The sequence below is a fragment of the Eretmochelys imbricata genome, chromosome 2 (genome assembly GCF_965152235.1).
Source record: "Eretmochelys imbricata isolate rEreImb1 chromosome 2, rEreImb1.hap1, whole genome shotgun sequence".
NCBI lineage: Eukaryota > Metazoa > Chordata > Testudines > Cheloniidae > Eretmochelys > Eretmochelys imbricata.
In genome coordinates this window covers 49,264,937-49,841,652 of record NC_135573.1, presented here as the reverse complement: position 1 = coordinate 49,841,652, position 576,716 = coordinate 49,264,937, and the positions used below count along the sequence as shown (strand labels likewise).

General features: G+C 41.0%; 1 protein-coding gene across 1 annotated transcript; it reads left to right on the top strand.

The window, feature by feature from the left end:
* Positions 1–181,372: 181,372 nt before the first annotated feature.
* On the top strand, positions 181,373–489,670 carry RALYL (RALY RNA binding protein like). The gene is made up of 7 exons (XM_077810076.1): positions 181,373–181,631; positions 409,114–409,189; positions 460,695–460,742; positions 467,669–467,832; positions 478,947–479,060; positions 486,187–486,365; positions 489,629–489,670. Exons 1-7 carry the CDS (start codon positions 181,376–181,378, stop codon positions 489,668–489,670), a joined length of 879 nt encoding a protein of 292 aa, XP_077666202.1. The 5' UTR covers positions 181,373–181,375.
* Positions 489,671–576,716: the final 87,046 nt, after the last annotated feature.

The window sequence follows — 576,716 nt, the reverse complement described above, 5'->3', positions numbered from 1 at the left end:
CTTCTCTGGAGGTCCTATGACACAAGCATGGTAAGCTGTCCAGGAAAAACTTTTAATTGAAGGTATTCAGACACATGGCTTGCCTTACTTGTTCAAGCTACCTGCATATGTCTTATAAGACTTGGGTAATCAATTGGCAGTTAGCCTTAATTTCACCATTTGCAGCTGGCATGGGAGCATTGGTTTTCTTCAAGTTCAATGGGAGGACAATTTTCTAAGACTCAAGAAGTGATGAAGTGATGATACAGTTTTCTTCAATGCGTGTCTGAAAACTGAAAACATCCACTCAATGTGCAGAGGCAGTCAAAAACACTAATTGAATGTTGGGAATCATTAGGAAAGGGATAGATAATAAGACAGTAAATATCACAATGCCTCTATATAAATCCATGGTATGTCCACATCTTGAATAGTGCATGCAGATGGGGTCGTCCCATCTCAAAAAAGATATACTGAAATTGGAAAAGGTACAGAAAAAGGCAACAAAAATGATTAGGGGTATGGAACTGCTTCCATCTGAGGAGATGAAAAAGACTGGGACTTTTCAGCCTGGAAAGTAAATAACTAAGAGGGGATATGGTTGAGGTCAATAAAATCATGACTGGGATGGAGAAAGTAAATAAGGAAGTGTTATTTACTCATAAACACAAGAACTTAGGGTCACCCAATGAAATTAATAGGCAGCAGGTTTAAAACAAACAAAAGGAAGTATTTCTTCACACAACGTACAACCCATGGAACTCTTTGTCAGAGGATGTTGTGACAGCCAAGACTATACCAGGATTCAAAAAAAGAACTACATAAGTTCATGGAGGATAGGTCCAACAATGGCTATTAGTCAGGATGGGCAGGGATGCAAAACCATCCTCTGAAATGTCCCTAGTCTCTGTTTGTCAGAAGCTGGGAATGGGTGACAGGGGATGGATAACTTGATGATTACCTGTTCTGCTCATTCCCTCTGAAGCACCTGGCATGGGCCACTGTTGGAAGACAGGATACTGGGCTAGATGGACCATTGGTCTGATGCCAGTATGGCTGTTCTTATTTTCTAATGTGCAGTCTCACAGTCTGGGGTGGGAATTCCACAGACATCTCTCTCACTTGAATACTGGGATGCTGAAGAAGGAGTCTGTTGCTGTGGTGGAGCTGGGATTGTGGTCTATGTTGTGTGTGGCCTCAGTAGTGAGCAGACCACCATAGAGCTTTAGAGGATAAGCTATATTCTCATCCTTCAAGTGTTGGCATGCACTGTTTGCCATGCTGGGAGAGATGACCAGCACTCTGTCACAGGTGATGGACAAATTAAGTTTTAAGAAAGTAACTACTAGCTCACTTTTTCATGTTTGCATGAAGCGTCAAAGCAATGTAGATTGGTAAAGGTGATTCTCGAGCTTCGTTGTGGTACAAGCTTTCTGTTTCTTCATGGTGACTGATATTGCTTTTGTACTGAAACAGTTGTACCAAAGTAAAGCCAGCTGGATGAATGGAAACTTGTTCAGACTCACTTTTCACATTTGGACCATTCTATATCCTGAATATCAGTGCTCATAGTGACACAAGCAAAGATTTGGCTTGCTCTACAGTAAACTGTTTTCATTTGAAACAGTTCCCTTCGGATAAGTTTTAGTGTGTGTGACAAAGAAGCACTTCACCTATCCCAGTCTTCCTCACATGATTTTGGAGAGCATGTCCAATATCCTGGTTGAAGGCAAGGAGTACATCATGTCCTTATTTGTGTGGTTGGAGATATGGAAAGAAACAGGTTTTTAGTTTAGTGCTAAGTGCCCCTGAGCCAGTGTCATCCCAAGCTGTATGGAACCTTGTGAGGTCAGCTGGTTTAAAGACTGGAGCCATGCCTTCATTTTCTTGTCGGCTCAATGTATGCTATGAGTTCAGCAAAGGCAATCCCGTGCAACATCATCTGTTTTGCTTTTCTCAGTTTTCTTCCCTGACTTCGTTGTAGAAAGACATCAGACATCTTGCATGGTACTTTTTCTCTTGGGCCATTAAGCCCCCTGCGCTTAAGTTTGCAAGCAAGTGGTAGTCTAGCAGCTAAAGTGCATGTTTGCGGACTCGACTACCCAGGCTGACGTTAGAAGCTTCATGGAGGTCTTCTGATGAAATAGAGCATGCCTCTTTTTCTGGAGGTTTTTGTGTGGGTCACTTATTCCTCTGTAACATGCCAGAGTGATCCACGGCATTCTGGTGATGGGTTTTTATTCTCAGCCCTTTTAAATTTGGTCCTATTAAATCTGATGTAGCAGAATTTGTGCCAATGTCCATTGTTCTTGTTGAAAGTCTTTTTCAATACCATCGACATCATATAATCTACGTTTATCTGTGGACAAAGGAAGTGCATTCAGATTATGGAAACATCTGATACTTTCTGCAAGAGTTCGATAGCTATATTGAACATGCTTTCCTTTTGGTTCTGCTGGGTTAATCAACACTGTACTGTGTCTTTCTGACAAAGCACAGAGATGCCCTAGTCAGTAGTGGAATGGAATGTCTCTGAGATCCAGATCCATCAACAAGCTTGTATCTTTCTGACATGTTTGAAGCACTAGTAATAGCCAATAGTAATCTCACATCTTTTGTTACTCTGTACAGTTAATATTACCCAATCACCAAGCAGCTTTCACACAACCAAAGTAGCATCTGAAAGAAAAAAAGAGAAATGTAATTAAATTCAGCCAAGACCATGTTGACAATCAAAAGTAGTACAAAATGTGACCAATTTTAAAGTCATGTTGAAGCAAACCAAGAATATACCACAACAGTAATACAACAACATTTGCAGATTATGACAGTGTTGTTAAAATTGCTGCCACAGGCAACATGGCATCAGTTGGTGATGGCCTCATATCTGAAAATCTTTTAGGTCATGTCCCAAGACTGTGGCAATCTTCATGGTTTTATCACAAGCCCACAATTCTTCTGTTCCTGCCCCCAAATCTGATCAGCTACAACTCAAGACACTAGATAGCAAAGAAGCTGTTTCTCAGCCAGCTCTTCCATGTAGATGCCTGAAACATCCAACTAGGAACAAACTGGCAGTTTACTATATATTTTTAGCTGCCTCCAACCTTTCATTTATCTTGTATAAAATACACAGGGTAAAGAGGTGAGGTTCCAGGTACCTCCTTAATTAGTTTTAGGAACCTAGTATGCTGGTCAGATCCCTATTTATTCCCATCCCTTCTCCTATAATAATCTCTGAATATAAGTATTACTCTAGTTTTACACTGATGTTTATGGGGTAGTTAAAAATGGTTTTACAAAAGTATGTAGGAACAGTGTATATTATACAGTAGTTAACCAAGGAAACGTGTGTGTGTGTGTACAGAAATGGTTGTAGAATTGAGGCCTTTGCAGTTTCCCCTTGCAAAAGTATGTGTGTGTGTATACATTTTATGAGAATAATTTAAATGTTTATTGTCCCTTAACTTAGATAGTTATTGTCCCATAACTATGTAACACTGACAGACTCCGGTCGTCAGCGGGCAGGATCAAGCCTGGGACCTCTGTAGCTGAATGCATGAGCTAAAAGCCATATAGATCTTAGCTAACGCTATAGAGCAGACTAATTAATCTCTCTCTCTAAGTGGTCTCTGCCACTAGATGGGAAAGAACACCACACCTGGAAAGTGTGTGTGTTACGTACTTTCCCTAGCTGAGGAAGTGCGTCCAGAGCTTCAGAGACTTTCCAATTGAAATCCCAGACAAGCCCCCATTTGTAACACCAACATGCTGGTTGTTGGCAGGCAGGATCAAACCTGGGACCTCTGTAGCTGAATGTATGAGCCTCTACTGCCTGAGCTAAAAGCCATATGCCTCTTAGCTAAGGCTGTAGAGCAGACTCATTAATCTAGCTCTCTCTAAGTGGTCTTGGTGCCACTAGATGGGATAGAGCACCCGGAAGGTGTGTGGGTTAGAACTATTTAACAGATTTCTATATAGAGTTAATTGTTTCTAATTAAACCATATCTAAATGCTGTCAATTGATCTCTGGATAAGAGTAATCTCTTTTTTTTCCCAGGTTGTGTTACAGCTTTGCAATATTGATTTACAGTTCAAAATAGTGTTCCCCATGCCAGTGTATAGAGGACTCCAACCTCATTTCCTAAAACTCTGTCTAAAGTCCAAATTCCCCACACTTGCTCCTGGTCAGGCAAAGTGGTGGTAGAATAAAAAAAAGCCTGTTTCAGAAATTTCTGAAACCCACCTGACCTCATTTATCAGTTGCACAGAATCTAAAACTAACCCATTAATTTGACTCTTACAGCCTATACTTTCTCCAATACTTATTACTGCTAATCCCACTGTTGTTCTCTGTTGTTTAATATCTGGTTATTTTTTAAATCTTCCTAAGCATTTGAGTATATTTTGTAAATGTGAATTAATATTGAATTCTATTTTTAATTTTGTTTTGAAGTGATGATTGACATAAGGGTATTCAAGATACAAGTGGGGTGAGGACCAACTTGATTTGGTGAGAGAGACAAGTCTGTCTGGTCTCTCTCACCAAAAGAAGTTGGTCAATAAAAGATATTACCTCACTCACATTGTTGTTGTAATATCCTGGGACCAACACAACTACCACATTGTCAAAAGGGTAATATTCTTATTTAGGGATATGCCGGATATGAAAGTTTTTATAATAAAGATGCCAAATATAGTATATTCAGATACATTTAAATGACTACTTATTTATATTATGATAGCATCAAAAATGTGCAAAAGTATATCTAAACATATTGGAAGACTAAGTCCCTGAAATGGATAATTTATTCAGCCTTCAGAGTGAGAGAACCTACAGAAGATTATTCATCCATATAGTTTTCATTATATCTTGGTGCACAATAGATTTTGTTATTCTTTTTGCCCATACGATACATGTCTAGAATAACACTGAGGTTGTTTTATAACTTTTCAGTACATTGAACGAAAGAAAAGTATGACAGCAGAAAGCATCTGATAAATTAAATTTGACATGTTTCTTATCTATATAAAATGGATTCTGAACAGCTGGTAATTGTGAATATTTTAGCAGTCATTTTTGATGTAGAATATTGCTTCTGTGCTCAACACTAATGAGATGTGAGTTGTACTTCATCAAATTGACAGTTACTTTTTCTGATGAGCACATGGTAGATTTTTCAGAGTACTTGTTAATGGATACACTTACCTGTAAAGACAAGAACAATTTCTTAGTTTCAGTACCCAACAATAACAAGGGCTTTGAATTGAGAAACTGAGCACACAAATAAAAGGGTAAACAAAGAAACAAACTGGAAACACATATTCAACATTAACAATGAATACAAACTTTGAACAGATATGTACAACTGGAGTATAAAAAGCCCTCAAAAAAAAAAAAAAGAAAAATTGAAAAGCACCTTTGCACCCATTCAAAATAACTTAGAAAGAAAAGTCCTCACTATTCACCTTTGATTAATGACTGAGACTTATTATAAACTTGTTTGTGACACTATTTATTTTATAATTTTCTTATCCTTTTTGTCGTTGAAAAATTAGACCCTGATCATGACTAAGACTAACTGTAGGCTCATGAGTACTTTCATTGGCTCAAAGTGACTACTCCAAGGCAGCTACAAAAGTGGTTGGGGCCTTTGATTGCAATTTCCCCTTGCACATTTTTTTCTGTTGTCCAACGTGTCACCTACAATATAAATGTGATGTATTGAGTATGAGGTTGTTTGGTAGTTCATAGGCCTTGAGGTGCTTGTACGCATCTTTGACCCTTTGGGCACTTTGAAACCTCAAGCTGTAGTCACAGGCATATGAGCTGGAGCAAGCATTTGACTTCTGTGACAAAGTTCCTCCTCTGCCTTGGTGGGTCATGTGCTTATTGGCGGATTTGCTCGCCTCAGAGGTTCACGGCAGCCCTCAGTTTGGCCACTTTCGTGGCTCAAATCTGCCATTCACTCAGTTAACCTCATCACTGGCCAGCATGGGGAAAAGGAAGAACAATCCCCGCAGTTTCTGCTGATCCACCTAGAGGATCGGGGAACAGGCCAGAGACCTTCCCCTCTGGTGGAACCCACAGTCCAGGTCAACTCCTCTGGTATCAAGTAGGGAGTTGGGGGGATGGAGGGATAGGGGGAACCCGGGCCTGCCCTCTACTCCAGGTTCAGCTGAGGGCCCTGTGGATTGCAGCTGTCTACAGTGGCTCCTGTAACAGCTGCATGACACCTACAACTCCCTGGGCTACTTCCCCATGGCCTCCTCCCAACACCTTCTTTATTCTCACCACAGGACCTTCCTCCTGATGTCTGATAATGCTTGTACTTTTCAGTCTTCCAGAAGTATGTCTTCTCACTCTCCGCTTCTTGTGCCTCTTGCTCCCAGCTCCTCGCATGCACACCACAAACTGAAATGAGCTCCTTTTTAAACCCCAGGTGCTCTGATTAGTCTGCCTGTTTTAATTGATTCTAGCAGCTTCTTGATTGGCTGCAGGTGTTCTAATCAGCCTGTTTGCCTTAATTGTTTCCAGAAAGTTCCTGATTGTTCTGGAACCTTCCCTGTTACCCTACCCAGGGAAAAGGGGCCTACTTAACCTGGGGCTAATATATCTGCCTGCTGTCACTCTTCTGTAGCCATCTGGCCTGACCCTGTCACACCTCCCAGAAGCCTGCTTTATTAACCTTCTTCAGGGGCAGCAGACATGAGACCCCGAGGAGCAGGAAAGCCCTACTGTGGGTGTATCTACAGTTGCCAAGAATTGCTACTAAAGGGAAGGTTTATGAACTTTCCCCTTCCAGCTGTCTGAAACTGGAAAGGTTTCAGAGGGTTAGTCCTAGGGCTAGCCAAAAAACAGTAATGCCATTCTGCAGAAAAACTGAGGTTTTGAAATGTTCCTTTCTGATGCAGAAACAAAATCAGAACTATAATTGATTTTTTGAGGAAAAAAATACATATTTTTTTTCAGATCCTCAGTAATGCAGATAAATAAGCGTTATTTTCACCAGGATCAGTTATTTTGTCTCACTTTAGCAAGCAAATATATTATTCAAACCTGATAGTAATATATCTGTATGTATGAAAAGTAGTGTTTGTCCTCGCTCATTTTTTTTCAAGAACAATAAAATGCAGGATTGTCTATAACGAATCCGCAGAAATTCTAAAAGAAAATACAGGATAATGTTTGAATAATAAGAGAGTTCAATAACCCAGCTGTAAGATGAACATAGCTCCTTATTTTCTATTTGCAAATTTTTGTCTCCATCTTTTTGAAAAACTAGATTGCCTTAATGGGAGTGGAGCATAATTGTAGTTGGCTTTAGGGAGAGACTTTGCCCTGTTCTAAATGTCTGTGCAAGTGGGAGGTGGACGGTGTATGTGGAACAGGGCCACTGCACAAAACACAGGCGCCTTTCAATATGTCCAAAATTAATCAGCATAGTTAGAGCCAAGGCAAGTTACAATGCCACCACATGAGGCCCTGACTTAAGTCCATCATTGTTGTCTAACATTGATTGACTCTACGACTTTTACAAGTGTTGATGAATGCAAGTAATTGTTTGTTTATGCCTCAAACTAAGGTCTTATCTACACTGGCAAGTTTCTGCACAGGAAAGCAGCTTTCTGCGTTGTAACTCCCGAGGTGTACACGATGCCAGGCCACTTTGTGTGCAGGAACTCCTGAGTTGCAGCGTTGCAAAAAACCCATCTCAACTAGAGTCGTAAGCCTTATAGGGCAGAGGCTCCAATTCTGTACTGGCAGTGTAAACACATTACAGCACAGAAAGCAATCAGTTGGCCTCTGGAAGTATTCCGTAATCGCTCAAGTGCCGCTCTGCTCATTGTTTTGAACTCGGCTGGCTGCCCTGAAGGCTTGAGCCCCTCCCCTTTCAAAGCTCCATTTCTGACAGCTGTTGTGTGCTATGCTGATCTGCTCCGGGACACAAAGCAAACCATTAATCTGGAATGCTCATGCTGTTGAACACAGAAGCGGGGTGTGTGTGTCTGTGTCTGTGTGTGTGTGTGTGTGTGTGTGAGAGAGATTTCTGTCCAGAGAGCTGGGGAGGGAGGCAGGGGCTGATGTTGGGGTTTCCCCCTCACCCTGCCTCAGGACTGGTTGCTTCCTGTTGCTGTCTGGACTTACAAGACAGCATGCTGACACACACTCTGTCCCCCAACACACACACACACACACACTCCCTGTCACACACTCTGCCATCCCCCACTTCATTTGAAAAGCAGCTCACCATGTAGGAGGATGCCCATGGAACAATGGGATTGGGAAACCTGCATCATGTGATGCTGTGCCTGCCCCATGAGGCATTGCAAACCCTTCCCGAAGCACCCTGGGGCCAGTTGCACAGTGAGATAGCTACCATAATGCACTGCTCTCTTTGCTGTTCAAGAGCTGCTAATGTGGATGCGCTCCACAATCACAAGGGCACACTGTGGATACACAACAGCGGTTTAATTCCAGTGCTTTAATAAAAGTGGTATAACTTGTTGCACAGAAACTTGCCAGTGTAGACATGCCCTATGACACAGGAAATTCCTGAATATCAGTCTCAGAAAGGTTAATTGGGCAAAAAGTAAAGCTGTAAAGCTTTAAATAGAAGAGGCAGTACAAATTGGGACTATAAGTATTTGATCCTACTGATAGTTGATTTAGAACAGTCAGCATCAGCATTCCTAAAACAACTCTCACAAGTCTTCCTTGGATTAAAATAAGATTGGAAATTTGCTTATAAAATGGTTAAAAATCTGGCATTTTAATCTTTCATATTATAATAAAATAATCTTTCCATTTGGGAACCTGTGAAGTTGATGCTAATTAATAAGTTAGAGACTGTACAAAGGAAAACTGTTAGGCTTGTTATAAATAGGCATTCTGAAATTGAACCTATTAAAACAATTATGATGGACTTGAACTGGTTTCCCTGGAGCTTATGTAGACAGATCTGTAGGTTCAAATTTTTTTCTCTTTCTTTCTTTTCTTTCTTTCTGATAATAACTTAATTGGAATTGATAAACTAAATATATTACTGAACCATCATGCTTCTGAGACAGTGTCAGGCTAAAAAAAATTACTGTTCAGTTGTTTTACTGATGGCTTAGTGAATTCTTTTCTTTATCTAAACTATTAAATGGAATACATTAACATCTAATTGTGCTAATTATTTTAATAATTTAGGGTGAAATTCATAAAGGAAACAATTTAGCAAGGAATGTAAGCACATTCATGACTTTAAGCCTTTGTTTAGTCCCCTTGATTTCAGTGGGATTATTCAGCTGCTTAAAGTTAAACACATACTTATGTGGAGCTTTGCTGAACTGTCATCTTAGGTTTCTGTAGCTGTGGAAGGGCCACTGTGCAGCTGAAGAGTTCTACTGTTTGGGTGGAGGTGAGCAGTTATGAAGTGGCCATGCAGGGGAAAATCCAAATCCCTTGAGAGCTAAGGAAGTTCCTTGCTCGTACACCAGTGTGAGAACAAAGCACATTCTGGCCCCTCGTGAATAACTGTGATGCATTGTGTTTTCACCCTCTTATGAAACCTGTATAACATAGGTTTATGAACATGTTTTAAATAATCTGAAAATTGTGCTTTCCTGAGGAGTGCCTGCAACTCATGTGGAGAATGGGTGCATGCAGTCTCCAGTCTCAGTCAAAGAGAAGGCATCTAATCTAACCCACCTAACACTCTTACCCCTACAGAAGTCTTGCCTACATCTCCATGTCCAAATCAAAGCCAACAACCCACTGGCAGTAGCATGTGAACTGGTGGGAGGGAGGCCACCAAAAGCATCCTGTCCTTTCCAAAAGACGCATCTGTTCTGTTGTGTTTGGTCTGAATAAAATCCCAGCAGGTCGCTGAGAGCACTTCATGTCCAAAGCAGACTAGTTGAACAGAGCTCATGTCCACCCAGAGGAATGGTCCCATCAGACAGATATTTAGGGGATGGACAGTCAGTCACTTTGTTACACAATTGCAGACAAAGTACAACACCAGATGAATAAGTAGTGCAGACAATTCCCAGGCACTGGATGTGTTCAGAAGTAGCAGAGCCAGGAGGTCTGGTTTCTGAGTCTTTAGGGTGCACCCATGATTTCAAGTTTTCTCTGCATCCACAATGGCTAGAAACTTACCTTAAAAAAAACAACAGATTATCCTTCAATTTGCTGACCATAAGAGCTGGGGTTTTAAGAAGAACACCAAATGTCATTAAAGTCCCAATAAAATTACGAGAGTTGTCAACACTACATAATTCAGGAATAGTTTTATTTTATAACATTGGTGTATGGCCCACAATGGTTAAGTGTTTTGTCTTTCGCTTCATCACTCCTGTTAACTTTGCAACTGAGCTGTACCATCACATTTAACTTCTGCACAAACAAGGAAGTGATGATAAACCCACTGATTTCACTTCAACTAGCAAAACAAAGAAACAATTAATATTCTAAGGAAAGGTCAAAATTAGTAAGAGAGAAATATTTCCAAAGAGTGTATTACAAACTATATGAATTAAAAGAAGACTGACTACATTGATTAAAACTAACTGATAGGGCTTGTGACCAGGTACCTGGATCGGCCACACTAAGAATGCCACACTCAGGGCAGACTGCAAGTAATAGGTAAGATAATCCCCAAAACTGCTGGTTTATTCTATAATTATATTTACCAAGCCAGTAACAAAGAGCTTCTGTACTACCACACTGGTTAACAAGAAGCCAAACACTCTCTCCTATTGGCACTTGGCTTCCATCTAGACAACAAAGTCTACTATAGTGAGGGGTTACTGAAAACCTGATTCACCATATGTGAGGTTCTCCAATCCCAAAAGACAGGACAATTATCCCCAGGTCTATGAATCTCAGATCTTACCCAAATATCATGCTGTCAGCCAATCCTTAATAAATAAATCTAAAATTTATTGTTAAAAGGATCAAAGTATGTTAACTTAATTTTATGTATGCAGAGAAGATTTCTTCTGGTTCCTTGCATACAGTCATAACATTGCATACATTCATATTTAATTAAGGGCTTTATCAGTAAGTGGGTCTTTCTTTAAAATTTATCTCTTGTTAGGGGTATTTTGCTGTATGCATAGGACAAGGGTTCTGTTTCCCTACATGCATTGTTTATAATTGTGTTCAGTTTCTGTAATTGTCTAGCTTTTTTACAAACATAAATCAGTGACATTTGAAGCCATTTATGTGTATTGAAAGATGTGGTATTTCAAAGTACATAGAAGACTAGCTTTCTTAATATGCTTAGTGAACATCATAGAAAATGTGAACTGTTTAGTTGGGAAATGGTATCAGTTCCTGAGAGAGACTGTGTGAACCCAATCCTGCCAGGGTTTCTGTAGCTGTAAGTATTTGGCATCTTGCAGAACCAAACTCCACATGAACACCTAATATAATTCCCAGAGATGTTACTTAAAGTCCCTCATTCAATGTTAAATCACCCTTTTATCTTATCTCCTCCTGTGTTTCTTTAAGTTTAAAGAGTGAATCAGATCAAATTTCAGAGCCATACATAGAGAAAAATAATAATAAAAACTGTAAACCAAACAATGCCCTCGTATTATATGTTCTGTCCTCTTGATATGCAGAAGTGAAACACGAATCCTAGAGTTTGACAGAAATAATAATTTGAGATGTTTATATTTTATCAAGGAACCTCTTCATCTGGAAATCTCATCAAAGAAATCAGCAATGGCATTCCCATTCTAAATGTACTAAATCTGAAATTTATGGGTCCAAGAAGATGCAATGATTATACAATAAATAAATAAACAAAACAAGAAAGACTCAGTAACTTTAATAAAATCAGTAAGTATGATAAATATGGAACTACTCATCCTTAAAGAGTTATAGGAAGGTTGGAATCAGAATCTGCCATATCCTTATATGTAGGTTGCTTGCTCCAATCCAGCCATCATTCTGCTGATGTACTCCCCCAAAAATATTACACCAGGATATTTTTCAGATATTTTTGCAGGGACAATTTTTGGACACCAGTTCAGTTTTAGGCTAGATTGGATATTTTTCAAATGGGGTCATGTGTTGAGAGGGTAGCTAGAACTGAAATACAGTTCTTTTATTTTCCCATTTACCATTTTTATATCACTTCTTTAAAAATGAAAAATCACTATGTTGTTTTTGCCTCCAGTTTCTTGAATTAATTCCTGCTTGTTTTCTCTATGGAAAAGTAGATTCTCCTCAGGGTTTTCCTACCAAATGGTCTACTGGTACTGCACTGAACGGCTATCCAAGAGACCTGTTTTTGTGGCAAGCATAAAATGCAGGTCTAGACACACATTTCTTAGACACAGGAAAACTATCTACTTTCTAATTGCAATATTTTCACCACCCATTAGCTTAAAAGACAGGGTTCCTGCCCTCTTTACTGGTTGGCAAAGCTACGATTATAATACTGTGAGCGTGAGAGAATGAGGTTTATGTTTTAGACTTTGTCTTTAATTATAGAGTTCTCTTTTCTTCAGAATTGTCTGAGGAATATGATACGTGATTATCATTTGCTGTTATAGGCTTCTAATTTTATCCCCATCTCCATCACACTCTATTCACCACTACCTCTTATGCCTCCAAATTATTCATTTGTGAGACTAGCTGGCCTAATTTTCTATCCATGCCAGCAATTGTTGTTTGTGAGAGAACAGATTTTTTACTAAGGTCCTCCAGGAATAATACTGTAGTGTGTGTTAGACAAAAATCTTGCAATGACAGATAAACCTTTGCCTTGCCTTTCAGTGGGTAAAGATGCTGGCCTTGGAGCTTTTGGAGTATTGTCTCTTAACTGCAAAAATATATGCTGATGCCATTTATTTTTCTTCTTTATCCATAGTAAAACTTCAAAATGTCATGATCCTGACCTCATAGAGTTTAAATAATGAAAGTAATTAAAGAGGAGGTTGGTTCAGTGTATTTTGTTCCTTAGGTTATACCAGCACCTCCATCACCCCAACTTTTAAAAGAAAAATGGCTTTTTCCACATAGCAGAATAAAATATGTTAAAGCTAAAAAATTAAAGCTTGCTGGTTGTAAATTTCAAACAGGACAGGAAAATACTCTGTTTCCCCGAGTTACCAGGCACCCTCCTGTTTCTGCCAATTTATGTGAGTCTTACTGGGGGCAAAGATGAAAAACATCTAGAAGGAACGCTGGAAGGAATATTCAGAAGCATATTCATGTGTCAGGGTTGGTCTCCATGTTGAAAACAGGTTTCAGAGTAGCAGCCGTGTTAGTCTGTATTCGCAAAAAGAAAAGGAGTATTTGTGGCACCTTCATCGGATGAAGTGAGCTGTAGCTCACGAAAGCTTATGCTCAAATAAATTGGTTAGTCTCTAAGGTGCCACAAGTACTCCTTTTCTTCATGTTGAAAACAATGTTCAAAACCAGAAATACTTGAAAAACTTCAGTGTGCCATAACAGAGTGCTAGAATTCAGAGGAGGATAGTCAACATTGCATGAGGCTGGTGTTGTGAGTGTAAAGCTGTGGCTTTTCTAGTAGGAGCGGAACACTTTTAGGAGTGTATGGATAAAGCAAAGACATACGCATGCTTATCATTTTTGAAGCACATTTTTTTTGGTTAAACCATATGCTCCAGTTTCTATTTACGTACCAATACATGCCCTATGCTAACAAACATTTTAAATTTTGTGATAGCCCATATGCACTTGCATGTATAACACATTGTGTTTTCATTACATTTGGAACATCCACATCCTACAGCTGTAAAGAGAAATTCCAAACTTTAATTGCAGTCCTAGTGCCTTGACTACCCAGAGAAGAACCATTTTATTCCTTGTGCCTAATTACTTTGCATTAATGAGAAATGATTAAAGGCCTGATCCGAAGTAAATTGAAAGTCTCCCATAGACTTTGATGTGCTTCAGATTAGGTCCTAAAAGATCAGCCATAGCATACTTTATGGAAGATGATTGAAGAATGATGTGAATTGTGCACACAGTTAGTCAGTCCAGACTGAAGTTTTCTAGTTTTGTTTACACCAGCATTCTTCTCTACCCCCTCCCCTCTTCACCCACTTGTTTGTTTCATTCACCTGTTATGTCCAAGTCTTCTTTTTTTAGACTATCAGCTTTTGGAGGCAGGGAATGGTATTTACTATACGTTTGTGCACTATCTAACACAATGCTGTCCCAACCTGATTAAAGCCTCTAGGTGCTACTGCAATATAAATAATAATAAGAATTAATGTAACTGTGCTTGAAAAATGCCATTATCCCTTTTTGACCTGAGCAACTAGTCAAAGTTTGGGGCGCTTGGGATGTTCCAGTTAGGAGTAGAAATTGATGATGATTTGGTATGTTCTCTGATGCAGTCTTGTGACCCAGGCTCCTTCAGGGTCACACTGGGCTTACAGGCTGTGGCGTGGCTTTTCTGCCTGCCTCTGAGTCTGTCTCTGTGCTACCCATGCACGTAATGATACTCAGTAAACGTCCCTCTGCCCAACCAGGTCTAAAACTCCTGGGTGGGTTTGCATGATCCTTTTGTCTTAAATTGGGTGGTGATTAATTTATCCTTAAAGTTATGTTAATGGAAAAGGTGCCTTCATGCCCATCAACCTCACTGTGGTTTTAACTTGGCCAACAACAAGATTTCACTCAGCACGCAACAAGATAGATGTAAATTTACTTATGAAATAAGTGTCTGAAAAAGTATAAATATAGTTATAGGGCTACTTTGTAGCTCCTCTTTCAAGAAGATTCAGTGAAATCTTGTGTGGGTATAGATAACTGTTTTTTGGGGGGTGAAGGCTGTATGCTCCCCTCCCCTAAAATAGAGATTGCATGAATAACTAAAGGAAATACTGAGTTTGGAACAGACGCTCATTTATCTCACTTTATAAAGAGTGGACAAATTTAATTATGGTACAAAACTACTCCTTGAAATGATATTGAACAGCTGTTTTATTTTTTAACTCTGCTCTTCTCCCCAAGTAAAGAAGTTGTCTGTGTTCCTGCTTTGTGATTGATGCAGGGGTTTCCTTTGAATTGATAGCTAATAACCTTGAGCTCCTCTATGAAAACAATTCAGCGAGCCATTTACAGGGACACTCAGGTTTAATACATTAGAGTAAATTCTTCAGCTGAATTGTGCAGGAAACTGAAGATTATCTGTCTTGGAGATCTGAACAGAATTTTACTTTTAATAGTCTGTCCTGCTTCCATTAAAATTAATGGGAGCAGGAGCAGAGCCAGTGTCTTGTCAAGCACTTATGTCCATGGTGGGTTTTGTATCAATAAAATTAGTATTGACTTCATCATTATTAGTATTATCATTCTAGTTTAAGGAAGTAAATTAGAGTAAATGATGAAGAATAAGGTGGAAACTGGATATTTGTGTTCATGAATGTTATCTCACAGCCTTCTCATAGGAGGAACATTTTGGTACCAGGTATAATGTCATGGATTGTATTTGCATCATCATCCTAAAATTGTGATGTTCAAGACCATAGGTAGCTGAGGTTCAAGTTAAAGGACCAAATTCATACTGGCATAAGCAAGGTCTTGGCTCAAGGGATGAAATCCTGGCCCCATTGAAATTAATGGGAGTTTTGCCATTGACTTCACTTAGGCCAGGATTTCACCCAAGATGTCAAGTAAGAAGTCAGTAGAAAAGAATAGAGGGTGAAGGAATTAACCTTAAGGAACTCCAAAGAGGAGAGGTTTTAGCATAGAAAATCAATCACCAGTGGCTAAAATAAAGGGGAGCATAACAGAACATAATAGGAGGATGGGAGATGTATATGGATAGGGTGCTGGATGGCTGAGGAATGATAGAGGTATTGTGAAACTTTGTTGGGTAGGGAGGACAAGGATGAATGCAAAAACAATGATTTGTGTTCCCACTTCTATCCTTAGCAAGGGAAGGGCTTGGAAAGACAAGAAGGGGTGACAGGGAATTGGAAGGAATTGTGGCAATCCTAATTGCCAAAGAGAAGTATTGAGAATAAGAAAACAAGGGTTGAGCTGAGGAAAGAAAGAAGTGGTAGAAAAGGATAAGGAGAGAAAAGGAGCAGAGCAGACTGGGGAAAGGTTTGAGGTGTGAGAGTTCAGGAGGTTTAAAAAAATGATTGTGAAAGGGAATTGAACACGGAGGGGAACTGAAGGATGAGGAAGGAGCAGGAGCAGATAGTATCAAAATGATGAAGAACAGAGGAGTCTGGGGAGAAGTGAGAAAAGGAGAGCTACCTCTGTAGGCATCATCAAGACTTTTTGAGACACTTGCATTCAGGCAATCTGTGGGTCAGATAGGTGGTGACTTATTTGGGTCTTTGTTTGTTTTCATGTCATGTACAATGCCATTCCTTAACAAATACATAATAATTAATAAAATGAAAATACTGCTCCTGGGGGTATGAGACTTCAGAATAAGATGACAGAATAGAGGAACAGAGTCAGAAGACAACATACAAGGAGGGGGCCGGATTACAAGTGTAAAGAGTAAATTAAACATAGTCTCTAGGGGAACAAACATGGCAGGCATAAAACATAGTTGTTGGAGGTTAGAAAGCAGTGGGATAGCAGTTACATTTACACACACAACTGACCATGACTTTCAAGATTCTGGGTGGCTCAATTTTAAGAGTGCCCAACATTAAATACTTTAAAAGAGTCTTAATTTGAAAAAGTGCTGAGCACATTTTAGGCCCTGTTAAGGTATCTCAAGTTGGGCACCCAAAAATTGAGGCACTCAATATCCTAAGTCATCTTTGACAGTTGTGTCCTTTGATGTTCCTCCATACAAACGGTTAGTGGAATTCAGGTAAATGAAATGTTAAAGGTGATCCTGTCAATGAATGATATGACTTGAGCATCTATCATGATAGAACCAGATGGAATTCTTTCTTCACTCTTGCATCTAAGTCTAAATAGAAGACATTGGATAAAAATCTACTTGAACACTGAGACATGTTTTCCACTTACATAACTTTGGATCAAATAGTAAAACTCTTCAGAAGCTACAATAAATCATTTTGCTTGGTGACACATCAGGTGTACTAGTTTCTTGTACTAGTACCAACAATATTATTCTTGGTCACAGATCAATCATATGATGGATACTTTTCTGCAAGACAAGCAAGATAGCATTATGTTGTAGCATGTTCCTTAAATAATAGGTTCTCCCATGATACTGTTATATAACAAAAGTGAAGAAATTGAGAAAATAATGCATTGAAAAAAGATTTACTAAAGTACTATCATCACTGAATGATTGAGGGTGAAATGTGTATCTCATTGCAGTCTATGGTATAGTGGAGTATTAAACAAGTTACTGCACTGGGTCATTTTTTGATGCAAAAGTTCTTTTCAAAATAATATGATTAAACTGGCTATAGTATATGTTAACCAGATGCACAGACATAGCAATTCCATGTCGCAGGTGTTTTTGAGGGAGACATACTCCCTTGAGCAACAGCAAAAAGAACTGCAATGTGTTTGGAGTGCAGTTGAGGCACACAGGTTATGTGCAAGAGATGGGGAAAGTGTGTGTTTCAGACAACTGTCTGACAGTTGCTCTAAAAGTGTTACTCTTTGCTGTATATTTCATTGCTGTTTTTGCTGTCTTGTTAATGTTTGTTCAAAAGATACGAAATCTGTGCGTGTTGTAAATACAGAGAGACTGAGGAAGGATATCCTTAGGCTGTATCCAATCATTTCTCCCTCAACAGGGAATTAATGCACTCCAAAAGTCCTTTCCCTGCCTTACAGCTTGGCAGTTAGGACAGTAAATATTAGCTATGATTTTTTGCTACAGGGACATTAGTTGAAAATAAGAAAACAGAACTGTATAAAGAGTAAAAGTCTATATTTGAAAAACTGTTACCTATAAACAAGGTAAGTATTTTAAACTGGGCCTTGACATAGGCTGTATCTCCCATTTTACAGGACACTAAAAAACAGTTCCTGAGACCTCTAGTCTGGTTACAGTTAAGCTGGAGACCAGTCATGTGAAGAGGGTTGAGGAAACACAGAGTCACAACCCTCCCTCTTCCTTCCCCCTCCCACCCTGGAGATGTTCAGTACCAGGCAGAATCTTGAATGAATTCACTTATTAGCATTTCTGCAGTCGAACTTGTAGCACTGTAGAAATTATAATGTATACGGTAATGTAAGATAGCCCTTTTTGTGGGGCGTAAAGTCTCTAGTTTACACAAAACTCGATGGGATGCCAAGGCTATATTTTTTTCAGTGCTCTTTCTCTTTAAGGTTTGAAACTCTGATGGAAGGTTAAAAGAGCACAGCCCTGGTGAGCAGAGTGTGACCATATCCAAGTTTGGTGCTTCTGGAAGGTGCCTCGCCAGTTGGTTTTTGTAAGTAGTGCGTGTGTTTCTTGCCAACATGTCAATTAAATGCTCCAGTTGGAAGCAGCATGCTGGTGTGGGAGTGTAGCAAACCCCATTTAATAAGTGCCCAGATACAATGTTGATAGGTGCATTATACAGAGTTCTCATTTAGACTACATTGAGAGGTTTTGTGTAGATGGGAGGTGAGGCCAATCATAACATGGATCTTCCAGAATATATAATATTGCCAACTTTTGTGATTTTTTTTGGTCATAAATCTTACCATATTTAGTGTTTTTCTCTTAAAGCCCATCTTTTTGAGGCATGTTCCTGAGGACCTTGGTATTTGTTTAAAAAAAAAACCCTCCTGGTTTCAGCGTAAAGCTTGAAAATGGGATGAGGGGGCACCCTAAAGGCTCAAAACCCCAGCATTTTTGAAAAATCCTATGGTTTTTAAACCAGTATTATAATTTTGAGGGTCTCAATGTGTGATTGATGAAAGCTTGGGGTTGGCAGTATTGGGAAAATTTGGCTCAATCCTGGATCCTTGAGTGCTGCTTTAGTGGTGCAACAGATCTAACTATTATTGCTGACTGATTTAAACAGCCAGAGGATGTAGCCGGCTCTGTGCCACCCCTCTCCCAGCCTCTAGTGTAGGGGCATGTCAGGAGGGGCCTGAGTGGAAGAGGACACATGGTTGAAGCATAGCAACTGACAGATGATCGTTTCTGGAGGCCATTACAACAGAGGCATAATTTAGAGCAGACACAGGGTCAGGACTTTGGCAGCCCCATTACTGCTGCCTGTCCCCCAGGATTGGGCAGCCACTACTAGCTCTTTTGTGGCTTTATTGTACTCCCCAAGGATGGCTATAGCAGAGTACTGGGCCCTCAGTACTGAAAGGTTGACCCTTAAAGTTATGGATTCTCTTCCTTGTTAGAACCTCAGGACATGTAGTATTGGGACTGCCCTGTCTGAGCCTCCCTCCCCCAATCCTCCCTATTTAAGAGAACTGGGAAGCCCTGCAAACTGGGGTCAGCCCCTTCTTTCTATCTCTGTCATCCTTTTTACCATCCCACACCCCATTCTTGGTGCTTCTAACATGGTACAGTAATAAAATGATACTGTGTGTATGTATCATCTTCTTTCCACTCCTAAACCTAGTCAACAAGGATACCTTTTGTTTCTGCTATGAGTGAACAGAAATTAAAATGTCCCCCTAAAGTGCCAGAGACAAGCAGGTCTAGCATGTCAAATGTGAAACATTCCTCCCATCTCCCTTTCTTTAAAATTTTCCTTGGGTTGCTTAACTTTGCTTAATTATGGCAGTAACTGGGGTTAATTTAAATGAACTATATCACCCTATCAATTAGTAAACAAGAAAGTCAATTAAACCAATTAAAATGTATTGGAAATTGGCTACTGCCATCTGGAAACTTCCACTGTCAGAATTTACAGCTGGAGTGACCTTTACATTTTGAGCTAGCAGGACTCTTTTGAGATTTCTCTAAGAAATGTTCAGTATTTGCAATGCTTGTTTAATAAATGCACCACCATAGATATTTAGAAACACATACAATGTGTTTCAGTGTCAGTAAAGATAACAGGTGAACAGATGAAGATATGCAGCTTCTGATTATGGTATATGCTGTATCAGGTGTATGTACTGAAATAAAATACACAGTGATTCTTATTTTTCTTTTATTTCTTATGTACAATATTCAGTCTGTTGATGTGATGGGCCTTAGAGTCACAACAACAGTGGCCTTGCTCTAGAAAACTTTAAATGGTATAGTTCTTATTTATATATGAGACTGCCTTTTCCCCTGCGATCTGTTAGGGGAAATTGAGACCAGATGGGACCAGTTCCTAGATTTAAACATCAATGGGCATATCCCATTCTTTAGCTGGTGTAAATTTGTCATAGCTTCATTGATTTCATTAGAGCTATAACAATTTACACTGGCTGAAAATAGGCATCTTAAGAGGTGCAGACAGTACTCTCTCATTGGAGAGCCTTAGGCTCAGAATTCGCTTCCTCAGGCAGCCTCTTCCCATTGCTGGGCTATGTTCAACTTCTAGACTTCATGCTTAAAGATAATAAATTCAGACAACTTTGCTTTTTCATTAAATTATAAGTCACCTAGTTATTGGTGAATCACTATAGAAGGCTATGAGCAGGCAGCAGAAAGAAAGTGAATCTCGAAGAGAAATGAGAAAAATGTCCCAGGGCAAATAGAGAAAGATTTTGTGTGTATTCACATTGTATAAAGAAAAGGAGTACTTGTGGCACCTTAGAGACTAACCAATTTATTTGAGCATGAGCTTTCGTGAGCTACAGCTCACTTCATCAGAGCTGTAGCTCACGAAAGCTCATGCTCAAATAAATTGGTTAGTCTCTAAGGTGCCACAAGTACTCCTTTTCTTTTTGCGAATACAGACTAACACGGCTGTTACTCTGAAACCTGTCACATTGTATAAGTAACTTAAGTCTGTAGTGTAAACATCTACATGTAAATGCAAAGGAAACAAATCAGTTTTGTCCTTGCAGTTTTGTTCTTGCCTTTCCTGGGCATACAGAAGTGATGGTAGGTAATCTAGTGCCAGTGCATTAAAACTCTTAGCTGCCATGGCAATTGCAATGGTATGGTTTGGTTTAGTGCATTTGCACACTTAGCTGCTGCCATTGAGAGAGCTTCCCTTAGCCCATGTATCAGTCTATCTCAGTTACTACTAAAGTGCCAGTCATACTGTCTATTCTCCAGGCCAGCTTTTCAACAAATCTTTCAACCTAATTGAACCATTTTGATGATTATGGAGAAGTGTATTTTTGAAGAAGTAAACACAGTGGGTCATGTCTCTGGCTGAGTAAGGGCCAAACAGCATGGGTCCTGTGGGAAAGAGATGAGGGGATTGCAAAAACGGGATCATGTTCACCTTTGCACTCCCTTTATACCGGGTGGTACTGTGCCGCTCCAACTCTTGGTTAGAGAAGTCTCCACATCCAGATTCTGCTGCCAGTGATGCACAAAGTGGTCCCACCACATCTGAGGATATAGCCCTGTTTATTCACAGATGTATTTTTTCCTTATAGTATATTTCCAGTGACAGTCTGTTGTTCCATGACTGGTCATTGCTCTAACATGGACTCTTGTAGTTTGGTTTCCTGCTCTGTTTGTTGTGTATTTATTACCATAGATTAGCATTGCTTAGATTAGTAAACCTATTTCTTTCATATTTAAATCACTGTTACATAACTAAACACTTAAAGGCATTCTTCCCTTTACTGAGTTACTGTAAATACACTTTTATAAAACTACACTGAGCAAAATCCTGACCCACAAGCTCAGCCTGAGTTCTAGAGCCATTCTGGGCTTCATTCCTGAGGAACTGTGTTGGTCCTGAGCTTCTTGACGGCCATCCAGACTGGATGCATACGGCACTTGAAGTACAGTGGAAAGAGGTGGGGTGAAGGTTACCTCCTTGATGCCCCTAAGTGCGGGTCTCACAAGCTGACAAAGCTCTATCAAGGAAACACGGAGGAAGCCAAATGGTCCACTATCCTGGAGACACAGCAGCTGGCTGAACAGGTGTCCAATGGGCCATAAGACACTATGACCATCAGCCCCTCAAGAACAATTCAGGGTAGACACAGCTGAGCATCTCTGATATATTCCTTATCCCTTCCTCTGCTCCATGGAGCTATCTACACTAAGGAAACAGAAAACCTAAGGATCAGAGGTCTCAACTTTCTTGTCTCCTCCTCCTGACTTACAGCTATTTTCCTTTTTAGAGGAGGAGACTCATTTCTGGGCTCCCTGGTTTCCAGCCCATCTGTCTCCTTAGTGTAGGTAGCTCTATGGGGGCAATTACAGACAGCAGCCCCCGCCATGCTAGCTCGAGAGGCAGAATGGACGGGATCTGCAGAGGAAGGGTGGAGTGAGAGTAGAGTTAATTCATGGTTTAGCTGTGTTAAATCTGGGTATTTTAGTGAGGTAGGACTCCAGAAAACTCGTGTTTTATTTCCCATAAGGATTGGATAAGAGGCAGCTAATGACGCTCACATTAAACAGTGAGGATAAAATATAAATATTGAATAGGTGCCTCACTCACTGAGCACTTTCCAACCTGTTCACAGAATGCAGGAGAAGTCCCAGGAGAATTATAAAAATAGTATGTGAATAAAGGCTGAATTCAAATGCACAGAGGGCAGGGTTAAGGTGTTTTGGTTAACACTATCATTACCAAAAAGAAAATGAGTACTTGTGGCACCTTAGAGACTAACAAATTTATTTGAGCATAAGCTTCTGTGAGCTACAGCTCACTTCATCGGATGCATTCAGTGGAAAATACAGTGAGGAGATTTATATACACAGAGAACATGAAACAATGGGTGTTACCATACACACTGTAACGAGAGCGATCAGGTAAGGTGAGCTATTGCCAGCAGGAGAGCGGGGCGGGGGGTGGGGGGGAACCTTTTGTAGTGATAATCAAGGTGGGCCATTTCCAGCCGTTGACAAGAACGTCTGAGGAACAGTGGGGGCTGGATGGAGGGAATAAACATGGGGAAATAGGTCATTACACAAAGTAAAACTATCTGCTCCCAGTCTCTATTCAAGCCTAAGTTAATTGTATCCAGTTTGCAATTAATTCCAATTCAGCAGTCTCTCGCCCCCTCCCCCTGCTGGTAATAGCTCACCTTACCTGATAACTCTCCTTACAGTGTGTATGGTAACACCCATTATTTCATGTTCTTTATGTATATAAATCTCCCCACTGTATTTTCCACTGAATGCATCCGATGAAGTGAGCTGTAGTTCACGAAAGCTTATGCTCAAATAAATTTGTTAGTCTCTAAGGTGCCACAAATCCTCCTTTTCTTTTTGCGAATACAGACTAACAGCTGCTACTCTGAAAACTAACATTACCATTTTCACACTCTTCAGTGTTGCACACAGCTTTAACATTGTTCTGTTATAAAATTTTGTATGCAGAATTATATATGGGGGAGGAAAGGGGAGATCTGTTTTGGCTTTATGAGTTAGTTCACAACAGAACTTACCATTTCCATTATTTTTACTAATTTTCTCAAGAGCTATTTTCTTCTGAGGTGAGGATTTTCCCTCGAGATAAGTGGTAGATAAGAGGTGCTTGAATTCTTATAAGAAGTTGTTGAAAACAAACTCTGCTACAGAATTTCCATAATCTAATGCTACTTTCTTGCAGGCATCTTCTGCATCAGCATAAAAACTAGGCATTATATCAATCTTACATTCTTGTGAACCTAATATAGTGGACAAATGAAGTGTTAGCTGTCCTCTTTTGGAAAGATTTATGCATAAATTTAAAAGTGCCCTGTACTGAAGGGAAGTGTGAACCCATTTATTCTGATTATAATAACATAAAACACTGGTCTGAAATGTGGATCAGAGGCTTATAAATTCTTAATGTAGTTAACTCTGCCTGGAGATTACCTCATTCCTTTTAGTCAGACGTTGCAGAATTTATGGGCGCTTATAATCACAATTGGGTTTCTGTTCACTTATGAAGTTAACCTAATTGCCATGTATGATATTTCTGCAGTATAGAACATGTATGTAGTCATTTGTGCAACATAGGTGAGCTCCTCTCTCACATAGATGATTTGAAGTGACTTAGTTGTGCCTCTGCTTTGCAATTACTATGATCCTCAATCAGGGAGCTGCAGAATATTGGATGCTGAGGCAGACCGTAAGACCTGTCATGTGGATATCAATAGGATGAATTAGGTGTCAGCCTTAATTTTGACAACTTATATTTAGTTCTTTATGTCCTTGTGCATGTCCCAACCTATCATCAGTCTGAACTCCATAATGTGTTTTTTTTAAAATTACTTAGAGATTTCGTAGCAACACATGAATGTTTGTGATGGTGCATAGCAAGCAGCATTCTGAGCACGCTTACGCTGGTAACTCCACTGACTTACTGGTAACCAGTTGCTCCAGATTTGAACTGGTGTTTGATGTCAGAACTGGGCCCCGAATAGCTCTCTACTGTGATCCTAAAACAACATGCCAAAGGCTGTTACAAACTGTATTGTACTTCTTATCCTCCTAGTGTTTTTTTTAACATATAGAATGTTGACCGGCTCAAGCATAAAAGTGTTGTGAAGACCAAGACTATAACAGGGTTCAAAAAATAACTAGATAAATTCATGGAAGATAGGTCCATCAATAGCTATTAGCCAGGATGGGCAGGGATGGTGTCCCTAGCCTCTGTTTGCCAGAAGCTGGGAATGGGCGACAGGGGATGGATCACTTGATGATTACCTGTTCTGTTCATTCCCTCTGGGGCACCTGGCATTGGCCACTTTCAGAAGACAGGATACTGGGCTAGATAGACCTTTGGTCTGACCCAGTATGGCCATTCTTTTGTTCTTAAATATTATTTTGTTATGTTCCAAGTGGAAGATTTTCACAGTGACAGGTCAGTGCAATAGACAAAGTTTGCTGCACATTGGCTTTCTCAGATGCAATAAATAGATTGTAATGCTGTGGTTCATTAAATAAAAGAAGAGCTTTAGTGGTGTATTGTTCTACAATAGATTATTTTCCACTAGCTTTTAGAAACCAAGAAACTTCAGTATATTGCTGAAGAGACGGAGCAGGGGGCCTTAAAATACTATCCACTGTTTGTAGTTGAATACTTAGAGATGTATTTTTATCAGATGAACCACCAGACTTTGTTATAGCTTGATGTTTGAATATTTTCCTTGCCTCTGGTTAAAAGCAGAAGGCCCAAGTATGAGCCCAAGATCCACTTATGTAGGGGACTCTACACACGCAGCTCTTCCCCTCCTCCCAGTGCACACATTTACATCCTGCTTGCAATGCCCCCCTTCCAGACCATGTGAGGGAAACTCCATGCGGAGGGACGAGGCAGGCACTGGGCAGCCTAGGCAACCTCATGGTGTGTCAAGGCAGGGGAAGCAACTCATCCTTCACCAGTTCCACAGGGATTACCTAGGAAAGGTAATATGGCCTAGGGAAGAACTTTTTTCTGCAGAACCCTCTCCAGAATAGGTATCCTGGGAGCAGTGGAAGTTAGAGTTATTCTTTAATGATGTAGCTCCTTTGGAACTATGCTGTGGGAAATAGGAGGAGGGAGCCACCAGGAGCTTGGACCAGTAATCCCTGCCCCTCCTCTGGAAAGATAGGGAAGAAATTTCATTGGGGGATTCTTCCAATGTTGTTCTCCTCTGTAATTGCTTTGCCATGGGGGTTTTCTATGGGGGGGGGGGGGTGAGATGCTGTGGTCCTGACTACAAGTGTATGTGAATTGAGAGAGAGGCAAGGCAAGTTCAAAAGTGTGGAAGATAGACTAATAGCAGTATTTAGGAGATGTAGATGCAGAGTCACAACTCCATCCAAATACAAGCATTTACAGTTGGCTCTATAGTCAAAATAGCCTGCTAACAGCAAATATTGCTGTCCTCCATCAACTTTATCAACTATGTTCTCAGAATATTTGGAATAGAGGAGGTGACTTACTGGATCCGATCAGTGGCCCAGCTCATTCAATATCCCATCTCTAACAGTACCAGCTCCTTCAAAAGAATGAGCAAGAAACCCTGCAGAAGGCAATTATGGAATAAGCACCCTACAGGGAAGTTTCTTCCTAACTCTTCCATGAGTTTAGTTTAAAACATATGGCTCTGCCTTGGTGCTTGGTTATTTTATTATCTATAGTTGTTAATCAGCTATATTTCAGTAGCACCTAAAGGCTTTAACCAGGGTGGGAGGGGGCCCATTGTCCTATACACTTACGGAGTAAATGACAATGCCTGCTCTGAATAGTTTACACTCTAAAAAATCAGACATAATTGGCTGAGAAAACAAAGAGGCAGAGATGGGCAGGGGTACAAGGTAACAAAGATAAGAGGATGCTTGGTTTAGAAAAAATGTTGGCTGAAATTTTCAAAATCCTCATAGAAATATTTTTAATTTACCAAAACGTTGGTTTTCAATAAGAAAACATGACTATTATGATAACAAATAATAAAATTTGAAGAAACACTTTAGTAAAAATATAATGGAAAATGGACTATACAAAATGGAAAGAACTTTGAAATTGTGTGCAAAGTCTTCTTCCTATTTCTCAACCAGCTTTAGCCTGAGGTGAGTTTTTTAAGGAGTGATTTAAAGGAGGCTGGTGGATTTGAGGATTTGGGCTGAGAGTTCTCCCCCAGCCCACATTATTATAATTTACATTACCATTGTGCCCAGGAGCCCTAGTCATGGACCAGGACCCCATTGTTGCTAGGCACTGTACAAACACAGAACAAAAAGACAGTCCCTGCCCTGAGGAGCTTACAATCTAAGTATAAGATGAGAAACAACAGGTGGTTGCAGGCCAACAGACTGGGAAGTACAAGGAAACAGTGAGGCAATATTGGTTAGCATGATTGTCACAAGCAAGCATGGTAAAAACTCCAATCAAAATCTATCAAATCATGACAGCCTCCTTTATTTTGCTCCTTAATATTCACCTTCTCTCCTTACAGTTAAGAAACCTGATTGTTGGTATTTATTGCATCATTGTGATGGAAGAGCTCAAGGAATGGAAAGCTAAAGTCTTTTGTAGTGATGACTGACTGGCAAGCCACATCAGTTTCACTACTATCCCAAAGACTGGATGTAATCGAGTGATGTTATGGCAGCAGTAAAAACAACATGTATTGTAAATAGTGCTGTTTATTGGTTTTTATTTGTATTGCTGTAAAGCTTTTGTTTGAGAGTGTTACTGCACTGAGTGGCTTTTCCTGTGATCTCATTGTGCAAAGCCCTGTTAATAGTCAGTTGAAATAATAATTTTCATCCATGGTGTTTTTATTAAAAACCTATTCATATGATTCTAAAAGGGAAAAAAATGTGTTTCTTGTTTTTGACAAAACTTTGAGGGACCATTCTAAATTTTAACAAAACTTTGAGAGACAATCTTATATTTCCTCAGACACAGCAGTCTGATGTGCAAATATTTGGTTTTTTAAGGTATTTTTGAGCCAGAGTGTGTACTATCACCAGTACTGTAAGTATAGGCTGAAATAATCATTCAATTCAAAACTCCTGTTTCTTTATCTTGTAACTTTCTCAAAAACTTTCTTTTGTGTGTGTGTGGGTGTGTGTCTGTGTGTGATCTCAGTCATTGCTCTTAGGACGTATCTGATCAAAATTACACGTAGTGAAATGAGTATGTTTAGAAAGGTATCCCATGTGGGTTGGGCTGTGTCTATGTAGATACAGAAACAGTTTTGCTTTCTCCTTTTATTGTAATTTGTTTGTCATATTCTTCATTAGGTAACAAGGGAAAATTTTACTGTTGGCATAAATAGGTGCTACTCTACTGATTTCAGTGGATCTGTGCCTGCTTAAGTCAGTGGCAGATTTGGCCCTTTATCTAAATGCTTTTCTTCTGAAAGATAAGCAACTCTTGTTTCTCTAGCAATATGCTAAAGTTTATTATAGTATTGGTCAGTGAAAGAGGGCAGGTTCGGCTCTTCCAATTGGTTTTTGTATTAACCAGCTGAAATATTTGGTTAGCATTGCTGGTATGATTGATGTCTCTCTTCTATGATTTTCAGTTGTGTACAATTAGTGCAAAACTTTCTAGATTTACCCGTAACTAAATTGCACTCCATGACTAATGACATAACATGAGAGAGAAGCTATGAGAACAATCTGTGATGTGGATGCAGGAAGATGTGGTACTATTAACACAATGCTTGATCATGAGCATTGTGTCCAATGGATTAGCTACATAGGTTTTACAAAAGAAAGGATACCGTTGCTGCTATTAATTATTTTATGTTAGTTGGTGTTTCAGAGTAGCTTAGTAAATAACTTGTGCCACGACAATATAATACTGCATGAAGAGCATTTCCTTCAATTGCTCATTCTTCTTTACTGTTTTAACTTCCATCCATTCTTTCACTCATTGTTACATAATTTGACATCATATATATCAATGTAGCATCTTACCTTGTCAATACCTCAAGTTCGCTTAGTTCAATTGATGTTATACTCCCATGCCACTATGTGATGACAATGTAGCAAGTGTCTTTCAGGCCACAACAAGAAAAATATACCATTCTAATTGTGGTTTGCAGCAAGGGCATTCATAGTGGAACAAATTGTAATGGATACAATCCTGCAAATTCTTTTTTTTTTTTGGTCAGCGTTTTCATTGCTGCTTACATTTCCAACAACTGGCGATCAGCATCTTCTACCCTGTATTCATCTCCCTTTTGATTCCTTTAGGACAAGTTTGATTTCTCTCATCATTTTCTTCTGTTTAGATGAAGAATTTCAGCTCAGAGTAATCTTTTAAGCACAAATTATTATTACTATTTAATTCCATATTTAACGAAAACTCTATTAATTGTATTAAGTCATGTGTGGATGCTGTATTTCAAAGATGAGGCAAGTAGACAAAAATGATCCAGGCATTTGTAGCATAATATGTAAAATAGAGGCATACATAGACTCAATAAGTGCTGTGTATTGTTTCCTTAGGAATTGCTCTATTAATGTAGGTTTCAGAGTAACAGCCGTGTTAGTCTGTATTCGCAAAAAGAAAAGGAGTACTTGTGGCACCTTAGAGACTAACGAATTTATTTGAGCATGAGCTTTCGTGAGCTACAGCTCATGCTCAAATAAATTCGTTAGTCTCTAAGGTGCCACAAGTACTCCTTTTCTTTCTATTAATGTATACTGCCCTCTGGTCTACAGATCACTTTTTGCAATGGAAGAAGTTGCATTGGTTGCCTGATACAAGTTAACAACAAATGGTAGCAGAGAGACTGGAAGAGGATGTACTTTATAAAAAAAAACTTTCATTTTGAAAGCTGTTAATATTAATTAAAGACTGCTATGAGAAAATCCGCACTCGGCTTGCAGAAAACATTTTGGTGGTCATGGCATTGGCACAAAATCAACAATATTTCCTCCTCATAACCAAGCTGTAGAATCATTTTCAAATAATTGCAAAAACAAAAGATAAAATGCATGTAGAAATAGTGACATAGGGCCCAATCCAAAGATCAGTGAAGTCAATACGAACATTTCTATTGACTTCAATGGGCTTTTGGATTCCCACTACTGCTCTTCTAGACATTAAACTATTCATGTTCTGAAAGCATCATCTGAAGCATTGAGGCTCGTATTACCCCTTCATTTTCTACAAAAAACACAGTCAGTATTTTCATTAAGGAAAAATATATATATTGTCTTTAACATGGAATTTGCTGGGAAAAGAACTGAAGCTTTAATGTCCAGTGGGAAAAATAAACTCTGACAAAAGAGTCACAAATAGTTTAAATTTGCTGGTATGATTGAATATCTTTGGCCTCAGATCTGCTAAGGTAAGACCCCCACCCCTCCAATCCCCCCTGCACATACACTGCCTTCAGAATACTTTTGTTCTTCCATGCTACCTACATAACTTTATCTTTGTCAGTAATGAGGATAAAAATCACAATTAAATTCTACTTCATATAAAACAGGCATGGCAATCAGCAGCCTGTTCTTCAGCTGGATTTTTAAATACTTAGGAATCCGGTAAGGAGGAATTAATGTACTGTGTCTATTAATAAAAACAAATAATAATGTATCAGAAGACTGTATTTCCAGATCTTCAGGTAATCCTAAAACATGAATGTAACATACTTTGGCATTATTTGCCAATTGCTCAGCTTTATCAAAGGAAGCATTATCCTTAGTGATAACAGCAGGTAAGGTCGTTAAGCTATATTCTGTGTCTGAGGTTCTGCACTACTATTTTCCAAATTGTTTGTATGTTCACCAGTAAATTCTGTCTCTTTTTAACAAAATCCAGTATTTTGGAATGAGACCTAGATTTAATTGAATCACAGAGAATTAACAAAGCCAAGATAATGTCATAGTTCTCGCTTAAGGCATTGGCCTATAGTGTCTTTGCCCAAGACATTTATGTCAGCATCACAGCTTTCATTCCTGTTAATGGTTGCATAGAAAACTTGAAAATGTATGCCAAGTGTAACTGATAAAGGGACGTCACCCGGAGTCTGCGGAGAGCATAAAACAGTAGTTCTTAGATGTGCGGGAACTCTCGCGTCTCTCTCAATGGTGGAGTAACTCCAAAACCTCTGATCTAGGTGGCCTTGCCAACACCATCCTAACTGAGGACTGTGTGTGGTGGGAGGAGAAGAGTGCGGGGATCCTGGCCTACCCACAAACTGATGCACATCTGCTATTGGGTTAAGTGCTGGGGGGCTGCTCCCATCCCTGATGCTCCTGAGGTTGTGCATGTGTGTGGGGATGGGGGTGGGAGGTTTCTGTTATTCCTGCAGGTGGGTGGAAGTGGGGAGGGAAGCACCCTTCTGCTTCTACTCCAAGTGGGGAAAATCCTTGTTGTAAGCCAAGGGCCCTGAGTTGCCTTAGTTTAGCCCTGTAATCAATATGACTTAGAGCTTTAAGGAACCTTGATGTAGGGATGCTGTAATAGGCTGACAAATTTATTTGAGCATAAGCTTTCGTGAGCTACAGCTCACTTCATCAGTTGAAGTGAGCTGTAGCTCACGAAAGCTTATGCTCAAATAAATTTGTTAGTCTCTAAGGTGCCACAAGTACTCCTTTTCTTTTTGCGAATACAGACTAACACAGCTGCTACTCTGAAACCTGTAATAGGCTGGCAGCACTTCCTAACATATCTACCCAGTTAGCAGCAACTTTGAAGCTGGATAAGAAAGGGGAACTAAACCATTGTTGACTCATTGCTGCAGCTGACTTAAGCCACCTAATATAAAGGAAATGAAATGGACCTCCAGGATCCAGCTGGGGCCTGAGCAGTCAGGTCTGAGGAGGCAGGACTGGCAGTCTGCAATAGACTAGTCTGGTCACAGAACCCTCAACAGGACCAGTGGATGAAAGGTTTCTGGTAGGGGTGTGTGTGTGTGTGTGTGTATGTGCATGCAAAATAGGTTTCTGGTAGGGGCGTGTATGTGTGTAATATAAACAGCGACCATAACCTCTGATGAGGAATGACTATGCATGTGGGAAGTTATCTGGGTCAACAGACCAGAACCCAAGAGAGCTGGCTAGCTTTGAGAATGGAGTTTTGTGTGAACAAAGCCAATCCCAGAAGGGGTGACATCAGTTGGGCTTAGTGTCTGGGGTCTTGTTTAGAGTGGATTGGGTGAAAATAGGACCTGCTTACGCATGCCCATTGATCATCATCACAAATGGCCTCTCTTGCAGTGGCTGCAAAAGGAAGTGTGGAAGGAAAGAATTTAAAAAGGGAAAGGCTATTCTTGCCAGTGCTACATTGTATTAGACTATTCACAGAAAGTGCTTATTCCACTGATGAATTTCTTTGTTCCTTGGCCTTCAATTACCTAGGAGACCTTTTCTAAAGAAGGAAAGGAACAAAGTAATAGCTCCTTAAATCTTAACACTGTGTTTTTAATTCATAGGTTTTTTTAAAATGGCACAGCCTGAGATGGATTGCAGTGTGTTCTTAATCCCCCACCCCCTCCGCCAATATAAAGCAGGCAGAGATTTCAATTCACCCTTTGACAACAAGAGAGGGAAAACTAATAACCCCCTGAACACAGCCCGTGGCATTTTCCCTAATAACTATTTACAGAATTAAAAAGAAAAGAAATCACTCAGTCTTACTACAAATGTTGTTTTTTGTAAGTTTCAAAAGGTCAGGTATGTACTTATCAAGTTGCAATGATGAGCAGTCCCTCAAATTCAGGTATAGGTACAGTAACTGTGAGGAATTCTCTTAAATGCATGTTATAGAATCATAGAAGGTTAGGGTTGGAAGAGACCTCAGGAGGTCATCTAGTCCAACCCCTTGCTCCAAGCAGAATCAACCTCAACTAAATCATCCCAGCCAGGGCTTTGTCAAGCCAGGCCTTAAAAACCTCTAAGGATGGAGATTCCACCACCTCCGTAGGTAACCATCCCAGTGCTTCACCACCCTCCTAGTGAAATAGTTTTTCCTAATATCCAACCTAGACCTCCCCCACTGCAACTTGAGACCATTGCTTCTTGTTCTGTCAACTGCTACCACTGAGAACAGCCTCGTTCCATCCTCTTTGGAACCCCCCCTTCAGGTAGTCGAAGGCTGCTATCAAATCCCCACTCATTCTTTTCTTCTGCAGACTAAATTAGCCCAGCTCCCCCAGCCTCTCCTCATAAATCATGTGCCCCAGCCCCCTAATCATTTTTGTTCCCTACGCTGGACACTCTCCAATTTGTCCACAACCTTTCTGTAGTTGGCGGGGCGGGGAACTGGACACAATACTACCTTACCAGTGCCAAATAGAGGGGAAGGCAGGCAGGCAGACAGGGAGGGATGGGCAGCCCCTTTAGTGCAAGTGGACCTTGGACACAATTTTGAAGGAAAGACTGAATTCAGTGAATAGTCTATAGCTCACAGTCCTGTTGGAGATCACTTCTGTAAACACAATTACTTTCTCATGTTTTGTCACTGTAGTTAAATTAGTTCACATAGATTTCCCCAGTTCATAACTGTATGTTTTAGGACTTATTTTTGTAAAATATTCTTTTTTATTCTCTAGGGTATTTTTTTATAAGTGAATTTTAAATTAAAAGAAAAAAAAACATTTGCTGTGGGGCACATTTATAGGGATGTGAGTGATGTGCTGCCAAGACATTGTTAGTATTATATATGTACTCAACTTACAAATATCTGCCAGTTATTTATTTCTCTGTTCTTCTATGACATCCATTGATCTTAACTTTTCTTGACATACTGGGTATGGAAGAGGAAGATGGAAGAAATCTCAGCTATGAAAAGTTGTTTTTTTTTTCTTTCCCTCAAGCAATAAAAACATTCTTCTTGGGAGAGAAAAGACTAGCTATGCACATTTTCCGGTAAGGGGGCAAATTTAAATTTCATTGGATTAAAAAAGAAAAGAAATACTTAGCCAGTATTTTTCTGTTTCTTACAAATAGTCTCCAGCAATAGTTATTGTAAAATCCAAAGCATACAGTAGCTATATTAATTCCCACTCAGATATATTTTCAGTGATAGTCATCTCAATGCATATGAGTGATGCAGTAGACAGAACCACTTCCACTTATAAGGGAACTGTACCCTATTAAAAACAGTCACAAATATAAAAAGTGTCTACAACAGTAATGACCCAACAAAAAGTTTTGATTGTTCTAACAAGTAAGTAGAAGCCAAAATCACTCACAAGAAGTTCTCTATTTAAAGGGCCTGATACAAAGCCCAACTTAAATCAATGAAAGTCTTTAAATTGACTTACGTGATCTGTGGATCAGGCTGAAAAGCATAAGTGTACTATATATCTCTAGAGTAGACATCGTTCCTTAGCTTATCAGAAAATATATTGTTTAGGTGTATAGTTGACTGAATCTACTTTTAGACACACATTAGTGTTGACAGACCCAAACATTTACCTAAATGATTAACTAATTGTAACAATTAAAAAATCCCAAGTGAACCAAAATACTAGAGGCCGATAGGCTCATGCTTACATAAAATATCTGTATATTCATAAGGCAAAATATTATATACTGCACGGAGTGTATGGTCCCAGTTTAGTGGGGATGTAAATCCATATTGCCTGAAGGGAGGAACAGACTAAAGATCTGTTCCAAAGATCTCCTAGCCCAGTGGGAGATGGAATTGGAGGAAGGATGCACAAGTGGAGAAAAATGTGTTATGAAAATAGAACTCAGCTTTAAGTTTCCAAAGGCATTGTTAGCAGCCAGTCTAAAGGGATAAACAACAACTCTTATCATTTAAATGAAAGATATTTTCATCATTCCCTAGGCTGCTGTTCCTAAAGGTTCTGTGGTAGCCAGCCCTAAAATATACAGGATAGCATTTGGGGTATCGGCTGAGGGCTGGTTTTTAGTTCCTAGGGTGGTTTTGGTCTCTGAACAGCCTCCAGTTCAGTGATATGCAGACTGAGACTCGTGAGCTGCAAGTGGCTTTTAAAGCATCTTCTGCTACTCTTTGGAGCACGTGATATTAAAACACTCTGTGATTTAATTATTAACCAATCAGGATGCTTTTACTATGTTATTAACCAATTGTATTTGATAAAATAATAATGGTAATTTTTCTGTGAGAAAACATATTGATATAGTTAGATATTTCCCTTATCATACTGTTTAAATATGAATATGTAGTAAATGAAACAATGAATTCACACTACTGTGGCTCTTTTGGGTAATGATGATCAATAATTTGGCACCTGAACCACTGAGGGCTGAGTGTCACTGCTCCAGTTGATCTGTGTATGTGGGATATAGCAATTTTTCATAAAACTCAGTTTGAGCCTTCTGAATGCCACCTTACTGATGGCATTCTCTCAAGTATAAGACCCAGACCCTGGTGCAGATCCTCAGCTGGTGTAATCAAGGTGCCATTGACTATAGTAAAGTTATGAACTTACAAAAGCTGAGGACCTGGCCTCTGATGATGTTGCTCTGAAGAACTTTAACATTACAACTTCTACTGTGTTGTTCTGTATTGTGTTCCCCGGACATTTCTTTTCCTCGTGATTTTTGTTTTGTTAATTACTTAGTTCCCCAGACTCCTCTGGATCTGCTTTTAGCGGAATATAGAGTATAATATACTTTGGCTTATTTGTTAGAACAGTCAAAACTTTATATTGAGCTATTACTATAGTAGATGCTTTTTTTGTGATTGATTTTAATAGGGTGCTTCTTTCAGACACCCAATCTCACGTGATTAGTTTCATTGGCATCAGTATTGTTTTTCTATATAATGTGAGTGTTTGTTTAAGGATACATTCAGTTGAGTGTAAGAAGGTCAGTGATTTTTGTGTGGTTTTGGCCTTTAACTGTGGTGTAGGTAGGCTTCACTGTTATGCTATACAGTATAACTGAGAATGCATACTGAATTTAGAGACCACAGGGAATTCTCTTGCTACACTGATTTTATTGAGTTCTGAGTGGATTGGGCTTAATCCTGCCATTTGAACCAGACAGGTAAATGGTTTCATTTATTGCTCTGTAACATGTATATGTTATGTCTGTGTGCATATGTTCATTATTTTATTTGTATTACCATAGTCCCTTGGAGCCTTGGTCATGAACTGGAACCCATTATATGTGTATGTATATAACATTCATATGTAATTTTTATGGCTCCTAAAAATGAAAAGGATAGAGGCCTTTCTAAAGAATGGCTTGAACAGGAAATTTATTTTATTTCTCGGGGAGAAAAGAAGATCTAGTGATCATGGAAAGAAGGGGGACTTAAGGAAGGATTGGATATCTTTGCTTCACAAACATTAGTTCAGTAGGAGGAGCTTCTGATACTTTAGATACCATTTTGAACAGCAGTTTAATCGAGATTTGACAACATACTTTGCTTCAAGCTATTAAAGATTTAGAAGTTATACTTGATTCTGCAGTAGATTCTCTTGAACATAGATTAGGTGCACTTGAAGAGAAATGAAAAATGTATCAGATGGATCTAATGCTTGTCAATCAGAGATTGCTACTGCAAAGATTTTGCCAGTGATTCTAATTAGCGATAGTGAGCTGCTACATAGATTCAGGGCTAGATAATGGCAGGTCTTAGTGTGGGTGTACAAGAAAAGGAGGGAGTAAGGAGTTTGTACCACTATGCAAGGCCAGACAAAATAGCAATTTCAGCACAGGAGAGAGTATCAACTGCTCTCTCCTAAAATCCTGTCACCCCAAATCACCACAAAGGGAACAGGGTGGAGTCAGGACTTTGCCCCGTTCCCAAACCTCTACTGGCCCATGTGCTGGCTAGACATGCAGCAGGGTGCATGCTTCACTATCAAGAAGGATGATGTAGCATGCACCCCTGTACTGCACAGTGAGAACCTGGGGAGGTGCCTCAGGTAGGCCAAGTCCTTCCTAGAGCACCTCTCCACACTAACCCCATCATAGGTAAGTGCATAATGCACTCACTATCTCACCATTAAAACTTAATAAATTCTCTACAAAAATAGTAGCTCCTTAACCGTTTTTTTCCCAGAGAGAGCCTGTCACGAGGCAAGACTCACCCCTGCAGCACCTCCTGCTGGTCTCTCACAGAATTAGCTCTTCCGGCCTCCAGAGCACCCTCTGCAGGCCAGTGTCCCGCTTGCTACTGTGTCCCTCCCAGACCCCAGTGCCCCTTTTACCCAGGGTGCTGTCCCCAGCAGTACCCCCACAGTCTCTGGGTCTCCCCTCCCCAGGGCACCCCCACCCACTATCCCCACCTCACCTCAGTCTTTGGCTACTGCCAGTCACCACTGAGCCCCCACACCATGGGGCAGACTGCAGTGTATAAGCCAATCATCACAGGCAAGGGTGGTTTGGACCTGCTGCCTCTGCCTACCTGTGGGCTGCCCACTGCAACTCCAGTACCCTTTCTGGCCTTCCACTTGGCCTTCAGCCTGGGGGGTTTTCAGGCCAGTGCTCCTCTGGCCTTCCCCCAGCCCTGCTCCACTCCAGGTACTTTCTCAAGCTCCCCAGCAGCCAGAGCCATCTCCCTCCACAACTAAAGGAAACTCTGTCTGCTCCTGGCCCACTGCCGTCTTATAAGGGCCAGCTGAGCCTTGATTGGGGTGTGGCCACAGCTGAGCCTGCTTCCCCGAGTCAGCCTTGGAACTGCTTGGTCCCAGCCACAGCCCTCTCCTGGGCTGTTTTAAGTCCTTTAAGACTGGAGCGGGTGACCACCCAGCTACAGAACCACATAATCAGTCCTTGACACTGAATATGAGACTTTGATAACAATGGATGGGGCATCTCCAATACGGTTGGAGTTCCTAATAAGTTTTAAAACCTAACCTGGAAGAAAGGATTATGTCCCCATTCCTGCAAATATTTAAGCATGTGCATAAATTGGCTCATCTGAGTATTTTGGTTGAATTATAGCATGACTTGCATGAGTAAAATTAAATACACATGGGACCTAAGATATTGATTGTATATATTTCCTATCCCCACACAAAAAGAGAGTATAAAAGTTCTGTTTTCCCAATAAGAAAGGAACATTTATATTTTCCCTGAGTTAGCCCGGGTGATGCAAGCATATAGAAACAAATTTATTGCCCTGAAAAATGGACTCTCCTTTCTTTGTGTAGGCATTGCAGCACTCTTCCCCTGCAGAGATGAGAATGTTTTGATGGTCAAAAATATTTTTGTGGTCCAAAAATAACTTTGATTATAATAAGACTAAATTGTTTTTTTTTTAATCAAAACAAGTTAAATATATGGGTTAAGTGCCAACAATGCATGAGACAAAGATGATCTCTTTACAAAATGTGATTACTCCTCAGTCTTGGAAAAGATCAATTGATTAATTTTATCTCCCCTAGATTTTTTTTCTGGGAGTTTTATGAATGTCTTGAACAATTGCAAGCACAATTCTGTGACCATCGCTCATGTGAGATTTTTTTCTTTTACCAGAGATAACTCTGGTGATACTGCTAATATGAGAAAAGACCTCTCCCATGACTGAGAACCTGATAGCAACCTGACGTAGGACCTGACCCTTTGAGGATATGTAAGATCTTGAAGAGGGAACAGTTGTTTATTCTGTGGGGGCGGAAATCTTACCTTTGTTTCTGTGGCATAGTCTCCCCAAATAGAGCACAATTATAGAGTTAAATCGTAGAAAGGACCACTAGCTCATCTAACAAACTGGGGAAATCTCTTTGAGGGGACCCTGGAGATTTCTTCCAAGTCCCCTCCCAGAGGCTGTCTTGTGGAAGGGGACAATCAGGCTGTATAGTATGTCAGTGATGAGGACAAAATAATCTGCTTTAAGTAGGACTTCTTCTTTAACTACATATAGATAAGTACGCTCACATTACGGTGTCTTTACCCAAAGCAATTCATGAAAAATAAATCCCTATGGATCCTTCTCCTCCTCAAGAAAACAATCTCAGCATTCAATAAAATTAAAATAATGGATAGAAAATAGAACATTATTCTTATGGCACAATTTCAAACAGAAGGATTACAAAGGCTCATTTCTATCCTGAGCATTCATCATACTTGGAATTTCAGCATGTGTTCGTGTTTAGCCTCTCCTCATTCTAACTCTAGCATAAGGACACAGGAAACCCAACAGTGATACACGAAACTGAAACTTAAAAAAAACAAGAACATAAAAACAGAAGCATGGAGATTTTAGTGTCCTGTGCTATTTTGCCATGCAAAGAGAGTTTTGTTTCTCTCTCTCTCAAAAAAAATGGACATTTCTCAGGTTTCACTGAATATTGCTTGTATAAACTTGAAATGAATAAACAACAGTGCTTAAGATTTCTGTTTTTTTTCTACTGTAGAATCTGAAAGATTTGGAGACTGAGCACCATGGTTGGGGCATGTCTAGAAGTTATCAGGACAATGGGGAAACAACATGGTCCCCCCTCCCCGCCCCCCATTCTTAAGATCACAAAATGGGACGTTGACACTCTGTTCTTGTTTGTCTGCTCAACTAGTGGATGGTTCCTCCTGCTGCTGCTTCTGTGTCTGGGGTGGCTGAGAAAGTGCAGAGCCAAGCCTTCACTGTTCTTAAACCTCTGCTGGGGCTATGAGACTGAGATACGACTATTTGCCATTTACATTGACCACTCTCTCCTAAGCCACCCATGCAAGGTGGATTGATTTAAATCACCATATTAATCATAATTGAAATTGGAAAGCAAGAAAGCTTGGTTTAAATACTTGGTTTTAAGCTTGTTTTGCATTTATACTTTTTAATAACCTTCCTTAAAGACACATTCATTCTCACTGGCTGGTAACCGTTAGAACATATTTATGTGCAATGAAAAAATAGTCTTTTCACTAAACTGTCCATGTGTTTCACAACTACTTTTGAGTCACAATGAATCATTCTTATAGCAAACTGTACCTTTTTGTCCCGCCCATGCATACAAAAATATTTTAAACTAAATTCTGTCATTAAACACATCTCCTCCAAAAATAAAATAAAACCTGATTATTGAAAGGTGATAGTCCTTACCAAGGCCAACATGTAATTCTGGAGTTTCTCATTCAGGAAGTTCCTGCATTTTGGCAGACCATAAAATCTTTGAGGTGAGGCGACCTAATTTCTTAAGCCTCCTCCCCAGTACTAGCCTGGCTTCACTCAACTTAGCAGAAAAAGTCTTTATATAAGACTTCACATGTGCAATTTCAGGTTGATTGAATCATAGAATATCAGGGTTGGAAGGGACCTCAGGAGGTCATCTAGTCCAACCCCCTGCTCAAAGCAGGACCAATCCCCAGCTAAATCATCCCAGCCAGGGCATTGTCAAGCCTGACTTTGGTTTAGTATTTAGTATTTATTATTAACAAAGTTAGGCTTGGGGCTGGTGGTCAAAATCAGGTTTATCATGAAAACCTAGCATCAGCTTTAACTATGGCGAGCCAGGTATTGTCTTTTCCCCATATGGGTGTTGACTTTATGGACTTCGTAGTTTTGACCACATGTCAAAATCACTTTTAACTTAACAATCTTCCTGGACCTATTTCGTAACAACAAAAATGTGGAAACAATTCAGTTGACAATCATTTAAATCTCAGGTTTCATCTACATGTTGTGGATTGATTCCAGTAACATGTTTAAATGGGGCTAGTCAGTTACCACATATGTGTTACGGTATTGTAACCTTTTAACTCTCTTACAGAACAGTTGATAACAAGTAACAGAAAGTTTTGACTGAAGGAGAATATGTATTAAGGGGAAAATATTTTTTCTCATAACTCAAAAACTTATCTGAATGATTTCTCCCTTTACAAATTGTATCTATTGCATTATCTCTCTACTATGATATAGGAAGGAAGGATTTATCTTTTGTCATGTCTCCTTTGACACTATGTGTAATCTGCTACTACAGAGATTCTATCTGATGGGAAAAAATAAAATGAAAGGAATTCACAAAAGTATATGATGATAATGTGTCTGTATTTTTTCTCCTATTAAAAGAAACTGTAGCTTTTCAAAAGGAGACAAAAGATATTCCACAATAAAGTTAGCCTGTTAAAATAATTCATGCTGAGTGTAGACTGTACCAACCAAATCTGAAGCATTCTTGCCAGGGGTGTAGCCTTTTAGAGTTATGCACAAAGATGAGTTACAAAAAACGCTAATGTAATTCAGTTGGTTTTTCCACTTTGAGCCAAAATGTTTGATTAGTGTCTGAGGAACATATAACTAACAGAGAATGAGGTCAGAATCCTGGGATTCTGATATAAAACTAGTTTTATGGTTTTGTACAACAAAAATACAGAGGGATGTGAACTTATGGTTCATTACATTTTAGCTAGACATCCAAAAGTTGGGGAAAATTTTATTCTAAAAATTGAAATCTTTTGATGTTACTTGTCCCTCAGTACTTGAATAATGTGTTCTCCCTCACTCTGATAGAATCTTCTACCTGACAAGCTCCAGTTGTTCCCTACTTTGTTCTGTCACTTCTTTATCCAGATGTTCTCAGCCAGGCAGGGAGTGGCGTTCTCAAGACAATTTACAACCTGAAGGAGAAAGTGGTGATTGTTGCAGGCTGGAAGGGTAGATTATCCAAACCATTACTTAGCTGGACACTGGTCCTTTCTGGCTTCATTCATAAGGATGGAGAAAGGTGTGGGCTGCTATGTACTATGCGTGAAACAGTTAATCTGTGCCTAAACTAAAGACGTTAACTTAATACATGTTTTATGTAGTGTAGCATATCAAGGGGTTGGTCATGAATCACTGTAGTTAAGGATGTGTAATTCTTTTCATTCCTTCTCTTGTTTTTACTCAGCCATAACTCTTACATTTCTACCTTTGGGGCTGAAATGGTTAATCTCTGCCTGAAACTGATTTTTTGGAAAGCTTGGATAAACACAGCTGAGCTGTTCTTAGATAGCAAGGAGAGTATGGAAAATTACACATACTCTTTAATTAGTAAAAATTGTGTCTTTTTTGTTGTTTTTTAAACAACTAAAATAGCATGGCAAAAATAGTCTTTTGTGAGGAAGGGTGTATGACCTAGATCTGGAGGAAATTCGCTTTGATTTGAGTTTTGAGGTGTTGAATCATGTATCTGTTGAAAATGCAAATTCAGTTCCACCAAAACGTTTTGCTAACTTGTGTCCATATTGGACAACATGGGTAGTGGGCATAATAGGCCAGGGGAGACTATGCCTCCCCTAACCCAGGCCCTCGTCCCACCCAGGCTCCACCCTCTCCTGAAGCCAGCAGGGGCTCAACTTTGGCTGGAGGCCAGCGGATGGCTGGGGCCAGCGGGTAGCCCAGCGCTGAGGCCAGTAGGTGGCCCAGCGGCTGGCCCAGGGTGGTTCAGGTGGGGCTCAGCTGGGGCTCCTCTGGCTGTGGGGGAGGGGCAGGAAGGGAAGGGAGGCTTGGGGGGGTGGTAGGGGTGGGGCCTTGAGTGTAAGGGGGGGGACGTGGCTAGCCTCCCTGAAGGGGCGGGGGCTCTCACACTGCCCATGTTGGCCAACTCTTTTGTTAAAAACTAATAAAAATCAGAAATGTTGAAACAGTTTATTTCCACATTTTCAGAATGAAACGTTTCAATTTTTTTATTCACGAGACAACTTAGGTGCCATTCACAAAATAGAGGAGGAGGAGGAGGAGGAGGAGATGATGGTGGCCCACTTATACACTATAGCCCAGTGATTAGGGCACTCACCTGGGATGTAGGAGACCCAGCATAGGTTAGTCTCATTCTCTCCTGTTAACACTGTTCTACTTTGCATAAATAATTAGTTCTTGGACAGGAAATGGGAGCAGGATACCTTCTCGCCCTCAAGCGAGACTATAGAGTCATTCTCACTCTCCAACTCAAGGGATATCTGGAGCAGGGATTTAGTCACAAAGTGTAAGACTCCAAGGATATGTCTACACTACACACTAAACATGTTTCCAAGGCCATGCTTGAGCATCTGCACTCCATTGTAAACCTGGGCTTACAGTTGCTAGAACTGGGTCCGGCAGCCATGCTAACATGTCCATACTGCACTACACAGACCTTCTGACTTGGCTCTGCAGCTTGATCTGCATCCACACTGCAAAATGACAGTACTGCACTCCATTGTAAACCTGGGCTTACAGTTGCTAGAACTGGGTCCGGCAGCCATGCTAACATGTCCATACTGCACTACACAGACCTTCTGACTTGGCTCTGCAGCTTGATCTGCATCCACACTGCAAAATGACAGGGCTTAAACCCAAGTCACAGTGGGACTTGAGCTCTGAGCACCCTCCTACTAGCATCCTAGGACCCAATCCCTGTGTGTTTGCTGACCTGAGTCAAACTGATTTGTGTGTGGATGGAAAGGGGGCTTGGACTCAAACCTGAGACAGAGCCTGGCCTTAGTGTCTTTGTTCCAGACTTGTACCCAGGTCTCCAATATCCCAGTGAGTGCCTGACCACTAGACTATTAGGCATAAGCAGGAGGTAGTGGTGCCCTCTTCTTCCTGCATTTGTGACTCTAATCTAGCCATTTACTTCCAAATTTCTTTTGCTTTTTAAAAAAATACAGCTTATATGTTTTCTGTCAGGTCAAACATGCCTTTTTGTTTATCCTAAATGATATTTTGTTTTTTGTTTCTTTGTAAACCAACATTTTGGGACTGCCAGTGAACTGAAAAAAATCAATTATTCACTCAGCTACTGTTTCACCCATTGGGTCCATATATGTGAAAAGTACATAGTAAATCAAACATACAAAACATATTATGGCCTAAGTAGTACAGACTAATAGTGAAATAGACCACTTAAGTTTTCAGCTATGTTAGCTTTATAGTTAAGCGTCTCATCCCATGTTTATCTTGTGTTAGAAAAAAGACAAGTCATTGATTATTAGGGGTATGCAAAGATTTTTTCTTGAGGTCACCAGAGTGAGAGAGTCCAAGTAGTTTTCCCTGACTCTCGCAACCTCTGCTACTTAATGTTGCCACATATGGTTTACTTGTGTCATAGCATGGACTAAGTGGACATGGAATGGAGGATGCTGGCTACATTGCAGTCCCCTGAATTGCACCAAACAAAGGTTGTGCCAATGGTTGTCAAGAAAATGATAGAATAGAGGGGTTCTGACAAACTTTTCTCCCCCACCGCCTGCCTCTTTCTTTCACCATAGGAAAAGGGAGGTGGTGAGTAAGGTGAGAGAGATGGGGATGCATGGCAAAAAAATTAAAATAAATAAACTTTAAAAGTCCTCTTTAACCAACCCCCCCACCCCCCAAAAATCAGCCAGCTTTTTAACCAGCTTCTTGAATGAAAAATTTCAGCTAACTCTGATTATAACATATACATACAAGGAGGCAAAAATAAGCTCCAGGATTCCCTTACTGTTCAGTTCTTAATTATGCAATCTTAATTGTGTTTTTTTCTTATATGTTTTTTCTTATATATATATATATATATATTTCTTATATATATATATATATATATTTCTTATATATATATATATATATATTTCTTTAATTATGGAATATAGATAGATATATAAATATAGTGTTTAATAGCAAAGATTTTCAAAAGTGACTAATTGTAAAGTTTTGGATACCTTAGTGGAGGCTACTAATTTTCTGAGGGTTGGCGACTGGCACTTTTTTGAACATCCGTTTTGCTCAGCAAGCTGTTGGGTGCTGAGTCCTTTTGAAAATCTGGTCTTACAGTCCTGATTCAAAGTTATCTGAAGTCAAAGGAAAAACTCCCATTGACTTCAATGGGCTTTGGATCAAGTCTTAAGAGATTTTAGGAAATATTTCCTACTACAAATGTTAGTCTGTGGCATACATTAACCATCAAAGGCAGCCATAGAATCTGCCATCATGAACACATTTTAAGGAGTTAAAACAGCATTTAGAAGGAGGAAAAATCTTCCCAAAATATTATCACTAGACATAGACACAGATGGGCCGTATGCTATCTTTCTGGTCCAAAATATAACCAAATAATATGATTGGTGAAATCAAAGGCTTTATTACAAATAATTGGGCTCCTACATTCTTTTTATTCTCTTTGGGAGATTAGATTCTCATTTGTAATAATGTCATGCAGTGCACAAAATAACAGCTTAATTATCTAATTTTTTCCTGCTTAAATTAGCCATAAATTGTTATCAATAGCAAATGAGTATTAAGGAAAAATGAGATGGAGTTGAAGAGTTTCAGAGACTGAAAATATCTTACAAAGCTCTGTTTGCAAGATTCAAAGGATTCTCTGCTATTTCAAAATTTAGCACTTCAAAAGAAGTTTTCAATTTGCAAAACTCCATATGTAATATATACTGATGCACAACAAAAATGCATTAATTAGGCAGATTACTCTGAGATGGATTGAATTATCAACATTTGCAAGTTAAATTCAATATCTCTGTGAACAAATTTGAAGAATGATTCAGAATTTGCATAGTTTTTGTGCCCATAGTGAATAACTAAAAGATGGGGTAAAATTAACCTAAATACAATTTTAAGTATTTATCAGGTGAATTGTCATTTCATTTTTACTTCAAAACCTATGGACATTTACTGGATTCTAGGCTCAAATAGCCAATAAAATGTGAACAGATTAAAGCTTTAGATAATGAGTCAAAACCAGGACAACTAACTATCCAGTGTTTACTTCATACATACATGCATCTCTACTTCAAAATGATGCTAAACCATCAAACATGTATGGAATTTAATATTAAAAACAATAATCACATATTTGCAATGTTTCCTAGGTAAGAGATGATGAATACAGGACAAAACAAGGGGAACATTGTCTGAATTTACCATACTCTATTGTGACATGCTAGTATTTTGTTTATATTTGCAATGTTTTATTTCAAGGCATTTTTCTTTTCCCTTTTAATAAAGTGTAAGTAATGCCTTATTTATTTGGCATTTTTCCTGGTATTTAAGAGATTGCTTGAGTTGTAATTTTCTTTAACATTTGTTGTGTTCTCCGTAGGCTGCTGGACTTGGATGCAGTGTAGATTATACTGGTGATCTATTTATTTATTTATTTTATTTTATAATTGCAGCTTGTGTGGCATGGGATTTAGCACTGCTGGCTTCTAATCCCCAATCTGCACACAGGAAATGACTTAAATGTCAGAGCCTCAGTTTACTCATCTGTAAAATGCATGTGATAATGAAACTTTATTCAGTGATTGTAAAGTCCTTTGAGGGTCCTTTATCGGAAATAAGCACTGTATATAAATCAATACCAAGATAGGTGCATTTTTATAAATAGATGATGCAGTATTATTATAGAACATTTTATTTTAAAATGGAGTAATTTTTATCTGGTACATTGTCTTGTCTTTCCAGGTATTGATATTTACCTTCCTTAGAGTAACCTCACATAACTTTTATCAGAATTGAGGTAGGATTTCTGTAGTCTTGCTTTTTAGCCATTTTGTTGGCTTTTACAATTTTAAGTCTCTGCTCGGGCCCTGGGGTCTAATTTCTGTGCTGCTGTTAAATGGATGTTCAACTGCAGTCAATAGCTCCACCGGTAGAGCTAGGTTTTGCAGCCAGGGGCAGGGGCAATGGGTCACCAGTGGTGGGCTGGAGAGTGAACTCACTCTGCACTCATTTGGCAGTGGCAGCTCCTGCTAGTGGGGCTGGGCCTGGCTTCCACCCCAGGCATTGAAATTTGGAGCACAGGGTTGCAGCGCCATTCAGATTTGGCCCATCCTTTGGCCAAGCCAAATTTGAGAAAGTGGAGATGCAACATGGGGCACAGGGACACAGCAGCATGTGACCCTGTGCACCATGTTGAATGCCTGGAACAGGAAGTTGGTTCCAGCCCTGCAGAATAGGAAACACTGCTGCTGGGCATGTGTGGGGCAGACTTACTCTTCAGCCCCATATGAAAATTCATGTTGTACCCCTCCTTTTGTCAACTGCATAATATGCTTGAAAAGGTGTCATATGTACATCTAAGGGCTACTGCAGGGGTAGTTGCCCCCCTACTCTGCTATTAGCTCTGCCACTAAGTAGTTGGTACCAAGTATGTCTCAAAGCATTTAAGCACTTGTGTATAAAATTGTGCTCCTTGAAGCTTCTCAAAGGTTTGGGAGTCAATCACATGGATGAGGAAGGATTATTTGACATAAGGATTCTAAGACTAGGCCCTTGGTATTCTTGTAGTAGTTCTTTGGAAGACAGATTAGCGGTCACAGTGCAGGTGAAGTAGTCCTGGATATTAATACTACCTATGTGGGATGTGTGTCAATATGGTTTTATTTTTGCTTTAATTATATAAGATATTAAAGAAACTTATCTTCCTACAAAGGTCACTTGATGAAAAGGCTATAAAGTTCTGTTTAAAATACCATTTTCTTCAGGTTTTTTTCATTATTAGTACCAAGTTAAGAAGGCAGTTTATTAAGGTCTAAATTAGCCAATGTCACAAAAGTACATTTCAATAGTTCTTTTCTACAGCTGTACTAAGAAGTGACAGTTTGACTACCATGCAACCTTTAACTTTGCATGTACAATAAAAGCAAATGCTACTAAGGAGTGGAAAATGGTAAGTACTAACAGTCAACAAAATTATTCCAGCAGGGTTTATAGACAATTGTACTTAGTTACTCAGTGAAAGAAGGGACTCCTGCTTTGCAAATAGGTTGTTAGTGAAAGAGTTGAAAATTTCATCAGCATGCAACCACTTACAAAGAGACAAAGTAGATCATAATCAAGAAGGTGCTGGCATTAGCAACTCTCATCCCCTCACAACTTGATTTTTCCCTCTAGTTTGCCTCACTTCACTCTAGCCTTTTCTCCATGTATTTTAATCTTAACTATCATAAAATATCTTTTAGTAAATTCATGCAATGAATTGTTGCAGGGAATTTTGCAGTCTGTGACCTTTAATACTTGGTTATTCAGGGACTTGGCTATGCTTGGTCCTTGATGTCTGTTGTGGTGGCTGGGGATGGGGGTGAGACTGCAAGGAGCCTCTTTCTGTTCATTGTGGAAATGTGTGGTTCCTGTGCTCAGGGAAGCACAGGGACTCATCCCACTTTACTTTCTCAGGGATGCTGGCATCACAAAGAGGGCTAGAAAGGAGTAAGAGGAGTTACGTCCATATCCCTACTGCCTTGTTCTCAACTGACCTCCAGAGTACCCCAACATGCAGGGAGGAGAGTGTGCACCCCTTAAAGGATGTATCAGTGAATGTGCTTCACCTGAGTGCCAGGTAGATCCAAGAGGTGCAATATCTCCTTGTGTTTTCTTAAGCAGTGCAGCTTGGCACTATGTCCAGCATAAGGCTGTGTGGTTATTTCTCTTTCTGTTTCTCCATCCCCCCCCCCCAGCCTTTTTTTTTTTTTTGAGGTTGAGGGACATGTTGAAACTCATCAGATTTCTATTAGCTGAAAGCTGATATGAAAAACTGAACCCCCCAAGAAGGGTCCAGGGATATCACCCTGGTAGAGACCTCAGCACCTTTCCTTTCCCTACATTTGGGAAACAATAGCTCTTCATCTGGGCATATGCCCCTACTCAGTGGGGGGCCACCCACCTTCCTCATTGGACTTTGGTGGCTGGTAGGTTTAATCCTTTGGCTATTAGATGTGTGTGGTATAGCTCTTTGTCTGAGACACCTTACAGCCAAAGGAGTAAATGGGATTATTATCTCACTACAGTGAAATGTGCAAAACCTTGGCAGACTCATTAAATACTGAACCAGTGACAGTAAATTAGAGTTGGAAACTTGGGGCCACAAAACAGTCTAAACCCCTAAGAAGATATTGTCTAAATCTCCCCTTTGTTACATTGGTTATACAAACACTTTCTACTCCAACTTCTGAAAGGGAATGTGAGAAAGACATTTCTTCAAATTACCAATCCTTACAATGCAGGGGCCTGCCAGACCTCTGAATTCCTCTAATGAAGGATTCATGCAGGGTTCATGCACTTAGCAACATTCAGGGCACACCCTGAGTGTTGTGTAGGAGCAGTGCACACATGGCTCCTCTCAAGGACATGAACCTTGGAAACTCGCCCAGAGGACATGAACCGTGGGAAGCCTCCCAGAACTGGGCTCAAGGCCCAAAAGCAAGGAATGCGGTAAATAAAAATTAATAAATAAAAATATTAAACAAAGCCAGTGTATTCCTTTTGTCTGTTGGAGTATGTAATGCGCAGGAGGAGGGGAAGAATAAAAGAGAGGGTGAAAAGCTGACAAGGCAGACCAGCCTGCTTGCTTGCTTAAAGCCTTATTCTGCCTTATTCTATACTCTAAACTTTTTAAAAAGATGAGACTATCTCCCTAGAGCTGAGCATCTCCATATTAAAAACAAATCAAAAATTATCCTTTGAGTTACAACCCAGCTATGTCATTCCACTGTGATTGCCCCACAGTTTAAAACTAACGTCGAATGCTGTGATTTCACTGTTCAGGCTTGATACACTAGTTCATCAATGATTCTACGTGGGATCACTTTAAAATTGTTCTGCTCCAAAACCCCTATAATAAGTAAGATGCAAAAGGAATACAATCTCCTTCTGTAGACTGGTGGGCATTCCCATATTCAGAGAGCTCCTATTCTATTGTTTCCTCTCTGTGCATAATATGCTGCAGGAACTAAAGTAGGCAAGAAGAGAAGCTTTAGGAGAAGCCCATTTCCATTTCTTTATTTCTCTTTAAAACCACAAACAAATTTGGTGCTTATCTCTTGAGTCGTATCTCTCAGTACCAATTATTGCTACTTGAGTCTTAGGCACTTGAGTCTTATCTCTCAGTAGCAATTATTGCCATGGAAGAAATTTACTAGCTATGTTCTGCCAATTACAAGTATTCTTGACCAACAGCAGCAGCACCTTTGCTATTTTAGTCCTGATTATTCCCTGGGCACAAATTTACAGACGTGTTCAGTAGTCCTGTGATCTACCTTTCCCTGAAGAGAGAAACAAAATAAGACCAAACCTCAGCACTTTAGGATTAGTTCACTTGAGAAAATATTTAAGCTTATTAAAAAGGGTTAGTAATATTCGGACAACTCTTTCCCTATTTGCAGTTTCCCTTCCTTACCCTAATTTCTCTACCCCTGCACCGTGTGGTTAATTTAGTCGGGATCTCTGTACAATACATTATATTTTCTGATGTTCATGTTGTAAGGTGTGGAGCCTTGAGCAGGTCTGGCAGCTCGCCCCAGGATTCGTATTGGAAAGCTGTGCATTCTGGGACTTCTCTCATTCAGAATGCCTTGTACACTTCTCCATGGAAATTTCCAGCGTGTGTCTGTCTGGATATCATAGGTACCCCCCTCACACACACACACACACATACACATTACTTTAGTATGAGAGCCTCACAATTTTGAATGTATTTATCCTTACAACACTCTTGTGAAGTAAGGAAGTACAGACCTTCCAAATCTTAGAGATGGGGATGAAAATAAGGCATGGAGAGAATAAGTAAACTTGCCTGAGGTGACTCAGGAAGACCTTGACAGAGCAGGGAATTAATTCATGTCTCCTGAGCCCTAAGCAAGTGCTCTATCCACTGGAATATCCTTCCTCTCCAGTGTGTAAAGTAGAATGTGTCAGATTATCATACTACACTTAAACTTTGAATAAACTTTAAAGAAGCTGTGACAGAAATCAGCACAAAGAGAGGCTTCCAAAATTAACCTTAACACTGTAAAAGGTTACAGAATTTTTTTTCCTGATAATTTATTTTGCACTGGACTCAGCAGCAAAGAAAAGTAGGCTAATTTAGGCTGTTTTAGAATTTGAAAAAAATAATCTCCTCTCCCTCACCCAAGAGCCTCTTTAATAGTGCTATATTTCTGTGTTTCATTAACACTGTCTGGGATAATCAGTATTTGTAACAGTATCTTTGACCATCTGCAAAAGCCAGACGGATACTCTAATTATTAAACTAGAGGTGGATTTTAACTCTACAGCCCAAAGTGTTTTATGAGTGGAAGTCAAGAAGGTCTTACTTAAGATTACATGTGAAGTAATTTTCCTTATGTATGTGATCGTAAGTGACATAAAAAATTATTTTGGTTAGATGGCTTCTGTGGGCTTAGGGGAATCAGATCATACATAGACTGGTTTTATATGGTGTATTAATAATACCAATATGAATACTTTCAGATAAATTTGAAAGGAAAAATTTTTGTTGACTTAAATTTCAAAAAGCTAGTACTTTTGTCTCAGTTTCTGACTTCACCCCCCTTTTCACATTTCTGATGTAAATACTTCAGAACTCTTTTCTTTCCATTTTGAATTGTAGTTCAGCCGATGGCACGTTGTTTTCACCATGCAAAATTCCCTACTCTTCCATTGTCATTGGCACAATAGCTCCACAGAAATCCTAGAGAAATCAACCGAATAACTGTTGAGCAGAGATGATTTGTTTGAAACATCAAAGTACAGAACCTGCCTACTCTCGGTGGAATGGCTATTTATGATATACAATACCTGATTGTGTCTAATATTCCACTCTAAGCCTCTGCAAGTTGTAGTAGCTTTGCCAGATAGGTGCTATAATGCTAGTCTTGAGCTTACTTGACTTTCATATTTTATTCTAATTGAATTGCAGCTTAGTATAGCAATTTTAAGGATCAATACTTCTTCACAGAGCCAGGAAGAATAAAAATCAATTTGAACACTTCAGATCCTTCATCAGGTATTACATCTTCAAATAGAGCCCCTTTCTCTGCAATAATCTGCGTGATTCTGTTAGCAGCATCAGTCACTGACAAGAAGAAACTTGGATCTTTCATTGTTACAGAGACTGATATTCCTTTTCATAGGGTTAGAAAAGATCCATAATAGCTTTTATACCACTATTTTTGAAACTCTAGACTTCATTAAAACCCTCTTCAGCTTTTTCTCTTTTAGCTTCCTTGCTGCTTATGAATTATTCAAGGCAGATTTCACTTGAGGTAAATAGTTTGATTTGAAGGTTTTTGTATCTGGATTTAGATGCAACAAGAAGTGTTAAATGCTCAGAATTTTAAGTGAATAGAATTGCAGAGGCCCAGCTATTAAGATGGAAGACATTTGCTGTTAGTGCTCTGGGGCTGCCATTGAGATTTCAGCTCTGTGCTATTTGTCACTCTGAAGTAGGTAGGCATTATGATGCCTGGAGTATAAATCAGCCTTTACATGGTGTCGAGTCCCGAAGCACTTTGAACATTCTAATCCACTTCTGAGTTAACAGAACATTTTTGGTTTTACAAGCTTTTAAGTTTCCTTTTCTATTTAACCCTGTCATTGTATAATTAATCATTATTATTTTTTGGATTTTTATGCATCTCAATCAAATAAAATTCTCAGTGCTTACTTCAAAGCTGTGGTGCCCCTGACTGAGATACAAGCTTGAGTTTTTATCTTCCACTGGAAATAGTTTCTGTCCAAGTATTTATTCTTTTTTTTATTATCCCTGTACTAAAAAAGTTCAGTAAAATCCAGCCTTTTTCTACCAGCTTGGCCAGTTGGACAGGCATTATTTGAACAATCTGAAGTAGGATTGTTTGTGTGCCCGTTTGGATTTTATTTGTGTGTCTTCCTTGTGGTGGTGTCTACTAGAAAAAGTAGAATGTGAGAGAGTAACAATTTCCCATGACTGTCATTAGCGTTGTCCTGTGGTCCAGAAGCCAATACTGGCTCAGTGCAGCATAACAAACACTTTTAAATTCTTACCTTCTATCAGCTGAGTAGATATCCCAGAACCCTGACCAAGTAGAAAGGGCCAACCCAGTTACTCTGTGTGTGTGTGTGTGTATAGAGTGCATCAGTTCATTGAATCCAGCTGGTCTCTGTTCTTGCAATGCACCCATTGATTAAATGTTTGAACCTGCATAGGGCGTGTATAATGTTGTACTAACTTTCATTGGATACTTCAACTTTATAATACAATGGAATTGAAATCATAATCTCCTGAAGTGTTGAGATCTATTTAATTTTATTTTTTGTTACCATTGGTTATTTACATTAAACTAAAGTGCTAGGCACTTTAAAGACTTACAATTTATTTTAGCAAAAAGAAAAGGAGTACTTGTGGCACCTTAGAGACTAACCAATTTATTTGAGCATAAGCTTTCGTGAGCTACAGCTCACTTCATCGGATGTAGCTCACGAAAGCTTATGCTCAGATAAATTGGTTAGTCTATAAGGTGCCACAAGTCCTCCTTTTCTTTTTGCGAATACAGATTAACACAGCTGCTACTCTGAAACCTGTCAATTAATTTTAGATGCATTGCAATGAGTGGAAGATTAACCAAGTGAGTGTATTGGAGGAGGGGAAGAAAATGGGTTTCAATGATAACATTACATAGTTACTTATGTTTAATTATAACCTGAATCAATGTAACCTAATCAAATACTGGGCTGTGAATTGAGTAGCTCCTTGAGGGAACTAGAGGACAGAAATCATAATTAACAGGATATTCAGCAGCTGCATCCCTGAGGCAGTAACTTGTCCCTCTGCAGTGGGGGAAGGGGAGGGGGGTTCTGTGTAACAGTGGATCGTCCAGCCAGTTCCCACTCTGTTTGCTTTCATGCTCCATGCTGTGAAGATTGTGAACTCTCAATGTGTGCTCTCTTCTCCTCCTCCTATCTCCCTCTTCCCTCCTCCCCTCTGCACACAGCAACACACTCTCATTCTTTGTACAGCAGAACTGCACTCTCCACTTTGGTTGTGGAAGAGGAGCCGGTTGTGCCCCATTTTGCACTTATTTTACTGTGCTTTACTTTTTTAGGGCCAGATGAGATCATTAAGCTAATACTACAGTGTCCTTCTCTATCAAACAGAACATATAATTTCCCCAGTGATTTCTGCATGAAGCTGAATTTTTGTAAAAAGACATCCTATCTTGACTTTAAAACTTATCCTGACTTTAAATCTCCAATTGATGAAGAACTGACTGTGTCCTGTAACCCTCACTGATTAAACATTATGTCACATGTCAATTTTGAACTTTGCTAAGTTAAACTTCCAGCCATTGGATTGTATTGTGCCTTTGTCTGCTAGTTTAAAGAACCCTCTAGCATCAGATATCTCTTCCATGTTTAGATACTCTATGGACCTCTGAAACTTCTCTTCAGTTAAATAAAATGAATTATTTTAATCTGTCATTGTAAGACATGTTTCCCAGATGACAGATCATTCTTATCACTCTTCTTTGATCCCTGTCCAGTTTTTCAACATCCTTTTTAAAGTATGGAGATCTAAACCAGACACAGTATCACTGGAGGAATCTCACCAATGCTGCATACAAAAGTAATATTGCCTGCTTACTGCTACTTGATATTATCTTCTTCTTCTTCTTATTATTATATTATTACTTGATATCCTGTTTATACATCAAAGGATCATGTTAGCCCTTTTTGCCACACCATCACACTGGGAGTTCATGTTCAGTGGTTATCAACAATGACTCTTAAATCTTTTTCAGAGTCACTGTTTTCCAGATTCAGATCCTCATCCTGTAAGTCTGGCCTACAGACTTTGTTCATAGATATATAATCTTGAGTTTAACTGTTTGAAAACATGATTGTCTGCACCTGGTTTATTAAGGGATCCGGATTTCTTTGTATCAATGACCTGTCCTCATTTGTTGTTCACCATGCAACCAATCTTTATATTCTTTGCAAATATCAATATCTTTATATTTTCCTCCAATCAGCTGATAAAAGTATTGACTAGCACGGGGCCAAGTAGTAACCCCTGACTGACCCCACTAGGACAGACCACTGGTGGATAACTTCCCACTAACAATTATATTTTGACGGGTTTCAGAGTAGCAGCCCTGTTAGTCTGTATTTGCAAAAAGAAAAGGAGGACTTGTGGCACCTTAGAGACTAATACATTTATTTGAGCATAAGCTTTCGTGAGCTACCTGAAGTGAGCTGTAGCTCACGAAAGCTTATGCTCAAATAGAATTATATTTTGGGATATATTAGCCATCTTTGAGTCATTTAATAACTATATGCCATATTAACTTTGTATAGTGCTATTTTTTTAAAAAATCAGAATGCAGAGTGGAACTAAGCAAATGTATATTATGTCAATACAGTTACATTTATCAACTAGATTCATAATCTCATCAAAGAATGTTATGATGTTCATTTGACAACCTATTTTTTCATGAAACCATGTTGAATACTATTAATTGTATTTTCTGTTTTCCAAGATGTTATCAGATAGCTGTAGGAGGTAGCAGGAAGGAAGGGGAAGAAAGCTGTAGAGAATTAGGGATAGGAGGAGGAGAGGAGATACTGAAGGCTATAAAACCAGATGAGATGATGGAGGGGAAAATTAGAGGGAGAGCAGAAAGTAAGAGCAAGGATCAGTTCAAAGAAAAGAGAAGTGAGAAGTCTGAAGCAGTGTTGTAGAGTTGTCTTTGGTACAACAAAACTGCAAAAAGACTGTGAATGTCATGGGGCTGCTAAAGTGAGGAAGACTGTAGTTAAAGTGCGCTCACAGGTATAGTTCACCAAATGTTATTCTATCAAGTTAAATGCACTGGAAAACAATTTTTGAGATGCATGAAATGACTTTTCTAGTGGAGTACTGTGTGGCTTAGGAGAGTGACCTTTTTATTTTTTTAATCACCAGTTTGAAATAAGCTCAGGTTAGTGATGACCAAAAAGTGTTACCATTTGGTGGTGCTCTCAATTTTGTTCCCGGGGTATACTTCACAACACGCACGTGCGACTACAACAGTTGTTACTAGTTGGCTGACAGCAGAAAGACCAATGTATGTATGGTCATTAATGGAGGCTGAATGGGTATTCCCCAAATTATCTTCCCATGTAGTGAGATGAATTATTGCAGACACATGTTGGAAGCTTGTATTTACAGTGCCCATGCTGTACTTATTTGGCCAAACAGAGGACTTTGTTCCTTAGGGCTGTTGTTCTGGTATCCTTAACAGCCCTGAATTTCTGAATGTGCACAGTGGTTTTTTTTTCAAGGTTATTAGTATTCTATAATATAACACATACTTTGATTAACTCATGGAGAGATCTCAATAATGGATATTTCCTGGGAGACTCTAGAAGGGCAATTCTCGTCTTAAAAGTGGCTTGTGTCTCAAAGACTCTTGTAAACTGAGTGTATTTAATAAACAAGGGAAATATGTCTTTTCTAAATGACAGCTCCAGGAAACTCACCCTGGTTCTGAGAGCCAAGATGGATGGTTTTCTTCTTAAAAATCATGATCAGTTCTTATGTAGGAAAAATTAGGCTCTCAGTTACATCTGCAACCCCATTTTCATCAGATGATGCCTTCAATGACAGCTAGGTAAGCTCCACTTTCTTTGCTGGGTTTTCACAGATGTAACTGTGTAGATAATTCTTCTACAATGCATGAGAAGGAACAGAACCCAGCTCATTCCTCCTTACCTGCTAAAAGGAGTAAAAAGCAGCAACAGTTTATTTTCTCAGTATCTAGAACTCTGAATACACACAGGGAACAGATCTGTTGAGTAAATATAGCCATTTTTACCTACTTACTTTTCAGAGAAGTGCACTTTAAGTTATACTTTTTAATCTGTATTATGGCAATAGAGCGATAATTGCCTTAAGTTTAGAGATCTCTGGAGATGATGATTTGTTAGAGATGTTTAGAACAAATAAGACTCATGTTGGTCATGATCACTACTGAAAGCTGTGAAAAATATGAAAAAAATAATTACCCAGTCATGCAATTGCAATGTTTTTGATATCATAATTCTCTGCTGCCATACATGCTAATTCAGTGTTAGTGTTTATTCACATGCTTTGTGTAAGTGCACGTCTACACAAAAGTGCAGAGCAGTGAAGAATCAGATCCCCGTGTCTGCTTGTTTGTGTGGATATTATCTGTTCTAAGTAGCAGCTCCATCTAAGAAGATTCCTCAGCCAGAGAGCTTGAAGTTGAACTGTGCTTTGACACACATGCTGTATATTCTCTCTGTGATGCTATTTTTTTTTTCAGAAGTTGTAGACTATAAATATAGCAAATGAGAAGCAGGTCTTGATTGTCTATGTTCTTTTTATTTCTAGAAGTAATGCCCAGAGATTTTCTTCTTTTTGCTGCTACAAAACAACATCCTATTCAGGACTAACCATGTGTAAATTTGGAAGCTGCCAGAGGAGTTGCTACAGCACTGCATTTTTGAGTGCTTAACAGTCTGCAACCTACCAGAATATTGTTGTTTGTTGAGCTCCTACTTCTTAAATGAGATTAGCTAGTTTTAACAACACAAAAATGGATTTAAGTGGCTTTGTTTGCTTAAAATCTTTGAAAATAGTTTCTTTGAAAATGCTACAAAATTGTAATGACTTTTTCCATTTTAAAATGCTGGTAAGGTTTTGAATAAAAGGATTAAGTTGACTCTCCTTTTTCAGGAGACATTTATAAAGGCTGAAAAACAGATGCATTTGCACTGAATAGTTTTGCAACTGAACTGATTTTGTTCTGCAATGAAATGTGGTCAGTACAATGAAAAACTTGTTTTGCATAGGCACTACACATACCAGTGCAGGCGCCAAGCCTACACTAAGAAATGTGGGCCTACCAGTTTGCTAAGCCCCTTCAATTTAAGTCAGGGCTCATTGCTGGGTTTCCCATGTGGTTCTTAATGCAGGATTAAGGCCTCACTTAATACTGTAGAGACAATGTCTCCTGAATGCCAGCCTATGAAAAGACCAGTTGTAAAGAGCTTCCACTGCACCCTCTTAGGAAAGTACAGTGGCTCCAGCTGCTCCCTCCTCCTTAAGAACATAAGAACAGCCCTACTGGGTCAGACCAAAGGTCCATCTAGCCCACTATCCTGTCTTTCGTTAGTGGCCAGTGCCAGGTGCCCCAGAAGGAATGAACAGAAAAGGTAATCATTAAGTGATCCATCCCCAGTTGCTCATTCCCAGCGTCTGGCAAACAAAGGCTAGGGACTCCATTCCTGCCCATCCTGGCTAATAGCCATTGATGGACCGACCTCCATGAATTTGTCTAGTTTCTTTTTGAATCCTGTTATGGTCTTGGCCTTCACAACATCCTCTGGCAAGGAGTTCCACAGGTTGACTGTGCGTTGTGTGGAAAAAATACTTCCTTTTATTTGTTTTAAACCTGCTGCCCATTAATTTCATTTGGTGACCCCCAGTTCTTGTGCTATGAGAAGCAGTAAACAACACTTCCTTATCTACTTTCTCTACACCAGTCATGATTTTATAGACCTCAATCATATCTCGCCTTAGCCGTCTCTTTTCCAAGCTAAAAAGTGCCAGCCTTATTAATCTCTCCTCATACAGAAGCCATTTCATACCTCTAATAATTGTTGTTGCCCTTTTCTGAACCTTTTCCAATTCCAGTATGGCTTTTTTGAGATGGGGCGACCACATCTGCACACAGTCTTCAATATGTGGGCAAACCATGGATTCATATAGAGGCAACATGATATTTTCTGTCCTATTATCTATCCCTTTCTTAATTATTCCCAGCATTCTGTTCACTTTTTTGACTGCTGCTGCACATTGAGTGGATGATTTCAGAGAACTATCCACAATGACTCCAAGATCTCTTTCTTGAGTGGTAAGAGCTAATTTAGACCCCATCATTTTATATGTATACTTGGGATTATGCTTTCCAATGTGCATTACTTTGCATTTATCAACATTAAATTTCATCTGCCATTTTGTTGCCCAGTCACCCAGTTTTGAGAGATCCTTTTGTAGCTCTTCGCAGTCTGCCTGGGTATTAACTATCTTTAGTAATTTTGTATCATCTGCACATTTTGCCACCTCACAGTTTACCCCTTTTTTCAGATCATTTATGAATATGTTGAATAGGACTGGTCCCAGAACAGATCCCTGGGGGACACCACTATTTACCTCTCTCCATTCTGAAAACTGACCATTCATACTTACCTTTTGTTTCCTATCTTTTAACCAGTTACCAGTCCATGAGAGCACCTTCCTTCCGTCTTATCCCGTGGCTGCTTACTTTAGGTAAGAGCCTTTGGTGCGGGACCTTGTCAAAGGCTTTCTGAAAATCTAAATACACTATATCCTCTGGATCCCCTTGGTCTACATGCTTGTTGACCCCCTCAAAGAATTCTAGTAGATTATGAGGCATGATTTCCCTTCACTAAAACCATGTATACTCTTCCCCAACAAATTATGTTCATCTATAAGTTTGACAATATTGTTCTTTATCATAGTTTCAACCAATTTGCCCGGTAATAAAGTCAGGCTTAAGGGCCTGTAATTGCCGGGATCACCTCTGGAGCCCTTTTTAAAAATTGGCGTCACATTAGCTATCCTCCATTCACCTGATACAGAAGCTGATTTAAATGATAGGTTACAGACTACAGTTAGTAGTTCTGCAATTTCACATTTGAGTTCCTTCAGAACTCTTGGGTGAATACCATCTTGTCCTGGTGACTTATTGTTGTTTAATTTATCAATTTGTTCCAAAACCTCGTCTAATGATACCTTAACCTGGGACAGTTCCTCAGATCTGTCACCTAAAAAGAATGGCTCAGGTTTGGGAATCTCCCTCACATCCTCAGCCATGAATACCGATGCAAAGAATTCATTTAGTTTCTCCGCAATAGCCTTATAGTCCTTGAGTGCTCCTTTAGCACCTCGATTGTCCAGTGGCCCCACTGGTTGTTTAGCAGGCTTCCTGCTTCTGATGTACTTAAAAAATAAGTTTGCTATTACCTTTTGAGTCTTTGGCTAACTGTTCCTCAAATTCTTTTTTGGCTTTCCTAATTGTATTTTTACACTTCATTTGCCAGTGTTTATGCTCCTTTCTATTTTCCTCACTAGGATTTAACTTCTACTTTTTAAAGGATGCCTTTTGGCCTCTCACTGCTTCTTTTTCTTTGTTGTTTAGCCACAGTGGCTCTTTTTTGGTTCTCTTACTATGTTTTTTTAAATTGGGGTATACATTTAAGTTGAGTCTCTATTATGGTGTCTTTAAAAAGTTTCCATGCAGCTTGCAGAGATTTCACTTTTGGCACTGTACCCTTAAATTTTTTTTAATAACTAACCTCCTCATTTTTGTGTAGTTCCCCTCTCTGAAATTAAATGGCACAGTGTTGGGCCGCTGTGGTGTTTTTCCTGCCACAGGGATATTTAAATTTAATTATATTATGGTCACTATTACCAAGAGGTCCAGCTATATTCACCTCTTGGACCAGATCCTGTGCTCCACTTAGGACTAAATCAGGAATTGCCTTTCCTCTGGTGGGTTCCAGGACCAGCTGCTCCAAGAAGCAGTCATTTAAAGTGAAAAGAAACTTTTTCTCTGTATCCCGTCCTGAGGTGACATATACACAGTCAGTACTGTATGGCGATAATTGAAATCCCCCATTATTATTATTGAGTTCTTTATTTTAATAGCCTCTCTAATCTCCCTGAGCATTTCACAGTCACTATCACCATCCTGGTCAGGTAGTTGGTAATAGATCCTTACCACTATATTCTTATTATTAGAGCACAGAATTTCTATCCATAGAGATTCTATGGTACAGTTTGATTCATTTACGATTTTTACTTCATTTGATTCTACGCTTTCTTTCACATATAATGCCACTCCCCCACCAGCACGACCTGTTCTGTCCTTCCGATATATTTTGTACCCTGGTATTACTGTATCCCATTGATTATCCTCATTCCACCAAGTTTCTGTGATGTCTATTATATCCATATCCTCATTTAATACGAGGCACTCTAGTTCACCCATTTTATTATTTAGACTTCTAGCATTGGTATATAAGCACTTAAAAAACTTGTCTCCTTTTAGCTGTCTGCCATTACACGATGTAATTGAATGGGACTCTTTTTTATTTGACTGTTTCTGATCAGACCCTGTTTGTATTTTATCATTTTCCATCCTCTCGTCCTCACTAGGACATAGAGATTCTCTATTAATAGATCCTCCCTTAAGAGATGTCCAAACCATGCTCTCCTCCGCACCTGTCGGCTTTCCCCCAGCCCTTAGTTTAAAAACTGCTTTACAACATTTTTAATGTTAAGTGCCGGCAGTCTTGTTCCATTTTGATTTAGGTGGAGCCCATCCTACCTGGTCCATCTTTCCCAAAAGTTTCCCCAGTTCCTAATAAATCTAAACCCCTCCTCCCTACACCATTGTCTCATCCACGCATTAAGACTCTGCAATTCTGCCTGTCTAACTGGCCTTCTGCGTGGAACTCAGAGCATTTCAGAGAATGCTACCATTGAGGTCCTGGACTTCAATCTCTTACCTAGCAGCCTAAATTTGGCCTCCAGGACCTCTCTCCTATCCTTCCTTATGTCATTGGTACCTACCTGTACCACAAACCACTGGCTCCTCCCGAGCACTACACAAAAGTCTATCTAGATGTCTTGAGGGATCCACAACCTTCACACCAGGCACCTTCCCCTCTCTCTTTCCTCCCTTCGTAAACAAACAAAGATTCCTTTAGAGGCCTCTGCTTATTGACGGGAGAATGAGGAAAAGGAGAGGACAACACAACTGCTACATTATTGAAGCTCATTCAGCTCAACAGAGTATCTGAAACAGTGGATCAAGAATCTGTAGCACACCACAGAAACTGGCGCTTAAGATGTCTGATTCAAGGATAACGCCATTTGAATCAGTGGAAGTTACATCAACGTACAATCTGTATAAATAGGATCCAAATCAGTTTCTTACCTCTCATAACATTAATCCAAGCTAAGGGGAAAATCCCTTTTTAACACTGTGTATGCAACTCCTACAGATATCCGTGGGAACTGTATGCATGGTACACTTGCAGGTTTTAGTGGTTTGCTTAGAATTTTCCCTGTGTAATCGTATAACCTTCTTTACCCTCTATTTTGAGTCATTTAGGTATGGGAATGGGTCCTTTCATATACTGTAATTGGATTTAAATGTTAATTTTTTTTTCATTTCCTTAAGTGTGTGATTGACACAAGTTTAATATCTTGTGCAATAACGATAGTTTCCTATATTAGAAAAAAATTCTTCTACTTTCTGTTTAAAATGAGCTAATGGATGCTCCCCTCCTTGCTTAAACACAAGCACAAATCTCTCACTGCTCAATATCACTTCTCAGAACTCTCTGTAACTTTCCCTGATGGAAAGTCCCCATTGCCCAAGACTAATGAGCATGGATAGGGATCTGACGCTTTATTTGTACCATTTACTTTTATAGTTGTTGTTGGCAGGGGAAGGGGGAAGGGTTTTTTTAGCCAGATTATTTATCCTGCAAGTATTTCTCTACTCAGCTGTTACTCAATTTGAACCCAATAACTTTTTTGCCCTAGCAAAGGTGATCCAGCAAAGGCCCAAGTCTTGCAAGTGATTGCACACAGGGAGACCCTTGTGCCATGCAGACTCTTTTGTAGGATTGGAAGTAAGTTTTTCATTGTGATAAGAAATAATGAGGAAGTTTCTGCCCTGTGCCAGAGCTGTGTCAGGGAACCACTTTTGGCTCTCTTATTCTCAGGGCCAGCATCACCCCGGATGCCCCTGAGAACTGACTGACAGCAGCTAAATTCTAAGGTCTAAGTTCTGCCACTGGCTTAGTGACCTTCATGGACCATATGCCTTTGCCTCTGCCATGCACCTTCCCTGTTCTGACACCCAAAAAGGTAGGTATGCACATGAAGGGAAGGGGTAATAAGAACAAGAAGGAAGCTTCTCTATTCTGCGTAATTCTGTACTGGTGATCTGTAGCCAGTTTCTGGCCTCACAAAGGAGTAAGAATCGGTACCAATGCATTAATTTACTCCTCTGAAGGACACTTTTCTTAGCCCCATGAAATTCTCCATCCCCATTCAAAGGACTAAGTCTTGTTTGAAGAGTCAGGGTGCCTATTACTACACCTCTTTATTAGACACAGTTTACTTTCTCCACCCTGTGGGGGCAGTTGGCTTGTCACTATGTAGGGAGCTGAGTCAAGCATTGCCTACTTCCTGCCCCTTTTGGGACACTGTGAACACAGTTTTTACACTCCCATGAACACAGAGTTAGCACTACTGCTTGGCTCTTACACCCAACAGGTGGGAGGCATGGGGGCTGGGGAAACTGCTTATATGTGCTTCCCCTGTCATTGGACAGGTCTGCTATCAGCACAATTAAGCCCAGTACATATGATAACAAATGAACATGAGGTATGTGTACTGTTGCATGCCTCTAGCAGTGTTTGTTTATTTGATTTATTTACTGCTCTGTTGGAAGAAATTTGCTACCGTTTAATGTGAATCGAGAACAATGACATGTCAGGTGTAAAGGCTGCAGCCTCGGAGAAAGCATTAGCAGACTCAGCCTCGCTACATGACAAGAAAGTTTCTAAAATTCTTCTGATGTCTGAGACCTAAGCTTCCTCTTGGGGCTTAGCTGTAATGCAGTTTTATGGACTGTCAGTATGAAGGGAATATTTACATATTTTTATCGTACCCAACAGCTAGTAATTGGTTTTTTTATCATTTGTGTTTTCTGCCTAGTTGAATTATAGTGTATCATGTTGTTCATAAGAAACTACAGCATTGTCATGTTAAAAAATAGACATCAGTGTTACCCCAAAGTGACTTATTTACTTTTCAGTAGTTTCTTTTGATAGAACTATGGAATTAATTAATGGCATTCAAACCACACATCTTAGTAAAAGATGGTGTTTTGCATTTGAAAAAAAATAAGTCAGCTTTTCCTTTTTAAATTAGCGTGTATGGTGCATTAACGTGTGTGTGTGTGTGTATGTACGCGTGCATGCGTGTATTTTTGGGTCTGTTTTTTTGTTCTGTTTGTACAGCATCTAATACAATGGGATCCTGGTTTATGACCAGGGCTCCTAGGCTCTACAATAATACAAATGTATGAATAATACAGAAGGTATGAATGTGCTGTATAATGCATAACCATGTTCCAATGGCTAATTACCCTCACTGTAAAAATTTTCACCTTATTTCCAGTATAAATTTGTCTAGCTTCCACTTCTGGCCATTGGCTCATGTTATATCTTTCTCTTCTTAAAGAACCCATTGTTAAATACTTGTTCCCCCATATGTACTTATAGACTATAATCAAGTCACCCCTTAACCTTCTATTTGTTAAGATAAATAGTTTGAGCTCCTGGAGTCTGTCACTATAAGGCAGGTTTTCTAATCCTTTGATCATTCTCTTGGCTCTTCTCTGAAACTTCTCCAATTTATCTATATCCTTCTTGAATTGTGGGACCAGAACTGGACACAGTATTCCAGCGGCACTGGCATCTGTGCCAAATACAGAGGTAAAGTAACCACTCGACTCCTACTTAAGATTCCCCTGTTTGTGCATCCAAGGATCGCATTAGCTGTTTTGGCCACAGTGTTGTACTGGGAGCTCATGTTCAGCTGATTATCCACCATGATACTCAAATATTTTTCAAAGTCACTGCTTCCCAGGATACAGTCACCATCCTGTAAGTATGGCCTACATACTTAGTTCCTAGAAGTATACATTCACATTTAATACATATTGTTTGCTTGCACCCAGCATACCAACGGATCAATATCACTCTGTCAGTGTCCTGTCCTCTTCATTATTTTCCACACCCTTAATTTTTTGTCATCTGCAAGCTTCATCACTGATGATTTTATGTTTTCTTCCAGGTCATTGATAAAAATGTTAAATAGCTAAGGGCCAAAAACCTGTCCCTGCAGGAACAGAAACACACCTCTTTATTTATGATTCCTCATTTAGAATTACATTTTGAGACCTTTGATAGTCAGCTTTAAATGAATTTAATCTGCCCCAGTTAATTTTATATCTTTCTAGTTTTTTTAATCAAATGCCATGTGGTACCAAGTGAAATGCCTTGCAAAGTCTAAGTATATTACATCAACACTATTACCTGTATCAACCAATCTTGTAATCTCATCAAAAAAGATATCAAGTTAGTTTGGTAGGATCTACTTTCCATGAACTCATGTTGATTGGCATTAATTATATTACCCTCCTTTAATTATTTATTAATTCAATCCCATATCAGCCGCTCCATTATCTTACTTGGGAAGAATGTCAGACTGATAATTTCCCTGGTCATCCCCTGGACCCTTTTACATATTAGTTCAATATTAACTTTCTTCCAGTCTTCTGGAACTTCCCCAATGGTCCAAAACTTATTGTAAATCACCATTAATGGTCTAGCAAGCTCCACAGCCAGGTCGCTTAAAACATTTGAAAGCAAATTATCCAGATTTCCTGATTTAAAAATGTCTAACATTAGTAGCTGCTGTTTAACTCCTCCAGAGATACTAGTGGAATGGAAAGAGTATTATCCTTTGACGTGACTACACATTTTGTTTTCTTCTCCAAACACAGAACCCCAAAACGTATTGAACACTTTTGTTTTCTGCATTAATAATTGTGCCATTTCCATCTAGTAGTGGACCAATAGATTGTTAGGATATTTTTTATTCCTAGTATACTTAAACTCCTTCTTATTGTTTTTAAGTTTGCTGACCTTAGATTTTTTCTTGTGTTCCTTTGCTTCACTTATCAATTTCCTACAGTGTCTAGATACTGATTTATATTTATTTCTATCAGTGTCCCCGTTCTTCCAGTTTTCTTTATATATTTATTTCTTTATTGTTGGAAATATTAAAAACATTTGAAATCATTAATACTAAAATCACCAAACACCAATTTAACCATAAATTTCTTTATTAAATACAAAGGCCAAATGGTACTTCATGCATTTGCTCTAGACATGTCTAAAAAGCCTAACTAATAAGCAGTTTACTACATCCAAATAGTAACAAAACATTTAGAAGCATTTGATAAAGATACTTACAAATGGGCTAAAACCATGGGTGACCCATACTGGTCAGCTCCAGCATGGTCAGGCAGGTGTTTGCAATAGACCCTTTAAGAGTTTACTTTTTATGCTTTTTAGCAAACATTTGTCATTGCCAATTATTGACTTCAACTAAAAAACAATTTGAGACAGTTCACCGTATTTTCTAGTTTTAATCCAGATAAGATTTATAATCTCGTTTCCTCTCTTCCTTCTTGCTGTTCAACAGTTTTCACATTGCACCTGGGTTCTCATAAGCTTTAACACTGGTGTGTCGGTTGAGGAAGGGCTATGTTGGCTCATTTTAAGACAGATTCTCTTTGTTTGATTTAAAACCATCTACAATCACCCCTATGGGTCAGAGGCCTTTTTAGAAACTTCCCCTTATCTCATTAGTTCTTCTTTGAACAGACATCCTCCCCACTTCATTCCTTTTGGCCTTATAACTCATTATTTCCTTCTATTTGCTAGTCAGGGCCTTTCTTTACAACACATATCTATTTCTTAACCAAATTTAAGCTAACTTTATTTTTTTAATTTTATACATATATATTATTTTTATAGCTTTCTATAAATTGCAGAATAGTTCATGACTATTATGTCTATACAGCCATGGAATTGTAGTATATGACAGAGGTTTGACTTGTATTCAGAAAGTAATACTGAGCCCAAAAAGCTGTGATGAACAAGGATTTCATCCAGTGATTCACTTTACTTTCAAAAATACACTGTAGTCACTATAAGGCAAGTTCCACTCTGAATTATTGGTTAAGTTCCCCCAGGACCCATCTCACAATATTACTTGGTGGTTGTAATTAGAGTGATGGTGGGGATGAGGGGGCAGGGTGATAGACTGTCATGGGTGAAACCAATTTTTTTTTTTAAATGTTGATTTTTTGTAATAAAATAATATTGCAAACATGAAACTTCACAGGACACCTCTGAGGCAGGCAGCTTCAATAATCATATAGCCATTTTACAGGATAAACTCTGGTGCTGAGAAGTGTAGTAATCTTCCTGCAGCTCAGACAGTGTCAGAGCCTAAAGTAGAACTCTCCCATCCTAACCACTATTCGCCTGCCTATCCACCAATTTTGGTCTGCTGATATTGGCACCTATTACGATTCAGGGGATATACCTGCCCTCTGTTCATATTTGAAACCTGGGAGGCATATAAGACTGTACACTGCTCCTGGGATCCCCGTAAGTAACAGTAACTGAGAAGGAAGGGTGTGTGTGTGTGTGTGTGTTCTGAGGAAATTGTTTCCTTTCACATATGACATTACTTTGTAACTTCCAGACTATAATGTACTCTACATTAGGGCTACACTAAAAAGACCTCTATGAAATTTAAATAGAGCCATAGGCAATGTGCCCACTTATATAGTGCTATTTCATTACACTCCTGTTGTATAGACTGCACTATTTTCCCCTTAATTTCTGTGTACAAATCAAAATACTTTGGCTTAATATATAAAGACTGGAGTGGTTTGGGTCATTGCTATGTTAGTCACACCTTTTTTCATGTGAAAGTTCAGAAATTGAGATCAGATGGGAAATTGAATTAATAATCCCTAGATGTATACATCATGGGGCTGGTTGTTTGGTCAGTCCAATTGGGAGACTCTTGATACTGGAATTTATTTTCCCCAGGGGTACAAGAGGATTTATTTATTTATGTATTGATAGGTATTTTCGTGTTTATCACTGAGTAATACCTGTTGACCTTTAAAGCATGCTAAAAAGCCTGTATGCCCAGGCTTTTGCTGAATTGGGAAGATTGAGAGGGATTTGCCTTTTCTGATGCAGAGAATTTCATTTTGCCATGTTTGATGCTTCAATGTCGATCTTAATAAAATCTTATCTAATGTACATGCAGCAGTGGTGCTGATAGATGAATTTTTACTTTAGAAATAGTAAAAAGTGCCAATGGAAGCCAACACCTTTGTTAGGTACCTCTCATTTTTCATCTTGCAACTAATAGCAATGAAAGATTTCCCACTTTTGCAAACTACCACTTAGCCTTAAATACGCAGATTCTCTCTAAAAATGTTGACATTTTGTATAGATTAAACTGGAAAGAAAAAATAGTTTCATGATCATTGTGAATTGCCTCAGGCTCAGTATGGAAAAGTTCTTAAGCATGTGCTTAATATGACAAAAGTGAGTAGGTTTTATTGACTTCTCTTGGACTGTTCATGTCCTTAAATGTAAGGACTTAGACTCCAATTCAGCAAGGTGCCTATTGTCCTATAACCAAGGAAGACAGAAAAACAGACAATTTCATAGGGATCTCACTAGGCTCATCTAACTTACCTTGGAAACATTTGTTTATTAGAGCAATGGATTATACAGAAAAACTGAAGATTAGCAAGAAGCTACATTTGTTGGCAGAAATAGTAATGCCCCATCATGGATCAAATTCACAAATACAAAAATCTCAGGTTTTTATTATGTAGTTTATAACTACTTGGCAAGGTGAGGCACTTGTATGTAATATTACTTGCTCCCTCCCCTTCCCCCTTCATATAAGGGGTAATCACTCAAGCTATATTTAAATTTTCAATCTGATCCATTACCCTGTTTCAGAAAACATGTTCAGGAATTTTCAATAGGAGGCAATTTGCAGTTGCATTGTCAAACTCCCCCCACCCACCAGCTCAGTGTTTTCCTTTTTGCTTTTCTCCTGTTTTTCTCCCTTTTTCATTTCCTCTTCCTGTTGCAAGGATGTGCAATGGCAATGACACAAGAACTGGTATCCTTTAGTGATGAGCAAGATGACTTGCCTGAGCAAGGACTGTAGAATGTTGTAGCTAAAATGTTCTGTATGGATCTGACTGCAGATGTTTGCCAGAAAGGAATTATGTACAAAAAAGCCCAATACTAACTGAAGGTGGTTGAAATTTCAAAATCTGGTTTAATCTCAAATTGGAATGAAAAGTCAAAATTGTGGAATTTTTTATGAAACTAAATATTTTGAAAAGATTTCATTTCAGTAAGATCAAAATGTTTCATTTGAGTATTATATTAATATAAAAGTCAAAGGAAAACTTTTGATTATTTCCCATTAAAATTTTGATAAAATCACTGTTCCCACAATATTTACATTTTGTTAATCAGCATTTTCCAGCAGAAAAATGTTCTGTCAGAATTTTTGATCAGCTCTAGTATTAACTCTCATTTTTTTCTTCTAAGAATTTCAGACCTTTATATATTATTAAATTAATCAAAAGCAGTAATCACATGTGTGTGTGTGTGTGTGTGTGTGAGAGAGAGAGAGAGAGAGAGAGAGAGAGAGATGTCCTCTCTGTGTAGTAAGGCTAAAATACAAATACAGAGTAGCAAATCCATCTCCTCCACTGCTGCAAAAGATCTCTGCATAATTGAATTGGTCACCCATTGTATGAATGATGGGGCCAGAACTGGATGCTGAAGACCCTGCCTTCTGTGCAGAAGCATGCACCAGGCAAGAGCAACACAGAAGCTTAGAAATGTAGGGCAGGAAAGGACCCTAAGGGTATGTCTACACTACGGAATAAGGTCGAATTTATAGAAGTTGTTTTTTTAGAAATCGGTTTTATATATTCGAGTGTGTGTGTCCCCACAGAAAATGCTCTAAGTGCATTAAGTGCATTAACTCGGCGGAGTGCTTCCACAGTACCGAGGCTAGAGTCGACTTCCGGAGCGTTGCACTGTGGGTAGCTATCCCACAGTTCCCGCAGTCTTCGCTGCCCATTGGAATTCTGGGTTGAGATCCCAATGCCTGATGGGGCTAAAACATTGTCGCGGGTGGTTCTGTGTACATATCGTCAGGCCCCCGTTCCCTCCCTCCCTCCGTGAAAGCAAGGGCAGACAATCATTTCGCGCCTTTTTTCCTGAGTTACCTGTGCAGACGCCATACCACGGCAAGCATGGAGCCCGCTCAGGTAACTGTCACCCTATGACTCCTGGGTGCTGGCAGACGTGGTACTGCATTGCTACACAGTAGCAGCAACCCCTTGCCTTGTGGCAGCAGACGGTACAGTACGACTGGTAGCCGTCATCGTCATGTCCGAGGTGCTCCTGGCCACGTCGGCTGGGAGCGCCTGGACAGACATGGGCGCAGGGACTAAATTTGGAGTGACTTGACCAGATCATTCTCTTTAGTCCTGCAGTCAGTCCTATTGAACCGTCTTATGGTGAGCGGGCAGGCGATACGGACTGCTAGCAGTCGTACTGTTACATCTTCTGCCGAGCAGCCATGAGATGTGGATGGCATGCAGTCCTTCTGCACCGTCTGCTGCCAGCCAAAGATGTAAAAGATAGATGGAGTGGATCAAAACAAGAAATAGACCAGATTTGTTCTGTATTCATTTGCTTTCCCCCTCCCCCGTCTAGGGGACTCATTCTTCTAGGTCACACTGCAGTCACTCACAGAGAAGGTGCAGCGAGATAAATCTAGCCATGTATCAACCAGAGGCCAGGCTAACCTTCCTGTTCCAATAAGAACGATAACTTAGGTGCACCATTTCCTATTGGAACCCTCCGTGAAGTCCTGCCTGAAATACTCCTTGATGTAAAGACACCCCCTTTGTTGATTTTAGCTCCCTGAAGCCAACCCTGTAAGCCATGTCCTCAGTCGCCCCTCCCTGCATCAGAGCAACGGCAAACAATCGGGCATCTGAGAGTGCTGTCCAGAGCAGTCATAATGGAGCACTCTGATGGGGCTAAAACATTGTCGCGGGTGGTTCTGGGTACGTATCGTCAGGCCCCCATTCCCTCCCTCCCTCCGTGAAAGCAAGGGCAGACAATCGTTTCGCGCCTTTTTTCCTGAGTTACCTGTGCAGACGCCATACCACGGTAAGCATGGAGCCCGCTCAGGTAGCCGTCACCCTATGTCTCCTGGGTGCTGGCCGACGCGGTACGGCTTTGCTACACAGTAGCAGCAACCCATTGCCTTCTAGCAGCAGATGGTGCAGTATGACTGGTAGTCGTCCTCGTCATGTCCGAGGTGCTCCTGGCCACGTCGGCTGGGAGCGCCTCGGCAGACATGGGCGCAGGGACTAAATTTGGAGTGACTTGACCAGGTCATTCTCTTTAGTCCTGCAGTCAGTCCTATTGAACCATCTTATGGTGAGCAGGCAGGCGATACGGACTGCTAGCAGTTGTACTGTACCATCTTCTGCCAGGCAGGCAAGAGATGAGGATTGCTAGCAGTCGTACTGTACCATCTTCTGCCGAGCAGCCATGAGATGTGGATGGCATGCAGTCCTTCTGCACCATCTGCTGCCAGCCAAAGATGTAAAAGATAGATGGAGTGGATCAAAACAAGAAATAGACCAGATTGGTTTTGTACTCATTTGCTTCCCCCCCTCCCCTGTCTAGGGAACTCATTCCTCTAGGTCACACTGCAGTCACTCACAGAGAAGGTGCAGCGAGGTAAATCTAGCCATGTATCAATCAGAGGCCAGGCTAACCTCCTTGTTCCAATAAGAACGATAACTTAGGTGCACCATTTCTTATTGGAACCCTCCGTGAAGTCCTGCCTGAAATACTCCTTGATGTAAAGACACCCCCTTTGTTGATTTTAGCTCCCTGAAGCCAACCCTGTAAGCCGTGTCGTCAGTCACCCCTCCCTCCGTCAGAGCAACGGCAGACAATCGCTCTGCGCCTTTTTTCTGTGCGGATGCCATACCAAGGCAAGCATGGAGGCTGCTCAGCTCACTTTGGCAATTAGGAGCACATTAAACACCACACACATTATCCAGCAGTATATGCAGCACCGGAACCTGGCAAAGCGATACCGGGCGAGGAGGCGACGTCAGCGCGGTCACGTGAGTGATCAGGACATGGACACAGATTTCTCTGAAAGCATGGGCCCTGCCAATGCATGCATCATGGTGCTAATGGGGCAGGTTCATGCTGTGGAATGCCGATTCTGGGCTCGGGAAACAAGCACAGACTGGTGGGATCGCATAGTGTTGCAGGTCTGGGACGATTCCCAGTGGCTGCGAAACTTTCGCATGCGTAAGGGCACTTTCATGGAACTTTGTGACTTGCTTTCCCCTGCCCTGAGGCGCATGAATACCAAGATGAGAGCAGCCCTCACAGTTGAGAAGTGAGTGGCGATAGCCCTGTGGAAGCTTGCAACGCCAGACAGCTACCGGTCAGTTGGGAATCAATTTGGAGTGGCAAATCTACTGTGGGGGCTGCTGTGATGCAAGTAGCCCACGCAATCAAAGATCTGCTGATATCAAGGGTAGTGACCCTGGGAAATGTGCAGGTCATAGTGGATGGCTTTGCTGCAATGGGATTCCCTAACTGTGGTGGGGCCATAGACGGAACCCATATCCCTATCTTGGCACCCGAGCACCAAGCCGCCGAGTACATAAACCGCAAGGGGTACTTTTCGATAGTGCTGCAAGCTCTGGTGGATCACAAGGGACGTTTCACCAACATCAACGTGGGATGGCCAGGAAAGGTGCATGGTGCTCGCATCGTCAGGAACTCTGGTCTGTTTCAAAAGCTGCAGGGAAGGACTTTATTCCCAGACCAGAAAATAACTGTTGGGGACGTTGAAATGCCTATATGTATCCTTGGGGACCCAGCCTACCCCTTAATGCCATGGCTCATGAAGCCGTACACAGGCAGCCTGGACAGTAGTCAGGAGCTGTTCAACTACAGGCTGAGCAAGTGCAGAATGGTGGTAGAATGTGCATTTGGACGTTTAAAGGCGCACTGGCGCAGTTTACTGACTCGCTTAGACCTCAGCGAAACCAATATTCCCACTGTTATTACTGCTTGCTGTGTGCTCCACAATATCTGTGAGAGTAAGGGGGAGACGTTTATGGCGGGGTGGGAGGTTGAGGCAAATCGCCTGGCTGCTGGTTACGCTCAGCCAGACACCAGGGTTGTTAGAAGAGCACAGGAGGGCGCGGTACGCATCAGAGAAGCTTTGAAAACCAGTTTCATGACTGGCCAGGCTATGGTGTGAAAGTTCTGTTTGTTTCTCCTTGATGAAACCCCCCGCCCCTTGGTTCACTCTACTTCCCTGGAAGCTAACCACCCGCCCCTCCTCCCTTCAATCACCGCTTGCAGAGGCAATAAAGTCATTGTTGCTTCACATTCATGCATTCTTTATTCATTCATCACACAAATAGGGGGATGACTACCAAGGTAGCCAAGGAGGGGTGGTGGAGGAGGGAAGGAAAATGCCACACAGCACTTTAAGCACAGCACTTTAAAAGTTTACAACTTTAAAATTTATTGAATGACAGCCTTCTTTTTTGGGGGCAATCCTCTGTGGTGGAGTGGCTGGTTGGCCGGAGGCCCCCCCACCGCGTTCTTGGGTGTCTGGGTGTGGAGGCTATGGAACTTGGGGAGGAGGGCGGTTGGTTACAGAGGGGCTGCAGTGGCAGTCTGTGCTCCAGCTGCCTTTGCTGCAGCTCAACCATACACTGGAGCATACTGGTTTGGTCCTGCAGGAGCCTCAGCATTGAATCCTGCCTCCTCTCATCACGCTGCCACCACATTTGAGCTTCAGCCCTGTCTTCAGCCCGCCACTTACTCTCTTCAGCCCGCCACTTACTCTCTTCAGCCCGCCACCTCTCCTCCCGGTCATTTTGTGCTTTTCTGCACTCTGACATTGTTTGCCTCCACGCATTCGTCTGTGCTCTGTCAGTGTGGGAGGACAGCATGAGCTCGGAGAACATTTCATCGCGAGTGCGTTTTTTTTTCTTTCTAAGCTTCACTAGCCTCTGGGAAGGAGAAGATCCTGTGATCATTGAAACACATGCAGCTGGTGGAGAAAAAAAAAGGGACAGCGGTATTTAAAAAGACACATTTTATAAAACAGTGGCTACACTCTTTCAGGGTAAACCTTGCTGTTAACATTACATACATAGCACATGTGCTTTCGTTACAAGGTCGCATTTTGCCTCCCCCCACCGCGTGACTACCCCCTCAACCTTCCCCCCTCCCTGTGGCTAACAGCGGGGAACATTTCTGTTTAGCCACAGGCAAACAGCCCAGCAGAAATGGGCTCCTCTGAGTGTCCCCTGAAGAAAAGCACTCTATTTCAACCAGGTGATCATGAATTATATCGTTTATATCTCACTCTCCTGAGGATAACACAGAGAGATAAAGAACGGATGTTGTTTGAATGCCAGCAAACATACACTGCAATGCTTTGTTGTACAATGATTCCCAAGTACGTGTTACTGGCCTGGAGTGGTAAAGTGTCCTACCATGAAGGACGCAATAAGGCTGCCCTCCCCAGAAACCTTTTGCAAAGGCTTTAGGACTACATCTAGGAGAACCGCGAATGCCAGGGCAAAGTAATCCTTTCACATGCTTGCTTTTAAACCATGTATAGTATTTTAAAAGGTACACTCACCAGAGGTCCCTTCTCCACCTGCTGGGTCCAGGAGGCAGCCTTGGGTGGGTTCGGGGGGTACTGGCTCCAGGTCCAGGGTGAGAAACAGTTCCTGGCTGTCGGGAAAACCAGTTTCTCCGCTTGCTTGCTGTGAGCTATCTACAACCTCATCATCATCATCATCTTCTTCGTCCCCAAAACCTGCTTCCGTGTTGCTTCCATCTCCATTGAAGGAGTCAAACAACACGGCTGGGGTAGTGGTGGCTGAACCCCCTAAAATGGCATGCAGCTCATCATAGAAGCGGCATGTTTGGGGCTCTGACCCGGAGCGGTCGTTCGCCTCTCTGGTTTTCTGGTAGGCTTGCCTCAGCTCCTTCAGTTTCACGCGGCACTGCTTCAGGTCCCTGTTATGGCCTCTGTCCTTCATGCCCTGGGAGATTTTGACAAAGGTTTTGGCATTTAGAAAACTGGAACGGAGTTCTGATAGCACGGATTCCTCTCCCCAAACAGCGATCAGATCCCGTACTCCATCATGGTCACCTGTGCTGATGAGCTCTGCATGGTCACCTGCAGCTTGCCACGCTGGCCAAACAGGAAATGAGATTCAAAAGTTCGTGGTTCTTTTCCTGTCTACCTGGAGTGCATCTGAGTTGAGAGTGCTGTCCAGAGCGGTCACAATGGAGCACTCTGGGATAGCTCCCGGAGGCCAATACCATCGAATTGTGTCCACAGTACCCCAAATTCGAGCCGGCAATGTTGATTTAAGCGCTAATCCACTTGTCAGGGGTGGAGTAAGGAAATCGATTTTAAGTGCCCTTTAAGTCGAAATAAAGGGCTTAATTGTGTGGACGGGTGCAGGTTTACATTGATTTAATGCTGCTAAATTCGACCTAAAGTCCTAGTGTAGACCAGGGCTAAGAGAATATCAAATCCAGCCCCATGAGCTGCGGCGGGATCAAATGAACAGGTATTTGTCCAACCTGTTCTTAAAAACCTCCACTCATGGGAATTCCACAACTGCCCTTAGAAGTCTCTTCCAGAATTTATTCCTAAAATCTAACCTAAATCTCTTTTACTGAAGATTAAGCCCATTACTTTGTGTCCTACCTTCAGTGGAAATGGAGAACAACTGATCACAGTCTTCTTTATAACAGCCCTTAATATATTTGGAGATTCCGTCATCTTTTCTGAAGTCTAAACATGCCTAGTGTGTAACCTCTCATCTCTTACATACAGCATTCATGTTAGTACATCCTAGAATATTAGCCTTTTTTTTTTTTTTTGCAACTGCATCGTCACACTGTTGGCTCATACTCAATTTGTGATCTAGTATAACCCCCAGATCCTTTACAGCAGTAGTACTACCTAGCCAGTTATTTCCCCCATTTTGTATTTGTGTATTTGAATTTTCCTTCATAAATTTAGTAATTTGCTTTAAAGAATTTTAATCTGAACATGTCTGGTTGCATGTAGCTCCTCTTCCCAAAGGCATATTGGGCTGCATTAGTAGGAGCATTGTCAGCAGACTGAGGGACGTGATTATTTCCCTCTATTTGGCACTGGTGAGGCTACATCTGGAGTATTGCGTCCAGTTTTGGGCCCCCCGCTACAGAAAGGATGTGGGCAAATTGGAGAGAGTCCAGCGGAGGGCAATGAAAATGATCAGGGGCTGGGGCACTTGACTTATGAGGAGAGGCTGAGGAACTGGGCCTGTTTAGTCTAGAAAAGAGATGAGTGAGGGGGGATTTGATAGCAGCCTTCAACTACCTGAAGGGGGGTTCCAAAAAGGATGGAGCTCGGCTATTCTCAGCGGTGGCAGATGATAGAACAAGGAGCAATGGTCTCAAGTTGCAGTGGGGGAGGTCTAGGTCGGATATTAAGAAACACTATTTCACTAGGAGGGTGATGAAGCACTGGAATGGGTTACCTAGCGAGGTGGTGAAATCTCCATCCTTAGAGGTTTTTAAGGCCAGACTTGACAAAGCCCTGGCTGGGATGATTTAGTTGGTGGTGGTCCTGCTTTGAACAGAGGGTTGGACTAGATGACCTCCTGAGGTCTCTTCCAACCCTCGTCTTCTATGATTCTGTGACCCAAGCTAGAACAGCGCTGTGGCAAATGCAAATATCTAGGCTGATTAGTGCAAGTCAAAAGAATTATTTGGACTACTTGTACACATTATTATAAGTTAACTGTAACCATGCACAAAAAAGGTCTGGGCACTATTGTTGATGTTTCAATGACAAACTCTGCTGAATGCATAGTGATTGACAACAAAAGCAAATGAAATATTAAAATGCATAAAAATGGGGTTGAAAATACTGAAATTAATATAAGGATATTTATATCACCTCATGGAATGCCCTCATTTATACTATCATGCTCAGGTTATGTCATCCTGTCTCAGAAAGATATAGCAGAAATGGATTGGGTCCCGAGATGAGCTATGGAAATTACTAGAAGCATGGAAAGAGATGGAAAAGTCTGGGACTGTTGTTTTTTCAGAGAAGATAGATAGGAGAAGTGATAGAGAGCTAGAAAATAACTAGCACAACAAAGATAAATCAAGTCTTCTTATTTACCATCTGTCATAATAAGGGGAGATTCACATTCATCTTTAATTGAAAGACGGTGAATTAAGGACTCATAAAAGGAATTACTGGTTTACATTGTACAAAATTAAGCTGTGTAATTCACTGTCACAAGAGTGCGTTCAATTCAGGAGCCTATTAAGGATTTAAAATAAATCAATTAGTAAAAAAAAAGTAGATGCTATATAGAGATATTGAAAATATCCATAATTAGAATAGATAACATTTATTGAGAAGGGATGTTCAGACTACGAGCCTGCCACTAACCCATCAGGATTAAGATGGTTAGTTCGTAATCGTCCACTGTAAGGCGTTTTGCACCTGCTTCTGAAGCATCTGGTACCAACCCCACTCAGATACAGGAGATTGGAATAGGTGAACCAGTGGTCCAATCCAATACAGCAATTTCTGTCTGAGTATGACTACACAGCCCGTGGCAGCCCTGGCAGCAAACCCTTGAGCCTTAGTTGACAGACTTAGGCTCACACTACCAAACTAAAATAGTGACGTGGACAGCACTTTTGAGTTGTAGCCCAGGCTCCCTAGTCTTCAGAGCCTGAGCTACAGCCCAAGTCTCCACATCTACACAGCTATTTTTAGCACAAGCCCACCAACCTGGGCTCAGAGGCTCGCTGTTGTGGGCTATGTAGACATGCCATATAAGGCCCTGCTAGAGCATTGCTTGATTTGTCTTACTTGAACTCAATGTATTGCTTTTCTTGGAAGATGCGGGAGGAGGGAACCAACCCTCCTTGCTTCACCTTTATTTTTGTGAGTTTTGATTAATCCACTAATATTTTCAGAGTTTGACTGTCATGTTAGTGAGCTTGTCCTGATAACAAACTAGTTGGTAATTTTGTTACTCTTTGAATTTATGTGCCTGCAAGGGCTGGGGGGAGATACCAGCGAAAGGAGGACACTCAGGCCTAAGAATAGTAAACCATGCTTTATTGAAGGAAGGAAGAACTTACGCTCCAATCTGCACGGAGAGCCCCTAGGATGCGCAGAGGGGCTGCAGGGGACTCTGGCCGTTCGGGGCAGCTCACCAGGCAGGACTCCGCCGGGGGAAGTCCTCTGCGGCTCTATATTCTCCGCGCTTATCTCGGGGTTACATGGGGTCAACAGGTGGTTACATTCTTATATATATAATTTATGCTTATTACATAAACTGACTTGTTTACAGGCAAAAATATGCTGAGCTGTGCTACAATGTCTTTTGGCAGGGTCTGTCGGACAAAGTTCATTGAAACTGCCTGCATCCTCTGCTTACATCCAGTCACATACTCAGTCTACCCCTTAACTCCTCTCCAATCTTCCGCAACCTTGCCCCTACACTTTAATATAGTACTGCATCAGTTTTGTTTTCCCCACCACCCTTTCCAAAGCCAGGAAACACTTTTCATTGAAAAGCAGCGATTCTATTTTACTGTATTTGTCATCATACCATGCCATCATTGTATTTGCCATCATGCCATCATTTGCCAGCAGGGTTCTCTTTTCCTTGCCTGGTCTTGTTTAAAATCTGTCTCTCATCTAAGCCACTGTTGCTGTAACTGATCATAATGGCATCAGCAGTAATTATTTTTAATGTTTGTCCCCCCCACTATCTTTTTTTAATGTGTGTATGTTTGGGGTTTTTTCTGGGACAATCTTTCCAAATCAGAAAAAAAAATCCATCTTCAATTGTACATAATGGTAGAATCTTTCACTTTCTAGATAATCTTTCAAAACAAGCTGAAAGATAACAGACTTATTTATTGAACTGTTGTTTCTTGTCACCTAAAACAAACGCCTCTTCATTATAGCTTTTTGACTTTCCTTCTTGTACCATGCCATTATAGAACATCACTTAAATGTTTCATTTAAGGCTTTAGAGAAAAACATAGATGAATGTGTTGGTAAGTGTAAAATAAAGGCTAGAAAAAGATTGTAAAGTACTTTTCTGCTTGAATTCCCATTTTATGCCATATATACAAAATGAAAGAACAAAGAAAATATGGGATGAATAACATCATACTGAGTTATGCTGGTTGTTGTCATAGGTATAAGAGATTTCTCATGTGTAAATCCTCACAGAGATAGAGTTGTCTTCCCCATAAGTCAGAGAATAGTGTAAACTAACTATTCGGGGGGGAGGGAGGGAGTTATGCACATCTGGTCCACTTGTTTATTAAACAATATTATATAGAGAGGAAGCCAGCAGCTGTCAAGAGATTTTTTTCAATAAATCTGCCATATTGCTGGCTTTGAGTTTGTGCATAGTATTTTGGTGCCAAACATCCATAAACATATTTAATGGCCTGTCAGTGGAGTTTTAGGATGCTAGACTTCATGGAAAAAGGAAAATAGAGGCTACAAAATGTTACATAGCTACGGCACCCAATGCTTTTCATAATCTACACTGAGAATTGCAGCTATTAGTGACAGGCAGTATAGCCACAGCAGCCCTCTCATAGGCAGTTTGTCATAAAAATGACCTAAATATTCTCTGCTTCTCCAGACCTAGTAAATAAGAAATTTGTTTCTTCAGATATAGCTGTTTATGGGATAGGAAAACTTTGTCTTGTTAAAAATGGAAGTTCCTCATGTACCTAAAATCCTGCCCAGTTACAAGTGCCTCAGTTGTGTGAATGACCTCTTCAAAAGGCAGCAGCAGAAACTGTAAAGATTTTGCACCTTATGATGGTCTAGGGGGAAAAATAACCCTCATGTATCAAAATAATACTAAATTTAATCCTCCCCAAAAGCCCTCAATTCCCAAAGCTGGGTATATATTGGGATCAGTTCCAGGGTGGGGAAGGGAACTCTTCTCAGTACCTATCATTTCAGCACAACATCCATGTTGTTTCATTTTTATGTAATTCATTTTTATCATCTCAACTTCAAACTCTTGGCAATTCACAATTGCAAGAAAACAGTGTCTGCTACAAAGCTTCTAACAAGACACTTTAACTGAACAGTCCAACGTCCACTTCATCAACCTATCACTCATCATCTTCTCATAATCCACAAAACAGAAATTGGCTTTGCAGCATGCCAGTGAAGGTTAAGAAACAAAGGTTCTGGTGAACCAGGTGGGGAGCCAGTTACAAAGTCAAGGGAACTCCATGGAGACTGCCCTGCCAGGAACACCTTCCCACTTTTAAGTTGAGGACATTTAGCTCTAGCACCTTTGTTATTTCAACTATGACAATATCACACAAATTGAGAGAGAAATCTCTTAAGTGACTGGATGCCAAAACAAATTAGGGCTTTGCAGATTAAAATGAACACTTCAAAGTCCACCTGAAATTTACTGGCAGCCAAGGCACAGCGTGGCACACTGGTGTGATATGCTCTCTGCATAGTGTACTGTTTAATGAGCAGGAAGCCATATTATGTACTAGTTTGAAAGAGAACTATGCTAAAGCACACTAGGGAATTTTTAATACACTTCAGCAAAGTCTACGTGGACCAATTAGTGCATAACTTGTCCGTGCGCTTCAGAAATCAAACTCCTGTTGTGCACGTTGCTGCACTAAGTAGAAAATTGAGTTGGGGCAACCCGTGTTAACTTGGCTCTCCACAGTGATTGAGTTGAGAGTAGGACTTCGTGGATACTCTATTCTTACTGATTTATCAGTGAGTCTGTCTTGTCCCTTATTTCTCTACTACCTAGTATATTTGTACAAGCCCTTTAACTTATTCATTCTATCTCTGATTTTTTTCTGCCTTTATTTTCACATGCACGTCTTAGGTGACTCGTTATTCTTATGGATTCCTCCCTCTTTCCTCCCTTCATTTCTGTTAAGGTACTTTTTATCTTCAGAGCTGTGAACAGCCCCCTGTGAAGCCGCATTAGTCACTTCTTGTGACTTGCATTTTTCTTGTTCAGTCGGACTGTAGTCTGTTATGCTTTAATTATGGTGTCCTTTTTAGGATTCCATGCCTTCCACACACCGGGATTTAACACTTCCTCCTATTTCACCACACTCTCTAGGTTTTTATATTCCCAAAATGTTCTTTGTTAACAAAATAATGCCCCTGTACTGCTGTTTTCTTTAACTCATTCCTTAAGAAGTTGAAATCAACTACACTAAATAGGATTAAAAAATTGAAAGGAATATCTGCTCCCTTACTTCTGGGCATGTGATAACTGTCTGGGATTAGAAACACACTTCTTTAATAGGTGAATGATTATGAAATTTTCTGATATGGATGCTTTAAATTAGCCTTGAAGCACCTAATACTAGCTACTGTGGAGGAGAGGATAACCAGACTTGATATACCATGGGTCAATCCACCATGACAATTTCTGTGTTTCTTCATGAATCTACCTCTGTTTTGCCTACATCATTGCACATCAGTGTACTATCAGTCTTTTCTTGTCTTTGTTTGCACTTGGCATGAAAGGATATCTGAGAAAATCACCTGCGTCAACTTGTCTTTAGTTTCCTAAACTGGTTGGTGGGTGGAATCATGCATAGGCTCGAATCTGTTTAACATAGGTTTGAAATGGAAGAGAAAATCAAGAAACATTAACACTGACAGTAAGTGGGTAACTTAATCATTCAATGTAATGATGAAGCATAGTGCAGTAGTCAGTACAATGCTCATTATCTGGTATAATGAGTGATTTGTATTCATTAGTATTTTCACAGGTTCATATTCTAACATCTCCATGACTGGGAAAAGTTAGTGAACAAAATAAATAATTTTAAAAAAGAAAAGAAATTATTGGAAAAGCTATCCTGTCTGGGGGTAGGGAGAAATAATACAACTTTTAAAATATTTTTCTTTTAAAGAAAGTAAACCATATAAGCCTGAGATGTGAGGAGGTGAGATGTGAGCTGCATTTAGTGTTTATATGTTCTAGATCAAATGAATCCTTTATTGACTGGAAGGGAGGGGAACAGTTATTGATAATAATGGCCTGCAGCAAAGATAATCATTATATATTATTCAATTTTCATGATAAAACTTAGAAACTAGCTATCATGGGAGAAGAGAAAATAGCCTCAAATGCAATAGACAAATGAGAGGGAATTTAAACCAGTGTAGAGAATCTGCTATAAACTGGATTGAGTGTGGTTTAGAACTAGCAGTTGTTACTAGCTGGATGCAGTGTTGTATCTATGCTAGCTACAGGAAGACTCTGGAATACCATGCCGACTGTTCTTCCCCATTCAAGTTGAAGAGTGAGAAAGGAGGGTTTCCAATTACCTTGATACATTTCCCACTCTCTTCGGAATAGAGAAGGTGTCAAGGTTCCTTCCCCACTCTGAACTCTAGGGTACAGATGTGGAGACCTGCATGAAAAACCCCCTAAGCTTATTTTTATCAGCTTAGGTTAAAACTTTGCCAAGGTACAAACTATTTTACCTTTTGTCCCTGGACTTTTTTGCTGCCACCACCAAGCGTCTAACAAATATAACAGGGAAAGAGCCCACTTGGAAACGTCTTTCCCCCTCAAATCCCCCCAAGCCCTACACCCCCTTTCCTGGGGAAGGCTTGATAAAAATCCTCACCAATTTGCATAGATCTTAAGAACAATGAAAAACAATCAGGTTCTTAAAAGAAGAATTTTAATTAAAGAAAAAGTAAAAGAATCACCTCTGTAAAATCAGGATGGTAAATACCTTACAGGGTAATCAGATTCAAAACATAGAGAATCCCTCTAGGCAAAACTTTAAGTTACAAAAAGACACAAAAACAGGAATATATATTCTATTCAGCACAGCTATTTTCTCAGCCATTTAAACAAAACAGAATCTAACGCATATCTAACTAGATTGCTTACTGACTTTTTACAGGAGTTCTGACCTGCATTCCTGCTCTGGTCCCGGCAAAAACAACAATGACAGGGAGAACCCTTTGTTTCCGCCCCCCTCCAGCTTTGAAAGTATCTTGTCTCCATATTGGTCATTTTGGTCAGGTGCCAGCGAGGTTGTCTTAGTTTCTTAACCCTTTACAGGTGAAAGGGTTTTTCCTCTGGCCAGGAGGGATTTAAAGGTGTTTACCTTTCCCTTTATATTTATGACAGAAGGACATATTCTATAAAGTTCACATGTGCATAGTAAGCCTGTAACCATCTGCTGAAATTATAAACAGTGTGTTAGCTAAGTTTAGCATGTGGAGACCAGGTCTGAAGGTCAGCTGTCCTTCAGCTGCAGTGGAGAATTGTAGGGGGCAATTTTATTTTAGCAATAAATGTATAGACATCATTTAAATTGGGTCAATTAATTTTTTCTTAAATACCCACTAAAGAAAATCAATGGATAGAATAATCAGCCCTTTAATATACCAGCAGCTAAAGGGTTGCTAAAATCTTTAGAATATTGTACTACCTTCTTGGCAGTTTACCTTCCTAAATTATGATGATCTGGAAGATAATAGAACAATTCACCAGCATGTATTTGTTTGTTATGAGTAGAATTGTTTCATTTGGTTGATTATGGAATTTTGTCTTTAAATGTGATTTGGAAAATGTCTTTGTGATGCAGCATTTCTCTTGTTGCACAGTAATACTCAAATTCCTTGTGAGTGAATTTGTTAGTCTCTAAGGTGCCACGAGTACTCCTTTTCTTTTTAGTGGCAATCTGGTTATATAATCTAGATGGTATTATTCCTATTTTATTTTTAATTCTTCTCCTTAGGCCCTGTGACCAACCAGTTCTCCAGAATATTAGCAAGTACTCTACAGACTGTCAGTAGTCCCTGGGTCACAATTTGGGACCCTGTAGTCTTCACAGTTGCATGTGCCTACGTATTAGTGGTTTTGTGGACACAAATGCTAGCACTTTTACATTGGATTAGCCTTTTTAAGGAAGGGAGCAAGGGTTGAAATTTGTGGCAGATGTTTACAACTGCACAGTACATAGGTACGCTTTGCTCTACATTCATAAGTAGAGGCTGCACAGAAGCCTTTCTGAAATCCTGCCTCTATTCTATTGTTTAAATTCTCTCTCAATTCTAACATCTGCTTGTTCTAGAAGAGTTCTCCAATAGATATTCACTACATCTTTGACCTGCTCTATCTACATTACCTGATTCACTGTGAACATTTTAATTGCATCTCTGTCAGGGACGGCCTTGGAGGAAATGGTGCCCTGGGCGAACTTCCTGTGGCGTCCTTTAAGTACTGCTCCCCGAGCAGCAGGCAGCTGCTTAGCAGGTAGAGCAGCAGGACGTGGAGCAGCAGTGGCACTGAAAGCATCATGCTGCCAGGAGGGTGAATAGGGGACACATATGAGCACGTGGCTCCCGCCCTCTAGCCCCATTGATCTCCTCCCCCTGGGTGGGCACGACCATTCTGTAGCCTATTGGCCACGGCATCTCCCCAAGCCACTGCGTCCTGAGTGGTCACCCACATTGCTCACCTGTAAGGCCAGCCCCGATCTCCATTATGGAGAAGAATGAGACTGGTATTGCAGTGGAGGCAATGGAACACTAATCACATTGTGGAATGCATTATGGGTCATCTCCTGAGCAGCCTTGTATAGCTTCAGATTACACAAAATACAGCAGAAACACTGTTATTGCTTTTACCTCCCTAATCCCTGCACAGTATGAAGCTAGCTTCATATTGGTTCTCCATACTGGAATAGGGTTGCCAGGCATCCGGTTTTCAACCGAACACCTGGTCTAAAAGGGACCGTTAAAAATCCAGTTGATGATGCAGCGGGGGCCCGGGGCTAAGGCAGGTTCCCTACCTGCCCTGGCTCTGCACGGCTCCTGGGAATCACGGCCAGTGGGAGCTGAGGCTTCATGCATGAGGGCAGCGTGTGGAACCTCCCTGGCCACCCATGCGTGGTGGCTACTTCCTGGGAGCCACAGTAAATGCCGCTGGAACCCTGCACCTTATCCTGCACACCACTACCCTGCCCCAGCCTGGAGTCCCGTCCCACACTCAAATTCCCTCCTGGAGCATGCACCCGAGACCCCAATCCCCTACCCCAGCCCTGAGCCCCCTCCTGTGCCCCAAACCCCTCATCCCCAGCCCCACCCCAATACCCTCACCCCAGCCAGATCCTGCACCCCCTCCTGCACTCTGAACCCCTCGGACCCAGCCTGGAGCCCCCTCCTGCACCCCAAACCCCTCATCCCAGGCCCCACCCTAGAGCCCTCACTCCCCTACACCCCAACCCTGTACCCTAGCCCGGAGCCCTCTCCCACACCCCCAACCCCTCCTTTCTGGCCCCACCCAGAGCCCAAACCCCCCATACCCCAATCCCCTGTCCCAGTTTAATGAAAGTCAGCACGGGTGGGGGAGAGCGAGCGACGGAGGGAGGAGGGAATGGAGTGAGTGGGGGTGGGGCCTCTGAGAAGGGGCAGGACAGGGGCGGGGGCAGGGCAGGGGTGTTCCGTTTTGTGCAGTTAGAAAGTTGGCAACCCTATACTGGAATGCAGAGATGGCAGAGGAGGTAGCCAATAGCACCATCTGTAGAAGCCGACCTTTTTTTCTACTCACTTTGTCTTTCATTCAATATTCAGCAGCTGCAGCTAAAGTCTAACTGCCTGCCAGGTACCAGAGCTCAGTAGACTATTTTCTGTAGGGAAATTGTATTATGAAACATTGAAAAAATTCATAATTTTTTTCTATCTGCTACCGCATGTTGCATCTGAGGATCCTATTCCTGATCTCTGTACATATGCATGTATTTTCTTGAACTTACAACTTGTTCAGGTTACATTTTAATTTCAAGGCTATTATTTTATGTAAGCTGCCGTTCTGTAGTGCAAATAATCTCTACAGAATTGTGCTTCTTACAGTACTTTCTAGTAGGACTGTCGATTGATCACAGTTAACTCACAATATTATCTCAAAAAAAGTAATCGCAATTAAAAAAAATAATTGCAATTAATCGCAGTTTTAATTGCACTGTAAACAATAGAATACCGGTTGAAATTTATTAAATATTTTGGATATTTATCTACATTTTCATATATATTGTATTCTATGTTGTAATTGAAATCAAAGTGTATATTATTTTTATTACCAATATTTGCACTATGAAAATGATAAATTAAAGAAATAGTATTTTCAGCTCACTTCATACAAGTACTGCAGTGCAATCTCTTTATTGTGAAAGTGCAATTTACAAATGTAGATTTTTTTTTGTTACATAACTGCACTCAAAAACAAAACAATGTAAAACTTCAGAGCCTACAAGTCCACTCAGTCCTATTTCTTGTTCAGCCAATCGCTAAGACTAGTTTGTTTACATTTACAGGAGAGAATGCTGCCCTCTTCTTATTTACAACATCACCAGAAAGTGAGAACAGGCATTTGCATGGAACTTTTGTAACCGGCATTGGAAGGTATTTACATGCCACATACGCTAAACATTCGGATGCCCCTTCATGCTTCGGCCACCATTCCAGAGGATATGCTTCCATGCTGATGACGCTTGTTAAAAAAAGTGTTAACTAACTTTGTGATTGAACTCCTTGGGGGAGAATTGTATGTCCCCTGCTCTGTTTTACCCACTTTATGCCATATATTTCATGTTATAGTAGTCTTCGATGATAACCCAGCACGTTGTTCATTTTAAGAACACTTTCACTGCAGATTTGACAAAACGCAAAGGTGTGAGATTTCTAAAGATAGCTACAGCACTCAACCCAAGGTTTAAGTATCTGAAATGCCTTCCAAAATCTGAGAGGGTAGAGGTGTGGAGCATGCTTTCAGAAGTCTTAAAAGAGCAACACTCCAATGAGGAAACTACAGAACCCGAACCACCAAAAAGAAAATCAACCTTCTGCTGGTGGCAACTGACTCAGATAATGAAAATGAACATATGTTGGTCTGTACGGCTTTGGATTGTTATCTAGCAGAACCCATCATCAGCATGGACGCATGTCTGCTTGAATGGTGGTTGAAGCATGAAGGGACATATCAATCTTTAGCACATCTGGCATATAAATATCTTGTGACACTGGCTACAACAGTGCCATGAGAACACCTGTTCTCACTTTCAGGTAACCTTGTAAACCAGAAGCAGGCAGCATTATCTCCTGCAAATGTAAACAAAATTTTTTGTCTGAGCGACTGGCTGAACAAGAGGTAGGACTGAGTGGATTTGCAGACTCTAAAATTTTACATTGTTTCATTTTTGAATACAGGGTTTTTTTTAAAATAATTCTAAATTTTTAAGTTCAACTTTCATGATAAAGATATTGCACTACAGTACTTAGGTGAACTGAAAAATACTATTTCTTTTGTATTTTTTTTACAGTGCAAATACTTCTAATCAAAAATAAACATAAAGTGAGCACTGTAAACTTTGTATTCTGTATTGTAATTGAAATCAATATATTTGAAAATGTAGAAAGCATCCAAAAACATTTAAATAAATGGTATTCTATTGTTTAACAGTGTGACTAATAGTGTGATTAATCACAAGTAATTGTTTTAATCACTTGACAGCACTACTTTCTAGACCGGATCCTGGATCCTCCGCTTACTTCTGTGTAGAGCTGTGTAAACTTAATAGTTTACTTTCCCATGTGGTTCAGAAAACTTTCTTATTTGTCTCAGGTCATGGGGATTCTTGCCCCTCCAGAAAACTCAGTTGAACTCAGCCCAAAACATAGAATTTCTCCTACATTCTGAAAAATTTCATGTCATTTGGTCAAAAAGTCTCCTTTTGGCATCTTTGGGGGACAGGGAACTCCATGACAGTTAGTCCAGGTTTGCCCAAAAGGTTTGTGAATCTCAGCAAATTTTTCAGTGACCCTGGCTGATTTTCAGAGTCATAAATAATCCCAAAGTTTTGTTTTTCATTAGGAGAGGCTTGTGTGACTTGACTTTGATAATTTGCATCCTGTAGTGTTTTTCCAGGTTGTTGTTTTTGACATTTTCAGGTTTATGTTTTCCAAGCAAACATTTTGTTTGGACAAGGAAAAGCTGCTGCCTCTAGATGCTCTTCTTTGGAAGGGTTGGTAGTTTTCTTTTCTCTTAAATAAATCATTGGACCCCTAAGTGAAAGACAATTCATCTGTGCATGGGTTGTTTTTGTTCTGTTTTTAAAAGGGTTGAGATTTTTTTTTTAAATTAACAACCAAAAAAACCTTTCTAATGCTCTGACAGTCTAATTCTGATATCACTTTTATAGCTTTTACATAGGTTAACTGTGACTTTAGTGGAGCGACTTCTGATTTACAGCAGTGCAAATGATATCGGGATCCAGTCCTATGCTAGAAACATGTAGTATGAAAAATGTTATTCATCAGAATCTAAGTGAAAGGCTTCTAATAATTAAGATTCCGGCTCTGTTATGACTGACAGTGGTTAGTCCTTTATAAAATGTTCACTTCCACTGTGGCAGAGGTCTTTGTGTTGAATCTCAAGGGAAAGTGGCTCTTTCATAACATATCTTCACCGGCTTTTATCTCTTTAATATAAAGGTGGGTGAATAATCCCCTCTCTCCCCCGCCCGCAAAAAAAAATCTGTATGAATGTTCACCCGAATAGCTTACTCTGCTTTCTTTGGCCATAATTGTGCTGTTTTTGTGTTCACTTTCTATGAACATTAAAGTGATCAAATATTTACAGAAAACAAATTTCGCAACTGTATGCATATTTGCTACAGAAGTGCTTTTGTGCTGCTCCAGCAAGAATACAGACTGACTGATCACAACTAAGCAACATCGCAGCACATCAGCTCTGAGTATCCAGAATTAATTCATCACATATATTAAAAAATTCTAGGAAATTTGAAATCTGCTTCAACCTATGCCAGAATCAGATTTTTAGTGGTGACACTTTGAGTTAGTTTCCCAGACCTGAAGAAGAGCTCTGTGTAAGCTCAAAAATGTCTCTGCCCACCAACAGAAGTTTGGTCCAATAAAAGATATTACCTCACCTATCTTGTCTCTCTATTGATAAGAAAGATACTAAACTAGCTAAATGGGCGTCCAAATTATTTACTCAACTCTACTTGAATAACAAGCCTAGTCTCTCCTTGATGTTCATGTATAATTTATATTAATGTTAATACAAATATAGAGGTTATGCAGTCTTACTGGGGGAACAGACTCCCAAATTGAAGGGTCTTCTGATTACATACCCCCTGATATCAGGGCACAGATTCTATAAGGGCCAGATTATATCTCCATTTAAGTTGACCCAAGTTGTTCCATTGATTATAAAGGGACTTCACATATGAGCAAATAAGTTCTGAGCCAGATCCTCAGCTATGTAAATCCATGTAGCTCCATTTAAGTTAATGAACTGTGCTGATTTCCACCAGCTGAGGATCTTGTCCTCTGCCTTTGTGGTGCCATCTATTGTCAGGTCAAAGGGAAGTCAACAGCTGAATGAGCTGAAATCCCGTGACATACAGTATTTCTAAGTCTGGTGTTTATAAGAACTGTCTTTTTATTATCTATATTTCCACACCTAGTCCTGAGTGTTTCTTCCCATATCTGCTCAAAATCAACAGTTATAAAAACACAGGTATAAAGGGTCAAATTCTGCTCTGTGATACTTGTGCAATCCCATTCACTTCAGTGGGATAATGAGGGCACAATTTGGTCCGTTGTTTCTGGCAAAGTAAGTCCTGGGTGTGAACATAGATCTTGTATTTGAAAATAAAATGGTTTGAGTTATCAATAAAGCCATGCCTGTGGAAGGGGGTTAGTTTGGATTATATTTAGTGTGCATATATTCTGTTGAGAGCAGTGTAGAAAGCCCACATACACATATATGACTCAATGAATCATGACCAAATCCATAGCATCTCTTCAATGAAATACATAAAATATATTTTTTAGCATGTAGTGTCAGAGTTCCTTTGGAAATAGGATGAGTATTTAGGCCTGTCTCAAGATCATGGGTTTCTCTTCTTGCCATGATGCTGAAATATATTTTGAAAAAAATTAGATTTGATGACTGCCAGAAATTTTTTTTAACCCTGAACTAAGAGACATCATAGTGATTAAAATAAGATGTAAATATTTGAATTGGCCTCTATAACTGTTTCCTTTTATAATTATGATTACTAGAGAAGGCTTCCTCATTAAACAATATTGTAATGATCAGATTCAGCTGCTGAAGTTGTTTGTACATTTCCTTTTCATTTACCCCAGCCACAGGCTATCAATTATGTTTCACCTCCTACTTGGAATATCCATTCTAGATGCAGTACCCACTAATATTAATCAAAGTACAGTTCAGTACAAAATTCACAAACGCCATATGAATTATGCACTGAAATGGGTGCAGATTGCACTTCATAGATTAAAATAAAAAAGATGGATTTTTTTCCATTTATAGAGAAATAGATAAATCCTCCACTCAGAAGAAATAAAATAGCAATACAAATATACCCATTAAACAAATTTTATTTTGCAAACTTAAGATTGCTTCAGCATAGTGTTTGTGCATGTGTGTTAGTTCAATAGTACACACACATGATGTGACATAATATAAAGGTTTGTGATGGCTGCATTCTTCGCAATGTTGGAGTAACAAATAAGCTGTGTGAGTCAATAAAACCGTTAATACCTGGCAACATCATATGTTGTATAGATCTCATATATTTTGCACAAACCTATTTTAGGAACATAGTATTTTGGTAAAAATACACTGGTGCTATTGTTCAGACTGATCTCTCTAGAAAGATTTGCCTATAGTATAGAGAGCCTAACTGCAGTTTTGCTAACACCACACATTCAAAAATTGAATCAAGACTAAAAACATGAGGGGTTTTTTTTTAATGATCAGTTTGGAATTCTTATTTTTCTTCTGGTGTTTGAACCTTTAGGGTTCGTATTTTCATTTTTTTTTTCCCGTGTAATGACAGGGACCAGAAAAAGATTTCATATAATCACATGACTCCAAGAGCTGGGAATTTAAGAAAAAATCCAAATATTGTGAGACCCACAATAAAATTAAGTGTTGACAACACTGCAACTGTGTAGCACTGAGATAAGGAGGAAAACTATAACAATTTTTAAAAACTAATAAAACTTAAGTAAGCTACATCTTCCATAAATGTTCATGTTAAAAAACATATCTGATATTTAGAGACATTTTGAGGCTACAAGTAAATTTTGAGCCATTTTTAGAAGACTTTGTTTGAAATAAATACATGAATAAAATTTTGGTTAGAACACTTCCTTTAAATTGAGAAAAGGAGATATGCAAATATTTTACCCCCACTTGATTCAAACAAGCGGAATTGACTTAGAGACCAAAAATGGAAAGATTCATTAGAAAAAACTAGTTTTCTAGGAAGTTATGAGTATATTAAAACCAGTGTTGCCAACTCTTGTGGGTTTTTTTATCATGATTATATTAATTTGGGGGTGGGGTTTTTTTACATATCCTGTGAAAACCTAATGAAAGGTGCCAATTTGTGAATTTTCCCTTATTCAAAATGGCCATCATTTCATATTACTGTCAATCGGACAGAAGCAAGAAGATGGCTGCAATTTCCCTATAATCTATCTGCATGTAGAAGTGAGGCTGTCTTTAATAAAGTTGGTGGCTGCCTCCCACTGTTTTCAGTGAAATTGAAGCCCTGCCTTCAGGCAAAATGGCTGCCATTCAATGGTTCAGGGAGCTGGACAGGACACAGGGACTGTGAGCAGCAGCAGAGACACTGAGAAGGGTGGATGGAGAGAATGAGGAGGAGCAGGTGTCAGATTTAAGGGGTGCAAGGGGTTGTTTGATGCAAGGGGATGTGCAATCAGGAGGGAGGCTGGGGGGTACAGGAGTCTGATGGGGTGGAGAGGACAGTGTTGGGGTGGGAGATGGAGAATAAAATGGCAGCTTCCTTAGCTTGTGGGTTGGGAAAAGTCCTCTCCAAGCAGCCAGAGGAAAGCAGTGTTGCCAACTGTCTCAAATTAATAGTGTGCCATTCTCTGTGGGAGAAGCCATTGTGATGATGCAAGAAGCTACTCTGATCCCATGGTCTTCAGGGCTATGCATGTGGGCAGAGCTCTGTGAGAGCCTGGGAACTAAGGAAGCAGACCTGCACTGCCTTCATGAATGGCCCTCTCGCAAAGAAAGGATCCTGGGGCAGCAGGAGGCCGGGGAATTGGGGAAGTGGTGCCACTGGTCCCAGGCAAAGAAGTGCTGCTGGTGGGTCAAGACACTAATGGGAATTAAATGGCAGTTTCCCTATCTTAGGGGTGAGGAGAGGGTAAGTGAAGTTTCCATCTGACCAGCCAAGGAGAGGCATGCATATTTGTGTAGTTTAGGTTGATTTTTTACCTGGAAGTGTCACACGCAGACACTGGAAGAGGATTCGAGGATAGTTGAAAAGTCAAAAGACTGACTAAAAACTTAGTTTTTTAAAAAAATAAACTTATGATTGTGTGGGGTTGAACTCATGATTTTTCATCTCTTGACAATGGCAATACTATAACCCTTTTTGCAGCTTGAACTGTAACTTTGAAAATTCTGCAACGTTAAATTTTCAAAACCTATTTTCAAGCTATTTTTTTATGTAGCCCCTATAGTAACTCATGCTCATTCCTGATTCTGTAACAGCAGCTATTGAAACACATGCAGTTACTATATCTAGTCCTTCAATCCCTTTGTAGGCTATACTCTTATTGACGTCATTTGGAAATCTTGCCTCCAAACGCACTGTAAGATCCAGCTAATTGAGTTTAATACATCAACTTTCTTTGATTTATTGAACCTAATACATCAACTTTCTGGAAGGTTAAGCTGAAGCTACAATAAAAAACCCACATATATGAACACTAGCTCTACAGTAACAGTCATTTGTTATGGCTTATGCAACCTTCAAACATAAGCAGGACTGCAGATTTCAAACATCTGGAGAGGGAGATGTAACATCCCCAGGGCTTGTGGGAGGCAAAGTGTTGAATATGAACTTTTTTTCTCCTTGGGCTAGGGAAAGTGACCTGAATGCTTTTGACCTTAGCAGTTGGGGGCTTGCAATATGGTCTCTTGGTGGGGGAGGTGGAGAGAGAAGGTTTGCTAATTTTCACTTTCTTCCCAACCTGACACATTTGAGAGCCATAAAGGTATTTTACTCTCTATTCATAAGTATTTTACAAAAAGAAAAGGAGGACTTGTGGCACCTTAGAGACTAACAAATTTATTTGAGCATAAGCTTTCGTGAGCTACAGCTCACGTCATCGAATGCATCCGATGAAGTGAGCTGTAACTCACGAAAGCTTGTGCTCAAATAAATTTGTTAGTCTCTAAGCTGCCACAAGTCCTCCTTTTCTTTTTGCGAATACAGACTAACACGGCTGCTACTCTAAAGTATTTTACTGTTACCTTCAACTTGTCTTTGATCTCAGCTACCCATTCTCTGAGCAGAGTCAAAGGATGATTTGTGCTATATTGACCTTTTTAGACACATGTTTATATCTCAACAGCTGGTAGGGGTGTGTTTGTTGTTGGCAGGAAGGCGCCCCAAATCCCATAAATGTGGAGTTCTTTTTTCTTTGCATTCTGCTTTCTGAGCCTTCATGGTGCACTTTGGTCACTGCAACCAGGAAGGCTATTTTTTAATGAAAACTGAGATTTTCACAATTGCTTGTCTCTAGGAGCTGGGGCTTGAAGAAAAACACCAAATATCACATGGGTGAGCAATACTCCAAATAGAAAAGTATTTTCTATTCTATACCAGATATAAGAAGAGATTGTTGTCCTTGTCAGGAAGGCTATTACCCTGTGCATCTTGTGTCTTGATTATAGAATCATAGGATCATAGAATATCAGGGTTGGAAGGGACCCCAAGAGGTCATCTAGTCCAACCCCCTGCTCAAAGTCCTATTGGCATTTCTGGAACTAGTTTGCCTGTGCAAATGGTACTGCTGGGGTTGCCACTGGCACTGTGAGAGGGAAGCAATATGGAGAGGTGCTTCTCAAGAGGGACAGTGGGTATAATTAAGTTTGTTTAAGAGCCTTCAAATTTTCCCAAACCACCAAATGTAATATAGTATAAATCACAGATTCTGTGGAAGTGGATGGAGGTGTCCAGAGTTATGAAGCACCTCGTTACCACCCGCTCTAAGCATGAGGAAGCCTTGTGTGACAGCCACACTCCAACCCATGAGCCCGCTGAGCGTTGCCCTGGAGTGTCCAGCCTTTGATCCAGTGCACCAGCTTACCAGTTCCACCTCAGATCACTGTTCTGCTTGATACACAGCACTTTGATTTCACTATAGACACATCTAATAAAAGTTTATTTAACGATGCACAGAGATTCAAAGAGTAGCAAGTAGGAGTATTGGAAACAAATGGTTGCAAAATCCTACCATGCATTCTAGAGCCTAGATTTAAGTTACAAACTACTTTCATGTCTTGTGGAGTATTGCTTCCCTCAGATCCTCATAGTGCTTTATAGCCAGGCTGGGTGTGATCCTCCTTTCATGAGACAAGTATGCTCTCACCTTGTCTCCGAGGTGAAGGATTCAGTGTGTTTCTTTGTCCCCCAAGATATAGTGGAACAATCCTTTGTCTTTATTTATAAACAGGACATCTCCTGCTGTTTTTTTATTCCTGTAGATTTTCTTCCTGGTAGATTTTGCTGTTTCTTATTTAGCCCCTCCCTCCCTCTGCTCACTATGCAAATACACATACATTGTGACACCTAAAATACATAACTGGCGACAGGGAGGTATGTATCTGTTACCTCCTGCCTGGAAGGAATGCATCTGAGGCATGTCACATTTTGGTAACTTTACTCCAAAACCTTAAGAACATAATTTTCAGTATACATTCATAACTTCTTAAATATTCTCTGTACACATATATGCAAAGATTATGCTCTCAGTAGAGACCTCAAGTGCCACCCTTTGCTGAACTGTTATGCATATATCTGACCCAGGGGATCACTGTAAAACCCTATGCATTCCCACCCCCACACCACCCATGCCCTCTACCAGCTGGCTCCAAGGGGGCCCCGAATCTCAAATGGTTGATGAAAGACAGCAGTGCAGAAGCATGACAAATATATCGCCAGTGTATCAAATGTTAGTCATGTTCCATCATGTAATTACTTAAGCATTGTAGGAATATGAGATTTGCAGGATTTCCATGGCTCAGACTATTTTATTTTAAGACTATTCTGGTATTACTTCTGGCTTCTCCCTCCCTATCGTGTAGGAAGCCTTGCATGAAATGCAGGCACTAAAAAAGGCAATGAAAAAATTCTTATTGACTTCAATAGAGCCAGGATTTCACCCTTTATCTTTAGTTTTAGAACTAAGAGGATTCTTACTTTTGAAGCATGCTCTGCCCCATTTACAACCCAACCTTTCCAGTGAGTCAGAATTTAACTGGAATTCATTCTTGCTTTACAAAGTATATTGAAAAGCAGCCAGAATGGTATAATGAAAACTTGAAGCCAGCATTTTTCTAGTGTGGTGAGCCCCAGGCACTACTGTAATATAAATAATAAAGAATAATAATTTTATAAATATGTATTCAGTACTGAGACACTTGGCAAAATTAGGCTAAGCGTGTGTGCTTGCACTGCAAACTCTGCAGAATACCCATGGTATGTTTACTTGTGGTGTTGTAACCATGTTGGTCCCAGGGTATTAAAGAGGCAAGGTGGATGAGGTAATATCTGTTGTTGGTGAAAGAGACAAGCCTTTGAGTTTACACACAGCTTGTCTTCATGTATATTTAGTCCCATAGGAAACCTACAAAGAATCCTATAAACACCTGACCTTGTATACCTTAGGGATCTGAATACTGGATTTCTATTTTTAAAAACTTCAAACTATGTCAATTGAAAAACAAAGAGCACAAGCTACAAATGCCGTCATGACATGTCAAAAGACTTTCCAAAGTCAGAAGACAGAGAAGGCCTACATTTCAAGGCCTGTTTTTGTGTGTGTTCACAATAAGTGTATGTACCTGTTTATATACATACATAACTTCTTTAGTGGACAAACTAGCTAACTGCACACAGAACTACTTTATTTTATCAATGCAAATACCCGCCTGGGCAAATGAATTGCTTGCAAACATTGATGCCCTTTGAACATTTAGTAATCTCTCAAACAGTGCTTTAATCTGAACATTTATTGTGAAAATATTGCTATAATTTAGGGTTAGATTCAGATTAGTTCTAAAGTGGATACAGTAATGTGTCTATGATAAAGTGACATTATAGTGTATATGTTATGCATCTGATTAGCTTGTATGGCACCTTGTATAGTACAGTACAAAGTGAGTATAAAATGTTACCAAACAAGGTAATGATAATGTCTTCTATCCACTATGCACATGTGTAAATGAATGCATAAAGTGCAAAACAGTGGAGAAATCATTCATCTAATGTAGTAATTCAAATTTAACCTACTCATAGAGAAGCTTACAATTTTGCATAGTTGTCTTCTGTAAATTAAACTATAGGTAGAAATTCTACAAGTCAAATTGGTCTTTCTTGCCTCAGCACTTAAAATTAAATATAGAGGTTTCTTATTATTTATTTGTGTGTGTATGTGAATCTATTTCTAATGCAAATATTATTGGAGTAAGCAGCAACAGCTGATTTATTTTAACACTGGCCTAAAAGGGGGCATGCTCACAATGCCATAACATATAGGGAAATTGTGCTTGTATGAAAAAGGTATAGAATCTTCAGACTCTTAGCATACAGTTTATTGTACTCTACTGTTAGGGATTCAAAAGCATGCTAGTGTAGTAGTAATTGGATTTCTTGGTATTTCTTTTTGAGAATAGGCTGCTTAAATCATTCAAAAGCAAATCACAGCAGAAAAGAATTGGTGAAGGAATGCATTGTAACATGCTGTTTCAGTGCTTATAAAATAAGCATCACATAGAGAACAATGATCAGCACTAATGTTCAGCTGTTGAGATATCACAGATCTCGTTTTCATCTTTGTACCTCTGCAAAGGCTCATAGAAATACACAACAGTACAGTATGAAAATACAAATGCAATTTTTTCTCCCTCCTGAGGTGGTTATGTTAAAATGGAACTGATTGTTCTAGAGAATTTGAGAAAATCAGGTACTTTGTCTTTGCTGTTTGCATACACTATGGATACATGTTTAGCCTTAATGGTCCTTTAATGAGCAAGATTTGAATCTAGTGTATGAAGGAGCAGCTCTCTTGTCTTCAGTAGAATTATTCCCCCCTTACACCAAATCTGAATTGGTCCCATGTTCACAGAGTATGAAAAGTCCTTCATTTATTTCTAAGGGGCAAATTCTGTGCTCAAATACTGGCACAGGGTGCCAGATGCATGAATGCACCTGAGGACATAGTTTGGCTTTATGCATTTGTCATTGCAACTATAAATTTAAAAAGAGAGAGAGGAATTGTGCTTTCAATTACAGTGGTGTAACTAAGAGAAGAGTAACTTGCAGAAGGACTTTAGGATTTCAGATGCTTTTAGCAGGCAGTCACATGTGTTTTGTTTTGTGTTTAAAGTACATTTATGTTGCTTTCATTGTCTGTTTCATTATGCTTTATTAATAACTAGACATGACATATACCAGTAACAGACCCAGGGCTAGATTTAGAAAATTACAAATGGCAAATATTTTCCACAAAATATTTAGGGAATTTTGCAAGGCATATTTGGAAATCGTATTCAAAAAAACAAAAAAGTTAAGCAAAGTGAACATTTTTTGCAATAATTTTAGTTTTAAAAGACAGCATTTTGTCAATTTTTTTCTTTAAAAAAATTTGACAACTGGTTCTTATTTTCCTGCATAGCTCCAGGGCACATTCATGGGAGTGAAGCCCCTTCCTGCACTTCCTTTTGCTGCTATGTAGGATCTTTCTGGACTTGAGTCTGTTCATGGGTAGAGGAAAACTAGGTTCTGTCCCCAACAGTGCTCCACCCACCCACTGTTGGTTGGGGAGTGGGTGATGTTATGGCTTCATTTCTTCTTCTCCTTTTTTTTTTTTTTTGTCACCAACATATGCCAGAAAGCAGATCTGGCTGGATTAAGGAAGCAGAGGTATGTTGCATCTTGTAAAGGACTGACAGCTCTGTATTCTCCAACCAGAAAAAGGGATCTCAGCCGCAAATGTGTTTCACAGGCTGTCTGTGCCTTCCTAGTATTGCTCCTAGGGCAGTGGAGTACAGGTTGCCCATACCCAGAGTATTTAAAGGACTGTGAAGTGGGTAAAAATGAAAATGGGTGAACCTCTAGAGGTCTGGAGGTTCAGTGGGTTAGATGCAAATGGGCATCCAAAAATTGATATGAAGAACAGAGAACTTTTGGAATAGAAATCTCAAGTTTTCTCATGAAACTTCAGCACTTCTACTTCCAGGCCTGGCCAGAACCAAGAAGCGCAGAAAATGAAACCTAAGGAGAGGATATAGAGTTCAAACTTACATGAGTATTGGGAAAAAAAAGTCAATTCAAAGTTTGGGCAGAGGTTATGGCTGTTTTAAATAAATGTCTACAAAGTGGTAAGCCCAAACTTCGGAAAATCCAACATTTCTTCACATTTATTTCTGCTATGCTTGCCTGCTATACATGGTTTGGGCCATTAGTTTCCGTGACCTTGGCAGATATGCACGTTACTGTGCAATGTGTGGCGTTTTAAGAAGATGCAATTATGAAGAGGTGGGAGATTGGGGGAGCTGCATAATGGAGGTAAGGCTATGTTGGGATACTTACGTTTTTGATTAGTTTTTGCTGATGTAGAGATATTGTGATTGGGGTTAAGTAAAATGAGGGAGTCTGTGTAAGTGTATGTTGGAGATTGTAAAGGGTATCAGAGTTACTGGGCTAAGTGCACCTCTCACATCTCCTGGCTCTCTGGGTATGTCTACACAGCCCACGGAAGCAAGCCTCCCAGTCCAAACTGACAGACTTGGGCGAAGGGGGCTCATGCTGACACTCTAAATATAGCTGTGCAGACCTTCTGGCTCAGGCTCTGAAGCTTCGGGAGAGGCCTGGAATTCAGACCCTGAGCTCCAGCCTGAGCCGCAACTTCAAGGCACTATTTACACAGCTATGTTTAGAGCGCTAGTGGAAGCCACACTAGCCCAAGTCTGTCAACTGGGGCTGAAAGGCTCGCTGCTGCAGGCTGTGTGGACATACCCCCTGAGCACACTCCCTCTGCGCCTCAGGCTGTCATCTCTTTCTTGCAGTGGAAACGTGCGTTTCTCACGCTCTCAGACCAGGTGCTAGGTTTCCACCGTGATCACCTCTACGGGTCTGAGTTGGGCTCAGACCCTGAAGTTCTGTCCCCTGTGGGGCAATGACGGTGATAATTAGCGACCAAACTATTTATTTAGAACAAAAGCATGTCAGAGAAAACGCATGTTAAAAGCAATAAAGAATTCTGCATTCATATCTCGTTCTTCCCTAAGGCTTACCATTCCTTGGATCTGGAAGGCCCATTTCCTTTAGACTCCTCCCCAGGGCTTGTCTATGCCAGCCTGGCTGCCTGGACAGCTGTTCACAGCCCCTCAGAGAGGCTTTTTAACTCTTTAGTCTTCTTTTGATCTCTAGTTCACATCCTGACAAAACAAGGTTTACAGTGTCAGAGACAAGTGTAATTCTCTTCAAGGTTACCTGTGGTGTCCAGGATAAATCACTACCACCTGCTTACAGTGTGGGACAGCCTTGTCTGTGCCTACTGGGATAAATCCTTCCAGCTCTGCTGGCACTCAGGTTCCCAGGCCCTTCTCTTCTGGACACCCACAACATACACCTCTGTTGAAGCAGTGCACCCCAGGTTACTGGCTTTACCTCAGTTCAACATCACCATAGCACAGAGCATTTAGACATGCCTATAGTACAACCAAATTGAAGTTTATTTAACACAACTTCAGTTAAAGATTCACATAAAAGCAAGTAAAAGGATTTGGAAACATGAAGTTATGGGTAAAAGAAAAATATAAAACACATTCTATAGTCTATACTTACTAACAAGGTACTTTCCTGATTAAAACTGTATTTCTCACCCACTGGTCAGTCCTTATAGTGCTTGTCCAGTCCAGAGGGCTGGAATCCACTTTTCACAAGACACTCCTATTGACAGAATGTTGCTTCTGTAATGGATAACATTTGTGCCATCTTTTCTGCTCTTATACAGTCCCAGACCTTTTGTTGTTGTTAATATTCAAGTTTGCATCTGCAGATTGTGTACACAGGGTTGGGCTGAGTCAATGGATGCTGATTGATCTCAGTGATGCTTGTGCCAGCTCTGAGACCCACCCAATCTCTGGTGACCTGTGTCAACTCCACCAATTTTTAAAACCAATATTCCACATGCTGCATAACTCTAAAAATGTTTCCTTGACAAACATCTTGCAATAGCTGTGATAACTAGCTCGTTTTTAGCTTTTGGTAGAGACCAAACATGACGCTCCCCACCTTTGGTGAAATATCAAGATGATGACTGGACACAGATATATCTGCCAGAGCATATCTGTGTCACAAGTTACAGGATCTTTGAAGCTAATTCTGGGTCCCAATTGTCTTTCTAGTGTGTACCTAAGTAGTAGTTGTTATGTTGAAAGCCATTGTGTTGCCTTCCCATACTGTTTACCATTGACTTCAAGCATTGTAGGTGTCTAATAGACATTCTACTAACCCCAATATGTGTTTGATCAATATACTCATGCAAGAAAGTCTAATAATCCAATATATAATAACTTCCCCTCACTGACCTGGTTATATATGGCGTTCATACCATTATTGCATCTCAGTATTCATATATTACTATATAGAAATCCATACAGCACTAGAACCTTATTACGTATCTGCAATATTTCTGTCACACTGGCAATGAGTATTTGTGTTGTAGATGTACTAACCACAAGAGGCATAAAAAATCACTGAAGGGAAAGGGAATATACATACTTTGATACCATACCAAGAAACCTACAGTGAAAATAATTATTCCGATGCTATGGAGGCTGAGCCTAATATCACAGATATGCAGCCTGGTAAAGTGGATTGAAGACAGATCTCGGAGTTAGAAATTCTCAGTGAGAATTAGGAACCACAGTGCCACTGATTTGATGTTAATATTTATGCTGTATATTTTAGAGACTGTGCTCAGTCCAAAAGTTGGAAGTGCAAGGGGTTAGGGGAGGAAACAGTTAATTATCATTACACCAAAAGAAAATGGTACAAATTAACAGAAGTAAAGTAGCATACATATACTAAAGCTTCCCTAAGCAGCAGGTCAGTTGGCAACACACAATTGGATCCCAAACAGATACGTTTGGAAAAAAAATTCCTCGGGGATAGAGTGTCAGGGATTTTCTGACAAAACAGGTTTTCATCAGAAAATGCCAGTTTGTTGAAATAGAGATATTTCACAGAAATGTATTGGTTTCAGAAAACTTCCAATGAAACTCAGGCAGGGTTCTATCTGAATCTTGCTTGGTTTCCTGCCTGCTCACCTGGCAGGCTGCTGGGAACCCTGAAAGCCCTGGGAGCTCCAGTTGAGCTGGGAGGTTGGACATTTCGATTATTTTGAAACATTTTTTCTCTTTCATGGGACATTTCTAAATTTCTGTTTTCCCCCACAAAATGGAAGAGTTTATTTCCAGAAATTTGGGATTTCCCAAGGAACAGAATTTCCAGCTTTGAACCAACTCTAGTCAAAGGCACATATAGTGGCTGCCCCAAATATTAGCTAGGGTGACCAGATGTCCCAATTTTATAGGGACAGTCCCGATTTTGGGGGCTTTTTCTTATATAGACACCTATTACCCTCCACCCCCTGTCCCGATTTTTCACGCTTGCCCTCTGGTCACCCTAATATTAGCACAGGTGTTACAGTTTACCAGACTCTTTGGTTACAGCAGCTGATGACCAATGTTGGACCAATGATGATGGCTCGAGGTGGAAGATTTATGGCAAATGATCATGTCATGCATAACTGTCCAAGAAGCTGAGTATGTAAGATGCCTTGTTTAAGTATCATCAAGTGTGATCCCCTCAAACACTTATGCACTGATTACTGCCTTGAAGTGAGTGGAAATGGTCCCCTCAGAATATTCCTCTGCAGAGGCCTTCTCTGGCTTGGGTAGAGCTGGTGTAAGAGCTGTACAATGTCTTGGTTCCTAGCATTCAGCAAGGGGACTGCTGGAGGTGTGTTCAGTGTGCTTGCTGAAATAATTCTGTGCTTCCCAGGGTTAACAGGGAGCCAGGGAAAGCAGTGTGTATAAATTAGAGTAGCCCTGAAGCTGCAGTAACTTGCACCTGGGGCCAGGCAGGCCTCTGGTTGGCAGCAGCATATGGTCCTGTCTTACACCCCCCATAAAACTCCACTGAAATGATGTAATGGCTGCCAGAACTAGAACACATTACATGTTTAATATTCTGGAATATTTGCTGAACAATTTTGTGCTAGACAAGACTGGCTAAATTGTGAAGTCTCTCTTAAAGTCTCTTAAATTCTCTCTTAAGTCTGCTTTTGTCATGCTGCTTATTAGTGAATCCTGTTGAGATATATAAGGCTTATATATAACACCTCCTTCCCTGTCAGTGTCTGTCCATCTGAGTGGATATAGACTGTGAACTCTTTCAGGTAGGGACTGGTCCTTCTTAAGTATCTAGAAAGTGCCCAGTGCTTCATAGGAGCTACCACCCAAAAAAGGTCTCGCTATTGCAGGGAGAAACAAATTCCAAAGCAGCTTCAGGCCACGAAAGCCACAAGCATTTGACATGGGAAAAAAATCATGTATGGAAAAGCATGCTAAATAAACTATTGATGGGTTCTGTGTTGAATAGACAAAAATATAAAAATACAACAGGTAGAAAGTGATCAAATACAAAGCCTCAATCATGGAAAACATTAGACACTGAATGTGGAAACATACAGCCATTAAGTATAAAATGAATAGATTAAGTGTCAAAAGGTATAGAAATAACAAAGACAAGAAATCATTGACTGCTCAGCCGAGAAATATATGGCTGGCGTAAATTAAAGGCAACCCTCTTCTTCCACTTATACAAGGCCCAGTTTTGCACGATTTACTTACATGAGTTGCCCTTATGTAAAGAGTCTCATAGACTTCAGGGATACTGCTTACCAGAGAGATGGCTGCAGGCTTGGAATCTCTGGAAGGATTTTTTTTTATCAGGAGATTCAAGAGATCTTCAGGAGATTAAAGGAGAAAAGCTTTAACCCCAAGTCTTGTATGTGCTTCTTAAGAACCAACATGTTTTAATTCCCTTTATCACAACAAAAGGAAAATGCAATGGTAGGGGGTGAAGGAAGAGGAAAGCAGGGAGTTTCATATTCCTTGAAAGAAGATACTGCATCGTGACCATTTAACATCAAGGATGAATGCTATAAATCTTCCACGGGAGAATTATCTAAAGATCAAATTGCAGTTATGAATAAAGGCTTGACTTTTTTAGCTATCTAGAAAATCCAGCAAAATATCCTGTAAAGTGTTACAAGTGTAATCAAAAACTTAATTTGAAGCTTTTCTTTGCAAATATTCTGGACACTAAGAAACCAGTTGTTAATACAGATGTAGTCAATGTGGATAATGAGTATAAGAGGAATATCATATTTAGAAATAAATCCATCTTTAATCCACCAATTACTAATTCTACCTTGTTAATGTTCTTTCAGCAGGATTTGGATGTTTGGGAAAATTCTATCATCAGAAGACATGTTAGATTTAAAAATCAGACTCTTACTGCCCACTAAAGAACTGCATGGCATTTATCACAATGAATCAAAATAGTATTCTAAGTGAAGGTGGCACTTATGATAGTAGTACTGCGTAAGGTTAAATATACAGCCAAAGGTATAATTTACTAATGCAACCTCTTATAGACAAGTGAAGTGTCATCTCATTAATTTGCTGAAGACTACATATTGGTACCCTTGCTGAGTGATGCTAAAGAAAATAATTGGAGTTCCAAGTGAGACAGTGTTCAGTCACTAATGAGAATCCATTTAAACCAACTATTAAATCTAACCACTTTGTAAAATCCATAGAATGTGGTTGATCAGCCAGGAAGATAAGTAGTAATCTCTTCAGAATCTCTAAATATATTTATAATAGTTTTACATTAGCCCTTGAGACTCTAATCAATATCAGGGCCCCATTGTGCTAGGTACTGTATAAGCATAGAATGACACAATTCCTATGCCAAAGAATTTATAGTCTAAAGCCCTGATACTGCAGGTTGTACTGCATAGATACAGGAGCTTCTGGGGAGTAACTTGCAAGATGAGGACCTACCTTAAAACACGATGTAACTGGCATTACAGCAACAAGAGAAAGGAGGAGGTAGGGAGGAGAAGGAAAATGACAATACGAACTCTTGTAATATAGACCAACTCTATGCACAAAAGAGGGAAGGTCCTCTCATGGATCAGTAACTGGTTAAAAGATATGAAACAAAGGGAAGGAATAAATGGTCAGTTTTCATAGTGGAGAAAGGTAAATAGCCGGGTCCTCCAGGGATCTGTCCTGGGAGTGACAAAGGGATCTCACAAAACTGGGTGACTGGGCAGCAAAATGGCAGGTGAAATTCAATGCTGATACATGGTAATGTTTATTGTAAATCATAATCCCAACCACACATACAAAAAATGATGGGCTCTGAATTAGCTGTTACCACTCAAGAAAGAGATCTTAGAGTCATTGTGGACAGTTCTCTGAAAACATCTGTTCAATGTGCAGTGGCAGTCAGAAAAGCTAACAGTGTTAGGAACCGTTAGGAAAGTGATAGATGATAAGACAGAAAATATCATGACACCACTGTATAAATACACGGTACGGCCACCCCTTGAATACTGCATTCAATTCTGGTTGCTCCATCTCAAAAAAGATATGTTAGAATTGTAAAAGGCACAGAGAAGGACAACGAAAACGATGAAGGGTATGGAACAGCTTTCGTATGTGGAGAGATTAAAAAGACTGGGATTGTTCAGCTAAAAAAAGACGACTAAAGGGAGGGAAAGGTAGAAGTCTATAAAGCTATGAATGATGTGGAGGAAGTGAATAGCTCACTTCATCGGATGCATACTGTGGAAACTGCAGAAGACATTATATACACAGAGATATATATGCATTATATACACAGAGACCATGAAACAATACCTCCTCCCACCCCACTCTCCTGCTGGTAATAGCTTATCTAAAGTGATCACTCGCCTTACAATGTGTATGATAATCAAGCTGGGCCATTTCCAGCACAAATCCAGGTTTTCTCACCCTCTCCCCCCCCCCCACAAACTCACTCTCCTGCTGGTAATAGCCCATCCAAAGTGACCACTCTCTTTACAATGTGCATGATAATCAAGGTGGGCCATTTCCAGCACAAATCCAGGTTCAAAAAAGAATTAGATAAGTTCATGGAGGATAGGTACACTAATGGCTATTAGCCAGGATGGTTAGTGATGCAACCCCATGCTGTGGGTTTCCCTAAGCCTCTGACTCTCAGCTGCTGGGCTTGTATGACAGGGGATGAATTACTTGATAATTGCCCTGTTTTGTTCATTCCTTCTGAAGCATCTGGCATTGGTCACCGCCAGAAGACAGGATACTGGGCCCAGTATGGCCATTCTTGTGTTATGCTCACAGCTAGATAGTGTTGGGTCTCTTTTCTTTGAAGTATAACCTACACATAAATGAAGAGACTATGAGTAGCCCCTGAAAAGTGGTGAAACAGCATAGTCTCACATTTGAACTCTGTTCTTTACATTAATTGTCACTGGCTAGTATGCTAATATGCCCAGAAAGAGACCACTATGAGCAGTTGAATATTATCTGAGAAATAAAGATGTGAAGCTTAAAGTCCATCTCACATTTTTTCATTTGAAAGTGATTAGACCAGGTATGTCAGTCAGTGTTATTTGGTCAACCATGCATGCTAATTTGGTGCTAAATTATGTTAATCTGTTTCTGAGACAATGGAACAAATTATGTTTCAAATCCTGACCCTTGCTCCTCACAAAGCCAGGTAACTAATCTATGTGCTGGAATGTCTTCATTCCGCTGGGGGAATGTTTAGTAGACCTGCATACTTGCATTTTCCCCTGTCCCTTCCCCCACACCCTGCCAACTCCCTTGCAAATTTCTTTCCTATCAGCATGCAACCAGTTTAACATTCTATGGCATCTGCTCATGCAATTTCACACATCCTTTATTCTTTCCATAATGTCCATGTGGTCATGCTATATGTTATTTAGCCCTCTTTTTGAGAGAGACCATCCACATTGACAATCTTTGTACCACTGCTGTGTGGTGATATATTGCTGCAAGATACTGCTCCATTTCAGTAGTTTAGCATTAGCTCAACTCCCTATCCATTTTTAAAAAGGAAAGAGGTCAGTGTCACTTAAAACTTTGTCCATAAAGGTAAACATTCAGAGCCCTGTTTGCAGCCACTGAGAATGGGATAGACTTTTCCCCTAACTAGATAAAGATGAATAATAAAAGGTATTACCTCATCCACCTTGTCATTCAGCATTAGTGACATTATAATGACTCAGTTTATTTATTATGAAATGAGAGCATAGGATTCTTTTTATACTGGATCATCACATTGCTCCCTCAAATGAGGAATTCTGCTTTTGTCGATAGTCTTCCTGATCCTTGTAGGTGATCATTTTTTGGCCTGGAGCATCAGATTTGATTACTTATTATATTTCATCATAAAAGTACAAAGGTATTCATGATACCTGGCCCTTTAAAAAATATATATTTTGTTGAACTCCATGATAAAAATAAGGAATATAGAACAGAGTGAAGAGTACGATGGTCATCAGTAATCAGAAATCACAGCAATCTTTAAGAAAAGTGGTAGTGGAGAAAAGATTTGCTTTTATCACAAGCCTGTATTAAAACAGACCGGAATGGTGACCTGTGAAACCAATAACCCAAATCCTGGAAGCCAAGTTTTCAAAAGGTTTCAGAGTAGCAGCCGTGTTAGTCTGTATTCGCAAAAAGAAAAGGAGTACTTGTGGCACCTTAGAGACTAACCAATTTATTTGAGCATAAGCTTTCGTGAGCTACAGCTCACTTCATTGGATGCATAATGAAGGGGGGAGAAAGGGGCAGGAACAAACAAGGGGAAATAGGTTACCTTGCATAATGACTTAGCCACTCCCAGTCTCTATTCAAGCCTAAGTTAATTGTATCAAATTTGCAAATGAATTCCAATTCAGCAGTCTCTCTCTGGACTCTGGTTTTGAAGTTTTTCTGTTGTAATATCGCAACTTTCATGTCTGTAATCGCGTGACCAGAGAGATTGAAGTGTTCTCCAACTGGTTTATGAATGTTATAATTCTAGACATCTGATTTGTGTCCATTTATTCTTTTACGTAGAGACTGTCCAGTTTGACCAATGTACATGGCAGAGGGGCATTGCTGGCACATGATGGCATATATCACATTGGTGGATGTGCAGGTGAACAAGCCTCTGATAGTGTGCCTGATGTTATTAGGCCCTGTGATGGTGTCCCCTGAATAGGTATGTGGGCACAGTTGGCAACTTGCTTTGTTGCAAGGATAGGTCCTGGGTTAGTGGTTCTGTTGTGTGGTATGTGGTTGTTGGTGAGTATTTGCTTCAGGTTGGGGGGCTGTCTGTAGGCAAGGACTGGCCTGTCTCCCAAGATTTGTGAGAGTGTTGGGTCATCCTTCAGGATAGGTTGTAGATTCTTGATAATGCATTGGAGAGGTTTTAGCTGGGGCTGAAGGTGACGGCTAGTGGCGTTCTGTTATTTTCCTTGTTAGGTCTGTCCTGTAGTAGGTGACTTCTGGGTACTCTTCTGGCTCTGTCAATGTGTTTCTTCACTTCCGCAGGTGGGTATTGTAGTTGTAAGAATGCTTGATAGAGATCTTGTAGGTGTTTGTCTCTGTCTGAGGGGTTGGAGCAAATGCGGTTGTATCGTAGAGCTTGGCTGTAGACAATGGACCGTGTGGTGTGGTCTGGGTGAAAGCTGGAGGCATGTAGGTAGGAATAGCGGTCAGTAGGTTACCGGTATAGGGTTGTGTTTATGTGACTATCACTTTCAAAAAGTTTTCAAAAGCGTGCCACACCCATTTTCAGTGGCAGCTGTTGGATGCTGAACTCTTCAGAAGAATCTGACCCTGCGTTTTTATCTGAGTTGCACCTGAGCAACAAACAGTTTCGGTTTTGCACATTACTAAGAGCTCAGCGTAAATGGTGTAACTCCTCTACATCTAAAGGCTGTAGTGAGGAGGGATCTTAGAAATCTGCTTACCATGGAAAAACGCAGAATTTGCATGTTAACAGAGAATCTTTGGTTTTTACATTTTGCAAAAAAACAAGACCCCATATATATACAGTAGAACCCTGTTTATCCGAGCCTCCATTATCCGGCTCTTCTTATTAACCAAACTGGGAGTGGGCAGTGGGACCTCAGCCTGTCAGCCCCGAGTGGCAGGCCTTCCTACTGTGGCTAGGGAAACGGAAGTTCAAAATTAAATTTTAATTGTGGAAAAAAGTGGATTTTTATTTTTTATTTTTCACAGAGAATTTTGGTTTTTTTATTACAGAAAACTAGGATCCCTGGTAGTGAGGTATAGCAGGCACAAATTTTCACAGTGTATATAATATCAAAAGTGTTAACAAAAGCATAAACTGTCTATAACATACAGCATATGTTAATAGCCAGAAATACAATAAAATTAATAAAAGGGCTACGTAATTTGATTATGCTGCAGTTTACGTTTACACTGAAAGAAGACTGTTAAGAAGATGTCTGTTTAAAAGGGCCCAGGAGATCTGGGGAAACTTTGACAGGAGAAATCAGAAGTGTGCAGTCCAGTGAAGAATTAAACTACTGGGAGTAATAATATGGGCTGATGCACTCAATATAGCAGTAATGCCCTCCGAGAAGAATAGGAAATCATTCAGTTCCTCTAGGCTGCACGGAAGCTAAATACAGTATGACAAGAAATAGTAGCAGTACTCATTATGTTTGATTGCTAATTACCCCTTTGAATGATTCAGTTATGCTTGCTACTAGATAATTAGTTTAGTAATTTATGGCTGCAGCACAAACTAGTATTTTAATTTTCACTGCACAATTTTCACAACACCTACAGTTCAGATAATACCTCCCTTTTTTATTCAATTTTAAATTGCTTTTTTGATAGCCTATGGAAAAAACCAGCAATTCTTTCAATTTTCTATTGTGGCTTTAATGTTAAATTATGCACTTTTATGGAATTTTATTCAAACCTAAAGTATACAAAGGTAGCAAACGTCTTTATGTGCCACTTTTATTATGGTTACTTTAGAGAGTTGAGACCTGATCCTGTAAACCTTTACTCACATGAGTAATTTTACTCCATTGATTATTCACATTGCCTGTACTGAGACTAGTCACTTGAATAAAGTTAGTCATGTATGTGTTTCCAGATTGAACCATTGCAGCAAATTAATAGTTTAGTGTGGGGGGGGCAGGGGTTATTTGTATATTTGCATAGTTATTTCTCTGGTTTCAGAGTAGCAGCCGTGTTAGTCTGTATTCGCAAAAAGAAAAAGAGTACTTGTCGCACCTTAGAGACTAACCAATTTATTTGACCATAAGCTTTCGTGAGCTACAGCTCACTTCATCAGATGCATAAAAGTGGAAAATGTAGTGAGGATGTTTTTATACACACAGATCATGAAAAAATGGGTGTTTTATCACTTCAAAAGTACTCACTGATACTACAATTCCATATGCAGAGATTGATCCTGCTCACATATAGGAGTCTTTAATGATGAACACAATATTGTGGGTACTTGCATGTCTTTTCGAAGGTACTGGTCAGTGGGATCCAGCACTTCTCTGGATCAGCCCTTTTATTTGTTAGAAAAGCAGCTACCAAGCTTGAGTGAGCTAAGCATTAGATAATTTTCAAAGTTATTCAGAGATGTATATCCAGTAATTTGAGAGCCATATTCTTCTGTAATACAGTTGCAGCTTGGTAATTTGGGTAATCTGAACAATGCATCTGCCTTGCCAATTTGGTATGATATTCTGAATTAGTGGTGAGTGAACCTCAAAGGAATTTAATATTTGGTTCTGTTTGCACAAGCATGAAAAAGTCCGGAGGTGTATTGAACCTTATCCAAACTAGCTAAATCTCCGGAGTGTGTACATGCACGCGATATGGAAGAGAGAGGAAATATATAATGGATGGCAACACACTTACTAATATGGAGTCAGTACTGGAGGCTTCACCGCATTAAATGAATATGGCCAGTACTTAGGTGTCAGAGTAACAGCCGTGTTAGTCTGTATTCACAAAAAGAAAAGGAGGACTTGTGGCACCTTAGAGACTAACCAATTTATTTGAGCATAAGCTTTCGTGAGCTACAGCTCACTTCATCGGATGCATACTGTGGAAAGTGTAGAAGATCTTTTATACACACAAAGCATGAAAAAATACCTCCCCCCACCCCACTCTTCTGCTGGCGATAACTTATCTAAAGTGATCACTCTCCTTACAATGTGTATGATAATCAAGTTGGGCCATTTCCAGCACAAATCCAGGTTTTCTCTCCCCCTCTCCCCCCCCCCCCACACACAAACCCATTCTCCTGCTGGTAATAGCTTATCTAAAGTGACCACTCTCCTTACAATGTGTATGATAATCAAGGTGGGCCAGTTCCAGCGCAAATCCGGGGTTTAACAAGAACATCTGGGGGGAGGGGAGGGCTATTAGGAAAAAACAAGGGGAAATAGGCTACCTTGCATAATGACTTAGCCACTCCCAGTCTCTTTTCAAGCCTAAATTATAATTGTATCCAATTTGCAAATGAATTCCAATTCAGCAGTCTCTCTCTGGACTCTGGTTTTGAAGTTTTTCTGTTGTAATATCGCAACTTTCATGTCTGTAATCGCGTGACCAGAGAGATTGAAGTGTTCTCCGACTGGTTTATGAATGTTATAATTCTAGACATCTGATTTGCGTCCATTTATTCTTTTACGTAGAGACTGTCCAGTTTGACCAATGTACATGGCAGAGGGGCATTGCTGGCACATGATGGCATATATCACATTGGTGGATGTGCAGGTGAACGAGCCTCTGATAGTGTGCCTGATGTTATTAGGCCCTGTGATGGTGTCCCCTGAATAGATATGTGGGCACAGTTGGCAACGGGCTTTGTTCCAAGGATAGGTTCCTGGGTTAGTGGTTCTGTTGTGTGGTATGTGGTTGCTGGTGAGTATTTGCTTCAGGTTGGGGGGCTGTCTGTAGGCAAGGACTGGCCTGTCTCCCAGGATTTGTGAGAGTGTTGGGTCATCCTTCAGGATAGGTTGTAGATCCTTAATAATGTGTTGGAGGGGTTTTAGTTGGGGGCTGAAGGTGACGGCTAGTGGCGTTCTGTTATTTTCTTTGTTAGGCCTGTCCTGTAGTAGGTGACTTCTGGGAACTCTTCTGGCTCTATCAATCTGTTTCTTCATTCCGCAGGTGGGTATTGTAGTTGTAAGAATGCTTGATAGAGATCTTGTAGGTGTTTGTCTCTGTCTGAGGGGTTGGAGCAAATGCGGTTGTATTGCAGAGCTTGGCTGTAGACGATGGATCGTGTGGTGTGGTCAGGGTGAATTCTGGAGGCATGTAGGTAGGAATAGCGGACAGTAGGTTTCCAGTATAGGGTGGTGTTTATGTGACCATCGTTTATTAGCACTGTAGTGTCCAGGAAGTGGATCTCTTGTGTGGACTGGACCAGGCTGAGGTTGATGGTGGGATGGAAATTGTTGAAATCATGGTGGGATTCCTCAAGGGCTTCTTTTCCATGGGTCCAAATGATGAAGATATCATCAATATAGCGCAAGTAGAGTAGGGGCATTAGGGGACGAGAGCTGAGGAAGCGTTGTTCTAAGTCAGCCATAAAAATGTTGGCATACTGTGGGGCCATGCGGGTACACATAGCAGTGCCGCTGATCTGAAGGTATTGTCCCCAAATGTAAAATAGTTATGGGTAAGGACAAAGTCACAAAGTTCAGCCACCAGGTTAGCCGTGACATTATCGGGGATAGTGTTCTTCACGGCTTGTAGTCCATCTTTGTGTGGAATGTTGGTGTAGAGGGCTTCTACATCCATAGTGGCCAGGGTGGTGTTTTTAGGAAGATCACCGATGAATTGTAGTTTCCTCAGGAAGTCAGTGGTGTCTCAAAGGTAGCTGGGAGTGCTGGTAGCGTAGGACCTGAGGAGGGAGTCTACATAGCCAGACAATCCTGCTGTCAGGGTTCCAATGCCTGAGATGATGGGGCGCCCAGGATTTCCAGGTTTATGGATCTTGGGTAGTAGATAGAATATCCCAAGTCGGGGTTCCAGGGGTGTGTCTGTGCGGATTTGATCTTGTGCTTTTTCAGGGAGTTTCTTGAGCAAATGCTATAGTTTCTTTTGCAAAAAGAAAAGGAGTACTTGTGGCACCTTAGAGACTAACCAATTTATTTGAGCATGAGCTTTCGTGAGCTATAGCTCACTTCATCAGATGCATACCGTGGAAACTGCAGCAGACTTTATATATACACAGAGAATATGAAACAATACCTCCTCCCACCCCACTGTCCTGCTGGTAATAGGTGGGAGGAGGTATTGTTTCATATTCTCTGTGTATATATAAAGTCTGCTGCAGTTTCCACGGTATGCATCTGATGAAGTGAGCTGTAGCTCACGAAAGCTCATGCTCAAATAAATTGGTTAGTCTCTAAGGTGCCACAAGTACTCCTTTTCTTTTTGCGAATACAGACTAACACGGCTGTTACTCTGATACCTGTCATAGTTTCTTTTGTTAACTCTCAATGGGATCAGAGGGTAATGGCTTGTAGAAAGTGGTGTTGGAGAGCTGCCGAGCAGCCTCTTGTTCATATTCCGACCTATTCATGATGACAACAGCACCTCCTTTGTCAGCCTTTTTGATTATGATGTCAGAGTTGTTTCTGAGGCTGTGGATGGCATTGTGTTCCGCACGGCTGAGGTTATGGGGCAAGTGATGCTGTTGAATTGGAATTCATTTGCAAATTGGATACAATTAACTTAGGCTTGAATAGAGACTGGAAGTGGCTAAGTCATTATGCAAGGTAACCTATTTCCCCTTGTTTTTTCCTAACCCCCCCCTCCCCCCAGACATTCTTGTTAAACCCTGGATTTGTGCTGGAAATGGCCCACCTTGATTATCATACACATTGTAAGGAGAGGTTTCAGAGTAACAGCCGTGTTAGTCTGTATTCGCAAAAAGAAAAGGAGTACTTGTGGCACCTTAGAGACTAACAAATTTATTAGAGCATAAGCTTTCGTGAGCTACAGCTCACTTCATCGGATGCATGCCACAAGTACTCCTTTTCTTTTTGCGAATACAGACTAACACGGCTGTTACTCTGAAACCTATTATTTCTAGTGGATAGTCTTACAAGCTATAGAATAGTTTGAAGTAATCTGTGTAATTAAACTATTGTAACCCTTCTGCAAGGTGGTGTCAACAGCAACAAGGGCCAGGTTCCATAGCTAAGGGTTCTTCTTAACATTACAAAACTGAACCAGCTCGGGCCCTCACCCAGACATCCACACATATGAGTAAATTTGCCAAAATGAAAACTTTCCTAGACGGATTTACCAATACATTTTTCTATTACATGTAAATGTGGATTTTCTTCAGTCCCATGTGTTTTAACACATACCTGTCCCTCTGAGTCAGTATGAGAAATGACCTTCACTTCAGTCTCCAGTTCTTCATTTACCTGCATCCTGTGATGGCATGGGGTAAGTGGAAAGTTTAGATCCATACCTTCCCTTTCAAAAAGGAAAAGGAAAAAGTGGGTGGGAAACCTAACTTCTGTTTTGCACACCTTAGCTTTTCACCCCCACTTTCTCCACTGCCTCAGCTTTTCTTAGTGCAAATTATTAAATCATGAGAAGAATGTGAGATAAACGAATTCACCCCACATTATTTCAAGCTTCCTCCTCTGCTGTTTTCCCTTTTTGTGTGCCTCTCTCCTTTTTTATCTCTTCTACAATGGCAAGGTCACTCATCCCTGCACAATATTTGGGCCTTGTCAGGCTGAGAATTCTGAAAAAAGAAACCCAATAGTGAAAACAGATGTTCAAGAATTGAGCAGTGCGGATTGCAAGGAACACTGATAAGCGACAAGTTTCAGAGTAGCAGCCGTGTTAGTCTGTATCCGCAAAAAGAACAGGAGGACTTGTGGCACCTTAGAGACTAACAAATTTATTAGAACATAAGCTTTCATGAGCTACAGCTCACTTCATCGGATGCATAGAATGGAACATATATATATGAAGTGAGCTGTAGCTCACGAAAGCTCATGCTCAAATAAATTGAATAGTCTCTAAGGTGCCACAAGTACTCCTTTTCTTCATACAAACTGTGAGAGGCTAATTAGTTAAGATGAGCTATTATCAGCAGGAGAGAAAAACTTTTGTAGTGATAATCAAGATGTCCCATTTAGACAGTTGACAAGAAGGTGTGAGGATACTTAAGGAAATAGATTCAATATGTGTAATGACCCAGCCACTCCCAGTCTCTATTCAAACCCAAGTTAATGGTATCTAGTTTGCATATTAATTCAAGCTCAGCAGTTTCTCTTTGCAGTCTGTTTTTGAAGCTTTTCTGTTGCAAAATTGCCACCGTTAGATCTTTTACTGAGTGGCCACAGAGGCTGAAGTGTTCTCCTACTGGTTTTTGAATGTTATGATTCCTGATGTCAGATTTGTGTCCATTTATTCTTTTGCGTAGAGACTGTCCGGTTTGGCCAATGTACATGGCAGAGGGGCATGCATGGCACATGATGGCATATATCACATTGGTAAATGTGCAGGTGAATGAGCCCCTGATGGCGTGGCTAATGTGATTAGGTCCTATGATGGTGTCATTTGAATAAATATGAAGCAAATACTCACCAGCAACCACATACCACACAACAAAAACACTAACCCAGGAAACTATATATCGGTCAACAAAGCCCGATATATATATATATATATATATATATATATATATATAATCTTACTATATGTTCCATTCTATGCATCCGATGAAGTGAGCTGTAGCTCATGAAAGCTTATGCTCTAATAAATTTGTTAGTCTCTAAGGTGCCACAAGTACTGCTGTTCTTGATAAGAGACAAAACACTTTCAGACCTTGGGTGACTTATGTAAATGAACAAGTAGCCGTGAGTCTGTAGGAAGATGGTATTCTCTTGTACTCATATTTACAATTTATCATCCCAAAAGACCCATTTTAAAAGCCTAAGACACTGAAAGCATGAAACAATTTTTGCTTAAAAATACATTGTTTATTTCTTTGGCTATCTTCTATAGCATTTAGCATTTCAGATTTTATAGTCCAACGAAAAAAGAGGTCTGCACTGAACATTGGATTATGACAAGCCTCTTTGCAGAAGTAATTATGTAATTTTCTTGTTCGGGGATAGCAACAGAGATGCTTGGAATATCAAAGTAAGAACAAGAGCTCTCAAAATCTTTGCATTACCATTCCTACCACATTAACGCTGTTGCTTACAATCAGTTGGGACTAGCAGGCAAATATTTAGATTATCAAAATGAGTTTTTCCTTATGGGCAACAGTGCAGATTGTTTGGAGGTACTGTATTATTGTGAAAAATATTTGGTATTATGAGGTTATCAAGCTTGCTTTATTCTTGTTGTTTTGTTTTCACTGCAATCCAATAACATAATGTCCATGGTTTGTGCTTGCAGCAAGCTGTACTGTCCTCTTACCCAATATTTACTAACCCTGGATCAATGTTCTAAAGGGCAAACCTGACAGTGTTATTTCTGTGAACATCACGCTTGTGTTTGTTACAGAATGAAACTATGCCCTTTATAGCCAACAGTCTTGCTTGAAATATGTGTTCTCTGACCCATTTAATAAATGTTTCCCTACAGGTTGGATGCAGTGACACTTCTCCTTTACTACATAGACACGCAAAAACACACTGGTCCCCATAAGACAGGATAGCGAAGCATCATCTCGACCTTTCCAACTTTGTTCAGAGTGACAGGTTTGGGTGTTTTTTACCTGCTAACTGGATTGCTGGCAGAGGTTTATATTTCTGAACCTGTAACCATCCAGCTGGCCATTTCCCTCCCCCCGTTAATATGAGTTTTGCTACTAGCAATGAATACTATAGAAGAATAAACATACACAATACACAAGTGGCCCAGATTCTCTCCTATATTTGGACTGTTCTGCACTGTGCTGCCAGAACAAAAACAATCCCAAAGCTAGTGTATCCAGCCACAGAAGAATCACTCCAGAGCAGGGGATCTTCCAGGGCCCCAAAGATGGCATAGTAGCATGCTTGCTAGCCCCCACTCCCTGTTCATGTTGTAGGGGGATATGGTCTGGGAAAAGTGTGTATGCTTGTGTTTTCCTTGTGCCCTTGCAATCCTCAGGTGCTGTAACAATCACTTAGGGACCATTTGCATTTCGTGGGACTTGCAGCCTTCTGGATGCTCTAAATTCTACTAGGGGACCAGACTAGTGCACAACAAGCCCAAGGTAGGGGAATGTTAGGAGTGTTTGTAAAGCCACCTTCATGATCCTTGGCTATATCCAAGGATCTGGCCAGTATGTTTTCAGTACTACTCCTGGGGGAATTCATGACCCCCTGCAGTTTTTTTCTCTGCAGAATATAGATTCTTCTGGCAAGGCACTGCAGTTACATCTTTTGCCCACCAGGGGCAGCTGTGGTACCAGAAGAGAGGCCAGCCAGTGGGCAGAGAGGAATTGGGAGACTGCATTCCTCACAGTGGGGACAGGTGAGGAGGTATGGGATGGACAGAGCTGTGCATATGTGGCTGCTGGGGGGTCACAGACTGGGGTTTAAAAGGGCTAGTGGGTGGACTGACTGTGACAGGTCTCAGGAGCTAGGGGGATGACAGCATCAAGCCAAGGGCTGAATGGGAGTGGCGCTGCAGGCCACGGGGAGACTGCAGGGCCACATGGGGATGGATGTGGCAGGTGTAGGGCCACATGGGGACAGGGGAAGATGTGCCTGACTGATTGGGAGAGGCTAGGGGTCAGCCAGGGTCTGCATGGGGGAGGCTCCCCAACTCTCTAACAATCCACTACTCACCCACATCCAACAACCCTCCAGGTTCACTCTCAGGCTCCTTCCCTCTCCCTCAGCTCCTTAGTTCCCCCTGACTCCCTCAAGCATTTGCACTGCTTCTGAATGGTGCAGGAAATATGTTTCTATAGTGTAGTTTAAATGAATTACTCAAAGTTCTGTATTAATATGCTTAGTAAGGAATCTATTTATAAAAAAAAATTCCTGAATCTCGTTTGTTGTCTGTATTGTTCCAGACATACTTTCTGACAGATATTTTGAAATATATTACCAAAATATTTGCAACTGGTATGATTATATTGTGTTATTATTTTGAAAAATAAAATATGCAACATTTTGCAGAATTTTAAAATACTATATGCAGAATATTAATGTGGTGGTGCAGAATTCTCCAAGGAGTATAGTGTACCATACTGAATAGTAAAAATACTGAATCAACCAATATAAAATGTCCATCATTTGTGGACATTCACAAATTCTTGGTGAGTCATCTGAAAGTGTTGCCACTTATGGTAAACATTTTGTTGACCTGAATCTCTGGGATCTTTCTGCAGCTGAACAGTCTGTGTTCTCCTGAAAATTCTCCTGTGAAAAATCTTGAAAGTCACATTTATCTGGCACAAGATTTTGTGTCTGAAAACTTGTACCAGAAGTTCATTTCTTTTTCTTCTGATTACAAAAGGTGAGGTCATCCAGCCATGGAACTGAAATGATAACATATTACAAATAGCAATGTTAGCAGTTCTCAAGTAACCTATCAGCTGACAATTGTTAAACTGTTGCAAAAATGAAAAAGGAATAATTAGCAAAAATCAAAGTCCCTTCATGGGCAATTCAAGAACATTAAAAGAGCTAAAATCAGTGGTGGTCAACTTGTGACCTGCAGGCCGTACGCAGCCTGTCGGGGTAATCTGCTGGCAGGCCGCCAGACAGTTTGTTTACATTTGCGCAGCCACCTGCGCCTCCCAGTGGCCGTGGTTCACCATTCCCGGCCAATGGGAGCTGCGGAAAGCGGCGGTCAGCACGTCCCAGCAGCCTGCGCCGCTTCCCGCAGTTCCCATTGGCCAGGAACGGCAAACTAGAGCCACTGGGAGCTGTGGGCAGCTGTGCAAATGTAAACAAACTTTCCGGCGGCTTGCCACCAGATTACCCTGATGGGCCGCAGGTTGCCCCAGCACTGGCTAAAATTGTCATATAAATTACTCTGAAAGTCTAACAATTACCCAGATTTGTAATAGGACTTTCTCTACTAATAGTTCTGAAAGTGTATAAATCTAATATGTCCAGCTGTTTCGTGAAAGGAACACTGAGAATGACCTCACTGCACCTTTAAGCGTGTGTGTGTGTGTTCAAAAGGGGAGTGGGTCAGTGTGGTGACTTTGACTCATCCCCAGAGACCGGAAGGGCTGGGAAGCTGAAAAGGGCGATGCCTGGAGGGAGGAGCCCATTTTCCACAAACCAGGCAGAGCAGCACCCATCCTCCCTCCCCTTGAGATAGCAAAATACCAAGTTTGATTAGAACCTGCTGTGGGCATCGCACTAGCCGCTCCTTTCTAGGGGGGGTGGAAAGGAATTTTTTCATCACCACCAGAATAGCCTTGGTGCGGGGTGTGTGTGTGTGTGTGCAGGGAGTGGGGGGGGGGGTTGCCTTCCCCACAGTGGGTTCAGGGAGGGCTTTGTTATGGTGAGTAGGAAAAGAAGTTAGACTATGATGTCGTAATTCATTATGCAAGTGTGGGGCAGATGTCCAGTGCAGGTACTCCATAGGGAAGGGATAGAGCAGGGCTGGGGAACCTATGGCCCATGGGCCGGATTCAGACCGTTGCTTAATTTCATTAAGGCCTAGGCAAGTTTCAGCACCCCGGGCGGGGCTGGAGCCATGAACGTCGGCTTGCCCCACCATGTGGAGAAGCCATGAGTCATGGCAGCCCCCCCCTGCCCCGCAGGGCTAGAGCCATGAGCATTGGCTCGCCCCGCTGCAGGGGGAAGCCCCAAGCCTCCGTGCCCAGCCCAGGCAGGCGAGTTGAACATTTTATATTTCTCTCTAAAAAATAACCACCCTAAATTAAGTTGCTTTTTACTTGTGTGTGGCCCGCGATTGATTTTTTCTGTAGGTCAGTGGCCCGTGATAGAAAAAAGGTTCCCCACCCCTGGGATACAGTGACCAGATAAATAGCTTGGTAAAAGATTTAAAAAGGAGGTGTTTCTTAAAGGAGTGGAATAGGGTGGAGTTCAGGGCTACTGTGACTGATGCAGCAGGGAGCCAATCCCTGCCTTCTTATAGTCCACCTTAACTCTCGTTCAAGGGAGGAGAAGTAAGGACCTAGCAGTGGGGTTAGTTGGGGGACCTGCATGGAAGAAGAGGGGCATTGGTGGAAGCTCCTCGGGTAGATATTTATTGAACATGGAATTACCTGCACTGTACACTTTTATCTGCCGGGTAGTCCCAGACATCTAATTATAAAGTTGTGGCCTGATTAAAACCCTGTCAAGTGTCTCCTGTCCTCCTTTCAGTATAGACAGACAATGTGTTTTTTTCTCTTTTGTAAACTTAAGTTTTGATCACCGTCACTTACGCGAACCTTCTCACGGCTAGAAAGTGAAATTTATTTCATTTCCCTTGGTCTCTATTCTCTCCTATGCACACTGGTTTGTTAATTGAGAATTGCAGATGAGCATAGGAGTGTGGCATTACTTTTCTTATGAAAAAACACACACACAGATGCCAAAAAAAAATAACATTGAAGCATTTGTTTTGGAAAAAACAAACACGGATTCTAAAATGACAACATGAACTTTGCAAACATATAATGAAAAAGTAGGTCAAAATGTAGGCCTACTAACTTTTAAGCCTCCAGTCTGTAAAGTAGTAGTATAGATAAGTGTGTTTTGAGGTCTTTTTGTTACTTTCTATTTTTCATAAAGCCACAATGCCCTAAACTGGTGCCTGCATATAATATACAAATTTCACTAATGAAATAGCATGAACTGGAGTACAGAATAATGGAGTACACATAGATTTAAAAAATCACTTTATTTTTTACCTGTTGTTGGTTTGTTTATGGTAGGAGATGGAATAAAACATTTTGTTTTTTAAGGAAGCCAAATTGGGTGAATATAGTGTTGCATTTTTAGACTGGGCTCTTACCATGTGGGAAAAAGGACAGCCAGATAAATATTGAAAGATTTAATATAGATTGTCCTGATAAGTTAGCTTGTCCATGCTGAATAAATATGTTGAAAATGTTTTAAATGGTTATCTTGGAGAAATACTTTGCCCAGACCTGATTATTCTTAATTGTGATGCAGAGACTCATACCTAGAGCAAGGAACATGCTGACCTCTCTTCACCTAATCACCATAGCAGCTAAGTGCTGTGGGAGACTGCAAAACCAGAAAATAGACTGTGTTCTAGTCTTTAAAGCAGACAATTTAAGATGTATATATGGCAAGGTAAATATGCTACAGTCTGTAAAGGGTTAATAGGTCCTGCTTGGTCATGGGGCTGCTCAGGTCCAAGTATAAAAGGAAGGGGAAGCTGGGTCAAAGGGGAAAGGTATGTTCTCTTCTTCCTGTCTGATTAAAGCTGGGAAAGCCTTTGTGGGGATAATTGCCTTGTGTTTTTCAGTTGACTTTCTTTTGTTTTGGGACTGTTTTGTAGATAATACACAAAGTCAGAGAAAAGAGCTTTAAAAGGACTAATGCTTGGAGCTTTATTTCCCTTTCCTAGGCCACGTAAGTGCCTATCAGCATACAGTGACCTGAGCTACAGCTCCTTTAATGGTCCTGCTCAGTACATCTCTAGAGCCTATCAACCCACTACCTGATCACTAAAAGCAGCAGGCCAATTGTTGGACTAGAAAAAGATCAGGGCCTGAGGAGAGAGAAGTTAGGAAATAAAGTTTAAAAAATGGGTATAAGAGAAAATGGATATATGTCCTAATTCCAAAAACATGGACCCTTCAGCATCAAAAGCCCATATAAAAAGACCCTTTCTTACATCTCTTCAGTGCTGAATTAATGCATGTTTCTTTCTTTGTTCAAAGAACTAATTCTCTGTGGGGCCTAAAGGACATAGCCTATTTACAGAACCTTTGTTCTACAATATGCTGAAAATAGGTGGAAAATGACTGATGACAAAAAAGGCTTCTGAGATTAAGGGTTGCAAAGGATGGTTAGATTCACCAGTGGGTAATAGACTTTTCCATCCCTTTATCCTATCCTTTTCAATTCTTATTATTTCCACTGACCTCGGAATCATGCAAATTCAGTTGAGTCTGTGTCAGAGCAATGCAATACCACAATAAAGAAATATGTGAAATTAATTGATGCTTTTGTTACAGCCAAAACATAATACACTTTCTGCCTATTATGTAATCCCTGAACAGTTACAACAGGGGTACTTTTAAGAATGATCCAAAGATTTCATTCACTAAGCACAACTCTTAAGGGCATTTGTTTTTCAATGTCAGTTACACTGAGAATATAAAATGAAATGATCATTCTTTTTATGCCATGAATATTTCAAACCTGCTTTTGTTCACCTTACATTAGTCTTCATTATATTTTACGTGTAGCACTATCTGTACAATATTCATTTAATTTAGATCAGTGAATACAAGTTATTTATGATGTCACATAAAATCTCTTACCAAGTCAGTCTGTCAGCAGACCAGCCTTTAGAAAAAATGAAAGGTATAGTGGGGAGAGGATTTTACATTTATCTTTATTATATCTTTACTGTACAGTTTATGGCCAGCAAGAGACAGAGAGAGAGAGAGAGAGAAACAAACAGACAGACAGACAGACAAGCTATAGTGTAGTGATATTTTGTTAAAGGAGCTTTGCTAGAAAAAACAGAACAACCCAAAATCTGTTTGAAATGAAAAATAGAACTATTTAAAATTAATAGGAATTATTTACTGGATGAGTGAGTTCAACTAGACGCATGTCTTGATCTGACATTTGATGGTGTGGATTAATTAGCACTGTTTACTTTTATTCTATATACCACACAGAAAGGAGCAAAAATGAGGGGGTGGGGGAAGTAAGGAAGATCACAAAAGCAGTGTCAGAGGGAAGGAGAAGCTGCCTGGGACATAATTCTACCCCATCCCAGAAGCCTGTGGGCAAAAACTATAGAGTTAAGGGTCATCAGGTTTGGGGAGGATGCCAGGCCAGACCCAGCAAAGCCAGAGCTCAGCATGCTCTCCTCCAAACCTAGTGGATTTCTAGGATGAAATCTGTATGAGCATTAATGCTGCTCGAAGCAGCACCCTGTCCCCATGCACTGTCATCAGAGGAGCACAGGGTCAACCAACTGAATCACCAGCGCCACTTACAATAGCATCCTGCGGTTTTATTGGAAGTCTCCTACCCAAGTATTAGCAGTCCAAAACCCTTTTGGCTTATGACATCTGACAAGACCACAATTCATTGTGACTTGCTTATCTGATCAGTCCTTGGTCTCTCTGCTGAGGCTCCTACCAGGGTGTCCATTAATGCAAATTCTGATGTGGAAATCTGTCGACTGGGCATTGGACTGAGACCACAAACTCATTTCACATAGAGTATGTCTCTTAACACCCTTCAGATTGCAATGAGCTTGGGAGCTACTGATCTGGGCCACATTCCAGTTAACAACCTGGAGGAAAATGGCTCCATATGTCATTGACAATCTCTGGGGATTTTTTTTTAACACTAAGTCTTCCTGTTTACATCTTGAAAAAAATTGGAATTGCATTAGCAGAAAACATATCAATTTCAAGTCTCGGTGAGTTTTGCTATCCCGTTCAAAGGTTGCATTTGAAACACATCAACTTGTTTGCCAAATGCCTGTGTAGAGGAATGCATGGCTTTGCTTGTGTAGATGCAATTTTGTGTCTATTTTACTGATGAAGCATACAAAAGGGTAAAGTTTAATTTTTGCGAATAAATCCTCAGAGCAAAGATACAAAGACTGCTTTCTGATTTAAAAAAATATAATGCAGTGTGCTTATGCTGAATTATTGCTATGGAAAAATCAAAAATTGAAAAAGGAAGACATAGCTGATTTATAGCGAGAAGGCTACATTGTAAGTTGAACATTGATTACTGAATATTAATTGTCAGCTCCCAAGCCAATAGTAATGGTGTAAATTTTAGATACAAATTGGAAATGTGTTTCTTGAATCTAATTCTCAAGTTTTTAAGGGCAACGATTATACATTAAATAGATTGTCCACCCACGGAAGCAAATATTAATTGGTCTTTGTCAGTACTATTGCCAATATTTGAGAGTACCCACTGATGATAAGCCTCCAATACAGTTTAATTATAGACCTTTTGTTTCCACATTATCATAACTTTCCAAAATGTTCAGGTTTGGGGCAGGATTTTTTCTGTGCTTATTTACTGCTTAAAGGTTAACTTACTAAAAAAGTTAGAACAAAATATCATCTAGCACAAAGGAGTTCATCAGTGTTGATGTAAGGGTGACATTTCCAGTTAATAAAATTCTAGTAGTTTTGCCAACTCTCATGATTTTAATCTTACATTTGGTGTGTTTCATAAAACTCCAGCTACTGGAGTCATGTGAAGACATGAGGATTTCAGCTGTTTTTTTTTAAAAAGCCAGTTTCTTGTCTTCAGAGTTGCAGAGAAAAGTTTGAAAATGTGACCTGAGTGCACTCAAAAGGTTAGAAAGCTAGGTAAATAATCCAAACAGCTTTTTTAAAATCTCATGATTTTTAAGCCAACCTTGTGATTTCTGTGTGTTTTGACTCATGATTTTTGAACACTTGTCAGTGATAATACTGTTCAAGCCACATTGCTTTTAGGCAGAGCTATAGCAAAAATGGCTGAAGTGTGAAGCTTGGTGTCAGAGTTCCTTCCCCACTCTGAACTCTAGGGTACAGATGTGGGGACCCGTATGAAAGACCCTCTAAGCTTATTCTTACCAGCTTAGGTTAAAACTTCCCCAAGGTACAAACTTTGCCTTGTCCTTGAACCCTATGCTGCCACCACCAAGCGTGTTAAACAGAGAACAGGGAAAGAGACCACTTGGAGACATCTTCCCCCAAAATATCCCCCCAAGCCCTACACCCCCTTTTCTGGGGAAGGCTTGATAATAATCCTCACCAATTTGTACAGGTGAACACAGACCCAAACCCTTGCAATCTTAAGAAAAATGAAAAATCAATCAGGTTCTTAAAAGAAGAATTTTAATTAAAGAAAAGGTAAAAGAATCACCTCTGGAAAATCAGGATGGAAAATACTTTACAGCGTATTCAGATTCAAAATACAGAGGATCCCCCTCTGGGCAAAACCTTAAAGTTACAGAAAACAGGAATAAACCTCCCTCTTAACACATGGAAAATTCACATAAAACAAAAGATAAACTAATCCGCCTTGCCTGGTTTACCTATACTGGTTGCAATATTGGAGACTTGGATTAGGATGTGTTGGAGAAGATGGATTTCTGTCTGGCCACTCTCAGTCCCAAGAGAGAACAAACATGTAAACAAAGAGCACAAACAAAAGCCTCCCCCCCCCACCCCAGATTTGAAAGTTGGTCCTTTGGGTCAGGTGCCAGCCAGGTTAGCTGAGCTTCTTAACCCTTTAAGGATGTTGCCTCTGGCCAGGAAGAATTTTATAGCACTGTATACAGAAAGGTGGTTACCCTTCCCTTTATATTTATGACACTTGGCGTAAATCTTTCTCATTAAAGACTAGTGTCTTTGCTGAACTTGAAACTGTTGACTGAACAAAGATAACATTTTGAAAATTGCTTTATGGACATACCCAGTAGCAAATTTTTAATGTCTAATGTCTGCTTAGACACAGATACACTGTTCATGCTAAGCATGTTGAATGAACAGCTAGTTAGCCCTGTGTGGAGAGCGTGTGGAGAGTTCCAGACATAGGCGCGGACTCCGTGGGGTGGGAAAATAAATAGTGGGTGCTCAGCACCCACCAGCCACCCTGGCGATCAGCTCTTCTCCCTCCCCCACCCAGTGCCTCCCACCCACCAGTGATCAGCTGTTCAGAGGCGTGCAGGAGGTACTGGGGGAGGAGGAGGAGGAGCAAGGGTTGGGAGAGGTCAGGGGAGGGGGCAGAGCAGGGTTGGGAAGAGGTGGGGTGGGGGTTGAAGGAAGGGGTGGAGTGCGGGTAGGGCTGGGGCAGAACGGGGGTCAAGCACCCGCCGGGAAATCACAGAGTTGGCGCCACAGATTCCAGAGGCTTATGATCACTACTGTTACCCATGGATTGCAGTTTGTAGTCATAGCTTTGGTACACAGGTACCTGATGCCCTGCCATTAGGATTGGGAATTATTCTCCCCTCCCTGCTCTGGTCCCCTGCACAAAGCTGTTTTACTTGAGCTTTGAGTGGAGAGTTGTCCCTTGTTTAATTTGACCCTTTAAATAGTTAAGTCTTTTGTAATGTGACTTTTTTATAATCTGTACATGACCTAAATTGTTCTCATTGTAATCTGACTTTTTTGTGGTATGCCTCTAAAGGAAGTGAGAGGTAAAGTGTATCAAAGGCTAACTGCAATTCCCTAATGTTTGTGCTAGTGGCTCAGAGACGATGGGGACGGATATCAAAGAAAAAAAACCTTAAGAAGAAAACAGTGCTGCCTTGTATTTCATATCCTTTTATTTTATTCCCCTCTATTTTCCCACCTTCATTTTTTTCTTATTTAACATTCCATAATTTATCAAATTAGTCTAAGGGGGTGATCCAAAGCCTTTTGAAATCAATGGCAGTCTTTCAATCAAATTTTATGTGTATCTATTTCCAAAGATTCCATAATCCAAGTATATACGCTATAAAATACTTTATTCCCCCTCCCATATTTTGAAACATTTTGTTCTGATGGCTTCCTGCACACCCATCATTCTGAAACAGTTAAAGGAAAAGTGTGCCCATTTTACACACCTTAATAATCTGAAAGTTAAAAAGAACAGCCGTGCTCCTTAGTACAAAAGGACCATGAAATATATTGTATTTGAAAATAGTTTTGAATGCCAATTGCTATCATAATCTTTATTTTCAAATTCATTTCACAGTCTATTCCTACCTACAAATCCTTTTTCTATTTTGGACTTTTAAATCCTGCCTTCCTTTTTTTTAGTTTAGCTCTAATCAGAAACTCAAGTTCAAATACTTGAAAATTTCAGGGAACTGGACTGGCTTTCAATCGTTGGATCTGAACCCTCATGGGAAGAGGGCTTATTATCTTCTGCTCTGGTTTGGGTGCCCAGAATTCCATGGGAGCAGCTGATTGCATGACCACACACCATTTTGAGTTCTAGTGAGATTTCCATGCTATTAATATTCAAAACTAACACTTTACTACAGCCTCAAACTCAGACCTTAAACTGTAGTTTAAATAGGTCACCACCTTCTCTAACTTTACAGATGAACTATGTCGTAGATGAAAATCCTATATTTTGTCTACACTAATGTGTTCACTGGGTCATAGACCTCAGATCCTCTAGCTTGTGCTATAAGTCAAAATTATGTCCCTGGAGAATTCAATAATAATGAAGCCAGTAGGGGTTCTATAGACATTTAATAGGATTTGTGACTGAGAATTTGAATCCCCATCCCTAATTCATAAATTATATTTTATAACAGATGGGTTGGGATGAAGTGAATTTACTTTAGAAAAGAGACGCCACCACATTGGTGATATGGGATGAGCCTATCCTCAAATGTAAGTGATTCAGAAAAGCTTCTTTCCCTAGGAAAATGTGTAAGTTTGTTCTTAAGTCCTATTTACTACAATGGAACTTAAGCATGTACTTAAAATTAAGTACTTTCTTGAATAGAGAGAGGTGCAAGAGCTTTGCTTATCTGAAGCCTCTATTTTTATAGTGCCTCAGAAAATCCTCTTTCTTGAGGAGAAAAAGTTAAGTGGGAAAGATCTTGTAGTTATGACAGCTGCTCAGTGCTTCAGTATAACAAACACTAAGGTGCCAGTAACATCCCTGGGGTACCACCACCCAGAGACATGCATGGATGCTTCTGAAGCTAGTTCTGGTGGGTCCCCATAACCAGTAAGACACATGGGTAAATGAAAGGGTATTTTACTTGGACAAGCAGGAAAGGGAAAGGTTGCAAATACCCTAGGTACAGGAGCTCAAACAGTTCCATTTCAAAGTGAGCAACAATAGTTCTTGTTCAGGCCACTGAGGCAGTGTAGTTGAGGATTAGGGCTCTTCAGGTCTGGTGCCTCTCCAGTCCAGCCTCTATTAAAGTAAAGAGGAGCTTGCAGATTTCCAGGCCAGGATCACTTAGTAGTATGTCTCTCACTTGGGCTCCTCTGCACTGGCTACTGTTGATCCCCCCTAAGTCTCAGACAGATCTGCATCCACCTGTAACATCTGGCAGTCAGAGCTTGTTCCACATGCAGCTTTCTTTACGGTGTTGTGGTTTCCTCTCTACATCTCGCATCTCTGCAGCCTCAAGCTCGCCATGGAGCAGCTGCTTCCCTAAAAAAGCCCAGCTGCTTCTTCTTCAGGGTTCTTCTTTCTGCCTGGCCACTGGCCAGGGGGAAGGGAAGTGCTGGGGGTGGAGACTGATGGCAGTTGTAGTTCCCTGCTTAACATATTCATCACAATCTTATCTTTGCTAAATGAAATAAAAAACAATAACACAAACAACATTGAAACACTGTTGCAAATATATCTATTAGTCTAGCTGTCATACCTACAAAAACAACTTAACCGTTAGGCTGCTGGTGCTCTGGTACCTCTGCATATCACGTTGACCAATATTGTCTAATTGTTTCCTTATACTCCCCCATCCATCTCTTGTCTTTTGTCTTATTCTTAGATAGTAAGCTCCTTGGGATAGGGTCCGTCTGCTTGTTCTGTTTTTGTACAGCTCCTAGCACCCTGGGGTCCTGGACTATGAATGGGGCTTCTAGACGTTATAGTAATATAAATAAATAATAGAGTAAAAGCTTACTAAAAACACATGTAGTTTTCAGTAGCTGGTTTTAAAAGACTTGGGTAAGCTCCTTAATTTCCTGACAGGTCTCCATTGCTGTCAGTTTCTCCTTTAGGTATTGTGGCTGGTCCTAAAAAATTCCAAATGTTCATTGTTGACAGTGACCCTAGATATTGTGAGGAAAATACAATAGAGCAGCAGGATACAGGGCTCTGTTCTAATGTCAGAGCCACATAAGTGTAGAACTGAAAGTACCCGTCACTAAAAGCTGCAGTCACATTTCCATTCAGTTCTTTTCTCCTGCACATAATGTTCTGAAACAGTTAAATGAGATTAATAGTTTCACAGTATAGCAATGACTTGTATTCAGTTGCTTAGATTAGTTGTTCTTTCTATCTCTGATAGATCTATCAAAGGTGAATAATGATGAACCTCAGTTGGGCCTCTCAGATGTACACATGAAAGGGACTCTCCGGGGGGGTATGAGGTACCGATGAGGGGAGTGCATTAGCTAGAGGTGGATGGCAGTGGGAGCACGATACATGTTCTGCTGCCTCATTGCCTTGTCAACACTCTTCATGTAGTGAAACCCTCCAGCCCCTTTGAGTGGTATTAAGGGGCAGCAGTAGACAGAGGCTTCCCTTGCAGTGTAGCTACAGTGGAGTGCCCTGGCCCAGTGTGTTCAGGATATGAATGTGCATACATATTCACAAAGCCAGGTACTGGATTCTGCATACGAATTTCTGAGTTCGCTGACAGATATGTAAAAATCACCTTCTCGGCAGACAGCCCTTTATTGACTTTGCATCTCAGTAGGCTTTGGCACTTTTTAAAAAATCTTGTTACTACGTGTAAACTATTGTGTGAGTGAAATAGGCCCCAAACACCAGTATGTTTCAGCATGTCTTTAATATAGGACCATTCTGTCTGACTGTGGGATCATCTGTTGCCCTCTGTCCTGTCACAGCAATTACAATTGGCAGAATTGGAATGGCTGGCTATCCCACATCAGAAATACATACCAGGGTACATCCTGGACATCAATGGGGCAAGTTGCAGGACTTTTTGTGGGCATGTTGTGAAACAGTGGTTTATTTTTTGGAGACATGTTCAGAGCTTCATTATCCTCCTCACACAGGAGGAATGGAGAATTTGAACAGGTGGGTGAACCACAGGCCTACTTTTCTCTTGTTGGCACAGAACAGTGAAAGTCCCTTCCTTCCCCCACAGGCTGCTGGAGGAGCAGAAGAGAGGAGCAGAGATATTGTGGGAGTGGGAGCTTGGGAGAAGCATGACACTGGTAGGAGCAGAAGCTGAAGATTCAGGGAGGAGAAAAGGATGAATGGGGACACAGGCAGGTGCTGCTTATTTTGCTGGAGAAGGTTGGAACAGGGATGAGAAGAGGCACATGAGTGACTAGTTCTCTTGCTCCCCTCCTATTGAATTGAAGAACAAGCAGGCTGTGACTAACTGTAGTGCAGTGTGTATCTGGAGATGAGTAGGGTGCATATATCACAGGACTTAGTGTGCACCATCAAGGTAAATCAGGGAAAGAGAATCTGAGAACACTGAGAAAGGAAGGAGGAAAAAAAGGGAACATGGAAAGTAGAGAGTAGATGGCTTGGAGGATGGGAAGCCTAAACAACACCCACAAAAAAAGAATGATTTATTCCCTTACAAATGTGAGGTGTCCATATTTAGTGAATGTTAGAGAACTCGGGATACCAAAGAAACAAGTTCCACTCCAATAGTCAGCAATCCACTTTGTCCCTACTTCATGTGAGTGTTGAGACTTTTAGTCCATTGTTTGAAAAGTGCTTCAAAATCCTTTAATGGAATGTGCTATGTGAGTACAAAGTATTATTCTTACTATGTGTTTCTGGAGCCATGTCACCCCTACATGATGTTTGCATAATTTTTGTTTTGTGATGGATTTATCCATAATTCTACATGTTTTGTCCTTAATTCAAGTTTTCCCTCAGAAGACAATGAATTAATAACAGCTATTTCGGTTATAGTTCAATGTGCTCATTTTTAAGGATTGTTTATGCACAAACTATGACTTAGTTTATCAGTACTTTTGTAAATTATCATGCATCACCCCATATTATCACTTTTTCTGTAGTGCCATAGCCCCTTTTTATTTAAGTTTCCTGTGGATTGATATATAACATACTCTTGCAAAATTCCAGAAATTAAACCCTGGACTATATTGTAACTTCTGACCAAACTGAAAGCAAAGGCAGGAGGTCATCTCCAGCAAAGCCACTGGGAGAAAGAGCAGAGGTATTGGTTTTGTGGTTATCTCTTCTCAGCAAAAGTAACAACAAAAATGATCTGAAATTCAAATAATAACATGGTTAATTTTTCTTTGGCAACATCAAATGTTTGATGTTTCACTGATATTATAGCCTGCCTGCCTTATGTGAGGCACATTAGTGGTGAATGCTGCTTATTTTTTCCCAGTGACTCTTCAAATTATCATTTTCTTTGGTCTCTTATGGAATACCAGCAGTATTCCAACCTATTACATTTCTCACCAATCAACTCACCTTTTGCTTGTGTTCAATAGCCTGCTTCTCCAACTCTGAAAGTTATTTCACACTCTTTTTCTTTGCTTCTAATTCAACATTCATTGTGTATAATTGCAGAGTAGAGACACGATTACACTCCAAAGAATTACAATCAAACTTGGCTTGTTAGTGCATAAAGCTCTGGTTGTTAATCACAATCATTTAAATAGTAACTAACCCTCACTAAAACTCAGATGGCATGTTGTTATCATTTAGAGCTACCCAGATAAGACACTGTTGCTGTATCCCAAAGAGGGCTTTGCTGTTATGTTTTTCAGTACTGCTTCTCTTCTGTAACACTCAATAATATCTTGTTGGGTGTGATTGCCTCTCAGACACTTAGGGTAAACATAGGAATATTGTACAGCTGTAGTATCTCATTCACATAAAAATGCATATTTTTTCACTGGAAATGAAAAGAGTATAACCACTCACTCCAGACAAAAAAGAAATAATTTACAGAAGAACAATTGAGACCACTTCCTGTTTACATTGATTAAGATCACTAAAAAAGTATGTTACAAATATGTGCATATTTGACTCTACAAAGCCTTTTTCAAGCTTGATTGATAATGAGAGTTTGAAAAGGTCCCACATCCTCATGCTGAGATACAGGACCTTTGAGAATGCTAAGGTCTGGTGAGTTTCAGTATGCCATAAAATAAGTAGCTGCCTGTTGTCTTTTTCAATGCTACTGACCTAAATAAAACCCAGCTACTGTACATCAAGCACTAGAACAAATCATAGCATCAGTGTCAAGCCATTAAGCAAGGATGTTTAATAAGAATGATGAAATACATGATACAGCATTACGATCCACTTCAGAACATCCTGCCTTACTTCAAAAGCATATTGTGGCAAGGATATAAACTGTGTGAATGTAGAAAGGATGAATTGTTACAGTGAAAAGGAAGAGGGATCTTTTGAGAGGCCATGTAGTTCAGTAGTGGCATGAGCAAGAACATCCTGGCCATGTCACTGATTTGCTCTGTGGCCTTGGACAGGTTGCTTAGTCTCTGTGCCATGGCTTTCCCATCTGTAAAATGGAGATAAAAATGCTTGCTTCCCTTATGCACAAAATGTTGTGACAGGATGAATTAATGTTTTTAAAAATGTAACACAATTCTCAAGAGGGTGTTGTTAATTAGGGACCAAATTGCGCCTGGCCTTTCAAGACCGTGCAGTTGGAGGAGAATGTAAGGGTCTGGCCCATCTGCACTCTATGTGCTTCCCAAAGCACAAAGGCTGTGCCCTCCATACTTCTCTGAGGATGCTCAGAATCCTACAGGGGAAGGAAAGGGTAACCAAGGTAGGACTGGATCAAGGAAGTAGTATGCTGTACCCCATAACAGTGAAATGGCTTCTGATGCTTCCCTTGAGTTGGTGCATTTCCACACTGCTCCCAATGCCAGGGTAAGCCTCAATCTGAACCTCAAATTGGTACCATCATCACAAGTAGGTCTGGGAAAGGTGTAGCTAGTGTTAGGCACAAAGGCCTCTCTAACCATGTATGAGAAGGCATTTTCTTTCTCTCATTGTAATCTGGCAGTTTTGTTGATCACATTTTCCTTTGTCTGGGAATAGGAGAAATTTTCTCCCTCTGAATTAAACATCTGTAATTCTAGCATTTTACTGCTAACAAGTATCAAAGGCACATATCATTCTATAACCTGCTTAATCCTCACTATCGGGGAATTAAAGTTCTGGACTATTTTCTGACCTTTTAACAATATGGGTTTGTACAATCAAATGTTTTGAAATTGAATTTATGCAAACGGCAGCAAGTATAATGTGAAATGTTCATATGCAAATTAAATTAATTTGTTGCTTTCGTTAATCGACCTCCTTTAGATTAATTTTCAAACTTTACATGTTTGTTTAATCTTAGTACCTTCTGTTTTATTCATGAAATGTTGCTCTCCTGTGCTTTGAAATGGCCTCTGTCTATTCCAGCATTTTCAATAAGAGATTTTCCATCCTACATTTTTAATAAGGTTTCTTATATATGTGTTTGTTTTAAAACAAAAATCATGTCTTTTGGGTGTTCATTAACCGAATATTGCAAAGCATGTCTATTTAGGGAAATCTCATCAATTCCAGAGGAGGTCACCAAATGTCATTCCAATAAAAATAAAATTTGCATGCAGTGCTTCATTTGCAAGCAATGCTTGTTTGTCTTCTCTGGCATTTATTACAGTGATCAAGCAGCTGAAATAATCTGCATATTATGCAAACTAGTCCATTCCCCAGGAAACTTTGTGGGCTTTTTAAAAATATATTAAGCAAAAAAGATTAATGCAAAGGTCTGATGTCAGGCAGAATGAAACAGAATTGGATCTTGTCACAAGAAATTCTTGTTGCTGTCATTATAGGTGACTAACCTATTTCAGGCAATTAAATGTTCTGATACATCAAGGGGTGTATCAGTAAAATATGCTTTATTGTGAGTGACTTAAGCAGAATGAAGGATGACTTTACTTGGTTCCTGGCTAATTGGATTATTGTCCACTCTACCAGTGTAACCACAAGGTTCAGTAATAGAACTGGAGCTTAAAAAAAATGCTGGTTATGTAGTGAAATGAGCTTTTAGCTAAAGAGAATTTCAGTGTGGAAATTCTAGCTCAGCTGGGAACTGAATATTAAAAGTACATGTAGCTTTCCTACCTCAACAGTGTCATGCTACTGATTGTAAAAGGTCATTTTGTTGTTTGCTGCAAATGGTCAAAATCCTTGTGCTTCCATAATATCTATAAAGAAAGCCTTTTCCATCTTGATACTTGGTATTTTATTTTGGGGGAAGGGAATAAAGAAATAATAATTGTACTTATTAAAATGCTTTAATTTGTTACAAACTGTAGTTTTCTGGTAAATAAGTAAAATATTGCTACCAAATTACATTTTGGTATGTGCATTTTTAGCTAGTAGAAGGCATTACAGTAAAATTCTCAAAGGCCAGCCTGCCTTTGTTTTAGTGTGAAATCAGCCACATGTACTTGTAATTTTGCACTCAAACATGTGGAAGCTCAATAGGAAGTTTACATCTGTAATGTTATAAGGGAGCAATTACATTGCAGCAACCTTGAATTCCAGGAGACTGTTACTAAATAATAATATGTGAAATCATTGTAACGAATGGCAGGTTTCAGAGTAACAGCCGTGTTAGTCTGTATTCGCAAAAAGAAAAGGAGTGTTTGTGGCACCTTAGAGACTAACCAATTTATCTGAGCATAAGCTTTCGTGAGCTACAGCTCACTTCATCGGATGCATACTGTGGAAAGTGTAGAAGATCTTTTTATATACACACAAAGCATGAAAAAATACCTCCTCCCACCCCACTCTCCTGCTGGTAATAGCTTATCTAAAGTGATCACTCTCCTTACAATGTGTATGATAATCAAGTTGGGCCATTTCCAGCACAAATCCAGCTTTTCTCACCCCCCCCCCCCCCCGCCACACACACAAACCCACTCTCCTGCTGGTAATAGCTTATCTAAAGTGACCACTCTCCTTACAATGTGTATGATAATCGAGGTGGGCCATTTCCAGCACAAATCCAGGGTTTAACAAGAACGTCTGGTGGGGGGGGGTAATTAGGAAAAAACAAGGGGAAATAGGCTACCTTGCATAATGACTTAGCCACTCCCAGTCTCTATTCAAGCCTAAGTTAATTGTATCAAATTTGCAAATGAATTCCAATTCAACAGTTTCTCGCTGGAGTCTGGATTTGAAGTTTTTTTGTTGTAATATCACAACTTTCATGTCTGTAATCGCGTGACCAGAGAGATTGAAGTGTTCTCCGACTGGTTTATGAATGTTATAATTCTTGACATTTGATTTGTGTCCATTTATTCTTTTACGTAGAGACTGTCCAGTTTGACCAATGTACATGGCAGAGGGGCATTGCTGGCACATGTTGAATTGGAATTCATTTGCAAATTGGATACAATTAACTTAGGCTTGAATAGAGACTGGGAGTGGCTAAGTCATTATGTAAGGTAACCTATTTCCCCTTTTTTCCTACCCCCTCCAGACGTTCTTGTTAAACCCTGGATTTGTGCTGGAAATGGCCCATCTTGATTATCACACACATTGTAAGGAGAGTGGTCGCTTTAGATAAGCTATTACCAGCAGGAGAGTGGGTTTGTGGGGGGGGCGGGGGGGGGGGAGAAAAGCTGGATTTGTGCTGGAAATGGCCCAACTTGATTATCATACACATTGTAAGGAGAGTGATCACTTTAGATAAGCTATTACCAGCAGGAGAGTGGGGTGGGAGGAGGCATTTTTTTCATGCTTTGTGTGTATATAAAAAGATCTACTACACTTTCCACAGTATGCATCCGATGAAGTGAGCTGTAGCTCACAAAAGCTTATGCTCAAATAAATTGGTTAGTCTCTAAGGTGCCACAAGTACTCCTTTTCTTTTTTTGTTGTAACAAAATGCACCATTCATGACTTTAAATTCATCATGGTCTGTGAAAGAAAAGTGCCCTTTCTATCAGAAAACTTTAAAAGCACTAGAAATTGAATTACTAGGAATGTTCATTCAGAGGAGATGTTTATTTTTCAGGTGGTATCCAAGTCCATTTTGAAATGAGGAACTATATATGGGACATGTTATGCTAATAACATAGTGATGATCCTGAAAACCATTACTCATGTGAGGAGTCATATTGTCACTTCAGGTTTATAGGATTATTTCTGAAAGTAAGAAGGGTTTGCAGGATTGGGCCATTATTTTTGGAAGGCTTTATGAAAGATGATGATAGCTAGTTAGGTGACCAGCAAAGACTGTTTATCACATTAAAAAAACAAAAACAAAAAACACACACATAATTTTGCTTCAAAAATAACCAACTGTAAACACAAAGTCCTGTTGCTATGACCCTCATGTACCCACCTCCATTCTTTTCAGTAGTTACACTCACTGGTATCTTGTCTTAAATTAGATTGTAAACTCTTTAGAGTAGGGTCTATGTCTTAAGTTTGTACAGCTATTAACACAATAGGGTATCTATCTTATTGGAGGCACTAAGTGCTGTTGTAATACACAAAATAATAAATCTACATAGAGATTGAGGAGACAGTGATCTCTTAATGGGGGTGGAGGAAAGTAGTTTAGATGTTTTAAAGATAGAAGATAACACAACTGAAAGTTTACTTTCCTAACTAATAAAACCAAATGGTCACAAACTGTGCAGATAATTGTTTCACTTACACGGCACATGCTTAGGGTAAAAGATGGCCATCCGTGCTTTGTGACTATGGAGGATGTTGTGGGCATGGTCTGAAGAGTTTTGGAACTAATGTAGATGTTTCCACTTCATTACTTTCAATGGAATGGAGTCTTATCTGTCTGCATTAATGAATGGATACCCCTCCAGAAGATATGCTACTGGTTATTTTCTAATGATGATATAATTAGAAAGCAGAAATAGCTCTTAGTGAAAGGAATGCCTGTAGCCACAACCCACAAGCTTCTCAGTTTGACTGTGTTCAAAATCAGGATTATTTGAAGTGTGGAGAGAGGAAACTGGGCAACATTAGAGAAGATGTCAAGATCATAATGATGATCTGAATTTTTGGCATATACTATTTTCCTGCAATTGTTGGATAAATGTAAGTTTTCAGATGCTGTGTTTCAGCTATATTTTCTCATTCTTATGATGGATCCTGAAATACAGATCAGAGACTGGTGCACCAAACTGAAATATAGCTATGTTAGCAACCCTAGCCTCAGGAATGATGTCTTGAATTATTTTTAGAAGCGGGGTGTGTGTGTGTGTTTTGTTTTATTGTAATAATAAAGTTATCTTTAATGACAGGGGAATAAACTTTATGTCAGGCTAGCAAGCAGACCTGCTTTTGAGAGTGAAGGTATGAATAGGGAGCCATGGTCCTTACCCAGAAAAATCAGAGCAGATATTGAAAGAAAGTGTTAACTTAAATGGGGCCTCTTGGTGAGAGAGAGCATCCACAGAATAAAACACATGTATAATAATTAATAATAATATAGTAATAATACATGTTCCATCTCATACCAACATGAAAGTACAAAATCAACAAAATACTTTTGTACAAAGAATGCCAAATTATGAAGGTATACAATGTTAGTCTCTGATGGGTGTCCTGGCAACTCTTGGAGTTAATATTCTGTAAAAAACTAAAATGTACTTTCATATACAGTTTTCAGAGTAGCAGCCGTGTTAGTCTATATCCACAAAAAGAACAGGAGTACTTGTGGCACCTTAGAGACTAACAAATTTATTAGAGCACAAGCTTTGGTGGGCTACAGCTCACTTCATTGGATGCATAGAATGGAACATATAGTAAGATATATATACACATACAGATAAGTTGGAAGTTGCCATACAAACTGTGAGAGGCTAATTAGTTAAGATGAGCTATTATCAGCAGGAGAAAAAAACTTTTGTAGTGATAATCATTGACAAGAAGGTGTGAGGATACTTAACTTAAGGAAATAGATTCAGTATGTGTAATGATCCAGCCACTCCCAGTCTCTATTCAAACCCAGGTTAATGGTATCTAGTTTGCATATTAATTCAAGCTCAGCAGTTTCTCGTTGCAGTCTGTTTTTGAAGCTTTCCTGTTGCAAAATTGCCACCCTTAAATGTTTTACTGAGTGGCCAGAGAGGTTGAAGTGTTCTTCTACCGGTTTTTGAATGTTATGATTCCTGATGTCAGATTTGTGTCCATTTATTCTTTTGCGTAGAGACTGTCCGGTTTGGCCAATGTACATATGCTCTAATAAATGTTAGGCTCTAAGGTGCCACAAATACTCCTGTTCTTTTTTCATATACAGTGTATCTGCATGTGTGTTCTGAATTTCCTTTGCAAGCAGTGCAATCTGTATGAACATTCTTGGGGCTGGAAACAAACAAGAATCCTGGATTCGTTATTGAGTCACAGAGGGATTCTGGACAAGTTGCTTTGCTTTATCTCAGTTTTCTTTTATGGAAGAGTCATATAGAACTTGATAGGAAAGGTTTATCTTTCTGTAGGTTCTTTTTAAATTATTATAGAAGCTTTCATGGATTCCAAGGCCAGACGGAACCATTGTGATCATAGAATCATAGAATATCAGGGTTGGAAGGGACCTCAGGAGGTCATCTAGTCCAACCCCCTGCTCAAAGCAGGACCAATCCCCAATTAAATCATCCCAGCCAGGGCTTTGTCAAGCCTGACCTTAAAAACTTCTAAGGAAGGAGATTCTACCACCTCCCTAGGTAACGCATTCCAGTGTTTCACCACCCTCCTAGTGAAAAAGTTTTTCCTAATATCCAACCTAAACTTCCCGCACTGCGACTTGAGACCATTACTCCTTGTCCTGTCCTCTTCTACCACTGAGAATAGTCTAGAACCATCCTCTCTGGAACCACCTCTCAGGTAGTTGAAAGCAGCTCTCAAATCCCCCCTCATTCTTCTCTTCTGCAGACTAAACAATCCCAGTTCCCTCAGCCTCTCCTCATAAGTCATGTGATCCAGACCCTTAAACATTTTTGTTGCCCTTCGCTGGACTCTCTCCAATTTATCCACATCTTTCTTGTAGTGTGGGGCCCAAAACTGGACACAGTACTCCAGATGAGGCCTCACCAATGTCGAATAGAGGGGAACGATCACGTCCCTCGATCTGCTCGCTATGCCCCTACTTATCCATCCCAAAATGCCATTGGCCTTCTTGGCAACAAGGGCACACTGCTGACTCATATCCAGCTTCTCGTCCACTGTCACCCCCAGGTCCCTTTCCGCAGAACTGCTGCATAGCCATTCGGTCCCTAGTCTGTAGCTGTGCATTGGGTTCTTCCGTCCTAAGCGCAGGACCCTGCACTTATCCTTATTGAACCTCATCAGATTTCTTTTGGCCCAATCCTCCAATTTGTCTAGGTCCCTCTGTATCCTATCCCTACCCTCCAGCGTATCTACCTCTCCTCCCAGTTTAGTGTCATCTGCAAACTTACTGAGGGTGCAATCCACACCATCCTCCAGATCATTTTTGAAGATATTGAACAAAACCGGCCCCAGGACCGACCCCTGGGGCACTCCACTTGACACCGGCTGCCAACTAGACATGGAGCCACTGATCACTGCCCGTTGAGCCCGACAATCTAGCCAACTTTCTACCCACCTTATAGTGCATTCATCCAGCCCATACTTCTTTAATTTGCTGACAAGAATACTGTGGGAGACCGTGTCAAAAGCTTTGCTAAAGTCAAGAAACAATACATCCACTGCTTTCCCTTCATCCACAGAACCAGTAATCTCATCATAGAAGGCGAGTAGATTAGTCAGGCATGACCTTCCCTTGGTGAATCCATGCTGACTGTTCCTGATCACTTTCCTCTCATGTAAGTGCTTCAGGATTGATTCTTTGAGGACCTGCTCCATGATTTTTCCAGGGACTGAGGTGAGGCTGACTGGCCTGTAGTTCCCAGGATCCTCCTTCTTCCCTTTTTTAAAGATTGGCACTACATTAGCCTTTTTCCAGTCATCTGGGACTTCCCCCGTTCGCCTCGAGTTTTCAAAGATAATGGCCAATGGCTCTGCAATCACAGCCGCCAATTCCTTTAGCACTCTCGGATGCAACTCGTCCGGCCCCAGGGACTTGTGCACATCCAGCTTTTCTAAATAGTCCCTAACCACCTCTTTCTCCACAGAGCGCTGGCCATCTACTCCCCATGTTGTGATGCCCAGCGCCGCAGTCTGGGAGCTGACCTTGTTAGTGAAGACAGAGGCAAAAAAAGCATTGAGTACATTAGCTTTTTCCACATCCTCTGTCACTAGGTTGCCTCCCTCATTCAGTAAGGGGCCCACACTTTCCTTGGCTTTCTTCTTGTTGCCAACATACCTGAAGAAACCCTTCTTGTTACTCTTGACATCTCTCGCTAGCTGCAGCTCCAGGTGCGATTTGGCCCTCCTGATTTCATTCCTACATGCCCGAGCAATATTTTTATGCTCTTCCTTGGTCATATGTCCAACCTTCCACTTCTTGTAAGCTTCTTTTTTATGTTTAAAATCCGCTAGGATTTCACCGTTAAGCCAAGCTGGTCGCCTGCCATATTTACTATTCTTTCGACTCATCGGGATGGTTTGTCCCTGTAACCTCAACAGGGATCATCTAGTCTGACCTCCTGTATAAGACAGGCCATAGAACTTCCCCAAAATAATTTCTAGAGCAAATCTTTAAGAAAAACATCCAATCTGGATTTTAAAATTGCCAGAGAATCCACCATAATTCTTGGTAAATTGTTAATTACCCTCACTGTTAAAACTGTGCATGTTATTTCCAGTCTAAATATGCCTAGAGAATTATATCCCTGCTACAGAATGCTATAGGAAGACTTAAAAATACAGAAATGGTATCATCTATTAAATCTCTATCAATTTTTTTAAGAGTGACTTCTATAGAATTCTATTAAATTTAAGGTACCTACTGGCTTCATTTCTATTAATCCTGTGGGACTCTTTTATAAGTGTCAATCCTCATCTGTAAACTTCCCTCACAGGATTAATTGCTTAGGACTCTGTTCTGTCTTTTATAGCCAGCTTCCACCTTAGGAGGGAGGGTACAGGTGCTATTTGCAAGCAGTTGTCCCCAAAAGGCTTTCTGGGTAATTTAGCCAGACTATCTCCAGGAGTGCAGGGAGGACCATGCATCAGAGCAAGTCTTTGCATTGTGACAGTCTTTGAAGAAGTGCTCTCCTGCACTGGGCCTATTAAGTTGGACAGTGAGTAAGGGGGTTCAGAGCAACGGTGGTTGCCCCACGCCCCTTGTGTTGTCTTATACCATTATTTCTCCTTGAAAAAAAATGCAGAGCTAGTCACATTCTAGCTCTTGATGTTTGAACAGTTCATCAAAGATGTAAAGTGCTAAGTGCTAAGTATTAAGACAATATGACAAGCCACATACTCTATTTTTACTTACTGAAGTTGCTAGGTGACTTGTCATAATATCTTGTTATATGTCATATTATAACATAAAATTTATTTGGATCCTATATATGCTTCTACATATTTATCTTTAACTTTATAATCCAGCAATGGCAAAATTAACTTCTAAGAAGAGCAGGCTGGAAAAATAGGTTTTTTTGTTCAGTGAAAAATTCAGATTTTGACTTTTTTCTATCCTGAATCAGGATGAAAAGCTAACATTTTGAAATTTTTCACAAAGCTAAACTCCAAAGAAATTGTTTCAGATTGATTGAAATGTTTTGGTTTGGTTTCAACTCTTTCTAATTTTTTTATAGAGCGTAAAGGAAATTTCAAAACAAAATTGTTTCAGACTGTAAAATAAAAACATTCTGTTCTGAAAATGTTAAAATGGAATGTTTCAACATTTTCAAACCATTTTTTAAAATGAAATTTCATTGAAATATTAACAATTTTATGAAAATGCCTATTTAATTAAACACCATTTTCTGATGGAAAACTGTTTTGATGAAAATTTGCAGACCATTTCTTCTTCCCAGTTCCCTCCACATATCTTGTAGGTAGTTTAGAAACTCTGTTGTACTGAGAAAAGGAGTACTTGTGGCACCTTAGAGACTAACCAATTTATTTGAGCATAAGCTTTCGTGAGCTCACGAAAGCTTATGCTCAAATAAATTGGTTAGTCTCTAAGGTGCCACAAGTACTCCTTTTCTTTTTGTAAATACAGACTAACACGGCTGCTACTCTGAAATCTGTTGTACTGGATTTTGGTTTTGTATTGCTGCCCATTACCATGTGCCTATCAGCACATTCCATGTAGCATAGATTGGCCCTTGTAAAATAGATTAGTCCTGTTCTCTAACTTTTCACCCATTTGTGGTTATTGAAAGCTGGGTTTGGGTTAAGGTCTCTTTGTGGGTAGAAGAGAACATGTGATGCCATGAATGTCATTGTGGTCCTAGTGAAAAATTTTGTCGAACAGAAGCTCAATGAAATCACTGTTTACTGTGTCAATATATATTGTAACGTATGACATAAAAAACAACTTGTGTCAGCATTATGCGTAGTGATCGAGTTTAGAATATGTTATTCAGAGTTGTTATATGTAGTAACTTGTACAGAAATCAGAATCTTGTAATGAAACTCAGTGAACTTCTGTTAAGCAGGGCAGAGCCTGCACACATGCTCAACTGGCAACTCTTTTCAGAGCTGTGTGTTAACTAGATACCTTGTAACGCTCTCTCATTTGGATTGAGGTGGGTGCCTACATGTGTGGCCAGGGTTTCCGTTCCCAGAGACGGTGACGACACTACTGTCGTCTAGCTGAATGGCTCCCAGGAGCTAGCAGAGCCCAGCAATCTTATCAGGAAGAGGTTTCTCCACAGAGATTTAGGGCTCCTAGATCGTTCAGTGGGTTCCTACAGAGCGTAAGTGTTCTTAAGTGATAGAGTTCACTACCACGTACAGCTTTGATCCAATCTGAAGTCTTTTATTTTTCTATAAATTGGCTGCTAGTAGCTCCAAAAAGTAACTTGAATAAATACAGCAGTTTCACCATAGGATCACTGTGTGGATTCCAGTGATTTATGGTAACATATGACATAATTAGAGCTGGGCAAATTATTTTCCGAAAATACGTTATTTGATTAATGGTGTTTGTGAACACATTTCAGCCCAGGGATTGCTTCTGAACTGTTTGCTGTTACTGTTGCTTCAAGTGTTGACTATTTTTAATTCACGATGGCCTCTGTGTATTGGTCACCTGAGTTACATTGTCACAGTTCACAGGAGGTGCTATGCCTCTGACCTTTATGCAGTCTCTCTGGGAGAGAGTGTACCCTTCTTACTGACAGGCCGAGGGCCTCCGCTTTGCTCAAGGTGGAGCCCTGCGATTCCGCTACTCAGAGACTGGGTCCCTGGCTTCCGCACCTGTTTCTCACTGTGGCTTCTTCAACAGGTCCAAATGAGCTTGGAGCCCTGTTGGAAACTTAACTTTCTGGGAGCTATGCAACCAGCAGAAGTTTGCAGTAGGATAGTCTTTTCAAAACAAGTAATCATTTAGTACTCAGCTGGACTACAGTGGTAAGCAATTTTGGATTAAAATGGTAACACAAAGCCTAAACACATGTCTCTCATTTAATTTGCCAGCTCTCCTTGTTTAATTAGGCAGGTCTCTTTTTGCCCTGGTCTGGATGGCAGACAGCATACTTGCAGCAAACTTCCCTGGCCTTGCCTAGCTGTTCTGGATGGACTTACCCAATCCATTGGGAAAGGAAGATACTTACCCTTCTCTCCTAACGTCTTAGTCCTTCATCTCAAGGCCCAGTCACACAGTTTTGATGTGTACTGCCCAGATAGGGGAGAGGTTGTGGTCAAACAGGTAATTGCCCATGCACATCCAACAGGTCCATTTGGCCAGAAGTTATTAAACACTAATTGCCTGGTCTCCACTGTATCTTCAAGGTAGCTCCATTCACATGTTGATTTAAAAATAAAATAAAAATTATATTAATAATGATCAATGATAATCCATTAATGCCAACTCAGATTCATTTAGGTGGCCCCCACACTCTCAATTTATTACTTACTACTTTTTTCTGCAAAGAGATTAACCCCTTTACCAAGTGGGTTGGAGTACAGTTTTCATAAAATACAGAAATTTCCCATGTTCTCCACACAAATTATTTTTGCTCCTGAGTAAATGACCCTCAAACCTATGAATGGCTTTCAGGATGGCTGCTGTGCATTTCCAGCACAGATACTCTTCCTAATTCACATTCATACATATATTTCTTGAAACTATCTTAAGAAGTAGGATAGCTCAGTGGTTTGAGCATTAGCCTGCTAAACCCAAGGTTGTGAGCTCAATCCTTGAGGGGACCACTTAGGGATCTGGGGCAAAAATTGGGGATTGGTTGTGCTTTAAGCAGGAGGTTGGACTAGATGACCTCCTGAGGTCCTGTCTAACCCTGATATTCTATGAAAAGCTTATGCCCAAATAAATGTGTTTGTCACTAAGGTGCCACAAGGACTCCTTGTTGTTTTTGCTGATACAGACTAATATGGCTACCACTCTGAAACCTGTCTCTTTCCATGATTATCATTGCCAAACAAAACTTGCTCTCATAAATTTCATGAAAAGCAAATAAACAGAGTAGTGAATCCTTATGTTTATTATTAAAACAAATGTTTGCAACTTAATTTTGGTAGACTTCATTAACCACTAGACATAATTTATTCCTTTGAACTTTGTTCTTTTGTGGTGTTGTGTATATCCATCTCTCTAACTTCCATATTGTATATCATATTCTTTACCATGGTATCAGAGCATCTTATAGGTGAATGATATAATTGTTTTTTTTTGTAATTCTTTTCCTCTTCATCCTCCCACCACCTGCCCCGATTGTTTGGGTTTTAAAATAACCTATAGTCAGATTCTGCTGCTCTTCCTCATGTTAAGTAGTGTCATCATATTCCACAACCATCCCCTTGAAATAACAGCAATTACTTGTGGAGCAAGGTACAATTCAATGTAAGGGTGGTGGAACTGAACCCATAGTTCTTGTGGGAAAGCCCAGCTAAACCAAGTGAATGAGTGGCATTTTGGTCTGGGAGCAGCGGGGTTAGTGACTGTCATATATTATTACCTGGTAATACTCACTTAAGGAAGCTTCCATTCCAAACAAAGCTGACTGGAAAACGTCATCAAAATAAAATTTCAGGTAGTATAGGTGAGTCATAGACTTTTGTTTTCTAACCAACTCTTGTCCCATGTCTGTAACTGTATTACTGAGTTATTATGCCATTTATTTTCAGTACTTTGATAACTCTGCAAGAATTGCAAGGATCCATTGTGATGAGTCAGAATAACGTCCACAGGCACCTCTCTGTATTACCTCTGTGTGTGTGTGTGTGTGTGAATGTACTAAATGTTTTAACACATTCATTTAAAAGCGAACTGTTTTTGTATGGCCATTTCCAATATTTATCCATATAAATAATGGAAAAATATTTTACTCTGTAGCCCCTTTTGAATGTGAGCTTAGGATCAATGCAATGCAAAAACCCTCACAGTGATGGTAGGGAACAACATGTGTTTTGATGCTTGAAAGTGCCTAGGTAATTTTTATTTGATCATCAAGCTAAATAAATATGAGCTTTGTATAATTTAAACACAAAGGCACAAGTATTACAGGAATAATAAGTGGAATTTGTTCAAATGCCCACACTAGAAATACAGGTCCATAATAAGTAGTGCCCTGCAGTGCTCACGTGTTGTTCTGTTCTAAAACTAACATTGTATTTTATTAATTTTAACAGCATACAGAATAAGCTTCCAGGCAAGAGAGAAGCAAGCCTGGGAAGTGGAACTGCATAATTTAAAAAAGATTGAGTTTTGTAACTAATGAGAAATACATTAAGAAAACAAAACATGTTTGTGTCTGAATTCCAAATTGGATACTAATTTTGGATCTGATTTTGCAACTCTGAATCATGTTGATCATCACCTTTTGAAGTCATCTAGAATTAATCACTTGAGTAAGTGCTACATGGCATGAGTAAGGGTTGCAGAACTGGGCCTCAAATGCAATATCTTATTTTCCATTTTGCTAAAATAAAAATGGGGTCTGAACTCTGAAAAGAATTATCCAAATCATCAATTTAGAAGGCGTAGTCTTCCAAAAAGCCACACTCTGATCTAAACCCAATTGTTTGGGCAAATATCAAATATCAAATATCAAAGCAGTCACTACCCCACCTAAACTTTGCTCTTTAAAAACTTCTGCTATGAAGTGGCATTCTTTTTCATAGTATTTTGAAATTAAGGTGGGCAGCTTACTCACTGAGTAGTCATTTTGATGTCAGTGGGACTACTTTCAGAGAAAGGTTTCAGAATCTGCCACCCCCGGCCTGATTTATTAACACACATTTCAGCATGGTACATTCTTTTGTTTTTGGTTTTGCTCTACGTTTCAAATTTGTGCTGTTTAACACAAACTGGTATGGATGTTGGTGAAATGCATTATTATTACCTCAATAACTGTAATTGACTACTGCTGGCACTTCTACCAATAGGGCAGCCTAGAGCAGTGCTCTGCTCAGAAAAGAATAAAACCCTGAATTAAATAAATATACTCTAATCCCATTTCTATGGACTATTCCAAACTGTTACTGTTGTTGAATTGTTATGTTCAAACTGTAGCTCTTTCAAATTGTATGTAATGGTCAGTGGGTCAGAGAAGTGCCCAGTGCAGAGAGTGATAGATCCATGAAAATGAATCTTCTATGGTGCTTTAGATTCTGGAACACATATTCCATATTGAGGGCTCCTCAGTAAAAATATCAGAACTCCAGGTAGTAGGTACTTCTATTACTTTTGGGAGTATACACAATAATCTCTTAACAAAATTCCACTCACTTTTAGGGGAAAATGATTTTGAGAAATCTTTTGTGAAATATTTTAATTTAATTTGTTTGTTTATTTATGTCACTTGATACAATTCATTTTAAGAAAATTATTCCAAGTAATGCCCGTCACTGTGATATGGGCCAGATTTTGCTGTGGTGAAAATTGGAAGAGACTCCAGTGAACAAATAAGATTGGATGTTATCCAATAAACAGATTTTATCCAGGTGTTCCTGATTTGGAAGTGCAGGTCAGATTTCTAGACGTTGCTTATGTCAGAACTGCATTATTTCCTGATGGAACAATGAAATGTGAAAATAAAGATTAAAAAAGAAAACAAAAGCAAAACCAATGTTTTTTTTCAAACCTACAAAAAGGTTTGGGTTCAATTTAGATGAAAGTTAAAGCTAATTTTTACTACAGAAACTGGGTTTCCAAACTCAATATTTTGACTGCTGTTCATCTTGTTTGCATTTTAGTGAAAATTAATATTAAGGAATAGATATTTGTTGTTCTAAAGCACTTTGCAAATAATTGTAGTGCTCATGAAAGATGCCAGATTGACAAGCCTAGAACTAAAGTTCTCTGTATATCCACCAAACAGAGCTTAGATAAGAGTGCAAATTTCTTCACCAATGTGACTAAACTTTGATCTGGAAGGTTCATTCTCCATGAATCAATCAATACTTAATGTAAGGGGACTGTTGCCCCCTTACTAACATTCAGGGAGGGGTGTTTTAGTTGCTAGCTCCCAGTACTAAAAAGAGGGAAGGGTCGATGGGGAATCAGGGCCCTGAGACTGATAGTCCCCAGGAACAATGGGGAGAGACCAATGCTCCAGGTCAGTCTGAATGACAGGGCGGGCAGGCAGGCTAATCAGAGAGTCAGGAGGCCAGGGAGGTCCCGTCCTCCATATGAGCTGGATTTGCCTGTGTCAGACAGAGTGGGGGCCGAGCTAAGGAGAAAGCGCGGGCCCAAGCTGAGCTGGGGAGCAGAGCTGTGCCAGATCCAGAGGGACCAGAAAAGCAGCCCAGAGAGAGCAGACCCTATCCTGAGAGCAGAGCTGCAGCCCCAAAGCCAGAGGCACAGCCCAGAGAGAGCAGACCTGTGCTGGGAGCAGAACTGCAGCAACCAGAGCCAGAGGGGCCAGAAGAGCGGCCCAGGAAGCAGGTCAGTGCTGGGAGCAGTGTCACAGAAGCAGCCTGCAGAGCAGACCTGTCCTGAGAGCAGAGCTGCAGCAACCAGAGGCAGAGGGGCCAGAGAACCAGCCCAGGGAGCTGGAGGCAGAGCAGCAGCAGCAGTGCAGAGACCGAGTGGTGCAGCTGGGGCTGGAGCAGTCTGGAGCTGGGTGCGGTGAGCAGCTGGGGAGACCGAGGGGGACCCTGGGCAGCAGGCCCAGCACAGGGAGACGCCTCAGCCAAGAGGCTCTGCAGGCCAGGCTTGGATCGTAACCCCGACAGGGCGGGGCAACACTGGGAAGAAGGGTCCTACCACTTAGAGCCTGAGAGCATGAGGCCACCACCAGAGCAAGTGTCCAACCCACAGCATCCCTGCAGCACAGCCAGGGCCTGAGAGGAAAGCCTGGGACTTACAAGGAACAGACTGTGAACTGCCCTGACATTCCAGAGACACTATTTGTGATGTTCCCTGCCACAGAGCGGGTTGATGTGTTTCCTTTAACCTTTCCCATTTTCCCTTATGCTTTTTAAAATTAATTGTTGATTAAATAACTTGCATTTGCTTTAAATTGTATGTAATGGTCAGTGGGTCAGAGAAGTGTCCAGTGCAGAGAGAGTACCCCGGAGTGGGGACACCCTAGCCCCTGTCCTAGGTGACCACAGCAGGGTTGGGGTTTCAAGCTCCTCAGGAATCCTGGGCCCAGCCCTGTTGGGGTTACGAGGACTCTGCCAGACAGGAGAGTGGAAGGGAAGTCCTCCTGGGCAGGGAGGGCACTGGGTAAAGGAAGTGGGAGCGAGGACTCAGATCCTTTCACTAGCCCACTTCACCGGGGTAGTGCAGAAGCCAGGAAAGTTCCCCACAATAGCGGGACTGTTCCCCTGCTTACATTAACCTTGGCTAAAACTGCCATTTTGTGGGAGAGCTATGGTGTATTGTTTTTTCTAATGTGGTAAGTTATGCATTAGGAAAATAAATGAAATCTACAGCTCCTGTTAAGCTGCTAAACACTTTTGGTCCCTTTTGACCTAGACCAGATTTGATCCATTTTTCTAGAGGTAAAAAACTTTGTATTCCATTAGAAGTTTCATGATCAGTCCCTCTACTTTGTGTTATTGTTGTATGAAAGATGCTAAGGAAATGCATATTGTGAATTATTGATATATAAGTAGTCAGTACTAACCTTTCCATAGAAAGAGTGAAATAATTCTCTGTGGGCTTTATCCTTGAGACTCCATAGAGCTGCAGTAACTGCACCAACACAGTGACTAGGCAGACTGTGAGTAGAGTAAAATCACTGTTGCCAACTCTTACAATTTTATTGCAGAAATTTCAGTATTTTTTCTGAAATCTCCACCTTCTAGAGTCATGTGATTATATGATAATTTCCACTTTCACATTCTTTAAAAATAAAACTAAGTCTCTAGCTGTCTTGGTTATGGAGAAAAGCTTGAAACATGAACCCTAAAGACTCAGAATCCTGAAGGCAAATACAAATGTATTATTTTTAAAATGTCATGATTTTTTCAAGGCATACTCAAGATTTCTGGGCTCTTGGTGTTCATGGCACTGCTCTATTTTGTCTGAATGAGGACTAGATGACTAATCCTGCACCACTGAAGTTGATGGCAATATTTCATATGACTGCAATGGTGCAGAACCAGTTTCTTGCAGAGGAGCTTGCTGCAGTGGATATTGGTCCCATTCTGTTCATTTAGTGATACAAACCTATTTTAGGTTTCAGAGTAGCAGCCATGTTAGTCTGTATTCGCAAAAAGAAAAGGAGTACCTGTGGCACCTTAGAAACTAACAAATTTATTTGAGCATAAGCTTTTGTGAGCTACAGCTCACTTCCTCGGGTGCATTCAGTGGAAAATACAGTGGGAACCTGACCGTATTTTCCACTGAATGCACCCGATGAAGTGAGCTGTAGCTCACAAAAGCTTATGCTCAAATAAATTTGTTAGTTTCTAAGGTGCCAAAAGTACTCCTTTTCTTTTTCCGAAACCTATTTTAAACTGTTAGCTCCTTGGAGCTGTGATCTGTAGGTACACCATTCCACTGTACTGCAGAGCAACTGCACAAAAGGAAATTATGTTCACTGCACTATTCCATATGGTCCAGGGCTAGGATCTTTGAGCTGAATGGTTTCGCAAGGGAAAACTGCAGGGCAGAGAACAAGGGAGTTGTTTCTTGGAAATAGAGCTGATTCAAGACTTGTCTATATAAACTCTTATCTCACAGCAAGCTGGGATGTAAATCTACCCTGCACAAGCCTTCCGGGCACGAAGTGTTCATGCTGACCCCGCTGCCATACACTAAAATTTCCCTAGTGCACTTTGATCTACTCCTGTCTAAACACTCCAATATGAGCACAACCTTAATTCTGGTATTTCCTAACTTTGAAGAACTTGCTTTTGCAACCTTAATAATGTTCTTTTAACACAAGGGTGGGGAACCTTTTTTCTGTCATGGGCCATTGACCCACAGAAAAAATCAATCGCAGGCCACTCTGGGCGGGCGCGGAGGCTTGGGGCTTCCCCCCGCAGCAGGGCTATCTGGCACTTGCGGCTCCAGCCCCACGGGATGGGTGCACAGGCTCGGAGCTTCCCCCCCATGGTGGCTCGAAACTGTGCTCACAGCTCCAGCTCCGTGTGGGGGAGGGTGCCGTGGGCCAGATGAAATTAACCAATGGGCCTGATCCAGCCTGTGGGCCATAGGTTCACCACAGGCGCAGTGCATGGTGGGCATGCAGGGTCACGTATTACCCCAGCCCCAGATTTGCTGCTTGGCTTGGACTGAGCATGCTCAGTAACACAGCGGAAGCCGGCTGCCCTCACTCTGCACCCTTCCCACAACTCTCAGTAAGCACAGGTCATCTCTGTCTTTTAACAGGTTTTCTTGTGTGTAATATGTATATAGACTGTTTGAATTTTCCATTATAAATTTTAAATAAGCCACACTTTAAAAAAAGGCAAAAAACTTTGTTACTGTAATAGAGGGAGCTCCAAATATTAAACGCCAGATGTGACATTTCATAGTCTTCCCTCTCATTCTTGAGATCACAATTATCCCTGTCCATGAAGATTTTCTCCTGCATACTACTATTTTTTTTACTGTGCTCTTTCATTGTTCAAATACTCTATGCATGGTAATTGTTTTCCCTTTGAAACTTAGACTCTTCATGTTTCAAAGCTTGTACTCAGTGTATTATGTTTTTGCAGTGATTTGCTTGAGGTGCCCAGTTATTACTGCTGGCATTCATAACATGGCAACCGGTGAAGTTGCTGATAGACCTAGTGAGTCTTGCACAGCTTTCATAGGCAGCAGTTCAAGTTTGTGCTATTTAGTAAAAACAACCATTGGGCTCCAGTAAATTCCTGTAGATGTTGCTCCCCCTCTTGCTCACTACATGATTTCATTGGCTGCTGTAATGATAGTCAATTGCAGAGTTAAATGTATATAACAATGGAGGTGCTGATATTAGAAGCTCTCAGGGTAGAAAGCTAGGGAAAAATGCCATCATCTTTATAATCTAATATAATAATCTAATGTAAAAGGTATTGCAAAGGATGGGGCAAGAGGGTTGTGAGAATAAATGGCTGATTTAAAAATTGAAATGTTTCTCTCAAAAACATCACTTCTGAGAATCTTCTGGAGTCAAATATTTAACATATGATTTCTACATGTGTTCACTCTTTTACATTTAGACACTTAGAATCAAGTATCCTGGAATCCTTGTAGGCCCCAAACTCTCATGGAAATCATTAGGAGTTTTGGGTGTAAAAGGAATGCCAGATCAGGCTCTCAAAGGGTGAACTTATCTTTTCAGCTGCTCTTAGCTGATCTTGACTGATATTTTGCTCTTCTAGAAACGTGAAGAACTCCCACTGACATAAAATGAGAGTACACTGCATGGAAGTAGAGAGAGAGAAAGCAGATTTCCGTGGTGAGCTTTGATCGTAGAATTTTGCTGCCTCTTCCTTCTAAATTCCCTTTAAATATACTTTCCATTCGACTCACTTTCACTGTCATTTTCCATATTTTTCATGGCCTACACTTCACTCTGTTATCACTCTGATGCTACTGTAAGTTGCAAGTAAATATTCACTGAAAGCATTAGCAGGGAGATTGACTTGTAAATAATTAAATTTAGAACTCAGCATTAGGCTCAACATATAGAAATAAAATACATTCTGTGTGATTTTTTTCTCTAGTCTTTCTTACAATTGTTGAATTGTTTGCTGTACTGAATATCGTCATAAGAAAAAAAATATAAATAAGATTTTATGAAAATGAAATAGGAAGCAGTAGATACAATTCATTGCAGTATTGCAGTATGAAGCTGCTGCCACATGTACTCAGACTTTCTAATGGGCTTTCACAATCAGCCATCTGTAAGCTTCCACTAGGTATGGATCCTGTAGTCTAGCTGTTTATTGTGAAATATTGTATAATGTCAAAATGTCTGAAAATACCCACAGTGCATATTGTGCAGCTATAAACTATATAAATGGTAGGGAGGATAGAATTGACATTGCTATAAAATAGTTTATTTGTTGAACCATGCTTAAGAGGCAAGAGTAAAATGGAATGAGGTGGACGACATCGTGGTGCGTCTTTTTAAAGTAATGTCATATGCCCACACACACTCTTTTTGTTTTTGTTTTTTTACAACTGACATGTTCAACTAAATCTCTGCCTTAAAGTGAGAGGAAACGTGAAATGAAGAAGAAATGTTGTGGATTATTAATTTAAAAGTGGAATGAAATAAAAACAAAATACACTAAAAGTGTTGCACGAGGAAAACCTAATGGAACAATGGCCATTGCTCCATAGTTGAAGTAGCCACCTTGCTCCATTGTAAGTCTAATTTTTAGCTACCCTGTGGCTCTATTGCCAGTATAACTGTTTGACTGCAAATTATCGTACTTACCCAAAGACCATTTATTGTCTTGCAAAGTTTGAAGAAAATTCATTGACTTATTTTTCAAGATAGACGTGTATTGAAGGGACCGGATTGGGATGCAGAATAATCCCAGGTTAGTTCCTGGCTCTGGCACAGACTTCATGTGTGATCTTGAGCAAGTCCCTCAGTTCTCCATGATTAAACTGAAGTACATAGTACTTCTCACACTCAAAGGGGATTTGAGGGCTAATTCAGTATTGTTTGTGAAGCATTTATGTACTGTGTTGAGGAGGGCCTTAGACACATCTCAGGCCTTTGACTTTAATGGTTGCTATGGGTACACAGCACCTCCTGGGATCAACCGCTTGATGTATAGTTACAGTTCCTTTAAAAAGTTAGACAGATTTGAAATCTGTCATAGAGCCTAATGTTTCTTTTGGTTTGTTCTGTTGAAAAACAGCTTGTTACATTCCCTTTAAACTTTCCATATAGTTAAATCTCCTTTAAAAGATGTGCATAAACTATACTTGAAATTAGATTGTAATTGAGTAAACTGTTAACAGTTGTTTTATAACCATTATAATCTGAGAGTGTGAGAGGATGCCAGGCTTTTAGGATCCCATGTTGAGGCATAGAGCTCTTCTGCTGATTTGCCCTGATAGCTGCATTAGTCTCATCAGGGAAAAAAAAATTGGCAAGGAAAAGGCTGAGTGGCTTTCTGAGGTGACAGGTAGAAGGAGTTCATGCCTTCAGGGAGACATCCTGGGAGTAAGCCATCTTTGGACAAAGGTTGCAAGTGCAATTATGGAGAACTACTTGAGAGTACAGGCTTGCTTCTTAAAGTGTAGGTTAAAGGCAAATCCCCATCTAAGAGAGTATTTGGGAGGAAGACAGTGTGTGGCTGGGTCAGTGATGGTGGTTTGTAAGAGTCTGAAGTTCCTATTTAAAATGTTTATGATACAGAGTGGGTGCATATGTGCTGGGATTTTTATGGACTGTAAACCAGAGCTATGCAGAAGTGTAGGGGCAGAGTTAGTTGTTTTTTGGAATGTGTGATGTGATATCTTACACACATACATGTGTTTTAAATAGATTGTTCATGTACCATCCCTTAATTGTTCATTTCTATGCTTTTATCTATTTAGTTAGGTATATCAGGAATATTATAATTAAGATATTTCTCAATTTAGTGTTAATTTAGCAACCTTTACCTTAAAGGAAAATTAGAGTTTTATGCGTGTGTGTTAACAGTGACCAACAGTATGATAATCCAGGTCAGCTACACGTCAAGAGTCAAGAATTCATCGGTAGAAGATGTGCAATGATGGTTCATAAATTCAAGGAATAAATGTTGGTATCTGCACATCTGGAATTAATACAAAATACTTCTGAGGAATACCTACGGTGTGTTTCTGGCTTGTACAAAAAATCAGTGGTAAAAAGGTAACAGTATAATGCAATTTAATTTTCCTACCATTTGTAATAAATGTACATTTTAAAAGACTCCCTTTGAATTCTATAAAATGTTTCATAAACTTTGGTTAAATGGACCCTGAAGTCTTCACAGTAACTCTTATCTTGCATTATATACATTGTTTCAGGCATCAGCCTGCTTTTTATCAAGCTAGTTGAACGGTTAGCCTCAAACATAAAAAGATACAGCGTTCAGCAGGCCCACTGCATTTAGACTTGTCCAGAATCAATGGAGAGTATATAACTTCTGTCCAAAATGAGTTTGAGGCATGAGTTAGGTGAAAGAGCCAAACAATTCCAGCAAATTTAAGGATCAGATGAATACTATTCTGCTAGGAATGGCTAAAGCACTTATTGTGAAAAGTCAGCGTCAGACCACACCACAGGTAACCGAGAGGGTGTTTGAGTGAGCAGAAAAACAACACAATAAAAGAGAACGGGTTGGAGACAGAAGAATTTTAAGGAACTGAGCAGACAGATTTAAAGGCAGACTAGATGAGATAAGCAAATACATAGGGACAAAATGTATGGAACTTGAAAATTATAAAGGACAAATAATATAAAAGGTATGTTCACAGTGGTCAGACTTCTTACCAAAAGGTTTTCTCCACAATCAAACATAATAAAATATTGTGATAATGAAGTCCTCACTAAGAGATTAATGTATCAATCGGTATGCCCCGCCAGAGAGACACATGATACAGGGCCAAAAAAAAAAAAGAAAGAAAGAAAGAAAGCATGGAGCCAGAGCCATCAATTCTGCAAGAGAAAGTGGTGCATGTTGTTATGAAAATTATGTTTGGGAAAGCACTAAGGGTAGATAACATGCCTATAGAATAGTCAAAAGGAATTGGCAAATGCTGTACTCATCACATGTGGAAAATTTGTAATGATATGTGAATGCCTAGAAATTGGCCCGAGGATGAAGGGAATTTTTCTACCCTTACCAAAAAAAAGAGAGATAAGGTTGTAGCAAATATCACACCATCTGCCTGATATCGTACGAGATGAAAGTCCTATTCTGCATAATCTAGGATCACATGAAATGAAGGATAGAAGCAGAACTACCAGCACTGGTAGTTGAGCTGATTTTAGAGAGCTGATTTTAGGAAGCACTGAGGCACATACAACCAAATTGCAAATATCCATCACACCATTGACAAAGTCAGAGAGTACAATCATCCACTGATCATATGCATCATTGACAACTCAGAAGCATTTGATACCATCTGATATGGCAGTCTTTGGAGGACACTGGCAGACATGGTGTCATAAATATAAAGGGAAGGGTAAACCCCTTTGAAATCCCTCCTGGCCAGGGGAAAGCTCCTCTCACCTGTAAAGGGTTAAGAAGCTAAAGGTAACCTCGCTGGCACCTGACCAAAATGACCAATGAGGAGACAAGATACTTTCAAAAGCTGGGAGGAGGGAGAGAAACAAAGGGTCTGTGTCTGTCTGTAGTCGTCTTGGCCGGGGATAGACCAGGAATGGAGTCTTAGAACTTTTAGTAAGTAATCTAGCTAGGTATGTGTTAGATTATGATTTCTTTAAATGGCTGAGAAAAGAATTGTGCTGAATAGAATAACTATTTCTGTCTGTGTATCTTTTTTGTAACTTAAGGTTTTGCCTAGAGGGGTTCTCTATGTTTTTGAATCTAATTACCCTGTAAGATATCTACCATCCTGATTTTACAGGGGGGATTTCTTTATTTCTATTTACTTCTATTTTTATTAAAAGTCTTCTTGTAAGAAAACTGAATGCTTTTTCATTGTTCTCAGATCCAAGGGTTTGGGTCTGTGGTCACCTATGCAAATTGGTGAGGCTTTTTATCCAACATTTCCCAGGAAAGGGGGGGTGCAAGTGTTGGGAGGATTGTTCATTGTTCTTAAGATCCAAGGGTCTGGGTCTGTAGTCACCATGTCAAGGTTCCTCCCCCACTCTGAACTCTAGGGTACAGATGTGGGGACCTGCATGAAAAACCTCCTAAGCTTATCTTTATCAGCTTAGGTCAAAACTTCCCCAAGGTACAAAATATTCCACCCGTTGTCCTTGGACTGGCCGCTACCACCACCAAACTAATACTGGTTACTGGGGAAGAGCTGTTTGGACGCGTCCTTCCCCCCAAAATACTTCCCAAAACCTTGCACCCCACTTCCTGGACAAGGTTTGGTAAAAAGCCTCACCAATTTGCCTAGGTGACTACAGACCCAGACCCTTGGATCTTAAGAACAATGAACAATCCTCCCAACACTTGCACCCCCCCTTTCCTGGGAAATGTTGGATAAAAAGCCTCACCAATTTGCATAGGTGACCACAGACCCAAACCCTTGGATCTGAGAACAATGAAAAAGCATTCAGTTTTCTTGGAGCTTTCCCCTGGCCAGGAGGGATTTCAAAGGGGTTTACCCTTCCCTTTATATTTATGACACATGGGGATTCCAAAGCATCTCACTGAACTCATTGCAAGTTTCTACCACCATCAACAGACCGCAGTCTGAACAGCAGAAGCCCACAGTGAATTGTTTTCTACTGGGTAGGGTGTGAGACAAGTGTGTATTTTGTTCCCAACCCTCTTTAACATTTTCACAGAATTTATTATGAGACAAACCTTGGAAGGTTTTGACAAAGTGGAAGCAGCTGGGATTTCCATTGGTAGACACCGCTTAACTGACCTCAGATGTTCTGATGACATGATGCTCTTTGCTAAAACCAACAGTGCACTGCAACAAATGTTGGAGTCCGTAAAAAACCGGGAGGAACATGGATTGTTTCTGAGTGCAGCAAAAACAAAATTTATGTGCGGTCACACAACTAACACAGAACAAGACACAAGTGAACATCAGCCTTAATGGCCAAGCTGGAGAGACAGTAGATGATTTAAATTATCTAAGATCATATATATCCAACATGAAGGCTTCTGAAATGTCTCGCCTCTTCCCAAAACCAAGAAGAAAATAATGTTTTTTCCCCTAAATCATTTTATACTTTGGACTTTCTAATTAATATAGATTACTACCGTGTGTGTGCTTGCACATATTTCAGGTTGAAAATTAATTTTGACATTACACAGAAACCACAACACTTCCTGGACTTTAAATCATGGACCTGGTTCTTTTAAAAACACACAGTTAGGGTCCACAACTCTTCCAGGATTAAGAATATATTTTTCCTTCTCTGTTTCTTGAAGCATTTAAGGAAAAAGTAGAATGGCTCCCACTTGCTACTTCAAATTTTAATGCCAGGTTTTATTCAAAACAACTTTCTAATAATCATTGAACAGATTAATTTGTAAATACGTCTTCCTTATTAATAATATGACAAATCTGATTGGGGCTTTATTTGATAGAAAGCTTCAGTAGGCAGACGTCATTGTATTACAATGAAATGTATATTAAAATATATTTTTAAAGCAAGAAGCCCATAGATCCTGCCTGTTTCTGACTGATCTTTATCTCATTTTCCTTCATTTTTGTTATATCCTTGTGTCTGTAAAATTAAAGGTACAATGTAATTTTGCTACACACCCATTCTCCTTTCTTCAGTCAATTTTCCAGTCACTTATTCAATATTTTTTTAAAACTTAGCATAAAGTAGTTCTACCTGATTTTTTTCCCCTTTAATATCAACACTCCTTAATTTCAAAACTGTATCTTCTGGTTTTTGAACCATTGGCAGCATAAAATGAATGACTTTGAAGTCTCCTCTTCTCAAATGAAAATATACTGAATTACCAGAACTGTCCTCCATAACTTGAATACTTGAAACCCAATATCTGTCTTGCTGTAGGCCTCACCCTTTCCAGTGAGACAGTATCCTCGTTCTGGTACAGTAACCAGCACTGCACATAGTCTGTCAGATTTGATCTAAGAGGTGCTTTACATAGTAATACTATAACATCTTGCTTTGTAGTCTATGCCTTTTCACTCATGTATTATTACTGAAGTGATGTTGCCCTTAGAGGCAAATGCTAGCTTTTAAAACAATGTTTATATTTTTTATTCGAAAACTGTACCTATCCTATGCTCAAGTTGCGTACATAATACAAACACACACACAAATTACAAACGGCACTAGTGACAATATAATGAATATGATGAAATACCAGGGTTGAGAGTAACACCTTTTTAATTAGGCCTATAATATTTAAGTCTTGAGGTCCCCTGTTGCAATCATCATACTCTGAAACAAGGAGGACTTGATAGCAGTCCCTTCTGAGTCTGTCGGTGCCCCACTTCCTACTAAACCAGAGCAGTCATTGTTGAGGATTATCAACAATAGCACTCCCTAGCACTCCCTAACTACCAGTGGCTGAGTGCACTTTATCTGCAGCTCTCAGCTCCTCCTGGCTGAGGAGACAAGAGTATTCGGAGGGTAGGTGGGTGGGAAAACAGAACTAGAAATCATATTAAATTTTCATACATTTTCAGTGAGTGTGTCATAAAGACTTCTTTATGAACCACAGCATTTACTCAAAGTGCCTTTTGCATCATGCCAACATGAGAACATATTTTTCAGCAGATTATTGTAGAGGGTAAGACAATATTCCATGACCATGCTGAGTAAAATGCATTATGGTATGTCCTCTAAAGAATAAAATAAACCTTCCCCCACCACCCCATATCTCCGGCCCAAGCATAATCTTGTCTGGAGAGAATTCAGCACAGTCAGAGATAGTAATATATTAACATTGTTACATTGTATGTACATTAGCTATATTCTTGTGGCAGGACTTCTCTTGTAGGGGTGACTATCAGCACCGTCTGTGAGATTGAACTGTTCAGGAACACTGCTAAATGTTTATGCCTTGGAAAGCAATTGTTCTTTTGGACAAGGTTATTTCAAATTCCTGTTTTAGCTATTGTAACTAGACCGTCTGTATTACAAACAGCTCTGTGCAGATTAATTGCATCCCTATATGTTCACATACACCAGCCCAAACTTATATGATGCACACATGACGATTTAATGGTCAGACAGTAATAACCAAAGGGAGAACAAGGTTTTTTCATGCTCTCAGACATTTTTTCTCTTCAGATTCTGCAGTCTGCACTCTGCTTTCAGTAATATCAGTCAGCATTTCACAGTTCTGTGTCTGAGGTACTGCTGCAATGTGGCAGAAGGAAGAAAGAATTGGTGCTGGCCTGGAGCCTTCTTGTAGAATGATTCTGTCTTGCAACCGAATCTGCACTCCCTCACAAGTCTATAGGGCAACAATTCCCCAAGAGGCGCACCCAGGGCAACAGTTCCCCAAGAGGTGCACCCAGTGAAGGAGTCCTCGTCACTTTAAATTTGTGTGTTGAGCTTAAAGCATTTCCTAAAGGCTCAAAAGTGAGGAAAACACATCAAGGACTAAACACTCCTTTTTATAGATCATAAGGCAGAAGGAACCACTGTGATCAGCTAGTCAGACCTTCGTAACACAGGCCGTAGAACTGCCCTGAAATAATTCCTGTTTGAATTAGAGTGCAGCTTTTAGAAAAAAACATACACTCTTGATTTTAAAATTGCCAGTAATGAGGAGTCCACCATAACACTTAGTAAATTGTTCCTGTGACAGATATGGCAATTTCCTGCCATATCCTTGGGAGACCTTAATGAGTTAAGTTTAAGTATCGTTTGGGCCCATTGTATTTAAATGAATGGAGTATATATTTTGAGACCTGGGTGTTGAAAGGACTGTATTGAACAATGTGCCAGACAAGAATGAACTTTTCGAACAAAAATTGTAAAGTGGTTTTCCTGGGAAATATCTAGGGGGAGGCAAATGCAAATTCCCCACCTCTGGATATGCAAAAACCCAGCTTTTTTGAAGTTATGCTCAGGAGAGTGAGCCATTTTTTGCTGCTCACCTGTTCCATGCGGACAAATCTAAGGCCTGAGCTATATAAAGGAAAGACTGAACAGTTCATGGTCGTTCTCGTTGTGAATCTGAGACAGCTATGAACTTGCAACCACAGGGATCACCTAGCTGCATGTTTTGAAAGACTGACACCTCCCAGAGCTCAAGTTTGGAATTGTGGTGACCTATGGTAAGCTTTGTAACATGTGTAGATTCTTATATTGTTTTTAATACATTTTCTGTGATGCTTTCACAGAACAAATATGCTTGCTTCTAGAGAGCTCTGTGGTAACTTGTGACTGCTGACAATTAAACTATTCATAACCTGTGGAGAGAAAGCAAAAAAAAGGTGCTGTCCTTTTAGATGGTCTGGCTTGCTGGGGTTATCACAGAATAGGTAGTGAATTGGACAGCTTTGAAAACCTCTAGACAGAAGGGAGAGAGACCAGGGTCTCTGCCCAGGTGATGGCTCTGGAGCCTAGAGTGATGGCTCAGGAGGTGATGGCTCAGGAGCCTGGAGTGACTAGCCTCGAGGGACCATGAGGCAGAATACAAGTGGAATTGCCCAGTATTGTGACACTTCCAATGGTCAGTTCCAATGGTCAGTTGTGATGCTTCCAATGGTCAATTACTCTCACTATTAAAAATTTACACCTTTTTATACTTGGCATATCTTTGAAAAATCCCCACCGCTGCTAACACCACCGTGGCTCCTTTAGTTGTATCAAAAGTGGGAGCACTAGTATAGAAAAATTGTCAGTGGCACTTTAACTCCCATGTCATCTAGATCTGTTCCGAGCAGGGCTGCATGACAGGGTTAAATGCCACCAAGAGGTCTGCATTAACACTCCCACCTTTTAACATGCTGGCATACTCCTACCCCCTGCTGCTGGTGACTTTCCACTAATTTTTAATTCTACCCGTCAGCAAAGATGACACACAGGGAAAGAAACATCTCTGTCACACCAGTCCTCAATAACAGTATTACAGAGGCAGGAGGCATTCCTACTGCCATAGCAACATTGAGAGTACTAATGTAATGGCAGTGTGAAAATTTCATTTTGTCTTTAACACCCGTCTGTGTTCTGTGTTTGAGCCACTGCCATTTGTACTTTCAGTGTTCTTGGGATGAAATTCACCCCTCTACACAAGGGACCAGTACAAGGCCTATGCACCATTTTAAGTCCTCAAAATAGGAGTAAATTTCAACCTTAGCTGCTACTGAATAGTGCTAACACTAGAAGAAATGGGATACTAATAGTCACTTCCTTAGGTCACTTTGTCCTATATTTCACAGGGACATGGCACTTTGTACTTTGAAACTAGCGTATAAAAATAGAAAGCAACCAAAGTATCTTTTTGCTATAGATATGCGGATAATTTGAGATGCAGCCTCTTCCATAAATTGAAATCCTGATAACTTAAAAGATCTAATTTATAAAATTCATAAGTGGGTGCATTTCAATTTCTCTTAGTGCTATAGCATGTACATTTGGAACTACCATTCTAGTTTCTTACTGCATGACATCTGGTAAACTTTCCTGATAATCAAGAGCTGAATAACTTACAAGAACATCTGCAATCAGCATGTAATCAAATTCGATGGAAATATTCAGACATGCTTTTTGCATTTCCCGGGCAAAAAATATTTACCAGCACTATTTTAAGTACTGCCACTTAATGGTGCTGATATTAGCATTCTGAAGTTACAACCCTGCATCTGTGTTAGTCTTAGAATTAAAAATCATTGCAACAATGCTTTCTCTTAACATAAATTGGCCATATCTTGCCCATATTACTCACCCAAGAATCCTGTTGAAATCAGTGGCATTACTGGCATAAGCAGAATGTGCTCTTTTTATTAGTAATATAGCAGATATAATTTTTAGAAAGATAGAAATACTTTAAATGGAAAGGAAAATATTTTTTTCAAAGGGGAGATTTAGCAAGAATGTAATCACATTAGAGCAGTACCTGGTGGTACTAATGGAAATAAAATATTGTATGTTGCATGCGATGTGGTTGGGGAACTGAGACTTGCATGTTAAAAGGGCAATGTTGATCCCTGCTGTGTACGTTCAGAAGTCTTGAAATAATTAGTTCTGTCAGATAATTAATTTTTATTGACAAGGCCAAGTTGAGAGCATACAACATCACGCCTGTATTATAATTAGTTGAGATGATATGATTATATGAAACTAAAATAATCAATTCACAGTGCCGTAGTTTATGAGATGGGCTGCATGAATAATGCAAACTTCTTTTTTCATGAATATTTATACAGACTTGTAAAGGAATTAGCTTTGGCCTTGTTTGTGAACTTTTTGAGGTAAAGATTCATCCCTGAACTGGATTCAGGGGATGGACCACTTCATGATTACTTGTTCTGATTACCTCTGGGGCAACTGGCATTGGCCACTGTTGGAAGACAGGATACTGGGATAGATGGACCTTTGGTCTGACTCAGTATGGCCACTCTTATGTAAACCACATTCAGTGATGAGTCATTCCTGTGCTAGGCTCCAGTCAGTCCACAAGCCAGGAGCTGGTCTGATGATTCTCAGGGCAGGAATATAAGCCTTACAGGAGAAATGGCAGCTCAGTCTGCTTGGAAATGTTCTCTTCCTGATGGTGTTGACAGCCTCCATAGACCTCAGTCTAATCCAACCCTCCTCCAGCTCCTGCTCCAGCCTTGTTCCCAGTCCTGTTCCAGCTGTGCCCTTGCTCCAGCCTAGCTCCTAGCCCTACTCTTGTTTTATTCCAAACACACTTCCAGATCCACTTTGGATTCCAGATCTGACTTCTGACTCCAGTTCCTGGCCTGCTGCCACCATGGCACTTGGCCTGACCCTCCATGTTTCTGTATCTGACACCCTTTTATGTTTGCTGTCTGTGAGGATCCAAGTTTTACCGGCATAAATGTTTCTGGAAACTAAACTTCAAAAATACATGAAGGAATATTCACAGAATTTTAAAGCAGTTGCATACTCATCCAGTGAGGGAATGAATAGTAATATGTGACGTACAACATCATAAGAACATAAGAATGGCTGTTCTGGCTCAGATCAATGGTCCATCTAGCCAAGTATCTTGTCTTCTGACAGTGGCCAATGCCACATGTTTCAAAGGGAATGAACAGAACAAGGCAAATTATCAAGCGACCCATCCCCTGTCATCCATTCCCAGCATCTGGCAGGCAGAGGCTTAGGGACACTGAGAGCATGGGGTTGCAGCCGTGACCAATTTGTCTTATAGCCATTGATGGACCTATCCTCCATGAACTTATTTAATTCTTTTTTTAACCCAATTTAATTTCATTGGGTGACCCCTGGTTCTTGTGCTATATGAAGGGGTAAAGAATGCTTCCTTATTCACCTTCTCCACACCATTCATGATTTTATAGACTTCTATCACATCCCGCCACAGTCATCTCTTTTTTTTCAAGCTGAAAAGTTCCAATCTTTTTAATCTCTCCTCATATGGAAACTGTTCAATACCCTTAATCATTTTTTTCCACCTTCTCCATATCTTTTCCATTTGTAATATAACTTTTTTTGAGACGGGGCTACCAGAACTGCCTCCAATATTCAAGGTATGGGCATACCATGGATTTATATAGAGGCATTATGATATTTTCTGTTTTATTATCTATCCCTTTCCTAATTGTTCCTAACATTCTGTTAGATTTTTTGACTGCCGCTGCACATTGAGTGGATGTTTTCAGAGAACTATCCACAATGACTCCAAGATCTTTTATGAGTGGTAACAGCTCATTTTGGCCCCCTCATTTTGTGTGTATAGTTAGGATTATATTTTCAAATATGCATTACTTTGCCTTTATCAGCCTTGAATTTCATCTGCCATTTTGTTGCCCAGCACCCAGTTTTGTGAAATCCCTTTGTAACTCTTCGCAGTCTGCTTTGGACTTAACTATCTTGGGTAATTTTGTATTATCTGCAAACCTTGCAACCTCATTGTCTACCCCTTTTTTCCCAGATCATTTATGAATATGTTGAAAAGCACTGGTCTCAGGACATAGCCTTGGTAGACCACACTATTTATCACTCTCCATTCTGAAAACTGACCATTTATTCCTACCCTTCCCCCCATCTTAAACAGTTACTGATCTATGAGAGGACCTTCCCTCTTATCCCATGACTGCTTACTTTACCTAAGAGCCTTTGGTGAGGGATTTGTCAAAGGCTTTCTGAAAGTCCAAGTACACTATATCCACTGGATCACTCTTGTCCATATGTTTGTTGACCCCCTCAAAGAATTCTAATAGATTGGTGAGGCATGATTTTCCTTTACAAAAGCCATATTTACTCTTCCCCAATATATTGTGCTCATCTAGATATCTGATAATTCTGTTTATTACTATAGTTTCAACCAATTTGCCTGCTACTGAAGTAAGGCTTATTGAGCTGCAATTTCCAGGATCATCTCTGGAGCCTTTTCTAAAAATTGGCATCACATTACTCATCTGATACAGAAGCTGATTTAAGTGATAGGTTACATATCACAGTTAGTAGTTCAGCAATTTCATATTTGAGTTACTTCAGTACTCTTGGGTGAATACCATCTGGTACTGCTGACTTATTACTGTTTAATTTATCAGTTTGTTCCAAAACCTTCTTTGCTGACACCTCACTAGGTACAAGTAAACAAGCTCCTGAAGAGTGAATAAGGAAGGTTTTCATGATTGAGTCGTATTGGCAAAAATTCTCAAATGCTTACTGAATAGTTTCAAATAATAAACACTGAGGAAATCAGAGTCTTCTGTTGTATCGTCCGCAAACAGAAAAAGAAGATGGCTGGGATTTTTGAAAGGGATTACATAATAGTGGCCCCACTGAAATCAATCAGTCTTATTATGGACTTCAGTGAGAGCAGATTTAGGCCAATAGTGGACCCTTTCAGATATCCCACCCACTAAATCAGAGCTTAGATATCATTATGGGCGCTATAGAAAAAAATTAAATAAATAGAAATTAATGGGATAAATTATTCATTGCAAATTATTTGCTGTTTGCAGTTTCTACTGCACTTTTTTTAGACATTTAATGTCCCTTCACTGTGATGTACAAGATTCAGAGTAATCAATAAAGTGAATTATATAAAAATAAAATTCATTGGGGGTTTTCTTGACTGTCAGAATTGTCAGAGCTACTACAGCACAGGAAGATCAGAAGAATAAGTATCTTCTAAATGCATTAACCTATGAGGACCATAGTGCCATTTTTCAATATCTAATACATAATTTTAGCTTCAGAAACCTTGACGGGTGCCTGTAAAATGTGCTGGATTTTAATGTTTTGTTTTCTATTGCTGCTTGTTAAATCTTGCCGACAAAGCTTTATTTCTGGGTGTATTTTTTTCCCTTCAGAATAAATCAAAATCCACTTTGTACTTCAGAATTGCAGTGGAAACACTTTTTAAAAACATTGTTATTCAGGGGAGGAGGGGTGGAGTGTTGCACAGGCTACATCAGTATTAGAGGTTCAACTTATTTTCCAAGTTTTAAAAATATAATACAACATAAGGGCCCAATCCCATTCCCACTGAAGCAAATGCACTGGGGGAGAGAGAAAACCTCCAAGGGTGAAATTCTGATGCTATGACTTCAATGGGACTTTTGCCCCATTTATTTAGATGGGGCCAGGACTCCACCCCAATTGACTTCACTGGGAGAAGGATCAGACTCTAAATAAAACAATCCAGATTGTGCTATCTGTTTTTTTAACAGAATTCCCTACTGACTTTGATTCTTAAGCAGAGCACCTCATTAATGTCATTATTTATTATGCCTAGTGTGGTAGTGGCAAGAGACCACCCAAGAATGGGATCATTATGTTATGGCCTGCACAGACACAGAGTAATAAACATCTATGAGCCAAAGAGTTTAGTCTAAATAGTCAAGGCAGATACTGGGTAGGGGCAAAACATACAAGCAGAGCGAACGGTGGAATGACAGCAAACCTCATGTTAGTGCCACAGATTTTTGTGTGTGGGGGGGGGGGGATTGGGCATAGTTAGGAGAGGATTAGCTAAACAGACAAAAGACAGAGGAGACACAGAATAGAAGGAAACAGGGCGGTGGAGAAGAGGGAGGCAATGAAGGAGGAGGGATGAAGATCAGGTGGCTGAGGTGAAAAATAGTTCTGAGGGGCTAGGCGAAACAGACATTTAGCACAGGCGAGAGAATGACCATCATGTCACAGCTTATTAACATTAGTGGGAGTTACAATTGAAGGACTAAATACTGCTTAGACTTAGGCCATGTCTACACTAGGACCATGTTACTGGTATGGGAATACTGGTTGTGACGTTATTGACATGAACTGTAACCATATAGATCATTGTTGCAAACACTGTTATATATTTGCAGCAAATATTGTACAAAGGTTGTCAAGTGAGGCGTCTATGAAAAGGTTATGATTTGCTGGTTATGATTATGCTATCTGTATGCATGTATCATTTTTGTATTTGAAGCTATAAATATTGGCTATGTACTTGTATGTCAATGTGTTTGATTCTAAGTAGCACCAGTGAAGCATTTGGCCAGCTTATTGAGAAGAGACTCTTCAGATTAAGTGCCCAATCAAGAAACACTTAACTGACAATGGACCCTGGGAGACTCCAATCCACATGAGAAGTCTTCCTGGGAACCTTCGAAGTAGCATGTGAGCAATGGCTGCTCTCCCTGTAAAGAACGGAGTCATGCATGGAATTGTGACTTGCCCATCTGACTCCAAACTCCATCTCGCTGCTGTGATTTTCCACAGTAAGAATAAAGGGGTGTCCTTCCACATGGCAGAGGATATGAAAGGGCCTGGAAACCCCTCCATTTTGTCTTCAGTCCTGCTTCTTACCTCTGAAGGAACTTTGCTTCAAACTGAAGTACTGAACAACGGACTGAATGATCCATCCATATCTGTGGATGTACTCCAGAGACTTGATTTGAACCTGCAGTTTATTCCATCACTGCTTCAAGCCTGAACCTGCCATTACTATATGTTATTGATTCCATTTAACCAATTCTAGCTCTCATCTATATTTCTTTCTTTTTATGAAGAAACCTTTAGATTTTAAATTCTAAAGGATTGGAACCAGTGTGATTTGTGGGTAAATCTGACTAGTAGATTGACCTGGGTCTGGGGCTTGGTCCTTTGCGGTATTGGTTTTCATAACCATTCATCCTAATAAGGAGTGGCTGCTGGTGATGATACTGGGAAACTGGAGTGTCTAAGGGAATTGCTTGTATGGCTTCTGGTTAGCCAGTGGGGTAAAACCAAAATCCTCTCTGTTTGGCTGGTTTGGCGTGCCTAAATAGTAAAGGAACTCCAGCTTTGGACTGTAACTGCCCTGCTCTAAGCAATTTATCCTGAATTGATACTCTCAGCAGTGTCCCATCAGAGGCCGCTTCGTTACACTGGTATACTGTAAAAAGAAAAGGAGGACTTGTGGCACCTTAGAGACTAACAAATTTATTGTTGTTTAGTCTCTCAGGTGCCACAACTCCTTTTCTTTTTGCGGATACAGACTAACACAGCTGCTACTCTGAAACCTGGTCCACTGTACTACACTAGCAAAGTGGCCCGAGTGTAGACACAGCAATATGGGCAAAGCTCCACTTTGCACTGGTATAGTAAAACTGTGCCCCTCAAGCAAATCAAACTATACCAGTAAAAGTGCAATTGTACTGATATAGATGCATCTACATTAGGCACTTCTGCCAGTACAGCTCAGCGCACTTCTTCACTTCACACTCCTGACCAACATAGCATTCTGCTGGCAGAAGTCTGCATGTAGACCTGGCCTTACTTGGCTGAATTGATCATTTCCACTTCAATGGGGCTACTTGTCTGTGTAAGATGAGTCTTGTCCTCAGAGACAACTGTGCTCTTAGATGCCTAGATGCACTTCTAATGGAATTAGTACCCACTTTGAACCTTATCCATTAACTTCCATACAGACATTTCCCCCCTATTTTAATAGATATTTTGCATGCATTAGAACTGCAAGATCAGGATCTTTAATATTCGTCAGGAAAAATGTGTATCTCTTTCAAAAGTAGAATGTGAGATGCTGGATCTTTCTCCTTTTTGTCCAGGATGTTCTATCTGCATTAAATATGGATTCAGACAAAAAACCCTGACAACACTGTTTCAATAAAATCTCAACCAAAGGTTTTTGTTAATGTTTATAAGTAATGCTGTGTTTATTCACTTGGATATTCTACCATAACTGAATAGCCTTAGGAAAGTCAGTTTTTAGCTTCTTTGTTTCTGACAAGTAGCTGAAATGATTACAAACACATATAATTAGAGAAGTGACTTCAATTATTATGCTGTAGCATGAGAGATGGACCAAATAGTTAGGAGAATCTAAAATCTGAGCGAAATTCCAGCTTTATTGAACCTCATGATAGAGTTTTCATAAAGGCATATTCTTAAATTAAAAATAACACCTGTAGGGAAAAAAAATTACCTGCTATAGGTAGAAGTAATAGCTAAGACTGTGGAGACTGAAATAAAATTGTGCAAAATAAATCTTTTTCAGTTTGCTTGCTTTTTGTATTTGGCAACAGCACTTTTATCTATGGTCAGTTTTCACTCTTATCTGTCTAGATTGTTTTTGTTTGTGTAGGTCTTTCTTTCACAAGGCAACAGGGGAGAGAAACATTTTTTAAAAACAGGAAAATGATTATAAAACCATACATATTTCAGGGGGCTTAGGGCATATTTAATTTTTGAAACGGCTTTTAACAGCTTGTTTTAAGTTAACCTAGTTCTCTTGGGTCCTTATATGGCCTCTATTCCCGTAAATTCTGAATCTCTCACAGTTTTTAATGTATTTATCCTCTCAACATCCCTGTGAGGTAGGGAAGTGCTATTATCTCCATTTTACAGGTGGGAAATTGAGAGATTAAGGGCCAGATTTGCAAAAGGCATTTAGATGCCTATTGATGCAGATAAGTGCCTAGTGGGATTTGCAAAAGCACCTAACTGCTTTGAAATCAATGGGAGTTAGGCACATAAAGAAGGGCCTACTGGGATTTTCAAAATTGCCTATCTGAATCTTTAAGCACCAAAATACCTTTAAAAATCTGTTACTAAAATCACATAGGAAATCTGTGAGGGTGCAGAAGCATGAAGTCAGTTCTTCTGAAGTTCATGCTAGAACCCTACCACTAGATCATCCTTCCTCTCTAACATTCACTGGATTTCAGCTTGATGAAGTCCGTTTCGTTCTTTTAGACTCCTGTCAGATCAATACGACCAAACAGCAAATTCTCTATGAATGGGTAAGGTATGTGGAATTTGCAATAGTTTCTGCAGGTGACTAATTGCAGATGGCTACTGTATATAATTATTGGTGAGGAAATGCCATTCAAAGAAAATTTTGGTGAAGAATTTACTTATTCCTTCAGCAGCAGTTGAACTGGGTTGTAGTCTCAAACACTCAGATACCACAGGGATATGGTATGAGATGCTGAATAGAACAGGAGCTAAATTTTGCAATTGATACTCTTTTTTTCTCCCTTCTTGCTCTGGGGTGGAAGTAAGTTACTACAGCTCTCAAAAGGATGTAACGTGCTTTCCTCCTCATATCTGGCTGTCTACACTTACCAGTTAGGAGGGGGTGGAGCCAAACTCTGCCTCTTTGTGGCCATTCCTAACCAGTTGCTCACAAAGCATGTTCCAAAGTGTAAAGGACTGCAGTCCACATGAGACCTGTACCCTGTTTTGTTCATAGCATGCATACATTAGATGGAAAACAAATACTGTTGCTGGAAGGTTGCAGTGTAACAATACTTTAATTTTCCTTAGAATTCAGAACGATAACACACAAGAACCTCAAAACACACAGAGAGAAAACAGTCTGCTCCTATGGCACAGAAGCACAGATCATCCTAGTTTGCTTCAAGCTGTCTCCAGACTGGTGAGACAACCCAGATCACATGGCTTCCCTCAGCGCCTCCTAGCCTACAAACACAACCAGAAAATCCCTCACATTTAAAGTGATAGCTTGTCATTTTTAACCTGTTTCCAATATACCATAGACCCAAGATCCAGGTAGGTTTAATAAGAGGTTGGTGGAGAGGGCTTACTCCTCAGCTCAGCTGAGTAAAACAATGACACAATCCCGCATTTAGCAACTTTTCCAAAATTAAGCAGTAAGTAGGTGATAGAGCTGGGATTAGAAATCAGACAAGCTTGGCTCCCAGCACTGTGCTTTGTCTTTTAGACTATATCTTGTGTCTAGTAGTTATTAGCCAAAGGGATTGAGGGAACCAAGAACAGTTCCAAATATATCAGGAAAAACAAAATACTGGAGAGAAGGTAGGACCAAGGGAAGACAAAGAGGGTAAACAAGTAGGGGGATGATGTTACTGTTGATTCTGAACTGTCTATGATACTGAAGTACTTTTAAGTGTCTGTATTTAACATGAACAGTAAAATAAAAAGTTGGGACAATGAAGCTATGAGGAAGACTATGTAAATCCAGTTATGGATTTACAAAGCATGTAAAATACTTGGAACAATTGTACATACATAAATCCTGGGGTGGGTAGCTAATATGCGTGCTAATATATTAAAGGAGTTAATAACAATTATTTCTGAAGAGTTGTGAAGAACTGAAGATAAGAGGAAAGTAAATATAGCACTAAGTATAAGGGACCAGAAGCAAGTGGACTGGCCTAGCAGTTAGAGCTGGGCTGGGGTCCACACATCAGGGATGGTAGTTGGTGTGCCGGGATCAGAGGAATCACTAGAGTCGGGTTCAATAAACAATAGTTGGAGTCAAAATCAGACTGGGGTCGGAGAGTGGAAACCAGAGGTAGTACCAGGCTGGAATCCGGAGGCAGGAATCAGGGTCAGGCTGGGATCAGAGACCAGAGATCAAGAGATGAGATGAGGTCTGGAGTTGCAGCAAGCCCCAAATCTGTGTTGTTGCCCAGACAACTTCCTGGGGCATCCTTTAGGGCTAAATAGGGTGGTTGGCCCATCAAAGGGCTGCAGGATACTGTTACTCTGGGTCCCTGGGTCCTTAGGTCCCAGGCCTATCCCTGCAGCACCTATTCTCCACGGTGCTCCCTGGCTGTGGCTTTGCATGGCCTTCTGGTGGCACCGTGGGAACATCAGGTTTCCCAGGCATGGGATCTAGTCCCTGCATCCTTATGCTAAGCTTCAAAAAGGAACCCTGGCTATTCATTTTCCATCAACCTACTAATGCCAGAGCATTTTACTTTATAGGTAACTAGTTAATGTTCACAATAACCTTGTTAGGTAAGTGATTGTGAGTATTATTACTCCCACTTTACAGATGGAGAGGCTGAGGTAGCGATATTAAATGAGCTGTCCAAGGCCATACAACTAGTCAATGCTGATAGAACTCGGAAGCTTCGAACTTCCTGCTTGGCACCATTGACCATGATGACTCTCAAATCTAACTTCAATCCCTAGTAAAATAACATAGCAAATATTAAGGGCCAAATTCTACCCCAATTATAGTTACTGGAAGTTTTGCTGTTGACTTCAGTGGGATGAAATTGGTCTAATTAGATGCTCTGTAAACAGCTAATAGATAACTGAGCCATGAGCAATTAAAAAAACAAACAGGTTCTTATAAGACACAAATTGTGATTTCAGTGAAGCAGTTGATGCTATGTCTTAGAAAATGTTAGTTGAAGAATAAATTCAAATTGGCTTGGGTATGAACATTGTCACATAGACTGACAACTAGCTGAAGGACATGACAAATGAAAGCAATGAGAAATGACAAGTTATTGAGTTGTGGGAGAGTTGTCTAGTAGGATGCTACGGGGATCATCATTAGATCTGTTTTTATTTTAATATCTTTAATTATTTGCAAAAAGAAAAGGAGTACTTGTGGCACCTTAGCGACTAACCAATTTATTTGAGCATAAGCTTTCGTGAGCTACAGCTCACTTCATCGGATTCATAAAGTGGAAAGTACAGTAAGGAGATTTTATACATACACACAGACCATGAAAAAATATACATTGTAAGGAGAGCGATCACTTAAGATGAGCTATTACCAGCAGGAGAGTGGGGTGGGGGGAGAGAAAACCTTTTGAAGTGATAATCAAGGTGGGCCATTTCCAGCACATTTCCAGGAGTTAACAATAACATCTGAGGAACAGTGGCGGGGGGGAGGGGGAGAAGGAATAAACAAGGGGAAATAGTTTCACTTAGTATACTTTCCTGCTGGTACTAGCTCATCTTAAGTGATCACTCTCCTTGCAATGTATATTTTTTCATGGTCTGTGTATATCTATAAAATCTCCTCACTGTACTTTCCACTTTATGCATCCGATGAAGTGAGCTGTAGCTCACGAAAGCTTATGCTCAAATAAATTGGTTAGTCTCTAAGGTGCCACAAGTATTCCTTTTCTTTTTGCGAATACAGACTAACACGGCTGCTACTCTAAAACCTTTAATTATTTGGAAGAGTTAAATTTGCATATGGTATTAAACTTAGGAGTTACAAACGTCTTTGAGAGCAAAGAAATCATGTAAAAGGTCTTTGAAAGTTAGAAATAAGAAAACAGAATGAGATTGAGCCTTGACCTATTCAAGCTGACATATATGAGGACAATTAACACTACACACAGATATTTAACTAAAGGGAAAGCAGTAATGTCAAAAGAGACCAAAAATTGGAACAGCAAATTCGCCATGAATTTGCCACGTGGTAAGACAATAAAAAAGCTAATGACATATTGGTTGCAATTTATAGAAGAAACAAGTTGCTAAAAAGGGAGAGATGCAGTTGTCCCCCCCGCCTATACTTTCTGGTATCATTGCACCTACAGCCAGAAACTACATTCAGTTTTAAGCACCTCAGTAACAAAGATTTTATTACATTGGAGGAAATTCAGAGAAATGCAACAAAAGTGATAAAGAGGATAGAAGGAATGACTGATGAGGAAGTATTAAAATAGCAAACTAGACATCATCTTACTAAACGGTAACTAAGAGGAGACAAGATAACTGGCTACAAATATAGTGGCTGCCCCTACTAAAGTGCCTCTCTTTCTCCCCAGCCCATGTGGCTAGGGAAAGAGGAGCCTGCTGATATCTGGGCCCAGTGATATGTGGAGCAGGAAGGTACTTCCCCCTATCCTGCTGGCCCTTTGCAGCCCCATATTTCTGCTTGATGTACTCTCTGCCCCTTAGGGACTGACTCTTTCATTGTCCTCCTTCATTTTTTGGAGTTTAAATTATTTTAAAACAAATGTATTCACAGAAATAGCCTAGAATATTTTTCTGTGTGCTATGGCAAATCAGTATGTATTACATAAAAGCCAGATTTATTAGAATGGATGTTTTTATTCACCTTATCCAGAGAATGATAAACTGCTTATCTCCTTGAGAAGAACAGCAGCAGCAGCAGACCAAGAAGTGCAATCTACTAAGTCTTTTAAACCCCTTCATTTTCTTCCAGGCTTGGAAAGAATTGATATATTTTTTATTGGTATGATTCTCAGAACTGTCAGCATGAAAGGAGCTTTGTCCATGTTACAGACACAATGTGTCAAGCACTTCTTAAAAATAATTGAAAGAAAAAGCTGTAAAACCAAAACAAACAAACTGTACTAAAAAGGTCTGATCCAAAGATCATTGAACTCATTGGGAGGCTTTTCACTGATTTTAATAAGCATTATATCAGACCCAATATGTTTTGACACTAAGGGTATGTCTGCACAGCAAAGAATAACCCGCAGCGAGCCTTGTGCCAGCCAACTCAGGCTTGCAGGACCCAGGCTGCGGGGCTGTTTCATTGCTGGGTAGATTTCTGGGCTTGTGCTGGAGCGTAGGCTATGTGACCAAGCCCGTGTTTTTCTTCCCTGTGTAGACATACAGTTAGTGATTTAACAACAGGTGCCCTCTTCTCAGTAACTGATTACTCTTTGTTTGCTTACCATAGATACAGTAGCTTATTTTAAATGACCTTAAACCAAGAAGCAAGGCTTTCCCAAGCTACGTATGACAGATTTTTTTTTCTTTTTGTCCAAATCTAAAATTCTTTCTTTCAGCAGGTGTATAAAATGTTATATTGTTTTATCGTTGACTAACTTTAGCTGAGATAAAACTATTTTAATGGCCAATTAAAGGGAATTAACATAAACACTGAATTTTGCTCATAAAATGTTATTGCCATTGTATGGTAAATCCATGCTATAGGACATTTCAGCCTAACAAAGAACACTTAAAATATTTAGATTGCAGTTTGAATCACTAAGAAATGTATGTTAACGTTGTCATTATTGTTATTGCTTAAATACACATCTTCAGACATTTAGAAAGGAGGGGAATTTCATATAGAATAAAAAGAACTAATACATGTTTTGCTACATGTTTTTGCTTTCCAGTGATAAACATGTATTCTTAATATTTACAGACTCTTAACCGTTGTGACAATGGACACATGCTATGAATCATGACAAAACATTGACCAACTATTAGCAAAATGCAAGTGTGGTAGGATTTATGGGACCATGAATTTCAGTCTTGAAAGCAGAATAGATTCTGGAGAATATTCAGATAAAGATGTCCTCATTCTAATGATTTATGTTTGGACCTAGCACTGTTTACCTCAGGAGCTACATCTCTCAAGGGTGTGAATTTTTCACCCCATTTTAGGACCTGGTCCTTCAAAGACTTACTTACATGCTTAATTTTAAACAGGTGAGTAGCTCATATGCTCAAGGTTAAGCATGTAAGTAAGTCTTTACAGGATTGGAGCCTTATACTGTAATGTCTTTGGGTCAAAGACAGTGGGTAAAATCCTGACCCCACTAAAAGCAATGGCAAACTTCCACTGATTTCAGTAGGGCCAGGGTTTCATTTGCCATGCATACCTGTTCTCCCTGTATAAATAATAGCATATATATATTATTCAAACATACTGTTCTAAAAACAAAGGAGGTTGCATTCATATCTACATAAAAATAAAATTCTGGTGGTCTTTTAGAAGCAAGGTTGAAAATTACTAAATTAGAGAGGGTTGTGATTTCAATATACCAAAGCATTAGTAATCTGCATGGTGAGGAATGATTTTAGTTCTTAAGTCAAGTAAGACAGTTTAAGGGTTTATTATTACTGCTGCAATTCTGAGTCAGTTTCAATATAACAAAACAAATCAATGCATTTCATCAAAAGTTGCATACTTATTGTGAAATAGTCTTTTTGAATATATATCTCTTATATGCCAGATATATTTATAACCACAGCAGGTATGCACAGAAGATATTTGTAAAACTGATATGGTAAGAAATTAACAAGATGATTGAGTTATATCTTATTAAAAGCTGCAAGGAAATTAGATCAATTCAAATACTACGTTAGGTTCCGCAATAACTGCAAAAAGTAAATGGTTTTCTTTTTCCTTCAGTTGTCAGAGCTTAGGCATATCATTTTTACAATTCTGTACATAAGAATACAGATATGCTGAGTACAATTCATTGTTCACAAATGGATATTGTTAGCAGGATGCAAAACTTATCGTAAGTTCTTTATCATTGTATCCTGAATCCTGTGTGTCTTTGACTTTGTGAAATATGCACAGTTTTATTATACATAGCCCAGCAAGGCAATCCAATCTCAATTACACAACTGTTAATATTATTCTTATTCTTTGAATTTCAGTAACACATTTTCCTTACTGTTTGTTTGAATATGAGAGAACCCACCAGACAAACACTTTTCTTTTTGACACAAAATCATATACTTTGCAATGCAAATTCTGGTTACAGGACAGAAAGATACAATGTCCTATTCAAACTCTGTTTAAACTATTGCAGAGCAAAATTGAGTGTAAAAATGAAAAAGGATTTTTTTAAAATCAAATAACAAATGAATGCTCCAAAACTCCCATGTCAAATGGTGAAACAACATGGGGGAGTTAGAACATAAAATAAAGGTAAAGGTGGTGGAGTAGCACTGTATATCAATGATGAGATAGAATGTAAAGAAATAAGAAGCGATGAAATGGATATGACTGAGTCTGTCTGGGCAAAAATTAAATTGGGGAAGAAAACTATTAGAGCCTCCCCTGGGATAGTGCTTGGGGTGTGCTATAGACCGCCGGGATCTAATTTGGATATGGATAGAGCCCTTTTTAATGTTTTTAATAAAGTAAATACTAATGGAAACTGTGTGATCATGGGAGACTTTAACTTCCCAGATATAGACTGGAGGACGAGTGCTAGTAATAATAATAGGGCTCAGATTTTCCTAGATGCGATAGCTGATGGATTCCTTCAGCAAGTAGTTGCTGAACCGACTAGAGGGGATGCTATTTTAGATTTGGTCTTGGTGAGTAATGAGGACCTCATAGAGGAAATGGTTGTAGGGGATAATCTTGGCTCAAGTGATCATGAGCTAATTCAGTTCAAACTGAATGGAAGGATTAACAAAAATAAATCTGCAACTAAGGTTTTTGATTTCAAAAGGGCTGACTTTCAAAAATTAAGGAAATTAGTTAGGGAAGTGGATTGGACTGAAGAATTTATGGGTTTAAAGGTAGAGGAGGCCTGGGATTATTTTAAATTAAAGCTGCAGAAGCTATCGGAAGCCTGCATCCCAAGAAAGGGGAAAAAATTCATAGGCAGGAGTTGTAGACCAAGCTGGATGAGCAAGCATCTTAGAGAGGTAATTAAGAAAAAGCAGAAAGCATATAGGGAGTGGAAGAAGGGAGGGATCAGTAAGGCAAGCTACCTTACTGAGGTCAGAATATGTAGGGATAAAGTGAGACAGGCTAAAAGTCAAGTAGAGTTGGACCTTGCAAAGGGAATTAAAACCAATAGTAAAAGGTTCTATAGTCATATAAATAGGAAGAAAACGAAGAAAGAAGTGGGACCGCTAAAAACTGAGGATGGAGTGGAGGTCAAGGATAATCTAGGCATGGCCCAATATCTAAACAAATACTTTGCCTCAGTCTTTAATAAGACTAAAGAGGATCTTAGGGATAATGGTAGCATGATAAATGGGAATGAGGATATGGAGGTAGACATCACCATATCTGAGGTAGAAGCGAAACTCAAACAGCTTAATGGGACTAAATCAGGGGGCCCAGATAATCTTCATCCAAGAATATTAAAAGAATTGGCACAAGAAATTGCAAGCCCATTAGCAAGAATTTTTAATGAATCTGTAAACTCAGGGGTTGTACCGTATGATTGGAGGATTGCTAACATAGTTCCTATTTTTAAGAAAGGGAAAAAAAGTGATCCAAGTAATTATAGGCCTGTTAGTTTGACATCTGTAGTATGCAAGGTCTTGGAAAAAATTTTGAAGGAGAAGGTAGTTAAGGACATTGAAGTCAATGGTAAATGGGACAAAATACAACATGGTTTTACAAAAGGTAGATCGTGCCAAACCAACCTGATCTCCTTCTTTGAGAAAGTAACAGATTTTTTAGATAAAGGAAACGCAGTGGATCTAATTTACTTAGATTTTAGTAAGGCGTTTGATACGGTGCCACATGGGGAATTATTAGTTAAATTGGATAAGATGGGCATCAATAGGAATATTGAAAGGTGGATAGGGAATTGGTTAAAGGGGAGACTACAACGGGTCCTACTGAAAGGTGAACTGTCAAGTTGGAGGGAGGTTACCAGTGGAGTTCCTCAGGGATCGGTTTTGGGACCAATCTTATTTAATCTTTTTATTACTGACCTGGGCACAAAAAGTGGGAGTGTGCTACTAAAGTTTGCAGATGATACAAAGCTGGGAGGTATTGCTAATTTAGAGAAGGACAGGGATACCCTACAGGAGGATCTGGATGACCTTGTAAACTGGAGTAATAGGAATAGGATGAAATTTAATAGTGAGAAGTGTAAGGTCATGCATTTAGGGATTAATAACAAGAATTTTAGTTATAAGCTAGGGACGCATCAACTAGAAGTAACGGAGGAGGAAAAGGACCTTGGAGTATTGGTTGATCATAGGATGACTATGAGCTGCCAATGTGATATGGCTGTGAAAAAAGCTAATGTCGTCTTGGGATGCATCAGGAGAGGTATTTCCAGTAGGGATAAGGAGGTTTTAGTACCGTTATATAAGGCACTGGTGAGACCTCACTTGGAGTACTGTGTGCAGTTCTGGTCTCCCATGTTTAAGAAGGATGAATTCAAACTGGAACAGGTACAGAGAAGGGCTACTAGGATGATCCGAGGAATGGAAAACTTGTCTTATGAAAGGAGACTCGGGGAGCTTGGCTTGTTTAGCCTAACTAAAAGAAGGCTGAGGGGAGATATGATTGCTCTCTATAAATATATCAGAGGGATAAATACCAGAGAGGGAGAGGAATTATTTAAACTCAGTACCAATGTGGACACAAGAACAAATGGATATAAACTGGCCACTAGGAAATTTAGATTAGAAATTAGACGAAGGTTTCTAACCATCAGAGGAGTGAAGTTTTGGAATAGCCTTCCGAGGGAAGTAGTGGGGGCAAAAGATCTATCTTGCTTTAAGATTAAACTCGATAAGTTTATGGAGGAGATGGTATGATGGGATAACATGGTTTTGGTAATTAAATATTCATGGTAAATAGGCCCAATGGCCTGTGATGGGTTTTAGATGGGGTAAGATCCAAGTTACCTGGGAAAGAATTTTCTGTAGTATCTGGCTGATGAATCTTGCCCATATGCTCAGGGTTTAGCTGATCGCCATATTTGGGGTCGGGAAGGAATTTTCCTCCAGGGCAGATTGGAAGAGGCCCTGGAGGTTTTTCGCCTTCCTCTGTAGCATGGGGCACGGGTCACTTGCTGGAGGATTCTCTGCTCCTTGAGGTCTTTAAACTACAATTTGAGGACTTCAATAGCACAGATATAGGTGTGAGGTTTTTTTTGTAGGAGTGGTGGGTGAAATTCTGTGGCCTGCGTTGTGCAGGAGGTCAGACTAGATGATCATAATGGTCCCTTCTGACCTAAATATCTATGAATCTATGAATCTATGAATCATAATATATTTTAATGGCTATAGCCATAACTTAACTTCTGTTTTCTTTTAATTTTTATCCTTTTTACTGCCAGTTTATTATTTATTTATGTGTTGGAAGTGCCTAGAGACCTCAACCCAGATCATACACCACTGTACTATGTGCTGTATAAACATAATGAGAAACAGGTCCTGCTCTGAAAAGCTTATAATCTAAAGAGACAAAGTATGAAAGGGAAACCAGAGTCATAGAGAGACGAAGTGACTGTCGAAGTTCACACAGTAAATTAGGAGAGGAGGCAGGCCATTACCCTATCCATTGGGCCATACTGCCTCCAAGTGGCTTTACTAAAACCATTGTAGTTAGTTACTGCAAACTTAATGGGGTTATCACAGATCTCTTAGCTGATCCTACCTAGCCACCATTCCATACCACCACTCCAACTTGGATTGCTGGGTTCGGATGCTGCAATGTGGAGGGAAGGGTGGTTACTTTGGTGCGAATCTTGCATACAATGAAGCAGAGGCTTCTTTGGTGAAGGCTAGTTCATTGGCTTTTGTAGGCTGAAAGTTGTGTGTTCTGTTTGTGTGCCTTCAGGCAAGGATCCATTTGGAATTGATGTTGTTATAATAAATAATAGTCTTTTGTCTAATTATAAATTCTTTGAATGTTGTATTATTAAGTAAGTTTATTGCTGGTGAAAGTTGCCCGACTGATTGCCTATATTGTGTGTGTGTGTTCTTTTGATAAATCAAGTACTTGGTTTTCCTTGGCTTTGAAAGCTCAAGCTTGCTAGCATGCCTCAACCATGATCGCACCATGAAGGTAATTAACCTGTGGAACAATTTACCAAGGGTTGTGGTAGATTCTCCATGAGTGGTAATTTTTAAATCAAGATTGGATGTTCTTCCAAAAGATATGCTCTAGGGATTATTTTGGAAGGGGGCGGGGAATTCTATGGCATCTGTAATGCAAGATGTCAGGCTAGATAATCACAATGGTCCCTTCTGGCCTTGGAATGGTCCCTTCTGGCCCTTGAAGCCAACATCTGGTATGTGGGACTGAATCAGTTTCTTCTAAGAGTGCCAAAAATAGTGCTAGTCGTGGTAATGGTTCTTTTGATGAGGACATTTTTGTGCCCTAGGAATTGTACTGAGTTCAATAACAATGGTTTCCTTTCTTCTAGCTCTTAATATATGGTAGCTATTGATTTAAAAAAATTATACTTGTGCTAGTTACTGTCAGTCTTTAGGAGCCCAGAATGGAGGTCTTGAGAAACGAACCGTGCTTTAACTAAAAAGAAAAGGAGGACTTGTGGCACCTTAGAGACTAACAAATTTATTTGAGCATAAGCTTTCATGTAGCGTAAGCTTTCGTGTAGCTCACGAAAGCTTATGCTCAAATAAATGTGTTAGTCTCTAAGGTGTCACAAGTCCTCCTTTTCTTTTTGCAAATACAGACTAACATGGCTGCTACTCTGAAACCAGTGCTTTAATTGTAAGCAGTTTTTAATTGGACTGCCTTCTCACATTATGCCTTGCTTGAGCTGCTATTGTGATACGATCTCAACTAAAATATGACTAAATTAAAACAGAGCAATAACAAAGTAGTTGTAAGAGATGGTATATACTTAATTACTATATGAATGGCCTCATATTTATTAAAATTGTTGTTTAATGTATATGGATGTTTTTGACCGGTTATTGCTTAGTGTAGCTGGAGAAATGCCAGCAGCCATATGGAATACTCATTCTACCTCCACTTAAGTGATAGCAGGTGTAAATGCAAGGAAAGGAAGCTTTAGGCATGTATGATTTGCAAATTATACTTATTAGCTTCTTGGTTATGAAATATTATCAAAGTTAGCAAAAAGAAAAGGAGTATTTGTGGCACCTTAAAGACTAACCAATTTATTTGAGCATAAGCTTTCGTGAGCTACAGCTCACTTCATCAGATACATTCAGTGGAAAATACAGTGAGGAGATTTATATACACACAGAACATGAAAAAATGGGTGTTATCATACACACTGTAAGGAGAGCGATCACTTAAGATGAGCTATTACCAGCAGGAGAGCGGGGGGGGAGGGGAGAAAACCTTTTGTAGTGATAATCAAGGTGGGCCATTTCCAGCAGTTAACAGGAACCTCTGAGGAACAGTGGGGGGTGGGGGAAATAAACATGGGGAAATAGTTTTACTTTGTGTAATGACCCATCCACTCCCAGGCTCTATTCAAGCCTAAGTTAATTGTATCCAGTTTGCAAATTAATTCCAATTCAGCAGTCTCTTGTTGGAGTCTGTTTTTGAAGTCTTTTTGTTGTAATATTGCAACTTTCATGTCTGTAATTGAGTGACCAGAGAGATTGAAGTGTTCTCTGACTGGTTTATGAATGTTATAATTCTTGACATCTGATTTGTGTCCATTTATTCTTTTAAATAGAGACTGTCCAGTTTGACCAATGTACATAGCAGAGGGGCATTGCTGGCACATGATGGCATATATCACATTGGTAGATATATAGGTGAACGAGCCTCTGATAAGGTGGCTGATGTGATTAGGCCCTATGATGGCGTCCCCTGAATAGATATGCGGACACAGTTGGCAGCAGGCTTTGTTGCAAGGATAGGTTCCTGGGTTAGTGGTTCTGTTGTGTGGTGGCTGGTGAGTATTTGCTTCAGGTTGGGGGGCTGTCTGTAGGCAAGGACTGGCCTGTCTCCCAAGATTTGTGAGAGTGATGGATCGTCCTTCAGGATAGGTTGTAGATCCTTGATGATGCGTTGGAGAGGTTTTAGTTAGGGGCTGAAGGTGATGGCTAGTGCTGTGCTGTTATTTTCTTTGTTGGGCCTGTCCTTGATTATCACTACAAAAGGTTCCCCCCCGCCCCGACCTGCTCTCCTGCTGGTAATAGCTCATCTTAAGTGATCAGTCTCCTTACAGTGTGTATGGTAACATCCATTTTTTCATGTTCTGTGTGTATATAAATCTCCTCACTGTATTTTCCACTGAATGCATCCGATGAAGTGAGCTGTAGCTCACGAAAGGTTATGCTCAAATAAATTGGTTAGTCTCCAAGGTGCCACAAGTCCTCCTGTTCTTTTTTCGGATACAGACTAAGACAGCTGCTACTCTGAAACCTATCAAAGTTAGGTGGATCTTATTTATAAGCATAGGGCTGCATGAGCACAGGAAGTTGCAGCTGCTGTTTTCATGGGAGTAGATAGAGCATGCAATATATTGATGCTGCTCCACCAAGCTATGTGATTTGTAAAAATAAGGGCATAAATCTACAATCTGAAGACAAATCTTTCCCTAGTGTAACTCTACTGATTCCAGTAACATTATACCAAGGCTGAATTTGGTTTATTGCCTCTTCAGAAAAAAAAAAAAAAAAAACACTATTTTTATTCCATAAAGATGATCTGTTTTCATACTTTGTCATTCTAGGTGAATTAGCCATTTGTACTTTCTCTGCATTTTTTTTTGTTCTGCGATATTTCTAATGGGAGAAAATTGTTAGTTTCTAATAAAACATATTGATTATGGTAAGAAACTGTATAAACTGTAAATAGCCTGCTCTGTGCTCCTCACAATGGTCAATGGTATTCAATGGAGTATTTAATGGTGACTGGCTGACACTTACCAAACAAAGGCAGAGAAGTCTTTCATTGTTAGAGTTTGTTCTCTACCTAGCCTTGAATGTTTATTTCATTAACACAAGATAATGGTTCATTCTCTTTCTTTGCAGCTCTAGATAGTTAGGTATTTAACAAGTCAATGCTGAATTTCAAAGCCCAAATCCACAACTGTCTGCAGTAGAGCCCACTGATGAACATCAGAACATCAGATTACCAGATTTATGGATATATTTAAATCCATAAAAATGAAAGATTTAAAATTGACTTCTTGGTAATATTTAAAAACTCACAGTGCCAGTTTTATTGCTACTCATTTTTAGAAAATAGAATACTGATGAATTTGGATTTAGCCTAAGTGAGTTATTATCACTGAGAAACTCTCTGAAGCCAGTGGTAACTGTTTTCTTTCTCTTCTTTGTTTAAGGGTTAAAGCTAAGTGAGCCAACCATGACCGGCAAAACACAGACCAGCAATGTCACCAATAAGAATGACCCTAAGTCAATCAACTCCAGAGTCTTCATTGGCAATCTGAACACAGCCATTGTCAAAAAAGGTGACATAGAGGCAATCTTTGCAAAGTACGGAAAAATAGTTGGCTGCTCAGTGCACAAAGGTTACGCATTTGTACAGTATATGAGTGAGAGGCACGCAAGGGCTGCAGTGGCAGGAGAGAATGCCAGGATCATTGCAGGACAACCACTCGGTAAGTGTTTATAGGCTATTTTTAATGGCAGAAATTGTTTGGTTGTATTAATTTCTCTTCTCTTTCCCCTGTTTATTAACTATCTTCGGTGCTGAATGTTGGTTTTGGTTGTTTCTTTGTTTGTTTCAGTCATAGCTCTAGGAAACGGAACTGGGGAAAGTGTTTTTTTAAATGTCAGCTAGGTTTAATGAAATGGCTGTTGAATGCTATTAAGTACTGTGTGGTTAAATACTTTTTTTCCTCAATATTTATAGTTGTTACATTCCAATTAATAACTAAATAATTCAAAAGGCCTCAATCTTGCCACAGTTATGCACATGCTTAACTTGAAACACAGTCATCCTGTTGAAGTCAGTAGGATTATGCATGCAAGCAAAATTACACGTTTTCAGGATCAGGCCCAAGATTCGTAAATATAACATGTTATACAGTATTATAATTTGCAGAACAATGTGTGTGTAGGGGACGCAGTGTGTGAGCACATATACAAGTGGTCCAGTGGGATATCCTGTACCCAATCCAGCAGATCCGGTGTATCTGCCTGGACAACCAATTCCTCCATAAGGGCCCTTTGAAATGATTTCCAACTCACTCTCACCCCCCCATGGATGGACAGCATAGTGGCTGTGCACGCTTTTCCTGCAGCCAAGCCCCAAAACAATAGGTTTCACAGGTCAGAACTTAATGCTGCATGAAAGAAGGTGAGACTTCCTAGGGAAGCATGCCGCACAGAGCAGCTTTTCCCCAGCTGTCCCTCCCAACTTTTCACATGGCTATGCCTCTTGAAATTGCCAGGAGCCCTACCCATGCATTATATCTGTGGAAGGACCTCCTTTTTTCCAGGAACCAGGTTGGGAACATGCAGCACTGAATCCCAGGGCCAGAATCATACCCTCTGTGTATATTTGCTGCTTCTAGGCTGGCAACAGCCACACAGGATACATTTTGGGCTGTTAAATATCAAGAAATGGTTTTGATATTTGACTTTCACAACTAAGTCTTCACACATGCACAGAAAATGCATTTATCAGACTGATTCTAAAGCTGTACCCAGTTCATACTTCGGTAGCATATCAGATCTTAGATAGCAGAAGCAAGAGGATGAGCTATGTTAATTGTTTAAATGGTGCCAAGTCACGTGTCTAGAGGGACGTTATATTGAAAATTTAGGCACCTTATGCAGAGGTGCACAATTCCACGTAGCATCAGTTGGTACTGCACTTGCTTATCTGGAATTAAAAAAAAGAATTTGGCCCCTTTGAACTGAATCTAAACAGAAATAGATTTTTATTTGCTTGTGTTTTTACGTATTCTTATATAGAGTCTTGATTTTTCTCATGGAAGCTGTTCTCCATCTGTCAAAGTTAACTGCTTTTAGGTAAAATGCCTCTCAATAAAAATCACTTACAGCACTCAGCCATGCAGTTTGTGAGAAGTCTGGGAAAACTGGATAATATGACAGGATATTTTGGTTAGAACTTCATAGTTGTTTTGCTGAATCCACAGTGAGTATATCTAGGCTAGGAAAAATGTCAAGGTTAGCTACAGTGATTATTGGCTAACTTTGACTTAACTTTGCCTACTTTTAGTAGTCTACGAAGTGAGCTTTGGCTCAGGAAAGCTTATGCTCGAATAAATCTGTTAGTCTCTAAGGTGCCACAGGTTTCAGAGTAACAGCCGTGTTAGTCTGTATTCGCAAAAAGAAAAGGAGTACTTGTGGCACCTTAGAGACTAACCAATTTATTTTAGCATGAGCTTTCGTGAGCTACAGCTCACTTCATCAGATACATACCGTGGAAACTGCAGCAGACTTTATATATACACAGAGAATATGAAACAATACCTCCTCCCACCCCACTGTCCTGCTGGTAATAGCTATTACCAGCAGGACAGTGGGGTGGGAGGAGGTATTGTTTCATATTCTCTGTGTATATATAAAGTCTGCTGCAGTTTCCACGGTATGTATCTGATGAAGTGAGCTGTAGCTCACGAAAGCTCATGCTAAAATAAATTGGTTAGTCTCTAAGGTGCCACAAGTACTCCTTTTCTTTTTAAGGTGCCACAAGTACTCCTTTTCTTTTTGCATGTATCCTTTGTGCATTCCTGCTAATTTGGTGTGAAATCTCAGTGCTTCTTAGCTGTTGACACAAAACATAAGGCATTTCTCTTAGCACTTGAAAGATGTTTTAAAAGCTATAAACTACTTTAAAAGAGTGACAATTAAATAACACCCAAGTAAATGAAACCACCAATGGCCTGATTCAGCAGAAATTATCTGTAGCCTGCTGCAACACATAAGCTTGGAGTAGTTGTAAGATACTGTGGAGAATGGTTAGTTGTCAGGATGACTAATTCATCACAAATTTCTTAAGCCTTTGGTAGCTAGTTTGCTGAATATTTGTAGAACTGACCTTTTGTGAGGTGATTATTGGCAGCTACTGTATAGAGGAACTGGTTTGCAGCAACTTTATATGTAGTCTCCAAAAGAAGTAAGGGAAACAGCTGATATAAAATCCAATTTGATTTTTTTGTTTATTTTATATGAAAAAGATGAGAGAAAAGCAGAGAAGAAAGAGGGTCAGATGGTTGTATGCAAATAAAGCATGACAAAAAGCCATGGGCTTGTAGTAAGTAGAAGTTTGTTGCCATGGGTGCTTAGCTACGAAACCTCTTTGGGATACAGTGGGGTGGCAGCTTTAGAGTCTGGATCTTGAATCTGTAATATTTGTGCAGTATGTAAGGAATGCAATCAGTGCATTGCATGCAGCTCCTTACCTATCTACCCATACACAGAGATTTTTTTTTGAAATGGTACCTAGTCAATGGTCTAATATCACTGCCATCATTGCTGCTTCTGTTTTTTGTCTGTTTCTGGTAATGTCCCTTCTGTGCTGGGCACTTTCATAAGAAGGTAAGTTTCCTGTGCTGAAGAGAGCAGAGTCTGGAAGATGGACAAAGGGCAGGTGAAAGGGATGTAGAAAAAATATATCGGCCAAGCTCCATTCTATATAATAAAATGTATTAATAGCATGATGGGGTTTTTAGATTGTACGTAATTTCAGTCATCACAATCTAACCATAATTTGATAGTTAATTTCTTGTATGTGTCATTAGAAGTGGGTCTCTTGGAGCCATTTGAATATGGAGGCAATAGTAGCCTTGAGGACCATGTCAGGAAGGACATTCCATGAATAGGAGGTGCCATAGGTTATAGGAGTGGAAAGGACCTTTTGAGTCATTGAGTCCAGCTTCCTGCAATAGCAGGAAACCCAATCACTTAATCATGTTCCTCAACATGCAAGATTGTGTGGAAATTTTGTAGGCAAGTGGATAAGCAGAGCGACAAGGTTGACATCATTGGTGGAGTGGAGGGGACAGGAACAGGGTGAGAATGTAAGATATGAGTTTGGCTAAGATATGAGTTTGAGCAGGGCAAAGATATGTATGGTTTTCTAGGCCATCACATGAAGCTTAAATTTGATATGATAGAGAAAGTGAAATTTGGGGGGACAATATTTTTCATTGACTGGAGGGAAGAAAATTGGTGGCAAAGAGAGGGTTACAATAATCAAGATTAGAGATAGTGGCCGAAATGAAATTACTAGCAGGGTGGAAAGAAACACATACTACCCAGAAAATCTTTACAGGAAGAAGCATAGCATTTGAATTCAGAGGAGGAGGATCCACCCAAAGAGATGTTGTATAAGCATCCAGAAGGGTAGCAGGAGAAAAAGGAAGATGTTATCAGGAAAGCCAAGGTGGATAAGATGGGAAGAAAAAGGATTCATTGATGTATAGATTCCAAGGCCAGAAGGGATCATTGTGGCCATCTAATCTGGCCACCTATATAACACAGGCCATAGAACTTCACCAGTATAATTCATAGAGCATATTTTATATAAAAACACCCAATCTCAATTTAAAAATTTCCAGTGATGGAGAATCCACCATAACTCTTGGTAAATTGTTCCAATGGTTAATTACCCTCACTGTCAAAAATGGTACAACTTATTTCCAATCTGAATTTGTCTAGCTTCAATTTCTAGCCACTGGATCATGTTATACCTTTCTCTGCTAGATTGAAGACCCGTTATTAAATATTTGTTCCCCATGTAGATACTTATAGCCTGCAATCAAGTCCCCCCTTAGCCTTCTTTTTGTTAAGCTAAAAAGATTGAGCTTCTTGCCTCTGTCACTATAAGGCAGGTTTTCTAATCATTCTTGTGGCTCTTTTCTGAACCATCTCTAATTTATCAACATTTTTCTTGAATCGTGGGCACCAGAACTGACCAGAGTATTCCAGCAGCAGTCGCACCAGTGCCAAATGTAAAAAATAACCTCTCTGCTCCTACTCAAGATACCCCTATTTATGCATCCCAGGATCGCAGTAGCTCTTTTGGCCACAGCATCATATTTGGAGCTCACGGTCAGCTGATTATCCACCACAACCACGAAATCTTTTTCAGAGTCTCTGATTCCCGGGATAGCCCCCCATCCTACAACTATGGCTTTCTTTTTAGATGTATACATTTACATTTAGACATATTAAAACACACATTGTTTGCTTGTACCCATTTTACCAAGCAATCCACATCACTCTAAATCAGTGACCTGTCCTCTTCATTCATTATGAAGTGGGGAGGGAACTCCAGCTATTAGAAAGAGACAGGTATTAGTAATGGACGATTTGATCATTAGAAATATAGATAGCTGGGTTTGCGATGACCAGGAGAACTGCATGGTAATTTGCCTGCCTGGTCGCCAAGGTTGCGGATCTCTCGAGACATCTAGATAGACTTATGTGCAGTGCTGGGGAGGAGCCAATGGTTGGGGTACATGTAGGTACCAGTGACATAAGGAAGGATAGGAGAGAGGTCCTGGAGGCCAAATTTAGGCTGCTAGGTAAGAGATTGAAGTCCAGGACCTCCATGGTAGCATTCTCTGAGATGCTTCCAGTTCCACGTGCAGGGCCAGTTAGTCAGGCAGAATTGTAGAGTCTCAATGTGTGGATGAGACGATGGTGTAGGGAGGAGGGTTTAGATTTATTAGGAACTGGCAAACTTTTGGGAAACGGGGAGCCTATACAGGAAGGATGGGCTCCACCTAAACCTAAATGGAACCAGATTGCTGGCACTTAAAATTAAAAAGGTCGTAGAGCAGTTTTTAAACTAAGGGCTGGGGGAAAGCCAACAGGTGCGGAGGAGCACGTGGTATGGACAGACATCCCTTGGGGAGGATCTATTAATCAAGAATCTCTATGTCCTAGTGAGGATGAGAGGATGGAAAATGGTAAAATACAGGCAGAGTCTGATCAGAAACAATCAAATAAAAAAAAGTCCCATTCAATTACATCGTGTAATGGCACACAGCTAAAAGGAGACAAGTTTTTTTAAGTGTTTATATACCAGTGCTAGAAGTCTAAATAATAAAATGGGTGAACTAGAGTACCTTGTATTAAATGAGGATATTAATATCATAGGCATCACAGAAACTTGGTGGAATGAGGATAATCAATGGGATACAGTAATACCAGGGTACAAAATATATCAGAAGGACAGAACAGGTTGGGCTGATGGGGGAGTGGCATTATATGTGAAAGAAAGCATAGAATCAAAGGAAGTAAAAATCGTAAATAAATCAAACTGTACCATAGAATCTCTATGGATAGAAATTCCATGCTCTAATAATAAGAATATAGCAGTAGGGTTATATTACTGATCATCTGACCAGGATGGTGATAGTGACTGTGAAATGCTCAGGGAGATTAGAGAGGCTATTAAAATAAAAAAATCAATAATAATAATGGGGGATTTCAGTGACCCCCATATTGACTGGGTACATGTCACCTCAGGGCGGGATGCAGTGATAAAGTTTCTTGACACCTTAAATGACTGCTTCTTGGAGCAGCTGGTTGTAAATTGTGCATTTGAAAGGAAGAAAGTTAATGGTGCAATAGTTAGCACCATGAAGAGGTATATGATGCTTTACAGACAAAACAAAAAATTACAGGTCCCTGTCATGAGGATCTTACAATTGAAATTAAACACACTGCAGTATTTTATACCAAGAAAGAAGATGTGGTGAAGGGACAGATTCTGAGCGATATGTACTGTGATGTCCACATCAGGTTAGCATTGTTAATTTGTTCTTTTTAAACAAAATTAAAGTACGTGAACAATGGAATGAAGGCTGGATGGAGGTCAGTGGGGGAAGACTAACTAAACAAAGTCATATTTGAGGACGGATGAGAACTGGGTGGATTTAAAGGTGTGTGTATGGCACTCTGCGACTAGTAAGCAATACTTTTCTAAAGTTATGTTGTCCTGTAATTCATAAATCCCATTGGATTATTTATGTTCTAAACAGATTGACAATTTATGCCAGCTCCTGACTTTATGGATTTCCTTGTGCACTTTGTGCTCAATTCTACTCTCATTTACAGCAGCATAATTGAAATCAATGGCATTACTGGAACTACATTAATGTAATTAACTTTACAAGCAGGTATGAGGTGTTTACATAATTATCTGAAAATATTTAAGAAATATGAGCGTTATTAATGGTGTTACCATGTTATTTATGTATGTGTGTTGTGGTAGTACCTAGAGACTCCAACTGAGATGAGGGTTGCAGTGCTTTAAACACCTGTAAAAGTGCATAGTAAGAGACAGTCCCTGATCCAAAGAGCTTACAGTCTAAATAAATGAGAGTGAACAGTAGGAGAACAGAAGTGTTATCACTGCCATCGAGTTTCAGTACAGATTCTTTTAAATGCTATTCTAATATTTCCCAGGAAGGACCAGCTCTACTGGACAGGCAAAATAGGCCATAGGACAGCGAAATACCAGGCATAGCAATATGTTTTTGTGGTGCTTAATGTGTATATAACTGTAGGCTGGGAATATAGGAAATGTCCCAATTTGCTTAGGGCAAAAACTCAAAAGCCAGTAAACATAGCAGAAACATAGCCAGAGACCCCCACACTATCAGAGTATCTCAGCTTCATTTTTGTCCATCCAGTTGCATCTTTGGGTCAGAGTGTACTCATCTCTTTGGCATTTAGGCCAGGAAGAGTTTGGAGAGGCACTGTATTGCAACAAGTGCCATCTCTCTCCCTTCGGTGTGCTTCGCAGAAGGGCTAGGGACAATCACACATCCTTGCACATGGGACAGTACAGGAGCTCCTCCATTTGCTCTACAGGGAATGTGAAGGAGTTGGAGCATTTACCTGGCCTTCCTCCATGCCACTGCACAGAGGGGGTGGGCTCAAGAATGAGGAGCACGCTGCCCTGACATGTGAGCTCTCCCTATGTGCTAGAGCAGTGGTTCTCAACCTATTTAGCATTGTGGGTCGCATATGTGTTATGTGGGCTGCATCCAAAACTACCTGAGGATGTCACATAGGCCACAGCTGTGTGCTGATTCCAATTCTTTCCTTACTTCTTTCTCCCACGCTTGCACACCCATGCAAGGGTGGAGGCAATCTGTTCCTCTGTCTTTTAGCTGGTGATATATTCATCCCAGTGCAGAGGGCCAGTGCAAAGCCTGCTACCTCATGTAAAGGCCACTTCAGCCCCACAATCAGGTCTTAAATGGGGTGTGTGGAGGGGTAAATTTCCTTTTTAAGGCAGATAAAGATATCATGGCAGTTCCTACATCTTAGTGTATTTTGGGGGTGGTGGGAGGAGGTTTGAAAGATAAGGTCTGATTTTTCACTGCATCACATTATTCCTACACTGATGTAACTCTGCCAGCAGTTACTCCTGATTTACAAGATTAGAGAACAGAGAACACCTCCTTATTGATATGGAGAGAAAACATGTCACATACATGACCGGGCTTGGCAGAGTTCAGTTTTTATAGTTTTGACAGATGATATCTATATTAATGTTCAAGCTTTTTTATTGATTTAAATTTTCACAGTGGCAGGAAATTGCGGGCGGGGAGGTGTCAGACAATTATGTAATGACAGTCAATGTGGAGATTCAAAAAGCTTAATAAGCTGTTAACACACATTTTTAACATCACGTCAAAATATACAAGGTAAATATCCTTAAATCAACAAATCATACCTGTTTTTACTATTAGTCCATTTGTAAGAAGCCATATTCAAAAATCTAAATCACTGCATTTGGACTCCTTAAGTTCTCAACCAGCCTTTTGCTTTCTTTGCCTATCTGTACATTTTCATTTTTGCTGGAAATATATATTTTTGTTGGTTTCTGTGCGTACAGTGAAATCAATGTTTACCAACATTTCCCAATAAATTTCTAATCATTTCCAAGCTTATATATGACTAAAATAATGTTTTTCAAATGTCTTTGTGAACATTCATTACTGAATGCTACAAAAAAAAATTGCTAAGATATATGATACGAAAAGCTTATATTTGTTAAGAGTAAGAGCTACAGCTTCTTTGGTTGATTTCCTTTTTAACTAATAAATTAGTTCCATTATGGCTTCAATCCTGTTTCATTTCTGTAAGTATTATTCACGTGCAGCTGCCTTTAGGTCCAAATTAGATGCAGTCTCTGAGTACCTAGTGAGCACAGACTGACATATAGCCTCAGGTAAGGTGGTGGTTACAGATAATTATTTTGGACAACACACTGTATTGCACACCCTCTTCAGAAGTACAGAAGCCCTTCAGGGGCTTTCTAAATCATGGCAACACAGTAGAAAACATCCAAAGAGTAGAGCAGATAATAAAGAGTACCTTTAGAGAGCCTTTGACATACACCTTTGTGTAAATTGAATTGATGTGACAATAGAACTGTTTATCCTTCTTGTGTCTCTGCACAAAATAGATCTTTGGTATCTTGTGTTTTTTAATACCTCACAAAAGTGAGAGACTCTTAACCATGCTCCTAGAGCCAGTAATCTTCCAAGTGAATCAATTATTTACTGCTGCCTGTGTAATGTCACAAGTGTTTATAAAAGTTACTTCTCCACTTCTGCAGCAGAGACATTAACTCTCCTTTATGCAAAATGGGTTGCATGCCCTTAGAAACCTACAGGTAAGTAATGCAATGGATAAAGCTTTTTTTTTTTTTTTTAAATCAGAAAGGCATTTAGCTCAGTGGTAGACTCAGAAAGGAAATCCAGCACTGAATTACTGGTCAATCAATGTCCTACCTTTGTCCTCAGTCCTGCAACTGATAGCATGTCAGCGAGGCAGTTTGCATGTGCACTATCAAATTCAGAACCAGAGCTTATGATCCTACTGTGGTCCTGATCCTCCAGCTCTAACCCATCTATCTCCCATTTAATTCAGTAATAGTTTTGTGGGTGTACAAGATTGGGCCCTAAATTAGGAAATCTGCATGATCATGTTATAAATACTGGTAGTAACTTGGGAGAAAGGCAATAACTAGAAGATATTTTCTCACATTTTGGTTCAGTTTAAATCAGTGATGCCTTTTTTTTTTTTTTTGGGGGGGGGGGGGGAGGGGTCCATGATAAAATCAATCTAAACTATGGAGAGTGACAGCCTCAGTGAAACCTCAGAGATTGCTTGTGTCTAATGAATATCTGGGAACATTTTAGAATTTCAATATATATTTAAATGGGGCATATTAATAAACTATTTAATTTCCACATATTCCAGCACAGGTTCCTGCCTCCATTTGTGTGTGTGTGTGTGTGGGAGAATTGCTGAACATCACCCACTGCCCCCAGCCAAACAGCTTTTCAAAGCTGTGAGTCAGCATCAGCACAGTTCAACTACTAAGTAAATCCGCCAATGCTTAAGGGCCTGAAACACCAGAATTGTCCATAGCTTGCTGTACCACATAAACCACAAGAACTGTGAGATGTCAAGGATATTGACTCATTTGTGTGGCTAGCTACTTTGTTGAAAATTTCCTGAATCAAGCCCAATTTGTTGTTGTTGCTAGTATGAGCAGTTACCTAGCAACTGGCTTACAGAAACTTTATTTGATACAGTATGCATTCTCTCTCTCTCTCTGTCTCTGTCTCTCTCTCAAAATACCAATACAGAAACTTGGAAAAACACATGATCTTTTTAAAAAGAAAAACATAAACGGGATTTACCTTACTACCTTCTAGCCAGCTCCATGTGTGTTTTCTATCTGATGGCCTTTATCCCCTGAAGGGAGAGTATCCAATACAACTGCAAATTTCATACAAATTGCATCTCAAAACACTGTAATTATTGAATAGTTTAAAGAGTTAAATAACATCATAGCAGAAGAGAAATTAAAGGGTATAGGGAAGGATGAAAATATATTTCTAGAAATGGTTATTGGTTTGTCTTTGTTTTTAAATCTCATGTGTTTTATACTGCTGCCATCACCATAGTAGCTAGGTGCCTTCCATGTAAAATCAATAGCAAAGTCCTTAGTGGACTTCAAGGAATCTCTGGAACGTCTTCCTCTTTTAGGACACAGTTCTGTTTGGATTAGAGGTGCTATTTTTTTTTTATTTTGAACCTTAATTTTAGAGTTTATTCCCTCCCTGCCCCTTTTTTTTTGGTTGGCAGGATTTGGGGGGAAGAAGTGGGTATGGTGTCAGTGTTGTGAGCTGATACCCCATGAACTGATACATCATTCTTATGTAGAAAGGCTTTTTTGAAGAGGAAGTCATGTAAATAATGAAAAAGTGAATGGTGGAGACTTGATGAAGTGGAGGGACACAGGAAACTGTTGCAGATGGGAGCTGTCACGGCAAAGATTCTCCCACCAACAGGGGTGAACATGTGTGAGGTGACAGGCAGAACCTGTTGAGACAGGAATGCCATCAGAGGCTGTAACGCTGGAGCTTTCAAGACCTTAGAATTCAATAGACGGAGGCAATTTTGTTTGTTCATGTTTTTTAAAGCCTTAGTTATCTTGCTTTAAATTTCAGTCAAGGGGTCTGTTCTGCGTTTCAAGGAGCAGCACTCAGAATATAGAAGAAATAAATGTTCTTCACACTCGAGTTGTATTAAATGGAATGTTACTTTTCCTAATCATAAAGCTTAGCAAGTGAGGAATTGGACTGAAGGAAGCAGGCCCATTGTATTCCAAAAGCAGTAACTCTTGGCTGAAGGAATTACATTGTAGTTTGGGGGAAAATATTTATGGAAAGTGAAATTTGCTCTGAAATGAAAAATGTACAATTTTGGTATATTTTCTGCATAAAACAATGGTTGTGGGTTTTCTGTTTTGGGAATTCAACATGCCTTTTAATAGGAAATAGGGAGATTGGAATGGATTCAGCAGTAATGGAAGTCCCCCTCTCTCCCAAAATCTTTAAGTATAACTTGGACACATCATTTTACACCAGTTGAGGATCTGGCCCATAAAATCAACATAGTAAACAGAGCTCATTGAGATAGTGATGAACTACAGTAATTTAGTAGGGTGAGACTTGGAAACATATTTACAAGAATATAGCAAGGACTGTGATTGTCTTTAGAGTGCAAATGTTGAGGGCTTTTTGTGCCTTTAGCTCCTTCCCTCTCCTGCACACCTTTTAGGGATCAGGGATGATGTGGTTCTTTGGAGTTTATGTGGTGTTTTAAAATCTGTGGGCCTGATTCTTCTCTCACTTACACTTGTTTAAGTCAGGAGTAAATTCATTGATGTCTCATAGACTCATAGATATTAAGGTCAGAAGGGACCATTATGATCATCTAGTCTGACCTCCTGCACAATGCAGGCCACAGAATCTCACCCACCCACTCCCGCAATAAACCTCTCACCTATGTCTGAGCTACTGAAGTCCTCAAATCATGGTTTAAAGACTTCAAGTTGCAGAGAATCCTCCAGCAAGTGACCCGTGCCCCAGGCTACAGAGGAAGGCGAAAAACCCCCAGGGCCTCTTCCAATCTGCCCTGGAGGAAAATTCCTTCCTGACCCCAAATATGGTGATCAGCTGAACCCTGAGCATGTGGGCAAGATTCACCAGCCACATACCCAGAAAAGAATTCTCTGTAGTAACTCAGATCCCACCCCACCTAACATCCCATCACAGGTCATTAACTATTCATGGTAAATAGGCCCAAAGATCAATTAATTGCCAAAATCATGTTATCCCATCATACCATCTCCTCCATAAATGTATTGAATTTAATCTTAAAGCCAGTTAAGTCTTTTGCCCCCACTGCTTCCAGAACTTCACTCCTCTGATGGCCAGACACCTTCGTCTAATTTCAAGTCTAAACTTCCCGATGGCCAGTTTATATCCATTTGTTCTTGTGTCCACATTGGTACTGAGCTTAAATAATTCCTCTCCCTCTCCGGTATTTATCCCTCTGATATATTTATAGAGAGCAATCATATCTCTCCTCAACCTTCTTTCGGTTAGGCTAAACAAGCCAAGCTCCTTGAGTCTCCTTTCATAAGACAGGTTTTCCATTCCTCGGATCATCCTAGTAGCCCTTCTCTGAACCTGTTCCAGTTTGAATTCATCCTTCTTAAACATGGGAGACCAGAACTGCACTCAGTATTCCAGATGAGGTCTCACCAGTGCCTTGTATAACGGTACTAACACCTCCTTATCTCTACTGGAAATACCTTGCCTGATGCATCCCAAGACAGCATTAGTTTTTTTCACGGCCATATCACATTGGCGGCTCATAGTCATCCTGTGGTCAACCAATACTCCAAGGTCCTTCTCCTCCTCCGTTACTTCTAATTGATGCATTCCCAGCTTATAACTAAAATTCTTGTTATTAATCCCTAAATGCATGACCTTACACTTCTCACTATTAAATTTCATCCTATTACTCCAGTTTACAGGGTCATCCAGATCCTCCAGTATGATATCCCGGTCCTTCTCTAAATTGGCAATACCTCCCAGCTTTGTATCATCCGCAAACTTTATTAGCCCACTCCCACTTTTTGTGCAAGGTCAGTAATAAAAAGATTAAATAAGATTGGTCCCAAAACCAATCCCTGAGGAACTCCACTAGTAACCTCCTTCCAGCCTGACAGTTCACCTTTCAGTATGACCCGCTATAGTCTCCCCTTTAACCAATTCCTTATCCACCTTTCAATTTTCATATTGATCCCCATCTTTTCCAATTTAACTAATAATTCCCCATGTGGCACCGTATCAAACGCCTTACTGAAATCTAGGTAAATTAGATCCACTGCGTTTCCTTTGTCTAAAAAATCTGTTACTTTCTCAAAGAAGGAGATCAGGTTGGTTTGGCACGATCTACCTTTTCTAAAACCATGTTGTATTTTGTCCCATTTACCATTGACCTCAATGTCCTTAACTACTTTCTCCTTCAAAATTTTTTCCAAGACCTTGCATACTACAGATGTTGAACTAACAGGCCTGTAGTTACCCGGATCATTTTTTTTCCCCTTTCTTAAAAATAGGAACTATGTTAGCAATTCTCAAGTCATATGGTACAACCCCAGAGTTTACAGATTCATTAAAAATTGTTGCTTCTGGGCTTGCAATTTCGTGTGCCAATTCCTTTAATATTCTTGGATGAAGATTATCTGGGCCCCCCCGATTTAGTCCCATTAAGCTGTTTGAGTTTCGCTTCTACCTCAGATATGGTAATATCTACCTCCATATCCTCCTTCGCATTTGTCATGCTACCATTATCCCTAAGATCCTCATTAGCCTTATTAAAGACTGAGGCAAAGTATTTGTTTAGATATTGGGCCATGCCTAGATTATCCTTAACCTCCACTCCATCCTCAGTGTTTAGCAGTCCCACTTCTTCTTTCTTTGTTTTCTTCTTATTTATTACGGCTATAGAACCTTTTATTATTGGTTTTAATTCCCTTTGCAAGGTCCAACTCTACCTGACTTTTAGCCTGTCTCACTTTATCCCTACATGTTCTGGCCTCAATAAGGTAGCTTTCCTTGCTGATCCCTCCCATCTTCCACTCCCTGTATGCTTTCTGCTTTTTTTTAATCGCCTCTCTGAGGTGCTTGCTCATGCAGCTTGGTCTACAACTCCTGTCTATGAATTTTTTCCCCTTTCTTGGGATGCAGGTTTCCGATAGCTTCTACAGCTTTGACTTAAAGTAATTCCAGGCCTCCTCTGCCTTTAGATCCATAAGTTCTTCAGTCCAATCCACATCCCTAACTAATTTCCTTAATTTTTGAAAGTCAGGCCTTTTGAAATCAAAAACCCTAGTCACAGTTTTATTTTTATTTATCCTTCCATTCAGTTTGAACTGAATTAGCTTATGATCACTTGAACCAAGGTTGTCCCCTACCACCATTTCTTCTATGAGGTCCTCAACACTCACCAAAACAAAATCTAAAGTGGTATTCCCCTCTAGTCGGTTCAGCAACTACTTGATGAAGGAATCCATCAGCTATCGCATCTAGGAAAATCTGAGCCCTATTATTATTACTAGCACTCGTCCTCCAGTCTATATCTGGGGAACTCCCATGATCACGCAGTTTCCATTAGTATTTACTTAATTAAAAACATTAAAGAGGGCTCTATCCATATCCAAATTAGATCCCAGTGGTCTATAGCACACCCCAAGCACTATCACAGGGGAGGCTCTAGTAGTTTTCTTCCCCAATGTGATTTTTGTCCAGACGGACTCAGTCTTATCCATTCCATCGCTTCTTATTTCTTTACAGTCTACCTCATCATTGATATATAATGCTACTCCACCACCTTTACCTTTATTTCTGTCTTTCCTAAACAGCACATACCCTTCAATAGCTGTAGTCCAGTCATGACTACTATTCCACCATGTTTCTGTTATCCCTATTATATCTGGTTTCACTTCCTACACCAGTAGTTCTAGTGCCTCCATTTTGTTACCTAGGCTCCTCGCATTGGTGTACAAACGTCTCAAAATGCTGTTTGGCTTCGCTCACATTCTTTACCCGATTAGGCACGGTCATTCTACAGCCAGTATGACGTATTAGACTGGTATCCACACTGCCATTCCTCCTTATGTCCATTCTTATGCCCATGGAATTAAACTGATGTAAAATAGGTATGAGAGCAGAATCAGGTCTTCTGTTTGAGGAGAAAGAGTACCAGGAGGTTGAACTTCTGATGTACATTTAAAGAGACTTTTCAAAGCATTTATGGAGTTTTTTGCTACATTTTTCTGTCTTTCTTATTTCTGGAATGTGTTCCAAAAGCCCATGAAACTAATTTATAGTATTGGAGGTAAAGAGCCACAAATGGACTATAAGGTGGAGAGAAAGCTGGCTAGATTGTCGGGCTCAATGGATAGTGATCAATGGCTCCATGTCTAGTTGGCAGCCAATATCAATCAGAGTGCCCCAAGGCTTGGTCCTGGGGCTGATTTTGTTCAATATCATAGAATCATAGAATACCAGGGTTGGAAGGGACCTCAGGAGGTCATCTAGTCCAACCCCCTGCTCAAAGCAGGACCAATCCCCAATTTTTACCCCAGATCCCAAATGGCCCCCTCAAGGATTGAACTCACAACTCTGCGTTTAGCAGGCCAATGCTCAAACCACTGAGCTATCCCTCCCCCCAGTATTTTCATTAATGATCTGGAGGATGGCGTGGACTGCACCCTCAGCAAGTTTGCAGATGACACTAAACTGGGAGGAGTGGTAGATATGCTGGAGGGTAGGGATAGGATACAGAGGGACCTAGACAAATTAGAGGACTGGGGCAAAAGAAATCTGATGAGGTTCAACAGGGATAAGTACAGAGTCTTGCACTTAGGATAGAAGAATCCCATGCACCGCTACAGACTAGGGACCGACTGGGTAGGCAGCAGTTTTGCAGAAAAGGACCGAGGGGTTACAGTGAGAAGCTGGATATGAGTCAACAGTATGCCCTTGTTGCCAAGAAGGCTAACAGCATTTTGGGCTATATAAGTAGGGGCATTGCCAGCAGATCAAGGGACGTAATCATTCTCCTCTATTCGACATTGGTGAGGCCTCATCTGGAGTACTGTGTCCAGTTTTGGGCCCCACACTAGAAGAAGGATGTGGAAAAATTGGAAAACATCCAGCGGAGGGCAACAAAAATGATTAGGGGACTGGAACACATGACTTATGAGGAGAGGCCGAGGTAACTGGGATTGTTTAGTCTACGGAAGAGAAGAATGAGGGGGGATTTGATAGCTGCTTTCAACTACCTGAAAGGGGGTTCCAAAGAGGATGGATCTAGACTGTTCTCAGTGGTAGCTGATGACAGAAGAAGGAGTAATGGTCTCAAGTTGCAGTGGGGGAGGTTTAGGTTGGATATTAGGAAAAACTTTTTCACTAGGAGGGTGGTGAAACACTGGAATGCGTTACCTAGGGAGGTGATGGAATCTCCTTCCTTAGATATTTTTAAGGTCAGTCTTGACAAAGCCCTGGCTGGGATGATTTAGTTGGGGATTGGTCCTGCTTTGAGCAGGGGGTTGGACTAGGTGACCTCCTGAGGTTCCTTCCAACCCTGATATTCTATGATTCTATGATTCTATTAAATGAAGCCAACAATCAAAGGGTCTATTCCAGAGCTATGCAAGGTAATGGGATGGGATTAACCTTTCTCATCCTATTAATGATCTCAGAAATTGTTTGAAAATTCCTTTAGTATTAAATATGCTGATCTCACTTAAAGTGAAAGTCCATTATGGGGCAGCTTTTCAAAGCTTTTAATTAGCAAATAACTTAACATGCCCAACTTACTCAAATACTTGCTGGGCACATGGAAATTATCTGTTTGTGTTGGCACATAGCTAGATAGATAGCACACCTCGTTAGCTAAATATGCAGATAAAGTGATAAGAAGTACACATCAAATTATTCCATGCCTAGAGTACATGCAATTATTTGCCTGTTCCTGAATATGAAAATGAAGGTTGGCAAAGATTCAAGGGCCATGGTTTTAAACATAAGGGCAATTTTTTAAATGGGTCCTAAAGTGAATGAGTTGCTAGAATGGTATTTTTTGAAGATGGGAATGTTTTGTTGTCTTATCAAAAGGTGAGTATCAGCATTCTGTGCAAGCAAGAATCTGGAGATCTGGGGAAGTTGTATAAAAGGAATCTACAGTAGTCCAATCAAGGGGGAATGGATGAGACATTCATCAGAAGTAGAATCAACACAATGATGTGTACAGAAAATATTGATAAGCAGATTTGTAGGTATATGTCGGGGTTCCTTCCCCACTCTGAACTCTAGGGTACAGATGTGGGGACCTGCATGAAAAACCCTCTAAGCTTATTTTTACCAGCTTAGGTTAAAATGTCCCCAGGGTACAAACTATTTTCCCTTTTGTCCCTGGACTTTATTGCTGCCACCACCAAATTTCTAACAAATATATAACAGGGAAAGAGCCTGCTTGGAAACGTCTTTCCCCCCAAAAATCCTCCCAAACACTAAACCCCCTTTCCTGGGGAAGGCTTGATAAAAATCCTCACCAATTTGCATAGGTGAACACAGACCCAAACCCTTGGATCTTAAGAACCATGAAAAATCAAGCAGGTTCTTAAAAGAAGAATTTTAATTGAAGAAAAAGTAAAAGTATCACCTCTGTAAAATCAGGATGGTAAATACCTAACAGGGTAATCAGATTCAAAACATAGAGAATCCCTCTAGGCAAAACCTTAAATTACAAAAAGACACAAAAACAGGAATATACATTCCATTCAGCACAAATTATTTTATCAGCCATTTAAACAAAACAAACTCTAACACATATTTAACTAGATTGCTTATTAGCCCTTTACAGGAGTTCTTACCTGCATTCCTGCTCTGGTCCCGGCAAAAGCATCACACAGACAGACAGACAGAGATTTGTTTTCTCCCTCCCCCCAGCTTTTGAAAGTATCTTGTCTCCTCACTGGTCATTTTTGGTCAGGTGCCAGTAGGTTATCCTAGCTTCTTAACCCTTTATAGGTGAAAGGGTTTTTCCTCTGGCCAGGAGGAATTTAAAGGTGTTTACCCTTCCCTTTATATTTATGACAGTATAGAATGAGGAGAGACATTCATGGCCAAAGATGATGCCAAAGGTGTTTAAAAAAACACACACACACACACAACTGGAGACAAATGAAGGGGATAAGATGAGGAAAGAAATAGAGAAGCAACTGTATTAAGAGATGCACCTCTTTCAATTTTTCTCCTGCTGATAATAGCTCATCTTAATTAATTAGCCTCTCACAGTGTGTATGGCAACTTTCACCTTCTCTGTATGTATATATATATGTCTTCTTACTATATGTTCCATTCTATGCATCCGATGAAGTGGGCTGTAGCCCACAAAAGCTTATGTTCTAATAAATTTATTAGTCTCTAAGGTGCCACAAGTACTCCTGTTCTTTTCACAAGGGAAACATTCAACTGAACGAAGCTGAGATAAAGCCATGCATTTGTGTGGGTAAAACACAAAGAGGAGGAAAAGTGATGATGAGGTATTGTTCAAAAGATTAGAATTTATGTTATGAACTAGGGTTAAATAAGGAGGGGACTGAAAATTCCACTCTGTGGAACTCTAAAGATGAAGAGTCAGGGCTGAGGAGAAGCCACAACCAGAGAGACAGAGTGAACGATTAGATAGAGAGGAGTCAACCTCAAATGCTAACACTGAGAGAGTGTATGTAGTCAGGCCTGGAGCATGTAATGCTGAGGGTTACATTGTGATGCAAAAGCATGAGACCTGAGAAGAAGGTCCTAGTGGAGGAGGATACACTGTATGGCTAAATATTCATATGCGAAATTGCTCAGAAGAAATTGATTAAAACTCTTGTAATCAAAACAGAGTACTTTTTTAAAAAGCCTGACTTTTGGGGGCATATTTTTGAAGAACTCTGTGCATTTTTAGATAAGCGACTCCTGTTGATTTTTAATGGGAACCACAGCGTTAGGGACCACATGCATTATTTTGGAAATGTGGAGGTGTGTATTCCAGCATTTTGATAACCTATTAACTAAAGATGAAATGCATTAATCAGTGTCACTTGCCCCGATTCATTCACAGTGTGAGAAGAGGGGAACAAGAAGGCTCACACCTTTGGGTAGTGTTCAGGGAGAGGATGTTTTAAGATACTGGGGAATCTTGAGGATCAGTGCTGGACCTGGAAGTCTGCAGGTCTCCATTTCCATGAAGGGGATAACAGACTGAGAATCTGAGTGCCCAGGAAATGTTCCAGAGAAGCTATAGAAGAAGACCACGCTGCAGGCTGCTGAGACTCAGGGAAGTTTAGAGTACATGGAGGATTCAAGATCTGCATCCCCTCACAGCAGTCTGGTGAGCTGCCAGCAGGGGCAGCCTGACCAGGTCTGTGACAGAGGGGTTGCTGCTGCCCACACTGCAGGGAGGGATGGGGACTGCCTGCTTGATCTCAGTCATAGTGTGGTGCTGGAGCTCTGATCTAGGCTCCCCTTGCACTATCTGCTATGAGACTACAGTGACCACCCATCCTTTATTTTAAGGGACCATCCCTTATTTCATTGATTTTTTACCTTAAGGTGGCCACCTGTCCCTTATTTTAAAATGTATTAACACTGATAATAAGTACCATTTGAACATTAAATTGAAGTTTATGATAATTGGATTGTATGCTTCGGGCAGTAGAAATGTACACTTGAGAGAAAAAATACATGTTATGCTAAGGGAAATGGCGTTTCCCTAAAATGTCACTTAAAAGAAAGCATTATCCCTCATTTTTATATGGATTTCCCTTATTTCCATCCATCAGTGGTGGTCACCCTAAGTGAATCAGGCATGCAGAATAAGGCCTTGCAGTCCCTTATGTTCACTGGCCCCAATATTCCCCTCAAATACGACAAAAGAAAAATTAATTGAAAATTTCTTGGAGTATTTTTAGAAACTGTATAATAAGTGCTGTAGTCTCATGATAAAATGTTAAATCAATGAATCACTGCAGGATGGTGTGGGAAGTAGACTAAAACCTGATACGCTTGCAGGCAGGGATGTTTTGTTAGAAGCTTAACTATGAAGGATACATCTCAGCAATGATTCACGTTCAGTTAATTGGCATAGTGCACAGTTCAGACATTTGAAATGTCATAATTTATTGTAATTTCATGGCTGTTCCCTCTGAAATTGTACACCATGTGGGAAAGAATACAAATAGAGAGAGACATATTCGGGGCCTGATGCAAAGCCCATTAGAAGCCAATGGGAGTCTGTTTATAGCTTTGTTGCACAAAGTCTCTTTGATGTCAGTGGTCACAAAAGTAAAGTTATGCATGCTGAAGTGTTTGCAGGACCAGACAGTTGTTCACCATGAATTCTGTGAAAGGACAGTCCAGTGATATTAATCATTAGGGAGTGTCATCACTTTATGTGGCTGTGTACAACTACCAACAGTACTCCAGGCAGCCCACTATGAATCTTGATGACACAGAATATATCCATCCTGAGTTATCTTGATAGGGAACTTACCACACCATTATACACTATTAATACATTTAGTCCAGTAAAAGTTCATTGGTAGTCATTGGAAACCACTGTACTGTGCGATATTAGCAAAAAGTGTCAAATTGCCTTAAAAATTTATAAGAGCTTACAAAATTCATCAGCTGAGATAGTAAAAATCTCAGACAAAATAAAATTATGGCTACCACCTATTTCATAATGTACTTTTTTTATGTTCTGTTTTCAGTGCCTAAAAGAGTGAAAGCTGGTTACCCTAGCTTCCTTCTCAGTCAACATTTCAGGGATTTGGCTACTGTTGATTAACGGTAGTTTGGCACCATCCTTAGCACATTTAAAATTAGATGAGAGAGGAAAGGGGAGCAAGACAAATGTGAAATGGACCAGACAGAGTCCAATAAGGTGTGCAGATCATGGTATATTCACTTGGATAAACCTTTCCTGCAGAACGTATGCACTAGAGGCACTGGAACGAGCAAACTATCCTTTTGTCCTTGTTTAATTTGGTCTAGATGCTACACTGATACTTGCTATATAAAAAAAGAAAGCTAAGTTAAGCGTGGCATAGCTAGGAGTGGAAATTCGGGTGGGCCCCAATTTTTGGGTGGACAGGCAATGACAGACTGTGCTAGCTCAGCTTCTCCCCTGATGCCACACCCTCTTCCTAGCCCTGGTGCCTCCAGACACAGGGCTTCACCTGCCAAGCTGGGAACGCGTACGAGGCGGCTCAGAAAATGGCAAAGCAGAGCTGCCGGATCATAGCTTTCTGAAGCGCGGGCGCATAGCTCCGTCCTGGATTTCAGGTGCCTGAGTGGAGTGATGCTCCAGGCCACTATGGCAGCACTACACCCCTGCTCAGATTTGGGTGGACCCGGATGCTAAGTGGGTCTATTGTACAGACAGATCATAGAATCATAGAATATCAGGGTTGGAAGGGACCTCAGGAGGTCATCTAGTCCAACCCCCTGCTCAAAGCAGGACCAATCCCCAATTTTTGCCCCAGATCCCTAAATGGCCCCCTCAAAGATTGAACTCGCAACCCTGGGTTTAGCAGGCCAATGCTCAAGCCACTGAGCTATCCCTCTCCTACAAAATCATCACAGAAGAATAAAAAAGATTTATATTTTACTGATGTAGCCAAAGTAATACAAGCACAATGGGGGGAAAATTCTGATCTTGAAAACTGAGTTTACTTTGAGCAGTGCTTTGCTGCCAGTTTCAAACTCCAATCTCCGTCAATGAGACAAGCACAGGAATCTGCCCTATGGACCCAACTTCAGAATTGGCCTGTGAAATAGGAATTCATTTTCCCTTTTTTCTTAAGCTGTTGGTAGTATTTGAGTTTGCTTACTTGATAGATAAATATGCTAACACAGTAGATACTGGTAATACCTATCTTTTTGCTGATACTTCATGATATATCCAGATAACTAAATTCTGCTTCCAGTTCACCAGGATAAATCCAAGGTAACTCCATTAAAATCAGTGGAGGTGGTCAATCAGTGTATTTGAGAATGTTCACATCATTCTGTGCACAGCTGTACTGTTTTTAAAAGATATAATCTAACAAATTAATATTACTTTTGTGACAGATATTTAATTTCTTTTTATAATAAGGTCATGAGCATTAAGAGGAAGTATCAGAACATGAAATGACCAGTGTATGGTGTTATAGAAAATTGGCTTTTTTATAAAGTCCTGATTGGTTTCTTTTCACTAAATTGTTGCAGAAGCAATATAACAAATTAAGAACAAAATAAAGGCCATTAATCCCATTAAGTGACTTCAGCATTATATTGTTAACAATTAAATCTGCAAATTTTATACAAATGTTTTATGTCAGCACCTTTTAAAATTATATTAGCAATGTCCACATGGGAGCAAACCTGGCCTAATTCAGCCCTCTACTGTACATGTTGTTTCAGTGGAATTTAGAGTGAAGTGAAAGAGTGGGGATGCAGAAGCAAATATACTGGCTTGTTACAGCTCATAATAGTAAACTCCCTTTTGGCTGTGATTTCAGTTCACCAGGAAAGATTCACATAAATATTAACAAGATTTATAAGAATTTGAAATCAGGCAAAAATGTCAGTTAAATCGCTCTCTTGCTCTGGTATGTTTTTTCATAGATTTTTTTCTTAAGATCTGAAGGGACCATTATGATCATCTAGTTTGATGACCTGCATAACAGACAAAAGAATCTCACCCAATCATTTCCGCCCATGATTTCTCTTTAATGATATACTCTTTTATGTCTTTTTATGCTCATCCTGGTGCAAAGGGCCAGAATGAATTTCTTTGTAGAAAATACAGTGTTCTAGTTCAGATCACTGTTTATTGGTGTCTCACATAGCCACTTCTGTAACTGTTCTCTACTTTAAGTTTTCTGAGTATGTTAGTAGAAGATTCCACATCCAGTTTTCATCCAAATGTATTGCCTTTACAAAAGCCTGCACAACATGCCAGATTAAAGAAGAGTTGCTCTCCAATTGCTTGTATAAATGATTGTTTAATTCCCACCAGTTCTTCACTATGTGTCTGGACTTAGGTCAGGTCATGTTAGAAAATATTAGGATTTTATTACCCTCATATTTAGTAGTTGCAGCCAGGATTCTTTCTCTTATATCAGAGTGTAGCCATTATGGTCCTTCTCATGTTACCTTGATATGCTGTTTCCCACCTGGGCACCCTGTAATTTCTTTTCACATGCAGTGGACATCCCAGAATATCAGAATGGGAGTTTAGTTAAACAATGTTAATCAAATAATTTATTTGACAAATTTCACTATATTTTTCAACCAATTCTTTAATGTGTGTTCTCTCAGTCTATCTAAATGATTTTCCCAGTTTATAAAGCTAGGTAAATAGCATTTTAAGATGCACAATTTTTTTCATTATTGACCCTGTTCTAGTCAGGATATAGCAGGGAGGGGAATTTGTTTTTCAGAAGAAGCACATACCTGCCAATATCTTGTGACCAAAAAAATCCCTTTAGACTTTGAATATGCATAACACTACACAAATTTGCATTAAGTATTGCCTGATGGTATTAAAGACTCCAGGCTCTCCCCAAACCCCAGTTAATTAATGCTGTACCCCTCTCGCACCATAGCTGTCTGTTTTCCAGCCCCGCCCCATCAATTTATTATGCACCTTTAATTTCCCAACACCAATTAATTATGCACCTACCAGCCTCATGTCAATTCATGCTGGCCCTATCAGCCCCAGATCAATTCACTTTCCTCCTGCTCACACATCAACGCTGCACCCGTCTCAAATCCGTTCTGCACCCACAACTCCAAACCATTATTTTCTGCTTCCCCCAGTTCGATATCTGCCCCTGCCCCCACATCCACTCTGCACCCATCCCAGCCCCACATCTCGCCCTTGGCATATCTGTGCTTGTCCTACAGCTGTGGAGGTTTTTAGGTTGTCTCTGTCAGTGGGCAGCTCCATGAGTTTTCACCTTTCCCACCGTCTCCCCCCTTCACAGGCCTTAAGTTGCAAGGAGGAGAGGGTAGAGAGGAGCTGAACCAGTGATAGAGGAGATAATAGATCCTCCCTGAACTTCTGGGCTCTTTCTGCTCCCTCCTTCCTCTTCCCTACAGACACACAGGAGCATTTGAAAACCTGTAGCTGGTACAGCTGTGCAGATCTGCAAGTGATTTATATCAGGTATTCTCTAGAAGGTATTCTCAGAATCAGGATGTGCCTGCTTTGAGATGGATTTCCAGCAGGTCAGCCTTTTGATAATGGGCTAAATTATGCACTAAACCTTAGGGCCACCCTGACTCACCTTGAGAACTAATCTGTGTTATGACTAGTCCCATTGACTTTATCATTACTTGGATTTAGCACGGTCTTGTCTTGTCCGTTTTTGTATTCCAGGGGTCTGGTTACGTGGATTGCTTACTCACCTATGAGACTAAGGGTTCCACTATCAGCTCCCAAAGGATCAAGTATTCCAAGCATGGCTCAAGTGGTCCAAACAGTCTAATGTTTTTCTCCCTTTTGGTTAATGAACAGAGATACTATATCAGTTTATGTAAAGAAAGGAAATAAAATGGAAAAATATTCATGAGACACTGCAGTTGGTACATGTGATAGAGACCAATAGGACCCTATTAAGAGCTGATTGTGTCTAAATAGAATGCATTTCTTGAGTTACGTGAAACTGTACCCTCTGTTTCAATTAAATGGAACCTGGTAGAAACAGATGTGCATCTCAGACACATTCTCTTAGACTCATAGATTTTAAGATCCAAAGGGACCATCATGATTATCTAGTCTGACCTCCAGCACATTGCAGGTCAAAGAACCTCACCACCCATTCCTGTAACAGACCCCTTACCTCTGGCTGAGTTATTGAAGTCCTCAAATTATGATTTAAAGACTTCAAGTTACAGAGAATTCACCATTTATACTAGTTTAAACCTGCAAGTGACCTGTGCCCCATGATGCAGAGGAAGGCAAAAACAAACCCAGGCTCTCTGCCAGTCTGACCCAGGACCGGCTCTAGGCACCAGCAAAGCAAGCACGTGCTTGGGGTGGCACATTTCCAGGGGCAGCATTCTAGCTATCCTTTTTTTTTTTTCTGGAAAAATCCACTGCGTGGGTCGCTCCGTCGAGATCAGGAGAGAGATTTTGACTGGCTGAGACCACCTTGGGTCCAGATTCGCTGTCAAGCAGCAAAGTAACAGTCAAGGTAGAGGAGACAGTGCTTAGCTGGCGGTCAGCTGAGCCACAGGGCACCCCTCTTTGTAGGAAGAGAGTGAGCACTCAAGGCTCAGTGTGGAGGGGGTCACATGGGGGGATGCACGTATGCGGGGGTGACTGAGCGAGGTGGGGGGGGACACTGTAGCTGGGAGGAGAGGAGAGTGGCTGTGCAAGGAGTTAAGCATCAGGGCGGAGGAAAGCTACGAGGGCGCGCAGCACTAGCGGGGGAGGGGACAGCTCTTGGCAGGGTGCCTGTGATGGGCAGGCATTGCTTTCCAATCCTGGCCTCTGCAGCTGCCCCCGCCGCCTCCCTGCACAATGGCAGGGCTTCCCTGCGGTCTCTCTCTGCATGGGGAGCGTGTGTGCAGCAGGCAAGCAGGGTGGGAGAGAGAAGGGAGACGACAGCCAAGTTACTCCTGGGATCGTTCCCGCGGCTGGGAGCTGCAGCGTCACCCATGGCTGGCTCGGGGGGAGCCCTGCACTCAGGTGCCCCTGAAGGATCAGGGTGGGGAAGGGCGGGACTGTAAGGAAAAAGAAGGCAGTGCAAATCTATCATGCTGGGTGGCACCAGAAGAGTCACTAGTTAACACAGTGGAGTGGGGGAGCTCGGGGCGAACTGGCTATTTGGCGCCCTCAGGCATGCAGGTGGGGGCTGGAGCTGCAGGCGGCGAGAGGGACCTGCTGGCTAACACTGCTGCTCAAGGGGACGTGCAGAGGGTGCAGCTGCTGCTGGAAGCCGTGGTGAACCCCAATACTGGACTGTTAGTTTCTTCGGCAGGACCCCGATTCAGGTACAGGCAGGTACATGTGTAAAAGCCAAAAAAATGGGGGGGGGGGGGGCAAAACTTTTTTTGCTCGGAGCGGCAAAAGACCTAGAGCCGGCCCTGATCTGACCGGAGGTAAAATTCCTTCCTGACCCCAAATATGGTGATCAGTTAGACTCTGAGCATGTGTGTAAGATCCATTAGCCAGACACCTGGGAAAAAATTCTCTGTTACAACTCAAAGCCCTGCCCACTATCATTTGTCTGCATTAGAAATTTGTGGAGATACAGATCAGCCCTGGAGCAGGCATGCAGGGAAGATGGAGTATGCAAAGATCCTCCCCTTTCCTGTACTGCCTACATGAGGGCCAAGTACATTAGCAGCCTGGGTGAGAAGGGAGCATTCTGTCTCTGTGGAAAAAATTAAGAAGATAGGTGAAAGACTATTGTGCCATCCCATTCACACCCAACCTGCAAAGTGGTGTCAACAAACTAGGGGGAAAAATCTGACCCGATTTAATGTTTAAGATTCCCTCTTTACTTACCTTCTTGAATATCTTAAATCCTTCCAACACTTTACACAAATGGCACTTATATCGCCTTTAGGTATACAGTACATCATTCTTCGGACCTCTTCATTAAATGTAAAATATACATGGTAAAAAGTAGTCATTGATTGTAAGTGATCATTGGGGGAATACGTGTAGTTTTGGGGTTTTTGGATCTCTGCTGTGCTCTGCTCAGCAGGTCTCTTTGCCATACTACTTAATGTTCAGTATCTCCTGTATTGCTCATTTATGTTTGTTCTAACATATGATGGTCCCCTTATGACTATAAACTTGCTCTGATTTTTTTTTAAATCTAATCTGATTTAGCCATGTTTTTATTAGCCATCACCTATCATCATTGCAGTGCCCTTATGTCTCCATGGCTGAATCAGCACCCTCAAAGCACTCTTCAATCAACCAGAGAGAAAAGACCTATTTCTTCCATGGGCACTGATGCAGCACAGCAGAAACAGGGCTGTGTATGGTTGTAGCATGCACTGCTGGGGCAGATGAGAGGGATAAAAGAACATATTAAAAATTGTAGCCCAGTAAAGCCTTGAAAAATAGAGATTGTTCTACCTCAATCTGTCTCTTCACCTCTTCTTCATCCCTACTTACTTCCTGGTATAATAGTTTGTACAACACACAGCTAAAAGGCATAACATACAATGACATGTAAATATGAATATTCTCAGTGCAGCAACTGAGTTTGCGAAAAATGTACTTTTAACAGAAAATCAATAATAATAAAGAAGGGAAAAGAAAACTTGTCCCTCTCTTGCAATTCATGAAGTAGTATTTTATGGTTTTGCTTCTGGATATCATTCATCAAGAGCCATTATAAAGAATCTTTCCTTCCTCATCCTCATTGGTAATGGTTTCTTATTTTAAGGGGAGAAAATCACTCAGGAGATTTCAGATGCCCTTACAGCCTCAAACATTTAAGCTGTTCCTCAGATTTCTTTTTGTAAACTGAGTATCAACAGATACTTTGACTTAAAAGTGTTTTCTGTAATTGATGCTTTATGGCAGTAGTTACAATAAAAAAAAAGGTGGGATTCAGTGATGTGAATCTTAGCTTCACAAATCCTGTCAAACTACCATCTGCCCTGTGAACTGGGGAAAAGATTCACAAGCATCTGGGTCACCTGCTAGCAGATAATCAACAGCCAGTACTTAAAGCATCTGATGTAACTGACCTGCCTAACTTCTACCTGGTATGTAACCTCAAAACTAATTGAAAAGCTTTCCAGGAGTTACCTCTAACTGTATCTAGATAGTGTTGTTATCCTTGTCTTGTCCCTTCTCTGCTGGGTTTCGGGCAAGTGAAGGGTCAAGGACTGGAGTCATCAAATGATGATGTCTTATTGACCCCATATCCACACTTGGACACGTCTACATCATTTGATCCTTTTGTACCAGGAATACTGCTGTCCCTCCTGAAGAATGTGCCAGTATATAGTGAGATTGCTGAGGGCTGGTCTTCACTACAGGGAGATCAACGCTGCTTCAATCGATACAGCAGGGATTGATCTAGTGGGTCTAGGGTCTCTAAATCAATGGCAGAGTGCTCTGACCCCAGTCCTCCAGCTCTCTGAGAAGAGTAAGGAAGTTGACCAGAGAGTGTCTCCCATCGACACAGTACAGTGAAGACACCGGGGAAAGTCAACCTAAGCTACGTTGACTCCAGCTATGTTATTCACATAACTGGAGTAGCGTAACTTAGGTCGACTTACCCCTATAGTGAAGACAAGACCTGAGATTCCTTCCACCAGTCCTCTTCCACTGCACCAAAAGAACTATGATGGGCATCTGTTTGCCTTCCAAATTCTCACTTAGCTTTTTTTGAATGTGAATATGTCCTTTTACCCACCCACCCCTGCCACCACCCCACTCAAAATCTGTGTGAAAATTCTAAGGGAAATTCTGAGACAGGATGGATTAAAATGTCAGCTACACACTTAACAGCACTCAGTCAAATGCAAACAGAATCATATTTCAATGATTCGAGGCCAAGATCAGCAACTGGATGAAGAGAAACTTTCTGGGCCTGAATATAGGAAAGACAGATCTGAGATTGGCAGAGAGAGAAGACTCTTGGGGAAAAAAATCACCACCTCTATAATTTGATTCTCCACTGACATCATTTGCCCTCACAACATAAAGACGATCCAGTCTTGCTGTTCTGCTGATCTCCCTGCTGTTTCTGGACACTCAAATAGTAAGGACTCTTAAAACCACTTATTTCTAACTGTGTTTGGAAAGACACTGCCACAATATATCAGATTTATACTTGTCCACAGTGATCCACACATTTTTGACCTGCAGACACAATTATTATAAAGTACTGCACCTAAGAATGAAACCACCACACTAAAATATATGTTCCAACTGATTCAAAACACAGGAGGACATCTTTTGAACAAGAGAGAACACCAAGGGCACAGCACAGCACTGCTCTGCTCTCTCCACTTGCTTTCTGTTGAAAGTCAGTGAAAGTCAACATTTTGTTCTTTGTCTGTTTGAAGTCTCTCATTCGTTAATCGCTCCCTGATGGTGAGGGCAGAGCTGAGCTGAGCAAAGCAGAAAGACGCGGTATAGAAAATCACTTGCTAGGTGAGCTCAAAAGCTATGAACAGAGGCAGCTAATAGGAGAGTCTTGGAGGGAGTTTAGACAGGGAGTGTGAGCGACTTTCCTTCCAGCTTCAGCTCTATGGGTCATTTCAAGATGGCCAGTGATGTAATAGTGATGGTGGCCTGCAGTGGATATGCCATGTTTTCTTTCCTGTGTGAAACCAGAAGGCATCTCCTGTGCATGAAGTGCAAGTTGATGGCTGTGCTGGTGGAGAAGATTGTTGGATTAGATGAGCAAGTAGAGATGCTACTGAGAATCAGAGAAACTGAGGTGTTTCTAGACTGCCAGGTTCGGGAAACATCAGTCCTCTAGCTTCAAGAAAGAAAGGAGCTGGCCGCCAAGGAGATGTAGAGAGAGGAAGTCAGAGGGGAGATCAGGCAATTTATAACCACCAAATGCGAGAGGTCACAATGGCATTCTACATGGCTGTACCTAGATGAAGATATACAGACTGTGCCCACTAGAGAGAAGAGGACCAGGAAGAATTCATCACAGTTAGAAATTTCCAATCAATTCCAGGTGCTCTATGTGGAAATTGTGGAAGACATCTCTCATTATCTAGATGGTCCAAGGGAACAGAGGGTTGTATGGGATACATAAGAACAGCCATATTCGGTCAGATCAGTGGTCCATCTATCCCACTATCCTGTCTTCCAACAGTGGTCAGTGCCAGATGATTCAGAGGGAATAAACAGAACAGGACGATTATCAACTTATCTATCCCCTGTAAGCCAGTCCTAGCTTCTGGTAGTCACAGGTTACAGAACAACCAAAACATGCGGTTTCATCCTTGACCATCTTGGCTAATAGTCATTTGATGCACCTATCCTCCATGAATTTATATAATTCTTTTTTGAACCTAGTTATACTTTTGGCCTCCACAACATTCCCTGGCAATGAGTTCCACAGGTTAACTGTGTGTTGTTTGAAGAATGATTGTTTTAAACCTGCTGCCAGCTGTGGAAGGCAGCTCAGCCCAACCTGTAAGAATTAAGCTTATCCACAAAGAGTTTTCCAATCATCCAAAGACAGGTGATACTTGCTGGGATTCAATACTCAGAAAAATTAAAAGAACATTCTTTAAGGGACAGGCACACAACAGGCAGCCTTTCTGGAGCTAAGAGACAAGACAACACTCTAAGATCAGATAGGTGTTTGAAGTCAATAGGTAAGTATCCATCGATAATGGTTCATATCATCAGTAGAGACACAGCTCATTGGATACCTCACAGCTAATAGATGACTTATGGGAACTGCTGAAGAAGACGCAATCTTCTATGAGCTCTTCCTGTTCCACAAGCAAAGGAAGACAGAAGGCAAAAGATTCTGGAAGTGAACCAATGTCTAGGTAAATAGTGTAGGGTTTTGGTTTTGCGGACATTGGTCCACTTTCTCAAGGGAGACGGGACTATAGTTGGATGGCCTCCATTCAGTAGAAGGGAGACCAACCTTCTGAGGGACTGGCTGGCTAGAGAAGTCAGGAGGGTATTAGACTAATAACAGGAGAGGAGGGTTAAAAAGAGGGATGTTGAGAATAAAATAAATCAAGGAACCAAAGGACGTGAAGAAAAGAAGTTCCTTAATTGCTTATATACAAAAACTAGGAGCCTGAGTAACAAACAAGAGTAATTGGAATTGCTCACTTATGAATGTAAATCTCATCTAGTTGGTATAACTGAGATCTGGTGGGATGATTCCCATTATTGGAATGTTAAAATCAATGGTTATAACCTATTTAGGAAGGATCAAGGGGGCAAAAGTGGGAGGGAGGAGGAGGAAGTGACTCTCTGTCAAAAATGACATTACCTTTTTCTGAGTCACTGATAACTCAGAAAACAATGATCTTGAGTGCTTATGAATCAATGTACTAACAGATAAAGCACAAAATGGGGTTCAGTTGGTGTCTGCTACAGACCACAAAATCACACTAGGGAACAGAGCGACTGTCTCTTTATGCACCTATCTGCAGGGTTTTGGGAAAAAAATACCTTCGTGATCATGGGGAACTTCAATTTGCGACACATATCCTGGAGATCTCCTGCTGCCATTACAAAAAGTAGATTCTTGGAATTTCTAAATATTATAGATGATAATTTCCTAACTCAAAGAGTTGCATACAACATGGTGGAATTCTACATTAGACCTCACCTTAACAAATAAAGAGGAATGAATCAAAGAACTAAAAATTCATGGTAACTTAGGTACAAGTGATAATGACTTGAGCACACTTTTAATGTGCAAGCAAAATAAAGTACAAACCAGTGAGATATATATACACACACACACACACACACGGTGCTTTAAAAGGCCCAGTTTCACAAATCTGAAAACAATTATGAGCCAGATCCGGAGGGTGGAAGAATTTAATGAGAAAAATTTGAATAACTGAGATTTTTAAAGAACACTTTACTAGATGCCTCAAAAGCCACATTTGAGGAAGAAGCCCATATTGGTTCAAACTTGCTTGGGAAGGGAATTGGAGGAAGCTATAAATATAAATATATAATAAAACAAATAGAAGAAAGGGGAAATTGATGATAATGAATATGAAGCAGAAGCTAGAAATTGTAGAAAATTAATAAGGGAAGCAAAGGGACACAATGAAAAATATATGGCCAGCAGTGTGAAGGACAATAAGAAGTATTTTTCATATATTAGGAGCAAAAGAAATCCTAACAATTGTATTTGTTTATTACTTGATGGAAAGGGTAGAATTATCAATAGTAATGCAGAAAGTGCAGAAGTGTTCAGTAAATATTTCTGTTCTATATATGGGAAAAATAGATGATATAGTCATATGATAACATACTTTCCATTCCCCTAGTATCTTAGGAGGATGTTAAACAGCAGCTACTAAAGTTAGACATTTCTAAATCAGCCAGCCTAAGTAACTTGCATCCAAGATTTTTAAAAGAGATGGCTGAGGAACTTGCTTGTCCTTTAAGTAAGTCTTGGAGCATCAGGGAATTGCCAGAAGACTGTAAAAGCTAATGTTGTGCCAATATTTCAAAAGGGTAAGTGGGATGACCTGGATAATCATGGGCCTATCAGTCTGACTTCGATAATGGAGCGGTTGATATGGGACTTGATTAATAAAGAATTAAAGGAGAGTAATTTAATTAATGGCAATCAGCATGGGTTTATGGAAAATAAATCCTATCAAACTAACTTGATATCTTTTTTTTTTTGCAATTACAAGTTTGATAAAGGTAATACTGTTGATGTAATAGACTTTTGTAAGGCATTTGACTTGCTATTGCACAACATTTCGATTTAAAAAACCTAGCATGATATAAAATTAACATGGCACATGTTAAATAGATTAAAAGCTGGCTAACAGATAGGTCTCAAAATATAATGCTGAATGGGGAATCATCACTGAATGTGTGTTTCTAGTCAGGTCCCACAGGGAGCTGTTCTTGGCCCTGTGGCTATTTAACATTTTTATAAATGACCTGTAAGAAAACCAGTGGTGTAGCTAGATGGAGCGAACAGGGGCAGCGGACATAAAAAAAGGTGCCACCCACTCGTACTCACCCAGCGGTGCTCCGGGTCCTTGGCGGCACTGAAGGCTCCCACTGCCGAAATGCCGCTGAGGCTCTGGAGCAAGTGAAGGCCCCCTTCAAGCCGGAGCACGTGAAGGCTCCTGCCGCCAAGCTGCCGCCGAGGAGCTGGAGCGTGTGAAGGCCCCACCGCCAAAGACTTGGGGCGTCGCCAGGTGAGTAAAAATTAAAAAAATGCGCCTATAAATTAAAAATGCGCCACTTGTGCTCAAAGCGGGAGCGACCACTGCCCCCGCTTGCCCCCTGGCTACACTACTGAAGGAAACAGAAAATCATGACTGATAAAGTTTGCAGATGACTCAAAAAATTGGAGGTGTGGTAAATAATGAAGAGGACAGGTCACTGATAGACAGTGATCTGGATCACTTGGTAAGCTGGGCACAAGTAAACAATACACATTGTAATATGGCTAAATGCAAACATATATATCTAGAAACAAAGAATGTAGGCCATACTGACAGGTTGGGGAACTCTATCCTGGGAAGCAGTAACTGAAAAAGGTTTTTGAGTCATGGTGGACAATCAGCGGAACATGAGCTCCCAGTGCAATGCTATGACCAAAAGGGTGGATATCCTTGGATGGAAAAACAGGGAAATCTTAAATAGAAATAGAGAAGTTATTTACCTCATTTGGCGCTGGTGCAACTGCTGCTGGAATACTGTGTCCAGTTCTGATGTCCAGAATTCAAAAAGAATGTTGATAAATTGGAGAGGTTCAGAGAAGAGCTATGAGAATGATTAAAGGATTAGAAAACATGCCTTATCATGGTAGATTCAAAAAGCTTAATCTGTTGAGCTCAAAAAGAAAAAGTTAAGGAGTATGGTAGGGTTAACGGGGGCTTGAAAGGCCAATGGGGTGACCTGATGTTATCTGAGAGGAGGAGGGGTAGGGTTAATTGAGAGTGAAGACCAGATGGGGAAGGTCTGGGCCATACTATAAAGCCAAGAAGCTGAGTACAAAAAGGGTCTACAGGGGCAGAAGTCTGCCATCACTTCCTGAGGAGGGAGACTGCTAAGACAAGGGGGAAGTCCAGTGGGAAAATAAGCCCTTGGATTGCCCTGGAGTAAGGAGTCTGCCAAGAGGTTAGAAGGGGTGAAGTAGCCACGGAAAAGTAGAGTGAGCTCCAGTGGTAAACTGAAAACCAGGAAAGAGTAGGAGGGAGGGTTGATAGTTGAAAAAGACTGTTACCCAGGGTTTTGCTGAACCCAAAACTCTTGGCAACATTTTACTCTTTGCGAGGTAGTGGCAGGAAATGAATTAATGGAGACACAGCTATCTGGCCACTAGATAACTGATGCAAGCAGACAAGCATAAGTGTTTTCACTCAAAACTTCTACCTTATTTAATCTCCAGCACTTACAAATGTCTGCAACAGGTTTGTAGAGTATCCCCAAATTATCCCCAGATTCATATTTACCCAGGGTCTTGAGGAGGTCTTGAGCGAATAACTGTGGATGTCCAGTGGTCAGCCTTCCATCTGCAGGGGAACTTGAGAGGTGTCCAGCGAGTCTTGATTTCTTTCTCTTTTTATAGTTAGTGTTATATAGCTTGTTTGTCAAAAAAATGGCTGAGCAGAAGCTAAGTTCAGTGTGGAGTTTTCCATCAGTTAACCAGCTGTATTTCACATAGCAATAGTTGTCAGGCTTTCCATCATGGAAAACTGCATGCTTCAGCAAAAATCTTAAGTCAGGAGAGCACAACGTCATGTTTACTCCTTGTGGTCACTCATTCCCCCACCCCCACCTTCAAGTCTCTTAGTTGTAGTAAGGTTTCAGAAAGGCCTTTCTAGCTGCTTTCAGCAATAAGCATAACAATTGGTTTCCAGCTGCAGGCAGTGGTTTAAGCATGTAACTGGGTTAACAAAATTTCCTCCTTACAAGCCCAGGGAAAGAGCAATAGGGATGGATTGCTGGTTATAGAGTTCTGGGGCTGGAACCTAGTTGTAGCCATGCCTCAGTAGGTCACAACTGAGAATACCAAATACAGGACAAACTGCTGAGAAATAGGGCAGACACACCCGCAAACTGGTGGTTATTATTCCATAAGATATACCAAACCAGCAACAAAAGTAAACTTCTGTCTCACCACACTGGCTAACAAGAAGTTAGGTAAGCAGTTTCCTTAGATATTCCAGTCCTTGTATCACCACCAAAAACACTGGATTTAAAGATAAGTTCTTTAAAACCAGGTTAATCAAACGTAAAGTTCTTCTGATCCCAAAGGACCCAGCCACATGTCCAGGTCAATATGGGTCAGATCTTACCCAAAAATCACTCTGTTGCAAATCCTTTAGTATCTAAAATCTAAAGGTTTATTTATAAAAAGAAAGAAAGGTGAGAGTTAAAATTGGTTAAAGGAATCAAGTACATACAATAAATGTGAAGTTCTTGGTTCAGGCTTGTAGCAGTGATGGAATAAACTGCTGGCTTAAGTTACGTCTCTGGTTGCTTTCAAATCATTGGAAGGTCCTCAGTCCATTCGTTAGAATGCTCCTATTAGCATAAGTCCATAGTCCAGAGGTTTGGGCAGGAGAGAGGCAAAATTGAGGTGTTTCCAGGGCTTTTTATAGCTTCTGCCATGTGGAGGGAAGCCCATTGTTTCAAACAAATCCCTCAGCATGGCTAGTGGAAAATTACAGGTAAAAGATGAGAACTTGGAGTCCCATGGGTAAGTCACATGTCCTTGCATAATTTTGCTTAGTCACAGCAGGAAAGTCCATTATCTATAAATAGGCATCTCCCATGGTCCATTGTGAGTTGTGTCCTTTTGATGGGCCACTCAATTTGAATAGTCCTTCCAAGATGTGCTTGCTAACTACCTAGTGGGCGTTACCCAGTAGCAAACATTTGAAATCCAGGTATAGAGCCAATATTCATAATTTCTAATACAAAAACGATACATGCATACAGATAGCATAATCATAACCAGCAAATCATAAACTTTTCATAGACATCTTACATGCCACATTCTGTACAAGGCTTTCTGCCCTGGGCCCCAGCGTTCTAACACTGGTCCTGCTTGGGTGACCCCCTGAAATCTGCTTGTGTCCCCACAGGGGGCCCCAGACCCCTGGTTGAGAGCCACTGCACTACATCATTTCCTCTTAAGTCTTAGCTAACGTGCTTTTCAGTATCTATAGTGATGCTTCCAACATTCTTTAACTTACTTGTTTAAAAAATTTGACCATGGACTCTACTCCAACTACTTTCCCACTCCACTCCTCTTACTTCTCCTTAAATCTCCTTGAGCATGCTGTGTACAACCACTATAATATATCAACTTTCTCCCCTCTGTCCTTCCTATGTCCATCCAGACTGACTTTCAACTGCTTCACTCCACTGCAAGTGCCCTCACCATAACCTCCACTTACTTAATCCTGGCCAAATCCAGGGCAGCACCTTCTTGATCTTTTTGAAAATATCAATCACTTACTCTTCCTGTGCTGTGTCTGTGTTCCACAGCTCCCTATGGGTTAAAGGGCTCCCAAAGCCATGGGAAGTCAGTGTTATCGGTGGAATTTCATCTTCTGATGGGATTTTTTTCTATCAGAAAATGCCAATTCATAGACACTGAAATGCTCGGTGGGAACATGTTGGCTTTAACAAAATTTTATTTTTTTAAAAAAAGAAAAATGAAGCATTTTGATATGGTCCAAACATATTGTAATGGAACATTTTGACTTTTTGTTTTGAAATTTATTGTATTGTGTGTGTATATATATATATATATATATATTTTATTGTAATATTAGTTTTATTATTTTACATTATTTTTGAGGTTATAACAATAATACCAATTATCAATCCAATGAGAATATTAAAATGACCAATTATAAAACCAATTATTGAAATGAATTACCAATTAGCATACAGATTTCCAGACAATTTAGAATACCAGTTACAATGCCACTTGCCACTTAGAAAGCTAGTCACTGATTATTATGTTATGATTGTATTTTAAAATTATACCCCAATTGTAAAATAATTTTACAACATGAAAAGTAAAATAAAAATAAAGTTTGAAATTGACCCAAACCTTTTTTAAATATAATTTCCTTTTGTTCTAATTCAGAACATTTTTTTAAATGTCAGAATTTCCTGTTGGATCAAAATTGTAAAGTTTCTTTGACCATCTCTAAATTTTACCAGCTTGTAACAAAACTTTTATCATTAGCTGGGTTACACTTAAATGTACCTTCCCCAGAAACTGAACCAGCACAAACCCCCATCAGAGGACCCTAAATATCTGCCTAGGTCTGCAACCCAGTGTGCTTTAAATTTTGGTAACCTCATATTATCCTGGCTTCATTCCTTTGCTCCCTGACCATCCCTTCTGCATTTCCTTGGATTGTTTCCTCTCTGTGTTGGTGTCTCTTCAGAATCTGTTTTCAGTGATCTTCTCTCTTCTCCCCCCCCCCGCAATGGTCAAACACCATACCCATCATCTGCTTGTAACATTTCCATTGTCATAAATCAACTGCTGATCCCTTTCCTGTTATCCAGTCTACCATGTCCCACTGTCTTTTTGACATACTATGGGTGTCTGTAGTGGGGTGGATACCCACTTGGGCCCAGAGGGGTTTAAAACAGCCCTGAGAGAGGGCTGTTGCAGAAGAAAGGCAGCGGGGCTGATTGGGGAAGTAGCCTCAGCTGGGGGCCACGCCCCAATCAGAGCCCAGCTGGCTCTATAAAGGCTGTGAGCCAGAGGCCCAGAGAGAGTCTCTCTCTACCTTGAGAGAAAGAAGGGCCTGGCTGTAGGGGCTTAACCAAGTGTCTGGAGAGGACCAGGGTTGGGGATAGGCTAAGGGAGCCTGGGAGCTCTGGCCTAGGAAAGCCCCAGGCTGCGGGCCTGGTAAGGTCTATTAGGGGTTGCAGGGGCAGCCACGGGTAGGCAGAGGCAGCAGGTCCAAACCCAACCTTGCCTGTGATGAGTGGCTCATACTGCAATCTGCCCCAGGGCGCTGGGGCTGGCTAGTGACTGGCAGGAGCCTATGACTGAGGTGAGGTAGGGATAGTGGGTGGGGGGATTCCCCTGGGAAGGGGAGGCCCAGAACTGTGGGGTCCTGCCAGGGGGTAGCACCCAGTGAAAGGGGCACAGAGGTCCTGGGAGGGACATGGGATCCAGCAGTAAGGCGAGACACCAGCCGGAAGAGGGCGCTCCGGAGGCTGGAATGCTAATTCCCTAAGACAACCAGCAGGAGGTGCAGCCTGTGAGTCTGCGCCTGGCTACAATGTCCCACTGGTAGTCAAACAGAAACCAACAAAAACTCAGCTCCTCCTGTTTCCTCTGAAACATTTTTCCTACCTTCCACATTAGTGTTGCCAGCATGTCCCAGTTAATAGAAGAAGAAGAATATATTAATAATTAAGATAGTTCTGTCTCATGGCAGAGATCAGTTTCCACTGACTCCAATGGATCGCGTTAGCTTCCCCTTTATGTAAATGAAACATAACACCAATAAAAACTAACAGTGCGTGTATGTGCCTAAATAGCCTAGGCCCATTGTTAAGGAATTTTGACTCAAGAGTTAGTTCTTCTACTGTACCAATGTTCATACAGTGGGATAATACCCCTAGTCTGTACACATCTGTGAATCTTGTTGAAATTGATGTTGTCCTGACATTAATCTATTGTTTTAAATAGTGATATCGTATTAAATAAGCTTTTCTTCTTCCACTGGGGTCTATAGTAACTAGTCTGAAAAGCTTTTCTTATATATTTGAGTACTAATGTCATAACACAGAGTCTGTGTAGCTCAGCCAGAATGTTAGATAAAGGAATGAGCTAATTCTACACTGGACAAGTATGTGGTTATGATAGCTGTGATATTGGAACAATATTTTAAAATGTGGCTCTGCTACAAAATTTTGCTACAGCCTTTAATTACTTTTTTATTTTCTCATTTGGAATTTTGATATACTGATCTTTGGCCTGTGTTTTGAGTTTTTTGTTTATGCATAACAGTTTTAAGTAAGATGTGGTTAATGAGCCCATATGTCCCACATTTACTCTAAAAGCCCTGGTTCTGGCTGGAGGAAGATGCCCCAGTGCAGGCATTGCTGAAGACAGCTCAAGGCTATCCTTCTGATGGCCCCTCCTCAGAGGTCATGTTGGATGTGTAGTACATAGGGCGGCCTGGTGAGACTAAGTAACTCTGGGACCTCTCCAGCCCCTAGAACAGCTCATCACTGGGAGGGAGCAAGGCTGCCACCTCCTCCCTCTGTGCTGCAACTGGTAGAAAGACAGTACAAAATTTCATTCCATATACTTACTATTGAGCATCAGTTCTGATTTCAATGTACTTCAGTGAGCACTGCATTGGACCCACACTGATTGTTCTGGTGAAGATGTTTATTGAAGCTATTGATGGTAAGCACTACACCTAGAAGAAAATGTTTTTGTTTTTTTCACGAGGTCCCTGGTTAGTCGACTAGAAAAAAATTAAAATGCTTATTTTGGATACCATTTAAATGTCTTTTGTCTTATCTATTACTGTAGTTGCAGTTTAATTATGGTTTTAAAATCCATTGTAAAACCCATATTGACATACTCAACAATGTCTTTTTAGAAACTATGGTTTGGATTGATTCCAATTTCTTACTGAGTTGGGTGGGAATTTTTTTTCTCATTCTTGAAAAATTGGATCGGACAGGTTGGGAATTGATTTCCTGATGTTTTGAAACTTTTCAATAGTCCATTTATCAGTGTTATCTTTGTGAGATTCATAAGCCACATCAGACAACCTGCATACAGGTATTGCAATCTCTTTTTCTGCTATTGAAGTGATGGGAAATAGTGTAGAAAATAACATGAAATATATTTTCTAGATGTTTTTGCAGCCTGCACAAATAGACTAAAGTTAATGCACCTCTAACTCTCGTTGGAAGTACCAGGTACAAGAAACAAGATGAGGGGCTTTGCACCAGCATTTGACTACCTGCTGCCCAGTTACAAGTACCAGATATGTTATAAGAGGAAGGCAAAAAGGTAACAGAGAACCACTTTTGGTTTTGCAAATATGGCTACAAATAATTATTAAAATTAATGTCTATATTTTAATTTAGGGTCTAAAGCTACAAAAATCTTATTCATGCAACTCATACTCACTTGAGTTCCACTGAAGACAGAGAGTAAGAGTTACTCTCATGAGTAAGGGTTTACTGGATCAGTCTCTCGTGTCATCTCATATGCTTGCAAAATGCCATGGATACTTCTAGGACTATGAACTTGAAGTCTGTGGCAAAACTCCAGTTGACTTCAGTGGGTGCAAGGACAGACCTGATTCAGCAAAGCATTTAAGCAGATGCTTTAACCAATGATCCGTTGGGGGTGGGGGAGAAAAAGGTTTAAAATCACACAATAACAATAACTGTTATGCTTCTAAACCAAAAAGACAAATGTATGTACTGTGACAGGGTCAGGCCAGATGGCTACAGGAGAGTGATAGAAGATAGATATATTAGCCCCAGATTAAGCAGGTCCCTTTCCCTGAATAAGATAATGGGCTGTTCCAGAACAATCAGGAAGTTGCTGGAACCAATTAAGGCAGACTAATTAGGACACCTGGAGCCAATTAAGAAACTACCAGAATCAATTAGGACAGGCAGGCTAATCAGGGCACCTGGTTTTAAAAAGGACCTCACTTCAGTTAGTGAGGCACGTGTGAGGAGCTGGGAACAAGAGGCGCAAGAAGCTGAGTGAGTAGGTGTACTGCTGGAGTACAAGCGTTACCAGACATCAGGAGGAAGGTCCTTTGGTGAGGATAAAGAAGGTGTTGGGAGGAGGCCATGGGGAAGTAGCCCAGGGAGTTGTAGCTCTGTCACAGCTGTTACAAGAGACATTGTAGACAGTTGCAATCCACAGGGCCCTGGGCTGGAACCTGGAGTAGAGGGTGGGCCTGGGTTCCTCCCATCCCCCTCAACTCCCTATTTGAGACAAGAAGATGTGACCTGGACTGTGGTTCCTACCAGAAATGAAGGTCCCTGGCTTATCCCCCGACCCACTAGGTGGGTCAGCAGAGACTGCAGGGATTGTTCTCCTCCCTTTCCCCATGCTGGCCAGTGATAGGGTTAGCTGAGTGAAAGGCAGGTTTGAGCCACTAACAAAAGTGGCCAAACCAAGGGCTGCCGTGAATCTCTGAGGACAGCAAATCCGTCAATAAGCGCAGGACCCACCAAGGCAGAGGAGGAACTTTGTCACAGTACCTTATAGGCTAACTGTTTCTTAAAGTAAGCATTAACAATATTAACACAGAAATATATTTCTTAAGCTTCAACTACATAATTTCTTCAGCCAACAGTTAGCAGTTCAATTATTATGCACAGCCTGGTCACTTCTTAGTGTGTGGTCTACAAAATGATGCCACAACTGAGTAAAAGCTAGTTTTCAATATGTTGTTACAGTTAAATGGAGTTACGGACTTGAGGTTTTTTTGGACATGATTAGGCCAAAATAATGACCATCTTTAAAGTTAGAGCAAATACTTGCTAAAGTAATTCTTTGAGAAACAGCCTAATGCATCTACACGGCTGAACAATATGTCATTTGATTACAGTTGATTCAGATCTTTCTCTAGATAAAAGCAGCTTTACATTTTTCATTCCTCATGACCTTTATGTCTCGTTTAGTCTGAAATTGACGGCTGCTGCTCAGCATTTTCCTTCCATAATAAAAGCCACTACTCCACAGGGCTCATATTTAAAGGGTGCTGCCATAACCTTAAGGGTAGCCTAAAATTCCCCCTTACCTGTAGGGGGTTAGAAGCTCAAATAACCTGGTTGGCACCTCACCAAAGGAACCAATGGGGACAAAAGTTACTTTCAAATCTGGGGGCGGGGGAGGCTTTGTTTTGGGTTCTTTTTTTTGGTGTTCGTTCACTCTTGGGACTAAGAGGGGCAAGACATCAATCCATGTCCTCCAAACAATTCTGAACCAGTCTCTCGTATTACAGAAATTGTAAGTACAGCCAGGCAAGGCATATTAGTTTTTCTTTCTTTTCTCAACTTGTGAATTTTCCCTTTGCTGGAGGGAGGTTTATCCCTGTTTTGTTGTAACTTTGAAACTAAGGCTAGAGGGGGTTCCTCTATGTTTTGTGCATCTTTTGTTACCCTGTAAAGTTATCTTCCAACCTGATTTTACAGAGGGGATTTTTACGGTTTTATTTTTTAATAAAATTCTTCTCTTAAGAACTGATTTTTTTTTCAGTCCAAAGATCCAGGGATTTGGGTCTGTGTTCACTTTGTAACCAATTGGTTAAGATATTATTCTCAAGCCTCCCCAGGAACGAGGGTGTAAGGGCTTGGGGGAGATATTTTGGGGGAACAGGAACTCCAAGTGGTCCTTTCCCTAATTGTTTGTCTAAATCACTTGGTGGTGGCAGCATACTGTTCAAGGACAAGGTGGAATTTGTGCCTTGGGGAAAGTTTTTAACCTAAACTGGTAAAAAATAAGCTTAGGGGGTCTTGCATGCAGGTCACCACATCTGTACCTCAGAGTTCAGAGTGGGTAAGGAACCCTGACAGGTGCTAAGCAGCTATTTGCTAGGATGCAGGGAAAATCGGTTGCCAGTTAGACTACTTATTGGGTTTTTTTAATTGTAGCAGTTGATTGGGAAATTGCCAAATATTGTAGTAATCAAGTTGTTCACAAGTTGATAGGTCTGGAAAAGAGAGAACTTTCAAGGTGGACTTCTCTTTCTCTGGACCTAAACTTTTGTTGTTTAAATATTAAAAGATTTGATCGCTAAATCAACTAGTAGTTGCTTGTTCCTTATGTATTTTTGGACTGACCTATATTTACCATAAGTGTTTTTTAAATGTGCAGGAACAGTGGTTGATGATCTCAATCAAAAATAATTAGGGGAGAAGGGCCACAAATGCTCAGCGTGTGTTATAGAGCAAAGTCTCTTTTCTCATTTCTTTTAGCATTTACTTGTTTACTTCTAATAGCCATTAGCCCAGGGGTTAGGTTGTAGTTACAATGCTATTGGAAGCATCTGCCACCTCCCAAGGCAGAAGTTGCAGCTAGAGTGGGTCAGGTTTCAGAGGGGTAGCTGTGTTAGTCTGTATCAGCAAACACAACCAGGAGTCCTTGTGGCACCTTAGAAACTAACAAATTTATTTGGGCATAACTTTTCATGGGCTATAACCCACTTCATCAGATGTATGGAGTGGGGGAAAAAAGTAGGCAGGTATAAATGTACAGCACATGAAAAGATGGGAGTTGCCTTACCAAGTGGGGGGTCAGTGCTAATGAGGCCAATTCAAACATGGTGGATGTGGACCATTTCCAACTGTTGACAAGAAGTTGTGAGTATCAACAGAGGGAAAATTATTTTTTGTAGTGACCCAGCCACTCCAAGTCTTTATTCAGGCCTAATTTGATAGTGTCAAGTTTGCAAAATAATTCCAGTTCTGCAGTTTCTCGTTGAAGTCTGTGTTTTTATTAAAGAATGGCCACTTTTAAGTCTGCTGTTGAGTGTCCAGGGAGATCGAAGTGCTCTCCTACTGGTTTTTGAATGTTACAGTTCTTGATGTCTGATTTGTATCCATTTATTCTTTTGTGTAGAGACTGTCCAGTTTGGGCAATGTACATGGCAGAGGGGCATTGCTGGGTCAGGAACTTTTCAATAAAACATTTTTGGTGTGTTGTAGTTTTATATTTTGTTTCCTATGAGGAGAGAGAGACTTATTTTAACTCTAGTCAGTCAGTGACTTTCAAAAATAGTAGTTATTAGGGATTTAAGATAGAAAAGAGGATTTTAAATATAGCTGAAGTAAGAGTCCTTCCTATGCTAATCAGCTAAATACATTTCTCTTTTAAATTTAGTTTTATTTAGGTATTTAAATGACAACAAATGAGACAGAAGATGGAAAGATAAAACCAAAATACTAACAGAAATGGACAAACCTACACACAAGAGAAAACAGAGTTGCAGGCTAATTAGTATTTAGGGTTATTTAATAGGGACCTGTGACAGAGCGTCTACTCCACACAGGTGAACAAAGTTAACAGGAGTCAGAAAACTCAGTTAATCCACCTTGGTGCACCTGGAGAGGGTCTGAGGCTTGATTTCTTAACAAACCCAGCTGGGCAGTGAAAGCTAGGGGAGAGTCCAGGAGAGGAACCCAAAATAGCAAACCCTATGAGAGAGGGGGTAGAGTGTTCATACACTTTAGGAAGGCAGACTGAAAAGGACCATAGAGATTAAATTAATCTCTATTTTGTGCCCTGGAAAGCGGGTAAGGCACAGAGAGGCAGTCAGGAAGGGTCAGTATTCCAACAGAGAGAGAATGAGCTGGAAGGACCTAAGAAGAAGCCAGTGTCCTGGGAACCAGAGGAGGGGGCTAGGTTAACCACAGGGTAGCAGCACACCAGGCTTGGAGGTGGTAGGAAATGGGATAGGCAAATAGAAGCATGGCTGAAGGAGCAGACTTAGAAGTGTAATACCACCTGGACCAGAATCCAGAGCATAGGGTGGGCCTGGGTTCTCCTACCAGCCACAGTGAGGTGCGGGGAGGAGGGCAAAGGTACAAGCCCAGCATAAGGACTGATTATTTCAGGCTGAGGCTGAAGATAAAGCCTCATTGGTGGGCATATGAATAGCCCAAGAGAGGGTAGAAGAATCTTTTGTGTTGGGATGTTTCTGGTCTTTAACTTTTGTTACCTTGGAAGGGGTGGAACTAAATCATGACCTGAACGGAGGACTGAGTCACAAGAAGAGGCAGGCATCCATCAACCTAGAATAACCAAGGGCAGGCATTAGAGAGGAGAGAGCCTGCTATGCCGCAACCAGCAGGAACTCCGGCCATATTGAATATTTTTTTAGGCATCAATAAGAATTTTGCCTGAGAGAGGCCTAAGTAAGGACTACTGGGTGTGGCTGAAGATCAATTAAATTTAAGCAACAACTCATTCTCCTACAATACAGATAAGTGGGGGAAGACAATCTTGTGGTTAGAACATGAGTCAAGAGGTCTGGGTTCTTTTTTCAGCTCTGTATAAACTTGGGAAATTTACTGATATCTTGACCTCCTTTGCAATAAATTACAGTTTTGTCATTGACATTGGTTACAGCAGCATTGGGCCATTAATATATAAATAGTGCCTATTAGCCATCAAACTAGAGCTGAAGTGAGACTTCAGTGGTCCATAAGACCTTGAGTTGACCTTCTGGATAAGGGTGAATTTCCTCCCTGGGGAACATAAACAAACTGTGTGATTTATATGACCAAAAGATAACCAACATTCTTGAATTTTAAATGTTTGTAATCCATACTGTGCACAATTTCAAAACTGTTATCCGTTATCTAAAAACACAGTCTGTCCATGAATATTCCACAAGCAGAAAAAGTGATTCAATTGTTTGAATAAATTGTGTTGGGAATAACTCTCAGTTTGATGAAAAATGTATCCTCTAATATTTTAATGAGTAATCATAGATGCAAAAATATTTTTGTTGCATAGCTAATTGAGCTACAGATGTACAGTGAGACACTCAGCAGTTTTTGGGGGGTGCCTATTTCCTGTAGAGTTTTGCATCCCATTGTTATCTCGCATATAAATGATGAAAATAGTTGCTAAATCTGAGTGAGTTACTGTAATTTCCTGGAGAGTTTTGAGTTCTGCTGAAAGAAGAAATTACAGAACCAAACTGATAATCTATTAACAACTGAGAAGATGAATTCCATGGGTTTTTTTTTTTTTTTTAGATTCATAGATGAATACATTTTTAAGGCCAAAAGCAACAACTGGATTGTAGAGTCTGGTCAGCTGCAAAACACACATCCTAGGCCTTCCCTGGATTAATTCCTTCTGCAAGACCAATAGTCATAGTTCAGCTAAATCATATTTTTTAAAAAAATCCAATCTTGCTTTAAAAATCTCCAGTGATTGAGAATCCACGAAAACTCTTGGAAAGTTGTTCCAATGGTTAATTATCCTCACGCATACTGACCAACATTTTCAAATTATTTTCAAAAAGAAAAGGAGGTCTTGTGGCACCTTATAGACTAACAAATTTATTTGAGCACAAGCTTTCGTGAGCTACAGCTCACTTCATCGGGTGCATGCAGTGGAATATACAATGGGGAGATTTTCAGGGACCCCTATTCCCACCAATGCTCCCTTTCTAATACCCTTAATGCCATCTCCTTGCCCTGCCCACTAATACCCTTGTTCAGTCTCCTTGCAGCCTCCACCAGTCCTTTGTACTCTGTAAAACACACAGCAAGGTTAGTGGAGTTGCAGTTCCTCCTGCCCCCCGGGCACACCTTGCGGGGCTATGCCTTGGCAGGGCTATAACAAGCTGAGTCGTAGGTGGTGGTCAGGGGGGCAGGGCTGCAGTTGCTCTCGGGGAAGCAGATACCATATATTTGCTCTCAGCAGGGTATTTGCAGCAGAGCAGAACCACATGGGCCTGCCCTTGCCTGCTGCATCAGGTCCTGGGAGGGGGCCTTACCTCCTCCCTGATCCCCCTCTTGCTGCACCTAAAGGCCCTTGGGGGGTGGGGGGGAAAATGGGGCATGACCGACCCCCCCCCCCCCAGCGATCCCTGGACCTCTGCTGCTGCATTGAGTGGGGTTGCTTCCTGCCTTTCTGAAGCCACCATCTGGTCCCTCCTTGCTGCAGCTATGGCCTGGGGAAGAATGGGGTGTGACCTGACATGAATTTGCACCTGATATACTGACTGTTCCAGTACCTGCCGCCATCTCACGCTACCCAACCTCAGCACCACCACCATAGCCCCAAGCTTCAAATTTATACTGTACCCTGCCATTGGTTGCCACTGACCCTGCCCCTCCTGCACCCCCATTGGCAAGAGCAGAGGTTAATCACATTATCCACACATGCACGCACATGGCTGACACACATCATTCTTGGGAATATCCTTGTCAGAGCCGGCACAAGGCATAAGCAGACTAAGCAATTGCTTAGGGCCCAAATAGCTCAAGGGGGTCCCCTATTTCCTTATTACTATGTGTTGTAGGGCCCCCAATGGGCTAGCACCGGCACTAGCCATTTTTATGTTTTATAACATCATTAAATTGAGAGTTGGTGTTTTTTGGTTGCAAACAGGACTCTCCCTGACATGCTGATAGAATTGGTCTGTCTACCTTCATTGTTGTTTTTAGTCTGAATTTGCACCTTATTTTTAGTCTGAATTTGTCTAGCTTCAACTATCAGCCATTGGATATAGTTTTACCTTTGTCTGCTATGTTCATTTGCTTTATTTATTTACTTCACATTGAATAAAAAGGGAAGTGTGCCATACGCAAGCTAGAAGGGGAGCAAACCTGTCATCCAGTCACTGAAGATGTCACAGAAGGAAGTGGGGCCTACTGACTACCTCTTGCTTAGCACCAATTCTCTCCACTTTCTCCTACAGGAGAGAGCAAGTACTTTAAGCAGAGGAGTCATGCTGTACCATTCTGGGAGGGTCACTTTGTCAAAGGTCTGATTCAACTGTCAGTGGAGTCAATGGAATCTTGTAATTGAATTCATTGGCCTGATTTCTGATCCTTTGGGTTCTCGTGTGTGGATTTATGTCTATTTTTGCATGGTGGACAGTGATGTGTGCATGCTCTTGTTTATTTTCACTATAATACATTGTCGTGACAAGGCATCACGTACTGATGCAAAAGATGGGTCAGATAATGTAAGGGCATGTCTACACTACAAACTTAAGTCAACTTAAGTTACACCGATGTATAGCCAGAGCTGTAATTAAACCACTGGTGCATGACCACACTATGCTCCTTGTATTGGTGGAGCATGTCCACGTTAGCAGCTCTTGCATCAACACCGAGAGCAGTGGGCTATAGGTAGCTATGCCACTGTGCAACTGGCCACTATCTGCCTCACAATGTTCTGGAAAGGGTTTGCAATGCCTCCTGGGAGCAGGCTTGGTGTCCCATGATGCAGCTTTCTCTGTCCCATCATTCCATGGGCTTCCTAGTACGTTTCATGCCACTTTTCAACAGCCCCTGTAAACTGCCTGCCCACCATCTCTGTCAGAAAGCATGGATCCTGCACTGCTCTCCAGTATTGTCGTAAGTGTTATGAACACAATGGGCCTGATGCTGCAGTATTTCATGAGCTGCGAATCTGATGACAATGACACTGTGGTGTCTTCCCAGCTGTGTGCCATCGAGAGAAACTATTCAAGATTGCTGTTGCTATTCATGGAGCAGTTGCATATGTGGACTATCAGTTCTGGGCTTGAGACAAAAGGACTGGGTGGTGGGATAGCATCATTATGGAGGTCTGGAATGACTATCAATGGCTGCAGAACTTTCGGATGTGCAAAGCCACCTCCCTGGAACTGTTTGTGGAGCTTTCCCTTTTCCTCTGGTGCAGGGACTCCAAAATAAGTGCAGCACTAATGGGGGAGAAGCAAGTGGCAATTGTGTGGAAGATGACAATGCCAGACTGCTACTGATCAGTTGCAAATCAGTTTGCAGTCGGGAAATCCACTGTGGGTGTTGCAATGATGCAAGTGTTCAGGGCCATTAATCGCCTCCTGCAATGAAGGACTGACTCTGGGCAATGTGCATGAAATAGTGGATAATTTTGCAGCAACGGGATTCCCTAACTGTGGGAATCCCCCCACCATGGTATGAACCTTGTAATGATTAGAGTAGAATCTCAGAGTTACGAACACTAGAGTTACAAACTAACTAGTCAACCACATACCTCATTTAGAACCAGAAGTGCAGAAGCAGAGTCAAGAAAAAGAGAAAATACAGTACACTACTGTGTTAATTATAAACTAACTAAAAAAAAAAAAGTGAAAGCAACATTTTTCTTCTGCCTAGTAAAGTTTCAAAGCTGCAAGTCAATGTTCAGTTTTAAACTTTTGAAAGAATAACCATAATGTTTAGTTCAGATTTACGAACAACCTCCTGAAGTGCTTATAACTCTGAGGTTCTACTGTATTGTGTATGTGTGCTACTAGAACACTGCACATGAACCTATTGCTACCGTCACTGAATGTGAGCAGTAGTCACCATAGGTTGGAGAATAGTAAAGATTCCCTCACTTTCCAGAGGTTCAGTTTTATTCCACAGCCATGCAAACATATTTATGTATTGGTAACCTAAACATCATGCATACAGGGAAAGGTACCTTTCAAGGGAAAGGAACAGGAAATCCACAAACACATTTGTCTGAGACTGAGTTGGGTGTATGGTCTGCTGTCATTCTGCAATGACATTCTGCTGTCATTCTGTCCCATGGGCTGGAGTGCCTGCGATTCTGCCGAGGCCCTTGAGGACACAAGGACCGTGTGGGGTGAGGAGTGTGGGAGGTACAGGAAGGCAGTTCTGTATAGGCTGCAGGGGGGGGCTGCACGGATGTGTTCAGCCTGACCGTCAATCAGGGACTGCAACATGTGTGTTTGCTCCCGACCAGGGTTGTTACCTGTTCCTGCCCGTTTCCTATTCTGACTATCCCGCCATAATTTCTCACTGATTGCCTCCCTCCATGCTCTCTGCTAACGATCCAAAGCACCAGACAACTGCAGCATCTCCTTAAATGTGTCTGCTTTACTCCTTAAAAAGAAAAGGAGTACTTGTGGCACCTTAGAGACTAATCAATTTATTTGAGCATAAGCTTTCGTGAGCTACAGCTCACTTCATCGGATGCATACTGTGGAAACTGCAGAAGACATTATATACACAGGGACCATGAAACAATACCTCCTCCCACCCCACTCTCCTGCTGGTAATAGCTTATCCAAAGTGACCATTCTCCTTTCAATGTGCATGATAATCAAGGTGGGCCATTTCCAGCACAAATCCAGGTTTTCTCACCCCCCACCCCTATACACACACAAACTCACTCTCCTGCCTCTGTACAGGAGACCATCAAGGGCACATCTGCAGCGGCTAAAGAAACAATAGACAGAGGTGGTATTGTCAGTGCACTTACACCCTGGATCCAAATAAGTAACACGCACATCTTTCTCACTTCCCCTTGGCACTCACACAGTGCACTGGTAGCCCCAGCCACAGCCTGCGGGGAGGGGTTGAGTACTTATCAGAGGTTCCCTCCCTTGCATCAGCTCACCAGAGCAGAACTGCTGGGACTGGCTACACTGATCAGGAGTCAGAAAGAGATTCTGGCTCGCCGTGCCAGTGGATCATCCTCTTGCTTGTCTACCGTGCTTCTCCACCTCCACTTCCTCAACCAACACATCATCCTCTAGGTTCACTCCAGTGGCCACTGACTCCAGCATCCCTGAAGTATTTCATGGGCTCTTGGCAGTGGATGGCATGCCACTCCCTGTAGAAGCAACATGCCTGCAGCTCCACCCCAGAGAGTCTATTTGGCTTCCTTGCTTTCTGGTACACCTGCCTCCACTACTTCATGTTTACACAGCACTGCAGCATGCACCTGTCATAGCCCTTCTCCACCGTGCTTCAAGTGATCTTGCCATAGATATCACAGTTCCTGCAGCTGGAGCGGAGCTGTGACTGCACAGCCTCCTCCTCCCCACAGACCCAGAAGATTCACCACCTCCCATGTACTCCAGGCAGAAACACGTTTGCTGCGTGGAGCCGGCATGGTCAGCTGGGCTGTTGCTCTCCAGGCTGACCAAACAGGAAGAGCAATTTTAAATGGGGAGGGGCATTCACCTTTGTACCTGGCTGCGGGGCAGCAGAGTTGAAAGCAGTGACCAGAGCAGTCATGGTGGCCCGCATCCTTTCCCGCATGTCCCATGGGCCAGGAACGGCAGACTGGGAGCTGCGGGGGGCTGTGCCTGCAGACAGGCAACGTAAACAAAATGTCTCGCGGCCCGCCAGCGGATTACCCTGATGAGCCGCTTGCCAAAAGTTGCCAACCCCTGATCTACGCTGACATTGTGTCGCTCTAACTACATAGCAAAAAGCACTATGCCTCTCATCCAGGTGGTTTTATAGGTCAGTGTAGCAGGCATGTTTAAGTGGAGGGAGGAGAATTGCAGTATGTAGACTCCATAGTTAGGTCAGGGTAAGCTATCTTACGTTGATTTAACTTTGTAGTGTGGACATGCCCTAAGAGTTAGGGGATTATTTTTCTGGAACCCTCTGGTTATTGAGGGGCCTAGTGGCTTCTAGGCTCACTGCTGAATTGGGGTATGTGTCTGGGGGGTGGAAGAAACAGGTCAGATGATGCTACTTGGATACTTTAAAATAGTTTGTACAGCACTAAGTCAAATATTTCAAATGCAGGTGCTATGGAATTTGGAGGTGTTCAGGGCCTCTAAAAAAGAGCTCAACAAGGCACCAATTCACCAGTCCATTGCTGCTTAGGATGAGAATACATGTTTAAGTCTGATTTACCTTATGGAGACTTGAGAACTTACTTAAGTGCCTTTCTGAATGGGAATGGACTCAAGCATGTGCTTAAATAACTCACTGAATCAGAGACTGGCTGGTGCCTTGTTATGGATTTATGTGCCTAAAGGTAGCCACTCATATGTGAAAATGTTGTCTCTGGACTTCATGTCCTTTGGTGGGGCTGTTTTGTTTTGTTTGTGGGTTACTTTCGGGTTTCAAAGATTTGTTTCTTTGAATGAAGGGAGAATTAAGCTGTGAGAAGCTATTTTTCCCCAACGGCTTTTTTTTTTTAACCTGATATTCTGGGCTTAATTCTGTTAATACTAAGTGGGTGAAATTCACCTTTGTGTAGAGGCAGAGCCGTCCCTTGGGTACGGCGAATTGGGGCAACTGCTCCGGGCCCTGTGCTTTGGGGGGGGCCCATAGGCTGATGCAATTGGCCGGCGTGGTCGGTCCTGGAAGCAATGGGTCAGTCCAGGAAGTGACACATACATCACTTCTGCCCCACACTCCCTTAGGGATGGCCCTGTGTACAGGGCCAGTACAAGCCTATGTAAAGTGATAGCTTAAATGGGACCCAGATGATGCATAAGGCTTGTATGAGCCCTCTACCCAAGAGAGGATTTCACTTACCAGGAAGAACACACAGGAATTTATGCATGCAGAGCAACATATAGCATCGAGCCTTCTCAGTGCTCAATATTAAGTGTAAAGATGAGTAAGAAATCACTTCTTTCCATTTTCTACGTATATACACACACAATTTTGCCTTTTGGTAGACTTTAACCATTTTCTTCACAGTCATGATAAAAGATGATGATCTTTCTGATGTTCGTGACAATGATGACAAGAGCTGTCAGTCTCAGAACAATGTAGGTTTCTCTATTTGTTTCACATTAGTCTACACTTTATTCCCTTCATACAATGAACAACAATTGTTTGGTGTGTTTCCTTTGTTGCTTTATGTGGGAGTACATTGCTTCAGTTGAAAAGAACTTTTTTTCTTTAAAGACTTGAACAGAATTGCTCTTTTTTGAGTCAGAGGGAGAATGTCTCTCTGTTGATTCGCCCTTGAAGCTGATTATGTTAGTATTCAGTCTTGTGTCACTTTGTAAATCTTCATGCATACACAGAATCATAATCTCTACATATGTAGATATGTAAAATACACATACAAACAAATATATACATATAAGACATGAAATTGTGTTCTAATTCTTTTTCTTTTTTGTTTTCATGTTGTGTTACTTTGCTACAGTTGAGATGCATAGAATATATGCAGTGGAGGAGGCAGTAAGAATGTACACACCAAACGCTGGTACTATTCAGGGTAAACCCAGGACTAACTTGGACTATTATTACATTTTACTGTTCTTATTATACTCATTTTATTAAGATAAAGGATTTTGTAGAAAGGTGACTATGGGTCTGATCTGAAGTCAAGGGAATCACTTTCACTGACTTCAATAGGTTTTGGATGAGGTCTGGAATCTTAGTTGAAATATTTTGCAAGAAACATTTTGGTACAGTCTGGATTGTATTCTTTTTTCCTCCTAACAGAGGTCTGCAATGTACAAATATGCACTAGTGAGAGGTAGTGATGGCGTAATTTCCTTTAAATGCTCTTATACTTGCATTTATACTGAAGCCCCTTTACCAGGGTGCCTGTTTCTTTGGCAGCTGCTCTGGGGACTTGATTAGCATTCCATTGTACCAGAACTTCTGCTTACTTGGTGTTTTTCTACTAAGAATTTTGCTGATCTCTCTAACTTATGCTAAACATGTAATAAATAAGGCATAAAAATTCTAGAAACTAGATGGTAGGTATCAGTTTAAGGTAATAGTACTTTAATTGGAAAATTACTTAGCAATCCTTGTAGATTAAATTACATATCACATCCACCTAACTGAAAGTGAATTAATTCATCATGATTAATGTTAGTGACAGCCACATGAATTAATGAGGACTGGCCACTTATTTTAGTGTTTCCAAACTAAGCTAACACTTAAGTGCCTGTTATCTAATTCTGAATTACACTGGAACTTCTAACGGGGTATAGACACATTAGCAAACGATTGAAAACTAATTGAATTAAATATCTGTATATGATCAATGAACAGCAAATCAATTAATTGAGAAAGGTCACTTTAAAGAGTTCAGCCATTTTGCTTTCAGGATCTGTCAACAACATAATGTAGTAGCAGAGGTGTCTGATAAATATAATTGTATTGTATATGTTACATAGTGTTGGCATCGTGGGACTGGAATGACTCCTTTTTATCCTGAAGGGGGAGGGAGGAGACCTAATCCAAATCCCCTTACTCTTTCTGTGCTGAGGATATTCTTCAGGGTGTTCTAATGCCACTGAGTCTTCTCCTGAAGTGCTTCTTGTAATCACTGCTCTGTTCCCTGCACTGTAGCACAGACAGAGCATGTAGTGTAAGCTATGCTACAAATACTGTAGTGGAATAAAAGGAAGAGTACTTTTCAACACTGGAGAAGGGTGTATTTCACTTCTGGTGTCCGCATAACACCTGAATGGTGGGTTTCCACCATATTGTTGCTCGCACTCAGCCAATTTGGGAATAGAAATAACTTTTTTGGGCAGTAAGGGGGAACAAGTAGTACTGACATTTTGAACATTAGCAAGCCAAGTCTTGGCTTGACCTTAATTAAGATTTTGAAGAAACCATTCTGGTGAAATTGATAGTTTGAAAACCCATCCCCAAACACAATAAGAATTAATTTATGGATTAAATTGGTGTAGTCATGTACATTCCATAATTAGAAAAAAAGAAATAAGCCATCTAACATTGGTAGGGACTTTCCAGGTATCATGGACCTATTGTTTTGGAGGTGATTAGTGGTATTTGAACTCTTAAGCAAATGATCACATTTAACTTGGATAATGTAAACCAGATCCTGGAGTGGGGCTACGTCGCACAGAGTGCAAAGTTCACTGCTGAACATCTCTGGCTGAAGGGCTTTGTGCAGGCTGGACCCCCTACATCATGTTAGAGCTATGCCAGACTGCAGTGGCCTCGTGCCCAAAAATGCAGCCAAGGATCACTGCAGCACAGGGGTCTCCTGGTGACACCCCTTTCCTCTCTGACTATGCTCTCTTTCCTCTACTACCATATCAGCACTGGATGGGGGGTGAGTAGAGTAAGAGCCCTTGCGTCACTATGTGTCCAGTGAAGGATCCCATTGACACTAGAATGGTCCTCTCTCCACTGGTTTAAACAGGTTCTTGGCCACTGCACAGGAGAATCTTACAATATCTACAGAATGCACCAAAGATTGGGTCTATCTCACTGGGTTTTAGTAGGGATGGAAAAATTACATGCTCATGTAAGAACTAAATATAATCAGACTTCAAAGAATAAGTATGCAGAACTCAAACCTATGATTTTAAAAATGCATAGTTTTTCAGAATTCTTTTGAGATTTATTTTACCTACCAATGTCAGAGAGGGTTCCGTCTTAGGAACTGCAAATGTGACTAGCCAACTCTTCTTTTACTATATGATCAAAAAAAATGATAACCAGCTGTAATCAGCAAACAGAAAATCTGAATAGATAGTGTTTGCTACACCTCATGTATTCAAATTGCAGCAGCAAGAGCTGATCTCTTTTCTACAAGTTCTTTTCTCTTTGACCATTTACCACTGTCAAGCATGAATTCAGGCCATAATCTGTGAAGAGGCAAGAACGTAAAGAACAGTCAGTTGTTGATTAATCCTGGGACTGCTATTTCTTGGATTCAAAAGAGACTGCAGAAACATATCCCCAGGTGATAACCAGGGGGTGAATGCTGCTTTTCATGCTCACAGCTCTGCCAGCTAACAATGCTGTAAAATTCACCAGTTTGAAAATAACCGAGAAGCTGCCAAATGTATGCAAAATTGTTTCCTTTCACTTCTGGATTAACCAACAACATTATCAGCAGTAGGGAAGCAGGTGTTCTGCCAGCATTGCTCCCTCCCACCCCACCCCCCACCTGTCTAAGGACCAGGAATGTATTGGCCTATATTAGAAGTGGGTTGTACATACTCAAACTATTCGTTTTCGCAGACAGAGCTAAATTATATAAAACTCAGCAAGTTCACACAGCAGTATTGACAAACATCAGTCATGCTGCTGATGCTACTTTAGCTAGAAGAATGGATAGTTTCAGTAGCAGCTTGCTTATGAGCCAACCAATCATCTCCATCCTAAGCCCAAGAATAAATAATCATACCACATCCATCATACCAGGTTTGTAATGTTAGAATACTTACAGAATGGATGTTGTAAAAAGCACACACAAAATAGGTTCTCAATTAAAAACATTTATAAATGCAAAATGTCATTAGTAATATATTATAATAAAGTAATTTTAAAGTAGTTCTAGTAAAAACTGTCATTGTTAACTGCTATGAAGTATAATTGATCATTAAAAAAATTTCACTACTTTGACTTATATAGTAACAGTTCTAAATATGCATATTAGACAATTGTTACACCTCATATTTTCAGTGCACCTCTAGCATTTATTATTCTAAATTAAATACATATTTGGGAACCTAGATGTAAACATTACCCACAATACTTTCTAAATAGTGAACATAATACTAGAGCTGATGGGAGGATGACAATACTGTTTCGTGGCAACTTTTGATATTTAAAAAAAAATTCCTTCTGCATTGGAACAAAAACAAGTGTTTGTGTGTTCATTCTATAGCATGGCAGTTAGGGCACTCACTTGTTATGTGGGATATCCAGGAAGTCCCCACACTGATTAATTGATTCAGTTTTTCATCCCAGATTGCTTCAAATTAAGTAGAGCAAGGACTTAAACCTGGGTCTCTCACATTCCAGGCTAATACCCTAACCACCAAGCTATTCACCAACTTGCTTTTGGGGGCAGGAGTAGAGCTTCGAACCAAAAATCTTTTAGTTTAAGTCTGTCAAAAACTCAGGTGGCTTTGATAAAACAAGAGATTTTGACAATTTCCTTTAATCGAAAATGTTTAGACCTCATGATACTCCGAGTAGTTCCAGCCATCACAAAAATGCACCCCTCCATGATTATTTGATCTTCTTCTTTTTTTTTTTTTTAAATGGGGAAGAAGGTGGTAGTGGAACTCTGAGAGCTATGTTGACAGTTGTATAACTGCTGGTAGGCTCACAACCAGACAGGTCAAATGATAGGCGCCAGACTAAAGGCAGTATACCGGTGGTCCTGGCAGAGGGTTGTGAGTCAGGCTAACAACCAGTCCATGTAAAAATGCTTTATGTTATGGAAACAACCCAAAGGCCAGACGACTGTCAAAGATTTGCAAATACAGACATCAGCTGTGGAGAACCATGATCTGCTAGTCATAAGACAAGATAGTACTGGTCAGCCAGTAAATCCAGGCTGACACAGTGATGAAGAATCAAAGCCACAAGGAAATTCTGCATTTGAAAGAGGGTATCTTCACAACTAGGATTAAGACAAGAATTGGATGTTGGAATGTTAGATAACTTTGAAGCATAGGTAGACTTATACAAGTTATCAGAGAAATCAAAATCTTTGGCCTAAGTAGACTTTGAGTGAGATGAGGAGGACTGGATGGGGCAAATTATTGTTGGAAGGTGTGATTGTTTTATATTCTGGAAGAGGATGGCAAACCCCAGGAAGGAGTAGACTTATTGTTGAGTAAGGAAACTACTAAAGCACTGAAGATATGGAACCTGTAAACTCAAGAATATTAACTCCTCACTTTGTGACAAACCATTCTAAAGTCTCAGTTTTCAGTGTTATGTGCCAACAAATGATTGCAATGAATAGGTCAAAGACTGTCTCTATGAAAGATTGCAGAGCATCCTTAGCAAAGTCAGTAAATCACATTTTTTCATATGGGAGACCTAATGCATAAGTTGGTCATGATAGTGCTAGATACAAACACACTCTGGGCAGACTTGGGATCCCAGGATAGACTGACAAAGGAGAACATTTTGCTGAACTCTGACCTATGCAGTCTTTGCGTTGGGGATACATTATTTACACAAAAGGAAAAACTGACATGCAGATCAAATGATTGCTTCACCTAGAAACAGCTTGATTGTGTTGCCATTAGTAAGCACTGGAGAAGATCACTGAAGGACACCTCAGTGCAGGCAAGTGCTGATGTCAGAAATGACCATCTTATTTTGGAGACCATCAAAATTAAACAAAAGAAGGTAACACTATGCAAAGAAAAATGTATGTCTGATACTAGAAAGTTAGATTCAGAAGTGAAGGCACCTTTCAAGCTGCAACTTAGCAATAGATTTGAAAAGTTAGACACTGCTATATGACATAGAAGAACAATGGCAGTTTTTCAAGAAGCAAGTGTGGATGAAACCAGGATTATAGTGGGGATGAGGATCTAAGAAAGAAAAATGGCTCCAATCTAATACATTGAGGCTTCTTGAAGAGTGAAAAGAATTAAAGAAGAGCATTCAACAAGAGCAAGACAGCAGTTGAAGAGCTATTCTTCAGCAAGAATATGCAAACGACGACAATGAAGTTAAAAGATCAGCAGGAGAGGTAAGAAGAGTTAATGGATAGAAAATAAAACATGAGAAGCTGAGGAGGAGTATAAGAGAGGGGTTTCTAAAAAGCTTTTTCCAGTATCTAAGCAACTGATATGAGAGTTTTTAAACTGTTGGAATATTCTGAAGGCTCAGCTTGAACCACAAAGGAAGGATGGAGAGAGATACCATTGGATGGAACATTCCCAGGCTGTGCTTAACCAGCCAGAACCGCTAACGGATACTGAGAGATGTGAAGAAATAGCAGATTTACTACATCACTAGAAATCACATTTGAGGAGGAAACTAAGGCGAGAAGGCAACTGAAGAGTGGTAATGCACCAAGCTATGATAAGATAGATGCTGGAATGTTAAAATCTGGGAAGGAAGTGATGGTGAATTATATATGCAGGTTGTTACTGGTGTAAGGCAAGGTTGCGTACTATGCCACTTCTTTTCTGCATTGGCATGGACTTTGTGATGAAATGAGTGATGGCAGCTGCCGAGGATACTTGTATAGTTTGGGCAAGAAATAAGCTGAGAGACTTGCATTTTGTAGATGATATACTGGATACCAACTTGGATGGAATAAAAAAGACCCTGTATGAGAGAGGTGGGCAAACTACAGCCCATGGGCCACATCCAGCCCATGGGACCCTCCTGCCTGGCCCCTGAGCTCCTGGCCTGGGAGGCTAGCCCCCAGCCCCTCCCCTGCTATTCCCCCTGCCCTGCAGCCTCAGCGTGCCAAGCCGCCGGCGCAACGCTCTGGGCAGCGGGCAGCTCAGTTGCAGAGCTGTGGCCTGACCTGGTGCTCTGGGCAGCACGGGTGTAGCACCACCAGCCGCTAGTGCTCTGTGCTGCGTGGTAAGGGAGCAGGGGGTGTTGGACAGAGGGCAGGAGAGTTCGGGGTGGGGTCGGGGGTGTGGGTAGGGGTTGGGGTGGTCAGAGGGCGGGAAACAGGGGGTTTGGAAGGGGCAGGGATTCCAGGGAGCAGTCAGGAATGGGGGAGGGGGTTGGATTGGGTGGCAGAGGGCAGTCAGGGGTGGGGAGTCCGGGGGTGGTCAGGGGACAGGGAGCAGGGGGTGGTGGATGGGGCAGGAGTCCTGGGGTAGCTGTCAGGGGGAGAGAAGCAAGGGGGTCGGATAGGAGGCAGGGGCCACGCCTCGCTGTTTGGGGGGAGACGGCCTCCCCTAATCAGCCCTCCATACAATTTTGGAAACCCGATGAGGCCCTCAGGCCAAAAGGTTTGCCCACCCCTGCTGTATGAGCATAAAAGGGGAAACTGCCAAAGTGGGACTTCATATCAGTAAGCAGAAGACCAAGATAATGGAGATAGGAGAGCATGCTGTCAGCACTGGCGGATGTGTGATTGATGGTGAAGAATATGCAAGAGGTAATCGTTTTGTCTGTCTGCTAATGGCCTGCTCATTAAGCAAGTGAAAGCAAACATTAACAAAGTCAGTAGATTGTTTTTCCATTTGCCAAACTCTGGAAGAAGCAAGGAGATTATTCAACTCTGTTGATCTTCCAACACAACTGTATGTCTCAGAAATGTGGCCAATGAGAGAAGTACACAACAGGAAGCTGAATGCACTCCCTCAGCATTCGTTAAGAAGCATCTTGGGAATTCACTGGTAAAATCATGTAACCAATGTGGAAGTCTTGTGCTGCATGAGTCAGCAGTCTGCTGCCTCAGTCTGTAGACAGAGAGGATTATGGTGGTTTGGCCTGCCACCAGGCTACCCCATGGCAGAAGCACAAGGTATGTTTTAGACTGGATCCCACCTGGAGGAAAGAGAAGGCATGGAGGACAAAGAATGACATATCACATGATGATGAAAAAGTATGCTTCCATCATAGTGATGACTTATGATGGAGCCAACCAGACAGTAGTGGGAAAGAAAATGGGTAGCCTCATGTGCCACTAGACAGCAGATGCTAAAGCAGTTCTGGGGGCTTCTGTGAGAGGGAGGGGATAGTTACCTCTCATGGTTCACCTGTTTTCGTACTGGTGGAAATCAGTTTACATTATTTGGATAATGTAAAACTAACCATCTTAAAAACAAAATCACTGCAGATATATTTTACTGTTGGAACAAACAGAAAAATGTAATTATTCTCTGACCATTGCTTGTCCGACAAGGGGAGCTATGCCAGGAGTATCTGGCCTTTAATATCTCTTGGATTCCGCTGGCATAGAGCAATAAAGTAGTAAAAGGCAATGGACTAGCCTATTCCTGCTCACAGTGATGTTGCAGGAAGTAGAGTCAGGGCTACTTCTCCTTTCACTTGCTCCCACTCTCTTCATTTTCTTTTTGCTTCCCCACCCCCTTTTACTTGGCTACTTCTGTCTGCCCCTCTCCTCGCTCACCTATTTCCACTTTCCTCCCCAATTTGCCATAAATTTCCAACTACATATTATTTAATAGACAGGAAACGAAATGCAGGCACACACTGATTACAGCCTGTTTTACACTGAAACATACGTGCATGCACTAGATGTATTGTTTCTCTTCATTTTCAGCAATACTTAAATCTCTTCCTAGAGAACAACTGAAACCTCTCGCCCTTTATCATGACGATGGCAGTTGCTCTGTGCATTTTCAGACACTTGCGCTAGTCTGTAATTAGTCACTCCATCACGACTGCAGCACTGAATGTGTGCTTTCAATACCTAGATGGAGGTGGACAGCTCAGTCAATAAAAGGCTATCCTTTCTAGTGCTGGTCTCTTCAGTACAAGGAAGGGTCATTCTTGACACATAAGTAAATCACAAAGAACTGACTGGCATGATAGATAAAGACTTGGACATCTGCTCCTTCCCATTAATCAGGCTCGGGAATTGACAGGGAAATTTGTGACAAGACTGTTCACAGGTTTACATTTGAGGAAAGGAAAAACGAGCTCTGCAGCCTGAAATATGCTGGCGCGCGCACTCTCAGGCTGAGAAAATACTGAGTTCTTGAATGGACAAGGGAAAAGGAGCTACTCTGTTTGAATGCCACTTGGTAAATTTGACAGCACTCCTTGCTCTGAGGCATACCCTAAAGGGGGTGTCAGCAGTTTTCTGGGGGAAGACCGGGTCAAAAGTTTATTCTACTAATTTGTCTCCACTCTCATGATGATATGGGTTTCCACAGCCACTTATAAATGGGCCTTCTTCGATGCCAGAAACATCTCTTAAAGCACTGAGCCGATTCCATTGAACACACAACGTAAAGGATTGCTTGGTGTATCTGAAAAAAAAACAGTTTTGTAAGGGGATGAACACGATGTCATTGTATCAATTCCTGGGCATAAGCTAACCAGAAATCAAGCATTTGATTGAGACAATTGGTTGCTTTCCCACTCTCCTCATCTACAGATATGCCAAAAATTTCCACTAAGAATTTCATCTGTACTAGTTTTTCATAAGAATAAGCTCTCTCGAGAGAGAGACAGGAAGCTGCCCAGCACAAAATAATCTTGGGCCTGGAAGATGTATTTTTTTTGCCTTTTGGTGCAAGCTGTTTTATACACACTGCTGCTGGGCAAAACAAATCAAAGCCATGCACAGAAAGCTGATCACAGGGATAGATAAATTCATTGTTCATCTATACACATGGTTAAAGTGACTAAATTCCAAGACCCCTAACCTGTGTTTTAAAACCTCAAATATAATATTTATACAAATGATTGTAGCCATTCTACTATGTCTTTAAAATGATCCAAAATATGTGTGCGAGGTACTGTATTTTTGTCAACTAAATCTCTATGTAGTGTTATGGAAATGTGTCCCCTAGCCCCAAATGGGTGGGATAATTGGACTCCAATATGTTCTACTTCTAGTCTGATCCCTAAGAATATGGCAAACTTACTTAAAAACACCTTTCCTGGGGATCACAAATGCCACACTCTGTTTCTGTGTATAAACACCCTTCACTAAAATATGTAGGCACTGCAGAAGATTTAAAACAAAAGTAAATCTCTGATCTCATATTTCTGGATATTGGTGACATACATTTTTTGTTTTGTTTTTGGTATCCAAGTATTTAAAAAAATTATACAAGGATTGCTAACAGAGAGCTACTTAGTACCTCTTGACTGATATTGCACACAGTTTTCTTGCTAGCCGACCAAGCTATAGGACTTGCTCCTTTCAGTTTTCTTCCCCTTACTGGCTTGCCATACTCAGCTGCCCTATTAGCAGCTCATCACTACTCTCACAACCGTCATCCACTTTCCTGTAAGATCAAGCCATAAGTGTTCTGCTTCAAAGCAATGGATCTTTTAGGGGGGCATTGTGGTCAATTGGGATCTGGCTTTGGCTTGGGAATCCGATTATCTGAGTTTTAATCTTTGCTCTGCCTCTGATCTGCTGGGTGAGTTTGGGCAGTCACTTCACTTCTCTCTGCCTCGGTTTCCTCTTCCACTCTATGTCTATCTAGATCAGAGGTGGGGAAACGACAGCCCACGGGCCACATGCGGCCCGCAGGACCCTCCTGCCCGGCCCCTTCCCTGCTGTTCCCCCTCCCCCGCAGCCTCAGTGCACCGTGCCGCCGGCACAACGCTCTGGGTGGCCGGGCAGCTCAGCTGCAGAGCCGTGGCCTGACCCAGTGCTCTGGGTGGCGCCGCAGTAGCACCGCCAGCCACCGGTGCTCCAGGCAGTGCAGTAATAGGGCAAGGGGGGTTGGATAGAGGGAAGGGGAGTTCGGGGGTATGGTCAGGGGTGTGGATAGGGGTCGGGGCAGTCAGAGGGCAGGGAACAGGGGAGTTGGATGGGGCAGGGATCCCAGGGAGGCAGTCAGGAATGGTGTGGGGGGGTGGATAGGGTAATCAGGGGTGGGAGTCCCGGGGGGGTCATCAGGGAGCAGGGGGTGGTGGATGGGCAGGAGTCCCGGGGGGGGCCATCAGGGGATGAGAAGCGGAGGTGGGGTTGGATAGGAGGCAGGGGCCAGGCCACGGCTGGCTGTTTGTGGAGACACAGCCTCCCCTAACTGGCCCTCTATACAATTTTGATAGGTTTCAGAGTAGCAGCCGTGTTAGTCTGTATTCGCAAAAAAAAAAAGGAGTACTAGTGGCACCTTAGAGACTAACCAATTTATTTGAGCATAAGCTTTCGTTAGCTACAGCGCACTTCATCGAATGCATTCAGTGAAGTGAGCTGTAGCTCACGGAAGCGTATGCTCAAATAAATTGTGTATACAATTTTGGAAACCCAATGAGGCCCTCAGGCCAAAAAGTTTGCCCACACCTGATCTAGATTGTAAGATCTACAGTGCAGGGACCACCTCACATTGTTTGTACGGTGTCTAGCATGATTTCTTGCCTACCTCAATTGTGGTCTCTAGGCACAGCTGCAATATTAATAATAAAAAATATTAATCAGTGACAGTTTCTCTCTCTTTTCTTAATTGGCCTAAGTTTGAAAGCAGTTTTCTAGTGTGAGGTCCTAGATTTGCAGTGAACTGGAAGGTTCGGTTCCTCCAGGTGTAGCCATCACACACATACCAGGATGGAGCCCATGAGAGAACAATTAAAATTGTGTGACCCAACACACCCCTGTTTACACACTCTGCACACTACTGCAATGATATCTATACAAAATATGCAGTGTGAGGTGTCATTTGAAACTAATAACACACTGGTCAATACTATCGTGAAATTTATGTGACAGTTCTGTCTATGGAATTATGGGCACTGATATTATGCTTTAAAGTCTGTGATAAAAGTGTTTAAACCAGTCACATCAGGAGGAGTTGATAAACAGGTTTTCTCAAGACAAAGGAAAGAGGCCAACACCACAAAGCAGGCGTGGCCAAATTTGATGGGTTATTCATTTGTATCGAAGGTTGTAGGAAGAGAACATTTACATTCTAAAACTGCAGCAGGAGGCATTGCATTGGAATATACCAGGGGATACCTTAATCAACATGGAGTTGGCCCCCTGGGGGAAGCAGGAGACTGACTCCAGGGAATCAATTTGACCCTTGACACAAAGGAAAACTGTGAGATATAAGGACACACAGAGAGACTTTGGATTCTCCTTCACCTGAGGAGACAAGGAAAATAAGCACCTAGCACTCTGTGGGGATCCTGGCTAAGAGCTAGTCAGCTATTGCTGGAAAGGGAAGATTGGTGAAGAAACGACCTTGAAAAAAGTGTGTAGTTTGTTAAGTTCAGTCTTAGCCATGAGAACTCATATTTTTACTTGTATTTGTTTGTAATCATTGCTCTTTATTCCTTCTGCTTGGTATTACCTAAACTGTTGTTTTTACTATAAAGCAGCTCAGTGCTGTGTCTGAATGGAAGTGTGTGTTTACCACAGTTAAGTTAATAAGCTGTAATGTAATGACTCTTTTAAAGAGCAGGGAACTTAATATTTTCTGTAAATGTACAGTCATGGGGTTTCAGAGTAGCAGCCCTGTTAGTCTGTATCCGCAAAAAGAAAAGGAGGACTTGTGGCACCTTAGAGACTAACAAATTTATTTGAGCATAAGCTTTCATGAGCTACAGCTCACTGCACTGGAGAGAGACTGAGGTGCTTGAGGGCTGGAGTTCACTTGTTAGGCATGGTTTGGGCTGGGAGATCCTGGAGGAGTTGTCTGGTGAGGAAGAGAGACTGGTGCAGCAGGGAGTTGACACACAGTCTAATCTCCAGCAAAGCTCACTCTAGCCGAGGCACACAGTAACAGTGACTATGGCCTGGTCTACACTAGTGGGGGTGGGGGGGATTGATCTAAGTTACGCAACTTCAGCTACGTGAATAACGTAGCTGAAGTTGACGTGCTTAGATCTACTTACCGCTGTGTCTTCACTGTGGTAAGTCAACGGCTAATGCTCTCCTGTCGACTCCGCTTTCGCTTCTCGCTCCGGTGGAGTGCCGGGAGAGCACTTGGTGGTCGATTTATCGTGTCTAGACTAGATGCGATAAATCAACCCCTGCTGGATCAATTGCAGCCCGTTGATCCAGCGGGTAATTGTGGACAAGCCCTAACAGTTCTGGTGTACCCCCCAGTAGAATGTTAGTGTAAAAAGAGGCTGGAAAATACAGTCTTCTGTATAGCTGTGCCAAAGCCAGAAAGTTTGTCCCAGATCCAAACTTTCCCGGAGTTTGTGGGTATTCAGTTCCAGACTGTTGCTTTGGGCCCATCTCTACTTTTTCTTAAACTAGAGAAGAGGATATTTGAAAGGAACTATCTATAAATGCAGTGTGGGATTTTCTTTCCAGAAAACAATATTCTCTGGTGCCTTTTGAGTACTGTGAATAAAAAGCCTGTATTATTGTTTAGAAAAAATAATCATGCCATATATTCTAGTCCAAGGTATTGTCTCCTCACTTTTGCAAACAGACTGAGCACTCAGATGGGCAGATAAAACACCCATCTGCTCATCAGTATTTCCAAATTGCCCAGCAGTGAATTGTCATTTCTCAACATGCCACCTTAGGAAACAGTATTTCTGCAAATGACCATTCAGAAATAGAAATGATTGAAGTTGATCTAGCTGCAAAACATATCCCAGTCTATCAACAACATTCATCTGAACAATCCAAACACCAAACAACTGCCAACTGAGACACTGATTAGCATATATAGTGATGATTTCTGGCCAATCAGCTTTCCGGCAGCCACATACTAGTTTCCTTCCCTTGATTCTACTGCCTTAGTTGTCTTCTTCCTATTGAATTGGGGCTGTACATAGTAGCTGACAGGTGTTTTCCCAGAGGTGATACAAACTCCCTCGCTCAGCCATTATCTGACAGTTTTCAGGTCTCCCCATACCAAGCAAATGATAGCTAGGCTATCAGACAAGCAGGCAAACAGTTGCACTTGGCACAATTGCACATTTCCTGAAGGGAAAGAAACAGTCAATCACACAGTTTCAGTCTGCCTGACACTATCCAACTATTTAGCAAAGTGCATTCAGAAAGTTCAGACAGGGAATAATACTGTTGATTGACTAAAGCTAAGGAGAAAAGGCTAAATGTCAGGCTTTTAACACTAAACTTGTGGCAGCTCTCTAACAGCCTGGCAGGTGGAGTGAAGTGTAGAACGAAGAGTGACAGAAAAATGGCAGGTAGTAAAGAGAGGAATTGTGTTAGTTCTTAAACAATGGTTCTGTGATGTGGGTTATTTTTTAAGCTTTTTAATATTGATATCAAAGAGCACAATTATCTCAACACTGAAAAGCCAAAAATACTGAACTCTTTATTAGAATAACCACTTTTACCAGTTTAAACTGTTGAACATTTAAAATGAAAATTGTGTGCTGTGTAAGGAATGGTGTTGCAGAGAGCGGGATCTGTATAATCTGTTCTTGTTTGTTATCTTCTCCCACTGAAGTTTCTCTCTCAAAGTTTGAAGCAGGAAGATTAGTTTCAGTGACCATTTCTGCAGTATCAGGCAACTGGTCAGAAGAAAAGCATGACAAAGTTTTCAGAACTGACCCTAGGAAAACTAATGCAGATGGAGAGTAGCATTAAAAGAATTAAAATGAAAGGAAGAAAGATATTCAAGCCAATTGATAGTAGTACACAGGCAAGAAAAGTAAAACAAGAAAATACTCTAAATAGGAGAACAGAACAAGTCCTTTTAAAAAAGTAAGGGAAATGCTTCTGTGTTGTATTATCTCCCCTAAAACAAACAAGACTTAAGTTTTTAGAACTTGTTGCTATTTCTAGGGGGACAGGGTGACTGCTGTCTAAACACTTTTTTTTTTTAAACAGGAGATTCAAATTGCACTAGCAGAAGGTGACTGCATTGTGAGGTGCAAAAACCACAAGACAAACAGAAGACTAGGGCTTTGATTTTTCCAAATGGGAGAAAGTTGGAGAAGTGAAAAGAGGAGCTGTTGAACGATGTACTCCTTTCTAGTGCAGAGCACACATTTCATGCAGATTTTTACTGTTGAACAGCAGGTGTTTAGGAATTTGCCTAGGGTGCACTACACATCCCTCAGCATCCTGTCCTGCTGTGAAGCATGTATTGGAAGAAAAGATGTCCTGTCAAATTCTCAGTTGTAAGAAGAAAACTGTCAGCCACATTACATTGATTTTTCTCGTTGACATGATCAACTTTGGAAGCAGTATCTGTTTTTTATAGGATGATAAATTGGATTGCTTTTGCCAAAATTAGAAAGCAAGAGATTTTTCCCTCGGTGGTTCATAATAGGCATGAATTTCAGTATATTAAATATACATACTTCTTTTTAAGAGACCTCAGTGTTTTATCCAATGAGTTCTAATAGTGATGATGTAAGCCATTTGGTTTTCAATGTTTCTGAGCACCCAAAGCTCCTTTTGACATCACTGACAATTCTGAGTGCTCAGCACCTCTGGAAATTAGGCCAAGTATATGTATTATCCTTGATTCCAGTTTGTCTTGTTTGTTTCCATGCTCATTCCTGCTGCTATTGTGCTGTGACTTTAAAAGATTTGCATATGTTTTAGTGACCCAATCTTGAAAGTACTATGTATATCATACATAAAACATTAGTGTAACTGTGTGGGGTTGAAACGACAGTAGTAATTTGATTATCTCTGATGCAACAATTTAGGGGGCTGATTTTGCAACCCTTCCTTGCAACAGTAATCCCTACTCATGTCAGTAATCTCATTGACTTCAGTGAATTTAGCTATGATAGCTCATGTCAGTAAGGGTTGCAGCATCTCCGTCTAGGAGAGACTGTATATTTCCTTAACTTGAGATAACAGAGACAACCCGAAGAGGAATAATTCACTGTAAAGATGTAAGTGGGATTTCAGATGTACAATTTAAAACAGGGGTGAAGAGTAGAAATTAGAATACCCAACATTATGGAGGCACTTTTCATGACTTCATAGTTACATCTGAGCTGAGTTTTGTGCTGAAGAGCAGGGATTTGACAGCATATGCTCCCCATACACATTGTATTTACTCTGAGTACAGAATGAAAGTTCTGAGAACATAGTTATATCTGATAATTAATCTGAGTTCAAATTAATTTTAACATGGATTCTTTAAGAAAATTTGGACTTGTTCTCAGACATATCATCCCAAATGATCTTAACAATGGATTAACTCAAACTCTTTTAACTTTTAATGTAGTTAAAACTCATTGTAACCTCATGCATGTGCTACATGCTATATAGCATATGCTGTATCTAAGTGTTATGATCATAGCCTAAAAATAGGACTAGGTCAATAGTTCAGGTCACTCTTAAGTGGTACTATTATGTCATCAGAGAGAATTCAACCAATCATGACTCTCCTTCCCAAGCTAGTTTTGCATGCTACAGTTATATTGGTTGTCCAGTCATTGGAGGCTATATCGGGTAAAAAATTATTTTTGGTAGATGATGTGACCCTCACTGTCACTGCTCTTTACAGTTCCATGATGACTGAATAGCTCCTGTTTTGTCAGAGGGGAGTCCTGTTCTGATGGACTTAAATTCATTGGAACACTAGTCCTGCAGGGAAAGGCGAACACTTTTCCCTGGAGCTTGGTTAGCATCAATGGTGTCAGAGAGATAAGACTATAGATAGGGAAGCTCTGCTCCATTCCCTTCTCAGAACATACTGCTGAATTTGACCCTAAAAGTTACAATTAAAATAAAGTGTTATGATTTATACCTCATATCTTCAACTTATTAGAGATACTGTATGGTAGTATTCTCTTTTGATTTCTTGATTAATGTTGGAGCATGAAATTTAATACAAACTTCAGCTAAAAATATATTGCTAAAAGTAATTTAAATGTTCAACACAGACTGAAAACCTCTTTCCTAGACCCATTCTGTGGCAAATCAGTGGGCTGATATGATTGAAGGAGGAGATTAAAATTTTCTGAGAGCTTGATGCTGATTTGTGCTGCCTTTGATCTTGTGTAGTTATTTATATCTGTTTAACCTGGGTGTGAAACACAGCCAGTTCAGAACTTGTCACTCACATAGATGTGTACACAACATTTTAAACCCAGTTTTGCACATCGGTTAAACAAAAAATGAAAGATTCAAATGATGCAAAACACTGGAACATCAAGCCCTCTGCTTTTTCCAAATCTCCTTGCTCCATCAGAACTCCTGTTTGTTTGTTTGAAAATATTCAAGGACTGAAAACCAGTTATTGATTCCTGAATTTTTCATTTACCTTGAAGAAAGGTATTGCTCTGTCAATATTGCTTATTTGTGGTTTATTATATAGTATTATTTTTCTATTTTTTCCTCTTTCCCTGAATGTCTAATGTCATCAAGTTATAGTAATTGTATTGTGAAAAAGTTAAACGTAGGTCCTTGTTCCCTTTGGTTTGTTTCTCTGTGGTAGAGTTTGGACACGAATTCTGGATTGAAGAGGGAATATACACTAAAAGATGGTGTCTGTTTCATCTTTTTTCCCATCTGGAGTTGGTCTTCTCTATTCCAGGCTGTTGTGGTTTTAGATTTCTCTCGTATACTCCAAGCCGGTATGAAGAGAAAACACAAACACACATGTTAACAGACAAGCCTCAGACAATTACACATCTGCTTGACATCTGGAGTTTCTACACAGAGCAGACTACGTAGAAGCATTTATCCACTGCAATCCTTTTCTTCTATAGCTCCTCAATCCACTGAGGAGAGGTTCTTCATAATTCACCATTTTGCAGACAATAGCTTCATCGCATGAAAAAAGGAGATGTAAGCAGGACTTAATTTGTGCCAGGGCTTGCCAAGTTCTGAGCCCTGGTACCTCTAGACTTAGCAATTCAGAGCCCCGGCATCTTCGGGCTTGCTGCATCAGTTATGAAAGTGTGTTTAAAAAAAAATTGCTTGTACCTCTTTCATTATGAATTAAGCACTGGGAGGAAGAACCAGAAACTTCTGATATCCATACTAAAAGCTTTTAGAGAGGAAGATAGCTGAATTAGAGGAATCTCATCAATCATCAGATAATAAATGTGGAGTTGTAATTGGAGATAATGTTACATTATATTGTATTATTGAGCAGTTAGAGAATCAGTCAAGAAATGAAAAGTTCAGGATATTAGGTAATAAAAATCAAATTTCTGGAGTAGATGTAACAAACCTATCACAGGGTGATTGGCCCCTGTGAAAAAAGTATGTCCAGCTCCCCTATGCCAGGACAGCTGTTACTAATTTGGTCCATTAAGAGGGTGGGACACTACCTGGGGGGCTATGTAGGATGAGGAGAAGCTGAGAGGGGGAGAGTCCTAGTGACAGTCAGCCAGAAAAAGTAAGGAGACTGAGGAGGTCTCTGGGGAAAGTTGTGGAGAGCAGGAAGCTCTCTGCAGGACCTCTCTGGAAAGAGGGAAGGATTGTCAGGAAGCCAGTGGAGAGGTTAGTGTGTTGACTTTCAAAAGCCAAAGCCAGCGCTGGAAGCTAGGAAGCCAATGGAGGGGTTAGGCTGCTGACCTTCCTGAACCAAACAGCCAAGACTGGAGAGCTGAAGCCTGAGAGCAGCAGAAGGAGGAGATTCCAGCTCTGAGAGCCAGTGAGTGAGAAAGTAAGAACAGCCATACTGGGTGAGACCAATGGTCCATCTAGCCCAGTATTGTGTCTCCCAATAGTGGCCAATGCCAGGTGCTTCAGAGGGAATGTGCAGAAACAGGCAAATATCCATCCCCTGTCATCCACTCCCAGTAGGGTAACCAGATGTCCCATTTTTGGGGACTTTTTCATATATAGGCTCCTATTACTCCCCACCCCCTGTACCGTTTTTTCACAGTTGCTATCTGGTCACTGTAACTCCCAGTTTCTGACAGTTAGAGACTTAGTCATACCTAGAGCATGGGGTTGCATCTCTGAATATCTTGGTTAATAGCTATTGATGGACTTATTCTCCAGGAACTTGTCTAATTCTTTTTTGAATCCAGTTATACTTTTGGCCTTCAAACCATCTCCTGGGAATGAGTTCCACAGTGTGTTGTGTGAAGAAGTACTTCCTTTTGTGTGTGTTAAACCTGCTGCCTATTAATTTCATTGGGTAACTCCTGGTTCTTGTGTTATATAAAGGAGTAAATAACATTACCTTATTCATTTCTTTTCACACCATTCATGATTTTATAGACTTCTATCATATCTCCCCTTAGTCGTCTCATTTCCAAGCTGAAAAGTCCTAGTATTTCCTCATATGGAAGCTGTTCTATGCCCCTAATCCTTTTTGTTGCCTTTCTCTGTACTTTTTCCAATTCTAATGTATTTTTTGAGATGGGGCGACCATAGCTGCACACAGTATTCAAGGTGTGGGCATATCATGGGATTTATATAGTGGCATTATGATATTTACAGTGTTATCAATCTCTTTCCTAACAGTTTCTAATATTCTGTTAGCTTTTTTGATTGCCACTGCACATTGAGTGGATGTTTTCAGAGACCTATCCACAATAACTCCAAGATCTTTCCTGAGTGGTAAGTTAATTTACACCCCATCATTTTGTATGTATATTTGGGATTATGTTTTCCAATGTGCCTTATTTTGCATTTATCGACATGACATTTCATCTGTCATTTTGTTACCCAGTCACCCAGTTTTGTGAGAGCCCTTTGTAATGCCTCGCAGTCTCTTTGGGCTTAACTATCTTGAGTAATTTTGTATCAAATTTTGCTCCTTTTTCCAGATCATTTATGAATAGGTTGAACACCTCTAAGAGCTGAATCCAGAGGGCCAGAGAGGTCTAGACTGGAGAGCCAGGGCATGTGAGATGTGCAGGCAGGGTAAGGGACACCAGAGCAGCGCTATAGGGCTGGGGCAAGATGAAGGACATTGGGGCATGTGACAGGGTTCAATTGGTCCACCGAGCTGCTGGGGAGCGGTGGGGAGCTACTGCCTCACCAGCAGGCCTTGGTCACACCTTTCTATCACGAGGGAATTAGCAGAGGGAGGTGTGCTGGCCAGAGTCAGTGGCGCGCCCCTCAGGCAGGGGCGTTGTTGGAATTCTGCTACCTGAGGCGGGTTGGCCGGGGTAGGGGAACGCAGGCCCACCCAACTCCACTGCGTTCCAGCCCAGGGCCCTGACAGTGGCGGGAGGAGAGGGTCCCGCCACTGGGTCAGCAGGGAGCCATCCGCAACACGCTGACCAAATAGACCCACCGCACTGTGCAGTTCTGCCCCTGGGCTACTTCCTACCCGGTCCTCGAGCGGGTCCCTCTGGTCCCCCCAGCTCATCAGGGTATTCCACTGCTGGCAGCTCCAGCTCCCCCTCCACGTCAGGCTCACGCTGGCCCGGGTTACAGCCTGGCTCCTCCAGTACTTGGCGGCTGGCAGTCCTGGTATCCTCAGTCCTTCCTCCAGGTCAGGTTTCTCCTAGTCCAGGGCCCCCCCTGGCTCAGCAGCAGAGTCTGGCAGGAACAGCCTGTGTCTGTCTCCCTCCCTGGCCCCGCCCTTTGTACTTCCTGTTCCACCCCTCCCCTTTCAGGGTTGGCGTAAGCTTGGTCTGGCCCCGCCCACTCAGGCTGTGTGTGGCTCTTTACCCTCTGGTTTGGAGGGAAGTCACCCTGGCTCCCTACAGGGCAGTATTTGGTATATTGCCTGGATTATGGTGTTGGGATTTGTGATGCTCATGGGGTTTTCTTCTGTATTTAACTTCACAAGTGCCATTTGCACAACTGTTTGGACTCTGTTGGTGAACTCTGGAAGGAGAAACTGAGGCAGTTGCACCAGTTATGCTGAGAACTACTGGCAGAGGTTGCTCCAGTCAGGGCTGTCCTGTGATAATCACTTAGATATATTGCAACCATCTTGGAATTGAAAAAGGATCCCTTTCTGAAGATAGCTGATGTTTATTGACTAGTGCATACATTAGTTTTATCTCAGACACTGGCTACAGGTGAAATATGTAATTCTTTAATGTTACTTCTCCACTATCAACTGAGACTTTTTTAATACAAATGTTAGAAAAGCAAATATTTCATCTGAGTCATAGAATGTATATTTTTTTGATTTTAGCTTATCTAGGTTTATAGACCAAAATGAACATTTTAAAATCAGAATTTACTGAGATTGCTGCGCATATATTCTACCTGGCAAAACTAAAGGTTACCTGTAAGTAGTTATGATCAAGTAAAAAAAAATTCTTATGCATTAGTTCGTAATCTAAATGATTTAGAAGATCAGAAACCATCCTTCTTGGTTCAGAAAATCAGATTAATTTTACCTGATTTAAAATGGTTATGGTCTCAGAAATATGCCATACATTTTAATTTAGTTAAATTATAATGAGGCCGTATTAAATTATAGAGTTGCCTCTTTGTCAATCAGTAACACTTTGAGGGGTTGAAGTGGGTCAGGTTTTTGTTGTTGTTGGAATCAAAGTTTATGACAAATTTAGGATATTTTCTATCTGATTGTGTTACAGTAGCAAGACTTACATACACGTAGTTGCACTTGCAGATACCCCAGCTACAATAGTGTTTTGTCTATCCCTGTAGCCAAAAACTGGCTCCCTCTCTGACCTTAGATGTTTTTGTCACAAGCTCTCAGCACACTGTCCATTCAGGTGTCCTATCTCACTTCTCTGTTGTCACCAGGGAAAGTCTTTGGTCCTAAATCACATACAGCAGGACTGCATGGAAAAGATTGGTCTGAACACTGACCAGTAGCTTATTCAAATGGGTTTAGGTGTTAATCCACCCTTTTCCGACCAGTTATGTTCACCTGTTCTGCAACACAAAGGAACTCCTCAGACAGGTTCAGAACAATGTCCACTGAAGCACTTTTTTCGACAAGTCTGCATCCAGACATAAGGGAGCACTTAACCCCCACAATCACTTTAACAAGTGTCTGGGTGTGATTTGTTCGAACACAGTCTTTGCAGTGTCCTTTAGGCAAGGTTCTCTATATTTAGCCCTGTAACATACTTTTATCAATAATTCATAAAACCTATATTATGCTTGCACCTTTACCATAATCATGATATTTCTACATATACATGGTTGGTGGCTTTTTTCATTGTTATGCCAGTTAATGCATAATATTTACAGACTCTGAGAGGTAAATATAATGTCTTTTTTTCTTGTAAAATGTACTCTAGCTCTATTAGAGAGAAGTTGGGAGAGGTACTATCTTTATTGGACCAACTTCTGTTGGTGAAAGAGACAAGCTTTCAAGACATTACCTCACCCACTTTGTCTCACTATTATTCTGAGACCAACACAACAATGTACTACAACAACAGTGTACTCTGGCTCTATATCTCTTCCCGTCAGCTGAGGATTGTTGTGATGGGAATAAGTGTTGTATTATAGTGGTATTTATATGGAGATCCTCAGTAGATCTCAAAACATTTTACCAAGGAGGGCAGTATCATAATCCCCATTTTAGAGATGAGGAAACCAAAGCAAAGAGAGGTTACATGATAGGCCCAAGACACCTAGCAGGCCAGCAGCAAAACCAAGAATAGGACCCAAGTTTATTGAGTCCTAGTCCAGCACTCTATCAATTAGGCAGAATGACCTCCATTACCATGTAAACTGCAGTTTTTAACACTTCAGATGCTGGGGTCAGGGAAATATCACTGCATCCTGTCACAACATGCTATTATGTTTAGGGCCATACCAAATTCACGGCCATGAAAAATGCATCATGGACCATGAAATCTAAACTCCCCCCATGAAATCTGGTCTTGTGTGCTTTTACTCTATACTATACAGATCTCATGGGAGAGACCAGTGTTTCTCAAATGGGGGTCCTGACTCAAAAGGGAGTTGCCGGGGGGTCACAAGGTTATTTTAGGGGGGCACAGTATTGCCACCCTTACTTCTGCGCTGCCTTCTGACCTTGGTGACCAGAGAGCAGGAGCTGCTGACTGAGGGCCCAGCTCTGTAAGCAGCAGCGCAGAAGTAAGGGTGGCAATGCTATACCATCCTTATTTCTGCACTGCTGCTGCTTGCTCTGCCTTCAGAGGTGGGCACCCAGCCAGCAGCCGCCACTCTCCAGCTGCCCAGCCCTGAAGGCAACGCCGCCACCAGCAGCTGTACAGAAGTAAGGGTAGCAGTAGTGCTAACCCCCCTACAAAATAAGACACCCCCCCTACAACTCCTTTTTGCGTCAGGACCCCTCCAATTACAATACTATGGGTACGTCTATACTACGAAATCAGGTCGAATTTATAGAAGTCGGTTTTTTAGAAATCGGTTTTATATATTCGAGTGTGTGTGTCCCCACAGAAAATGCTCTAAGTGCATTAAGTGCAGTAACTCGGCGGAGTGCTTCCACAGTACCGAGGCTAGCGTCAACTTCTGGAGTGTTGCACTGTGGGTAGCTATCCCACAGTTCCTGCAGTCTCCGCTGCCCATTGGAATTCTGGGTTGAGATCCCAATGCCTGATGGGGATAAAACATTGTCGCGGGTGGTTCTGGGTACATATCGTCAGGCCCCCGTTCCCTCCCTCCCTCCATGGAAGCAAGGGCAGACAATCGTTTTGCACCTTTTTTCCTGAATTACCTGTGCAGACGCCATACCACGGCAAGCATGGAGCCCACTGAGGTAACCGTCACAGTATGTCTCCTGGGTGCTGGCAGACACGGTACTGCATTGCTACACAGTAGCAGAACCCATTGCCTTCTGGCAGCAGACGGTGCAATATGACTGGTAGCCGCCATCGTCATGTCCGAGGTGCTCCTGGCCGCGTCAGCCGGGAGCACCTGGACAGACATGGGTGCAGGGACTAAGTTTGGAGTGACTTGACCAGGTCATTCTCTTTAGTCCTGCAGTCAGTCCTATTGAACCATCTTATGGTGAGCAGGCAGGCAATACGGATTGCTAGCAGTCGTACTGTACCATCTTCTGCCGGGCAGGCAAGAGATGGGGATGGCTAGCAGTCATATTGCACCATCTTCTGCCAGGCAGGCAAGAGATGAGGATGGCTAGCAGCCGTATTGCACCGTCTTCTGCCAAGCAGCCATGAGATGTGGATGGCTTGCAGTCCTTCTGAACCGTCTGCTGCCAGCCAAAGATGTAAAAGATAGATGGAGTGGATCAAAACAAGAAATAGACCAGATTTGTTTTGTACTCATTTGCTTCCCCCTCTCCCCTGTCTAGGGGACTCATTTCCTCTAGGTCACACTGCAGTCACTCACAGAGAAGGTGCAGAAAGGTAAATCTAGCCATGTATCAATCAGAGGCCAGACTAACCTCATTGTTCCAATAAGAACAATAACTTAGGTGCACCATTTCTTATTGGAACCCTCCGTGAAGTCCTGCCTGAAATACTCCTTGATGTAAAGCCACCCCCTTTGTTGATTTTAGCTCCCTGAAGCCAATCCTGTAAGCCATGTCGTCAGTCGCCCCTCCCTCCATCAGAGCAATGGCAGACAATCGTTCCGCGCCTTTTTTCTGTATGGACGCCATACCAAGGCAAGCATGGAGGCCGCTCAGCTCACTTTGGCAATTAGGAGCACATTAAACACCGCACGCATTATCCAGCAGTATATGCAGCACCAGAACCTGGCAAAGCGATACCGGGCGAGGAGGCGACGTCAGTGCGGTCACGTGAGTGATCAGGACATGGACACAGATTTCTCTGAAAGCATGGGCCCTGCCAATGCATGCACCATGGTGCTAATGGGGCAGGTTCATGCTGTGGAACGCCGATTCTGGGCTCGGGAAACAAGCACAGACTGGTGGGACCGCATAGTGTTGCAGTCTGGGACGATTCCCAGTGGCTGCGAAACTTTCGCATGCGTAAGGGCACTTTCATGGAACTTTGTGACTTGCTTTCCCCTGCCCTGAAGCGCATAAATACCAAGATGAGAGCAGCCCTCACAGTTGAGAAGCGAGTGGCGATAGCCCTGTGGAAGCTTGCAACGCCAGACAGCTACCGGTCAGTTGGGAATCAATTTGGAGTGGGCAAATCTACTGTTGGAGCTGCTGTGCTGCAAGTAGCCCACGCAATCAAAGATCTGCTGATATCAAGGGTAGTGACCCTGGGTAATGTGCAGGTCATAGTGGATGGCTTTGCTGCAATGGGATTCCCTAACTGTGGTGGGGCCATAGACGGAACCTATCTTGGCACCGGAGCACCAAGCTGGCGAGTACATAAACCACAAGGGGTACTTTTCAATAGTGCTGCAAGCTCTGGTGGGACATTTCACCAACATCAACGGGATGGCCGGGAAAGGTACATGACGCTCGCATCTTCAGGAACTCTGGTCTGTTTCAAAAGCTGCAGGAAGGGACTTTATTCCCAGACCAGAAAATAACTGTTGGGGACGTTGAAATGCCTATATGTATCCTTGGGGACCCAGCCTACCCCTTAATGCAATGGCTCATGAAGCTGTACACAGGCAGCCTGGACAGTAGTCAGGAGCTGTTCAACTACAGGCTGAGCAAGTGCAGAATGGTGGTAGAATGTGCATTTGGACGTTTAAAGGCGCGCTGGCGCAGTTTACTGACTCGCTTAGACCTCAGCGAAACCAATATTCCCACTGTTATTACTGCTTGCTGTGTGCTCCACAATATTTGTGAGAGTAAGGGGGAGACATTTATAGCAGGGTGGGAGGTTGAGGCAAATCGCCTGGCTGCTGGTTATGCGCAGCCAGACACCAGGGCGGTTAAAAGAGCACAGGAGGGCGCAGTAAGCATCAGAGAAGCTTTGAAAACCAGTTTCATGACTGGCCAGGCTACGGTGTGAAAGTTCTGTTTGTTTCTCCTTGATGAAACCCCCCACCCCTTGGTTCACTCTACTTCCCTGTAAGCTAACCACCCGCCCCTCCTCCCTTCAATCACCGCTTGCAGAGGCAATAAAGTCATTGTTGCTTCACATTCATGCATTCTTTATTCATTCATTACACAAATAGGGGGATGACTACCAAGGTAGCCCAGGAGGGGTCGTGGAGGAGGGAAGGAAAATGCCACACAGCACTTTAAAAGTTTACAACTTTAACATTTATTGAATGCCAGCCTTCTTTTTTTTTGGCAATCCTCTGTGGCAGAGTGGCTGGTTGGCCGGTGGCCCCCCCACCGCGTTCTTGGGCGTCTGGGTGTGGAGGCTATGGAACTTGGGGAGGAGGGCGGTTGGTTACACAGGGGCTGTAGTGGCAGTCTGTGCTCCAGCTGCCTTTGCTGCAGCTCAACCATACACTGGAGCATACTGGTTTGGTCCTCCAGCAGCCTCAGCATTGAATCCTGCCTCCTCTCATCACAGTGCCGCCACATCTGAGCTTCAGCCCTGTCTTCAGCCCGCCACTTACTCTCTTCAGCCCACCACCTCTCCTCCCGGTCATTTTGTGCTTTCCTGCACTCTGACATTATTTGCCCCCACGCATTCGTCTGTGCTCTGTCAGTGTAGGAGGACAGCATGATCTCAGAGAACATTTCATCACGAGTGCGGTTTTTTTTCTTTCTAATCTTCACTAGCCTCTGGGAAGGAGAAGATCCTGTGATCATTGAAACACATGCAGCTGGTGGAGAAAAAAAAAGGGACAGCGGTATTTAAAAAGACACATTTTATAAAACAGTGGCTACACTCTTTCAGGGTAAACCTTGCTGTTAACATTACATACATAGCACATGTGCTTTCGTTACAAGATCGCATTTTCCTCCCCCTACTGCGTGGCTACCCCTTCAACCTTCCCCTCTCCCCGTGGCTAACAGCGGGGAACATTTCTGTTCAGCCACAGGTAAGCAGCCCAGCAGGAACAGGCTCCTCTGATTGTCCCCTGAAGAAAAGCACCCTATTTCAACCAGGTGACCATGAATGATATCTCACTCTCTCCTGAGGATAACGCAGAGAGATAAAGAACGGATGTTGTTTGAACGCCAGCAAACATACACTGCAATGCTTTGTTGTACAATGATTCCCGAGTACGTGTTACTGGCCTGGAGTGGTAAAGTGTCCTACCATGAAGGACGCAATAAGGCTGCCCTCCCCAGAAACTTTTTGCAAAGGCTTTGGGAGTACATGCAGGAGAGCCGCGAATGCCAGGGCAAAATAATCCTTTCACATGCTTGCTTTTAAACCATGTATAGTATTTTAAAAGGTACACTCACCGGAGGTCCCTTCTCCGCCTGCCGGGTCCAGGAAGCAGCCTTGGGTGGGTTCGGGGGGGTACTGGCTCCAGGTCCAGGGTGAGAAACAGTTCCTGACTGTCAGGAAAACCAGTTTCTCCACTTGCTTGCTGTGAGCTATCTACAACCTCATCATCTTCTTCTTCTTCTTCATCCCCAAAACCTGCTTCCATGTTGCCTCCATCTCCATTGAAGGAGTCAAACAACACGGCTGGGGTAGTGGTGGCTGAACCCCCTAAAATGGCATGCAGCTCATCATAGAAGCGGCATGTTTGGGGCTCTGACCCGGAGCGGCCGTTCGCCTCTCTGGTTTTCTGGTAGGCTTGTCTCAGCTCCTTAAATTTCACGCGGCACTGCTTCAGGTCCCTGTTATGGCCTCTGTCCTTCATGCCCTGGGAGATTTTGACAAAGGTTTTGGCATTTCGAAAACTGGAACGGAGTTCTGATAGCACAGATTCCTCTCCCCATACAGCGATCAGATCCCGTACCTCCCATTCAGTCCATGCTGGAGCTCTTTTGCGATTCTGGGACTCCATCATGGTCACCTCTGCTGATGAGCTCTGCATGGTCATCTGCAGCTTGCCACGCTGGCCAAACAGGAAATGAGATTAAAAAGTTTGCGATTCTTTTCTTGTCTACCTGGCCAGTGCATCTGAGTTGAGAGTGCTGTCCAGAGCGGTCACAATGGAGCACTCTGGGATAGCTCCCAGAGGCCAATACTGTCGAATTGTGTCCACAATACTCCAAATTCGACACAGCAAGGCCGATTTAAGCGCTAATCCACTTGTCAGGGGTGGAGTAAGGAAATCGATTTTAAGACCCTTTAAGTCGAAATAAAGGGCTTCATGGTGTGGACAGGTGCAGGTTTACATCGATTTAACGCTGCTAAATTTGACCTAAAGTCCTAGTGTAGACCAGGGCTATGACATTTCAGATTAAAATAGCTAAAATCAGTAAATTTAGGATTTTTAAAATCCCATGACAGTGAAATTGACCAAAATGGACCACGAATTTAGTAGGGCCCTAATTATGGTGTTACCAACCACAAACATTAAAAAACTATAAGTCAGACGCTAAAAATCAAGATATATTCTTAAAAAAATTGAATGGGATTTTCTTTTTTCATTTTTAATATCGGCTTTCAGATATTAGAGTTTTCAGGATGCTGTGAGATAACATTTCCCCTCAATTATGAGAGCCGGAAACTCACTTTAAAGAGAAAAAGAAAAATATTGTTCTCACAAAATCACTTGACTCAAGAAGCTATAGCTTTAAGTAAAACACCAAATCTTTTATTGTTCACATTATAAATGACTACCATTAAGGCAGGAACATGGTTGGGGCCCAGTTAATTTAAAGGGGAGTGTAACAAGATGCCGACACTTTCAGTGGAGGTTGTAGACTAAATATGGGTCTGGTCCCCATTTAGTAAGGAACAAGGGAATTCCGGGAGATGTAGGTTCGAGTGAGATTCTGAGAACTGTAGGATAAAGCCAGGTTAAAGCCATGCTGGGAAGGAGTGCCAAGGAATTGTAAGGAATAGTCTTTCTGCAGCGTGGAGAGAGGCTAGAATGGTTGTGGGGAGAAATGACTAGGGAAAATGTAAGACCTGAAGTAATTCACCCAGTTGAAGAGGGCTAGGAAGAGGCCTGTGAAGAACCATGGAGAAGGAGACCCAAAGAGGCACAAGAAGGAACCATGTTCAGTGCATTAGATAATTGTGAGCCTTGTGCTAATGAGTGAAGATTTAGACCCATAGCAGAAACAAAAGAACACAGCCTTCATTAGAGAAGAAGTGTGGGTTTGAGACATGGTATATGCACTTGCTCTCATTTAGCGCTCCCAGATTGAATCTTCCAAAGAGGGTGGGAGAAAGATGCCCTTCACTCACACATCAAGAGAAAAGATCCAGGTGGACCTAGGACAAAAGACTGTTTGGCTTGGAGTGGTAAAGGACTATTTTCTTTGTTAGGACTTTTAATTATTCCAGCAGGGGTGGACTCTTATATTTGGATGCAAAGCTAAACCACCCACCAAGAAGAGTAATACCTACCTTGAAAGCAAAAGCTGTCATTACTTACCACTGGAGGGTAATTGCAGCCAGTGAAGGGAAACTGAGGCATACTGACAACAAAAGGGTAAGCCAAATGCCTAGAGGGAAGGGGTAAAATAGTAAATGTTTTTGCCTTGTATGCAATCAAATTATATGCATGAATTATACTGTTTTCTTGGTCCTGACTGCGATAATCATTCTGAGGTTGAGAGAGCGCTTATCCACATTGGTCAAATCATTAGTTTTTAGAACTAATAGAATATTATCAGGCCTTTAAAACTTCTGCCTGCTTTTTATAACACCTGTACTTCTATAAAAACATTGAAATAGAGCGCTAATTCTCTTTCAGATAGCATGTCTTAGGTTTATATCTCTATGCCATTAAACAGTGGGTGCAGAAGGAGAAAAGCACTTCTTTAATATCTCTGGCTCTGATATTTACAGTTCAGATTGGATTTTTTTGTATTCCTCCCTTTATATGTTTTTCTCCCTTCTCCCCTTCCTTTTTTCCATCCTTTCTTCTTTTTCCTCCATCTTTCCTTCTCTCCATGATTCAAATTAGGGAGGGACTATGACACCAGGGGCAGGGAGAAAAGGCTGATTAATGATTTCATACACACATACTCACAGTTCTTGAACAATCTCTGCAAGGTATTCAGTATGAATAGGCATTTCTTCAACATTAAGGCTTTCTAGCCATCAGGAAAATGCTTGCATGAAGATATGCATCTTGCTGTGCCTAAAAGGTGATAAGATTGGTCTCAGTCCAGCCTCTGGGGAAGCCATTTCCACACCCACAGATCCTCCACTGAGAGAATTCTGCCTACCAGGGCACTGTCAGCTGAAGTGATGTGTATGGGCATAGCTGGTGAGACACTGGGTAGAACAAGAGAGTGAAGGGGTCTGATTAACCATATCTAGGAATGAGACTATCAAAAGTGTATCCTTTTCCTGTATCACTAGTGCCTGTTATGGTAGCAGCACCACAGAGCATATGGTGGCTGTTCCATTTCTGTCGCTGTAATAGGCAGTGTTTTGAAAATCATATTTACACTGCGTTGAAGGAATTGAAATGCTTGGGCATTATATAATTTGTGGAAATGATTATGGAAGAATATCCTTTCACATGTACATTGTTTGGCCTAGGTCAGTGGGCCTGATGGCAGTGTTCTGTCATGCAGAAGACTCCAGCCTGGCTTCCTCTATTCTCTTCTAATTGCCAATCTATTGGTTTCCTATGCTGGCAAGGATTGGGTGTGCTATAAGAACTAAAACTGGATAGGGAATCCATAGCACTCTGTGAGGCATGTAGAAAATCACGCAAGTAAAATCAGTCTGGGTCATTTTGCCATTCTCAGAAAAGGAAATTGCCATTCCCATATTTGAAATCCACATGAAAGTACTCCATTGGTCAAACTCTGTCCAATTTGATTTGAAATAATTTAGTTTATCCATCAGCTGCCATGTTCACTTGTGTCAATATAAATTAGCCTGTCTTTTTACTATTTTCATCTTTATTGAATTTTGTTCTTGAAATATTTGTGCAATCTTGTGCCTAGAGAAGGGTTGAGAAATGAAGGATCTGAGTAGCGCAGATGTTTTATGGACTGCAAAGGCATATGTTTTTGGCTGAGCCATCTCTGACATAACAAGCAATCAGCCTACAAATAACTTCAGTCTATTGACGTATTGGATTTCTATCAGCTCATATAAGATGAAAGATATCTGAGGCATTTCCTCTACTTTCCAAAAGTACATTTCATTACTCTAATATTATGCGCCCAACTGAGAAATACACTGCCCATGTGGCCCAGTCTTGTAAACACTTACCAGTAGGCATACAGCTTACTGCTGTGAGTCAGCCCAATGAAGTCAGTAGTACATATAGACAGGATCAAGCCCCTAAGGAGGAAATATGTCTCCCTCACTAGCTGGTAAGACAATTTTACTAATATCTAGGAGAAGTAAATATGTAGAGTGCTAATAACATGGGACATTTTAATGAGTCAGCTCTTAGTAAAGACAATGTCTTGCATCAGATAGTGTTGGAGAAGAGAAATGACTGCATTTCAAAACCTGATACCCATGTGTACTATGATAATACCACAAAGGTACAAGCCTGATTGCTATTTAAATTGTGTCCATTCTGATGAGAGGGTCCAGTGGTCCTGCTGTGATTGTATTACATGACATACTTATAATATGAGTGTTAAGGGGATTAAAACAGGCACACGGGCATGCTGTTTTGTAAAAATATTAAAGTCATATATTTGCATATTATGCAGCTGGTTGCAAAACCATCAATCATCATATTATCTGTACGGAGAGGATGATAAATGAGTTTCATTCTAATGAGAGACTCTAATCACGTGCAGAAATGAAGAGGGCACACAGTACAAATGCTTCAGCTCCAGCAGCTATACGTTATCATTAATAATATACAGCTCTGTATGCCTTTAAAATCTCTGCTCCACTGTTCATTTGTACACATGCCTTTCTACATTCATAGCTTTGGGAAAAGGTCAGGTCACTAATTTCTCATCCGTAGCAAAATGGCAGCTCAAAACCAGGAAAAAGTTAAAAAGGTAGAATATATGAAGCCTGTCAGAAAAATACATGTATTAATATTTTGGGGTGGATTATAGCTGCAGTCACAAAACCTATTGTAAGTGGTTATACATTACTTGCCTAGAGGCCCGGACAGGGATCACAGCTCGATACTATTAGGTACTGTACACACATGGAATAAAAAGAGCTGTCTGAAAGATCTACATCTCTGATGAGACAAAAAAGGTAGATACCACACGAAAACAAGAGAGGGGAGAAAGAGAACATAGCAGTGAAACAATCGTTAGTATAATAAGCAGCAATCACAAGCAAGCAAATAATAAAAAGCACGGATAATGCATCATAAAATGTACTTTGTTCTTTTATCTTTCCGACGGTAGTTGAGTTGTAGTAATTTGTGACTATTTTCCATAGTACAGTATTACATGTACCTAGGTACGTTTTATGAAAATAAAATACATCTTAGCAATGCAAGGCCATACTAGAGAATCTACTATTAAATCTTTACTTACAGCTGAAAAGGAGCCACTAGTTTTCTGCGCAGGAGGAATGTGTGTTTCAGCATAGACTGGACTGGTGAGATTCTGCAGCATTGGCTTTGTGAATTCAATCAAATATCTATGCTTCAGCATGTTCTAACTGGGGAAATTCTTGCTGTCCATAGTGGAGGTCATTAGGAGCTATGCCTGGGAAAAGACTGCAGGGTTTGGTTATTGATTGATCATTGCCAGTTGACCATATTGCTGAACAAACACAGAGGAAGATGTCATCTCTGTCCTGAATGTTTTAAAATCTAAAATCAGATAGAACAATTCAGGCACTGGAAGCTTGAGAGGAAGATACAGTCTTGATCCAGTGCTGAGTTTGGTTTTGTTTTATAAATTACCCTATGTTCAAAAATCCTATTGGAAGTGTGTGTTAATGTTGAGAGGGGAGGCAGTTTCAAGCAGAGAAGAAGTGAACCTAGGAGGGGAGAAAAGTATAAAGAAGATGTGTGGCGTGTAGGGAGCTGGAAGGGGAATAGTCTTCATTATGGTCTCATCTGTGTAGATGTATCTCCCTCAGCTCTGGACATGGTACTTGGCCACAGCAGCCCGTGCCATGCTCTGGGGGCACCACAAAGGGCACAGACTGGGTTACCCTCTCTCATCTCTATAAACAACACCTGGATACAGTGCCTGGACCCACTGGCCAATTGCTCCCAAAGGCATAAAGGGGAGGGAGGGTTAGTGCCTAGGCTCCACACAACCTCCCCAGGACCCAACAGCTATACCCAGAGGTCCATTTCCCCCCTTCCCGCCCCCGGGATAATAGCCTTTTCCTGCTGCCAGCTACTGTGTGCAAGTGGTAGCAGTCTGTGCAGCAGTGCTGAAGGTTTCAGGTTTCAGATTCCATTGAGGATGATGCATGTTAAGGGATTTGTTACAGTTGCACAGAATGGAATTTGTTTTTTCCCTTGTTCTCTAAAACAAAAATATTCCAAAAATAAAACTAGGAAATTACATCTAAAAAAAAATGTTAAAAGAAAGTTAAGGTTGCAAAGTCAAGCACCTAAAAGTTGGGAAATTCCAGAAATAAGGTTGCCTGTACAACACAAGGTGTTTCTCACTGCGTTTTGTTTCTAATAATTGTTTTGTCAAGGAGGTAGGATTTGTTCCCCCATTTAGTTGAACAGGACACAGGGCCCAACCACATCCCCTGAAGAAGAGCAGCAATCTCAGGGTGGTGTGTGGAGGGGGTGGGTGAAGCTTCTCACATCACTGTGCCTTGTAGTGGGAGTGCTATATGTTGACATATATAGAGGTGTAGGAGCCACTAACAGGAAACTGAAGTAGAGGCATTGCTGGCCAGCTGCTCTTCAGTAGAATTTTAAGAAAACTTACTCTGACAAATTTTCAATCCTGGCAGTTTTATAATTTCAAGGCTCTTTTTCAGGCCAGACCCCCAGTTAAATGGCAATTTAGATTAGTAGTATCATCAGTGATTAACCATTTGAACTTTATAGATTTACCGGTGCCTTACAGAATTTTCAAAGGTTCAGTTATATTCTGTATGGGTTCTTATACCACACTCATAACTCTAGCATCTCAATAAAATGGTAGTTAATCACCCAACTTTCCTTAGATTTTTTTTAAGTCATTGATTCTCCTAGAAGACCATAGAATGTTAAAAATGTGAAGTTTCTAGACCAAGACATTTTTGAGTGATGACATTGGTGGGGCGGCGGGGGAAGACCTTTCCAAAAAGAAATAAAACTCTCTCATTTTTCATACTCTCGTCTCCAAGACACCTTGTCCGACTAGCCAACAACTTTTGCTGAGGGAGGGAGGGAGGGGAAAAAAAGGCAAAATATTATCTGGCCAGAAAACATGCAGCAAAAATTTCGGGTGAAAATTTTTTTTAGGCAGTTGGGTGTGTGTGGGGGGGGGTTGAGGGGCAGTGACACACTTACAATATTAATTATAGTGCTGCTACTGTAGCTTCCCATAATAAACTCTGCAGACGATACAGAAAGTTTCAGAATAGGGAAGCTGGATCCATATATGGCTAAAAGGAATATCTGTAGTGATACAGAGGCATCCCATTCATCCATGTCTTGCTGATATATTTCTTCCCTCTTCTGTTGTAACATTGCAGCCATGAAACATTTATTAGTACATTGATGTATTGCTGATGTGTTACTTTCAATAGACATAAGATGCTGCAGCATATCCACAGTATTTTTTCCCACCAGCAGTGTTTTGTCCAAAATATGCGCGCTTATTTCTGATTTTCATACTCCTAAATAGATTTTTGTATCCTATTTGTTTAAGGCCCATTGGTTCAAGGTTTTCATTAGAGAATGCAAGTTTAAGAATTTAAAGTGTTAAGTGTCTGCAAGTGTAGAAATTTTATAGTAGGATATAGTTGGTGGTCAACTGTGATGTGATGCTTGTTTTAGAAGAACATACATTTTCAGGTATGGGTTATTTGTATGAAGGTCAAACAGGAGATCAAGACAGCATACTATAAAGGGGAGAGCACAACTGTATAGCTTTCTTAATTAAAGAAGCAAACATTGTTGGTCATGAAGGATCCTATTTATTGCAATAGAATGCACGTTAAAATAGCATGACATCTCCGCACTGAGAAGTTGATTTGATCTATTACTTTTCACATTTAAAAACAGAGATTGTTTTTAGCTGATACAAGTTTTATGGGGAAGCCAGGTGTATAATGATGTACTTTGCCTTCAAGGGAGATGGGGGAAGGAAGAAAACCTGCTCTTCCCTTTAAAGACTTCTTGTTTGCAGAGCATCAGCACAGGGGATAGAATCTGGCCTGTATTGCCTGAGTCAGGAAAGATGTGGAACTGTGTGATTAAAATCGAGAGAGAGATAAGGAGGCTAGGGGAGGGGGACAAGAGTCCTAAAAACAAGTGAAAAATATGCTGGTATGGGAGGAGAAATCAAAGATGACACTTTTTTTCTCTCTCTCTCTCTCTTTAATCTAGGCTAATAATAAAGGCATTGTGTCACCCAACAGTCACTCTGTGGGTCATAGCCTACCATCACAATAGCACTGGCTTAATGGTCCTTGAATTTCTGAACTTAGTATTTCCACCATTGATTTATAAAATAATATTTTTTAAAAAGTTTCCATCACATCATGTGTGCACGCTATTTGGGACTGAGGTGAAACATCCTCTGTGAGATGTAAGCACACTTAAAATAGTTTGTCTCATTCAAAGTTTACCCTGGCTATTTAGAGTTCTCATCCTGCTCCCATTGAAATTACTGAGAATTTTTGAATGGTGCCCACTCAGCACGTGCATACATGTTCTGCCTGCAATACTAACCCAGAATAGTCTTCTCTGGGCTGGATGATACCTTTTTAAAATCTTCACAGTTTACTAATGGCATTAGGGCATAACAGGAGTTCTGATTTAAAACAAAAAATGGCAGGATATGGCCACTTGATCACAACCATTTGGCTTTGTCTAGTTATTTTACCTGTTAGTTACACAATAGGGAACTTTTTTTTCATTTTAAAAACCTAGGAAATTAAATGCCAAAAATACAATAATGCAATGTAGACATCACACAGTCAATGCTCAAAAATCCTTACACCTAATATTAAGGTAAAATATGTAAGTTTTATTCTGCTTCTTTGGGAGTATGCTTTAGGATGCAGACTTTCAATCTGTGCTCATGGTCCTTTTGCTGTAGCTGCATGTCTAAGCTTGTAGGAAATAATTGTATTATATAATAGTGGCTTGTGTTTGAGAAATGCTATGTACTTGCATAATATGCATGTATAGGCAGACTAAATGAGATTATAGGCATTTTAAAAATGACATAGCTGGCATTTTAAAAATGACATAGCTTAACTCTCAATATGAAACCCTGACTTCATGTGAATGTACTTTTTACATTTAATATTGAAGTACACATTCTACTTGTCTGTCTTTAAAGTGTATGGCTCTATAAGTTAGCAGCCAAAACCAATCTGTCAATGGGAGAAGAGTTTGAAAGTGAAGATAACACTGTCACCGAAACCACACATCTCAAGGCCCGTCATAGATATCAGTTTAATCAAGGGACTGTGACACCAATAGAGCTTCCAGGTCACACTGAAGAATTAACTATCTGGCTTTATTGGTTGCTCCTGTAACCTTTTTATATGAAGGTTTTCAGCCTATTTGACTCCAAATCCAAAACTTTGGACTGAAACTGATATGTAGTTCATTGAAATGTGAGCCAGCTGAATCATAAAACTAGCCTTTCAAATCGAACAAACCCTCTCTGGTTTGGAAAAGTCAGCCTTCATGCACACTTCTTTTTATTGCCCTTGATGTTCACAGATGGAGGACAGTTATACGACTAGAATATTGAGTGGCATCTTTATGATATCAGCTTCTTGTATGATTGTAAGTTTTGCAATCGGAAAGAAGTTGTGAATATTTGATCAGCCTCTGTGTGTTTGAAAAGCACTAGACTAAAATGAATACAAACAGAGAACATGGTTTCTGAAGAACAAAATAATTGAAATAATGTTCACTTACAACTTCACAGTGATTTGGAGGGTAAATAAATAACAAGACAATTTTAATTTTCTTCCAGGGTCAAAACCAGTCAAATGCAGTTCTGTTGTGCTCAAGGCAATAGCATATTGATGATGAGGTTGCGTTAACTAGTATATGAAACAAACCTCACAATTTTCCTAAATTGTTCTTGTAGATTCCAGAGTCCAATGTACCAAGGGAGTTGTTATTTTGTCAGTGATTTGGCTTTGAGGTTCAGGTTCCTATTCGGATGGGCAATTTCTTTCAAAATAAGAACCATCCTCCAAACTTGGCTTCCCCATTTAACTAAATGAAGTCCAATCCTAAAAACTGCTGAGTATCTACAACTCTGATTGAAATTGATGGGAATTGGGAGTTGTCGATGTGTGTCACTTTAAAGATTTGGATAATTCTGTTCTAGAGGCTCTTATATTGCCTTCAGGACTGCAGTATCTCACCACATTCCAGTAGTGAGTTAAGTGATATGACTAATAGAACAAGCCATGCATAATAGATTTCTCTCATCATCTACCCAGAGACAGAATTGTGTGTGTAGTGGAGAGTTCTTGGGGGGGAGCAGAGTTGTTTAGTTTTATACATGTTGCTGTGGGTTTATGTTACAGAAGGCAAGGGTGTAGTGGAAAGTGGGGAAGTTTGTGACCGGCCTTAGTTCCTGTGGCCAATTTTTTGTCTTGGATTGGCCACTGAGAAAGCTTTGTTTTTTGTGCAGGCAAACTTTACTCTTCTGGTTGAACATTCCATTGTGCCTGAAAAGAGCAGAGTTAGAAACTGTGAATCTGGCATTTTAGGCAATGTTTTATAAATCGTGGGCCCATGCCATTGGGGCCTTGAAGATAAAGACTGAGACCATTCCTTCTGTGTTGCCCAGTAAGAAGGACCCTACTGTGGTACCTCCATACAACACTTGGTTTCTTCTGTGCCTCCTCACAACCCCAATATGTCCCTGTATCTTTTGAGGAACTGATCATAGAGTGCATTAGGTCTGATATTTTCACTGCTAAACCTACTACATTCCAAACAAAATTCTGTGGCACACATTGCTCTTTAGGGCTTCTTACAGGTGCCCCAGAGTACAGGAAATGTGAATATAGAATTACCGAGGGGCAGGCAGAGCTGCTGCAAGACATGTTGCTGTTCAACTTGCAATTGCTGAAAGCTGTCTTGACTTTGGAGAGGTGGTAGAGAGAGGGGGAAGATTTGGGGGCTTATTGTGAGGGTTGCAGACAAGGAAAGGAGCTGTGGGATCCAGATTAGGTTTCCAGAAGAGTTGAGGGTTGTAGTGGAATGGAACAGAGCCAGGTGACTGTGTTCAGGAGTTTGAGAGGGTAGTCTTTAAAAATTTTGTAAAAGCACTGATGTTCAAACTCATTCAAAAGAATTAACTTCATATATCATTTTTAAAGGCACAAAATTGGGTTTGGTTTGAAATGTGCTTCAATAGGTTTCTCACTCCATAAGAATTATGGTATACTGCCCCACAAATGCAATGTGATTAGTGCCTTCCACTATGAGTAGTTCAGGAGTGAAAAATTCAACTTCTCAGAGAAAAGCTGTTTTCCAATGTTATCTTTTAGTGGTGACTGCTAAAGAGCTTGATGTGTTCTGTAGATTTTGAATTGAGTAACTGCATGGAACAATGTATTATAAGGCAAATTTCCTTTATTCCATGTGTGCCATGCCACAAGGGAGGTTCATTTTTCAGTTGTATCTACTGTTAACACTTCTTATTGGCCATCGAAGGATTGGCATTTGTCAGAGTTGCAAAAAGTTTATGGTGGTTGTCCCAGAGAAAGTTGCATCCTTTCAGAAGAACCATGGTGATGCTTTCTATTAAGCAATCTCAAAAATAATCTCACTTTTTCTGCCCACTCTCTTCTCCACAAGGATAACAGCTACAGTGGTGACGTTTAATTAATTAGAATATTGGCAATATTCTTAACCCAGCTAATGGTGCCAAAAATAGAACCAAAGCCTGATAAATTCACAACAGTATATTTTAGCTAACTCACTCTGATGAAACACTTTGTCACTTTATATCAGGATGACCTCTTTCATTATTAATTATTATTATTAATGTAGGCTTCTATTATGACTTACAGCCATGGACTTGCATTTCAGGCAGTGCAGAGCCACACCAACTCAACAGGAGTTCCGGGAGGAATTGGGTCTGAGGAATCTCCCTGGCACATGGGGATATGCTGCCTCTTTTAAGGAGGATAAACATATTGCACTGTCCTCTGTGACCAGCCATCTCTCCCACACAAACCTACATGCCCCTTTGGAGTAGCTAATGTTCTTAGTATCATGCGGTTCTTACACTCAGGTAGTGCAAAGACTAATTGTGCCAAGCATTAGTGTCTTGTGAGAGGCTCCCTTTGTCCCTGATCCATTGTGAACCCCTGTATATGGGCTGGATGCTCAGAAGCTAGAAAGAGGGACACTATGTTCACACACAAACAAGTTCAAATACTGTATGTATAAAGCAAACAATGAGTAACAATTCACAGAATAAGTTTCACAGTAGCAGCTGTGTTAGTCTGTATCCGCAAAAAGAAAAGAAGGACTTGTGGCACCTTAGAGACTAACCAATTTATTAGAGCATAAGCTTTCGTGAGCTACATCGGATGAAGTAAGCTGTAGCTCACGAAAGCTTATGCTCAAATAAATTGGTTAGTCTCTAAGGTGCCACAAGTACTCCTTTTTGCGGATACAGACTAACACAGCTGCTACTCTGAAACCTGGCATAGCTTAGTTTCTTTGTACCAGTACAAAGTAGCACATAGTTCTTTTTAAAAACAATGCAATGCCTTTTGCGCTTATAATCCGAGAGAGGTTTAAAAATTGTGATTAACACTGTCTTGGAGACTGGAGGAGCTGTGACCTTTCTCATGCATGTGTTTAATGTCTAGAAGAAAACAGATTTACAAGACTGGTGTTTTTCTATACAAAGCACACGGGATCTTTTATAAGAGAGAAGGCAAATATGCCATATTTATTGAAAATACAACAGTTAGCATATGCTTTTCAGTCACACACACACACACACACATCATGCACACAGTCCTGCCAGCTGATGTTTTTATAGTTGTAGCTCGAGTCAATCTAATAGCCAGTTAGATTGAACACGAGTGAGGAGTTGGGTTCTGTCAGTCATGATCCGATGCTCCAAAGATTTGGCAGGACTGAACCCAGAGTTTCATGGCAAAACACCCCAGCTTTATACTTGTAAATTCCCATTTGAGTCCATGCATTTTGCAATGTCATTCTGTAATCATTAGTCCTTAAGTGGTGGTAATCTTGGGGTTTTCCGCTGTTATCATTTGATGGTTGTTGTTGGGCTTTCCATCGTTATCTCCTGTATGTTGTCTTGCTTTCGGGGGGGTGGTTGCCTCACCTCTGAGGCCATCAGTGCTGCTAACATGTTTAGCATCAGATACAATGGATGTTTTCTGATTGTCTCCTGGTGTTTCCAAGTCTCTCACTTTCTCTTGACCATCTGGACATTTGTGATGGCTTTCACACCTTATCTTTTCCTGATGCATGCATTCTTCATTCACACAAACAATCTCTCACAGAGAAGACAGCAATATTTTATATTCAGCGGAATACATTGTAAATTAAACTTCACTAAATCTTGTGGTCAAAACGGTTTACATTGTGGCTCAGGCCTTTAACATTCCTTTAATCTAATTAACGTAGACCCAATACAAGATCCTGTCTTTTACTCACTAAACCTTAAACCAAAGAAATGACTAGAGGGAAGTTTATAATGCATATAGGAAACAAGATCCCAGTCTCAGACAGTCATTCCTTTCTGTTATTCAAAAAGGGTGGCTGGCAGAATTAATTCAAAGTTTACATCAATTTTTTATAGTACAATTATAAAACCCTGTCCTTACACTTTCACCTAGATACCATGGTGATGGGGACCTTATAAATCTGTGGATGAATACAGTGAAATTTACTGATTCTGTACCAATAACATGTCCTTGTGTTTCATATCAGTCTGTACATGGAATAAAATCCATTTGATGTAGTGAGCTGTCTTACCAATGTCCTAGAAAGTACTGATAGACCCAATAACTGATTCCAATTGGAGAAAGTAAGGAAATATGTTTGTGATTATTCTAACTCCCTGAGCAGAGAACTAGCAGTGCAGTTCACATTAATGCAATTCACAGAGGGGGCTATGCAAAGCATCAAGCTATATGTGTATATATGTATATACCTTTTTCAATTATAAGAATTTATTATTTCAGATTTTTGTAAGGATCGTGTTGAGATGATGTACTATTGAAACAATGAGCATGTTTCCATTGACTTTAGTAGGAGCAGGATCAACTCTAACTTAGTGGCCCATCTCAGGCAGAACATTGTATTAATGATTGTTCCTTTCCCAAGTACTTTCCCATTGAAATGTCAATATATATATATATATCACCAAACGTCCTTGGAGCAAGCTGTTTCCCTCCTCCTTTCTATTTAAGGAACTTATATGGCCCCCATTTCTTAAATATCTGAGTGCCTCACAATCTATAATGTATTTAACATCAGAACAATCCTGTAAAATAGGTAAATACGATTATCCTCATTTTACAAATGGGGAAACTGAGAGATTAGGTTACTGGCTAATCGTACAAGAAATCTCTGGAACAGGGACTCTGAAACCTAAGTTACTGTCCTAAGCACTGCACCAAGCTTCCTCTTTCCAAGAGAAGCATGGTTTCTCCCATATCAGCCTGGTGGGCAGGGTTCTGCACTCGCTATACCATCCTTTGGATGGAATATCCTGCTCTCTGAGTGTAGCTGACCTACTCTTTGGGAGGGGCCCTGACCAAGTATTCTTCTTGCCCTGTATAGGGAGTGGCAGGATTGCAGTTTTGACAGACCTCTGCACGGGCTCTGTGTGGACTATCCTGTGCATTCTCACAAAAAGAACCAAGCTGGGTGGTAGGGTAATTTTTTTTTTTTTTTAATTGGACCAACTTCTGTTGGTGAGAGAGACAAGCCACTCATCTTGTCTCTCTAATATCCTGGGACTAATACAGCTAAAACAACACTGCGTACAGTCTCATAGGTCAATCACAATCTGATTATAAGTAAATTATGTTAAATGGAACATAGGGAAGACTGACTTTGGATACTGACATTTTTCATAATTCTTGGATTTACTAGTCAAGCTTAACTAGTGTTGCCCTTGTTGCCAAGAAAACTAATGGCATATTGGGCTGCATTAGTAGGAGCATTGCCATCAGATTGAGGGAAGTGATTATTCCCCTCTATTCAGCACTGGTGAGGCCACATCTGGAGTACTGCGTTCAGTTTTGGGCCTCCCCCTACAGAAAGGATGTGGACAAATTGGAGAGAGTCCAATGGAGGGCTACGAAAATGATTAGGGGGCAGGGGCACATGACTTATGAGGAGAGGCTGAGGGACCTGGGTTTATTTATTCTGCAAAAGAGGAGAGTGAGGGGGGATTTGATAGCAGCCTTCAACTACCTGGGTGGGGGTTCCAAAGAGGATGGAGGTAAGCTGTTCTCAGTGGTGGCAGATGACCGAACAAGGAGCAATGGTCTCAAGTTGCAATGAGGGAGGTCTAGGTTGCATATTAGGAAAAACTATTTCACTAGTATCGTGGTGAAGCACTGGCATGAGTTACCTAGGGAGGTGGTGGAATCTCTATCCTTAGAGGTTTCTAAGGCCCGGTTTGACAAAGCCCTGGCTGGGATGATCCTGCTTTGAGAAGGAGGTAGGACTAGATGACCTCCTGAGGTCTCTTTCAACCCTAATGTTTTATGATTCTATGAGTTACAGGAACTGGTAGGAGGCAAAGGAGAGGGTAGGATGTTTAAAAAGGAGTGGTTTTGTAAAGTGGAAAGTGGTGGGGCAAAGATAGAGGTGAAGACGCTGAGGAGAGTAATGTACACTCATTTAATACCCTCAGCAAAGAGCACTAGACAAGTATCTTACTGCACCAGATTTTAATCATTCTGCCCAATGATCCTGACTTCCTTTGAAAAGTTCTTTGAGATCTACTGATAAGTGTTATATAAGAGCTGGGTGGTATTATTTATGAAGACATAGATACAACTGAGTATATGAATCCTACTACCTTGCATATGTTAATATTGTGTCACTCATAATAGAAGATGTGGATAAAATCATATGGCCTGGGAGCCCTGGGCAGGATTTGGTAGGTAACATTTAAGAGCCATGTAAGCGTATCCCGTATATGCCGGTGGGAAATCTGCCATGGACCTATGACAACAGTCAATATTGAACCTTCTGCAGTGGGGTGACCAGGTTTTATTCATGAGACACCACTGAATGCTTGGACTTTCCCCAGAGCAAATAAATCTTTTTACTTTATGTGAAGAAAACCATGTTTGTATTGACTTGGCACTAATGTTCAGTAGACCTTAGAAATAAGGCTCATTCAGACCCCAGAAAAAAAGTTGTTTCCTGAGACCATAAGAGCACTCAAAAAATGAAGCTGTTCCTTTGTTCCTCTCTCTCGTCATGTGCTGCTTGAAAGAATCATAGATTTTTGCAGAGTTACTCCCCCTCCCGCCCCCATCAGTCACCACCTTCAAACGCTTTCAGCAGCCTGCAGTGTTGTAGAGTTTAGTGATTTGCAGGTCATTCTCGGGTTGGAATTTAATTATTGCCTTGCAAATCTTTGCCAATTTCTGTTGAGAATTCTTAGTGACACACAGAGATTTGTTGGTTTCCTATGGTGGTTTATGACACCATTTGACCTAATTATTTCTAAAGCCATATGGCCTAATTTAAAGACTCTAGATTAGCTCTATATTTAGATTTGTATTAGCTTCAAAACGTCATTTTCCCTATGATAAATACAAATGCTAGTATAGTAATGGGTCATGAGGCCTCCTCTAGTGCAAGCGAGATACTTCAGAGATCCTTTAAGGTGACATTTTTTCTGAACCATGTGAAATTGCATCATTGGGCCCCATTAACTGTGGCTGTGTTCTGGGGATTTCTTCTGAGGGTGTGAAGTACTTTAGCTGTAGCCATCTACTTCAGCTGTAGCCATCTGCATCACTCTGGTTCTTTTCTCTCTGAGCTGGGGTGTGACCCCCCCCTTTCCATTTTTGGTTTCTCTGTATTACATGCTGTTGCGTCTTTTTGTCTGATTTACATGATTTTTTAGATATTATTGCTATGAAGATTCGCTTTAGCCCCATATAGTGAATTTGAACTTTGCTTTTGCATTATATGGAGTAAATAGGCAAATACTGCATGGTTTCTAACACAAGCTACCAAGCCCAACATTCACAGTGAAAGATGTTCTGGATTCTGTCCTTTCATTGAGTTCAACTGAGTTTAAAAACAAAATATCAGCCATTACTTTGTGTTTCCTTGGTTTCATAAGTTAACAGCTCAAGAACCTTGGTTAAATCTGTAGATTAGAAGTTTATTTTTAAAAAGTCACACTCAAACATATGTATCATTGTAATATTGGATGAGCCGCCCCATCACATCACCATGGCCCTGATTCCACCACTCTTGCCCACTCTGAACTCAGGTCTATTGATTTCAACGGGACTGCTCACAAATGTTTGGTTATGAGCCGGCCCCTGCACAATACATGGAGAGAGCAGCTGCCACCAGGTTGCTGCTACTCTACCTGTGCAAGTGAGGGCAAGTGGGTGAAGAGGGGAAGGGAAGTGGATGGAGCCTGTCTCCAACCACTGGCCAGTGCAGCCAAGTCATTGTGGAGAAGTTAATAAGCTACATCAGGAAAAAGGGCTTACACAGCCTACTACCCAATGAAGAAGTGCTCTGTTCTTGGGTACCACAACTACACACTGTCCCATTACTTGGGATGCATTGTGTGGTGCTAATCCAGCCCAAAGTAATGGAGTAAGATAGTGATGGAATCTGACCTTTCTTCAATTATGTGCGTGTGTGTGTATGTGTGTGTGTGTGTGTATATATATATATAAACGCACACACACTAGGGTTGTGTCACTGGCCAAATGAAACAAGGTCCTACACTCCACTCAATGGCATGTCTCCGTTTGGAAGTCGTGCGGTAATTTTTGAACATCTCATCTGCTCAATTTCAAATCTTCAGGGAATGTTCTAGGCCTCATTTACCAGAACCCTATTGATTTGTGGTGAAAATCAGTAAATTGGAAAGGGAAAAGGTGGAGGCAGGTACGCAGAATGTCTTGCGTCTGGTTAGCAGACCCAGCATCTTCAAGCACCTCTGTAACTGTCTAGAGATCAAAGAAGCAGTTAACAGAAACCATTAACATCTTCTAGGATAACAGTCCCCCCACCCGTCCCTTCAGCTCTGCCCATCCTCCCAATACAATGTTAAGTGTTAGTTTCAGAGTAGCAGCCGTGTTAGTCTGTACCCGCAAAAAGAAAAGGAGGACTTGTGGCACCTTAGAGACTAAAAAATTTATTTGAGCATAAGCTTTCATGAGCTGCAGCTCACTTCATCGGATGCATACAGTGGAAAATACAGCGGGGAGATTTTATATACACAATGTTAAGTGTTAACACCCTGGGTGACTGAAAGAAAAACAAATATGAATAGTGAAGGTAAGAAGGGAATTAGGCAGGTGCGCAGAAACCCGGGCACAGGGAGGCCTAATGGAGGACACTGGCATTGGGGGAAGGGTAGAATGAAGGGGCACACTTATGTGTGATGGAGAGGGGGATGGGGTTGCATAAAGAGTCCCTAACTTGGAGAGAAGGAGCAGTGGGGCGGGGGTAACAGGATGGCACACAGAGCCCCTGCATCATGGGGAGAATGGAGGACACTGGTGTATTGGGGCTCCCAGAGGACCTGGCTTGAGGGAAGAGGTTGGGGGTTTGCAAGGAGCCCCTGAAGTAGAAGGGGATGAGAGAGTGACACACAGGGATATTGGGGTGAGATGGGGTGAATGGATGCAAGGAGCCACTGGGGTATGCAATGTGCTCAGCCAAAAGAAGCAACAGAGTGGGTGACTCTCTAGTACAGGGGTGGCAAACTATAGCCCGGGGGCCGCATCCAGCCCTCCAGAAATTTTAATCTGGCCTGCGTGGCTCCCGGAAGCAGAGGCATGTCCCGCCTCTGGCTCCTACACATAGGGGCAGCTAGGGGGCTCCTCACATTGCCCCTGCCCCAAGCGCTGCCCCACAACTCCTGTTGGCCAGGAACTGCAGCCAATGGGAGCTGTGGGGCGGTGTCTGCGGACAGGGCAGCACACAGAACCGCCTGGCTGAGCCTCCATGTAGGAGCCGGAGGGGGGACATGCTGCTGCTTCTAAGAGCTGCTTGAGGCAAGCACTGCCCGGAGCCTGCACCTCAACTCCATCCCATGCCCCAACCCCCTGCCCCAGACCTGATCCCCCCTCCTGCCCTCCAAACCCCTGAGTCCCAGCCTGGAGCACCCTCCTACACCCCCAACCCCTCAGCCCAACCCCAGAGCCTGCACCCCCAGCCGGAGCCCTCACCCTTCCTGCACCCCAACCTACAATTTCATGAGCATTTATGGCCCACCATACAATTTCCATACCCAGATGTGGCCCTCGGGCCAAAAAGTTTGCCCACCCCTGCTCTAGTATAAATGAGAGCAGAATTTGACTCACTACATAGGAACTAGGAAGGATGAATATAAACAGTGGACTTTGTGGCATGGTAAATCTTTATCCTGCAACTTCTTGTGTGCAGGCAGATTGCTGCACCCACACAATGTCTCACTGAATTCAGCGGCCTTCATGCTGGCGCATCTGTTGACCCACAGGCAAGAAGTTTTCAAGCTTTGACTTTACAGACCTTTTCCTCTGAAGTTTAAATCCAGGTTTCACCCACACCCCCAAAGGAGAGTCAATGAAAAACAGATTATTTTTTCAGCTACAGGGAAACCAGTGATCTGTGTTAGCAATTGGGAAAACACAACTCAAACCTAGTTTTGCACAAGTGGCGTGCACTATCATGTATAGTCTGTTTATTTTCCCATTTAACTCTTTTTCTATCCCCCATTTTCTCCCCCCTTTTCATTGTCTGTGTGCCCTTTTCTCTTTCTACCCTTTCTTGCCTCTATTTTACCCTTTCTTGCCTCTATAGATTTCTTTTTCTCATCCCTCCTGTGTTTTTGTTTTTCCCCAGTTTGTCAGAAGTGGAATGTGACCCAAATACATTCTGAGTTCAACATTTCAACCCATAATGTTCTGGTAGGTTTGAAATCAGGAAGTGAATTTTCTCATCTTTAATTATTCAGGTTATGCTGATAGAGCTATACCACAATGAAGAACAATGCTATTGTATGCGGCAGTCCATCTTCAACCTTTTAAAATCTGAAGGCACACTTCCGAATAATGAAAATCTTCCGTGCCTTACAAGTTCTTGATTTCCAAGTTGCGGTGGAAACCTGACAAGGGCATTGAGAGAGACCCAAATCTTACTGTGTCAATCAAGCCTCATATTTCCATTCTCCCTGTTTTTTTCCCTTTACAACAGCAACTTCAATGTCTCTATATGCTGTTTTAGAGTCACAGGAGCTTCAGCACTGAGGGCAAGAGTCAGCCATGAATGAAAAGAGTGTGGCTGATTGACACCCTGTAATACACATCAGGCCTCTCTGCTAGTGCTCTTGTTAGGTTTGCACTGCTATAAACTCAGCCAGCTTGAACCAACAACAAATAACTCGCTGCAATTGTCGGATGGGCACAGCACACTGGTGAAGGTGCTTTTCTCGGGAGGCACACCCCTCCTGTTTGGTATAGTGTGTTCACTTGATATATAATTCCTTGGCAAACACATCAAAGAGAGGTATCATTGGATTTCTGATGTTCTTTATTCATGATTTTTTTTTTCAGGTTGGGTTTTTTCAACATTTATTTTGACCATGTTATGAAGGATCCATCCATTTTCAGCACCTTTGGCCAGAAACAACTTGTAAACCTCGTGCTTACAACTTTCTCCTTTAGGAGTAAACATTACACTGCATTTTGTTCTGATCGTATTTGCTGCTCTAATGGGAAACACTGTGAGCAGCAAACGTACTGTGTGGAGGTTGTGGAATGCAAGAGCTCTGACAGAGCCTTTGCTGCCGCCTCGTGGTACAAGCTCAAAGTACATTTGCTCACACTGCAGTTTACCCGGACCAGTGTAGGCCTGTATTATTGCTTTGCATTTGAGATCTTGCGTGAAACTCATTCTAAAAAAATCCAGCACTCAGATTAAGGCTATAGGCTGCGACATTCAAAAGTAAGAGCCTAAAGTAGACTCCTACACATATTGGATACTAAATAAGTGATCTACTTCTCAAAATTACTGAGCATCCAAGAGCTCACATTGAGGTTACTGGGAACAGCTGAGTGCTTGGCACTTATTTATGTATCTAAATATGGATTTAGAAGCCTGACTAAGCTTTGATACACTAAAATCGTGAAGACAGGTTTCAGAGTAGCAGCCGTGTTAGTCTGTATTCGCAAAAAGAAAAGGAGGACTTGTGGCACTTTAGAGACTAACAAATTTATTTGGGCATAAGCTTTCATGAGCTACAGCTCACTTCATCCCAATGAATGCTCAATCCCAATGCTCAAATAAATTTGTTAGTCTCTAAAGTGCCACAAGTCCTCCTTTTCTTTTTGTAAAATTATGAAGTTTGTGTTTCAGTGATGTGTCTAACTCCACATATGGATAATATGGCTAACTCTGTTCTCATTTAAGTCAGTGAGAACACTGAGTACTTTTGAAAATCTCACCTTAGTTTTGATTTTACCCAGAATTCCAGTTTTCAAAGCTGGGAATTAGCTTGATGCGTGTGTATTAGTAGCAGCTGCTGACTATATTGTTGCCCTGTGGGTTGTGTAAAACAGTGGATTGTAATACCCATAGTGGATAGCATTGTTGCCCACCAAAGGTTACTTTTTCAGTTCAAATGGCAATAGTTTTCTCTGTAAATGTAAAAATTCCAGTAAGTGTATATTCTATTACAACCAGGATCCTGTGTAGCCCACAGCACAATAGGATTAGGTCCTGTGACAGTATTGCCTTCCCGAACTTCATGCATAGGGTTGCCAACTTTCTACTCACAGAAAATCGAACACCCTTGCCCTGTCCCCTGCCCCACCCCTCCTCTGAGGCCCCGCCCCTTCTCAGAGGCCCCATGCCCTGCTCACTCCATTCCCCCCACCCCCGTTGCTCTCTCTCCCTATCCTCACTCACTCATTTTCATTGGGCTGGCTTAGGGGGTTGGGGAGCGAGAGGGTGTGAGGGCTCCAGCTGGGGGTGCAGGCTCCAGGATGGGCCCAGAAATGAGGAGTTCAGGGTGCAGGAGGGGACTCTGGGCTGGCGGTGGGTTGGGATGCAGGAGAGGGTGAGAGCTGGGGGATGTGGTCTCTGGGTTGGGGCCAGGGATGACTGGTTTGGGGTACAGGAGGGGGCTCTGGGCTGGCGGGGTGGAGCCAATGGGTTTGGAGTATGGGAGGGGACTCTGGGTTGAGGCAGGAGTCGGGATGTGGGAGGGGGTACACGCTTTGGGCTGGGGTGCAGGTTTCATAGTGGGGCCAGAAATGAGGGGTTCAGGGTGTGGGAGGGGGCTCCAGGCTGGGGCAGGAGATGATGGGTTTGGTGTGTAGGAGGCTGGCCCAGGCTGGGACCAAGGGGTTTGGAGGGTGGGAGGGGGATCAGGGCTGGGGCAGGGGGTTGGGGCATGGGAGGGGGTCGGGGTGCACGTTCTGGGCGGTGTTTACCTCAAGCAGTTCCCAGAAGCAGAGGCATGTCTCCCCCTGGCTCCTATGCAGAGGTGCGACAAGGCGGCTCTACACACTGCCTTGTCTGCAGGCACCACCCCCACAGTTCCCATTGGCCGTGGTTCCTGGCCAATGGGAGCCGTGGAGCTGACTCTTGGGATGGGTGCAGCATTCGGAGCCCCCTGGCTGACCCTATGTGTAGGAGCCAGAGGGGGAATATGCCACTGTTTCTGGGAGCTGTGCGGAGCCACGGCAGGCAGGGAGCCTGCCTTAGCCCCATTGCACCACCAACCAGACTTTTAGTGGCCTGGTCAGCAGTGCTGACCAGAGCTGCCACGGTCCCTTTTCAACCAGGCATTCTGGTTGAAAACTGGACACCTAGCAATCCTATTTGTGCATCCCAGAGAAGCAGAGAAAGTATAGTCATCTTCAGGAGTTTATTTTCTCAGCTCCCCAAGCCTTGGCTGCTGGCAGCCTAGCTGCCTAGCCTGCACTTCTGGCTCCTCCTGCTACTTGGTTGTAAGCTGGATCCTAACTCTGTCTCCCTGCCAGCACACTTTTGCCTGGTTCTATAGAAGAGTGAAGGGAGAGCGAACTGTTACTCCTTGGGGAATTCTGCACCACTGCAGTGCAGCAGAAAAATGCTCCCATACCCCTGCAGAGTCTCTTTAGTTTCTCCAGAAAATGGTTTCTGTGGGGAAGGAAAGAGAAGCTGTACCAATGCTCACTCATCCCTCATGCGCAGCTCAGGTGCGTCTGTTCGGGCAGCTGGAGGAGAGGTAAATCACTGAGGGGAGGGAGGTCTGAACTTCAACTACCTGAAGGGGGGGGTTCCAAAGAGGATGGAGCTAGGCTGTTCTCAGTGGTGGCAGAAGACAGAACAAGGAGCAATGGTCTCAAGTTGCAGTGGGAGAAGTGTAGGCTGGATATTAGAAAAAACTATATTTCACTAGAAGAGTGGTGAAGCACTAGAATGGGTTACCTAGGGAGGTGATGGAATCTCTATCCTTAAGAGGTTTTTAAGGCCCAGCTTGACAAAGCCCTGGCTGGGAAGATTTAGTTGGGGTTCATCATGCTTTGAGCAGGGGATTGGACTAGATGACTTCCTGAGGTCTCTTCCAACTCTAACCTTCTATGATTCTATATGACTGCTCTGGCCACCTAGGGACTTTAGTCCCGGCTTGGCGGGGCGCACGGGGAGTGGGAAGGAGGAGGATGAGGATGGAGACAGTTCCCCCCTCCGCTCCCCCTTTCCTTCCCTTCACAGAGAAGCCCGGGATGGGTCAGATCAACCCCCAGAAACTCCCCCTGGCTGCAGGAAGCTCTGCACTGTGGGGGGAAGGCTTGGAGGCGGGGTCTGGGTGCGGGGCAGTGTGACTCAGTGGGGTGGTGGTTCCAGGTGCAGGGGGGTGAGGCTCGGTGCAGGAGGGTCCAGATGCACGGGGTTGGGCGGACGGGGAGCAGCTCCCCCACCCACACACCTGGAACCCCCCCCTTGAGCCTTCCTCTACATTGGGAGCCGCCTGTACCCAGAAACCTCCACCAAGCGCCCCGAACCCAAGCCCCCATTCCCTGACCCTCGCCACCTGCATCAGGAGCCTCCCACCCCTGGATCCCCACTCCACTGAGCCCCAACCAGCTGCACCCTGACCCCCCCCCACACTCCTCCGAGCCCCACTCCATGCCACTGAGCCCTAACCCACCTTCACCTGGACTTCCCTGCAAAATCCCATTCCCCCTGCACCCAGAACCCCACACAGAGCCCCTGTGCATCCAGATTCTTCCCCCGATCCCTGCACCTGGACCTCCCACTGAGCTAACTGCACCCATATTGTACCACTGGTACTCTTGAGGGAATTCTGCACCAAAAAATTAAAGGCCTGCATATTTTATTTGTCAGAATAATACTGTAATATAATAGCAATATAATCACACCATTTTCAATTTTGGTAAATTATTTCAAAATACTTGGCCTCAAATAATTGAAAATGGTGTGATTATATTGCTATTATGTTACTGTGTTATTTTGACAAATAAAATATGCAGGCCTTTAATTTTCTGGTGCAGAATTCCCTCAAGAGTAAACTATAATTTAATGAATTGCCCCTTGTGCAGAGCATGCAGCAGCTGCAGACAGATTCCAGCAGGGAATGTTGGGTGCCAGGCTGCAGCAAAATAATGAATTATGTGTTATCTTGGAAAAACACCAAACCCCAAAGCTGCAGAATGCTGGGGTCCATGGCGCCTTGTGTAAGGTGACTGAGGCAATTCATGTCTCTCAGAACCATTGTTTCAAGCTCCTTGCAGACTCAGGTGGGCATCAGTTAGACTCAGTTCACACTTTCAAGATTTTTCTTTACAACTATAATACTAGAAACTTATTTTCTTCTTTTTTTAATAAAATGAGATTCTAGAGCTCAGTTCTGTGGCAAATGGTGAATTCTGTGGAAGGTCCATAGGCAAGGCCATCCCTCAGGGGGTGGGGGACCCGGGACAAATCGGCATCCCTGCTAGTCTCCTTGTGGTCAGCCCGGCACACCCACCTGCCCAGCCACCGCTCTCCTCCTCACTGTCCATCCGCCCATCTGCTGCTCGCCTCCTCACCTGCCTGCCCTCTGCTCGTCTCCCTGCTAGTCTCCTTGCTGTCCATTCAGCATGACCCCCCACTCCACCCGACCACTGCTCTCTTCCTCGCTGTCCCCCTGCCTCCTCACCCCCATCCCGTCTGCCCTCCTGCCGCTCGCCTCCTTGCCCGCCACTCGCCTCCCTGCTAGTTTCTTCGCCGTACGCCTGGTGCGCCACCCCCAACCGCCAGCCTCCTCACCCCCCTGCCGCTCACCTCCCCATTTGCTTCCTCACCCTGCTCACCCACCCACCTCCTGCCTCACCTCCTCACCTGCATCCTCATCTCAATATCAGAACAAATGGCGTCCCGATTGTACATCAGTCAGGACGCAGGAAAAAGGGCTAAACATTGGGACAGTCCCAATTATATCAAAGCACGGAGCCCCCCAAAGTGCGGGGCCCAGGGTGGTCGCCCTGTACCACCCTATCCAAGGGACGGCTCTGTCCATCAACAAATGGAGAAGAGAGAAAATTAACCTTTTCCTCATCAATTCTGTCTGCAACCCCTATCAACAATCCTTTCCCCTGCTGTTCATGTTTATTAAATAAAAACTTCAAAACAAGAACCAGAAATTACAGTCACAATAGGGACAGTCACAGATACAACTAAAAAACATCCAAACCCTCCATAATCTAAAGTCTTTGTCCTGAGAACTAAAAGGTCAATATGCTATTTTAGGCCCCCCAGGCCAACTGCCATTTTGCTGAACTCATCTGTTTTTTCTTCTATCAATTGCTTCTGACATACAATTTAACATGAAATATCCCTCTTGTCTCTCCATTCTATGATTAGTTTGGCCTCCTCTCTTTCCTTCATCTTTTACCTATCACTCCCTTGTGGTGGATTTACTGAGTCAGACTAGCCTCAGCCAGCCAATGCATTTTGTGCTGAGATTATTTTTTTTTATTCCTTTAAAGTTATAAAGCATACCTATTGCATCGCCTATGAGAAGGAATAAATGATTTAATACAAATAATACCTTCCAGTGGGACGGTATTAGTCACAAAATTCCTATGTCATTTCCACCCGCCCTTTCAGACAGAATTTGATGACATTTTCTCTACTCTTAATCCTTTCACACACACTCTTACAAAGTCTTCAAAAATAGATTGGTTGCTTACTTTGTCCTGAGGGTTAACAGACTTGATTCTACCTGACAGTGGGAAGCACATTTCAGAATGAGGGACCCTTCAGAGAGAGGCACCCCAGGGGAAGCCACACATAGACTCATAGGACTGGAAGGGACCTCAAGAGATGATCTAGTCCAGTCCCCTGCACTCAGGCAGGACTAAGTATTATCTAGACCAACCCTGACAGGTGTTTCTCTAACCTGCTCTTAAATGGCCAATGATGGAGATTTCACAACCTCCTTAGGCAATTTATTCCAGTGCTTAACTACCCTGACAGGAAGTTTTTCCTAATGTTCAGCCTAAACAGCTCTTGATGTAATTTAAGCCTGTCTTCAGAGGTTAAGGAGAACAATGTTTCTGCCTCCTCCTTGTAACAACCTTTTATGTACTTGAAAACTGTTATGTCCCCTCTAGGTCTTCTCTTGTCCAGACTAAACCAGTCCAATTTTTTCAACCTTCCCTCATAGGTTCATAGGTAATGTTTTCTAGACCTTTAATCATTTTTGTTGCTCTTCTCTGGATTCTCTTCAATTTGTCCACATCTTTCTTGAAATGTGGCACCCAGAACTTGGCACAATACTCCAGATGAGGCCTAATCAGCGGAAGAATTACTTCTTGTTTCTTACTTACCACACTCCTGCTAACACATCCCAGAATTATGTTTGCTTTTTTTGCAACAGTGTTACACTGTTGACTCATATTTAGCTTGTGATCATCCACAAACTTTATAAGTGTACTGTCTGCCATTATCTAAATAATTCACGAGGATATTGAACAGAATCAGATCCAGAACTGATCCACTTGATATGCCCATCCAGCTTGACTGCAAACTGCTGATAACTACTCTCTGAGAACGGTTTTCCAACCCATTGTGCACCCACCTTTTAGTAGCTCCATCTAGGTTGAATGTCCGTAGTTTGTTTATGAGAAGGACATGTGAGACGGTATCAAAAGCCTTACTAAAGTCAAGATATACCACATCTACCACTTCTCCCCTAACCGCAAGGCTTGTTACCCTGTAAAAGAAAGCTATTAGGTTGATTTGACACAATTTTGTTCTTGAGAAATGCAAATGACAAATTCAAATGACATCTACTGGTACTTAGGGGATTAAACTTATTTGATGACTTTTTGTGTTGGTGACTGTGCTATCTCCTTTGATACACTGTGATAACCATCCCTGAGCCCTCCTATAATACCTACCCTGCCCATGTTTGAATCTCTGTGTACTGTACTGCCAGCAGTGATTCTAGGATTTTGTATAAAAATCCTCAATTTTAGTTTTCACTTCCATAACTTCTGTCTACTTGTCTGTATTTCCTTAAACCGCGAGCTGCTCAGGGCAGGGACCATCTCTTAAATGTCTGGGGAACACCGATCACATAGTGCACACTACCATAAACAAATAATTATAATCAATACACAGGGTGTTTTCTTTGAAGCATTGTAGTGAAGGTCCCAGAGAAGATTCTGGGGACATAGCATATCTGACCCTGAAATACATGTACTGAACATGGGGGGGAGGGGAATCAATAGGCGTCCTAAAGGACTAAGTTGGCGAGGATATGGCATATGTTAAAACCAATGCGTAAAGAATGGAATGGTCCCTCATTTAAAATGGACAAACACAATCCATGTGGCTGGGACACTCTTGTGTAACCTTGGAGAGTTAATGGCTAGCTTAGTCAGAAACTCTTTGGTCCATTGACTGTCTAGTCATGGAGCAGACAACTATATTTTAGCTTGTATGATTATGTCTTAAATGATTGATTTGTGTTCTGTAATCTAATGGTTTGATAATGGCATCATATTCTGTATATCTGATGATGAGACATACATGGTCTAAATCAGGGGTAGACAACCTATGGCATGCTGATTTTCAGTGGCACACTCACTGTTGGGGTTCTGGCCACTGGTCTGGGGGGCTCTGCATTTTAATTTAGTTTTAAAAGACCTTATTTACATTATGTACAACAATAGTTTATTTGTATATTATAGACTTATAGAAAGAGACCTTATAAAAATATTAAAATGTATTACTGGCATGCAAAACATTAAATTAGAGTGAATAAATGAAGACTCGGCACACCACTTCTGAAAGATTGCTGACCCCTGGTCTAAATCCTTGTATAATTCAGGAGGAGCTCGTATATATGAGGTTAGATTAAAAAGATTGGGACAGTTCATCTTAGAAAAGAGGCAGCTAAGGGGATATAAGGTAGATGTTTGTAAAATCATGGATGGTGTGGAGAAAGTTAACAGGGAAGTGTTATTTACCCCTTCACATAATGCAAGAGGTTACCCAAGGAAATTAAAACAAACATAAAGAAGTAGTTCTTAACACAGTGCAGTTGAGCTGTGGAATTCATTATCAGGGGATGATGTGAGGGCAAAAAGCATAACAATTCAAAAAAGTATTAGATAAGTTCATGGAAGATAGGTCCATCAACGGCTGTTAGCTTAGATAGTCAGGGATGCAACCCCACGCTCTGGGTGTACCTAAACCTCTAGCTGCTAGAAGCTAGGACTGGATGACAGGGGATAGATCACTTGATAATTGCCCTGTTCTGTTCAATTTCTCTGAACTGTTTTGCACCGGCCACTGTTTGAAGATGGGATACCGGGCTAGATGGACCATTAATCTTACCCATTATGGCCATTCTTATGTTCAATTTTCTTGGCTTGCTAGAAGACAGCAAGTTAAAAAGGCTAATTAAGATTCCATGACTGGTCTACAGCATACACTGGATCAGAACCAATGATGAAATCTCCTAGATATATTTAATAGTAATCAGCGTGTATAGTACTTTCAACTTCTCAAATAATCTGGAGTTCAGCTTTTAACCCAAGCCTTTGCTGAATCAACTTTAGTGTGTAAAAGCGGCAAAGAGTCCTGTGGCACCTTATAGACTAACAGACGTATTGGAGCATGAGCTTTCGTGGGTGAATACCCACTTCGTCGGATGCATGTAGTGGAAATTTCCAGAGGCAGGTATAAATATGCAAGCAAGAATCAGGCTAGGGACAACAAGGTTAGTTCAATCAGGGAGGATGAGGCCCTCTTCTAGCAGTTGAGGTGTGAACACCAAGGGAGGAGAAACTGTTTTTGTAGTTGGCTAGCCATTCACAGTCTTTGTTTAATCCTGAGCTGATAGTGTCAAATTTTCAAATGAACTGAAGCTCAGCAGTTTCTCTTTGAAACTTTAGTGTGTGTAACAGTTATGAAAACTTTCGAAAGAATCCAGAAAATTCTCTGGATTTAGACAATTTTATCTTTCAGCAGCAAGGCAATTCAAATGCTGCAGCTTAGCTACCTTAACATACAGATGGATATCATGGACCAATATCTTCAGAACTTGTAAAGGCATGCTAAACTATATCCTACTGTAAAGCCACTGGGTGGCATGATGTGTAATATGCCTTAAACTTTCGCAGCCATTCTGGGCAGTGCATTATAGGATCTTATTGTGGATAAGGACAAAGGAGCTCTGTAGCCAGTTCATATTCGGTACAAGAGCCTGACCTATAGCATGTCAGAAGTAAATTAGTGCCAGAGAAGAACAGAAACGGAAGAAAAACAGCTACAAAGGTTGCAGGATCTCAACAACATGCCATTCTTCAATGCCCAAAAGAACTTCAGCTTTGAATTGACAGAATGGAAGCATAGTTGGCAAGATTTCCCATTTCTACAAAACTCCACCAGGAAACTGGAGATACCCAGATATCTTCTTTAATTTGTGCTATGAGAAAGCAGGCAGATTATATCTTTAAATCCTTTGACCATACTTTGAAGCCAGTAGCAAAGATGACTGTAACAGGGATCTGGCTATGTTATATGCATACTTTACACCTCAGAGAAATGTGGTATATGAAAGAGCATGTTTTCAACAGAGAACTCATGAACCAGGAGAAAATGTTGACTTCTTTATAGGAGCTCCGTATCCATTGGCTGAAAACTATCATTTTGGGGAACTGCGAAACGTAAAAATATCAGCGACAGGCAGGGTTTTGGGCCTTTCACAACAGCTCCAATTAAAGACAAATTTAATCCTAGCCACCTCTATGCAAATAGCAAAGCAGTCTGAACTTGTGAAATACTGGAACAAACCTGAAAAACCAGAAACTAGCTTAGAAGCTGTAAAGGGGGACAGCTTCAGTGCTAAAAGTCATTACCTTAAAAGCCCTGAGGCTAAAAGTGACACATTCCATGCAAACTGTAAAGACTTTCAGATAATTCTACAAGATGTGGGAAAATTATAGCACAACAGGTGTATCGCCAGCCAAAAACACAAAGTGTAATTATTGCGCAGAATATGGATATTTGGTAGCTATTTGCCATACCAAAACAATCAGGGAGTTGACTAATATTACAATCAGAGCCATTGTTTCTGGGATCTTTCACATGTGATAACACAGACCCTGTCTGGAGAATGAAACTGAATATTCATGGAAAGATTATTGACTTTAAAATGTGACTCAGTAGCAGATGTGATCATTGTCTCAGAAGGGACTTACAATCATCTTCAACCCCTCCCTGAGATGAAATTATCTGATACAAGCCTGATTTGGCCCGAAGAGTATTCTGAACTCCATAGACCAGTCCACGACAGAAACAACTGAATGCAAAGCTTTTGTCTTCATATATAATCAAAGGACCAACAGCTTTCTCAGCTGCAGCGTGGCAGCCATGATGCAGGGTTAGTGAAACAGGTGGAAGAACTTGAGAATTTGGTGATATTAAATTATTTGAAAGGAGGCCCAGTACTAATAAGCTTGAGACAATGTTGAACAGTATACTATACAAACACTATACCAGACAGATCTTAGAAGACAAGAGCTGCAGTTTTATGCAGATTCAGAGGATGCCATTACCCGATTACCATGGACTATTTTTCCAGGGATATAGAAATAATGTACTTGAAAGATAACGAGGCAGTGTTACTGAGAAACTGAAATGCACTTTTGTTTGTTTTAGTATTCCTGAACAACTATTGACACACAACAGACTGCAATTCATTGCAGCAGAATTTGTCATTCCAAATGAAATATGATTTTGACTACATTACCAGCAGCCCACATTACCCACAAGTGAATGGAGATGCTGAGAGAGCTGTACAGGCAGCTAAGAAAATCCTACAGCAAGAAGATCCATCCCCTGCTCTTTTGAGCTACAGATCAACATGTATAACTGCTACTGGTTGTAGTCCAGCTACTGGATATAGTCCAACATCTAGAACTGCTATTGGATATAGTCAGGGAAGACAACTCAGAACTACTGCTCCAATTTTAGAAAAGAATCTATCTCTAAAGTGGCCAGACATAAAGAGAGTAGCAGAATTGGATAAGAAGGCAAAAAAAGCTTATGAACACTTGTATTACAGATGTCACTCAGGTAGAGAACATCCATGTCTAAAACCTGATGACCATATTAGTGTCAAGCTGGATGGAGAAAAAGGATGGACAACTCCAACTGTCTTAAAGAAAAGGAATTTATCACCCAGACCATATGTAATCGAGACCAACAGTGGAGAGTTCAACAGAAACCATCAATATCTACAGTTTGTTCCTCAGAAAGAACCAACAATAGCAAGAACAGATAGAAGATGCAGCACAGAAAGAAGATTCAAAGATTCCAAACCAAGCACAGCCAGTCATTGCAAACCATGGACAGTCAGAGGATGAAGTTGTTATACATTCAGCCTGTGGAATTAGAAAACCAGTATGATTCACATACTTAACAGACAGATATGTACTGAGCTTGAAAGAGTGTGATAATGTAAACTTTATAAATTGAAAGAAAGTAAAACGTAAAGGAGGAGGCATAATGGAATTCTAAACTGTATAATATGGTTCAGCCACGAGGTGATATCATGTGTAACATACCTTACTTAAGCTCATAACAGCCATTCTGGGCAGTGCATTATAGGATCTTATAGTGAATACATCTGGGGTATCTCTGTCCCCAAAGAAAGCTCTGTAGCCAGTCCATATCCGGTACAAGAGCCTGACCTGCAATCTACTGTGTACAAGGTGAACATTACAGAACTAAAGAGCTAAAAGCATCTTAGTATTGAAACAAATACTGACCATGGTCCATAGGTGAGCGTAATGTCTAGTGGCCGAGGCAGGCTTGGGGACAGTATAGAGCAGTAGTCAAGTATGTGTGGGTAGCTGGCAGGTTAATCCATATCAGAGGCAGCTGGGGACAATGGTCTGAATTCTTATAGGGGTCAGTACCCAGAAGATCCAACCCAAGTCAGGTCAGTGATTTAGGAAGGTAAGGTAGGGTCAAGTGAGCCAGCAGGGCAACAAGGCAGGATCAGGGAGGCAGCAAGTCAAGGTGATCTAAGGAGCAATCAGCAGGCAATGGTTTATTGCTCAGACAGCTTCCTCTTCCTGTTGGGGTCTTTATATAGTCCAGGTATCCAATGAAAATGCTGTTTGTCCATCTAGTCAGGGGCCTGGAGTGTCGCTGCTGCGGGCCTGTAGGTTTTTAACACTGCTGTTGGTTGGGGAGCTGGTTCAGTGCATCTCAGTGTTCATAGAATCATAGAATCATAGAATATCAGGGTTGGAAGGGACCCCAGAAGGTCATCTAGTCCAACCCCCTGCTCGAAGCAGGACCAATTCCCAGTTAAATCATACCAGCCAGGGCTTTGTCAAGCCTGACCTTAAAAACCTCTAAGGAAGGAGATTCTACCACCTCCCTAGGTAACGCATTCCAGTGTTTCACCACCCTCATAGTGAAAAAGTTTTTCCTAATATCCAATCTAAACCTCCCCCCCCTGCAACTTGAGACCATTACTCCTCGTTCTGTCATCTGCTACCATTGAGAACAGTCTAGAGCCATCCTCTTTGGAACCCCCTTTCAGGTAGTTGAAAGCAGCTATCAAATCCCCCCTCATTCTTCTCTTCTGCAGACTAAACAATCCCAGCTCCCTCAGCCTCTCCTCATAAGTCATGTGTTCTAGACCCCTAATCATTTTTGTTGCCCTTCGCTGGACTCTCTCCAATTTATCCACATCCTTCTTGTAGTGTGGGGCCCAAAACTGGACACAGTACTCCAGATGAGGCCTCACCAATGTCGAATAGAGGGGAACGATCACGTCCCTTGATCTGCTCGCTATGCCCCTACTTATACATCCCAAAATGCCATTGGCCTTCTTGGCAACAAGGGCACACTGCTGACTCATATCCAGCTTCTCATCCACTGTCACCCCTAGGTCCTTTTCCGCAGAACTGCTGCCTAGCCATTCGGTCCCTAGTCTGTAGCACTGCATTGGATTCTTCCGTCCTAAGTGCAGGACCCTGCACTTATCCTTATTGAACCTCATCAGATTTCTTTTGGCCCAATCCTCCAATTTGTCTAGGTCCTTCTGTATCCTATCCCTCCCCTTCAGCATATCTACCACTCCTCCCAGTTTAGTATCATCCGCAAATTTGCTGAGAGTGCAATCTACACCATCTTCCAGATCATTTATGAAGATATTGAACAAAACCGGCCCCAGGACCGACCCCTGGGGCACTCCACTTGACACCGGCTGCCAACTAGACATGGAGCCATTGATCACTACCCGTTGAGCCCGACAATCTAGCCAGCTTTGTACCCACCTTATAGTGCATTCATCCAGCCCATACTTCCTTAACTTGCTGACAAGAATACTGTGGGAGACTGTGTCAAAAGCTTTGCTAAAGTCAAGAAACAATACATCCACTGCTTTCCCTTCATCCACAGAACCAGTAATCTCATCATAAAAGGCGATTAGATTAATCAGGCATGACCTTTCCTTGGTGAATCCATGCTGGCTGTTCCTGATCATTTTCCTCTCATGCAAGTGCTTCAGGATTGATTCTTTGAGGACCTGCTCCATGATTTTTCCAGGGACTGAGGTGAGGCTGACTGGCCTGTAGTTCCCAGGATCCTCCTTCTTCCCTTTTTTAAAGATTGGCACTACATTAGCCTTTTTCCAGTCATCCGGGACTTCCCCCGTTTGCCACGAGTTTTCAAAGATAATGGCCAATGGCTCTGCAATCACAGCCGCCAATTCCTTCAGCACTCTCGGATGCAACTCGTCCGGCCCCATGGACTTGTGCACGTCCAGCTTTTCTAAATAGTCCCTAACCACCTCTATCTCCACAGAGGGCTGGCCATCTCTTCCCCATTTTGTGATGCCCAGCACAGCAGTCTGGGAGCTGACCTTGTTAGTGAAGACAGAGGCAAAAAAAGCATTGAGTACATTAGCTTTTTCCACATCCTCTGTCACTAGGTTGCCTCCCTCATTCAGTAAGGGGCCCACACTTTCCTTGGCTTTCTTCTTGTTTCCAACATACCTGAAGAAACCCTTCTTGTTACTCTTGACATCTCTTGCTAGCTGCAGCTCCAGGTGCGATTTGGCCCTCCTGATATCATTCCTACATGCCCGAGCAATATTTTTATACTCTTCCCTGGTCATATGTCCAACCTGCCACTTCTTGTAAGCTTCTTTTTTATGTTTAAGATCCGCTAGGATTTCACCATTAAGCCAAGCTGGTCGCCTGCCATATTTACTATTCTTTCGACTCATCGGGATGGTTTGTCCCTGTAACCTCAACAGGGATTCCTTGAAATACAGCCAGCTCTCCTGGACTCCTTTCCCCTTCATGTTAGTCCCCCAGGGGATCCTGGCCATCCGTTCCCTGAGGGAGTTGAAGTCTGCTTTCCTGAAGTCCAGGGTCCGTATCCTGCTGCTTACCTTTCTTCCCTGCGTCAGGATCCTGAACTCAACCAACTCATGGTCACTGCCTCCCAGATTCCCATCCACTTTTGCTTCCCCCACTAATTCTACCCGGTTTGTGAGCAGCAGGTCAAGAAAAGCTCCCCCTCTAGTTGGCTCCTCTAGCACTTGCGCCAGGAAATTGTCCCCTACGCTTTCCAAAAACTTCCTGGATTGTCTATGCACTGCTGTATTGTTCTCCCAGCAGATATCAGGAAAATTAAAGTCACCCATGAGAATCAGGGCATGCGATCTAGTAGCTTCCGTGAGCTGCCGGAAGAAAGCCTCATCTACCTCATCCCCCTGGTCCGGTGGTCTATAGCAGACTCCCACCACTACATCACTCTTGTTGCACACACTTCTAAACTTAATCCAGAGACACTCAGGTTTTTCTACAGTTTCGTACCGGAGCTCTGAGCAGTCATACTGCTCCCTTACATACAGTGCTACTCCCCCACCTTTTCTGCCCTGCCTGATTTTCCTGACTAGCTTATATCCATCCATGATAGTACTGTAGTCATGTGAGTTATCCCACCAAGTCTCTGTTATTCCAATCACGTCATAGTTTCTTGACATCACCAGGACCTCCAGTTCTCCCTGCTTGTTTCCAAGGCTTTGTGCATTCGTATATAAGCACTTGAGATAACCTGCTGATTGCCCCTCATTTTCAGTATGAGGCAGGAGCCCTCCCCTCACAGACATTCCTGCCTGTGCTTCCTCCCGGTATCCCGCTTTCCCACTTACCTCAGGGCTTTGGTCTCCTTCCCCCGGTGAACCTAGTTTAAAGCCCTCCTCACTAGGTTAGCCAGCCTGCTGGCAAAGATGCTCTTCCCTCTCTTCGTAAGATGGAGCCCGTCTCTGCCCAGCACTCCTCCTTCATGGAACACCATCCCATGGTCAAAGAATCCAAAGCCTTCTCTCTGACACCACCTGCGTAGCCATTCGTTGACTTCGACGATTCGACGGTCCCTACCCAGGCCTTTTCCTTCCACAGGAAGGATGGACGAGAACACCACTTGCGCCTCCAACTCCTTTATCCTTCTTCCCAGAGCCACGTAGTCCGCAGTGATCCGCTCAAGGTCATTCTTGGCAGTATCATTGGTGCCCACGTGGAGAAGCGGGAAGGGGTAGCGATCCGAGGGCTTGATGAGTCTCGGCAGTCTCTCAGTCACATCGCGAATCCTAGCCCCTGGCAAGCAGCAGACTTCTCGGTTTTCCCGGTCAGGGAGGCAGATAGATGACTCAGTCCCCCGGAGGAGAGAGTCCCCGACCACCACCACCCGCCTTCTCCTCTTGGGAGTGGTGGTCGTGGAACCCCCAACTTCAGGACATCGCATCTCATGCCTTCCAACCAGCGGAGTCTCCTTCTGCTTTCTCGCCCCAGACATATCATGTGGTCCACTCTCCGCAACGGTACCTGTGGAGAGAACATGAAAACGGTTAGTTACCTGTGTCTGTGTTACTGGAATCCGGACATTCTGCTTACCTCTTCTGGAGGTCACATGTTGCCAAGCTTCTTCACTGGCCTCTTGGCTCCTCTGTGCAACCTGCTCTATATCTTTAGAGCTTTGTGCCCCTAGAAGCATATCCTGAGTTTTGTCCAGAAAATCCTCAGTTTCTCGTATGCAACGCAGGGTTGTTATCTGTTGCTCCAGACCTTCAATCTTCTCTTCCAATATGGAGACCAGCTTGCACTTTGTACAGACAAAGTCGCTTTCTTTCTTTCAAACAAAGTGTTGCAGCAATTAAGGATGCCAACTAAAGACTTGGCAGGCTTGAGTTCAAATAGCGGGGTCCTGACAGTGAGCCAGCAGAACCCAAATTTGAGGACCTGTGACATGGGACACTCGCCTCCTACGGCTGTGTCTGGTACTGCAGGCCTTTTCCTGCCCTTGGTGCCCCCTGTAGGTTGTCGACTTCACTTGGTGGGTCTTCAGTGGCTCAGCCCTCCAGCCAAGTCATACACTCGGAATAAACCCCTTCCAAGGTAGCAAAGTGTTCAACAAACCATGTATCAGCCTTCTCCAGGGTCTTTGGCCCCGTCTCTGGGGCCTTTAAATTCATCCCTTGCTTAAGCTACCCAATGAGCCTGGTCCCCTTTTTGGGGCTGTCATAAATATAAAGGGAAGGGTAACCACCTTTCTGTCTACAGTGCTATAAAATCCCTCCTGGCCAGGGGCAAAACCTTTTCACCTGTAAAGGGTTAAGAAGCTAAGATAACCTCGCTGGCACCTGACCAAAATGACCAATGAGGAGACAAGATACTTTCAAAGCTGGAGGGGTGGGGGGGAACAAAGGGTCTGTCTGTCTGTCTGTCTGGTGCTTTTGCCGGGAACAGATCAGGAATGCAGGTCAGAACTCCTGTAAAAAGTTAGGTTTCAGAGTAACAGCCGTGTTAGTCTGTATTCGCAAAAAGAAAAGGAGTACTTGTGGCACCTTAGAGACTAACCAATTTATTTGAGCATAAGCTTTCGTGAGCTACAGCTCACTTCATCGGATGCATACTGTGGAAAGTGCAGAAGACATTATATACACAGAGACCATGAAACAATACCTCCTCCCACCCCACTCTCCTGCTGGTAATACCTTATCTAAAGTGATCACTCTCCTTATAATGTGTATGAAAATCAAGGTGGGCCATTTCCAGCACAAATCCAGGTTTTCTCACCCCCCACCCCCATACACACACAAACTCACTCTCCTGCTGGTAATAGCTCATCCAAACTGACCACTCTCCTTACAATGTGTGTGTTAATCAAGGTGGGCCATTTCCAGCATAAATCCAAGTTTAACCAGAACGTCTGGGGGGACGGGGGGTTAGGAAAAAACAAGGGGAAATAGGCTACCTTGCAAAATGACTTAGCCACTCCCACTTAGTCACTCATGCACATTGTAGGGAGAGTGGTCACTTTGGATGAACTATTACCAGCAGGAGAGTGAGTTTGTGTGTGTATGGGGGTCGGGGGTGAGAAAACCTGGAGTTGTGCTGGAAATGGCCCACCTTGATTATCATACACATTGTAAGGAGAGTGATCACTTTAGATAAGGTATTACCAGCAGGAGAGTGGGGTGGGAGGAGGTATTGTTTCATTGTCTCTGTGTATATAATGTCTTCTGCACTTTCCACAGTATGCATCCGAAGAAGTGAGCTGTAGCTCACGAAAGCTTATGCTCAAATAAATTGGTTAGTCGCTAAGGTGCCACAAGTACTCCTTTTCTTTTTGTAAAAAGTTAGTAAATAATCTAGCTAGAAATGTGTTATTTCCTTTTGTTTAACAGCTGGTAAAATAGCTGTGCTGAATGGAATGTATATTTAAAAGGATTTTTCTGTAGACTGAGAACAGCTATCTCACATAGGTATCTCTCATAGGTATCACATTGCAGCACAGCAAAATTTTACAAGCAAGGTTTTTTTGAGGTTTTCTTTCTAACTCTCGGGTATAAAGTTAGTTAAAATCAGAGGCTAAGATGACAGAAACCAAGGCACAACACAAACTGGAGTTAACCAGACTGGAGGCAATGAAAGAGGCAGAAAAAGCCCAAGAGACTGCCCACAGAAGAGCTATGGAGGCAAGGGAAAAAGAAATGGAGGCAAGGGACAAAGAACTGGAGAAGTAAAAAGAGAGGAAGCATGCACTGGAGATGGAGAAGGCAAAGGCTCAGCACAATATACCAACAAACCCTAGCAATCCTTCTCCAGGTACCACTTCCCATCCCAGAAAGTTCCCCACCTATAAGGCAGGCGATGATACCGAGGTCTTCTTAGAAAACTTCGAAAGGGCCTGCCTTGGGTACAGCATCTCTACAGGCCAATACATGGTAGAGCTGAGGCCGCAGATCAGTGGACCCTTAGCTGAGGTGGTGGCTGAAATGCCTAAGGAACACATGAACAAGTATGAACTGTTTAAAATCAAGGCGAGAGTCAGAATGGGGCTAACACCCGAGCATTCCCGTCGGCGATTCAGAGCCCTAAAGTGGAAACCAGATGTGTCATTTACCCGACATGACTACCACATTGTGAAACGTTGGGATGCCTGGATATCAGGAGCAAGTGTTAAAATCTCCAGAAGATTTACCCTTCCTAATGCAAATGGAGCAGTTCTTAGAGGGTGTTCCTGAGGCAATAGATGGGAAGCCCAAAACTGTAATCGAGGCGGGGAGATTGGAGCCAAATGGGTGGAGGTGGCAGAAAAGAAAAAAACTGGTCGCAGTTGGAGCGGATACCAGAAGGGACAACCTCAGACCACACCCTGCTACCGGGGGCAGCCCATGTTCCCGACTACCCCCCAAGGAACCCTCCAGCCACTTTATTGTCCCGCCACACTATTCTCCAGCAACCCACCTCGCCCCAGTGACCCATCAGCTGGACGATGTTTGAAATGTAATGAGCTGGGGCATGTAAAGGCCAACTGCCCCAAGAACCCCAACAGATTACAGTTCATTGCACCGGAATCACACCAGAGGTCCACAGGCCCAGATACCTCCCAGATACCCTCAGGGTGGAGGGAAAGTGTGAGTGTGGGCAGGAAGAAGCTCACCGCATGGAGGAACACTGGAGCACAAGTGTCGGCTATCCATGCTTCCTTAGTGGACCCCAGTTTAATCGACCCAGAGATCCAAGTGACTATTCATAGATTCATAGATATTTAGGTCAGAAGGGACCATTATGATCATCTAGTCTGACCTCCTGCACAACGCAGGCCACAGAATTTCACCCACCACTCCTACAAAAAAAACCTCACACCTATATCTGTGCTATTGAAGTCCTCAAATTGTAGTTTAAAGACCTCAAGGAGCAGAGAATCCTCCAGCAAGTGACCCGTGCCCCATGCTACAGAGGAAGGCGAAAAACCTCCAGGGCCTCTTCAACACTTCAAGTCAAACTCTTTTGACTTGCCTACAGCCAAGTTGCCGCTCTAGTATAAGGGCTGGTCAGGAACGTGGACTTTTGCAGTGTATGATGATTATCCCATCCCCATGCTGTTGGGGGAAGACTTGGCCAATCATGTGAAGCTAGCCAAGGGGGTGGGAATGGTCACCCACAGCCAGGCTAAGCAAACTGTCACACCTAGCTCTATTCTGGAAACTTCTACCAGGACCCGGTCAGAGGTGATGGAACCAAACCACATGCCAACGTCAGCAGCAGCAGCAGTAGTGGATCCAGTCCTAGAGACCCAGACAGAGCCAGTCCCAGAACCGAAACTGGTGGAACAACCAGCACCAGAACCAGTGCCAGCACTGAATCCAGTGCTTTCAACCCGAACACCAGAGGGCGCCACTGAACCTGCACTGGCAGCAGCAGATAACCCTACACAAAAGGCTCAGCTGGAGCCTGAACCCCAAGATAGTGCACCAGCGGAGAGCGGTTCACAGTCAACGGAAACAGCCCCATAATCTGCATCACTTCCAGAGGGACCAAGCCTAGGTCCACAATCCAATGAGGAATTGATGTCTCCAGCATCAAGGGAACAGTTCCAGACTGAACAGGAAGCAAAGAAAGCCTCCAGAGAGCGTGGACCGAGGCACGGAGCAACCCATCGCCTCTCAACTCATTATTTGTGGATGCTGCTATGTGAGAAATCAGCATCAGTGAGAAATCTAAGAATATTCCTGGACTGTGACTGAATTGACCAATTGTGTGTGTGTGTGTGTGTGTGTGTGTGTATCTTCAACCAATGGAGTCTGCACTGTAGCTGCAAGCTCTTCAAAATACTTTCCTTTGCCCGCCAGTATCACCTCTATCTTGCTTGGCTTCAGCTAACTGTTCTTCTTCCATGAGCTGATATCATTTCATCATCCAATCACTGGGCCATCTGACTGGTAGTGGTGTCGGTATGTAGTGAAGATAGAGCTGTATATCATTGACATGTTGCTGGCACTTGAGTCCCTGTTGTGTGACCACCTCATGTAGTGGTTGGATGTAGATGTTAAAAAGGATGGGAGAGAAAATTGGTCTTTGTGGAACTCCACAAGTGAGGGGCCCACTGGCCTCCACTAGTGGAAAAGTTGGGGAAGAGTGGTGTGATGGGAGAAGCACCCACAAGCCTGCAGGATGTAAATTGGGCATTGTAAGTACAGACACTCCCTGGGTTATGCAAGACCTGACTTATGCAAATTCGCACTTACGGAAAAAGTTCCATAAGCCAGAAATAGGAATTTTGAGTTGCAGAAATTTTTGCTTAATGTACAGGGTATATGTTTCCAACTTATGCAAAATTCGAGTTACACAAGGCTTTCCAGAATAGAACGATTGCGTAGGTCAGGGGACGTCTGTATAGTTAATGCCAAATGTAGTAAAGAACAAACATAAATATTAAAGGTGCAATACAGCAAAGAGCAGAACCCAGAAAGCTTTCTCTGAAAACTGGACAATTTTTATCATTGTCTCTCTTGCCTTCTAAAAAGTAAGCAGCTGTGATCTTCAAAACACATCACCATATTAGCACCATTTTCTTAATATGATCAATAGATACATTTGTTTAACTAGCAAAACATAGCATTGGAGCTTGCCCTAGGATAAGTAGCCAAAACAATGACTCAGGGAGTGAGTGGGATGAAATAAGAAGAAAGATTTAAAGGAAAGAGAAATAAAGATAAAACACATTAAACAAGTCATGGTCTAAACATGAAAAAGACCAGAAATTCTATAGGAAGAAATGAGAATCAAGGTACAATCTTAATGGAAATGTATAGAATGTGAAACAGATTAACAGAGAAAACAGAATCACAAATCCTGACCCTCCAAAACCAATATTTGGAGTATATAGAAAATCCCATGCAAGACTGTTCTACCATTAAGATCCAGAGAGTTGAACTCTTTATTTAATATAAAATACTGAATTTCAGCAAGACTTTCAAAGCAGAAAAGGCAGGTAGGCCCTGAAATTCCTGAAAAAGTTTACTGGTGTTGGGAACCCAACTCCCTTTTGTGCCTTTTGAAAGTCTCTCCTTTGGTATATCAAAAGACATTATTTCCAATATAGCAGAAGGCTTCAGCAAAAAGAAACGACTTGATTCCTGATATGTTTTAGCTCCAGTGGCCAGTGGGTTAGTTTGTTTGGAAAGAAACAAAAGTATGAAACCAACAAAAATATTTTTTCCTTTAGATTTTAATCAAGAATTCAGTCCAAAGAATTTCAGTAATAACTAAAAATAGTCATCCTGGCTGATAACTTCTGGATGTGTAATGACTTTCCTAACTTATGGAAATATGAATTTACAAATTTATATTAGTAATAGTAAATTATTTTACTATTTTCCTTTTGAGATCTGCTCAATCTGTTTTAAAACAGATCCTGGAGAAATAAGGGTGGCTGTGATCATATATATATTTTTGATGGTTAAAAGTTTTGTAAAACTTCTGTGTGCACATGCTGATTTATCCACAGCAAAATGGTTATTTCCCAGGCACTTCTGGAAAAAGTAACAGTTTGTAAATACTTGGCAATCCATCATGCCAAAAAAGGTCTATGGAACCAGAGATATTCAAAAGGGCTTAATGATGTGCAGGCTGATCTTGTTGTCTTTACGCAGCTGATGCTAACTGAAATTGGGTATATCGTTGTAAGTCCTGCAGGATCAACACCAATGTATGGGAGTAATTGTTCAAAAAAATACAGTGGTACAGTGAGTTTCTTTAGATTACAGATCAGGCTAAATTGTGAAATAGTAATGTACTCTGAGTAAAAGGTCAGCGTGTTGTGCTGCACTTGCAGCAGCCTTGGAGGAAGATTATAATTGCTCTGGGGAGGGAATCAACTGAACTGGGTATACACCAGCTGCAGTGTGTGCTGCCAGATGCACCAGTGCAGCTAGGCTGCCTGGCAAGGTGAGGGAGCAGGTCAGAATCAGGCTCTGCACAGACCCTGGCCCGTTTTTCCTTTTAGTAGGAGAAGGGGAGCAACTTTGTGGAAACTTCTTCTCCTTGCTCACTGTTACCTCTGGTGCAGGTAGTTTCTATGCTGCCATATTATGTGGGCGACAGATTGGCCTGCAGGATTCAGTAATAGCAAAATATATATTCTACCAGATGACTATATACATATGCAGCAGTATATCAAAATTAATAAAGTGATCTTAACTGGAAGTATTCTTGTAAATAAATCAAATCTGAGGAACTGTCCCAGATTGAGGTGTCATTAGAAGAGGTTTTGGAACAAGCTGATAAACTAAACAGCAGTAAGTCACCAGGTTCAGATGGTATTCACCCAAGAGTTCTGAAGGAACTCAAATGTGAAATTGCAGGACTACTAACTGTGTGGTTTCTAACCTATCATTTAAATCTTCTGTACCAGGTGACCGGAGGATAGCTAATGTGATGCCAATTTTTAAAAAGGGCTCCAGAGGTGATCCTGGCAATTATCGGCCCGCAAGCCTGACTTTGTTACCCAAGGTTTTCAGAACCCCCAACAGGGGCAACTTAACTATTTCACTCCAGGTGGTTTAAGGAATAAATCAACAGGAACACAGCACTTCCGTCTCATAGAGCACTCTTACTTGCATGAATCTTATCTAAAACTGCAGTTTATTAGATTTAAGCACACACAAACATAAGCAATAGGTTTAGAATATCCCAGATATTTACCTAGCGTTTGGAATGGTATTGAGTAATTAACAGCAGATTTGCAGTGGCCAGTTGCTCACTCACTGGGGAGAAAGGGTGTCAGGAAAAATGTCTCTCAAGATGGCTTCAAAGAACTGCTCCAAAGTACACTCTATTAGCTAATCTTTTACAACTAACTTCTACAAAACACATAGGTCATAATGACCCTACTATATCATCACTTTTCTAACTTTCAATAAACTTTTAATATCAGAGGCATTTAGACTCAAGGTTTTCCAACCACTAAGGTTTTAGTCTCATTTGTTTACTTGTTTGTCCTCTCCTCCCATTCTGATTAGCAGAAACTGTAGCTAGTTTTGTCCTTACTTCTGAAAGCCTGTCTCCAAATTAACCCTTAACTATGTGGTGTTCTATTTCATTACATCAGGGTGGCTGAATGCACATAATATGGTTGCAATTAACTTGATCACATTCTGGGTTATATACACCCCTCAAATCCAGGGCAACAACTTCAGTACTGGGCAAACTGATTGAAACTATAGTAAAGAACAAAATTGTCAGAAACATAGATGAACATAATTTGTTGTGGAAGAGTCAACATGGTTTTTGAAAAGGGAAATTATGCCTCACCAATCTACTAGAATTCTTCAAGGGAGTCAACAAGCATGTGGACAAGTGAGATCCAGTGTACCAAGTGTACTTTGATTTTCAAAAACCCTTTGACAAGGTCCCTCACCAAAAGCTCTTAAGCATGGGATAAGAAGGAAGGTCATGGGATAAGAGGGAAGGTCCTCTCATGGATTGGTAACTGGTTAAAAGATAGGAAACAAGGGTAGGAATAAATGGTCAGTTTTCAGAATAGAGAAAGGTAAATAGTGATGTGCCCCAGGGTCCTGTACTGAGACCAGTCCTATTCAACATATTCATCAATGATCTGGAAAAAGGGGTAAACAGTGAGGTGGCAAAATTTGCAGACGATACGAAACTACTCAAGATAATTAAGTCCCAGGCAGAATGCCAAGAGCTACAAAAGAATCTATGAAAACTGGAGAGCAGCAGAATATGGATCCTGGACTTCATAAAATCAGACTTTGACTCCCTCAGGGAACGGATGGGCAGGATCCCCTAGGAGATCATAACATGAGGGGGAAAGGAGTCCAGGAGAGCTGGCTGTATTTTAAAGAATCCTTATTGAGGGCACAGGAACAAAGCATCCCAATGTGTAGAAAGAATAGTAAATATGGCAGGCAACCAGCTTGGCTTAACAGTGAAATCCTTGCTGATCTTAAACACAAAAAAGAAGCTTACAAGAAGTGGAAGCTTGGACAAATGATCAGGGAGGAGTATGAAAATATGGCTCAGGCATGCAGGAGTGAAATCAGGAAGGCCAAATCAAAATTGAGGTTGCAGCTAGCAAGAGATGTTAACGGTAACAAGAAGGGTTTCTGCAGGTATGTTAGCAACAAGAAGTAGGTCGGGGAAAGGGTGGGCCCCTTACTGAATGGGGGAGGCAACCTAGTGACAGAGGATGTGGAAAAAGCTAATGTACTCAATGCTTTTTTTGCCTCTATCTTCACGAACAAGGTCAGCTCCCAGATTGCTGCACTGGGCAGCACAGTAGGGGGAGCAGGTGACCAGTGCTCTGTGGAGAAAGAAGTGGTTCAGGACTATATATTTAGAAAAGCTGGACATGCACAAGACCATGGGGCCGGACGCACTGCATCCAAGGGTGCTAAAGGAGTTGACAGATGTGATTGCAGAGCCATTGGCCATTATCTTTGAAAACTCATGGCAATCGGGGGAGGTCCTGGAAAAAGGATAATGTAGTGTCCATCTTTTAAAAAGGGAAGGAGGAGGATCCGGGGAACTACAGGCAAGTCAGCCTCATCTCAGTTCCTGGAAAAATCATGGAGCAGGTCCTCAAGGAATCAATTTTGAAGCACTTAGAGGAGAGGAAAGTGATCAGGAACAGTCAGCATGGATTTACCAACGGCAAGTCATGCCTGACTAACCTAATTGCCTTCTATGACGAGATAACTGGTTCTGCGGATGAGGGGAAAGCAGCGGACGTGTTATTCCTTGACTTTAGCAAAGCTTTTCATTCAGTCACCCACAGTATTCTTGCCACCCAGTTAAAGGGCTGGATGAATGGACTATAAGGTAGATAGAAAGCTGGCTATATCATGGGGCTCAAAGGGCTATATCATTGGACTGGCTATATCATCAGTGGCTCCATGTCTAGTTGGCAGCCAGTATCAAGTGGAGTGTCTCAAGGGTTGGTCCTGGGGCTGGTTTTGTTCAGTATCTTCATTGATGATCTGGAGGATGGCATGGACTGCACCCTCAGCAAATTTGGAGATGACACTAAACTGAGAGAAGTGGTAGATACGCTGGAGGGTAGGGATAGGATACAGAGGGACCTAGACAAATTGGAGGATTGGGCCAAAAGAAATCTGATGAGGTTCAACAAGGACAAATGCAGAGTCCTGCACTTAGGATGGAAGAATCCCATGCACTGCTACAGACTAGGGACCAAGTGGCTAGGCAGCAGTTCTGCGGAAAAGGACCTAGGGGTTACAGTGGACGAGAAGCTGGATATGAGTCAACAACGTGCCGTTGTTGCCAAGAAGGCTAATGGCATTTTGGGCTATATAAGTAGGAGCATTGCCAGCAGATGGAGGGACGTGATCATTCCTCTCTATTGGGCCTCATCTGGAGTACTGTGTCCAGTTTTGGGCCTCACACTACAAGAAGGACGTGGAAAAATTGGAAGAGTCCAGCAGAGGGCAACAAAAATTATTAGGGGACTGGAACACATGACTTATGAGGAGAGGCTGAGGGAACTGGGATTATTTAGTCTGCAGAAGAGAAGAATGAGGGGGGATTTGATAGCTGCTTTCAACTACCTGAAAGGGGGTTCCAGAGAGGATGGATCTAGACTGTTCTCAGTGGTAGCAGATGACAGAACGTGGAGTAATGATCTCAAGTTGCATTGGGGGAGGTTTAGGTTGGATATAGGAATAACTTTTTCACTAGGAGGGTGGTGAAGGACTGTAATGGATTATCTAGGAAGGTGGTGGAATCTCCTTCCTTAGAGGTTTTTAAGGTCAGGCTTGACAAAGCTCTGGCTGGGATTATTTATTTGGGGATTGGCCCTGCTTTGAGGTCCCTTCCAACCCTGATATTTTATGATTCTATGAACTGGGTGACTGGGCAACAAAATGGCAGATAAAATTCAGTGTTGATAAATGCAAAGTAATGTACATTGGAAAACATAATCCCAACTATACATATAAAATGATGGGATCTAAATTAGCTGTTACCACTCAAGAGATCTCGGAGTCATTTTGGATAGTTCTCTGAAAACATCCACTCAATGTGCAGTGGCAGTCAAAAAAAGCAAACAGAATATTTGGAATAATTAAGAAAGGGACAGATAATAAGACATAAAATATCATATTGCCTTTCTATAAATCTGTGGTACAGCCACATCTTGAATACTGCATGCAGATCTGGTCACCCCATCTCTAAAAAGATATATTGGAATTGGAAAAGATTCAGAAAAGGGAAACAAACAGATTCCATATGAGGAGAGATTAATAAGATTGGGACTTTTCATCTTGAAAAAGAGACGACTAAGGGTGGATATGATAGAGGTCTATAAAGTCATGACTGATCTAGAGAAAGTAAATAAGGAAGTAGTTAAAGAACTAGCTACATTCATGGAGGATGGTCCATCGACCGCTACTAGGCAGCATGGGCAGGGATGGTGTCCTTAGCCTCTGTTTGCCAGAAGCTGGCAATGTGCCACAGGGGATGGATCACTTGATGATTACCCATTCTGTTCATTCCCTCTGCAGCACTTGGCAATGGCCACTGTCGGAAGACAGGATACTGGGCTAGGGGACCTTTGGTCTGACCCAGTGTGGCCGTTCTTATGTTCTTATGACTTTCTCCCGGGCTGGATTTTCCACAAAAGTACAAGGTGCTGGTGCCTTTCGTCTTCCTACCTGAAAGATGCAAAAATGGATCTTTCCCCTTATATCTCTGAGTTCATTGACCCTGCTTCAAGAGGCAGGATGACCTTCTTTCCTTTCTGTGGACCTCCCTTACCCCTGCTGATCCATATGTAAATGGGGCTTCCATTGTTTTGATTCTACCATGCTACCTTCCCTCCTTCTGAAAGAAAACCTGTTTCTCCCTTTGTTTGATCATAGGGTTTAAAGCATAATATAATAAGTATCCCACACTTTTTTATGTAGCATTAATATGTACATTTCACAAAGATATTAATCACCAGTGTATTATAGGCTTTCATAAAATACATTACTCAATACACTTTTATAATCCAGTAATATTATATACAATCAGTTGACTCAATTGCATATTCTTTGGGGTTCAGTCTTTATAACCCAGTAAACCTTTGAAATGTATTCTTAAATAAAGTTCCTTTACTACTGCAGGGGGAGAGACGCCATGAGGTCTCATGAAGACTTCATGCTGGTTCCTCCTCCCCCTGCGGAAATGGTTTAGTCAGTTCCTCCTCCCCTTATTACCTTGATGGCTTTGTTTACCTTTTATGTAAAAATACCTTCATCGTTTCTGCCTGATGACCAGGCTGGTCGGACGTACAAATACATGTTCCTTTGTCCAAGGCAGACTGGGCTTATGCATTCCTTCCACAACGCATCTTAAGGACATAATTCTAGTACATATCCATAACTCTTTGTACAGAATCCATACATACATTGCGCAATAATATTAATGATCAGTGAGGCATTAGTTTTCCAAGGATATGATATATGCTACCTTTTGGGTATGGCAGCAGTGTATTGGGTGTAGTGAGCATGTCAGGCCTAACAAGAGTTGCTGACACAGAGAGTTGAGACCATCTACTTGTATTTAATGCTCTCATAAATAAGATGAATGTTAGGTAGAAATTAAATTAGATGTACAGTACAGAGACCAAAAAAGCATTCTTCTTATGCGTATAGCATATGCATTGTAACTGTTTTTGCCTTTGATTCGTGATAGAATTTATTGGCTACACTTCAGCCTCTACAGCATTGCAATGAGTTCTTAGAAAAGTGGATGCACTTTCTATTTGTCATTGCTTTACATGAATTATGGGCACTGCAAAGAAATAAATCTACTGAACTTTGTTGAATGTCACTGCCTTCACGTAGACTAGAACATGTCTTGTTTTCATTTGTAAGGATCTGAATGTTTTTTACCAGTGCATCATCTTTCCTATCATTTACAATCTGAGAAGGCTGTGTATTAAGATCACTTACTATATGTATTGGCCCTGATTTTCCACTGAGACTGAGCACAGCTCAGATACAGAGAGTGCAGCCACAGACTACTGTTTCCTGGTCCTCAGCTGCTTATACCTGGCAGAAATTGGAGCAGCAAGTGGGCTACTCTAATACCACCGGTGTAAGCTCCATCATGCCAGCAGAGGATCAGGCATGGTGGAGTCCAGCTGAAGCACCCCTCTTCTAGTCCCCACCTATGACAGGCTCTCAATCCACCCTGACACACCCTGCCTTCCCCCCCTTTATGCCAGGTTGGAGGAAGCAGCAGGTGCCATGGTGCAAAGTGAACTTGGTGGGCCAGAGAATCCAGCTGATTGTATCTTTTCCCCAATAGTCATAATGCCTTTTTTCACATTAATGTTCATACCTGAATGCCTAAAGATAAGAACCCAGGCCAAGATTTTCAAAGTTAGGCTTCTAAATTCATCTTTCAGCACCTAAATATGTGTCTGGATTTTTCAAAGATTCTCTCAGTTTGCTGGTTAAACTGAAAAATTATTTGCCCCGCAGCTCCCAGAGAATTCCATAAGAATTGTTACTTCTAAGGGTTTAGATGAGAGCCTGTCAGTGGCACATGACTGTTGTAAGAAAAATGCATGACAATTACTCTGAAATTTCCTTGAGCAGATTATCTTCTTTTGGTAGGACAGATTAAAAACAGCAAAGTAATAGTATACAGAAAACAAATAAGCAATGGAAATAGCATGCTTTAAAAAATGTAACTTTGTTTCAGGGCTCAAAAAAGTTCCAGAATGACAAAACTGGAGACTAAATCTTCTCTTCATGAAAAGGAAGAATTAATAATAATTCCCTCACATTGCACCTTGCATGACTTGACTTGAGCACCTCTACACGAGACAGCTGTTCAATCTCCATACCCTTTCAGCCTTTGGCCTACTATCTGAGATTGTCAGTACAGATAGTAGCCAATTGTGATGCTCCCTCATGCAGTAAAGAAAATAACTTATAATAACTGAACAATGCAAAAGTGAATTTACATCCCCCCTTCTCCAGTAGCCAGAGGTCAGCATGCAAAGCAGTTGTAGCAGCGACCAGAATGTGACACACAAAGACCTCAATACACATACAGTCACAGAAATGTAGGACAGAAAGGTTATCTAGTCCAATTCCCTCCACTGAGGCAGGACTAAGTATTATCTAGACCATCCTTGTCAGTTGTTTGTCTAACTTGTTCTTTAAAAACCTCCAGTGACAGAGATTCCACAACCTGCCTAGGTAATTTGTTCCAGTGCTTAACTACCCTTTCAGTTAGGAATTTTTTCCTAATGTTTAACCTGAAATCTCCCTTCCTGGAATTTAAGCCCATTACTTCTTGTCCTGTCCTTAGTGGATAAGAACACTTTATCACCCTACTCTACATAACAACCTTTTACGTACTTGAAGAAGGTTATCATGTTCCCACTCAATCTTCTCTTTTCCAGACTAAGTAAACCCATTTTTTCAATCTTTCCTTGTAGGTCATGTTTTGTAGACCATTAATCATTTGTGTTGCACTCCACAGGACTTTCTCCAATTTGTCCACATCTTTCCCAAAGTGTGGTGCTTAGACGTGTACTCCAGTTGAAGCCTTATCACAGTGCTGAGGAAAGTGGAAGAATTACATTGCTGACTCCTATTTAGCTTGTGCTCCACTGTAACTCCCAGATCCTTTCGGCAGTGCTCCTTCCTAGACCGTCATTTCCTTTCATGTATTTGTGAAATTCATTATTCCTTCCCAAGTGTAGTACTTTGAATTTGTCCTTATTGAATTTCATCCTATTTATTTCAGACCATTTCTCCATTTGTCAAGATCATACTGAATTCTAATCCTGTCCTTTAAAATGTTTGCAATCCCCCAGCTTGGTGTTGTCCGCAAACTTTCTAAGTGTGCTCTCTCTGCCATTATCTGAATCATTTATAAAGATAATGAATAGAACCAGACCCAGGACAGATCCCTGCAGGATCCCATTTCATGTGCCCTTCCATCTTGAATGTGAACCATTGATAACTATTCTCTGAGTACTGTTTTCCAATCAATTGTGCATCCATCTTGTAGTAGGTTTGTCTAGGTTATATTTTTTTAAGTTCATTTATGAGACGGTCATATGAGATAGTATCAAAAATCTTATTAAATTGTGTGTGTGTATACAATATGCAAATATAAAATTTGAAGTGTTCCCTATCTATTCTTATTTGGGCATTGTAAGATTTGTGGTGGCCTTAACTCTTCATTTGTTTGCTTGTAAGTGTTTGGGATTGCAAATGATGTGACAAGTAAATACATTGTTGTTGCATAGCAAACTTAACTGGTTTATCTCAGCTTGTATTGGTCCTTATTTTGGAGGAGGAGGTCTGGCTTGGTTTTGAAATAACTATAAGAATACCCTTAAATCATACAATTATCACCCTTCAAAATTTGGAAATTTTACAAATAATTATCTCCTTGTTTGCAGTATTCCATATATTTATTTTAATAAACACAGAGAAATTACAGATCTTGAGGAAATGTAATCTAAGGTAAAAAAACAAGTTTTCAAATGTTAATACTCAACTGAAAAATAAACATTTTTGTATATTATATTTAGTTGAGTATTAACATTTGAAAACTTGTTTTTTTACCTTAGATTACATTTCCTCAAAATCTGTAATTTCTCTGTGTTTATTAAAATAAATAAATTTTTATATATTATATTTTTTTATATTATATTTATTTTTCTTAATATCATCTGAGCTACATCTCCAACAGCAGTGTTTATCTGCAATTTCTGTGATGCAGACATTCTACTTAACCAGACTTCTGTCTTTCAGTGTCATGCCTGCATCTGACCACAAGATGGTGGGGTTTCTTCACATTGGAATCAAATGAGACTTATGTTAGGGAAAAAGAAGATCCAACCATATAGAAACAGAGATAATTAAAGAAGGGAAGATATTTACAAAAGAGATTCTGAAATTTCTCTTACACCTTGGCTTCCAGTCTCACTCATCAGTGCGTATATGGAAATGAACAAAATAAATTTACATAATGAAATGTCTCCAATCCGTCATAAGTAAAATATATTTACTCTCTAAGCAATTGTGATTAAATCATGAGGGAGCACTAATCTTTTACTATTCTTAACAGGTGATGAACATTTATAAAAATGTAACCAGTTCCTAGGTAAAGAGATGTTAAGACAAACAATAACAAATTGTTTGGGGCACGGTATATTTTAGTGTCCTCCTTGTAATATATTACATCTCAGTAGCAGGAGTCCTCTTGATCTTCATGAAAACAGATAACTTGTCTTCTAACCCTGCCTTAGAGTTTTAAGTTAACTTAAGTCTTCTTTGTTATGTGCTCTCCTGTAGCCACCAAGGCAGTATCCCTGGGAGAAAGCTATTACCTAAATCAGGCACGCCCCTGGTTTACTGTGATCCTTGACTGTTCCCAAAGATAGCTTGATGAATTTTTCCAGCTGAAGCAATTTTTAGCCACATTCAGTGACACCAAAAGGTTTTGCAAACTTGTGTCAGTTTTACCAAATTGCTTTGGTCCCCCCAAAAATTCAGGAAAAAGTTGAAACACTTCACTTTGACATTTTCATAAGAAATGTTTTGGGGGTTTTGGTTTGAAATGAATTTTCATTTCAAAATTTCCTTTAATTTTATTGTATTAATCAAAAATGTTTTAAAATAGTCAAAATTGAAATTAAATATTTTGATTTGTTGAAACAAAACATTTCATTTGACCCAGAATGATTTTTTTTCAACTTTTCAAAACTCAAAAAAAAAATACATTTTCTGTTCAACTGGAGATCTTTTTTTTCTGTGAGCCAGTACTGCAGTAGGTATCTTTAAAAATCAGCAGCAGTGTGCAATATTCCAAGATTTAGTGTTCTTAAAGAAGTGCCCGGATTGTCCATGCTTAGCAGTAACATTTCATTTGTTTATAACAAAACCATAGGACATTGACAACTTATTTAAATACATTTACAAAACTTTTGCTTACTTGGGACACTTTACTCACCAATGTGCCTTGCATATCAGCAAACAAAATCCAGTTTAAAGAATTAAAGGTAAATTATAACTGGGTCCTCTGTACAGGAGGCAAACAGGCAATAAAGGGGGCAAAAAATCCAAAATAGCTCACATACTTCTCTGGCATTCAATTGTTGATAGTGACAATATGGTGTAATGACCAAAATCAAAACCTTTTCTTATTACAGTTACTAACAAGTCAATGAAAATAGTTACATGCTTACTCATGCAGATGTGGAAGTGCTTTGCTGACTAAGGGTCAATAATAGCAAGACTCTATCAATGGCTGTATCACACTAGAAGTTATTTCTTGCAAAGGTTTGACAAAGAGCTGATTTGTAGCACTCTCTGGACAAAAATAAATACAAATAAAATATTATGGGGCTGTTTGCATTAAGTGGATAAGTTGGGGACCAATTTTCTATTAACAAGCTTGACAACAAAAAATACAATATAGATACAGCCTTGAAAAAGTAACTGACAAAGAAGGAACTATTTCAAAAATACTGGTTTTTGCGTGATTCGTTGTGAAACATATCACATTTTTCATTCATAGTGAACACATTTAAACAAGTAGTTTCACAAATGTTTATGAGGTAGACCAAGTTAACTACAGTTATTTTAGACCACACACTTCAAGGACTTTGGTATTTAGATTTAGATTTTAAATGCCTTAATTTCTAAGTTCATTGCTGATGTGCCATTCTTCTGGTTTATAATAGCCTCATCATACTTTAGAGCTCTGTGGACTCATTCTTGGATTATTGTACTTTCTTATCATTTGTATTGCCAGAGGATATTTCCTTGCAGTCAGGGCTATGTATGCAGCTGAAATGTGTGTTTTCTATGATAAAGTTTTGACAAACAAGATCAACTGTTAGGAACCAGATGGATTTTTGGACATGGGAAGATGAACTTGTGCTCCTCATCATAGCTACCTAATCAGAAATGACATGAGTGAGAGAAATTACAACATATTTTTTTTTACTGAATTGACATTAGCTTTTACCATACTTGCTAGTGATAAAGGATTTGGGGAGGCAAGAGTGGGTCCTATGCTTCGGTAGCAGCTCTCCCAGGGCCATATTCTCCATCCATTAGGTTCAATGGGAATTACATGTGTCCTGGGGTGAGAGAACAGGGCTTTGGGGTGGATCCATTCCTGGTTATATTGATAACTGTCTCACTGTTTTTACTAAGAAGTTTGGCTGAATTCTGGGGCCAAGGGTTTGATTATACCATCAGTTGTTCATGTGCAATTTCCATTGAAATCAACATTGGAGACCTTGGTGCACAGGATTTTGAAAACGCTGTTAGCTTTAAATCTTACTGAAAACATATTATGTAAGTACTTATTGGTCTGGGACAGGAGAGTGGTAATTATTCTTAGGAGTATCCTAGGAAGTTTTGTGAGAGGTACATGAGCACTGCACTTTGCACAATACATTTCCTCTAAATCTCTCTTTGATCTGTGAATATAAATATGTATGTAGAAAGATTGTCAAAAGGGCACTCACTGCCTACATTTGTTCCTCTCACTACACACTTGCTCCCTCCTGGGCCTTGGTGGCTTCCATCTTGTTCTTCAGAAGGAACTGGATGATTGTCCATTGTATCTTTCCGTTTCAGACTGCCATTTGTTATGAGGAAGACCCACAGCTCCCTAGCAGCAAAAGGTGTTCAGGCAAACAGGAAGTTCCTCATCCCAGTAGCTAGCAGGACTAGGAAAACATTACTACCGTCCTCCTGTGCTGCTGAACTCAGCCAGTTCAGCTATCAGTTAGCTAAAACTGCTAACTTTGAATCCATAGCTGACTATTGTACGAATGGAGCTTTTTAAAATGATGCCCTTACAGTAAATATAGCTGTGTTTACTTCTATAACTTAACTCCAGCATGTGTGTGTAGAAACATTTGAACTTTTTATTTAACATAGCTTGTCTCTTCATTTGTTTTCCAGTTCAAATACACTGAGTGAAATGAGAGAACTATAAATATATAAAGAAACACAAACTCTTTGATAAGGTGTGAAAAAGGCAATATAACTTAAGCAATTCCAGTGAAATGCTGTGCACAGAGAATCAGAAAGAGAAATTTATAGATACAGTAACCAGGATAGTATTCCACTGAGAGGTTTTGGTGGAATCATCAGCTACAGATACACAGCTCTAGAGGACTGCCTTGTCATCAGAAACTAAAGACCCTTATTTCTTTAGTTTCATACGTGGCTTTGAAATTGAAGCAGTGCTGTCAGTAGGTGGCAATAGAGAGAGAGCTGTCACAACATATGATGCTTTAGACATAACAGCTGTTCAATTAAAGGCTATGTTCATAGAAATAGATTCTTTTCTGTTTTATCTGGAAGAAAAATAGAACAGGTGTTGTTTCTTGTAATGTTTTTAATGATGAATGTGAATATTCCGCTAACCACATCAAGTCATCCCACCTAACATGAAATCTGTCTCTGTGATATTAGATCAGGGCCATTATAGATATAACTGATGCAGTTCTATGATTATTTTATTTTATTATTTTGTCATACGTGAAATTCAATGTACTGGTAGCCCATGATTAGACTCCTGTCGTAGAATAGATTTATAATAGGCTAATCCCCCTATTCTACATCAAGTGCTTGGAACTCAGAAGTAATAACCATTCTCCAGCCAGCACTCAAGTGTACTGCATCTTTTTTATGTGCAGTTAGAATTAAAGTATATCTATTGCAAAAAGTAGCCAAATGAAGACATCTGAATCCTTCCATTTGGAAGGAGGCCTGGAAGAGAACTGCAGAAGTGATTACTAAATTGTGTCCATGTTTTCCTGGAAGTAAGAAGGCAAAATCTTTCATGCTGCTATCAGTAACCGGTGCAGAGACACTGGAGGTCTATATTACATTCCAGTGGAAGCATAAGGCAGTCATTTTAAAACTTCTAGAATACGTTGATCCATTCAAGTTTGATGCTTGGGAAAGGCACACATGCTTTCTAAACAAGTAGCTGCCATATAAGACTATTGACTATTATGTAACAAAGCTAAGTCATGTGAATTTGATTAATTAACAGACAGATTGATTAGAAACTGAATTGTTTTTGGCATAACTCATAATTAGGTCCAAATAAGTTTGTGAGAAATGAACTTGACAGTTTATATTTGCAGGGCTACTAACAGCTGCTTCCTATATGAAAGTGTTAATAAGACGTGAAATACAGTTTAAAGCATAGTGATAGAATACTACAGTAAACAAATGGAAGACACCAGATTTGGTTGCAATAAATATGACAATAGCACTATGGCACGAAGGTGCCTAGCACAAAGAATGCATCATCCTTTATACAATAATAAAAGCATGCGATCATTTTGCAGAAATGTCACTTGTAATACAAATTGCAGAGAAACACAAAAGCTAAATGTACTTCAGAATATCCAGCTGGTGAACAATTTCTTGAAAATGTAGAAGCAGTTTGTTTGGGTTTCTTTATACATTTACAAAACAAGATTCTGCAGCAAATCTGGTTTTTAATATTAGAAATAAATGAACAAAAAGTGAATTTAAAAATCTTTATTAGAGCTGAGTAAAACCTAATCCTGCAACCCTACAAAAAGATCAGTGACTGCCCAACATTAAAAGCAGAAAGTAAAATTGTTTCACGTAGTGGGCGCAAATGAACTCATGTCGCTAACCCATATTGGCATGTCAGTGTGATGGATATTAATGAGAGTCTGAAATAATGGAACAGGAAGTCCCTTGTGTACTAGGATTGAAGTGCAGCCTGCAAATGCAGATGATTAAACAGGTGTATAACTTCTCTACTGAATTGGATGCAAAAGGTGTAATGATCTGCAATCTGCCAAAAGAAAAAAAACTTTAAATTGAACAGGAGGAATGCCAGACTGGAGTTAATTGGCGTCATAGCTGTAATCTTCTGAAGCATGAGGTTCATATTCCTTCTTTTTAAAAAATCCTATCTACTGTAGTTGTGACTGTTCTTATTATTCATATATAAATGCCTAATCCTTTTTTAAATCCTACCTCAACTAAGGGAGTTTATCCCTCCATCTCCCCTTGGCTCTTTCCCATCATGGGACTTAACTTTCTCAACCAGAGGATTAGGGCAGTCAGTGCTGAGGTGGGACCATTCCATGTTATGCTCTGTCTGTGAATAATTGTCTCCTTATTGGTAAAAGTTATTGGCCAGATTCTGGATAGAATTACTCCCTGTGCAGCCCACTGAAATCGGAGTTAGGCTGGATTTATACTTGGGAAGCCAAGATCAGAATCAGGTCCACTGAGAGGTAACAGATTATTTTTGTTATTGGATAGCATGTAATTCGGACACTACTCTGATAATGTATATAAAAATAGAGAATATTCTTAACTGGTGAAGTTTCATTTGTTTAAATTACTAAGATTTAGCATTTACTGTCCAGAAGCTGAATACAACTATACCTGTTTTTTTGTATAGCATCTTTGTAGGCTAATTTAGATATTTGTTTTAAATTGCTGTATCTTAAAATGGGATTATAATGAAATCGTAGAAGCTTTTAGAGTGGTGAGACATTAAAATGCAAAGAGATAGTTTAGGTCGAAAGAAACATTCTAATACACAATAAGAGCTATAATGCTGATGTTTCAATTGGCATTATTTCCTCTAAATCGCTAAAAATCCTTCTTTTATTTTAAATTATCTATAATTTTACAAAATCAGAGTGTGTTTGCATTTTCAAAGGTGTTATAAAGCTCTGAACTAATTCCACTTCCCCTGTGAATATTTTAAAGTATTTTTCATATTTTAGTCTTGTTTAACTAATGATGCTCCATAATGGTCAACACTGCAAGTATCTCAATCCACTGTCCACCTCTATCTTAAGGACATCTGTCTTGTAGTTAAAGTAACTAAGGGGATTCACACAAGCTTTACCTACTTGGGCATACCAACCCCCTATGGATCAATGTAGGGCATTACTTTCAGGAGTTGTGCCAATTGATCATCATCCAGTACAGTCATTCTTGGAAGTACTGATGTCATATATGTTTTCAGGAATGGCTATTGCCAGCATAGTGACAATCACTACTCAAGAAAATGATTGGGTAGTAGATAGTCAGAGATCATGATGGGATAACATGATTTTGGTAATTAATTAATCTTTAAATATTCATGGTAAATAGGCCTAATGATCTGTGATGGGATGTTAGATGGGGTGGGATCTGAGTTACTACAGAAAATTCTTTCCTGGGTGTCTGGCTGGTGAATCTTGCCCATATGCTCAGGGTTTAGCTGATCGCCATATTTGGGGTCGGGAAGAAATTTTCCTCCCGGAAAGATTGGAAGAGGCCCTGGAGGTTTTCACCTTCCTCTGTAGCATGGGGCACGGGTCTCTTGCTGGAAGATTCTCTGCTCCGTGAAGTCTTTAAACCACGATTTGAGGACTTCAATAGCTCAGACATAGGTGAGAGGTTTTTCTCAGGAATGGGTGGGTGAGATTCTGTGGCCTGCGTTGTGCAGGAGGTCAGACTAGATGATCATAATGGTCCCTTCTGACCTTAGTATCTATGAATCATGTATTTAACCAGTGGTACCATCTCCAGATCAGAATTGTCTATCTTAACTTACTTTCTGAACTAAAGACATCTACTAATCTGAAAAGTTAGAAATTGAGGGCCAAATATTCAACTGATTCAAATTAGAATAGTTCCATTGAATTTCCATGGATTTATGCTGATTTATACCAGCTGAAAATCTGGCCCTGTATTTTCTTAACCTCAGAACCCATGACCAATGTAACAGTTAGGTTCCTGGATGTCAAGATATTTTTTCCATGTATCAGTTAATAAGAAAGAAGGAAAAAACAAAATTGGTCCTCTTTCCCTTGAACTTGGGTATTTTAAAAATTTATTTAAACAAATTGTTATAAGCAATATTTTGGTTAATATTTAGAAAAACAAATTGATTGTAATTTCCTAGTCTGATAGAGGGATGTTCAATAGGCCATATCCTCCTAATATACTGTAAGTTAAGATTCATATTAAATATTGTATCACTATAAGGAACTTGAATTCTCGAAGCACTCATGATAGTGTTGTAGCATTGTTCTGCAAGTGGTACTGTGCCTTCATAGAAGAAAGCTTATCTAAATTACAAAGTCCAATTGATAACATCACATTTCCACGTTGGATTCTGATGAGAAGATAGTTTCTTGATTTTCCTAGTTGAGTACTGTCATAAATATAAAGGGAAGGGTAAACCCCTTTGAAATCCCTCCTGGCCAGGGGAAAGCTCCTCTCACCTGTAAAGGGTTAAGAAGCTAAAGGTAACCTCGCTGGCACCTGACCAAAATGACCAATGAGGGGACAAGATACTTTCAAAAGCTGGGAGGAGGGAGAGAAACAAAGGGTCTGTGTCTGTCTGTATGCTGCTTTTGCCAGGGACAGAACAGGAATGGAGTCTTAGAACTTTTAGTAAGTAATCTAGCTAGGTATGTGTTAGATTATGATTTCTTTAAACGGCTGAGAAAAGAATTGTGCTGAATAGAATAACTATTTCTGTCTGTGTATCTTTTTTGTAACTTAAGGTTTTGCCTAGAGGGGTTCTCTATGTTTTTGAATCTAATTACCCTGTAAGATATCTACCATCCTGATTTTACAGGGGGGATTTCTTCATTTCTATTTACTTCTATTTTCTATTAAAAGTCTTCTTGTAAAAAACTGAATGTTTTTTCATTGTTCTCAGATCCAAGGGTTTGGGTCTGTGGTCACCTATGCAAATTGGTGAGGCTTTTTATCCAACATTTCCCAGGAAAGGGGGGGTGCAAGTGTTGGGAGGATTGTTCATTGTTCTTAAGATCCAAGGGTCTGGGTCTGTAGTCACCTAGGCAAATTGGTGAGGCTTTTTACCAAACCTTGTCCAGGAAGTGGGGTGCAGGGTTTTGGGAAGTATTTTGGGGGGAAAGACGCGTCCAAACAGCTCTTCCCCAGTAACCAGTATTAGTTTGGTGGTGGTAGCGGCCATTCCAAGGACCACGGGTGGAATACTTTGTACCTTGGGGAAGTTTTGACCTAAGCTGGTAAAGATAAGCTTAGGAGGTTTTTCATGCAGGTCCCCACATCTGTACCCTAGAGTTCAGAGTGGGGGAGGAACCTTGACATGGTGGCATAGTGGTGGGATTAACCTGAAATCATTTTGAGATCCAGTTGAGATTTTTTGAACTAGAAATACAGATTTTAAAAAGGAATTTTTTTTTTCCTTTGGAAAGCAGTTGAAACTGAAAGCAGATTGTTTTTCTCTGCTTTGTGGCCAAGCAGAGACAAAGGGGGATTATCTTGTGAATTGCAGGTTTTCTTTGCCTGGAGGCAGGGTACTTAACTCCTTCAGGGAAATTCACAGTCTTCCAACCCAGAGGTTTTTTTTTTTTCCTTCCTAAAAGTAAATAGGGGGTGTGTGCTCTACCCATTTGCCTGGAGACAAAAGTGGCAGGGGTTTTTTTTTTTTTTTATTTTGATTTTTTTGTTTTACAAGGAGCACAGGTTTGAAAGGGAATTTTTTTTTCTTTGGGCTGGGTAAGCAGGTTTCCAAGTAGCTGGAGGTTTTTTGCTTTAAGTTGGGCCCAGAGCAGAGACAAGGGAATTGTCTTTTTCTGTAGGCTGACAATCACTATCAGAGAATAGGTATTCTATTCCAGCACAGCAAAATTTTACAGCCAAGTTTTTTTTTGTTTATTTCTAAACCTCGGGTGTAAAGTTAGTTAAAAACAGAGAGGTTAGAATGACCAAATCCTCAGCTCGACTACAGCTGGAATTAGCCAAATTTCAGGCTGAGGAAAGACAAAGGGAACATGAAAGACAGATAGAACTCATGCGGCTGAAGAAGGAACAAGAAAGGGAGGCAGCGAGAGAAGCAGAACAACACCAAGCGGCTGCTCACAGGAGAGCTATGGAAGCGAGGGACAAAGAACTGGAGGAGAAGGAAAAAGAGAGGAAGTATGTGGAGGAGATGGAGAAGATAAAGGCTCAGCAGAATATCCCAACAAACCCTAGTAATCCTTCTCCAAGTACCACTTCCCATCCCAGAAAGTTCCCCACCTACAAGGCAGGCGATGATACTGAAGCCTTCCTAGAAAACTTCGAAAGGGCCTGCCTTGGGTACAACATCTCTACTGACCAATACATGGTAGAGCTGAGGCCGCAGCTCAGTGGACCCTTAGCTGAGGTGGCAGCTGAAATGCCTAAAGAACACATGAACAAGTATGAACTGTTTAAATCCAAGGCGAGAGTCAGAATGGGGATAACACCCGAGCAGTCTCGTCGGAGGTTCAGAGCCCTAAGGTGGAAACCAGACATGTCATTTACCCGACATGCCTACCACATTGTGAAACATTGGGATGCCTGGATATCAGGAGCAAGTGTTGAATCTCCAGTAAATTTGCCCTTCCTAATGCAAATGGAACAATTCTTAGAGGGTGTTCCTGAGGAAATAGAAAGATACATCCTAGATGGGAAACCCAAAACTGTAATCGAGGCAGGAGAGATTGGAGCCAGATGGGTGGAGGTGGCAGAGAAGAAGAAAACTGGTCGCAGTTGGAGCGGAGACCAGAAGGGACCACTCCAGACCACACCCTATTACCGGGGGCCGCCCAAGGCCCCACCTACCTCCCAAAGAACCCTCCAGACCCCTTATCGTCCTGCCACCCCGTTCTCCAGCAACCCTCCTCGCCCCAGTGACCCGTCAGCTGGACGATGTTTTAAATGTAACGAGCTGGGGCATGTAAAGGCCAACTGCCCCAAGAACCCCAACAGATTACAGTTCATTGCACCGGAATCACACCAGAGGTCCACAGGCCCAGATACCTCCCAGATACCCTTGGAGCGGAGGGAAACTGTGAGTGTGGGCGGGAAGAAGGTCACCGCGTGGAGGGACACCGGAGCACAAGTGTCAGCTATCCATGCTTCCTTAGTGGACCCCAATTTAATCAACCCAGAGATCCAAGTGACGATTCAACCCTTCAAGTCCAACTCTTTCAATTTGCCTACAGCCAAGTTGCCTGTCCAGTACAAGGGCTGGTCAGGAATGTGGACTTTTGCAGTCTATGATGATTATCCCATCCCCATGCTGTTGGGGGAAGACTTGGCCAATCATGTGAAGCAGGCCAAGAGGGTGGGAATGGTCACCCGCAGCCAGGCTAAACAAGCCGTGAGGCCTAGCTCTGTTCCGGAAACTTCTATCAGGACCCAGTCAGAGGTGATGGACCCGGACCCCAGGCCAATGTCTGCAACAGCAGTAGTGGATCCAGTCCCAGAGACCCAGACGGAACCAGTCCCAGAACCGGAACCAGCCGAACAACCAACACCAGACCCCGTGCCAGCACTGAATCCAGTACTTGCAACCTCAACACCAGAGGGCCCCACCGAACCTGAACTGGCAGCAGCCAATAACCCTACACAAGAGGCTCAGCCGGAGCCTGAATCCCAACCTAGTGCACCAGCGGAGAGCGGTTCACAGTCAACAGAAACAGCTCCATCCCCTATATCGCTTCCAGAGGGACCAAGCCTAGGTCCACAATCCAATGAGGAACTGATGTCCCCAGCATCAAGGGAACAGTTCCAGACCGAACAGGAAGCAGATGAAAGCCTCCAGAGAGCTTGGACAGCGGCACGGAGCAACCCACCGCCTCTCAGCTCTTCTAATCGATCCAGGTTTGTTGTAGAAAGAGGACTTTTATACAAGGAAACTCTTTCTGGTGGACACCAGGAAGACTGGCATCCTCAGAGACAGTTGGTAGTTCCAACTAAATACCGGGCCAAGCTCTTGAGCTTAGCCCACGATCACCCTAGTGGCCATGCTGGGGTGAACAGGACCAAAGACCGTTTGGGGGGGTCATTCCACTGGGAGGGAATGGGCAAGGATGTTTCTACCTATGTCCAGTCTTGTGAGGTGTGCCAAAGAGTGGGAAAACCCCAAGACCAGGTCAAAGCCCCTCTACAACCACTCCCCATCATTGAAGTTCCATTTCAGCGAGTAGCTGTGGATATTCTGGGTCCTTTTCCGAAAAAGACAGCCAGAGGAAAGCAGTACATACTGACTTTCATGGATTTTGCCACCCGATGGCCGGAAGCAGTAGCTCTAAGCAACACCAGGGCTAAAAGTGTGTGCCAGGCACTAGCAGACATTTTTGCCAGGGTAGGTTGGCCCTCCGACATCCTCACAGATGCAGGGACTAATTTCCTGGCAGGAACTATGAAAAACCTTTGGGAAGCTCATGGGGTAAATCACTTGGTTGCCACTCCTTACCACCATCAAACAAATGGCATGGTGGAGAAGTTTAATGGAACTTTGGGGGCCATGATACGTAAATTCGTAAATGAGCACTCCAATGATTGGGACCTAGTGTTGCAGCAGTTGCTCTTTGCCTACAGAGCTGTACCACATCCCAGTTTAGGGTTTTCCCCATTTGAACTTGTATATGGCCGTGAGGTTAAGGGGCCATTGCAGTTGGTGAAGCAGCAATGGGAGGGATTTACACCTTCTCCAGGAACTAACATTCTGGACTTTGTAACCAACCTACAAAACACCCTCCGAACCTCTTTAGCCCTTGCTAAGGAAAACTTACAGGATGCTCAAAAAGAGCAAAAAGCCTGGTATGATAAACATGCCAGAGAGCGTTCCTTCAAAGTAGGAGACCAGGTCATGGTCTTAAGGGCGCTCCAGGCCCATAAAATGGAAGCATCGTGGGAAGGGCCATTCACGGTCCAGGAGCGCCTGGGAGCTGTTAATTATCTCATAGCATTCCCCACCTCCAACCGGAAGCCTAAGGTGTACCATATTAATTCTCTAAAGCCCTTTTATTCCAGAGAATTAAAGGTTTGTCAGTTTACAGACCAGGGAGGAGACGACGCTGAGTGGCCTGAAGGTGTCTACTACGAAGGGAAAAGTGCTGGTGGTGTGGAAGAGGTGAACCTCTCCATGACCCTTGGGCGTATGCAGCGACAGCAGATCCAGGAGCTGTGCACTAGCTACGCGCCAACTTTCTCAGCCACCCCAGGACTGACTGAACGGGCATACCACTCCATTGACACAGGTAATGCTCACCCAATTAGGGTCCAACCTTACCGGGTGTCTCCTCAAGCTAAAACTGCTATAGAACGGGAGATCCAGGATATGTTACAGATGGGTGTAATCCGCCCCTCTGAAAGTGCATGGGCACCTCCAGTGGTTCTAGTTCCCAAACCAGATGGGGAAATACGTTTTTGTGTGGACTACCGTAAGCTAAATGCTGTAACTCGCCCAGACAACTATCCAATGCCACGCACAGATGAACTGTTAGAGAAACTGGGACGGGCCCAGATCATCTCTACCTTGGACTTAACAAAGGGGTACTGGCAGGTACCGCTAGATGAATCTGCCAAGGAAAGGTCAGCCTTCATCACACATCTCGGGCTGTATGAATTTAATGTACTCCCTTTCGGGCTGCGAAATGCACCCGCCACTTTCCAAAGACTTGTAGATGGTCTCCTAGCGGGATTAGGAGAATATGCAGTCGCCTACCTTGACGATGTGGCCATATTTTCGGATTCCTGGGCAGACCACCTGGAACATCTACAAAAAGTCCTTGAGCGCATAAGGGAGGCAGGACTAACTGTTAAGGCTAAGAAGTGTCAAATAGGCCTAAACAGAGTGACTTACCTTGGACACCAGGTGGGTCAAGGAACTATCAGCCCCCTACAGGCCAAAGTGGATGCTATCCAAAAGTGGCCTGTCCCAAAGTCAAAGAAACAGGTTCAATCCTTCTTAGGCTTGGCCGGTTATTACAGACGATTTGTACCGCACTACAGCCAAATCGCTGCCCCACTGACAGACCTAACCAAAAAGAAACAGCCAAATGCTGTTCAGTGGACCGGAAAGTGTCAGAAGGCCTTTAACAAGCTTAAAGCGACACTCATGTCTGACCCTGTCTAAGGGCCCCAGACTTTGACAAACCGTTCCTAGTAACCACAGATGCATCCGAGCGTGGTGTGGGAGCAGTTTTAATGCAGAAAGGATCTGATCAAGAATTCCACCCTGTAGTGTTTCTCAGCATAAAACTGTCTGAGAGGGAAAGCAACTGGTCAGTCACTGAAAAAGAATGTTATGCCATTGTCTACGCTCTGGAAAAGCTACGCCCATATGTTTGGGGACGGCGTTTCCACCTGCAAACCGACCATGCTGCACTGAAGTGGCTTCACACCGTCAAGGAAACTAACAAAAAACTTCTTCGGTGGAGTTTAGCTCTCCAAGATTTTGATTTCGACATCCAACACATCTCAGGAGCTTCTAACAAAGTGGCTGATGCACTCTCCCGTGAAAGTTTCCCAGAGTCAACTGGTTAAAATCATCCTTGAGATGTGGAAAATATTGTTAGTCTTTATGTACTTGGTAGTATATTTAGAGATACATGTGTCTTATTAACTCTGTTTTTCCTAGAGCTCCAGGAAGAAATCCCAGCCAGTGTTTCACCCTAGCTGAGATTTGGGGGGCGTGTCATAAATATAAAGGGAAGGGTAAACCCCTTTGAAATCCCTCCTGGCCAGGGGAAAGCTCCTCTCACCTGTAAAGGGTTAAGAAGCTAAAGGTAACCTCGCTGGCACCTGACCAAAATGACCAATGAGGGGACAAGATACTTTCAAAAGCTGGGAGGAGGGAGAGAAACAAAGGGTCTGTGTCTGTCTGTATGCTGCTTTTGCCAGGGACAGAACAGGAATGGAGTCTTAGAACTTTTAGTAAGTAATCTAGCTAGGTATGTGTTAGATTATGATTTCTTTAAATGGCTGAGAAAAGAATTGTGCTGAATAGAATAACTATTTCTGTCTGTGTATCTTTTTTGTAACTTAAGGTTTTGCCTAGAGGGGTTCTCTATGTTTTTGAATCTAATTACCCTGTAAGATATCTACCATCCTGATTTTACAGGGGGGATTTCTTCATTTCTATTTACTTCTATTTTCTATTAAAAGTCTTCTTGTAAAAAACTGAATGTTTTTTCATTGTTCTCAGATCCAAGGGTTTGGGTCTGTGGTCACCTATGCAAATTGGTGAGGCTTTTTATCCAACATTTCCCAGGAAAGGGGGGGTGCAAGTGTTGGGAGGATTGTTCATTGTTCTTAAGATCCAAGGGTCTGGGTCTGTAGTCACCTAGGCAAATTGGTGAGGCTTTTTACCAAACCTTGTCCAGGAAGTGGGGTGCAGGGTTTTGGGAAGTATTTTGGGGGGAAAGACGCGTCCAAACAGCTCTTCCCCAGTAACCAGTATTAGTTTGGTGGTGGTAGCGGCCATTCCAAGGACCACGGGTGGAATACTTTGTACCTTGGGGAAGTTTTGACCTAAGCTGGTAAAGATAAGCTTAGGAGGTTTTTCATGCAGGTCCCCACATCTGTACCCTAGAGTTCAGAGTGGGGGAGGAACCTTGACAAGTACATATATTAGAATTTTGATTTTTATTCTGAAAAAATGGAGATGATTGTATGACGGGGTTGCTTGTGATAGCAGAGGGCAGGGCTCAGCAGACCTGGAATTCCAGTTTGTCTTATATTCTTAACTCAGACCTCAGGGTTCCTGCTGGCCACCTGAAGGGGTCGGGAAGAGATTTCTCCTCAAAGTATTCTGTGGTGTTTGTTTTTGTTTTTGTTTTTATCTTCTTTCTTTGAAGCATCAGCGATGGCCATGGGTAGGGTGGGCCAGGGCTCTGAGGTGGTACCAAGCATTCTCTCTCTCAGATGCTTGGCTGGCTGGTTCTTGCTCACAAGCTCAGGGTTTAACTGATTGCTGTATGTAGGGCAGGGAATTAATTTCCCCCCAAGTTGGATTGACAATGTCCTTTTCATCTTCCTCTGCAGCGTGTGAGTATGGGTCACTGCCAGGGTTATCTTGGTATAGCTCACCTAATCATTTTCCTGCCATTGCAGGTATCTTGAGCACTGTTGCACCTTGATCCCTCCTATTCTTGGCTTGTTTCAGAGTAGCAGCCATGTTAGTCTGTATCCGCAAAAAGAACAGGAGTACTTGTGGCACCTTAGAGACTAACAAATGTATTAGAGCATAAGCTTTCATGGGCTACAGCCCACTTCATCGGATGCATAGAATGGAACATATAGTAAGAAGATATATATACAGAGAAGGTGGAAGTTGCTATACAAACTGTGAGACGCTAATTAATTAAGATGAGCTATTATCAGCAGGAGAAAAAAAACTTTTGTAGTGATAATCAAGATGTCCCATTTAGACAGTTGACAAGAAGGTGTGAGGATACTTAACATGGGGAAATAGATTCAATATGTGTAATGACCCAGCCACTCCCAGTCTCTATTCAAACCCAAGTTAATGGTATCTAGTTTGCATATTAATTCAAGCTCAGCAGTTTCTTATTGGAGTCTGTTTTTGAAGATTTTCTGCTGCAGAATTGCCACCCTTAAGTCTTTTACTGAATGGCCAGAGAGATTGGCTTGTGGCACATAATAGTCTACTGTGGGCTGTAATACTTAGGTCTAATTTCAGTTGGTGGATTTACTGTGAGTGTCCTGGGTGGTGGTGGTGGCCTGTGGTGTACAGGAGGTCAGACTAGGTGATCTGGTAGTCCCTTCTGGCCTTAATCTGTATGGCTGTATGTTTATGACTAAAGTTGTGCCAAAAATTGATTCAGAATTAGAAGTACTTCAGATTTGCCCCTTCATATTTTCAGGGCATTTCAGTGAAAATGCAAAATTACTATAACAATTTTCACCTCCTCAAATTAGCAGAGCCCTGCGCAGATTCAAAATTTGTATCTGCATCCAATCTGTGATCTGCAAAAATGGTTCACAGATATGAAGCTGATATCCGCAGATTTGCAGGGCTTTACAAATTAGCACACAGTTTTATTTTTCTTTTACTGGAAGTCACTAATTTGAATGCCACCTTTCACTGTTTGAGTTTGAAGCTGGGTCAATTGGATTTTATCACATGGTTGAAACTGCCTGGTATTTCTTCTCGTTCTCTGCTTCCATGTACCCAGGTAGATCAACAGAGACTCATTTTGTCTCATTAATTCAGTGGGGAAAGTCTGAGGGATTGATTTTGCTCTCACTTAGCCCTGTGTAAATCTGAGGTAAATCCATTAAAGTCAGAATGAAAGTATAAAACCTCTCTCAGTGTGAGAGCAGAATGTGACCCGGAGTCTCTGAGACCGTCATGGAAGAAAAACCACCTTTTTGTGTTTATTTTTCCTGGAATTGAAATTCTAAATACAGAAGAACCTTGATTAGCCAAACCTCACTTGCTCAAATCTCTGGATTATCAGTGATAACTGATAACAGTATCAGAGCCCCACAGGGTTTTCTAGAAACTAAGGGTCAGGTTTCCATTCTCCCCTGCTTGAGCAGAGGAAAGGTTCCTTTAAAATGAGTTCATTTTCTCCATAGGAGTTACAGTACATGTCACCCCAGAGAGGCAGGGGCTGAGGCTAGATTTAAAATGGAGAATTCTTCTGATATGTCACTCCCAAAAAGAGCTGACCCCTGCATCTCCCCACTGATGAAAACAGGGAGGGCATAAGGCAGGAGATTACTGATGAGTGGCAGTGAACAAATGTTAGTGATGAGGACTGATGAAAACCCACCTCATTCCAGTGTACTGAGTCAGGGCAAGTGCTCCGTTTGCTCGGAAAGCAAAGCAGGGGCTGTATCCATGATCACAGTGAGACAATAATAAGCAAGGAAAGGACAACCACTGGTAGCAGCAGAAGCTGTAACTCTCCATTTCCTGCTAGTTCATTTGAATCACTGATGTCGTGACACCAGTGAATCAAAGAACGGAGCGGGAGGCATCCTCATCTTCCATCCTCTGGCTTTACACTGCACAGGTCAAATTCAGTTAATGTGCAATTAATATGAGCAGGATCAGGAGTGTGATCAAGGTTTGAGTTAAATGTGCTGCTGCAGGTGTTCTGTGCATGGATGTATGCATTTACCATCCCATCTCTTGAGGCTACTACAGCTGTTTTCTGCAGAGTGGTGGTATTGCTGCTTGCCTTTCTCTCTAAACTCCAGCATATCCACCCTGCAGCCATCTTATTTAACTCAGGAGAGCTATTCATCTGTCAGAAATGCTGGCATTTCAGTTACTGGTATTCTCATTTGTGTGGGAAACATAAATCACCTCATAATCAACACAGAGTAGAGAACAAATGTCAAACCAGTGAAAAATTATATCTATGAGTTCCCAGTGGGTCAGCTCTGGGGAAGAAGGATGATCAAAACTGCAGCAGCAGCTGACATGATGCCATCAAAGAGGAGAGGCTCACCTGTTCTTCCCCTTCCTGTGGATTTGTGGCTACAGACAACAGAACCAATGTCATTCTTGCCGTGCATGACACTGTTCATCCATGTGCCCTATTAAAATCAGCAAACTGATTCCTTTGACATCTGCTAAGTATTTTCCAAGCACAAACTTTTGAGCAACATTGGATTTTCCTAATTCTTCAAGCTTCAGTCTCAGAATTTTCACAGTAAAGCAAACATTCCAAAGGCTTATCTAGTTTATTTTAATTTGACATGGGGAGAGGAGGCTGGATTTTGGTTTTGTAAAACAGTGCCTATCTGGTTTTGCAAAAGGAAATGTGGGTTGCTTTGGATCTGAGTTCTTTTCTATCATAATTGTGAATGTTCAGGCAGCTTCTGGCACAAGGTTTTGGCTATGTCCATAAAATAAACCAACCATGTTTCTGGTTTTAAAAGTTCTGCAGGAGACAGGGTTTTTCCTGGTTTGAATCTGGGACCTATTCAGTCTGCACCAAAGTTCAGTATAGAAGTCAGATTTCAAAGAAAAGATCTGGCTGTATCCCATTTCTAATTAGAATCTGACAAAGGGAGCTTTTCAAATTGTGACAATGCACCTCTTTTGTCACATCAGGGCTCAGCGTTTCTCCCTCTGGCATTTAAGAGAGGAGGGAGGTCTTGGGGTAAATCAGTCCCTACTCCAGAGGTTTAGTTATTCACATTCGTTTTTTTTTTTTTTACAGGTTAGGCCCTAGGTTGGCCTGAAGGGCTTCTTTAAACAAAAACAAAGTACATTTCCTAACTCCCACTGAATACTGCATTGTCTTATGCTGGCTACCAATCTGCAGCCACTCTCCCTAACTGACTCTGGGCCTGGCTATGCTGGGAACCAAGGCCCTTTCCCCAAATAAGAAATAATTACAAGATTTCCCTTGTAGAGAAAAACATCTCTTTACGGAGGAGAAGCCTTTTCCTTCACTGCATACAACCCTTCTGCAGCTTGCTTTTTTATTCTCTCTCTCTCATTGGAAGAGGTTTTTTAAAGATCATACGCTGTCATTACTTAAGCTCAGGTGTCCATAATTACTGTGCATAAATAACCTGAAGTAACTTCTTTCAGTTCTTAAGAAAAATGGCTTTAACCATTCTAAGGCTGATATACCTGCCTTCAGCCATCCTTCCAGAACTGTCAGGTGTGACTTTGTCATTTATCCCTTTCCCCTCCACTCCCTTTCAATTGTATGGGGTTGGGCTACTTGGGCTGAGAAATGGTGTACCTTGATAGACCAGTGCTGCCATGTCTGATTCCAATGCTAGGCTGCACTTAGAGGAGGTTTTGGAACAAATTGATTAACTAAAGAGTAATAAGTCACCAGGACCAGATGGTATTCACGCAAGAGTTCTGAAGGAACTCAAATGTGAAATTGTAGAACTACTAACTGTCATCTGTGACCTATCATTTAAATCAGCTTCTGTACCAAATGACTGGAGGATGGCTAATGTGACACCAATTTTTAAAAAGGGCTCCAGAGGTGACCCAGGCAATTAGAGGCCAGTAAGCCTGACTTCAGTACCGGGCAAACTGGTTGAAACTATAGTAAAAAACAAAATTGTCAGACACCTAGATGAACATAATTTGTTGGGGAAGAGTCAACATGGTTTTTATAAAGGGAAATCATGCCTCACGAATCTACTAGAATTCTTTGAGGTGGTCAACAAGCGTGTGTACAAGGGGGATCCAGTGGATATAGTGCATTTAGATTTTCAGAAAGCCTTTGACAAGGTCCCTCACCAAAGGCTCTTAAGCAAAGTAAGCAGTCATGGGATAAGAGGGAAGGTCCTCTCATGGATTGGTAACTGGTTAAAAGATAGGAAACAAAGGGTAGGAATAAATTATCAGTTTTCAGAATGGAGAGAAGTAAATAGTAGTGTCCCCCAGGGTCTCTACCGGGACCAGTCCTATTCAATATATTCATAAATGATCTGAAAAAAGGGGTAAACAGTGAGGTGGCAAAATTGCAGACTATACAAAACTACTCAAGATAGTTAAATTCCCCGGCAGACTGCGAAGAGCTACAAAAGAATCTCTTAAAACTGGGTGACTGGGCAACAAAATGGCAGATGAAATTCAATGTTGATAAATGCAAATAATGAACATTGGAAAATATAATCCCAACTATACATATAAAACAATGTGGTCTAAATTAGCTGTTACCACTCAAGAAAGAGATCTTGGAGTCATTGTGGATAGTTCTCTGAAAACATCTATTCAATGTACAGCGGCAGTCAAAAAATCAAACAAAATATTGGGAATCATTAAGAAAGGGTTAGATAATAAGACATAAAATATCATATTGACTCTGTATAAATCCACGGTACACCGACATCTTGAATACTCTGTGCAGATGTGGTGGCTGCATCTCAAAAAAAGATATATTGGACTTGAAAAAGGTTCAGAAAAGGGCAACAAAAATGATTAGGGGTAAAGAACGGCTGCTGTGTACGGAGAGATTAATAAGACTGGGACTTTTCAGCTTGGAAAAGAGACTAATAAGTGGGAATGTGATAGAGGTCTATAAAATCATGAATGGTGAGCAGAAAGTAAATAAGGAGGTGTTATTTACTCCTTCTCATAACACGAGGCTAGAGGCCACCAAATAAAATTGATAGGCAGCAGATTTAAACAAAAGGAAGTATTTTTTCATACAATGGAGAGTCAAGAAGTTGTTAAAGCCAAGACTATAACAGGGTTCAAAAAAGAACGAGATATATTCATGGAGGATGGTTCATCAATGGCTATTAGCCAGGATGGGCAGGGATGGGGTCCCTAGCCTCTGTTTGCCAGAAGCTGGGAATGGGCAACAGGGGCTGGATCGATCACTTGATGATTACCTATTCTGTTCATTCCCTTTGGAGCACCTGACATGGGCCATTGCTGGAAGACAGGATACTGGGCTAGATGGATCTTTGATCTGACCTTATGGCCGTTCTTATGTACTTTGTATGGCCCCTGCCATCTGACCAAGAGCTTGATTTCTGCTGTGGGCACCAACACCATTGCCTGATCACCAGCCTGGAATTTCTAAACCCTTGCTTGTGGATTATAATAGGCTTGCAAGACCTTTTGTGCTTTTTCCATGTGTTCATGCACTATTGGAATAACTTGGGATATTCTGTCCCGCATCTGCAACACATGTTCAATGACGTTCATTCCTTGATTAGGCTGTTCACCCCCAGTCTTCCTTAGCAATGTCCAGTATGCCAGGGGTGGTGACTATATAATAGTTGAAAGGAGGAAAACCCCAGGGAAGCCTGGATTTTTCCCAATATTAGCGAACATCAGGCAGAGCAGTAAGGGATCCCATTTTTCCCCATCTTGACTCACTGCTTTCTCTATCATGCTCTTCAGCATTCTGTTGAAGCATTCAACCAGGCCACCTGTCTGTGGGCAGTAACCTGAGATGCATAGGACCCATATTCAAAGCATCACACAGAGGTCTTTCATCATCTTTGACACAAATGGAGCCCCTGATCTTGTCAATCTCCTTGGGTATTTGTACCTAAGGGAAAATCTGGAGTATTTCCTTCGCTATAGCCTTGGACACTTTCACAGGGATATGGCTTCCCGACACCAAGTAGAATAATTTAGAACAAAAAGCACACACTGTTGACCTCAGACTGACTTCTCCAGTGGACTGACTTCTGACCTCGGACTGACTTCTCCTATCAGGTCCATTTCTGTCTTGTCAAATGGGTCTCTGATAATGGCTATTAAAGGGACCCTTAACTGAGGTTGTGGACTGTGCAATTGGCAGTCAGAGCAGGAGATGCAATAGAATCCAGTCTCCATACATTTTCCCAGCCAAAAGAACCTTCGTAAGAATCTATCTAGAGTTTTGTGGACCCCCAAATGTCCCCCAAACAAATGACTATGGGCCAGATTTAATGCTGCCTTTCTATGTCCGTGGAGTACTAGAAGCTGCTCCAGTTCTTGCTCCTGAGCTGGATCAGTCTATGTAAGAGGTCCTTTTTTTTATAACAAAGTAAAGTCCTGGAGCTTTGGTTTTCCCCTCTACTGGGATCTCATTTATCTTGACTACTACTCTTCTAATATTTCGGTATGGAGAATCAATGGTCTGGTCTTGCATAAAATTCTTAGGAGGGTCCAATATATCCAAACTCAAGGAGATTTATTTCAGTTTTACCCCCAGGGTTTTTCTCTGTGGAACTGTGCCCCACCTCAGGTTTGCCTCACTGCCTGCTGGAGGAGACCAGCCACACAACTTTTGATTCTGGGCCAAGATTTTGGTCCCCAATCTTTTGTCTGCCCTCTTTCTCATTTAGTTTTCTGAGATTTACCAGTTGTTGAGCTAATTCAGAGAGAATTAGAGGAGTGCTGTTTACTAGAGCCAGGATATTGGTCCCCAGATTACTGGTTTTCCACCAATTCTTTCACCAGGAGTAGATTTCTAAACCCTGGAAGTCTCATCTATGAGCATGGGGAACAGAAGTTTAGGAATTACTCCCACTGTCACCCTTGTGGTGCTTTCCTGAACCTCTATTTTTCGGAAATGGCCGAGTAGTAATTAACTGTCTCATATATGCAGGTTACTCCTGTACATTTGGCTTGAAATGACTGGTTCCACCCCACTAGTTTCACAGACACCAGCATGATTGCACTTCCTGAGTCTACTAAAGCAATGGTCTCTATACCATACATTTTAACTGCCCGTGTATATATATGTGGAGTCATAGTGACCCCTATGAGGTTGATTATGCCACATAGACACTCACTATTACCCAGATTAAACTATATGCAGTCCTCAGTGTTATGATAGTGAGCTGCAATATGACCTATTTCCCCACAAGCATACCATCTATATGCAGCACTGGTTACTTTCTCCAGACCTGAGGAGCTCTGCGAAGGTCAATAAGCTCGTCCCTTTCACCAACAGAAGTTGGTCCAATTACCTCATCTACCTTTCCTCTGTCAAGAACAAACTTACCAAGAATTTAGTAGGGTTAGCGAAGAGACAGATCTAAGATTAGAAAGAATAAACACAAAATTTTTGGAACACCAAAAACAAACGAAAGAGTTAAGAATAAGTCATTTGCTACTGATTTACAATTTACAGACCTTTCTACCTGCCAAAGCAAAAGTTACAATATTCATTCCATCATAGACCCTACCACCAAGTGTCTAAGACAAGATAAGAACCTGAGACACTTGATTTGGTTGATCAGCCATTGTTGAGAGGAAATGACTGATAATGGCTAAGTGAACAACTACACTGTGGAATAGAAAGTACTCTATATTGCTGCCTGTCTAAAAGGAGCAGCACTTATTGTGCACAGCAACTCATTAGAAGCAGGCAGGAAGGGCTATCAGCCATTTGTAGGCATATTAATCAATCATTTTGGAATTTGTAGGCATATTAATCAATCATTTTGGAATTGGAAATCAAACAAAATTGGCCAAATAGAGAGAGAGAACAAAATATGAACTCCTTGCTTTATTAAATTAGTGGAAGTTAGCTGATTTAGACCCATTGAGTGTCTGGCCCTCAGTGCCTTTTACTCTGTGTAAGCGATAAATTTCCTGTGGCATTATTATAATTTGTGCCAATTTCCTTAGCTGAACTTTCCACTTTGAGTTTTTATTATGGTGCTTGACAGTTTTCTGCCTTGCTGCTAACCATCACAACAGATATGACTGCACTTCAGTTGTACCATATGCACTTTGTGGAGCACTTTGAGATCCCCACAGATGAAAACTGCTACGTAAACGTGAGAGATTATTATTCGTTGCTTTCATTTTCTTTTATTGGGGCCAAATTTTATCCTCAGTCACACTGGTGCAAATTCTGAACAACAGGGTGTGTGTGGGGATGAGGGTATGTAGATCTCTCTTTAATTCCCTTTACCTCCTTAATGATGCCAAGTTATCAGATGCCAGTAAGTACATGCATTACCTGCTTTCTGCCATTTTGCTTTGCAGCTCTGTCAAGAAGCTCTCCCAGAATTCTCCTGTCTCACCTCCTGTAGTAAGATGTATCTTAGTCCAACACTGAAAGCTAAAATCTAAAGTACACTTTTGGTCAGGTCCCAACAGAGAAGAAAATAGAAGAATCAAAAGCCAGACTGTCTGGGTCAAAATTGACAGGCCTAGGACATGACTAACAAGCTTAGCAATTCTCTTGTGCAATGTTTTTAGGCATAGACGAGAGGAAGCCAATGGACGTTTTGACAGTGAATTCAGCAGAGCTAGGACTTCACCCAGAATTTCCTCAATCGATAGAGTTCTCTCACATTGTGATTAGTGAAATATTAAAGAAAAGAATGGGAAAAGAAAAATGTTAGCGGAATACCACAAGAAACTCTAAAATGTTTTTATTGGAGATATAAACAAAGCATTGAGTGTAATGGAAAGTAGTAAGGAAAGTAAAATTATAGGCATCAATATAGTCTCACATAGGTGGGTTTATATTTTAAGTATTTTTGTTTTCATTGAGCAGAAAATAAGAAAAAAATATTATAGGCCAATATTTTTAGAAAATGGATGTTAGTTATGGTCACCACTTTTGGAAGCCATGTTTATTTACCAAAATAAGGATAAACTTTAGGTACTTCTGTTTGAAAATTCGACCATGATATTTTAAGTTGGATTTGGATTTCTTTGAATAGTTCAGAGATCTACTGTTGATTCACTTGGCTAAAATCATTTGTTTTTAACAACATTTGTGAAGCTGTAGTGGTATGCTTGGAGTTTTGTAAACTGTCTTAGGCCCTCTGTGTCTCGTGACAGCACATCATTTTTGCTGATAGCATTCTCTATCTTCAACTCCTTGGTGTCTTTTCATTTGTGATATTAGGATCATTGTCTCAAACCATCAAGGGCTTGATCCTGGAACCCCTTACTCATGTGAGTAATCCCATTGAAGTCAAGGATTATTTTGAAGAAAGGATTACTTATGTGTGAACTCCAAAGCAGAATGCATGTCTACTTCCAAAGCACATAATCACTCCCATTGTGTTGCCTCTCTGGCAGCAATGATCATGTCTCATCTGTCTGGAAAAGTATGATTTTTTGAAGCCAAGTTCTCCTATTAGGAAAATGCCTGAACTTTTGGCAAATATACCATATGTTTAAAATATCATATAGTGCTTCTTCCTCCCTTCCCTAGCTCCATATGATCATCATGTTAGAAGATAGTGAAGAAATTAAGACAAAGCATCTTATTAAAAATGGAGGTCAATGTGACTATCTACTTAAAGAGCTTTTTCCAAATAGATATCTTTGAAAGCAGCCAACCAGCAGCACAGGAGCCACCAAACAGAGGAGAAAACAGGGGAGTTTGAGTGGTAGTGGCATTGTATTGTATATTAATGATGAGGTAGACTGTAAATAAATAAGAAGTGAGGGAATGGATAAAACAGAACCTGTTTTGGGTCAAAATCTCTTTAGGTAAGAAAGGTAGCAGAGACTCTACTGGGATAGCACTTGGGGTTTGCTACAGACCCCCCAAGGATCTGATTTGGATATTTGATTTCACTAATATTTTAATGAAATAAATACTACTGGGAATTGTGTGATTATGGGAGACTTTAATTTCCCAGATCTAGAATGGAGGACAAGTGCTACTAATAATGTGGGGTCCAGATATTCTGGAATGGGATAGCTGACAGATTTCTTCACCAAATAGTCACTGAACCAACAAGAGGCGATAGCATTTAAGATTGAGTACTGGTAAGTAGTTAGAACCTGATAGAAGAACTGGTTGTAGAGGACATGGTCCGAGTGATCATGAGCTAATTTAGTTTAAACGAAATGGAAGGATAAACAAAGCTAGGTCTGTAACTAGGGTTCTTGATTTCAAAAGGGCAAATTTTAAAAAATTAAGGGAATTAGTTATGGAAGTGGACTGGACTGAAGAACTCAAGGATCTGAATGTGGAAGAGGCTTGGAATTACTTTTAGTCCAAGTTGACAAGCAATTTGAAGCCTGCATCCCAAGCAAGGGGGAAAATATCATGGGGAAGAGGTGCAGAACAAACTGGATGAGCAAGCATCTCAAACAAGCTACTAAGAGAAAGCAGAAGTCCTATAAGGAATGGAAGATGGGAAGGATCAACCTCTTGGAGGTCAAACAGCATAGGGAAAAATTGAAAACTGCCAAAAGCCAAGCAGAGTTGGACCTTGCAAAGGAAATTAAAACCAGTAGTAAAACGTTCTATCACTATATAAATAAAAAGAAAACAAGGAAAGAAGAAGTGGGACCACTAAACACTAAGGATGGAGTGGAGTTTAAAGGTAATCTAGACATTGCCCAACACCTAAACAAATACTTGTCCTCAGTTTTTAATAAGGGTAATGAGGCGCTTTGGGGTAGTGGTAGGATGGTTGATGGAAATGAGGATATGGAAGTAGAAATTGCCACATCTGAGGTGGAAGTCAAACTCAGACAGCTCAATGGAACCAAATCCTGGGGACCCAGATAATCTCCATCCAATAATATTAAAGAAACTTGCACATGAAATTAAGCCCAATAACAAGGATTTTTAATGAATCTGTAAATTCGGGGGTTGTACCCTATGACTAGAGAATTGCTAATAAGATACATATTTTACAAAAGGAAAAAAAAAGTAATCCAGGAAACTAAAGGCCCATTAGTTTGATCTCAATTGTATGCAAGGTTGTGGACAATTTTTGAAAGTAGTAGTAGTTAAGGACATAGAGGTAAATGGCAAGTGGGATAAAATACAAAATAGTTTTAGAAAAGGTAGATCATTGCAGACCAACCTGATCACTTCCTTTGAGAAGATAACTGATTTTTTTAGACAAAGTAAATGCAGTAGATCTAATTATTAGTTAAATTGGAGAAGTTGGGGATAAATATGAGAATCAAAAGGTGGGTAAGGGACTGGTTAAAGGGGAGACTACAGTGGGTCATACTGAAAGGTGAACTGTCAGGCTGGAGGGAGGTTATTGGTGGAGTTCTTCAGAGATCAGTCTTGGGACCAGTCCTATTTAACATTTTCATACATTACCTTGGCTCAAAAAGTGAGTGTATGCTAATAAAATGTGCAGATGACACAATATTGGGAGGTATTGCCAATATAGAAGAGGACTGGAATATCATACAAGAAGATCTGGAGGGCCTTGAAATCTGGAATAATAGAAATGGGATTAAATTTAATAGTGCGAAGTGCAAGGTCATCCATTTAAGGACTAACAACAAGAATTTTTGTTATAAGCTGGGGACATATCAGTTGGAAGCAACACAGGAGGAGAAAGACCTGTGTATATTGGTGGATCACACAATGACTATGAGCTGCCAATGTGAGGTGGCTGTGAAAAGGCTAGTGCAATCCTGGGATGCATCAGGCAAGTTATTTCCAGTAGAGAGGAAGTGTTAGTACCATTATACAAGGCACTGGTGCAACCTCATCTAGAATACTGTGTGCAGTTCTGGTCTCCCATGTTTACAAAAGATGAATTCAAACTGAAGCAGCTGCAGAGAAAGGCTACTAGGATGGTCAGAGGAAAGGAAAACCTACCTTATTAGAGGAGACTCAAGGAGCTTGGCTTGTTTAGCCTAACCAAATAAAGGCTGAGGTGAAATATGATTGTTCTCTAGAAATACATCATAGGGATAAACACCAGGGAAGGAGAGGAGTTATTTAAGTTAACCAATGCTGAGACAAGAACAAATGGCTATAAACTGGCCATTAACACATTTAGACTTGAAATTAGATGTAGGTTTCTAACCATTAGAGAGGAGTGAAGTTCTGGAACAGCCTTCCAAGGGAAGCAGTGGGGGGCAAAAAACCTAACTGGCTTCAAGACTGAACTGGATAAGTTTATATCGGGGATGGTATGATGAAACTGCCTACAATGGCATGTAGCCGATTTGTGAGTGCTAGCAGCAAATATTTCCATTAGCTGGAGATGGGGCACAGATAGGGAGGGCTCTGGGTCACGACAGAGAATTCTTTTCCAGGTGTCTGACTGGTGGCTCTTGTCGACATGCTCAGGGTCCAACTGTTCACCAGGAATTTTCCTGCAGGTCAGATTGACAGAGACCCTGTGGGGTTTTCATCTTCCTCTGCAGCAAAGGGCACAGGTCACTTGCCAGTTTAAGCGAAAGTAAATGGTGGTCTGTAACTTGAAGTCTTTAAATCAATAACTCAGCCAGCAGTTATAGGTGTATTACATAAGATAAGTGATCTCTCTCCTGCCATCCATCTCCACCCTCTGACAAACAGAGGCTAGAGACACCATTCCTTACCCATCCTGGCTAATAGCCATTAATGGACTTAACCTCCATGAATTTATCCAATTCTCTTTTAAACCCTTTTATAGTCCTAGCCTTCACAACCTCCTCAGACAAGGAGTTCCACAGGTTGACTGTGTGCTGAGTGAAGAAGAACTTCCTTTTATTTGTTTTAAACCTGCTGCCCATTTCATCTGGTGGCCCCTAGTTCTTATATTATGGGAACAAGTAAATAACTTTTCCTTATTCACTTTCTCCACACCACTCGTGATTTTATATACCTCTATCATATCCCCCTTTAGTCTCCTTTTTTCCAAGCGGAAGAGTCCTAGTCTCTTTAATCTCTCCTCATATGGGACCCGTTCCAAACCCTTAATCATTTTAGTTGCCCTTCTCTGAACCTTTTCTAATGCCAGTATATCTTTTTTTAGATGAGGAGACCACATCTGTACACAGTATTCAAGATATGGGCGTACCATGGATTTATCTAAGGGCAATAAGATGTTCTCTGTCTTATTCTGTATATTTTTTTAATGATTCCTAACATCCTGTTCGCTTTTTTGACTGCACTGCACACTGCGAGGACGTCTTCAGAGAACTATCCACAATGACTCTAAGATCTTTCTCCTGATTCGTTGTAGCTAAATTAGCCCCCATCATATTGTATGTATAGTTGGGGTAATTTTTTCCAATGTGCATTACTTTACATTTATCCACATTAAATTTCATTTGCCATTTTGTTGCCCAATCACTTAATTTGGTGAGATCTTTTTTTGAGGTTCTTCACAGTCTGCTTTGGTCTTAACTATCTTGAGCAGTTTAGTATCATCTGCAAACTTTGCCACCTCACTGTTTACCCCTTTCTCCAGATAATTTATGAATAAGTTGAATAGGATTGGTCCTAGGACTGACCCTTGGGGAACACCACTAGTTATCCCTCTCCATTCTGAAAATTTACCATCTATTCCTACCCTTTGTTCCCTGTTTTCTAACCAGTTCTCAATCCATGAAAGGATCTTCCCTCTTATCCCATGACAACTTAATTCACAGAAGAGTCTTTGGTGAGGGACCTTGTCAAAGGCTTTCTGGAAATCTAAGTGCATTATGTCCCTAGTCCATGTTTGGTGACCCCTTCAAAGAACTCTAATAGATTAGTAAGACATGATCTCCCTTTACAGAAACCATATTGACTTTTGCCCAACAATTTGTTTTTCTATGTGTCTGACAATTTTTTCTTTACTATTGTTTCAACTAATTTGCCCGGTATTTACCGGTCTGTAACTGCCAGGATCACCTCTAGATCCCTTCTTAAATATTGACGTTACATTAGCTATCTTCCAGTCACTGGGTACAGTAGTTGATTTAAAGGACAGGTTACAAACCATAGTTAAGAGTTCCACAATTTCACATTTGAGTTCTTTCAGAATTCTTGGGTGAATGCCATCTGGTCCCGGTGACTTGTTACTGTTAAATTTCTCAGTTAATTCCAAAATCTCCTCTAGTGATACTTCAATCTGTGACAATTCCTCAGATTTGTCACCTACAAAAGATGGCTCAGGATGGGGTGAGTGAGGTTCTGTGGTCTCCAATGTGCAGGAGGTCAGAGTAGTTGATCATGATGGTCCGTTCTGGCCTTAAAGTCTATGAGAAAATAATTCAGAAATAAATACCCAAAGCAAGATGGGATTTTTAGATTCTGATCGTATCTATTTGGTTAGCATAGTAACTCTTACAAAACTTATTTGTATTCATGAAGGGCCCAGTTTTGTAGTCCATATTCCTAAAGCAAAAATTCTGTTAATTTAGCCTAATGGTAGTTTTACTGAGTCAGCAATTGAAGTTTGGGTGTATAATATTTCTAATGCCTTTACATACATATTTTGCAGCCCCTCAATGAAAAGTTAGTTTTTAATTATGCATACAGGTACTTATGCAAGATATTTTCCATGTACCTCTCCTATTTCACAGAATCTTTCTTGTCAAACTATTAAATCACAAATTACTGCATTCTTAATGCAGCATGGCTTAGTATGACCCCTTACCCTGTATGGATTGTATTTGAAGTTCGCTAATGTTAGGGAAAATAAAGGAAGAAATTCATTTGCTCTCTAGGGTTCATGTTAGAGAAAATAGTTTGAGCCAGTAGCATCTCCCCTGGATTTTACAAAAATGGTATTACCCTGGCTTTCACTGAGACATTGCTGGTTACCTTCTGTCAGTGAGCAACTGTCTCACTGCAAAGCAGAAGCACAATCTCCTTTCTTTTGTGTCTGTGTTCAAGGCAGTTACTTCTTAGAGGGTGGAATTTCTTCACAATGACTATGTACAAGAGCAAACGCAGAAACCAAAGATGTAAGTAAAACCTGAACTCTTTTTTTTATATATATATATATCTGACCATTGAGAGGAGAGGAAAAAACCCTCCAATGTTATTGAAAACTATATATTACTTTTTCCCACAGTAGTTAAATAACACCAGAACAGCAAGAGTGGCATTTGCCACTCTTTAGGCTACAGTATCTATTTGTTAAGTGGATGAAGGATCTTAAAAATTAAAAATTAGCTCTCTTGTTACTATGGAAACCCTCAGTAAGTGACTGCTTTATAAAATCAACAAAGAGAGATTAAATGTAAGTTGAGTCTAGCCCCAGTGTCCTTTATTCAGGGCACAATGATTCGATAGTTATATCCTTCACCTTGACAGGGTTAGCACATTCTCACCTTGTGAAAATTCTTTTTGTAGATTTGGGAGGTTAGAGGTGCTAAACTTCAAAAGTGGTCATTTTCCACAATTACAGTTCTGTGGGAAGAAGCTACTGTAGTTTAAATGACACATACTATTGGCGGAGTCATAAGTAATATGTTTAAAAGTAAAAATATCCTGAATTCTCATCAGCATGCTAAAGGCCAAATTTTCCACTTCCAAGAGCCTGTTTGGTGTCTTAAAATATGGCATTAGCTAAGCAATTTTAGTAACAATATTAGACACCTTTGCATAATGTTCTGGAGGAGTCGAGCCAAATCAAAATGTGATGTCATGGGTCAGGCTGTAAAGTATGTACTACTGAAAGTACAAGTAAAGTGAGACAAAAAAATAGGTGGGGAGGTAGTTTGGGGCTTGGGAGGGAGATATTCCATTTAGAAAACCTGTGTGGAGGGAGTGTGGGAAAAGCAGCAACCAAAATTAAAGCAAATATGGAGGCTGTTCTAACAGGAGCATTGTTACTCTTAAGCGTTTAGGGCTCTTTCCAGTTTTTCCACTGAATGCCGGTTTTTGACTCTCAGAGATGAAGCTCTGTATGGGTCTTGCGTAGTTTTTCTTGTATCCCATAGCCAAAGTGATACACTGCATGTAAAAAAAGTTTCAGTGAGACACCCGTCTGTGGCTTCTAAAACCTCTGACATAGAGATCCATCTCCCCCTTTTCACATTCACATGAAAAGACCCACCTTAAACTTTGTCCTGGTAACTTCCAAGCAACAAAATAGATAACCCACTGTGTATAACTGAATTTGGTTTACTGCAACCATAACATAGTTTCCGGATTCTTTTCTCTCTTATTTAGTGTGCCAGTTAAACACAAATATGTTTATCACAAGTTCAGAAGCACTTTCATGCAAATGCAAAGCCTCCAAATATGTCAGATGAACCTTGGCATTTTACAACACTGTACGAATGGCAACATAGGATTATTTTTTAACAAAATGAATCTTTTCATTCATTCAGCTCTCCCTTCTTCGTAGCTTGAACAGGTATATATTCTATGACAAATTTTTTAAAAGTAGATGATTACATTAAAGGAAGAAAAGTAGTGGATGCAAGGAACAGAATGAGTGTCTGACAAATCTCTTTTCTTTGACATTGTTTAATTTTTGCTGTGGAACAGCAATGATGGTTTCAGTTTAGTTATTATGTAAAGACTGGTGCAAACTCCAACAGTAACAGGTGAGAAGTCCTTCTGTTGTCAAAGTTATTGTCTTGTGTTCCCTTGTGCTCCTGTTTAATTTCAGTGCACATGTGAATGTATCGGTGTGAGTGGCCAGGTCTTCATTTTTCTATGGGCACAGTCAAAAATAGGGAGGTAGTTTAGGGACGGGGAGGAAAATATTCCAAGGTATTCATGGAAACATTGTATGAGACCCAAGAAAGGATATTTTTATGAAGTGTAGTCAGATTTGTTTTCGATGAAGGAAAGTCTGATTTACCAATAGGAGGAAATTTTGAATTGCAGATGAGAGGAATCAGAAGTATAATTACAACGATGGCTGTTGGAATGATTTTGCTGAAAAACTAAAGTAATAGTTGGTTTGTAATTTTAATAAATGCTAATAAACTGCTGTTATAACTTTTTCCATTATGCCAAACATCTGCTGTATTATAGCAGGCAATTTTTAATACCTTATATTTAATTAGAATCTGCAAAATGTCAATATAAAATCTTAGCAGAGATATTGTGTGTGTATGTGTGTGTGTGTAATTTGGGAGATTTTCTGATACTTTCCCTAATCTTACAACTCAAAAGCTATTTGAAGGTTACAGTGCATATAAATAATTGTTTTGAAATATCACAGGGGGATATCAGTACTAACTAGGTTACATAGGACATTTAATCCTTGACTTCTCCTATCAGTTTTTCTTGGAGAACACTTTCAAGCAAGCAAAACACAGATGTTATTCTTGAAGCCAATTTTGGTAGCACTAAAAAGACAGTAATGAGATGTATTAGAGAGTCTATTCTGAGCATAAATTGGAAAAAACTGTTGGCATTTTCTTATGAAAATGTTTTGAACATCTGGCACAAAAGGCAAGTGAGCTTTGGGGCTTTCTTATTCATTAATTCCGGCTTCTCTGTCTGCTAAATGGTGCACATAATTTTCAGCATTGCGTTGTCAAAAGCTTCTGAAAGTACGAAAAAGAGTGCAATCATACAAAAATTGTTTGCTACAAACAATTTGAGAGCACTCTTATTCAGAAAGGGAGACAGAAAAATGGAGCCATTTGCAAGGTGCAGCTGTTTTACCTCTGGCACTTGTCTATAACTCTACTTTTAAGCTTATTTGTACTTCATTTTGGATGCAGCATTTGTTTACTTAATTCTAATCCACCCAACAGTATGACATTCTGTATTAGGGTAGCTTTTGTTGTTGAATTTTGTTACATCAGACTTTTGGAAACAACCCTGTTGAGATCAAATGAAAAATCACAGTATATTATCTTAATTCTGGATTTTACTCTGACTGCATAAAATGACATAGTTTATGCAATTGTAAGAGTGAATGTCTGAGACACAACGTAACAGAATGAAACTGTTTATTTATAATTTTGTGAATTACACATTCTGTTCATTTCATAAGTAGATTACAACTAATGGGAATTAGACAAAATACTACTGTACACTAGTAACATAATTTCACTAAATATCAAAATTTGGTAATATGTGCATGTATGATATATATGTATACATGTTTAGTGTGCATTATCTGCACCACACTAAGGATACTGAATAACTACTGGGTTAGATTCACACTTTCTCACTTGTGTTGCCTGGGTGACTGAGTATATTGATGTATCTGACCCATTATACTACATACTCCTGCAGGAATTCTGTGGCACTGCACAATGCAGAATTTAATGCAGGAATTAACGTGCATGCGGAATTTCCTTTCCCACACAGAAATGGGCTGCAGTGGTGGTAGCTGCCACTAGGGGCCACTGGACTCTGCAGAGCCCAGCTCACACATAGAAGACACTGCTGCGGGGAGGGAGAGGGAGCTAGAGGGTTCCTGGCAGCCGCAGTTCCCAGCATGCCCTGAGGGAAGGAGAGTGTGGTGCACAGGAAACTCCATTCAAGACTGTTTCTTCCTCTGGATCCCTGGGCTCGGGGGCGGGGGGGTGGGGGAGAGCATGCAGGTATCTGGGCCAAGGGTGCCCCGCAGCTGGGCCCTGAGGAGGAGGGGGTGTGGGTATCTGGGCCAGGAGGGCCCCATGGCTGGGCTTGGTCAGGGGGGAAGACATGTTGCAGGTATCTGGCTGGTGGGGTGGCCCGCAGTTGGGCTCGGGGATGTGGGGGTTTGGGTGTATTGGCTTGGGGGGGTACACATGTGGGCTCTGGGGGAGAGGGGTTGTGGGTGTCTGGCCCCTGGCTGGGCTCTGGAGGGAGGGGGCAGAGAAACAATAACTGGGTTGTCATAGGGGTTTCTTTAACTCTACTCCCAGGGGCATTTTTATGTTTGTCTGTATTGTTACAGACATACTAGCTGACTGGTATTTTGAAATAAACTACCAAAATAATTGAAACTGGTGTGATTATGTAGAGTTATTTTGACAAATAAAATTTGCAGAATTTTAAAATATTATACACAGAATTTAATTTTTTGGTGCAGAATGCCCCCAGGAGTAACTATAAACACTGAAATGTTGGTAACCATTTCTCCATCTAAGATAAGTGCTTTGGGGGACAGAGTTTAAATCTTAGACTAGCCTCCTCTGAAGCTGCTGTTAATGATGGGAATGGTCTTTATGGACCTACTGTCATATTGCTTGGGGAGATGCAGGATTTCTTCTTGAAGACTCTGATGCTCAGAGTCTGTGGATAGTGGTCAGATTGACTGTCGCAGGGATAAATTCAGCTGTCTCCTTAGACAGTGCTGTTCATCGGGAGTTAAGATATACCTTAGTTATAACCTACCCAAACTTTAAGGATTGTGCAGTTTGAGGTCAGGGACTTATCTGTTGCCTTCTTCAGTTTTATTTTCTTTGTCCTTGGAATGTCCATCACAAATGGCAATGTCAACGTGAGAGTCTATAGCAGGCTGTGACGGGGCGCATGCCAGGCACTGGCGCTGGTAGGGTAAAAACCAGCCTAGGGAGGCTGAGCAGCAGGCAGCCAAAGGAGTGGCTGCAGGGGAAACAGCCAATTAGGGTGGTGGCTGCAGACAGTTAGGGCGGCCGCTGGATCAGCCAGTCAGGGCCCAGCTGGCCCATATAAAAGGAAGCTGCAGACAAGAGCAAGTAAGTCTGCTGCAGGGAGCCCTAGGGAGAAGACTGGCTTCCGAGAGGGCTCCTGGTGGGCTGCCAGGACTTACATGTTTGAGGCCCAGGGAAGAGGGCAAAGGAGCTGGAGCCAGAGGCAGGAGCAGAAGGAACTGAGTCTGCATGGAAGTGGCCCAGAGAATAGAGACAGTGAGCTGGAAGGATGAGGCAGCAGGAAGCTGCTGTTTGCAGGGTCCCTGGGCTGGGGTCCAGAGTAGTGGATGGGTCTGGGCCGTCCCCACTAGTTGCTGAAGGAGCGGCCCAGCTGTGGACTGCCAAGCTTAGGGGGTCTTTCATGCAGGTCTCAGTTCATGTGGACTTGCTGCGAGGAGTGTTGGAGAAGTCTCCCAGAAGGGGGGGAAACCGGATGGTGACATGGCTGGAGGGCTGTGCCATGAAGCTGATGCCGAGAGGAAGGAGCCATAATGGGTCTGCAGGCAGAGGCGAGGATGGGAGAGATGTCACCACCCGAGGGCTTACTCAATGTGGCTGAGCTAATTCCTGAAATGCCCAGCAGGAGGTGCCAGTGAATGACCTCATGACACAGGCAAAGTCCAAAAAGTTGGTTTGAAATATTAGAAATATATCCACTTATTCGGTTCATAACAGCAACCTTGGATACCAGGCAGTTTCAGGGGATGAATGACAAAAGCTCAAAGTCAGTAAGAGTCATCTGACTGATTTAAATGAGCTTGGAATTGGGTCCCAACTGAACTAATACCTTTTGCCAGCAGACCTGTTATTGTTATAATTAGAGTTATGTGATAAGCAGTAATTAATATTCATGATTAATACTAATATAATCTGTGTTGTGTTTTCATGAGCTCACTGTACATATCACCTGTTAGTGCCTAAAGCTTTGTACAAGATTCAAACAATTTCCCAGACTCTCTTGTCTTTGTTCAAGGTCCTTGTTCTTTGACAGTTGCAGAGTGAGAGGTCTTCCCTTCCTGGATATTATCTGCGTACTGTATGGACTGTCATCCATAATGGTAAAATCAGAATGATGAAGCTGAGCCTACAGATGAATTGCTGATGTGAGAAGATTGCTGAGAGGCTGACAGGAAATACCCATGATACCAGTTGACTTTACTGGAAAAACAAACAGTGTCCAACCTTATGCATGTCTCCATTTTAACTGAAGGCCTTTCCAGGTGGCCTGATCCTGTAGGGGAATAATTGAACCAGTGACAGGCAAAGAAAAGATTAGCTATCTTATGTGTCATACCTGATTAGTAGGGCTGTCGATTAATCGCAGTTAACTCACGGGATTAACTAAAAAAAATTGTAATTAATAACAGTTTTAATCGCACTGTTAAACAATAGAATACCAATTGAAATGTATTAAATAGTTGGATGTTTTTCCTCATTTTCAAATATATTGATTTCAATTACAGCACAGAATACAAAGTGTATAATACTCACCTTATATTTGGTTACAAATATTTGCACTGTAAAAATGACAAAAGAAATAGTATTTTTCAGTTCACCTCATACTAATACTGTAGGGCAATCTCTTTATCATTAAAGTGCAACTTACAAATGTAGATTGTGTTACATAACTGCACTCCATAACAAAACAATGCAAAACTTTAAAGCTTACAAGTCCACTCAGTCCTACTTCTTGTTCAGCCAATCGCTAAGACAAACAAATTTGTTCATATTTACGGGAGATAATGTGGCCCACTTCTTATTTAGAAAGTAAGAACAGGTATTCGCATGGCACTTTTGTAGCCAGCATTGAAAGGTATTTATGTGCCAGATGCACTAGAGATTCATATGCCTCTTTATGCTTCGGCCACCATTCCAGAGGACATGCCTCCATGCTGATGATTCTTGTTAAAAAATATTAAATATCTGGCTGAATTCCTTGGAGGAGAATTGTATGTCTCCTGCTCTATGGTTTTACCCACATTCTGCCATTTCATGTTATAGCTGTCTCGGATGATGTCAGGGTTTCCTCCCGACTCTGAACTCTAGGGTACAGATGTGGGGACCTGCAAGAAAGACCCCCTAATCTTATTTCTAGCAACTTAGGTTAAAAACTTCCCCAAGGCACAAATTCCCTTCCTTGTCCTTGGACGGTATTGCTGCCACCACTAAGTGATTTGAGACAAATTCAGGGAAGGGTCACTTGGAGCCCTATCCCCCCAAAATATCCCCCAAGCCTCTTCACCCCCTTTCCTGGGGAGGCTTGAGAATAATATACCAACCAATTGCCTTTAATATAAGTACATACCAGATCCTTTATCTTTAGGACACTGAAAATCAATCAGGTTCTTAAAAACTTTATAAAGAAAAAAGTAAAAGAATCACACCTGGAAAATCAGGATGAAAGGTAACTTTACAAGGTAAATAAAAAGATTTAAAACAGAGGATTCCCCTCTGACTTGGCTTCCCCAAAACAGGAATGAAATTACCTCTTAGAATAGGGAAAATTCACAAGCTAAAACAAAAGATAATCTAATGCACTTCCTTGCCCTTACTTACAATTTCTGTAATTTTACATGGATCATCTCAGGTATATTTTCAGGAGATATGTTACCTGCCTGGTCTCTCTCCATCCAGTGAGGGCACAAACAAAGAGAGCACAAACAACCTCCCCCTCCTCCCCATGCAGATTTGAAAGTATCTTCTTTCCTTATTGGTCCTTTTGGTCAGGTGCCAACCAGGGTATTTGAGTTTCTTAACTCCTTACAGGTAAAGATTCAGTACAGCTACTCAGGAGGGATTTTATGCTACCCTCAGCTGTATGTTTATGACAGATGATGACCCAGCACATGTTGTTCATTTTAAGAACACTTTCACTGCAGATTTGACAAAACACAAAGAAGGTTCTGATATCCGATAGCTACAGCACTCGACCCAAGGTTTAAGAATCTGAAGTGCATTCCAAAATCTGAGAGGGATGAGGTGTGGAGCATATTTTCAGAAGTCTTAAAAGAGCAACACTCTGATGCGGAAACTATAGAACCTGAACCACCAAAAAAGAAAATCAGCCTTCTTTTGGTGGAATCAGAGTCACATGATGAAAATGAACATGCATCAGTCCACACTGCTTTGGATTATTATCAAGCAGCATCTGTCAGCATGGATGCATGTCCTCTGGAATGGTGGCTGAAGCATGAAGGGACATGAATCTTTAGCACATTTGGCACATAAATATCTTGTGATGACAGCTACAACAATGCCAGGAGAACACCCGTTCTCACTTTCAGGTGACATTGTAAACAAGAAGCGGGCAGCATTATTTCCTGCAAAAATATATTAATACATATTTTAAAAAAAAAACTTGTTTGTCTGAGTGATTGGCTGAACAAGAAGTAGGACGGAGTGGACTTACAGGCTCTAGTTTTACATTGATTTTTGAATGCAAGTTTTTTTGTACATGATTCTATATTTGTAAGTTCAACTTTCATGATAAAGAGATTACACTGCAATACTTTTATTAGGCGAATTGAAAAATACTATTTTTACATTGAAAATATTTGTAATAAAAATATATTCTGAGCACCATACACTTTGTATTCTGTGTTGTAATTGAAAGCAACATATTTGAAAATGTACAAAACACCCAAAAATATTTAATGGTATTCTATTATTGTTTAACAGCGTGATTAATTGTGACGTTTTTAATCACACAATTAATCACTATTTTTTTTAATCACTTGACAGCCCTACTAAGAAGGACTGATTTTTTGGAAGGTTCTGATTTGTTTAACGCCTGCAGACTTTTGTTTGTAATTGAACCTTATGAGGAAGAAAAAAAAACACTTAGATTTCTCTCTGTTCTTCTGTTTGTTCTGGCCTCAGGGCACATGCTCTACCTCTTCCATGATACCTGTCAAATTCATTTTGTCTGACTTTGCCTTTGGGACCCAGGTTCCATTGTCCAGTTGTGGAATTACATCCATGCAGGGGAAGTACACTTACTGCAGAGTTTTGAGTAATACAAATTATCTAGTATATCACCTCATTACCTGCTGCAATATAAAATGCTGACGTAACAAAAGACCATCGTATTGATGGCTTAGTCTAGATTATGATTTAAAGGTGTGTTGGTAGCATGTGCTGACTAATATGTGTATTTGCTGTCCACTGCCAAGTATCCTTGTCTTGCTGGGGAGAGAAGAAATTCTCATGCTGATAACACGCGCTGACAGGTTACGTAAACTTCCCGTTCGAATGCACAGCGTGTACCAGTACTACCAATACTTTGTCCTGTAGCATGTCACCCTCTGTATTCACGCGCTGCTGTCCTGCTGCCCCTCTTGTTCACCCCAAATCAGCTGCCTCCCCCATTTATACGCTTTTACGGATAGCATGGTCTCTTCTGTCAACCAGCCTGGTGCCTTGTTATACCTTAGTGTGATCAGATCTTGGCTACTTCCATCTCTTCTTTGTCTCTCACGGTGATTGCAGCACCCAGCTATAAATAGACAGGAAACTCCCCTCAAAGAAAGACTGTAACACAGGATATGCTGAGGAATTCAAGTGTCTGATAACTTGACAACTAACTGATAGGGGGAAACAACTGTAGTCACTGATCCAGACATATATCATAGAATCATAGAATATCAGGGTTGGAAGGGACCCCTGAAGGTCATCTAGTCCAACCCCCTGCTCGAAGCAGGACCAATTCCCAGTTAAATCGTCCCAGCCAGGGCTTTGTCAAGCCTGACCTTAAAAACCTCTAAGGAAGGGGATTCTACCACCTCCCTAGGTAACGCATTCCAGTGTTTCACCACCCTCTTAGTGAAAAAGTTTTTCCTAATATCCAATCTAAACCTCCCCCACTGCAACTTGAGACCATTACTCCTCGTTCTGTCATCTGCTACCATTGAGAACAGTCTAGAGCCATCCTCTTTGGAACCCCCTTTCAGGTAGTTGAAAGCAGCTATCAAATCCCCCCTCATTCTTCTCTTCTGCAGGCTAAACAATCCCAGCTCCCTCAGCCTCTCCTCATAAGTCATGTGTTCTAGACCCCTAATCATTTTTGTTGCCCTTCGCTGGACTCTCTCCAATTTATCCACATCCTTCTTGTAGTGTGGGGCCCAAAACTGGACACAGTACTCCAGATGAGGCCTCAACAATGTCGAATAGAGGGGAACGATCACGTCCCTCGATCTGCTCGCTATGCCCCTACTTATACATCCCAAAATGCCATTGGCCTTCTTGGCAACAAGGGCACACTGCTGACTCATATCCAGCTTCTCGTCCACTGTCACCCCTAGGTCCTTTTCCGCAGAACTGCTGCCTAGCCATTCGGTCCCTAGTCTGTAGTGGTGCATTGGGTTCTTCCATCCTAAGTGCAGGACCCTGCACTTATCCTTATTGAACCTCATCAGATTTCTTTTGGCCCAATCCTCCAATTTGTCTAGGTCCTTCTGTATCCTATCCCTCCCCTCCAGCGTATCTACCACTCCTCCCAGTTTAGTATCATCCGCAAATTTGCTGAGAGTGCAATCCACACCATCCTCCAGATCATTTATGAAGATATTGAACAAAACCGGCCCCAGGACCGACCCTTGGGGCACTCCACTTGATACCGGCTGCCAACTAGATATGGAGCCATTGATCACTACCCGTTGAGCCCGACAATCTAGCCAGCTTTCTACCCACCTTATAGTGCATTCATCCAGCCCATACTTCCTTAACTTGCTGACAAGAATACTGTGGGAGACCGTGTCAAAAGCTTTGCTAAAGTCAAGAAACAATACATCCACTGCTTCCCTTCATCCACAGAACCAGTAATCTCATCATAAAAGGAAACCTCTGTCCCATTTCATAGAATATCAGAGACCTGAAGAATAAGAATATATCTTTGACAGGATACAGAGACAGCGCTCTTTATGTAAAGCTGCCTTAGGTGGAAGATCACTCCACAATATTTCCAATCCCTGAACACCTTTTCAGGAAATGGAGTTCTGTGCAATTAAGTGGTTCAGTAATGAGGGTGAGCAAAAAGACATCGATCACCCACATGAGTACAAAGGCTATTGAATATTCACATCACATAGACGATATTATTCAAAGAATATAAATACTACTCAGTGCAGGGGATTATGCTTCTGAAGTAGAATGTACTCTTGGCACAACTTGGAGGGGATGGAATGTAGGAATTCATATTTTGACCTGAGAAGGCTCAGTGTAAGTACTTCTTTCAAATTACTCTTTTCTCTCTGTCACTGGTAATAAAACTTGAAACGTATGTTCCTCAAAGAAATGCAGAGGAATAATAAACTAGATCTTTCTGATGCCACATTTTCATTTCATGAGCATCAGATATCAGAAAAGAAAGAAACAACCCACTGGTTCACTAAGTGGTACCAAAGGTGACCTTTCTTTTTTTTTAATCCCTAAATACAGCAGAGGTGAAGAACAAAGCCATTTGGAAATTCAGGTAAACTGAGTAGTTGCACCAGTACAGATGTTTGTTTGCCAGGCACAAACCTACCTACTTATTACAAATTTCATGACTGATGTCAAATTAAGTAATATTGCCAAAGCATACTGTTTGTACTTAGTTCATGAGCTACAGATTGATTGCAGGGTCGTCTTTGTGTCTGTATATTAGGAGTGAGGGGACAGGAAAAGATAGTGGGTATGCAGTCTAACACAAGTACAAAGGTGAGTAGTCGGGGATCAGAACCCCTTTTATGTATATACACAAATGCAAAGATTTTGGAAAAGAAAAGAGGTCTGTATCAAAAAATGCATGACTCTCAGGGTATGCGAAAACACAGAAAAGCTAGACAGGCTTCAAGTTTACAAAGCCTAGGACTAAAGCACACTAAACCGTCAAGAATGAGTTGAGGTTTGGAAAACCTGCCTTATAGTAAAAGACTTAGAAAACTCAATCTACTTATTTCATCCAAAAGAAGCTTCAGGTGATTTAATCACAGTCTAACAGTACCTACACGGGACAAAATTTTTGATTCTGATTCTCTTTAATGAAGAAGACAAAAGCATAAAAAGACCCAGTGGCTGGAAGCTGAAGTTAGATAAATTCAGGATAGAGATAAAGTGCAAATTTTTAATAGTGAGGGTAATTAACCATTGGAACAATTTACCTAGGAATGTGGTAGATTCTCCAACATTTGGAATCTTTACATGGAGATTGGATGTCTTTCTAAATAAGAAAAAAAATCCTAGTTTGAAATTCTATGACCTGTGTTATGCAGGAGGTCAGATTTCTGGCCTTAAGATCTCTAAATCTATGAACTTCTCCCATCGTCTACTTTATTCTTTTAAGGCTCCTAGTTGCCTGGTTGACTACTACAAGGTCCTACCTTTTCCTCTATCTTATCCTCTGTCTAGGACAGATTTGTAGTCCTATTCACTACATCTCCCATCTGCAACCAGTTTAGCTTCTTACAATACTGAATTTTCTTTAAACAAGTGTTTAAACATTTAAGCTTATGTTGTTCCAGGTTAAGGCAGTACTTGTGGATGTTTGGAGGTGTCATCATACTGGCACCTGGACAAAAGGAAAGGTGTTTGTAAAAACTCCAGCAGTTAAACCCCCAGGTTAAAATCTAAGATTAAATCTGCCCTTGATTACATTACTTTCATACAAGTCCCAGTAAAGTCTGTGGAGTTGCATGCTCCTTTATGTGTGTAACATTTGACCTATAAACTTGTTATAACCAAATGAGGGTATTTTTTGCCACAATCAGAAAGATATTGGAAAACTGAAATCCCTGCTCTCTTCCTGACACTACCCAGGCAATCCTTTCTTAATACAGCATTAAAAGTTGTCATTGGGAAATTAAACATATAAAAAAGGCAATATTAAAGACATGGTCTAATAAATCCCATAAATATGACCTGTATCAAGCCATAACTAAAGAGAGGACTATGCACAGTCCTTGCACACTAACAACTTTATAAAAAAGGAATCATAAAGAGTTCAAAAATACATTCCAAATCTGAGTCTTATCTAAAATCTGATAAACAATTAAGTACGCATTTACTGCTTTTAAAGCATCAGCCATGATCCAAATGCTACATAAAATGAGGCCAGTGTTCCTGTACTGCAAAGGTGTAATTCTGTCTTATTCTTTGAGAGCAGAATCCAGAAATTATTTCTCAGTCATTTCCAGGCAAAACTCCTACTGAAGGACTGTGTAAGAGCAGGATCTGGCCCAAAGAGAACCTCATTTTTGGCAACTATAATTATGAAACAAATTGTCAACATTTTGCTCATAGCTTCAGTCACTAAAATCACTTTTCCTATTTCATGTTTTACTTTTGAAATCTTGCATGTTTTTGATCCTATTATTCACCTAAACTTCTGCTTCCTTCTGTTCCATCTCAATCCCTGTAATTATTAATATATTAAGCACTCTCATAAATTGTTTGCTTATGTTAATTGTGGCTCAAGGTCACGGAATGTTCTGCCCCTGCTTAACACTAAAAAGATGTCTATTTTTTCTCCAAGCCTCAAGTGATCTCTGCAAACTATTCTTTATTTTGTGTTTGTCTTCATTTTCTAGAGAGAGTACCTAGGTTTGCAAAAAGAAAAGGAGTACTTGTGGCACCTTAGACACTAACCAATTTATTTGAGCATGAGCTTTCGTGAGCTACAGCTCACTTCATCGGATGCATACCGTGGAAACTGCAGAAGACATTATATACAAACAGAGACCATGAAACAATACCCCCTCCCACCCCACTGTCCTGCTGGTAATAGCTTATCTAAAGTGATCATCAAGTTGGGCCATTTCCAGCACAAATCCAGGTTTTCTCACCCTCCGCCTCTCCCCCCCCCCCCCCCACAAACTCACTCTCCTGCTGGTAATAGCCCATCCAAAGTGACCACTCTCTTCACAATGTGTATGTTAATCGAGGTGGGTCATTTCCAGCACAAATCCAGGTTCTCTCACTCCCTGACCCCCCTCCAAAAACCACACACACAAACTCACTCTCCTGCTGTGTGTGTGGTTTTTGGAGGGGGGTGAGGGAGTGAGGGAACCTGGATTTGTGCTGGAAATGACCCACCTTGATTAACATACACATTGGGAAGAGAGTGGTCACTTTGGATGGGCTGTTACCAGCAGGAGAGTGAGTTTGTGTGGCGGGGGGGCAGAGGGTGAGAAAACTTGGATTTGTGGTGGAAATGGCCCAACTTGATGATCACTTTAGATAAGCTATTACCAGCAGGACAGTGGGGTTGGAGGGGGAATTGTTTCATGGTCTCAGTGTGAATATAATGTCTTCTGCAGTTTCCACGGTATGCAACCGATGAAGTGAGCTGTAGCTCACGAAAGCTCATGCTCAAATAAATTGATTAGTCTCTAAGGTGCCACAAGTACTCCTTTTCTTTTTGCAAAGACAGACTAACACGGCTGTTATTCTGAAACCTACCTAGGTTTGCTTATCACATGAAGCACTTTATAAATTCATATTGTATTGTAAGGTTTGTTTTGACCCCTGGTGAGTTAGAAACTGCCTTAGAAATACACCCACACATAATTCTTTAAACAAAATACACGTTCTTCGATTTCCTGGGCAGCTGTCTTATTAATAAGTTTCAAAGGCAATTGTATTGCTAACTGTGGAATCACTTCTGGTTCCATGATATAGCTAGGATGATATTTTGTGCTTGGATTATATTTTCTTGGTAATCACTTCCATTCCTTAAGATTTTGCTTACTTATTTTTAAAAACGTTTTGTTTTGTTGTGCTATTGCAGGGCAACGTGTTATTTCAGGACAAAACTGGAGCCTCTGTAGCAGTCCTCTTACAAACAGCAATCCTGCTTGATTCTCTAAAAGCAGCTTTTCTTCATTTTATATGCTATTCTTTATTTTTCAGGGGAAAAAGCATAAACACTTTTCATCCATTATCAAAAACAGCCTGAAAGGGCAGGAGGAGGAGAGAAGAATCTGTCTTCATTTGGTCTCCATGATTGGACTAAGATCATAAGAAAATAGCAGCATATTAGCATTGCGCGCTAGTAAAATGTGACCTCTGCCCCATGCAGCAGACAGACACTGAAACTCCAGTGACGTTGCCCCGATAAGCCTTCCTAGTGGAGGTCATTTTATGTATCTGCCTTTTGCTGTTCTTCCTCTGTACTGAGTCTTGATAAAGTGGGCACAGATTCATTCACAATAAAGACTGGAGCCAGGGCTGGCCTTAGACCAAATGGCACCCCAGGCGAGGAGCATCTATGCCCCCCATCCCCCATTTGTTAAACTTCTGAATAGCTTATTTTTATGGCATTTGTAGCCCATTTCATGATTTGCATGCATGATTTATCCCTGTCATATAAGATCCGTAAATCTGTATTTATTCATGCCTGTAGCGAGGCAATGACTCACAGGTGCGGCGCCTCCTGCTGGTTGTCCTGGGAATTAACTCTCCAGCCTCCAGAGTGCCCTCTGCAGACTGGTGTCTCTCCTGCTGCTGGCCCCTGTGTCCCTTCCAGACCCCAGTGCCCCTCTAAATCAGGGTTCTGCACCCAGCAGTAGCCCACAATCTGGGTCTCCCCACCCAGGGGAACCCCCAACCCTCAATCCCCACCTTGCCTCAGTGGCTACTGTCAGTCACCATGTAGCCCCCACTCACTGGGGCAGACTGCAATCTGTAAAGCACTCATCATCGGCCAGGGGGTTGGACCAGCTGCCTCTGCTTATTCCCAGGCTACACCTCTGTAGCCCCAGTACCTTTCCTGGCCTTTAGCAAGGCCTGCAGCCTGGGGGTTTTCCAGGCTGGAGCTCCCAGCTCCTCTAGCCGTTCCCCAGCCCTGCTCCACTCCAGGTACCCTTCTCTCCCAGGCAGCCAGGTCCTTCTCTCACCACTCCATTGACACAGGTAATGCTCACCCAATTAGGGTCCAACCTTACCGGGTGTCTCCTCAAGCTAAAACTGCTATAGAACGGGAGATCCAGGATATGTTACAGATGGGTGTAATCCGCCCCTCTGAAAGTGCATGGGCATCTCCAGTGGTTCTAGTTCCCAAACCAGATGGGGAAATACGTTTTTGCGTGGACTACCGTAAGCTAAATGCTGTAACTCGCCCAGACAACTATCCAATGCCACGCACAGATGAACTGTTAGAGAAACTGGGACGGGCCCAGTTCATCTCTACCTTGGACTTAACAAAGGGGTACTGGCAGGTACCGCTAGATGAATCTGCCAAGGAAAGGTCAGCCTTCATCACACATCTCGGGCTGTATGAATTTAATGTACTCCCTTTCGGGCTGCGAAATGCACCCGCCACTTTCCAAAGACTTGTAGATGGTCTCCTAGCGGGATTAGGAGAATATGCAGTCGCCTACCTTGACGATGTGGCCATATTTTTGGATTCCTGGGCAGACCACCTGGAACATCTACAAAAAGTCCTTGAGCGCATAAGGGAGGCAGGACTAACTGTTAAGGCTAAGAGCAACTGCTGCAACACTAGGTCCCAATCATTGGAGTGCTCATTTACGAATTTACGTATCATGGCCCCCAAAGTTCCATTAAACTTCTCCACCATGCCATTTGTTTGATGGTGGTAAGGAGTGGCAACCAAGTGATTTACCCCATGAGCTTCCCAAAGGTTTTTCATAGTTCCTGCCAGGAAATTAGTCCCTGCATCTGTGAGGATGTCGGAGGGCCAACCTACCCTGGCAAAAATGTCTGCTAGTGCCTGGCATACACTTTTAGCCCTGGTGTTGCTTAGAGCTACTGCTTCCGGCCATCGGGTGGCAAAATCCATGAAAGTCAGTATGTACTGCTTTCCTCTGGCTGTCTTTTTCGGAAAAGGACCCAGAATATCCACAGCTACTCGCTGAAATGGAACTTCAATGATGGGGAGTGGTTGTAGAGGGGCTTTGACCTGGTCTTGGGGTTTTCCCACTCTTTGGCACACCTCACAAGACTGGACATAGGTAGAAACATCCTTGCCCATTCCCTCCCAGTGGAATGACCCCCCCAAACGGTCTTTGGTCCTGTTCACCCCAGCATGGCCACTAGGGTGATCGTGGGCTAAGCTCAAGAGCTTGGCCCGGTATTTAGTTGGAACTACCAACTGTCTCTGAGGATGCCAGTCTTCCTGGTGTCCACCAGAAAGAGTTTCCTTGTATAAAAGTCCTCTTTCTACAACAAACCTGGATCGATTAGAAGAGCTGAGAGGCGGTGGGTTGCTCCGTGCCGCCATCCAAGCTCTCTGGAGGCTTTCATCTGCTTCCTGTTCGGTCTGGAACTGTTCCCTTGATGCTGGGGACATCAGTTCCTCATTGGATTGTGGACCTAGGCTTGGTCCCTCTGGAAGCGATATAGGGGATGGAGCTGTTTCTGTTGACTGTGAACCGCTCTCCGCTGGTGCACTAGGTTGGGATTCAGGCTCCGGCTGAGCCTCTTGTGTAGGGTTATCGGCTGCTGCCAGTTCAGGTTCGGTGGGGCCCTCTGGTGTTGAGGTTGCAAGTACTGGTTTCAGTGCTGGCACGGGGTCTGGTGTTGGTTGTTCGGCTGGTTCCGGTTCTGGGACTGGTTCCGTCTGGGTCTCTGGGACTGGATCCACTACTGCTGTTGCAGACATTGGCCTGGGGTCCGGGTCCATCACCTCTGACTGGGTCCTGATAGAAGTTTCCGGAACAGAGCTAGGCCTCACGGCTTGTTTAGCCTGGCTGCGGGTGACCGTTCCCACCCTCTTGGCCTGCTTCACATGATTGGCCAAGTCTTCCCCCAACAGCATGGGGATGGGATAATCATCATAGACTGCAAAAGTCCACATTCCTGACCAGCCCTTGTACTGGACAGGCAACTTGGCTGTAGGCAAATTGAAAGAGTTGGACTTGAAGGGTTGAATCGTCACTTGGATCTCTGGGTTGATTAAATTGGGGTCCACTAAGGAAGCATGGATAGCTGACACTTGTGCTCCGGTATCCCTCCACGCGGTGACCTTCTTCCCGCCCACACTCACAGTTTCCCTCCGCTCCAAGGGTATCTGGGAGGTATCTGGGCCTGTGGACCTCTGGTGTGATTCCGGTGCAATGAACTGTAATCTGTTGGGGTTCTTGGGGCAGTTGGCCTTTACATGCCCCAGCTCGTTACATTTAAAACATCGTCCAGCTGACGGGTCACTGGGGCGAGGAGGGTTGCTGGAGAACGGGGTGGCAGGACGATAAGGGGTCTGGAGGGTTCTTTGGGAGGTAGGTGGGGCCTTGGGCAGCCCCCGGTAATAGGGTGTGGTCTGGGGTGGTCCCTTCTGGTCTCCGCTCCAACTGCGACCAGTTTTCTTCTTCTCTGCCACCTCCACCCATCTGGCTCCAATCTCTCCTGCCTCGATTACAGTTTTGGGTTTCCCATCTAGGATGTATCTTTCTATTTCCTCAGGAACACCCTCTAAGAATTGTTCCATTTGCATTAGGAAGGGCAAATTTACTGGAGATTCAACACTTGCTCCTGATATCCAGGCATCCCAATGTTTCACAATGTGGTAGGCATGTCGGGTAAATGACATGTCTGGTTTCCACCTTAGGGCTCTGAACCTCCGACGAGACTGCTCGGGTGTTATCCCCATTCTGACTCTCGCCTTGGATTTAAACAGTTCATACTTGTTCATGTGTTCTTTAGGCATTTCAGCTGCCACCTCAGCTAAGGGTCCACTGAGCTGCGGCCTCAGCTCTACCATGTATTGGTCAGTAGAGATGTTGTACCCAAGGCAGGCCCTTTCGAAGTTTTCTAGGAAGGCCTCAGTATCATCGCCTGCCTTGTAGGTGGGGAACTTTCTGGGATGGGAAGTGGTACTTGGAGAAGGATTACTAGGGTTTGTTGGGATATTCTCCTGAGCCTTTATCTTCTCCATCTCCTCCACATGCTTCCTCTCTTTTTCCTTCTCCTCCAGTTCTTTGTCCCTCGCTTCCATAGCTCTCCTGTGAGCAGCCGCTTGGTGTTGTTCTGCTTCTCTCGCTGCCTCCCTTTCTTGTTCCTTCTTCAGCTGCATGAGTTCTATCTGTCTTTCATGTTCCCTTTGTCTTTCCTCAGCCTGAAATTTGGCTAATTCCAGCTGTAGTCGAGCTGAGGATTTGGTCATTCTAACCTCTCTGTTTTTAACTAACTTTACACCCGAGGTTTAGAAATAAACAAACAAAACTTGGCTGTAAAATTTTGCTGTGCTGGAATAGAATACCTATTCTCTGATAGTGATTGTCAGCCTACAGAAAAAGACAATTCCCTTGTCTCTGCTCTGGGCCCAACTTAAAGCAAAAAACCTCCAGCTACTTGGAAACCTGCTTACCCAGCCCAAAGAAAAAAAAAATTCCCTTTCAAACCTGTGCTCCTTGTAAAACAAAAAAATCAAAATCCAAAAAAAAAAACCCCTGCCACTTTTGTCTCCAGGCAAATGGGTAGAGCACACACCCCCTATTTACTTTTAGGAAGGAAAAAAAAAAAAAAAAACCTCTGGGTTGGAAGACTGTGAATTTCCCTGCAGGAGTTAAGTACCCTGCCTCCAGGCAAAGAAAACCTGCAATTCACAAGATAATCCCCTTTTGTCTCTGCTTGGCCACAAAGCAGGGAAAACCCAAGCTGCTTTCAGTTTCAAAGCTGCTTCAAAGCCACAGGAAAAAAAAAAATTCCTTTTTAAAATCTGTATTTCTAGTTCAAGAAAATCTCAACTGGATCTCAAAATGATTTCAGGTTAATCCCACCACTATGCCACCATGTCAAGGTTCCTCCCCCACTCTGAACTCTAGGGTACAGATGTGGGGACCTGCATGAAAAACCTCCTAAGCTTATCTTTACCAGCTTAGGTCAAAACTTCCCCAAGGTACAAAGTATTCCACCCGTTGTCCTTGGAATGGCCGCTACCACCACCAAACTAATACTGGTTACTGGGGAAGAGCTGTTTGGACGCGTCTTTCCCCCCAAAATACTTCCCAAAACCCTGCACCCCACTTCCTGGACAAGGTTTGGTAAAAAGCCTCACCAATTTGCCTAGGTGACTACAGACCCAGACCCTTGGATCTTAAGAACAATGAACAATCCTCCCAACACTTGCACCCCCCCTTTCCTGGGAAATGTTGGATAAAAAGCCTCACCAATTTGCATAGGTGACCACAGACCCAAACCCTTGGATCTGAGAACAATGAAAAAACATTCAGTTTTTTACAAGAAGACTTTTAATAGAAAATAGAAGTAAATAGAAATGAAGAAATCCCCCCTGTAAAATCAGGATGGTAGATATCTTACAGGGTAATTAGATTCAAAAACATAGAGAACCCCTCTAGGCAAAACCTTAAGTTACAAAAAAGATACACAGACAGCAATAGTTATTCTATTCAGCACAATTCTTTTCTCAGCCATTTAAAGAAATCATAATCTAACACATACCTAGCTAGATTACTTACTAAAAGTTCTAAGACTCCATTCCTGGTCTATCCCTGGCCAAGCACAGGCTATTACCAGCAGGACAGTGGGGTGGGAGAAGGTATTGTTTCATATTCTCTGTGTATATATAAAGTCTGCTGCAGTTTCCACGGTATGTATCTGATGAAGTGAGCTGTAGCTCACGAAAGCTCATGCTCAAATAAATTGGTTAGTCTCTAAGGTGCCACAAGTACTCCTTTTCTTTTTGCGAATACAGACTAACACGGCTGTTACTCTGAAACCTGTCACTACTAGAGAGAGACTCTCTGAGCTCCTGGCTCACAGGCCACAGCTAAATCAAGGTAGCTTCTCATCAAAGTAGTAGCGGTCGCGATGTCCATTGACTGAATTTGTGATGCCTTGTTTGCAATGTTTACTTGAAACAGAATATCGTGCTAAACCACATGGAGACCAGAAATTTGAAGTCCGTGATCTGGTTTGCCAAGCTTTGTGCCTCATGTCGGATTCCAGCCTTGGCTTTGCTTAACTGCGCCAGTTCCATAAGGGCATCATAAACCTCAGTCACTTAGTAACTCACTGGCCCTACACTGTCAATGTGGCTCTCCCAGCGCATGTCACTTAACTGCTTCATGGTCAGATTTGTAACATTATACATAAGGATTTTCCACCTGGTAGTTGATGCTGAAAACATCACATTAAACCCTAAGCATAGCAAAAGAAATAAAAGTATTGTTGCGTAGATAGGGGATATCTCCAGCATCTCATTAAATATGTTCTTTATCAGTTACTACTTACACTCTTCAAGTCTTAAAACACAAGTACGCTTTCACAATTACACAGTAAAACAAGGTGCACAATATCGCAGTTGGGTTCTCATGTCATTTCAGTTTGTTCTTATATGTCTCTGATTGGTGACACCCTGCCCCTTGTATACCCATGGCTGACAACATTCTAGGAGGTTTGAGGAAAATGTAGTTCTCAGAAAGTCTGGAATGTTCCACAAGATTCTACAAAGGTCCAGAACATTCTAGGAGGTTAGTGAGAAATGAATCCACATATGGGATACCTGAAACATTATTTCAAACATTCTATTTTCCCTTTTGTCACTAACAACAAAAACAGCTCCCCAAGTCCCACTCCCCCCAAGCCCGGCACCCTAGGCATTTGCCTGGGTCACCTGACCCTAAATCCGGCTCTGACTGGAGCTAAAGCAGTGCTGGGCAAATAACTTGACTTCTCAGTTTGCTGCAGTTTAAAAAAGTTGATTGGATTGAACAAAAACTGAAAATTCTGAAAAAACTATTGGCAAATTGAAAAAGTCAACATATTTAATTTCAGATAAATTAAACATTTTCTTCAACCTAAGCTAGATTCACAAAATGGCTGGAGGAGGAGGTGGTACTTCCCTGATAACCTTTTCCTAGTGATTAGAGCACTCACCCAAGACGTGGGAGACCCAGGTTCCAGTCCCCCTGCTCCAATTACTGTTTAATTATTTATACACAGTGGAACTGCTTCAACATGAGAGAGTGAGAGACATGCATCTCCACATACAGAGCATTCTCCTGAGAAGTAGGAGACCCAGGTTCAAATCTCTTCCCCACATCACACAAAGGGAGGAATTGACCCCTAGATAAGTGCCCTAACCACTAGTATAAAGTGACAGCAGGCTCACCACCTAAGTTCCAGAAAATAATTTGTGACAAATTTGTAAATAGCTTTGGGTAGACCAAAATTGCATTTTTAGTGGATCAAATGTTTGTCTGAAAAATTTCACCTAGCTCTGTGTAGACACCTCTTTTTAGTCTTTTCCTGGAATTCAGATTGCTTTTAAGCATTAAGAGCATGTTTTTCCATAAATTTGTATCACTGAATTAGTAGGTCTGTCTATTGAGGTTCATATTTTGTCACGCACCATCATCATAATATCTAAACATCATATTCCCACTGGTCCCAATCATCAACTCTTTAGAAAGGATAGATTGTTCAAAGACTCCTCAGTAACCTCCCCCTGGACATCCAAGCTATTTGATATATGCTGCACACTTGACCTTGAACAGTTATTGCAGATAAAACTGTCTGGACAGAAACCTCTCTCCTTTTCTGAAAAAGGACTTACTTAACTTGCACGATGAAGTAGAAGTGCACAACAAACAATTCTCTACATGATCATCTCTCATATAAAGGCATGCATGGGCAGTGATGTGCACTTATGAAAAAAATCTGCCATTTTAAGCTTTTTCCTGATATTCTGAGCTGAAGAATGCATTGATTGCAAAAAGAAATACAATATATACTGTAAATATTTCACATTTATTTTTTATCTTGATTATCACAGATGAACAGCTGCGAATTTGTGATTTTTATAATGAGCATATTAATGCTTATTTTGGAGTTAAATTTCTAGGGAGCAGCTCAAGTCAGCTATACTCTACTTTGAACATAAACGGAATATTTTATTGATAATCATGTAAATATTTTGCCTATATCTGACCTACAGATTTCTTCCTGGTATGCAGAAGTGAGAATCTGGAGGAAAAACTGGGCACAAGAAAATTAGCTGTCTTCGTAGTGTACTGTAATCTTTTTCAGTGAGATGTTACAAATAAACCCTGTTAGTTTAATTAAAACTTCCTTCCTCAAAATTAATACTTGGCTAATAATGCAATTAAGATTTCACAAATATTCACTGGCGTAAAGACTACTTACCCCAATGACATTCACAATCTTATATTTGTTTTCTGAGACTATTTATGCAAATGATTTAAGTTGTTAGCAATGTTTTTTGTTAGAGGCTTTTGAGGTTTATTTTAAGAGACTGAGGAAAGAGCATCATCTCATGAATACTAGTGTGACTATATGTCTATAAATACTAGATATGAACTTCTATGTTAGAAATGTTCCTATGTCCATCTCGAAATCTTTGATTTCTCTCCTCTTGTGTATAAAAGTTTGTCATCCATTCAGGGAAGAAAATAGATAAATAACTTAGTGAATAGTCACTAATAGTTGAAGACACAAGTCTAATAAGCATAGTAAGAGTAAATAGGCTGAAAAGTGTTTATTGACTAATTTTGAACAACAAACAAATTCATATAAACTCAGTCTGTTTAAACTATTGTGAAGCGGGGAAAAAGGGATGAGGGTACAGCCCTTTAAAAAGTTAATTTGCTATGAATATTACCCTGAGTTCCACTCAAAATACATTCACATTGTTGTCCAAGCTCAGAATTCCATGTAGTATTTAGTAAGAAAAATATTTATACAGAAAAAAACCTTTATTACAGTTGCAAAACAAAGTGGCATCAGCATTTGAGGCGTATTCCTGTAGGCTGTACAGTATGTATTCAGACAAATAGAGAGATCCACCAAGGATTTATCTATATTCGGCCATCTGGCCAACTAGTGTCCAAAACACATGGTAGCTCGATTTGAAAGTTGGATGTGCTAGCATCTAAACGTTGCTAGATATTCTCTAATGGTCAAATGGGGACACAGGTGTGTAAACAGAAACACAATTGGAAGAAAAAGGAAAAATACCGTAATATACCTTATAGGAGGGCTGAAAGTTCCTTCAGTAGCATCACAGTAGTTCCCATTTCCATCACATAATATTCCTCCTGCCAGCAATTTGCACCTTAGGTACACAAAAGCCATCTGTTTTACTGTGAGTATTTAAAATCCCTAGGAAGTGATTAATATATAATTTTTCCCATTATCATTTGATTCTTGGCACACACAAAGCAATTGAAACCAATGGGTTTTCATGCATATATTTAATTATATGCAAGTAATATCCACTTGAGAACATTCAATCTTGTGTATGTGTATAGTTAAGGGGAGTTGGGCTTTCAAAAGCCCAAATGAAAGGCACTTTTAATGGGAGTTAGGCTCCTAATTACAATTTGTGCCTTTGAATGTCATCTCCCCCCATTCGCCCCGCACTGCCCTTTTTGTTTTATTAATTAATGTTATAGGAATCTAGTGCTTGATCATGCACCTAGGTGTCACAGCTGGGTCATGGGCAGCCAGACCTGGTAGAGAGAGCTAGAATCCACAGTCACAAGACAAGAGTCAGCTGGGTCAGGATGCCAGGAGGTCAGAGTCAGGAGACAAACTGAAGGTCAGAACCATGAATCAGATTCCAGGATACCAGGTTCAGGATACCAGGACACCAAGCTGCTGGAGCGGGAGCAGGAAGCACAAGGCACATGGTCCAGAGTCCACTGGAGTCCAGTTATTCAGACAGCTTCCTGTTCCAGCTATTGGCTTAAGTAGGGCCAGCCAGCCCATCAGCTGCTCTGGGACTCTGTGAATAGGACTGCAGGGGCAGAGCCTCAAACTGGGGCTGGGCTTCATGGGTCTTAGGAAAGCATCAGCACGCTGTCAGATGGAGGGTTGGAGCACGGGTGCTCCTATAAATCCTGCAGACCCAGGTTTGACATGCTTGGGTCATGACACTAGGCCAGGGATGGGCAAACTTTTTGGCCCGAGGGCCATATCGGGGTGCGAAACTGTATCAAGGGCCAGGTGGAGAAGGCTGTGCCTCCCTAAACAACCTGGCCCCCACCCCCATCCACCCCCTCCCACTTCCCGCCCCTTGACTGCCCCCCTCAGAATTCCCCACCCATCCAATCCCCCTGCTCCCAGTCCCCTGACTACCCCCCCCGAACCTCTGCCCTATCCAACCGCCCCCTGTTTCCCGTCACCTGACTGCCCCCTCTTGGGACTCTCTGCCCCAAACCATGCCCCCCTGGGACCAAACCCCCTATCCAATTGCCCCCTGCTCTCTGACTCCCCCCAGGACACCCTGCCCCTTATCCAACCCACCGGCCCCAGCCCCTTTACCATACCCCTCAGAGCAGTATGTCTGGGAGCCACAGAGGCAGACACGCTGCCGCGCTGCCCTGCATGAGTGCACAGCTCCGCCGCCCAGAGCGCTGCCCGCACGGCGGTGTGGCTGTGAGGGAGAGGAGACAGCAGGGGAGGAGCAGGGGCTAGCCTCCTGGGACAGGAGCTCAGGGGCTGGGCAGGACGGTCCCACAGGCCGTAGTTTGCCCACCTCTGCACTAGGCCATAAAATTAATGGCAAAACTCACATTGACTTAAATGACACAGAATCAAGTCCTTAATGCTCAGGAAAGACTTACTATCTTGCAGCCCACACATCAGATGCAGTGAAAACAGCAGTGTAAGATATCCCCTACTGCCTTGATAGTGTGCCTTAACCATGAGGTGACCAGACCAGTCTGTTTGTCTGACACTGTCATAAAGGGTGTCAGACATTTGTGAGGGAACTTAATGGAGAACACTAAACTTATTTCATATGAGCCTATCAAACAGCCATTAGGCAGTAAAACTTTTCAGTCATTATTGGCTTGGGTTTGCATCAGCAATCTAAGGAAAATGACTTTGGATGATCTCATTTCCCCACTTTGTGCCTTTTCAAGTGGAAAAATAAGATACAGGAAGTGTTGGATGGATAGGGTGACCAGATAGTAAATGTGAAAAATCTGGACAGGGGGTGTGGGGTAATTGGCGCTTATATAAGAAAAAGCTCCAAATATTGGGACTGTCCATATAAAATCAGGACATCTGGTCACCCTATGGATGGAGGCTTGCTAAAAACTGATCAGAGTAACCTCGTTCAGCTTTATTGCCTCCCATTCTAGAATGTCATTTGGACCAGATGTCAATATAATGACAGCAGACAGCTCTTGCTTAACATAAGATGTTATCCCATACCACTTGTGATGGTGGTGAGCCACGACAGCATAGACTGTAACTGAAAGTTGCACTTCAATGATGGAGTGTGTCCCCTGGAGCACAACTGCATGTGCTTCAAGATGTGTAGCTAGCTGGAGGGGGATATCCCTTTTTGCCCCCAATATCTCCTCGATATTGAAATGCAGCATATTGAGAACTGGCCCCAGAGCTAGAGTTTGTGGCATTGGCCCTAAAAGGGACCCCAATGGAGGACAACTCTTTTGAGCTGATTGTTACTTGGAACGCAAATCTATGTCCCACATGTTGTCTACTTTCATTTTGCTTTATGCTACTCCCAGAAGTGCTGACTCCATATTACACATTAACACTTCTTCAGTATATCGTTGTTGTTTTTTAAAAAAATACTGTGTACTTGAATGTAGTCCTGTTGAAGTCAATAGATGTTTTGCTGCTGACTTCAGCAGGTACAAGGTTGGGTCTTACAATGATCACCCTTACAAACTTGCCAATTGCCTTGGACAATTCCATAGGTAATCAAATAACTTTATCTCATGGTTTGTAGTATTTTAGGTATTCCGTCTAGTAAGGATAAGGAAAATTGGATACTACTGACAACTGGGAGATTTTTTAAAAGGCAGCTAGGCACCTAACTACTATTTGTGTCTGACAATCTGCCGCCGTCCCTTCTCTATTGATGTAAGGCAAAACTGGCAAGTCCCTTCTGCATGTCCTTTATTAGAGGAGCATTAAAAAGCAACAAACATCTTTTATTCTGTTTCTAATTCTCTGTGATCAGAACGAAACCATCAGCCAGACCAATTTAAATTACATTTTGTAAAATAAATGCTTTTTGACAAACCACGTATTTGGCCATGCTTCAACCAAATGCAAATTAAGCAGCCAATTTATAATTCCTGCAATAACAGGCGTTTGTAAGTGAAGCCATCACCAGTCTTGAATATACTCATACTGCTCAGTGTTAGTATAATCTTCTAAATTTAAATAATTCAAAACCTCTGGAACATGAATATAATTTAACACTCCATATGACCTGCTGGTGTGAATGTGCTGCTGCACCCTCTGGGAAACACATGACAGCAATGTTAAGAGTTCTCTGATGAGCTTGTCTGTGTTGAGAAAGACCAAAAGATTTGTTACAATCATATCAAGATTCGGGGTTTTTAAAGGAAGATTTAGTAGCCTTTTATTGGGACTTCTAGATTCAAATTGTGATAATGACTTTGTTTTCCATGGTGTGCTTTCATCTTTGAGTTCGTATGATGTACTGAAGCATCTGTGAAGTATTAGTGGAAATTTTAGGTGTTATAGGGTTCTCATCATGTGTTTTATTAACCAGTTAAGGTAAGCTGTTCTATGAGTATCCTTAGATTATTAACTTTCAGTTTGATTTTCCAGATAACCACAAGGAGGTACTATCCTGTGATCTCTGAGCTTGGATTTATTCCTCTTTTTTGTCATTGATGATGATAGTACAAGAATTAATTAAAAATCATCAGAGGAAACAGGGTACTATGGTATTTGAATTGAATTATTCTCAGCATTTCCATAACACTAGTGTGAAAAATTTCATAATCTCACAGGCATACTTTCTTTTAGAATAACCTATCTTGATTGTATTATTTTAACCACACATCTCCTATGTCACTCACATTTTTTCAGAAACTATTCTGCATAGTTAAATTCTGCTTTGACTTGTATTGCTGACTTTACATTTTGTTGTTGTTTCTTTTACAAAAAATAGGACACCGCCCTAGGTAAAAGGAGAATGTAGACAAAAATGATGTGTGGGAATGGTGTTCTGTTCATTCATAGACTACACTTAAAGCATTTCCATGTGGTATCTTGTTTTGGACCTCCTTTAGGAATACCAAACATTCCTCTTCTTCACGTGATCAGGATGTAAAAATTCAGAATGAGAATGAGCCCACTCGTGGTAGGATAACCAGTAATCATAACCTTATTTTGAAAGAACTCTCTCACTCTCAGAGCCATCTAAATTTCACCTGTCTGGGGATTTTGGAGCAACTCATTTCATCCCTTGTTTAAAAGCTGATATTGTCCCATTCTATTAATTCTGTGGAGAAAAACAGTTCTGGGTCTTTCCAAAATTTATACCAGAACAACCTGATAGATTACTTAATGAAAGATGCTAAAACAGTAGAACAAATGGATCCTTCCTTTTTGGCATCATAACTTAAACGGCAAGGACCAGAAATTCTATCTGAACTGAAATTCAGTTCTCAAGCAGCTGGAAGCTCAACATGTTACCATGAGGCCAAAAATATTGGATATAGCATAGCTCCTCTGTGTATTTCGTTGTGTTTCATTAATTTCCCCAATGAACCATTTCAAAGCTATTTCAGTAATTCGGGTGATATTATAAACCCTAAGAATGTTGTATTCTGAAGGCATCCATTGATTATGGAGCATAACTTTGTCAATGTTTCCTGATGTGTAGTAAACCTGCTGTGTAGCCGTCCTTTAATTTTATGGTATGTTAGGCTGCTACATAGTCTTAAATAGTGTCTGTCTAATTAACATTCCTGATTTCATCACTGCACACCAGCGATTCCTTCTGGCACTTTCCTTTCATTGTCTGTGTGCTGCTGCTGTTCAGGTGTGATACATCACAGGCATCATTCCCCCCCTGCATTTGGCATGCATAGTTTAGCTTTGTTTTGTGATGTATAACTACTGGCAAGGTCCTTACATTAAAACTGAGACTGCAATCTCTTGACAAAAGACCAACCAAGAATGCATGCAGGTTACACCTGTTTCATTTCCACATCTGTGCAAATTTGATTTGCAACAATGCCAGTTAATTATTTTGATCAATTAATCTTCTCAGCCTAGTCAGTTCACCAAGGAAAATGGAGAGTGTTAAACAAGGATGTTGATAAAGTTGGAATGTGTCTGTGTGAAAGAGCAATTAGTTTGGTGCATGTTTTAATCAAAGCTGTATGCATGTGGCCTTTGCCAGATATTATTTCTGCTCATGCACAGAAGAAATATGCTGCTGCAACAGTTTTAATTTCAAACTCCTCTAAGAAGAGTAATTTTGATGCTTATCATAATCCTGATAAGTGTGGCCGTTAAGTTCTCACTGAAATGTAACTCTGAGCCCCCTAGATTTAGGAATGCAAGTCACTGTGAAGGATCATAAAACTGTCAGACCCTGGATACGTGAAACTCATAACAAATGTTGCTGAAGCTTGTGTGTTGGGCCTATAAACATTAACTGTGAGGAAAAGCCTAATCTGCTTGATAAACAGCCCACATAAACACTATTTAAGCCTTTCCTGGTTGTAAAAATGATCATAGGTAACATTCTTAAACCTTAACAACAAAGGCATGACATTGCTGCAGCTCAGTGTAAATTGGAAGAGAGTTCTGAAATCTCTATTCAGTGCTTAAAATAATTGGTTCACTCTAAATTATGCACTTCAATGAACTGACACCTGGATGACTAAAAACAACTGAGATAAATGTCTAAAACCTCTTGAGGTTGCTGAAGGAATTCTTTGTTCTAACTTCTAAATCATTTCATGTATCTTAAAACAGCCAAAATCAAATTTCAAGTTATACTTTTCAGAGTAACAGCCATGTTAGTCTGTATTCGCAAAAAGAAAAGGAGTACTTGTGGCATAGTCTCTAAGGTGCCACAAGTACTCCTTTTCTTTTTAAAAAGAAAAGGAGTACTTGTGGCACCTTAGAGACTAACCAGATTATTTGAGCATAAGCTTTCGTGAGCTACAGCTCACTTCATCGGATGCATACTGTGGAAAGTATAGAAGATCTTTTTATACACACAAAGCATGAAAAAATGGGTGTTTACCACAACAAAAGGTTTTCTCTCCCCCCACCCCACTCTCCTGCTGGTAATAGCTCATCTAAAGTGATCACTCTCCTTACAATGTGTATAATAATCAAGTTGGGCCATTTCCAGCACAAATCCAGGTTTTCTCCCCCCCCCCACACACACACAAGTACTCCTTTTGTTTTTGCGAATACAGACTAACACGGCTGTTACTCTGAAACTTTTCTTTTTAAGTTATACTTTAAAACCAACAGACCTGCTTATTGGTTAACACAAAAGAAAATATGCTGTGTTTTGTTTGTTTTTTATATCTTCAGATGAACTGAACTGTGAATATATTAAAAAATCAATGTTTAATGGCTGATTTATAAAGTTACCTAAATTAGTGTCATCTATAGTTACAGCAGCTGATATAAAATCCTCCAGTACTAGGATAAAAGATGATCACTAACTGGAGGGGCAGAAAGATATCTCCATCACACAAGTCCTGTGTTGCCAGTATCTTCAAAAGTGGCTCCCATAAAATTTCCTTCTTACCTCTCTGGTACAAAATATTTGTCAACCAGAGGGATTGGGGATTGTTTTATTTCCCTTGGATATGTTTATGAGAAGGTTTATGAGAAGATGGCTGTATTTACAAAGACATGAGGCAACTTCATCCGACAAACATCTACGTTAAGTGCATTGACTGGAAATCTTGAGACATTATTCCTGAAACTATATACTACATATGTGGCATAGCAAAGTGTTCCACCTGCATAATTAGAAGTGAAGGCTTTATAAACGGGGGAGGCTGGCACCTTGAGGATTCTCCCAGGCAATTTCTTTTAAGATACTTGCTTTTTGTTGTAGTCTTTTTCATTCCAAAACCAACAAATGTGCCCTTTAGAAGATTTTTATGAACTCTAGGGATATGTTCTCTGCAACAGGCATGAATTTAGGCAAGGAAGAGATGTTCTTCAGTAGAGGCACACACAAAAAATTATTCCATGCCCTTCATTTAGTTTGATGGCAGAATTTTAACAAGGGACTTCTGGGAGTTTCCAGCATATCACTGTCCCATGGCATAGTATTACAAATTTTGGACTCATGAGAATTTATACCTTCATTTGATATATCATGCAATAGCCACTTCTGCAATCAGGATACTGAATTAGATGGATTATCGGTCTATTTCAGAATAGTAATTTTATGTACATAGTAGTAAGATACAATTTTTATAATTAACCACTATGTCTGAAATTCAAGCTCAGCAATAAGTAGCTTGTATATGTTTTCAGAAATGTTATATGTTTTTAATATGTAAACATAATTAAAGGGTATATTGTTAGGACCAGATTTCTTTTCATACTATAGGCCTTGGCTATATACCAATGCAACACCACTAGTAGTAGCTATAGCAATAGCTATAGTGTAGACAAGACAGGTGTTTTATCATTGTATGATGCTACAGCTTCCACCATTGATGGTGAAATATGCTGTAAGCTGTGCCATTTTGTCTTTTTAAACTATAGCAATAATTGTCATTTTGGTCCTTTCAAACTTGATGTGTAGTCACGGTCATTAGTTGTTTCCTGTGCATCTGGAGGATGCAATCCTGCAAGCAACACACCTCGCAGGAGAGCTCATTAGTTGATGGCCTTGCATTGATAATCTGGAACAGTTCAGACACTGTCCATTTGCTATTTTTCTTGGAAGATAAAGTCGGCTCCTCACCTCATCAGGACGGTATGCATGAAATTCCCAAACAGTTCATAACCACAGAGGCCGAATTTTCTAAGAATAGAGAAACAATCAGGTTAAAACAAACCACATATTTTGGATGACATATCTAGTCTAAGCTTGATAGATCCCACTTGTGTCATTAGGGAAAATAATTAATGTCTTACCTTTCTCCAAAGTGAATCATTTTTCCTCTCTCGCTGTCTTACTAGACAGCATGTCAAGGACATTGCCCCTAGTCTCAGATGTTTCAAGTCATCTTCCTTTTCAATTTTATCCTTCAGATCCTAGTCCATTATTCCTTTATAGTTTGTGCCATTTTGGGTGTTGAACATGTGACAGAATTGATTATCATATCAGACCCACAGGTCAAGGTTATATCAGCCTTTCAACTATTTAATATTTGATCAGGTGAATAGTCTCTTGTCTTTCATAAAATGGCAGTTGTCCTCTTCATCTGCTGACATCCCCCTGAAGACCATCCTGCTCTGGAGTTATTTGCCTATTTCCTTGCTCAAAACCTAGCATTTCAAATTCCACTTTGGTCTTGCCTGGATCTTAGTATCTTATTTACAGATACCATCCCCCACTCCAGTTGAGTTCTGCTCTTTTCTTCTGTGCTTAATGACCATGTTTTAGCATTTTAATGGTGCTGGCTGGAAACCTATTTTAAACCTGTATTTTAAAGAGACTGGATCAATGATTTTCTTACAGTTCCCTCTTCCCTTTATTATATTCTATATTTAAAAATGACAGATGAATAGACACTCTGTGTCACTAATGCTTAATGGAACATTCACACATGCTATTGTCCCTAGCTGTGAGAAATTTAACCTGTAGAGATTCTTCAAGCAAAATTATGAAAATGCACAAACATGAAACAATTGCAGAAAACAATTGATACACACAGATCTGAAATATGCTGTAATCATTATGTGTCTAGTAAAATATGTAATTACTTTGCATATTTATGCAGCTATATTGAGTTTCTTACTAACGTCAATGGCAATACATGCAAGAGTGAAGTAACTAATTATTCATTTACTATTAGAATATTACTGGCCAATAGAAAATTGAGTGAAATCTCATTCATGAGAACATAATTCATATTTATTTTGTGGCTCAATCCTGAAGGCTCCTGAAAAAAGAATAGATAATGAAAACACTTGAGTTCAGCCCTCTCATTTGCACACAGAGAGGTTTCTGTGTAGTGAAGAGGAATGTGTGCAGAGCAAGGCAACGAGAGCAAACCTGTGAACTGGGCACTGGTGGAAGTGAGCATGACAAGGCCAGAGACAGTACCCAGGTATGGACAGTTCCCAAACAGAAAAAGGTGACATCGGTGTATGTATTATTTGTTTTAAATTGTTCACCGGGCTCTATATTATTGACTTGCATATGAAGAATACTTGTTTACAAATGAAAGCCTTTTATTTTTGCAATCACTCTACTTTTATTATATAAAATAACAGCTATTTTAGCAACAGCTAGAGAATATATATGTATGTATAAGGGATCAGCTCCTGGGCCTTCCTAGGACTGCTTTGCATTGGTATTGCAAAGGGGCTACAAATTAGATTATCCAGCTACCTGAGGAGTTTATCACAGAAGGGTAGGGTCACGTATCTGGCTCTGTGCCACTCTCTCCTGCCTCCCCTTGGCGTAGGGGTTATGTCAAGGGAAGAGAGGGTATGGCTGACAGCAGCATTGAGGCTCCAGAGTGAGGTGTGGCAGGAAAGCGGTTCAAAGTTTTTCTCCCCACTGCCACCAGTCTGGGCCCTCCACAAAGTATAGCTCAGCGAGAATCGCTAGGTTAAACTACTTTGTGGATCATGTGTCCCCTTTAATTCTTTCCAATGCACACTGTAACCTTTTATAACCTTTATGTTGAAATGTCCCCAATTAATATTAAAGTTGTTAATGGCGCAATAAAACCCAACTTACTTTTCAGGTTCCAGTCTCTAGGTCAGTTACAGAAAATGTATTTAGTAGAGGACCACTAGGAGACATTTAGAATGATAAAACCAAACTTTATTCAAAAGAGAAATGATTCGTTAAGCAAACAGGATGCAATTACCACTTACATAATAATACAACTATACTTACACTCAAAGATGAAATAGTGTGTCACATGGACAGCACGACATACAGCCTTATAATCCTGGAACCTAACAGTACCCTTTAGAGGTTAATTGGAGCGCTCCCCAAATCAGCAAAATTACTCCTTTTATATTCCAGTATAATACTAATTAACATTAAATTGCCCGTACCATAATTATATTTCTGCCACCTCCTTACTGGCTTTTTACATTACACATTTCAATTAACATCTGCACCAATGTCTTTCCCATACTATCAGTATAGATAGCACTTTAATAAAGCATTCACAATTCCCAAAAACACTCATTAAAAACCAATTATCATTCCATACCAAAATCATTGCTTAAACCAATTATAACCAAAACATCACGGTAACATAGCCCCAGGTCATGTCCTTGCTAACTCCTACTTTCCCATCACTCTCTATTCCCAATTTATAGCTAATTTTCCTCATATTAACTACTTCAAATTCCAATACTCCTTGACACTTAGGCTAATTTAGGCACAAAACCTAATTTCTATTTATTTCTGAACCTTAATCCTATAGGCTCCATCACACATGCACACACATGCATGTGCACACACAGACACACACACGGCAGTGGGAGAGGCCCAGAGGCATAGAAGGGGGTCAGAGTAATGGACTCTGTTCCCAAAAGAAAGATTAGAGATGAGATACCAAGTAGATGCTACACAGCATCCCTGTGGGGAATTCTCCCTTTCAGGATTCCAATTGCATGGAGCTCGGGAGAGCACTGTTAATGCATTTTTACACTTTGAATTTAAATATCATCAATTAAATAATAAAAATTTAGGATGTAAGGCAGACTGGATAGCATGGGGAATTCTTTATAAGGTGCAGAATCTTTCATCATTGCTCACTAAGACAATTCTGGTCCGGGTCAAGAGGAATTTAGAGTCATCATTTCATGGTCTATAAGAAATTAGTTCATGGTCTTGGTCCAGTGGACAGGTGTCACCATCATAAACGACTCTAGTTGGAACCCTGTTTGACAGTTGTAATACACTGATTGCATCTGGACAGTGAATTATCCAGTAATCCCTGAAGGTGGTTCCTAGTGCTCAAGGTTTGAGGCATGTTGTCAGGGAATGTGCGGTAGCTGATCTGTTAGATAAATGACTGGATTTTCCAAGGCACCCTAAAGTATTTTTTTAAATACTTGTCTAAGTCAAGCCTCTGCCCATTCATTTAGAGAAGAAATAGCTGTGCATCATTTAGAGGTACCAGTGATTTGGTGAAAAATGCAATGAGTAGCTATGAGAAAAAGTTGATTCTTTAGGTATTATCATCCCCTAAGATGATATGGTTATGAAACAGAAACTTTGTTGGAAGGCAAAACATTTTCTATTTACAAAAAGACTGTCTTTCTTTTCTTTTGTTGTGCCTCAGATCGTTACTGTGCTAATTAGATGTATTACAGGTTTTTGTATAGTAACTGCAATCATATATAATTGCATAATTCTATTATTTCTTAGCTCATTTGGCAACTCAGAATTTTAGCCTGACTGTCCTAACCTTGGATTAATCCAACTGCAGGATTAATGGTATCCATTTTCTTCAGTGAGTACCCCAAAGGCTCATATGGACAGAGTTTGAAATGAGCTAGGACAGAGATTCTCTATCACATCACAAAGAAAAATGGAGAAGTATTACCTGTTTCTTACACAACTTCTTTGTGTCTTTTTCTGTGCTCCCTGAATTTACCTTCATCTTATTCAACAATCTCCTCAACACCCCTAGCTTCCATTTGGTCTGCAACAAATTGGCAAACTAATAATTCAAAGGTTGAGGGACAGTTGAGGATATAGTTTGTATATTTAATAAAAATGGTACGTATTTTGATCATATCCCCCTCCCCGCACTCACTCTTTGTAAGTTGCTTGTTATCTTCAATTTTTTGCACTTTCTTCCTGTTTGCTGGATAGCACCTAGCAAGTTATGGGGGCTTCCACAACAAATTATAACCACTGTCTTCTGTTTTTCTCCTGAGACAAAGATCACCTTCCTCCATTACACGAAATAGCTGCATTTTTGAAGCATATAGTCACTATGGTACTTAGGAGCAATTACAGATTTACTTCATTGTTTGCCCAGTAATACTTAGTTCTGTGTTCATCTCTTCTGAGGAAAAAGTTAACATTCAAAACATACTGGTTTCAGAAAATGGAAATGTACCGCATACTTGATTATTTGGGACAGGAATAAAGGCATATAAGGCATCTATGTGTGTGGCCTATGAACTGCAGAGAGCTTGGGGAATATGCCCTAAAGACACAGATAATTAGGGCATCAGTGTGTAGTATCAACCTCTCCTCATTTCCCATCCCCTCGCACTTTGCAGCTAGAGGAAGGCATGAGTCAGAAACTCAAATTTGAATACATACCTTTTGTAGGAGGGAGTTGGGAGGAAGGATTAAAAGGTTTTGTGTTAGATCTGGAACAAGCCTATTTTCCAGATCCAGTTCAGATGCAATCCACCATGGCAGCAGTGACTTCTTGCAAGATCTTGTGAAGTTTTCCTATTTGGTGCAAACATTTTGCAAAAATGGTTCACAAAATTTCATCACTATCAAATCCAAACCTGCTTTGGTGGCTAATGTTGGCTTCTGGGGATGCTTCTCTTCCCTTACACCACCACCTGGACTGCGAGAGACATGGTACTCAGCTCTAGCGTTGTGCTGCTTCAAGAGATGGTGACGCTGGCTCCCCAGAACTGAGCACAGTGTGGGCTTGGGCAGGAGGGAATTGTGATGGGTTTGGTCACAGAGACCCCCTGGGGACTGTCACCTGACATGCTGAAATTACCTCTGAGCCTGTTTTCCCTGCCAGCTTGGGACTCCAGAATCTTGCCTTGTTGAGCCAGACACACTAGCCTGCTGCAACACAGACTCAGGGTCTGGGCCACACCCCCAAAATTGCAGACTTTAACCAAAAACAGCTCAGCAGGTTACCTCTCCAGCACCCAGACACCCAGTTCCCAATGGGCTCCAAACCCCAAAGAAGTCTGTTTTACTCTGTATAAAGCTTATACAGGGTAAACTCATAAATTGTCTGCCCTCTATAACACTGATAGAGAGATATGCACAGCTGTTTGCTCCCCCAGGTATTAATCACTTACTCTGGGTTCATTAACAAACAAAAGTGATTGTATTCAGTATAAAAAGTAGGATTTAAGTGGTTTCAAGTAATGACAGACAGAACAAAGTAAGTCACCAAGCAAAATAAAGCAAAAACACACAAGTCTAAGCCTAATACATTAAGAAACTGATTACAGGTATTATCTCACCCTCAGAGATGTTCCAATAAGCTTCTTTCACAGACTAGATGCCTTCCTAGTCTGGGCCCAATCCTTTCCCCTGATACAGTCTTTGTTAGTTCCAGCAGAGATCTCAGGTGGTAAGCAGGGGTTTTCTCATGACTGCCAGCCTCCTTTGTCCTGCTCCACCCCCTTTTGTAGCTTTGGCCCAAGGCAGGAATCTTTTGTCTCTCTGGGTCCCCACCCCTCCTTCTAAATAGAAAAGTTCCAGATTAAAGATGGATTCCAGTATCATGTGACATGGTCACATGTCCTATGAGACGCCAGCCTCCATTCTTCCTGGGCTGGCCCACACATACACAGGAAGGTTTGCAAGTAAACAGAGCCATTTACAGTTCATTGATTCTGAAGCACCCTGAATCCTTATCTTATTCTCCTCACTCCAGATATAGAAATAATACATGCAAACAAATAGGATGAACACACTTAGTAGATTATAAGCTTTGTAATGATACCTTACAAGAGACCTTTTGCATAAAGCATATTCCAGTTACATCATATTTGCATTCATAAGCATATTTCCATAAAGCATATGGAGTGCAACGTCACAGGAATTACTGTTACCGAGTTCAGGAACAAAAGAGAGTGGAAGAGGGATAGAGTAATTGATCCAGTATGGCCAGTTTCAAGCATTCAATAATCATTAGTCCAGTCCCAAGAGATCATGAGATTTTTAAAAACAGACTTTTTTTTTCGTGGGCTCTTTTTATTTGACTTCTGGTGTTTGAGTCTTTGGGTTCACATTTTCAAGCTTTTTTTACATATACAATGGATAGCAATGATAGCTGAAATTCACATTTACACACATGGCTCCAAGAGCTGTGGCTTGAATAAAAAAACCTCCAAATATTGTGAAATTCTCAATAAAATCACAAGAGTTGGCAACACTAATTCCTTGCCCTCTCCTGATTTCTGCTGAGTGTCAGTGACCAGGAGATTCTTCCAATTGTTTTCTCAGCCATTCAGGTGACTTTCCAACTGCCCCATCATGATCCACCTGAGGGCTATGCCCCTCCAGGTAGGACCCACTGTGTCAGAGCGCAGTGATTCTAGATTTGAGTGTTACTAGGAAGAAAGGTTAGTGCTGTGGTGTTAAGGCAAGAGGCTGGGACTCAGGAAAACTGTATTCTATTCTAGTTCTATCACAGATTTTCTGAGTGATCTTGGGTGATTCATTTCATCTCTCTGTACCTCAGTTCTCCATCTGCAAAATGGGGACAATGCTACTTCCTTTCTCTTACCCTTTGTCTACATTATCTATTTAGGGTCTGCCTTAGGAATGCATCCCTATTCAGGAAACCACTAAAGCAAGTCCATCTCTATTCAGAATGTGCTTAAATTCCAAATCAGGATGGACTTGCTGAAGTGGTTTCCAAAACTGGGGCCTCAGATTAAAAATTCTGTGGGGCCAGGATTGTTTCTTACTATGTATTTGGTACAGAGCTTAGCACAGGTGACATAATACAAATAATAAACAGTACTGATAATAGAAAAATGAGAGGGGACTTGTGTAAGGTCGCATGGTCGCATAACTAAGGGCAATGGGCTGAAAATGAGTACGGAAAGCGTAACCTTAAAAATGCCTCATGCAAATACAATTTTAAAAATTCAGCTGTTTGTTAAAGGATTAAGCATCCCTCGCATACTTTTGTGAATAAGCAACTAGACTTCAATAATCAGATTTAAATCCCAGAATTTACTGATATGTAATTTGTAATAATCAGAATTTACCTGAACCATGACCCATTTTCCCCATATGTCTCTCCTACTGTGGAACGTTGCAGTCCCAACCATTTCATCTTCCTTACAAAGAAATCTTGTTATAATCTTATACCATTTTTATTGACTGCATTTGTAATCTACTTAATGTAATCAATTGCTCTGAAAAGAACGATGTATGACAGGACAACAAATATTCCATTTATGGGGAATTCAAAGAATTATAAGGACCACTATTTTCATCTGCATGACATTTTGCTGTCCATTAAGCAAAATCTATGGAAGATGCATCTTAAAATTGTGTAAAGCTATAGTTAAACTGTGATTTTTGAGTAACATTTATCAAAGTGATTCTTGCCGTCATATTTATTTTCTTGGGCATTCAGTAGTGTAGATGCAAAAAGAAAAGGAGCACTTGTGGCACCTTAGAGACTAACCAATTTATTTGAGCATGAGCTTTCGTGAGCTCACGAAAGCTCATGCTCAAATAAATTGGTTAGTCTCTAAGGTGCCACAAGTGCTCCTTTTCTTTTTGCGAATACAGACTAACACGGCTGTTACTCTGAGTAGTGTAGATGTGTCTGCTTCATTGCAGATTTTGAATCCTGGATCAGTCAGCTTTTTCCTTGATGCTCAAGACAACTTCATTCTTGGTCACGTGAGTGAGAGAAGGTGGATGAGGTAATATCTTTCATTGTATCAACTTCTGCTGGTGAAAGAGACAAGCTCTTTGTGGAGAGTGGAGTTCGAAAGCTTGACTCTTTCACCAGCAGAAGTTGGTCCCATAAAAGATATTATATCACCCACCTTGTCTTTCACATCCTGGGAGCAACCCAGCTCCAGCAACACTGCATACAACAGTGGAATTCTTAGTTATATGTCAGTTATATAGCACAGTGGTGTCACGACAAGTTGTCATGCAACTACCCCTGTTTTAAACTAAAGTACTGGTATCATTAAAACAGGAACAAATGCAAATGTCTAGATCTTATTAACTAAAGCAACAGCAAACTTCCCAGTGGTAGAATCTCTGTTTTATAAATACTGACACTTTAGATACAATGGGTAGGCTAGGCATGGACATATTCTTCCTATGCCTTTAATCCAACTGAATTCCAACCCAGAATACAAGCTTCCAATCTTAAATGTATTTTCCCCCTTAGTTAATATCGTACTAATACTTAGATTTTTCAGATTCACACCTATAATTTGTGACTCCTCTTGTGCTTAGTAAGCAGTTTCAGAAACTACTATCCTACCACCCACCAACAGTTCCAGCTACAGTTATCTAGTATTACATGTAAAGTGAAAATGCAAAGTAGAGACCATTGTAATCAAGAGAGTAAAAATATCTCAGCAATAAAACTTCTATGACTAGACTCCAGAGCAAGTCAGTGCAACGTTGATAAATCAGATCCACTATGCTTTGGGCGTGTCTGCTCAGGCCAGTCATTTTAACTGTATTTGTATATCTTTATTTCATTCCTGGAAAGCCCTCTGCCTTTGGTTTTGGTTCTAATGCAGGTCTATTTCTGGATCTGCCTCAGAGTTTTAAAATCATGAAGGTGAAATTCTGGGCCCAACTGGGCCCTCTTTGAGGAGAGTCTTTGTCAGTCCTTTACCTGATGAAGGGTCTCTCACTCAAGACCCTTACTAGAACTAGGTGAATAACAGAAAATTATTTTATACTTTTCATAAAATTTATAAAATTAATTATCTGATTCATGTTTCATCACTGGGCTCCCATATTCTGTTTACCTTCTAGACTTTTATTCTTAAATCCACTTCTGGTTCAATCATAATCCCAAAGAAATTCAAGGAGTTGTTGCAATCTCTCTTCTTCAAGTGATGCCAGGGTAAAAGGAAGGGAAATCTGGTTACTGATTATCTTTATTTCTGGTCCGATAAGAAGAGAAACTCACAAATCTAAATTTGTGTCTGAGTGTGGAAAATTAAATACATTAAAAAAATCAAGGGAAATATTTTTCAATTTACTGTATCTATATAAGAATTAGACATTGTCACTCTGTTTTTATAATTATTGCTGGGACTCTAACAATACGGACAGCAATACAAAGGACGTACATGGGGCAAAGATTTCATAACAGAGCTCAGTAATAACAATTAATAACAGCAGCAAATGCACTTGCATTTTTACATTCAGTAAGAAGTTGTCCTTCATCGTTTTCATTTCCTTTGTTTTATTGTGCAAGAATTAGTCTTGCAAGCATCATTCTGGTCCACTTGTAAACATGGCGAAGGCGGACCACTGGCGTGAAGCCAAAAAATTTCCAACTGTCTGTTAGTGACTACTATACTTCTATTTGCCTTCTATCACTTAAAATAATTCTAGCATGAGGGAGGATTATGGTTCTGCACAATTGACTTTATTTTTATTTTTATTCTTTAAATTTCTGCAGTTGTCTTTTGTCATGGTTTATTATTCCTGCTTCACATCAAGCCATAAAGCAGAAGTGAGTGATAGGTGTTCTTTTATCAGATCTAATTATTTCAGAGGTAACTTCAATTGTGCTTAAGAAAAATATGCTTATTTTTGATTGCTCTGTGAATGAAGCCATAATTATTGTCTGCATTTAGAAACTGTGCACCAGCAAAATTATTTTTATCAGGCAGGTTTATGACTATCTTGTTGTGGAGAGCGAGCGAGCTATGATATAGTATTTAATTGTAACAGTTCATTCAGTTAATTCCCATTCTCCTTCCCGTAACTCAGGAATAGGCTAATTATAATGCAGATATGGCCATTTCAGCAAAACAAATCAGTGACTGTAACTGATCTATAAGAAAAATGCTACTTTTACTACAGAACAATATCCTGTGCCTTTAAGCCAATGCTCAGTTTATATAGGAGAAACCTATCTCTGTGATCTTTCTAAACTCTTGGATAACAGGGTTGTACTTCACTTGGCTGCTCCATGGTATGATATGGTGTCATGATGTAAGTCCTTAGTGTCACAGTTAAATGTTAGAATCAAAGGGGTTAAGGCTCGAAGGAATCACCAGATCATCTAGTCCAGGGGTGGGCAAAATTTTTGGCCTGCCACATCAGGGAATAGAAATTCTATGATGCGCCATGAATGCTCACAAAATTGGGGTTGGGGTTCAAGAGAGCGTGAGGGCTCTGGTTGGGGGTGTGGGCTCTGGGGATGAGGAGTTTGGGGTGTAGGAGCGTGCTCTGGGTTGGGACTGAGGGTTTGGAGGGCGGGAGGGGAATCAGGGCTGGGGCAGGCGTGCAGGTTCCGGCTGGGGGTTCAGGCTCTGGGGTGTGGCTGGGAATGAAAGGTTTGGGGTGCAGGAGGGTGCTCCAGGCTGGGATCGAGGGGTTTGGAGAGCAGGAGGGGGATCAGGGCTGGGGCAGGGAGTTGGGGCATGGGGAGAGTCCCTGGGTGCAGGCTCCCAGTGGCACTTACCTCAAGCAGCTCCCGGAAGCAGTGGCATGTCCCTTCTCCAGCTCCTACGTGGAGGCGCGGCCAGGTGGCTCTGTACGCTGCCCCATCCGCAGCACCGCACCTGCATCTCCCATTGGAGCGCCGCAGGGAGCCATCGGAGCATGTAGGAGCCAGAGCAGGGCCATGCCGCGGATTCCAGGAGCTTTGTGATGTGACCCCCCAATCCAGAGCCCCGGCTGGAGTGCCGGTGCAGTGCAAGCCCCAGGCCCTGCCCCCCAGTGGGACCTCACAGGCCGGCTTAAAACATCTCGTATTTGGCCTGTGGGCAGTAGTTTTCCCATCCCTACTTTAAGCTGTAACTAGAGACCTGCTGGTTGCAGGATCCTGGAGGAGAGGAGGCAGTGGGCAGTGGGCACCTTTTACCACCGGGGGTCTTATGTTCTGGGTTACTCCAGCAGAAGCTGTTATAAACAAAGACTGTATCTAACCCACTATCTTTAATTAGGTTCTGTTTCCATTCTGGGAATGGTTTATATTACACTATATTGTCTGCTTTTCTATAGTTGTAGTCTGGCCTTTGCACAGATATCTCATAAAAGGAAAATGTATTTGTTTTAATCTAGAAAATAATGGCTAGCAATCTGTACTAACAAAAGCCGGCAGAAAGGTATTCTTGGATACATTTAGTGCAGGAATTTGTTTATGAACGAATAACTTGTACAATGTATGTATAGAGCCAAATAATAATTCTTCAGAGTATACTCTGTGTGTGTTCATTTTAAAAAACGATTTACACACTTTTCAATATTCACACAGGGTTGGTTGAGATATTTTCATGTCATGTAAGGGCAGAAGGTTAGATTAACATTTCCATTTAGGATACGTTTTCAGACAAATTCATTTGTCATCTGAATATAAGCATAAAACAGAGATGGAGCCATCTGGGCTACATGCCACATACGGGATTAGAGTTAGTATCTAATTTTTGCCAGACAAAATACCTGAATAAATAATGGAAACAACCTGGATAAATAATGGAAACAAAACAAAAACCCTCAAAATGTAGCAACTGATTCCTCCAAGATTACAGCTTGTAAAAATTCTGCAGTAAACATTTGTTTCTTCTAGTTTACTGATGTTTGGTCTTGGCAATTGGCCATTTTTGTCAACTTGACTATGAGAAAATGTTTGTGTGGTGCAGTTTATGATCTCTCTTTATTAACCTCAGGCTTTGGAACACGTTATACTGTTAAACAAAAGCTTCTAAGGAGCAACAAAAAAGAAAGGCAGAGAAAAAGGCACAGGAAAAATGAGAAGTTAATTGCTATTGTTGATCCTGTAGTATTTACAGAGGTTGCTGCTAATGACTCTACATGGAATAAGAAGATAAAGTGAATGAATATGTTTACTAATATCTACTGTTTGGTGTAACTGTAGTCTTATTTTTAGTCCTTTGTGGCACACTGAATGCAGTGGCAATGGAAAGTTTCTTACAACAAATACAGTATGTGAAGCAATGTCCAGTGAGTTAGGGCATGTCTTCACTGGCAACATTAAAGCGCTGCCACGGCAGCACTTTAACTGGGCTTGCGTAATTGCGGTACAGCTCTGGGAGAGAACTCTCCCAGCTTTCTAAAAAACCACCTCCATGAGGAGCGTGCACTGTCTATACTGGTATGTTACAGCCCTGAAACTTGCAGCATTCAGGGGTGTGTTTGTTCACACCGCTGGGTGAGAAAGTTGCAGCACTGTAAAGTGCCAGTGTACACAAGCCCTAAGTGTGACTGGAGTCCCAGGAGAGCCACACTGTGGTTACTCAATTAGGGTAAACTGCAAAGAATGGGGAGACAATCCCCAAAGCTGGTGGATATTCCAATACTTAGATTTCCCAAGCCAGCACATAATACCTTACTCGTTACCCAGAAGCCAACAACACAGTTCCTTTAAAGCAACCCAGCCTCAGACCTCCACCCAGACACCCAAGTCAAATATGATGAGGATAATGAAAATGAAAATTTTATCATATAATAAAGTTCTACCAATCCCAAAGGATGGACACATTACCTCCCAGGTTAATAAATATTTCAGATCTTACCCAAATACTCGCTTACAGCCAATTCTTATTAACTAAACTAAAATGTATTGATAAAGAAAAGAAAGTATTGGTTAAAAGATCAGCATACATACAGACATGAGTACAGTTCTGAGATCAGTTTTATAGTAGAGATAGTGAGCTTTGCAGTTGCAAAGAGTTCTTTCAGAATTAGTCCATAGGTTATAGTCCAATGTTCATATTGAGGGTGATCCAGATGGGACTGGAGATCTCAGTCTTACGACTCAAGCTTCTCTGGATAAAGCATCAAGCAGATCTGAGATAAAAAGGATCAGGACCCAAGACACCTTTATACAATTCCAGGTCTTTTCTTGACAGCTCGGAGTCCTTAGGCGAACAGTAGGCAATCATGGAGACTTTGAAGTTGACCTGTTTCCTAAGCATCACCAGTAATTAGCTACAGGGATTAACATAAAGCAATTGCCTGTTTTCCACCATTCGCAAGTGATTTGCTGTACATTTCAAAGAGAGATTGTCAAGGTTCCTCCCCCACTCTGAACTCTAGGGTACAGATGTGGGGACCTGCATGAAAAACCTCCTAAGCTTATCTTTACCAGCTTAGGTCAAAACTTCCCCAAGGTACAAAGTATTCCACCCGTGGTCCTTGGAATGGCCGCTACCACCACCAAACTAATACTGGTTACTGGGGAAGAGCTGTTTTGACGCGTCCTTCCCCCCAAAATACTTCCCAAAACCCTGCACCCCACTTCCTGGACAAGATTTGGTAAAAAGCCTCACCAATTTGCCTAGGTGACTACAGACCCAGACCCTTGGATCTTAAGAACAATGAACAATCCTCCCAACACTTGCACCCCCCCTTTCCTGGGAAATGTTGGATAAAAAGCCTCACCAATTTGCATAGGTGACCACAGACCCAAACCCTTGGATCTGAGAACAATGAAAAAGCATTCAGTTTTTTACAAGAAGACTTTTAATAGAAAATAGAAGTAAATAGAAATAAAGAAATCCCCCCTGTAAAATCAGGATGGTAGATATCTTACAGGGTAAATAGATTCAAAAACATAGAGAACCCCTCTAGGCAAAACCTTAAGTTACAAAAAAGATACACAGACAGAAATAGTTATTCTATTCAGCACAATTCTTTTCTCAGCCATTTAAAGAAATCATAATCTAACACATACCTAGCTAGATTACTTACTAAAAGTTCTAAGACTCCATTCCTGGTCTATCCCTGGCCAAGACCAGCATACAGACAGACACAGACCCTTTGTTTCTCTCCCTCCTCCCAGCTTTTGAAAGTATCTTGTCCCCTCATTGGTCATTTTGGTCAGGTGCCAGCGAGGTTACCTTTAGCTTCTTAACCCTTTACAGGTGAGAGGAGCTTTCCCCTGGCCAGGAGGGATTTCAAAGGGGTTTACCCTTCCCTTTATATTTATGACAGAGATGAATACAGTGATGTTACTATTACATTTCGTTTAAATGTCAAGATCTCCTTTTGATCTCTGAATTAACAGAATACAGCATAGACAGGAACTCTTTGGTTACATTGTTAACCTCTAAAAATATATGCGTAAACACAAAAAACCACAAACATTATCTAATAATATGTCTCTAGAGGTTGCATTTGGATTATTTATCCTGCAGGATGCTTAACCCTTTCTCGCCATGTGTCACAGTAAGGCACTGGACTTGCAGTCAGGAGATCTGGGTCAATACCCAGCTCAGCTACATAGAATCATAGAATATCAGGGTTGGAAGGGACCTCAGGAGGTCATCTAGTCCAACCCCCTGCTCAAAGCAGGACCAATCCCCAATTTTTGCCCCAGATCCCTAAATGGCCCCCTCAAGGATTGAACTCACAACCCTGGGTTTAGCAGACCAATGGTCAAACCACTGAGCTATCCCTCTCCCATTTTTTTTGAAGCCCTGTACAATTACTTTATTTAAAAGATTCTAGAGAATTTGACAGCCACCAGAAACTGCTTTTGGACAGATTTACAGGTCTTCAATAGGTTTGTGTGGCCAGTATGGATACTTCTCCTTGTCCAATTTGGTTTCAGAGAAGACCTCATTCATATCCTCAAATGTCATCTGATCAAATGGAATCATGGTTCTGAACTTCTCAAGCTGTTTCTCATCCTGGACAATACGGGATTTAGAGGCCTGCACATATTCAGCAGCGCTACACACTAAAATAAATACAGACACTACACACTAAAATAAAGGGCCATGCTCTATATATCACATGTTCTATGAATATGCACAGCTGAGAACATGCAAACCCAGTTGTAATTTCTCATTATTATTTGGATCACTTTTGCAGGGGCTTATATGTATCTTCTTTATAATAAGCAATGGCAGCTATATAACCAGGAACAAAACCACTCAGGGATGGTGGGCTCATTTGCATCCACTGTTTATTCCTTTTTCTTAAGGAAAGCTGGCATGCTCAAGTTGACAGTGACCATGAAGTGATGATTGAGGTAGGCAGAAGTATGCAGGGTTGCACCTATTTTAGCTACTTATTGTAAGTTCCCAAATTTCATCTCAGCTCTTTCCAAAAAAGTTAAGATCTTTGTCTGCAACCTCTTATTCAAGATGTTTAAACCAGATGAAATTTATCATACTGTGTGATATAAGCGTAAATGGGACTTTCCAAAGCCATCAGCACTGACCTAAATCTGCTCTTACTGAAGTCAGTTTTGCCGATGACTTCAGTGAGAGCAGAATTATGCTCACATTGGGAACTTCTAAAAATGTCACTCTCAGAATTCTTCATCAGAAAACAACAACCGCTACTTTTGCCACCGACGAGTAATTGCTAATGAAACAACAGCACAAATATTTCTATTCACAGGATTATATAGAGAGAGTTTGGTAAAGCAGCAGTATGGCCTGTTAAAGACAAGGATTATAATTTTATGTCACAACAGAATATAAGTGTGGGCATAGAGCTTTTAAGATTCACGCTAATAATACTATGGCTGTCAGTCCAGAATAAATATATTTAAAATTTAGCAATATCCAAGAACACACTTAAGAGTACAAAATGTTTCCTGACCTTAAAATGTTGCCAAACAGAGATCTATACATTAACTGTCCACACATTAGGAGGAAACATGCTGTTTTGACATTGTCAGAGTTTTATCCCCTTATATTTAATGGGACCACTCAGTCCTAAAACTTAAAACTGACTGTAATAAATACATACATTATAAAAACAATCTTTTTTTTTAACTAAAAATGTATTTTAAAATAACAGAACTTGAAGGCTTTAAAACTTTTCTTTTCCGTAAAAATGACAGACATGAAATTAGCAGTTGATTCAGTGTGTCCAAAAGATTAATGTTTCCAGGTGAGCTCAGGGAACTGTTTCATTTGGTCAGCCACTGGGAGGTTTTCATTGCACTGCAGAAAATCTGACAGTTCTGAAAGCTGCAGGTAGAAGTTCCAGATAGGATTTATGTCACCACTGGTCCCTTTAAAAATTATGATAAATAGCAGTTTTCAGAAAGAAAATTTCCATGATTTATGAATGTTTTATTTTCTGTATATTCAAGCAATTCATTCCTACATCAATTTCAATAATATTAATTTAACTCCAGGTTTAGAGATTGGTGTATAGGACATCTCCAATTCAAGATTTCTCAGTGTTTGCATTATAAATCTGTATTTTCAGATGATTAGGAGTCAGTAGTAAAAATTAGTTCCAGGATTTGGCAAAAATGGTTCCAGTCTATGATTACACACACACATACATACACACACACACTCTTATATATAGTGTGTGAATTTTATATATACTGTGTGTATATTTTATATATATTACATACAGAAAAGTGTGTATGTGTGTGTGCATATATATAAAAATAAATAAAATATTTAGTTTTAAAACAACAACAAAACACATTTTTGCCACGTCCTGGAATTAATTTTTACTTCTGACTCCTAATCTTCTGAAAATACAGATTTATAATACAAACACTGAGCAATCTTGAATTAACGATGTCCTAAACACCAACCTACTAAACCTGGAGTTAAATTAAATAAAATCTATGCACATTATACACTTTTCCCCCCAGAAGTGTATAGTACTTTTGTTTTAAATTACAAGACAACCATATAGAAAGGGTTTGCAGGGTTGATGATTTTTTACATTTGTTTATTAAAACTGCTTTGATTTTTTTTAATTAAATTTGACAAACTATATTTATGGTCTCAATTTTTCTAATATATTTGATTTTTAAATTGAGTTTAAATCAGGTTTAAAACAGTTAGTTTATTTTATAAACTGATTTTTGCATAACATTTGCTATTTTAGATTCAAAATACTGCTAATAACACAGAATACACTTCAAGCTGCTCAACAGAGATCTTGTGAAGAATAGGTTATAAAGTGCATATGAAGAAATCTCTGCACACAAGGTGAAACCTGAATCTTTTGAAGTCAATATCAAAAGTTCACTTGACTTCAGTGGGAGTAGAATGAGAGGGAATAAGAAGCAAAGAGAGATGCGTTGTTTATATAGATAATCGGAATATCTAGAGTTATGTTAGTTGATGCTAACAAAATGATTATTGGAAAAAAGATAAAAACTCATGCTTCGGGGATTACCACAATCATTAACTATTAATTATTAGGATGAGACCTTCATAGGGGAATATTTTCCAACATCTGTCTATTGTAGGGCTCTTGCATCTTCCTCTGAAGTATCTGATGCTGGATATTGGACTAGATGGACCACAAATCTGAGCCAGTCTGGCAATTCTTATGTTCCTACCATCATCCATTTACACCTTCCTCTGGGGAAACACAAATTATATTTATTGCTAAACAGAACAGACCCACTCTGTGTCATTTATTCTGAAGCTTGCCTGTACTTTCAGTTTACTGTAGCTCCTGCTTGCAGCAAGCTGCATTGTTATGGTTTAGGTATCAGTATGAATTGAATCCACTCAGGGAAGTGTGTGCATTGGAAGTGACAGAGAATTAGTAACTGGCACTTAACATAAGTGTTAATTGTACTGAAATTTGGCATGTTGTTTATTTGAAAATTAGCTCCTGAATAATGCTGTCTCCCTTGTGTCATTCTTTGGCGGAATTATGCCTCCCTGTGCTGTCATTTTGTTCAACCTTGAAGTGTTCAAGAAAATGGCAAACAGGTCAGTGAATGCCATGGGATACTCTGAAATACTTAAATATGCTAGAGAAAATGGGTATTTTAAAGTTTTATGTAAAAAATATGGGCCCCTCTAATACTGTTACAGTGCTTCATAAATATTTTACAGCAATCACATTACAGATAAAATTTCCACAACAGCTACCATATTGTATCTGGAATAGTGTAATATTTCCATATACTTGAAATAGGAAATAATTCCTGGATCTCATATAGCATTGTATGGCAAATATTATTATATACTTTAATATGTATACACTATTATAGTATCACTGTCCATTGTGTGTGCTTACTTGATATATACATATATAATCTAAAATTGATATATCTACGATATGATGATAACAAGCAAAGGGAAGTGATACAGGAAGGAGTAAGACGGGTTACATTACAAGATGAAGTGAGCTGTAGCTCACAAAAGCTTATGCTCAAATAAATTTGTTAGTCTCTAAGGTGCCACAAGTACTCCTTTTCTTATTACAAGAAGGGAAATAACATTAATCCTATGTGTGGTGAATAAATATTACACATTCTGGTTTTCCTTATTTTAATTTTTTTTAAAGGAAATAAGGTGGGATCAAAATGGAGGAGTAGCTCACTCTAGGCAATGGAGGATAACTAGAACATAAGAACCAGGCAAAATAAATGGTTTTCAAGGAGGAATTTGACAGCTGAGAGTGAGAATGATTGATCCAAAATAAGAGCAATCTGGCTGAGAATAATGGTCTTGTGGTTAAGGCACTAGAATAGGGATCTGGGTTCAGTTCCCTGCTGCAGGCTTCCTGCATGATCAGTGCACTGTAGTCCTTGGTTTCCCGTCTACAAAATCAGGATGACAATTCCTTTGTCTCTATTGGCTGTCCAGTTAAGCAGGAAGCTCCTAGAGGCAGGTATTCTCTTACTAGGTGTTTGTACAGCATCAAGAACAATAGGACCACAACTGAATGTGCCATCCATAAGTGCTACTGAAATACAAATCATTTGTTGAAAATTGGGAAAACAATTTTGTGAAAGCAATTGAAGTCATTTCTGTTATGCAGGGTTCAAAACAGACCCTTTTTGTTTGTCTTTCGTTTTATGAAATGATCTGAGACTTTTTAAATCAAAAACCTAGTTTTCGGTAAGATAGTACAGAAAATGAAAAATTTCAATAATGTTGGAAATTTAGATTACAATTTTGATTGAAATATCAATTTCAAATGTCACAGGAACAGTTTGCAAAAAAATGGGAAAGGCCAGAATGTCAACAGGGTTTTTTTTATTGCAACTGGTATTGTGAAGAACTTTTTCCTGAATAATGTTGACTGTCTCTAATAATAACAAGAAATGCTAGGCCAGATGCGTGGGACAGCATGAGACAAGGAAACCCTAAGACTCCACAGAACCTCCTTGCATCAACTCTCGGTACTTGAGCTTGGCATGGAGAGTTAAGCCTCACAGAATGCGGAGTTAAAGGACATGATGTGGGGCAGACAAGCCATCTAGATCAGTGTTGAAAAGAGAGAAAAATATTTTGGAGGAATAGGAAAAAATGGCTGAAGTTCGTAGCCATGTTGTTTAAAATGTGTCATAGATATTAAGGTCAGAAGGGACCATTATGATCATCCAGTCTGACCTCTTGCACAATGCAGGCCATAGAATCTGACCCACCCACTCCTGCGATAAACCTCTCACCTATGTCTGAGCTATTGAAGTCCTCAAATCATGGTTTAAAGACTTCAAGGTGCAGAGAATCCTCCAGCAATTGACCCATGCCCCATGCTACAAAGGAAGGCGAAAAAACCCCAGGTCTTCCAATCTGCCCTGGAGGAAAATTCCTTCCCCACCCCAGATATAGTGATCAGCTGAACCCTGAGCATATGGACAAGATTCACCAGCCAGATACCCAGGAAAGAATTCTCTGTACTAACTCAGATCCCATCCCATCACAGGCCATTGGGCCTATTTACCATGAATAGTTAAAGATCAATTAATTGCCAAAATCTTGTTATCCCATCATACCATCTCCTTCATAAACTTATCGAGTTTAATCTTGAAGCCAGATAGGTCTTTTGCCCCCACTGATTCCCTTGGAAAGCTATTCCAGAACTTCACTCCTCTGATGGTTAGAAACCTTCGTCTCATTTCAAGTCTAAACTTCCTGGTGGCCAGTTTATATCCATTTGTTCTTGTGTCCACAGTGGTACGGAGCTTAAATAATTCTTCTCCCTCTCTGGTATTTATCCCTCTGACATATTTATAGAGAGCAATCATATCTCCCCTCAACCTTCTTTTGGTTAGGCTAAACAAGCCAAGCTCTTTGAGTCTCCCTTCATAAGACAGGTTTTCCATTCCTTGGATCATCCTAGTAGCCCTTCTCTGTACCTGTTCCAGTTTGAATACATCCCTTCTTAAACATGGGAGACCAGAACTGCACACAGTATTCCAGGTGAGGTCTCACCAGTGCCTTGTATAACGGTACTAACACCTCCTTATCTCTACTGGAAATACCTCACCTGATGCGTCCCAAGACCGCATTAGCTTTTTTCACGGCCATATCACATTGGCGGCTCATAGTCATCCTGTGGTCAACCAATACGCCAAGGTTCTTCTCCTCCTCCGTTACTTCTAATTGATGCATTCGCAGCTTATAACTAAAATTCTTGTTGTTAATCCCTAAATGCATCCCTAAACCCTTATGTTAATCCCTAAACCCTTACACTTCTCACTATTAAATTTCGTCCTATTGCTATTACTCCAAGGTCATCCAGATCCTCCTGTATGATATCCCGGTCCTTCTCTAAATTGGCAATACCTCCCAGCTTTGTATCATCCACAAACTTTATTAGCCCACTCCCACTTTTTGTGCCAAGGTCAGTAATAAAAAGATTAAATAAGATTGGTCCCAAAACCAATCCCTGAGGAACTCCACTAGTAACCTCCTTCCATCCTGACAGTTCACCTTTCAGTATGACCCGCTATAGTCTCCCCTTTAACCAATTCCTTATCCACCTTTCAATTTTCATATTGATCCCCATCTTTTCCAATTTAACTAATAATTCCCCTTGTGGCACCATATCAAACGCCTTACTGAAATCTAGGTAAATTAGATCCACTGCGTTTCCTTTGTCTAAAAAATCTGTTACTTTCTCAAAGAAGGAGATCAGGTTGGTTTGGCACAATCTACCTTTTGTAAAATCATGTTGTATTTTGTCCCATTTACCATTAACATCAATGTCCTTAACTACTTTCTCCTTCAATATTTTTTCCAAGACCTTGCATACTACAGATGTCAAACTAACAGGCCTGTAGTTACCCGGATCACTTTTTTTTCCTTTCTTAAAAATAGGAACTATGTTAGCAATTCTCCAGTCATATGGTACAACCCCTGAGTTTACAGATTCATTACAAATTCTTGCCAATGGGCTTGCAATTTCATGTGCCAATTCCTTTAATATTCTTGGATGAAGATTATCTGGGCCCCCCAATTTAGTCCCATTAAGCTGTTCGAGTTTCGCTTCTACCTCAGATATGGTAATATCTACCTCCATATCCTCATTCGCATTTGTCACGCTACCATTATCCCTAAGATCCTCATTAGCCTTATTAAAGACTGAGGCAAAGTATTTGTTTAGATATTGGGCCATGCCTAGATTATCCTTAACCTTCACTCCATCCTCAGTGTTTAGCAGTCCCACTTCATCCTTCTTTGTTTTCTTCTTATTTATATGGCTATAGAACCTTTTACTATTGGTTTTAATTCCCTTTGCAAGGTCCAACTCTACTTGACTTTTAGCCTGTCTCACTTTATCCCTGCATGTTCTGGCCTCAATAAGGTAGCTTTCCTTGCTGATCCCTCTCATCTTCCACTCCCTGTATGCTTTCTGCTTTTTCTTAATCACCTCTCTGAGGTGCTTGCTCATGCAGCTTGGTCTACAACTCCTGTCTATGAATTTTTTCCCCTTTCTTGGGATGCAGGCTTCTGATAGCTTCTGCAGCTTTGACTTAAAGTAATCCCAGGTCTCCTCTGACTTTAGATCCATAAATTCTTCAGTCCAATCCTCTTCCCTAACTAATTTCCTTAATTTTTGAAAGTCAGGCCTTTTGAAATCAAAAACCCTAGTCGCAGATTTATTTTTATTTATCCTTCCATTCAGTTTGAACTGAATTAGCTCATGATCACTTGAACCAAGGTTGTCCCCTACCACCATTTCTTCTGTGAGGTCCTCACTACTCACCAAAACCAAATCTAAAATGGTATTCCCCTTTAGTTGGTTCAGCTGATGGATTCCTTCATCAAGTAGCTGCTATCGCATCTAGGAAAATCTGAGCCCTATTATTATTACTAGCACTCGTTCTCCAGTCTATATCTGGGAAGTTAAAGTCTCCCATGATCACGCAATTTCCATTAGTATTTACTTCATTAAAAACATTAAAGAGGGCTCTATCCATATCCAAATTAGATCCCAGTGGTCTATAGCACACCCCAAGCACTATCACAGGGGAGGCTCTAGTAGTTTTCTTCCCCAATGTGATTTTTGCCCAGACGGACTCAGTCTTATCCATTCCATCGCTTCTTATTTCTTTACAGTCTACCTCATCATTGATATACAATGCTACTCCACCACCTTTACCTTTATTTCTGTCTTTCCTAAACAGCACATACCCTTCAATAGCTGTAGTCCAGTCATGACTACTATTCCACCATGTTTCTGTTATCCCTATAATATCAGATTTCACTTCCTACACCAGAAGCTCTAGTTCCTCCATTTTGTTACCTTGGCTCCTCGCATTGGTGTACAAACATCTTAATTTTTGCTGTTTGGCTTCGCTCACATTCTTTACCCGATTAGGCACGGTCATTCTACAGCCAGTATGACGTATTAGACTGGTATCCACACTGCCCTTCCTCCTTATGTCCATTCTCCTACCCATGGCTGTGTCCTTTCTTACTTTGTTTTCTTCCCTCTCAATGCTAAAATCTGGCTTGGAAATTATCTGGACATCTCCCAACCATCTCCCCCAGATTCCTAGTTTAAAGCTCTCTTAATCAGTTGTGCCAGCCTCCATCCTCAAAGTCTATTTCCTTCCCTACTCAGATGAAGTCCATCCCGAGAGAACTGTCCTCTGTCCATGAATGCCTCCTAGTGGCCATACATCCCAAAGCTCTCCTTATAGCACCACTGCCTGAGCCATCTGTTGATAGTCATAATCTTGTCACACCTTTGTTGCCCTTCTCTAGGAACAGGCAGAATCCCACTGAAGATCACCTGAGCCTCGATTTCCTTAAGCGTCTTCCCCAGCCTGGCATAGTCTCCCTTGATACATTCCAGCGAGAATCTACCAGTATCATTTGTTCCCACATAAAGGATAATTAGGGGAGTCTTTTCCTCTCCCTTTAGGATCCTTTTCAACCTCAGGTCTACATCCTGTATCTTAGCACCTGGAAGACAGCACACCCTTCTATTCTCTGGATCAGCTCTGCTTACAGGCCTGTCTATTCTTCTCAGTAAGGAGTCCCCAATCACGTAGACCTGCCTTTTCCTGGTGACGGTGCTATTCTCCAGTCTATCCCCTGTTCCCTCTGGCTGCAAGTTCTTTCCATTCCTATTCTCCCTTGTAATCCTCTTCAACCCATCCTGTATTCTCCTGGGGCTCATATTTGGTGTAGCCTCCATTGACTTTTCCTCTTTTCGTATAGGACTAGCTGCTCTTCTCTTCTTTCTTGCCGTTCCACCTTCAGTGACCACCTGCTGATCCCCTTCTTCATTTTCCAACTCTGCAAGCCTATTCTTGAGCTCTATTTCTCCTTCACTAGCCCATCTTTTCTTCTGCCTGGCTCTCTTAGTCAGATGCTTCCACTGTCCACTTTCCTCACCCAGCAGTCTCCCCTCAGAATTCTTCAGTCCTACTTCCATCTGCAAGTCTGAGCTTTTCCCTTCAGCTGCCTCATGTCTTTGCTCCATAATCCACTCAAACCCCTTCTAAACTCAACCAGACTTTCCACCTGCATCTCCAATCCCCAGATATTTTCCTCCATCAGCTCTATCAGACGGCATTTCATGCAGACAAAACTCTTACCAGGTACCCCCTCCAGGATCATGTACATACCGCAGCTTCCACATCCAGTCATCGTCATTGTGTCTTCCGCTACATGAGTCACTCCCACTGCTGCCTCTGTATCTGTCATAGCCTTCCCACCTAAATCCTGTTAATCTGGGAAACACAAACCACACCAAAACACCACCACCCACAGCAAAAACAAGCACCACAATACAAACTCCCCCTCAAACTCCCCTGTTTACAGCGCTATTTGCTGGCTCCTGTGCCACTGCCTGACTGGCTGGCTACCTTTATAGGACCCCTAGTCAGAGAAGCCCCGCCCCCTAATCAGGGCTCAGCTTCTCTCCCAGCACAAAGCCCCTACAAGCCTCTACACATACAAATAATACAAATACAAAACCAAGTACAAATACCTTCTCCTCCAACAGAGCATTGGCAGGTCTGAAGGAGTTAATATGAGAGTCTCTTACTGCATCCCAGCTGCAATATTGAAAGTCACTGCTTCAGGCTAAGTGCAGTGCTGAGGCACTTAAACATCTACTCAACATTAAGATTTACCAGAAGCTTGTGAAAATAACTATCTTTGGTTACTGAAGAGGAACACCAGATAATTTGGTAGCTGCTGCCCTGTAGCAATTATTCTTGATCTGAAACACAAGCACTCTATCTTCTTTTTGTAAACAGCATCTTTATTGCTGTCAAGAGAAGGCAAAGGAATAAAGGAGTTCACTCAGCTCCTCACTATATGAAAAAGCTGCAAGCTTGGCTTGCATCTTCTGTGAGATAGAAGATAATGCCCACAGCTATTACACAAACTCCTTGTTTAAGACAGACCATGTCACCACTGTTGTGGCACATCACTCACTTGTGGACTGGTGCTACCTCACTAAAACCAACGACATGCTTCCTATTCATAATAACAGTGTAAAGTAATAATGCAAAGGGTACAATAATATTATGTGACAATCCCCGTGTGAACTTTTCTAGGACTGGCTATCCTGACATCCAAGGCAGTTTTGTTGCTCTCCAAAAGGCAAAAATAAATAAATGTCATGTGACATTTCCCCCCCACCACCACCTCTGTTGTCTTATTAGACTTTATATACATCTATATTTAGGGGTAGGCAGGCTAGGCCCTACACAGATGCATGTGGGATGGAAACCCTGCTCTCTCGGTGATGGAGCAGCTCCAGAATTGCTGCACCAAAGGTTACTCCAGCCCAATTGCAGATCCCTGTGTGACAGATCCATGTAGATCTTCCAGCCCTAGCTTTTCTGTGCCCCGGCTTCTGCTATCCCTGAGCGCTGCTGTGCGGAGAACTTGGTTGGGCTCATACCATGCCAGGGAGGGACAATTCCAACACATCTTCAAATGCAAAGGCGCCCACTAGAGGGCAGGCAATTATATTTGCCCCATACTGTAGTTTGGCCAGTTGAGGTGCAGCCCTTGGTAACTGTAGAAGTTCTTCACCCTGGACCAAATCGTGCGGAAGGATAAGAGCCTCAAAGGCAATGAACCAGTGCACTTCCCTTTTGGGGTGAGAGGAAGGAGGTCTCCGCCTCTGTACACTGCAGATAATTGTTGCACAGTGGCTATCTGAGCCCCACTATGTGGAGCGTTTCAGGAGAGTCACCTAAGACATGGACAGGGAATGTGCTTCTACACAGGTAAAGGGTAGCACAGGGGATATGAAAACTATAGAAGCCCCAAGGCTGCAGTATCTGCCACAAAGCAGCTCTGCTCTTCCTCTGCAACCTGAGTAGAGAATTCCATTTCCCTTCTGCATCTCCAGAGAGCCAAGTTGGTGCAAGATCTGTTTTCTAAGTTTGTTTGGAAGGGTCAGGATTTTCTGTAGAACTGAATAAAGTTTTGGGGAGTGTGGGGTGAGGGAAGGGTTTCAAACAACAGCATGCCTGCCACTTTAGTTAATCAATGGTGTTAAGAAGAGATAGTTGAACAAAGCACTTTCTTACACTATTCAAAAAGGCAGCTCTTTCTGGTTGAAGCATTTACAATAGCTGTCATTTTAGTTAGTATAAAGAAAATTTCCAGCTACTTGCATGCAAATGCAGCGGATACACGTGAGCAAATTATTTTTAGCACTATAGGTGAGTAGCATGTCACACACCTTCATTTAATATTTTACAAACAATGTTTATTTGAGTTTGTAATTAATTTTCTGGGAAGTTTCTTCCTTCACAGCTCCAAAAATTTGGTAGAGTAGAACAAAGCCTAGACCCACTTATGGCAGTTGGCATTTCCCACAATTTAAAATAACTTAATTGCTTTCTTACTCAAGCCTCATAAATGGTTTACTCTTATTACTAAGGGAGACAAGACGTTGATGATCAAGACATCATTTGATCATTACTTGTTAAGTTCACTACCTCTGGGGCACCTGGCATTGGCTACTGTCGGTAGACAGGATATTGGATTGGATGGACCTTTGGTCTGACCCAGTATGGCCATTCTTATGTTCTTATGATATACTGTCTAAATTTTGTAAGGTAGATAACTACTAAGTATAACATGACTTGGTTAAATTCCCTTTGATATAGTATATACATTGTTTGAAGTTCCCCACATGTGGCGCATTCTGGTTTTTATGACATATCATTGATTTCAAGCACTGTAATTAAATATTGTTTTGAAGTGGACATGCTGTGCAGATATCATTGTGGAGTTCCACATATGTTGTGTCTCAATGATTTACATATCTAATTTACTTAGTTTATGTGTAATTTGCTAGCCCTGAAACCTCAGGGATCTGGACAACATTATTAGCAACAAAGATTCCGTATTCAAAATTAGTTATCAATTCTGCTGATGGTGCATAAGACAGAAAATAATCTAAGTCCTTGTCTCATAGCTTTATTGGCTCCGCTGTTCTAAGAATAGAAAGTAGTAAACAACTATTTTATTCAGAAAAGCAATCAAATATGACTTTGAATACACAGAGATTTTGTTGAGTAATAATGTGCCTTTTTGCATAGTCATTTTTCTAAATATAGTAGTACCTTAATAATATTGTGGTGATAATGTTAAATACTACTGCTACTACTATATACTACATGATGAGTCATAACAATTCAGGAGCCTATGGGCTTGATCATTCCCTCAGAGAAGCAAACATGCATCACTATGTCTCTTGTCAAATTGCAAATGTATCCGTTAATTTTACAGCATAAGCAGTGATGTTTATCTGTAGAGCCCTGTGTGGATACAAAACGTGTGTCCACATCCAACCCACAATCTGCAAACATGGTCCACGGATATCTGCAGATTTCAAGGCCTCTATTTATTTGCATTCCTGAGGGGAGAATCATTGACAGCAGGTACATCTTCATACTGTTGCCAACAGCTTTATTTGACACAAAGTTTATGATCTAATAAATGTAAAGGTCTCCTATGAATCTAATGATGGATGAACCGTGTTATCTCACAAGATTTCTATTTGGTCTAGAAACAGCATGAAATCATCTTTCCTGAGAAATGTTGACAAATTCACTGCTAATCTTAGAACTGGAAGTCAAAGCACACAGAACTGGAAAATAATGTGATGTGAAAAAGCAACGCTAACCTGCTTAGTTATTCATGTGCTGCTGAGCAGTGATGGAAACCATAGAATGCTAGAAATGTAGGCCTGCAAGGAACCTTGAGGTCATGAAGTCCAGCCCCCTGTGCTGATGAAGGACCAAGTAAAATTAGCCCATCCCTGACAGATGTTTGTCTAACCTGTTCTTAAAAACCTCCTGTGATGGAGATTCCACAGCATCCCTTGGTAACCTATTGCAAAGCTTAATTACTCTTACAGTTAGAAAGACTTTCCTAATATCTAACCTAACTCTCCCTTGCTGCAAATTAAGACCATTATTTTCCTATCTTCAGTGGATGTGGCAAACAATCACAGTTCTCTTTATAACAGCTCTTCACATATTTGAAGACTGTTATTGGGTCCTCTTTCAGTCTTCTTTTCTGAAGACTTAACATTACCAGTGTTTTTAAACTTTTCCTCATAAGGTCTTGTTTTATAAACTTCTTATCATTTTTGTTGCCCTTCTCTGGATTCTTTCCAATTTGTCCACATCCTTCCTAAAGTGTGATGCCCAGAACTGGACATAGCATTCCAGCTGAGGCCTCACCCGTGCCAAGGAGAGTGGGACAATAAGTACGACAGTCCTATTAATACAACAAATAATTATATTAGCCTTTTTCACAACTGCATCACATTGTTGACTTATTCAGTTTGTGATCCATTATAACCACCACGTCCTTTTCAGCAGTACTATCACCTAGTCAGTTATTCCCCATTTTGTAGTTGTGCATTTGATTTTTTCTTTCTAAGTGTAGTACTTTGCACTTATCTTTATTGAATTCATCTTGTTGATTTCAGATCAGTTCTCCAATTTGTTAAGATCATTTTCAATTATAATCCTATCCTCCAAAGTGCTTGCAACCCCTCCCAGCTTAATGTCATCTGAAAATTTTATAAACATACTCTCCACTCCATTATCCAAGTCATTAATGAGACTATTGACTAGTACCAGGACTGACCCCTGCAGGACCCCAGTAGATATACCCTCCCAGTTTGACAGCAAGCCATTGATAACTACTGTTTGACTGCAGTCTTTCAAGCAGTTGTGCACCCACCTTATAGTAATTTTATTTAGACTACATTTCTCTAATTTGCTTATGAGAATGTTACGTGGGACTGTCAAAAGCCTTACTAAAATCAAGATATAACACATTTACTGGTTCCCCCCATCCACTAAGTCAGTTATCCTGTCAACAAAGGAAATTAGAGCGGTTTGGCCTAGTATGTTCATGACAAAGCCATGCTGGCTGTTTGTTGTAACCCTATTATCTTCTAGATGCTTACAAATTGATTGTTTAATAATTTGCTTCAGTATTATTTCAGCTGTCAAAGTTAGGCTGACCAGTCCCTGGGTCCTCTCTGTTCCCCTATTTAAAGATAAATACTATGCTTGCCCTTCTCCAGTACTCTGGGGCCTCCCATCCTCCAAGAGTTCTCAAAAATAATTGCTAATGGTTCTGAGGCTGCTTCAGCTAGCTCCTTAAGTACCCTAGGCTGAATTTCACCAGGCCCCGACGACTTGAATTTCCCTAACTTATCTAAGTATACTTAAATCTGTCCTTTCCATTTTTGGCTTTTTTCCTTCCCCCTTGTTAAAATATTGTGTTAAGTATCTGCTCATCTTAACTTTCATAGTGAAGATTGAAGGAGAACAAGCATTAAACATCTCAACTTTCTTGTTGTCATCAATTACTAGCCCTTCTTCCCCCCTAAGTAGAGAACCTACACTTTCCTTTCTCTTGTTCCTAATGTATTTTAAGAATGTCTTCTTAATGCTTTTTATGTCCCTGGCTAGGTGTAACTCATTTTGTGCCTTAGCCTCTCATTTTGTCCCTACATGTTTGTGCTATTCTATTGTACTCCTCCCCAGCAATTTGTCCACGTTTCCACTTTTTGTAGGATTCTTTTTGATTTTCAGATCATTAAAGAGCTCCTGATGGAGCTAATGGCCTCTTACTCATCTTCCTATCTTAGCTTCACATCAGGATAGTGTGCAGTTGTGCCTTTAATATTGTATTCTTGAGAAACTGCCAGCTCTCCAGATCTCCTTTTTCTCTTAGTTTTTCTTCCCATGAGACCTTACCTACCATTCTTAGTCTGTTAAAGTCTGCTTTTTTGAAGTTCATTGCCCTTCTGCTGCTCGCACTCTTTCCTTTCTTTAGAATCATGAAATCTGTCACTTCCATTTTGACCTGAATTGCTTTCCACTTCAGATTCACTACCAGTTCCTCCCTGTTAGTCAGAATTGAGACTAAAATGGCTGTCCCTCTCAATATTTCCTCCACTTTCTTAAACAAAAAGTTGCCCTGATATCTTTCAAGAACTTATTCGAAAATTTGTGTTTTGCTGTATTACTTTTCCAGCAGACGTCTGGGTAGTTAAAATTCCCCATTACTACCAGGCCTTGTGTTTTGGATGTTTCTTTTATATGTTCCACAAATGCCTCATCCACCTCCATTTCCTGATCGGGTGGTCTATAATAGACCCCTAGCATGACATCATCCTTATTTTTTACCTCTTTTATCTTAACCCAGAGTCTTTTAACTGGTCTGCCTTTCACCTCCTTCTGGATTTCAGAACAAGTGTATCTGTTCTTGATGTATAATGCAACTTCTCTTCCCCTTTTATCCTGCCTGTCCTGAACAAGTGATATCCCTCCATACCAGTGGTTCTCAACTGTGGTGCACCACTTCTTCAGGTAAAGCCCCTGACGCGCTGGGCTGGTTTGTTTACCTGCTGCGTCCGCAGTTTTGGCCGATCGCGGCTCCCACTGGCCACAGTTCGCCGCTCCAAGTCAATGGGCGCTGCGGGAAAAGCGAGGGCCGAGGGATGTTCTGGCCATCGAAGGGTCAGTCCTCGGGCTGGTTTTGTTTAATATCTTCGTTAATGATCTGGAGGATGGTGTGGATTGCACCCTCAGCAAGTTTGCAGATGACACTAAACTGGGAGGAGAGGTAAATACGCTGAAGGGTAGGGATAGTATACAGAGGGCCCTAAACAAATTAGAGGATTGGGCCAAAAGAAATCTGATGAGATTCAACAAGGACAAGTGCAGAGTCCTGCACTTAGGACGGAAGAATCCCATGCACCGCTACAGACTAGGGACCGAATGGCTAGGCAGCAGTTCTGCAGAAATGGACCTAGGGGTTACAGTGGATGAGAAGTTGGATATGAGTCAACAGTGTGCCCTTGTTGCCAAGAAGGCCAATGGCATTTTGGGATGTATAAGTACGGGCATTGCCAGCAGATTGAGGGACGTGATCATTCCCCTCTATTCGACATTGGTGAGTCCTCATCTGGAGTACTGCATCCAGTTTTGGGCCCCACAATACAAGAAGGATGTGGAAAAATTGGAAAGAGTCCAGCGGAGGGCAGCAAAAATGATTAGGGGTCTGGAACACATGACTTATGAGGAGAGGCTGAGAGAACTGGGATTATTTAGTCTGCAGAAGAGAAGAATGAGGGGGGATTTGATAGCTGCTTTCAACTACCTGAAAGGGGGTTCCAAAGAGGATGGCTCTAGACTGTTCTCAGTGGTAGCAGATGATAGAACGAGAACTAATGGTCTCAAGTTGCAGTGGGGGAGGTTTAGGTTGGATATTAGGAAAAACTTTTTCACTCGGAGGGTGGTGAAACACTGGAATGCGTTACCTAAGGAGGTGGTGGAATCTTCTTCCTTAGAAGTTTTTAAGATCAGGCTTGACAAAGCCCTGGCTGGGATGATTTAGTTGGGGATTGGTCCTGCTTTGAGCAGGGGGTTAGACTAAATGACCTCCTGAGGTCCCTTCCAACCCTGATATTCTATGATTCTATGATTCTATGCTCTTCCCCTTCTTGACCAGGTGGACCTCATCTCTTCCCATCAGACTCTCTTCCCAGAACAGCATCCCATGGTTGAGGAAGCCAAATCCCTCCCATCGACACTATCTGTGCATCCATGCACTCACCTCCAGGATACATGTCACCCTGCCTGGGCCATTGTCCTCAGCTTGGAGGATGGACAGTAACACAGCCTTGGCCCCTTACTCCTCCTTCCCTGATTCCAGAATCCTGTAGTCACTGCTGATCTGCTGAGAGTCATACCTCGGTATCATTAGTGCCCACACGGATGTGAAGCATGGGCCTAGTGGTCAGAGGGATGGATGCTCCTCAGAAACATTTTTGTAATGTCTCAGCTGCAGGCTTCAGGTAGACAGGTAGACTTCTCAGGCATCCTGTCAGGTCAGCAGTTTTTTCAGTTGCGGTCTTGTAGACACCAGTCAGTCGATCATATGTGTAATGATGACATATTTGTATTTCATCGAATTCAAGATGTTTCATAGATTTTACTGTCCCTTGCATGTGACCTGCCCTTACAATTTTCAATAAAAATGTTCTTTTTAAACTGATATTAGCTGAGAATATTAATATATAGATGTGCATATGTATATATATATTATTTATTTAGATTGTCAACTCTGTGGGGCAGATAGCATTGTTTTGTTCTGCGTTTGTACAGCGCCTAACACAATGGGGTCCTGGTCCATGACTGAGGCTTTTAGGCATTATCTTAATAAAAATAAGAATATGTGACAACAGTTAGTGAATTTCAACTGTCAATTTTCTTTTGAGACACAAGGTGATATCTTTGGTTGGATCATCTTCTGTTTCGTGAGAGAGGCAATCTTTCAAGCTGACACAGAGTTTTTCTTCAGGTCAGGGAAATATACTCAGCGTCACAGTTAAAAACAGGGTGGAACAGGTTGTTTAGCATAAGGAGTTAACACACATTTCAAGGGACATTTAAGGCAGACAGTTAAACTGATTGAAAAGAAAACCAATAACAGAAATAATAAATGGAAAAGCCCCATGGATGTGTCTTTTCTTCAAAATATTCCCTGTATTAAAAAGCAATTCTCACTATTGATATTGATACCATAATGCAATTCAGTTTTTCCAGGTAGTGCCTTTAGGGATTTATTTGCACCTGATGGTATCTTAACTGAGTCTGAGCAGCTTTCCTGCTGTGTTTTCTGATAATGTTATTTTTCTGACAGTATTTGGTTAAAACAAAAACATTCATCTGTATTGGATGAATTTGTACAACTTTATGAATGTAGGTCTATAATTAAATCACAAAGATAACACTGCTCTGTACCCAAAGGGTAAGGAAAAAAGATCTGAGAATTCTTTAGTGTTCAAAGTGACCTTGGTCAAAATTCTGGAAAAATAAATACATAAACCAATAAAAAAAAGAGGATGATAGACATGAGAAATATATGGGAATTAATGCTGCGACCTTAAATGTTTTTCAAAAGCAGATTATAAACATTGCATTTTTTCCCCAAAATTTGACTGAGTTTTAGGAAGAGATGGTGAAAGTCAGCAAAGTCAATGACCTAAAGCTGTCATATTAAAATAGCATGGAAGGGTTTAATTATAGTAAAGGTCATAGGATGAAATTTCCATTCCAATTCTAATACTCAGTTTTCCAGGAGGTAAATGGAAGTCCAACCCAGGTAACAATGGTTCTCAATCACTTCCTGCAAAAGGGCCATGTGCACCCAGGAGGTGGGGATAAAGGGGACAGCTGGAGCATGGCCACGCAAACTTTGGTTCTGCTTCTCCCCTCCCAATGCTTCACCAGGAAGCACCCCGGACTCAGGCTCTTCTCCCTCCCACCCAATCCCTCATCTTGAGGTGGCAGGTCTCCTGCTCTCAGCCCCAGGGTGGCAGCAACAGCATAGAAGTAAGAGTGGCAATGGGGTGCTAAGGCTGCTATGAAAAGTGATGACAAATATTTCCTTACTTCTGCACTGCTGCACCGTTACTTCTAAGTCTGCTGTGAAAAGTGGTATTGACAAATATCCCTTTTCACATTGCCTCCCTCCTGTGCTGCTGCTGGCGTGTGCTGCCTTCAGAGCTGTGGGGCAGTATATGTACTTGTGGGGGAGACGGTGCACATAAATGACTACTGACACAAAGAAGAGGGGCCTGATCAAATAAGTACGAGAACCACTGATTTAGTGTAATGCCAATTCCAACACAGCACCGTTACTTGAAACTAGATCAGGCTGAAATTTTTCATGTGGAAATTTTTTCCAACCAAACTGATTTTTTTTTTCCCCTTTCTGAGAAACTGTCAGTTCCAGACAAAAAAATATTAGTTTTTCTATTGCAGATCTTGAAATGAAAATTTTCATTTTAAATCAATATTTTAAAATGAAACAGTATTTAAAGTAAAAATTTATTTAAAATATTCATTTTGATGAGAAATTATTGAAATGGTATGAAACATCCCATGGGCAATCCAATATTTTTCAACTAAAAATTTTCAAATAAAGATTTTTCATTCACAATTTAGTCTTCTGAGCAGCTTACTCTGAAACAAAACAAATTTCTGTGTGGGAAGCAAGTCAAAGATATAAAGAGATTTATTTTAACTGTTGAATTTACCAAGGAAAGTTTGATGCCTAAGACTTTCTGGGCTATGTGCCAGAGATCAAGTCTGCTCTCTCTACAGGTGGTCTTCCCACACTACTGCTTTCCACTCTGCTGTCCTCTAATCTGAAGCAAAGTCCTTATCAGGACAATAAGAAAAGGAGTATTTGTGGCACCTTAGAGACTAAAAAATCAGGACAATGTTAGTCCTTGAAAGCTTTCAGAGTAGCAGCCGTGTTAATCTGTATCCACAAAAAGAAAAGGAGGACTTGTGGCACCTTAGAGACTAACAAATTTATTTGAGCATAAGCTTTTGTGAGCTACAGCTCACTTCATCGGATGCATTCAGTGGAAAATACAGTGGGGAGATTTATATACACAGAGAACATGAAACAATGGGTGTTACCATACACACTGTAAGAAGAGTGATCAGGTAAGGTGAGCTATTACCAGCAGGAGAGCGGAGAGGAGGGAGAGGGGAGAAACCTTTTGTAGTGATAATCAAGGTGGGCCATTTCCAGCAGTTGACAAGAATGTCTGAGGAACAGCCGGGGGGGAGGGGGTGGAAACATGGGGAAATAGTTTTACTTTGTGTAATGACCCATCCACTCCCAGTCTTTATTCAAGCCTATGTTAATTGTATCCAGTTTGCAAATTAATTCCAATTCAGCAGTCTCTCGTTGGAGTCTGGTTTTGAAGATTTTTTGTTGAAGGATTTGTCACTTTGTCACTTCAGTGTAAAACTGCTGTAACTCCACTGACTTTGTTGGCATTATTCCTGATTTATATTGGCGTAAATACCAGGTGAATTAGTCCCAGTATGTATAACGGTGTCACAAAATTTCTTTGCTGAGGTGAAAGGGTTACTTCTCCACATGGCTTCCACAGTATAGACACTATGATGTCCAATTTCCTGGCAAAATACCTTATTTATATAAGATAGCCCAAACTGCTTTCTGTTTAAAGCAGAGTTAAAGGCTCTGTGCATGAAATTGCAGGAGCCTTCTATTTCCACAGCTGTTGTGTAAGTATGGGTATAACCATTTTAGTCAGAGCACTCCCAACAGAATAGGCTGTGATTTTTCCTTCATTGGTAACTGTCACTAGAACTAAAAATGGATTTATGAACATCTTCTATTGTGCCCTCATCAGATTAGCTCTGTCCTTGTTTACGACTCCCAGGAAGGGCAAAGAGAGTACAGTAAATAGATCCAGGGTGGGTAATGACTTCTCACATGTCAGACATTAGAATATTTTCAGGATCACTGTACACTCTTGGGGTAAGGGAATGGAGATACACTATGAAGTATACAAGGCTTCTAGCATTTCACTGAAATGCACAGAGGATGTCTGAGAAAGTAACTGTTTAGGATAAAATTATATATGGAAATTACAATGTATTTCCTCCTTTGTCAATTACACACATTTAAAACAATAAAGTACATTTTATGAAGATAACTTGCCCTCAGAACTTTCTCTACTTCCTCTAAAGGGTTGTGTTTGGGAAAAGTAGTTTTACATTGCAGTTCAATTTATTTTTTGAGGAAGGCAGAGATTATGGCAGTTTGTGGACCAGATTGTGGTGCATAGGGACTAGTCAGAATCACACCTTGTGTTCCCTGAGTAAAAGATCCATTTCAAGCTAGCACCACAAAAGTATTTGTTTAACTCTAAAAGGCACACCAGGAGGTGGGGGACATGGACCCATTGCCATATTTAAATGCGAGAGCTGTGGTGACTGGTATACGGTGAGAGCTGCTGATGCTGCACTCCTTCAAACGTTGGCTTGATCTCAAGGAGGAATTCTGCCTGAGTCACCGTGGGCTCTCACAGCAGCATGTGACAGCTACTTTTCTGAACAATGGTGAAGTGACTCAAAAGCACTGTCTGTCTCTTTGTCTAATCTCTATTCAGATCATTTCCAGACCAGAGATACACTGTTAGCCTAAACTTAACAATATCTCCATAAACCACACCATTAATTTATCAAAAAATATGAATTCTATATATTATCCTTGACTGGTGTGTTGCTTAAACCCATAGGCAAGATAGCAAGATATTTTTTTAAAAGGACACTTTTATAGCATCAGCTTAAAAGCAGCTAAAACTTGATCAGAGTGTTAGGTCTACTTTCCTGTTCTATCTTTTATTATTTATTTTCACAGCATCTTGTGTGTGTGCAGACTCACTCTTAGCTGCTAAGCTTTGGCTTACGTATACCAAATGTTTGCTTTCAGATATCAACATGGCAGGAGAACCAAAACCATACAGACCAAAACCTGGAAACAAGCGGCCACTTTCAGCCCTTTACAGGTAGGTTGTTTATTACAATAGTTGGGAATTAGTTGCATTTTTATTGGGAAAATTATACCAGCCTGAAGGCCTTGTTCTTATTTTAAGAATATTTCTAACTAGGTGCCAGGATATAGCCCATATGACTTAAATGAAGTAGGTATTTTTCGCTGGGTAACTAGGGTGTTTGGTGCCACGTTACATCAAGGGGATGTTGAGTGGCAGAAATGTAAAGTCTTGTGGGAACCAAAAGTTTTAGAACATGAGAAAAGGGTGAAAACTGTGCTGTTAGATTTTATACTTCTTAATAGATTCACTCCAGAACAATTACCTTTGACTTCATAGGTTAAAGCTGCCCATTTAGTGTCTTTACTGAGCACTTCATTGACACAAACACAAGAAGCAGGTGAAAAAGCAGAATTCCTGCCTTACATGCACTGGCAAAAAAAGTACAAATAATACCCGGATTTGATAGGACAACAAAAGCCAAATGGCTTTTCTAATAAATAATCCCAGGAGGTGTTCAAATGCCTTTTCAGATCATCAGCGATGATTTTATGCAGATACAGAAAAGAAATAAAAAAACAAAAATCAGCATATTGGATGAAATCCTGGCCCCACTGATGTCAATGGGAAAACTATCATTGACTTCACTGGGGCTAGGATGTCACCCATTGCCTCTTCTAGAATTCACAGCCCATATCTTTTGTGTGCCAAGTAGAACAGGAAAAACATCTGCAGAGGAAATAAAATTATCTTCAAAATTGTATGAATGCATTACATACCCAGACAGCATTAAAATATTAACAAGCTATTTAACAAGTCATTTGTCAGTGTCAAACCTGCCCTGACCCCTGGGTATGTACTTGAGTGGCTAGCCTGAGCCACCAGCCATGGTACCCCAATGACACTGCTATTTTTAACATACTAGCTGGAGCAGAGCTAGCATGTGTCTGTCTACCCATGCTGGGAAGCACACTCCCATTTGCTGTATACATGTGTACTTAGTGTATTCCAGTGTAAGTGACGTGAGATTCAGATCCTCAGTCTGGAATTTGACCTTTCCCTCTAGATTGCTTTACTTTTAATACATTTAAACCAGATTCTTAAATTTAATGTATTTGGTAAGAGGTGTTTTATTTTGAGTGGGTGGGGGTATTTTGTTTGGTTGGGGCATTTTGGGGTAGTATTAGCAGTAATGGAAATGGCAGTGCTTGACAGAAAATCATTTTAAACATTTTAAAACACATTATTTAACAAAATTGTGTGTGTGCATGTGCGTGAGAAAGATAAAATTATATATTGATAGCTTAATAAACATGCTGGCCAACATGTTCAAAATAGACTATTGATTTTGGATGCTTCCATTTCGGAATGCTCAATTTGAAGACACCTTCAAGGGGTGAGACTTTCAGAAAATGCAGAGCACTTTCCTCCAAAACCAGGCTGCTTTAATGTGTTTCAAGTTGGACACCCAACAACTGAGGCAACCAAAGTCAGTAGTTATTTTGAAAAGTTTGGCTGCTGCTTTAATTTCAAAACTTTATGCTCCATTCTATGAATATGCTCTGAATTATTGTGACTACTAATGTTAGGGCCTTGTGAACATAAAAAGTATCACCCAGTTTAAATGCTAAGCATTATAAATTATCCTTTAGATCAAGTGGTGGAGGATTCTATGTTTAGAGCAGAAGGTTCTCAGTTTTTAATCACTACTGACAACTGAGTTCTGAAACTATGGTTTGGTGGTATACTCCTGTGTAGCCATGGAATTGTTATATCTTTGTGTTACTGTTTCAAAAAGTGGCTAACCTGAAGAACCTGTGTATCTAAATGCAACAAGTCATTCTGGCTTCTAGCATTTTATTCTGAAGGCTAAGACCTTTACTTTGGAGTGTATGTCTGTTGTGTTTAAAAGGTTAAAGTGAACTTTTCACTGACATGACAACCACTATTTTAAATGCATTATGAAACATTTGTAATGGTGGCCATCATTTTATCAAACTATTATGATGATATATTGTGTATATGGACAATGGTATCTCATTGGCTTTATTTTTTCCACTCAAGAAGTATTCATATGCAAAGTTTGAGAAACCTGTACATAAAAAGCAAACTGTATGTAGATGTTTCTGTAATTGTACTGTACATATTTTAATTTTTTCTCTAACAAGCTGTTATTCACTTTCAGACATATTTTCCACTTAATTCACTTCAGGTAATTGAGACAGGAGATAATAACCAGCAACCACAATAGTAGGCCAGTCAAGTGATTAAAAAAATTAATCGCAATTAATCGCACTGTTAATAATGGAATACCATTTATTTAAATATTTTTGGGTGTTTTCTACATTTTCAAATATATTGATTTCAATTACAACACAGTATACAAAGTGTACTGTGCTCACTTTAAATTTATTTTTGATTACAAGTATTTGCACTGTAAAAAATCCAAAAGAAATAGTGTTTTTCAGTTCACCTAATACAAGTACTGTAGTGCAATCTATTTATCATGAAAATTGAACTTACAAATGTAGAATTATGTACAAAAAACCTGCATTCAAAAATAAAACAATGTGAAATTTTAGAGCTTACAAGTCCCACTTCTTTTTCAGCCAATCGCTGAGACAAACCATTTGCAGGAGATAATGCTGCCCACTTCTTGTTTACAATGTCACCTGAAAGTGAGAACAGGTATTCTAATGGCACTGTTCTAGCCTGTATTGCAAGATATTTGTGTGCCAGATGCCCTAAAGATTCATATGTCCCTTCATGCTTCAACCACCATTCCAGAGGACACAAGTCCGTGCTGATGATGGGTTCTGCATGATAACAGTCCAAAGCAGTGCTCATCGACGCATGTTCATGTTCATTATCTGAGTTGGATGCCACCAGCAGAAGGTTGATTTTATGTTTTGATGGTTCGAGTTCTGTAGTTTCTGCATTGGAGTGTTGCTCTTTTAAGACTTCTGAAATCATGCTCCACACCTTGTCCCTCTCAGATTTTGGAAGGCACTTCATATTCTTAAACCCTAAATAAAGTGCTGTAGCTATCTTTAGAAATCTCACATCTCACATCTTCTTTGCATTTTGTCAAATCTGCAGTGAAAGTGTTCTTAAAATGAACAACATGTGCTGGGTCATCATCCGCAACTGCTAAAACATGAAATATATGGCAGAAGTGGGTAAAACAGAGCAGGGGACATACAATTCTCCCACAAGGAGTTCAGGCACAAATTTAATTAACACATTATTTTTTTAACGAGCATCATCAACATGGAAGCATGTCCTCTGGAATGATGGCTGAAGCATGAAGGGGCATATGAATGTTTAGCATATCTGGCAGGTAAATACCTTGCAATGCCGGCTACAAAAGTGCCATGCAAATGCCTGTTCTCACTTTCTGGTGACGTTGTAAATAAGAAGAGGGCATCATTCTCTCCTGTAAATGTAAACAAACTTGTTTGTCTTAGCGATTGGCTGAACAAGAAGTAGGACTGTGTGGACTTGTAGGCTCTGAAGTTTTACATTGTTTTGTTTTTGAGTGCAGTTATGTAACAAAAAAAGAATCTACATTTGTAAGTTGCATTTTCTCGACAAAGAGATTGCACTACAGTACTTGTATTAAGTGAATTGAAAAATGCTATTTCTTTTATCATTTTTACAGTGCAAATATTTGTAATAAAAATAATATGCACTTTGATTTCAGTTACAACGTAGAATGCAATATATATGAAAATGTAGAAAAACATCCAAAATATTTAATAAATTTCAATTGGTATTCTATTGTTTAACTGCAATTAATCGTGATTAATTTTTTTGAGTTAATCATGTGAGTTCACTGCGATTAGTTGACAGCCCTACTTAATAGTGATCATAAAGTCTTCCCAGTCAAGGAAATAACTAAATGGAAGGTTCCTAGAAATGGGTATGTGATCATTTTCTCTCACATGCACACTCACATCTGTATTTCTATATTTTGCCACACATCTGCTGCACTGAGTTGTCTATTTTTACACACTAACTATCTGGAACTATTGTCTGAGGAGGCCAAAGTTTAGGGGCCCTCGGTGAAATCCTGGCCCCACTGAAGACAATAGGAGTTTTGCCATTGACTTCAGTGGAGCCACTATTTCATCCTCTCTCTTCAAGAATACTTTATTTTCCTTCTCTGTAAGCATGCTTCCTTACAGGATGGCTGATTGAGGAGCTTAACTGTTCATCCATCTTCAGAAACAGCAATAACTGAGCTCTGATCAGCCAGCAAATATTTTAAGTAACATGAACTGCATTCCTCTAAGAGCTGAGATACAGTCTCTTCAATAAGAAAAGGAGTATTTGTGGCACCTTAGAGACTAACAAATTTATTTAGTCTCTCAGGTGCCACAAGTACTCCTTTTCTTTTTGTGGATACAGACTAACATGGCTGCTACTCTGAAACCAGTCTCTTCAATGGTTCTAACTACTGCTAGGTCAGGATATTATTTAGCACTGTTGAACCGCTAGCTCATTCCCTATTTCTCTCTTTGCTTCTGCTGCTCCCAGTACCTTAGTTATTTTTTACTACCTCTTTTTCTTTCTCAATCCTCTTTACATGTAATGTGTAATAACTTATCAAAAGTTTCCATTTTATGACACCCCTCTACATATGTATGCAGCAGCTCTTGTTGGTATTTTGAGAAGTGCTGTTTCCATTTGTGCTGAGTAAGTTGCAAGGGACAGACAGACTACCCACCTAGAAAGGCATTTGCTCAATCAGCTTTGAACTCTAGAACTAGACATCTGAGTTATATAGACACTATGCTGCTCGCTTCAAATGTGTCTCGTCAAAATATGCTGACAATTAAAATCTCACACGTTGGCTTGGTGAAGGACAAGTGATGAATGCAAATAACAGACAGTGCATGTCCTGTGGCTTTTATGAAGAGCACTTTCACAGTGAGTTATATATTCTCTCTTCTGCTGTTTTCTTTAGTTCTGCACTGTGGCTCATGATACCAGTTACAACTTATGAATTCACAGTATATCTAAAGGACAGAGACGAGCTGATAAATACTGTATGTTGCTGTTCAATGTAGAACACTCACAAATAAATAAACTCTAATAAATCTCAGCTTCCCACACTATATTGGACCTGGTCCTGCAGCCACTGGAGTTAATGGGAGTTTTGCCATGTACTTTAATGGGAGCAGAAATTAGCCCTTAGTTTCTAAGGGCCAGATCCTGCCTGCTTGTGGATGCACAGTTTGCTGGAGGAGGGAGTCTCCCCATGCTCCTTGCACAGTCAATATAGAAAACAGACAGAACTGTAGCCTTTTTGCTTCCTCCCTTTTCAAAGGGGCACACAGCAATGAGGGAGGTGAGCTCACGACTCCACACACTCCAGTTGTGCATGGGGAAGTAAATTTCACCTTACCTAGGAGTGGCTGCCTTAGCTCCAAGAGGCATTCTACTGTCCTGAGAAAAGAACAGCTGCACAGGTTCCTCCTACGTGGGGCAGGTATACACCTCTCCTTAGTATGGGCTCTGCTTAATTCTATCCCTAATTTAGAGTCCAATCCCATGAGGTGCTGAGCGTTCTCCATGCCCATTGATAAGAGTAGGGATTTAGGTGCTCAACATGGCCCAGGGTCAGGTCCTGAATTGTAGAAGATGAGTGGAAAACATTCATGTGAAAATGCATTTTATTACTGGCCAACTAAATACTTTTCTACAAGGTGTGAAAAACAGAGATGTTTAACTCTTAAAGGTGCAAAATCTGCATTAGTGACTAATCACTTTCCTAATATCTTATTCCAAACTAAGTGCCTGATCACAGCCCTGCAAGCATGGAACTCCCTGTTGAAAGAACTTCCTTGTGTTGCTTGGGCTCTAAAACCATTGTGAGAACAATAGAGGGCTTAGGCCCTGATTTAGGAAGATATTAAAAACATACCTAATTTTAAACATGTAAGTAGTCCAATGTGCTAGAAGCGCTTTTGCTTAAAACTAAGCATGTGCTTAAGTGGTGACTCGAGGTTTATGCCTAGTGTAACTACTGGAGCCAGTGACATAGGTGTTCAGTGAGAGGGAGGAACATAAATCCCAGTGTCCAAAATTGGTGTAAACTTCCATATTTTAGTACAGTACATCTGCAGAATACAAAATTAGACAAATCTATTTTAAATAGCTTTTTACCTGGCTCCAGCCTGAAGCAAATCTTAATTTTAATGACTAACTTGCAGATCTTTGAACTACAAGGTACAGAATAGAAGTGCTGACACGACTATACACATGCTGCTTTTGGGAGCACTGGCTTGGCAAAATAGTCGCGTGCTGTATTTTCAGTCTACCAGTATTTCAGTTTGTATCTCATTAAATCAACTGCTCAGAAGCATGTGAAAATGCATTTGTGAATTACGTTGATATCAGCAACATGCACTGGCATAAGAAAGTAGAATCAACCCCAACAAATGTTGATGGGGTTGCAATCTGGGTTCTGTTGATTATAAAGAAATGTTTTAATAGTATGCACTGTCCTTTCCATTTTCCTGGAACTTGCTAAAGTGGGCAGTGAATCGAAGAACTAAAAGGTTCCCATCAACTGTGGACATTTTATGTAGTTTTTTTTTAAAGACCAAATAAGGCCAGGTTTTCTAGTGGTGTTATTTTGAATTCTGCAAATTGCTTGTTGCCATTCCTTTCTATACACATTACTATTCATTGGCCTTTAAAATAAGTGTGTCAAACAAGGATTTAATGAGAGATATATTGCATATTACATGTTCTCCCACATGTATTTTCCTTCATCCTTGGCAGAACTCAGAGGAGCTCACCATTTTACATTCTAACTTACCTTCAGAGCGCCTCATGATGCCAAGGTAGGCAGGATGGACTTACTTCACTGTCACTCCTTAATTGCCTAATGCTGAGTTGTGCAGCACATACTTCTCCTACTCTTTCCACCCAGTGGCTCACATGATGCCAACATATTGTATCTAACCTTTGTCATGCTGAGAATGAGAGACTGGGATTTAGAGTGAGGCAAATAACAAACTGACTAGATTATGAGGAAATGGGGCTTTGAACTACTCAGTAAGATCCATCACTGTGAGGCCATAAGCTTGCTCTATCTTCTTAGCTGGCCTGACTGCCACACCACACTATTATGGTACTTACAGCACTGCCTGTCTGGACTGGTGTAATAACAGACTGCACTCATATCAAAGGTTCCTCTCAGAGACAGACTATCAGTTTTTCCACTCTCCAAGATATTTTTAAAACTTGCAAATCTACGTATCTGCACCATTTGACTATCATGAGATTCCATAGCAACTTCCCATCAACTTCCTAAATATACAATAGCTTTTCTAAGTAATCCTATTGATTTGTGTAATGAGGCATATTTAGGGCACTGGATTTATCATGCTATCAATTATTCACATTAAATAGCAAGTGCATTACAATGTATTAAAACCCATAAGTGTTAAACAGATATTCTCAAGAACAAGATTAGATCAGTCTCTTTCAAATATGCACATTTAGCTATGTTACTGGTGGGGTGTCCTTATTATACAGTGTAGAGATGTTCTCTCACATGGTTATATATTTATATTGAAGTTTTATTTATTTTTCTTTGTTGATCTCAGTATCTTTTATTTTTATAATCTCCATCCCAAGGTTGATTGAATTAGGTTTCCCATCATGTTTCCTTTTGGTTCTGTAGCTTTATACTATAGATCAGGCTTAAACCACTGCTTATGCTCTTTCTGTACTTCTCGTCTGCTCCTCAGATTTATTTTCAGATAGCTGTCATGGAGTTTGTTTTGTTGTGTTTTGCCTTCCAATTGTCAGAGCCATCCATTGTTGTTCTGAGCAGTCTGGGGATTCTTGTTCATTTCAAGAGAGAGCATGGAAAGCATAGCGATCGTTTCTTTTACTGTTAAAAAAAACGGTTCTTGAAGTCACTCCACCAGTTCAACTCAAAACTAGCATTTCTATTCTATTTGAAAGTTGCAGCATTCAAGATAATTCCTTCTTTAGTGTATCATTGGCTGTATATTAACAGTATGCTATAACCCTGCTGGCATTTACTGAAAATAATTTCAGGCCAGGTGGGGACCTCCAGCAGTGGTAGGGAGCTCACATAGGAGAAGGAAAATTCCAGATTAAACCCTTTTGAGGAGGGAGAAAACTTAGAGTACTGGGCAACTCTGGAGAGACAAGCAGAAGCTGCATATACCAAACTGGATGGACCAGTACCCTATGTGACACCCTGTACCCCATGTTCACCACTTTTTATATGGCTATATTTTGTATTAAGTATGATTTGTGAGGTATCATTTAAAAACTCATAGTCTACTGAATATCATTGTCCTGTTAAAATGTGTTTATCGGCATTGTATATAGAGCTATGAAATTTTACTTATAACTGTTACTGAAATATACTGTAGTTCTGGGTAATGCCTTCAGACCATTTTTTCCAAAGACAAAGGCACACTGGCTCGGTGCTAAAAGGCCATTACCTATTTAATCAGAGTTTCACCAGGAGGGGAGTTGTAAACAACAAATTTACAATTCACCTGAAGAACAGTTGGCAGCTCACATTTGCCATATAACTGCCTGACCCTATGACCTATCAAGGACTTTTTTAGTAAAAAGGGTCAGGATATAAGAAGGGGGGCAAGACCTCTGACCACTTTTCCTCTCTTTTCCACCTTATATCGGTCTGCTCATAACATCAATGAGTACCTGAAGAACACTGAACTAAGGGGAGTGATCCCAGGGTGAAAAGAAATCCAGCCTGTGAACTGAGACCTGTCATACCATCTAGTGGGGGTGAGAAAGCTATTTGCTTCAGATTTTATTTAGGCTGGTAAAGTTTAGGAATGAGGTTGCAGTTTTATCTTTTTATGTCTTTGGTAACCAGTTCTGACTTTTATGCCTTATCACTTATAATCACTACAAATCTATCCCTCTCTAGTTTATTGTTTTATTTAAACCAGTGTGGTTTTGGTTGATGTGTTTGGGGAATCTCTACTCAGGTTAACAAAGGCTGGTACATAATCATTTCTTTTAATGAAATTACAGACTATTAATGAGCTTGCATTGTTCAGGAGTGTGCTTCCCCAGTCTCTCAAAATACACCCAGTTTTACATGTTTCCCTTCTAAAGCGCTACAATGAAAACCCCTTCCCTGACTGAACCATGATGCTGCCTCCACAAGTTGAAATCCAGGGTCACAAGGAATACCATGTACATACCATCCTCGACTTCACTATTCAATTGCTGTCTGTAGCATGGTGCCTGACCCTAGCCTCCTGGTAATCTGATCCTACCTGCCTCCTGATGCCTGACTCTCAGTTCACCCTCTGGCCTGTCTCACACTCTGACCTACAGGTAACCTGACCCTGCCTGAAGCCTGACTCTCTGTTTGTCCTCTGGCCCATCTCTGATTCTTACTTCCTGGTACCTGACTCAGCCTGATTCCTGTTGTGACCACTAGGTCTGTAGTCTTGACAAGGTGATTGCCAACACTTGCTTTAAGAAAAGAGTAAGTCATTGTACACATACTGAAGTAGCATAGTAACAACAAAAATAGATTTCTTACTAACCCTAGTAAACTAGAGGAAGATGGTTAAGGATTGTAAGGTTATCCCAAGTGAAGCAGTCACACCCCAACACAAGCCATTGGAGGTAACGACTGTGACTGATCCCAGAAGGGGATGGATCACTTGATGATTACCTGTTCTATTTATTCCCCCTGGGGCACCTGGCAACTGGACTAGATGGACCCAGTATGGCCGTTCTTATGACTGGCAAATGGATCTGGTATGAGCTTTTCTCTAACAAGACATGCATCATGATGTGGAGAGTGCACAGTGTGAATGCAGACAAGTTTAGGGAGACAGTCACAAGCTTTGAGCTGAGAGATACGCAGATTAGAACAGCAGAAGAGGAGTGGTGTATCTTCAAGAATGTATTCATCCGAAAAGCTGAGGTGCTATGTGGATGCATTAAGCTGGATAGACCACAATCTCATAAAGAATGGTGGTGGAACAAGAAGTGCAGAAAACCATATGAAATGAGAGAAGCCAGAAAGGTGATGGAAAAATAAGCCTTTGAAAGAAGCAGCTACCACCTATAGAGTCTCCAAGTGGCCAGCAAAAGAAGTCAGAAAGGCAAGAATCCTAGTCTTAGATGAGCTGTATCATGAGCTGAACAACTACCCTCAACATGCCATATATATATATATATATGCAATTGTGCAGAAAAATTAAAAGAAGGAAAGCAGACAAAGTCAGCACACCATTTTTACAGGATGCTGGGGGCAATCTGTTTGTGACGGTATATAGCCAATGGTGAGACTACTCTGAGAGTCTACTTAATGAGAAAAAACCTTTATATGCTATGCTACCATTGTGTGAACCAATAATTACAGATGTCAATGACCTGTCAGAGGCAGACTTCAAGGCAACACTGATGAAGATGGCACCTAGAAAAGTAGCATGTCTGGACAAAGTCACAGCAGAAATGATCAAAGCTGTGAGATAGGTTGTGTGCACTGGCTTAAATGAGTCCTGTGCACAGTTTGGAAAACAAAGAAAACCCCAAGAGAATGGAGAAGTCCATATTAGTACCAATATACAAATAAAAAGGTGACATACATGACAGTTCAATGACTGAGGAATTAAGCTGCTGTCCCACTGCATGAGACTGTTAGAATCATAGATAGTTGCATTTCACCAAGTAGTAAAGCCCATTTTAGGAAAGAAGCAGTTTAGTCTTATAAAAGGAAAAAGGATGATTGTGGAAAAGAAGCTTGAGGAAAACAATGAGCATGTTTTGGCTTTCCTCAATTTGGAGAAAGCATTCAACAAAGTAACTAGAGAGAACTTGAGAAGAACTGAAGCCATTGACATGAAATGTTTGAGGCAATGAGAGGGGTGACAATGCTGGTCCACATGCAGAATGATGTCTTCGGGGAGTGAGATTAGGGTCTGCAGTATCAGAAAGAAGCTGTAAGAGAGGAGGCTGAGGTGCTATAGACATGGATGAAGGATGAGTGAAAAGAATCCTGTTAGAAAGCAATTGCAGATGAGAGTTAGTGGACAGAAAACAAGAGAAACAAGAGAATGGATGTGCAGGAGGCTCGTTCACCTGCACATCCACCAATGTGATTTATGCCATCATGTGCCAGCAATGCCCCTCTGCCATGTACATTGGTCAAACTGGACAGTCTGTACGTAAAAGAATAAATGGACACAAATCAGATGTCAAGAATTATAACATTCATAAACCAGTCGGAGAACACTTCAATCTCTCTGGTCATGCAATCACAGACATGAAGGTCGCTATCTTAAAACAAAAAAACTTCAAATCCAGACTCCAGCGAGAAACTGCTGAATTGGAATTCATTTGCAAATTGGATACTATTAATTTAGGCTTAAATAGAGACTGGGAGTGGCTAAGTCATTATGCAAGGTAGCCTATTTCTTCTTGTTTTTTCCTACCCCTCCCCCAAAAGGTTCTGGTTTAACTTGGATTTAAACTTGGAGAGTGGTCAGTTTGGATGAGCTATTACCAGCAGGAGAGTGAGTTTGTGTGTGTATGGGGGTGGGTTTTTGGAGGGGGGTGAGGGAGTGAGAGAACCTGGATTTGTGCAGGAAATGGCCTAACTTGATTATCATGCACATTGTGTAAAGAGTTGTCACTTTGGATGGGCTATCACCAGCAGGAGAGTGAATTTGTGTGGGGGGGGTGGAGGGTGAGAAAACCTGGATTTGTGCTGGAAATGGCCTAACCTGATGATTACTTTAGATAAGCTATTACCAGCAGGACAGTGGGGTGGGAGGAGGTATTGTTTCATATTCTCTGTGTATATATAAAGTCTGCTGCAGTTTCCACGGTATGCATCTGATGAAGTGAGCTGTAGCTCACAAAAGCTCATGCTCAAATAAATTGGTTAGTCTCTAAGGTGCCACAAGTACTCCTTTTCTTTTCGCGAATACAGACTTGACTTATGAGGAGAGGCTGAGGGAGCTGGGATTGTTTAGCCTGCAGAAGAGAAGAATGAGGGGGGATTTGATAGCTGCTTTCAACTACCTGAAAGGGGGTTCCAAAGAGGATGGCTCTAGACTGTTCTCAATGGTAGCAGATGACAGAACGAGGAGTAATGGCCTCAAGTTGCAGTGGGGGAGGTTTAGATTGGATATTAGGAAAAACTTTTTCACTAAGAGGGTGGTGAAACACTGGAATGCGTTGCCTAGGGAGGTGGTGGAATCTCCTTCCTTGGAAGTTTTTAAGGTCAGGCTTGACAAAGCCCTGGCTGGGATGATTTAACTGGGAATTGGTCCTGCTTCGAGCAGGGGGTTGGACTAGATGACCTTCAGGGGTCCCTTCCAACCCTGATATTCTATGATTCTATGATTCTATGACTAACACGGCTGTTACTCTGAAACCTGGTATCAGTGGTGTTTTAGTAGTTCTTACACCTTGTCTGGAGGGGGCTCTGCTCCACTTTCCTTGGTGGGCTGATAGAGGAACCCAGGTCCTCCCTCTCAGTAGGTTCCAGTCCAGGGACCCTTGAATAGGCAGCCAAGACATGACTACACCATTTCCATGCTGCTTCCATGTACCACATCCTGCCTTCTCCTGTCTTGCGCCTTTGGCTCAGCCTCTTCCTGGGCTCCCAGTATATCAACTCCACTTCTGCTCTTCCACTGGCTCACTGCAGACTTCTTAGCCATTTCTGCTCTCCAGCTGGTTCTGATGAAGAGTTTTCTCCACTCCTTTCACAGAGCAGTCCTCCTCCCTACAACCCCTCCCCACAAGAGTCTTGGATCGACTTCCTTCTTGACTTTCCTTCTTAACTGCTGTAAGCTCCCTGTTGCAGGTCTACCTTCCTATCTACCAGCAGTCCCACTCAACTACCTGACTCCAGCCTGACTTGTCTCGCTGAATGACCAGCGGAGATCTGCTCTCCTTCCTGGTCAAGCCTTAAGTGAGTCAGGTTCAGCCCTTTTAACTCCTTCCTTCAGGTCTGATGCTTACTGCAACCATAGCAGGATGAGGCTGATTGTGGCCACGGGCTCACATTAACCCTGGCAGGCCCAGTGCAGGGTTGCTACACCCCAGCACACCCAGGCAGCATGATCCTCCTCCTGACTCAGACTAACATATTCCATTTTACAGAAACATATTCTGTTGGTGCCTTTGATTATGTTTCACCATGAAATGAGCTATTTGATTTCCAACATTATTGATGTTACTCTAAGAAGGACACTGCTTTTATAATCTCATTGTGATGAGAAATCTATTGTCACATTGAAAGTGGTCAGAAAACAACAGTCTTAAAAATGTTTAGACAGGGCATATTGTAAGTGCGGTGAGCAGGAATTTAAGCCCTTCTTTTCAATGAGCATTAATGGGAATTGTTGAACCTTGCACTCAAAAATTGCCATCAATCTTGCAATTGTTATGCAGGCAAAATTCACATTGGATGCAGTGGGAGTTTTGCCTGTATCAGGAAGAGCTGTCTCCACAGTGACAAAAATAGTACAGCCATGAAGATGTCATGGAGACCAGGTCTATGGCATATTGAGTTAGAAAATGTTCACATATAAACCATTCTTCAATAATAACTATTTGCTGTTAGCTCTATTTGGCTTTTAAGGCACAGCCCCTTGTGAAATGCCTGTCAAATAACAAATTAGTTCATAAAAATCAAAGGACCAAATTCTGTGCTGATGGAAATAGATTCACATTAATTGACATTGATTTCAGTGGAGCTGTGCCAATTTACATCAGCAGTTATCCAGAATGTGGCTGTAGAATATTCACAAACAGAAGAAAGGTCTAAATTTGTCAAATATATTCTTCACCCTGAATTATTCACCCAGTCCTATTGTTTCCAATCTGTAATGTAGCAGCTAAAATAATATATTGGTTCCTAGTATCCTTGACAGTAGTTGCTGATGCAATCTTCTTGTATTTCACTATTTTAAATTAATTAAATTAAGAATTAAATAACACCCTTTATAAGATGTGGTTCTGCCCTTCTTTACAACTCACTGTGTACAACTTATGTTCTTACACAGCTCCCCCTCCACCCCCGTTTTTAGTGTTTGCATTTATTGAACTTCAAAAGCAACTTATTCCACAACACTTTGAAACAGGACTAGACTTAGACATAGTTCCCCTCAGTGTTCCTGAACTACTTATTCTTTAAAGCTTGCAGAATCTTGTCCCACTCTATTTTTCACCTTCCAGGTGGGGAAAGTCTCTGCCTTTTAGTTCTGCTGAATGAGAGCTAATGAGACACTCCTACCTGAGTTAGCAGAATAGCTCTGCTCCTCCACGCAGCTGTTGATGCTTTTTTTCCCCTTGTAGAAGAAGGCTTGTGGTATTGCATGATTGAGAATATTTCTCCCACAAGATCCTAGAGCCTGGACTCCATGTCACAGATATGCTGAGAGATTAGGTACTTTATAAGCATGTTTTATGAAAGCATATATCCTGTTTGCTTATAATCTTTCCTTCTCAGCTGCTTTCTCTAATTTATAATCTAATAGTTCTCCCTTTTTTATCTCCTGCAGATTCTAAAGCAGAATACAGCATCTGTTTAAAAACAGCTGACAAATTACAACTAATGACTTTTTGATATCTCTGTTTGTTTGTATCTAAATGGGACAGAAAAAAAAAACCTTCTGATTCCATTGAAATAACATCTGGCTCCCTTCTTTTTCAAATTTGTGCTAATAATGAGAATGAAGGAAGTCTCCAAGGAGTCTTCTTTGGCTTCTAATCCAACAATTCTGGAAAGGTCTGAAGTACTTGGAGAAGTGAGTTACACATAACTGATATCCTTAGATTTCCACCCATATACAGTAGGCATATAGCTAGACAGGCAAACAATCTTTTCCTTCCAAGACAGTAAGAGAGCCCAATGCTATAAGTTCCATATACATGGAATTTCCATTGATTACAATGGGAGTTCTGCATGTGAATTTTTTCCAGAATCGGGGCCCAAAATTGAGCTAGTATTTTATATGAACGATCTCATTTAGTGATATTAGAGAAGGAAGAGTATGAGAGAGTAAAATGCCAATAAAAATGCCAATTATCTTTACGTTCTGATTTCTCACTACCGTCTCAAGAAATAAAACATAAAATAAAAAAGAGAAATTGGAACTTACTCATCAAATCCTATCAGTAAAGTTGACTCGTTCTGTAGTTCTTCACCCGTGTTTTTACTAGGTTAAATGAAAGAGTAGAATCTACAACATACATCTATAAAGTAAAATTAGAAGCAGGTACTTGTCTTTCTGTCATGCATTCAGATTAGAGTCATAGCAAGGTTGCACTGCTAGAAACTGTATTTACAGTAGATTAGTAATACTCATGTTGTAGGAACCTTAAAAAGGGAGGGGCATACAGTAGGACTTTGGAACAAAACAATGGATGCTTGTGCTAATATATGAAATACACACTGACTCCTTGTCTTAAAATTAGAAAAGTTAACATTTATGAGGCCTTCAGTGGTGCTGTTAAACAGGCAATCAGGGATGCCAGGGAGTGCTGTGCTTCTGAGCATAGATTTGGGGTCCATAATTAGGCACTGGATCCCCGATAACAATAACCTTCCCTAATTGTATGCCAGGCTGTAATTCAGCCTTGGAGTTGCTGATGTGGCACTGTAAGGGCACATCGTTCAAGGGGACTGCAAAAGGCAGCAGAAGTATGAGATTGGATTATAGCTTTGGTATTTTGTGACCAAACAAAGGTTAAAAAAATGGGGAGGTTGAAAAAGCATGAGATTGCTACTCTTCAACCAGCAGTAGGATAGTATATTTTATAATCTGATGAATGATACCTGAGGAGAAGATTTAGCGTACACAGAGTTAAAGAGAAAATGGGCTATAGAATATGTTTGAAAATAGATGTTTAGAAGGAGAGACTGGACTCTGATGCAAGAGGACATATAAAAAAGACTATTCACAAATCAGTATTAGTTGTGAAATACTCCTGTAAGTGTATTATCTAATGAATGTGTTTGGATACTGTCTGGACCATGCTCACATGCACTAACTATCCAGATATGATTCAGTACTGATGATAGTTTATTCAATAAATACTTTAGGTTTTTTTATTAATTATGTTTTTATGGTATTGCATAAGGGTCAACCAAGAATGGAGCCCCATTGTGCTAGGCACTGTACACACATAGAGGAAGTAGACAGTCCCTGCCCTGAAGAGCTTACGATCTAAATAGACACAGGGCCAGGGAAAGGGCATACCACACAGAGTGAACAATGGGATATAGCAAATATCATGTTAGTGCCACAATTTCTTTCGGTGAGTGAGGGGAGGGAACACAGTGAAAGTTTACTGAAAGAATAGGGAAGGGAAGGGAATGAGGGGTATAGTACAGGGGACAAGGGGATAAGAGGAGCAGGCATAGAGTGACAATGTAAGTCCAGTCAAAACTGTAGCAAGTTCTCCAAATGTCCAGAGATATATTTCAAGCAGTTGGCCTTGCCAAAACTTTTGGTTGAGAAGTAGCTTTTTTGCATGTTGTGTATTCAGATTTAAGAAGTCATGATGTCAAATAACTAACACCACTGAAATTTTATTTAAGTAAGACAACAAAGCAATACTTAATACAGCACTGTACAGAAAAGGAAAGTTATGTACCAGATCTGCGACTGGAAAAATGAGACAAGGTGCTATCACCTCCTGTGACTTGCATGCTATCCCTCTGTTAATGCAACCTAAAATTGCATTTGCTTTTTTTGCAATAGCATTACATTGCTGATTCATACTGAGGTTGTGAGCCACAACTTCCAGATCCTTCTCAGCAGTTCTGCTGCCAAGCCAGTTTTCCCCATTCTGTATTTGTGCATTTGACTTTAATTCCCTAAGTGTGTAGCAACCGACATTTTTCTTTGTTGAATTTCATTTTGTTGTCTATAACGCAGTTCTCCAATTTATCAAGATCCCTCTAAATTTTTAGCTTTATCTTCTCAAGTATTGGCAACCCCCTCCCAGCTTTGTGTCATCTGCAAACTTGATCAGTATGCTCTTTATACCTACATCCAGGTCGTTAATAAAGATGACACACCGGACCCCGAACAGATCCCTGTGGAACCTCACTTGAGACCTTCCTCCAATCCAATATCATTCCGTTAATAATTATTCTTTGTTTGTGGTTATTTAACCAATTATGTGTCCACTTAACGGTAGTTCTGTAGAGCCTGCATTTCTCCAGTTTACTTATCAGAATGTCATATGGGACTGTGTCAAAGGCCATGCTGAAGTCCAGCTATATTATGTCCACTGCAGTCCCCCTGTCCACCAAATCAGTTACCCTGCCATAGAAGGAAATCAAGGTGGTTTGGCACAATTTGTTCTTGGTAAATCCATACTGACTGCTAGTGAATACGCCTTCATCCTCCAGGTGTTCACAAATTGAATGTTTTATACAGACTTCTTTTCCTGGTGTCTGGTTTACATAACTGATAAACTGAAGACATCTGTTCAACCATCCACAATTTTATCAATTCAAGGATATCTAAAACCAAGTCATTATGATAGAAATAACTGGTTGGATTAATTACTGATAAACTAAAGGCATTCTTCAGAGATTATTTTATGAATTACAGAAAACAACTTCCCCATATAGGCTACAAGTGGGCCCTTTCTGGACATCTCCCTAAAGGTCAAGAGTTTAGAGTAAAAAGGTATGACATTCCGGGGTGCAATCCAGACCAGTGAGAGCCTGTGTCACAACGACCCTGCAAACTGGGGTGCCTCCCATGCTTTGCTGCCGTAGCTCTTACCTGGGCTGCTCACAAATAGTCTTTCAGCATGCAGTTCACACCCTGAGTGTCTTTGTATAGCTGCAGCCTGCCAGCTACACATCATTCACACTCTGGCTTCCACCAGCCTTGGTTACACTTGCAGGGTGACCCCAAGACACTCTCAGTCCCAGATTTTCCCCCAAAATGTGTGTTCTTCACTCTCCAGTTCTCTCCTGGACAATCCAGATATGTTAGTGGATCAATATACAACAGCTGGCTACCCTAAATGGTGTTAGCCACACAGTATAGTTTAGCCACAACACTGGATTAGTTTTGATTAAAGAATACAAGTTTATTTAACAACAAAGAGAGAGATTTTAAGTGAGTACAAGTATAAGGCATTACAGTTAGAAATAGTTACAAGAGAAATAAAGAGAAAACATTTTCTGGTCCTAAGTTTAGCAACTAGATGTGTTTCAAGTTAAAATTCTTACTACATGCTCCCAGCAACAGGGCTGACCAAATTTCAGGCCAGGATCACTCCCAAAGTCAAATGGGCTGGTTTCCTTTCTCATCTTAGTTGAAAGAGCGAGACGTGAATGGGGGTGTTTTTGCCCCTCACTTTATAGTCTAATCCCCTTTTGGAACTGAATTTTCCTGAAGGTTACCCCCTAGATCAGTGGTTCTCAACCAGGGGACATGTACCCCTTGGGTACTGTGACAAAGTTCCTCCTCTACCTTGGTGGGTCTTGCGCTTATTGGCGGATTTGCTCGCCTTGGAACTTCATGGCAGCCCTCAGTTTGGCCGTTTTCGTGAACCCACAGTCCAGATCAACTCCTACTGTGTCTGACCAGGAGTTGGGAGGTTTGGGGGGAACCCGGGCCCGCCCTCTACTCCGGGTTCCAGCCCAGGGCCCTGTGGAATGCAGCTGTCTAACAGTAGCTCCTGTAACAGCTGCATGACAGCTACAACTCCCTGGGCTACTGCCCCATGGCCTCCTCCCAACCCCGTCCTTATCCTCACCATAGGATCTTCCTCCTGGTGTCTGATAATGCTTGTACTCCTCAGTCCTCCAACAGTCTGCGTTCTTATTCTCAGCTCCTAACGCCTCTTGCTCCCAGCTCCTTACACGCGCACCACAAACTGAAGTGAGCTCCTTTTTTAAACCCAGGTGCCCTGATTAGCCAGCCTTAATTGATTATAGCAGCTTCTTGATTGACTCTATATACTACTATACACTGAAATGTAAGTACAATATTTATATTCCAATCAATTTATTTTATAATTATATGGTAAAAATGAGAAAGTTAGCAATTTTTCAGTAATGGTGTGCTGTGACACGTTTGTATTTTTAGGTCTGATTTTGTAAGCAAGTAGTTTTTAAGTGAGGTGAAACTTGGCGGTATGCAAGACAAATCAGACTCCTGCAAGGAGTACAGTAGTCTAGAAAGGCTGAGAGCCACTGCCCTAGATAAAGTTCATTCCCGCTCTGAGGGTGGAGTCATTGAGTCTCATGGTGAAAGAGCTTTCATGCTATTGTTTGCTAAGATGCAGATCTCTTTGTTTCCACCTCCCTCCCTTGTCAAAGAATGGCCATTTGATAGGTTATTGTCCATCATCTGTGATGACATCTGGCTAGAGTTGTCAGCTTGTCCTTTGCCTTTGAGAAACTAGTTTACCCAGACTTGTCTAGTAAACATATTTCAGACCTAATTTCAATTAATGTTTATATCTTTACATATAATGTTGCTACACACATTTCACCATGATATTATTGACTAGTAGTTATTAGTTTTCAAATGATATCTCACAAGGCACATTTTGTAGAAAGATTATTACAACAGTGTGTAGGGGTTCATTCGATCACAAAAGGACACACAATCCATTGTTTAATAACATACTACAGTCCAACTAAAATTCAGATTATTGATAACACACTTGGTTCAGCTAAAGTTCAGAGTAAAACAGGGTAGATAAGTATAGGCCTACGAGGATAAAGACATTCATTTCTCCAGAGTAAAACCTTCTTTAACATTAGAGTTTAGCCAGCATCTCTGGCTAACACGGAAAAGACTCAGGGATGTCTGTTCAAGAAATCATGAGAGGTTAATATAAAAAGAATCATAAAAGATTGATATTTACTAACAGATGTAAGAAATGGATTCATAAAGATGAGTAATGTGGTTATAGGGCATCTGGGAAATGAACAGTTTAAAAATATCTACTGGTGTCAAAATGTGTGTATTATTTAATCCAGTCCTACAAAGTGAGATTATTCAAGGGCATAGCATGAAAACATGAATCATATTTTGACAGTGCAGCATGTCACCAGTTATTTTATTGGTACTGTCTGTCACAGTTGCTGAGGTAACTACACCTTCTGACCCCTTCATGGCCTGCTTGAGGGCACCCCACTTAGGCTTCAGGCCTCTAGCCATCACCTTTCTAGGGGCAGGATCCTGAAATCCTCTCCCTGCAGAACAGGAATTTAGGCCACAGATGTCTGTAATTCAGGGGTTGGCAAGCTTTTTGGCCTGAGGGCCACATCAGGAAATAGAAATTGTATAGCGGGCCATGAATGCTCACAAAATTGGGGTTTCGGAGGGGGCTCTGGTTGGGGGTGCGAGTTCTGGGTTGGGGCTGGGGATGAGGAGTTTGGGGTGCAGGAGGGTGCTCCATGCTGGGATCAAGGGGTTCAGAGGGTGGGAGGGGGAACAGGGCTGGGGCAGGGGGTTGGGGCATGGGGAGAGGCTCAAGGGCGCAGGCTCAGAGCAGCGCTTACCTCAAGCGGCTCCCGGAAGCAGTGGCATGTCCCTTCTCCAGCTCCTACGCGTGGGGCGGCCCCTGCCCCATGCTCCAGCTGGAGCACCACAGCGCGGCCGAGCCACGTGGTGCGGCCTCCGACCCAACTCCCTGGCTGGAGCGGGGCCGAGACGCATGCTGCGGCCCCGACCTGGTGCCCCAGCGGGACCTCATGGGCCGGCTTAAAACAGCTCGCAGGCCAGATATGGCCCGTGGGCCATAGTTTGCCCACCCCTGCTGTAATTCATTGTGTTTATCTCAGCAGGTTTTACTTTAGTTCAGAAGCAGCAGTCCTGTTCTCTCAGGAGCAATGACAAGGTTAACTAGTGACCAACCAGCTCACATGAAGCAATATACCACTTATTCAGAACAAAAGCATTACAGAGAAAGCATGTCTTGAAAACATTCAATAGCTCATACATGTGTCTAGCTTACCAGGAGTGACCCATCTTCCATGTGGAACCTTGGCAGGTTCTCAAGTACTGAAGGCCCTATCCATAAAGTCTAACTCTCTTGGTAATAGCTCCATGAGAGTTTTCAGATCAGGGGAGAGTGATCTCTCTCCAAACATCACAACGGTCAGTATATACAATTTTCAATTCTTTATTTGCTGGGCCTTTTCAATCAGACCAAAACAGTATATGCCATTTCCTCCAGCTTATGAGACTTCTCCACACTTGTTAGCTGCCTTGGGATTTGCAATGATTACCCTCCAGTGATTTTAGTTCCAGCAGGAAATCCTGTATCCCCTAAACCCCCACTGAATCAGGAATACAGCCACTAACCCATAAGGATACATATACAATTTATAAAATGGATAAAAAATATTCCATAGGTCCATAAAACCTGTCATAGTGTCACTGAGGGAAAGGAAGAGTAACCCTCTACCCTGGGGAATCTCAAAAGGCATGTAGGCATTAACCTTCATCAATCCGTGACTATAAACAGGCATGCAACAAAGTAGTACTGATCGTTTGCATTAGCTCAGTTACCACTATTTTCTTCAGCCTACTCTGATGAACTCATTCCAAAAATTTTTAGACAAGTGCTTGTTGACTTTGTTATACTCTGATTCAGTGTAGGAGGTGGTCAATTGATGTCCACTTTCTTCAAAAAATGATTGAAGTAGTCAAGAGACAGAATCCTAAGAAAGATGGCTGAGTATATTTATTCCCACACTGTTACTGTTGATGGGAAGCAGTTTTTTTTGCAGGATTTAGCAACTATTAGCAGACAAGATAAGCAGATTTAAAATGACAGCAGTGGTATGGGGTTGCCTTTTTTCCTCTAGAGTTTGCTTCCTTTCTCTAGAAGAATGAGAACAGTGAAATGAGCAAATTTTCTATTTACAGAAAGGTGATTGGAATTGAAGTTGTGGGTGTCATCTTCTGAAAGAAAAGAATGCCCTTAGAGTTAATTAATGTGTTTTGTAATAGAGCTTGGGACATGTTTTGCGATGGGTGGAGCAGAATATTATACATTTGTGGTATGCAGAGCAAATTCAGTTTAGGCTCTTTGTGTCTCCCCAGTCACACGGACTTTATTAATACTCCTTTCTGTTAGTTTAGGGTGGATGGCTGGCAATCCTCCTTCAGCCATGCCCATGCAACCAGACCATCACCCATAAAATCTGAGCTTGCCTTTCCTGAGTGTAGAGCTCTGTTTTTCTCTGAGGCACTTGTCAATCCTCATCTTCGCCAAATAGAATCCAGCTCCCAGTGCAAGTTGTCTTAAATAAAAGCAAATGTTACTGATAATGTATAGGTATATAAAGGAAATAACATTAAAGTCCAGGTACAAAATATTCTCCCCTAGTCTAATAGTACAGAAAGCTAGGTATCTCTTGAGCATAAGTTATGTTTTGTTCTACCTACCCAAAAATGTTACATTGTTAAATGAACTTTATATGACCCAGATCTTTTTTGTTTTTAGCCTTTCTACATGCCAGATATTCAGGTCACACCTTTAGTGAAGTGGGGGCAAGGAGTGGCAAGGGTTAGTTAATCCCCTTCTTCCCTCCTTCCTTTTGTTATACCAAAAGCCCATCCTTCTATCCAACAAGAACAACGAGTAATGGTCTGAAGTTGCAGTGAGGGAGGTTTTGGTTGGATATTAGGAAAAAAAATTTCACTAGGAGGGTGGTGAAGTACTGGAATGGGTTACCTAGGGAGGTGGTAGAATCTCCTTCCTTAGAGGTTTTTAAGGGCAGGCTTGACAAAGCCCTGGCTGGGATGATTCAGTTGGGGATTGGTCCTGCTTTGAGCAGGGGGTTGAACTAGATGACCTCCTGAGGTCCCTTCCAACCTGATATTCTATGATTCTATGATTAAGGAGCAGCTGTAGGCCTGATTTGCCCTGCCCTGCCATACCTGCAAATAGATGTTTACCAACATTTAGTGATTAAAAACGTAATCCTTCCAAACCTACATATATTCAGCAAAGGCAAACATATATATTTTGCATACACAGGGCTACTTTTATCCAATGTTTAATTCTCATTTGGAGAAGGAGGAGTTGCATTAAGGGGTGGTATTTGGGGGCTGGAGTGTTTTGGTTTCTGTTTTCTTTCGCGTTTTAGAGAAGCTGTTTGGCTTACTTTAGTTTGCGTTAGTATTTGTATTTTCAATATATGGCAAAGGTGCTTTTTTATGTTTGATTTGTGTAAATTCAAATAAAATATTTGTTCTATTATGCTAATAGGGAAAAGAATATTATGCTTCATTTCTTTGTTGTTTTAAAACAGCTGTCACCACCTTAAATTTCACCCTAATGGCACAAAGCACAGAGAAAAATTAACAGAGATGAAATGCTGCACTTACTTAATGCTTCAAGAGTTTTACCCATTGCACTAAGGGAAAGATTTTAAAATTATTTAACATGTTGGTAAAAAATGTTGTGACTGCCAAACATTCCGTGTACCCCCTTCATCTTCATCCTGAAAACTTAAATAGCCATACTAGATCACACCTTGAATGCAGTTAGTCCAGTATTCTGCTTATGGTACGGATCAGTAGTTAATGCTTCAAGGAATATGAAAATACTCTGTAATACAAATTGCAAACATTATAATGCTGTTTATGGGAACCACAGGAGAATGTAAAACCTTCCAGAATAGGGCTGGTTAGGAATTTTTCAGTTAAGTTTTTTATCAGAAAATGCTGATTTGTCAAAAATAAAATTTTTTGAAGAAAAACATCAGATTTCACAAAACTTTCATTATGAAGATTTCTCAGGTCCAGGATCCAGTAACCATGAATGGTGCACTAATTCAAAAAATATTCTGAATGGTCATTTGAGTAGTAACTAGAGCTGGTCAAAAACTGAAATTTCCATTTTTCGGGAAATATTGACTTTTTGAAATTTTTTTTGTTCCAAATAGAAATAAGGTGAAAGAAAAAAAAATACTGTTTTCAAAATGTCCCATGAAACTGAATTCCTGAAAAAAATCCATTTCAGAAAATTTTCGTTTTGGAAAATTTCAGAATTTCAGTTTAGAATTTTAGTTTTTTAGTTTGAAATTTAATTTCTGTTTTTAAAATCTTTTTATATTATTTTATATGATGACATGTCACTACTAGTAGTGCAATATCCACATGAAATAATGTAAAATAATAAAAATAGTCTAAAAATGAAAATCCCCCAAATAAAATAAAATTCAAATTGAAATGATTACCTGTTCTGTTCATCCCCTCTGGGGCAACTGGCATTGGCCACTGTCAGAAGACAGGATACTGGGCTTAGATGGACCTTTGGTCTGACCCAATATGGCCATGTACATTGGTCAAACTGGACAGTCTCTACGTAAAAGAATAAATGGACACAAATCAGATGTCAAGAATTATAACATTCATAAACCAGTCGGAGAACACTTCAATCTCTCTGGTCACGCAATCACAGACATGAAGGTCGCTATCTTAAAACAAAAAAACTTCAAATCCAGACTCCAGCGAGAAACTGCTGAATTGGAATTCATTTGCAAATTGGATACTATTAATTTAGGCTTAAATAGAGACTGGGAGTGGCTAAGTCATTATGCAAGGTAGCCTATTTCCTCTTGTTTTTTCCTACCCCCCCGCCCCCAGATGTTCTGGTTTAACTTGGATTTAAACTTGGAGAGTGGTCAGTTTGGATGAGCTATTACCAGCAGGAGAGTGAGTTTGTGTGTGTATGGGGGTTGGGGGGATGTGAGAAAACCTGGATTTGTGCTGGAAATGGCCCACCTTGATTATCATGCACATTGTAGGGAGAATGGTCACTTTGGATGAGCTATTACCAGCAGGATAGTGAGTTTGTGTGTGTGGTTTTTGGGAGGGGGGTGAGGGGGTGAGAGAACCTGGATTTGTGCAGGAAATGGCCCAACTTGATTATCATGCACATTGTGTAAAGAGTTGTCACTTTGGATGGGCTATCACCAGCAGGAGAGTGAATTTGTGTGGGGGGGTGGAGGGTGAGAAAACCTGGATTTGTGCTGGAAATGGCCCAACCTGATGATCACTTTAGATAAGCTATTACCAGCAGGACAGTGGGGTGGGAGGAGGTATTGTTTCATATTCTCTGTGTATATATAAAGTCTGCTGCAGTTTCCACGGTATGCATCCGATGAAGTGAGCTGTAGCTCACGAAAGCTCATGCTCAAATAAATTGGTTAGCCTCTAAGGTGCCACAAGTACTCCTTTTCTCTTAGCTATATAAAATACTTTAAAACTCTGAAGAATTTTGGGTTCTGAGTCGCTGGGAAGGAAGTAATAATTGATAACATGGATAGATAAATACTGCCACTAAAGGAGATGTAGTATATTCTTTTACATTGAATTGCAGTTTTAGAGCCCTTTATATTAATTTGTATGCACTGAATTACCTGTTAAAATAAAAGGCCAATGGATGATTGTATTCCCTTATTACCTGAAACACTTGAACTAATTTAAAATAATGCTGCATATTATCTAAAAGCATTTAGTCAAATATATAGAGGCGGGTCAAACTTAGGCCAGCACAGTTAAAGCAAATGGAATTCCATCTTGAGAATGAATTTCAAATAGATTTTTAATTGCAGTATTTTATCCAGAGAACATTACCTCAAACATTTCCTTTGTGTATTATACCCACCAGATTATGTCCTTCATCAGAACACTGATGTCCCAGAGCTCTCCTCATGACAAAATTGTTGCTGTAAGACTGCAAAACAAAAACACAGATGTGCTTTCAGTTCTCTTTCATCTTTACTGTTATGAAGAAAATATCAGAGGCCAAAACTTATGAGATTCTTATGAGGGCTGGATCACCCCCTTGCGTGGAAAAACCCACTGGAGGGATGATAAGGGAAAAGGAAACTCTGTAAGGATCATCACAGAGTTTCTACCTGTTTTATTCATAATGGGAACAGGACTTGCACCTTACAGATGGAGCCACAGGGCACATCCCCAAAATATGGATCCTCTGGGAGGAAGCCACGGCCATCTATATGGAGGCCCCCACTGACCATCCTGCTTCCTGTCAGCTTGGCATAGAACTTGACAGGCACTAGTGACTGTCCAGGGAGTTCTGCAGTAAAGGTAATGCAGTCTTACACTGTAGTATCTTTCCTGGGGTATGATATATATCCACTCACAAATACATCAACACAGGGCCACCCAGTCCCTTGAAAAGGGCAGACGCTGCCGTGGAGACAGATGACTCTATTCTTAAGTGCTAGAGAGGAGGGAGAAACATGCACAGAAAATACATTGCGATGGGTTTCTGGCATCTATTCACCCTTACTTAAAGCACATGTGTGAAAGTTGCATTAAAAACTTAGGTTTCAGTCCCAGGAAACTATATTTCAAGTATATTGCATCCAACAGTCAAGAGCAAGACAGGTGCTTAAGCATTCCCACCAGTAATTTTAGAAACCTCTTCCTGATAATTAAATGCTTTGCAAAAGTTGATGAACATTATTAAAAGTAAACGTAATACTTGAAGTTGACTGTCTTTAGAATGTGCTAAGATGAATACATGTTTGAAAACAAACTTCTGGCTAGATTATTATAAACGTTTGTACTAAACCTAATTTTGTTTTGACTAAATCTTTACTATATCATGTACCTAATAAAATTGTGGGGTGGGGAGAGAGTAGATTTTGAGAAATACATTATTTTGTAGTATTTTTGTTTAGTGTGGTTGGATTTTTGTGGGGTTTTGTAGTAGTTAAGGTGTTCAATTCCAGAGACATGCCACCATTTCTCTTTGGCTATCATCATTATTAAAAAGATGCTGACAAATATTTTATAGAGTTTGTTTTGCTTTTTATCTTTTATTCTTTGTAGTGCTCTCTTTCAAATGAAATTCACCCTTGTACAGAGGGCCTACATGTACTCTATATACCACTTATATATCACCTAAGTTCTCAAAATAGGTCTGTAGAGTTTTTCTTTTAACCCCTCTTCACAAGGCCCTTCACTCACATTCACACCCAGTTAATGTTATGGACACCAAAACTATCATGACACATCTGCCAGAAGTGCCTGAGCTAAAAGGGTGATGACATTCTACAAAATGGATGATACGTGGCATAACAAGGCAAGGGAGATAGCATGTGTGGCAGGTTGGATCACAGAAACCCCCTTGGGGCTGCCACCTGATGTGCCATGACTACTTCTGCCCCTGCTTTCCCTGCCCTCCCAGCTGGGGACTTATGAGGTATGATATACATCCACTCACAAAACCAGACCAGTGCCCTGCCTGGTCTGAGCCAGACCCGCCAGCCTGCTCCAAACCCAGACCCAGGTCTGAACCACGTCCCCTAACAGCTGTAGGCTTAAACTGAAAGCAGCTTAAGAAGTGTTCCTCTCTTTAACACTCAGATGCCCAACTCCCAATGGGGCCCAAACCCCAAATAAATCTGTTTTACCCTGCATAGAGCTTATACAGGGTAAACTCATAAATTGTTCACCCTCTATAACACTGATAGAGAGGTATGCACCGCTGTTTGCCCCCCACCCCCACCCCAGGTATTAATACATACTCTGGGTTAATTAATAAGTAAAAAGTGATTTTATTAAATACATAAAGTAGGATTTAAGTGGTTCCAGGTAGTAACAGACAGAACAAAGTGAATTACCAAGCAAAATAAAATAGAACACGCAAGTCTATGTCTAAGAAAACGGAATACAGATAAAACCTCACCCTCAGAGGAATTCCAGTAAGCTTCCTTTTACAGACTAGTCTCCTTCTAGTCTGGGTCCAGCAATTACTCACACCCCCTGTAGTTACTGTCCTTTGTTCCAGTTTCTTTCAGGTATCCTTGGGGGCGGAGAGGCTATCTCTTGAGCCAGCTGAAGACAAAATGGAGGGGTCTCCCACGGGCTTAAATAGACTTTCTCTTGTGGGTGGAGACCCCCTCCTCTCTCCTATGCAAAGTCTAGCTCCAAGATGGAGTTTTGGAGTCACATGGGCAACTCACATGTCCATGCAAGACTCAGTTTTTAGTAGTAAAGTATCTTCCTGAACTGGAGCATAGGAGAAAAAGAATTTGACTTCACATGGAAGTAGGCAGCATGGGAGGGGGAACATATGAGTGGGATGAAAATGCTCCTGTTACACTGCTTATCAAGTCAAGTGTCCTTCCTGTGAAATGCACCCTGAAGTGGGTTTAGTTTGGATCAGGCCTCTGGTTTGCTGCTTTGTAAACATTCTGCCAGCTGAAGTCATTGGGAGTCTTGTAACTAACTGATTTCAATGGGAGTTGGATCAGAACTTTGATGCTCTGCTATTGCTGCCAGATTGTGCATTATCACCATATAAAGTGCAATAGATCGATTAGAGCCTTTTAAGTCCATAATTTAAATGCTATACAATATAATAATATGTGTATATATATATTTTTTTAAAATATCTGTTATTTACTTAACAGACTTGATTCAAAGGAACCTTTCCTGTCTGTTGGGTGAGTATGTTTATATATGTATATATATCTATATATTTTTAACCATTATACAATATTGTTGACCCCATTAAACCAATCAAATATAAAATGTTGAAATGTTAAATTCTCTCATTTAAACAGTCATTCATTACTAAAACTAAGGCTGGAAAGCATAGATTTTAGTCAATAAATGTCAGCAGTCATTGATTTCTCCTTCCACTCAAACATGACAAAAAATGTTTTGTCTTTGCTGAATAACTGAAATGAACAGAGGAGATTTTACATATATGTTAGATGATGCTCTTGTAGACAACTGTTTTATTAGTTGTCTTGATGTTGTTCTATGAGTTAATATGAATTTCATGTTACCAAATTTATTAATCTAGTATGAATTTTGATAGTATTTTTAATACAATTAACATGCTGTTTTTAAAATGTCACTACTAGTGCAAAAATTAAGTTGATAAAACTGTTCGTAAATATTGCTGTTTTTCATTCAAATTTGTAAAATATAAAATCAGATCTTTTTCAAGCTTATGAACCATATGTATATTGGTGTGTGTGTTAAAACAGTTATAAAACTTGTAACCTCACATGCACTGTCACCAATTTTCATACTTTGTTAATTCAAGCAATTCTTCATCTGTTTAAAACATTATTTTTAAATATGTTGTATTCTGGAAAACAGTACTCACTTGGTAAATGCACCTTTGTTTGTATATCATAAAGGTAAGTATTAGTATTGTACTTTTGAGTCACAGCTGCACTCTTCTTAGTCTGTCTTCCCTGTATCAGTATCACTTTTCTCTAAATCTGCTCTAACACACTGTTTTCTCTCTTTCTTCTTTCCACTTCACTCTCCTTGTTTTATTCTATCCAATTCTGTCTTCTTGGTCTCTTCTCATTCCCTCATGCTTTCTCCTTGGTTCTCAGTCCTCAAAACTGTAGTATTGTATACTGCTAAGAATATATACAACCAGGCAAAGGGTCCTGATGCAAAGTAGTCAGGTAAGAGCTAATCTGAGCACATAAATGATCCGTAACTTCCAAACCATAGTATAAAACCAAGGAGTCAAGAAGTGCTCCATAACTGGTATATATAAAATAAAAGCAAACCAGAGAAACATGTGAGTTATGGAGTCAAAAATGTAGTGAAAATAGGGACCAGATTCCTCAAACATTTCTGTCCACGAATAACTGAACTCATATGAGTTGTCTCAATGATGAAAATGGGACTGTTGCATGAATAAAATTACACGCATCAACATATGCCAGATTATGCCTAATCTTTCTTCGTTTCTGCCATATAAAGTAACTAAGATTTGTTTGGTCGTATCTTGAATTAATTGCATACTTTTTTCTCTTTTTTTACTTTTGACATATAATTTAATTTGTTTTTTCCTTAGGCACTCAGAAATGTCTAAAGTGAATAAAATGCTTTTTTAAATTTGTTCTTGCTTTTGCACTGGAAATGACCAAATGAATTATTATTTCACCAATTTGTGTTGCTAATTCTCACAATTTTTCAATTACCATGATATTTGGTGTTTTTCTCAAAGCCCCAGCTTCTGAAATCAGGGGATTAGATGAAAATCTCTGTTTTCATTAAAAAAAATAATAAGTTTATGTCCCTTGTGGTTGTAGAAAAAAATTAAAACTTGGCATAGGTGTACTGTAGAGGCTCAAAAACCAGAAGGCAGATAAAGAAAAATATCTCATAATTAATCATTTATAATCACATGATTTGAGGGGACTATCTCATGATTTTTGAATGTTTGGGGTTGACAGTACTGCATTTGTTTTTAGCTACCGCTCTGTAGAGTCAATTTACCCCCAACACAGTATAACAACTCTGTGATTTTTCGCTGCTCAAACTAGCTGCTTCCCAGGAAAGATAATCTGAACAATGAAACCCAGGCTCTATTCAGAACTGTGCAGAGGTTTGTCTGGGGCACATCCTTGTTTTCCTCAGTTGTAATTATCATATGTCAGAATGCAAAAACTTCCCTCATCTGTAACTTCCTTGCCTATATACTTGCCTTTTGCCATTCCTACGTAGCCAGGAAGAAGAAACAGACTTGCTGAGTCACAGGTCTGAGCAAACAGGTCTCCTTCTTAGTGCTGTGTCAGGGATTTACTCCACCTAATTGCAAACTGATTTTTGTTTTAACCTGTTCAGAGGCTTTGCTCCCATGCTGAGATGTTGGATTTCAAGTTTCAGCCCAGAATGACAGTTGAAGCCATAAACTCCTGAAACTACATTAAGTGGTTGTAATAGAGCTGCTGACTCAACCTTAATTAGAATAGCACGTGTACCCTGTAATGCCCCTTACATTTAGAATAGGCCAAAGCAGCTGTCTAAATTAATTTCCGTTGCTTACAGATGATTTGCTTCTGCAGGTGAGTTTTTAGTTTGTCTCCACCGTGCAGTGGAGACTTGCTTGCACCTTATCATTTTACTGCTAGCGAATGATAATTATACTTTTTTATTATTATTATTGCAGTGTCTAGGCTAATGATCAATAGGGATCTTCATGATTGATTTTGTGCGTTTGTATGTGTGCATGCTATGCAAAGCAATATTAAATGTAGCAACCTAAATGCCAAAGGCTAATTAGACGTGTGTAGAAGTGATGAGGAGCTGTACTGCCCCAGTAGGAGCTACGGTGAGCATAGACAGAGACTCACGGATTGTATACACAGGGACACTCAGAAAATTAATCTGAATTAACTAAAGGTGTAAATTTAAAGACGTGTAGTTAAAGCACTGTAAGCCCCTCTGAGGACACTCTTTGGGCTTGTCTACAGTTAACACGCTGCAGCTGTGCTGTTTTAGTGTTTCAGTGAAGACACTTCCTACACTGACAGGAGGGCTTCTCCCATCAACATTGGTAATCCACCTCCCCGAGAGGAGGTAGCTATGTCAACGGGGGAATTCTCCCATCAACCTAGTGCTGTCTACACCAGGGGTTCGGTTGGTTTAACTGTATCATTAAGGGGTGTGGATTGTTCACCCCCTGAGTGAAGTAGTTATTCTGACCTAATTTCCTAGTGTAGACCAGGCCTTATTCAGAATAACAGTAGCCATGGGACTTGTTACATAGCGCAGCAATGTGCACTACAGCGTGCGACTTCTAAAACACGCTAATGTGTTGTGCACTAATTGGTCTGTGTAGACCTTGCTGGTGTGCAGTCGAAGTTCACTGGTGGACTTTCACACCACTGTTTCAAGCACTAGAGAAGTTTTTGCGTGTGCCAGCAGGATCTGTGTGGACCAATGAGCGCACAATACATGAGGTGCTTTAGAAATCATACACCTGTAGTGCACATTATCACATCATGTAGACAAAGCCTTTATTCTGTTTACCTTAACCCGCTTTGAAAATTAATTTGGATGAACTTTCCTGAGTGTCTCCATGCAGACAAGTCCTTAGAATGGTGTGGTGTTTATTTTCCTTTCCAAGGGTGGCCATTTCCACAGGCAAAGGTAGAGGAGAATGATGCCCATTTCTTCTTTGCCCCTCACCACACTCCTGGGGCAATTTGCACAACTGGAGTACATGTGGGTCATAGTCCCTACATCTCCTGAACAAAGAAGATGTGATTATTCCCCACCAGAAGGGACCACTGTGCTCATCTAGCCAGACCTCCTTTATTACAGAGGCCACAGAACTTCCCAAAATTAATTCCTGCTTGAACTAAAACATATTATTTTTTAGAAAAACATCCAGTCTTGATTAAAAAATTTCCACCACAACCCTGGGTAAATTGTTACAATGATTAATTACCCTTACTGCTAAAAATGTGTGCCTTATTTGCTGCCATTTAATATGTCACATTTGGGTTCCATTCAGAAGGGTCATGACAGGAAGAGAGAGAAATACAGCTGATTCTTTTTATGTCTTTCAGCCTCTGCCAGCTGCACAGAATAGGTTTACTTAATAAGCAGGCAGTAGCTTTTCACAGTGATTGAAAATCCATTTGCTTTAAACATCTTGTCAGCTGAGAGTCAAGCTATTTCTCCTCCTTTTGTGTAGATGTTTAAAAAAATCAAATCCAGAGTGCTAATTTTTCAGATCTTTTTTCAAGCTTAGTCATTTGTGATAAACGTTACACATGTGGAAGAGGGATGATCTGGAGGTGGGGAAAGTGGGCTGGGGTTGGGATGGGCTGGGATGTGAAATGAGTTGATGGTCAGAGTTTATTAGGGGTTGTCTACACATGAAAGTTAATTTGGATTAAGATATGTGTCTGAGTTTAATGCACAATAGTTATTCCTAAATAACTCCATGTCTGGACATTCGTATTCCAGAAAAAGAGGGCCTTGTTCCGCTTTAGCATTATCTTCTTTGAAATTTATTCTGGAAAGTTAAACTCCATGTGCAGATGAGAATTTACACAGTGTATAATTGTCCTCTTATGAAAAATCACAAACAAAATTGGCACTAATTGACACATTTTTTTACAATCTTAGCAGAGACCCCATCACCTGAATGAGCTACCCTGTCCTCAGTAGGATCCCAGTTCAGGAAAACACATAGTTAGGTGTTGTCCTGCAAGGACATGCTTTCTTGAATCATGGTCCAGGAGAGGTCCCTTTAGAACCAAGTGGAGAAACTTTGATTAAATGGGATGATGAAGCTCGCAGTGCTGTCCCCCAGTGTATGTGACTAAATTCTGGAAAAAATTCATGCTACAAAAATTGGAATTATTTTCAGATACTTTTAAAAAAGCAATGCCAAGTCCTGCTGTAAATTTCCCCCCTTACATATCTATATTTCCTTACAGTACTGTCAAACTACATAAAATCCTTATTCTCGCTACTGGCAAAGCTATTTCTGTAAATTTTATTTGATGCTTGCTTAATATAAAATCTTTCAACATTATTTAATCCAGAAGTTTGCATTATAAATAAACACACAACAAAATCTTGCATACATAGCATAATTTTAACCAAACCTTTGCAATTTTTTGTACATTTCTAAGACACAGGTATTTCATCCCCAGACTGTAGTTTAGATATAGGACACAGCTCAGAAATGGAATTATACCTCCATCTCATTTGCCTTAGAGGGATATATAATAATCTGTGCTGAAACTTAAGTATCATGTTTAGTGTTGGCTAAATGTAACCTGTTTATTCATTTACTGTATGAACGGTCCATCCTCCTAAATAATCTTTATTTTAATTTTGCATTCCCTTCTCCAGTGACTTTTGCAAATATCCCTCATGACTGCTAATAAAAAAAAAAAGTAGGGAATGTCTCTCTAGTATTTTGGTGCAGAGCTGCTCCTGGCTTCATGGTTCAGGGATTTAGTTTTCTCTCCTGTACCATTCCTTCCTGTCCAAGAGCCCACGGAGGAAGCTCTGGGAGTCCGGGGAACTACACCTGGGCAGGGAACAGGAAAAGGGAAGGCTGGGGGAATATGTGAATTATCCTCACCTTCTCAGACCCGCACCCCATTTGAGTCCCACTGGGCATTCAGATAAGAATTAATGCAGTCTGAGCCTGTCTATGTTAACTTTCTGCTGCTTGCCTCTATATTATGGACCACCAGCCGAGGAAGCCCTGGCTGCATTGCAGGCCAAATGGAGACATTTTACCTAAGAGCTAAAAAGGGAGGGTCCCAAAGCCAGTTCTGAGGTACAAGGTCTCCTGTAGATCATCTAGGTGCCCCAGGGATTTTCGAGTTCTGGGGAAAAAGCTTCCTGTTGATTTCAAGGTTGGAGGGCAGTGCAAATTTCACCCCTCAGAACTATGTGGAGAAAACTCTTCCAGAGGAAGTTTTGCAGATTTTTAATTCCGATCAGAAGGAGCAATCAGGCCCTATATGAATTAGCTATTTCCTTTGATTAATATTCCAACCGGATATTTCTGTTTTCTAAGGTGCTCAGTAGAGGTTCTTTCGTTCGAGTTCATTAATTCCTTGAACAAGCTTTAATACACACAGCATGAAGCAGAATAAGAACGCCATGGCAGCACAGCAAGATTATTTTGATAACAATGGCACAAAACCTTAACCCCTGACTGGCTGATGGGAAGGGGGAGTCCACTATCCCTGATGCTCTGCTTCAGCTTGTAGCTGTCAATGGGGAAAATACTTTCCTTGAGAAGAGAAAAATGGAGGATAACCAGAGTGAGGGAGAGGGCAGCTTTTAAAATTAATAGTTAAAAACTTAGCAAATTCAGCAGCCCTTCGTCGCATTCTTACATGTGGGCCAGCTGCTCAGCGTGAGTAATGTTCTCAGGACCACGTGGATGGTGAGAGGAGGGACTACACACTTGAATATAATAATTCTAATCTATATAGAGCTCCCTCTTTGCAAGGCAGCAACCATATCTTTGGTTGAAAATCACTTCAGGCTCTGTGCTTGGAATTTATTCTGCCCAGGAGACAAGAGTTACCTTAAATACAGGGCACAGCTTAAAAAAAGTGGAAGAGATTAAGTTTTCCATTTTGTATAGCAGCAACGTGTGTGTGTCGGGGGTGGGGGGTTGTCACATTCTGATGTCAAGGGGTTCACAATGGCCCTGCATTTCACTTATTGCTAAATGGGAAGGAGGTGTAGCTAGATCCCAGATAACTGGGCAGGAGGCTAATACAGAATGAGGGTCCTCGTATGGAAAAGTTTGCAAACCACTGTGCTATACTTTAAAAGAGCTTTACTGGATACACAATTTTCCCAGTAGCTTTCCACAAGATTTAAGATTTAATATTCTCTGTTTCCTATCAGGCTAATTAAGATTCTTAAATAATCACCTCATCCACCCACAGCACTGACTCTCATACTGGTTCATACAGAGCTCTTTGCTTGAGGATCTTCCTGAAAATCTGAGATTACTGAGAGTTGGATAGAAAGGGTGCAGCTCCATTTCCAATTACTGCCTCTCTCAGTGTGCTGGTAGTCTCATCTTGTCTCTGTCTGCATAGAGATTCCATCTTATTTATTGTTACACTCAGCTGCAGTTTAAATAACAGTAGTATTGCCCCAATGTTTCTCTGATTATTTCCATTACACACACACACACGTACTAATACTTTGGGCAAAGAAAGCTTTTTCTAATTCCATTAACTTTGATTAGCGACAAACTGACTGAATGAACACCCTAAGAAATCCCTCTTCAGCTCTCTGACCTTAAAATCATTAGTTATGTTGCACTTCATAATTGAGAGAGGCAATAGAGCATGAGATCACTTTTCCCTCTCCTGGTTATTCCATTTGCCCTTCTCTTTTTCTCTGTCTCCTTCACTTCTGTTACCCAAGACTACCTTTCCATTACTGTTTCTCTGGAAGCAGTATGTAAGTAGTATTTTTATGCTCTGGGTTAATATCAAATCAGTAGCAGTAACCCTCTGCAGATAAGGATCCTGGTCCCATCCTTACAAGAGGGCCTCTTGCTCCAGCTTTGCTGCTCACTGTCCTTGACAAAAAGCCTATTTTGTTGCGGTCATAGGAAAACATGTTGAATTTCTCCTGCTACTTATAAAGCTTCTTGGGCTTCACAAGAAGTAGAGTGTTTTCAGGGCTCTGACACCTTTTTGGCTTCTCCATCCAGAGCCTCTCCTGAGTACAGTAACAGGCAATGCTAGAGAGGATAATTCCTTCCTATAGCAGCAACTGGATGGCAAAGCAGAGAAAGTAATGGTATGTTGCAAAAAGAGGGCTTACTCAATTAAAAACAAAAACAGGTTGTAGCTTGGGACCTGAAGTGTGGTGTTGAAGACACGGTTTTCTTCAGGGTTCTCTGCTGTTTTGGTAGCGGTTTCCTTTCAACATACATGATACAGAATTGGCAAACACTCCCTTACACAGGGTTCACCAGATGTACATACAGACAGATATCATAAATGCAGTAGCTGAGGAAACACAGTTGCACAGGGATACAGAGACCTATTCTTGGGAGTGTCTATTACTAATTCCTAAACATATACCATAAGATGAGTGCCAGTGGTGGGACCGGGAGCTGAGGCACGGAAAGAACTCTGGGGAGAGGAAACTGTAATGTATCAGGAGTTCCTGAAGGAAAACTCATGGGAGGAGAGAACTCCGGAGCACTGTGGCACTCTCAGCCACACACATGCAGTGCAGACATGCCAAACCCACAAAAAACCTCGGGGTTTGTTTTTGGCATAACTGGCTTGTGAGTTGCTTGTTGGCTTAAGTTTTTGGCTTGTAGCTTGTTGCTTGTTGCTTTTTTTTTTTTTATTGGCTCCCGGCAAGCAGAGGCAAGGGGGGCAAGCAGGGGCAAAGGGCGGGAGAGAGTCAGGGGTGCACAGCGGGCCCACCACAGTCCCAGACTGCACGCCGGAAGGATCTAGTTACATAGAGTGTTGGAGTTCTTAGGGATTGGCTTGTTTTGGCCTTGTTTTGAAATGGGATTAGCTTGATTTTTGGCTTATTATGAAAATCGGGGTGCTTATTTACCCCATGAAAGTTGGCAACTGTGGCAAGGGTAACAGTTGGGGGCCAGGGCAGTTTGCCCCAGGCCTCCATTTGAGAGGGGTCCCAAACCAAGTGGTGTTGCAAGCTGGCACGTGAGGTCACAGCGCCACTCACTGAAAATAGGTCCGGCAACCCTTCGGTCACAACAGAGGGACCATGAAGCCAGACCTGAATGGTGCTGTGACCCTGTTCACCTTGAGTGGGGAACTGGACCCAGCCCTGTGAGACAGAAACCAATGCTGCTCTTCCAGGTTTGAACACAGTAAATACACATTTAAAGTTTCATTTGTATTTTCATTTTGTTAGTATCGAGTACTGTATTAAAATTTATAATATTTTTTCTGATCATTAATATTGAATTACAAATTGTGTTGTTATTATCATCATCGTCCATCTAGGCAGCAGCTACCATGTGTGTGGACAGTACAAATATCCTTTTAGCTTTTCAGGTTCACTGACACCCATGCTTCAACAGCAATGCCAGATAGTTACAAATCATTTTAAACTCTTTAAATAAAGAGGGTGCTCTGAGGGTCAGATTGTCTAGTGGCTGGCACACCTGACTTCCCGCCCCTTGCTTCTCTGGCAGAGGTACCTTAGTTCTTAAGGAGGTGTGGTAGGTTGACCTGGACCCTCCCTCTCTTTCTCCCTCCCTCCCCACCAGGGCCCTCTGTGAAGCAATGCCCGAACAGGGACCTCCCAGTAGAGAGTCTAAGTCCATTGCCCGGGGCTACCTCCGACCTCTGTCATTCTCTTTGGGGCGTGGCCTCTACAGTCTGTTTGGACTATAATGGCTCAGTTCAAGTAGTGGCCACTTGTGGATTTTTTGCAGCGTTCTGACATGCTTCAGGTCCCTCCGGGCAGGGCAGCAGTAAGATTGATGGGGCCTAACCCCACAGTATCTCAGTCAGACAGTTCACTCAGATCCTAGGTGCACCTCCATCTCCGTAGCAGTTTCCCTTGGTTAGGGATTCAGTGCTTCTTCCCTGGAGGCTGTCCCCAGCCATCAGGCTCCTAGTGATGGTCTCTTCATATAGGAAGGCAGCTAACTTCTACCTTTTGCCCAGTCAGCCCAGGACTGAGCCAGGTTCTTTCCTTTTCTTCTCCCTCCAGTCCTGGCATTGGCTGTAGGTACAGATGGGTGGCTCTCTTTTACCCATTTTTTGGTGGTGTTAGGTTTCTCAGCTTCATCACAGGGATCCTACATCCCTTACTCACATGGGTAATTAAGGGATGCAGGATCAATCCTCTAGGGGACAGGCAGAATGCAGAAAACAGATAATTTTTTCCGGATACCTCTGCCTTTTATCTCTGGTATCACCAGCAGATACTGTTCAGTGACTACAGACCATTAAGCCCATCCTCATTCATTATATTATTTAAATTTAAAGTTAAAGTTAGCCAAGTCCTAGTTCTAGTGAAACTGGGTTTTAGAATTGGTTGAATCATTCTAAAAAGAGGTGAAGATATTTTAAGAACTAAATGGGGCAAGTTCATTCCAAGGCTACTCATGGCATCATATTATTCAGACTAAAACCAGCTAATTTCTGAAAATGTTGGTGAATCCCAACATTTTCATGAGTTTTAGAATGAGTAATTATTTGTCAAAGTCTTCCTACTGGAGTCGTGCCAGTTGCTCTTCATTATTCTTCTATCATCTAATCAGGGAGCACAGTTAGATTTCCAAACCACAGACACCCTATGACTAACAAATACAAAACAATCAGAAGTGCACAAACAACCTAGAGACTGAAATGTGTTCACATGAACTATTTGTCAAATATCTAGGAATAGTAAATACCTTCACAGAAACCAAGATGGAATCATAGACAAAAAAAAAGGGCTAAATTAGTTGGATAACTTATTTGAAACTAATAATTTAGCCAGTGATATTGAACTTTGTGTTACTGGTCTAGATCTAGCTATGATCTAGAGCAGGAGAAATGAAACTGCAGCTTTTGGGATGCTGAAGTCAATGCAGCAGAAAGAATTAGACTTCATTAACACAGATCCTTTGCATCATACTGAGTCAAACTGTTCCCGTCTCTACTGTACTGATAGAAGTAGTTGCTGGGTATTGTGTAAAGCTTTGTTTCCTTGCAAAATGAAGCTCTCCTGTATAGTCAATAGAAAATATTAAACATAATCATACTTTATATCTGTGCTCAAATGCCATTTGGTTTCAACCAGACCTTATCTAGGCATCAATAGGTAGACATATTTCATGTTCTGTCTGATACTTTATAGGCTATAAAACTGTCCTGCTGTGTAAAGCATTCATAGAAAAATAACTTCACAACCATGTAAATCCAATATTGATGAGTAATGGTAATGTGTTTTTCTGGGGAGAAAACAGAAAATACTAGAGGTAAGATCAGCAAGCATATACAAAGAGAGAGAGAGAGAGACTTTAAGAGTTTCAATTCCTTCACAGAGTCTTGTGGATTATAGGACAGTATGCTATAGGCAAAACTGAGAAGTAAATTATTATAATAGCTTAATTAATAGACTATACAAAAGCAAATGTACTCTAAGATATTTTTGTATATTTGAAGTATAGTGTGGTTTACCTGTAGTGATATAAACATTGTAAATGAAGACTTCTCTAAATATTTACTTATGGTGTCATATTCATATTGGTACATTAATTTTCTCAAGCAATAGTTTGCAGTGTTATAAATGAAGACTTCTCTAAATATTTACTTATGGTGTCATATTCATATTGGTACATTAATTTTCTCAAGCAATAGTTTGCAGTGTTATAAATGTTTCTCAGGCAAAGAAGGGCTGATTGTCTTAGGAACATGATGATTAATGTATCTCAGTTAACAACAATTACAAATGTGTCTTTCCAATTGTGGGATTGAATTTATTAGCATTTAACAATCATGGACATATCTTCACTGTTTCTGGAGCAGGTAACACTGTATACTCGGATACCATTTATGAATTCTATATTAAAATAGAAGAAAATATTTATTAAAATATTATTAGATACAAAAGCTGTTGAATAAAGCACATTATAAAAGTGAATTAGTATTATGTTCTTAAGGGATAAGAAGTATAAGAAAATATAATTAAATATTTCCCCCCATGAGTATTTTGCTAAAACAACAGGTGTGTCTGTTTTACTGCTTCATTGGAGCTTAATGTACTGGGTATGTTGCTTAGCAGTGCTTCCACATATATCTGCTAGTGTATGTACAGACTAACAAAAAGGCCAGTATCCCAATGGAATGTTTCATTTCACAGAATGTTGCTGCATTCTAGTGCCACATGTCACCTCCAGCTGAGAATATTGGGCCAAAATCTGCTCTCAGTTATACCAGTGTAGAATTGGAGTAAATCCATTGAAGGAATTGGAGATAATGCCAATTTACACTCAGATAAATAACAGGATCTGGGCCATTGACTTCAACAAGTTATTCTGGATTTACGAAGAGGTAGCTGGGAATGGAATGTGGCTACTATTGTTTATTATTCATTACTTATTAAGCACCATCAATTACTTCCTTGTTGTACAAATCATATATATGTTTAGTCCCTACCACAAGCAGTTTACATGGGAATTAGACAATATAAATTTACAATATATTGGAGGACAACACAAAGATTATTCGTGTGAAAAAAATAAGGGCAGATAAATATATAGGGGAAGCTTAACGCAGGGATTTGAATGCAGTAACAAGAAGGTTTGATGGGATAGAAGAGGGGGAGCCAGTGGATGTTTTCAGAGGGAGGGATGACACTGTAACACTGATAGACAAGTTTCAGAGTAGCAGCCGTGTTAGTCTGTATTCGCAAAAAGAAAAGGAGTACTGTGGCACCTTAGAGACTAACCAATTTATTTGAGCATAAGCTTTTGTGAGCTACAGCTCACTTCATCGGATGCATACTGTGGAAACTGCAGAAGACATTATATACACAGAGAGCATGAAACAATACCTCCTCCCACCCCACTCTCCTGCTGGTAATAGCTTATCTAAAGTGATCACTCTCCTTACAATGTGTATGATAATCAAGGTGGGCCATTTCCAGCACAAATCCAGGTTTTCTCACCCTCCGCCCCCCCCACACACACAAACTCACTCTCCTGCTGGTAATAGCCCATCCAAAGTGACCACTCTCTTTACAATGTGTATGATAATCAAGGTGGGCCATTTCCAGCATAAATCCAAGTTTAACCAGAACGTCGGGGGGGGGGGGGGGGTTAGGAAAAAACAAGGGGAAATAGGCTACCTTGCATAATGACTTAGCCACTCCCAGTCTCTATTTAAGCCTAAATTAATAGTATCCAATTTGCAAATGAATTCCAATTCAGCAGTTTCTTGCTGGAGTCTGGTTTTCAAGTTTTTTTGTTTTAAGATAGCGACCTTCATGTCTGTAATTGCGTAACCAGAGAGATTGAAGTGTTCAGTTTGGATGAGCTATTACCAGCAGGGGAGTGAGTTTGTGGCGGGGGGTGAGAAAACCTGGATTTGTGCTGGAAATGGCCCACCTTGATTATCATGCACATTGTAGGGAGAGTGGTCACTTTGGATGAACTATTACCAGCAGGAGAGTGAGTTTGTGTGTGTATGGGGGTGGGGGGTGAGAAAACCTGGATTTGTGCTGGAAATGGCCCACCTTGATTTTCATACACATTATAAGGAGAGTGGTCACTTTAGATAAGCTATTACCAGCAGGAGAGTGAGTTTGTGTGTGTGGTTTTTGAAAAAAAAAAGGGGCGGGGGGTGAGAAAACCTGGATTTGTGCTGGAAATGGCCCACCTTGATTATCATACACATTGTAAAGAGAGTGGTCACTTTGGATGGGCTATTACCAGCAGGAGAGTGGGGTGGAAGGAGGTATTGTTTCATGGTCTCTGTGTATATAATGTCTTCTGCAGTTTCCACAGTATGCATCCGATGAAGTGAGCTGTAGCTCACGAAAGCTTATGCTCAAATAAATTGGTTAGTCTCTAAGGTGCCACAAATACTCCTTTTTACTGATAGACAAGGAAGATCTCATATGCAGTGGTGATGTAGCCATGTTGGTCCCAGGATATTAGAAAGACAAGGTGGGTGAGGCAATATTTTTATTGGAGCAACTTCTGTTGCCGTGGGAGACAAACTTTCAAATGTGCACAGAGCTCTTCTTCAGGTCTGTGAAAGGTACTCAGAGCGTCACAGCTAAATACAAGGTGGAACAGATTGTTTAGTGTCAGTAGTTAACACGGGACAAGTTTATTGTAAGCGCAGAAGCTTGTCTCTCTCACCAACAGAATTTAGTCCAATAAAAGATATTACCTCACCCACCTGTAATATCCTGGGACTAGCACGGCTACAACAACACTGCATACGTGTTCCAAGGGATCATTCAAGTGAAGTGGCCTGCTAACACCTCTCCAGTCATAGAGGGGAAAGGGGGAAAAAAGGGCTGGGGAGAGGGATGTAAGTGGTTATAGATTTTATGATAAGCCATAGAGCCAGTGTCCTTCCTATTCAGTCCATGATTTTTAGTATCTAGCAAAGTTATGAATTTAAACTCCAGCACTCAACTTTTGAAGGTGTTGTGCAGGTTTCCTTTGAGGATGGGGACTGAGAAGTCAGGTATAGAGTTATCACTTTGTGAAAAGTGTTCACCTACAGGTGATAGGTGTTTTTGTCTTTTATCATTTTTCTGTGTGAGATCATTCGAGAGTGTAGTGACTGTATTTTTTCACGCACGTAGTTGTGATTCGAGCATGTAGTGCACTAGATGAGGAACATCACGTGTTGTGATAGGCATGTGCAGGACCCATGGATGTTGAAATGTGTGGGGGGTGTTAATCATTGTAACAGTGGAGATATGTCTACAGGTTTTACATCTGTTCTTGCAGGGTCTGGTGTTGTTTTGAGTTTGTGCATCCTGGTCTGTGTGGAGCTTGTTTCTGAAGATGAGCTTTGAGGGCTTGGGGTATAGCCAAGGCCAGAAGAGGGGGTTCAAGAAAGATTTCTTTCAGGATGTGGTCTCCATTGAGCAGTGGTTGTAATTGTTTGATCATACCCTGTATGGGTTCCAGTGTGACATGGTATGTGACAACTAGAGGTGTGCTAATTGGAAGGGATTTTAATTCTGTATTGAAGCAGGTTCTCTCAGGGTATTTTGTGGCCCATTCTCTGATGCAGCTACTTCTCTGCTGGGGTGTCCTTGTTTGGTGAAGGCTATTTAAAAAGGTGTATACCCCAGTGTAGCAAAGCAAAGCCTCACCGGCGTGGTGCCTCCTGCTGGTCATCTGGGAATTAGCTCTTTTCCAGCCTCGGAGCGCCCTCTGCTGGCCTGTGTCTCACCTGCTTCAGGCCCGCATGTCCCTCCCAGACGCTGGTGTCCTTTTCCTCGGGGTTCTGCCCCAGCAGTACCCCCACACTCTGGGTCTCCCCTCCCAGGAGGGCCCCTAACCCTCTAAGCCAACGTTGCCTCAGTGGCTACTGCCAGTGATCATTTAGCCCCCTTTCACTAGGGCAGACTGCAGTCTATAGTGGCAACTCATCATTGGCAAGGGAGTAGGACCTACTGCCTTTGCCTATCCCCGGGCTGCCCCTCTGCAGCCCCAGTACCTTTTGTAGGCCTTCAACAAGGCCTGCAGCCTGAGGGTTTACCAGGCTGGAGCTCCCCTACCCTTCCCCAGCACTGCTTTGCTTCCCTTGCTCCCAGGTAGCTAGCCCTTCCCACTCCAGGGCTAGAGTGAGACTCATTGAGCTCCTGGCTCACAGCCCTTTCGTAGGGCCAGCTGTGGCTTGATTGGCATGGCCCCATCTGCGGCTGCTTCCCCAATCAGCCTAGCCTTTCATAGCCGCAGCCCTCTCCAGAGCTGCTTTTAATCCTTGTTTCCCAGGAGTGGGGTAACTGCCCCACTACACCCAGACTTTCTCCTTGGAGCATATTCTGTGGTATCTGCTATAGATAACAGATTTCTTAGTGTTTGGGCTGATTACTGGAGCTTTGAAGATAGATGTGGAGATCTTTGGGTTTTTTGTGTATAGTTGTCTGCAGGGTTCCATTGCTGAAGCTGATCATGGTGTACAGGAAGTTCATGCTAGTGTAGGAATGTTCTAGAGAGAGTTTAAAGGGTGGCTGGTGGTTGTTGAAGTTGTAAGTGGAAATCTGTGAGGGAGTTTAGGTCATCTGTACAGACGATGAAATTATAATTGATATATCTCAGGCAGAGGTGAAAGTAAGCCGGTCCGGTCTGGTATGGCGTACCGGCAAGAGCCAGTACACCATGCCGGACTGGACTGGCTTCCCCAGGCTGGCACTTTAAAGGGCCTGGGGCTCCTGCAGCCCTGGGCTTTTTAAGTCTGGGAACTTAAATTAATAATTATGCTAGATACTAAAAAACATGGGCTGAACAGAGAGCCTTGATTTATGTCTTATTACAGCAACCTACAACCCGCTAACGCCCATCCCAGCTTTTTTTCCCCTTTCTCTCTCTGACTGGAGAGATGTTAACTTGCCACTTAACCTTGAATGGTCCCTTGAAATATTTCTTAACTACTTAAGCTAAACATTCTGTTCCACCTTGTATTTAGCTTTGACACTCTGAGTATATTTCCCAGACCTGAAGAAGAGCTCTGTGTAAGTTTGAAAGTTTGTCTCTCTCACCAACAGAAGTTGGTCCTAAGGAAGATCTTGGCAGCTGCATTTTGTATGGGCAAGCTTAGGGCAACTTGTATGTCAGAGAGGCCTGAAAGAAGGTTGTTACAATAATCAGGACAGGAGATTGATGAAGGCCTGGATGACAGACTTATCAATAGAGTTGGAGAGAGAGCATTTTTACGGATGCTTTCTTTTTATATGTCTGACACAACTACCGTGAATGATCATCTTCACTCACTCATAGACACAGCGTGGGCAATCCATGTTGGCTTCTCTTTCTTTATCCATGCCCACCTTTTAACTGGTCTCTTTGTAGAAGGGATAACTCATGAGGTGCTTAAATGATTTGAAGAATGGAAACAAAGCGCTCAGTACATTGGAGTCTCAAACCCTATCTGTACAACCATACCAGGTAGAAAATGTCAACTATATCAATTACCCAGTGCAAGTGGTGAGCAGATAACTTATCTTTACAAAACAGTGAGAGTGCTCAAGAATATAAGTTAGTTAGACAAAGCATGCATGCTGGGAATGGAAAGGAAGAAAGGCTACTGAGCCGGGGGTAAAAGTAAGTAATTTCCCTTTTTTTTTTCCTTTTTGTTTTCTTCTATTTGCCTCCTGTCTTCTTTCTCTCCTACCACTTCTTGTTTTTCCTTTTTGTGAAAAAAGTGAAGCAGCACATCCTTCTCCAGAATATGGAAGCATTCTTTTATAGGGGAGACTCTTCTCCCACTTCCTATACCAATTTGGCTTTATGAGAAGTTAACAGGTACAGTGGTTGCCATTAAAATGTCAGCATTTTCCAACAGTTACTATACAGTGAGTCAGAGATAAAATAGTGTTTCCTTATACTTAGAGTAGGACATAGATATGGTATTTCAATTATTGCCCAGAGTTATCTGTTGATAAATATTGATATTTTGTATGCTGCTTGCCAACTACACTTTTGAAAAAACAAGTGATGTAGAATAGGATAAAATACTGGGCAACCAAATTGTCTTTTGATTGTCCAGCAATAATAGACCTGTTTCCACTCTCCATTATGTTGGTTTAAATCAGAAGTCACTCCATCAAAGTCAACAGATTTACACTGGTGTAAATACTGTCTAACAGATCAAAATCAAGCCCACTTAATTTCAATGGGTTAGCGCCAGCATTTTATGACTCTGCGTAAAGGGAGAAAGAGCCAGCCCTTGAATTTGTTGTTGTTGTTTTTGTTTTTATAACTCTGAAATTGTCACCTTATAATTTATGAATCCTTTATATACTGTGCTTTTCTTGTTGTTGCATTCATTGCTCCTCAGGCTACCTCTCTTGAGAGTATATAAAGTTTCCTGAGCTCTATTTTTGTAATCTAAAGTGGTTATTCTTTCAGATCTGATGCTGCAACTGTAATTTTAATTTATCAATCCGCCATTCAGTGAAATGCTGTAGCAACATTTGAAAAGCATAAACCTGTCATTTATCCCTATACTTGTTGATGACACTCTCCTGCACTTGTCAAACTGAGTTAAATGGCACTCCTGTGACATGTACAATATTTCCAATAAATTGGATAATCAATCATGTATATGTACAGTTTGACAGGAGTATCCTGAATACATTGAATTCAGAACAGATTTTTAAGGGGCAGAAGCTCATTACTCTTGAGCTAAAAAAATACTGTAGTGGCATCAAGGCTGGCCTCACTTGCTCTATACAATTAAAGGACACCTTGGGAAATGCTAAGGTAAAAATCTTTTTCATTCTTTGGTCTAAAGTTCTCCTGGGGAAAATGTAAGAAATTGGAGATTACATCAGATAACCAAAAAAAAAATTTACCGGGGGTAGAAATACATGGAAACAGTAAGTAAATTTATTTAGGATTCTTGAACTAGAAAAGTAATGATGCAGCATTTGGTTTCTAAAAGCGTTGAACTAGCCACAGTCGAATGCATTGTGCACACATGCACAACAGCAATTTTTGAGCAGGAACAATAATAATACTTAGCACTGATGCAGCATGTGACATTCTTTGGGCTACATTTCCATTAGAGATCCAGCCCTTTTGCAGCTCTCATGCACCCTATGCTGCTCTGACAACGGGGCCAGTTGTTTCTTAGAATCAGAGAGCCTTATCCCTGATGTCCTTGATATCCCCTGTTGCCCCGAGTGGAGTTCCTCTGCTGGGGAGAATCTGTCCCTCAGTGTGCTTTACAAGCTTAGACTAATCCTCACAAATCCCAGGGAAGGGCCTAATGTCGCATACTCCACTTTGAAAAATGGGGCCTAAGTGGCTTATTCACTATTCATGCTGGTCACCAGGCTCAGGATTTCCCCAGTCACATTTTAGTGGCAAACTACTTTCATCTTGTGAATGTGTTTTTGAATATGGAGTACAAATATTTCCTAACAGTACATACAACCTATGGATCCAAACCAGCTCCCATGAAATTAATGAGGAAACTCCCTTTCACTTTTCTGAGTGCCGGAATCGGGCCCCAAATGTATACATGGCTTGCTATAGTAGCAGTTTATTGAAAAGGTAGAATTGACTGAATTGTGCCTACAAATATGAAGGCAAGAGAGAAACTAGCTTTATTATTACACACAGGGTGCAGTTCCTGCATGTTGGACTTTCAAGAAATCCTTTTGATTTTCCCACAGAAATCAGAAATAGTCTATGTAAATGACTGTATCTCAAGAAAGTGTGTTCCTTTGTGATCTCCAAACAAACCATGCTGATCTTGTCAATTTCCTTTGTAAGAATTTGCCTTCCAGTCCTTCTAAATATTCCCTTCCTTCTTTTCCTAATCCAGACCTACAGAAAAATCTTAGAACCTTTGAAATGATGACATGGGTCTTTCCTGCCTTTAATTTTATACACACAGATCAGTATTTACATGTTGGACCCTTTGATTTGCCTATATGTGCACAAACACAGTTAAAATTGACCAATAATTGAAATTTCCAGGTAATCAGCTAATTTGAAACTTTACCATCTTCAAGCATTTTGACTGGGGGAAAAAACGGGGCAGGGGACCTTGCCTACTTGAAAAGGTGAACTACACCACAGAAATAAGTTAAAACTTAAATTTTCTATAATTCCTTTTTATCCTCTGGCACTTTCTGGTTTCCGAAAAACCCTCCAGAACATGTTAGTCTGAGAAATCACTAATGACATTTGTCCCTTGACAGTAAGTATGTCAGCCAAAATCAGACTCTAAAGACTGTTTTCTGTTTATCCCCAGAGCAGATGTAGCACGGGCTGCAAAATAAGTTTCTCCCAATGTGTCTCAACCCTGACCTAAATGGGAGCATCTCTATTGTAGAGATGGTAGTTGAGTCCCCCTGCTCCTTCCGTCTTTGGCCTCAGTGGTGAGCTTGTCAATTAATATGCTAATTAGTGCCACCTGTATTGTTGTTTTTGTAGGATGTGGACTCCTGTCCACTAAGAACTGGACTGAGATCTCCAATTTTTTTCAAATAGACCACAGAAAATCAATCAGGTGACACTGGATTTTAGTAACTACCAGCCTAAGATGGATTCAACCTGACAGTTTAGAGGTGAAAGGCTCCATATCCCATTGTTAATTCCCTACATAGGTCAAACAGTTCCCCAACTTTAAATTTTTGACTGCAATTTTTAATATTTAGATATCAGTTTAACTTAGGCTCAATCCCGTTTGTATTGAAAGGATACATTTTTTGCAATCGTTCTTTGTGAGAGGAGAAATGATTTTACAAATGACTGGATCACTAGTTTAAATCATTGTGTTGACAAGTACTTCCTAAAGAGAGTTGGATTGAAAGAATATTGCTTTAGTATTGAATATTTTTATCAAGTGTTGACAACAAAGGAGCAATGGATGGTGTTTAGTGGTGACAGTGCTGTCAATTCTATTAAGACGCATCGTGCCTGGTTTATAAACATTTACAATTTACAAATAAATCTGAATCTGTACTGAAGAACGCAAAAGAGATATTAGCTACAGGGTAAATCACATGCAAGATTCAATCTCTTACTGCAATAAAAATACCGAAAACAAATTCTGCTCTCCATTACTCCACTGAAGTCAATTGAGTTGTCTAAGTTTTAAAGTAAATGAGAGCAGAATTTGATCCTTGGTTTATAAAAGTTTATAAAACGTTTTGCTGCCACAGAATGCTGATCACAAAAAAACAATGTCCTAACATAAATAAGAGCTTAATAATTAATAAATTTAATTTTATTTCAAAGGTACATAGAAAGGCACAATTTTGCATTTTCTTGACTGAAACTCATAGAACTCCTGATACTCAACTTTCATGTGCCTGTGTTCAAAATTATACCTGTGAAAATCTATGGGAATCCTTTATTCTTAAAGACTACAGAATTTAAAGTGAAATGTGGTTAAAAAATACAGCATCTCCAACAGCACGCAACCAATTCCAGCAGGATTTTTTTTTTTTTAGTGATGTTGAGCTTAACAGGAATCCATCTTACTTTTTCATTGATGAGTTTTGTAGACGTATTGTTTTGTCTGATCTGTACTCTCCTGAGCTCTATGTGATTAAGGAAAAGAGCATTCATATGTTAGACTCTGGACAAAGTGTGTGTTTTATGCTTCACAGCTTCTGTATGCCCTTGAGAGTAGCTTTACACTGTATATCAGAAGCTTCACATCTTTGGCAGAGTTCTGTGACAGGGGTGTGTTTAAGTAACTGAATATCTTGGGGGTCAGCGCTAGTCCTTGGGCTAAGGGCAGGTGGGCTGAGGAGCCCCATTTCTGAGATGGGAGGGCAGACTAAGTCTGTGCACAGAAATGTCCCACAAAGAACAGAGGATGATAGCACACAGATGTCGTGCCTAAAGTGCCAGAGACTTTTTTGTGTAGCTGTATTGCTACTATACATTTTTAATACATGGGATTTAATATTATGGCATTCATAGCTCCCTGTACAAAGCCTCAGTTAAACAAGCTTTCTCCAGGAAACTAATCACAGTTAGCTCAATCAGGCCTGCTACTTCCAAGGTCTGGTTCAGTGAAATCTGCAACACCTGCATGGCTGCTGGTACAAAGTCAGCTTCACTCAGGGCCCTGAGTCCCTGGGTGGGAAACCCAGAGCAAAACAAGACTTCTAAGCAGACAAGACCCTTTCTAAGACAGAACACCTACTCCTTTTGAGCTATTTGGGGCTTACTACCCAACCTAAGTTCACAGCGTGTTCACTCAGGGTGATGCACCTTCTCCAGGGTATATCTTTTATGATTTCTGCCCCCTTTCATAAATACAGTTGCATTCATCATTTACTATATTTCCCCAAACCAGCACACAAACAGTCCCCCAAACAATATAACAAAATGTTGGTACAGAACTGCATTGGGGTGACATTATAATCGATCTAAATTACACCTGTCAGAGCTAGCTTTTTTCCCCTTTCTCCTATAAGACAGTTTCTTTTCCCTTTCACCTTCCTAGCTTTGGGCCTTACAAAAGAAAAAAAGAAAGAAAGAAAGAAATAGGTGGGGCATCGGAAGGAAAAGCCAAACATTTTCAGTTAAATTGCACACACAGAGAAATATTTTAAAAAACAGGTTATTTGCAAAAACTTCAAAATTAAATGTTGAAGGAAAAAATCTGGGGTTTTTTGTTTGTTTGTTTTTCCCCCGATCAGCTCTGCAAACAAGGATTGTCCAAAACATACTATCTATCCTACCATGGGGAAGAGCCATCCCTGATAAGATACTTACTGTTGTGTGTTTCCATTGTTGTTTTTTTCTGCACACATTTTCTTCTATTTCTTCATCCTTTCTAAATCCGGCCCTCTCTCCTTTTTCTTTTCTAGTTTCTTGTCTAAATCTTCTAATTTTTCCTTTGATAATTTCTGTCTCTTCTTCCCTTTTATTCCTGTGCTCCTGGCTCATTTCCTAATGAGTTTCACCCTCACTTACTTGTAATAGTTTATCCTCTCAGGCAACTGAAGCAATGTGTGTTTTGTCTTCCCTGACCTTGTCCGAGTACCTGCAGTAGCTGGGAGAGTAAAAAATCCCCTGCAGCTCATTTTGTTGTGTGCAGACCTTTTACCAGCTCTTCAATCTTCTTTTTTTTTTTTTTTTTTTTTTTTGGCCACTGTGATAGGCTTCATTGCTGACACTCGCTACAGTGGCAAGAGGTGATTATTGTGACTGGGATACTCAGGAATGACCATGCTAAATTGACTTTGCACTTCCCATATCAAACGTGGTTGTTCTCTAGGCCTTTCCAGTTCCCACCTGCATTTATTTGCCTTGATGTCTAGTTACTAAGTATGCCTCCAGACAGTTTCTTCGCATCTCTCTCAAAGTGGCAGGCATTTCCCTTTCAAAACCTAAAGGAACGGCATGGAAACAGACCTCAGGGAGAAGTTACTGTTTGTAAGATACCTCATCTGTTTTCCTAGAATCGCTTCTTTTTCTCCTTGTACATTTTAGGGTTTTTTCAGTTAGAAGGCTCAGGCAGCAAGAGTCCCACCACCTCATGTTCTCATCGGTCAAATGTTTTCATCCCCTGCCTGTTGTTCTTAATTACAGGCCTTTTTGACCCTCCCACTGGGTAACCTAGATGAACACAGAAAGAGGGAAGAGGAAGGCCGCAGATTTGGAGTCCTTGCCTCATTTGAGCCCTAAGAATTATACTAATAGTCATCTAATCACCGAGCTGTTATGCTGTATTAATTTCTTTCCATATGTGCTGCCAGCTTCTTTCATTGCTATGTGTAGGGGCTGTTAATAATAATTCACATTCCCAAATGTACCAAAGACTAGGAGTATGCAAAATGGCATCATATCAGATTTAGAAATAACCTTGCTAAATCCTTTTCATGCATTAACAATTATAGAAATTTGGGGGGCTGGAAACAGTCTTCAAATGTTTTTGACTGTGAAAATAAATTCGTATTACAATAATACCACAAATATTTTAATGAAAGTAATTTTTCTATATGCCAGTTCATTATTGCTTTTTGTGTTCTTTCCACAGAGGTTATGTCTTTGATTATGATTACTACAGGGATGATTTCTACAATCGGTATGTGTGATTTTATTTCTACAGATCCTACACAGTTTTCACTATTTATTTTTAATGCTGTCACATAATTTACTTAGAGAGGGTTTTGGTTTTAATTTTACACAATATTCATTATCTTTATTGCATTTTGGGGAAAAAACTCTCTAGGAATAGACTCAATTTAAGATGAGATTTACAGAAAACCTTGAAGATTCATCCCCTCACGCCCCAGGTCCTCCCATTTCTTCACGTTAAGCAGTTCTGTTGGTGTCCTGACTGTCTGAAAGCTCTTTTTTGAGCTTTTCCTTTACTGAAAAATTAAAGGATGCAAAAGGAAAAGTCTATGGTTTCTTATCCCTGCAGAGTTCTTCCCCAGTATGATTTCACTGGGATACATTGCAGATGTGGAAGTTCTTTAAGTATGAGGGTTTGAGAAAGTGTTTATCTTGATGTTTATATTTGTGAAATGTCTCCTGAGAAATGTGTTCTTTCAGGCCTCTCTCTAGAAAGCTGAAGAGATCTTCCATCATGTAATCATTTGCATATACTATTCTGCGGCAACTGCAGAGGTATAGATTCAGATAGGGTATGCAGAACAGAGGAGGGCCATTTTTTTTATAGCACCTTGCAGGAAGAACAGACCAACAGTGAGTGGGGTGGGCTTAATGCCACCTTTGTGCCCTCCAAATTCTTTCTTGATCAAAATTCTTTCTTGATCCCATCCCTTGGTGTGAGTCAGAGCAGCACCAAGTGTTACTCCAAGTACTACCTACCATAGCTGCCTATTGGACACTCTGGGGCCCACAACATCCAGAGCACAGTGCTCTTTTACCATACCTCTTCCCTCCTATTTATAAGCCTGCCTCCAGCACACACCTACACTAGGGGCAGCAGAGGAGAGTAGTGTGGGGCTGCTCTGCCAGCACTACGCCAGCAGGTGAACCCCTTTATTCAGGGCAAAGGGACCATAGCAGGGACAGAACGGGGCCTGAAATTTTAGGGAGAAAACAAATGAAGTGGTAATGTGTCCTGTAAATCTATATTTTGAAGCATTTTAGAAACAAAGAAATTTTCATCCAATAGGCCACCTATGCAGGTTCCTTTGTGGCCATTTGTTTTGCATCCCTTACTCAATAACCCTAACACCTCAGGCAGCACTGAAGATGGTAGACACCTGGAACTGTGAGCCTGCACCTCATCATACTCCCACTTTATCAGACCCTGGTAATAATATAGTGACCTCATCCTAAGAGAGGTTCATTTGTGGTGTTTTCACCTTCACCTTCTCTGAATTTCTTCATCGGAGTTGCTATGATGGTACAAGCATTTCACAAAGTACTTTTTTGTGACTGTCCATAAATATAAAGGGAAGGGTAAACCCCTTTAAAATCCCTCCTGGCCAGAGGAAAAATCCTCTCACCTGTAAAGGGTTAAGAAGCTAAAGGTAACCTCGCTGGCACCTGACCAAAATGACCAATGGGGAAACAAGATACTTTCAAAAGCTGGGAAGAGGGAGAGAAACAAAGGGTCTGTGTCGGTCTATATGCTGCTTTTGCCGGGGATAGACCAGGAATGGAGTCTTAGAACTTTAGTAAGTAATCTAGCTAGGTATGTGTTAGATTATGATTTCTTTAAATGGCTGAGAAAGAATTGTGCTGAATAGAATGACTATTTCTGTCTGTGTGTCTTTTTTGTAACTTAAGGTTTTGCCTAGAGGGATTCTCTATGTTTTGAATCTAATTACCCTGTAAGGTATCTACCATCCTGATTTTACAGAGGTGATTCCTTTACTTCTATTTACTTCTATTTCTATTAAAAGTCTTCTTGTAAGAAAACTGAATGCTTTTTCATTGTTCTCAGATCCAAGGGTTTGGGTCTGTGGTCACCTATGCAAATTGGTGAGGATTTTTACCAAACCTTTCCCAGGAAGTGGGGTGCAAGGGTTGGGAGGATTTTGGGGGGAAAGACATGTCCAAACTACGTTTCCCAGTAAACCCAGTTAGAGTTTGGTGGTGGCAGTGGATATTCCAAGGACAAAGGATAAAATTAATTTGTACCTTGGGGAAGTTTTAACGTAAGCTGGTAAAAGTAAGCTTAGGAGGGTTTCATGCAGGTCCCCACATCTGTACCCTAGAGTTCAGAGTGGGGGAGGAACCTTGACAGTGACTGATTGTCCCCAAGCATGAAAGCTGTGTGAGTTCTGCAACCCTACAGTCTACCTTAGGATTCAGTAATGTAGGTGTAATACACGGGCAACAAGAATGATTAGAGGTAAGAAATAAATTACATATGAAGACAGATTGAAAAGATTGAGAGTGTGTAATTTAGAGAAAAGATGATCAAGAGGGGAGGTGATAGAGGTATACAAAATAGTGAGTAATAGAGAGAGAAAGCATGGTGTAGAATTGGGCACTCCTATTTACTATTTCTCTTAATACAAGAGCTAGAAGACATTCTATGTTCTTGCTTAGTTAACTTCCTAACACAACCAGGCTATTAATCACTAAAGTGCTCTCTTCTGGGCTATTCCAACCCTGTCTTTGCCTTGCAGGTTAACAACAGATGTACTCAAGTCCTTTTGATTCAGGTGGTATCCAGTCCCTGACAATGGTTACTCACAGAAATCCCAGATCTTTTCCCCCCAGAGGAGCAGTGTACTCCAATTTAAACTTAAACCCCAATCCTGTATAACAATCACCACTTTTAATAAAGGTTTCAGAGTAGCAGCCTTGTTAGTCTGTATCCGCAAAAAGAAAAGGAGGACTTGTGGCACCTTAGAGACTAACAAATTTATTTGAGCATCCGATGAAGTGAGCTGTAGCTCACGAAAGCTTATGCTCAAATTAATTTGTTAGTCTCTAAGGTGCCACAAGTCCTCCTTTTTCTTTTCACTTTTAATAAAAAGGCTTATTTAAGAAAGAATGGAGAGTTAACTAGAAATAAGAGAGAGTGGTGGAAACAAATGGTTATGATACAAAACAAAATCATAAAAAGCAAAGCTGGGTCTACTCTTATTAAGAGTTACCTTTCTTATCTAATAATAGGTTTTCCACTCCAAATTTCAGTCTGTTACAGAGCTAGCCAGCTTCACAGGAGCCAGGATCCAATTTTTCATGAGAACATCTCTGCTCCCCAAGATGTCTCCTCAGTGACAGGATACAGGGTTTCCCCACCCTATGTGAAACCAAAAGAATCTTTTATCTTTATTCATAGACAGGGTGATTGTCTGTTGTAATGTTCCTTTTTTTACCTTCGGGGGTTTCAGTTGTTTGTGGTTGTCTCTGATGGTTTTCCATTCCTAGTCTTGGGATGGAGCAAGGCTAGACAACTGAGCCTTACATTACACTACCAGCTAACCAGGGCAGAGCGACAGCTCCCTCCTGCTTGAATGGGCCATCATCTAGGCATATGATCTGGTGACTAACTTTTACTCCAAGTCCATAAAGCATATTTGCAATATAATTACATTCTTCCTTAAATATTACCCATACATACATCTCACAATGATTATGAATCTTGACATCCCGTTTGCTTTTTTGACTGCCGCTGCACACTGCGTGGACGTCTTCAGAGAACTATCCAAAATGACTCAAAGATCTCTTTCCTGATTAGTTGTAGCTAAATTAGCCCCCATCATATTGTATGTATAGTTGGGGTTATTTTTCCAATGTGCATTACTTTACATTTATCCTCATTAAATTTCATTTGCCATTTTGTTGCCCAATCACTTAGTTTTTTGAGATCTTTATGAAGTTCTTCACAGCCTGCTTTGGTCTTAACTATCTTGAGCAGTTTAGTATTGTCTGCAAACTTTGCCACCTCACTGTTTACCCCTTTCTCCAGATCATTTATGAATAAGTTGAATAGGATTGGTCCTAGGACTGATCATTGGGGAACACCACTAGTTACCCTTCTCCATTCTGAAAATTTACCATCTATTCCTACCCTTCGTTCCCTGTCTTTTAACCAGTTCTCAATCCATAAAACTATCTTCCCTCTTATCCCATGACAACTTAATTTATGTAAGAGCCTTTGTTGTGGGACCTTGTCAAAGGCTTTCTGGAAATCTAAGTACACTACGTCCCTGGATCCCTCTTGTCCACATGTTTGTTGACCCCTTCAAAGAATTCTAATAGATTAGTAAGACATGATTTCCCTTTATAGAAACCATGTTGACTTTTGCCCAACAATTTATGTTGTTCTATGTGTCTGACAATTTTATTCTTTACTAGTGTTTCAACTAATTTTCTCGGTACTAATGTTAGACTTACCAGTCTGTAATTGCCGGAATCACCTCTAGAACCCTTTTTAAAAATTGGCGTTACATTAGCTATCTTCCCGTCATTGGGTACAGGATGGTCCACTACAGGATATCTTACACCTCCGTTGAAACTTTGTGTACTGGTCACCACCTCTCAGGAGAGTGACGCACTGGTTGGATCCAATATGGCAAATCATATGATTTATAATTAGGGCCCTACCAATTTCACAGCGGTGAAAAAATGTGTCACAGGCCATGAAATAAGCCCTTCCCCATAAAATCTGATCTCTCCCTTGCTGCTGGGAGTGCCCGAGCCAGGGGGCTGCTGGCTGCAAGTCCTGGCTGGGCTTGGGGGGGAGAGGACTTATCCTCCCCCTGCACGGCTGCTCTCACTTTCAGGGGGAGATCAGACCCATCTCGGAGTGCCTCCCCCTGCTGCAGGAAGCTCCAGCCCCAGAGGTTCCTGCAGCTGGAGGAGGTTTGTGGAAGTGGGTCCGATATCCCCCTGCTGCTGGGAGCATCCCAACCAGGGAGTTTCTAGCTGCCAGTCCCTGCTGGGCTGAGGAGAGACTGGACTTATCCTTCCCTTGCATAGCAGTTCTAGGGGAGTGCAACGTGGGGAGATCAGACCCACTTCTGGGTATCTTTTGGGTTGGGACCCCCACAGTTATAACACCATGAAATTTCAGATGTAAACAGTTTAGCTGAAAACATGAAATTGCCCAATCTTAAAACCCTCTGGTCGTGAAACTGATCAAAATGGATTGTTAATTTGGTAGGGCCATATTGATAATAAAGCATACCATATGTACACTAAAAACAGTGTTAACTTTTCAGTGATGAACTGAATACACAGTTAGTTAACTGTGTTGAGAATTGAATATTCACCTTAAGTTGAAGAACTTTGTAATGCATGTGGCACAGGGTTGTAATAAGAGAATATGACACAGCAGGATTAAATGACTGCGGAATTAAGGCACAGATAAGAAAAGGCACTCTGGTCTAGTGGATTAGGCATGTATCAGGCAGAACATACATTAGGAGACCTGAGTTCTAATTCTGGGTCTGGTTCTGATTTGATATTTGACCCTGAGCAAGTCCTTACTCTTTCTGTGTGTCTCTTTCCACATATTTACCTAACTCAGTCACAGGAGATGTGTCATGGTTGCTCTGAAAATGAAGCACTATATAAATATTATTATTATTATTACTATTAGCTATTACTAAAGTTTGAAGGGACTATATAACAGCACTGCACACAGAGAGTAAATGTCTTTTCCTGCTATTTCTGCACAGAGGACTGGAAACTGAGTTTTCATTAGCAGATTTTCCTCCTCAATGTTCCATCGGATTTGGTGTTCACCTCCCGGAGGAACAGAAAGGAAGTTCAGCACACAGAACCTACATATATGCTGAGATCCACCAGAGACCAGGACTGTTTGTAACTTTGTCTCCATTCCACCTTCTGACCACTCTCCTTCTGACCATTCCATCTTCTGACCTTTATCTCCCTCTGAGCCCTTGGCAGCCTGGCTCCCCTAGCAGCAGCAGCTAGCCCCCAAACCCTGCCTAGGGGGCATTACAGCATTCAGGAAACCTCAGACCTTCCATGGTTTGGTGTCCACCATCTTTTGCTGCCCCTTCCCATCCCTCATCACCACCCTTGCTGCCCCTTCACAACCACAGAAACCAATCACCATAGAGCTGCAAGGGGACTTGCAAGAAGGGGAAAATTAATATCAATGAGATGGTGAAATCCCCCTGCCCAGATCCTCCAGTTTTTTATCCCCTCCCTAGCTCACGGCTTTTACGTTCTAAATGTGTTTCCTAGGCTTTCTGTCAGCTTTTTATCTCTCTCCCCTTGTCCCCTAACTTGTGCACAGATTAGTGAACTGGTATTGATCCACTGTGTTTAGGATTCAAGGAATTTAATTGGGGAACACTCCATTGTGGGGACTTAGGGAGTATTTTCATTTACTTGATGGGAATTTTTTGAATTCATAGTTGCCATAATGCAGAGGGCCCACACTAGGGTCATCCATTAAAGTAGTCCCAGGAGTTTTGGTGGTTTCAAAGTGTTCCATCTTTTATTTAAAAGTATATATGTCACTCTGTCTTGGACAGGTTCCACTCTTTTAATGCCTTCCTCTGACAGACGCACACGTCTCTCAGTGAAATGTCCCTTACGCAATTGCACGGGTGGTGAAATCCATCGTTTGGCAGCATGACACTGTTGCACTATTTTCTTTAATGTTTGGTCTCAGGACTGTTCATCCCCTTTAATGTGTGTGCAGTCTGGAGCTGGAAAACTAAAATCCAAACCATGCATGTAATAAAGGAGCCAAAATGTCATCACGACAAAGTGTGTAGCAGTTATTTGTGCTCAATGAAATGTAGTGGATCTGCAGAGAGCAGGAGATGGATTTTCCATGATGCAAATAACAGCACTCCATAAAGCATCCCTCATTTAATTACACAAAATCTGAGAGCTATGCACACTGGGCTGTGACTGAAATCAAAATATGGCACTTAATGTGCAGAGGTCCTTGAAATCTAATTTGACTGTGATATGAAGTGATTGATTTGAAAGAGAAATTTCCTTTAAAATAACATGAAAATTTAATTGACAGGATCACCAGGACATGAAACCACATCTCAGGATTTGTAAAACTATTTTTTTTCTCAGATTGTTTGATTACCATGGTCGTGTCCCACCACCACCTCGTGCAGTGATACCATTGAAGCGCCCTCGTGTGACCATGACAGCAACTCGTAGAGGGAAAGGGGTTTTCTCCATGAAAGGGGGATCGCGATCAACATCTAGTGGGGCGTCTTCTTCAGGATCCAAATGTAAGTTGCTTATATCAGTTAGCTTATCTTGGAACTGGCTTTAATAAGGGGAAACTCTTTGTAACTGTTATCCTGATGGTTACTCTGGTTAAGGTTGTTGCCATCTTCCATTGCAACCCTTTGTTTTAGTCCCTTTATTACTTTGTCTTGGAAAATTGGTTTGGCTTTGAGAATTGCCAGACTTACTCTGAAAGCAAAGAAAAACATTTCTGCAAAGTTTGGAGGAAATCTATTTAATGGCATTTCAGTTACAGATCATTTAAAAATTACCCTGATCTGTAATGTTGACTCTTGTCTAATGTTCATCTTCCTCTATGTCAAAAGTGGCTTGCTCAAACTTTCAATGCCATGAGATCTCCTTGGCATCTCATAGAATCATAGAAATGTAGTGGCTGGAAAAGACCTCAAGAGGTCACCCCACACTGAGGCAGGATTAAATATGCCTAGACCATCCCTGAGAAGTGTTTTTCTAGCCTATTCTTAAAAACCTCCATTGACAGGAAGCTCATGCACCTGCTATACATGAAAGAAATAGGCTGTAATTAAGCAACATTATGAAGTATTTTGTTGTCGACAGTTTGAGGCCCAATCCGTCTCCCATGGATTTCAGTGGGAATTATGGGCCCAGTCCTGTTCTCATTGATATCATTAGGATTTTGTTTGCTGTTGACTTCGGGGGAGGGCAGAAGAAGGAGAAGTGCAGGCAAAAGTGTCTTGTTGTTGTTCAAGAGGGTGCACAAAGCAGGGCTGTGCATTCAGAGAATAATCAAAGTAGTTTGTTAGTTGCACTCAGATCAGGGACTTAACTAAGAAAAATAGACTTGACCCACTTCCCTCATCATCACCTCCCAAAACATGCCCTGGGAAATTCACTTACCTCCCCATGTCTCTTCAGCATCCATTTATCTCTTCCCTGCCACTCCTGTGGAGTGATAAAGCCCCCTGGAACTTCACTGGAAGAAGAGGAAAAGGGGGATGGGAGTCAGACACTAGGCAGCATGGAGGGGCCTAGAGAAAGATCCTCTTAACAGATCAGGACATCACTTAACAACAGCGCACCTAGCGGGGAAAAAACATTAATTCAGCAACAGTACACATGACTGGAAAGTAAAATAAGAAAATGATTACAAACATGACATAATAATGAGATAACATAATGAGTTTTCCCTGCTTGAACTGCCCCATCCCAATGTGTTTGCCAAAATACATCCCCGGATGCTAGACACAGAGGCTTACAAATAAATACCTGACTTACCACCATGGTGTCCTTGTGTGTGAAAGCATCGACAGGACAGGGCAGGGCACACTCACTATCTCTCACAGAACAGGTGTAGTTCCTTGTACAGGACAGAACCATTGGAGACAGGTAATGGGAGAAACCAATAATGTTAACAGGAAAAATATGTTCTACAGATTCTGGGCCTTGTGTAATAAAACCAGAGAGCAGTGCTGGGCAATGATGGGGAACAACAACAAGCCACAGGCATTGCCCCAGCCTGAGATGGGCATGCAGAGTAATTGGAGTGATTGTGCAAGGACAGCATGAGGTGGTGGATAGGAAGAGCAGACTTTCTCAATTTCTGTCTCCAAACTGTTCATCCTTGATTGCTCAAATACCATGACCGATCCATGTCACGCACTGTGAGACTGCCCTCCTTCTGCTCCTTCCTTGCATCCTACTCCCCACTCCCACTACAATGTCCAGAACAGTTCCTGTATAGAACCTCGTGTATCAGGCATTGTGAGGGGGGTGAGGCTAGTGGCATCTCCTAGTCATTAAGTTGTTGGGCCTCCACTTTCCCCCACTCAGATCCAGAAGGAGGTGGGAGGCAGACAGGTTGAAAGTCTGTGGGTAAAGGTGAACAGGGTAAATAAAATAGGGGTGATATTATAATATGGATCTACTATAAACCACCAAACCAGGAACAGGATGTAGATGAGGCATTTCTAGAACAAACAAAAGAAATATCCAAACACAAGATCTGATTCTACTGGGGGACTTTAACTACCGAGATATCTGTCAGAAACACAAAAATGTTCAGTAAGTTTTTGGAATGTACTGGGGACATCAATTTGTTCCAGAAAGTTGAAGAAGTCACCAGATGGACAGCCATTTTAGATTTGACTCTGAACAACAGGGAGGAATTGGTAGTGAATCTGAAGGTAGAAGGCAATTTGGGTTAAAGTGATCTTGAAATGATATATTTCATTATCCTAAAGAAAAGGAGGAGTGAGCAGAATAGTCACAATGAACTATAAAAAAACAGACTTTCACAATTTTAGAGAACTGGTAAGTAAGGTCCCATGGAAGAAAATCTATGGGGAAAAGGAGTTCAGGAGCATTAGCAGTTTCTCAAGGACAATATTAAAGGCACAACAGCAAAGTATCCTAAGGCGAAAGAAACATAGGAAGAACAGTAAGACACCAATATGACTCCATCAGGTTTAATGACCTGAAAATCAAAAAGGAATCCTACAAGAAGTGGGAACGTGGACAAATGGCTAAGGAGGAGTATAGAAGAATAGCTTCATGTAGGGACAAAACCAGAGAGGCTAAGGCACAAAATGAGATACACCTAGCAAGGGACATAAAAGGCAATAAGAAGAGATTCTTTAAATACATCAGAAGCAAGAGAAAGATGAAGAAACATGTAGGTCCTCCACTTAGTGGGGAAGGAGAGCTAATAATTAATGATACCAAGAAAGCTGAGGTGTGTGATGCCCATTTTGTTTCAGTCTTCACTTAAAAGTTTAATGGTGACCAGATACTCAACCTAGTTAATATTAAAAACAAGGGGGAAAGAATGCAAGCCCAAGTAGGGAAAGAACAGGTTAAAGAACTTAGATAAGTTAGATGTATTCAAGTTGGCAAGGCCTGATAAAATTCATGTTAGGGTACTTAAGGAAGATGCTGAAGCAATCTTGGAACCGTTAACAATTATCTTTAAAAACTCATGGAGGTCAGGGGAGGTCCCAGAAGAATGGAAAAGGAAAAAGATATTACTGATATTTTAAAAGGGGGAACATAGAGGACAAGGGGAATTATAGACCAGTCAGCCTAACTTTGATACCTGGAAAGATACTGGAACAAATTATTAAACAATCAATTTGTAAGCACCTGGAGGATAATAAGGTTATAAGGAACAGCCAACATGGATTTGTGAAGAACAAATCATGCCAAACCAAACTCGTTTCCTTCTTTGACAGGATTACTGGCCTAGAGGATGTGGGGAAGCAGTGGATGTGATTCATCTTGATTTTAGTAAGGCTTTTGACACAGTCCCACATGACACTCTCATAAGCAAACTGTGGTCTGTTATGAAATTACTATAAGGTGGGTGCTCAGCTGGTTGAAAGACCATACTGAAAAGGTAGTTATCAATGGTTCGCTGTCAAACTGGGAGAGTATATCTAGTGGGGTCCCACAGAGGAGAGTTCTGGGTGTGGTACTATTCAATATTTTCATTAATGATTTGGATAATGGAGTGGGGAGGATGCTTGTAAAATTTCCAGATGACCCCAATCTGGGAGAAATTGCAACACTTTAGAAAACAGGATAAGAATTCAAAAAAACCTTGACAAATTGGAGAATTGGTCTGACGTCAACAAAATGAAATTCAGTAACAACAAATGCAAAGTATTTCACTTAGGAAGGGAAAAATCACGTGCACAACTACAAAATAGGGAATAAATGGCTAGGTGATAGTACTGCTGGAAAGGGTTTGGAGGATCTCATGGATCACAAATTGAATTTGAGTCAACAAGTGATGCAGCTGCAAAAAAGGCTAATATCATTCTGGGGTATATTAACAGGAGTGTTGTATGTAAGACGTGGGAGGAAATTGTCCCACTCTACTCAGCACTGGTGAGGCCTCTGCTGGTGTACTGTGTTTAGTTCTGAATGAAAACTGGAGAAAAAGATGTGGACAAACTGGAGTGAGTCCTGAGGAGAGCAACAAAAATGAAAAAAAAAGGTTTAGAAAACCTGATCTATGAGGAAAGTAAAAAAACTGAGAATGTTTAATCTTGAGAAAAGAAGACTGAGGGGGGATCTGATAAGTCTTCAAATATGCAAAAAGAAAAGGAGTACTTGTGGCACCTTAGAGACTAACCAATTTATTTGAGCATAAGCTTTTGTGAGCTACAGCTCACTTCATCGGATGCATACTGTGGAAAGTGTAGATCTTTTTATATACACACAAAGCATGAAAAAATACCTCCTCCCACCCCACTCTCCTGCTGGTAACAGCTTATCTAAAGTGATCACTCTCCTTACAATGTGTATGATCAAGTTGGGCCATTTCCAGCACAAATCCAGGGTTTAACAAGAATGTCGGGGGGGGGGGAGCGGTAGGAAAAAACAAGGGGAAATAGGTTACCTTGCATAATGACTTAGCCACTCCCAGTCTCTAGTCAAGCCTAAGTTAATTCTATCCAATTTGCAAATGAATTCCAATTCAACAGTTTCTCGCTGGAGTCTGGATTTGAAGTTTTTTTGTTGTAATATAGCAACTTTCATGTCTGTAATCGCGTGACCAGAGAGATTAAAGTGTTCTCCGACTGGTTTATGAATGTTATAATTCTTGACATCTGATTTGTGTCCATTTATTCTTTTACGTAGAGACAGTCCACTTTGACCAATGTACATGGCTGAGGGGCATTGTTGGCACATGATGGCATATATCACATTGGTGGATGTGCAGGTGAACGAGCCTCTGATAGTGTGGCTGATGTTATTAGGCCCTGTGATGGTGTCGCCTGAATAGATATGTGGGCACAGTTGGCAACGGGCTTTGTTGCAAGGATAGGTTCCTGGGTTAGTGGTTCTGTTGTGTGGTATGTGGTTGCTGGTGAGTATTTGCTTCAGGTTGGAGGGCTGTCTGTAGGCAAGGACTGGCCTGTCTCCCAAGATTTGAGAGAGTGTTGGGTCATCCTTCACTCAACCCAACCAAAGGATATTCTGTAAGGAATCAAAATGCAGATAGAGCAGATCTCCTCTAGTATTGCCCTCATTTTTCATTGCTATAATGTACATTATGAGAAGTTAGTATAGGAGCATGCAATTCCTTACTTGTCTGCACTCATAGTCTAATATGAATTGGCTTCTTGGATTTGCTTTGCCTCAGAAGGATAAATTATTTTAGTTGAGGGTTTTTTTCTACACCACAACATTGCCGTATTCCCTATTCCAAGAAATTCCATTCCAGGAAATAGTGCATTGTGGCAAAAATCAAGATTTTAATAGCTCCTACTATAGATCAGGGCACCTAAACTTTGTCCAATTATGGGCCACATTGGCAACTTGCTATGAGCCCGAGGGCCATGCCACGTGTATAAAATGAAGCAAATTGCAGCACCCCTGTATTTTTAATACGGAGGTGCAGCTCAAGGACTCTAGATCCCAGCATGCCGTGCTCTATCTTGATTCAAGTGGCCTTCAGAGGCCTATACTTTTGTATTAGGCCATGATCCAACTCCCACAAAAGTCAGTAAAAGGGCTCCTAGTGATTTTAATGAGCTTTGGATTGGGCTCTTAATCTTGAAGAGACCAGTAGGCTGCTTTATTAAAAGTACTAAGGCCACATTTTTGCAACCCTGCATTAGATTTTCAAACTCTCTCACAGTTGCATATGAATTACAGTTGCAAAATCTCTTTCACATGCTTGACTAAATTACAGAAAAATATTCTTTTTGTGTGCAGCACACATGAAAATAAACAGGGGAAATCAAAAGTTTTTAAAAAAGAGACAGGTGTACAGTATATAGACTTTGACGCTTGATTTCCCCTTAGAATTACTTCCCTTTTTTACAGGTACAACCAGCACATCCATAAAGGTGGAGACATTATTTTGTTGACTTGGACAGAAATGTAATCAGCTTATTGTAAGGTGTTTATCAGGAAAATATCCAGGCAGTTCCCTCAGGGGCTTCAAGTTTGAAAGCAGAGAATGTGTTTGTTCTGTTGCTTCTTTTCCACTGTACAGAAAAATTGTGTTTTATTGACATGTAGGATAAAGCAATGAATTGCTTTATTGCTATTAGTTCTTGTCATTTAATCCACACTTCTTGAATTAATTAGTTATTATTTCTAATTGTAATATATATTTATTTTATTATTATTTAAGTGGCAAGTCTCTTTACCAGTGAGCAACATCATTTTTTTGCTTGATTTTTTTTTTTTTAATTCAAAGTCAAGTCAGGGCTAAGGTGCAGAATCAATTATGTCAAAATCATGTTGGCTGTTCTTGTGAGGGTTCATCACGTACTAGCAGAAATCTCATGAAATCAGCTGCCCTAATTGACTTTTACCATATTGGGCAGAAATCTCACCAGAAAAACAATTCCTGCAAGATTTCATCCATACTAGAACTGGAACCAAAAAATAGGCTCTTTCAGGGGCTGGGCTTACTGGTAGTATAATCTAGCAGTTAGGCCACTGGTCTTCTACTTTCCCTTGACTCCAGTGCCTCTTGTCAGCAACCACTCCAACACTGTGATGGCTTGCATCTTGGTAGGCAGTGACTCAGCCTTCCAGCCAGGTCACCAATTCAGAATGTCCTCTTCCAGGGTAACAGAGATCAAAAAAACATTTAGAGTCCCACATCCTCCCAACAATGAGAGCCTTAAGTTCATCTCCTGATCCCTGTATGTAGCTTGTCCTCACCTCAGGGCTTTCAGGGTCTCAACCATCTCCTTACTCCTGAGGGGGCATTGTGGAAGGGTGGTTAATGTACCGTCAGTGGGTGGTAGAGGAGCCTATGCTCTCCCAATCAAGGCCCTGTGAGAGGCAACAGTATCAAGCACCCTGGAAAGGCTCAAGGCTGCTTCCCTGGGACACTTCCTACCACTTCCCTCCCAACAAAGTCTCAAAGGCCAACATAAGAAAGCAAAAGAAAATGACTGAGCCTTCAGCTGGTACCCTCTTCCTGACAGTGAAGGCTTCTGCAGTTCTCCTGTGCAGGTACTGTCAGGATAGGCCTGTCCTCCTTCTCTGCCTATCCCCTTCTGAGCTGTCTGGCTCCTTTTGAAGCTCCTCCTCCAGCTAGAGCAGGCTCTTCAGGTGCCGGGGTTTGGAGTCACCTGCACCCAGAACTGCTCCTTAACCCTTTCAGTTCCAATGTGTGGCTTATACGCCGCATCACACAGGTCCATACCAATAACTGTCGGCATGGCTTTACATCAAGGCTTCAAAGAACCCCTCTCTGGAATTTAGAGAGGTTTGGATTAGGTCTGGTTTGGGGCTGGTTCTGAATACAATGAACCCTATAGAGAATCTTATTGTGGACTCATGGAATGCAGTAGTAACATTATAAATAAATGATGTAATTGTCATAAACACAAATTCCTATACTCCCCACAAGGGGCAGCCTTGCCCATTAGTCACTGTATGTGCAAAAATAATGGAAACAGCCATTATAACTGCAGTGAATTCTTCTCTAGCAAGTATTAGAAGTCTGAGCTCCCAGATTGATCTTCCAACACAAAATAAGCTCGGTGAATTTGCATCCTTTTCTGAATATATTTGACCTAAATTTAATTGACCATATTTTTCTCTTTTCTTTTTCTAGCCTTTTGATTTAAAATTGTTCCATATTAGCAAGAAGGTGCTCATAAAATGGACCACATAACTGGTAGTGTTACATGTATGTTAACAGTATGAAGAAGCAGATGGAAATTGTTCTATTGACGCTAAATGGCAAACTTTTTTTTCTGATGGAAAAATAGATTCAGAAGCTTTTCAAGTATGGTATTTCTTTTTTCTAAAATGCCAAACAGGCAGAAAATACTAAACCGATTTCTCTCTACTGCGTTTATGAATGGATAGTAGGTATTTAAGAAGAGACCTCATATATCAAGCTATACCTTTAAATGGGTGAATTCATTTGGACTATATAGTTTACGTTTGGCTTCATCAGCTAACCCATTTTTGCACTGAAGTCTAAAGTACTGTAATTAGATAAAATGTTTTATACTAACCTGGAGGGGGGTTATATAAAAATATGACATATTTCTATACAAAGAAATCTGAATCATAGTTTGGAGGCGAATCAATTTGTAGTTATGGTAGGCAATGTTTTCCAAATATTGGGCAATTCAACAATATCACTTCCATTTCTAAATAGGTAATTGACATCCACCTTAATCCTCTGTTTTGAGCCGAGTGCAGGCTGTCACTTATACCTCTACATTTTTATGAGGAAAAATAAATACCGGCAAAGAACTTTTCCTCATTGCAGAGGAAAGGAATTGTTTTAATAGTGTTTGCACAAGCACAAACTAATATAAAAACCAAATAAGCTATTCCATTATTTTTTATCCTCGTATTTGAGAGCAGATAAATATGTTTGAAAATATGTAATTGTAACCACAGTATCTTATGTCTGTAAAAAACTTTTTTGCTTGGATGAGACCTCATTAGAAAAAAAATCAGAAAGATGGGACTTTTATTCGAGAGTTTAAAAAAAGTAGGAGCTAGCCATCTATGTCCACTGTAACACACAAATCTTAATTGTAATGCTTTAATGCATTACATTTTCTTCTATATATGAACACTAGGCCTGTTCTTCTCTCACAACAGTTTTTATAACACTGTAATTCCATCAGCTTCTAGGGAATTATTCCAGGTAGACACTAGTGAAATGTAACTGAGAGCAGAATTTAATCACCAGGGTCAGAGAATCAAAGGCCTGCACAAATCCCTGCAGATCAGAAGTCCATGCAAATCAAACACCTGTCTCCCTTTTCCCCTACACACACACCCATGAGTGGTTGTATGGCAAAGGTTGCTTTTGTTGCGCATTTGAAAAATGTAGCCTTTGTCTTTTTCTATTATCTTGTCCTTTTTTGTTTAATATTGACCTGAAATGAGTGCTGTGGTAATGGAACATTTAGATTCAGCTCCATTGCCTCAGGTAAAGTTTGAGAAAATGGGTTTGGCACCAGGGAGTCCTGTAAGGCTGAGGGGAAGGAGTTCTCCCACTGCAGGCAACAAGTAGCAGTAGGGCTCATCCATGGCTGCTATTGCAACTTCAGAGTTTTACTGCTAGATTCACAGAGTTGTCCGGGCCCGCCTCCCACCACATTCTTCCTCCCAAACCTGGCAGTTTACAGGGAGCCCCTGTGGAGCTGAGTTCTGTGGCATGGGTTGAGTGGTGGCACAACGTGCATGCCCTGTCATCCTGCACCAACCTCCCCACTGCACAATGGGGACAGATTAGGTGCGTCTTATTTAGGTTGGAACTAAATATCAAGGGTTTCTTGTGATGTCTATTCTGACTTTTTCATTCTTAGGTTTGTCAAGCCTGCCACTTCCCAATGAGGGAGCACTTCAAAACTGCTGCTTGGCCATGTTAGGTCCATCTCCAGCTGGCTGCAGCAGACACACAGCATTCCCTGTTGGGAAAATTCACACCGTATCAGCTTGGAATACCTACTGCTTCTTCAATCCACTATTAATAGAAACATGCCCCTTCTCCCTCAAGGGAAGCAATAGCATTTGCTCATACAAGTTGTCAGAACCTTAACATTTTGTTACAACATTTGGGTATTGGGTAAACCCAAGACCCTTTTTGCTGGGGGGGGGGGTGGGGGGGGAATGTTTTAAGCCCTGTGAAAAATGCTGCAGAGTAATAGGAAGGACCACTTTTGGGGTAACTGCTGTATTTTCAGCTGGCTGAATAGCATGGCCTGAAAACCCCTAGATTAAAACAAGGCCACAGAGGCTGCTGAAGCCTCTATAATAATAGTAATATGCTATATTCTATCCTTGTTATCGGGATTTAACTGAACAAAGCTCAGAAGGCTCAGAAGTTTAGATCAGATAAGTACCCAATACCCAGACCCACAACAAGCTTTCCAGTGGTCCAGAATCTATCTGTGGCAGGGTCAGACAGATGCACATCATATTCCCTCCAGTCCCATGGAGTTAAGGGTGGAAGGGTAATACAGCCCAATTATAACAATATTACAATTAGAACTGCTCTGAACTACCACCCCCTCATTCTTTGGGATAAGGACCCCCTTTTGCCTTCAGAAGCCTTAACAATATGACTCCTTTGGAGCTATGTGGCAAAGGTGGGGATAGGTCACCAGAGATCTAATGGTGGCATGGAAGAATGAGACCTTTGTAGAGATTCCATATAATTTCTTCTGACAGGAGGCAGACAATTGAACCCATAGTTTGGAGCTTCTCCTCAGTCTACGAAACTGGGCTAGAAATTCCATGGGAATAGATTTGTTTATGAGGTCTCCAATACTTCCTGTTTCTGATGAAGCCAGAATAACCTCCATGAACAGTCCTTCCTGTTAGATCAGTACTTCTTCTTACAAGCCCAGCTGGAAGCAGGGCATGCAAGGGTGCGCATAAATGAAAAATAAATTACTGCAAACACTTTGGAACGTCACTTGAGTCTTAATTTATTAGAATTGACTTGCCAGTCCCTAGACATGATCACAAAAATAGTATTCTTGTATTTTATCTGCAGCGGGGAAAAGTACAAGAAGTTACTATGAATTGAAAGTTTTAACAAGCAATAATACTCAACACCACCTTTTGCGATAAAGCCGTTGACTGGGACAAAACATTATGTCCTTGGCTGCTCCAGCATTTGTTACTATTTAGTCTTGTTGAAAAATACCTACTGCAGTGGAGGGACTCTTTATTATTATTTATTATTAGAAAATTGCACTGCAAAATACCATTACTAAATTGTAAATTGCCTGTCATGTTTGAATCATTCCCTGCATTTGAATCTACGTCACATCATAGGTTTATTGTCACTGAATATGACTTGCATTTGCCAAGACTGAATCTGATCTAGCCTTAACTGTTTTGTCGCAAACATTTATTACTGAGTTACACCCCCTACATGATCTGCCGTCACTCAAGATTTAGTACCATGCATTCTACTAGGATTCCACATTTGTAACTGACAAAATTGGTTTTAAACACTCATTCACCAAAAGAACTGAAAGAAATCAGAGTGTAGTGATATTAGGAAGCATACTTTGAGCTATGTTTACCAGGGAATGGGACAGAATATATTCAGATGTGTCTTTGGGGTGAAATTGTTGTTTCTTTCATGTTTTCTGCCTTTTTTGTTTTCCTTCCTCAGTAAAATCAGATGAGTTGCAAACAATCAAGAAGGAATTAACCCAAATCAAAACAAAAATTGACTCCTTGCTAGGGAGACTGGAGAAGATTGAAAAACAGCAGAAGGCTGAAGCAGGTAGGTGAAAATGATTTTTAGCCACAGACAGCTCATTAAGAGATTAATTAAACCAGGGCATAGTTATCACTCAAACTGACAAAACATAGAGAAAATAAAAGCTTTACAGACATTTTGCTACATAATGTAGAGTCAGAATGAAGGTAAATTAAACCACAATTTGGACTGATGGAATAAGATTTTAATATCTTTCACCAAAATAATTTCAAGAATGTGTTCTGTAGTATAGTAGCAAAAAAAAACGGTTTTCCAACTAGCTCTTCAGGAACCAAAGATGCATTATAGAAAAGAATTTTTAGAGTGACAAATACATTCTTGAACATGCAAAAGTAATTTACCTATTGTCTATATTAGAAAATATTGCCTCAATATAGCTACACTGAGGTAGTTACGCCATGCAAATCCTCAATATAGACCTGCTGCACCAGTGTAAAGCAGGGAATGTTCTAGTTCTGAATCAGCTTACCCCCAGTTTGAGACAAGCCTTTAGATTTACAAAAGATTGCAGTTTAATGATCTATGTATTACACTGTTAGTGCAGTAATGAAAGGTCATTAGAAAGTTAGTCATATTTTCATGATGCTGCACTGAAAATTAGCCACATAATTCCTATCAACGCCAATGGTACTTTCTTAGCTAATTCCTTACACGTCACACCAACCAGCTGTATATTGTGTGTACATCACAGTCTTTATTAATTAGAAGCTAGTTATAATCAATCACAAACAACCCTACATATAGGGTTAGTTCCTTAGCTGATGTAGATCCATAATTTGGCCCATAAAAATCAGGTTCTTTTTCAAATCTATGACAGATAGTAAATATAGAGCTTGATATATCTTTATAGGAGAAGTGTGCACAACATGTATTAATTATGGTTTACATTAAAATTTAAAGTATGCAGTGATGCTGTAGCCATGTTGGTCCCAGGATAGTAGAGCGACAAGGTGGGTGAGGTAATATCTTTTATTGGACCTACTTCTTTGGGTGAGAGAGACAAGCTTTCAAAGCTCTTCTTCAGTTCTGGGAATGTACTCAGAGTGTCATGGTGTTAAATACAAAGTAGAAAAGATTATTTAGCATAAGTAAATAACACATATTTCCAGGAAACATTCAAGTGAAATGGCTGGTTAACCCCTCTTCAGTCATATAGGAATAAGGGGATGGGAGGAAGTTTGGAGAGGGGGGTCTTAAGTGGGTTATATACTGTTTTAATGAGCCATAAATCCAGTGTCTCTATTCAGTCCAGGATTTTTAGTATCTAGCAAAGTTATGAATTTATGCTCCCAGGGTCGTCTTTTGAAGGTGTTGCACGGGTTTCCTTTGAGAATGAGGACTGAGAGGTCAGATATAGAGTCATCATTTTGTCAGAGGTGATATGATTTTTGTCTTTTATCATTTTTCTCTGTGAGTTCATTCAAGAGCATAGTGATTGTCTCATTTCACCTACATACTTATAATTGGGGCATTTAATGCTCTGGATGAGGTACCTCACATGTGTAGAAATCATGGATCTTGATCTTGAAGGTGTGTCATGGGGATGTTGATCATTGTAACAGTGGAGATATGTCTACAGGTTTTGCATCTGTTGTTCTGGCAGTGTCTGGTGCCGCTTTGAGTTGGTATGTCCTGGTTTGTGGGGAGCTTGCTTCTGATGATGAGCTTGGAGAGGTTGAGGGATTAGTTGAAGGCCAGAAGAGTGGGTTCAGGAAAGATTTCTTTCACGATGTTGTCTCCATCTAGTATGGATTGTAATTGTTGGATGATACCGTGCATGGAGTCAACAACCACCACACATCCATGAAACTCTCTCTAGAACATTCCCCATCCCCATCCCACACTCCATGACTGGAGAGGTGTTAACATACGACTTCACCTTGAATGGTACCTTGAAATATAAGTTAACTACTTATGCTAAACAATCTGTTCCACCTTGTATTTAGCTGTGACATTCTGAGTTCATTTTCCAGACCTGATAAAGAGCTCTGTGTAAGCACAAAAGCTTGTCTGTCTCTCACCAACAGAAATTGATCCAATAAAAGATATTAACTCACCCACTTTGTCTCATTAAAATTTTAAGCAAATTAGATAAAAGTTGGTGATATATTCAGAGAATATGTAGTTGTACAGCACCCAAATGAATCACTGGTCTATGGAAATGAGTTGAGATGGCATATCCCCACTTCAGGGAGCTTTCATATAAAACCCATTACTATGCAAAACAAGCCACATGTCACTGGACTTTGAGAACCAATTTGCACTTTTGCTAAAAGGATTGTAATGTGCTCATTTAAATATAAATCAGCTGAAAGAGAAAATGTTGATTCATATTGAATCATACTATTAAATCTCCCAAAGTACTGCAATGAATACCCTTCATAGAGCTCTCTTGATAAGAGGGTAGGAAATGGATACAGTGATCCAGATTTTCCATTAAATTCAGTGGAATTATTCTGGATTTACATGGATATAACTAATACTACAATCTGGCCCAATAATTTTTAAATGTTTTAAAACACTAAGGTGCAGAGCCTGTCCCCTTGCTCTCCATTCCTTCCACCAGGAAGGTGGGAGGGGAGAAAGATTCTTGGAGTCTACACAAGGGATCTGCAGAATGGTTCCATTGTTGTTCTGTGGTCTGATGAGAGAATTCCTTTCCTTCATAGAATCATAGAAGATTAGGACTGGAAGAGACCTCAGGAGGTCATCTAGTCCAACCCCCTGCTCAAAGCAGGACCAATACCAACTAAATCATCCCAGCCAGGGCTTTGTCAAACCAGGCCTTAAAAACCTCTAAGGATGGAGACTCCAGCACTTCCCTAGGTAACCCATTCCAGTGCTTCATCATCCTCCTAGTGAAACAGTGTTTCCTAATATCCAGCCTAGACCTTCCCCACTGCAACTTGAGAACATTGCTCCTTGTTCTGTCATCTGCCACCACTGAGAACAGCTGAGCTCTATCCTCTTTGGAACCCCCCCTTCAGATAGTTGAAGGCTTCTATCTAATCCCTCCTCACTCTCTCTTCTGCAGACTAAACAAGCCGAGTTCCCTCAGCCTCTACTCGTAAGTCATGTGCCTCAGCCCCCTGATCATTTTTGTTGCCCTCCGCTGGACTCTCTCCAGTTTGTCCACATCCTTTCTGTAGTGGGGGACCCAAAACTGGACAGAATACTCCAGATGTGGCCTCACCAGTGCCAAATAGAGGGGAATAATCACTTCCCTCGATGGCAGTGCTCCTACCAACGCAGCCCAATAAGCTGTTAGCCTTCTTGGCGGCAAGGGCACACTGCTGACTCATATCCAGCTTCTCATCCACTGTAATCTCCAGGTCCTTTTCTGCAGAACTGCTGTGTAGTCAGTCGGTCCCCAGCCTGTAGCGGTGCATGGGATTCTTCCATCCTAAGTGCAGGACTCTGCACTTGTCCTTGTTGAACTTCACCAGATTTCTTTTGGCCCAATTCTCTAATTTGTCTAGGTCACTCTGGACCCTATCCCTACCCTCCAGCATATCTACCACTCCCCCGAGCTTAGTGTCATCTGCAAACTTGCCGAGGGTGCAATCCATCCCATCATGCAGATCATTAATAAAGATATTGAACAAAACCGGCCCCAGGACCGACCCCTGGGGCACTCCGCTTGATACCAGCTTCCAACTAGACATCGAGCCATTGATCACTACCCATTTAGCCTGACAATCTAGCCAGCTTTCTATCCACTTTATAGTCCATTCATCCAGTCCATAGTTTTTTAACTTGCTGACAAGAATACTGTGGGAGACCGTATCAAAAGCGTTGCTACTGTCCAGATATATCACATCCACTGCTTTCCCCATATCCACAGAGCCAGTTCTCTCATAGAAGGCAATCAGGTTGGTCAGGCATGACTTTCCCTTGGTGAATCCATGCTGATTGTTCCTGATCACCTTCCTCTCCTCCAAGCACTTCAAAAAGTGTGTATCCAGTGCAGAACTGTCCAGTACAAAGATGGTGTCTCTTGGCTCCATGCTGGGATGAGGATTGGGGCATAACTTTGTTATTAAGAAAAGAGAGAGCGCGTGTACATTCGGTTGCAATTTTTTAATTTTAGTTTTTTTTTCATGAACTTACATTGCCATTCAGAAGGATATTCTAAGGACTTGAAGTTATTCCTTTTGAGGAATGATACACGTTAGAATCTGAATTCAGTGTTTTTACTGAACTTATTCACTGACTAACCAGGGAATAAATTCACCTTGCAAATTTCGCTAGTGTTCTTTTCTTTATTGTTACCAATATCCTGAAATTTTTAATATTTGAAAACAGAAAAGAGAAATTGAGGGTAAAAGATTGCCTTGTGGTTTTATATCCCAATGGTTGTGCACAGTTTACATTCCCTTTTGCATAAGTTCTTTAGATTCACTTTAAATACAAATAGTATAAGAGAGAAGGAGGTGTTTTTACTTTAGCCTTTCAACCAAGAATCGATGTCACGCTTGTCAATCTCAGCTATGGGCTCAGGTTGGAAACTCAAACTCTACAAGTGATAAATGTTGTGTTTTAATACTGTGGATTGCTGCAAATTGTGTCTCTAATAACTAATACTTATTTGGAAGCTTCTATAAAACTGGATCTATTTGGTAGAGCAAATAACTCTGCAAGCTCAATAGCTAGAGTTTATAGAGAGGAAAACTGAATGTTTAGTGTGTCTCATTTGTTGGTGGAAATTAGGAGAAGGAAGCCACAACAGAGCAGTGGCTGGCTGCTCTGATTCAGTAAGATGGCAGCAGGAGAGTATTTTTTTCTGTCTATACAAAGACCAAGATTTTCAACAATGAGTGCCTAAAGTTAGGGTCTGAGATGTGGATTTTCAAAATATCCTAAAAGTTTTAAGTATCCAATATAATGGGAGTTGGACACTTAAATCCTTAGGCATCTTTGAAAATCCTATCCCTAAGTTCTTACTTAGACACTTTAAAAAGTGGCCTGATTTTCAAAAGTGCTAAGCTCCCAACAACTCTCATCAAAATATATCACAAACATAACGCTAGCACCCATTTTTGAAAGTCTTGACCAAAGTGTGGTTTTCCTGTCTCTTTTATTATGTATATGCTGTCATTCAACTCCTTATTTTATAATGTCCTGTCCTTCTTTTACATACATATCCAATAGATTTTGTTAGGTTTAAGAATACTTTTATCATATTTCCCTCACCTTATATTTGCTGTTTATAATTTTAAGACACTAAATTAAGTAAGCAGGGAAAAAGTTCAGTATGACTTTCATAAAGGCAGTGAGACAAAATGCAGTGCTGCATATAAAAAGGATTAAAATTTCCACTGCTTCTTATCTGCTGTTTGTCTTTACGATTTCCATTATTCATTCTGAGCAGGAGCTCACATTGCCTGTTCATGCTGTTTAATATCTTATGCATAAACTTTGTCTTCTGAAATTTCCAGCCTTTCAAGACATTCTCTTCCTTAGCACAGATCTTGAAATGAGGAAGAGCAGAAGCAATGCTTAAGCAAATTAAAAAGGTTTTAGGTTGTTACCATTTGTTGGTAGCACTACAAGTGTGTACCAAAAGACTGTTGAATCAAATGCCATAGCAGAAATTTGGCTGATACTATAGCTTATGCTAACATCACTAGTTATAACTATGAAGCTGTTATACTGATAAACATTGAATATTTTATAAAGCTCCATGGGCTGGTTTTTGCACTAACAATCTGTACAACCACATTGATTTCAAAGAGGGATACCTATGATGTTCCTTAATTCTTTGAGTTCAAGATTCTTTCTGTAAAGATGTTAGGTTTAAGGAAACAAAGCCTTATTTATTCTGAAGCTTTAGCAAGCACAATTTGAGAGGGAGAGGGGTCAAAGGCTAACAAGACTGAAGAGATTAAAACAAATGTGTATATACAGAGGGAGAATCTAGTGCTGTCTTTGCTTAAGATTATGTGATACATAACAGTGTCAGGTGTTTTGAGTACTAGGTATGGCATGTAATAATTTAAAGTAGAAACCATAATGTGTTCATAAAGCTGAAAGATATATAACTTCACAGCCAATTTCAGATTCATTCACTGTGTAACAAGATATGAGATGAGCTTGCTGGTAATATAAAACAGTCAGTTTAGAAAAGAAAGAAATGTTTCTTTTCTTTTGTAAGTTCCATCCCTGATAGGTATTGTCACTTTCAGACTGAAATAACATTGCTAACCCAGCTACAGGCAAATAGTCCCTAACCTGCTGTCCTTTTGAGTGCATAAAGGTTTCCATCATGAGCTCCTAAAGTGAATAGGAGTGAGTCTTTGGTCCCTCCAAGCCCCCTGCTCTGCTGCTCCTCCAACTACTCTATAAGACAATCTGTCAGTCCTCTCCCATCCCTCCTGTGGACTTCTGCTGCCTGAGTGAAATTCTTCAAGGTATGGAGGACAAATGCAAGGCCATCTGCATCACTTAAGTCCCACACTGGAGTTGAGCAGGGTGGACCATGGAGGGGAGCTTCCATGAGCTCTGCGTGCCTTGAAAATGGTCTTTATGTTGACCCCACTTTGGCAGGAATGGAAAGCAGCAATGCATCTGAGCCAAGGGTAGGGGCCATAAATGGATCCAGTTGTCCCAGCACACTGTGCAAACAGAGAGAATGAGGAGATGCTGCAACTGCTACTCCAGCCCTTAGTAATGGGACCAGTTTGACTAGTAGGATTTATTAACTGTATACTTATTGAGAAATAATCACACAATGATTATGCAAATCCCTGCACACTTATTGGCCATTATCATCTGTCAGCCAGTGAGAGCACAGGGATTTAACTGCACAACGATTATGCAAACTGGGTTCCCACAACACAGCAGAGTCCAGAGAATTGCATGACTGGGGCAAAACTGTATTTTTGCACCACTAACTGTACTGGGTCCCTTCACTTTGATTGGCTGAATGCGCCGGTGTTGCAGATTATTTACTCAGTAACTTTAGGAGTAAGGGAATTTGATAATATTTATCTGGTGGATATTAACATACCATATTTCATAAACCTAGCTCCATCTGGAGAATGGAGGTATGAAGTCTGCCTGAGAGCACTGTTCATTCCAAGCAACAGAAAAGGTTATTGAATTTCTACAGGGTATGCTTTCCTTACAGAAGCTCAAAAGAAGCAAATGGAAGATAATGCTGAGTTGATCCAAGAGGAATGCATATCAGAGAATGCAGATAACTCTACAGAAGAGCCTATTGAAGTAGGGCCAGATGCAGATGGGGATGGAGAAGAGATGACTGATGGAATAGAGGAGGATTTTGATGAGGATTGCAGCAATGAGCTGGTAAGAAATTAACATGCCATGGCTATGTATACAGTTATTATGAATAACCATGGAAGTCCAATAATAATTTTTTTAGGATCAGGATTAATAAAAATGTTAATAAGACACTTTGATGCTGCCTCCACCTCCGAGGGACTGCTTCCCCTGAGTCCCTGGGAGCCTGGGAAGAACCTCATTGCCAGAGTGAGGAACCTAGAAGCCCTAAGAGCCCTGTTTCCAGCCATGTCTCTCCAGGCTCCCAGCTCTGCATAGCAGGGCTGCACCAGAGCTGCAGACCTGGGAAACCCAGGCTCCTCTGCAGCCCACCAAGCAAGCTTGGCGAAAGTTCATCAAAACTAAAACATTTCTGCAGAACATTTTGGTTTTGACTAAACTGAATTTTCTGATGAAAACCTGTTTCATTGGAAAATTGCTGACCAGCTCTAGTGCTAATTCCTGTTCAAGGGAATTGGTTTTAATACCAGCGGGAGCCATTTTGTAGACAAGAGTGGTGGTTTCTGGTGTTTTTTACCACTGTATTGATTAAACCAGGTTTCAGGTTCCCTAATGTAGATGTGGCCTGAATGGCTGAATGTTGTACATCTTGGAAACCAGAGCCAATGTTTGCTGTGGTTATGAGATCCTTGTATTTTCATGCCTGCTTGTTAATTACATCATTATTTGGAGCAAGACTCTTCCCTTCTCTGAGCCTCTGTTTTCCCATCTGTTATATGGGAATAATGATACTTATTCTCTTTTGTAAAATGTTGTGAGATCCATGGATGTAAAGTTGCTATACAAGTTCTAAGTAGTAGTAGGATATATTTTACCTACTGGATACACTGTAATTCACTATGGATACCTTTGCATTTGGTGACTTTACCTCTCTCTCTTTATTTCCCCTCTACAATATGTGATATACAAGTATAAAGCAATTCAGCCATCTCCACGAGGCAAACAGATTGCTTGGTATAGTGTAGTTTAGGTTGTGAGGCAGAGAGACTATGAAAAGCCCACTACAAGACACTACTTCCATGGTTTAGTTCATCTCCTATGCATACTGTATAAACAGTGCACACCTGTGTTCATTTAATGTATTTAGAAGTATTTTTAGAGTTTCCTGGGAAAATGCTGGAAAACTGGTGACTGTGTTGCAGTCAGTGAGACCACTCTTGGTTTTCAAGAACAGTTCGACTTCAAGTTATGAAAGCATTAGTTTTCTTTATTTACTGCTTCTCCACCAATGATAAATAAGTTTCCTTAAATTCACTGTTAGATCTGAGGATTCAGGTGATTGGTAGAGTAGATTCCTCTTCTGGTGCTCTTTGCCTTCCTATTGGCTGCATGTTGTTTTCCTTCTTCATTAGTTCCTTGTCCAGTGGTAACTTAAAGCATTACTGACTTTAGCTGTGTGTGGAAGTGAAAGAGCCACACAATTAGAAAGAAGTGAGGGAGAAGGAATTGCTATGAAATATTGCTTGAGAGCATATCTAAGCAATGGGTAGTTCTCTTAGGGTGACTGTTTTGGTATAATTGACCTATGTGTCTTTCTTCAGCAGTTCTCATTCTGATACTCAGCTCCTTGGGCAAAAGTTATTATGATATGATATGGGCAGTTCGTTATGTATTTTGTGAATTTCACCTATTCTATTACATATTTAATTTTGTTAAGATGCCTTCAGAAATTGACATAAATTTAATAGAAGATGAGATATATAAATATTATGGTCAAGTCTAAAGAAGTCTTGAGCACCTTCTCAAGTCCCACTTAAGTCAATGATACTTCAATCACTGAAAAGTCAATTTGCATCTTGCAAATGTGGATTCTCAGTGTGTTTGTCTATGTATTTGTTCCTTATCTTTTTTTTCCTGGTATAATTTAGTTATGTGGGGCTTGCTAATTCAAGTTGCTTCTTGTTCATTTGCACACTCATCCTCTAGCTCCCATACTCAAACTGATTCACATATCAATTGACTGCTGCTCAAGCAAAAGACAGTGATTGTTCCCCTTAAGAGAATAATCTAGCCAGTTTTTAATATAATAAAAGAAGTTTCACACAAACATGACTTCACCAAACTTTCCACATACAAAAATTTATCCTGGGGCTAGGAACAAATATGAAAAATTTCAGGGCACATTTTCTGAAATTTATAATCTCCTAAAAATAGGGATTTAGAATCAAGATGGGGAAAGTGTCTTTTCTATTGCAACACATATATCAGAATAACTGAGAGCATATGCAAAAATATTTGTAAAGGTGAATTGGTTCAGTTATTTCCTTGTGGAGAGAGAATAAGAAAAATCAAACAATTGATGATTTATCCTAGTCTAATTTATTTACAATACACACCTTTCGAAAAGCAATGTTAGAGAGCAAAATCAATGCAGATTAAGTTTAGATTATAGAATCACAGAAATTTAAGGCTGGAAGGGACTTCATGAGATCAGCAAGTCCATCTCCCCATGCTGAGGCAGAACCAAGTATATCTAGACCATCCTTGACAGGTATTTGTCCAACCTGGTCCAATGATGAGGATTCCACAACCTCCTTTGGAAGTCTATTCCAGAGCTTAATTACCCTTATAGTTAGAAATTTTTGCTTAATATATAACCTAAATCTCCCTTGCTGAATCTTAAACCCATTACTTCTTGTCGTACAGATTTAGACCTCAAATCAGCAAAGCATTTAAACCCATCTATATTATATTGTCCGAGAAGAATAGCATCCATCAAGTTGGATGCCATTCATAATAAATAATCATAACAAACTACAATAGTTACTAATAATGCAATGATGGTTCAGTAGTTATGCAGTCACTAGACCAGATTATGATCTCAATTTTGTTTACATTGACCATCTGCAGGCACGGCTCACCGTTGCCAGCCAATGGAAGCTGCAGGAAGCGGCACATCCCTGCAGTCCGCACCTCTTTCTGCAGCTCCCGTTGGCCAGGAACGGTGAACCACGAGCACTGGGAGCTACAGGGGACCGTGCCTGCGGATAGTCAATGTCAGCAAAATGTCTGGCAGCCCACAATCAGATTACCCTGATGGGCCACATGCCGAAGGTTGCCAACCCCAGCATAGATTCAATGCAGTTATTCCCCATGTACACTGGTGCAGCTGAGATCAGAATTTATTCCCTATCTATTAACTACATTTCTGTTACATTTGCCTCAGAGATATTTCATTTCTCTACATTGTCTGTTTTATAGCCCTCTGTAGTGTATGTATCCAGCCTAGTCCATTTTCTTGTCATTTTTCATGCTTTTACTGACTTTAGATGAAGAATCATGTGTCAGAAATAAAGGACACCAGTAACTGAAACATATAGCGCTCAGGGTTAGTTTTCTTGCTGCATTCAGTTTTATCATGCAAAAATTAAATCACTGCCATATGATTTGATAATATCAACATATCTTCTCTACCTTCATCACAGCACACTAGAACACACCACATACCTTGGACTATACAGACAAGACCATATTTCGACCACTGAATTTCAACTTTCTGACAAATTAGTATCTATAAATACAAATTCCCTTTAGTATCTACAAAGTACATATTCCAAACATTTCCTAGCACTATAGAGTATAGAATGACTGCAGTTAACTTTGGATCAGGCCCATTGTGATAATTTTTGTCCCTACTAATAAGTAACAAGGAATTACTTTTTTGGTAAAATAGCAAATCTGCATGGAACAAGAAAATTTAAATTTTCTTGCATTTTTTACAAGAATGCCAATATTCAACAGATGCAAAGTAATGCACATTGAAAAACATGATCCCAACTATACATATAAAATGATAGGGTCTAAATTAGCTGTTACCACTCAAGAAAGAGATCTTGGAGTCGTGGATAGTTCTCTAAAAAGATCTACTCAATGTGCAGAGGGAGTCAAAACAGAAAACGGAATGTTGGGAATCATTAAGAAAGGGATAGATAATAAGACAGAAAATATCATATTGCCTCTATATAAATCCCATGGTGCGCCCACATCTTGAATACTGCATGCAGATTTGGTCGCCCCATCTCAAAAAAGCTATATTGGATTTGGAAAAGGTACAGAGAAGGGCAACAAAAATGATTAGGAGCATGGAACAGCTTCCATATAAGGAGAGATTAATAAGATTGGGACTTTTCAGCTTGGAAAAGAGACAGCTAAGTGGGGATATGACAGAGGTCTATAAAATCATGACTGGTGTGGAGAAAGTAAATAAGGAAGTGTTATTTACTCCTCCTCATAACGCAAGGACTAAGGGTCACCAAATGAAATTAATAGGCAGCAGGTTTAAAACAAACAAAAGGAAGTATTTTTTCTCACAACGCACAGTCAACTTGTGGAACTCCTTGCCAGAGGATGTTGTGAAGGACAAGACTATAACAGTGTTCAAGAAGAACTAGATAAGTTCATAGAGGATAGGTCCATCAATGGCTATTAGCCAGGATGGGCAGAGATGGCGTCCCTAGCCTCTGTTTGCCAGAAGCTGGCAATGGGCAACAGGAGATGGATCACTTGATGATTACCTGTTCTGTTTATTCCCTCTGGGGCACCTGGCATTGGCATCTGGCATTGGCCCAGAAGACAGGCTACTGGGCTAGATGGACCTTTGGTCTAACTTAGTATGGCTTTTTTATGTTCTTATGTTTAGGTAGTAAAATAAACTGTACTGAAAAGAAATAAAAGAATCATTCTACTGAACCATACACATCTTACACAAGCAAGTACTACTGTAGCCAAGTCCTGTATTTACATATCTCAAGCAAAGCATGATGGATTTTATCTAGTGTATTTCACATTCCAGTCATCTAAGTTTGATTTCTAATACCAGATTTGCTTTAAAGATTATGAGCCAGATTCTGCTCTGAGTTGCATCAACATAAGCCAGAGTGATTCCACTCTAATCAGTAGAGTTAACTGGATGTGGCTCTCCAAGATTAGTAGCTTGCAACATCTTTTCAACATTGCACATTTTTCCATTGTACTAGTTTCCACAGAAGAAACTATACCATCAAGTAGAAGGTTCAACTATTGTATCTGCTGAAGTGATGCTGGGCCAAAATCTTGTTTTGGTTAGTCTGAATGTTTTAATGTCAACAGAAATACAGTTGGACAATTTCCCTGGTGTACTGAACACTTTGGACTTCAGTGAGCTTTCTCAATAGCACTGAAATCATGGAGTTCTTCATGCCTAAGACAAATGAATAGGTAAAAGGTTGTGTTCACTTGATGAATATCAGTGCACGATACTTAGCTTGCTCAAGTATAAGAAAGTCATTAGCAGAAGCATACCTGACAGATACTAATGTGTTGCACCTTCTAAAGCTGCCATGAATCTAATAACCTGTGACTGAAAAAATGGAAAAAGTAATAAAAGCATGTCATCAGAAATCAGAAAATTGCAAGAAACTTTCTGACATGCCCTTTTTTATATTTAATATATGCAGTATCACAATAGACTCATTTATTGTTCACACTGTTGTATAAATGAGTCATTGGAAAGACCTTGCCATCCCACATTTTTCTGGCAGCTGCTCCGAGGTAGACTTCCTAAGCATAGTACAGGATTTTGAGCATGTTACTCTCACTGGTTGTAACTTGATTTTTTTTTCATCTAAATCCAGTATAGCTTTAGGAATTTGTCCAACAAGATTTCCATCAGTCATTTCATGTCTATTAAACCCTTTAGCAATTCAGTTATTTTTCTGGATACCTAAAATCGCACACTTGAAAAAATACTAAACAGGCAGAAGAATGTGCCCATCATCTTTCACATAGAATATCAGGGTTGGAAGGGACCTCAGGAGGGCATCTAGTCCAACTCCCTGCTCGAAGCAGGACCAATCCCCAATTTTTGTCCCAGATCCCTAAATGGCCCCCTCAAGGATTGAACTCACAACCCTGGATTTAGCAGGCCAATGCTCAAACCACTGAGCTATCCTTCCCCTTCTTTACCTACTTTTCTATGTAGTATCCAACAAAAAACTCTTTCACAACATCAATTTTTAAAACAATATGCATAACTTATATGGCTAAACTACAGGCTTCTAGAGACTTAAAAGGTTGCATATATGAGTGTGGGCTATTCTGTTGTTCAGATCCAGTGATTTGAGCAGGAACCTGGGAGTCAGGAATAGAAGTGGGCAAAACTTTTCAGATGAATAATATATTAGCTGAAATGTGGTTTTGGGTTGACCAAAATTATCCACAAATTTGGGTCAAACTCAGCAAATAGTTTTGGCCAGGAAAAAAATGAAATAAAAAATGATTTTGAAAAGTCAAAATGTTGTGTTTCAAGTCAAAGTCAAAACTGTTCAACTTCTCATTTCAAAACAAGGATTTACTTAGAAATTTTGCTAGATTTATTGTTTTAAGGATAAAAAACACAAAAATGAAGCAAAACCAAAAAAATTAATTCCAGGTTGAATGATGCATTTAGCTTGACCGAGACCAGTTTGGGGTTGTTTTTTTGTTTTTGTTTTCCTTTCAATGAGAAAAACTGAAGAATTCTATTTTGGATCATCCTGAAACAAATTTTTGGAGATTTTTCAGTTGAGCCACCAAACAAAAATCAATGATTCACTCAGTTCTAGTCAGGATTCTGTTGGACTGTATTCCCAACTGTGCTGCTGTTCAATGTGTGATCAATATTACTTTTAGTTCTTAGTCTCCACTGGTGCACAAGCAAAACTATGCATGTGTATACTTGCTTTCTGCATGCAATATGAAAAATACATCTTTACCAAGTAGTGTATGCAGGATAATTACAAACTTTGTCAGGAGGAAACCCCAAGATGTCTTCAAACTACATCTTTTTGGGTTGGAGGGGAAAAAATGTAAGAAGTCTTTACCCATGGAACTAACAGGTATACCCTTCAACAAGACAGAAAAAAATTAATTTATTTTCTCAGAAATACTATACCCAACAATCCTGGGCCTCCTGAATTTTCAACAATCATTTACGTTATAGCATGGTCTGCAAAGACATATAGATAATTAGGTATGAGCTAATCTGCGTTCTCAGAACCTGATTCTCCACTCACTTATACTTCTCTTGACATCACTGAAGTTACTCCTGTTTTAAATCTGTGTGGGCTAGATTCTCAGCAGTCAAGCCGTGTAATCTGTTGACGTGATTGGAGCTATGCTGATTTACACCAGTGCAGCATCAGGCCCTGAGTTTATAAAATTAATGCCAGAAATTCAATGAGGAAAAAGTTGGACCCTTTAGCATCTAGACTCTGAGCTGTAGCTCACGAAAGCTCATGCTCAAATAAATTGGTTAGTCTCTAAGGTGCCACAAGTACTCCTTTTCTTTTTGCGAATACAGACTAACACGGCTGTTACTCTGAAACCTTTTTGAAGTATGTTCCTCTGAAGTGAAATTGCTGGATGCGTCCTGTAACACCCAGTAGAGCTAACAGCTGTAATCTCCACTAGTGGCTTCCAGTGAAGAGTCCACCCATGTGTAACAGATGTATTTATGACTCTGGAGACATACTGGACCCTGTTCTCCTACTGCAAGATACGAGTCCCATTGAAATCACAGAAGTCATGTGTGTTCTGCAGTGGTTAAATCAGACACACCAATTCTGAGAAAATACATTTACAGTTAAGGTTGCATTAGTGTTTTTCTAGAGAAAAGTAATAAAAGAACTTGGTACAACCTACAAGTATTTAGACCATTTCTGAAAAGTATGAATAAACTGCTAAAACCCAACACCATGCTACGGCAATCCAAAAAAAAAAAAATACTCTTAATTACTAGATATACTGTCAATAAATAAAGCATGCTTGGGGAAAACTCTTGTATACCAAATGTTAACAGGAACTGTAGCCTGACAGTGTTTTAGCTATGAGCCTTTTTTGAAACATTAGCATGGATGATATTTTGACAATATATTTCAAATGTAAAAGCATTTCTGACTACTGCTGTACTGTGCTGAGTTGTCTAAATAGCTTATGCCTAGCTCTTTTTTTGCTCTTCTGTGGATTGTGATTGAAAAGGATAGCTCAGTTATCTTCTTGCGCTGTTTGTTAGCTTGCCAGGTCGTCACCAGCAGATTCATCATCACTGAGTAAGTTTGTTCAGACTCTTGGATCAATTTTTGTTTTGGCTTTTTGATAGGTCTCTATTGTTACCTTAAGCTTTTAAAAAATAACAAATGGTTTCTCACCTCTCATGGTATTCAGTATTTTAAGAGATGAAAATATTTATTTTAATTGCCCATTTTTAAAACTACCAAAAGCATGATTTAAAAAAAATCATCTCCTGCTATTACACCCACAATTGTTACTGTGTCAGATTGATTCAGACACACAATAGTCTCATGACATAGGCCAACTATTGCAGGCTATATAGTTGTACCCATGCTGGTCCCAGGATATAAGAAGAGACAAGGTGGGTGAGATAATCTTTTTATTGGACCAACTTCTTTAAAGCTTGTCTCTCTCACCAACAAAAGTTGGTCCAATAAAAGATATTGTCTCACCCACATTGTCTCTTTCATAGCATAGACCAACTTTCATGTCAGGTCAAATATTTTTCTTGGATGGACACACACAAAATACTACACTGAATAGGCAAAATACATTTCTGATATAACTTGACTTTAATGTCTGATACTACTAGCCTGATTTTGCTGATTCTTCTCCTGATGTAAATCAGGAGTAACTTCATACAAGTCAGTGGAAATACAGCAGTGTGCAACTAATGAGAGCAGAATCAAACCCTGTCTAAGTGTTGTACAGAACTAGGCAGTTAACACTTTTTAACTGCAAAAATCCAACATAAATTCCAAACTAGATTTTTGTGTGCTCATGAAAAATAGGTTCCGAATTTGTAACTTTAACTCAGGAAGATTACAGAAATTTTAAATAATTTGCTAATATTAGGACAAAATTACTTTAAATAGAGTAAGTTCTGTACTCACTAAGTTAACACTGGTATAACTTCTTTGATTTCAGTGGAGTTATTCTTGATTTACATCAGTGTAAGTATTTCAGTTGACTTCATTAGGCATTGGATCAGACCCCAAGATGTTTTTGAATATTTCCACTGCCTACAAAAGTATCTCGAGCCCGGACACCGGAGAAGCAGTGTCAGGGGACCATGCTATTGCTCTGCAGTCTCAGTAGAAGTTTCTACCTCACACTGAGAAGTTCCTAAGGACACAGCCACGCTGCTTGGGCTGTGCATTGAACTAAGGATTAAACCTATCCACTCAATCCTGCAATTCTTTGATTTAACTGTAGTTAAGCAGCCACCATATATCATACATTTTTCCTGGTGTGCCAGACTTTGAAAGTACATAGCTTTAGTTCCCCTGGAGAACATTCATTTCACAGTCCTTATCAAAATGCTTCAGATACAAGAATGGTCAATAATAAAACCATCAGAGGGAACATTTTCCTTCAAACCATGTCTGTAAATCAAAGAGCATCTTTGTGGAAGTAAAGTGGGGCAATGCTCAAAAGTCAAAAGGTAGCTGTTCTTTTTTCTGTATAAATTGACAAAAATTATAAACATTATTTTATTCCTTTCTACAGCAGTCCCAAAGACACTGTAGTTAGTGACCCATTGTTACCAAAAGGTCTTATTTTCTGAGAAAAATAAATATTATTTAAATGTTTTTATGACTAGCTAACACCATAATGACAGGTTTCAGAGTAGCAACCATGTTAGTCGGTATCCGCAAAAAGAACAGGAGTACTTGTGGCACCTTAGACACTAACAAATTTAATACTACTAAATAAATGTGTTAGTCTCTAAGGTGCCACAAGTACTCCTGTTCTTAACACTATAATGTGAAAGTCAGATTGAATTTATCAGTGTGCAGCCATTTATGGACCTCAGAAAAGGGAAATAATTATTAAAATGGTAGCAGTCTAATTCCTTTAAATGCAAACCAACTAACCTGTTAGAAACAAAATTACTGGCTCAACTTTCCAGATAACAAGGTTTTGGACATCAATTAAATTCCATTTTAACCTGGTGTTAGGGGGCTTATTCCTTCACCCACTTACTTCCCTGGTCCTTCTCGCATGAACAGAGAGCAACAATACCCGAAGTCCAAAGGTGCAAACAATTCGATGTTTATTGGGGTGAACTTCCAGCAAGCATGATTCCAGTTTCCTTCTTTAGTATCCTCCTTCCCAGCTCTGACACCACAGAGCCTTACACCTGTGTCCCTGTTCCCATTCCTACCCTTAGCCAAACATGATTCCAACTTCCTTACTCCCATTCCCTGTTCCCATTTCCCCCTTTAGCAAAACATGATTCCAATTTTCTTACCCCCATTCCCTGCTCCCATTGCCCATGCCCATGCCCATGCCCACTCCCACCCCCACCCAGTCACTTCCTCATTGACTACAGATTATATAGTAAAACTTGAGTTCTGCTTAGCTATACCTTAACCAATCATTTTCCTGAAATTTAACTAACCAATCCTAACATATTGTAACATGATTATGTAACCAATTATATCCCACCACCTTAATTAGTTTACACCCAGCAAAATTAATTATACAGCAGACAGGAACAATCACAGAACCAGACAGAGATTATACAGACAACAATAGCAAAGTGGGAACTATAATGACAAGACAATACAGAAGTGAGGATTTCACATCCCAGCTATTGATAAGTGAGTTCTTGCCAGACAGGATGCTATCAAACTAAGTTTCCTTTTACATTTTCTCGGCACTTCCCTTTCTCTGGAGGTGATAGGAATACAATCCTGTCCTGATAGTGCCTAACAGCCCAATAGCACCTTATTTCAATGTGACTAGTTTGGAATGTGAGGATGTGACCGTTCGCTTCCCAGCTTATGGCTGCCTCTGCTGCTTAGCCAAAGGCCTTAGCCTAAGAACAGGGCCTCAGACTGTCACAGTAAGAGAAGGCCCTTACACCAGCAGATAGTGATTTTGATTCTTTCTTTTATACCTCTATAATTAGCCAAATGATAAGAATACACCTAAATTCTTAGAGTATAGGCCTTTACAGACAGGCCTGAATATCTATATCCTAACACCTGGCCTACTCTGTTTGTATGTACAGCAGCAGTCTCCAGTTATGTTGCTATTGACCATTACATACATTAAATTTTCACAGCACTTTTCAAACATAGAGTAAGACATACTCCTTACTCCAACGAGCATAAAATATAAAATCCAAATTCTGCTCCTCCTCCCACTAAGGAAGTATAATCCTAGTGCCCTGCTGAGTCATTCTGCCTCCATGGATAGAATGCCTTGGTCTCGCCAGTAAAGTTCTCTGTAGAAATTATTCGTTATAAGGGAAAGATGGGTCAGTTCCTGGAAGACGTGAGTTTGAAGGAGAGAGGGATTTTCAGACAACAAATGGAAGACTATTCCAAGTACTGAAGGCAGTATAAACTTATTTTAGAACCTAACCCTGCTCCCAGTGAATTCAATTGGATTTTTTAACCATTAACTTCAATGAGAGCAAGTTTGGGTTCTTAGAGTATAAGGATGTTTGGGTGGGTAATGATCTGGTTCAGGATAATAAAGTCAACATCCATGTCACATGACAAAGGTCAGTATACACTGACTCCAGTAGCTACTGTTACAAAGATCAAGTTTTATTCTAAGTTCTGAAAAATATCTAGCACACTGCCAGAGCTAATCAAATTATCATTAATAAGATACAAAAGCTGAAAACTGAGTGGAAGAGGAAGAAGGAAGCTGTATTTGCAATAAGGGAAGAGGAATGGAGGCACACAGACTGTGCGGGGCAGAGCTGAAGAAGGTGACAACAGAGAGTTAAGTGAGTGCACCCAGTGGTTCTACATTTACATAGCACAATGCAATCTTTAATCCAGCATTTCAGTTTTTGTCATTTATGTTTAATAGAAAAAACTCTTGGAAATCTCATAGAATAAAATTGATAGATGCTATTATGCACTGTCCTGTGTAGGTAAAATAAGTATTAATGGGGAAAGAGCCTGAGAGAAGCTATTTAAAATATACTATTAAATTTATGTCCTGCTTCTCTTCTCATTTCCAAATGTTCTGGTAAATCTTGCTTGCTCTTTCATGTCATTACTTCTCTTCTCTATCCACCAGGATCACACTCTCAAACCCACCCTTTTCCAAGGCAAGTGTCAAAACAATCTACCTCCCTCTTTCTTTCTTTTTTTTTTTTTGATTGCCTTCATTCAGGACCGTATCTCCACCACCTGCAATACCTTTCTATTACTCATTACTGTTACTGTCCCGTCCCTCTTCCTCTCCATTCATTCCTTCTCCTTTCCCCTGGGCCTATTGTGGACTCTGTAACATCATTCCAGACTCTTTCAACTACCTGTTCCCATTAACACCCCTTTTCTTCTCCCACCATTTTGTTTTGCCTTGCTCTTTACGTTACCTACAATGTCTACATTTTTCCCCTCTCCAATTCCTTCCTCAATATTAGACAAAACTGGGCAAGCTTAACAGATGTTTCCTTAATTAAAATGAGTTCTCTCAGTCTTTCACTTTCCTAAACCACACATTAGTGAAACATTAAAAAATAAAATTAAAAGCTTAGTCATGTTGAGTGGCCTTCAAGTAGGATTTTCAGCAATTCTTTAAAGTTTAAACCCTCCATTCAGTCCTGCTCCCTTGGCACTGGTAGGGCAGGAATTCTTACCTTTAGCATTAATGCTAATTGGATTACCGGTTCACACCGGGGAATCCCCACTCCTCATATCAAGCAGAGGTTAAAAGCAGCTAAAATTTTCTTTTACAACTTTTTGACAGCACTCTGAATCCCAAAAACACCTCATCTGCACCATTAGCATTATCAGGGCTCATGCTTAAAAGTGAGCTCGCTGGCATGCGAATAGAAAGACTGACTTACATCTCATGCCACTAGAATGGGCCAGATCCTGAGAGGTGCTAAAATGGGATTATCATTGTCTTCAGCGGAAGTCGCAGCACCTCTCAGCATTTGGCATGATATTTGCTCACGTTTGGGGGTCAGGAACCACAGGGGCATCTGCACAGTTACTGCTCCATAGAGCTGGATCCTGGCATGTGCAGAGCGTTCTTCACTTCAGTTTGTTTCAGTGGGAGTTGAGGACACTTAGCACATTGCAGAATTGAGCCGATACTGCACTGATTTTGGTCTGTGCCAGACGAACTCTTATGTCTCCCGCTTCTTGACTTCACTCTTCTCAAGGAAAAAAAACGATGAATAAAAAAAAAAGAAGAGAAAAATGTAGTAATTTATGTACATTATATTGATATCACAAGCAGTAAAACACAAACCCATGTTTTCTAGACTGTGGGCCAGATCCTCAGCTAGTGTAGATGCTCTGAAGTCAATAGAGATATGTCAATTTATACTAGCCAAGGATCTGGCCCATAATTAGTGCATTCAGATATAAAGAGAGAGGTGACTCAAAAATAACTATAGAAACTATGTCGACATCATAACTAAATGAAATGCAGGCCTATATGGTCATGTGTATTGCCAAAGATATTTACTAGATCCCAGAAAAACTGGCCAAAAACAATGGGGCAAACCCCTATATCAATATAAAGAGCCACAGGATCTGTACAAAGCAGACCAAGCCTCAGTTATTAAGGTATTATGCAAAAGAGCCACAGGCAGTAAATTGCATGGTAGATAGCTGGGAAAGATGAAGGACTGAGCTGACCCTGTCAGGATCTGAATCTATTGTCCCAGGGAACTGATTACGCTATTTAGAACCTGAAGTTTAGATCACCAAGCTACTGCTTAGGATTTTATAAGGGTGGAAGTTTTCATAGGACTCTTTTTAACAAAGATGTTAAGATACCATTTGCTAAAAACTAGATGCCAAAAGGATAGCTAACAAAATGTCACTTTTTTTTAAACAAGGCTCCAAGAGCTATCCTGGCAATTCCTGGCCAGTAAACCTAACTTCAGTACCAAGCACATTCTTTGAAAGTATAGTAAAGAACAGAATTATCAGACATATATATGAACACGATTTGGTGGGGAAGAGTCAACACGGATTTTGTAAAGGGAAATCATGCCTCACCAATCTATTAGAATTCTCAGAGGGGATCAACAAACATGGGCAAGGGTGATCTAGTGGATATAGTGTACTTGGACTTTCAGAAAGCCTTTGACAAGGTTCCTCACCAAAGGCTCTTAAGCAAAGTAAGCTATCATGAGATAAAAGGGAAGGTTCTCTCATGGATCAGTAACTAGTTAAAAATCAAAAAGCAAATGATAGGAATAAATGGTCAGCTTTTTAGAATGGAGAGTGGTAAATAGTGGTGTCCCCAAAGGATCAGAACTGGGACCAGTGCTTTCAACATATTCATAAGTGATCTGGAAAAAGGGGTAAACAGTGAGGTGGCCAAGTTTTTAGATGATACAAAATTACTCAAGATAATTAAGTCCAAAGCAGACTGCGAAGAGTTACAGAGTGTGCCGGCCCCTCCAAGCCTCCTCCCCCCTGCACCAGCAGGGGTCCCGGGCTGTGCGCTGCCACCTGCCCCTCCTTCCCGGCACCTGGGACGCCCCCCCACAGCACCCGCGGCACCCCTGGGCAGCCCCCGACCTCCCCACCCCAAGTTTTAGTTGGGGTATATAGTAAAAGTCATGGACAGGTCACGGACCATGAATTTTTGTTTACTTCCCATGACCTGTCCGTGACTTTTACTAAAAATACCCATGACTAAAAAGTAGCCTTAATCATAAACAATGATAATTAGTAATGCCCAAATGTGTTTTGCTTAATTTCAAATTCACTTTAATTTTGAAGAAAATTATAGATAGAGTGAGATATGTTTGAGATGTTTGTTCTATTAGGAATTGGCATTTTCCCGTTTTTAAATGTAACTTTAGCAAAAAAAGGCACATGGTCTCTACCTACAAAGTGGTTGTGAGGCAAACGTCCTGGTGGTGAGAGAAGGATTGTCCATTTTGTCTATCTACAGTCTTGCACTGGAGTGTGAGACCCTCCAAATAAATAGAGTGGCAGCTCACTTCATTGTACAATGCTTGTGCCCTGATTTTTTCTGTTTTAGGGGCCGTGGGAGAGGAGTTTCTGGACCATTCATGGATAAATAGGGTTAAATTGATCATGTGTGTGTTCTGTAGATAGGCCTAGGTCTTCAGATTCCAGGGCTGTTAATACAACACATTTCATAATCAGTAACATCTATTTAAGAAGGAAAAAAAGAAATAGACTATGTTTTGCTGGAAGGGAGAACAATGGAGTGAGAGAATGTGGACCCAGCATTCTCAGGGGTCCTTCCCCACAGGCTAGAGAACAAAACAGGAGAGAGTTGCAGAAGGGGATGCACCTCACAGCTGATTTTCCTCTGACTGCAAACTGAGGAGGAACAACCCAAAAAGCATACCATTATTGTGACTTTTGTGGGGGAGCAGGGGAAAGTGGAAGGAGGCAGCAGGTGGGGGTCCCGTTCACCACAGGCAACACTTAGCCAGTGGCAGCAGCAGCCACTGGGGAAGGAGTCAGGCACTGCCCACAAGGAACCACAGGGGCCACAAGGATCATCTAATCTAATGCCCAGGAGATGGGACCAGAAACATAAGGGCAGGGGATCAGGCCTGCCTACTCTGAGATATTAACCAGCATTTGCTAGGGCTGCTGCCAGCTCCACAAAACCCATTGCAGCCAGGAGTCCAGCTTTGAGAATGGTAGTATCGTGAGGTCAGAAGGAAATGATATAGAAAGAGTAAGATTAGGAATTAAGCAAGGATACTTGGAAGGCCCTGACACTTGAGGATTTGCACCTCATTTTTGTCTTATACGTGTGAGCTATTCAGGAGTAGTTTATCCATTTATCTGCCTGTGCTATGTATTTCTAAACATATATCACCATGATAATGCTCAAAAAACTGATGTAGTATTTCAGCAGGTGAACTCTGTGCTCGTGCTTGTTAGAAATATTTATCCCAGACAGTGATTTAGGAGAGAACATACAATACATTTTCCAACATCTGCACACTACACAATATCCCTCTACTCAGGTTGCGAATTTTCCAATTTCTAAAAACCGGACACCACTGCTCTGCCACCTCCCCTAAGGCCCCACCCTCCACTCACTCCTCTGCCATTCTCCCTCCATGGCTCGCTGCTCTCTCCCCTTTAAAACTAAAACTGGCATTTTATTGTTACTAAACAAGCTGTAATAGTTTTGAATATTTTGAAAAGAAAAAGTTGAAACTGACAGACATGTTCAAGGACTCGATCCTGAAAACCCTATTTCATGTGTTCTTGCCCCTATACTCTTTGGAATCTTTTTCTTGGTACTCTTGAACTATGTGTTTAAGGATATAGAAGATGGAGTCTATCTCCATACAAGATCAGATGGGAAACTCTTCAACCTGTCACGACTTAAGTCAAAAGATCAAAGTCAAAAAGGTACTAATCAGGGAACTTCTATTCGCTGATGCTGCTGCCCACATAGCCCACAATGAAGATCTACAAGAACTCATGGTCTGCATTTCAAGTACCTGTCAGGCATTTGCTCTCACCATCAGCAACAAGAAAATGGTAGGACAGGGGGTTCCAAAAGATCCTTCAATCACCTTAAATGCAAACCATCTAGAATTCCAAAAGTTCAGCTACTTAGGTTCTTCAGAGGGCAAATTTACCATGTGTCACAGCCCTGCTCAAGCAAAGACGACTGCGCTGTCTGGGCCATCTGAGTAGGTTGGAAGATGGACACATACCCAAGGACATGCTACATGGGGAGCTATCAGAGGGAACAAGAACAACAGGACATCCCAAGCTTTGCTATAAAGACACATGCAAGCAAAATATGAGGGAATTTGGAATTGATCCTGACCAATGGGAAATCTTGGCAAGTGATTGTAACAAGTGGTGCCATCATCTCCATCAGGGTATCCAAGTCCATGACAGGAGCTGGTTCCTACAGCTTGAAGAGAAAAGAGCCTGTAGGAAGCAAGCTGCTCCCAACCAAGATACATACATTTGCAATAACTGCCAAAGATCATGCAAATCTCGGATTGGACTAATCAGTGACATGAGACACTGCAAACCATTTACATCATAGGCTGCAATTACCACTGTCTCTCATAGATGAAAGGATGCCAACAAATTCCATCTGACTACTTCTTAATCACATCAGCGATCCCATTGAAGTCAATTTAAAGTCAAGAGGATTATTTCCATGAGCAAAGATTATTCTTGTAAGTAAATGTGCAGGATTGGGCCCAAAATTATTACTGTGGAAAGAAATCAAAAGAACTGTGCCAATTCCATCCGCTGAAGAGTATATAACTTTTTAAAAGCTTATAATATGTACTTTATTAATAGATTGGAATGGCTCCAAAGTTATTCACAAGAATAGATGTGTTTGCAGACTGGGCTACATAATGATTTATTTGTAGAAGAGAAATCTAAGGCAATGTCCACCCACCCCTAACCTATGCATTCTCTAGTCTGAAAACACGAGAGAGAGGCAGGGAGCTGAGCTGAGCTGGCCTGTCCCTTCTCCTCCTCTGCCCCAGGACTCACCTGCTGCCTGCAAAGCCAGGCTGGGAGATGATCACAGCACTCTGCCCCCTGGCTTCCTCGGTAGCCAAGTGCTGCGCTGCGGTGGGTGGCCCCCACTGTTCCAGCACCCCTGAGGTGATAACCAGACTTTTGGCATCTGGTCAGTGTTTCTGAGCCAACACTGTCACGTGCCCTTTTTGACCAGAAACTGGACACCTGGCAACCCTACCCTCTATTCACTTTCTGAATGCGCCCATTATGCCTGACTAGGTGGTGGAAGACATGTCCCATATTATCTTAATTGTGACCATCTTTGCAATCTTTTTTTCATGTCACACTTCTAACACTCTCTAAACAAAGGCATGTGCTCAGCAATTATGCATTCACAGAGAAGCTTGCACTTACAGCTCTAGGCTGGGCACAGAAGAGGGAGTGCAGCTTCTGCAGCATGCCTTTCCCTCAAGCCTGTGGGAGCCCCACCAGAGAGGAACTCCACACTTTTGGAGGGAACTGGGGAGGTCATGCTGACTGGTCTCCCTCCACTATGTTCTCCGGCCCCCAAGCCTGTGGGATACAACACAGTAAGTTAGTGCAGAAAGAGTGCAGGGTTTGTTCACAGTTCTGCCGGCAGAAACCAAGACTCAATCAGCAGAAAGTCTAACCAAAAAGGAGCTGGGGGGAGCAGGAGGTAAAGCAGTGCAAAGTGACTACAAACACCTGCTCTGCTACAGAAACAAAGAAATGACCAGTACAGCCCCAAATTGTGCTGGAGATGGGGGTGCCCATTATACCCAAAAGATTCACTGATTAAGTGCAACTCTTGGACAGGCTCTGCAATCAGTGCTGCTATAAATCATATTTTAATGCTGCCTGCTCCCAAAAAAGCCCCTCGGATAATGCAGTAGTGCAAACTGCAGGAAGAGAGTTTTGCAGCAGAGCTCTTGATGTTCAAGGGTAGCAGAGAACCAGGATCAGAAGGAGGACAAGTGACAGTGTGAAGGCAAAGAAGTTCCACACAAATGCGTCTAGCCTCTGACAGATTCACAGAGATCCATGGATTTATGGAGTGGAATCTATCTCTTTTCTGGAAGGCCAGGGGCAAACCTACTAAATACTATTCCCATGGAAGAATCAGAGTGAATCTCATGGAGTCTCAACTCCCCATGATTGATTCCATAGTTTTTAGCTGAGTATAGTTTGGGAAACTTTGGAGCCAGTAAATCCTGCCATGCAAATAGGCTCTCACATGGATTTTTGCTTTAACATTTAATTTAGGTCTTGCAAATCTGTACATGGTATTACAGCAATGTAAAGTTTAAATTAATTGGATATTGTTTGGGATAGATGATGAGTGATGAGGGCTTCTAAATTTAACAGCCAGCCAAAAGTGGCACCTTAGGCGCTGACTCTGTGGGTGCTCCAGCGCTGGAGAACCCATGGGGAAAATTTGGTGGGTGCAGAGCACCCACCGGCAGCTCCCTGCCCAACCTCAGCTCACCTCACCTCCACTCCGCCTCTTCCCCTGAACGCACTGCCCCGCTCTGCTTCTCCGTGGGGCCCCCCGCAGGGTTACCGCTAATCAGCTGTTCACGCAGGAAGCCTGGGCGGGCTGAGAAACAAGCGGAGGCTTCGTGCTCAGGCCCAGGGAGGCGGAGCAGAGGTGAGCTGGGGCTGGGGGGGGCGGGGGAGCACGAGGAGGGCCTCCCGGGCCGGAGCAGGTAACCTGGTGGGCGCGCAGGGGAACCGCTCCCCGCCCCAGCTCACCTCTGCCTCCCTGGGCCTGAGCACGAAGCCGCCGCCTGCTTCTCATCACTCTCAGGCTTCCCGTGCGGACAGCTGATTCGCGGGAAGCTGGGGGCGGGGGAGGGGAGAGACAGAGCAGTGTGGCGCATTCAGGGGAGGAGGCGGAGGTGAGCTGGGGCCGGGCACAGGGAGGGGAGCTGCCGGTGGGAGCTCTGCACCCACCAAATTTTCTCCATGGGTGCGCTCCAGCCCTGGGGCGCCTATGGAGTTGGTGCCTAAGGTGCCACTTTTGATGTGATCAGTGGGCGGAGTGGCTGCTGCTCCCCCTGCTCCCCCCCAGCTACGCTCCCCCACCCCTAGGAGCCAGAGGGACCTGCCGGATGCTTCCTGGGAGCCGCCCCAGGTAAGCACCTCCGGGACTCCCCAACTCTCCCCCTGGCAGGTCCCTCTGGCTCTTAGGGGCAGGATGCGGTGGGCACCCACTACGGTGGTCCACGAGACCCTCCTGCCCAGTTCTGGGAGCAGTCACGGGACAGGGGAGGGGGGTGGATGGGGCAGGAGTCCCGGGGGGGCATCAAGGAACACGGGGGCTGGATGGGGCAGGAGTCCCAGGGGGGCGGGCCACGACCCCCTCGTGGGGTGAGGAGGGAACCGGTTGTTAAGATTTTGGCAGCTCATCACTGGATAGGTCATGTACAAAAGCCAGAGGGCTCATATTGGAACTGTAAAAAGAAAAGGAGTACTTGTGGCACCTTAGAGACTAACAAATGTATTTGAGCATAAGCTTTTGTGAGCTACAGCTCACTTCATCGGATGTATACTGTGGAAAGTACAGAAGATCTTTTTATACACACAAACCATGAAAAAATGGGTGTTTACCACTACAAAAGGTTTTCTTTCCCCCCACACCCCACTCTCCTGCTGGTAATAGCTTATCTAAAGTGATCACTCTCCTTACAATGTGTATCATAATCAAGGTGGGCCATTTCCAGCACAAATCCAGGGTTTAACAAGAACGTCTGGGGGGGGTGTAGGAAAAAACAAGGGGAAATAGGTTACCTTGCATAATGACTTAGCCACTCCCAGTCCCTATTCAAGCCTAAGTTAATTGTATCCAATTTGCAAATGAATTCCAATTCAACAGTCTCTCGCTGGAGTCTGGTTTTGAAGTTTTTTTGTTGTAATATCTCAACTTTCATGTCTGTAATCGCGTGACCAGAGAGATTGAAGTGTTCTCCGACTGGTTTATGAATGTTATAATTCTTGACATCTGATTTGTGTCCATGTCAAGGTTCCTCCCCCACTCTGAACTCTAGGGTACAGATGTGGGGACCTGCATGAAAAACCTCCTAAGCTTATCTTTACCAGCTTAGGTCAAAACTTCCCCAAGGTACAAAGTATTCCACCCGTGGTCCTTGGAATGGCCGCTACCACCACCAAACTAATACTGGTTACTGGGGAAGAGCTGTTTGGACGCGTCTTTCCCCCCAAAATACTTCCCAAAACCCTGCACCCCACTTCCTGGACAAGGTTTGGTAAAAAGCCTCACCAATTTGCCTAGGTGACTACAGACCCAGACCCTTGGATCTTAAGAACAATGAACAATCCTCCCAACACTTGCACCCCCCCCTTTCCTGGGAAATGTTGGATAAAAAGCCTCACCAATTTGCATAGGTGACCACAGACCCAAACCCTTGGATCTGAGAACAATGAAAAAACATTCAGTTTTTTACAAGAAGACTTTTAATAGAAAATAGAAGTAAATAGAAATGAAGAAATCCCCCCTGTAAAATCAGGATGGTAGATATCTTACAGGGTAATTAGATTCAAAAACATAGAGAACCCCTCTAGGCAAAACCTTAAGTTACAAAAAAGATACACAGACAGAAATAGTTATTCTATTCAGCACAATTCTTTTCTCAGCCATTTAAAGAAATCATAATCTAACACATACCTAGCTAGATTACTTACTAAAAGTTCTAAGACTCCATTCCTGGTCTATCCCTGGCCAAGCACAGCATACAGACAGACACAGACCCTTTGTTTCTCTCCCTCCTCCCAGCTTTTGAAAGTATCTTGTCCCCTCATTGGTCATTTTGGTCAGGTGCCAGCGAGGTTACCTTTAGCTTCTTAACCCTTTACAGGTGAGAGGAGCTTTCCCCTGGCCAGGAGGGATTTCAAAGGGGTTTACCCTTCCCTTTATATTTATGACAGTCCATTTATTCTTTTACGTAGAGACTGTCCAGTTTGACCAATGTACATGGCAGAGGGGCATTGCTGGTACATGATGGCATATATCACATTGGTGGATGTGCAGGTGAACGAGCCTCTGATAGTGTGGCTGATGTTATTAGGCCCTGTGATGGTGTCCCCTGAATAGATATGTGGGCACAGTTGGCAACAGGCTTTATTGCAAGGATAGGTTCCTGGGTTAGTGGTTCTGTTGTGTGGTATGTGGTTGCTGGTGAGTATTTGCTTCAGGTTGGGGGGCTGTCTGTAGGCAAGGACTGGCCTGTCTCCCAAGATTTGTGAGAGTGTTGGGTCATCCTTCAGGATAGGTTGTAGATCTTTGATAATGCGTTGGAGGGGTTTTAGTTGGGGGCTGAAGGTGACGGCTAGTGGTGCTCTGTTATTTTCTTTGTTAGGCCTGTCCTGTAGTAGGTGACTTCTGGGAACCCTTCTGGCTCTATCAATCTGTTTCTTCACTTCCGCAGGTGGGTATTGTAGTTGTAAGAATGCTTGATAGAGATCTTGTAAGTGTTTGTCTCTGTCTGAGGGGTTGGAGCAAATGCGATTGTATCGCAGAACTTGGCTGTAGACAATGGATCGTGTGGTGTGGTCAGGGTGAAAGCTGGAGGCATGTAGGTAGGAATAGCGGTCAGTAGGCTTCCGGTATAGGGTGGTGTTTATGTGACCATCGTTTATTAGCACTGTAGTGTCCAGGAAGTCGATCTCGTGTGGACTGGACCAGGCTGAGGTTGATGGTGGGATGGAAATTGTTGAAATCATGGTGGAATTCCTCAAGGGCTTCTTTTCCATGGGTCCAGATGATGAAGATGTCATCAATATAGCGCAAGTAGAGTAGGGGCGTTAGGGGACGAGAGCTGAGGAAGTGTTGTTCTAAGTCAGCCATAAAAATGTTGGCATACTGTGGGGCCATGCGGGTACCCATAGCAGTGCTGCTGATTTGAAGGTATACATTGTCCCCAAATGTAAAATAGTTATGGGTAAGGACAAAGTCACAAAGGTTAGCCGTGACATTATCAGGGATAGTGTTCTTGACGGCTTGTAGTCCATCTTTGTGTGGAATGTTGGTGTAGAGGGCTTCTACATCCATAGTGGCCAGGATGGTGTTACCAGGAAGATCACCGATGGATTGTAGATTCCTCAGGAAGTCAATGGTGTACACTGCACATCCACCAATATGATATATGCCATCATGTGCCAGCAATGCCCCTCTGCCATGTACATTGGTCAAACTGGACAGTCTCTACGTAAAAGAATAAATGGACACAAATCAGATGTCAAGAATTATAACATTCATAAACCAGTCGGAGTACACTTCAATCTCTCTGGTCACGCAATTACAGACATGAAAGTTGCGATATTACAACAGAAAAACTTGAAAACCAGACTCCAGCGAGAGACTGTTGAATTGGAATTCATTTGCAAATTGGATACAATTAACTTAGGCTTGACTAGAGACTGGGAGTGGCTAAGTCATTATGCAAGGTAACTTATTTCCCCTTGTTTTTTCCTACCCCGCCGCCCTCCTCAGACATTCTTGTTAAACCCTGGATTTGTGCTGGAAATGGCCCACCTTGATTATCATACACATTGTAAGGAGAGTGATCACTTTAGATAAGCTATTACCAGCAGGAGAGTGGGGTGTGGGGGGAAAGAAAACCTTTTGTAGTGGTAAACACCCATTTTTTCATGGTTTGTGTGTATAAAAAGATCTTCTGTACTTTCCACAGTATGCATCCGATAAAGTGAGCTGTAGCTCACGAAAGCTTATGCTCAAATACATTTATTAGTCTCTAAGGTGCCACAAGTACTCCTTTTCTTTTTGCGAATACAGACTAGCACGGCTGTTACTCTGAAACCTGTCATTATGCATTGGAATTGTAGAAGCAACAATAATTCTGTAAAACTAAGATACAGTACATGACTGACCACAGTTCCTCCAGTATCCTATGCTCAACAAGTCAACCATATAGAAAAAGAATAGCAAAGGCAAATTATTTCAGGAGGAAAATGAATGAATAAATAGTCCATAACAACTTTTCATTTTCCCAAGGGATGTTATCACAAGTAGGACAGTATTTACTGTTTGTCTGATGTTATTTATGACTGCAGCTGCTATATGTTATCCAATTTTTAATGCAATACGTTTGAATCTTGCTTTTGGGGTTGATATGTTCCATTATAACCACACCAAATGAAAGCCATATTGCTTGCTTGAATGTAATTCATTTTCCTCTCTATTGTGTCAGGGTCGTTTTTTTTATACATAACTGGAAGGAAATGAAAAGATTTAAAAAAAAACATTAATCATCATGAGTGTTTTTAATATCACCAGAGCTACCATAAAGCCAGTAGATAAATTACACACAATTCAGCAGAAAGAAGTAGAATAAAATTAGTATTATATTAGACTAGATTAATCATAGCCCTGTGTGACTGTCATTCTGGAGAAAATAGAAGCTTGAATATCTAACATTTTAACCTTTCTTCCGAGCCTTTAAGAACAAGAGACAAATAACAAGCCCATGTACTGAAAGAAAACACAAGATTTTTTTGCTTGTGGGACTGGTAAATTTTTACCATTGTTTCTAAATGACAGCAGAGCAACATTCACAGTTTGGATCCAGATGGTTAGCAGCACTGCTTCATAATAGTAACCTAATGAAGCTTTTTATTACTAGCGATAGGTAAATGCCTGGAAGGTTTATGGCAAGGAAAAAGCTTCAATAAATAATTTGAAAATCTGTCTCTCTTCTTCCTTGGATAATTATTGTCTTTTGCATATATAATGTAGCAGTGAGGCTACAAAAGGCTAGAAAAGGAGAACTGTCTCTGGAGCTAATGGGGTGCACAGTGGAACCGCAGGCTTTCTTCCTCTCACAAGATGAATAGCTACTTAACAACCATCAGGCCTCTCTCTGACTTAAGGGGAGGATTGAAAATCCTTTTCATGTAGTTAAGTCTGTCTAAGGATACAGTGCTAAAAATAGGGCGATATGAAAAACTTCTCTATGCATGTGGAGAATAATATTTTTAAATATCATTTTCACTTAAAACAGAGCGGCAGATGGTAGGTGCTTTTGTACAAGGATGGGAGGGCATGGGGACTCTCCACCTCAGCCCTGTCTACCTGTGCTGGGTACAGCCAGAATGCTGATGCTCCCTGGGGATAAGGAGGGAGTGAAAATGCATAATGTCTCCGGAGTGCTACACATCTATAAGAAGGCCAGTGCTGTTGGGAGTGGAACTGGTCAAAAAAAATTCCATCTGATCTTTTCAACAGAAAATTGTGTTTTTTTTCAATACAACATAAATGTTTGCAGGAAGCCTCTACTTTTCTTTAAAACTTTTGATTTTTTCAATAGAAAACCCAAAAACCTGAAACTTTTCCACTGTAAACCAGAGTTGGCTGAAAAATATTCATTTTTTTGTCTGAAATTTTTCAGGTTTTGGTCAAAAGGTTTCAATTTTATTTGTCAAAAAGTTTAAAAGATGGTTTTCAGATTTTTTGGTTTTTCAATGAATACTTAAAAATTTCTGCTGAAAATTTCAACAAAAATGGAAAATTCTTGGTTTTAATCAAAACTTTCTGCACAGTTGAGGAGACTTCTATCTTCCAACCCTTGTAGATGGGAGCTCTTGCTATGCACTTTTAATGGGTGTTGCAGCTGTTTAGTGGCTCAGTGCTCCCACAGGGCCTGATCCAATGCCCATCTGAAGTCAATGAAAAGCTTCTCATGACCTTCAGTGGGTATTTATCCCAAGACCCTAGTGTCTGCAGAGGCAGGTATCTCCAGGCATAATGCCCTTAGGAAGTTCCACTACATTCCCACTCTAAAACAGTATTGCTGAAAAAGCCACAATAGAAGCCAAAAAGTGATGGTATTTAACTAAAACAAATAAGATCTAATCCTTAATAAACAGGACAGGCCTAATGCATGCACACTATAATAATATTAAAACTATTAGAAAGCAACTGGGAAAAGACTCATGAACCAGATAACAGGAACTCTCCTCAGCCCCCCAGTGTTAAAGCATGTGATCAACATAAATGGCAGGTTTCAGAGTAACAGCCATGTTAGTCTGTATTTGCAAAAAGAAAAGGAGTACTTGTAGCACCTTAGAGACTAACCAATTTATTTGAGCATAAGCTTTCGTGAGCTACAGCTCACTTCCACAGATGCATACTGTGGAAAGTATAGAAAATCTTTTTATACACACAAAGCATGAAAAAATGGGTGTTTACCACTACAAAAGGTTTTCTCTCCCCCCACCCCACTCTCCTTCTGGTAATAGCTTATCTAAAGTGATCACTCTCCTTACAATGTGTATGATAATCAAGGTGGGCCATTTAGAGCACAAATCCAGGGTTTAACAAAAACGTCTGGGGGGGGCGGGTAGGAAAAAACAAGGGGAAATAGGTTACCTTGCATAATGACTTAGCCACTCCCAGTCTCTAGTCAAGCCTAAGTTAATTCTATCCAATTTGCAAATGAATTCCAATTCAACAGTCTCTCGCTGGAGTCTGGTTTTGAAGTTTTTTTGTTGTAATATCTCAACTTTCATGTCTGTAATTGCGTGACCAGAGAGATTGAAGTGTTCTCTGACTGGTTTATGAATGTTATAATTCTTGACATCTGATTTGTGTCCATTTATTCTTTTACGTAGAGACTGTCCAGTTTGACCAATGTACATGGCAGAGGGGCATTGCTGGTACATGATGGCATATATCACATTGGTGGATGTGCAGGTGAACGAGCCTCTGATAGTGTGGCTGATGTTATTAGGCCCTGTGATGGTGTCCCCTGAATAGATATGTGGGCACAGTTGGCAACGGGCTTTATTGCAAGGATAGGTTCCTGGGTTAGTGGTTCTGTTGTGTGGTATGTGGTTGCTGGTGAGTATTTGCTTCAGGTTGCGGGGCTGTCTGTAGGCAAGGACTGGCCTGTCTCCCAAGATTTGTGAGAGTGTTGGGTCATCCTTCAGGATAGGTTGTAGATCTTTGATAATGCGTTGGAGGGGTTTTAGTTGGGGGCTGAAGGTGACGGCTAGTGGTGCTCTGTTATTTTCTTTGTTAGGCCTGTCCTGTAGTAGGTGACTTCTGGGAACCCTTCTGGCTCTATCAATCTGTTTCTTCACTTCCGCAGGTGGGTATTGTAGTTGTAAGAATGCTTGATAGAGATCTTGTAAGTGTTTGTCTCTGTCTGAGGGGTTGGAGCAAATGCGATTGTATCGCAGAACTTGGCTGTAGACAATGGATCGTGTGGTGTGGTCAGGGTGAAAGCTGGAGGCATGTAGGTAGGAATAGCGGTCAGTAGGCTTCCGGTATAGGGTGGTGTTTATGTGACCATCTTTTATTAGCACTGTAGTGTTCAGGAAGTGGATCTCTTGTGTGGACTGGACCAGGCTGAGGTTGATGGTGGGATGGAAATTGTTGAAATCATGGTGGAATTCCTCAAGGGCTTCTTTTCCATGGGTCCAGATGATGAAGATGTCATCAATATAGCGCAAGTAGAGTAGGAGCGTTAGGGGACGAGAGCTGAGGAAGTGTTGTTCTAAGTCAGCCATAAAAATGTTGGCATACTGTGGGGCCATGCGGGTACCCATAGCAGTGCCGCTGATTTGAAGGTATACATTGTTCCCAAATGTAAAATAGTTATGGGTAAGGACAAAGTCACAAAGTTCAGCCACCAAGTTAGCCGTGACATTATCAGGGATAGTGTTCTTGACGGCTTGTAGTCCATCTTTGTGTGGAATGTTGGTGTAGAGGGCTTCTACATCCATAGTGGCCAGGATGGTGTTATCAGGAAGATCACCGATGGATTGTAGTTTCCTCAGGAAGTCAGTGGTGTCTCAAGGTAGCTGGGAGTGCTGGTAGCGTAGGGCCTGAGGAGGGAATCTACATAGCCAGACAATCCTGCTGTCAAGGTGCCAATGCCTGAGATGATGGGGCGCCCAGGATTTCCAGGTTTATGGATCTTGGGTAGTAGATAGAATATCCCAGGTTGGGGTTCCAGGGGTGTGTCTGCGCGGATTTGATCTTGTGCTTTTTCAGGGAGTTTCTTGAGCAAATGCTATAGTTTCTATTGGTAACTCTCAGTGGGATCAGAGGGTAATGGCTTGTAGAAAATGGTGTTGGAGAGCTGCCGAGCAGCCTCTTGTTCATATTCCGACCTATTCATGATGACAACAGTACCTCCTTTGTCAGCCTTTTTGATTATGATGTCAGAGTTGTTTCTGAGGCTGTGGATGGCATTGTGTTCTGCACGGCTGAGGTTGTGGGGCAAGTGATGCTGCTTTTCCACAATTTCAGCCCGTGCACGTCGGCGGAAGCACTCTATGTAGAAGTCCAGTCTGCTGTCTCGACCTTCAGGAGGAGTCCACCTAGAATCCTTCTTTTTGTAATGTTGGTAGGGAGGTCTCTGTGGATTAGTATGTTGTTCAGAGGTGTGTTGGAAATATTCCTTGAGTCGGAGACATCGAAAATAGGATTCTAGGTCACCACAGAACTGTATCATGTTCGTGGGGGTGGAGGGGCAGAAGGAGAGGCCCCGAGATAGGACAGCTGCTTCTGCTGGGCTAAGAGTATAGTTGGATAGGTTAACAATATTGCTGGGTGGGTTGAGGGAACCATTGCTGTGGCCCCTTGTGGCAGGTAGTAGTTTGGAAAAAGGTAGGAGAATAGTGTTGTGAAACCCAAAATATAGAGAGCAATATGCAGTGTATTTAGAATACATGTAATTATGCAGGTCAACGTATTCTACGTTATCTCACGAAGTAGCTGAGATACATTCTTCCTTTCCCTGTTGTTACAAATATAAACTACTGAAGAGAGGTGTACTTCACCAAAAAGCTGGGTTGTGACTTGAATCAGTGTAGTTAATTCTGGGCAATGCATTCTAATTTAGGGGTATTTATGGTATAGGCCGTCCATTGTAGCAGTTACATGACATTCCTTTTAGCTTAAAAACGTAATTAATTTAGTGTCAATGTCAGATGCTTGCACTGAGTGATTTGACCACGCAAATAAATAAATAAAGCTGATTTGACCAAATAAAGCTGCCCTGTTCCCTTTCCCCTGCAGTTTATTCTGACGCCTTTTCCATGTGCTGCTGAAACAAAGCCCATGTTTTCACATTAAAGCAAATGTTTCATTTTTCAGTTTCTACAGATCAAGTGATGAGGTGTCATGTGTGAGCCCCTTGGAGGCTGAGAAGAGAAACTGTGACTTCCCCTTTCCACTCACCCACACAGAAATGTGAACTGCGGTTTCTTACTGGCTAGCAACACCTTTGATTCAATTTGTATGAAAACTCACTTTACTTATTAAAATGGACATTATTGTTCAAACCTTAGAAATTTCATTTCTTATATGTTCTAAGCTGTACAACTGTCAGATTTTTATGGTTTAGATTGTAAATGTGTTTTCTCTGGCTAATTATTGGTATTATTTGTTTTTAATTTTGATGTCTTAAAGGCCAAGGTACTGTATGATAATAATATGAAGGACATATTTAACAGGCGTGAGAGACACTGTATACAAATGTATATTTGTAAAAGCTATTTTTATGATTAGCATGTTTTACTGTTTAGCATATTTAAAGTCAGTTGATATTGCATTTCTATGTTTATAGCTTAATTCAAACACAGTCATGTTATGATCACAGACGTATGATCAGTCATGTTGTGTGGTATTTTTCATTACTTTTCATTATATTCATAGTTCAAAATAATTATGTTTACTAGTAGGGATAATATTGAAAGGCAAAGTAATAGTTCTGCTCTGTTCATGCACTATTTCACTATAATCTCTAAAAAGTGCAAATATGTCAAATATCAGATCAATTGATAAACTATAAATTAGACCCACTTATTAATCCCTTTTTTTCAAACAAGCACTCTCTGTGATGCCATAGATTAGCACAGTTATTTCATCTGTATCTGTTACTATCTCAAAGCAGTTTGTTGTTACCTTATGGAAAAGTTTACATGCCAGTGAATGTCCTATCCAAACTGTATTCCAGACAGGTGAATGTTTTATATATTGCCAATATTTGAAACCTTACAGTAGATTATCAATTGTTTTGTTTCACTTTCAGTCAATAGGATCGTTCCATTCCTCAATCTCTCAAGCATTCTCCACATGCTTGAAGTTGGAATAATCCATTCTCACAGAGGCTGTAGGGGAATTCAGTATATAATTTCTTAATAAATCATGTTTCTTTTCAAACAAAATTGATTCATTATTTCTCTTATGTGATACTCAAATGTGTTTTAATACACTTAAGCTATATTAGCCACTGGTGTGACTGCTTCTTCTTGAAAGAAAGTGCCAATTTGTTCTCAGTGTATCTCAGTTCTCATGATAGGACTGTTCACGGTTCCAGAGAACCAGTTCAGAAGACACTCATAACAGGGAAGAAGTATCCACATCTTTATATGAGATACACTCAGATAGAAAACATTTTATGCAAGAGAGAGGCAGGTCTTGAGGTTGAGTCATGAGGCATATCTAGAGTTAAGAAGGAAAGTCTTACTGGCTGGATTGCTTAGAAGTAGCCACATTTAGAACATGTTGCCAGGAAAGAGATCTCATCCAATTAAGTGGAGGTCTGCTGCAGTATGTTTCAAGATACTGAACTACAGAGATGTGACTTACACTACCATGTTTGTCCTGCAGTACCTGATGTTTCATTGAACAAAACTGACAGCATTTCTAAAGATGACTTTATGTCCTGTCCTTTCAACCATTCTCCATGGGACCTGATCCAAAGCATACTGAAGTCAATGGAAAGACTCCCATTATAGTTCAATGAGCTTTGGACTAGACCTGATGATACTGGCTGCATGTGATGGAGAGGTGGAGAGTAATTGATGGTGACCTCACAGTGAAGAAAATGGGAGAAGACCCAAAGACTGTATCCAGACTGGCTTTAGGTAAGGGCCAGTTATAAAAAAGGAGAGATACCCTTTAAATATATGTGAGGGAGAGTATGCACCAGGCTCCACTTGACTGTGTGGAGAACTTAAGTCAATAGGAGAATAGAGAAAACAAGACATTTTGGCTCTCAATTACACTGGTGTAAATTCAGGATAATTCCACTGAAATCAGTGGAGTTATACCAGTTTAACTGAAAGCAGAGTTTTGCCTATTTACTTTAATGAGAACGATACTATGAGTAACTATTGCTCAACATAAGGGATGCAGACTAGGGCCCATTTTATATTACAATCACAGCAAACCCAAACAAAATGTTATAATCACTAATATTAACCCAAATAACACCAGTAGTCTAGTAATCACTAAAATACCTCAGGGAAGTATTTTAAAGATATAATTGTCCTTTTTGTTGTTGTTCTCTAAACTTACTAAAACCTGGAGAGAACTATTCCATCTTATGCCCATTTTATAGCGGCAAAAATTAATAACAATGCCCATGGTTCTTATTTGATTTACAGTAAAAATAAATAATAAATCCAAATCCTATTTATTCAGTGGGAGTTTTGCCTCAGTAAGGAGTGAGTAAGGGCTTAAAAGATATGAGCTGAATACTTTTTGAAATCATGGAGAATGTCCTCTTAGTAGATCAATTATGGGAACTGTGGCTAGTAGTTAAAATAATTTGTAATTCTGTATTACAGATGGTTTGAATGAGCAATCCCTGAACCTGCTCAGCACCAACAAAACCATGATTAAGTGGGTACTCTGAACTGTAAAATACCACACCAGGATTTTACATTATTCCTTAATGTGCCATCATCTGTTTTTGGTGTTTATAGGAATGATTTCGCAGTCTCAACAGACAACACTGTTCCACACAGCGATGTTATTCCTGAAAGTATACTTTTTCTGGCACAATAACATCTAAGATGAGGTCTATTGATACTATTACATTTGAAAGCTATGGGTTTGCTGTACTGTATAATATATTCTCCTAACTTTCTTAATGGCATATTAGATTCAAATCATTGAAGAGATGCTGGTATTTTAAATAAGCCTTGATGCTTTATTGGCTGTCAGACATACAGTGTACAGTTGCTTGCCATTGTGGTATTTTAAATAAGCCTTGATGCTTTATTGGCTGTCACACACACAGTATACAGTTGCTTGCCATTGTCACATACACTTGGCTTACTAGCTTTTTTGTGTTACGTATTCTTTGCAGCACAGTAAGGGTTTAAACCAGTAAGTGTTTAGGACCTAATTCCCATTTATACTAATGCCCCTTTACACCACTGTGGCAGTGTAAATGTAATTTACAAACATTTTATGGAACCTTTACACTGTCAGCTGCCCAGGGACCTCAGTGTAAATTAGAATCAGAGCTATAATATTCAGCCTCAGCATCACTTTACCCTGGGAATGAACTGAGTACCAGAAACCATCATTTTTAAACATTTAAAATGATAGTATAGCCAGAAAAAGAGACATTTGTAGTTGTAGTTCTCTAGAGCCACAGTTACATCCAGTGATCATTTCTGGGACCTGGGGGTGAGTGAAGTCGCAGTACCTACTTTTGTTGTATAACATTGTGAGTCAAAATCAATTTGGCTAGTGAATATTCAGCTTTCTCAATTTATTTATACAACATCCTAGATTAGGATATTAAAATCATTTTCTACATAGGCTCCCAACCTCAATTTGTCTAAGATTGCTATTTCAATCTGTGCAGTTGCATGAATGGAAAAGATTTGCTGAATGTTAGTTTTACAGCTTGATCCGGAGGAAAAGATTTTTACTCTTGTAAATTCTTGTATTAAGTACCATTGCTGGGTTTTTTTGTGTAGAATCATAGTATATTACTTGGTTCTGAAAAAATAATCGTACTAAAACTATGTAGATAGCTCCAACCAAGCAGTGGTATTTTTAATAGACAATACTGAAAGGTAACTAAAGTTAAGTGTTCAACATTTTGCCCATTTACACCTGTGTAATGGTTCACAACCCCTTTTTTTTAAAATGCTGTAACATATCTCTACATGTCTGTAAATAAATATTTTCTTTGATTTATTCACTAATTCAGTTTTATAATTTCTGCTGCTAAGTTGTAGGTCTAGAAAAAAACATTTATCGATACAATTAATATATTTTATTTCTTAAAGGGAAACACCATATAATTTTGTGAAATAGTGCTATGTTTTCAATTTTCTAGAAATAGGCACAAACATCAACAGTAAGAAGGATTATAGTTAATAGATAAACTGGAGACAGAAGACTAGTGCTAACCACACCCAATTCCTTTACATCACATCTCTGCTTCAGTAGTTTAAAGTGCAGTTCTATGCTGAAAAGGGACCATGAAAAAAGTCACTATCTTATTCAAGCCATCTGATCCCTCTGTGGTTTGGGCTATGTCTACACTACTAACAGATTGACGCCCTGGTGATTGATGCACCAGGGATCAATTTAGCGGGTCTAGTGAAGATCCACGAAATCGACAGCAGAGCACTCTCTGGTCAACCCCAGTACCCACCCAGAATGAGAAGAGTAAGGTAAGTCAACGGAAGAGTGTCTCCCGTCGACCCAGTGTGGTGTAGACACGGCAATAAGTAGACCTAAGCTACATTGACTCCAGCATCGCTATTCACTAATATGTGTAGACATAGTCTTAATAGTCCTACCTGCCATTATTTGCATCACCAAAAATGAGAAGCCTGGTTATGTAAAGTCCCACCAAATTTATAGGGATGAAAGCAATAGGTTTGTACAGAAATGGCTGAAAAAATCTAATAACTTCAATAGGAAATACCTTTCAAATTTTTCATCATGTTATAGATTTTTAAGCATTGTATAAGAACTACATATTATTAATATTATTTATTATAATAGCAAGGATATAGTTTACTATAAATTCTATAGAATGATGGTCCAAAAATACTGATAAGAAAAGTTACTTTTTTCTATTCAATATTCAAAGATATTTTTCTATTCAGAGGGCCTTATTCTATTTTTAGGACATTTCCCTGAGGGCACAATGAAAGTTTGGTCCCAGGAGTCTGTGAGAATATTGTTAAAATTATAGTGGAATTTAGGGGAAAGAGATAGGGAGGACAAGATAGGAAGCAAGAATATAATCAGAATGATTGTTGTTTGTTTGTGACATCCAATTTACTGTTATTTTCAAAACTGTTGTTCTTATAACCATGTAAAATTTCCCAGTAGTTTCACAAAATGTATAAAAATGTTAATATTTGTATCTATACTTTCATTCCCACCCCCACCAAAGTCAAAAAGGCTCTTTGAGTCCCATTCTCCTACAAATAACATAGGTTAAATAATAGCCCTTAAATTTAAAAACTCTTGTTGACATCAATGAGGTCAGAATTTCACCCCACAAAGATTTCCTGTTTCCATGTTCAAGAGAACTTACAATGGTCTACTGAAATTAAATGGAGAAAATAAACTGTGGGGTGGGGAGTGGGAGGACAGGATAATAAAGTCATTTAATTTTCTCTATCGTGTTCTTATGCTGCATGTATGACCAAGGATCATACTGTGATATCATTGTACACTATATTGAATACAGACTGACACTGTGTACAGACTCCCACTGAAAGCAAGGGATCAATGAACCATTGCAGCTCAATATTAACTTTAAGATGTGTGAAATGATTGAATTTTTATTAATGAACATTTAATAACAAAAATGTTGAAGACATCATTTAAAAAATGAAGACCAAGCTTTAAAGTCCAATCTTTTGTGATGTGCTTGGGAAAAGAAACATTTTGGATCCCTGGTCTTTGTGGAAAGGTTCCTATAGCAGTTGATTGGAAATGGTAATCTTTCTGAGCTCTCCTACAGAATGTCATAGAAGCATTAAACCTGGCTGTAGAATTCTATGAAGTTGCCCCAAAAAAAGTATTGAAAGGATTTCAGTCTCTCTTAAATTCTATGGCATTTTAAAGTCATTTCTGATATGATTAAGTTTCTATAGAACCTTACTGGTTTCATCCCTGCTGAATTCTATGGGACTTGTCCATTGGAGAGGCCCAGCAATGTCCCCTGCTTACCCACAGCAGCCGTAACTACCAACTCTATGCACCAGAAACAGCAGCTGATGTGGTTGTCTTCCTGCACTGGGGAGGAGGGTGACTGTCTTGCTGCCTATGTGTGATAAGAGATGCTTTGGGGATGTACTCAACATCTCTGAAAATCAGGCCCAATGCATCACAAGTTCAGCTCTCAAAATGAGTGGACCCTTCAAAATGTTGGCCTTAATATTTAATTCCAAATGTTTTCTATATTAGCCAACAATTATCACTACTGTATGTGAAGATAATATCTGTGCACATCAGTTTATTATGCTTCTGTTTCTAGGTCATGTCCTTGTACTCAAACATCTGAGAAACCCACAAGAAGGGAAGATCCAAAGTGATCCCCAAAAGAGTGAGTTCTTCCCCAGTTGTTCCATACAGGGGTGAGGTACTTTTCTCTCTGAATAGCTGGCCAGGCCAACTCAGAAACCCTGTGGATTAGCTGGGATATGCCAGACCCCTGGCACTCCTTCCCAATGATGTGGACCTATGCTGGCAAGGATCCACTGGCTGTGACTACCTTCCGTTCTCAGACTCCCTTACAGGGGAATCTCTATTGCAGAAACAAGCCATAGAAAATGACTAATGATGTAATCTCTTTGCCTCACAAAATTCATGAAGCCAGTGGGAGGATGATGTATGTTTTCTCCACTCAATATGAGGCTACTCATATCCCTCCCAATCCCCTTCCCATGTACAAATTCCAGCTCTGCAGAGTGGTTCTCTTTGGGGTCCTGAGAAAAAGGAGATAGTTGATGCCCCTGCATCAGCACATAAGCGTCACCTCCATGACCAGACTTTGGTGGACCTTCATGTTTATTTTTTTTATTACTTTGGTCTCTACCTTAAGTAGCTATTATGGCCCCCAATGCCATAGTGTCTAATTTCCTCACAATCTTTAACATATTTATCCTCACAACCAGGCTGAACAAATGTTCTGATTTTATAGGGACAAGGCCGATATTCAGGGCTTTTCCTTATATAGTCACCTATTACACCCACCCACCCACACACACACCCACCCCGTCCCAATTTTTCACACTTTCTATCTGGTCACCCTACCCACAACACCTCTGCAGCAGGGAAAGACTTCAGCAGCAGGGGGCAGCAGGACACTACAATACACTAAAAATAGCAGTGTAGTACTGTTTAGGCATGTAGAGAGATGTGCAGGATACCCTAAAGGTTCAAGCATGTTTTTAATTGCTTAAGGAGTGCCTCACTGTCTACACTGCTGTTTTATACCCATAGGGAGTGTGCAGCATAAATGTACCTTAAGCAAGTACATTGCTCAAGGCCACACAAGAAGTCTGTGACAGACTAGGGAACCTACTCTGGGTCTTCTATGTCCTAGGCTAAGGCCCTAACCAGTGGGCTCTCACTAGGTAGGTATTGACTAATTTCCTGAGTTTATTTTATTTTTCCTAGGAAGTTTTTAAAATTATTATTAGGTAAAAGAAGCACAATGAGCAAAATATATATCTAAGCTTGGAAAAATTAGATTTTTATCAGTAAACGTCAACAAACGTTGTTTTCACCACACACACAAACAAACCGATGAGAAATTATTTCCATCAATAATAATCTAAATATACAGATGGTCAAGAATGAACAATGATGCTTGATAACCTATTAGTGTTTGATTTAAGGATATTTACTTTGTATATTTTGGCCTGTGATATGTTTTAATGGTTATAAAGCTTTAATTTTTTGAATCTCACCGTCTGCAATTAAATAATTATTGTCTAACCCCCCATAATTTTGCACAACTGTGAACATTTAAATTGATAAAAAAATATTAAAACCTGTAATTTTGCACAGCTGTGAACATTTAAATCAATGAAAATGAAAAAATGTTTTAAAATAAACACTGATATTATACATCAAAATATTTTTTTTTAAATATCAAATTCTGCCGAGCCTATGTATCTCAGTTAAAGTCACTTACTGTTTAAAATTCCAGGACCAAAATTTCTGGTTGTGTAAATGAATGAAACTCCATTGAAGTCAGTGGAGGGGTATCAGTTTAGACCAGCAAAGAATGCGCTCCATTGTTATACAGAAGCATGAATTATTGTACTCTTTCCTCTAGAGGCCTAATGTGTTCTCTGTCATTGCCTGGGACAGCGGGGTGGGAATACTGTAAACATTTCTCTGTAAACATACTTTTGACTTGAAAACAAACTGATTGTGCTTGCATCTCATCTATGTCCACTTTTCCTCTCACAAATGGGTTAAACTGGCACCGAAAAAAAAGTGAATTTTAAGCAAATAAATATTTGGGGAGTATTTAGAGAAAGAAAATTTTTAACTCCTGAAGACAAATATTCACTTGAAAACCGAATTTTAAGAGTTATGCTCCCCCCATTCAGGGGATGGGCTCAGACAGTAAAAGCTCTGACTTCTGTAATAGATAGACTAACATGACTATATAAAACATAGATAACAGTATGTGTCTGAAAGGAAGTGTGGAATTTTTTCACCAACAGTTATAATATGCATATGTGACAGTATGACATGTTACAATAAAATCTTCCATTCTGTTCTTCATCAGTATTCTCTTAACATACAAGAGATTGAAATCCTATAGCCTGTGATATCAGACAGACAAGGCAAATGTATCCTCAAACTCTACAGTCTCCTTGGTCCTATGTATGACAGCATCGGTTGCGTTTGTTAGGAAATCATAATTGAAGTCTCTGTTCTTTGGTTCACTTCTAATGCCAGATTACATTGATTTTAAGTAATGTAATATCAATCATTTTATGCAATGCTGTTTTACATATCTATTTAATCAAGCACTGTTATTTAACAGACAAGGCTTCAGAGAGCCTTGAATCATGTCTCAGATGATACCATGTATCAGATCATGTCTTGGGAACAAAAAAGCAGTTTTTGACAGAAAGCTACATAAAATCAATTGTGGCAATTTCAAGGATGACTGGGCTTTTAGATTTGGTTACCTTTCCATTTACTTGAAGATCATTTGTAAGTGAATTGTGCATTCTTGGTGCTTTTTTGTGCTAGACTGACAAGGTGGAAAAACAATAATCCAGCATTGCTACCAGTTAAAATGATGCTCATTCTGAACAATTTGCTCAAAGTTGGTTTCAGAGATGTCACAATGTAACGTGATGAGAAGGATAATCAATAATAGCAAGAAGAAATATGTTAAAAATCACTATCCATGTAATTATATGTGGGCAGCCGTGTAGGCAAACCACAATGCTGACCGCTCTAGAAAATATAGAATTTAAGTGCAGCACTGCTGTGAAAAAACATAGTGTATGAACCGAAGAAGAATACTTCTCCTGGCTTCTAAGTGGAACAAAGAGCTTGAATAGATGTAAGATTTCCAGCTGCTCTCTCAGAAAGTACTTTTCAAAGATGTTTTGTTCATAGGGGACAAACTAACCCATTTTTTTTCATTTTCATCCCTGCGGAGATGAAGGAAGAAGGGGACACACATCAAGGCCCTAACTGTGCCCTGGGTGATTGCTACTTCCCACCACCCAACACAGATGTAATGAGGTTGAGTAGTGCCCGTATAAGAGGAATTAAAACTACTAAATATTCCTCAAAAAAGGTTTTTAATGACTTCCAGCTATAAAGGCAACACAGACAAAATAAGAAAAGAAAGATTAAAGAGCAGCACTGAATAAGGATTAATATAAATGGCAAGTTATACTGAAGACAAGCACAAGTATGTGTATTAACTACTTACTACTATTCTTAACACTATAGTATTGATACAAACTTGAGATCAATTCAGCTCGAGCAACCAGACTTCTTCACTCCATAATCTTACCCTGCATTTGTCTGAAAATACGTTACCCTTCAGTCAGCTGTTTTGCGCACTGGCCAGGTACAGACAGTCGAGAAGTGCACGTCCCTTCAGTTCAGGGGGTGTGGGTCAGGTTTCCCGATCAAAAAGGGGTCCCCTTATGACCAAAACACACACCTTTAGTCCTGTGCCTTCATACTTTTTATCTTATCTGTCGGCCGTGTTTTAAAACAGACCAACCAATCAGGGTGGGCCAAATTCTTAATGTGGTTAGTGTGGTTGCTTTGATTTTATAAGCTATGCGTGGGTGCATAGTTTATCTCCATGTAGCCAATTATCTCAAATGTAGTCAATGTGTGTCAATAATCTATGTACGAACACATAGATTATCTCAATTCATCTGAGTCTGCCTAAAGTGTTATCTGGTTGCAGCACATCCTGACCACAAGTTTCAGTTTAATTCTGCAAAGCTTGCTTTCTGAGGCTTCCGGAAGTTTGAGGCCTTTGACAATACCTTTGTCCATTTTAATCTTGACAATACTTTTGTTTATATTAATCACAATCCCCATTTGGTTGGTGGTTTGTCTCATCTGTTAAGTATGAGCTTTTTCAGAGCACAGAAATACAGTAAAATTTCCTATTAAGAAAATGTATTTCTCAAACTGCTGATACCAAGGTATAGAGCCTTTCACCTCTTTTTACAAGGGCCAAATTCAGATCTTGAGGGTGAACCTTCATTGATTTCAGTTGGGTTGCACCAGAGCTGAATTTGGGTTAATACTAACTCCTTCTGAATAATAATAATAATAATAATTAATGAATATTTAGCTTTTATACAGCGCTGTCATCTGTAGATCTCAAAGTACTTTAGAAAGGAGAATATCATTATCCTTTGTTTATAGATGGAGAACCTGAGGCCCAGAGAAGCAAAGTAACTGTCTGTTGGAACTGAGCAAAACTCCCATTTGACTTCAGCTGACGTAAGGCTAGTGATTTAGGCCAGGAAAGAGTTAATCTCTAATGGACATATGTGCAAGTCATATATTCCGCCATTTTGTTGGGTATAAATCCCCCCCCCCAACACACACAGGTAGTCTCCTTTTTTTGCACCACTGATTTTTTTTTATTATTTTTTTTTTAAGCAAAACTTCTCATTGGAATAAAACAGTTTCATCTGGGTTTCAGGCTATCAAATTGTTGCCAGGTTTTGATCCAATGTGGTTTACAATAGCAAAATAATTTAATCCCCCAAAGTGAGAGTGATAATATAAATAGCAACCTTGCCAACCAAAATCAAATTTTAATGATCTCTGCAGAGAGGTAGATAAAATTTTAAAGTCACAAAGGCATCCAAGAGCAAACATATAACATATATTATTTATAAATGTATCCCACTGAGGCTTGATTTGCAGAAAACCTAAGACCAGCGAAGTAAATATTTGTTTAGTACTGAAAAGAATAGGACATAGTGCTTGTAAATCATATAGCTATAATTTAATAAGAATCAGCTACTATATTGCAGGCAACCTCAGTGAAGAAATGCCAATGTCATTTTTGTTTTTTGCAACAAGATGCATACAAAAAATACAACCACCACTCTATCAGTATTAAAAAATATTTCGCTATTATATTCACTATTCTAGTCACCACTGGTATATATGTTTATAAATTATATAAGCCAACTCATACAGGGGCAAAAACTTGGAAAACAAGTTGTCATCCTGGAGCCCAGATGAAATTGTTTTATTTTTTATTTTAAAAAATACAACAATTTACAGATTCAGAGATTCTAAGGCCAGAAAATCACACTATGATAATTTAATCTGACCTTCTGCATAACACAGGACATAGAATTTCACCTACTAATTCCTGTAATGAAGGGAATTATTGTACCCTCTTGTTATAGAATGTTAAGATTATTTTTATAATAAAATATCTTTTATATACTATATTGCCAAGCTGTAATCTCAACAGTCTTTATTTTGTTTTTTAATGAATTCTTGGAGAATGTGTTTAGTGCAAACTAAGCAATATGGGTGTTTCAAAATTATTTAGGTTTGAGAAATACTTACTTTAAGCCTGATCCAACTCTCCTTTTACTAAATGGAGCAATTGCACTGGCTCCAGTATGGCTTCTTGTGTGAGTAAGGGCTACAGGATACGGCCCTAAGTGTTGTGCAGTATAACAGTGCACCTACATCCAAAAATCGACATGAAAAGAATGTTAATGTTTCAAAGTCAAATTGTGACAAGCATACCAGGCCCTCTGAGGCTCCATGCTGGAGGCTTTCCGGTCCTAGCACACCTGTCCCAGAACAGGAGCAGTGTGGGTAGCTCCTCCAGATCTTCCTGGAAAGGCTTCGGGGAAGCAATCAGAGCTTCTGGGGTAGGCTCAATTAAAAGGAACCGCAGGTGTTGCCCTGGATTTAAGGTGTGTGCGTACACCAAAACATGATCAAGCTAATTGCAACCATATTGTGTGCATTCAGCCACCATGAATTAATAAAATAAAACACCACATAGTATAGGGTTAATTTGAAAGCAGGATTTTAGAGGCAAGGTCAAAACTAGCTGGTAGTTTCTGCTAATCAGAATTGGAGGAGGGGAAAGAAATGTCAACAACTGAGACTGAAAACTTTGGTTGACAAGAAACTTGAATTTGGGCGCTTTTGATATAGAAGTATTATGATTAAGAATGTTTTTTGATAAGTAGTTAATTGAAAGTTAGGAAAAGTGATGATTTAGTGCAGGTCATTATGACCTATGTGTTTTATAGAAGTTAGTTGTAAAAGACTATAAAAAACCCTGGGTAACACAGGGGTTGACTAGGTCAGTTTCTGGCTGGGACCCAGAAGGGTACGGATGGGCTGGAATATTGGGAAACTCTCTGTGCAAAGAGGTCTGGCAGAGACCCTGCTAAAACAGGGGTAGGGCAGAGAAACTCTCCAGGTCAGGCGGCTTGGGAGCAGATGGAGAGAACCCAAGGACTGGTAACAGGTGAGGGAGATGGGACTATGTGAGAAGCAGCCCAGAGAATAGTTGCAGCAACTATTAAGAGAAGCAGTACGTGACTGCTGTTTACAGAGTTGGGTTGGTACCCGGAGTAATGGGTGGGCCTGGGTCCCCACACTGGCCACTGGGGAAGTGGCCTAAGCCCTAAGAAGAAGATAAGACTCTTTACTAAAAGCCTTAGAAAGGGGCTGGAGTTTAAACAGGCCCAGAGATCTCCAGGCCCAGGCTGAAGACCGTGGAGAGGGCCAACCATTTGTTGAACTATTCTACTCTGGAAAGGGAGTGAACTTAAGGGATGACCTGGCTGGAGAGCTGGGGCAGTGAGAACAGATGAAGACAAAATCTCAAGGGAGCACTGCTCTATAACAAGGCAGGGATGGACTTAAGGCTAGCACAGAAGGGGCTGGGAACTGAGTCCAGAGACAGGGCTAAAGACACTAACAAGGGCACAATGATAGGCCCCGTTGGACCTTTGCTACCCTGGAACGGGTTACATTTTAACACTATGTGAAAATAAGTTTATGACAACAGTATAGGGTATGCAATTATATCCATCCTTGCAGCATATCCCCTTTGAGGGAATGAATGGTACAGAAAGCAGAGCCAGAGGACTAATAATAGGATGTACACAGAAGGAAGTAAGCCATCGTGGAATATATGAGTGCATATCTACATACATAAAAGTGCAGGGTATATGAGAATCTTACTGCATTTGTTTGAAGTAAGAAGATATCATTAATAAGTATATGATTTGGTCATGAAGATTATGGATTCCATGATTTTAACACAGTGGTACGGACCACGAGACATTTTGCCACAGCTCCCAGTGGCCGTGGTTTGCTGTTCCTGGCCAATGGGAACTATGGGAAGCAGCGGGCCACAGAGAGGTGCTGGCTGCTGCTTCCCGCAGCTCCTATTGGCCAGGAACGGCAAACCGCAGCCACGGGGAGCTGCAGGAGGCGATGCCTACAGACGGTCAACATCAGCAAAATGTCTCGCAGCCCACAATCAGATTACCCGGGTGGGCTGAGTACGGCCTGCGGGCCGCAGGTTGCCCACCACTGCTTTAACAGATGTCTGCAATTTCTTTGGCTCGGGCTTTGGCCCCAGGTGGCGGGGGACAGGTTTCAGCCTCAGGCAGTGGCCTCGGATTTTGGCTTCAGCCTCACCATGACCATATCCTGATTTTGTGCATTTTACCATGACTGTTCTGTGAATTTTGCTTAATTTAATCATAATCCATATCCATAATCATTAATAATGGAAGTGTTAAGTTCTCTGTAAGAACAAAATCTTGGCCCCACTGAAGTCAATGCTCTAGAAGAAATGCATGTTGACATTGATATTGTCCCTAATCCTGGGTGTAAAATGCCTCTTGGCACAAATGCACCTTCCCTGTTCCTTGCTGAGCAGTCTCTTAGAAGCATAATTTACTCGTAAACACGTTAGATTTGATGCATAAAATCTGTGGTAATTTTAGCTACACAATCAGAAACAAATTATCAAGTGTCCACAATCTTGCAGTGTTTCAGTATGATGTTCAGTTTAGACGTTCAGGGCCTGGTTTGCAGAGGTGCTAAGCACCCACAAGTCCAGCTGAAATCAAAGGAACCTGAAGGTGCTTAACACCTCTGAACATCAGATTGTAGGTGTCTCAAGCTACGCATCAAAAATGGAGATAATAAAATTAGTGGAGACTTGTGAAAGTTTTGGCTTTAACCCTTTGGCATGGTAACCATAATAATGGACCATACGACAGGGTAGGAACTCACAAGGATAAACCCTTATTCCAGGGCTTAAATTTTCAAAATGTAACATGAGGCTTTAGCTAGGTAATTCCTACAGTCTGACTCAGTAACTGAGCACTTTCCTAAAGAAATTCATGGCAAACTGGAAAAAGCAGATTGAAACAAAGCAGGTTTGAAAATAAGTTAGCAACAACAGGAATCTAAGCTCAGAGAGTCCTCTAACAGTGAACAAAAATGGGAACTTGCTAATAGAGCTTTTGAAGGTCTGATCTAATGTTACCTAGTGTTATGAAAAATACATATAGCATGTGCTAAATTATTTTTTTATCACCTAAGAAAAAAATCAGACTTTGGCACCTATTTTTGCCATTAGATGGCCTATTCTTTAGTCACGCTTAGACTCAATTATTGCAACAGTGATATCTGCAGCAGGCTATATCAAAATACATCCCAGGTTCTCCTATCCTTGCACTGTAGGACTCCCAATTAAAAGAAAATTACTAATACCCAAATACTAATTTCTCAGCCTAACAGTCTCTGTCCCGAGTTTCCCCCTCCATCGCCAGTCCCTTTATAGATGGCTGCTCGAGTCACCTACTTCTTCTGTTCTCCATTACCTCCAAATCCACCTCCCTTCAGGCAAGAGGAGGAAGTGCGTTCCCCCAACTAGAATTAATTGTCCCAAGATGTTTTCCTTTGAATAGTGCTGATCACTCACCATTATCTGTGGCCTGGCAGAGACATGACACAACCCTTCACTTTGAATGGTCCTTTGAAATATGTGTTAACTCCTTATGCTATACAAGCTGATCCACCTTGTTTTTGGCTGTGACCCTCTGAGTATGTTTCCCAGACCTGAAGAAGAGCTCTGTGTAAGCTGAAAAGCTTGTGTCTCTCACCAACAGAACTTGGTCCAATAAAAGCTATTACCTCACCCACCTTCTTGCTCTATGATGTTGCTAAATTATGATGGTCCCACATACATAGAGGCTTTCCATGACACAGTAACTTCATATGCAATTTCATAAAGTCAACCACAATTCAGAAGTGGTTCAGACAAACCCCCCAAATCATCACAGTGGCTATTATGAAGTAACAAACCAAGCTCACCCCTTTTTTCTGGCTGCCATACTGTGGCAAATTGGGGGTTTTTTTCCCCTTAAACTAATGGTTCTTAACATTGTTTTTAGTAATATAACTAGACAATGCCTCCCAACCACTATATACAGACCTGGTTTCAAAATATTATGCCTGACCTGTGGGAAGTGGGTATGTGTCTAATTAATTTTCCTGAAGTAAATTCTCCATGTAGTGCAGGCAGCAGAAATATGCAGTTTAGCCAGTCCCCACGTAATGGATCTGTTGATTCCAGATTGCTTGTGGGTCTAATGGCTTGTTCCATGAATTAGTTCAGACTTGCCTGCGGGGCCTGTACATGTATTATGGCACTGGTGCTCCATCCTCAAATCAGAGCAGAAGCAATAGATAACTGTGACATACCAGGGGTACAGTCCAGACTAGTGATGGGCTGTGTCACCCCTCTCCTGCAATCTTGGGTGCCTTATAATGCCGTGTTGAAGTAGCTCCTACCTAGGCTGCTCACAAGCAGCTTTCCACCCTGAATGTCTATGTGTAACTGCAGCCTGCTAGCCCCACTTGGGTTACACTCTCTGGCTCTCATCAGCCTTGGCTATACAGATGACTCCAACATACCTCTGGTCCCAGATTTCCCCCAGAAATGTATGTCCTGTACTGCCCAGCGCTCTCTAGACAGTAGAAATATTTTGTCTGTTATCCCTTTAAGGGAATAATCGGCCAATCTATAATCTCAAATATAATTTAAACACACTGGATTAGCTAATGTAGTAAACAAGTTTATTATCTAAAAGAGAGATTTTAAGTGAGTACATATAACGAGGCATGAAAGTCAAAAATAGTTACAAATAAAGGTAAGACATTTATTAATGACTAACTTAACGAAGTATATTAGATTCAAGCAAAGTTTCTCATCACGTGCTCCAGGAAACTACTAACCAAACTCTCAGGTCAGGATCCCTCTCCCAGAGTCCAACAAATGATTCTTTTGTCTCTGAAAATGCAGTGAATGGGATGAGCAGTGGGGAGAGATGGGTTCCTGGAGCTGGGCACAAGGAGACAGAGTCTATGTGGAAAGATGTTCCCTGCTGGATTTTTCTCACCTGTTTGGGCTGCCTTTGTTTCCCTCCCTGAATGATGACTCTATTTACTGCTTAAATGAAAATTAAGTAGAGCACACATTCGTTTGTTTAGGACAGACTTGTTTGTCCACTTCTGTTTGGGCAAGGCTGTGGGATTTGGAATTTCTGTTAATAACACCATACTGGGGAATCTTATAACTTGTTGCCTATGACGTGGCGCACTTGCCATTGGGTGCCACAGCCCTGTGGGAAGGGGCCATCACCCTGACTCTGGCCATTGGCCCACACAACCTTGAGCGAGAGAGCAGCCATATTGACTTTTACCGTTAGTCCACACAACCCCAAGACAAGGGGTAGTCTTGGGGACGCGACCGTGGGGAAGTAATTACCCCACCCAGCCCCAAGACGGGACGGGGCACACTTGCCCTGAGACATTCCTGCACATTTTATCAGGATAATACTGGCCAGCAAATTCTGAGTTTTCAAATGCTGGGCCTTTGTCAATCAATTTCTGGATTTGGCAACCAGCTATCTAACTGGGCAAAGTACGAGGATGTGAAAACCATAAAAAAATCACTTTTGGCATTTCTAATGAATGCTGCATGTCTTACATATTCTGAACAACTTTTAAGCAACTTTACATCGTAAGGCCTAATTTCCCTCCATGTTTCAATGAACGCTTGGAAGAAACTTTATTTCGGAGAGCCCACACACACACAACAGGCTGCTATGGAAACCTTTTCCCATCTATCCATGGCACGCCCTGTCACTGAAGGAAAGGGAATGCATGACCACAAAGGTGAATTGTTCCCAGTTGCATTTTATTGATACCACTTCATCTGATCTGCCAAAGAAGGTCATTTATTTACTGGTGGCTCTGTTCCATTTGGTTTGTAAATCTTCGTTTCACCCTAATCATCACATGTACAATGAGGTTTAAGAAAAGGCATTTGACTCACCATAATGAACCCATCCAGCCCATAAGACATATAAGTCACCAGTCATGTGGGTTCTCATGATTATTGCTGTATGGTTGTCTGCTGGCCCACTGGATATTTAGTAAATACCATACTCCCTGTCCCAATACACAATCCAGTACTTTAAAACTGCAGAGTCCTCCAATGGCAGAGTAACACCTGGCCTGTAGTTCTCTTTAACTACATTCTTCTTTGTGGCATCTCATGGCCACTGTGCTCTTGGTGGAACCTAGTTCCTTCAAGGCTCTGACAATATTATAAAGGTTAGATCCTTGCTCATTCATACTCTGCAGATGTCCTGGATATATTCAGGTAGCAACACTCTCACTTCCACAGCACATTCATTTTGCTTCTGCCCTTCAAGTGCAACACTGATAGCTTTGATACAGCTGAGGACATATCCACTGCAGACGAGACAGGATCAATCTGTCTTCCTTTGCATCTACCATGGAAAAAATCCTTTTTTTTCCCCACCTGTAAGATATTCTTGCTTTTCCCTGGGTCATTGTATTGACTGAGTAGCACTATTTATTAGGTAGCACATCAAACCTATATTCTGTGGCAGATGCCCTGAATCACTCTGTCATAGGTTCATCACAGACATCGATTCGATGTGTGTGTGAGAGTGATGGAGGAGATAGTGAGGCAGTTTGGGTTGCATTTCTATCCATGTACAGATGATATGCAGTTCTGCGACACCTTCCTTCTAATCTAACTCTCTTGGTATTGTCTTTGCTTTCCCTGTGCCTAGTCAATATTATGGCTTGGGTGATGTGAAATTGCACTGACACTTAAGAGCTGAGAAAGCATTTAGAGAGCATGGCAAGCATGGTGCCTTCTCCCATTACTGAAGGTATTAATCAGAGCTGGTCAAAAAAGGAAATAATTTTGAAAAAATATTTTGTGAGAACTTTGTCACTTTCATGCCAAAATTAGGACTGTTGATTAATCACAGTTAACTCACGCGATTAACTCATAAAAAAAAAAGAATTGTGATTAATCGCACTGTTAAACAATAGAATACCAATTGAAATTTATTAAATATTTTTGGATGTTTTTCTACATTTTCAAATATATTGATTTCAGTTGCAATACAGAATACCAAGTGCACGGTACTCACTTTGTAATTATTTTTATTACAAATATTTCCACTGTAATAATGATAAAAAAGAAATAGTACTTTCAATTCACCTCATACAAGTACTGTAGTGCAATCTCTTTATCGTGGAAGTATAACTTATAAATGGAGATTTTTTTTTTGTTACATAACTGCACTCAAAAACAAAACAATGTAAAACTTTAGAACCTACAAGTCCACTCAGTCCTACTTCTTGTTCAGCCAATTGCTAAGACAGACAAGTTTGTTTACATTTACAGAAGATACTGACTGCTTCTTATTTACAATGTCACCTGAAAGTGAGAACAGGCATTCGCATGGCACTTTTGTAACTGGTGTTGCCTGTTCTTTTCTCTTTTCCACTGTCTGCAGCATATAATAAGTGATGTCCAGGTTAGGCTGGGTGGGTTGGTTGGCTTTTTCCCCCCTCCATTTGTCACCCAATAACTTCTCAGCTTCCACAAATTTGAAGGTTCTTGTAGCAAGGGGGCATGGTCTCCTGATGGATGGGGAGAGAGGCATGACCACCCCCTGGTGCGCAGAACCGGGACAACCATGGCCACCCTGCTGGAAGCATAGGGGTGGGACAGGAACCAGAAATATAAAGGGCCGTCCCTCTATCTCCCCCTTGCTGCTGAAGAGAGAGAGAGATCTGCCAGAGGAGCAGGACATCTCCCCCTCGCTGCTGAAGCCCAGACCTGACGGAGGCCATGTTAGGATATAGATATTCAGGCCTGTCTGTGAAGGCCTATACTCTAAGAATTTAGGGGTATTCTTATCACTTAGCTAGTTATAGAGGTACAAAAGAAAGAATCAAAATCACTGTCTGCAGGCGTAAGGGCCTTCTCTTATTGTGACAGTCTGATGCCCTGTTCTTAGGCTAAGGCCTTTGACTAAGCAGCAGAGACAGCCATAAGCTGGGAAGCAAACAGTCACATCCTCACATTCCAAACTAGTCACATTGAAATAAGGAAATCTGGGGCTGTTGGAAAGGCGATTCGATCTATCACCTCCAGAGAAAGGGAAGTGCCTAGAAAATGTAATAGGAAACTTAGTTTGATAGCATCCTGTCTGGCAAGAATTTACTTATCAATAGCTGGGATGTGAAATCCTCATTTCTGTGTTGTTCTATCATTGTAGTCCCCATTTCCCTATTGTTTGTCTGTGTAATCTCTGTCTGGTTCTGTGATTGTTTCTGTCTGCTGTATAACTAATTTTGCTGGGTGTAAACTAATTAAGGTGGTGGGATATAATTGGTTAAATAATCATGTTACAATATGTTAGGATTGGTTAGTTAAATTTCAGGAAAATGATTGGTTAAGGTTAAGGCTAAGCAGAACTCAAGTTTTACTATATAGTCTGTAGTCAATCAGGAAGTAAAGGTGCGGGGAATGGGAACAGGGAATGGGGATGGGGAAATTGGAATCATGTTTTGCTAAGGGGGAGAAATGGGAATAGGGACACAGGTAAGGCTCTGTGGCGTCAGAGCTGGGAAGGGGACACTAAGGAAGGAAACTGGAATCATGCTTGCTGGAAGTTCACCCCAATAAACATTGAATTGTTTGCACCTTTGGACTTTGGGTATTGTTGCTCTCTGTTCATGCGAGAAGGACCAGGGAAGTGAGTGGGTGAAGGGATAAGACCCCTAACAGGCCACTACAGCCGGGACTGCCGGAGCGGCCAGACATGAGGGACACCAAGAGGCTGTTGGGGCTGCCACTAGCTGTTTACCCCAGCGAGACGAACGACAACCCTGGAACCCAGGTACCTCCTGACTGGGAGTGTTGGAAGGAGCCCAGGGAAGCCAAATACGGTTCGGCTGTGTTACTGACTGCAAGCCAGCCAGTGTGTTGTGACTGGATTTCCCTGCTGACCCAGTGGCAGACCACTCCAGCACTGTTAAGGCCCTGGGCTGGGACACAGTGGAGTCGGTGGGCCTGCACCCCCTACCCACCCCTGCCACCTCACCCTGGGGGTGGCAGCCTCCCCCTCTTTAGGCCAGGAGGCCTGCACTGGTCTGGAGCCTACCCGAGATAGGACGCCAGACAGTTTTGCTGGTTCTCTTGCCAGAGAGCTGATCTCCTAGACTGCTGTGTTGCTCTACCTGACTGCAGGCCAGAGTCCTTAACTGGTTGCTGCCCTGCCCTGATTGAGGGTCTCAGACATATAGACTCCTTACTGCTCTGCTGGACTGCAAGCTGGAGCCATTAACTGATTATGGTCCTGCCCTGATTGAGGGCTCCGGGCCTATAGACTTACTGCTCTCCTGCCCGACTGAGGGCCAGAAGCATTAACTGTGTGCTGCCCCATTCTGGCTGAGGGCTGGGGCTCACAGACCCAGTTGCTGCCTGGCCTGGACTGCTGTCTTGGGCCTATTAACTGTCGGCTAATTCCCCCAGGAACGGAATCGCTTTAGGGACATTGCAACGATGGGGTGTGGCCTCTCTCCCTGACGGACGGGGAGAGAGCCGCGATCGCCCTACAGTTCTAAAATGGCAAAAGGAAAAATTTAAAAGTGGCAAGGAAAAACCTGAAGATATCATTTACTCCATGACGAGAAGGAAACAATGAAAAACAAACCCTGAAATTTTTGGTTACAGTGGAAAACTGGAAAATTTTACTAAAATAGAACCTTTGTTCAAAAGTTTCTGGTTTAGAGTGAGACGTTATTCTTTTTATTTTTTGTCTAATAGCTTGAAATAGCTTTGTTCGTGCACCTTTCCCTGCCCTTCCCCCCCCCCACACACACACCCCCAAAAAAGAGCTAAGAGCTCAGACATGCTTTTGGATCTCCAGTTGTTCATGGATTCTTTGGAGGAATCAGTGTCTGAATGTATCTTTACTAGTGTCACCTTACCAGGTAAGGGGAAATTTTTCTCAAATATAGAATTTGACACAGGTATCTATGCCTATGCGATTTCTAGACTCAGGCCTTGTCTACACTTAAAATGCTATAGTGGCACAGCTGCATCGCTGTAGCTTCAGGATAGATACTGCATATGCCAACAGAAGTTCTCCTGCTGGGATAGGTAATCCACCTCCCCGAGAGGTAGTAGCTAGGCAGACAGAAGAATTCTTCAGTTGACCTAGAGCTGTCTACACAGCGATTTAGATTGTCTTAACTATGCTGATCAGGGGCATGGATTTTTCTTTCCTCCTTGTGGGCTGCCATGGCAGCTGAGATCGGCTTGTGAGTGTTTTGCTGCCGTTCTGTGTGTTTGAATATCTATAAATTGGAGGCAGGCCTTTCTCAGTGGAGAGCTGTCAGCTCTGGAACTTTTCCTCTTAAATTCCATTAGCGCTTTAGGCTATGTACTATTACAGCTTACATTGGTATAAGTTATGTCGCTCAGGGGTTTGAATAAGCTGGGGCACATGACTTACGAGGAGAGGCTGAAGGAACTGGGCTTATATATTAGTCTGCAGAAGAGAAGAGTGAGGGGGGATGTGATAGCAGCCTTCAACTACCTGAAGGGAGGTTCCAGAGGATGGATCTAGGCTGTTCTCAGTGGTGGCAGATGACAGAACATGGAGCAATGGTTTCAAGTTGCAGTGGAGGAGGTCTAGGTTGGATATTAGGAAAAACTATTTCACTAGGAGGGTGTTGAAGCACTGGAGTGGGTTACCTAGGGAGGTAGTGGAATCTCCATTCTTAGAGGTTTTCAAGGCCCGGCTTGACAAAGCACTGACTGGGATGATTTGGTTGGGTTTGGTCCGACTTTGAGCAGGGGGTTGAACTAGATGACCTCCTGAGATCTCTTCCAACCCTAATTTTCTATGCAGGGCCATCCCTACCCATACACAAAGTATGCAGCTGCGTAAGGCACCAGGAAATTTGGGGCGCCAAATTCCCTGGTGCCCTATGCAGCTGCGTGCTGCTCCAGCCCCTGCTCCGCCCCAGCCCCACCTCTTCCCGCCCCTGCTCTGCCCCAGCCCTTCCCCCACTCCCCTGAGGACTGAAACAGGGCTGGGCCTGCACTCACCGGCGCCGGGAAGTGCGGCAACCTGGCCCCAGCCACGCCACCGGTGAGTGCTGGGGGCGGTTCCACCCTTCCCCCCTAGCAAGGCCTCCTCCCCCTCAGAGGCCTGGGGCCAGCCCCTTCCCCCCCCATGGAGGGGGGTTGTGTAGAGCACCAGAATGGTTAGGGACGGCCGTGCTTCTATGATTCTATGAACATAAGTTTCAACAACCTAAGTTGTTGGAGCAGCGGGGAACAGCAGAGCAGCACACAGCAGGAGTTTGCCTGGGATTGGTGAGTATCCGAGTGCGTGTTTGCTGAGTAAGTATCCGAGTGTGTGTTTGCTGGGAGGGCAGTGTGAGAGCCTGAGCGAGTGCCTGATTGGCCGGTAGCCTGCAGGGGGCGGGCATTGAGGCTGTCTGTTTGTTTGTTTCAGGGAAGCCTGGCTGTTTAAAAATAGCCAGAGCTTCGTGAACCAGCTGAGCAGCGGGGAACCGCAGAGCAGCACACAGCAGGAGTTTGCCTGGGAGTTCGCCTGGAGTGAGCCCAATGAGGCTTACATCTTGCCAACTTCTCTGAGGAAGCTCATAGTAGGAAGGTGATATGGAAGGGGGGGGTTCAGCTGTTGTGACTTGCACTGGATATGCCATGTTTGTCTTTCTTCCACAGGACAGAAGCGACTTTGTCTGTACAAAGTGCAAGCTGGTCTCCATATTGGAAGAGAAGATTGAAGGTCTGGAGCAACAGATAACGACCCTGCATTGCATACGAGAATCTGAGGTTTTTCTGGACAAAAGTCAGGATATGCTTCTATGGGCACAAAGCTCTAACGATTTAGAGCAGGTTGCACAGCGGAGCCAAGAGGCCAGTAAAGAAGCTTGGCAACATGTGACCTCCAGAAGAAGAAGGGGGAATGTCCGGGTTCCAGCAACACAGAAACAGGTAACTAACCGCTTTCATGTTCTCTCCACAGGTACCATTGTGGAGAGTGGACCAGATGATATGTCTGGGGGGAGAAAGCAGAAGGAGACTCCGCTGGATGGAAGGCATGAGATGCACTGTCCTGAGATTGGGGGTTCCACGACCACCACTCCCAAGAGAAGGAGGCGGGTGGTGGTGGTCGGAGACTCTCTCCTACGGGGGGCTGAGTCATCTATCTGCCGCCCTGACCGGGAAAACCAAGAAGTCTGCTGCTTGCCAGGGGCTAAGATTCGCGATGTGACGGAGAGACTGCCGAGACTCATCAAGCCCTCGGATCGCTACCCCTTCCTGCTTCTCCACGTGGGCACCAATGATACTGCCAAGAATGACCTTGAGCGGATCACTGCAGACTACGTGGCTCTGGGAAGAAGGATAAAGGAGTTTGAGGCGCAAATGGTGTTCTCGTCCATCCTCCCCATGGAAGGAAAAGGCCTGGGTAGGGATCGTCGAATCGTGGAAGTCAATGACTGGCTACGCAGGTGGTGTCGGAGAGAAGGCTTTGGATTCTTTGACCATGGGATGGTGTTCTATGAAGGAGGAGTGCTGGGCAGAGACGGGCTCCATCTTACGAAGAGAGGGAAGAGCATCTTTGCGAGCAGGCTGGCTAACCTAGTGAGGAGGGCTTTAAACTAGGTTCACCGGGGGAAGGAGACCAAAGCCCTGAGGTAAGTGGGAAAGCGGGATACCGGGAGGAAGCACAGGCAGGAACATCTGTGAGGGGAGGGCTCCTGCCTCATACTGAAAATGAGGGGTAATCAGCAGGTTATCTCAAGTGCTTATATACGAATGCACAAAGCCTTGGAAACAAGCAGGGAGAACTGGAGGTCCTGGTGATGTCAAGGAATTATGAAGTGATTGGAATAACAGAGACTTGGTGGGATAACTCACATGACTACAGTACTATCGTGGATGGATATAAGCTAGTCAGGAAAATCAGGCAGGGCAGAAAAGGTGGGGGAGTAGCACTGTATGTAAGGGAGCAGTATGACTGCTCAGAGCTCCGGTACGAAACTGCAGAAAAACCTGAGTGTCTCTGGATTAAGTTTAGAAGTGTGAGCAACAAGAGTGATGTAGTGGTGGGAGTCTGCTATAGACCACCGGACCAGGGGGATGAGGTGGATGAGGCTTTCTTCTGGCAACTCGCAGAAGCTACTAGATCGCACGCCCTGGTTCTCATGGGTGACTTTAATCTTCCTGATATCTGCTGGGAGAGCAATACAGCGGTGCATAGACAATCCAGGAAGTTTTTGGAAAGCGTAGGGAACAATTTCCTGGTGCAAGTGCTAGAGGAGCCAACTGGGGGGGAGCTTTTCTTGACCTGCTGCTCACAAACCGGGAAGAATTAGTGGGGGAAGCAAAAGTGGATGGGAATCTGGGAGGCAGTGACCATGAGTTGGTTGAGTTCAGGATCCTGACACAGGGAAGAAAGGTAAGCAGCAGGATACAGACCCTGGACTTCAGGAAAGCAGACTTCAGGAAAGCAGGGAACGGATGGCTAGGATCCCCTGGGGGACTAACATGAAGGGGAAAGGAGTCCAGGAGAGCTGGATGTATTTCAAGGAATCCCTGTTGAGGTTACAGGGACAAACCATCCCGATGAGTCGAAAGAATAGTAAATATGGCAGGCGACCAGCTTAACGGTGAAATCATAGCGGATCTTAAACATAAAAAAGAAGCTTACAAGAAGTGGAAGGTTGGACATATGACCAGGGAAGAGTATAAAAATATTGCTCGGGCATCAGGAGGGCCAAATTGCACCTGGAGCTGCAGCTAGCAAGAGATGTCAAAAGTAACAAGAAGGGTTTCTTCAGATATGTTGGCAACAAGAAGAAAGCCAAGGAAAGTGAGGGCCCCTTACTGAATGAGGGAGGAAACCTAGTGACAGAGGATGTGGAAAAAGCTAATGTACTCAATGCTTTTTTTGCCTCTGTCTTCACTAACAAGGTCAGCTCCCAGACTGCTGCGCTGGGCATCACAACATGGGGAGTAGATGGCCAGCCCTCTGTGGAGAAAGAGGTGGTTAGGGACTATTTAGAAAAGCTGGATGTGCACAAGTCCATGGGGCCGGATGAGTTGCATCCGAGAGTGCTAAAGGAATTGGCGGCTGTGATTGCAGAGCCATTGGCCATTATCTTTGAAAACTCGTGGCGAACGGGGGAAGTCCCAGATGACTGGAAAAAGGCTAATGTAGTGCCAATCTTTAAAAAAAGGGAAGAAGGAGGATCCTGGGAACTACAGGCCAGTCAGCCTCACCTCAGTCCCTGGAAAAATCATGGAGCAGGTCCTCAAGGAATCAATCCTGAAACACTTACATGAGAGGAAAGTGATCAGGAACAGTCAGCATGGATTCACCAAGGGAAGGTCATGCCTGACTAATCTAATCACCTTCTATGATGAGATTACTGGTTCTGTGGATGAAGGGAAAGCAGTGGATGTATTGTTTCTTGACTTTAGCAAAGCTTTTGACACGGTCTCCCACAGTATTCTTGTCAGCAAAGTAAAGAAGTATGGGCTGGATGAATGCACTATAAGGTGGGTAGAAAGTTGGCTAGATTGTCGGGCTCAACGGATAGTGATCAATGGCTCCATGTCTAGTTGGCAGCCGGTGTCAAGTGGAGTGCCCCGGGGTCGGTCCTGGGGCCGGTTTTGTTCAATATCTTCATAAATGATCTGGAGGATGGTGTGGATTGCACTCTCAGCAAATTTGCGGATGATACTAAACTAGGCGGAGTGGTAGATACGCTGGAGGACAGGGATAGGATACAGAGGGACCTAGACAAATTGGAGGATTGGGCCAAAAGAAATCTGATGAGGTTCAATAAGGATAAGTGCAGGGTCCTGCACTTAGGACGGAAGAACCCAATGCACAGCTACAGACTAGGGACCGAATGGCTAGGCAGCAGTTCTGCGGAAAAGGACCTAGGGGTGACAGTGGACGAGAAGCTGGATATGAGTCAGCAGTGTGCCCTTGTTGCCAAGAAGCCCAGTGGCAATTTGGGATGTATAAGTAGGGGCATAGCGAGCAGATCGAGGGACGTGATCGTTCCCCTCTATTCGACATTGGTGAGGCCTCATCTGGAGTACTGTGTCCAGTTTTGGGCCCCACACTACAAGAAGGATGTGGATAAATTGGAGAGAGTCCAGCGAAGGGCAACAAAAATGATTAGGGGTCTGGAACACATGACTTATGAGGAGAGGCTGAAGGAACTGGGATTGTTTAGTCTGCAGAAGAGAAGAATGAGGGGGGATTTGATAGCTGCTTTCAACTACCTCAGAGGTGGTTCCAGAGAGGATGGTTCTAGACTATTCTCAGTGGTAGAAGAGGACAGGACAAGGAGTAATGGTCTCAAGTTCCAGTGGGGGAGGTTTAGGTTGGATATTAGGAAAAACTTTTTCACTAGGAGGGTGGTGAAACACTGGAATGCGTTACCTAGGGAGGTGGTAGAATCTCCTTCCTTAGAAGTTTTTAAGGTCAGGCTTGACAAAGCCCTGGCTGGGATGATTTAATTGGGGATTGGTCCTGCTTTGAGCAGGGGGTTGGACTAGATGACCTCCTGAGGTCCCTTCCAACCCTGATATTCTATGATTTTATGATTCTAAGTGCCAGTGTAAACAGTTTTATGTTGGCAGGAGAAGTGCTCCCACCGACATAGCTACTGCCTCTCGTGGGGCCTGGAGTAATTAAATTGATGAGAGAGCTCTTTCCTGTCAGCTTAGAGTGTCTGCACTAGCAGCTACAGCAGCACAGCTGCATTGCTGTAAGCTGGGTACTGTAGCCACAGCCTTAGACTGTGAACTTATGTTAGACTTATGTTCAGAGTTCAACATAAGGTCTTTGCCTCATGGGGCAGATTGTAGCTGTGGAATAAAAGCTAATGGTGACCCAGTCTTCAAAGGGGAAGCAGATCAATTTTCCACATTTGCTGAGCCAATTTCTTTCATGGTATAGATAGATACAAATCCAGAGGTTTCAGTGCAGCTGTACCAATGAACGTGAGCACAGGCTATGGCTTGTTTTAAACACTGTACGTCCTCCATAGCCTATGTGGTGAGTGCTTGTCGAATAAATCCAAACCTAAAAAAAAGTGTGGCTTTTTGGTCTGCAAAATTGACTGTCCCAGCACTTTCAGTAAAGAGTTAATTTAGAAGGTTTGGAGCTTTCTCAGTGAGATGGCTGCACAAGCTATTTGCTCTAGAGATCCCATTCAGACAGACACTCCAGGGGTTCTTTTCCTTTGGTATACTTACTCCTCCACAACCTGCATCAATTGTAAAAACTGAACGTCAACTAGGAAAAATCAAAAGAGATTGTGGAAACTGACTCACCTTGTATTTGTGCCTGCGCTGGATGGGTGATGTCACCATTACTGAACTTTTAGAGAACCTTCAGAAGAAGTTAAAATATTCCTGTAACCTACTGGATAGTAAAGAGCAGATACTAAGATGGCCTGATTCTGCTTTTATATCTAAGGGAGTGAACTTTTCCAAGGCTCTGTCCTTATGCAATTAGTTTTAAGAATAGATTTCCCAAAGTGCTTTATTAAAACTAGTGTGATTTATCTTAATTGAGATTAATGAAACTGTTCAGAAAAAAATAAGAACCTGTGATCCTTTACCTATCTGTGGCACAGCAAAGTCTGGAAGTTGCAATTGCTATGCCACATCAGACCAGTAGTCCCTCTAATTTGGCATCCTGTCTTTGATAGTGGCCAGTGCCCGCTGCTTCAGGTGAAGGTGTGTAGAGATTGCACTTTAGTGGTTAGTTGGGCTGGTTGTGGGCAAAGATGTAATGGTCAATTCCCCATAATGATTTAATCAGATATTTGAGTAGTCTTTATAGTTAATCATGAGGTGCTATTGATCCATCTGTAGGACTTGTCATGGGTGGCTAAGGTTGCTTTCCTGTATCTCCAGTTGTGCCTTTCAGAGAGACTCTAAAGAGCTAAGATAGATGATTGCTCATCCTTTCTGCGTTCTGCCACATGCAAATTCCTTCATGTTTCTGTCTTCTCATTCCTGTTCAATGTGTAGATGAGCTAAGGCTGAGTAATCCAACGTGAATAATTTATCCAAGGAATTTAGCCTTGTCTTTTGCTTGCAGAATACCTGTGAGCACACTTCCTTCAACTTGTTTATTATTCAGTTATTTGCAGTCACTTGTAAACTTATTTTAGTTCTGTGGATGATATTATTTTTGCCCCTTTTTGTGTCCACACAATCCCCACAGCTCTCTCAGGTGGCTGGCTCCTTCTGTTTATGCAAACTCTCTCCTCCTCTCTTTGGAGTTTCTGTCCCATATTGGGCTGGGAGACTAGGTGGACCCTGAGTTTCTTCAGCTCTCTCTGCTGTGCATTAGGTCCCTGCAGGAGTCTGGTGCAAGAGATCAGAACTGGATCATTTATAGACCACATACTTTGATGTCAATGCAGCTCAAGGTTCAAGGAGCCACCAGGGTTTTTGCATTACCCGACCCCTGCTGTGTCACCTCACCTCACCCCTTCCTACATCACCATTTTCCAATCCAATTAACCAGTTCAGTGACTGGGAAGACTGACCTCACCAAGCCTTCTGAGGCTGGTATTGTTGGCCAGCCTCAGTCTTGGGAAGTCACCACACCCATGTTCCCACAAAGCTCTGGATCTGAGGGTGAACATTTGGGAGCTTTGAGGTAAATAAGAAAACAGTATTCAAATGTACCTGAAAGTTTCACAGTGACTTATGGTAACAAATGTATTGTAAACAATGTCTGATACAGTCGGATGAAAAAAATCTCAGCAAATAGTAAAGTTATCAAAATGCATTCTGGGGGGGCACTGATGCTATTTGCCAGTTCAGGTTGAATTCAGTCAATAATTTCAGCCAAAAAGAAAAAATTGAAGAAAAAAATTAGAAAAGTCAAAACAGTTTTGTCTTGGCCTTTTTGAAATGCATCATTTCAAAATGTTGCTTTATTTTGAAATTTAGCTAAATATTTCTTTAAAAAAATACAGAAGTGTGAAAAATACCCCCAAACAACATGAAACTAAATTAAAGAAATGTGGGGTATGGGGAGTGCATGGGCTTGAACTGAACCAATTTTTTCCCCAGATTTTTTGTTTTGGCTCCTAAACAAAATAATTATTCAGCTGTAATCTGAAATGTAAAAATTTAAAATAGCAACTCCAATCTTCTGTGTCAGGTGTTATGGGGGGAAAGGTTTGGGGATTTTTTATGTTTTATTTTCCTTTTCCAATTTCTTTAAAATGCTGCATTCCTTGCAGCTCATGAAACTCCAAACAGAACACACAGGAAAGGTAAATGCCTGACTATAAAATACATAATAAAATGTATATCAAAGTCTAATACATTCTGATTCCTTCAGCTCAGTAAATAACTTCTTCTATAATATGACTAATTAGTTTTTAACTAAATTCATAGTGCAGAGGGGGAAAATGAAACAAGCCTATCTAAACAAGATAGTTAATTTTCAAAGTTGTTATGACAGAAATAAGTTTTGACCTTCAGAAGATGCAAAGTTCAAGTAATCCAATTCCCCTTGCTAGTACTGGATTGCATTTGACTATTTTTAAAAGGATGAAACTTTCTTATTAAAATTATTGGCACTGCAGGTACATGTTCTTGTCTGGAAGAGATATTTATAGCATACTTTCAAGCATATATGAATTTATTCATTTTGAGTTATTTGGTGAGGATATCTACTTTTCTTTGAGCCAAGTTAACCATGCATTATGCAAACAATCTACTCTTGAGGACCATCAACCCCAAATTGCTATGAATGATGGATATGTTGTGCCGTGGATTGGATATAATGCTTAACCGTATGGCTGGTCATGGTTTGTATTGTACTGAAACTAAGTGGCTAATTTTGGGGTCAGAGTTAGTTAATGGTATATATTCAATTCAAAAGTGAAATCTGTTTGGCCTCAACCAAGTATTTGTCTATCTCAAAACATGCCCCTTCAACAGGTTGTCAATTGTGGTCATTTGACAACCTCTGTCCAAGAGAGGCTAAGTGTTGGAACAGCAGAGGTTGCAAGAACTGAAGTGCAGTAGTGGAACTATCTTGAGAAGCTTGTACTATATGTTAAGTTAGAAAATAAAATACAAAGAAATAGTCAGGAGAAAATTTGAAACATAATTCTACCTTGATTTTTTTTCTTGTAAAACACACATTTGATGGCTATGACCAACTGAAAGAGATTTGAAACCAAGTGACAAGAAACATATCAAGGTGACCAAGTTTCACAGGCATGTCAGTGAATTTCTTTCATCGTGCTGAAATTTACAATTTACATTGTAAATTTGCATTTGGGGACTTTATGAGAAATGATAAAATCTGTTGTTCCTTCTCCCAGTAAATATATCCAATACACAGCTATTAATGATCTAATTATACTACGGGGTCTAATTTTATAGAGGAGATATTTGGGTTATTTATATGTTTTTCTGCATGGCTGACACTTTATTGTGAATTTATCCTTGCGTACTACAGATACTTCCATAACTCAGAAATTTGCTACAGCATAGAAATCTAATATTGTAGAATAAAATAAGGTCTTGTGTGAAATAAAGTAGTGTTGGTAAATCTGATAATTCAAAACTTTCCAGCTTTTCTTTTGATATTAAAATGAACTTCATCAAAATTTTCCAACCAGTTCTAATTAATAGTGTGTATAAACCAAGCAGCATGATCATACCTGGGCAACTTATTATATTGTGTCCAATTAATTTGAAGCAACGAGTGTCTAACAAGCATGTCTCCCAGATGGTGGATGGGGGAATGTCCACATATGGACAGCTGCAAATAATGAGTAAGGAGCCTTGGACCTAAAGTTGTGCACAGGGCTGGTAACCCCATCATATAAAACAAACTGATTCTAGAAATGAAGACCAGAGGTCATATTGGTGTGCAGCAGGCTTGAAAAAGAGATCAACTTCATGTGAAGAATATGATGGGGATTGGTCAAACCCATCAGAAAGTCCATGTCCCAAAAAGTCCCTTGTTCAAGGCCAGATCTGTAATGAAAATCAGAATTTTTGAATGTAAGAACAATGTATGAAATCACTAAAACCTCTCAAATTAAAGAAATGGGTCATCTTGAGGTTCTTGTGTAGACAGTGAGTGTGGATGGACAGATTCAAACAAGCTACACTTTAGAGAAACAAATATGACCATCTATTCTGGGAATGTGGATGATAGACATGAAGCTGGCATAGCATTTCTAATGTCAAAGGGCACAGAGCAGACACTGACTGGGAATCAATCAATGAAAGAATTATTACAGCTCTCTTTCAGACTAGATACTTCAGTCTAGCACTCATACCATTCTGTGTACTACCCAATGAAAAGCCAGATGGGGAAAAAGATGCTTTTTATGGTTTGTTCCAAGCTGTGCTAACCAAGGTCCCAAAACATGATATCATAGTGACAGTCGGGAAGTTAAACACAATGGTTGGAAGTAACAACTATGGTTTGGATAAAGTTATGGGCAAGTGCAGCAGGGGGTTGAACATGAATCAGCATGGTGAACAATTAGTAGAAATTTGCAATGTGAACAATCTAGTGCTAGGCGGAACAATATTCCCTCTTATAGAAATCCAGCAAGTGACATGGAACTCCCCAGATGATACTACAAAGAACTAGCTAGATCACTTCTGTATTTCAAAAGAGACTTAAAAGCTCATTGGCAGAGGTACATATATACAGGGGAGCAAACGTGGGCAGTGACCATAACCTTTCTATCATGAAATTGAAGATCAAATTAAAGAGGCTGAATAAGGTTAAAAATAGACTGTGCATCAACAGCACACAATTAAAAGATCAAGACACAAAAAGTGCTTTTCAGCTTGAATTGAAGAAGAGATTCAGTGGTCTGATGATGACAACCAAAGAACACCAAGACATTAACACTCTGTAGGAAAACATCAGAATGTTAACTAGAAAGTGAGAAGACAGTCATACTAATGAAATCTAAGAGGGAATAATAGATTAGCAGTGCTAGTTGGGCAACTGTGGAAAAGAGAATTGTAAAGCAAAATCTCATTAATGCCAAGACATGAAGAGACAAGCAAGTGGCAAGAAGAATACAGAGCTCTACATTAAGAGGTTAAAATGAATTCTAGAAAAGATAAAAAGGAATATATTGTTAGAAGAAGCTGAAGATACTAGCCAAAAATGTGAGCTTATAACCTTATAGAAGGCAATCAAACAGCTAATAGGAAATTTGAACTCTAGAGGGCCTTATTAAAGATGCAAATAGAAAGACTCTTAGTACAGAAGAAAAACAAAGGAAAAGATGGGCATAACCTTTTCAGTCTGTTTTTTACATAGACCAAGACCAAGAAAACTACTAGAAATACATGGCTTGATATTGATTTAGGAGATAGTACAGTGGAAGAAGATAGAAAAGTCATCAGCAAACTTAAAAATGGGAATGTAGCTGGAGAGGATAACATTACTAGGGCACAATGTTCTGAAGGTTCAGAGCAGGCCGCACAGCGAGGACAGGAGGACGGTGAAGAAATTTGGCAGCATGTGACCTCCAGAAGAAGAAAGGGGAGCGTCCATGTACCAGCAGGGCAGATACAGGTAGGTAACTGTTTCCACGTTCTCTCCACAGGTACTAATGCGGAGAGTGGACTAGATGATACATCTGAGGGAAGGGAACAGAAGGAGACTCCACCAATTGGAAAGCATGAGATGGACTGTCCTAGGGATGGAGGTTCCACGACCACCACTCCCAAGAGGAGGAGGTGGGTGGTGGTGGTTGGGGACTCTCTCCTCAAGGGGACTGAGTCATCTATCTGCCGCCCTGATGGGGAAAACTGAGAAGTCTGCTGCCAGCCAGGAGCTAGGATTCATGATGTGACAGAGAGACTGCCGAGACTCATCAAGCCCTCGGATCGCTACCCCTTCCTGCTTCTCCACCAATGATACTGCCAAGAATGACCTTGAGCGGATCACTGCAGACTACGTGGCTCTGGGAAGAAGGATAAAGGAGTTTGAGGTGCAAGTGGTGTTCTCGTCCATCCTCCCTGTGGAAGGAAAAGGCCTGGGTAGAGACCGTCAAATCATGGAAGTCAATGAATGGCTATGCATGTGGTATCGGAGAGAAGGCTTTGGATTCTTTGACCATGGGACGGTGTTCCAAGAAGGAGGAGTGCTAGGCAGAGACGGGCTCCATCTTAGGAAGAGAGGGAAGAGCATCTTCGCAAGCAGGCTGGCTAACCTAGTGAGGAGGGCTTTAAACTAGGTTCACCAGGGAAAGGAAACCAAAGCCCTGAGGTAAGTGGGGATGTGGGATACCGGGAGGAAGCACGAGCAGGAGAGTGCGAAAGGGGAGGGCTCCCGCTTCATGCTAAGAAAGCAGGACAAACAGCAAGTTATCTCAAATGCCTATACACAAATGCAAGAAGCCTGGGAAACAAGCAGGGAGAACTGGAAGTCCTGGCACAGTCAAGGAATTATGATGTGATTGGAATAACAGAGACTTGGTGGGATAACTCACATGACTGGAGTACTGTCATGGATGGATAAAAACTGTCCAGGAAGGACAGGCAGGGCAGAAAAGGTGGGGGAGTTGCATTGTATGTAAGAGAGCAGTATGACTACTCAGAGCTCCGGTATGAAACTGCAGAAAAACCTGAGTGTCTCTGGATTAAGTTTAGAAGCGTGAGCAACAAGGGTGATGTCGTGGTGGGAGTCTGCTCTAGACCACCGGACCAGGGGGATGAGGTGGACAAGGCTTTCTTCCGGCAACTAATTGAAGTGACTAGATCGCAGACCCTGGTTCTTATGGGAGACTTCAATTACCCTGATATCAGCTGGGAGAGCAAGACAGCAGTGCACAGACAATCCAGGAAGTTTTTGGAAAGTGTAGGGAACAATTTCCTGGTGCAAGTGCTGGAGGAACCAACTAGGGGCAGAGCTCTTCTTGACCTGCTGCTCACAAACCAGGAAGAATTAGTAGGGGAAGCAAAAATGGATGGGAACCTGGGAGGCAGTCACCATGAGATGGTCGAGTTCAGGATCCTGACACAGGGAAGAAAGGAGAGCAGCAGAATACGGACCCTGGACTTCAGAAAAGCAGACTTTGACAACCTCAGGGAACTGATGGGCAGGATCCCCTGGGAGAATAACATGAGGGGGAAAGGAATCCAGGAGAGCTGGCTGTATTTTAAAGAATCCTTATTGAGATTACAGGGACAAACCATCCCGATGTGTAGAAAGAATAATAAATATGGCAGGCGACTAGCTTGGCTTAACAGTGAAATCCTTGCTGATCTTAAACACAAAAAAGAAGCTTACAAGAAGTGGAAGATTGGACAAATGACCAGGGAAGAGTATAAAAATATTGCTAGGGCATGCAGCAGTGAAATCAGGAAGGCCAAATCACACTTGGAGTTGCAGCTAGCAAGAGATGTTAAGAGTAACAAGAAGGGTCTCTTCAGGTATGTTAGCAACAAGAAGAAAGTCAAGGGAAGTGTGGGCCCCTTACTGAATGAGGGAGGCAACCTAGTGACAGAGGATGTGGATAAAGCTAATGTACTCAATGCTTAATGACAAGATAACTGGCTCTGTGGATGAAGGGAAAGCAGTGGACGTGTCGTTCCTTGACTTTAGCAAAGCTTTTGACACGGTCTCCCACAGTATTCTTGCCACCAAGTAAAAGAAGTATGGGCAGGATAAATGGACTATAAGGTGGATAGAAAGTTGGCTAGATTGCGGGCTCAACGGGTAGTGATCAATGGCTCCATGTCTAGTTGGCAGCCGGTATCAAGTGGAGTGCCCCAAGGGTCGGTCCTGGGGCTGGTTTTGTTCAATATCTTCATAAATGATCTGGAGGATGGTGTGGATTGCACCCTCAGCAAATTTGCAGATGACACTAAACTGGGAGGAGAGGTAGATACACTGGAGGGTAGGGATAGGATACAGAGGGCCCTAGACAAATTAGAGGATTGGGCCAAAAGAAATGATGAGATTCACAAGGACAAGTGCAGAGTCCTGCACTTAGGACGGAAGAATCCCATGCACCGCTCCAGACTAGGGACCGAATGGCTAGGCAGCAGTTCTGCAGAAAAGGACCTAGGGGTTACAGTGGACGAGAAGCTGGATATGAGTCAACAGTGTGCCCTTGTTGCCAAGAAGCCCAATGGCATTTTGGGATGTATAAGTAGGGGCATTGCCAGCAGATCGAGGGACGTCTATTCGACATTGGTGAGGCCTCATGTGGAGTACTGTGTCCAGTTTGGGGCTCCACACTACAAGAAGGATGTGGAAAAATTGGAATGAGTCCAGCGGAGGGCAACAAAAATGATTAGGGGACTGGAACACATGACTTATGAGGAGAGGCTGTGGGAAGTGGGATTGTTTAGTCTGGAAGAGAAGAATGAGGGGGGATTTGATAGCTGCTTTCAACTGCCTGAAAGATGACAGAAGAAGGAGTAATGGTCTCAAGTTGCAGTGGGGGAGGTTTAGGTTGGATATTAGGAAAAACTTTTTCACAAGGAGGGTGGTGAAACACTGGAATGCGTTACCTAGAATCGCATTCCTCTCCGTGCCTAGGAAAATCATGTGCAGCATCAACCTGGAACAGATCAAGAAACAAATCTCCAATTTCGAGAGGAACAAGCAGGTTTTAGTCTCTTGAGAGAACGTACAGAATTTTATTGTTCTCAGGCACTCTAGAACAAAGAGTAGCTTGATCTATAGATTATGATTAAAAATTCCAGGTTATCAATTTAAGGGTTGACAGGTTCTTGTCCCAATATCAGGCCCAGTATTATTAAAGTTATTATATAGTTGGGAACTCCAATGTTCACAGGTGCAATACTCACACTATAGGAGCTCCTTTATATTTACAAATAAATAATTTATGAATAAATTTAGCAAAGTCACACACACTCTAACTCAGTAAGGTACATAGCAATAATACAGAAAGTACACCTGAACATTCATACTCACACTTTCCCTTGCAGAACAACCTGAAATGTTAGCCAGTATCTTTCTCATCACCGTCACCCTCCTCATCTTCACCAGTGGCCATCATTTTGGCCCCTCCCGGGGGCTACATCTTTCTCTACTACTGCCCCCAGGCTGGGATGCCACTTTTATAATAGGTTACGTTCATGTTACCATGTCTAATGCATATTCAATAGGGGTTTCTCCCCTCTACAGACTAGGGACCGAATGGCTAGGCAGCAGTTCTGCGGAAAAGGACCTAGGGGTGATAGTGGACGAGAAGCTGGATATGAGTCAGCAGTGTGCCCTTGTTGCCAAGAAGGCCAATGGCATTTTGGGATGTATAAGTAGGGGCATAGCGAGCAGATCGAGGGACGTGATCGTCCCCCTCTATTCGACATTGGTGAGGCCTCATCTGGAGTACTGTGTCCAGTTTTGGGCCCCACACTACAAGAAGGATGTGGATAAATTGGAAAGAGTCCAGCGAAGGGCAACAAAAATGATTAGGGGTCTGGAACACATGACTTATGAGGAGAGGCTGAGGGAACTGGGATTGTTTAGTCTGCGGAAGAGAAGAATGAGGGGGGATTTGATAGCTGCTTTCAACTACCTGAGAGGTGGTTCCAGAGAGGATGGTTCTAGACTATTCTCAGTGGTGGAAGAGGACAGGACAAGGAGTAATGGACTCAAGTTCCAGTGGGGGAGGTTTAGGTTGGATATTAGGAAAAACTTTTTCACTAGGAGGGTGGTGAAACACTGGAATGCGTTGCCTAGGGAGGTGGTGGAATCTCCTTCCTTAGAAGTTTTCAAGGTCAGGCTTGACAAAGCCCTGGCTGGGATGATTTAATTGGGGATGGGTCCTGCTTTTGAGCAGGGGGTTGGACTAGATGATCTCCTGAGGTCCCTACCAACCCTGATATTCTATGATTCTATGATTCTTCCTTATTTGTATTTCCTCCCCTTACCAATGTTAAGGTGTTCTTCTTCTATATGTTAGTGTATTTATGATTTCATCCCATTATCATATACATCAATTTGTTGCCATGGCACTCTTGCGGTCAGATGTTCCGTCCAAAACCTTCCAGAAGCTGGTGTCAGTTCATGTTCTGTGGTTTGCTGATGTCGTTATGGACAAAATTCCCCCCTACACTCTACTTCCAGTTCCCCAAAACTTACGAGTTACCTAAGTTTATCTATGCCAAAGTTCATAGGCCTCAAGCCTCATGCTAACTGCTGAAGCCAAATCTTACAGGATACAAGCCTGTAGGTTCTTTGCATTACTGCTGAATATAATAAAGCAGAATATAATGAAAAGCAGTGAATATTATAGAGGTAAGCTGGCCCACTGGGCTACAAAAGTGTTGAGTGGCAAGCACTTCTTGTGATAAATTTTATAAATTTCCAGAAGGCTTTTGACAGTGTACACAAAGGCTGTCTTCTGAAAATTTATGGCATACTGCAAAAATATCAGCAAAAATAATCAGAATAATGAAATATCTATATAACAATGCTGAATGTGCAGTCAGAGATGGTGACAACTTGAGCCAATGGCTTGCAGTGACAACTGGAGTAAGGCAAGGGTGTATTATGTCCCCACTATTGTTTGCACTGGTCATTTAATATGTCAAGAGGAAAATAACCACAGAAGGTAACTAAGGCCTTGTCTACACTGGCAAGTTACTGCGCAGTAAAGCAGCTTTCTGGGGTGTAACTTCCAAGGTGTACTCTCTGCCAAGCCACTTAGCGCACAGAAACTCCGCAGTTGTAGCATTGCAAAAATACACCTTGATGAGAGTCGTATGCCTTACAGCGCGGAGAGTCCAGCACTGTATTGGCAGTGTAAACACATTATAGCACAGAAAGCAATCAATTGGCCTCCGGAAGTGTCCCATAATCCCTAAAGTGGCTGCTCTGCTCATTGTTTTGAACTTGGCTATGCTGAAGACATGTGCCCCTTCCCTTTCAAAGCTCCATTTCTGACAGCCGTTGTGTGCTGTGCTAATCTGCCCCGGGGCACAAAGCAAACCATTAATATGGAATGCTCATGCTGTTGAACACAGAGGCAGGGATGCGCGCACGCGCATCTGTGTGTTTGTGTGTGAGAGAGAGAGAGAGCGCTAAGGAGGGAGGCAGGGGCTGATGTTAGAGTTTCCCCCTGCCTCAGGACTGGTTGCTTCCTGCTGCTGTCTGAACTTAGAAGACAGCATGCTAACACACTCTATCCTCCAAAACACACTGTCTCTCCCCCCCGCCCCCATACACACACACACTCCCTGTCACACACTCTGCCCCCACCCCTCTTCAGTTGAAAAGCAGCTGGCAATGTAGTAGGATGCCCATGGAACAATGGGATTGGGAAACCTGCATCATGTGACGTTGTGCCTGCCCCAGAAGGCATTGCAAACCCTTCCCAAAGCACCCTGCAGCCAGTTGCACAGTGGGATAGCTACCACAATGCACTGCTCTCTTGGCTGTTGCAAGAGCTGCTAATGTGGATGTGCTCCACTGTCACAAGGAACACAGTGTGGACACGCAACAGCGGTATAATTCCAGCGCTCTAATAAAAGTGGTATAACTTGTTGTGCAGAATCTTGCCAATGTAGACATAAAGGAATTGTATGGAGAAATGATAAAGCGCAATTGGATTGCCATGTTTTTGCAGATGACACTGGCCTGCTTAGTTAAACACTCCACTTAATATATAAGAACATAAGAACGGCCATACTGGATCAGACCAAAGGTCCATCTAGCCAGTATCTTGTCTTCCAACACTGGCCATGCCAGGTGTCCCAGAGTGAATGAACAGAACAGGTAATCATCAAGTGATCCATCCCCTGTCACCCATTCCCAGCTTCTGGCAAACAGAAGCTAGGGACACCAAATGGAAGACCCAGATTTTGGCAGACTCAGCAAAACAAGTTGGGTTTTTCATCAAGAATGGGAAGACAAAATATATGGCTATCAATGCCCCAAAAGCAACCATCAGAGTAGATGGAGAAGCATTAGCAGAATTAAGCCATTTTGCTTTCCTTGGGAGTGAGATGGGCAGTGATGGTGATACCATGCTAGCTGCTAAGCAATGAATATTAAGAGCAGCAAGGAACTTACATAGTCATGAAGATTTTGAAAAGGTGCATCACTGGCACTGAAAAAAAATATAAATTTTTAACACTGGCATCATGTCTGCCCTCCTTTTTCATGGAACAGAGTGATGGAAATCCACAACAGAAATTGTTAAGAAAATCAACTCATTCCAAAGTAAATGGCTTTGAAAGATCATTCGAGTTTATTGAAAAGAGTTCCTTGCAATGTCAGCAATTCTAAAGAGAGCAAACCAACCTAAAGCATCAAACATAATAAGAAGACAACAGTGAACATATTTAGGACATGTTTTAAGAATACCACCACACTACTTCTACGTTAAGTGATAATATGGACACCACCTGGGCAACCTAGAAAAACATGTAGAACAATAGAGAGAAGCCAAATCCATCAACATGACACTCAGAAGCCTGAACAGACCAGCAAAAGACTGAAATAAATGACGAAAACTGGGGAGAGACTGACAACTACAGATGGTCCCAGGTATTTTAAGGATGCTCTAAGGACAGTGTAATATGTAGAGGTAAAAATCGGTGTCCACCACCTACAGTAACAGATTATATTGGAATTGATGGTCCTGCAGAAGAAGGTTTTAAATAGTGTGTAATCTTCTGCTTTTGTGTAAGCAGAGTCAGGATGAGCTCCACCCTGACATCTGGTGGTGAGGTGTGGCAAGTTGTGGAAAAGAATTTCAGGGGCTGATATCATTTGCATAGGCACACCCACCCCGCCTAGAATGAGGCCATAGCTACCCAAATGGTCACTTTGGCTGTTGTGGGATCCCCACTGTCTCTGTTATTGGGGCAGGAAGAATAAATTGTTATTACCCTGATTATGGGAACTGTGCTTGGAACTGTACTTGGCCTTTTGTTATGATGGAGGGACTCACCATCAACTAAGTAGCACTCGCTAGGCAAGGGACATGGGTTCCAAAACTCTGTAAATTGGGAGAGGCTTGAGATAGGTATTAGTACCTTGTGGTGTGGGGCCCTTTGTGAGGGTCTGAAACACCAATTGCATCTCTGTCTCTCTCCACTGTGGAATGTTAGAGCTAATTTTGGGTCTATTAAGAGTCTTGCTACAGGTACTGTGCTGTATTCACTTTGGCCTTATGGTGCACCAGCACTAAGGCTCCCACTACTATGAGCTGAAATCACTGAGCACAGTGGGGAGCTGGAAGATCTAGAGTGCAGTGGTCCTCTTTGTGGATAGGCTGGCAGAGCATTCATGAGATGGCAGAGTGGAGCCCTGTGGGACAGTCAGCTTCAGGTCATGTAAGGTGCCCCTTACCTCTTTCCCCCCACACACAGGCACATTTTTAGCCAGACTGGAGAGTAACACTCTGCAGATGAACTTTTGAACTCTGGGGCTGGACTTTTTGGACTTTGGGTGATTTGTGGCTTGCTGGACTCAAGAGACATTTGGGTTCTGGGACTCAAGAACCCGAGGGAAAGGATGTGGCCCAATTTGCTGGGGTGGGTCTTTGCTCATGGTTTGGTTAATGAACACTAGTTGTGGTGTTTCCCCAATTTAATGCTGATGTGGTTTACCTCATGTTATTAAAGATTCTCTGCTACACTGAGACTCTGTGCTTGCGAGAGGCGAAGTATTGCCTCTTTGAGGCACCCAGGGGGTGTGTAAGATTTTCCCAGGTCACTGGGTGGGGGCTCGAGCCAGTTTTGCATTTGCTTTGATGAGAGGGAACCCCTGCGTACTGAACCTGGCCCTTGCTGCTATCAACTTGGCCTGGCAGAAGGGTTACACTTGTATTACCATTTCTTAGGCTTCAATGCTTTTCCTTCTTATCTTGGAATAAACAGTAACTCTTCTTCATAGAGCTTGCACATATCCTAAGACCAGGAGCATCCACAAATTTGACAGTACACCAAGTCAGATCCAAAAAAACAGTATTTTTGTTGTGTATTATATCCACTAGCAAAGACTACCGCTCTTTATAAAAAGCACATTAAGGGAGGCATACAAGTAGATTGTGCCTCTGCTTTGGGTGCTAATGCTGTTGTTTCAGTCACCCAGTTACAATGACTTTACATTTGTCCTGAATGAAAGTGGCAGTTACTCCCAACCCATAACGATAAGGTTTAACCCAACCCACAAGAATAGTTACCAAGGCCCTAATCCTGCAAACACTTAACACATGCTCAGCTTTACTACCCTGAGCAGTCCCATTGATGTCAAAAGGATTACTCAAGGTACTAACATAGACCATGTGTATAAATGTTTGCAAGATCATGGCCTATGACCTCACAAAATTATAAAATGGGTGTAGTCTATTAGAATAATCTGTCAGGGAATAAATTCCACAATCATTGAATGTAAGAAGCATAAAATTCTAAGATGAGTTTATCAATTATATGGTATCAAGTAAGAGAACATCTATAGTTAGGTCTCCCAATTTGGATAACCATTAATGCAAATCCAGACCTTAATCAGACTTATGAAATGTAAAATCAGCATGGAGTGAATACAACTTCCTACAATTGCATAGATGCAGTGTTGTAATCATGTTGGTCCCAGGATATTAAAGTGACAGGAAGGAGACAGACTGGTGCGGCCGGGAGCTGATGCACAGTCTAATCTCCAGCAAAGCACTTTTGCTAAGGCAGAGGGGTAACACAATGGCATACAGTTCTGAGCTGCTCTGTGGAGAGCGTCACAGTGGTGTAGCTGGCAGGATTTACACACAGTGGGCTAGCAGACTGAGGTTTACACTTCCAGCACTGGTAAACTAGATTTTTAAGTGATTCAGAGTGAGAAGGCTGGGAACAGTCAGAAAAGGTCACAGTTTGTTGTTTTCTGTTTGTCTATTTTGGGTAAAGAAAAGAGAACCAAGGAACCATAAAGTAAAGAGAACAGCAGCAAGGATAGGATGAACAAAGAAACGTGCTAAATACACAAAAAAAGCAGTTAGAAGTGTTGTGCGCAGAGCACTGCATATTCTTTAATGGAAAAAAAGATGGTTGAGTTGAAAACTCTCCTCATGGAGCATGACAGGCTCCATGGAGTGCAGCTGGCTCCCCAGAGTGCATCTGAGGTCTCAGAGGCTTCAGTGACAGGAGGAGACAAACCTCCTGCTTCAAGATGAGCCCAGAATAGATGCAGCTGGAGAACGAGAAGCTGCAGCTGAAAACCCTTCAGATCAAACTATAACAAGAAGAGAAAGAGAAGCAATGCCACCTTGAACTCAAGGTATGGGAATTAAAATAGAAAATCCTCCAGCAGTAATTGATCCTTCTCAAAAGACACCCAGTTGGGTTAAGCTATGCCCTGCATACAAGGAAACAGATTGTATTGAAGAATACTTTACTACTTTTGGAATACTCCGTGACTGCATAAAATCCCAGAAGACAGGGAGTTCCCTGCTCCACCCTGGTTACAAAGCTCTCAGTTAAAGCATTAAATATATTTAATGAATTGGAAATTGAACAAGCTTTGATATATGGCAAATTTAAAATTACCCCTGTAATGCACGGGCTAAGGTTTAGAAACCTCAAAAAGAATAAGATGAGTTATAGAGACTATGTATGTAAAATGTGTTTTTACGAGAAAATGGGTAAAGACGAAGGGAGCAGAGAATTATGACCAATTATTTGACTCTTTGCTCAGAAACATTTCATGCCTGTATGCTCTGAGGACCTCGGAGAAGCCATTTGCGGTAAATCCCTGGGTTCTGTACAGGAAGCAGCAGATCTGCCTGATTCCTATGTATAAAATAGAGTGTCCAGTGAGTGCAAGCCACAAAGAGAAGGGTAGAAGCCCAGTGTAAAGGAGGGAACTCATTTTACCTTTGGGAAAAGGGAGGACAGTTGGAAGCCTGGGCACCCACCTCCCCAGAACCAACTCCCTTCTGTTAATCACATTTGCAGACTCCCTTCACAGGACTATGGTTCCAAAAGGTGTTTCATCTGTAACTCCACTTAGCATCTGAGGGATAATTGCCCTAAACAAAGGGAATCTAAGCCCACACCCCAAGCAGGCCATTTTAATGTTGCTGTCCTAACCACAGGAACAGAGGTGCCTGAAGGGCTCTTGATGAATTTTGTAAGGTCTGACCCACTGGACGTTGCTACTGAATTTATTAAAGTTGCCAGTGGCAAAGAATGCCCAGGATGAAGGGACACTGGCATCCAGATCTCTCTGATCAGCAAGGGCAAGGTCGGGGAAACTTGACATGTTACCTGGGGGAAATGTAGAACTCCTAGCATTGGGAAAATATAAAACCACTGTGCCTTTGGCTAAAGTGTTCTTGAATTGGGAAGGCTGCGTGTTGGTGTGTTGGATTGTGTTCCAGGAGAAATTATCATGGGTATTAACTATGTCTCAAGCTGTTAATATAACCTGTAGTAAAAAGGAATATTGCCATGTGATCCCAGGAAGGAATTGTGAAGACAGAGAAACAGCAAAGGGGGCAGGAGACAGTTCCAGCCCTGTCCTGGCAAAGGGAGACCGTATGTCTCCACAGATGAGAAGGGAGGTGTCACTCCCAGTGGATGAGGCAGCTTGAGAGCTGACAACAGGCCTGCGCCACTTCCCACAGCCCCCACTGGCCTGGAATGGTGAAGCATGGCCAGTGGGAGCTGCGATCAGCCAAACCTGCGGATGCTGCAGGTAAACAAACCGTCCCGGCCCACCAGTGACTTTCCCTGACGGGCTGCGTGCCAAAGGTTGCCGATCTCTGCTCTACTCCATGATTAGTACCATTGACTTAAAGAGGTCTTTTGCAGAGCAAGGCGCTACTTGCTATCAGTACGTTTATCTTAATCTAGTCCTTAAAATTACCCACTTTCTACCTCAGATTCAGTTTCATTGACTTTCAATGGAACTTGCACTCTTAAGTCACTTAGGTGCTTTTGAAAAGCCCAAACTATATTATATAGACTTAAATCTCTTCCCCAATTTCTAGAGTACTTTGGGATCCTCCAGACTGAAAGGACATAATATTAAATAAATAGAACATATTAGTAAATAATAAAGGTGTGCTACATATATGTCTATGGTAAAACAAAAACCCTGATTCCAAAAGATATTCAATCAGGGAATAATATACAAGCTAAATGACTTATAGATAAAGGAGTATATTAACTACTGTCACTTGGATGACGTAAAACACAAGTACTAAAAATAGAGATGCAGAAATGAGAGGATTTAATGGCAGACAAATCCCAAGGCAACCCTTTGATAGTTTTAAAGGTGTTCAAAATATTTTATACCACTATAAAAAACTGCTTCAGAGAATAAAGTATTTCTTTCACTACAGTGAATTATGAACAATATTGCAGAGATGCTTAATTTAATTTAAGAGCATTGAGATGTGTGTTTCATATATGAGGTGATCTGACTGCTTGGAAACATTTATTCACAGCAGTAGACAGCAGAGCTGGTCAAATAATCCATTGTGAATAAAATTTATTGCAAACTTTGGCAATTTCTCATACAATAATTATCCATGAATAACTTTCATTATTCAGTTAGCTCCAGGCCAAAGTATATCTATTTCTGAGGAAAGGACTAGATGACTCAGATTCTTTTAATTGAGAGGCATGCTGCTTTACTTGGACTTAATTGCATTCACTGAGGTATGTTCACATGCCTACCTATTGAATTGTATCATATATAGTACATAAATATAGGCTGAATAATCCTACATCTTTGCTTAAACTTTCAAAACAAAAAGTATTCAGGCAAAGACCAATTTGGGGAAATTTCAGCCTGAAAGGTGAAAATTTCAGAAAGCTATGAGAGAATGGAAACCCTATGGCAGCCTTAGCAATAATTGTTGATAGGTCTCTAGTTACAGTAATGTCTATTCCAGGGGTTCTCAAACTGGGGGTCGCGAGCTGTCAACCTCTACCCCAAACCCTGCTTGCCTCCAGCATTTATAATGGTGTTAAATATATTAAACAGTGTTTAACTTATTAGGGGGGTCGCACTCAGAGGCTTGCGATGTGAAAGGGGCACCAGTAAAAAAGTTTGAGACCCACTGGTCTATTCTGATATGGCAAAGAAATGGCAAGCCAGACATTACCTGTACTACCATGCTCTTTCTCTGGTTAGTGCTGCCATTTTTCAAGTTGCACAAGTATTAGAAGGGTGTAAATGAGGTGTACCCTGTTAGGTGTCCTAGGGAAATTCCAAAATCCTCTCACAGTCTTAACAGGTGAGATTATGGGTACCAGTCTTAAGAATTGATTCCAAGGCAGCAGCACCTAGAAAGCAGATGAAGAAAGTAAGGTTGACTGTTACGTGCAGTCACAGAGATCAGTTGGTATCAAGAATGTCTTGGGCACTGAGAAAGTTGGTGCTGGAAACGTCTGCACCATGGAGGCCAACCTTGGCCACCAGGTTATCAGTACAAAGTGGGCTCGTGCTGACATCAGTACTGAGGAGTCTGTACTAGGGGAAGTGCAGACCAGCTTCAGGTGGTAACGTGACTATTTGGTGACTGGCCAGTTTCAAAGTGTCAGAGGGACCCAATTTGGGCCATGAACTGTCTTTTGGCTGAAGGGCATGAGCTGGTACTATACTGAGATCGATGGGACTTCTGTCTCATCTTACTAGGCACTGGGGAGGGGGACCTTTGAACAGCTCTCCCGAGGAACAATACTCCTTCCTACCTCTTTCTGATGATGGCTGCTGCACCTGATTCATTGATCGAGGACTTTGGTCTCTGGTGAAGAACAAACTCAAGAGCCCAGTGTAGAGCCATGGCTCACTGGAGTGCTCATGGAAAGTAACTGAGTCATCTTGGCAGGATTTTGAACCTCAGGCTCTGAAGCTCTCACTGAGCAATCCAGAAGGAGTTTGAGATGGGCTTCCCTTCCTTTATGTATCCTTTTGGAAAACAAACTGCAGATTAACCATTTATCAGGAATATGTCCATTGGAAAGGCAGAAGAGGCACATAGAATGTCCATCACTGAGCAACACAACAGCATTAGAAGAGAGACAAGTTTTAAATCTTCATGTCTCGCTGTCCTGGCTTAGGTCAGGAACTATAATATGATTAAAAATAGCACATGGACAGGGACTTTTGGGCAACTGCTGTGGAGTTGTCTGAATTGTGCACAGCTCTCTTTTATACACAGTACTTCATATTTCTCTTTTAACCACTTCCCTGCACACCTGTCTTACCCCTGGAAGCAGTCTTCAAAATGTATGTAACTTCATAAAAACCATGCTGAAAAATAAATATGTTTTGTTGCTTATAGGTTCTTTTCAAAGCAAAGCAAAGACACAAATTAGGCTGGACTTTTTTCCCTACTAAATACATGTCTCATCTTCTACTAAACTTGCTACTGCTATAACACTTTTACATAACTCTAGTGAAAGTATAGCTTCTTCCTTCAGTCTATTTTAGCTCTTCCAGGTGTGTCAATGGCTGGAAAGAAACACTGACATAAAAAAGCCCATTTAGTGAGATCCTTACTTAATCTCACTCAAGGTTCAGTATCATAAAACCTGGAGATAAATGATATAATTTGATACATAAGAAAAATTAAAATGAATTTTACATTATATTAGACTATCTTCTCCCTTGGGTAGGTTTCATATAAAATCAGGAAAGTTGGGAATTCAAATCTTTTACATTGAATGTTTTCAACATAACAAGGAACAAGCCAGTACATTTATAAATGGATGATATTTTTGCATCTGAATGGGGAAAAAAGTCAATTCTTGCCTTTTGATGACCATTGTATTTTGCTCAAGGTGGTTAGCAATGCTACAGAATTGTAAGGCATGTTTTATATTCTACAAATAATGTAATACATCTGTGAAGCACGTGGAGAAAAATGAATTGGAGAACAATGATTTCCTCCTGCGTTACGGACTCCTTGTTGACAATTTATTTTCTGTAGAATGCTGTCAATATAGCACAGTGAAATGAGATCATTCGAACAAGGAGTATGAGATGAACTGAGAAATGATGGCAAAATAGTTGTACTTTTAATTGAATGCTGCCAAAAATTTTTTGCAAAACTCACTGATGCTGTCAGATTATCCACTGTCAGATTAGCCACTGTTTTCTATGAGACCAATTTGCAATATGGACACTGAAAAGGATCCATTGTTCACTGGTTTAAAAATACTGGAGCTGTACAATTAATACATTTGTAATTCCTTTTTTCTAAAATCAAGTGTTTAATTATAAAGCACTTGAGGCACGTGGGTAAAAGGAAAATCATTCATATATTAAGGAATTTTGAGTCAAGGAATTTGTTTGTTAATCTAGCAATTGTTTCAACTTCCTGAAGCCTCAGTATATATTTCAATATACACAATAACTTGGATCCAATCCTGAAGTACTTTCTCAGGGCCTGATCCTGTGATGTGATGAGCTTTCTCACCTCCCATTAGAGGGAGTTGAAGGGACTTGTGACCTTCCAGGACTGGACACAGAATGAATTAACCTCTCAACCACAGAAGTGATTCCTTCCAAATATATAGAAATAGTGTCACATATCAGGAGGACACCCTCAAGCAGCATCATCCTATTGTGCTTGCTCTTTTCTCAAGAGAAGATTTGTCTCCAAAACTGATATTCAGTCATATTTCATTCATATTTCATAATTGCTCCATTACAGTTTTTATGAGTTCTCTTTATCTGAAGCCTTCTCCCAAACAGTGACAAAGGAGCAGATCACTTGATTTTCCATTATAGTGGATGACATCTTCTTCCTTTTCCAACATGCAGTATCCAAAATTATATTTAGCCAACGGAGTGTTGCACTTGGTTGTAAAGGAGGTTGTAAAATAAAGAAATATACAATAGCGCTGGTTTAAATATTAATTAAATATGAATTGTGAGTAAACTGACAAATATAACCCTTTTTCTATTCAGGTATCATACATAAATAGACGTTGATCTTGGTGAACGTATTAATTATTTTGTATTTGCCAAATAGTTTGGACAAACAATGTTATGGCAAGCTAGTGCTCTATCTAAATTGAATATTTATGGTGTGTGATGAATCACCAAAATCACCTGATACTATTTCTAGCTTCCTGATTGGAAGACAAACTTTTAAAACAGATGAATGAGGAGTATTGACAACTCTTATTCATAACAAATATGATTTTAAAATATATTTTACTTTAAAATATAGATTTCCTCTTTTGGACATACCTATCGTTTTATCTATTATTTATTTTAGTACTTCCCACATCTTATGTCATTACTTAATACAGTATGCTGTCTTTAAATCATGAAATAACTATAAATTAGGGCTGTCAAGCAATTAAGAAAATTAATCATGATTAATCACATGATAAAAAAATTAATCACAATCGCACTGTTAAACAATACTAGAATACCATTTATTTAAATATTTTTGGATTTTTTTACATTTTCAAATATATTGATTTCAATTACAAAACAGAATACAAAGAGTACAGTGCTCACTTTATTTTTGATTGCAAATATTTACACTGTAGAAAACAAAAGAAATAGCATTTTTCAATTCACCTAATACAAGTACTGTAGTGCAGTCTCTTTATATGAAAGTTGAACTTACAAATGTACAATTATGTACAAAAAAACAGATTTCAAAAATACAACAGTGTAAATCTTTAGAGCCTACAAGTCCACCCATTCTTATTTCTTGTTCAGCTAATCGCTCAGACAGACAAGTTTGTAGGAAAAAGTTTGTACAAACATTTGCAGAAGATAATACTGCCTGCTTCTTGTTCACAATGTCACATGAAAGTGAGAACAGGTGTTCGCATGGAACTATTGTAGCCAGTGTTGCAAGATATTTACATGCCAGATGCTCTAAAGATTCATATGTCCCTTCATGCTTCAACCACCATTCCAGACAACATGTGTCCATGCTGATGACGGGTTCTGCTTGATAACAATCCAAAGCAGTGCAGACCAATGCATGTTCATTTTAATCATCTGAGTCAGATGCCACCAGCAGAAGGTTGATTTTATTTTTTGGTGGTTTGGGTTCTGTAGTTTCCACATCGGACTGTTGCACTTCTGAAAGCATACTCCACACCTCTTTCCTCTTGGATTTTGGAAGGCACTTCAGATTCTTAAACCTTGGGTCGAGTGCTGTAGCTATCTGTAGAAATCTCACATTGGTACCTTCTTTGTGTTTTGTCAAATCTGCAGTGAAAGTGTTCTTAAAATGAACAACATGTTCTGGGTCATCATCCAAGACTGACATAACATGAAATATATGGCAGAAGGTGGGTAAAACAGAACAGAGGATATACAATTCTCCCCCAAGGAGTTAAATCTCAAATTTAATTAATGCATTTTTAATGAACATCATCAGCATGGAAGCATGTCCTCTGGAATGGTGGCTGAAGCATGAAGGGGCACCGAATGTTTAGCATAAGTGGTATGTAAATACCTTGCAATGCCGGCTACAAATGTCCCATGCGAACACCTGTTCTCACTCTCTAGTGACATTGTAAATAAGAAATGGACAGCATTAGCTCCCATAAATGTAAACAAACTTGTTCATCTTAGCAATTGGCTGAACGAGAAGTAGGACTGAATGGACTTGTCGGGCTTTAAAGTTTTGCATTGTTTTGTTTTTGAGTGAAGTTATGTAACAAAAAAAAATCTACTTTTGTAAGTTGCACTTTCACAGTAAAGAGATTGCACTACAGTACTTGTATGAGGTGAATTGAAATTTGCTATTTCTTTTCTTTATTAATTTTACAGTGTAAATATTTGTAATAAAAAATAATATAAAGTGAGCACTATACACTTTGTATTCTGTGTTGTAATTGAAATTAATATATTTGAAAATGTAAAACACAGCCCTAAATTTCAGTTGGTATTCTATTGTTTAACTATGCGATTAAAAATGCAATTAATCATGACTAATTTTTTAATCATTTTTAATTTTTTGAGTTAATCATGTGAGTTAACTGCAATTAATCGACAGCCCTACTATAAATTAAAAATAACATAATCCAGAAACCATGCTGGAACTCTTCGTAGCTTTCATGAAAGCACTTTATAAACATTAAGCATCAACAACCATGGGAGGCACAGATGTTAAATATTGTTCCTATTCTAAAGCTGGGTAAATGGAGGCAGAATTTAAATAACTTCATTGTATGGTACCATGAGTCAGTCAAAGAGTTGGCAATAGAACCCTGGAGTCCTGACTCCCAGTCCTCTGTAGAACCCCCTGTTTCCTAATACAATTGGCCACATTCAAATCTTCTTCAGTATGCTTGATAATTATTCAGGTTTGTTTGTTTTTAGTATTTCAAAACGCTTCATTTGACCGGAAGTTGTTTGCTCAAATAGTTACAACAAGTAAAAACTAAGAGATGGCTTTTAAGAAAGCATTTATTTGAGCATTAATTCCCCGTGTGATAATTCATCCATGTCCAATTCAGAGAAATTATACTACTGGGTACAAACTAGCTAACCTATGGATGGCAAAATGATATAAAGTAGTTTTGCCCAGGAGCTTGTATATGCCCTCAGGATCTAATGAGTCCAAAGTTCTTTGCAATGCCTGAGTCAATCATTATTCATGACATCTGTGTTACAACTTGCCTTCTATTTTACACCAAGGCTGCTTCTGCTTGTTAATAAAAGTACTGTATTGAAATGCAATACAAAAAGAGGCTGCAAAATGTTTGCAAGTTGTAAATATGGATTAAGCACTTGCAGTTTGGCAGATTGATTTTTCTCTCAGGATGGGTGCCCTGCCTCATCGACAAGATATCTATTTAAATTGTCATGGACCTCCGTACATTGGACTTCTGTTTCTGAAAGAACTGGTTTTCTAAGTCCTTAAAAATGATTGAGCATAGAGGGTCAATAGGAAATTTGAGCAGAGTGGAATCAGCTGATTTTGACAACTTCCATTTTAATCATTACATCTTAATTGCTATGCACAAATCCATAAAAGAATGAACTTCTCATATCACACAAGAGTATGCAAAATTCTCCACCTAGCAAAATTCTTCTAGTCATTTTAATGCTAAAGCAGGTCAATCATAATTAAGCTCTAGATACAATTCCTACAAACTATAAAAATATTTATTTACAGTTGAGTGGCACTCAGGAGAGAGATTATTTTCTGCCTTTGAAAACCAAGACATTATTTCATTATTACAACTGAAATGATTTACCTCATTGTTTTACCTTTGAGGCTATTACAATGGATTGGCTGTTTGATCATGAGATGGCATTTATGCTTGAGTTTATATAACATTCTTAGTGACTCTTCTGTTCACCCAAAGCAGCAGCAAACTGAATGCTTAAATGAGAAATGACAGAGTGGCTGGAGCCAAAGCCAGCTGAAGTCAATAGAAAGGTTCCTATTAAGCCCATAGAACACACACCTTTCCTCAGCTGTTTTACACCCATAGTTTCTTCCACTATCTTTTGAACAGGTCTTTTCAAGATAGGAGGAAAACACAGAGCCAGATTCAACAGTACACAATGGTAACTCTGCTTTTTAAAAAAAAACTTAAGATCCCAGGGTTAACAGGGTCTTTATCTTTGGGGCAGCCTATGGAGCAAAACCTAGTGCCCCAGTAGTTTACTTGGTGACCTGCCACAGAACTGTATATGCAAATATACTTAATGGGTATAAACCTAAGTGTTTTGTATCTACAAATCGAGTGCGCTATACCTATCAAACTGAAAAGTTCTTTGTACTTAGTTTGAAAGTTAGAGAGCAATCAAATGAAGAACTGTATGTAATCCATAATGGACTGGGTATAATCTTTTACTCTGATTTCATTGACCTGTGGAGAATTGTGTCCAGAGAGGGACCACTGGTAGGTGAGGGTGACCCAGTGTAAGGAGTCAAAAAGAAATTATGTGATTCAAGCTCTGCACAGTATTGCCAGCCCCAGATGTTCAGATATCATGAGTCAGGTCCCCAAGATTGGCTTGAAAATTAAAATTAAAATAATACTTTTTGTGTGGGGTGGTGGTATTTGTTTTCTTTTTCCTGACCCTTGAGAGTACACTCAGGCCCATTTTCATGCTTTTCTCTGCAACTCTGTGGGCTAGAAACTTACCTTTAAAGAAAGCAAACTGAGATTATCACATAATCTCTTCCCCGTCCCCCCATCCCACCCAGAACTTGGGTCTTTCAGTAAAACATTAAACAATAGACACTCAACAAAATCACAATTGTTGGCAACACTTAATGAATAAGAGAGATAATAGAATAATAACTGGGGGTACATATGACAAAAGATTTGTTTCAGTATTCCTGACTCAAATGCTGCAATATTCAATTGTAATTATAGCACATAACATAACTGGTAGATTAAGACCCTGCAAGAATGATCTCTGTTTGTTTCTAAAAAATATTTGACTGGTTTCTCATATGAAAACTATGGTGAAGTTTGCTGCTCAGGGCTTAGAAACATGTTTTGAATAGTTTATGTTTCAGCAATTAGTTTCAAAAGTGCCCGTCAGCTGTCAAGTGATTCTGTTTAATTGACATTCTCTACTCCATAATTTAGCTCTGGATAGAGCATCATTCACATATTTTAATGAGGCCTTTTGACAGTGTTGCTCAAACAAACATGAACTCTATTAAAACTGGAATATAATAAACCAATCTATAAAAAGCTAGCAACAGCGAACAAATAATTTATGTTAAAATGGTTAAAAAGAAAAAGAAAAACAGTTGTGAATAATGACAAAGGCCTGTATCACTACATTGCCTCTATTGCCTGTTTGCTGAGTAGTAGAGTTATGGCAGTTCGGAGTGGGCCAGTTTCTTTCTGGAAGAGAAGTTAGTGAAACAAAGACTCCAGCTATTTCTATTCTGCTTTATTCACATGTACACACACTTTGTTTGCCTTGAGCAGTGATGGCACAAAAAGAAGGTTACACAGAAGGGTTACATCTTGGACCGACTCATGTCAATGGGAGTTCTGGCAATGATTTCAATGGCAACAAGTTCCGTTGACTTCCGTGTGTGTAGGACTTCACCTAAAGTGGCTGCCATTTATGGAAACCTCTGTGAATACATCATTGTGTCTGTAACCAGAACTCATCTCCCCCCATAGGCTTGATGCTGCTGTCTCTCTTTTTCCCGGCAACTGGGAGGCACACCCATGAACTATGTGAGCCTTTCCTGCTGACTCCCTCTGCCGCATTCACGTCACCTCAGGGGCATAAGATAAAATATGTGACAATGGAAAATAAAGCACCTGGGTTTAAAAACAGACTAAAGAACAGACAAATCCCTGGATGGGATGATTTAGCTGTGGTTGGTCCTGCTTGGAGCAGGGGGTTGGGCTAGATGACCTCCTGAGGTCTCTTCCAACCCTAATCTTCTATGATAACAGATGGAAAACTAAGAATGCTCATTATGAAGGGGGAAAAAACCCACAAACCTTGGTAAAACAGTGAAGGCTGGAGATCCTGAGAGAACCACTTAAAGGTGGGAAGAGGGAACACAAGTCAGTAGAGGACAGAGGAAGGTAGAATGTGTGACAAGAGAAGGCTGCACCCAAGATAGCTCTTCCATGTAGGGGTGCCATCTGACCAAGTTTTCCCAGGATCATCCCCTTTTTGAGGTGGCTGCCCCAGGAAATCTTTAAGGGTGCTTAGTACACACTGCCAGCTGTCCAGTTTTATGGGCTCAGGGTCATCACGGATGTCCTGTTTTTTTGTACATCAGAAGTGTCAACCCTACTTCAATATCTTGTCCCTGCTCCTGTAAATTCTGCCTACTTCTTCTTCTTCTTTTGTATGGCTTGGGTAGGTAGCAATGACTACAAATTTGTATCTAGATTTGATAGCCAGCACATTGCTGCAGCAGTGAGCTGGTGAATGTCTTTCAGGCCCCTGGCGAAAGAATGAAGGGAACACTCAGATATGATGTGCTCCATCGTTTGTGCCTCATGATCACAGTCACATACAGGTGTTTGCCTCTTTCTCCATTTAAAGAAGGTTTGTCCACCTCTCCCAGGAGATCATAGAATCATAGAATCATAGAAAATCAGGGTTGGAAGGGACCCCTGAAGGTCATCTAGTCCAACCCCCTGCTCGAAGCAGGACCAATTCCCAGTTAAATCATCAAATGTCCTGATGAGATTCAATCTGCACAAATCTTTCCGACATAAATCAAAACTCGGTGGTTCCTTGGCAGAGTCAGTGACAAGCTGTTTGTTCTAAGCGGTCAAAATGCTGCATGTGCCTCTCTATTGAGCCTCAGCGTCCAAGATGAATGTAAAGGTCTTTATGCCGTTCCACAGAGGATTGTGGGATTTTAATCTTGTCTTTTGTGAGTTCTGTAGGTCATTGTGCAAAGCGATTCTTATGTTTGTATTGACATGGTTGAGAAAGTGAGATGTCTGGGCAGCTGTTCTAATCTGTGCGATAGAACCTACAGCTCTGGATCTTAGAACAGTTGGGTGAATGGGAGGTGGCCTTATGACTTGGATGGCTTCTTCATATTTTGGCATTTCTCAGAGCGACATGGCAGCCCCTAAATGTGGTATCCTAGGTCCATTTTTACTCTAAAACTTCCCCTACTAACTAGTTCTGAGGCAGATCAAATGAGTTCCATGAAGGTCTCTATATAGATCCTTTGGATGAGATCTTAAAAGCCATTGTCCACTTTGCACTGTTCAAAAGAGTCGGGATTTGTGCTCTTAACCAATGGTCTTGTTCCTCTTACTGCTATGCAATATGCTGTGGGGCAGATGGCAATCTAGCTGCTCCTCTCCCAGAAGTATTTTCACCCAGGAAAGTTGCTATACACAGCAAATATAAGATGCTGGCAGTGAAAACCAAGTTTCTAAAATATGTAGCACTTATATCCAATACAAGATGCACCCTGTCATCTTAATAAAGTTTCTGCTTCTTGTCTTACTGCAAATACTATGCTTTGCCTGACTGATGAAGCTTTCATATTTTTAAAGGGAAAAGTCCCTTTCCAAAAATTCATAAAGGCATAAAAATAGATAAAAATGGTGTTAATTCAAAAAGTATCATCTTTTTTTAAATCAGGTAATGAAAGCTGTCAAAGCCTAAGTGCTGGAGACTGGAATGAATGCTTCGCTCCACTACAGTGACACCAAGGCCATCAAGTTAGCTGTTGTCAGCACTTAAGATAAATGTACAGAGAAATACCACAATATATTGCTAGCTCGTGACAGCTTTTAAACCATGCTTTATTATTTAATAATGGATTTCATGTACTATCTCCTGTAAGTTGTATACTGTAGTTTGTAACAATGATTTCTTACACCTTTCTGGTTTCCACTGGAGTGGTTTCTCTGCAAAAGATCAAGAATCACCATAAACAAAATTTGTTCTTTTATAAAATGGTTCTTAATAACATATGGAGAGACAGAGAATAAACTTGTCATTAATTGCTCACTATAGTACTGGCAACTCTGTCACAAGACACACTACTTACTGAAGAAGCACTTACTGTTTTTGGTAAGAGGCAGCAAGTTTATTAAAGGGCAAATGATTTATATCCTACATCATTACAACAAAATCACTAGTCATTATCATATGACCTATTAATATGTCTGAGTGAAATTTTGAGGTCATCCAATATCAGTGCCTTTAGCGGAAACTCAAATATAGTGGAGAACTTAAGGGATAGCAAGCTGAATCCCTCTCTATTAAATACATATAGGCCAGTGGTTCTCAAACTGTGGGTTGCAACCCCAAAGTCCGTCGTGACTCCATTTTGATGGGGTCACAAGGGCAGAAACCCACAGGCAGAAGCGCCAGCAGTGGCAGGGGACTGATGACCAAATCCTGCTTGGGCAAGTTAGCTTGGTGTTGCCCCCTGTGGCATGGGGCCCCTGCAATTGCCCTGCTTCCCATCCCTGCAGGCCCTGTGCACTTCCTGTACTGAGGCACTTCCTACTCATGTTTACCTACCAGCCCACTCACCACATGTTGTGTTGAAACCAGTTTGAAAAGTTGCTGTAGAAATACTTTTAGTAATGGACCATTTTCTGAAGAAAAGTGAAGGAAAAGGGGGCAATAAAGGGGAGTCAATTGCCACTTGCAGCAAAAGGAGGCCTGACAACCAGGATCCAAACAGCAGTAAAAATAGGGCTGTCAAGCAACCAAAACAATTAATCGCAACTAATCATATGATTAATCGTGCTGTTCAACAATAATAAAACACCATTTATTTAAATATTTTGGATGTTTTCTACATTTTCACATATATTCATTTCAATTACAACACAAAATACAAAGTGTACAGTGCTCACTTTATATTTATTTTTATTACAAATATTTGCAGTGTAAAAAACAAAAGAAAAAAGTATTTTTCAATTCACCTAATACAAGTACTGTAGTGCAATCTCCTTATCATGAAACACCAACTAAATCATCATAGCCACGGCTTTGTCAAGCCAGGCCTTAAAAACCTCTAAGGATGGAGATTCCACCACCTCCCTAGGTATCCCATTCCAGTGCTTCACCACCCTCCTAGTGAAAGAGTGTTTCCTAATATGTAACCTAGACCTCCCCCACTGCAACTTGAGATGATTGCTTCTTGTTCTGTCATTGCCTGCGTTGCCTAGGGAGGTGGTGGAATCTCCTTCCTTAGAAGTTTTTAAGGTCAGGCTTGACAAAGCCCTGGCTGGGATGATTTAACTGGGAATTGGTCCTGCTTCGAGCAGGGGGTTGGACTAGATGACCTTCAGGGGTCCCTTCCAACCCTGATATTCTATGATTCTATGATTCTATGATTCATCTGCCACCACTGAGAACAGCCTAGCTCCATCCTCTTTGGAACCCCCCTTCAGGTAGTTGAAGGCTGCTATGAAATCCACCCTCACTCTTCTCTTCTGCAGACTAAATAACCCGAGTTCCCTCAGCCTCTCCTCGTAAATCATGTGCCCCAGCCCCCTAATAATTTTTGTTGCCCTCCGCTGGACTCTCTCCAATTTGTCCACATCCCTTCTGTAGTAGGGGGACCAAAACTGGATGCAGTACTCCAGGTGTGGCCTCACCGGTGCCAAATAGAGGGGAATAATCATGTCCCTCAATCTGCTGGCAATGCTCATATTAATACAGACTAAAATGCTGTTGGCCTTCTTGGTAACAAGGGTACACTGCTGACTCATATCCAGTTTCTCATCCACTGTAATCCCTAGGTCCCCAGCCTGTAGCGTTGCATGGGATTCTTCCTTCCTAAATGCAGGACTCTACACTTGTACTTGTTGAACCTCATCAGATTTCTTTTGACCCAATCCTCCAATTGGCTAGGTCACTCTGGACCCTATCCCTACCCTCCAGTATATCTACCTCTCCCCCGAGCTTAGTGTCATCTGTAAACTTTCTGAGGGTGCAATTAATCCCATCATCCAGATTATTGGTAAAGATGTTGAACAAAACCGACCCTAGGACCGACTCCTGGGGCACTCTGTTTGATACTGGCTGCCAACTAGACATCAGTCCTATTTCTTGTTCAGCCAATCACTCAGACAAATAATGACAGGTTTCAGGGTAACAGCTGTGTTAGTCTGTATTCGCAAAAAGAAAAGGAGTACTTGTGGCACCTTAGAGACTAACCAATTTATTTTAGCATAAGCTTTCGTGAGCTACAGCTCACTTCATCGGATGCATACTGTGGAAAATACAGAAGATGTTTTTTACACGCAAACCATGAAAAAATGGGTGTTTATCACTACAAAAGGTTTTCTCTCCCCCCACAAACCCACTCTCCTATTGGTAATAGCTTATCTAAAGTGATCACTCTCCTTACAATGTGTATGATAATCAAGGTGGGCCATTTCCAGCACAAATCCAGGTTATTGCCAACAGGAGAGTGGGTTTGTGAGGGGGTGGGGAGAAAGGAGAGTGATCACTTTAGATAAGCTATTACCAGCAGGAGAGTGGGTTTGTGGGGGGAGAGAAAACCTTTTGTAGTGATAAACACCCATTTTTTCATGGTTTGTGTGTATAAAAATATCTTCTGTATTTTCCACAGTATGCATCTGATGAAGTGAGCTGTAGCTCACGAAAGCTTATGCTCACATAAATTGGTTAGTCTCTAAGGTGCCACAAGAACTCCTTTTCTTTTTTCAGACAAATAAGTTTGTTTACATTTGCAGAAGATAATGCTGCCTCCTTCTTGTTTACAATGTCACATGAAAGTGTCAACAGGCATTTGCATGACACTGTTGTAGCTAGCGTTGCAATATATTTATATGCCAGATGCGCTAAAGATTCATATGTCCCTTCATGCTTCAACCACCATTCCAGTGGACACACACCAATGCTGATAACAGATTCTGCTTGATAACCATCTAAAGTAGTGCAGACCGACACATGCTCATTTTTATCATCTGAGTCAGATGCCACCAGCAAAAGGTTGATTTTATTTTTTGGTGGTTTGGGTTCTGGAGTTTCCACATCAGAGTGTTGCTCTTCTAAGACTTCTGAAAGCATGCTCCACACCTCGTCCCTCTCAGATTTTTGGGAGGCACTTCAGATTCTTAATCCTTGGGTTGAGTGCTGTAGCTATCTTTAGAAATCTCACATCAGTATCTTCTTTGTGTTTTGTCAAATCTGCAGTAAAAGTGTTCTTAAAACGAACAATATGTGCTGGGTCATCATCTGAGACTGCTATAACATGAAATATATGGCAGAATGCGGGTAAAACAGAGCAGGAGACATATAATTCTCCACCAAGGAGTTCAGTCACAAATTTAATTAACACACCATTTTTTTTAACGAGCATCATCAGCATGGAAGCATGTCCTCTGGAATGGTGGCCGAAGCATGGAGGGGTACACATTTGTTTAGCATATCTGGCACATAAATACCTTGCAATGCCAACTACAAAAGTGCCATGTGAACACCTTTTCTCACTTTCAGATGACATTGTAAATAAGAAGCGGGCAGCATTATCTCCCGTAAATGTGAACAAAATTGTTTGTCTTAGCAATTAGCTGAACAAGAAGTTGGACTGAGAGGACTTGTAGGCTTTAAAGCTTTACATTGTTTTGGTTTTGAGTGCAGTTATGGAACAAAAAAAATCTATATTTGTAAGTTGCACTTTCACAATAAAGAGATTGCACTACAGTGCTTGTATGAGGTGAATTGAAAAATACTATTTCTTTTTGTCATTATTACAGTGCAAATATTTGTAATAAAAATAATTACAAAGTGAGCACTGTGCACTTTGTATTCTGTGTTGCAATTGAAATCAATATATTTGAAAATGTAAAACACAGCCAAAAATATTTAATAAATTTCAATTGGTATTCTATTGTTTAACATTGCAATTAAAACTGTGATTAATCACGATTAATTTTTTTAATTGCGGTTAATTTTTTTGAGTTAATCGTATGAGTTAAGTATAATTAATCAACACTCTTAGTAAAAAAACAAAAAACCAGCAAATACAAAATATTTGGATTATGGATTTATGTGGACTGGTTTTCAGGAGGACCCATGGTCACAGTGTATGGTTTGTGTCAAAGTTCTGTCAAAGGAGAGCTTAAAACCATCTAAAATGTTGAGTCACTTGCAGACATAGCACTGCTCTCTTCAAATAAAACCGCTCAGTTCTTTCAGTGAAAGCTGGGAGACTAAAGGGCCAGAAAACAGTACTGAGAACATTAGCTATAGCAAATGAGAAAGACCTTGAGGCATCTTTTGCTGTGTCACACTGGATGGCTAAAACTGGGAAATCGCACACTACTGGGAAAACTTTTTTCTGCCATGTGCCAAGAAAATGTCGATTATGTTGGGGCAAGGTGCAGTGACTCAATTTGATTAGTTTCCCCTGTCTAACAACACCATTGCTAGGTATATTTACAGTATGGCAAATGATGTGACTGAACAACTGATTGCCAAAATCCAGCGAAGTACCTTTTTTTCCATTCAACTTGATGAAATGACGGATTTGTTGGGTGCTGTTCAGATGCTGACATACAAAATTTGAGAACAAAGAAAAATTCCAAGAGGAATTTCTGTTCTGCCTGCCATTACCGAAATATGCAACGGGGAACAGCTTGTTACACTTTTGGATGCTTTTGCCTCTGATTCTCGCTTGGAATGGCAGTGCTGTGTAGGAATTTGTGGTGACCGTGGGCGTGCAATGACTGGAAAAAACAGCAGGCTAGTCACCTGAGTGCAGGCTGTTGCACCACAAGCAGTTTGGACTCCCTGTATTATACACAGGCAAGCCCTAGTTGCAAAAAAAATATGCCACCCCTTCTCAAGCAATTTCTTGATGAAACTGTTCACACAGTTAACTTCATCAAGAGTAGCTCAACAAATGTACACCTGTTTGGAGCTTTGTGTGATGAGATGGGAGCTGAGCACCATCAGTTACTTTACCACACAGAAGTTCAATGGTTGTCATGGGGAAAGGTTCTCAATTGTTTGTTTGACCTCAGAAAGGAAGTAAGAATTTTTCTTTCAGACAAAGCTTCCCCGCTGGCCAAAAAGTTTGCAGATACCAACTGGCGTGCTTTTGCTAGCTTACCTGGCAGACATTTTTGGATGCCTAAAATACTTCACTTCAAGGGCAAGATGCTTCTGTATCATTATAAATGTACAAATCCATAGCAATTTGACAAAAGGCTTGTTCAGAAGTCAACATGTGTAGCATTTGTATTTACATTTGAATTATGGTACTGTCTGCCTTACACTTCTGTTGCATTTGTTACCCCTTGGAAAGTAAAATATAGGTGAATATTTTCAAAGTTGTGAAATTCTAATGGAAACTAGAATTAAAACAGGGCAAAATTCTCCTTAGCTGCTTGAACTGCAGCCAGTTAGTCAGCAATCAATCAACAGGCTCAAACAGCCACTGGAGCAAGATAACAGTCTGCATGTTGAAGACAGCTATCTTGTGGTATGGTTATTTTATTTGTCTCCTTTAAAAGATTGCTGTGGCAGAAACCCAGTGAAATAACCTGTCAATGTCTATTACTGATAACTTCTGTTTCCCACAAATGATTAACTTCCAGAGACTAACTTCCCTAGGCTCTTACCTGAGACCAGCCCCCAAATCTAATGGCTTGATCCAAAGCCTACTGTAGTTAACAGAAACACTCCCATTGAGGTCAGA

Coding starts and splice junctions, on each gene's coding strand:
- RALYL (XM_077810076.1), top strand. CDS start 181,376: ATGACCGGCAAAACACAGACCAGCAATGTCACCAATAAGAATGACCCT. Junction 467,833..478,946: donor GTCTTCTTCAGGATCCAAAT/GTAAGTTGCTTA, acceptor TTCCTTCCTCAG/TAAAATCAGATGAGTTGCAA. Junction 479,061..486,186: donor ACAGCAGAAGGCTGAAGCAG/GTAGGTGAAAAT, acceptor CTTTCCTTACAG/AAGCTCAAAAGAAGCAAATG.